The 526,379-nt window shown below is 39.9% G+C and overlaps 7 protein-coding genes and 4 long non-coding RNA genes across 24 annotated transcripts; 6 read left to right on the top strand and 5 right to left on the bottom strand.

Annotated features, from left to right (window-relative positions):
- The first annotated feature begins 7,441 nt into the window (after positions 1 to 7,441).
- LOC139993511 (synaptic vesicle glycoprotein 2B) lies at positions 7,442 to 17,742 on the top strand. 3 transcript variants are annotated; one of them, XM_072015305.1, is made up of 12 exons: positions 7,442 to 8,118; positions 11,998 to 12,060; positions 12,576 to 12,737; positions 14,731 to 14,893; positions 15,145 to 15,266; positions 15,598 to 15,842; positions 16,020 to 16,180; positions 16,312 to 16,504; positions 16,716 to 16,830; positions 16,922 to 17,081; positions 17,163 to 17,290; positions 17,389 to 17,742. In XM_072015305.1, the coding sequence occupies exons 1-12, from the start codon at positions 8,094 to 8,096 to the stop codon at positions 17,457 to 17,459; spliced, it is 1,608 nt and encodes a 535-aa protein (XP_071871406.1). In that variant the 5' UTR covers positions 7,442 to 8,093; the 3' UTR covers positions 17,460 to 17,742. The 3 variants fall into 3 exon arrangements, with proteins under 3 accessions (XP_071871406.1, XP_071871405.1, XP_071871407.1); XM_072015304.1 differs by lacking the exon at positions 7,442 to 8,118 and adding an exon at positions 11,782 to 11,904; XM_072015306.1 differs by lacking the exons at positions 7,442 to 8,118; positions 11,998 to 12,060; positions 12,576 to 12,737 and adding an exon at positions 12,757 to 12,909.
- On the bottom strand, positions 16,889 to 18,939 carry LOC139993518 (uncharacterized). Its single transcript, XR_011801398.1, has 3 exons — positions 18,679 to 18,939; positions 18,315 to 18,391; positions 16,889 to 17,307 (listed from the first exon to the last, which is right to left on the bottom strand). It is a non-coding gene; the product is annotated as an uncharacterized lncRNA (long non-coding RNA).
- A 377-nt stretch (positions 18,940 to 19,316) lies between these two features.
- LOC139993513 (sorting nexin-4) lies at positions 19,317 to 23,621 on the top strand. Its single transcript, XM_072015308.1, has 10 exons — positions 19,317 to 19,450; positions 20,448 to 20,554; positions 20,696 to 20,912; positions 20,990 to 21,095; positions 21,196 to 21,305; positions 21,369 to 21,506; positions 21,673 to 21,883; positions 21,965 to 22,097; positions 22,205 to 22,319; positions 22,403 to 23,621. The coding sequence occupies exons 1-10, from the start codon at positions 19,373 to 19,375 to the stop codon at positions 22,451 to 22,453; spliced, it is 1,266 nt and encodes a 421-aa protein (XP_071871409.1). The 5' UTR covers positions 19,317 to 19,372; the 3' UTR covers positions 22,454 to 23,621.
- Positions 23,622 to 26,369: 2,748 nt separating this feature from the next.
- On the top strand, positions 26,370 to 111,952 carry LOC141445870 (uncharacterized). Its single transcript, XR_012453400.1, has 2 exons — positions 26,370 to 26,483; positions 110,586 to 111,952. It is a non-coding gene; the product is annotated as an uncharacterized lncRNA (long non-coding RNA).
- Tup (LIM1_Isl and LIM2_Isl domain-containing protein tup) lies at positions 26,436 to 58,931 on the bottom strand. Its single transcript, XM_072015307.1, has 6 exons — positions 57,683 to 58,931; positions 33,945 to 34,131; positions 31,371 to 31,675; positions 27,170 to 27,471; positions 26,819 to 27,025; positions 26,436 to 26,672 (listed from the first exon to the last, which is right to left on the bottom strand). Exons 1-6 carry the CDS (start codon positions 57,819 to 57,821, stop codon positions 26,436 to 26,438), a joined length of 1,377 nt encoding a protein of 458 aa, XP_071871408.1. The 5' UTR covers positions 57,822 to 58,931.
- Ssp3 (short spindle 3) lies at positions 99,863 to 129,285 on the bottom strand. Of its 2 annotated transcripts, none has more exons than XM_072015287.2 (15): positions 128,924 to 129,285; positions 128,153 to 128,376; positions 126,614 to 127,986; positions 125,798 to 126,540; positions 125,252 to 125,732; positions 124,994 to 125,176; positions 124,670 to 124,921; positions 124,142 to 124,582; positions 123,957 to 124,066; positions 123,637 to 123,760; positions 118,964 to 119,127; positions 107,068 to 107,491; positions 105,823 to 106,014; positions 102,387 to 102,560; positions 99,863 to 102,164 (listed from the first exon to the last, which is right to left on the bottom strand). In XM_072015287.2, the coding sequence occupies exons 2-15, from the start codon at positions 128,361 to 128,363 to the stop codon at positions 102,084 to 102,086; spliced, it is 4,953 nt and encodes a 1,650-aa protein (XP_071871388.1). In that variant the 5' UTR covers positions 128,364 to 128,376; positions 128,924 to 129,285; the 3' UTR covers positions 99,863 to 102,083. The 2 variants fall into 2 exon arrangements, with proteins under 2 accessions (XP_071871388.1, XP_073968118.1); XM_074112017.1 differs by lacking the exon at positions 128,924 to 129,285 and adding an exon at positions 128,634 to 128,903.
- Positions 129,286 to 129,756: 471 nt separating this feature from the next.
- On the top strand, positions 129,757 to 132,012 carry LOC139993517 (ubiquitin-conjugating enzyme E2 N). 2 transcript variants are annotated; one of them, XM_072015316.1, is made up of 3 exons: positions 129,757 to 130,057; positions 130,986 to 131,260; positions 131,395 to 132,012. In XM_072015316.1, exons 2-3 carry the CDS (start codon positions 131,016 to 131,018, stop codon positions 131,603 to 131,605), a joined length of 456 nt encoding a protein of 151 aa, XP_071871417.1. In that variant the 5' UTR covers positions 129,757 to 130,057; positions 130,986 to 131,015; the 3' UTR covers positions 131,606 to 132,012. The 2 variants fall into 2 exon arrangements, with proteins under 2 accessions (XP_071871417.1, XP_071871415.1); XM_072015314.1 differs by having other exon boundaries at positions 129,759 to 130,057; positions 131,000 to 131,260.
- Positions 132,013 to 138,426: 6,414 nt separating this feature from the next.
- LOC139993508 (ras-specific guanine nucleotide-releasing factor 1) lies at positions 138,427 to 192,969 on the top strand. Of its 4 annotated transcripts, XM_072015288.1 has the most exons (27): positions 138,427 to 138,874; positions 142,074 to 142,301; positions 144,163 to 144,293; positions 145,004 to 145,120; positions 167,714 to 167,820; positions 170,080 to 170,227; positions 171,198 to 171,505; positions 173,695 to 173,924; positions 174,109 to 174,305; positions 175,698 to 175,823; positions 175,955 to 176,057; positions 177,691 to 177,942; positions 178,374 to 178,434; positions 178,521 to 178,656; positions 178,927 to 179,309; positions 179,479 to 179,588; positions 179,703 to 179,822; positions 180,538 to 180,759; positions 182,056 to 182,235; positions 182,342 to 182,652; positions 182,957 to 183,084; positions 184,264 to 184,284; positions 186,274 to 186,652; positions 186,786 to 186,883; positions 187,048 to 187,330; positions 187,411 to 187,608; positions 187,777 to 192,969. In XM_072015288.1, exons 2-27 carry the CDS (start codon positions 142,274 to 142,276, stop codon positions 187,993 to 187,995), a joined length of 4,596 nt encoding a protein of 1,531 aa, XP_071871389.1. In that variant the 5' UTR covers positions 138,427 to 138,874; positions 142,074 to 142,273; the 3' UTR covers positions 187,996 to 192,969. The 4 variants fall into 4 exon arrangements, with proteins under 4 accessions (XP_071871389.1, XP_071871392.1, XP_071871391.1 ...); XM_072015291.1 differs by lacking the exon at positions 178,374 to 178,434 and having other exon boundaries at positions 178,505 to 178,656; XM_072015290.1 differs by lacking the exon at positions 178,374 to 178,434 and having other exon boundaries at positions 178,496 to 178,656.
- A 29,139-nt stretch (positions 192,970 to 222,108) lies between these two features.
- LOC139993740 (hemicentin-2) lies at positions 222,109 to 481,005 on the bottom strand. 7 transcript variants are annotated; one of them, XM_072015742.1, is made up of 8 exons: positions 480,301 to 481,005; positions 419,509 to 419,550; positions 349,692 to 350,990; positions 268,368 to 268,537; positions 262,043 to 262,253; positions 261,563 to 261,674; positions 260,209 to 260,391; positions 222,109 to 223,320 (listed from the first exon to the last, which is right to left on the bottom strand). In XM_072015742.1, the coding sequence occupies exons 3-8, from the start codon at positions 349,759 to 349,761 to the stop codon at positions 222,966 to 222,968; spliced, it is 1,101 nt and encodes a 366-aa protein (XP_071871843.1). In that variant the 5' UTR covers positions 349,762 to 350,990; positions 419,509 to 419,550; positions 480,301 to 481,005; the 3' UTR covers positions 222,109 to 222,965. The 7 variants fall into 7 exon arrangements, with proteins under 7 accessions (XP_071871843.1, XP_071871844.1, XP_071871847.1 ...); XM_072015743.1 differs by lacking the exon at positions 480,301 to 481,005 and adding an exon at positions 439,790 to 440,064; XM_072015748.1 differs by having other exon boundaries at positions 223,066 to 223,320; positions 260,213 to 260,391; positions 480,301 to 481,003.
- LOC139993742 (uncharacterized) lies at positions 461,693 to 525,020 on the top strand. Its single transcript, XR_011801449.1, has 5 exons — positions 461,693 to 462,027; positions 462,115 to 462,406; positions 524,347 to 524,552; positions 524,583 to 524,625; positions 524,906 to 525,020. It is a non-coding gene; the product is annotated as an uncharacterized lncRNA (long non-coding RNA).
- Positions 521,006 to 522,530, bottom strand: LOC139993743 (uncharacterized). Its single transcript, XR_011801450.1, has 2 exons — positions 522,131 to 522,530; positions 521,006 to 521,545 (listed from the first exon to the last, which is right to left on the bottom strand). It is a non-coding gene; the product is annotated as an uncharacterized lncRNA (long non-coding RNA).
- Positions 525,021 to 526,379: the final 1,359 nt, after the last annotated feature.

Below are 526,379 nucleotides of genomic sequence, written 5' to 3'. Positions count from 1 at the left end.
TTTTTAGGTTATGTTCGACGTTCGTCGGAATATCGAATCGTGAAAGAGACGATTGAACCGTATCAGTCCCTTACGTACGATTTATAGTTTCTTTGATATATCGTTTATCGATAAAAGGAAAGATGGACAATAAATTGTGTGACCAGATAACAGCTTGATTCCGCTTCCTATAGTTTCTGCAGAATGAAAAAGGGAAGATGCGGAGAAAAATTATACAGAGCATTCGCTTTAATGATCCATACGAGTCTTTAACCATTTCCGATAAGTTAATAAAAGAAGTTGTTATCTACGTTTAATACGCAATATAAAGAAATAAACAAGGTTACTGAAATACTTTGTTTCAACAATACAATCAAAGTTATATTAATAGACTATTAATTATTGCTGCAGATATTAAGGCTAATTTATTTCATGTATGAAATAAATTCGGCGAACAATTTTCAACAACGAAAACCGTACAATGGCGATTCGTTGAATTCATAAAATAATGTTTTCCCGATTCGCAGTTGACCTCGTATTATGTTTATGTATTTACGTATTTATCTTCCTGCTCGATAGAATTCATCAATGGCAGTTGTTTTTCTGCTACGATTAAAATCATGTATTCTCAAACGCACTAGACTATTGGACCAGAAGCTACGAGGTTCCCTAGTTGTTTTCGATATTCGATGGTAAGTTAAAATTGAACTGTGTTCAACCTACTTGGCGGTTCGCCTGTGAAGCAAACCCTTATCGTGCCAGCACATTACATACCTTAACATCTATTCGATGTACCAACGTACAGTACTCGAAGAAATAGTCACTTTGATCAATCTTTTTTAGGAAAAAGATTGAAATATTTTCGAAATAAATATACAAAGTTCGATATATTTCTAGGAACGTATTTGCGATTCTTCGATCACGGTTTCCGATCGTGTCTTCAACAACGTGTTGCTCTATTGTGGCACGTGGGGCGAGGAAAAGTGAAACGACGTGTTAAACATTTGATTTCTAAGATATAAGTATGTAATTAACGCTTTGGTATCTATTTCTGGTGACGAAGTTAATATCTAACTCCGGTGTGAACAGCTTAAACGACAGCTAGCGCCTGATAATATACATACGTATATGCAATACTTGAGCGTGTATTCGTTCGCGAGAAGCACAGATAAAAGAAAAATATGGAAATTTTCACTTGTACAAATTTTTTAATATCATCAACGAGAAACCTAGCAACATAGAAACATAGCAACCGAAAAATAATAGTTAAGAATCACGATATCAAAGTATTTTTTATATGATTCGTATAGTTTTAAACGATTATTGATAAATCTATCGATCGAGTAAAATTTTCGAAAAAATTACGATTATCCGATTTTTCTAATAAATATTTCGCTCTTCCAAGTATTTGCCTTCCATCGTATCTCTAGGAAACGTTGCCTCACGAAGCATGCAATATCGCCTCTTAGTCTTATCTTTTCTCATTTAAGGACCATTTTCGTAACCTTAGAAATGGATAAATCGTGATGAAACGTTTATTAAATATAATTAGCCGTCATTTCGTAACATTTTTAGTTTCCTTTGAAATAAAAAGTTCAACAGTTTTTACTAGATAAATAGATACTTTTGTGAGCAAAGTGAAAAGTACTTTTGTAAGAAGCTTCGAGAAAAGTATATTGACGAAAGTGGGGGTACGTATTAAGCGTACGTACTTGACTTATCTTTGAGAAATTACCAGAAAATACGTGTATATGTATATTTACGTGTCGAAGCGACAGCGTTCAATGGCGAATAATACGAAGCAAGTTGGAATCTTCTGAATATAAAAAGGGGGGAAAGAAGTGGAGGGGTAAACGTGTGCATACTATTGAATTATTTATATTCATTGTATCGTTGTATTAATATTATAAATCCATTTCAAGCCTGTTTTCTCCAAGCAGAGACTTGTAATTAATTAAATATTTAAATATGTAGAAATTCTGGCGTGTTATTTTCGTATTGTCTTATATTTTCTGTTTCTAAATCGATGCAGATTGTAATTATAATAATAATAATTCTAATAAATTGATTTATTTTATTTAAATTTCAAGATTTTAAATTTAGATTTTAAAAAAATGTATCATTATTTATTCATATTTTATCATATCACTAAATAGCATGCTGTTTCTAATTCATTAAGCGAAATATTTGTTTTTTGTTATACTGCGAGCTATGAGATTTCGTTTGCTAGAGCATTCTCAATTACGTATGTAAATCAAATCATCGAAGCAGCGCCACGTTTAGATAATAAGAGTTTATCATTAACTCGTAGTAAATAAGTATGCAAATAGATTAAAATTGAATTACGACGACGGCAATAGATTATGTCGATGCTGCAAAAAATTCGATTTTGAGTCGAGCAAATCTCAACGGACCCTCTGATTTTGTCGATCGTAATTAATTTTGAAAGTACAACTATATCAATTGAACGAAATTAAGCGACTATCGGATAAAATACGATAACGACAAATTTTTCATGTTTTTCATTCAATTCTTCCTGGCCGTAAATTTTGCTGCTACGATATAGCTGTCAAAGTATTGTAAATCTTTGAAACTTGGTTTTATTTAGATTGCTGTTATTTAGATGTGCGTGTGATCGTATCGTTAAATACATTTACATCATGGACGAGGTACAAAATTTTGTTTGTGTTACCGTGTACGATACTCTTTCGTTGAACGTCTTTTTACAGATGAAATGCATATGTCAGATCGATGTGGTCAAGTGTTAATAATTATAATTAGAAAATAAAGTAAGAAATACGTAAATGTCAGAACTTAGAACAGCACTGGCAAGACTACCCCTGGCGTACGAGTTCCATTCGATTCTCTCTGCATAGCAGTACAGTGAGCATTCAGGGGCCGAAATCTCGAGACCCTGAATCAAGTATTATAATTGCCTAAATTCTACACACACCTAGTCTGCGGTGTTATCCCCAATTGCCTTTCGAATATTTTTCGTAAAAATTGATTCTATTACCGAGTAATTTTCAGAGCAGAGCAACGTTTTTCCGACCAAAGTTTGAATTATTAATTTCCTAATTAATTTATAATTTCCTAATTAAATATTATGAATAATTAATAACGTAGAAGTTCGTCATAACCGATGCTCCTGATTAGATATTATGTCACGTTACATGAAAATTAATATCATTTTTATTTGCTTTTTGTTCTGTATGAATTTTTATCGCATAGAATATCATATTAAAATATAACAAGATAAAATAGTAGCAACTAATAGTCACTGAGGCGTGACATTTATAATCGAACGTATTATTTGCTCGTATTGCGGATTAATTACAAATTACATTACCTGTCACATAATTTAATTGTTTGATCATGCATTAGTAACGAAATGGATACATAGACAGTTATGACTAAAATAATAATTACACTTGCAATTGTACGTATTATAAGAAAAAATAAATTGCACCATGTATAGCGGACTTTATCGTAAATATATGTTCATAAGTATTATATTGGAAATTCATTTTTTTTCATTCATTTCATTTTTCATTTCATGATGGCAAATCTTCTTCCACAAACTATCTTCTGAAATTATAAGCAAGTATCGAAATTATTTTTCGAACATATATATCGCACAATACAATTTTAATAGCGAAGGAGCATTTCGTAGCTAGCCTCGCTTAACTTTCTGAATTTACGAGCGGAAATACGTAGAATCAGATCTGAATCGTCTTGAAACATTGCATATTTAAGTATCATTCATTTTTCAGTTGTATATTTTTTACTACACGTTTTTTGTTAACTTAGTCACTATCTTAGACCTTGCAGTAAGCAACGAGTGTTATTACATCAGCTTGCAAAATAATTACTACTCTATGTAAGTGCGTATTTGAAAAAGAAATTTTTTAAAAAGAACTAGTCTTTAAAGAAATGAATTTTCGTTTTTTTTTTTTTTTTAATTCATCACTCAAAATTATTAAATCTCTCCTCGTCAAAGTTGTTTCTATCTTCTATCGTTTTAACGCTACGGTTTGTTGAAGTTGTATAGGACGCTCCGAGTACTATATATTTTAATTACTTAAAATATATAGACCTTCTCACCAATTTCGATGACCTATGTTGTCTTGGTCATCGCTCTGAACAACTTTTCCCTATACACGTTACCACCGCTCGGCCTCGGTTTCCCACATATTCACAAGAAACTTGTTAAACTTTACAAATGCATATGTACAATCTTGATGAGAAGTCGGAAATATTTTTGCCGTCGCACCATCGTCAAAATCACGTCGTCGTCGGAATAAAAGCTCCGCTACGTATCCCATATCAGGTTGCCATTCGTTCGATTTGTCCCAGTTTTTAATGCGTCTGGGGGAATTTTCTGTAGCGATCAGGCTTTCCCGATACTCGGTTGTTCTCCAAACCGGTGACCTTGCCAATCATCCTTGTCATCATGCTATATGTACGTTGTACGCGGTGATCTGACACGTGTCAGACACACTATACTAATACACTGGATAGCAACGCACTTGTTCCCCTGGGGGTGATTTTCAAGTGTCGCGTTCGCATCGGACGCATCAGAAGCAGTCTAAATGCAAACGCAGTGCTATCCGGCTATAATTTATTTATAATTTAAAAAAGTTTTATCTTGCGATATCGGACCCGATCTGAAAAAATAGTCAAAAGTGTCCGGGTTTGAAATGGTAAAGTCCAAGGTCCCAATGCATTCTACCTTAGATCAATGATTCTATAAATGGCAACCCTAATCCCACATAATGTGACGCGCGAATCCCGTAACGAGGAACATTATAATATATTGGATTGGCAGCTAAGTGATTGCGGATTTTGTCATTAGGTGATATTGACAAAATCCGCAATCACTTAGTCGCCAAGCCAATATATTATAATATCTCGTACCTGGCCGTGGAGTTTCTGTATTCCGCGCGTACGCCCTAGAGTCTTGATCAATGAAATTAGTCTTATGGATACGATAACATAGTTTCAAGCCTTGAGATTGAAACAGCTGTAAAATCTACAAGATTCCGATACTACTGTCGTATCTGGTTTAAAGCACCTTCGCACGACGCTGATTGTAAATAACGTCTCGGCATATCTGTAGGCAACTGTCTCGATAAATAATCGTTTATTCGACGGTAGAAAGTTTACCGTGCGTGTTCCAACTATCTGTTACGGAATACCCCAATTTTTGAACCATATTATGTTTTAACGCGTTTTGAGTTCCGATTTTTCTTGTAGAATGTGTTCTTCCAACATTGAAACGTTAGTTTTTCACGATCAAATTTCATTGGTTTACTGCGCTTCGCACAATTAATCGCGACGTGAATTACTTTCAATCAGAATCTCTACCAACTGATCGTAATTGTTACGTACAAATTTCGAAATTCGTGTAATTTCGTTTTAAATTGAACAGAAGCTTTCTGTACATATCTCGGAAATTAAAGCCACGTGGCGGTAGCACGTGGAAGAAAAAGTTGCTTGGAATAACGACACGGGCAATATGTTCTAAGCTTGTTGAGATGAGCGAGAAGGCCAAACTACCTCATCCTCTTCCTGTCGTGCACCTACGTTTTATTTTCGACGATTTATTATTTATTATCGCTACGTTTTAACGAGTATACTAATAAACTTATATTTAACTTGTTGCGTCTAGAGTTAAATCAACGACAAGTTGAAAGAGCGTCAAGCCACGAAACCATTCTATATGCAAATTAATGGTTTTGACCATTATTTTTGAAGAGATTTTCAATACTTTGGTCGAGTCTTGATTAGAACTGTCCAAGTTGTCCTGGAATTCATCACCACCTCGTGAATCCTGCACTGGCCTTACGAATATCCGTAGGTTCGTGAAGATCCGAACGAGGATTTGACCTTGTAACGGTGGATGCACGTTCGGTGATACTTTTCTATATCTTCCTTTTTAGATCACACTACACGAAGACCATGACAAATTTAGATTCGACAATTCATCTTGACTCGACAATTCAATTGTTGACTTTGAACCGTATCGTTAATTATATTATTTCAATAAACATATAGGAGAAATAGTTGTTAATCTTTCGTACGTTTAGCTAGTGTTTTACCACTTACGTTACGAATCAGATAACCGAGTTGATGGGAAGATTTATGTCGGCAGCGGTTTAATTATTCACCTCGGTTTTTTCCATCTTCTTCGTAAATAACCTCTCTTGTAAGAAGATTAGGAGTGTGTATGCAAAATATACGACTGTATCAGCGAAAAAAGAAACGATGCTAAGATTCAGCGATCGTCAAACAAAGAGACGGAATTTTCCCTAATGTGTTTTTAATTATTAACACTTGGCGAATTTCAAGAAACGTTGTCGAAACGTTCCCAAAGAATTAGAAAGCAAACTAATTCGTATAATCCACGCGATACGTCTCTATATCATTGCTTATCTCGATAAGTTTGAATGACAAATAGTTGACAAATAGTAATTCCGACGTGATGTTTCACAATTACGTGGATTATTTGGAAAGCACTAATTACGTTACTACCGGCGAAGCAGTTTAATTTTACGATGGAAACGAACGATTTGTCCAATTATTCTTCCATCAATACGAGGATACCGATAAGTTCTCGATATCATCGAATAACTTTGTCGGTGGTTTTGAAACGCTCAATGCACATACGAACTTTATGTCGTATAAATAAAGCAGGAAGGTTGGAACTGAAAGGAACCTTCGATCTGAAATTTTTGTCTTATCTCATTTCATAGAAATGTATCTTGAATAATTGTTAAATTTACTGCAGATAGCGTAGTATCAAGTTACGTTGTTGTTTATCTATGAGGACGACGTTAATTACATAGATATTTGCGTAACTTTCTTTTTTCATATATTTTGTTTCAATTTCGTAAGGTTAAGTAACGTTGTCGTTAATCTCGCTATTTAAGAACTAATCATTTTTATCAGTTCGGCGAATTTTTGCAATGTTTAAATTACAGCGTTTATTATCAAAGGACGTTTTAAACTAACCGCGCTAAAAAGATATGACACTTTTTTGGTAAGAAGAAAAGGAAGAAACTATCGCATTCTTAACGCGTCTAAAGCAAAAGCGCGCAAGAACAATGCGGTAAAACCTCATAAAGATCTGCTTCAATTACTTCAAGTTCTTTTATATTATATAAAATCTTTTCGACAATACGGTTCATCATCGATAAACGATAGAAAATTATCGCGTTACATTTAGTCATCAAGTAGTTTTCCACGACGAACCAAAGTGTATAACTTCGAACTTCGTCCAACAGTTCTAAACCAAGGAACAGTTCTTTGTCCCTCTTGAATTCCTATAACGTTATCAAAAACGACCACGACCTCTGGAAGACCATATTTACACTTACAATTCGTGGCAACGTGAACGAGTCAAGTACCAAAGAGCATACGCTTTCGTATCGACGCTGCTAGTATTATTTTAGTAATTGTTTCTTAATATCGCGTTAATATCAACGTTACCAAGAATAATAGACGCCCTAATTGGATAGGAACGAGTAGACAGGAAAAAATACTGTGCATCCTGGATACAGGTGGTGGATAGTTTTGAAATAGGGAAAATAAAGATGTTGAGAAGATGAAACGCGATGGCGGATCGGCCGATGTGTCAGTGCGGGTGGAATTGAATCTTTTTTTGTCTATCGCTCGTACGATTCGCTTCGACAACCTGTTTCGCCCCACCAGGGTCGAATTTACATACACGTCGCAGGTGGCTTTTGCGTTTGTCTGATTTTAGCGCGAATTGTAGTTTCGCGGCAGGCATGTGCAGTGCGTGTAGCTGAAATTACGCTCAGTTTCTCCGTCTCTTCACGGTGCACGTTGCAGTTGCTACAGGCGCGCAACCGTCGCCTCTTTTCCGCTTTGTTTTTTCCTCCCTTTCTTTTCTTGCCTCTCTTTTTTATCCTTTTTATCCTCCGTTTTCTCTATTTTCGCAAGGAAAAAGGAAGAGAGAAATCGTCGTTCGCCGCGACGATTTCGCGCGTGTGTGTAAGAAAGGAAGAGAGTTCTCCCCTTTGACAGCTGTTTCGCTAACTGATTGGCTCAAGACACAAAATCACAGGAGGCGGAGGAAAACAGGATATTTAATGAATCCGTCGGTGAAGTACAGCGGTAAGTTTGTAAAGGAGTTGTATTTGCGTCTTTTTTTTTTTCTTTTTTGGTGGAGGAGATATCTTTGCTACTTTCTTTCTCTTTTGCCGTTTTGTCAATGTCAGATTTTCAATCGCGTTTTAATCGAAAATTCTAACGTTTATGAAAATTGATATCGTTAACGTAAAAGTTTAATATTTGTCGATTAAACAATCTAAAATAAACGAAGCGTCACATATCTACGCGGCTGTCGTTGGTTCAGCGACTCTTCAAATTTCGAATTAACCGTAACAGATAATTAAACGAATTCAGGAATTTTTTTGCGCAAGAAATCTTCACCTAGCTCGAATGTTGTTTGCATATCGGGCGGAAAATCGAGCGAGGACCGCGACGTAACTCGTGCCGCAAATTCACACGTCAGTGAAAAACTAGTAAAAGAATTTAATTTCGGAAATATGAAAATGTGGGAACGGTGTCGTAAACGTTGTACAGAAAAGTTAGCGAGGAATTAACACATGAATAATGTTTCTCCTTCCGTTTATCACATTTGTCATGAACCAGACTGAAAAGCGAAGAAATCACGTATTGCGTGCGACACGAATTATTTCAAAAGTCACGTAAAACTGTAACTTTCTCGCTTTTGTTGAGTTTGATTTGAGACGTCTGCCCGAATAAACACACGAAGCGTTGCTTTTACACCAAAGATCGTATCGCGGATTGAAGAATGAGTAGTAAATACCTTGTCATTGCTATCCCAAGATCGTAGTAATTATCGTAATTTTAAAAAAGTAGACCATATGGATCATATTTAAATTTCAAATGATCAATCAGCCGATTCAACTCAACCGATTCAATGACATATTTTTATACATTACTTTTATACGTATTAATTCTCAAACCTGTTTCGATTACCGTTCGTCAATTAACTCGTGTAACTACTTTACGCAATCACTCGATCCTGGAATTTAATATCGATGCTATAATAAAATAAACAAAGAAACGATTGCGAAAACACAATGGCATTGGAAAACCATAAACTTCATTCACGTTCTATGTATTGTCGGAAATACTAGAGGGATCGTAGAGGGATCTCGTACAAGTGCGATGATCTCAAGCGCTTTTACTCCAACACCTTTTCTCTTTCTTTTTCGGTATATTTCTTTCCTCTACCGATATTTTACTCGAATATTATATAAATAATATAAAAACTTAACGGAAAGTGTAGGAACTCGTATCTACCAATGTTATCCCAACGTTGCTCAAACGTCGTTTCATCGCAATATCTTACGTTTAATTTACACGTTTGCCGACATTTTTCATTAGATTGTTTAATCGTTTAACGTAGTTTTTGCGAAAGCGTCACGGTCGTGTCGCTTCAAAATATACCGTGCACTGCTCGAGAAAAGTTTCGCGGGAGGAATATTGGATATTTCTGACAGACTCGACACGATCATAAAGATAAGCACACGTATTGGCCAAAAGTGTCATATACGCAAATAAAACGATATAACAACGCGTGACGGTGAGCGATAGGGAACAATACCTCCCTTGCCTCTGTGTCGCACCGCGAAACTTCCTTGCAGCAGCGCATTGTACATACCTGTGATTAAAATATTCAAATATTATTATCTGATCGATTACCTGACAATAATTATTGCGATTACGAAACTGAAGCAGCACATATATGTATATACCGATAACTAGGTGATAATCATTTGCATATGATAAATGTCCCAGCAATAGAAGGATAGTAGGTTTATTAATATTTATTTTCATAGAACACGACGCTACTTCCCCTTGCGGTATCACGGAATTTTCCTTCATTATCGAATGCACCTAACAGATTTACGGTTTCCCAATGCACCGTACGTAGCTATGTATATTTGCTTCGTGACAACCAGATGGAGAATACTCGAGCTGCATGTTTATAGCGTTTAATTACACGACGTTAAAAAATGAAACTGAAAAACGAATTGCTGGTTAATCGTTCGTCAACAACGTTTATTTGACTCTGTCGACATGAAAGACGAAATGGGAATAAATATCTTATTGCGACTGCTACTTGGGAAATGCTCGTTCAAACGACCGGTTTTTCATTGTATATGTAACATGTTAGCAAATAATTTTCATAAACAAGTATAAACGATAGACCGACACGCGTACCCTGGACGAATCGTTGCGGAAATATTTTTCGAAATTTCCTGATAATTAATCTGCATCCTGTATTCCAGTTCGTATCACACGTGTATCGTAAAAATACGTGCCGATTTCTTTTCGAGACGAACACGACGAACGTGTTAAATCGATATTTTGATTTTTATACCACGTGGACTCTCGCTTTCACAGAATATAAGAAACGCGTTAGATTTGAAAATATTAACAAATATACATATGTAGATCGACCGAGAATTTTTAATTCGATTTATATCAAATAAATTATAATTGTTTCGTAGGCAGCGTGGAAAACACAAGTCCCTAACAATAATTCAGAATATTTTAATACACGTGACGCGAGATTATTTTTATATCTTTACATTTTTTATATCTACTTATGTCAATCATAATTAAAATTGCTTATTCGCCTAATTAATATGGTTCGTTGTTCCCCCATTCAATGCCGTGAAACAAGATGTTAAATATCGTAACTATGTAGATATTCCTTGAAATGAGAACATTTATTCGTTCCTTCCTCGGTTGATAAACTCTATTTACTATCGCGCCACATTTTTTAACCGTGATATAGCACATAAAAATTCCTGCTTCGAAGAGTATTTCCTAATATTCTAACTGTGAGAAAAAATGTATACCAAAATACTGTATAAGTACTAATATAACTAACTATTAATGTAATACCAATATAAATACTAAAATATCGTACAACATGTTTCGATTTTACATGATAAACATACATTTGCAAGATAATAAAAATAAAAGTAAAATAAATTATAAAAATAGAAACGAATGAATAAGAAATATAAAAATACGATCTATGTTTGTGCGGACGTATAATACATACGCAATACAATATACAAGAATTTGGAAAATTTCAAACACTATGTGTTTATACATTTTTTCTACAGATATATGGAATTAACGAGCTACCATCTGTGTAAACAAGTATTCTACTTGAATTATTGTTGTATATACTGATTCTTCAGTTAGACTTTCTCGGTCATCATCTCACCATTAAATCTAGTCATTGTCAAACGTATTACAGTGTCATAGTGATCGATTCTACATTTCACTAAATGCTATCAGTTGCAAGTTGCCTGCATTTTCTTTTCTTATTCGAATAAATGTTACTTTTCTATCATGTGATTCTATCGTACGTTAATTGCGTTCGCAAATATTTTTTGTCAAACTTTTCACAATTAATACCGATCGCTATAAATCGTAATTTATAATAAAGAGACGAGTGAGATATCTTTAGTGAAAATCCGTCGCTCGTTGACGATAATTCGATTATTGCGATAATAAATATTACTTATCGCCAGCCTGTAACGTAAACGTTTACATAAATCGTGTTTAACAAGGACAAATACCGTGAAATTAAAGTAAATAAGTACTGATTAAATATCATAAAATGTAACTAACGTCAAATTTATAAATTGTCAAACTTTACGTTTGTAAACGTTCGTTTACAGAGACAATACAATCATAAGCAGTCTTTTTTTTTTTTTTTATCTTCCAATTATTAACTTCAATCGTTAATAGTAACGATTTATTTTGTTAAACGTATTACGTGAATGATGGTGTTTAAACGATTCTTCGATATGCTTTCAATGTTTAGCTACAAGTATTTGCGATGTATGTTACTTTGTTGCTTTACAACGTTGATATAATAATATACAAAACTTATAGCAAAGGATCAATAATCGTGTACTATGTGTCTTGCTATAGGTGAAGACGTAAAGTCTGAGGAGTCTGGTCCCGTAGATTTCGAACGAGCAATAACTAATGCCGGTAAGCATATATCGATGTTTTTATTTCGCGCTCTCACTTAAAACAACGTCTTATGCTCCATCGATCGCTATCGCGCGTTTAAAATTCAAAGAGAGAAACGCGTAAAATTTCCAGACGATCTAATAGCTTATTTTTCCTTTTATTTTTCAAAACTATTAAATTCTAAACGATGCATATACATAATTACCGAAGCAATTATACAAATTACAAAATAAGGAAATAAACGTTCCAAGAGCTTCGAGCTGTTCGTATTCTCAAACAATTTCTATTTTCTTTTCCTTTCGTAACATCTACGAAATAAACGAACAAAACGATGTTCGTCGATGTAACATCGAAACGAGCATCTTTTCTAAGGATAAAGAAAAGCAAACGGTCAGAGATATCATATATATAGAGAAAGAGGGAGATAGAAATTCGACTTAGAATTGAATCCAATCGAATGGTTTTCCTTGGAATGTTTCATCGATCGAACGACGTCTGGCACTCATCCATGTACACGCAAAATTTTTCGACAGGCTATGGAAAATTCAACTACTTGTTGCTGTTGGCCGTGTTGCCCGCTAGTTTCTCCAGTATTTTCTCGTCATCGGCGATGTCGTACGTGTTACCATCGGCCGAGTGCGACTTGAGGCTCACCATGTTCGACAAGGGTCTACTCAACTCGATGACGTTCGCAGGTGGTATATTCATTTATTGGCGTAATCACGTAACCGCGACTGTAATTACAGGTTGAGCTTAAGACACAGAGAGTCAAAGCGCGCATTTGGTACGCTTCGAGTTTCTGGTTAGAACACACATGGTGTACGCTACGGACTCGTTAGGGAATGTATTTGTACGAGTACGGACATGGTAATTAAATGACACACTCTTGTACTTCATCGTGCATTGGTTACGTGGTTCGCGTGGGCAACGATCTCGAGTGACGATTTTCGAGCGACGAGAAATCGCGTTCGAGATCGGCGAGCGATCGTTCGACTCGTAATTTAAAATTGCTTCCGTCTTTATTTCTACCGTAACGTAATTTAGATTGTCGATTGTTTGCCAGGTAAGAGAGCAAGACATTGAAAAGGTCTCTTTATCGGGTTGGAGATGTTGGGAATTCTTTTAAGAAAAAGAGAGTGGATTATTTTATGACCTGTTTAAGATTATCGCAAACTAGTAGCTTAAACCGAATTGTTTACCGCATTGGTTACCGTATGATTGATTCGAATCAGAAACGAAGAGATACTTTACGAGTTTCTAATTTTTAATCTCTATTACCACATCCGAACATAATATTTTCCAGTAACGGAATTTTCCGTTTCAAATATGTACATATCTTGTTAGTGTTCGTACGCAGAGTGTACTCTCTCCTTTATTCGACCGGGCGAATTCTGATTATAAAAGTTTGGTACGAAACTAACGATATGATCAAAGAACTCGAAAGATGTAAGTGCAATAGAATTGGCAAAAGTACATGGTGTTGGAAAAGTCACCACAGTCACAGACATCGAAAAACAAAAACATGATCTAAAGCACGTCGATCCCTGTGACAACTGGCAACGGTAGAAAAACCGTAAATATACTGATGCAATGAAATGATTTCATTGCGATAAAAACGATAATAACGATAACTTTATACCAATGGAAACAACAAACAAAAGTGGTAAAGAAGAGATTCCTTCTCGTACCGAAGCATTCGTGACGTTCGAAAAAGGGCTTGGATGATTCGAAATGGAAAAAGAACGTAACTCCATGCAATTTCTTGCAATTATGACTTAGCAACTAAAACGATATCGGATCCATAAATACTTAAAGAAACTATCAATTAATCTTAAACCGTATTTGAATAAATGAAATTTCATATCCAGGAAATTTGATTGTTCTATTATTCGGAAATTTTATTATCGAAACAGTTCTCTTTTCATATTATTTCGGATAAGGAAGGCTGTACAATTTATACGAAAGAAATCGAATAGCATAAGACGCAGTATTCTGAGAAAATAAACTTTTTGACAGCTTATCGTTTCTTTATTGTATTAATTAATAACTTGTTGATAATGCCACGCACAACATCACCTATAATAAAACTCTCTAACGGAGAAGCTTGATATCAGTATACTGCGAAGAACTTGATATTATGACAACAGTAGGAACAGGTAAAAGAGATACGAGAATTTATGGAAACGGAAAGTCCCACGGAAAGATCAATGTTTATATCAAACATAACCAATATGATTTACAATGCATAATATCTGCATCCGTATTTCTGGAACAATTCCAATAGCTTTTGTTTAGAACGATATCTTTTACCGGGAAACTTCATCCTTCGTTTCTGATTCATTTTCGAATAAGAAGATTATTCATTTTTATTGTATCACGATTTACATCAAAATTTGTATCGAATTATATTAATCGTTACTTTCGTCATAATAAGTAAGGATTTAGGATTTAATCAATCACGTATATACATTTTATTCCTATAGGGAATAATTTGTTAAATATATGCTTATGTATATTCTTTGAAAGTCAATTTCGAAATTCTTTTCTTTTTTCTTTTTGCCTATCCGTTCGAATTACTGTAAATATAATGAACAAACATAATATGATTCATATCGATAAAGTACGTATCATAAAATCAACCGAGAAATCTAACTTCCCAACTATCGTTGAAAATTTGGCTGGTTTCAGGTATGATCAGCACCTCATTTTTCTGGGGATTTATGACCGATACATTTGGTCGTAGGAAGATAATGTTTTACGGTTACATGGTCGCCGGAATCATGAGTTTGGCGGCTTGTTTCTCGCATACTTCGTGGCTTTTAATTTTCTTCAAGTTTCTCGATGGCGTAATGTAAGTTGATACAACGATCATTGCAATGAAAACATCAATACTTCGATCGCTACGATTCGTATCTGTCTTTACGTTAACGTACTGCACGATTCGTTGATCGTGGAACTGACGAATGAAAACGAAACGTTGAACTAACGCGTAGCTTAATACAGAATTACAAATCTACCGTGCCATTGGCGATGCGTATGGCAGCTAAAATTGATTCTTTCAAAAAATATCAAATTTTGATAATAATCTTTTCACGCTTGCAGCATGTCCGGCCCGTATGCCGCTCTGATGTCTTATTTGGCAGAAGTGCACAACGATGCGCAGCGATCTCGAACCTATATGTGGCTAGGGGTGTTTTTCTCGCTTGGAAATATTTCTCTACCATGTGAGTATCCTTTAATCGCGATATCCTGCTCTCATATTCTTCTAACGTGTTTACATAGCTTTGGAAATTATTCCTTTTGACCATCGAAGCGATTCATCGAAGGAAAATTACGATACGTTCATATAGCGATGTTTTTCTAATCTCTGTATCAATTGATACTAAAAGGAAGAGCAATTAACGAATAGACAACACTGAATGTCTATAAGATAGAAGAAAATCCTATGCGTCGACTGGGATAAACTCTTTAATGTCTTTAATATAGATCTTCGATTACATTTCTTACTTTACTTTACGTTCATCCGCGCAAAACAGGGGAAATATTTGGTTTCAGGCATCGCCTGGCTAATCATACCGCAAAAATGGACCATTAACGTTTGGACCAGGGTCATAAAGATCAGTTCATGGCGTGTGTTCTTGGCGATTTGTTCGTTGCCAGAGTTTCTTGCCTGCTTAGCGATCTTCGCATTCCCCGAGAGCCCGCGTTTTCTTTTGTTGAAAGGCAGGAGAGAAGAGGCTCTTGAAGTTTTCAGGAAGATATATTCGGTGAACACCGGCAAGAATCCAGACACGTATCCAGTAAGCAACGTTCGATATTTCAGTGTTTTCCACGAAAAATTGCAAATTGCATTTCGACACAATCCAATTACACTTCTAATATTTCCACTCATGCTCACTCCTTGCATAACATTAACGTGACCATTCATTCGTTCATTTTTGATACCAAGTCCAATTCGAAATGACCTTCGTTTTCAGATAAAAGATATCGACGACGAGTATTCCGTCGAGCTGGCGAGTAACAGTAAGATAAAGGACAAGTTACGTTCCTGCTGGCAACAGATCAAACCACTCTTTCTATCGCCAAACATCTTCAAGCTGATCGCAATCGGCATGATCCAACTGGGTGCTACGATAGGGTAAGTTAGATCAATTGTACTTTGAATTCTTCGCATCATGTCGAATATATTTCAAGAGTCAACGTTCGTGAGTGACTTTAATCATAGGAGAAACAAAGAACGTTGACCAATGAGGAAATTTCAATTTATAGATCGAATTCGATTAGACTATGGATGCCACAATTATTCACAATGATGGAACAATTCAAGAATGACTATTCGAAATACGAATATTCGAGCTCGCAGCCGCGCTTCTGTTACATGTTAGGCCAACAAGGAGCCAATCATAGTTTCTCAACGAGTTTCGTAAACGAAACTCTAAATGCTGCCCACACATGCGTACCGGTATTACGTTATTTACATACAAATACAATAAATCATTCCTTGTTTACACACATTTCTTTGTTTTTTACATTACGATGGTGTAGATTAAGCTTGTACAATATACATCGTTGCTTGTTACGCGTACTTACGAAGGATTTATTAATTCTCTCTTTCGGCTTTTGTTTGTATACGTTGAAGATTTCAATAACTTTTTACGCGTGCTTCATTTCAGGTGGAATTGAACTCAAAAGTATTCATTAATTCTATCGTGATTGCGGTTACCGGTGTAATAGGATATACTTTGGCAGGCACGCTCATTACTGTAGTAGGAAAAAAGAAACTTATAGGTGAGATATCTACGGTGGACATAAATTTTGTACAGCAACGTACAGGAAAATATTGATCTTCGTAATAATTTCTAATTTCTATTTGTTGCAGCAACTTGTTTCGTTGTAGCAGCTGCTTGTTGTGGCTCGCTTTACTGGGCTGAAGACACTAACAGTATTCTTGGTTTGTGTTCAGTTTTCGTAGCCATGTCGAGCATAGGTGGTGCCTGTGTCGTAAACGTTATCGTCGATAATTTCCCTACGTGTTTAAGGTACAAAGATATATAATTTCGTAGCAATTTATTTATTCTACGTCTCAAGTATCTCATCGATTATTTAATGCTTTTCTTCAGGACTATGGCAGTTAGTCTAACCATGATGGTAGGCAGAATTGGGGCGGTCATAGGCAACTTACTATTTCCAGTGCTGTTTGACTTGTCCTGCTTGGGTCCCTTCATTATGATTGGCTCTGCCTCTCTAGGTAAAATAACCTAACTCCTTTGGTATATGAATAATAAAATGATATTCTTACGACGTAATATTCTTATATGTACATTGCACACAAATTTAATTTTTCAGTATCGGCATTACTAGTGACCATCCTCCCACGAAAAAAATCGCAGAAGAATAAGCCAAAGCAAATTGCCTGACGAAAATGTGTATGGTTAAAATGTAATCAGCTAATAGTAGCTGAAAGAATCGCTTGTAAATACACACCCTGTGTCTGGTCGTTGGTCGATTGTAATTTTCGGTGCATGATTTTTCATCATGTAAATATGTAAATACAATACAATTACACTTATGTAGCATAAGGTATTCTCATCATTTTATACGTATGCGTGTAATCCAAACACTTCGCAAGACAAATGCATGGCCTAAGTGACGTTTTTAATAAACATCATGATTGCATGGCGTAACATAATTTTAGAACACCCCTTATTCTCGAGATTTAATAACCTCGCCCGTCAGTGGATCATTAAATAATACATTAACTCGCAATTAATGTCGTTAATTCGCAAAATAATTATTGAATATCGTAAAATTCAGAGGCGATGTAACGAAAAGAAGCAATATTGTTATGTAATAAATCTTCGTTGTTACTATTTTAAAGATCGTAATAGCTCGTTTTCCTCTGAATTTACTTTCTTGATTATTATTATCTTAGTATTAACAGTCATAAGTGTCCTACGCAATTGGAAAAACTACATCTTTAAAATCAGAGACTTACTAACAGTCAGTTCGATCTTCTAATCGCATAAAAGATAGTTAGAAAATTATTTTCATACAAAAAATATTTTAACACGTTCAAAATATAAAAAGTGGTTTGAATAGAATTTTGCTTACTTACTACTTACGTATTAATTACGTTAATATTATTTGTTAAAAATGTATCTCAGGTACTATATAAATTGTAGAATACTAAATAAATATTACTAATTATCCAGAAAAAGAAAAAAGTTGACGCATAAATACGTTTGCGTGTGTTAAAATAAATCAAACGTTACCAAATATCCATGAAAAACTTTCAGATTCATCGTCTGTGACATCCCCCTAATGCTTCGAAGTTTCAACGAACAATAATCTGTACAGAAAGAGATTAAATCTTAAATGTAAAATAAATATATAAAAAGAACAAATTATTTAGAGATGAAACGATGATTAAGGTTAAATTGCGTTTCGGAGGTTTATTATACGAGCTACCGGTTACCGATAATTGCCGGTAAAATGTGGCAATCAAAAAGATCAAAAGAAAAAAGATAATAGATGATAGTAAATTATTGCATAAAAACGCGTGCGTTAATTAAATAAAATTAAGACTAATGTGCGTTTGAACGACGAATAAATATAAAGGTATAAATTACTACGTACTGAGGAGTAATACTAAACACGTCTTACTGTTATGATCACAACACTAGAATGCCGCAGTTTGCTCAGCGATACAAATATATATAGTACGTACGTATGTACGATTTCAGAAAAGTTGTTTCTTTCTATTAAATAAGCAAACATATATTCAGTGGTTATTATATTTAATTACCTTCACTGTGTTTCTGTAATTTCTCCAGAAATTAAAATTACCGAATTTACTAATGACGTATCTACAAACTATCGAAAAATATTTATAAGGAAATGATTTTGTACGCGCACATAGACATTAAAATAGTGTATGCGCAAATTATTTCATTTCTTGCAATTTGCAATCAATTGGACGCATCTGTTTCGAAAACTTCCGGCTTCAACGCAGTTCTTAAAATTCCCTAGAACACTACCAAAAACTACGTGAGTTGCTGTTATTTGCAGAATGTAAATATGTTTAGACGAATTCTTTATACTACGAATGAATTATTAAGATTACAATAAATATGTTAATGTAACTAACGAAACATTTTCGTAAACGGATTAGTGACTCGTTATTGAACGTTTTAAAGGGAATTTAACCTGCTGCAACGTACAGCGCTCTATTGAATAAAGTGACACTGACAGTAATGGAGAAAGTGGACGTGATGTGAAAGGCTTCGAAGTTCCTTTGCCGCTTCGTAGATTTTTAGGCCGATACAGAATCATGGAAGAAGTGTTTCAGAACGGGAATTATCAAAGGGAGTCGAACGCAAACATAACTACTATGGAGACACAAAAGGAGGTAAGAAACTCTTTGAATAGTTGATCATTTCAATTCGTCCGCCAAATCAATACGTCGTTCGAAGCTATAATTTTTAAACACATTCTTACTTGAACGGGTTTCTAGATATTATGATTATCGTAATATTTGTGCAAAGTTAAATTACTACGAAATTATATTTGTTTAAGTTAAAGAAGCACTGGATAATTGCACAGAATATGTATGTATATTGTGAAAGAATCGAAGTGACGCGCAGTGATTCTCATGTTTTGTTATTGTTGTCCTAAATCTCTTATTTTTTTTATTGACGTTATTTTCTAACTTTACTTTTAATAACTTATATCTATGTTTTTACTATTGTTTAATTTATGCTACATTTTTTTAATATGTCAAATTTTCTAGTGTACCTTCATTGTATAAATTAGCTTTAAGCTATTTTTATAAATTTGTATTACTTAAACGTATGATACGTATAAAATAAACGATACTAGATTGCTTAAAAGAAATTACTTGTATTATTACAATAGAAAATACAGGTTTCTTAATTTATTTGAAAAAGCATCAAAGTAGGTCATGAATTATCCGTTTGAGTACCACTATAGTAGTGTTGGCGGTACCTACATACGCGTTTGGGAAGGATATTTAAACCTATGATGTCTTGAATTAGCATGCAAGCAATTTAAATTCAGATATTATTGCAAGATATTATTTTATTGAGTAATTAATGATAATAATGCAAATTATGAAATTTTTTACTTTTAATTTTGGAACTTAATAAATATAAAATAGTTCATTTGTTTTCCTTGTATTAATTGAATATGATTTAATATTGATACTTAATATTAAAAATAAATTGTGTTATTAATATTTGTTAATAATTATTTACGTAGATTTTATTTATTTGTACTTGTCATTTTTCTTTAAATCTACTTTATCTAATCTACTAAATTATATAATATAAAAAATAAAACAGTTGTATTTTTTATAACTTAAACTCATTATTTATATTCCATATTAGGATGTATTGCTTGATCACATGGAAATCTCTATAGTTGAAACCGAAAAGCGTGCAAATGGAGCATTGAATTTAAGAGAGTTTTATACAGTCTACCTCATTGAGACTAAGTAAGCGAACCTATTATTCTTTATCTAATGAAGCTAAAATAGGAATGTTTTAAGCTTGTGTACATTTAATTTTAAATTGTCTCTCGTTGCAAAATTTTAACATCTATGAAATATATACATGTATATTAAATATTATTGTAGAATTACAGATCCAAGCTTTAAAGGTGCACTCACCAAAGTAAGTTCTCTATGGCGCCGATACACAGAATTTGAACTACTCCGAGCTTATTTGGAAATTTCCTATCCGTATATTGTACTGCCTCCATTACCAGAAAAAAAAGTTTTATATGCATGGCAAAAGGTTACCACTGATACATTTGATCCAGATTTTGTTGATAGACGAAGAGTTGGTCTTGAGGTATGCTATTTATATTTATTCATTGCTTCTTTATTTGGAAATATGTATTTGATATTTATAATAAATTTATTTCTAAGAATTTCCTATTGAGGGTAGCCTCGCATCCTATATTGTCCCGTGATGAGCATTTTATGGGATTTTTGCAACAAAAAGATGGTTGGAGGGAAAGCATTAAAGAAACAGGTAAATTCTGTCAAAGAAGTATATATCTTATTATCTATTTATATCATTATTTATTTATACATTTATAATGAGTGTTGTAATTATTAATGTTTTATGATAGGTTATTTGCAATTAGTAGAATCAAAATTAAAGGCACTGAGCGTAGCAGTGCGATTAAGGAAACCAGATAAGCGATTTGAAACAATCAAAAACTATGGAATTGAACTTCAGGTATGTTCAGCATTGAGAAAAAGTAAAGGTTTTATAGTAGTACATATCTGTCTAATATTTCAGAATAATTTATGTAATGTTCTTCGAGTACGTGCGCGACTTGTAGAAAAACAACACAGTTTGTACAAATTACATGCAAATTATGGTCGTGTGTTTAGCGAATGGAGTGCCATAGAAAGAGATATGGGTGATGGGCTACAGGTATTCAATTCTATATATATTATAAATATTTCTTAACATTTATATCTTTAGAAACATTGGAATTACCAATTTTTGCGAGAAATTTCTAAATGATAAAACATAATTGAATTATGCTGCAAGTATATATATTGCAAAGCGCACTGCATTACAGCGCCTGTTTTCTTAGAAATCGGGTCACTACTTGGATTCATTAGCAGCTACAATAGATACAACTCTCGAAGAAGAGGAACTAATAGCAGATCAGTTGAAAGAATGGTTGTTTGGTGCTTCTGCGTTACAAGCAGTAGTCAAACGAAGAGAAGCTTTACAGTTAACCAAAGATGAAGCTCACGATGCTCTAACCACAGCATTTGAACAAAAAGAAAAAATTATACAAGGTTTTAAATTATACTAAGTACTATTAACATTCAATTTACAAATATGGGAATTTCTGGAGCTAATGCAGTTTATTATTGTAGGTAAATCTGGTTTAATGTCAAGATTATTTGTATCTGTGGATACAGAAGAAGTTCGTGAATTAAAAATGCTACAATTAGAACAAAGGATTGCACAACACGAAGAAGCCGTCAAGCGGGTGGATGAAGATTTAAAGTAATATATTTCAATCAAATATTTTACACATACTTATAGCATATAAAAAATATACTATGAAACTATGTATAATACGTTTCTCTATATTTTACATGTAATGTTTTTAGGTCTTTCTCTATTAAAGCAATGATGGACATTGAAAGATTTCAACATCAAAAGGTGGTAGATCTAAAAGAAATTTTGGCAGCTTACTGCATTTTACAATTTAAACTTGCTAGAAAGGTAACATTTTTGTATATTATTATTTAACTAATTTACTACCTATCTTTGTACAGATGAATCAATGTTTCTATAAATAATTGCAGGGATTGCAAGCTTGGCAGCATATCAAGAGTTGTCTGGAAAGTATGCCATAAAAATCTTTTCTTATTCAAGCTGACACAGAACAATAATTGTTCCACATCTTTCGTGCGATATACATTCCTATAATTGTAAGCCCACTCATACTGTACGCTTATTATTACATCAATGTACAAGATTGTTTTTATTATTTAATGTTAGACTAGATAATATTATATATACATATATATTATATATACACGCAATTCATGTTGGATATATACATAGTTATGTGAGACATTATTTAATATTTATATGTATTTAGTATGTTCTTGTTGTACGTGTAAGATACAATTAACCAATTATGTGAATGTTCAGACAGTACTTAAGGGTTGTCATAAGTCAAGATCTGTGTGATTTATATATAATATAAATCACCAAGTGAAATCCCTAGAATGTTAGTTATAAAAGTTGGAAAAATCGTTGCTGCAACTTTTTAAACACTGTCTTAAATCTGCTCAATAGGCTTGAATTTCATTGACGTCGATTAAATCCCGGTTTGTATCTCATTTATCGATACAATAGTTGCATTTATTTTTCGTAATACTTAGGAGCCTTAATCTCATCGATAAATGATAAAAATTTAAGATTTGAAATACTATTTTCTACGTGTGAATAACTATGTGTTCTACGTATATACCTGGTTCAGTATATTATAGTATGGTAGTTTAAATTGTATATTAATTTTTCTCTTCTTCTGTTTTTCAGTTTTCATTAGAATTTATTTAAGTCATGCATTTTACAATGTACTGCATCTAAAATCAATGGATGTCTATTATACCAATGTTAAAGTTGTATAGTAATTCCTGTATAACGGTAACAATTTTCTTGGTTTCTTGTCTTACTAGATAAAGAAAACAATCATTTTCTTGATTTAGCTTTCTAAATTTTGTTTCAGTTAGGTGTAATCAATATGTTTAAAGGTACATCACACAATATATGTACGTTATACGTATGTTTGCTCACTAATACTCCTTAAAATCAATAATATAATTTAAATAATATTAAATAAGATAAATTACATATTTTTTTTTCATTAAATATCTAATATATACAATATTTATAACGAATAATTAATGTTGTTTGTAATGAATAATTAGCTTGAACAAAATTTATTGTAATACTTTTGGCGACAATTAATTGTACAAGAAATTCCTAATAATTTAAATAAAATATATGAGACAACATTATGATCTTTTATTGCTACAAAATATCTTGCTAATGGAAATATTTATAGTTATCTCTATTAAACGTTTTGAATGTTATAAAATCAAGTTGTTTCGAGATATAAATTGAAAAATTGAAGAAAAGGTTGTGAATTAATTGGAAGACAAATAATTTAATTGGACAGTTTATTACGTGTGCGCCGGTATAGAAATATTATACAAATTCGAAGACGATTCGAATAGATTACGAAAATGTTAGGTCTACGGTGTTCTCCCTTTCAAAACATGTACATTACGAGAGGAGCGGTGATGGAACGATTCTATACAAACATCTAAACGAATCACCACTAAAACGAACCACTAATTAGCGACAACGAGGTTAGGATCAGGAGGAAGGGGAGGGTTAGAGACGATATTTACAATACAATTCAGTGCGTTTCCGTGTTCACATGAAGTTTCGCACACTTTGGTATTAGTCGAATGTACATATGTACCTGCGTTTACAATATGATTTGTTACAACATAAATCAGGGGGTAATGCGCTATCGTCAATGTTACTTGCATTTTTTATGTTTTTTTTTTTTAATCCTTTATACATAACTCGGCTATTCGTGTAATCAATATTATGAATTAGCTGCGCCTGGCGGTACATCATGATTCAAATTTATATGTAGTGGACACAACTATATTTACAGTGAGACAGTCGTTCACTTCTGTATTCACAACAATGCGGACGAAAGACAGAGTTGGAAAGTAAGATATAACCTGTTTTCTTATTTTGTAATAGATAATACAATAGATATTATTAAAAATAAACTTTAAGTTGTATCTGAAAATTTTTAATTGTTGCAAATAGTGTCAACGACAAGTTGTACGAGTTGGAATAAAAATGGTTGATAATCAGTAAATCATGTAGGTAAGTGTATAGATACATATATTTCTTGCAACCGATAAAATACATTTTATTTGAATAAATGTTTGCCACCGATAGTTTTAGAAGTTCTTTCAAGTATGATTTAGGCAATTAAAAAGTTGTACGCAATAAATAAGGTATTGTGTAATAAATTTTAAAATAACCTGCTTTTGATATATCGATTTGGTTAGATCGATCGACAAATATTATTTCGTTTGTTACGTAAAATTTGTGATCGAGGAATTTGTAATGGTTCCTTCTAATTTTACCGTTGCAGAAATTAATGTTTAATAATTATTCCGTTGCTTAAAATAATGTATGTCGTAAAAAATGTACTGTAATTCAAAAGATGAAAGATTATATTACGAAGAAAACTATCGAAGTAAACATTTTATCTATCAGTGTAAATTCTTCCACGTCGATTCTTACTTTTTATATACGGCGATCGACAAATTTGTCCAACTCTGTTGATGACACTGCTTCGTCCTTTTCTTCTCGTTTTCGTCTTTCTATCGTGATAAAAGCATTCTTTGGTCGTTCGAACTGGCTGAAATGACATTCGGAAAAAAAGCTATCGCGGATAATCGAATCATCATTCCTCAATGAAATTACTGTACTTCGGTGCAGAACAGAATTTCAGATACACCTTCGAGCACTTTTAATCGATTCATTCAATTTCAAAACATTAATATCTTTCGATGTTAATGCGATACTTTGACCTAAGAAAATGTATTATACTTATTGCACCCCTTCACCCATCAACAATACACTGAAATTGCATAAAGAATAAACAAACGAATTAATCGCCTTTCTAATTTATTAAATAGTTAAATAATCCTATGTACCTAAACGATAATTAATAAATACACTTTTCATATTTATCATGAAATTCGTCTATCACAATTTTATCAATTCAATACAATTTCAGTGCATAAGGGCGAATTTCGTTCAAAGACATCGATACAATGGTAAAATCAACTCGACATACAATAAGTTTGATCATCTTTTATTGCAATCTCCTTTCGCATGCTTTAGAAATTACAATAATCATGATAAAATTTGTCCTTGATTCGCAATTATTCGATTATTCATTGTCAGTTTCGCGAAGAAATCGATTTTTTTACACGGGTGTATTTCACTTGAAAATATTGGCGCAGTATTTTATATACTTTCTTCGCCTGTTCCGTTAAATATCATTACCGTTCCGTAACAAACGAGCAATTATTCGATCGACAAATCCGCTTGTCTATATCGTTCATGAATCATTATACATATCCTACCTGAGATTTCTCGCGAGTGAATGCGTTCATTATGTATCGAATTTTTCTCGTTCACGACACAAGTGTTTAATTGCGAAATATCGAGCACGAAGCTACGATCTGGTAAAATAATACATACGAACGTCAAACAATGATCAATTTTAAAACCACAATATTTCTTAACCCTTACGCGTGGGAAGTCAAATTTCTTTTTTAATCCATCGATAGTAATTTCGAGAAACAATTGATAATAATAATAATACTAATTAACCGCAACATTTCTGTCGAATTCTACTAATTGAAAACTTTCCACGTAACGCGACACTCGTGTGGTCGATCAATAATTTTAACGTTAACGAAGAATCGGGTTAATGGCACGTCGTTAAACCGAATTTTTACACCAGTTCGTCTCACAAGGGAAGATTTTCTCTCGATTAAACAACGTTTCACACGCGTTCTCCTTCGATTATGAAATTAAGCGCGAAAGGGTCACAGGCTTCCTTGCACAAAAAGCCGCAATTCGATAACGCAATTTTTGTTTCGTTTCCAACCATCCGTAATCGTCCTATTTGTTCTCGCAGACTACGATTCTCTTCAAGCACTTATTGAAAGAAGACCACGAAGAAAGCGGACACTTTCGTTCTGGCCACACTGCACAACACTATGGACTTCCTGTATCGTGATGAAGAGAGTCACTGTCACTTTCGAGGTAAGTCACATAGCTATCCGTGCTATCAGGGTGTTGCCCCATGTCTGGGCCGCCGCTACTGGGATGGTGTGGGCCGGGGGGTGGCAAAGAACCACCACCCCCGCCGCCTCCGCCATCGTTCATCGGTCCACCGAGCATCCCTGGCGGTGGTAATTGTGGTGGTCCGCTGTGAAGATCGTAACCATGCATCTGAAATGAATTATATTAATCGCGTATGAATATATCGCATCGTGCAACGCGTTACCGTTCCTAAACGCTATCGACGTTCGTAGACGATACGATCGATACCAGATACTTTTTTTTGTTTTTATTTGAAATATGTCTACGATAATTACCTGCGACACCAGATGATGAAAAGAAGGAGTGTTAGGATCTAGCCTCTCCAAATCGGTATGTAAGGCGAAGTCTGAAAGGGCTTTCCACGGTGGTTGATAAGCTTGAACTTCTAACGGTGTCATCCCTATAGAACTCTCGTGTCGTACGGGACTGCTAGCCACCATAGGAATTCCATGCATCCCACCGAAACCTAATTTACGGCCATCCTGAAATATAGAACACCTTCGTTCGTTCAATCGTGGCTGGAAATACGACAACTAATAGAAACGATACATCGTGGATCGGTGCGCTTCAAAGATTCGTCTCTATCGAAAGCGATAATAGCGAAATGCGAAAACTCGAATGCCAACCTTTTCCTGCATCTGTTGTTTCATGGCAATCGTCTTCTTCTTATCCTTGCACCGTTTGTTCTGGAACCATACCCTTATCACGCGTGGACTCAGCCCCGTCATCTCCACCAATTGTTCCTTCATCAACGCGTCCGGCCGCGGATTCGCGGCGTAGCAAGTTCTCAGCGTGTGAAGTTGCTTTTCGTTTAGAACAGTGCGAACTCTGGTTGGTTTGCCGTCAGAACCGCCGCCGCTTTTATGGCCGCCCGATCCTCGAGTACCACCCACGCCAGCTTTGTGCGACCCGCTTTCAGACCCGGAATCTACGAACAAATCAACGTCACTATTACTCACCATGATTTTTCCAGCCTCTATTTTTCTACCACAGTTTAGCTTCCTTCTTTCTTTCTCTCTCGCTTTCGTCACTGTATCAAGCACAATTTTCGAAATTTTTATCGGATACGCAAATAGCATGATATATATATACCTATACCTACTTTCGTATCGTTTAGATAAATACATTTTTCTATCTTAAGCGTCGTGGTCGTTACGAATAAATCGAATCGCGTTCACGTATCGTTAGTAGATCGAATCGAGGCGTAAAAAATTTCTTCGACGGTCGAATAAAATACTAAGAGGTAGAAGCGCGATAACGAGAGAAATAATTCAAGAAGTCGAAGGAAAGGCCGAAACGAATGGCGATTCCGTTGTTTGCTTCCACTGGCTATTGCACGAAACGATTCGCCGGTTGTTTGGAAAAAAGCCAACTCTCGGGGAAGAGTAGCTCGATTAAATCAGGAGAATGCAGAGTAGAATGTCCAGCTGCGACTATCGTCCTAACCGGTCCTGCAAAACGTTCTTCGCCAGCTAATGGGAGATCCGGATAGTGGTACAGCATGGCGGATGGAGAACGCTGAGACGAATGCCTGTTGACTATCCGAGAGGCCAGAGACAATATTGTCGATGAGCAAACTTTGGCGACGATTCCGTGATCGGTACCAGGTCCGACAAGAGAGATCGGAAAGGTCTTCGGCGACGTTTTCGCAAGATCGACTGCGATCGAGAAAAGTTTCGAGCGTCGACGCTGTTTGGATTACGGCAGTTTGCACGAAATTGTGCTTCGATTTGGAGAAAATTTTATAAGAATCGTATGCGAATCGAGAGTGTCCTCTGCAACGTGTATCTATACAGAAGGATTTCGTCCAAATACTTTTGACATATCGAAAGAATTATCAGAAAGAAAGAGAGATACCGATTAGTATAATCGACGATCGACATCGTCTTTGTTGCAAGCTGTTAAAAAATAATTCACCGAGAACGAGGTAAAACGGAACTGTCGCAACGCGTACACGCACATCCCAAGATCTCGTTCTACCCTTAAATTAATGTTCTATGCAGCGAAAATTCATCAACACCCCATATCCATGTACTACATGCTTTATCTCATCCATTATCATCGGACGAGCAAATAGAAATTGTCCGATATTTATGTCGAACCTCTTCACAAACCGACGAAGGATATAAAAGGAAAAGAAGGAGGTTTTGATTTTTCAGGCTCAGCTCCCTTGTTAGTCGCATCGATCAGTAAACGACTCCTTCGTAGCGACTTCACCAGAAAGAAAAAGAAAAAGAAAGAAACAGAAGAAGAAGAAGAAGCACGAACCTTTCGGACACTTTTTAGCCGACCAAACAGCGAAACCCATATGTAAACGGCTGGACGAGGGACGAACGTTGAATTTCATTAACTCCCAATTAACGAGCAATAAGTAACTCGTGCCGCGATAAGGATCCAGTTTCCTTGGCGGTGTCCTTCGAAAGGATTTGGTAGCCGCACGAAAGCGAATTTCGAATGTTTGCGAACGGTAAGACGAAAAGGCAACCGAGCAAACGAAATCCTGCGTCTATTTTTGCGTCCTAACCAAATAAGCGGTCACAAAGGCAGAACCGCGTTTCCGAAAGAATGAGCGAGTGAGAGAGAGAGAGAGAGAGAGAGAGAGAGAGAGAGAGAGAGAGAGTCGAAATGATTCGAGAGTAGTAGGTACTCGTGGATGAGAAAACGCTGGAAGAAATCGGCGGCAAGAATGAAACTGATTATAATTAACGACCACTTTGCGGCATTTATTATAGTTTGCTAATCGCGAACGGTTCAAAGGGTAATGGCGGTATTCACGGCGTTGCTTGTTTAATGCGAGAATTTATCGTCCGAATGTGCTACGAAGAAGGAGAAATTTCTTGCTCGCGTTGAAAAGAAGATTGGTCGGTTGTTGGTTAATTCTTAACTCGTCAGAAATATTTCGATAGATAACCAGAATATTTTACGTTATACTTTGTAGAGAACGTTTATGTTTGCTTATTAATTCCAAGCTTCGATCATCGATGAAACGATAAAATTCGGCTGAGAAAGATACTAATCCCCGTTTCTTTCGAAGGCATAAAATCGTAACGATAGACGAGCAACGATATCGAACGGCGGTGTACGTGAATTCGTGGATGGTCCGTCCATTAAAACTAAGGAAAAAGGAAGCGACTCCCGGACGGAGGTTGGGGAAAAAAAAGTTGAATAAACGTCCATAAATAAAAAGAAGAAATGAAGGAGATCGTGCGTAGTTATGTGCCACGGTAGTTGGCAGAGAGGTGCTACATTTGACACCTCGGTTCCCCTGTAAAGAGTTGTCAAACCACTGCCGTCGCCGGTGCGTGGCCCGTGGGCTTCGTGCATCGGGAAAAGACGGTTTAGGCGCAACCATTTCCATAAGGAAGCCAAGTGACAAACATCATGGAAAATACGCGGCTCGCGCCGCTCCTCCATGAAATTGTTTACGCGAGAATTAGAAGTGAACGTTTCAGCTACGCCCTGTGTCCCGTACTACGCAATTTTCAATTATCACCGATTAACCAGCTTCGTACCACGTCGTTAGAATCCTCGTCCAAATATAATTTATCGTCGCTGCGTGTAAATAATGAATTAGTAATAGTAGACGCGGCCATGTATAAATAATAAGCCATCGCGCCACTTCTGACGTTTCTCTATGTGGCTGTCGCAAATCTTCGGATTTTTCTTCGTGAATTTCTTCACGAATTTGCTAACCGTTTAGAAACGACATCGAAAGGAGAACAATCTGTTAGATTCGGAGATACAAGCCTTTTTCGAAACATCCGCCAGCTGTAACTAACAGTTTTGACAATTTTCATGCCGTCAGATACCTCCATCTAGCAAGATCCGTCTATCGCTAAATCAGCTAGTCACGTTTCGATTCTGTTAGATCTCGTCAAACTATATTTGCGAATTCGTGGACGTCGCACGAAATAAACAGCGTCGATATAATTAAGTTACTATCTGCTCGCCAGCCTTATTAGATATTTTAATCCAACCGATCTCCAGACAGTGTGTGCTCGTATATTAGGACTAGCTCGAGGAACGCTAATCCTGTGTAATCCGGCCGCGTAGGAGGGAAGTGGTCAAGCCTTTCGGGTCTTAAAGGCTTCAATTATCAACACCTAATTATGACCGGTGATCCTAATACAACAGCGTTGCATCAGAAAGGCCCTTTGAGCTTCCCCTCGAGCGAAGTCCCTTTTGCAAATTTGCTCTTTGTGCCCCGGTAGCCCGTGTCCAGACAATGTAATCCGCAAATAGGTTACGCTCATTTGTCGACGCGATAAAAGTCACGGTACCGTTATCCCGTCAAATTGTCGTTTGCGCAACTTTGTCATCGGTTTAATCTTTCAGGTGGCTAATAATGGTAATACGAATGTGTTTAATGTATCGTTTATAATTAGTATTAACACTTTGCTGTCCGCATAAATTTACTCCCAAAGTTAACCAGTCACTGACGTTTTGTTTTTTTTTTTTTTTGCTAAAAATTTCATCTTTCTAAAGTTTACGCAAAGGGTCGGTTTACCGCGTGACATCAACGTGGTGTTACAAAATATCAAGACATCGCGCTCGAAAGCGTTTACACCAGTGAAATTGTAGTTTACAGATTCTCAATCTTTCGCTCTTGTTACAAAGTTAGTAGCACCTTTAACATCATAGGATGATTATTCACACAATCACACAAATATCAGGATACTGATATAATTTTGAAGATTAATGTACCGATTCCTCCTATTCGCGATCAAATATCGCTCGCTGTTCGTACTCGGTGCGAAAGTAATTTCATCGTACGTGCATTGCCGTCGCGTAGATCGAAATTGACGAAAGATGCAGAAGTTTCTTTACCTGATATCGAGCCATCGTTGGGGTGCAAATGATGATTATTATTCATAAGGGACGCGTTGTTGTTGTTCTCGCTTCCAGGAACACCACCAGGCCCGGAGCAGAGTTTCCCACCCTCGAGAACGTCGTGATCGTGTCGACAAAAGAGGCCATCCTGTCTCAAGGCAAATTCATCGCCAGGAACTAGCTGCCTCATGCAGGCTGAACATCGGAAGCACTTTATATGATAAATTTTGCTCCTTGCCCTCATTACGTAGTCGTCCTTGCTGAAACACTCACTGCACTTGTCGCACTTTGTTCCGAACAACCTGAAACGAATTCTCTGTGTTAACGATTCTTTCGCAATTTCATTTCCGATCGCGTTTTTCTCGTAGTTTCGGTATAGACTTTGGTATTAGAAACCTTTGGCTAAAATATTACCGAAAAAATTGACAAAATCGATTACGAATTAACGGCAGGTGTAGAAAGCCCGCGCCGTGTCAGTTGTAGGAGAAAGTAAGTTCCCCTAGGTAATTATTTTTCTTTCGGCTGTTAGGTGTTAGTAACGAGGATTAGTAATAAGGAATACATTATGATAAAGCGAATAATTATCAGTATCGAAGTAACGAAAAAAAAAAAAAAGGTATACAAATTGGTGTTAAGAGATAGAGGATTTTAAAAACCGGATTAAACCTGATGTAACAATAGATCGCAGGATTTATCCTAACTCGCGCCAAACATCTGAAATCCCACTAATTCCGCTAAATATAAAAATTGAAATTATCACCTTTTTTTTTTTTAGGTAAATTTACCTGCAAATTTATTTATTGTCTCCATTTGCATCGACTTCTACGTATAATTCCGCGAAATTTTACTCGGCTGCCGGATCGAGCAGTTAATTATCGGTTTTCAAGCTAATTGTGCTTGCCTGCAGCACTTCGTTCGGAGAAACCGAACGAACTAAATTGCATTCATTAGCGGTGCTTTCTAAATTGTCGAATTTTATTAATAAAAAGTTTCATGCGATAGATAATTCCATTCTGATGCTACGTGGTTGGTTAATTATCAGTTGTTCCAGTAATTATATCACCAAGTTTCGTCCATAATTTACTCGCCATTGATATCACAGCGGTGAGTTTTGCGCGGAACGTAAAATCGTAGAAAATCGTTTTAGCGAAAAATTAATTGCGATTATTTCGCGAATGATCGATAACGCGAACACGTGTTTCGTCGATACTGTGCTACAACGTGGTTGTAACATCGAAACGGACAGAATCGCGGCAAAACTTTTTTAACGTGTAATTTTAAGCTGCGTTACTTTCCATCCGTCGACAACCAAATTTACTCAAGGACGTCTGCGTCGAAGAACACCCAGAAGGAAACGTTTTACCCCACGGTTGTTTCGACTTTTCGTACGAGGCGACAGAAACAACAAACAGGCGTCATCGGTGTCGCTCAGCCCTGGCAAATCCGCGTCGACCGGATATGCCAGTCTTCTTCTTCGTTTCGGACGCTTTTCGACGTTCGATGGATCAATGCAAATAAACCGCCTGTCCGCGTGCCAGAAAAATATTTGCTACATGTTCGCGTCTTCGCGGGGGGAATTCGTGTCGATCAATGCTGCGAGTTTTAAAAACTTCTGTCTTTCTTCTCGCCATTCGTTTCGAATTGCATTTAAAACGGCATGTCGTATCATCCGATTTCCAGCATCGTCCAATCGATTCCAACGCGCTCTCACTTTGAGTTACATGTCTCGCTCGCGCCTTCTTCTACTTTCCCGAGTTTCGAAACTTCGATACGTTTAACTTTCCGCTATAATAAATAAATCAAAGAATTGCAAAAGTATCGTTCGGCGAAACGAACTTAAAAAAAGAAAAAAAAAAGAAAAAATAGAGTGAACCGAGATTCGAACGATCGACAAACGTCACGCGACGAGTGGAATAAGGACACATTTAGCCACTGTACGCTCTTACGTTGAAAGCAGAAATTTCATTGTATACATTTTTAGCGTAACTTGGAATCGAGTGTTTCGTGGCGAAACGAAATACTACGTTCAATTGCGTAAATTCGAGGCAACCACGTGTGAACCATGCTTTTTGTTACGGATGCATTTCCTCGCATGCAGACCGTAGTTTCTACTTCGTGTATGTTAGATAAAAATACTCCGGAGAAAAACGTTTTGTCAGTTCTTACTTTCCTCTTTTCTTTCTTCTTTTTTCTTCTTCTTTTCGCTCGTCCTGTTGCATCGTTTTTTTTTTTCTATTTTTATTTCTCCCCGATCTCGGTGTTCGCGAACGCGCATCGGAAAGAGCGAATGGCCACGAGCGAGTACGGCGCGAGAGAATGCCATCGGTTTCCAAGTTCCTCTATCTCATTTTAGTCGAAAATAACGTACTCTTAATGGTAAAAATTTTCTTCGACCGTCCAATTACGCGTATAGAAGAACGAACGAGATTGTCCGACGAGTTTAAAGTTATAAAAAGAAATAACGCTCGCGGTTAGAACGTTTATCGTATGGAAAAGATGAGCGGAAAATAAAAAGAAGGATATCGGCGTGTGAAAGATATAACCAACGACGTAGTCGGGGCAACATCTTACCTGACATAATCGCGTTTACAATAAGTTTTCCCATCTCGTACGAAGCAAGTGCAGTGCTCGTCCAAAAATTGCTGGCACTCCGCGCATTTTAAACAGGCGGCGTGCCATTCCAGATTTGGTGCAACTCGCAAGATCCATTGGTCGTGAATTCGACCGCCGCATCCCACGCAATGAGAACTTGTGCTCTCTGCAAAACAACAAATTACTTCCGTTACAAACACATAGCTTACCTGCAGTACGCAATTAGGCAACTATCACGCGTGTATCGAAAGACGTACGACAACGTACGATTAAAATTTCATAATTGAGAAAACGATATTCCAACTGATTGATTAATTTTTACAAATACTCGAGAGAACGAGCGCGAGATGAATCCTCTTGCGCGTTTAAATGGAATTATTCTCGCCAAATAATTTAACAGTAATTAAATATTTACTCAACAGCGTATATAATTACGTAACGTTGTAAAATACTGAGAACGGTCTCATTTAACGTGGAATTAATTTTGCAGTGAAATTACTCTCCGCTTGACCTTATTCCCATTTTCGATCATCGAATTAGCTTTCGTCGAACAAGGTACATAGGATCCTTTATCCCGAAGCTTCAAACGCACGAACACTGACAGTCACATCGTACTCGTCCAAGTAGTACGTTCGTTTCTTTGCGAAATATTAAATGTAATGGTGGAAGAAAACGATCGATCTCTGGTAACAGCAATCGCGTTGTCTATCAAGAACGATTATACGTCGATTGAACTCATAATTAATGCTCGTTTCGTTTGTTCACCAATTCGATAATAACAGGCTGTCTATCGAGTATGTACAACAAGATCGTTGCTAACAACGACATTAAGTCGTCAAAACACGAAGAAATTTCGAGTAGTCAATCACAGGATAATCGGATCACACTGTCGATTAAGTGTAATAGCTACCGTTTATTCTTTCCAAGACTTATTAGCCACGTCTTGCTTACGAAGGAACAGAAGGAAAATGGTACAGAATCCTATGGGAAAATTATCGCGATTAAAATAGGTTTCTCAAGGTGTCGAACCATCGGAGATTCGTGTTGCGTATTTACAAGCACAGCTCACGCGAATAAGTCGAATCTTGTCAATCGTAGAGGTATAGAAACGATTTCGTAAACGAACTTGCGAATCGTTGAATAGACGTGCTTTCGAACGAAGCGTCCACGGACAACTGGCTTCCTCTACTTTCGTTGTATTGTCGCGGCACAGAAAACACGTAGGCTGGCGTCGCGTCGTTTCAGCTGCCAATGCAGACACTCGTGCGGCGAAAATTACAGTCATCATCTTTTGTTTCGGCGAGTGAGACGCGTGCAAAAAGCGGGCAAGTCGAGATTTCACCGAAAGGCTATTGATAAGTTTTAACGCGCAGACGGGAACAAAAGAATACGGAGAGAAGCCCATTGTTTGCCAGAGATCTGATTTACCCTCGCAAGTCGCTTGTACAACGGGTGGCACGATAAAAATAAATCCTTCGTAGCAAGGAGACTCGAGATCGTTAAACGTCGTTCAACTTTCGTTCTGAGATTATTGAAATCGTTCACACGTAATTGACATCGAAGGTACGTCCTTCGTTAACTTTCTATTCCTGACGAAATTTTTACATCCACTTGTTCCTCGTCTACGAATATTCGGCAAAACGCGTCCTTCTACCTCGATACATTCGAACATCGTAAAAGCTCTCTCTCCCTCTCTCTCTCTCTCTCTCTTTCTCTTTTTGTCTTTGTATAGATTTGGCTATGCGATTCGAACGAATCGAGTCGGATCGAAAAAGGATGCCAGTGACGATGATGGACAAGGAGGGAGGACGAAAAGGGGGAAAAGGATGGAAAAGAACGGGCCGGGCGTAAGTAGACGCGATGCAACGGTGGCTGGTCCACTGGTGGCGCGCATCTATCTGAAGTTCGTGGCTATATGCCGGGGTGCGTTTGCGCGCTAGGAACGCGAACCGCGAAAGAAATCCTGCCAAGGGTGGGAATCACCGTAGAGGGGAATGGTGAACACAGAAGGACGAACAGGGGACGAAGCTGGGCGGTGCACTTTCAGCTCGGTAGCTCGAAACTCCGCCCAGATCTCCGTGGCTGAAACCATCGAGTCGGCGCGCAGCTTCTTTCCTTTCAACCGCGAAGCCTAACCTAAACGCGAAACGCGTTTCTTACTCTCATTGTGTTGCGTCGCGTCGCATCGCGTCTCGTCTCTTGCACTCAACGCGAGAGACGAGGCGCGCGATTATCGTGGAATCCAGCTTCGATAATAAATTTCGATGCATCATTCCGCGTCAACGCTTTCCGCTCGCTCCGAAATCAGACGCCTGTCGCAATATTGTTCTTCCACGCGACGCACCACGTCGCGCTTTTTATTCGCTTATCTGTCTCTGCGTTCTTGAGACGCTCGCATTTCATTTACGTTTCGATCAACGAACGAGTTTCAATTTTCTTGCACACCGATTTTCTATTTTCTGATTTTTCATCATCCTTGCACGGTTTGCCAAACCGGGGGTGGTTTTTCCGCGAGTAAGTAATTCTTCGATATATGGTACATAGTAATTGAACGATTCGATCGTAACGATGATCGTAGTATCGTAATGAAGGTATTTCGTCACGAGCTTTCACGATCGACGCTCGATATTTTATTCTGGAAATTATTAAATCGTTGGAGGATCGCGAACGAAAATGTTGTACGTTACGTGCGATGCGTAACACGAGTGAGGAAAAGGACAAGGAAAAGAAATTATTACTTTGTCGTAGATAGAGGAAACAAGGCTATGCAATCGACTAAAAATAACGGTATACACAAATTACAGTTACAGTCAAGTAAGAAATATCGAGCCAAGAGTTGCCAAACTATTCACGCGTCTGCGATACTGTACGACAGTCGTAACTGTCTATATTACGGATCTTATAACGTCAACTAAATATACGTACAATGGCAATCGCGAAGAATTAACGATTAATTAATGTAATACTAAATCCGTTTATATTCGTTCGCAAAAACAAAACGTTTCCATTTGACACGCGATTTAGAAACTTTTGCACGGTACTGTGCACGATGATACACTGTTCTATATTTTATCTTGCAATGCGATGTCTGAATTATGCTAGAACGTTTCAAAGAACTGTCAAAGGAGCCGTAAATATTAAGAATGACAACGAATATTATGTAGAGGCGCATTTACAAGGAGTACGACTAAATAATAATCGTCGCGATAAATTAACTGCTAATTAATTCGTGCTTAGCTTATAGACGAACGTGAAAACTTATCACTCGCATAGACGATATACGTAAAATTTATTAGATACAATTACAATTGCGTTTCATATCGATTTTAAAATGCGATCGTACATACGATCGATATATACGGACTTGGAAAAAAGACTTAGTCCAGAAGGTTACTTGTATCGTGGCGATTATGAAATCTCTTCTTGAAACTTGGTACGACGGACTCGACGACTAGGATGCGCGATATCGCCTTTGAATCGAACAATAATAATATTCCATTGTTCTAGAATATTATTAGATTCCTATATCGTTTCATTTTCGATATTCTATACGTTATAGTTGTCTGATACGGTACGACTAGATGCAACATAGACGATAGTACAGCGTACGTAGGATATAGAGATTTATTTATATTAGAAGGTATCCGTAAACGTACAAGCGTAGGTATCGGTTGCTGCTTCACGGTTGTAAGTCAAATAACATTATTTTTCTGAAAGAAACGACAGCGTTGACAACAAGTTTATATGAATCTCCTCGCTTTTGTCAACACCGTGCCACATGAACTTAACCGTAGGCTGTAATTTACGTTATCGTTTGATAAGTGCAACTACAATGTGCTATCTATCATGCACCGGTGTACACGATAAAAAGCGTACTCGCGGTCTACGATATGACCTCTTTCTCCCAATAGCAGGTTGAAATAGTAACTGAGACCTATCAAGTTGATAAACAGAGCCCTTAATGCTGGTAGAAAGCTTCGGCAAACGCTATTTCTTCTTTCTCTAGGTACTTTCTATAACTGGACGCTTATAACGTAACTTTACGCGTGTAACAGTCTATTGGCACGCGTGTGGCAGACGTTAAGTGGTCGATGAAAATGCAAAACTGTAATAGAAAAGCGTAAATAGGTGCGATTCCCGATATAGATACGGTTATCGTTTACGAACTTACGCTCGAAATGCTATTTAAGTGGAGTCGCTTCAATGTTTTCCGCGTGTATCTCTGTATTTGAATATAAAGTAAGAAAAAAAAAAAAAAAAAAATAAAAGTAGACCGATAGAAATACGTTTCTTTATATATATACCGGAGCTGAAACTTGTTGCGGAAAGCTGCTTTTGTCGGTTATAACTTTGAGTCATTCGATATTTCCCGTTTCTATAAAAAGAAGCGAAAGGTCAGAAATCCCATCGAACTTCCTTGTTCAATAAAACAACGTATTCGAACGTGGTTTTGAAGCGGAGGAAGAGGAAGAAGATGGAACAACGATCATCGTTAAAATCGTGTATACGATTAGAAAGAGGGAGAAAAAATATGGCGAACGATGGCGATACCGCGAGTTTTACGACGAGAACGAGGCGTCTTACTTGGCTTCCGACTTCACGAAATTTTACTCCGAAACCGGTAAAAACACGGGGCCCCTGCGAACGTTTCCCAACCGGTTGGAAAATAAGAAGAACATCCGTACCGTACACGATAGCGCGGATAAGCTTACAGATGAGCTTTCTCTCTTTTTGCTCTATCCACGCGCGTACAGCCAGATGTAAATGCGCGCGGTAAAGGGTTGAGATTTACGGCCACCCTGAAACGTTTCGACCGTGTGCGTGGATAAGGATTTAAGAGAGAGAAAAGGAGCAATTCGGCCGTGAAAATATATACGTAAATATACGGTACTATGCGAAACTCTTATGCCAGCTATGTCATTCCCGTTATTACGCCAACTAAATATGTACATATATTTTTTTTAAGCAACGTTCAGCGCGTTCTGTTAATTGGACAGTAGTCTTTCAGACGTTACTTTCGTCCTACGTTCTACGTTGATTCGAAGATTTATCGCGCGTCTCTCGAACACGTCTTGCAATCTATTCCCATCAATTTTTAATTAACTTTAATCTCGGCACATCCCGAAATTCAAGCGAACGTATCTGACAACAAATCGAAAAGGCGCATTAAGCCTCGTTAAGTTGGGAAAATCCAACGCAACACCGCCACGCGAAAGGTATAATTATCTTTCTGGTTCGCGAGTCACGATAATCACACCAAGTACAAAGTAATTTGACAAACGACCTGACTTCCACACTCGGTAAAAATCGATCATTTCTACCGGATCTTGGCTTTACAACGGCGTATACACGCATGAGACTCGCGACCACCATGAAGATCCCGAGGAGGCTGCGGATAAGGTCAGGACGCGGAGTCGGGAACAAGCAGGGGCGAGGGGAAGCGGGAAGAGGACAGGAGTCGCGGAGGTAGAGGCAAGGGCAAGTTCGGTCAGGATCAAAGAGATTCGAAAGAGAAGAGAGTGTCGGCGGCGTCCCATTAGCTCCCAGAGACGACAAGCAGCTCGTATCTTCGAGAACTGGCCGTGCACCGATACACCGATGCACCGAACGCTGCAACGACGTGTTTCTCTCTCTTTCTCTTTCTCTCTCGTTTCCTCTCTCCTTCTCTCTGTCTCTTATAAATATGGAACGTTCGGATTTACGATGCCTCTCGCGATGACGAATTTACTATAATGTTTGGTATTTACTCGTTACGTTAATGTTCCACGTGAGTGACAGATTCGGCGAATTTTCTTTCCACCGACTTTTTGTATTTTTCCTCGTCGATATGTAATTGTTTCGTTTGCATCGTGAATTCCGCTGTATGTCGATCAGCTTTATTAGAATTTGTAAATGGCACGATAAAGTCTCAGATAGACGTTTCATGTACGTACACGTAAAGAGCTGATAGGAAAAACGTCTAGTAACGAAAATAATAGAACGTCGTTTACGATTCTCAACTGCTCGCAAAGCGACTTGGCCAAGTTTATTCGAACATCGTAGAAACGCTCGTTACCGTAAAGTTAACGATCGATCAACGATTTGGCCATATCGAGGATCGTTTTGCTTCCTGTTTGTTCGTCGTTGATATCGCGAGGAATTCGAAATACGTATAACGAAATCGCGCTAATTACGCGCGATCGCACGGTGTCGTGGCGGATGATCGCAAAATCGATAATCGAAAGCGACGAAACGTCGTGTCATTCGAGGTTTAACGACAAAACACGCGGCACGTATCGCTCAATGTACGCACTACCGGGGTTGTGGTAAGACTTTAAATTCGAATCGAACGATCTCTGCGATGTTTCAGCAAACTTAACCGGCAAGACGGAAACTTTTCCGAGTCTTATCGACCAACTCGTTAAGAAAGTAAATAAAGAGCTTGTCAATTAAGTACTGCAAAGCGCAGCACCGAAACTCGTCTATGGGAAAACTAATATCGTATTCCCAACAAGTTTATAACGTATGCGATGATAACGAATGCTTAATCAAATCTAACAGACCGGAGTCGAGTCTGCCCGTAAAATATTCTTCCCCTCAATTTCTTATTTAGATCTCGACTCGAGAGAAATCGAACTGTGCTGCAAATGTCATAACACGCATAATGCGTATCGATTGTAAATCGTGGTGACATGTTTATAGGATATAATAATGTCTCTCTCTCTCTCTCTCTCTCTCCCTTTTCTCTCTCTTTCTCTGATTTTCTAGCTATTTTAACACAGTCGCCTATACTCGAAGATAGGAAATTGTATTTTTACGTTTCTAAATTATTTTTAAATTATCCATATTCGAAAGTGTATCTTCCTTCGGCGTTACGAAACCACAATGTAGGTATTATAAATCAAAGCGGATTGATTGGCGGCAAAATGGGTTCTGCGAGACGAAAGAAAAATAATAACGATAAGCGGGATAGGATGGAGAAGGGAAAAAGGACAAAGACGAGAGAAGCTGGGATTTTAGAGTAGCTTGCTACTGGTAGAATGTGGGTGGCGAATCATCGTCAGCTTTAAGGTCACGCTCAGCTACCTCGTATATTTTTGTTTACCTCGTTCATCTTACTATTACGATTATTTCAACGATAACATCCCCTTTGTTTAAAAGTAACTCTCGTTCCTTATTTTTTACAAGTCGTACGTATATCGCGTAGAAACTCGAAAGCACAAAGCGCAAATAGTCAAAGTCATCGACGAAATTGAATCGTTCTATTTAATTATTTATCAGCTTTCTTACGAGCCGATTCTCCTACTCGTCTAATGGACACATTAACGTGTTAACCAAGTTTTATTGCCGACTAGCACCGCCGCTACAGCGATATTTCATTAGTGAAAGTCGATAAACCCTCGCTTTCTATCATCTATTTTAAGTTTTCGAGACATCTTCGCACCGATGATAAATCAGCGCATCTGCGTGTCCACGGTTTCGTTATTTTAACTTTACAACGACGTTTTCGACGCACGTCCGAACCAGTCACGATCCAGACGCATTCTGTTTTATAGAATCTGTACTTCCGAGAACCGCGTACGCCTGTAGAACGATGGATAACCCCTTGACGGTAGGACGATGGGAGCCGCATAAAAAATCCTGAATTTAGAACAGGTAGATAAGACGGTGAAGAGGGGTACGAAAATAAGAAGGCACATAAATAGAATAAGAGGACCGGACACAAGAGTGACGCCAGGAAAGATAGAGGGGAAAAAGGAAAAAAGAAGAGAGCAAAGTATCTTAGGGGCAGCGTTTCGGTGTGAAAGAACAAAAGAAAAAGAATACGGCTAGAAATATTTCGTTAGGTATATCTACTGGAAATCCGATCATCGAATGCCATAATGCACTTTATGCACGATGCTTTCTCAATAAAGTTCGATGTAATTTCTCGAGCGTAGGACGTTGTTCGAATAAGAAACACGCGCGTACTTTTGTTTGGCAGAGAGGACAGATCGTTTGGAAATAATTAATCTACGAAAAGAATGGAAATTGATTTTGTTATTTCCTAAACAAGCGCGGCAACGAAAGGAAACGCACGACAACGTACGAAGATTTTGATTTATTTCATACGTGCAACGCGACATATGTTTCGTTATTACAGCGATTTATCACAGTTTCAACTTGCAAATTTCTTTCAAATTTATATATAGAATTTGTCACGGAATATTGCATTTATTCCGACGGTATAACCTTTCAATCGTTAACGAATTTTTACTTGCGAAAAACGTCGCGCGGTTGCTTATTCCGAGGGAAATTTTCATTTACTTCTAAGGTATTTCGATTGGCGATTGTCTTTGGAAGAAGTATCAGAATAGACGAAATTTGTATTCTCTTAGATATACCTATTTTAAACTGGTAGAAAATTTAAAATAAACTCGATAAGTTTGAGCAGGAAATTTTGAATAATTCAGCTTATCTAGTTAATCACGGACAAACGCATACATTTACGGTTGATTTAAACCGGTGAATAGTGCATTTGACACATGGCTCTCGCGTCGTCTTTTTCGCAATTCTATACATATACATTAATTCTAATTGGCTTGTTAGCTTTTGCAAGGAACCGTGTATTTTGGAAGTAACGTATCATTGATATATACGTTCCGAGCAACTACGTAATTTTATGGTAATCGACGTACGTTAAACGTCGAATTTCTCAAAATTCGTTATCGCGGTTCGACCATTGCCACGACCTTTCGAGAAATTCCTCTCGACGATTCTAGATTCGAACAAAAAGCGAAGAATTAAATTAGCATTAACATAGGCAAATTTTACAAGCCGCGAGTTACAAATTACGAACCAGTCGATTCTGTTCTATTCGGCGTAAAATCGTAAGAACCATTCATGCGACGAAAGTAGATTATCAGGCGAAAGGGCCTAGGCCATATTACGCAGGAAGAACAAAGTACGTTTTTTTACTTTACAAGGTACTTTTTTTTACGACACGCGTAAATCACGCGGAACATCGAAGACAGAGCTAACATCGACGATAACTAAATACACGTAGTATATCAATAGCGTAATCATCATAACTAAACTACGTATTTACATAAAACGGTCGGACAGCTCCCAGTGCTGGAAATACGGATGCCCTTTTCTAAAGTCGAGTCGTCACTTTCGGTTTCACAATACGAACAGCCGGTATCCTCTTATTCGAGATGTACCGACGTTGCTATTTAAATATCCGTGAGCGCGACACAGCGACACGTTCGATGCTCGGAGCAGAGCACCGCGCCGGTTCGAAAGCAGATCTATGATAATCAGTTCGGAGATTCCGTCCAAGTAACAAGAAGATCTCCGAGCGGGTGGACAAGGCATTCCTCGTCGAAAGTCGAAAAATTCGTGAAGGGTTGAGAGTGTCGGATGAGAAGTACATCGTGGCAAGATGGAAACGCGGAGAAAGGACGGGGAGGGAGGCGGGGGTCAGGAACAAGCAGATACGTTAGAGAGTAGCGGTTGCAGCTTTACAGAAGGACGAGGAAAAGAAAACGGCGCGGCGCCGTGGACTGTGTCGAGGATGTCTGGTTGGCAGTTCAGAGGCGCCGACCCGGTGTCCCACGGCGTTCGTTTGGTATTTCATTAACACCTCCGCTAATTATTTCCCTTTTTTTGTGCGGCCTGGCCGGTTTCGTAGCAGGATCGGGAATGCACCTTACAAGTCGCGAGTCCGGACTCCGGATACCTCCAGCCTCGACTCCGGATACCGTATATGCTCGTGATCGTGCTCGTGCGCGCGTAAAATGCGTTCGTCCAATATCATTTTTAAACCGACTATCCGGAGTAACGATAGGACCGGGTTCTCGGACGCATCGTCTTTCCGATTATCTTGTACTAGTTTTATTTTACTTGTAGCTAGTTTTATCCACGATAATACCTTCTTTCGATTTACCGTTAAATATGCCGCTTTTCGATCCGAGCATTGCGAAACGTTCTTGCCATCGATCAACGTTTCATCGTATATTCTGGCAAACGTATACCGATCGAATATACTAACGAGAAATATTAACGGGAGGAAAGGTACGTTTCGATTTAGGTAATAAGAAGCGATTAGAAGACAGAGCGGGTGTATGCAGCGACGCATAACGGGCGAATAATTGAACGGTTAATCATTGTGGCGTAAAATCATCCTGCACCTTGTTCGTGTCAGCGTCGAACTTCCTCGTTATACCTACCGTACGCGTCAACGTATTCCGCGAACCGTATTTCACAATGGAAAACTGGAAGATAAGATCGTTTTTAAAGAAGTCATCGACACTCGTAGTCTTCGCCACGAAAAATCTGGAATCGCTTAGAACGAACATGGAACTGTGATCGCGTGTTCCCGTGTCCGCGAGTCACCTTTACTCGAAACAATTCGCTGGAATAATAAGCTGGCCAGAGTCAGGATAACGATAACGTCCACGAAGAAACGTGGACGCGGCGTCGCGACGGAGCAACGAGCTGCTGCACGCAAAGCAGGCGCCTCCCATATCCGAGGAGGCCAATACGGCACACCGTAGCCGCCACTAAATTTAGGATGTATGCTTAAATGAACGAAAGGTCGTCCTTAGATATCCCCGGGACCGAAATTTATGTAGGTGTTGTTGGTGGCTTTTATCAGTCCGACTGGCATTCCTTTGCATCCACCCGGCGCCCCGGTGTCGGCCGAGAGCAGGTTCTAATTCGTGTGACTGTGACTCGGTTCCTCGAATCGGCTCCCATCCGGCCTGGCTGTTCGCTCGCTCGTTCGCTCGCTTGCTCGCGGAAAGGCCGCACGAAAAACCCGTATTTATACTTTGACGCGTCGACTTGCCAAATTATTCCCTGTTATCTGAGTTCGAGGCTGTACTTCGATTTGTTCGAGAAACCGCGCGGATAATGTTTGCCTGGCCTGGCCTTACGCCATTGCGGCTGCGACTCTGCGATTTACGCGACGGATCCTTCCCGAGGGACGCGAGTTTTGCCTCTCCGTGATCCTTCTGTAGCCACTAATGCGATTCGTCCGTTATCTTTCGCCACGGAAATTTCGTGGAATCGCGTGACGAGTGCTGTCGTCGATGGTTGCTGCGCTGGGATTTCGCTGCAAACGCGTGAATTTTTTACGTTGGTGCGTTCGGTGAATGGGACAAGACGAGCAAGCACGGCGAAGCGTAAAAGTTTGAAAAAGTGCCGCGTAAATTTTTCGTACGCGAGAGTTAGATTCTGTGCCGGATAAACAATTTCCGAAAGTCGATCATTTACCGATATGTAGCGGCACATGAGTAGAGGATAATTTAAGTCGTGTTGTTTTGCCTCGGAGTATCAAGATCGTTAGGATACACGTAATGTAATAATAAATAAATTCCGGGCAAAACAATGTCGCCGCTACGTGCAACCGTCGAACAAAGACAAATTTGTATTTTCCGACTTTCCCCCGGCCAGTATAAATAAACGAACGCAACCGAAAAGAGTTCGGTATGTACCCAGTATCTATCAGCATCTACGAGTTATCTGCGAGCGATTATACACCGTCTAGCGAATACGTTTACGACATTACTTATTTATTTATATTTATTTAATTATTTCAAATATATTTGACGGATTGCAAGTTCCCTATTTACCGATTCTCTACGAATCCTCTACAGATATTTGGTAATCCGTCTTTTTTTTTTTTTAACAATCTCGTTTCCCGTATGCAGGAAATTGTTGCGCGTATTATACGTACCGAAAATAAATTACCGAATGTTTCGGAACATCGAGTCGAACATTTCTGAACAAGTCAATTTGCAACGGAATACATTACGTTAAAGGCGAAATTCTCGAATTGTATTTCTCTCGTTTTATTCGCCGCTCGTCGCATAAAATAAGAACAAGGGAAATAAACACACCGGTACAAATTTTCTTGTCAATATTTATAAGCGCGACGTGGGTGGACCGACGCCGACGTGATTCCTACCCGTTCGAGAACCGATCCTAATCGTTTCATGTTCCGACTGCACTTTATCCCCTCCACTTCCTCCTATGCCGGCACTTTAACAGTGCATAATAGTACACCTGACTTGTTAGCCAACGGAACGAAGGAGCGGCAATTTTTCCAACTTTCATTTCCTTCCATCGATCTTGCAACGATAGGAATATTTTAGAAAAATCGACTTTTATCTAGGAAAGGTCTCTTATGGTTTTTATTTTAAAGGTTCGAGTCGATGGAAATCAAAGTTCAGGCATCGATGTTTCCGATCCTACCAAGTTTCGGCAAAAATTTAACGAAACCTTACGATACGGTAACATAATCGATGCGACTGGTTGCGCGAACATCGACTCCAAGGATATCCTTCAAATTTTTACGAGTAGGATAGCTTGCAGCCGCTGATAGCCCACAAAAATTAATAAAAGAAACTGATAAAGAAATTTTTATTGAACACCGAGATTAAGAAGGTTCTTACGTTCTGTTCCTAAACGATCACGAGTCGCACGTATCTACAGATGTATCTTATTCCAATACGATATAGTAATCCCTCATAAAATTATGATATTTTAATGATCCGAGTTCCGAAGTATTTTATAGCGCATAAAATCAAGCAGGTAAAATCACGATGATTTTAAACGCGGTTTGGTTACGTACTTTTGCAGTAAGAAAATTACGACTATTCGAAAGGTTCTTTTGGTTATAATTCATCGAAGGTAACGAGACACGAGGAAGAAAGTAGCGAAGATGAAAATACCAACGAACAGTTCGGTTTCCAACGTAATATAAATATCTTCCCTCCGCGTCTAAATTACCATTAGAAAATTACATTTAACGTTAAAAAATCAAATTGTTCGCTTCCGTGGATCAAATACTAGCCGTATGTAAACCGAATGCTCGCTCTACGTTTGGAAACCTACTACCAAACTAACGTACGCGCCTACTTACGCACGATATCTACGTACCACTTACCTACATATCCTTTCGAATATTCTTAAAGTTGCCGTTATGATTTGCATTCTGTGCCCGCTCGGAGCAACTTCGAGACTCGTTCCATCTCGTGAAAAAATGCAGCCTCGGAGAGAGGAGATGGTTTTCGTGCAAACGTACAAACCGGCGAAGCGAAGCATTCGTCGCTCGATGAAGGAAGATAGCGAAAAGACGCGCGAAGAAATTTATTCAAAGGTCGGAGGGAGGGGGGACGAAAATTTGCCGAAGCCGGCATCTTGTTCGATCGGTCGAAAGCACCTAACAAATTACCGAGCTACATGCTCGGCAGCGATACCAAATGACATTCGTGGCCGAACGTTGGTCGCGTCTCGTTCCGCGTGATTACACAGTAGTATCCACGAGCGTAAGGGTCGGCTTCCTAATTCTCCCTACGAAATTAGCTATCCTGACAAGGCGCAGACCTTGACGATGGCTCATCGACCGGTATCCCGACACGGTTTTACAGCTTATGGTCATCGGCGGACCATTTGCCTGTTTTTGAGAGAACGATGTCCAGAAGGCCTGACGAGACTCCCGCCAGCCGCGACCTTCTTTGCGGCCATTGTAAACCGAGCTTTCCGGGCCCGAACGCCGGCGCCAGGCTTCGGGTTTACGACACGCAATCGATTCGGTCCTGTCATTAGTTGCTTTTAACGAGCACGGACCATCGTCCTTCCGTTTCATTCTTTTTCCTTTTCTCGTACACCGCACGTAGATACGAGGCTACGACTTACGCTTGCTTTTCTTCCCTTCGTTCGCAGTCGACTCGATAAAATTTTCAGTCAACAATTTCCTGAGAAGATTTTACTAAAAACCCGGGAGAACGAGTGACAAGATCTGCCACGTTTGCTTCTTCTCATCGCCGAGAAAGATTATTCGACGTAGCGCCACGTGTTTCGAAAAGATGGAGCAAAAACGTACGAAGTATCGAGACGAGAGATGATGTTGACGCGATCGTTCACGAACGATTATCGCTGACGATTAATTCGATAGAATTGAAAAGCTGAACTTGCGAGTACCGTTTACCCTTCTTAATGTTCCCTAATATTTCCAAATTATATAGATATTGACGGAAGTGTGTATATTCCGGGATTATCGGAATAACAGAACGATGAAATCGCTGGCTCGTTCACATAATCTCCGATATGGAAAAAAACGACATTTCTCGATTTGTAATGTCTAATCGTTTTGTACACAGAGTTATCGATAATCGGAGACATCCTTCGCGTATTACGAATGCCGTGGAGAAATCGGTGCTTTCGGCAGATCAAAGACGCACCGCTTCCAAGGAAAAAGTATTTCCAGTATCGGACGCTCGATAACATCGCTGTTATCAGGTTGACGAATTGACCGACTGTCCGATAAGTGACAAGAATCTCATCCTCGACTCCGATCCGACGTCACGATTAATTCTCTGTTCTTTCTTTTTCTCTTTTTTTTTCTAAGAGACAAGTACATACTTTGGGTAGAGTCAAAGTTTCGGCTGATTTCTCATTTATGTCCAATCATTGTATACTTTGCTCGATTTGACGTAATTGATTGAACTTTGGAAGTATCGTACGACCTACTATTTCCTCGATATTCTGTTCCTAACAAATATTTGTGGATTCGATTTGTTAATTTACGAACGGGGAGGGGGGGGGGTATTTTAATTAGGCGAATTTTCTGTTTTACGCGACAGAAAAATACAACACGAAACGAATATAATTATCGGTAAAGAACCGCTACGGCCAACGACAGTACTAGCAAATTAAATGTTATAAAGATAATACGATACCCTTATATTTCGTTTTAGATTTGTCAGTAAAACGGTGCCAGTTTCTTTCTACTTCAAATCTTATCGTAAGTGTTCTTAATCAATCGTTCGGAGACTATTCTTAGATCATCGAAGCAAATCAACTATTTTATACGTACACGCTGATGTATCTCATTAAAATGAACGTTACTCGCAGATACGCGAGTGTTTCTGAATTTTGAAGGAATAAAAATATTCTTATTTTCTCGTTACACTCTGCTTCGTTTCTTTATTCTCATCGATATTAAATATTTTCCATTGACAAAGAATTACGGTATCGAGATAATACAAGTTGATGTGTACACAGAGCGAAAAAAGATCTCTGTTTCGTTTCTCCGAGCAACTGATTTCTCGAATCAGCACGAAGGAAATCCGATTTTCACGAAAAATAATGGATTTCGAAATCGCACGACGAACACAGATTATCGCGTTGTTCGCCAGATTTCATCGCTCTGGCAGACGGTTTAATTCGATATAGACGCGATGACGTCGAAAAAAGACTCGATTATCCCGAAGGTTTATCATCGCGTCAATGAAGTAGAAAATTTGAACAGGTTCGATGTAAGCGTTTCTAACATCGAACGAAGGAGGAGTTGAAATAGCATAGCGCACGATAATATCTCTGCTCGTTTTGCTTTTATTTCCTGGTACTACACCAACGTAACTCGTGACTTCGTTGTGTTTAGATTTTGCAGAATTATTTAACAGAGAATTAGCGTTTTCCATTTCGAACTCTACTTTTCTTCTTTCTCGTTACGATCGACTCTTCTAACAGGAGGCATCGTGCCAAACGTACGTTAGACACGTTTCAACGTATCACTAGGAGTCACGATCGCCGTCACACGCGTGTTTTATTTCCTTCTTACAACAGCTTCTCACTTTTTTAACAACTTTTTTTTATCGATAGTTTCGAGCAAAGGTGTAATTTGTTCTCGCGGACTTTATGCGCAACGTGCGATAAAACGAACGTACCTTTTGCCGTAAAACGAACGTCGACCTGATCAACGATTTTCAGACCAACAATTTCGAACCAAGAAACATTTTTATCCGGAGCGATTTTGTCGCTACGCGCTTGTTCGTCAGAGTCAACAAACTCGCAGAATGAGAACGACGAAACGAGTTACTTTGTACAGAGCGGGACGGTGATCGTACTACGATCGGGCAGGCGGTGACTCTACGTGAAAAAATATGGAAAAGGTTTGGTACAACGTTTCGTTCGTTCGACGCTTCGTTTTTGAGAAAATCCAACTTGAAGATTTGACGAGTGTACTTCGATTTTGCCTAATTCCGGGCTGAACACGAGCAAATAATCGACGGGGATTTGAACCACGTTCGGAGATCAACGAAAAACGCGAAACAGAATTTATGATACGCGTGTACATGACCAGCTCGCAATTAAACGCGTTTAAACTTTATTTCTTCGAGAACGAAGACTTAAACGGACAAATTTTATTTCGCGTTCTTTACCATATTTTCCTACATAATCTCCTGTGGATCGTATTTAACGATTCGAAGTATACTTGACAAATTTCTAAACTCGATCTCCTCGGGCACGAAGAGTCAGGCGAAAAGCTTCTATTCTATATTTGCAATTTGTTTGTTCGCTTACGATCACCCCCTTGTCCGCTTGTACTACGATTATCGCCCCACCCTGTATCGCAGATAGCTATATGTATACAGTGTGGCTAACAAGTGTAAACGAAGCGTAGAGTAAAAGTATGAAAAGATACGAGAAGATAAAATAGAGAAAAGTGGGATAAAATATGTATCGAGAAAGAGAGTGACAAAGGGTGGCAAGTACGACTCGTCGATGCGTCGTTCGCTATTTAGAGAACAGCAGCAGCGAGTCGGAGGGACGTCGGTCGTTCCGGTGAAACGAGGCGAAGGCATTGATTAACATTAAAAGCAAGGGCTCCTAGAGAGACACTGATAGATGTCTACGTACGCCGATAGAAAAAAGAGTCGGGCCTAATTCAATTGCAGGCCGCCGTTCCGCAAACACTCATGATAATTCAATCAAGCTCACCCCATCCAGCTATTCCTATTCCTCCCTTTGGACCGGCCCCATACGACCAAGGACCCTGGGCCAGAACGTTGCAGAGGGTGGAAACGGCTTATAATCTCCGTACGAGAACATCTGCACTCTAATCGGCTGATGATTTCCACCTAAACCTTCGTCTGTCCTTTTCTAAGCACTGGCCGCGCTCCGTGACACGCACGGTGCCCTTCATCGGTAAATCACGCGGTCGTCTATGAACATTTCCATCGGAGTATTCGTCGTTTCACAAGGATTTTATCGTTCCTACGATTTATTCGCAATTGTTTTTTTAAGGGATTCCTGAGAATTACTCGGAATGGTTTGTTCGACAACGAGCATCAGCCGGCAGTGGCCGCGATTTCTTTATTTAGAAGACGAGAACTTCTTCTTGCGTGGACAAATTTAAACGCAATGTCAATTTCGCGCGTCCAATGTCGCCTGTTTATATTCACTCTCGTAAAAATAACGTGGTCTTAAAAGTAGTCTTAGAGAATTATATTCAGAATTATATAGTTCCGTCGTAAGGCTGTCGCAGCGCTATGATATCGTTCTGTCATTCCACGACTAGTCGGTTAAGACGATACGCGTCAAGCCGCGCTTTCTTTGGATCGCAGCTTTACATTTTGACGAAATAGTTGGACGTAACAATACGGAAACGATCATTTTTTGATTATCAGTTTATATTTACAGCAACGACTGTGTGTGGTAATCGTTATTGTATCATGCAGTGGCTCCACGTGACTCTATTTCAATCTTTATAGATACGCTTGTTTACAGTATTGCCGTACTTATCGTCGATATAAACTAGTTTAGTATTATAATTAGAAATCGTTATGTATTTGTACCGTTAATTATACGTAATTAATTCAAAACTCGGTTTCTTTCAACCATGCAATTTTACTATAATGTTTTACGTTGCAGTTTTCTTTTCGAAAGTTCCAGTTTATACGCGTTGCGCGTATAATTGTACCGACAACACGAAATAATCTTAACTATAGCTAATTACATCAGCCTAGATATAAGCATAGTCGAATCACCTTTCTTGGAAAAGGCAAAAGAAACTGAAATACGTTTCGACCGAGAAACATTCGAATTCTATATAAATACGAAATTTATTCGAAAAACGTCACATTTTACGTATGCGACATTTGTTTCAAAGTTATAAGTAGGTATAAGATTATTTTAACAATGTCACGCGAAGGCTGTGTCATTGGTAATTTGTCGCAACGTCAGTTGATGTAAATTATACGAAAGACTGTTTCGAACAAAGGAAACGATGCGAAAGAACGACAGTTTTACGCTTCTTCCGTATAGTTACGTTTTTTATTTTTTATACATTAAGAGATTCCGAATATTGGCGACTCGATGAACGAAGATAATTAAATCTCGTTTTCGACTAGCGCAACAAATTTTCTCTACGGTGAACAAAAATGAAACGATTAAAATAATTTTTCTTCCATTTTGACTTGTAAATCTCACGCTATTGAATATGTATTTTTCGAATTTTTATATTCGTAACAATTACGCCGTTAACGTATCTAAACGATGAACAATAAATAATACGCGGAAAAGTGAACGTGGTATATAATCATCGTGATATACGTACAATAATAGCAATAGGTGCGTACTATTATATGTAATATATCGTTATTGCCAATATATCGTTCGTTGATGCCAATTGATAGCACATAGTACATCGTTCACACGGAATATGCCGCGACAGTACATTATTTATGTTACGAGCTACGTAATATTACATCACATAGATTCGATATTGACCGATAGTATGCTATTTACAATGCAAAGTACATAGCAAATCTATGAAATACCTATTAGAATATAGTATGATGTTCGCATCGAACGCAAGATAATAGATATACTATTTATACTCTATGCTATATATAATAACACATTATTGCGTAGTATGCGCTATTCAGTATCGATACTATGCGCTGTACATATATCGATATGTTATTCACACCAGATAATGTACAACATGATACTTGTTATTCTAGATTCTAGAATATGCATTATTCGAGCCAGTCACTACGGTACGCATACCTTACCGAATCTTTTACTTCACGATCAATGTACATTATAAAAATATAATTTCGTGTCATTCCTTCGTTTATCAATCTACGTATTACGTGTTTGGTATCGGATAGAAACGAGACAGAGAGAGATAAAGAGATAGAGAGAAAGAGAAAGAGAGAGAGAGAGAGAGCAAGAAAGGTAGAACAGAAAGACGGACATTTAAATATTTAAAGTCGACGTCAGGTAAAGTTATACGTGTCAGTGAATGGTAGAGAGATAGAGAAAGAGAGATTGAGAGAGAAATCGCAGCATTAATGTCGTGGTCGTTTTCGATGCATGGAATGCTGATACCGCGTAACTTTCAGGGTCTAATCATGCAAATGTATTAACCGCTAATTAAAATTGACGCAAGTTGCGTTCTGTTCGGTGACAATTGATCGTCGATTTCTTCCTCTTGGCGTTACGCTAGGCATCTATTCGATAGGACAATAATTTTCAGACTTCTTTACGCGCTTTCTTAACGAGACACGGGCGATTTAACGAAAGAGACGATCGTACGAAAAGTAGTCGTATTAATCGTTGCTAGGTGAAAATGAATATCCTGGAAATCAAATATACTCTTCGTTATTGATGTGTGCTTTGTTTGTACAGTAGTGGAAGTTCACGGATTTGAGATTTGTATTTATTCAATAAATTTGTACGCTTGTAATATATTGTTTAAATATGTTTTAAAGTTAATATTCGTTCACGCTTGCCAAATGCCACGAATATCTTGTAAACGTCGTTCGTTACTTTTTCGTAGTACCGCTGAATGCCGAAGAAACGAAAATTCCCAGCGATTTGTTACTTGCAATCGATAAAGAAAAGTAGAATAATACGAAATAAGTATTCAGTTGCTTTATACATCCTAATAATAACCACTTTGCAATCATCGGAACCGGTGTGTTCAACCGTCTTTTTCGACTATTCGCAGCGCACCAGAGGTTACGTCTAAATCAGACAGCCGCTTCTCCTTCGGCATTCCACGATACGCGTTTCAAGATTCCCAGCGTAGAAACTGGGAATTTTAACAGCCGCTGGTCTATAATTTTGGCGACCAGAAAATTGCTTTAAAGATTTATAACGGACGAAGCGCGATCAGAGCAGCTGGTTTCCAGCATTTTGAAAATCGCGTCTCTAGCGAAATCGGTCGAGGTGACAGACCGGATTCGCTTGAGTTTATTTCTGATTGCACCCGTGCGGACCGATTCGGCGGCCGGCTATTCGGCAGTTAAGTAGAAACAAATGAAGTGAATTCAAGGAATTCGAACTAACAATAAGACCGCGGTCTTTCGGGCTGCTCTAAATAGTTATTCGAAATCAAACGCTCCAACCGATCTCCTTTACCTCTACTTTAAAGCCACGTTTCTTCGCCCATCTTTTCGTCCGCATCGTGCGCGCCAATCTCGCATTATCCGACGTTTCTTATCTTTCGCCGTTCAAACTGAAACTAAGGAGGACAGATGTTCGAAAAACTGACCGCTGGAACGCGTCGACCGTTAAGAAAATCTGCGACGCGCCTCGCGCATCCTTCACCAACGCGTGTGAGATACGCGTTTCACGTACTTGCGTCTCTCGCCTCGTCGAATTTATTTTTCTCCAAATGGAAAAAAGTCCCCGTAGAAGAAAATATCGTACGTTTTGCAGCGTCGATCTTGTTGGAAACGCGCGTTTATTCCACTTGGATAAATTGGATTAGAAATTGCACTTATTAGCGCCCATCGACTTATTCATAAACGATGCAACAACGTCTGCCATTACGCGAGATAAACGTCTGGATGTAACGTTCCGCCAGGGTAATTACGATCGATGTACGAGATCTATAATCCTTGGTGAAACACGGAAAATACATGTTAAACAAGCTGGCGTAACACGACGTAACGTCGAAACGGTAGTAAGTTATCGTGGAATCGTTGTTTGCTACTGAATATTCTGCGGCTATGAGATCGTGTTAGCGAATTATCTGATTGGAGGATGCACGTACGGGGTCGAGTTTTGTCGATGAACTCTTTCAGATCTTAAACCGAATCGTTTAAACGCGAATCTGATTTTCTTTTTTTCCTTTTTTTTTTTTTTTTCATCTTTCCCTACACCGCTATAATTTTACGTCACGTTACGTCGCGATATCTCTCGAAAGTTTATCGCGTTTGTATCGTTACTGGGTAACACGGGGAAAGAACGCGTTCGCAAATTTTTTAAACTTTGTCCGAATTCTTCGAGAACGTAAGCGTTTCCAACAGAGAAAATCTTAAGGCAGTAAGAAAACAACGAACCATTGTGAAAGTTTTAGTCGCGAAGACCACGGTGACGCAGTGACTGAATTTTTTAACGGCAAGTGTGGTATAATCGTTGGTATGTCGGAGAGGAAACCGCGTTCGAGTAGTAAAATCTCGAAGCAAGGCAATCGTTGGATCGCTAAAACGCGTGCATAATAGAGGTTCCATTGTGAACAAAATTAGCGATCGGAACTCTTTGTAACGTTCGTGCAAAAATATTCCGCCGAGCAACGAATCTGCCATTATTTTCAACCGTTATTCACATGCTGTCGCGTTAAGTTACAAATGGTGGAACGATAAAATTTCACAACCCCCGTTACCGTATCACTTTTCGTTATTAAAAATTACAACGCACGAAATTTCCACGGTTTCAATTTCGTACGTGTCACGAAGCTGAAAATTTGCAAATACGAATTATTCAGCAGGATCCCCATTTTATTTCGCGCGTTTCGCTAAATTGTTTTTGTCAAACACGTAAGGCTATTACGCGGACATGACAGCCACGCGAAATCGTAGAAAACACCGGGCCAAGCAAATTTGCGTCGGTGCATATTTTATACATATCAACATGGGAAACCGGTAATCGGATTGAACGATGCCTGGCCTCGACTCGCATCAAAATTTCCGGAAAATATTCTAATTGATGGATCCTGGTTTCATTCGATATCGCGATATTATCTATACATGGATAAACGGATCGTCGCGTCGCTTCGCCCCGTACAACGACGATCACCGTCGATAAAACGCATTTTAATCGAAATAATTCTTCCAAGTTTTCCATCGCTTTCCATCCCCATCGTTTCACCATGATTTCTCCTCGCTTCTTTTCCTATTCGTCCGCGATCAACGCAATTTACGGTCTTCCGACATTCGCGTCCTATACCTCGCCCTCGTTTCAACGAATCGAAACGTTTGGAATTTCTAACGAGACCATCGGCCGTTTTTTCGTATTTGCGCAAACCTCCGTTTCTAGCACTTTTCGGCTAATTGCAAAGGTTATCGGAATGCGTAGCTAGCAAGACGACCACCGACGCTGCTATTTAAAGTTCAACCACCGACAAGTCCAGCCTCCGCTGTTTCGTTGCCGAATACTGAAACGTTCCTCGATACTCCTCCAAAATCGCTGACAATTCTTCTATGAACGATCAGACTCGAGGGATGGCAACGATTGACAACGTGGACGAGCCAACGTACTATCGCGCTGTCGATTCCCACGTTCGTAACTTACGAACACGAATTATCCAGACGCGAAATCGATTTTCTAAACGTCTTTTCAATTTTCAAAAACACCGACACTCGTGAAACAAGGAAACACGTCGTAATCGACGAGCACAAAGTCGATCGACCCCGAACGAACATCGAAGGAAATTCGTCGCAGTTCGATGCGAAGTATCAAGCGACGCGCCACGCGACGGCCGGTTGCGTCGTATTTCGTTCGATTCGGTCGTACGCGAATTCGCGATCTTTCTTGACAATTTCTATGTACGTTATTAGCAAAGCGAACCGTCGCTATTTTGCCGAACGAATCGCAACGTTTCCACGACGATGTACGCCATGGACCGGCAACAGGGAAATGTTATTTCGCGAAATAATTTAACAGTATCGCGTTGATAATTCGTTAAGCGCGATCAAAGGGTATTAAGAATAATCGGACGCGATTTGTAGTTTGTTCTTTTCTCGAATGGAAAACTCGCAGCCAAAACGTAAACAAGACAGGTAATAGGTTCGTATCGCGACGACTTAGTTCAATCAAATTTGCTCGTCGTAAGCATTGGACACGAATAATTTGTAAATTCTATTTTATTGGAATTTTAGAAAAGTACAAGGAGAATGCAAAGGGAAAATCTTTGACCTTCGTCACCAAATTCCCGTTACTATTTGTTTACCGTTATATTTTAACCGAACTGTTTGAAACGTCGAACATCGAGGGATTTACTCTAAAAAGTTTCAGACGATGGTTGCAAACGTTTCTAATTACCGCATAGCTGTTACTTCAACGATACGATTATTACTATGCATTTCAGTCGTTTCAACGAAGCTACTATCTATGTAAATATTAGAGAAATCACGATCGATTTAGCGTTTGATGCACCTTGTTATCGTTGCAACGTGTCTTTGAATTTCATTGGTTGTGCTACAATATCGTTTAGCCGCTTTATTTTTGCAGCGTGACTCGGTTATTTTGCTGTTACAGATTTTCAAAATAAGACGAAGGTTAAAATATTAACGTAGGTCGAAGGATAACTTCAGAACCCCCGTTTCAACGAACTATTCAAATGTACCTAGATTTTTATTTTTCTTTTCTTTTTTTTTTTTTTCCTAATTAGTCGACCACGAGAAGACGAAGCGAAGCGAAGAGCAAATAAAAGGTAAAATCATTCAAACAGCTTGTTGAGGTAAAAAATTGCGCAACCTGTGTGTAAATGTATCTGTATAACAAATTTACAGTGATATCGCATCACGCATTGACCAACGATATTTAAATACATCGAACAGATAGGATTTTTAAAGCTGTTTCGTTTCTCTACCAATTGTAAATAAATGGCAAGAATGTATGGCGTAATCCGAGCAAATTAAAAAAATATAATTTGATGGTATACGTACTCTGAGAAGTGAGGTCACCGGGCTCGTCCTGTATGTTAACGGGTGAGATTTTCACTGACCTTGGAGGGCCCTGAAGGCTGAGAGGCCCGGGCCCTCCGGCAGCGGCCATCCTCTGCATCGCTGCACCCCCGATTTCCATCGCTCTTCCTGCCCTGCGCACCTCTCTCGACGATTTTCGAGCAATCTTGAGGCCTTCGTGCCAAGTACGACCGTCGGCCGTACTTACTTTTCTACACAGAATTTGACTAAAGTCTCGACGTCGACGTTCGAACCGACTCTTTTTCCCTTCCCGATCAAGTCCACCAAGGGAATCGTCGACTCACCGAACGAACCGGAAACCACTTCTTTTTTTTTTACAAAGTTACGACATTCGATTCGCCGGTTCAACGACACACGAATATTTCCAGTCTGCGCTCGAGTCCAAGGTATTCGGATGAATCGGCTGCGTTGTGACAAAATTTAGTTCAGTCTCCTTCGCTTCTGGCCCGCTTTCACCCATCCAGCGGTGTCGTCCGATTGGCAATTGCACGTGTCAGTCGCGACAAATATTCGTAGTTTCATTCTCGAGAATTTCCACCGGCTATCGACTATCCGCCACAGAACAACCGTAGCTCGTGGAATTCGTGAAATTTCACGTTACTCGCTGTGTCTCGCACGTTGGTTATCGCGCAAATTCCGTCACAGCTATGTTGGTCGTGGAATTTCGTTTTCACAGACACTCGTCCCCGGAACGAACGATCGAATCGGGTTTGTACGGTTTCAACGAGAAGATTCGCACTCGCAGCGATAGCTTACCGGAGCCCACGCCATTTTGCGATCTTCCGGGCGAACGACGTCCTTTGCATCTTACCCTGGTCGATATTTGGCCGCGATTCTCTCGAAAACGATTACTATTACCGAGAAGCACAGATGTTATCGGCACAAATTACTTTTCTCAAATTCCTATCGCGTTTACTGTATCGTCTGACGGGTATTGCGATCTTCGATCCTTCGAACGTCCTCCTGTCACATAAACATTCTGTCACGCAAACATTTTGTCTCTGCGGAACTGTTTTAACCGACGTTGTTGCAATATCGCAACGCAGATCACCGGTCTAGGCACCCCGAGACTCTTCGCTCCGTCGATGCCACGGTAAGAATCGTTCTTCGTCTACCTACGGCTCGATCGAATCCAAAGACCCGTTTAGTCGATCTCTTGGAGAAGTCTTCCGGAGCAGAACGTCGGCTGTGCTATCCCATTAAAGAGAATGGCGAATGCGCGGCATCCGTTAGAGACGAGAAACGTGGAAAGTGGCACGTGTGTGCGATTATTATTTCCTTATCACTCGCGGCCGACAATGACGGCGTTGATCGTGACGATGAGCAAAAAAAAAAAGAAAAATAAAAGGTATATACGCACGAGGGAAAGGGGATGGAAAGGAGAGAGGGAGAGGGCTCGAGGAAGAAAAAGGAGGAGAGAGAGAAAAAAGAGAGAAAGAGAGGACACGTTACACGACGCAACACCAACGAGACTGACGACGCGGGGCCCTAGGAGGCACTGACTGCCGGTTAGGTTCCTATAGAACCCAACCTAACCAGCCGATGCCCCCACCTTCGAGGTCGACCTTTTCGACCCCACTCCGATTTCAGTCCCACCACTCGATCCGCTCATCCACGTCCTATCCGCTCGCGAGAATTCGAGCCTCGATTCCACGCCGACGTCGAGCTATTCGTTCTCCCGGTGGAGTCGACTCTGTCGCTTCCACGCCTCCTGGGGGCAGCTGTGGGACACTTGGCCGGCTCGAGCCGCCAACAAAATGGCCGACAGACCTAATCGATTCGTACCTACCCTCTCCTCTTCTTTTATCTCGCCTCTTTCTCCCGTCCTCTCGCTCTTGGCTCTCCTACGTCGACCACCACCGCCACTGACACCGCCGCCACCACCGCCGCCGCCACCGTCACCTCCGCCGCGCCGTACCGTGCCTGCCGGTCCTCCAGCTTCGCGACCGACCGATCGCTTCCCCGACTCGCTTCTTCTCCGCTTCTCTACGCGATACTCCTTCAAACGGCCACCAAAAGATGCTACGCCGCTGTTCGCGCAACATCGTTTACTTCGTCAGCTTCTGCCGCGTACGTCCATCTCGCGATTTTTTCTTCCACTTTATCATCTAGACTCGTTCTTTCCGCGAGACCCGTTATCATCGCCGAGTTTCCACCGCTGTTTACGTTCGCCAGCTTTTTTATACGTCTGCTTGGTCGTTTCCTGCTTTTTTTTTTTTCTTCTTCTTTTCGTTGAATTTTCCTTTGACGTTTGCATCGCTCGCTCTTTCCCGCAGAAAGATCTCGGTACCGACGAAGGTTTCGTAGCTTTTTGCTTTTAAACGAGTTTCTTTCTTTTTCTTGCTTTCTTTGCCGCGCGATTGCGAATATCTTACCGCTTTATCGATTCGCCGTGCGCTTCGAATCCTTTGTTTCCCCGAGCTGTTCGAACGCCCCGGCTTTCCATCCGTCTTCCTCGTCGCTCGTGTTTCGTTCGATCGTACGTTGTCGAATTCGGTGATCGGTGCGCGTCGCTTCGAGCTTCTTCGTCGTACGAAATATTCGACGAGTGTGCTTCTCTTCTATCGAAACGTTAAACATCTTTGGCCGGAACCTCGCTTCGCGTTTTACTTATCCGTTGCACGTTTTGTAAATGACACGTTTGTCGCATGTTCGTGACAGACGTTTAAATATCGCCTAATTTTTCTATCTTTTATTAGATATCGCAAGGTGATACTGCCTTTATTCGAATGCCTAAGACGCACAATCACTTTGCTCGATTCTGAAACGTCGTAGAACTCGTACACGCAGCTTGCGCTACGATATTTCAGATACTCGATTTGCCTTAATCGCGTGCAATCGTTTACGTATAGATCGAGTTATTAAAGAGGATGCGTCATTAACAACGTTGAATGTTCTACAGCCGCGCAAAGTGAAATTCTCTTCCATTCTCAACCTACCTGCCTGTCATCGTCTCGATGAAATGCTTGGCAATGCGAGCGAATCGTAGCTTTCTATTCTTACTCTACCTCCTGTCTCAGCCTTGTCTTCGCTCTCACACTAAATACCAATTTTTCTAACGATATCTAGATCGAAATACGTTCCCGAGAACTATATACTCCACGCGAAGCTACAGTTTGCAGATTTTCGCTAACCGTTTAAACCGATTCCGCGACGAGTAATCGGTCTATCGATTTATCGACACGTTCGAAATAAAGAGAATTCGAAAACAAACCGACCGGATGCTGCGTGCGGACCGTCGCGCTTTTTCGCGAAAATATCCTAAACTGGAGCAGGCTGCGTCTGAAACGTAACGTAGATTCGAAACCGGCGGAAATCGCGATTTCTTTCGTTAGTTGAAATAGACAAGTAACAACGGTGGACGTTGTATCTTTGAACGACGTTTCGGTTTCTATCGCGCGAGCCAGACGATCGCTGGAAAATAGGAAAATAAATCGATAGCGTATTTATCTATAAACGCGACGTGTCTTACACTTTTGTATCGAACGCAGAAATCAAACATTTTCTTACTAACATTTGTAGTATGTAACAGATAAATTATTACAACTACATGCTTCACAAACGTATCTAATCGCAGATCGACTAGAAAGGCCATAAGCATTCGTCGTATCGTATTTTTCACTGTTACCGGAGATCGTAATGCCGCGACACCTTAAAAACGTGTAGCATCTTCCTCGACACGACTTTAACGTCCCACTTTGTGTAACGCTTTTTTACGCAAAATTTGACGATTTATTCGAATTTGCGAAAAAATGTTGGACTGTTGGAATACAACGATATTTCACGCTCAGGCATAAATACGCTTACACAGACAGCCACACAGCATGTAAACAGAGGACAGTTACACAGATCATACTCGTTACTGTATAGAGAATGGGGCTCAAAATATTTAAAGGATCGTGGGTTACTGTCTACGTCTAGTCTGAGAGTAACCGGCCAACGATCAACAATTCCGTACGTTGTTAACTATATCACTCGCTTCTATACATCAGGTTCTGTAGTTTTGTTTAATAAACATCGCTGAATATTATTTCAACATAAACATCGTGTCTACCACAGGTTATTAATCTTAACTTTAAGATTAAATTCTAACATGGACGTTCCATTTAAAAGACCAAAGGTGACCCTAATATCTCGCTAAAGAAGCAAGGAAGTGAAAATGTCTCCCTAGACACCATGCAACTTTTGTTTGAAATATTTCTTTCTATAACTTTCGAATAACTTACGGTTGATCTTAAGTCGTCGTGTCAGAAGACTCAGCTTGTACACGTAGCGTGATATTAAGCAAAAATTACAGTAAAAATTATAATTGCATCGGTTTCGATGAATTACACGCGCTTTGATAATTGTTCAAAATGTAATGCGGCAATTAATATGATGACGATCGTATAATCTTTAAATTCGCGTTCTGTGGTAAGATGCGCACTCCCGCCGATCGATAATTAATTTAATTATCGAATTCGTATCCATTTGCTATTCGCACGGTTCGCGTTTTCTTATCGCTGCCTGCTGATGTTTTATCTTACCGTGGAAAATTGATTTATCGCCTGATTTTAAAACTGATAAATATTACTATCGATAACTGTCAAAACCAAGCAACGTTATATTTGTAATTTGTCTATATTATTATAATTTTCCATGCATCGAGCAGAACGAGACGCCACGTCGTTGCGTTCGAAAACGTTCGAATCTTCTTCAACCTTTTTTCTCCTTCTTCCTTTTTCCATATACGCGTGACGCAGAAATTATACATCTTACCTCATTTTTTGATATTTCTAGTAAAATATTCTCGCATGCCTCCAATACTAACGAGAAAAGAAAGCTGTGTGTTAGGAGATACGTATCCGACCGTGCAGATATTAAACGAGGATGTTCGCGTCGTTCGAACAAAAATTCCACCGCAAGCGCTGCTCGAAAGACGGTTACGCAAAAAAGAGCAGCCTCGAAGTGGCCAAGCGTGATTTGCCCTTCGAAAAAAGGACGATCTTCTGCGGTTCACCGATCACGTGCATCAGGCTAATCCGTACGTCGAGGCGTGAACGGATCTCGGTACGTTTAGTCTGTCCATTGTCGGGAACCTCCCACTTTTCTCCCTTCTTCTTTCGTTTAAGTTTTCCTCTGATTTTGTTACGGTGTCGTGAACGAGAATTCATCGCAGCCTAAATATGTATTTTCCATTCGCGAACGCGATTCTCATTACCTGTATGTTTCGCGAAACTGTAAAACACGTTCTGATATTTCGCTGTTCTGCTCGCGTAGATACGAGCAATAATATATTATTTAGGATAAAAAATTGCCAGAAACTCTACGAGAAACAAAGCGTGCATACTCTGTGACAGATTAACAAAAAAAAAAAAAAAAAAAAAAATGCTCGGGAGGGCTGTCTTTCGTTCGAGTATCGTCGATTCGGTAAAAACTTTAATTTGCTGGAAAATCGTTTCGAGTAGGAAAAAGGTACCGCAGACGCGAGTGATAACCGCGAAGAGTAAGACGCAGTGATCGCGGATTAACCGTGAACGCAGAGCACGTTTCTACGACACGACGATTTACCGTGTCTCTGGCAGCAAACTTTCGTTCGAGAAGGAATTCGACGATCGATTCGAATAAGATTCAAATTAGGTTAAAACACGTATCGAAGATACGGTGCGAATTTTCCACCGTTGCTTTCTCCATCGTCACGAGCTTCGCTAGGTAACGAACCTCGACCGCTTCCCTCGCTACCGCCTTTAAAAAACCTAAACAACCCCCTTTCGTGCGTCGCTGCCCCCTCTGTCCATGATTTACCTCCAGACACCGCCAATAATTAATATCCATCTCGTAAACAACCTATCCATACTGCTGGCATTATTTCAGCGAGTAAAACCCACCCTTCCTTCTGAAACTCGCGGCCACTCGTTCACCTACACCCCGTATATTTATAACTACTTATACGTAGCATTCGACTTAGCCATATACATACAATGCTGCTTTGTGAAGCGTGTAGCAACGCCGGCGAAGAAGGAAGAGGACGAAGAAGAGGCCTCTTAAGCGGCTCAGCGCGTACGAGCGTGTACGAGCGAGAAGCCGACAAAGCTATCAGCGCCGAATGCATCCCGGGCAGATGCTCCCTTTACTCTGTGCTTCGGTCTCTTTCCTCTCTCTCTCTCTCTTTCTCTCCTTTCCCTTCTGTTCGTCGTTCCCTTTCGAACTGCTTCGAGTGTCGAAGCCATGTGAACCCTGCGTAATAATTCACCAGTCCCTCGTACGTATAAACTTGGAAACGTTCGAGGAGCAGCCATTCCAACAGCCCCGTTCGATCCAGTAATTTTCGCCGCGTTGAAAAATCCGACGAGCTTGTTGTGCGCCGCTTCTTCGCTCGGGGTTGCTTCACCGGCGAAAGTTTCACGCCGGAAAAGAAGTTCCAACGAGACGAAACTCGGACGCCGGATGAAAATTTCGCTGCAACGCCAGTCGATCGCGTGGACGCGTTAGACGAGAACGCTCGTCTACGTAGATCGCGACGAACTCTCTGAAAGTTAGACGCGAACTAACGAGATCGCGATACGTCGCGCGCAGTTAATTTTCATACGGAGCCTCGGAAGAAAATTCACAGGGGAAGTTTGAGAATATTTCAAACGCTCGTCCGAGTTTGTAAAAAATTCTCGCAGCGTAATTTTATTTATGTCGCTGTTCTCGAAGCTGTTGCTTCGCAAATCTACCAAGTCAAGGTACGCTTACCTGGACGATGTTCGATGTCCACTTCGAATCACTTTCAACCGGCCGGTCTGTGCGCGAAGCATCGTCGATTCAAGTAAAGTCTCGCCAAAAGCGGCGACTGTTACGAAGAAATATATACTTAGGCGATATTATACGCGTGGACGCGCCTAGCATTTTGCCATGTCGATTTTTCGACAGTCCACTACGCAGATCGAACGATTTGTATATTGGCCGTTCGTAATACACGCGGAATTTCTATGCAAATACGAAAATCGAGATGATCGATCGGAAAACACTGGCCAATCGCGCAGCAAGGAGAAGGAGAAAGAAAGAAAAATGAGACAGTGACCAAGGTACGAAGAAAATGTACTAAATCAAAAGCGAAATGTTTACAGGATCCTTCCGATTAAAACGACATCGAACACGATATAACTCGAATTATATTTCCTTGCCGATACCGTAGCTAATTATCCTGTATCGAGCGAGCAACTGTGCTCGAAATTATATCGCGTTTGGTGCAGTTCTAATAAGAGAAACGTAACGAGCAGGTTGGTAAAAGTCTCATTGGATCGAGAATAAGAAAGTTTCGATTCTTTGGGTTAAAAATGTCAGCTCGTCGCGGGCCTTGATACGTCGTCGAACGCTTCGATTCTTGGTCGCTCTCTCTTTCACTCGCCTTGTCCTCTCCTACGTTTCACGGTTCTACAAAATTGTTTTGTACATCTGCATAATTGCAAAACTTGGATGCCAATTTTTGTACAATTGACCGGTGTTTATTGGCCGTTCGCGGTTCGTAATACACAAGTACAGAATCCGAGAGAAGTTGGGAGGATTTTTACTTCGACGTAGAAACGTATCGAGATGATCAATATACGAACTCCGAGAGTCCTTGGAAACGTTCGAATTAACATATTTTTGTCTTTAGGTTTTGTGTAAAAAATGCGATTCCATGCTTTCGATCATTTTAGAACGGCCGAGCTGTAGATAAAGAACGAGAATGTATAATATATAAACGTCGAGTTTCATGATTTTCTCGCATGACTGTAAAATTACGACGCGATTTAACGAAATTTATTGGCAACCGGTTCGAATAATTAAACTTCTGGGGCTCATGCTTCATTCGATTACGCGGGCAATTCGATGCATTTGTTCGAATCTTTCGTCGGTTTTTTCCTTTTTCAATTTATGGACACGCCGAGTTCCATACTGGCGATATAAAAATATCGAAATCATCGCGATACAAAATATAAATATATATTCCTTCGTGTTTTACGTGTATTTTACAATTCCGCCAAGAGATAAACTTTGCATAAATCGTTCGAGTATAAACCTACGAAAGTCATAAACACGAAGATCGATGAATAAATTATCTCGAAAACGCGTAACAGCGTATGGGCGTAATCGACCGTTCTCGAAACATAAATCAATGAAAACCTGCAGATTCGAAGAATCGCAAATCAGACTTTATTGAAACTTTGCCACGTATAAAGCGACTTTTAATTTCCAAGCGTTTCCTTCCTCGCCGTTACTCGTCGGGCGAACCATCGATCGATCGAGAGATCGTGCCACGCGCGATCGCGTCTTTTTCCAACGAAATGTCGCCTGCGGTCGACGCGTCTCTTATTTGCCATTTTTTTAACTTGCCGCGAGCACGCGGTAACGTGCACGGATAAATCAAAGTTTAGCAACGAGCAAGCTCGTCGGCGGTTACGCGCTCAAGAAAACAGGAAAAAACACGAGGTGGCGCCTTGTGCTCGCGTAAAAGAGCTCAGCGAGGCGAGGCACTCGTCGCTGCAGGAAAGCAAATCCTACCTACTTAAGCGGCTCAGAACTGCTTCTGGTTCAGGCAGCCGAGAATATGGAGGTCAATCGGTTGCTCCGGGCGCCTCAGCGCGGAAGAAAGCCTTAATCCGTAGCCGTGGTAGGTTTTGTGCCTTGCCTGCCCTCGCCGCCCTCTCGCCCTCCCACCCCTAAGGCCCCATACCCAGACGTCTTTCTCTTTTTTCTTCTCACCCTCGCCGCTGCTCCGTTCTCCGCCGCCAACAATTCTGTCCTATCATTTCGGCTGCTCCGCTTGTTAATTCGGTCAACGATGGATTTCAGCGGATTACGCGGACCCCGGAACGTTCGCGTGCCGATAGCCAAATATCGTCGACTTTCTCGGACGTAACGCGGTTGTAATTTTCGGTTAGTCGCGTTACATCCACGCGAAATCGACAGCGCGTGACGTTACGGCGAAAGACCGACTCGAAGTTTAGGACAGAGTTTTCTTTCGTTTGGACTTTTCGTCGCGTTGAAAGAAACATTCGTCTCTGTTGGTTGATATATGGGAAATGGCCACGGGGCAGAAACACTTTAATATCGTAACGATTATTAATCGAAGGGAATATCTCCGAAAGGGAAATACTTTTCCGTCCTATGATAAAGTCGTATAAATCACGTTTAATTTTAATATTCCGTCCCGTATCGCGTTGATCAATACCATTTTCTTCTTACGTAACGTTTATTAAATTTTTAATTAATCGGAGGTGAAAACAATGGAAAATGGGATTTATAATACGTGTGCTTAATTCGCTGATAAAATCGCAATTGAATTACGATGGAATAATAATTTTTACAATGCAATTAATTACGTGACATAACTGGGCGCGTATCAAACCAGAGGGAAATGGATCGCGAAGAGGAACGTTGAATTTGACGAATCAACTCTCTTTGCTCGCAATTAATAATTCATGGATTCTTCGTCGCATAAAATTAAACGTCAGTTTACTCTCGCGTTAAAGATTGACGCGTGCATTCGTCCTATTCGTCGATGGCACGATGTAAATATAGAAATACTTTGGCTCGACTCGTGTACGATAGAAACCGTATCCGAAATTAACGGTACGAAAAGACTCTGTGCGTGTTAAAATTCACTTTCCTCTTGATCGGTGAAGTTTCGTGATTCGACGAAGCTTGAAATTTCACGTTTCACCGATAATCCGAATCTATTGATTCGCTTCGTTATCGTTACGTTAGCCTCTGTGTGCTTTTGAAAATTATCGAATGTCAAATCTGGAAATCTTTCGTATCTGATGAAAGTGCAAAAAGGTTGTGTACCGTGGAAAAATTACCGATAAACTACTAACGAGGGTAGCCATTGTGAAGGTAAGGTGGGTCAGCTAGCGCTGTAAATTCGAAAATGGCTCGAACCGTGTCCGCAATGTTTTGATTTGGAAACGTACCGTACTCGAGTAATCGCTATACTGATCTTGGAAAAGGAACGAACGATAGAACGATTACGATCAACGGGCAACGGCCTTCCCATGGTTCGTTCAAACACCGAGGTTTGCGGTGTTAATAATGTCGCGACAAATAGCATTAATCGTTGGGCAAATTTAATAATTATCGAAACATGATATTTATCTTCTCCGTCGTTCACAGTTGTCGGTGTTCATTTGGTTTATTTGATCGGTCGTTTGATCGTTCGAGGCCTTCTATCATACGAGAGAATCGCAAATATTTGTTTACAATAACGAAACATTCGCGATATTAATGCCATTTTCAGGTGATCTCGATAGTTGCCAATTTTCAAACGCAAATTTCTTAACGTTGCAGTTTCGTTTCAGCCGATGATACGAAGGGTCGTTATTACCGCTGAACAAACAACGCTGCAACGATTTATAATATTTCTAGTATTTTCCTATTATTCCGATAAAACCTGCTTTCCTTCGTAAACCTCCCTACGTGACTGTACATCCGACTTATAGATCAAATTTTTCTATAAACGAGCAAATTTGTCTTATAAACGAGCGTCAGGATCCAGCGTATCGTCATCGCGCGAATGCTTCTTTCGAAGTTCCGAACGTTCGCTGCGTGTACTGGCGGGTGAGCGAGTGCGCGAGATCCAATACAATTCCTAACAGCTACCATTTCCACGACTATCGTGAAAACTGTAATCCTGCGATCGTACCTGTCTCTCGTCGTCCTGGTCGAATCATCGAGCCAACGAGGTCTCATTATCAACCCAAAGGAGCTTTTCAGTTCCCACGTGATCACGGCAAAAAGCGACACGGTCAAGAATTTGTATCCTCGTTTACGATTGACGTTCGGCGCGCTTAAGGTACTTCCTGGCCACACAGTGTGGAAAAGGTCTCCGGCTACCTGAGCCTCGGACACGGGGACAGGATATGCGTCATAAAGGCGCAACGACGCGCACTTAAACATTTACCGTGGTGGTAGCAGGCATTGCAGCTTATTGCCCTTGGGGTCTTCTTCCGCTCCCAATTGTTTGACCATAATCCTCATCGCTTTGGACAATTGCAAGCTCACAGTCAATCGGATAATTTTTCCCAAGTTTCGGTCAATCGTATCTTCTACCGTTGTAAATTTCGAAAATATACCTGTGGCTATAAAATGTGGCTAATACGATAGATTTTGATAATTTCGATGGTCGTACCAATGTAACATAACAATTTTGTTAAACCGAAGGAACGTCCTTAACTTATTACTGAATAGTTGGAGTAACCTACGGCGGAATTACCGAAAGGATTTTTGAGATCCGCAAGGAAGACGACTATAGGGATTAGCTGGGTGGGCTTAAGATCGTAATTAAACAGTTTTCTTTACTACAATTTGATACAATGGTATAACAATGGTGTACGACGGGCGTTGTTGCCTTTGTCTTAGAATCAAAGGTTTACAGTGGTTGAAGATACAAACGTAGCTTGCAGGTATATTTCCGAGACTATGTAAATTTTCGAGTAAAAATAATTTCGTACAAAAGGAAACATCGTATCAAATAACGTTTTTCTTCTTTTTATTTGACCATTGTGTACTGTGGTGCCATCGCCAATGCGACTCTGTATATGCAACTCGTTATATCGAAATGGCTGTTTTTCAAGTCGGATCGATTCAACGAAATAATTAGTCTCGATGTTCTTTGTGACGTGCGCGGTCATTTTCTAAACGACGACGAATCTAACTTCGATATCGGTCGATCCAATTATTCCGATGATAGACCGACGTCTAATCGTATAAAAGTATATCCGATGCTAAATAACTGTTCGATGTTTAACACGTTCGTACGAATCGCCATTGTCTCCGATATTGTCATACGCTTGAAATTTTAACTTTTAGGAAGGCGCGGAAATGCACAAAGTATCGTTTATTTACAGAAACGTATTAACGTAGCTGATACGATCGTGGTAGTTTCATCGAAGCGTTCGATGTTTGAAAATGTGGTAATCGGAGAATCTGAATTCATCCCTGTTCGGAATTTTCCGTCAGTTTATACGCAGTTTTCGATTATTTACAGTTAGATTCAATCGCTAATATCCGCTAATGGGATCGATTAGATTTGTCCATTAATGAAGCTTTCGCCCGCGTCTTAGTTTGATAGTTAAGAATAATGTCGGAAACGCTGATAATCAGAATTATTGGATTTAAATATCAGATAACGACTATAATCGCTTGATTTATCTTTATTCTTCGTCTAGTGCTGGTTAATCGAATTACTGAAATGTTTCTTAACGACAGTTATATAAATCGAACTTAGTTTCCATTAATCGTTTCCTAGTGCAATCGACACGATTTTCCTCAGAATTGGAATTAAATAACCCGACCGAAACGATTTCGCGAATATCCTAGCTTAGAATATCCTGGTAATATTAGATCCATAAATACAACTTTTTAATTTAATTAAATACACATAGTTCTGTCCTTCTTCCCCATTTTTTTTTTTTTCAAAAAGAGATCCTGTTATCAAGATTTTAATAAAAATATTGCTTTCGTGCCCTACGGTAGTTTCTAAAATTCGTTCGGTGTTATTCCGACATTCGATTAGCGTCCATTAAAATAATAAATTCTACACGAATACTCTGCTTTAACCTCGGTTAAAAGCTCTATATAGTCTCCATGGGAATGTCTTTCGAGGATTGTCTACATCGTCAAAGCGTATGATTTTAAAGATACAAGACAAAGGATAACCGGAATGCTCGAACTCGTTGTACAATATCTGATCTATCTGTTTCATCAACGTACTTGGTAATTAGAGCAGGGACAGTCGTGAACGAATGGCTTGGAACGGTAAGGTACGTAAGAAGCTTAAACGGGTGCTTGAATAGTCGTAACGGCGGCTCAGGTAAAAATGTTTCGCGTGAAATGCCCTGGAAGAGGTACGCGAGTTAACCACTTGCTCTAGAAAGACGTGCCACGCACGTCCAGATGTTTTCGTTCCAAAATCGCCAGCGACGTGCATACCACGTCGATAGGCATTTGTCGCCGAAATAAAAATGACGCGCGCTGCACGTCGGCTAACAGTCGGATCGTTCGTTTTTTGAGCTACAGTTGCAGAGTGCACGGCGTCGCATAGAGTCATCGAAATCTAGGAAATATTTCAGAATAGACTATTAATAAACAAAATGCTATCGTTGCCGTGAGTATTTATTCATATCCGTGTAGAATTCTTTATGTAAGACCCTACCAACGCGCTGAGGCGTTGCTTAGAAGATTGCGCTCGCAGACGCGCAATTGGTAGCGCAAGTGGTTAAATACCCTTTGAAATACGTATAGATAATTGTATACAAGCGTAAGAATCGCGTAAAGAAGATATTACGGTATCAGCCGATATTTCTCGGTCTGTTCTTCCTAAAATTTATGTTTGTCGCTAGCCGGCGCTATACTGCGCGCGGCTTCTAATCAAGCGGATCGATGGTCGTGAATCTTTGCAGCGACGATTTACCGCCAAAAGTGAAATCGGTCGCGTTCGAGGCGTAACGCGGGCTTGGGCGCGTTATTGTCAAAATTATAACAGACGCGGTGTCGAACCGCGCTGAAAACGGAGCAATATAGCGGAGGAAGGCGCGCGCGTGCGCCTGTACGTGTGGAAGTGCACACAACTATGGAACGAGTGGCAGAGCAACGGCGCACTCTGCACTTGGCCGCGCCGTTATCTCGGCACCATCTAGCCGGGCTAAAAGCTTCTCCCCATCAACTGGTCCGTGCCTCCTGGCTCCCTTCCTACGGACCCGCACCCACCTTCCTCTTCTCTTCTTTCGTCTTCGCGTCGACGACGACCGTGTGTCCCAATTTTTTTACAGCCCGCCCGCCTCGCAGCCGAACCTCCCGAAAACGCCGCGACCGACTGCTTAACATCTTGTTATACCCGTGTCCTCTGGTATTTTATATAGATTCTTCCTCCGGCCTCACCTATTCGCTCCACCTTCTCGATCGATCACTCCTCCTCTCTCGCACCGGTTCGCCTTTATTTTCGCCTCTTCTCCTTGCCAACTGTTAACCAACGTTTTCGTAGAGTCGAAGAAACGCTCGCGTTATTGAAAAACGCACGGAGGTGGCGAGTCGCGCAACGTCAGCCACGCGAGATCGCAACGACGTCGTTCGTTTGTATCGGACGCAAATGATGGAAGAGAACGCGCCGAATCTCCGACCAATCCGCGAGACGTACGACTATCGCGGAGTTCTCTCTGTCTCTCTTTCTTTCTGTCGTGTTTCTTTGCGTTTCGGTGATCGAGCGGTAAGCGAGCTTTTCGATACTTCCGCGGAAAACGGAGCTTCTCGATGAGCCGCCGTGAGACGAATTTGACAGCTCCGGAAGCGTCCACGCGAGTACTTTGAGGGCAAAGGACAGGCTCAAAGTTACGTTAGAGTGGAAATTACGACGCTATTGCTGGATACGCACGTGGCGATGCTTCTCCACGAAAGCTCTTGCAGTTTGGCAGAGTTTCTTGATACAGGCAGGAATATTTCGAAGGATACGACACGGGTTTATAGAGGTGACGACGCTACGAAATTATTTGTTTCGTTAACTAGATAGAATTATAGCGTTCGCAGTTTTTGAAACGTTGTTTTCGAAACACTTGGCTGGTTAACGCGATCTCTGCTTGATTATACGAGCTCTTTTTATCAACGATATTAATCCTTTTATACAAATAGTAGGCGGCAGTTGGTGGTGTTTTTCTTGGCGGAATATTAAAATTAAAAAGTTTCGACAAGCGGATTCAATTTGCCTTGAATCTTTCGTTTAATGCATTTCAAACATAATGCGATATAATAATACAGAAGGATTTTGCAATTTAAATAGAACCGCCAAGTTTCATGATTTATGTAATAATATTACGTTATTTTAACATATGATAATGAGATAACAGTTTTAAGCGGCATTCAATTTTAACCGTTTCCTTTTTATTCCTAGGAATTAAACTAGCAAAGCTTTCCGATGATTTCCCTGCACGGAAACGGAATAAATTCTCTCGCCGTTGCATTACCTGTAAGAAATTCCAAGTTTTTAGAGTTAAAAAGCTTTCGAAATTACGCTTTAAATAAACAAAATGCTTCTTAAGTAAGTACCTTTACCTCGAATCTAAGTAATTCTGTAAATGCACAGAAATAGAACATCGACTATCAAATTTAAACTTTTACTAACGAGACCGCGTTTTCCACGCGCCTATGTAACCATAATATTTGAAACTTTCATCCTGCCTATATCGAGTCAGAACGAGTAGAAATTTGCTCGCCTATCGAACGACACCTATCGCATTCAAATATGATCTTTTCCTACTACCCATCGGCTGTAACAAAAATTCCTTTCAGTATCCTAATTTCCCATCGATGATTCGACGAGAAACCTCTTTGCCAATAGAAAACCTAAATACGTAGAACGACGACGAAGAATCGTAAAGAATGCAACGATCCGAAGAAACGGCCGTTTAGGTATTTTCGCGTTTAATCTGCCACGAAGAGATCGCGTTAGCTTTCTGCTCCGCATCGATGCACGTCGTGGTCGAACGATTTTAAAGAAGCGATTTTAAAGGACGCGCAAGCAAATCCGCGCGTCCACTCCAAGGCGAAAGACTCTCCCTTTTGGTACGCGTATAAAATGAAGGGTTAAGAGTGGAAGGCGGTCGCAGGGATAGACGATCGGTCGAAGGACTTGGGCTGGATCGAATCCTGTGGCCACGGGGGATGGGCCTGCCCCGAAGTCACCGGGAACTCGATGCTGCAGGTGTGTATCGAGGTGCACGCGTGTATACGCGTGCGTACTTCGATATTCCACGCGGGGGTGGACTGGTATTTACCGTAAAAGCGACAGACTTGCGCGGACCGAGTTTATCGATCGGCCGTTTCCAGAGCCGCTTAAACCCGCGACTCACGCCCGAGGATAATAATTCATGGCTGGAATGGCGATCGCAGAAAGGGAATTCCGATGAAAGCGTTATGATTCTGCGACTCGACGGTCCGCAGTCGTCCCGTGCATTGTGCTGCGCTAATTTTTTCGTTTGCCACGGCATCTCGCCGTGATTGACATAATTTCGAATTTTGAATTCAGCAGCGGCAGCAAGTTTCGCGCCGCAGATCGATAGATACGAATTTTCACGTTGACGTTGATTCTATCGTTCGTAAGAGTTTTCAGGTTGCGAACACATCGTTGGGAAAATTCGCCAGTCTGTCCTTTGGCAACACGTTACCATCTTTCAAAAGATCACGCGTTTACTCGGACGGTCGTGCGTTTTTCTTTCAACTTCGAATTTCCTTACTTTCTTCGGTAGAGGCTTCGACCGTTCGCTAAAGCGCGGACCTGTTAAAGAATTAATTCACTCGGCAATCGAATCTTGAGATTTATTTATTTCGCGTATTATTTTGTATTATTTACTCGGGTGGTTGCCAGCAATTCGGATTAACGTAGGTTTTCGAAGAACTCTGCGATATAACCATTACGATAAAATCGTAAAAAGTACACCTACTTCTCTTAATCAAATTATTTGAAACGATGTAGAGGTAAAAAAGTGTTTGCATCGTTGCATAGCAAAATATAATACAAGAGTGTGTTTAAAATTGATGAAACGCGCTTGCAATCGCAACTTCTCTTAATAATCCGCGTCTCGCTTTCTTGTTGCTATCGATTTGTCGCGACTAAACGCGAACCGTGCGACGTTCGGCTAAATAAAAGGCTAAATATTCGTTATATATACGAATCGTCGAAACAGCGTCTTCGGCCATGAATCGTGAACGTCGATGAGCAAACTGAACGAGGGATATGGAAGGTGACTGCGGGAGGTGTAGAGTGTCACTCGGTATATAACGGCACACTCGACCAGGCTGCTAGTTAGGCAGATGAATGGAACAGCGGCTCGGATCTTTGATCTAGGGTAGGATGCCACTCCACTCGAGGACTTCTAGTCCTGTCTAGCGAAGGCAACACCTGCATTCTGCGGAAATAATAGCTCGAACGTCGCTCCTCGCCGCACGGATCGTTCTACGAGACTAACGGCCTTTTCTATTTTCGATCGTGTATGCGATCGCGCCTCTTAAATTTACTTACGAGCATCTATATCTCGATCTCGATGCCTTCGCGTCACTGTGGGAACAACGCGGCCGAGATGGAACGTCAAACTCTATGATAAGTCGTCTATGAAAGCCTGAGAAGAGCGCAGATTGAAATACAAGAAATTCTGAAATACATTTACAAATATAATACCGAAATAATACGCGAAGGCGAATAATACTTCAGGTCGGTAATGATATACGTTGAAAGATTTTTCTACAGACACGAAACGCATCGAATTTTCCATCTGGGTAGAGATACGGTGTTCGATGTTCGTACTTGGCTCGAGGCGACACAGGCTTCCCATTCTACCAAGCAAGGGCTGCTGTAGAACCAGGAAGGGGTTAATATTTTGGCTCGCCACCCTGCCAGTGTAATGGATACGTCTAGCAGGGACCAATAACTTTTCAGAGTTTCCATATCGTAATTAAAAGAACGATCGCGTTACATTTGATAGAATCACGCGTCGCTTCTCCCAACTGTCCGTAGCCGACGTAAATTATTCATCGGCGAAAGATGTCGCTGTGGAATTAGGATTTGCCGAAGATTCGAGCCACGAATTCTAAATATCTAAATATCTAAATAGAAAAAAAGAAGGTCGTTCTTGATGATTTCAATTTTGATTCAACGATTGATACGTTGAACTTTAACGAGCGGACGTTGCGACATTGTTACGAAGAAACGGCATTGCAAGGTGATTAATTAAGCAGATAAATTGACACGTGTCGGGATAATATTAAGGAAGATGTAACGTCAGCCAAAGGATAAATAATAGATTGTGTTAACAGCGGGAAATTAAAGTCGCAAATGTCGAACGAAAGTACCGCATCGAGTCATTTCGCGTAAAAAGTCACGGGATGAACTGGTTGAAAAAGATAATGCGTCTCCTAATGAACAGGTGGAAAGCTGGCGAAGGACCAAAGGTAGTGATTATGCTAACAAACGCGATAAAAAAGTCCAAGTTAAACCGTACCGTCAGAGAATAATTGCGACTGCTCGTTTTTCCGTTGTATTCGAGACGCGCGTACCCGCGTACGATTAGCGTGCGCTTTTTACGCGAAACGCGTAGGTTGTTGGACAAACGAATCTCGACCGAGGATCTGACGTCGGAAGTAACGAATCGAGAAAGCAAGGGGAGAAGAGCGCGAAGCGCAGCAGGTTTCTGGGTTGACAAGCTTAATCTAGCGCGCGGAGAGAAGGGCTTTCGCCGTGACGTAAAACTCCATGGGGGTTAATACGTGTTTGGACGCGTGACCCACCACGTAATGGATCCCTAATGCGAACCGACGATTATTTTGCTCTTTCTCTTTTTGTCCGCTATAATCGGTCAGTGACAAATTTACCAGCGATCCGAAAGCTTTTAGCGGCAAAACTTTTGCATCGATCGAGCTTATTTCGTTATCTTCTTGCCACGCTCGTTATGGATATTTTACAATTACGTAACGTTCCAACGTATTCGTGAAACGTTCAGCCGTAACGCGCGTACATCACCGACGATCGTCGATATCTCCGCGTTAACGAATAATTTCGTCCTTATTTTGCTTTTCGTTGGCACGATAATTAATCGATAACGATAAGTTTAAGATCAACGAAGTTCATCGAATAGACAACCGTAGAAGATAGAACGGACACACGCGACACGATGGTCGGGTAAAAATTTCTACGATTACGTTTAAATGGAAATAAGAGAAAGAGAAGGAAGATATTTTTCTCGCCGAGGGATTCGATGAGGTCGAAAAATGCTTTCCTGGAAGGCGGATAAAAATGCGCGCGGTGCTTCCTAAATACGGGATCCACCTCAGACACAACGATGTCTGACAGGGACTCTCTCACAATATTGACTCTTGACCGTGAGTATTTATCCTTTTTTATAGTTACATATTTATCCGTGGCTGCTCTTTTGTCGGTCGGATAGAGAAAGCCACGGTCCCGCGTCTCGAAACACGACATATAGACATAACTGCTTTATCTATATAGATGCAGCCATCCTACCAGCTGCATCTGCAGCCGCATCTGCAAAGTGAACCAGTAAAACTGGCTTCCCTTTCACGCTCAAAGGCCGTAATCGTCGCCAGTAGACAAAAACCTCGGAGAAATCCTCGTGTTCCGCCTTCCTCTCGTCTTTCGTTCTCGTTTCGGGTATCTCGAAGAATCGGAAAAAGCTCGTTCGATGTTTTTCGACGTCGACCTTTCGATCGACGACGAGCCGCGTAATTGGACGATCGAATAGAAGAAAACGGATCAACGTAGGAAGCTTGAAACGCGGACGAGCAATAAATAGGCGGATCGAGTCGTTCAAACGGGGAATCAAATGCGTGCATCGCGTGCAAGGATCCGACTAACTGACTGGCTGACTGACCACGGGATGGCCAGGGGTTGAACAAACGGTTAAGGGATGTCAGGATAGTTAGGTGTGCCAGGATGGAACGCGGACGAGCACCTAACACGCAAATTCGTATAATCGTTACGTGCTTTGCCGCGTTTACGCGTTACACAGCATGCTCGTTCGTGTTGCCGCGACATGTCCATTTACGTACACGACTCAAGGTGATTTTCTTTTAATTATACCGCATGCTTGCAGTCACGGTAATTTATAATCGTTGGAACATAAATTCTTTTCTATCTCTCCGCTATATTTAACGATACGATGCCCGAGGTAATTAGCTAATGGCACCGCGAATATTATGCGATTTGTATATTTTAAATGGGATCCGTGATTAGCAATCGTTTGTCCTAGAAACGACCGCGTCCTCGAACTCTTGCCACGGAATTAGGACGTAGGATAACGGAGATAATTAAACAGTACCTATCGCATACCATCTGAAAATTCGTTACGGCGAACGAAGCTAACGGAAAATCAATTTACAATACGTGGCGATTACGGTCGAACGGAGGCTCTAGAACGCGATCGCGGATTTCAAATCATCTGTTTGCAAAGCTTTGCCAGCGCATTGAGAATGGATTTGTTTGCTAACATAAAAGGGATCAAAAAGGGATTATCTGCGCAAACAGGGCATCCGTTACGTTTTATCATGCTTGTTCTCGTATTTTTCATGCACGCGATCGTTCCTGTTATCTCTTTTATCGACTCCGCGCAACTGTTAATATTTTCGTATGCTTTCCAAACGCTTTTATCTTACCCCGTCGATACGTACCTGAGAAATCAAACGGGTAAACTGGTTCGCGGTTTTCATTCTCGTTCCTTCGTTTTTTCCTTTTCCTTTTTTCTTTTCCTTCTTTTTTTTTTCTTTTTCTTATCTTCGTTACCTTCGCCAAATTACTTCACGAAGACGCGCGTTTATCGACAAAACCGAAAGAAGCGGAATCTCACTCCGTCTGACAATTGGCGTATCGAAACGTTTCCCTTTCATCGCGTGTAATCACCACGTTTCGTTCGTCACGATGGAATTTCTATCAGAAAGCGGGAATCGTTGCGTCATCCTCCCACGCGAGAACGTACATACAAATTGTGCCATCTGCAAATCAAGTAGAAACGGCGAGCATGAGCTGGCTAGGGCCAGTGACGATGATGAGCCTACGATCCGATCAACAGCTGCCCTTCTCGGCCATATGGCATCCATCGAGCGTGTGCCACCCTCTCCTCTTCTCTCCTCTCCTCTCCTCACCTCACCTCACCTCACCGCTCGCCTCTTCGTGCGCCACCGAGGCACTCACGTGCGAGTACATCTGATAAGAGATCGCGCCGTTGATAAACCGACCGAGTTCAGGCTACGCCTAATAAATCCACCAGGCGCGAGTCCCGTGAAAGGAATACAGAGCCGCGACGCTGCACCATTTTACGCTGAATTGGCGGGATTGTCGTTTGACGGAAGCGACAGTTGTTATTCCGAAATGTGTTTCTCTTTTTGTTTCCTCTGGAATATCGTAGATCGGAAGGTGCGAGGCGGTAGCTCGTGATGGATGAGTTCGCGTCGCTTATCGATTCTAAAATCTTTCCATTGTTCCACGTTATTTCGCTCGGCCTCCTTTAGTTTTGACTTTCGATCGTACGCACCGTTCTTTACACGCTTTTGTGTTATTTCACGCAATCGTGTAAAGCGCCAGGGACGATTATCCATACGAGTCGTTTAGAATCGCGTCGTATTAATTGCTAATCGTTTAGACATATTTTTAGGTCGGTTAATTTTTCTCGTCCGTTCGAACTTTCTATCCTTGTATCTAACGAGCGGCATCGTTTTCCGGCTGATTCACCGGTTGACGCACCACGATACTCGTACTAATGACTCCATTTAGAGCGTGTCTCAGCACGCGGACGTATGAATCGTAAGCGGTAATACGCTGCCGGTACGATAAAGGATTTATAGCGGGGAGGAGCAACGGAAGCAAAAGGATTTCAAGAAATCCAGCTTCCACGTCGTTCGTACCCTTCGACGTCGGACGCGATAAATATTTTCCAGGACAATGAGCGACGTTGAAGCTTTGTCCTGCTTTCGAGCGTTCTTGTGGCTTTCGATCGGAACCACGTCGGGAAAGGAAAGAATCACCGCGACCGGAAGTCGGGGACGATCTACCGCGCATCCGGCCACGCGTCGCCACAAGTCAATTAATTCATTACCACCCTCTATCTTTCTTCCTTTTTTGCCCCTGTTTATACGTTTCTGTCACCTCTCTGCCACTTAAAAACATCAAGCCTGAATAATTCGCTACGATATTTCGACGACCAACGATCCAGTCAAATTTCATTCTCGCACAATACGTACGTTACACTTTTCCCTTTATTTCGACCTTTGTCCGCGCAAAATAGCCTTCGAGATATCGAAGTAACGTCCCTTGAACAGAGCGACCGAGCAACGTTAAAAATCCAACGAACGTGTCAGCCATCCAATTAGTCTCGCGCGATCCATCGATCTGGAAATACCTTGCTACTTTTTATCACACTCGCCAACTCTAATAAGGCTTTTAAATAAAAATGTCCGAATTTCGTAAGACGCCGCTGTCGAATTACAAATGAAAATTATCCTTCGTACTACCTGTCGGAGTTACGGTCGCAGGAGTCAATGTCTCTCTGCAAAATACCCATATGAAGAGAAGGATGAAATCAAGCGCGCAACTATCTCGATGTTTGATCACGGAAACGGGCTCCTCCTCCTGGAAGCCACGCGGAGTGACGTTGGCTAGAGGGTGGGTGCATTTTAGGGTTCGCATTTAGGGGTGACTTTTGGCTGCGTCGTTCACGGAAACGCGGCTCGACACGTGACCTCGATATTCGAATTCATTGCCACCGACACGTGACTTCCAATCAGCCGGCATTGTGTCAGAGGTTGTAGTCGCTGCTCAGAATTTGTAGATCGTCCTAACGGCCGTGAACGCTGCATCGAGGATTAATCGGTCGTTCGAGAGTTTCCGTATCTCTGTACTCGAGTCCTTGCGCGTTTTCTTCTTTCTCCAGGAGTCCGATGAAACTTTTAGATTATTTGGAAGAAGAAGACCGTCGATGGGAAGGAGAGTAGCGTTCGATGGCCTTAAACGAGGACGAACGACAAAGTAACAACGTGGAGTGGAAAGTAAAACAGCGATTCGCGGAAAGAAAATGGAAAGAATCGTTTAGCGTTAGCTAGAAGGAATTCGTGGATCGACGTTAACTCGAAGCATCCGCGTCTTTGTCTCTTTCTTGTGTCTCAGCCATACAGCGCTATTCCCAGAGGAAGAGGTGGAGAATTTCTCGTTGCGTGTTCGCAGGAACTGACTGCACGCTTCTCCCGGGGACGCTGACAAATAACGCGTGGCGTCGTTCGGCCACGTGACGCCTAATTGACGCTACCGTGACGTCACGTGCCGCGACTCTGTCCGTTCGCCAGCTTGCAACCGCTCCAACGCTCCGTAATCTGTAATAAGCGTTCTCGCGGATTCGTTCGTTCTTTGACGTTTCGTTTCGTGTACGTTTTTCCACACCGGAGATCAATTCGAGCCGCGAGAATCTCGCGATCCGGAAGGTTCCAAAAGCCCCGAACATCGCCGTCTTCAAGTGCGTTTCGAGACGCCTCCAGTCGGTTGGCTTGTTCCGTGCTCGAGACGACTCGTCGGACGCGGACGAGGACGAGTGTCCTCAGGATCCATTAATCTATCCGGAGTCTCGGTAGCGTGGCAGTTTTTCTCCCTGGCAGGATCTATTCTTCGCAAACAGGATCCTGGAACCGCGTTGCGTGATGTCGCCCCCTCCATCACGTACGAAGGATATCACTTAGCCGGCATCGCCCACCCTTAGGAGCCGTGACACGCGCAAAAAAAAAAAAAAAAAAAGAAAAGAACAGAAACACGCAGAGGGAAAGAGAGAAGGGAACCGCAGGGGTTGCGCGCTCGACCTCCTGCCCCTCTTTTTCGCTTCACGGGGGTCGGCCAGCAATAAAAATATTGATGGTTCGGTTCCGGCCACGGACGGGACAATCGACTAATTATTCAGGGACCACGCGATCCTGCCCGGATATTTCCATCTCCATGTGCTTTCCTGGTCTCTCGTGCGTGCGTCTAGATGCCACGGATAAGGGAGGTTCGTAAGAATGGAAGGGCTACGGTTTTTGTAACAGCGACGAACGTAAAACTGCGATGCGATTCGTTTACTGGCTCGTATACTCGACTGCAGTTTATTTAATCGCAAATTCGATAGGTAAGCGTTGCGACAGTGGTTATTAACGTAAAACGATAGGGTAGTCGTTGCTAGTAGAGGCGTGCGAGTATTATTCGACCTATTCGAGTAACTCGAACTTTGGACGGAGTCGAGTAGAGCGTCCGAATTTTCCCAGCTACTTGAAACGTAGATTTGTGGAACAAACGACGTCTGAGAAAACTGCGAATTACTCGAAGAAATATCTTCCGCAGGAAAATTATCGAGAGTTGCTGGAAAATCGATGTATTTCCTAACGAATAGCGCTATTAGCAAAGCGGAAGATACGTAATTTTCTCGTTTGTTTGTTCTCGTTGAAAAAAAATCCGCTATCCATTTTAACACGGCAGAAGGAAAGTGCGACAGTATTTTTAACTAACCGGTACAATCTCGGTTTTACGCAATCCACAGTGCATGATCAGATTTGTTCTACGCGGATTCACTTTTTGGTTTACATCCTACTGGTTTCTAGCTTTTCATTTTTATTTCCGTTGTCTCTATTTGCTAGCTGTCGTAACGTATATCGAGAGAAATTAAAAGTATCGCGCTTTCTAGCAACTTGTGAGAAACTTTAGCGTCGACTAACTTTTCCTAATGTTGTTTTCAAAATTATTAATCGAAATTAGTAGGTTTAGTCGGCCGATAAGCAGCATGCACCGACGTAAAACGTGTTTCTTCCGTAAATAATTAATTTCTGTATCCGATGCATGCCACTCGTGTTAGACAGACATATTTATACAATAACTTTTCACAGGGATATCGTTTAATCAGAAATGTACAAATATTTGAATTTATTTGCACAATGAAACGAAACCTTGCGATATTCCGTAAAGGCGTTGTTATTTATCTCGATATTTTTATAACTATGTCACAATCGACCAAAGTATCGATTGAGACGATAGGACAATTGAAATATTACCTACGTGTCGTAAATATATTTGTTTTAAAGCGACCAATCCGAAATGAATTTCGTGAAATAAATTATGCGTTAATTATAAACATTGCACACAGCTGCGACAATGATAAACAACGACATTAACGATACATATAATTAGAGTTAAATAAGGAATAAAAAGATGAGATGGCATTAAAAACGAAGTACCGCGTGATAAACGCAAGAAACGATCTTTAAACAGATTCGTTCTCGTACTGTGATTTCTTGTAGGATTCTGGTCGAACGGAAGCTATTCTACCGGAAAGAGAAACTCAGAGGGGAAGGAGGCGTAGATTAATGGAAAGTGCGGCAACGCTCGTCGTTTAAGGCGAGGTGAAAAATCGCGTGAGCTTCTGTTCAACAAGCGTTGAACCAACCGGCGCGCCGTTCAGCTGTAGATCGTTAGATAAGATTTCGTGAGTAAAATTTTGATCTATCGGCGGATGGCCACGATCGCTACGAATTTAACGTAAGAAAACGCGTTTGTCTATGTAAATATATATTCGAAGCTGTACGTTTGTACTCGTAGGCTGTTTTCGAAATCGTATTTTAGGGAAACGTGCATCGTGCATGAGTTAGCTAACGATACCGAGTGGCAACGGTTATTATCGCGATTGGTCATCGTGATTGGTGTAATTTAACGGTCAGAAACATGAACGTGTACATGTTACGAGGTACGTTATTCCGCCGATAATTGAAAGTGCATTATTTCTTTGGATCTCGGTGAATTTTTTATGAGAACGATTCGCGAACGCTTAGCGAGTACTCTCTCACGCTTGTCACCTTTAACGATCGTCGATAGAACGGAATATGATCCACATTATAAAGCATAATGTCGCGTTATTACTGCACCCTTTGTACATACTCCCCCGCGTGGCGTATAGCAATCATTCGGCCATGGTTTCCCACCGTATCGGCCCCTGCCTTGAAATCGAAACCGTCTAGAACGAGTGCCTCGCTGCGGTCATCTATTATCCATCGGGAATTGCCATCCGGCAGGAGAACTCGAACGGAACCCGTCCGTTCGAAGACGTCGCGTTCGACAAACACGCTTTTCCGAATTCTACGCGTCTCCGCGTTATGCGCAACGATAGCCTCGATGACCGGAACAGCGAAATAATTATCGCGGGGATCGTTATGCTCGTTGAGAATTGAGAAAACGTTCCGCTTCGATTTTTCTCCCTTGTTTAACCGAATATTACGATCGAATTTGATCCCCTCCAAAAAAAGAAGACAACGTTAAAAGGAGTAACGTTAAAAGATACACGCGTAAATTTTCGGTCACCTGCCGCCATAGAAAATGAAACGATCTTCGAAATTGAAGTTTCCGCGCGGTACAGAGCCTGTCAACGGTTGCGCGAATATCAAACTTCCTTTCCTCACCGCCTACGATCTTTCCTCCGCCTGACGTTCTCCAACGTCGAAGAACGGAGAGTTGTAAATCAAGCATAGGCGGTCGCTGAATTTTCATCGAGGTCGAAACGCTGTTAAAACATCGGACGAGCAATGGGTTAAGAGCAGGTGATGACGCAGTGGGATGAATGGTGGCGCGCGAGCGAGTGACTCGACAGCTTCCGGCCGCCGCCGCGCCACTGCGTTGGCCGATTCGACGGGAACGTCTAATGGAGCGGATGATGCACCGTGGAGCTCGTGGAAGACTACCGCGTGTTTGTTAAGAGATTCGCCACGGCGCGGTTCCCGTGGCGAAACGCTAAGTGCATCCCTCTATTATGCAAGACGTATCTTCCACGAAACTTGTGTCATGGGAACGTACGATCGCGGCCTTCCTAATGAAATCGTGATGCGCGCCAGTCCACCAAATTGATTTATGCTCTTGTCGATGAATTTCGTCGGTGCCCGCAACTCTGTCCTCCGCCATCAGCCGAGATACTTGAAATTGCTTCTCCGTACGGAGTTTCCTCGCGTAACGAACTCCTTTGGAAGACGGAGCGGCTGGCGAAGGAAGACGCGATCGGTAAATTACTACAACAAAGTTGCTTGCAGATTCGCAATCGTTTTTCAAGGATTTTTTAGATTTGGCTTTTAGAAGCCAAGCCACCTTTTACATTCGATCGGCGTCGATCAGAATGGAACAGAGGTACGAAAGGTTCGAGCCATTTCGCAGCAACGAACGATGGAAATTACACGGCGAACGACTTCTTCTTTCGCACGCTGCGAGTTTTTTGTTTTGAAAAATCCGCTCGGTTTCGCCGGAATATATTATACTTTATACCGTGTGACATCATTGACGTGCGCAGGATAGACAGGCCTTTAGTGGCAGCTCGAAGAAGAAGAGGGTAATCCCGTATCGAACAGTTGCATCTGCCACGTCACTGACCAGGCCGCTCTTTTTCTTGCATTCATTCTCTGCGTTTCTCGACACGGCTCGCTTCTTAAACTGCTCGGCGACCTTCCTCCGCCTCTGCCTTTGCCTGCGCCTGTCGCTTCTTAATCTACCTGGCCATCTACATCCCCGTTATCTTGCATCGCGCCTCGATGGCTACTAATTCGAGGATTTAGTGAAAGTAAGACCTTAAACGTCCCATGGTTGACCGATCCAGGCATTTCTTTTTCTTCGGGCTAAGATTTTCCAAGTCTCGGATCGATCAGAAACAAAACCGCGTACGATAAGAACGCTTCAAAAATAAATTTTTCTTTTTCATTTATCTATTACTAATCCCCGCTTTGCGGCTTAAGATGACTTTCGATTTACTTTCTATTTGTTTGCGATATGTGCTTAAACCATATTTACGCTATAGTTATACCAACAACCTTACCTAGTTTTAGTTATTCGTACTATCGTTCTTCTATTGTATATTACTCTATTGAAACCTAGTTTTTCCTATATCTCTTCCCTCGTCCCTTCTACATTCTTCAGATTTTCTATTCCTTTACCTTCTTTCTTTACGATTATCGCGATTGATTTTGTAGCTTTAATTTGTTCGCAGAATTGCGGGCCTTAGGTTCTCCCCTCCATCTCTCACGCGTCTCTTCCTTCGTTTCTTTCCTCCGTTGATTACCTTTCGCAGTATTTCTACGTCGCCGATACGTTTCTATCTTTGTTCTTCGTTTTTCCTTTGAAATTTTGGATTTTCCATAGCCAAGCGATAATTGGTTTAATATCGATTGGATTTCGGTTCTCCGTTATCGCCGAAGAACGTTGCTTTCGACGCATCAAGATCTTCTTGGAAAAGCGAAAATTATTGTTACTCCGAATCGTTCGGTCGCTTCTCATTCGATGACGAGTTTTAATAGCATCGGCACGTCCCACGGAAGGTCTCCGGTAAAAGTAACTGGTCCGTTCCGATTTCTGTCCACCGAAATTCGATTAAGACCCTACAAACACGTCCCCGCTGCGTACCCTTCGTGCCAGATAATAAATTCGATTTCGCCGACTCGCAAAAGCGCAACCAGCCCCGACGTAAAATCGTCACGTCGAGCGTGTTCGACGCCTGCGACGAATCGCCACTCCCTCTAAAAGGCCGAGATATTCTTACAAGATATCGCGACGAACGAGCGAAATGCTCGTCGATATCGCGCTCCAGCGTCAACCTTTCGCACACTTCTTCAACGAGAATTGATATCCTAATTAGATACATCGTACGAAGGGACGAACGTGTATCCGAAATCATTCGTCGGTAAATATAGTAAGCGTGAAATTGTGTGCAGATTTTCCGATTAATATACGATGCGTGCATCGTAGGTTAGTCGATGTATAGTTGCCGATTGATGATCGAATCGGCCGTGTCCCTTTTGATTATTATTCTTGGATCTACATCGGTAATGCAATAATCGGCGTGTATACAGGCCATATGTGCCTAATGCCGCCCCTGTACTTACACACGTGCATCCAATAGATTCACAAACGCGTCTACGTATATCTATGAACGTGTGTATGCGTTGTGTGCGTACGTGGGAAGACCGTCTTACGTAGTCGAATTTAGGGAAGCCGAAGATTGATTTTAGCGTCGGTGCACGTTGAAAGGGCGGGATCAATTTTTTTAAATTTTCGTTTCTTTGTTTTAAAATACCTGTCACGGTAAATACCGAATTAAACGTTGATTCGATAGACGGCGACTACGATTTCATCGGCTTATTGAAACTTATTAAAAGGATTTAAAAGCGTTGCCATTTGCGCGATAAATTATACGTTATAAACAAATGGAAGAAAGTGACGAAAGAGAGAAAAAGAAAAAAGGAGAACACGCGTGATTACGAGAGTGGCCCCGCGTAAATCCGTGTCAGGCCCGAGGGATGGCAGCTAGGATTTTGATTAAATCAGCATTAGAGCAGTTGCACCGTGCTGCACCCTCGGCATCGCATCGCCTCGCGACAATCACACCAAATGTCGAATCGAAGGTTGCACCCTACGATATTCGTAGACGGGACGAAATCGGGGGGCGGAGTAGCAGTCGGACAGAGAGGTTTAATCATGATTCTGTAGAAGCGCGCGGGGTGGTTGCGAGCGTGCCCCGCTAAAACAGGTGCTTCACAATGCACCCTCGGTCTCCATTTCCATCTGGAACATGTTGCACTTTACGCTCGATTGTAGCGCGAGCCATTCGATCGAGGATGGAGCTTCGACGAGTTACGGGCCATCTCGGTCTTGCGGTCCTTGCGACTGTCCTATTCTACGATATACGCGCGCTACAGTTACTTTTTTAGATCAATCGATTAACCCTTTCGGACAACGAACGAGTTTGGATAACGCGTTTCATATCTTTCCGTTGAATTTATTTCCTTGTTCGACCGGTTGGCTGTTTTCGACGAGTTAAATAGTTAGAATTTGCCGTTTGAATTGCAATTTTAGCGAAAAATAAAATATATTCGTAAATTTCAAGACGTTTCGAGCGTGGCGACACACGAGTCATAGGACGAGGCGAAGCGAGAGCGACTCGTGTTGTTGTTGTGCCTTGGAACACGGATACCGCTTCGACACACGAAATTAGAGCTAACTCTATTTACCTCTAGGCGAAAACAATGTCGCCTACCTTGAGGGCAACCGTCGTTCCAAAACAAATTTTGAATCTTCCGACTCTCCCGGACCAGTATAACTAAGCAGACACGATCGCGAGCGAGATGATCGTCGAGCGATTACCGAGTTATTTTCCGAGTTGTACGAATTATTATTAGCGAGCCATTATCGAGTCATCCTCGAGCGGTCTATTCCATCTGCGTGAATACGTTGTACGAACGTCTATTGACGGTATCGATTATAATTATACTTAAATTATTTATTCTAAATAAACTTGACGGTTGCAGCAGCGATCATTCTCGTATTAGAGATATCGATCCATTCCTCATCCGTCACAAAGTATTTGGAGGCCAAGAGGAAATAAAAAAATATGAATTTAGATACGCAGTTTCCAAAGAGGTAACTGATTGAAGCACATTCTGAAAATCTAACACTTTTCGATATGAAATGTAACAATTTGGTAAATTTATACGCGTTACTTTTTTACCGGCAAAATGATATTCCCGAATCCATTAACGCAACATTTACTTTTTTACCATAACTTTGCAATAATATACGCGCCGTAAAATGTTGGAACAAAAGCAACGTTCTACTACGTTCATTTGATATTATTCGTCATTTTTTATCGAGAATAAAAACGCTTTTTCATTCGTAAAATGTTGTTTCGCCCAATCGGCGAAATTCATCTAAAATGTTGTATCTCGATTTTTGCATGCAATACAGGAATAACGCGTCTTTTAACGAAATTCGTAAACAAGGGACTGCATTTCACGAGGAAATTTTAATTAAAAATAGTATCGTAATTTCACGACCGAAACGGAAGAAAATCGTTAAAAACGGTTCCTGGAACGCGCAGTTCGTAGAACATCGCGATTATTCGTTCCGATTTATTTCAACTGCGAATAATGCGGATTTGCGATATTCCGCGCGATTCGAGACGATATTCGCGATCATATTTCGCTGTATCGGTACGCGAACACGTTCCGATTTAAACAGCATCGCAAACATTCATTTTCAAGAGACAGCTAATTCGGTAATGGAGTCGTAAAACAATTAACTTAGCAGCGAAACTTTGAAATTCGCCAGGTCTTAACGAACAGTGGCCAGTTTACGCCATCGTATTTTATACACGGATTACGATTTATTCCACCAACGTTATTTAATCGAACTTCTATTAAAGACGTATTAAAACCACGGCAACGTGGCATATAGGTACAGTGCTTGTCCGAAAGATTACAATTTACGATACGAATCTTTACGAATCGAGTTTGCGCGTTAGTAAGATAGATCTTGCGCGAGTTGGACGAAACTTATACAGGCGACGGTACGGTAACTGCAACGAAGACGGACAACAACGAGCCCGAAGAGATAACCCTTGGCCCCGAAGAAATCAGCGGCAAGCGAGTAGTTTTCCAGGTGTCGAAGTATCCGGTGCAAGTAGATCAGCAACCCTCCGCTGTATTCTATATGGTAGCGACAAGGGGCTTTCCCTTCTTGGCGATGCTCTGCCTGGTCGCGTAGCAGGAGCTGGTCGAGTTGTCGCCTTAATGCGAGGCCGATCTCGGTGTGCGTCGATGCGTATATACGCACATAGTCGGCCGGAAGACGCGTGCGCTCGGAAACGCACCGTTCCACCCCTGACTCTCGCTAAAAGCATATCTGTGTCGTCTTGCGAGTACATAGGAGAGGTTACAAGCCTTGCCGGGGAGGAGTTGCACGGGTATATAAAACATTTACTAGTTTAGCAACAAAAGGGTATCGAAAGCGAACGCGTTAAAGAAGATGTATGAGTGGAGCGCGGGTGGACTTAAACAGAGAAAAGGGAAAGCCGAAGGTTGCTCCACCGACTCCGTGAATACGAGTATTCAGAGAACGTGGAAGATCGTGCAGTCGTACGTATTTCGTAGGCTCGTTGTTCTCGCGCGGCGTAGGTGGTTCGGCATAGGTCGCATGGTCGACGAGGTATCGATTACCACGAGATCGATCCAAACGTATCGTTGATCCAGATCGCAACGAGATCGAAACTTCGTGGCTGGAATCTGACGTGGTGTGGAGCTTTTGCAACCGCCACGCGACTGGTTATCGTCGCGGCGCAGATCGGCAAATCGATCAACGAAGAGGAATTGCGCACGAGCGGAAGTCAAACAAATCTGACGAGAGATCGTGGCGAATCGAATCTTCTCTACGTTGCGTCGTGCTCGACGGCTGTCATAAATATTGACCGCGGTTCTCGTATCCTCCGAGGCGTACGCTCGTGAACCGACATCTCCACCCTTGGATTTCGGTCATAAATATTGATCAGGAACAGCGTATGTACTCCTTACGCGTATATTCCGCTCGGTCAATGATATCCCACGGGGACGCGAGCGATGTGTGTTTGCCGTCGATGATTGCGGTTAATTACAACACTGGCCGTCTGTTTGTATGTCAACTCCGTGCTGAACGCGTGCAATCTAACGATCCCCCGTGGGAGGGGTAGCTTCTGCGAGATTGCGAGGAGCTGCTTCTTCGCGCTCAGCTGCTTAGGGACGCGCGCTAAGTTACCGTCACTTTGTACACCAAGTCATTGTCCGGAATTGACAGTATCTTCTTTTCTGTCCGATGATCGGTGATCGAAGACCCGGTTACGCGGAGGTAGCTGGTTTTCGTTGAAAATTCCGTTTGCCGAAATAGAACGCGTTCGTCCAGAGACAGCTATCCGACCTCGTTAATTACGAAAACGTTTTCCCCCGCGCCAGACTCGTCGGAGATCCCATTCCCGAGACAACGTAATTTTCGTTCGCCGTGGCATAACGCGTAAACGAATGGGACCAGCACCCTCTGCGGAACGAATCGTCGAACGTTGCTACCTGGAATCGCGTCGCGTCTCGCAGCATCGAAGAACGACGACCGACGGGGAGAAAAAAAAAAGGGAGGAACGATTGGATGACCAACGATGGACCGTCAAAAATCGCAGATGCGCCAATCCATTCATAGCTACGTGTTATTTTATTTCATAGGCTCGCGCCCCTCTAGCCGTCCATGACGTCTATTCGCCGATCTGGCGAGTTACGCGTAAAGCACGACGAAACAGAGAGAAATCGTACGAGAGAAAGGGCTTCACGCCCATTATCGCGCTAGAGGAAGAGAGAGAGAAGCGCAGAAAGCGCAATGTGGACACAGTCAAGGTCCAGTGACCAGCTGATTGATTGTCTCCATGGGGGTTGCTATTTAGGGAGTATCATCACGAGTGGGATGGCAGACGCTCGACTGGAGACACCACCATGAGAGGATGAATTCGACGTGAGATTTCCCCGTCGGGGACACCAGTCGGCCGATTTCCAGTAGCTCAAACCCGTTCTTACCGCATCGTTTACCATCATCATTTTGGATCGTGTGCGTTAATCCGCGCAACGATTGCCTATCGTATAAATCTTACTCGAAGCTTCAATAATTTCTCGAGATAATTCGCAACGTTTGGTTCAACCTTCGATCCTTTTTTGCGCCGATTCGAAATTGATTAAAATTTCCCGAGTTCTCGTTTGTACAGAAATCATACGCGATAGGACAAGGATGTTCGAAGTGGCGAAGGCCGCCTTAAGAGAAGCTGAGAAACAGATGCCTGGTTATCGATCGAGCGATTGCTCGAGTAGAGGAAGTGGACCTCTTCGGTGTTTAAATCAGGTCACCGGATATGTACCCGAAGAAGTCTATAATGGAGATGGAGCTACGAGGGACGAGAGGGCGAACGATAGTTTCAGACTGCGAGGGCTGCAAGGTCGAAGGCTGGAGGGGCGAACGCCCCGTTAGAAATTAACGCAAGGGTGACACGGGCTGGCTTTCCCATTGTCCTTTGGCCTACCCCCTTCGAATGGGACGTCTGGTGAAAAAATTCAGATGTGAAATTTTCATTTCCGCTCCGGATCACCGACTCGGAAGAAATACTTCCTGCATAGGGGCTGGCTTCTCCTCCAAATCGCAAGACTTCGCGCTCCAGACGTTCCTTTGTTGCCTGGCTGCCTGCTCGGCGCACCTGATTTCTTCGAGACGACGACTCGTACGAGTCGATGACCTTCTTTCCGAAGAAACGCCAACGAACTCGCTCTTCGATCTATCGATCACGTATACGGCATCTTTTGGAAACCTACAAACATCGATAAGGTTTGCTCGTCGAATAACGTAGCGCTGTATCGACGAAAAACTGCAAACCCCGATCGGCGATCCTGATAAGAATTTCTCCTTTGATTCTGTTAACAAGATCGCGATGCCTGTCGTAAAAAATCGGCCACGCAATTTGCAGTCGCTTCGATTCGTAATAAAGGAAACCGTCGAGCCGGAAGAATAGCTCTTGGCGAGCAACGATTCGTAGCACATCGTGGATCATCGGGTAGAACTGGAAACGTAGGAGCGAAAAAATTCAGATGCGAAATTCTGTTCGCCGTCGCGCTGACTGATGATCCACCGACTCGGAAGAAATACTTCCTGCACAGGATGAAGACGAGAAGAAGGGTGGACGCCCTCTTGTCTTCTCTTTTTTCTTCTTTTTTTTTTTTAGCTTCCACCACGGTGTTCATAATGGAAACATCGCGTGCGCGAATCGTTCATCGATGATTAAAAGAAAGTTCGTCGATCTTCCTCGTCACGGTTCGCGCTATTTGTACGAAGAATTGAACGAAAACGTAAATGCGGAGGGTGGATATCGTTTCATACGAAATACGTACGCGATATGGATGAAACGCGTGGAATCGAGAAATCATACCAGAAGTACACTTCTACCAAGAGCGCGACGGATAGACAAGGAAGAAGAAATTGTACGCCGTTCGAACGCTACTAGAATTTCCCACATCTCCCCCGGAGTACGTATCTCGGGAACGTCACGACGAGAAATTGACAATTTTCAATGGGAAAAAGGGAGAGCGTGGGAGCAGGAAGAAAAGGGTGGCTCGTCGATTCCACTTTTTCTCCCCCGAAATCGGATCGGTTCTGCTAACCGCGGAGGATACCCACTTCTCGACGAGCCGGATACAGGATCTACCGTGTAGGATGCAGAAAGTCTAGGAGAAGGACGTGGCCGAAGAGGAAACCCAATCGTTGTTTACCCAGTGCGTCGTTCCCTGCGTAAGCAAAGCATCCATCCATCCATCCATCGGGCCGGGCAAACACATCACCCGTTACAACAGTGGCGTAAAATGTTCGCTCAGTTCCCAAACCGTTTCTCCTTGTATTCTCGTCCACGCTCGAACGAGAACGACTTTTATTTTCGTTAAAACCGTCGTCGACTTTGACGCGGTGCCGTGTTTCGCCAGGATTCACGGTCGCAACGACTATAGAATCGCAATGGATGTTGCTTTTTATTCTAATCCCAGAACGACTGCTATCTTCTCGTGTTTCTCTTGCTCCTCCGTAACGAGGTTTGCGTATCTCAAAATATTTCTCGCCGTCCGTTCGTCGTCCAGCCTCCTCCGGCAATCTCTTATCCCGGCATAGACTCGTGAAATCACTGGCTCCTGCCGCGAAATCGGAGAAAGAGAGAAGAAGAATCGTTCTTATCTGCCTCTCCCCTTCCCGACCCGGTCTGTCCCATTGAGCAGCGTGTTTCATAGGCTCTGAATGGGAAAAGGAGACAAAAACGGAGGAATAGAGGAGAAAAGAAAAAAGAAAAGGGAAAAAAATAGAGCCAGGCAGGGAAGATAGAAGAAGAGGCGAGACTCGATAGAGGGACAGAGGCAGATCCCGCTGACAGGGGCGCGACTCCTGATTGCTGTCGCATTGTGCATCGCCTTGTCCCGCAACGAGAACGACGTATTGTCGCGTGTACGAGCGTTGAATACGTTTGGCAAGACTCCCGATGACGTGGGAGGAACCGAAACAGAGGGAGACGCGGACGAGCCGCGGGAGAAGAACGTCGTGCGGAGCAGGGGCCAAAAATTAAACCTCTGAGACAATAGGTCAAGCGTCCATAGAAACGGAAACACCAAACACGCCCTTTGCTTTATTTCCTTCGCGGGACACAAACGGAGAGCGGCGAATCAATCGATCTCGCCTCCTGCTCTTGCACGAGACGCGTCGCCAACTTTCATCACGCGTCCTCGAACGTCGTTGTCGTTCAACGCCGAAGCTCGACGAATCGCTATTTCTAGAAAGTGATTTTCCATTTTATCTTTGTTTCCTCTTTCAATCGCGTGCTGTGTAACGTCGTACGCGTTCTACGCGTCTTACGTCGAGGCTCCACTTGGCCAAACATTTTCAGCAGATCCGCGAAGCATGGAAAATCGTTTACAAATATATTTAATCGCCGATTAACGAGACACGAGACACGAGGTGTCTTTATTTATCATTTCCAAATTCTCGCTCGAACATTCTCGGCGAACGCTTCATCGCGTCGAGGATTTGAACGATGTCACCGAGAATAAAATTTCACCGTGCGTCTATCGCGTTTCGTTTTAGACGCGTCAATCCTGAAACCGCTTCGGGTCGAGTCTCTCGCGAGCGTGCGATCGAAGGATAAAGCGGTCGTTCTTGATAACCGAGGGCAACGAAGCGAAACCTCTTCAAGGAAAGTACCGTCTTCGGCAATCGAATTACCGGCAGGGTCAGTCGGCCCCGCCAAGCCGCGGTAAACTTGTAAAACAATAAAAGCTTCCGGTGACCCAGCGAACCGGTACATTGAGTTAGCCAACTCCAACTTTTCACCGGAAACCGCCGCAAACTCGAACCGTGTAGCAGTCAGGATGTCCAAGCCTCGGCTTTTTCCAGCTCTTGTCGACCAAACCGGGAAACTACGAGTCGCGAGACCGATCGTGACGAGTCTTAAAGCGTTAAAATCTAACAAACGTTTGATACATAGAAGTACGAGTAGACGTTGGTCGTGTGTAAATAACGTAAGCGACGGCGAAAGTAAGCGAAACACGCTGGGAAGAGGTCGGCGCGACCAATGTGTCGGCTACTTTATTAATATCTTTAGGATGAATCGTTTAGATTATTGAAAACGGCAAATAAATTCCGCCGTCGTGTTGAACTTCTTCCAACTTTCCTCTCGTCTCCCTATTTTCCCGAAACTTTGAACGTTTAGCAAATTATGCCACGCGACGCGCTCAAGTTGGAGCTAACGTTTCCTCGCGAGCTACATGCACGTGCCTAACTACCATCATAACGGTATTCGTTAAAATGATCGATCTGCCGTTAATCCATCGTGCGGAAAGTCAGTCAGCCGCGAAACCGTTCTCCGCGCGCGAATACGTTCGATTCTCGGCTATTTTTACCACACTCTGTTTAATCTTCGTTCATCCTGAAACACCTAGCGTGTCCCCCCTGGGCCGGTGATTCGGTGAGTCGCTCTTTCCAAGCAGAATATCGAGGAGCCCTGGAGCGCGGACGCGTTTTTTCCCCTGTGCATCGGCAGATCGAAATAAAACGGCAGGCATAATGAAAATAACGGCGCGCGCCGTGTCGCTGGACAGCGGAAAGAAATAAAGCCGGGGTTGAGAGACGACGAGGTTGAGGGATACGCGAGGGCCACGCGAGGGTCAGAGGGACAGGGAGGGGAAGGGAAGGAGAGGAGAGAGGCGGCGGACGGGGGTGGGCGTTCTCACGATTATACGAGCAACCCTTTGCTGCGTGAACACGCCGCGCTGGTCGTCGCGAGGCGAGGGCATGCGTGCAGGCCTGCTATATCCATTACGCTTATTACAACCCCGACCGCCGCCACTATCCTTTAACCATCCGCTCCCTCGTACCACCGCCCACCCTTTTACGTGGATGAACATCGATCGACACCCGACCTGGAACAGTCCGTCCACCAGGTAACCAAATTGCCCCCATTCTCGGGAATTCTCTCTCTTCGGAAACGAGCTGCCGGTCGCTTCTTCTTCGTACTCGATTTTTCTTCCCACTCGCGTCATTACGCGCCCCGTCACGCCAACGTTTCCCGCGCCCCTCTCGCCTACAGTTCGCATAGCGCGAGCCGATTACGCGCAATGCCACTGTCTCCTCGATCGATCCTCTTTCGACCGATAATCGCTCGTTCGACGGTTGCCTTTCCAGAGACGTTTCCTTCTTCCATCGTTTCGTCCGTCGTTACAGCAGCAGGAGAACCGTAGTCTTTTTACGCAAGTTGATACGGGTCGATCCATCCAGGTTGGCTTCCAAGCAAAGAGAACGCGATAGAGCGGGCAGTTCGGTGCCAAATAGACGATCGGTTGCCGTTAACAGCCGCGTTAACGAGAGCTGGATAGGTCGATGGGTTTACGATCTCTAAGCTTAACGAAACGAAGTAATCAACGATCGAGCGAGTAACAATAATAACGTTGCGCTTTTGTCGTCGAAGCAGATCAACACGCGTACGCTAATCGGTATAATTTTAATAATTGGTGGATTAAGCAACGTACGAAACATCATCGATGATCGCTGTACTCTCGTTGCTTCTTGCCTGCGAAGAGCGAAGCTTCTTCCTCGACAGCGACGAAAGCGGCGTCGCTGCACGTGGCTGCGTATAGTTGTGCGCGAAACGCGGTTCCACAATTTACAGGGTAAAAGCGGCCGAGCGTGATATATCGTACGGTGCCGCTAAGTGGAAGCTGACGCTCTCTTTTTCCCCTGGTCCCTCTTTTTCCCAGAGACAGCGCAGCGTACAAGAGACACAGAGGAGACAGAGACGACGAGGAAAGCGCGAGAACGCGGCGCGACGAGAGGAGGAAAAAGAGGCTGCGGGGAAGTTGTTCGGACGAGCAGCTGTATTAAGTGCGCCTATAGATTACGCTCGGGGAAAAAGTGGAGACCCCGGCACGCTAAAACGCTCCGGAAAAAAGATTACCCTATGCACTCCATACGTCATTCGTGCGCGGCCCGTTTCGGTGCACACGCGTAAGCACCAGTGTCTTCGCGTTGTTTGCTCGTGATGACGTCGCGCCGTTCCTACTTGGCAAGTCGATCAACTTATGAACAAATATATCGAATAAAAATAAGTAATGTTACGATAATTTCGGCACGCGGTACACCGATAAAGTCCTCTGCCCTGTCTATTCATCCGTTCGTTTCCTTTTAACGTCGAAATAAAGCCATTTCCGTGGACTTTCTTAACCGAGCCCCCCAACCAAGTGACGACCTCGTATCACGTTTCGACAGGTGGATAAAAGGCAAATGACACACCGTGTTCTAACGACACAGCATGTTTTTATTAATGTTCGTTCAGACGGCGAATTTAAAGTCACGCGGCGTCAGTTAGCGTTCCACGAGATTACCAAAAATCGTGGCAAAGCGGGATTGTACTTGACCGATAACGTTAAACTCGCAGGTAGAGTAATCGTAATCTGAACTGAACGGAACGTTATAGAAGAAACGTAAGATTCGCTGTAAAATTGTTGGAAACGTTCGTTAAAAAGAGCGAGACGATTGTTTAGGTAAAAAGGCAGGAACGATTGAAAGATTACTTTAAAGAATACACTCGCGAGGAAATACGTATCTCTTTAAAAGTTACGGGACAAAATGTTCGTTTAGAGGATTTAGTGGCTGCTAAGGAAGGGAAAAAGCACGAGGTTATTTAAGAACAAACGATAAAGTTTCTTCGTCGAAATTTATTAGTTTCAGTTTCGTTCCTACTTCTAGCGAACCTTACAAAGCGTACGTTCGACCTCTGTTTCTTCGATCGATCAGCGAGTTAATCGCAACACGTCGTGGCGAACGAGGTGAACAGGCATGGAATCGCGAACGATCGATCGTGAAATTTTCGTACAGGCGCGCAGCGTCGGCCAAGTACGCGCTTCGTATTACGCGCGATCTGTTTCTGCTTTCTCTTTTTCAGTTTGTATCGTAACGCCGAGCCATAGTTTTACATAGATTGCTTACAAGAAAGAGTATTATTACGTGGGACGATCGAGCTAAATTACTTCGAAAATATAAACGGTACGCGAGTACTCTGATTACGATAATCTTCCCTTAAACGTTAGTTTTCAGCGATGATAAAATAACGTTCGTTTTACTTTTATTCTCCTTTCTCCACGATTTTTCCCTTTGTTCGATTCGTTCGTTAGAGCGACGGTCGATATCAACGCTCGTCATATCGATCAACAGGAATTAACACGATATTTAAGACTGAAAACGACAAATGTTTCACCATGTTTTGATCGTTTAATCGTCTTATAGATGGGCAAAGTAAGGACACGTTTGTTATATTGTAAGAATATCGGTACCGATTTAAAAAGACAAAGAGAAATTAGAAAAGAGGAAGAAACATTTTACAATGTAACTTGATTTTGTACACCGTATCGTCGCATAGGCGCAACTAAATCGGCGATAATTTTGCAGCGTACCTTCAATGTTTCTTCATTTTATTGTCGATCGTATACAGGATAAATTCCATAAGAGATTTTTTCAGTCGCAAATAACGCGTTCGTTTCTTTCTCGAACAAACGGCGACCAAAAAGTGGTCCTATTTCTAGCTATTCAAGCTTGTAAAATTTATTGCAGGATTATTTATTATACATACGTCGAATTTCGTATAAAACTTTGTCGTTCTATAAAATTCAACCTCTCACGCCCAACATCGCGGAAAGTTCAATTCTCTCTTTCTGTAACAACTTACAATAATCTGGCTTTAGACGAAACTTGTTTAAACGAATTAGAACGTCTTCGGATCTATCTGTATGACGGAAATGAAATCAATTTTATCGAAAGTTGAAATGAAACTTGATCGCCGTCGATTGAAAAAATCAACGCGATAAATCGTAATAGAGTCGACGGAAACACGAAAAGAAGAAGAAATAGGGGCACAGCTGTGTGTCTGCGTGTTTCCACGTTTTCTTTTGTAAATAAGATTTTTCAGTTTAGCCGTTGAGTTACAAAACTTTTACATGAAAAAGTTACGTTATAGCGTTAACCTACGCGATCCTTGCCTTCTTTAATACAGAGTTAAATATTCGCTAAATATATGTATACAGTATATATAATATATATATATATATATATAATACTTGAATATTAATTGCATTGGCAGGACATTGCACAAGTGCGTTCGCTGCACCCACGAAAACCTGTACCTTTTTTATAAGTACTCACTTTCGTCCGTCTCCTTTCGATAATAAATAATCTTACATTGCACTATGATAAATTCATATCGTTGTGAAATAAATATCTATTCGAAGAGCACGTTGCATTTGTAATATCGATAAATATTTTATATCAACCCATTCAGCGTCACAATACGACTGCAATAACATTATTAATAAATAACAAACTCTTGGCTTTCGAGTTTCGTTCCCGTATTTCCGAGAAACAGGATCTCGTACCATACTTGCAAGATCTTCTACTAATTGCAACTAAATAAATTACAACGTTCATCGATAACTTTTAAGATAAGGGATTCGAGTCACGGATACTTTAGATATTTCGATATGAATTTTTAGTTGTACGCGTAGTGGAATGGAATGTACATCTTCTGGAATGTAAGACATCGTGCTGTCTTACGAAGTATCAAAGGTTTTCGCATCTTATTTCCTCAAATTTGAATTTTCTCGAAATAATCGCCGTTAGAAATAGAGAATGTACCAGAGAACAAGCGAGGTATGAACAGAAAAGAAAACGAGTAACGATTGGAGCAAGAAACAACGAAAGAAGACGGCAAGTAAAACGTGTAAATAAAGAGAAACAACGATAAACGAAAAAGGAAATTGTGTATCGCTGAATGCGTTGCTGGTATACTTAAATTAAAATATGCCTTCGATTTCTTATAAATAAACATTTATCATATATAATCAATCTTGATTAAATACGTACACGCGTTTATGCGAGACTCGCGAAAAGTATGATTGCCACTAAATAACGAAGCGAGAGCGCATGTTATCCTAAAAATTCTCCGCTAAAGAAACTTTACGAATTTTTTAAACGGATGGTTCTCAATTAGCAAAATTGCTATACCGTGATCTGTTTATCGTTTTTCTTTTTTCTTATTCGTTTATTTGTTGTGGCCGAGTTGCAAGAAAACTATCGTGGTAAAATGTCGTAACGAAACTGAGAACCACCACCACGTATCCTTGTCATATAACTCCTGTGACGATCTTCATCTCAACGAAACGAAGCAGGAAAAAGGATGTGCGCCTTAAAGCACAGAAATTTCTGCATTTCTACAATGTAAAGTGTGTCAAAAACGCCGATATACGATAATATTAACATCTAAGAATGTTCTTTTCTTTATTTTTTGACGTTAGCTCGATCGGCTACTGCGTTTCGCACATTTTACAGAGTAAAAAGGGCAGAAATTTGTATCGTCTCGGTACGGTTCACGTGGTTTCACATACGCACAGAAATTTCTGCATTTCTACAATGTAAAGTGTGTCAAAAACGCCGATATACGATAATATTAACATCTAAGAATGTTCTTTTCTTTATTTTTTGACGTTAGCTCGATCGGCTACTGCGTTTGGCACATTTTACAGAGTAAAAAGGGCAGAAATTTGTATCGTCTCGGTACGGTTCACGTGGTTTCACATACGCACAGAGATACGTTATTCTAATTCTAACGAGTCGTAGCTCGATCATTGCACGACAGCTAAAAACGTTTAAAAGGCCCGTTCAAAAGACACGTTCATTTGCACGAATTATTGGCACGCGTGAAAACGAGAGAAACAAGTATACGCTACGTACTAAACGTACAAATATAATTACGATCGTAAGGTTATAAAGCCTGCGAATCGCTGACCGGACTAGATTCAAAAACACGCAAGTCCGTTTTAAACTCGTTTCCACCTGATCCTTTTTTATTTTTTTTTTTTTCTTTTTTTTCTTTAGCAGTTTTCAACGGCAATTACGCTGTTTGACTAAAAATGCACGAACGACTGTAATTGGGAACACGGGAACGAAAGCACGCTTTTAATCGTTTTAATGTCCCGTGAAATGTTTTCGGTTGAATATCCGTTCGGAAATCGTTTCAACGATGACGCAACGAAAACGAAAAGGTTGACGAGTTTTCTTTCGAAGCGTCGAATATTTCGCGGCAAGTGGAGAGAATTTCCGAAAACGTGGCAACGAGTATTTCGCCGGCTTGCACTTCGTTAACGTTGCGAGCGAAACGGACTTGCCGAGTTTTGTATCTTCGACGCAATAGCGAACGATTACACGGTGAAATAGCGAAATCAGAAATAATCAGTTTACTTTCTTAACGGATAATTCTAACTCACGATTGTACAATTAATATCAATTATATTCATCAAGTAAAGTGGCAATATCAACGACGATGTCTGAAGCATGAAAATTGTTCGCTTACGTGCGTCCATCACGAAATCGAAAGGGAACCGAAGAGTTTTTGCACAGAAACAAATGAATTTTTCTCGTTATCTCGTTCGTCTAAGCAAGATATTTCCTAATAAAATTTGTATTCGTAACGAGTATCCAAAAATAAGATATTAACGCAATTTTTTCATCATTTAGTATTTTAGAAACGATCCGCCTCGAGAAACAACGAAAATAAATATCTTAGAACTAACAACCGGGAAGTTGCGGGAAGAAAGAAAATAATTTTAGAAACGATTCGCCTCGAGAAACAACCGAAATAAATATCTTAGAACTAACAACCGAGAAGTTGCGGGAAGAAAGAAAATAATATTTATAAATAAACGCTTATCATTTTTGTCGTGTGATGTAATATGAAGTCACACGGAAAAATATGATTAATAACGCAAATAGAAAAGCTGTGTAAAATATGATTCTATCGCGTTGTAAATAATGTCCGTAGGAAAAAGCCTAAGACTAGAAAGTGTCATTCTTGAACGACTAGAAGAACTGAAATGATCGCAAAAAAGGAAGCAAAGAGTCGATCACGAAAAAAATCTGCTACTTCATTTACCGATCTAGAGCTCAGCAAATTACGCAGAGAGAAATTATAATTTGTACGCAGGTAGAAGAGCACATATTTTCGAACGTTTTGTCGCTATTTACATTTCATTTATCTCTATATAAAATAGGAAGACCGTCGAAGCTGTATATTGAAAGCGCTGCTAAAATAATCGGCAAGCTTTGATAAACAAAAGTCAGGGAAAAGGAATTTCAATGTGATCAAATTGTAATAATTAAGAAAACAAAGACTCTTCCTTTCGTTTTTGAACTTCGTAGCTTGTGCCGCATATCACGTTTCGAACGTTAGAATTTCATTAGAATAAGCATACGAGGAGAAGAAAAACTATCACAGACGCGAGCATAAAGTAAAGAAACATATAGAAGTGATTTCAACGCGTGCAATGCGTCAACGACTTTCGATAACAAGAATATACGCTTATCGTACGAAATTTTGCATTTGTATAAACGTCTCGAGGATTCTACACTATGCGTTGAAGATAAGCGTTTATGACGCCGAGGAGAACTCACGAATCGACGATCGTTAGCAGCATTATTGATTTTCGCAATAGCGATTGAAAGTTGAACGCCCGAATGACGTTTAAAGGAATAAAAAAAAAAAAAAAAGATGCATTCGAATGCATTTCTTCGCAATTATTGCTTTCTGCAAAAAAACCCTTCGATTGGTCGGCTGTTAAAAGTGATAGGATCGTGGTAAAAATTTCGCCTCCTGGTCTCTTAGTTAATTCGATTCGAATTTTTACAGTTACCCACCGTGTATGTAGTAGCACGTGCATTCGGTATAAATACGTTGCAATGTCGAGTACCAGCCTCGAGACAGCTTTCCAACGATGGACGTACCTAACAACAATTTTCTCAAAACTGTTCCCCGAACCTTCTTCGAACGGAATAGAAACGATGGTCCTGCGGTTAACTACGTCCACGGAGTTCATCGCGTGTAACGAAGATACTTGAAGAAACTTAAACCAACTAATAGAATCGTAATTGGGACGATTATGGATCAACCGAGTCCTTCAGCAGACGGACCAACGGATTTAGCTTACCATCGTCCGAATTTCTGTACTCCTCCAGCAGCTGTGAAATAGAACATTGATTTGGTTTGTTTGTAATTTTCTCTTTCGCTCGTCCAGTCTTCTAACGTTAACGATTGAAAATATCGTTCTCGTCTTAAGAATTTGTTAAAGGAAAAATATTCGAGGTATGAAGTTGAGTTAAAATTTCATAAAATGTCGATAATTTCGATAATTTGGAAAGAGAGATACCGGTAAACATCTCTTTGAAGTAAACGAGATTTACCTGATAAGATAATTCGCAAGACAGGACTGCTGTAGCCTCTGGATTTTGATGCGTGGCTGCCAAGAGTGTCGGGAAAATATATGACGTCAATCCTGGAGCACCGTAGAACGGAAATGGAAGAGTACACAGTTGCTGAAGAACGCTTGGTCCTGCTCCAACCGATTGAAGTATCAACTGCAACAGATTTCAAACGTTACGATCGAATTCACAAACGGTTAACTACGAGAATAGCTAAATCGATTCTTCCAAACAGACGGGTCCGCCGTACGATTGGTTTTCCATTGCAAAACACCCACATGAAGCTACTAGCCAGAACAGGTACGTTCACGGTCGTTACACAGAACGAAGATGATCAGTTACGGCGGGCCAAATGCGCCGCGAGATCGTTAATTTGCTTAAACATCGTGGGAAACGACACACCTATATAATCCAGGTGTCGGTACGCGGCAAGTTCTTGTTCCAGGAACAAGAGAACGTCGCGACGTACATCTGCGGTTCAACGAGTGTCTTCGAACAGGTTTGTGCACCTGTGAAAAGGTCTCCTGCAGGAAGTACCCACATTACGAATTTTTATTTCCTCACCTACGTCCCTCGTTACACGCGTACCCTCTGGTAATGCTCCAACGATTCGCCAAGTGTGCATTTCGATCAGGCGAATGCGCTGATAATCCGTTTCCAAGATCTCACCGATTTACGACGTTTCAGAGGTGAACCGACGAACGATGGTCAAAGCGATTCGATTGAAAATTGTTCGTCGATGATTTTGCCAATTTTTATTACGTGTATTTTTTATTACATATATATTATCGCTTTCGCTGAAACGTGTCAAAAATAAGTTGTCAACGAGTGTATCGCTTTGTAATTTTCTGTTACGTCAAGCGAAGGATACATTGCACCGATAAATTACGCGCTACTCTATGGTAAACCTTTTTCCTCCGCGTACCATTTTGTGCGTTATTTTAAAAGATCATTTTTACGCGGCATAAAACCGCCAACTAGATTTACGACGATCGTGAATCCTACGTATTTTTATCGTATTTAAAAGGCCGTGAGCAAACTGCTTGGATAACAAGTACAGAACGCTTGACTGGAAAATTCACCCTAATACGAAGAAAGTGTTCGGTCGTTTATACGGTTCGTTAGAAGCCTTCGTACGAGTCACAAGACTTCCAATTCCTCTGCTCTTGACGGCGACGCATTTTTACCTGATATCTCGAGGGGGCGACTAAAAATAGAGGGAAAGGAGTCCTCTAAGCAGAACAATTAGGCTGATGATAGGCGAAGGTTGTCGCGTCGAGATGCTCTTTGTACCTACGGGGTCTAATCTTAGCTAGTCGTTCCTTCTCGATATCCTTCGGCATAGATCGAATACTTCGGTGATTTCCGAGAGGCCGATATCTCAAAAACGAAGTTCGATAGTCGCGCAGAAAGGGAAGGACGTGGTGACGCGACGTTCTCCAAGGCGCCACATATTTCCACGTGTAGTCTGTTCCGTGACTAGAAATATCTCGATGAATACGAGGGAAAAACGTTCAACCGACAATCTCTATCTAGACATACCTGTTTTTCCTGCTATAGAATTCTCGTTAACCGAGCTACCCTTTGCTTTTGTCAGAGTCCAGTATAATTTCGTATCTTAGAGACAACCATCGGATATTTCGAGCAATATCTTTGACCAGATTATTATTTAAAGTAACTTGAAATAGCATAGGTATTAGGAAATATTCGTGGTAACAGTCAAAAGTAGTCTACCTTAAATTCGTAACCGTTCGAATAATTATAGACTCACAAAGCTGTACCGAAGCAGTCTTGAAAGTTAGGTACGCGTGTTTGTCGTTTGCTCACGAACTTGGCAATAAAGTTACTGAAACAGGCAGAAATAAATTGTACCGGCTACAAGAATATTCGGGAGGAATTCAGAGAAGACGATTAGCTGATATGCAGCGACAAAATGACAGCATGTTTTCACGAACACAGAGAAACGTAGAAGTTACGACATCGAAGATGCTCGATGAAGTTCGTCTTGCGAAATCTATATTCTGAATCTTGAAATTCGAATTATAAGAAACTGGAACCTGTGAAATCTAGGACGTTGTGATATCTTCTTTTTTCCATTTATACAGGGTGTTCCGTGTTAATGCAGTGTACAGCGTTTAAGAAGTAGCACGGAAAGACGAAAACAAACACGAATCTACACGTTGTTTTTAAAAGGAAAATCCGATCAAGTATTCAACGAGGAGATGATTTTAAATTCAGGGATAGATCGATCGAGCATCAAAAGAAGAAGAGTAGTCTTAACTTAGAAGTCCATTCAAGAAGCATCTCGTTCGAAGTAGTTAGAGAGCGTCCGTAATGTAAACATCTCAACGGGTATTCGTAAAATCTCCGAGCAACAGTTTATTTTACCAAACGATCCACAAATATCACGCGTACACAATTCTGTCGAGTAACGAATTAAATCTATATTTTTCACGAAACATCGTTCCTCAGGTATTCAGGTTCCGCGCCATTCGACGCACGAAGGAGGAGAATATATCGTTTACATGGAACAAGCGGAAACGTCTCGCCACTCTGCCAGTAAATCCCAGTACCGCGATTTATCGATGAAAATATCGATCGGTGACACGCCGAGTATTTATCCGCGATCCACGGCGAACGTAGCGAGCGCCGAAACGAAAACCAACCGGACCACGAGCCATCATCCATCAACTCGCGGAATGGGCGATCGAGTCACCCGGTACATTCGCGTGAAATGCGGCCCGTAACACGCGACGAAGAAGGAAGAAGCTGTTAGACACAACACACTCAGCGGACCTCCCATCAATATACGGCCGAATGCAGTTAAGATATATTTACTCGGTTCCATTCCATACGTCAGCCCCGTGCAGTCGCGCAGCGCCGAGCCGCGCTGGGCCGCGCCGAGCCGGCGAGGAGGGTGCATCAATCCAGCGCGTGCTGGATGCATCGGGATGTGTAGCGTTGAGTGCACCGACGACGTCGCGCATTCGTCTTTCGCCGCCTTTTTTAAGAAGGTCCGCTGCTTGTCTGCGTTTGCCTGCCGAAAGTGCATCCGATATGGGACGGGGAAACTAGCGGAAAAACGCTTTTAACCTTTAACTGCCGGCCGATTCGGCTGGTAAATTGCGAGGGGACCATCCGAGGCAACGACGGTCTCGTTACACGATTTATGCGTGTTACCAGCTTTGCTTTCCCCCGGTTCGGGGATGCGGCCGAATCGTTGCGGTTCCGGAGATGATCTTGGGAACTTTCTCAGAATCGAGCTCGAGATTGCAACGACCTCGTTGGTAGACGTCCAACGTGTTTACGAGCTTGGAGAATTTATTTCGCCTAATGTTACACGCTAAGAAACACGTATGTCGTGGAAATTGCGCGAAATGACTTTCATTCGGAGAACGCTTTCGGAGCGCAGGCTTACCTGATTTTCCGGGTTGTTAACTGCAAAATATCCTAGAACCTGGAACAGTTCTGACAGGATGTAAGTACCACTAGTGTTCTGCGCAGATCCAATTTCCGACTTGTGCGATATTGGATCTCGTGATAATCGGGTTATCACATGACTAGCTATCAGTCGCCATTGCAGGTTGGTACCTTCTGCTCCTAGGAGATTCTGAAATCAGAAGATTTGCGTTCTGAAAGAAATTGCCTGCAATCTAATTGAGAGAATTCGTTCAAAATTTTCACGGAACTTGGTTGCGAAATGATCGCGCGATTAGGTGATTAACAGACGTCGAACGTATCGGGAAATGTTCTTAAACCATCGCCTCTATGCAACGAGACGAATCTCTTTGAAACAAGAGACAGACTCCCGCGGAGATTAAAGAACAGCCAGACTTGGTTGTCAGAAAGTCAAAGAGAATAGATAATAAACGTTGGTTTTTCGACAAACGCCGGCTGCGTGGACCACAAGGATAATCGAGGCGGTGCCCCATGAGACTCAGCAGGCTCTCCAATGGGACACTGGATAGCCCTTATGGTTTTTGTGGACGGGGGCGCGAGCTTTCGATTCAATTCGTGGTTCGACCATTGCAGACTACACGGGAGACCTTTCTATCTTGACAGGCGAACCCCTACGACACGCGATATATACATATAATATCTCTATTGCACTTTCTGCGGTACTCGATCTAATAAAGAGGATACGATGATCGAGAGAACAACGATCCAAGTTTACTTTCCGGATAAAATTTCGTTAATCTCTGCAGCCGCGGAAAATTTCAGTTTCTCCAGACTTAGATTAATGCTGATCGAAACGTAGATTAACGCCGTTCGATCGATAGGATGAAACTACATTTTCAAAGTTTGCAGTTAGTATAAGATAAAGAGTGGCACGACAAAGGTTACAGTTGATACGCGAGACAAAGCGAAGGAGTTAATTGCGGATCCTTTGTCTTTTCCCCTACATCAAACGGTGGTTAATTAATTAAACGTCGTGTCCTATTGACCAGGGAAACTTTCCTCGCTTGTTAACACTCGCACGATACTTTTCGTCCTTCCCTTTTAAAACAAACGAACAGGCTTTTCATATGTATTTGATGAATCACTCTCGATCGATGTTCCTTTCGAGTCTACCTTATTAAAGCGAATTTTACCTGCACAAATTTTACGCTACCGAAGGAACAGAATATACAGTAACGGTTAAAAGATACGTTGAAGTACCTACCTGTAATTTCTGAATGTTGAGCCCTGCGATCGATTTAAGTAGCCTAAGGCTGCGAACGATCAGAATCCTCATAGGCTGGGATACCGTAATCTGATTAGGGGTCGGAGAGGATCCTTTCTGATTTTGCGGTGTGAGTGCAACTGCAGCGTAAAGTGCACCGATCGCCCCCGCAGCTTCGGCCGAGGCCAGCGTCGAGAGAAGGTGCGACTCGACGTTGGTCTGCTCGACGTTGTTGTTGCCCTCGTGAATATTTCCCACATCTTGATCCGTTGATTTCTTTAAATGGCAACAGATGCGATAAAGTAGATCGTACGACGACGACAAAACTGGCGATTCGTGATCCTGATCCACGAAAAAGTCGGTTTCGATCAAAGCTCGACTGTGACGATACACTCGGTCTACCAATCCACCTGCTACCAAGTACCTGAAACACCGATAACGTTTAACATTGTTACTAACTCTGCTATTTGTAGCGGCTTGAGCCAGGTGTAATCTACCCTGGCAAGCATAAATCACGACTCGTTTTATCGTAATAAGTTTATGTTAACAAACGCAACGATATATGGGCGGGTAGCGTACAAATCGACAAGAGGTTATTAAGAAATAACTCGAAAAAAGTACAAAGCGTCGGCGAATGAGACTTTAAACTCTCGACTAACGATTCTAAAACAAAGCCGCGAGTGCAGCTGTCACCTCGCGTTAGTCACTCGTCGATGTGCTCGATTCTTTGACGACGTTCATTCGCACCGAGGTAACGTTATCGTTACGTCGATCGTTCGTTAATTCCGGTTGTCTCGATTCAACAAAGACTTGTCGCCGTGTACACCGATCGGTATACAAGAGAACAGGCGACACCGTGTCTCTCGTTCACGGCGGCAAAGTGTGCATATGGGTTCCGATAGATTTGGCGTCATAAACCGTCGCGGGGGGATGTAACAGGCAAAAAGAGGCGCGTTCGGGAGAGAGACAGAAGAAAAAAAACAATGTATTGCTTACAGGACAGCATGTGCGATGGCGTAACACGAGAGGATTATAACATCAGTGGGTAATTCTGCGCGCACAAGCCGACAGAAGAGGGAACAAGCGTCGGCGCATGCGATGCTCATTCTATCGGGTTGTTGTATATGTTTTTCTTTTCTCGTACGGCACCCATCCGCCCTTCCTTTCACTCGTGACCCCCCAGCGACCGGGTTGTCGAGGGTGCGCGGCTGTCAGTGCGTATTATCGCCGCCCCCTTTCCACCGAAACACCGACATGCTTGGGCTACGCTCGCCTGCCGCCGATCAGCATTCGAATATGAAGTAGTCCGGTGGAGGGCCAACTGTCTCCTCTAATCATAACTAGCTGCAAGCTAATCCGACGCCACTGAACTCGACACGCACACTTCCGCGGACTCCCGCTCTCTATGCCACGGGGACTTTTCGAAAGAAGGAGCAACCCTTGCTCCAGACTCGATAATGAAACGGTCCCGCCGCCATAGTTGCTCGATTGATATGTCACGATTCGGCTTGTTCCAGGGGCTAGGCTAGCTATTAATTACGCGCGATTGAAGATACGTCCGTTTAAAGCGACGCTTAAGCGAGAAAGCTAAGAATGGAATGTGCGTGGACCTGTAAGCTACGAGGCTACGAAGGAGGGAGCTTTGGAAAGGCGTCAGGATGACGACGACACCTCGAACTTGGACTCGTGGCACGTTATACAGACGTGTAACGTACGTCTACGTATTCTTTGCGATATTTAATTTAAGTATGAAACGTATGGAAATTCTGTCCCTCTATCTCGTTAACCGGAAAGGTGTACATCGGCAAATACCGGGAATAAATTTCACTTGTTTACGAAATATAGCGATATTAATAAAGCGGGTGGAAAAGTACCGGACTGTGGGACGCTGGGACCAACACTGATTCACATTGTTGTTGCATAATTCATCGATACGTATAAAAGCAAAGGCGCTTAAGCTCCGTCATTCCGATGATAGAAGCGACGAACGTAATGGACGAACACGAACAGCCGATAATACCGATACTTTCGACGGTACTCCGAGGGATTCGGTAAATACGCTAATAAAATGCAGCGAGATGCGCGCATGGATTAGAATCGCTCGAATCGTAGCTACACCCTCTTAACCTATAATAACACGAATGATAGTCGGTAAGGGGACCGTGTCCTTGCTGCAGGATGTAATAATTCTGCTCGGGCGGGTTGATCCGCCTCCGATTCGTGCTGCTTGGCATTCCGCAAAGTCGATAGAACCGACGAACAACACCGTCCTATGACCCACATATTATTTAATTTTCTTTTTTCCTAGCCTTCGATGATTCCGCCGCAACGTAAACGATACCGCAAAATCTGATTGCCGATAAGGATTCTCTTGAAAATGGACAATAAATAATTTGTAACTTGCAAAATTGTATAAACTGCCTGTACCACAGAAGTCTGCTATTTACGATCCATCGATTCATCGACGATTACGAGATTTATTAATCGAATCGTTAAGCGAAGAACGAGCCAAGTCTACTGACGCATCTCGAAAATTAAAGTTGACCGTGGATGATTCGATTACACGAAAGAGGTGTCACTCCATAAACTATGCTACGAATGAATACGAATGAAAATTGGCCATCTGCGGATCGCAATTGCGTAGCCCAGTTACGCGATAGCCAGACAATTCGGAAGAAGCACGGAAAGATCCGATCTTGCGATCTTCACGCACGTCTGACCATTACGAGGGCCTGGCCCATGCATCATCGCTCCCCCTCCCTTAAGATTCCGATCTATCATTGAATGTTTGCGGAGGGGTTCGAGCAAATACATTGAATTTATTTATTATTCTCCCCAAGCGCCTTATGGAGGCCGCAGCAGCCGAGCAATCGCTACCCCAGCGCTGCCATTAGCTAACCATATGATTATTTCATAGCGAGAGCACAAGGGTGCATATCTTTAGACGGACTGGTGCTCGCCTCCGATGCACCAGCTTACGTAATTTCGTGGTGCAACGCGAGCGCATGTTTAAGCACGACCAAGGACCTCGAGCTGGCTAATAGGACAAATTAATTTACATATTCACGAAGAAACACGCGTGACGCTACTTTCCCGATAATCGTCACGATCGAACGAATAGGTATCACTTCGATGAGCTTGCGGACGACGACGTTTTCTGTCGCACTTCGTGGCTTCACGTGATAGGTAGCTTGAGTTTGTGTATTAAGCGTATATCTACATGCATAGAGCTTAAAACTGCATAGAGCTGCTTTGACCATAGTTTAATTTGCTTCCAGGAATACTCGACGATTTCTATATATATATTTCGTCTGGAATATTTTAACGTATTTCCGGATTACATATACGCTGAATGCACGAGATAGACGTTGATTTTTAGAGCGAGGAAGCGAGGAATGGAAAATTTAATAAGAAGAAAACTACCTTTTTTTTAATACTCGTCACGGTACTTACTTCGTTCGTCAGATTGTGGTTCGATTGTTTGCGAGAATCGACTCGAACAAAGTCCTTTTCTACAGGCGGCAAATGTGCCTAGCAGAAGTATCATTCACCGCATCCACAATGGACCATGTTTGCTCAACGAAATGGCGAAAGTGTGAAAACGACAACTGTGTATCGACGAGATGAGAAAATCAACAGAGGAAGGACGAAGAATGGCCGTATTTTTCATTGACGTCTGAATCATTCCATCGTCTGTACATCGTATCTACGCGTTGTACACGCTTGTACGAAGCAAGGTCAGAATTTCATGGCATTGAAATAAATTATAAATCAAACATATGCGAGATTAATCATGGCTAAGAGGATCAACGAATAAACAATTAGTCAAAATACAATCGGTTTGATATTTGACATCGGGATATGAAAATAAAATGAAAATAAATAATTTATCAGTACGCTTGCAAATTACAATTATACGATATCAGGATACGCAGAAATATTTCCACGATTAAAAGAGAAAATTTTCGATGGACCAATCGATTAACCAAGCACATCAATGCCACGTGTGGCAACGATGGCACACTTGTTACAATATTTACAGAGTCGTCGTCTAGATCTACCCCTGAAACCGACCCCCTGCCTGCCGTTGACAAGTGTCTCCAGCTACCCAACTTCAGCATCCCCTTTTCACCCCTCGCCTTCTCTAGTATCAACGATCATCTATGTAATACATACTACGTAGGTACACGTAGCTACGTATACGTATATTTTACATATATTTGGAAAAATTCGCGATAAAATATTATCGCATCGTCGAAGCTCGTTTATTTAAAAAAAAAAAAAAAAAAATTGTTCGCACAGTACGATCCACGTCTCGATAAAATTAACGATACTAATCCTTTCGATAGCGAATTTAATTCGATGGACCACCTCTCGCTGGTTTGGAAAATGACGATGGTTTAATAAAAATCACATTTTGTTAGGCATCCGTGCACCGATAAAACCGTTGAAATCCAATGTACAAGACAGACACGCGAAATAAAGTCTGAAACAAGGTCAAATGGCCGAGGCGTTCGTCGAATTGGTAATGTATTATAATCCTCGTACTCTAACATCCAGCAACTCAGGATATTGCTACTCCGAGTTCGTTGACGCGTAATGCATTCACGCCGGGATTTCGGTAGCCCGAGGGATGAGGTGAATCCTGCTACTCTATACACACAATCGAGTCCTGCCACGGCTCGCCTCGCAGTCAGAAGGATGCGAATCTATAGGGTGCTTCAAATGCATCGTCACTGATTGCTCGATACTTTTCCACCAATGTTTGTTCAAATTGTTCCAAGAATAATTTCATCGATTATGCGATATAAAAATCTGAATAAACCTGGAAATACTTAACTTTGAACGTACAAGTATGCTTAAACGGAACGTATTTATTATCAAATACGGGCAGATTTTATTTAGACGAATATTTGCCTATATAATTTGTAGGAACTGCACGGAATTTGCGTTTCCCGTTATCTTACGCAAATATCGTTATAAATTTTACAGTATCGAGCGAACATCGTTCGATGAACGCGGTAACATCAACTGGCATTTGTATCATAAAACAAACCTAGCTCTGACGCAAGAAGCGAAACGTTGAGAATGTTACGCGAAGGAAATCACCGTGCGCTTTTTCTCGCGCCGTTTAAAGCTGTCTCTGTCAACAAGGAGCATTATGAAAGGATAATAGAGAGAGCAGTGAAATTTGGCGCTGAGTAGAATGGGAACAGAAACAGCCGTGCCGCCTATTTCTATTCACGACCCTAACCAACCTGATCAAATACCGCCTGAATCCCGCAGTTCCCATTACTGTTGTCATTACTGTCGTTGACTGTTATCGCGGAACATCTTCGTCGTGCTCGACATTTCTGCCTGTTTCTTATTTAATTATTCGATTAATTTAAGACACGAAGTAATTTGTTAACGCGCGTAACAACGATACGTAACAAAAGCTATTTTCGTCGATTTCTGTCTTTTCTCAGGAGTACGCAAGAAGCTAATCGTTTCTCTGTTTGAAACAACGACGAATCCGTCTCTCTCTCTCTCAGCTTTGATTCGTTTTTCTACCACGATTATATTTTTTATTTCCACAAAATATGATCCCCTTGCTAAAAGCTTCGTAGTCCATTTGCGAACGCTGAAAAAGGAGTATGGAAGAAATCGTACAAAATGAAATTAACTGAAACTGTATTTAACTGTAATTTGGGATATCTTTAACTCGAAGGTAATTTCCCTGCTTTATTGAAATATTAAAAATCCAAATGTACGGTAATTATAAATAAGAAATAGAGTATTTTCTATTCAGGGTTTATACTTGTACGTAGAACGATATTTTTGGGAACCAGCTAAAGCAATTTGTTGGTCATTAATGAAGTCCGTGTTAGCGTATTTCCAGTAAGATTAAAGCAAATTATATCGACGCTGTCGGGGATTACAAATGTGTTAACTTTGCAACGTAAATCGGTTTGACGATGAGAAAATAGAAACGATTTCTCGATCTGTTATTTATAAAGTGCTGCATCATCGACCTATCCAAATACTGAAACAATACCGACACAACAACAACGGTATATCGAGACATCCATCTATGCTTGTTACCAATGATAAATTTCACGTAAGTAACAAAATGGTTAATACAAAACTGTACAAGCAATAGGGAAGAACGATACTTCGTTGTATGTATATTTGCATAATCGAGATAACTGCTGTTTGAAAGAATATTTGATTTGCAAAGAATCAAAGTTTGGAGACACGACGCTACCCTAACAGAACAGATATCGATGAATCATTAGGATCGTATAATCGAGCATGTAAAATAGAGGTTTAAACGTTAGAAATTAGACAGCAGATGCATCGGGCCATCAGCTGGCTTAATTCAGCCCGGTGTTAGTGATTCATTCGTCAGTTTCCAATCGTCTTGGAATATCCGTTCAAAGTTCGAAAGAGTGGGAAGAAAGTGGACAAGGATGTCAGAGAAACGCGAGACGATTCGCGTGCAAGAAGGAGAAAATGTTAGAATAGAAACTAAATGTTGCAAAACCGGCCCAAACTATTGTTCGTTGGAGAATGATCGCAATCCCCAAACATCATTTTACACGGTTTCGACAACGGCAACGCGTAAAGAAAAAAAGAAAGAAACGAAAGAAAAGAGAAAAAAGAAGAAATAAAGTAGAGAGAATCGCGAGATGAGTCGAGTCTAGGAGGGTCGAAGGAGGGTTAGAGGCAGCCGTACGCCGAGTAAGGGTGAATTTGGACGACGAAAGAGAAGTAGAGGGAGAAAGGGAGAGAGTCCATTAGCAGATTACGTACCCAACCCGCCTCGCTCATTCACCCCCGCGATATTTTTTCTTCCTGCCCCGTTCTCCTTCAACCACTAACGATTTCTCTCTCCTCTGTCTCGCTTTCAAATTCGCCCCGCCTAAACTTCTAAGCTGTTCTCCATGGCAGGTGCATCGCGTTCCTATTTACGCTTTTTCTCTAAAAAGATCATTCGATTTGTAAACGTAAGGTTAGATAGAATGGATAGAAAAGTTTCGCTTCTCGTTAATTCTCTCGATCCTGCGTCATTAAGTATATAAAAAAGTTACTAACGTAATAGTTGCGGAGACGAAGTTACGAACAAGTATTATATTATAGCACGCCGTTTTATCGCGAAATAAATAAAAGGTGCGCTTTAGCGCGACGTCATTAAACCGGGAGTTGCGCGAAACAAAATTACGTGGAAGACGACAACGTCCCTTTTTCTCCTTTGAACAGCAAGGAAATCTATTTTATTAATATAACGGCGCTACTGTTTGATCTAATAATTTCGTTTGGCCGTTCTAAAGAGCGTCCCTGCCTTTTTCCCGTACTTGCCGCGGCAAAGACGATCCTGTGGCCCCATTTTCCCGATAGACTTCGTTTCTGATGCAACCGCTTCTTTTCAATCTTCTTCGACGATTATTGATTTAATAAATACACAGTGCTCGGTTGTGCCTATGTACAATCGAACGGCAGAACACTTTCTTCAAAAAATACCGTAAGAAAATATTTTCGAAGCGTACGATCTTCCTTGCTTTTCTTCTTTTTGTTTCTTCTAAATAAATCATAAATGTGTCAACGAATAACAGTTTACACGCGTTTGCTATTAACGCGATATCGGAACGTATCTTTCCGGAAGAGACAAGGCGATTTCTTCAAAATTTATACGATTTCTTATACGCGCAAAGTAATGGAATTTCTGCTGATTTTGCAAATATGTAAAATAAATTTTAATTTACGATATCAAATGTAATTAGTTAGTGGAGGTACGTTTACTGATAATTTGGTTCAGACGTATAACATGGCGGAATATAACGATGTGTGTGGGTAACATCATGGAAAAATAATATTTACCAGGTATTTACCACAAACATATTGTTTATGTTAAATTTATACCATCCATAGGTGCACATTTGTAAATGCAAATATCGATAAGCTGATCGAAAGCCTGGTTAATTTTATTTTAAAGGAAAACAAAAACTGAAAGCGTTTCATCTTCCTTTCATGGCCGTTTCAATTAACGAAAGTAAACTGTGATTTACACCGAGGGAGAAATAGGCTAGCGTAACGAGGGTAACGATTTTACAAATTGACACACTTTCGTTTCCTTTGCTGCAACATTCTACCGAGGATGTGTAATAAAAACAAGTACGACGTGACGTACTCTGAATCGATTTAATCATTCGCGTAATAGTTGCAAAATAAGAAAGATCGAACAAGAATTTCGCCACTTTTTCAACCTTTTAACGCGACACGGAAAAACAAAGTGGAACGAACAAAAATAATTTGACAAGAGGTGAAAACGCGTGATAAATTAAAAATTGTGTTTGGCCACGACTGTTTAGAAACACGATGCCTATACGTCTGCTTCCGTATTTTCGATGCTTGTGCAAAGAGAAGAAACCATCGACAAGAGACGTTGCTTCGTAAATAACGAGATTCGGTACAACGTTTACATTTCTTAATTCATCGAGTATCTTATTAATTTGAAAAACGGAGGCGAATCGGGTGGGGAGATGGCCAGGAAACGGTCGCACGCGTCTCATAAGTAAATTACCAATTGCTCGGTTGATCCTACTTCGATTAAAGCTGTATCAACATCTCAGAAGACGAAAGGGAATGAGCTCGGTAGACGTTCGTTCGATCAACTCATCGGGATTAATAATAAGAGTGTTTACCGACTGATTTTTCTAGGACCGTTCTAACAATTACCTCACCGATTGCCACTTGAGCCTCCGATTATCATCGTTTTCGAGAGTTCTCGATTTTATTAGATCGTGAACTAAGCCTCCGCGTATTTCTCCACCCGTCTTCCTTCTCCATAAACAATCTTTGAAACGCGGTCGAATCTTATTTACGATTTTATTCACCCGTCTAACCGAATCAATTCCCCGACAGAGAGAAATCTACGTTTCTGTGGTTACACCGAAAACGAACGAAACGTCGAATTTTTATCTCGAGTTTGGTTCGAATTCGTCTGTTAGAAGAGAATATTTTGCATTACTTTTGTATAATTCATTTACGCAGAAATTGTTGGTCGCTGAACGTAGCACGAGAAAAGTCACAATGCACGAGGTTATCCTTTTAGGTCTTTCAACGTCTTAAAACATCGAGCGAACGTGATTAATTATTTCTGCAACATTGCCAATGTCTGCTTTCTACGTAGCATAAAAGCACCAACATTCGTGGCTATAGGGAAAGTCACTTCGGTTGAACTTTTTGGATGAAAACACATCTCCTTTGCGTAATAGCGAATCATTTAAAATTCGTAGCAGCTCGGAGTGCATCGCGGACCGCGTGTTTCGGTAAAAGAAACAACAGAAAAAGGGAAACGATATGGTACACGTTACGCGAAGCTTCTCGCTTTGTGGCACCTATTTACGACAAAAGGGCCATTTCTCGTATTCGTTGGAGAGCAAGGAAATAATTCCTGCGAGAGATGCCGGTGTATACGACTCTTTAATCATAGATTGCGAAACTCGACGAATTGATAGCTGACTTTTTCGTGTTATCTGCTTATCTCGTCCAATTCGATGCTTGTTTTCCGAGTGGCAACACTTCGACAACGATCCAATTACGATGATATTTGGTCTATAAATGATTATCAATTCGTTGAACGACGTTTCCAACGACGATAATTCCAACTTCCGTCCGATAAAAATTACCTTTGGATCAGAAGTTTACGAAGCGACGAGAATCATCGTATTGTAGAAAATCGCAAAATGTAGGCGGAAGGTATGAGGCCATTTTTTCAAACCGTGAACAACGATGAAAGCGCTCAACGATTCTCAAATACGTATTACCAGGTACGAAATGATCGATCGTCCTTAGACATCTGCGCACTTTAAAGGTACGAACGAAAAGCAATCTTGGCTGGTGAGTAAAAATCGTGACTAGGCCATTCTCGCATCGGCAGGAAATTAATCATAATAATTCGACTAGCAACGACCGGCCGGCAATCACTCTGATCGCGCTTTCGTCGTTCATTATTCAAACGTTGGACGTTACAGTTAGTAAACTCAAAATTTGCAGATTCACCGGCTAAGATAATTTGTTTGGATAAATAATCTTTGCAGAGTCGATCGATTTTCTGATTTTTCACAGACAGAACCGTTACATAGAAACTTTCGAAAAATATAATTTCCGAAATCGAAATTTATCGATCAATCGCAACTTACGTGTCTGACATACGTAAGTATTGGTACAATTTGCACGTGTATTTCACAAATATGCAATTTCCCAGTCAAATTGGAATTCGAGATTTCTATTTTATTATTATTAACGCGTGCGAATAAATTTTAATTAAATACATACGTGTTCGCTAAACACAATGAAATTCGAATAATAGAAAGAGGAAGAAAGGAAGCGATTCCGTGTAAATAGGAAAGGATTAACCAACCAATTGGGGGGTCTGGAAGAAGGAAGTTGACCCAGGTGCAACGCTTCTTCCTCTCGAAGATCGAATCTCAGAGGATGCAACGAAAACAGCATGCACCTTGTCACTTTGCCGCGTGGCTCGCGTATTAAATTCAGCTCGCGCAACAGAACTGTCATGTTTTTCTACAGGGTGGTCCACGTTCGTCAAAAGCCTTCAAGTTTTTTCTCATTGTCCGCCTCAAAGAAATCGTGTACCGCGATGTTTGTGCAACATAGGACCGAGAGAGGTTGAACGGTGGAAATTTTGTAGGAATTTAAATGGACAGCGTAAATGGAGAGCGCGAACCTTTCTGTTACGTTAATCTCAAATCGAATAAATACGATAATTAATATCTTATTCCATCGAGGTTGTAAGAGGAAAATATTTTAATTATCAAAGATAATTACTAATATGTAAAATTATATTTTAAAGTATTGTGAAGATTATTTTCTCTACGCGTTCGTAATATTTCTAATATCTTAGAATATTTCTTCGAATAAACAATGTTTGCATTTCATTAGGATACCTGTGTATTTCAATCAAGTATAGGTATATTCGTGGTTTAATGCACGCAATTAGATTTCAAATATCATAACTTCTTCCGCATGAATACTTAATGGTATGCTAGAAGTAATTTTATTATGCAAGGGAAATGAGATAGACGTTCCAGTGGAAACGTTAATACTCTATAAAAATATCCACCTTGAAGACTTTTGTTATTACAGAACGTATTTTATGTTACGCTTTAGTCGGAAAAAGTTTATTTGAATTTATAATGAAAAAAAATAATTGTACGTTTTTATGAAAGGTGATAAAAAAATGAAATCTAAGGCTTTCACACGGCCCCGTGTCGCGCAATTATCAAAATTAAGGCTTCCGGGTGTAAGTAGGTTCCTCTTAGAACGACAATTACTATAACGGTATCACGAAAGTGCCTCGTTCTATTGATAGTTTTAAAGAACAAAATAACGAACGACATTGAGAAAACTTTCTCGTCACGTTATTTCACGAATTTCCTCGTAAGGTTTCGTCCACTTTACGTTTACAAACGTATTTGGAGCGGTTGAAATATTCGGGGATGACTTGTTCGTAAATTGAAAAGACTTGGAAAAGAAAGTAGTAGTAGTACGTCTACTCGTAAAAAACAGTCTAGCATGATACATTTCGAAAAGCACTTTTGAAAAACGAATTCGTGACACACTTCTCCTGGCGGACAGAATTGCCAAAGCATCCTAATAAAATACGCTACCATGTTACTTTTGCTTCGTCTATTTTCTCACGTTTCTAATTCAAGGAAAGCGTTTATGACAGCTGTTCCTTAATGCACGATGCTACTTTAAATAGCACGCTTTTCTGAGAATGGAAATGACATCGATGCATAAAGTATGATCGATCCTGAAAACGTACGCGTCGAATTTTTAAGGTCTCGTAACGCGAAAACATGAAAACACACGGTGCATTTTAGCTACTCACCCGGCAATATCCTGGACCCGCGTTTGCAATGCCGATTTTTCGAAAGGCTCCTCCGGGACCAAACTGCACAGCAATTGCATCAGGCTGCTGGCTACGATTCCACTTCCGGTTGAGTTACCGGATGCCTCCTGCACTTGCACCTGGTCGTCGAGTTTCGCAAGTGTCTATCAACACGATAATTCATTCGTTTAACTCGATTAATAATCGATAAGATATCGTTCGTCCTCTAGACGATATTTTCTCGTAGACTAATGGAAACATCGACCTACCATTCGCCTTTTACACAGTTCAGAATCGTTGGAGCAACGTGTACAGCAAGAAACGAAAACGAGCTAAAGATTACTAATGCTTGCAGAAAAATCAGCCTATAAAAGCCGAAGATATCGCAACGACCAACGTTAAGAAAGATATCATTCGATGTATCACGAGCCAACCGACCAAACATCATCCTGCCTGAAGAAAATATTCGTCTAACTTGTCCTTTTTAAAGGTTGATATCGGTTTTCTAAAAGGATCGTCAAACGATCGTGCAAGTTGACTCCGACGAAATCGTAATGTCCGACTGGGACGAACAGCTACCAGTGCAGGGTGGTCGCGTGTTTCCAAACAGCCAAAAGATCAGTCGGATGCTGGAGAAGGCGAATTCCTGGCACGTTGAGTCATTGATACCGGCCCGCTCGGCTGGCCGATCAACGACACATACATATAGGCGACATTTAAAATGCTAAATTAGAGGTAACGAGTCAGCAGGTAACGATAAGAATCCTGGAGAATATGGCCCCTAAACGGTTCAGTCTCGACAAATTCGATAAGTCCTTCGGGGAACACTTAACGGCTTGCATTTCCCCGTATTCGTTTACGTTTTGGGACAAAAATTGTCGCGCAGCACAATGCCACGGACCCGTTGACTCTCCGCGTTATTCTCTCGCTCGTTTAACTTGATTTAACACTTAACGCGCAACGTCCATTTTACCCGAGATTTTTCACTCTCTTTCTTTCCTTTTCCCTCTCGTTTCTTTCCCTCTTTTACCAACGAATTATCAACTTCGATCTCGAGAAACGTGTTACCAGAAATCGTCAAGTTCTTTCAAGTTCTATAATCGAGCAGGTTATATCCTCCGACGAGAAAATTACGAAAGAGAGCGAAACTTTCGCGTTTTTGTAGAAAAAGCGGGATTTTGGATGAATTTCACGGGAAAAAAGTTTCTACCAGACCATTTAAATATACGAAGTAATGTCTTTCGCCTGGATATTTTACCATATAAAGCTTTTCAGCCGCGTAATTGAAATGAAACATAAATGGCGTTACGTTGAAAAATCCGATTACCGAATAAAAGTTTCAAAAACGCGTAAGAGGAACATTTTTACCGGAATAACGCAACGAAGAAGCCAAAAGTCGTACGATGGGAAACGAAACACGTATGTTAACTGGCAAGAAAATTCGTCCTTCTACTTTATCTTAATAATTCTGCGGTACATTTACTTTTTCCGTTTCATTTCCTTCGAATCATGAGAAACGAAATTGAAAATAAAAATTATATTTGGCAACCTGTGGCCCGCTTCGTTCTATAGACTATAGTGAAAACACGATAGATCTATTTTTGTTAAATTTCGAATTTTTATGCCAATCGGTAGCTAAAAAACGGGTACTTTGATACGATATAGCTCTAAAGAGAAATAACGTGCCCAGTCCAAAGTTCGAAGGTATAAACCTGTTAAAAGCAGATAATAAACCTGATAAAACCAATGACTAATGTTCATCGATACCGTCACAGTGTTCAAAAAGGCGATGAAAATATATTTAATCCCAGAGCCAAATAAAAGTACATTTTTCTTGATATGGAAATGATTGGAGGCGTTTAAAAAACGTGATATATCGTTTTTTCTTCCCTCGTTGCTTCGTTTATAATTCGACTCAAACGTGACTTCGCCCTAAAGTCAACAAACAATCTCCCAAATTAAACAGAAATACTATCTGATATAATAATATCCTTTTTTTTCCTAAAAAAGAAAAGAAAAAGATTCAATTTTTAAATTCCTCGCGCTAAGTACGTCGAAAATCCAAGTAACTCGATACGATAACCAAATCCGCTTTTCTTCTACTTCGATCCTGGCTACTTTAAGTCGACTAGATTAAGAGGAAGAATTTTCCCCCATTTTTTTTTCTTTTTTTCTTTTTTTACGAGCAATCGGTCCAATTCCGAATCGTCGAATTTGTCTATAGCCTTTTTACGCTTTTCGAAGAGGCGAACGAATGCACTGGCAAAAAAAGGACTGAACGAGAGGGACAAAACGACGGGGAAGAATAGCAACTTCGGACGACTTACGGGAAATTGTAAATTTGCTTGCCCAATGGACGAGATTGGAAAGCATTCGCGGACCCCAGAGAACAATCCATCTCTTTGTGCAATGGCCCAAACTGTGATTCTTTCTAGGCTTTAATAATATAACAGGCATCATTTCCCTAAAAAGATCCTAATTTAACTTAAGGATCGATTGTCTTTCGTATGTAAAGTCGAATAGGACGTTAGAGAATATTGCTTTCTCTGTAACTTTCCTTCTATCCTTTCCCCCCCCCCTTTTTTTTCTTGTTTCTTCTTTTCTTTAGAAACAATTTCACACAGATACATTGTTAATAATAACAAGTTAAAAAAAAATCGTACAATTCGAGAGTCGTTTCCACGGCTTTGGTAGCTCCAGTATCAACGATATTTTTCAGTAATTCCAGCTATACGTATATCAATTCCTGTTCCTCCAGATGAGAACGCTTTCTTACGTTCCAACCATAAACTCGAAAATATCGCGGTGAGTGAAATTCGTGGTCGTAAGAATGTTCTCGCATGGACAGGCTAAAACCATCTAACCGGGAAAAGCTCGCGCGGCGATAAAATATGAGGAACAGCCGAATTCTGGAACGTGCAAAGAGGTCGTTGAAAAACTGCCGATAGAGGACGAGACAAAAGATTAGGCCGGCTCCTCGAAAGCGGAGCTTGATGGAAGCGGCAACAGAAGTACCCACGCACATTCTACATGGAACACACGCTTCTTTCATCGTATAACCTGATTCCCCCGTCTGTTCGTGTGTAGCCGTGTGCACATGTACGTATGTGCGAGGGAGGGGGGTGAGTGTATGTATGTATGTGCGTGGGTGACGTCACTAAAAGCTCTCTCACCGCTAATGCATTTGCGGAGGGGGATTCCCGGGGGAGGAACAGGAGAAGGAAGGCGCCGCGCCAGTGCCGTACTATGAAGCGTGAAAAATCGATCCTGAAATCACGACGGTGAATTCGCGAACCGATTACGACGGATCATTGAGCGAAACGATTAACTTCAAACGTACGGCCAGTCACCGGTCGCCCAGACGGCAACCTAGTTGGGGACGATTACCAATAGCAGCCTCCAAAATTATTCGATAGGAACCGATCTCGTTCAGCAGGAGAGAGAAAAGAGCGAGAGACTAGAATTGATAAGACAACTAGGACGAGAGAAACAAACATTTTGTGGAAAAAGAGAAAAAGAGGGGTAGAAGAAAAATGAACGTTTGTAAAGGACGAAATATTTAGAATGGAATTAATGGAACGGAGAATGAAATGTTTTTCGTTTGATAAGATATTTCTTCTGAAAAACCAAAATTACATGAAAATGTAAGATACGCCAGTACGGTGGAAACGTACTCGGTTCTCTACCTTCAACCTCGTTCTCCCCTTTTACGCTTCACTTATCCATCAGAGTTATATCACTGTAGCATTTTCTCTATAGACTAAAAGAATCGATAAGCATCAAAAGTTTTAGAATTCTGACTCTTACACTTATAAAGATTCTTACGTTGAGATAAATAAAGCAGACTACATTCGTACGTATCATAAACTTCGATCGCGCAAACTATACTCGTTGCCCAATTAATAATCAAAAATAAACAGCTTTATTATTAATAATTGATTAAAACAGAATAATTAGCTTTACTCCTACCTCTCTGTTAATCTATTTTTAAACTCGGTGCAAGACATAGAAATGCAAATGTTCTTAAGTATCATATCAAAGTTCTTGCTCCCTGCACACATTTCCATATTTACAACCGAAATTCTTCGGTAGATTTTGATATCCAGCTTATCGACTTGAGTTCAACACAGAAACGATCAGAATAAGAGAGTTAAATACTCTGAACTCCAAAACGGAGGACGCAAGCCGAACCAGACCCTAAGACTCTCTTAATCCTTATTTTGACAAGTCGGACAGGACAGGCATGATGGTCTTTGCCTTCGTTTATTTCGAAGCCACCAACCTCAAAATGAGTCCGAAAAACAAGCACAGCGAAAGAAAATTCATTCGCGTATCGCTGTCGCGTGGACTCCCAATTTATTTCACGCTGATCACGCAACATTATTCATTCTACAATCTACAAGGTGCCCTATAACTAATGATACAACCGAGACAAAAATGATTCAACGTGCCAGTATAAAATAAGAAAGCTATAACCACGCGGGAAAAAGATGCCGACACACCTTGAGATACTTTTCTTATGAACTAGCTAGGAATTTCAAACTTATACACAGTTATGGTCCATTAAAATTTGAGAAATATCGCTAGTTGCTTTAAGAAAATAAAGAAATGGGTGTATATTAAAAATGTCGAACAAATATCAATAGTTACAGAACGCGTATTGCTCGACTTACCTCTAAATGCTGAAGCAGAAGATCCAAGATGACCAGAATTTTGTTACTTGACAAAACCGCTTCGATATTGGTGTCATTCTCATTGACGCTTAATTTAAATACACGGCATACCGAAAGGATGCTTCTAGAACACGCGAAAATTTGCATTTAAGATATAAAATAGTATGCATATCCATATATAATCTAGTAATTGTAGAGGTAGCTTTTAGATCAAAAAGATCTTTCCAAAACTGTACGTTTAAATTACACGGTATGAGAGTGTAGTGTAAAACGTAATTTTTTTTCTGTCTCGGATAACATAAAGAGCAACTTACACTTACTTGTTTGGTAAATTATGAGATGCAGTTTGTGTTTGCAGTCCCAAATTCAATAGATTAGTTAAAATATCGAATCCATTTAAAACTCGAAATACAATCTGATCGAACGAACACTAAAATATTTAAAATGTAAGCTTTATTCGCAATTCTTTTTACATTACTATTTTACTTAGATTAATGTATCTTACCAATTTTGAATAAGCTCTTGTTATTTCACCCAGCGAACGTTCTAAAGAAGCGATGGCGACGCTTGACCAAGCTGTCTTTGAATGATTGTTGTACAATCGATCCAATTCTTTCAAATTTCGACGGAACTTTGCTTTATTAGTCGACTCGATAGATTGATTCGCATCTGTTTTATGATTGTCTTCCCATTCTTTACCTCGCAGAATCATACGCTGTTTCATTTTTCTGCATCGTCGTTTTAAAGCTTTTTGTTTCTCTTTTGCAGCTTTAATCTCGTTCGAACTATTATTATCAACGACTGAAATTGGGACATCGCGAATTTGAGATATATTGAAGCGCTGCAATTCATCTCGCGATGGCTCTCGACCATCGTGTGTGTTCCGTACTGCTTCGACGTGTGTTTTCCCTTTTAAATGGCTCAACAGGTATACCTCATTGGGTATCTACGTAATATACAATAAATTTAAATATTACACAAGTTGATAATTAAAAGAACAAATATAAATAAAATTTAACAAACTGATACTCACTAGAGTTCCGCATAAAGAACATTGTTTTTGAGCAGGATATGATTTTAACGTAGGTGGAACTTCTTCCGACCTTAAAATAGAAGATTCAACTGCTCTTTGTCGAATGTGTTCTATATTTTCAACGTGCCTTCTAGCTGATTCTTGCTGTTTTTGTGCTATTTTCTTCTGTAGTTCCTCTTGATTTGCTAACTGCGCTGCATGAAGCGCAGATAAGCGTTCTTCTCTATCCCTTGCTTTTTCTCTTGCAAGTTCCTTAAAATGTTGTTAATTTAATATCGATATTATTCTTTAAATTTTAAATAATTATTCGTGAAATATAATTACCTGACGTTCTTTTTCTCTCTCTAACTGCATCTTACCGACCCTTTCTTCGCGTTCACGACGAGCTTGTTTCATTTTCTGAATACGCAACTGCCGTTCCGCTTCCAAAGCACGTCTACGTTCTTCGGCCGCAGCTTCCTTAGCAGCTTTTTCTTCCTGCCGGCGTTGGCGTTCTTCTTGAATTCCCTAAAAAATAATTGTTACAAATAATACAAGAATTTATAATCTGTCTTATTGAAGATATAGATATACACAACGTACTTGCAATCTTTCTTCTTGTTCTTGACATAGCGCCATAAAATCGTGCCTCTTGTTTTGTGCTTCAAGTTCATTAATAAATGCAATTTCTTTTAACTTAGAATCTTCGTCGTGAGCTTTTCTTACTATCTCTAACAAATGTTGCGTTCTATTTTCTTCTGCCTTTTTCAACTTTGTTTCCATTCTAATTCTTTTGTCTTCTATTAATTGGTTCTTTGCACTTTTGACATCTTTCACTTTATTCAATAATTCTCGTAATCTTTGCGACTTTTCCATTAAAAGTTTTTGACGTTTATGTTGCGCACAAGCTTGTTTTGCTTGGTACCGTCGTAACGTCTCAGGTAACGATCTCTTTCGAGATGGGGACGATAATTTCTGATGTAACTCTAAAGCTCTACCAGGATGACGAGCAACTAATGCACGTAACTGAGCAAGCGTATCCACACAGTCTGACCAAGACATTCCCTCTAACACATTTTCGTATCTGTAAAGAATGATTTTAAATTTAATATACCAAAGAAAAGATAAAATAAGAAAATTAGTACATACCTATCTTCTAAACTAACATCATCAGGCATTGTATTAGGAGATGTTCTTTGCTCATCTTCCATTTCAAGGACCATTTCACCATCTGTTTCATCAGTTTCAGTGTCAACATCAGTTTCACCACATTCTAATTCTAAAATTTGTCTATGTAAGGACGCTTCTTCATCTGATAACTGTTGCGATCGTTGCGAATCAGCTTCCTCTGTCTTCCTTTCCTCTTCTAAAATTATTCTCTCTCTTTCTGCTTGAGCAGCCATAAATTGTTGTATACGTTTTTCAAGTAATTCCGCATCATTTTTGAAAATAGCTGCGATCATCGATGTAGAATTTATTTCGTTTAAATTAACAGTGTTCTTGAAAACTTCTTCTACCTTATCTTTAATCGTAAGGTTTACGACTGATTCTCCTTTAACTTTTTCTACCTCGTTACTTATATTTTTTCCTTCTTTTTCTACAATACATTTCCGTTTCTGTTTGCCATTTCCATCTGGAGTTAAACAATTCTTTTTATTTTTTTCAGAAGGACTTTCAATCGATAACGCCGGTAACGATGTTGCAGTACTTGGCTTATGAAATCTTGTAGACATATTTAAGTTATATGTACTGCCTCTTCTATAACGGCTACGGACCGTTTGCCAACCGTCAGCTTCCTCTTTTGTTTTTACATGCGTCTGTTTTGTTAATACCTCTACAGAACCATTTATATCTCTATTCTGATCTTTTTTTAATAGACTTTGTTCTGAAATCTAAAGAAAAATTTATGATTATAAATGTATATCCCAAACAATTATCGATTAGATAAAAAGAAAGTAATGATACCTTATCGTCGATTGATTGAAATCGTTGCCTAACTATAACGGATGTTCCAGGTCTTGTTTTATTTGAAATTGATGTATTTTTGTCGCTTAATGTTGTTTTGCTTCTAACAAATTTCGGAGTTTCTAGGAGGCATGGTTGTTTTGGTTTAATAACCTTCATTTGCGATACCGTAGAATATGCTGGTTTATTTGTATTAACTAATCCCTTACATGAATTACCGGTTGATGTATCGGATATAAGCTTTGTTGGAGTTTTATTGTTTGCACTATCATTAACACTTGATTGCTTTTTTAATTTTTGGTTAATTTTGCTTGAAACCTTTGTAATATTCTGTATGTTTTTATTCACAATAGTGTTACTATTTTCTTTTGTTACGCTATTGGATTCTGTCATTTTATTTTCAGTTGCAACATTTTCTATACCAACATTTTTAATATTTTTTTCTGTAGCTTGTCTTTTCACTTTAGAATTGATTTCATTTTTTCCTAGCCCTATATCATTTTTAGGACCCAATGGCTTCACTTGAAAATTATTTTGAGAATTCAATTTATTATCTATGCTATTAGATTTAGAAAATTCCTTTTCTGTCAATGTAGAAGTTAATTGTACATCTTTATCGTTACAAACTGTTTGTTCATTCTTTTCAGTTATCACATTAGAATCTGTTATTTTAGTGGTAGCATAATGCATTCCAGCTTTAACTGATTTAGATGCACTTTTAGTATCTAATTTACCTTTCACTTCACGAGATAAACTTTCATTTGCTTTTTGGTCTGTAGTAATGCTGTTATTAGTTTTAGTAGCTACAGTATGTTTTACCAAAGTTTTATTTATCTTTATTGTGGTTAATTTATCTTTATTCAATGATTGATTTATGCCTTTATCTATTGAATTTTTATATTTTTCACCTAAGTTTGTCATATTATTTTTGGAAATATTACCTTTATTATCCTTTATTAACTTGTGCACAGATTCTCCTTTTATATGATTTGCTGTATTGTCTACAGTAACAGATTTATTTTCTGAAATAATTTGATCCACAGGGCTTCTACAAACAGATTCTGTGGGACTCATTCTTTGTAAAGGACTAGTAGATTTTGGAATCATTGTGGAATTCCATATTCGACAAGGAGAAGTTTTTCTAACTTCCCAAGCTAAAGGAGTACGTCTTAAGGGTGGTGGCGAATTTTCATAGGCCCATTTAACCCTAAACCATTCAATCAAATTATGGAAATCTCTGGTATAATTTTCTAAAACTAATATCACTTCTTTACACTCAGAAATATTTTCATCTTCTTCGCATGTTTGATAAATACCATCTACTGCTCTTTGCAAATTACCAAATAAGAATGCCCAGTACCTTGCCTGTAATTCTAATATAACAAAACAAAAGAATATTAAGTTAGTACATCAAAATTTATGAATATAAAAGATTAAAAAATAATTACAACAATGAATGCAAATGCAAAACTTATATGAAAACTTTGCTTTATATTGAAAATAAGTTTATAATTTTAATGTAGGTAAATTTCAATTCACCAGATTTTTTATCCCGACCAGTAGAAGCTGATCTCACTCTAGGTGTTGGTTTCATAGATCTTTTAGTAGTGTTTGTCTGTGATACTCTTGGAACACTAGGTGGTTTTTTGGTAACCTTTTCGGTATTGTTTGTTCCAACTGGTACATTAAAAGCTATCAAATTCCTAGCTGCCCGACCTTCTTCTTGTATAAGTAACCTTACATCAGCCATTTTTAATAAAGTTCTACAAAGAAATCATAATCAAGTATTATCTACTGAATTATAGAGATACATTTAAACCAAATTTAAAGCATCAAAATAATGATAGAAACAACAATAAGAAAGCAGTAATGAAAAAGCAACATATTGAAAAAATGCTAAAAATCAAATTCTAATGATTCATTGTCTTTATTAGCAATGTTACAAACATATATCTTTCATTTTAAATAAAAGATAAGAAATTGAAATAATAATAACTTCCAGAAAACATATTCTACATACATATAATCGTGACATTTTAACTGTTTTGTAGTACATTAACAATTTTATGTTTTATTGCAAGTTTAAGGTTATGTTATATTACTGTCACTCATATCTTAAGCCTTACAAAGTAACAAACAACGATTATTTGTATAAACAAGTAAACAATCATATATCAACGACATCAATACTATTAATAATATATAAGACGATAATTAATAAATGTATTTATGTGTTGACACAATCTATTTATGTTTCACAACATAAATTGCAAATTATAGTAACGTTTATGCTTTTAATTCACGACTTACTTCTATTGTAATTACAATTATAAAATATCAAAGAATGATTGACTACAAATTGTTTTCAAATAACGAGAACTTCGAACTGACATTTCAATAGTAATATAAGACATTTCATGACAAATATCTCCTAAGTTTCGCGGCAGTTTGTTGGTTGCACTGATCTTGCTGCATTAAAAACTGCAACCGTAGTACCAGTTTATAGTTACAGATATCAATTAAAATAGTCATTAATTGTATTTATTATGTACAATATTATATTATAGTAATATTGCATAAATTTTGCATAAATTTTGCATTATTTTACACTTTATTAACTATATTTTTTAATGACTTAATCCAATAAGTGTACAAGTTACATATATTCATGTTTCTGAATCTGATCTTTTAACAATTTTCAGATCACGTTCTTAACGACATATATATGCATACATATATGCAAATTTGTCTTACATATATTTCTATTATGTAATATACATATTAAGAAAAGCATACAAATTGTATCTAGGATATTTCAAAAGTAAGAAGTGCTTACTCGTTTGATAAACTAAACCTGAAATATATTCAACAAATAGAATTTATTAACTGATATTTTATGAACAACAAAAAAATTATAATAAATAATAATAACTTCCATTTTCAAAATATTCTGAAAGCTCATTGGTTATCTGAAAGACGTAGGTGCGAAACTAGAGTAAAATTGACCGAGCTTTTACATAAGAACGATTTTTCTCGTAGACATATATGAATTAATTAAATTTAAAAGTTAGGATATTGTTCGTATGACGAGAAGGAGTGTTATTTGGAGTCATTGTTAAATTGGTTTACGCAGTAAATTGATGTGCAGCGCCATCAACGCGTGATAAGATGAATCGCAAGAAGCGGTTGCGAGGGCTGTAACTGTAACACACATTTACGTGTGGAAATTTAATTAACACTTTGTTGAAGTATCTTTTTGGGGTTGCACCATAGATCCCAGACAGATTTTTGAAGTCGGCTGCGAAGCCGATTATCACGACATACGAAAGTGCTGCGAAAATAGGATTAAAAATCGATCTCGAGGTTTCTAGAAGAAAAGGCTTCCAGAGAGGCGGACAATCTGCCACACTTTGCGGGGTGACGCGGGGATATTTTCAGATAATCGTACGTATTTTACTGTTGTACATAGAGTATTCATATTTCAGACATTCTTACACATGTGAGATACTCTGTGCAGCTTAGTTGTACATGGTACGTGACTCTGTGCACGAATTCTTTGTTTACGCATACACAGTAGCCTTGCAACAGCTTTGGAGGTTGGCAGAAATATTTCAGCAAAAATTCAATTGTTATACCATTGTCCATTTTCTGAACGATTTATTTGATTTCGTTGTTAATAACATATACAAAGATTATTTATATTGCATCGTTTGTTTAGTTGTATATAATAGTTTAAGGCTGAAGGATTACTAGTTTCGGCAGAATTATACGTACCGTGAGAAGCTGTCAATTAGCGGTAAACCCGTATTAATTATTACAATTATAAAAGATTTTTATGATTTGGATGTTTAAGATTTAATTTTTATTTGTAATGTATATTATATTTATAGAAATAAAAGGAAACATTCTCTGATAACCTAAATTTTCTTATGTTAGTCATTTATAAGTTCTATTATAATGTACCTGTATGTTTATGATATATCTGTTACAGTTTGCAATAAGTTTTACTAGAAATATTAACCTATTTATTTTCTTTTATATTTTTATATTTATGATGTAATTTTGTATAGCCTTTATAGCCATTATTGTAACACGTTATGTCTTATTCATAATATTCATGCCTCTGTAAATTATGTGTGAGAGTATTGAAATATTGTATGTATTTTACTAAGTAAAGGATATTACAGGTAGTACTATTAGTTTATATTATTCATTCATTAATGCACCTGTGTAATACAATTTATATTTGTATGTAATAAACATATAGCATTAATCCTTTATTTTTTTCTAAGTAGCAAAATTGTTTATAGCAAAATTATTTTATGTAATGAATTGGATTTGTTATTTAGAAAGCAAGTTAAAAGATGTATAGATATTTTCTTCTAGAGGAGTTTCATCAAATATGGCTGCGCTACCAAGAAGGATTATCAAAGAAACACAAAGACTAATGCAAGAGCCAGTTCCTGGTATCAGTGCTGTACCAGATGATACAAATGCTAGGTATTTTCATGTAATTGTAACTGGACCTGAAGATTCACCATTTGAAGGTGGACTTTTTAAACTTGAGTTGTTCCTACCAGAAGACTATCCAATGTCTGCTCCTAAAGTTAGATTCATTACAAAAATTTATCATCCAAATATAGACAGGTAATTATAGACACGTAATTTCTGACAATTATTTTGACAATTTTGTTTAATTATATTAGCTATTTCAGTGAGTTAATTTATGTAATGCATAAATAAAATTCAATGTACAAGAAATATTTATATTTGTTGTATAGATTGGGCAGGATTTGTTTGGACATTCTTAAAGATAAATGGAGTCCTGCTCTTCAAATCAGAACAGTTTTATTATCAATACAAGCACTTTTAAGTGCACCAAATCCAGACGACCCTTTGGCAAATGACGTCGCTGAACTTTGGAAAGTAAATGAAAGCGAAGCAATACGCAATGCCAAAGAATGGACTCGGAGATATGCTATGGACAACTGATCTTAGATTTTCCATGATGCGAAGTGATGTCACCCCTATCTTTCCGAGTTTACCGATCACTTTACCCGCACCAGCTGCGTACCCTGCACCTGTGTCCACAATTTTGCTATAAAAATAATAAAAGTTTTGTAAGAGTAAACAGAATGAAACTGTATTTTCTATATCGCGGGGAATACAAAAATGTGTTTAGATTTCTTCAACGGTTTGTCGAACAGACTTGTCAAGAATCTTCTAACGTTGAAAAAGTCAATCGTAAGAAGGTTCCTATTTCAGGAAGAAGGTATAATTTTAACGAATTGCTAGTTTTTACTTAAAAATATACCTTTGTAGTAAAAATAAGTGAATGTAGCATGTTGCGTAAAGATTTTTTTTAAATACGATTACAAAATGGCTTGTGCAATCAGTAATTTATAGCCTTTATTTTGATACCTTTAATGTATCCCTGAAAAAAAAGCAGTACTGGATCATTCATTATATTATACTAATATTACATTTTTCCGTATTCAATGTCTACTAACTGGTTGTCTGATAATCTTAATGTATTTATCATTTCCGTGAATGTACAATGTTAAATGAAAGTTCTAATACTGAATTTGGGAGGTACACATATGGCATTTATTTATAATTAACTATTTTAAATAATAAGCGTACAAAAATATTGAAGGTATCCGCGAATGCGAAGTTCCATTTTTGAAGTGTATAGCTATTATAACAATTTCACTATCGCAGATTTTTATTTATCAATGTAATGTAAGACAAAACATTTTGAATATTCATAACAAATTTCAATTATTTGACCTTAAAATTTTGATCGTGTGAAAAATCATCTGTCCTATGATTATGTTAATCTATATTTTTACTATGTAAAAATACATATATATACATATATATGTATTATATAATAATATTATATATACATAATATTATATATATATATATATAATATTATATATAATATAATTACATATAAGATAATATTTTCAGTCAATTTTCTTTATTTTTTCTTTTCTTTTTATAAAGGTTGAAGGTTGAATCAGAACAAGTTGGAAACAGTTTAAAAAATTTACTAACGTCTAATCATGTACTTTTGATGATCTTTGAAATTTAGTTTAGATACAAGAATATTTTAAATTGCGAGCAAATAAAAGTGCTCATTCTTAATGTTCTGTAAAAATATTAAATTACATAATTATAATTTAAATTATAATATAATTAAATTAAAATATTAAATTTAAAGTTAAGTAGATTGCCTACTTTCGACAAATATCTAACTGTTGTTAAAACGTTGCCTTGTGAGATATCATGATTTCTAGCAGAAGAAGTGTAGTAAAGTGGAAAGTATCCTTTGTAAAACCCTGTATATTTTTGATGATATTTCAATAACGAGAGTAGTAACTTAAAGCAAGCAGTATATCATTTGATTAAAATTTGTTGTTGTCTTAATTGACTGTTTATCAGTTTTAGAATATGAATAATAGTTTTTTTCCTAATATCACAATGATAATTACACTCCTAATTTTGATATCAAGGTTTCTTTACAATAAGAAATTGCCTAACACCTTGAGTACCAGAATAGTAAAAGCTTTACCCATATTTTCCTTGACACACTAGTCCAAGAAGACCTTGGCTAACATTATTTTATTAGCTAGGGCCTCACTTCTATATTTAATAGCTAATTTTTGAACTTTGCTTTCAAACAATTGTTAACCAGCAATTGTTTGTAGCAATAATGGTTGTGAATGTAATATACTTTGGTGTCTTTAGACTGCTTCAACAGACGTCTTTTTCTTAGTTAATTTCAGGAAAGGCGAATTTCATTGATATTTAAACATTTTTTTATTGTTAATTTTAGCCGTTTCAGCCGTTGAAAACAAATTTAATATATAAAATAAGATAAGAGAAGTGAGACAGACAATATGTTGAGAATTTATTTATGTAGTTTGTTTACCGAAAAGTATTAATAATTAGCATAACATATAGTTAAATGTATTGATTTCATATGTACGAAAAAATTATATTATTGAATAGGTATCATTGCTAATGCCATTTAATTGATTGCACAGATATAAAAAAGTTGTATAAAAGTTAAAGTATGACATTGTTTTCATCCATGCATGAATATAAAAAAAAAAAAAAAACTGCTGTATAAATAGTTACAACAAACTGCTCATATTTACTTTTATGTTAATCAGTATTTATTAATAGATCTTCAATTTGATCGATCGATATTTACATTATAGAACTTAAACAACCAGTTGGTATATTCCCGAACAATTCAAAATTTGTATTCATTTAATATATTAGTAATATTTTAATAAAAGTAATAGACAGTAATACTTAATTTAAATGTGACGAAAGGACACTGGGATCGGTTACACGAAAAGAACAATATCTGTAGATAATTTGCAATAATAAAGAGGTAATTATAAATATATTACAAAGCAATATTAACATGCCAATATATTGCTGCCAATTTTCAAGAATGTATAATTACTTTACAATAATAAGAAAAATAGAAAAGCTAGATACAGACAATATATGAAATTTAAATTAGGATTTCTCATGGAAAAAGGCACTTGAAGATCCGCAATTTATTTAAAAGTAATTCGAAGATTTTTTTACAATTAAATAATTTTGGTATTTCGTAAAGATTTTAAGTAAAAGTTTGTAATAAGAGAAGTGCAATTTTTTCAAAATAGAACCAGAACTGTTAAATTACTAGCGCGTAATGTTAATTTCAAAATTTAAAAGCCGAGTATTTAATGCGCTATATTTCTGAAAATACATATTTCGATAAAATCCTTCGTTTTGCTATATTGAAAAGGAAAACGTATTTTTAAAATGATAATTCAGACTAATTCGTGATATTTCCTTTTAATAACGCAAATTAATAACACGCAAGAAGTGAAATAAATAAAATTATAATTTGTTTTTTTACAGATCGCGTTATTGTTTTGCATGAATAATACGTGAAGCTTTTGGCATTCAATTAACTGGAAAAAAAAGATACAAATTTTAATGTATTCAAATATTAAATTTATAACTATTTTTTTATTATGCAATCTATATGTGATCATATGATATTACAAATTTAGGAAACGTGTGTACGTAACTTGAGGTGATTCTGATATTTAATTTCTGATTTTATATATTCAGGTTTAGAAGGTGAGCAGAGAATCGGATATTTACGTTTAATGTAGGAAAAGAACACAATGATATATATATATATATATAGTTAAAATAATCATTTTATAATATATCAAACGAAATAAATCTGGTACCGAAGGAAATTTTGTAATTTATTAGGAACTCTATTTAAGTAAGTAGTGAAAACTATTTTATTAAAATTAACGTTGATGTTCATTGAGAATCTTAGAAATAATTTATCAAATAATCTTCTCACACATGATACAGGATAAATCTAGCACCATATACATATGTACTTCAGAAGCTGTACGGTCGAGTCCGTTTACCATTTTAGTGTCATTCCCAACATTATCGATTCGACGTGGAATAAGATAACAACATTTGTGGTGGTACACATATTATACATTGAAGCTACAAGATAAAATTACGATACATCTCAATAATTATAGATATAAAATTCTATACTTTTACAATATTATTTGTTTATTTTTATTATGAAAAAAAATGACTGAAACGCAGCCTCTCTTCTGTACAGAATCAAAGCTAGAAGAGAAATTATTTTTAGGAATAAAATCATTTATTTAAAAAGAAGCAATATATCAGAAAGATCCAAAAGCTTTCTGATCCGTTGATTTGCAGTTCCTGGAATCAATAGGAGTTTCGCTGCAGTCTAATGTACTTTGCTTGTACTATTTACTATATAAGTCATAATTCATCTATCAATTATATGTAGCTACCGTAAGTTACAATTCTGGACAAAAAGTTTTATGGTTTTATATTTCAAAAATTAATATCGTGATATATTATAATAATGATTGTGCTCAGGTCTCACCGCGTGGAGGTTGTTGCGTGGAGGATATCCACCCTAACTACGTCTCGTCTATCTTCCTTTTAATTTCATTTCAAATATCACTGAAACATAATGTAAAGGAAAAAAGAAAGAATTCATACTCTTTTATATCAATCAACATTTTGAAAGTTCAAGGTAATTTGTATTTGAATTAGATCAGATATTGCGAACGATATTAATTCAAAAGTCTTGGAATAACTTCAAATTCTATTCTGATACCATTCTAACACGATATCTAATACTATTCTCTAAGGAATTATAACAATTTATAATTAGAAAAGATATAAAAATAATCGCAATATATCTCGCGATACGCAACGTTAAAGCAAACGTGCTTATCGTTTCGTCGTAACACGAATGCACGAATGATTCTAATGCAAGCATATTAAGAGCCTCAGTCGAAACGTGAGCAGCTCAATAGCTTCGTAGGATCATATATCAATGGTACATGATCAGTGATCAGCTCTGTGCAACTCTCCCAGTTGCACCGGATGAAATGTGTTTCCAACGTTACGGTGAAAGAGTTTTAGATACTTGATAAAGGTAATACTACTGAAGGAACGCAACGATTATTCATTAACGCAACGCTAATGAAGAACGTAATTAAGCAAATAACCCATGGTAACCGAAATACAAAGTTTCTCTTTGACGTAACCAACGATGAAATTCCCCGAGGATGCGAAATTGCCGACGGCGTGATTAATTTTTCCGTGCGTTGTAGAGACGTTGTTCGCGGTTTGAAATCGTGAACTTGGTCGTTCGAAGCGACGGAGCAAAAATCTGTCGGAGTCAGGCGGGCGCGTTCGAGATTCCTTGAATGAGTCCGTCGAAGGATGTTCGGTTAGACCTTCTCCTGAAGCGGCGATCCGACGTGATCTGGATCGTTGTTGGTATCGCAAGGAGGGGAAGATCGGCACGTTGCGTCGCGTCGTGGAACGGGGGATGCGAGACACGGATATTTAGGAGAGTCGAGTTGTCGGGAGGGTAGTTATGCAGAGTCGGATGCCAGAATTTCGGAGCCTCAAGCTAATTTCTCTGCCTGGTCGCCATTATCACAGGGTGACTCGATTCACCTTATCAGCTGAAAGGATATCGAATGGAAAAAGATTGAACGCAGAGCTTTACACAGGAGGTTCGAAGGGTTGGCGAGGATTATCAGGATATTCCGGAGGCGAGTAACTCGATCAATGAATATCTCCTTTTTCCTATCCTCGCCGATATTGATATAGGGTGACTAACTGGCTTTTTGTTTATGAAGAGACTGTGGGGTCTGTTGCGTTCTTTCCTTTATCAGATATCGTACAATTTTCAGAATGGAGTTCCGTTTGATCGCGCGGCTTAAGAAAATAAAGTAGAGTTTCGTCGCGTGATAACGCGCTTCTTTCTGGAAACCTGGTTATAATATAGAATATCATTAAAAGTAGCGTTAGATATCAGCGTGTTTTATTAAAATGCGATTGGGTAACGGCAATTCTCTATTTAACGCGAAAGCCGTTATTTACTGCTTCGGTATCGCGTAGCATCTTAGTCTTATCCTGCTTCAGAATCATGCCACCATTAACGCGGTACTTTCCTTCTAGGGACACCCTATAAATTAAAATAGGCCACCCTACATGGACGCGGTAATCGAGAAAATGTAACGAAGGTTTGACGTACGAAGGAAGTATCAAAGCCTAAGAGATACAAGCGTTAAAGTTACTTTCACGTATATTAAACTAGCGTATCCCGAAAACAATGCAAACATTTTTTTAAAGTCCACCGATTTTTATTCCTTTGTTCCATTTGCCGTGTTAATTTCATTTAGTGCTCAATATCGTGAAAACGAAGGAAAGGTGGTAAATGAATATGTCTTCAAAATTCTCTCACGTTTCACAACATTCTTCTCGTTATTCCCAGTTACGCGCTAATGATATTTTTCATATCTGATCGCTTTCATTTATTTTTCCAGTGTTCCGCTGCTTTCGAGCAATAACGCTCGTTTCTTTCGCCGAACGAAAATCTTGAAAAATATCTACATGGAATTCGCAGCATGTACGCGTCACAAGTAACGTAGCTGTTTCATGTTTGTAAGAAATCGTTTGGTGATTACCATTAATTTTAAAACGTATCAGACATCATTTTTCAAAAGCCTTGCACGATAGATATTCAAAATTTATGTCCCCTTATACGTGATAAATCGGTACACCCAGTTCCTGATACGAACACTTTATCAGAAAGATTCTTCTTCGCAACTTCATATGCATAATTCAATTAAAACTGTCTAGCAGCTGAAGCGCGATCAACCTTGTATACATATCTTCCTGAATCTTGACAACGTATAAAATATGGTATAATTTTAAAAGTCTGCTCCCGAATGTCTATAGATTTTCGCAACTATTTCGAACGTTGTAAAAGAATACCTGACCTATGCCGTTGGCAATAATAATTCTGCGATGTATGCCTCGGAGAATGGTTGGTCGAACCTTATAAAATATGTTCTCTAGACGAACCCATAGAAAGAGATATAAAGGGATGAAATCCGCAGATCGATTTGGATGGGTAATCGGTCGATTGTTTTCTATTTTTAGGAAAGAAGGCAGAAGGAAATCGATGGAACGATAGAAAAAGGGTAAAAAGAAGGAATGACCAATGGCCGAATGATATTGCAACGTTGGAACGAGCATTGATTCACCAATTCCGGCGCGACGTCGGTCGTATTGAACTTGATCCCATTTCTTGCAGCCCAATTAGCCCACATATAGATCCGCCCATGCCGTGTCGTGTGGGGTGGCTTTCAGCGGGAGTGTGCGCAGTGACAGGTAAGCGCGCAGCTTCTGGGGTTGGAGAAAAGGCAGAGCAGAGGAGGCAGCCCCGTGAACCCGTGGCGATGCCTCTGGGTAGGCACGTCGCGACTCCCGATGCCGAAACATCCTCGACCATGTCGGGTGCCGGTAACGGGCCACCAGTTTCCACGTTCTCGTTCGTACAACGGCCGTCCTCGTCCTGGTCACCTGGCCCGACCTCGTTACTGCTGCTCGCCGGACCAACTCGATTAATAATCGCTTAATCGGTCCTCGCACCTTCTCTCCAGCCGACCAGAGACACGCTCGTTCGCGCCGGATCCGCCTCGACGCTGCCGCCGCATCCTCGGACATCCGTGGCCGAGGGAATACATATATATTTAGAGAGGCAGACTACTGTGGAGGGGGGACTGTGAATCTGGAGCACGAACAGGTGGTGCAACATCAGTCGAGAACTGGAGAGGATAGATATATCGGGGGAAGAAGTAACAGGTACTGTGTCACCAAAATCGCTTCGCTATACTATACTTCCCTCTTCCTTCGTTTCTTCTTCTCTTCCTTTCTTTTCTTCTCCTTTTATTCTTGGTTTATGATTCTTTTTTCTTTTTTGGTCATTGATTCGTTTGGAACGTACGACGCGGTTCGAACGGTGCGAATTGCGCGCGATTAATCCGCTGAAGCATCGTTTGCCGCAGCGAGCGCCTCTTTCGTTTGATGCGGTTGTATTACGGCGTCGCGTCGTCGAGTGGATGCTGTCGCATGGTTATTCCCAATGAATAGTATACCGAAAAGGAAGCTGTATCCTTTGATACGGCTGTCGGTACGTCGCAGAATGTTCCGTTACAATCCGGTGTTCCATAAACGTTGTCTATTCGAGTTGGAACGTGTTTGATCTTATGCATTCGCGATGCGTATATGCACGTACTTCACGAGTTTCAGAGTTGAAATCGAACGATACCAATAGTCACGTATAACGACTACGTTTTTAGTCTAGCTTAGACTCACGTCTCGGTGGATTTTTGTTTTCTAAACGGTCGTGTAGATTTTAATGCGGGAGACGAACATGATTCGATCCACGGTCAGTTGGCAACGTTATTTGCTACATCGCAAGATGTGGAGTTAGATAAAAGTTGAAATAATAAGTATTAAAAAATATCATGTAAAATTTGAATCTATCCAGTTGCTTTTTCTATTCATACGAAGAGATGTTATCTTTGCCAAACTTCCACATTTTATTTATACCGACACATATGGAGGAACACAGATACATATCTCGATTTTACACTCAGTTTTGTCAAATTATGAAGTTACAATCGTCGGACAAAAATTTAGTCGTCCACGGATTCCGATGGAAATTTTTGATTCCAAATGATAAAAATTACAGGATAACAAAAGTTTAAAATACTGTCTCCAAGCAACACGCACATATGTATGTAGATATGTATATATATATATATATGGACGTAGCGAACGATAGTGTAATATCCGGCCTGAAGCAAATCTCGTTTGTGAAACGGAACGTAAAACTCTGGACCGCGTGTCGACAGCAAAAGATAATGATGCGCGTGTAATGAAATTCCATGAATCACAGGACGCGAGCGTGTGGATTTTCTGACAAATAAATGAATATTCCGATAAATAAAAAACCGTTAATCCGATACGTGGACGTTTCATTCGTTTCCCACATCGAACAACGTTAAACGACGACGACGACGAGCAATGTGGAATTTTTAGTTGGCCGTGGAAAACAGCAAATGAGAGTTTTAAAATAAACGTTCCGCTGTTTTAATTATTTAGGTATCTCGCTATAGAGGCGACTGCGTTTTTAATCGAAAGTCTAACAGATTCTACCACGATACGATTAATTTAAACGATTAAACGCTAATGAACCGTCGAATTTTTATCTAACGTCATTAATATTCTCTTTCGAAAAAAATTTTTCGTGGAAATCGTGTCATGACCGAGTGTTATTTGATCGAATAAAACGAAATATATTTATTATGCAAATAAGAGGAAATGGAAGACGGAAAAAAATAAAAATTTCGGCCGAAATTGAATTATAGAAGTTGTTTTTGAATTATAGAAGAAATATTACGCAGTAATATGGTCATTAATAAATATAAGTTTAATCTACAAAATAAAATATAATGATTTAAATGTATCATTTGTAATATTGTTATACGATGTTGTTATTTGACGAATAATGGGAAATCCTGCCGTGTATGCACAATAATACTAAATCCAGTTTATTAAAATTAAGGTTTAATTAATTTTAAATATTTCGTTACGCACAAGTATACATATATTTGTTTTATATTGTAATTACTTGCCGTCAATGACAATTATATAAAGAAATATTATTCCGCTGATAATATTTCTATAAAAATATACGATATGAAATAATTGACGTATTAAACAAAATTGCATTTACATGTACTTTACATAATGTTTGAATGTATCAAACAATGTTTATGAAACGTGTTACACTACATTAGAAAGTACACATTAGATCAAGCTATGAGCAATCATCTCGCGTGTCTTTTTATACTTTTCGCACGTAAGAAATAGAAGAGTAAACAACTTTGAAGCTACACAAGTAGCACCTATATTATTTCTTTGCTATAATTTTTAGATTTATAATCTTTAGAACGTGTAATTATTTTGACACGTTACATCGCAGTATTTCACGTTTCGGAAGATTCAGCCCTACGCATAAATTTCTTGTATCTTAAATTGTGAACGAAATTATAAATTCAGCTATAAATAAACTAAGCGTAAGTTGCTACAACTTCAAAGAAAGTTTCGACTAAGAGTACTTACGCGACGTCCATTTGGCCAACTGTATGTACGTACTTGCAGAACCAACGTTAGATATTCTTGGAAAGCTATGTACAATCAACCGCGGATCTGCCTCGCGCTGTCTGTACGCGGCCTCAAATTTTATGCGATTTTTCATGTACGATTAATTATGCACTCGGTTTTAAAATATCTCGTCGTTTCTATCGTTACGTTCGTACGCGTATCACAGACTTAGAAAAACAACGATATCGGTGGATATAAAGTTACCGTTATCAAAATACGGTTTCCCGCGCGGAAACTGTCTTAGAAAACATACGAATGCTATTATTCGCATATTTTGTTTCACAAGCTGGAACATAGAGAAAAAGCAATGGAAGATGGAACTGTAGAGAAATAGAACGTATGAAACGCGCAGAAGATCTTTACGGTTATACAGTTTTCGATTATTAAGCATACAATTTATGCGATAATCGTATATTTTTCTTCTTTGTTTGATAACGCGGTATGATTAATCCTGTTACAATATATTGCTCGATATATTAATTGGAAGATGACGTGTTTATTTAGAATGAAGCTGCACTTCACGTTAATTTGAAACGGATAAATGCACCGATTGGTAGTTCAGTTTGTTTGAAATAAAAGTAAGAAAGAAAAAGTTGTTAAGGAGACGCATTACCATACTCGTTATAAAATTCATGGCCTGTTCCATTATTACTTTCATTTTGAAACTTTCTTTAAAACACGATTGTAATCTATTTTGCTTATCGGACCATTTTATACGTATACATGATATTCAAAAAGGAGTAGAACAACAAGTTATTATAAAGTGTACGTAAGTTTCTGATAATTCAAGAAGTTGAACAGTTTCTTTTCTCCTACCTGCCTTGTTTAGAACCGTGGTGGGACGCGTTGTTGAAGAGGCTCAAGAAATTGGAGTTCCTAAGATACTTATACCACGATAAACGTCCGTGCGCAACATCGCGACAGCACGGTGCTATTTTCTACGTCATCGCACCCTATACAAGGTATTCTGGACAATCAATATTTATCGCGTGGATCGTCGAAAAGAAGCTTCGCCAACGACCTGTGATCATGCTCAGCCCAAAGATGCAAAGAACTGGTAAGTCGCGAGCCAAGTCATTGCTATTTTCAACATTCTCGACTCAATTTATGCGTCGGTCGATATGTCTTTCAAAAGCATTCGTTGCAGCTCGACCGGAACCCTTTTATCAAACGTGCATTGCGAAAATATAGCAGTTTGATAAAACACGAATATTAAACTGAAAAATTTGTTTCGGTTGAATATTTAACATAGAACACGCGCGATTCGTTCGACCACGGCTTCGTGGCTCTTGTTTACTAAAAAATAATTCGTTACACTCTCATAAAAAAAAAAAAAAAAAAAAAACAAGCCGCGTATGTGACGATTCGGTCAAACGTTTTCGTTTCCTATTGCCTCGAAATTTTACAAATTCGTCAAAAATACTATTTTACGTACATCGGATTACGAAAAGAAATACGATCGAGTCCCTTTGTTTTCGCCAGTTTTGTACTTTTTCAACTTCAGAGGGTAACTCCTGTTTCACGTTTCCATGGCCTTTGGTCAACCAATGCTTAGCAATTTTTCACGTAAAGGGTGAAGACGCGTTAGAAAACGATTCTCATCTGTTTCGGAGTCAATTCGGTGAAATATCATTCGTCGATTTAAACAAAGCAAATCCCAGAGAAGCGAAAATAACTTCTCGTCGAACGAAGAAACATACTTGCAGGTCTAGCAAAAGTAACTTGCCATGATGGATGACCTCTGTAAAAATCACATCTGTCTGTCGACTCACTTTCACGCACGACGAAACTTTTACTTCGCTTGTACCGTAATAGTTTAAGTCGAAGTTGTGCTGCAACAAATCTCGCTGTTCTTCAGATTTGAGTGGATCGAGAACGCGCGAGACACGCGTCACGGAATATCCTTAACTTTACGATGGATTGCTCGCCGAAAGATCGGCCAGAAGGGATCTCTGTCAGATCTTAATCGTTAATTGCTTCTACGTTTGTAACGCTTGTTTCAACAGAGATATTTGATCGAGGATACCAAGGGACATTAGGAAATCGTATAATTTCGTCTCGACTGCAAATTCCAAATTTCAAACTTCGAATCTTTTCTTTCGATGTTTGTATAGGTAAAAAAAATTGTATCTGGAATATTTTACCGAGGATGCTGATTTGTTCATCAAGCATAATATAGTGTTACTACCGCGGATGTAGGAACAGGAACAGCGTACATTCCATGGCGCATGGAAATCGCGCATAGAATTCGATATTCAACGTTAGTGCGTGAAAACTTGTCACAAGTTTGTATGCCGCGTGTTAATTCAATGCAAGAATATTCAGATTACGCGCATGAGTGATAGACCTATTTCAAACTCTATGCCAATTTAACCCATACGAACATTTGCGTTATCGAATAACGCTATTCACATTCATATTACCAACTTCTAGTCGCTATATGGTATAAATTCTACGGAGTCATTTGCATCTGTTTTTACAGGAAATTAGTAACGTCGAACTTTCTCACTTGATCATTATTTATGCTAGGATACGCGCAACGGATGCATTATTTAAAAGAACGTAGAAGAATTAACGATTGGTCGTTTTGCATTTTCTAATAATCGTGTAATTTTCCACGTATCTTCTTGCAGAAACGCGATGAAAAGTTTAAAATTACAAGAAGTTTAATCGTAAAATGCAAAAAGTTGGTGGCAGAGAAGATCGACGAGGGCGAAGCGTTTTTTCCCAAGTAAACTGTCTCGTTAAGTCGACCGGTAACGTGGCGAATAAATTCATCAGAGAAGAAAAATGACACGATAACTAGGCAGCATCGGAACGCGCATAACGCGACTGGGAACGTTGCGTTCGAACGGCTAAATTATGGATTCGGCTACAATTCCTACCATTTCACGTGTGATATTCGTTGTATGTTTCAGTGAGGGTGAACGACTCGCAGCTCATCATGCTGTCGGAAAAAGCTCATTACGATCACTCGTTCACTGGATATTTGCACAAACGAACCGCCGACTCGGCCAAGTGGCAATTACGATGGTTCGTTTTATATCAGGTGAGTGATACATACGTCGATTTTCGTGTTGATCATCCTTTCGAAATTTCGTATTTAAGGGAAAAATCCGAGACGCGGTCGTCCTTTTGTTCTGGTTCTTTGAACGAATCGGAGAAACTATTCGCGTGGAAGTTGTATGCGCGTGCACGTAACGATACAGTTTTCCAAGATCACTGCTGGTATAGCGTGATAAGTAGCTATACCAGCGTATCCGAAACTAATTAGGAAAATCTGCCTGGCCGAGAAATTTTACTCGTCGCTACTTGAAACTGCTTTTCTTGTACATAAAAAAATATATAAAAAGATAATTAATACATATATTAATTTCCTTTTTACGTATCATCGCTTTTAGGTAAATACAATTACAGATTTCGTAGAAACAAAATTTTTCGTTTGAATGCAGTTCCACCAATGTTTCCTATCTTTTCCTTTTTTTTTTTTTTTTTTTTTGTGTTTTTCGTTCTTTTCCGTGGTCGTATATTCCGCTTCGTTAAAATGTAACAACAAACAGTTTTTCGAAGCTTCAACTCGTGTTATCGTATAAGTACTTTTACATTTACCCTATAGAAACTGTTGCGCGTAACATGCAAATGAAATTTTCACGTCATCAGGCGAGCTCTTTTTCCCTCGCTTCGAGAAATAGTCGAAAGTTTGCTTTTAAATTTAATGTCGTTATATTTCGTTCTAGACGATGGCTATATATGTTACAGAATTTGCTATTCTACTATGAAAATGAAAGCTGTTCGAGGCCCAGCGGCGTTGTTTTGTTGGAGGGTTGCTACTGCGATCGCCTCATCACAGCCAAAGGCAAAGAGCCAGATAAACAGGTAAGCGTATACCGCCTTTACTACCTGTGCAGTGTCACTTCTGTCTACGTAGCTTACATACGTATTATTCGCAGTGCTAACCTACCTCTCGACATTTTCTTCGAACAACGATTTATAACGTGCCGGGTAATTAATCTCGGTTCTGCACGAGCAAATACGTAGAAGGGTCTTTCGAACATTTTACTAACGCGTATCGTCTTTATTTTATTTTCCCCTCGTTTCTCATAAAAATCTCATATTCGTAATATAGTACGTAAAATTTTCCCTCGTTCTTAAACCGACACGATAGGCAGAGGCGTAACGATATAGTCTCGGATCGACGCCCAATTATCCGTAGCGAGAAACTGTGCGCCCAGGTACACGTAGCTAATTCCATTTGTCCTTTTCCTCAAAGTACAGATAATTTCGCTGTTCCTTTGAAGATTACCGAGACCGGCTGTCATTGTGCTTTAAGCTTAAACCCATGCATTTCGCGTGCACGCACGGAATTGGGGTCAAGTATCGTGCAAAACGAGCCACGTGTAAGTGGAGTACGCTTTTAGAAAAACTCGTGGACGAGAGCAAACCCTGGTGCACGAGATTCGGGTTCGCAGCCCTTTGTCTTCGCATTAACGTGACCTCACTTGTCGACTTGTGCATTCACGTAGAGTCGATCGAGCAGAGACGATGCGTCGTTGTGCAATTTACGCGGCCTTTAGTGTATCAAAATTACGCGTATAATTTCCGATGCACGATTTAACTCGTTTTATGCGATCGGTTGCGTTAAACGGCACTCGTCTAGACTCGCGGAATAATCGCGCAATGATGATAAAATAATCGCGAGACCGATAACATTGATATTTAGAAAAGAGAGAATCTATAGACAGGTAGGAATCGGTGGAATCGGTGTCTGGATGCAACGACAAGTCGAACAATGGGCAGACGTGAATAAGTAGCGTGCATAGCACGATCTATAACAGCCACCGAGATAAAGAGCCGTGTTCTCGATAACCTGATATCCGATGACGTATCTCCAACGACAACGGTATACCAATGTAGGATATTCGTTAATTATACCGTCTGATAATTTTGGGATAGTCGACTTAACGATATAAAATAAATACATTTTTATAGAAACGAACGTTTGTTCCATTAAGCATCGTGTATCAGAATGATACCTTCTTTTTCGCTATTCCCGAACATTATCGATGAAAATGGCGTTTCATGCTTGAATTTGTTTAAAGATTAATCTTTCCGCTCACTTTTCACATATCGCGATGGAATTTGCGAAAACGTTGCACGATATCTTTTATCTTTACATAAATATACATGTAATGCATAAATTAAATACGATAAAATGTATACGTTGTATTTCTGTAGCGTGAGAATGAATCGGTGAAAATATCAGGTAGGGAGTACGAGCAACCATGAATATTTTGTTTGGCAGATCTCCCTTTGTCACGGTACTACCATCGTGAAAGTACTTTCCAACGGTTGTTTTACAGTACTTTGTTATTTGAAAGTTAGGTTGCGATTTACGAAAAAGGGATGCTCGTTGCAGAGTACGTTGGGAACTGATTGATACGATTCGTTTTACGTGACTGTTTTGCATACTGCGTTTCTTCTGTCCATTGTATTTGTTCGGGACAACATTGGAATTTCGAATGCGATTTCGTTGGGTAGTATAGAACAATGTAACAACTGTTTCTTCTCTCGTGCCATTGTAAGAAATAAACGACAGGTCATTGTTGACAGAAAGTTGGAAAGCATTGTCTCTGTTCGAGGAACGTAATAAATTTTGCAAAGACTCGATTAATCTTAAACAAGTTGTTGCTAATTATTAAAACGTAATCTTCGTCTTTAAAGTGTGTTAATAATTTATAAGGCAGATAGTTCACGATATTACGATAGGGACGTTTATTCGATAATTCTTTCATTATTAAATAATTTCTTCGTTATTAAATAATTCTCTCGTTATAAAATAATTCTTTAATTATTCACGTTTATGTTCTCATATTTATCAAGGACGATACGAAAGAGAAAACAATAGTCTGCACGAAAAAAGCTTATTATCGTCAAAGTTACATATTTATTTTGATTTATACCGGATAAAGCACTCTCTGACTACACGCTTATGATTGTAAACTAATTGCACATGACGTATTAATGCGTAAGCCGATCTATCGATTTATTCAAAGGTCGCTCGACCTCACCGGGTCAATCCTTTTTTTATTTTCCTTTTTCGACACGCGTTGTACAACATTTTCATCTTTAAAGAACGACTACGAACTTAGCGAATCTCTCGCGACGCTTATCATCGCACCGTTATTACACTTTTTATACCGTTTCGTGAGCACGCACATATTTGCATATCGTACATTATAAAGTTCATATCCTATATTTTTACAGCTACTGACATGATTCGATTTAATTAAAATTGGCAATATTTCACGTAAAATTTACCAGCTAAATAACCAGGCGGCTATATAATAACTGTTCTTTATTAAATCGAACGCTCATCGTATCGATTACTTTATCGCGAGATCGTCGTAAGAACGAAAATGTAACGATACTTTATGAGAATTAATTAATTAAGCAACTATGCTAGAATTATATTTGTTCGATGTCATTCGCTTAACGATGACTGTACGTAAGTAGAATATTTGGAAAAAAAGTCGTACCGCCGTGCAGAAAGCGAAACGGAACAGTCGATGTATTTACGATCTTTTGTCGTCACGACAAATGTCGCTCAACTTGTTCAAATAATCAACGTATCTCCGAGTTTGAGTCGGCGAACAAACGGTTCCTTCCGTAACTATAACGTAACACCTGTTTGACTGTTAACCATTCTCATGACTGAGCTATCGAATTCCTGGAACAGCGTTCTTCGAGTCCAATAGTAATTTAACTTCAATGCGTCTGTGGTGATAATCGTAACAGGGACTTCTCGTTGCTTCCTGACGCAACTCTGAAATTCCTTTTCAAAGAATAAAATATTAAGGGAATAAGTTGCTTCGATGTACAATGTACATATGTATATATATACGATGATCGTTGCCTTCAACCACTACAGATCGAAGTGTAAATTAATCTCTCACCTCAAACAAGTCCGTTTCGAGGTGGAAAAAGTTTGAAGGGTACTACTGCCGGGCGATAATTGAAAACACAGATTCAATTTCTGACGAAATTCTGTTCCGAACAAAGTTTGAAACGTTTTAAGGTTTCAGAGTTTGATTCTGTGAACTGCTTTCAATTGACATTGGATTTTTAACGCTATTTAGTAGTCCTTTTTTGGTTGTTGTAGTCGTCGTGTGTTGCACAGAGGCAGCAAAGTCTCTCGTAGCAATTTTTGTTTTTTTTTTTCTGCAGAGAATACTTTAAAACTAATTCTTATGAAATATCGCCGTTGTTAGAAGATCGAAGCTAAAAACTTTCGCCGATCTATCGATCCATGTGTTTCATATTAGCGGAGAAGCTGTGGCAAACAAGTTGCACTTCGTTTAATTAACGAACAAATTGCATTTGGATCTTTGAACAAACAAGTTCCATTCAAAGCATCGATCAACTCATCTGCATATTAAGCCGCAAAGTAAACACGTATTTACGAATAAAACAAATAATCAATTTTTAACGTGTGACGCAAAGAAGTTAACGTCGACTTGGGAACAATTTTATATAGAAGTAGAGAGCTGTTATATGTACGTACGATAAAGGAAACGAACGTCACTCAACTAATGGCTAACGGGATATATTTTAACGATAATTAATAGCAGGAGAAACCGATGTAAATTGAGGATGTAAAATATTGGGATGGGATACGCGAACCGCAACGAAGATTAACGCGGTGTCATGGAATAAAAGGAGATGACGAAGGATGTAAAATTCATGAAATGAAATACGACGAACGAACAGACGCAGAGTAACAGTGGAAATTTGTAAATTATTTTGCGATTGTCGAGCAAAGTATCAGACAACGATTTTTCTTTCGATATGTAGAAATGTGAAAATTTCAAAAGCTTAGGTGTGCGTGCTCGGTATAAGTGTGAGAGAAAAAAGAGAAATAATTCAGAAAGAAGATACGGCAATAGTATTTGTCCAGCCATAAACAGGATTTATTTAATAGATCGTTTTATTTCGATAAATCTCTTCGAAGCTCTTTGATCGAGCTGGAATTACCACTTAGTTTAGCGTTGGTGTGCGCAAATTCCGTTTGCACGACGAGCTTTGAGAGGTTCCTTTCAAACGAAGGATCTTCGCATCCTCCACTGAGAAATCAATTGCAACCGTTAGCCTTGACGTGACGAGCGTTCACGAAACAATGACTACGGCGAACATCGTCGTTCTTACGTCGAAGTGCTCGTCCTGTTTTAGCGTACCATTGTCTCACGGCTAGCATTGTCTCCGTTTTACTTAGTCTCGAAAGGTGGTTGAAACTACTCTCTCGGTTTCGTCTTCATCCTTCTATCCTGGCTGTAACGTTTGCGATGGGATCGGAATGGATATTGCGCGTTTCCTTCGAATTGCGAAATCCGACGATTTATAGTTTAAACACTGGAATCTTTGTTCTTCGCAGAAGAGAGTTTCATATTTTTTCATCGATACATCTTTATTATATGTTAATAGCAGTCTTAATAGCAGCAAATACTGGTAATACCATAAAAGGTATGTGGAACCTCCGTTGTTTTGAATTTAGCAATTATGTAGCCTATTATCATATACATATCATGTACATAGTTTTGCATAAATTCTGTTCGTAAATGAGCTCGTTATTTGTCCGAGTGTTCATACAGAGTTTATAACAACTTTGTTAACGAGTTTAGATTCTATCGGTAGTTAATACGACCTCCTATCGAGACAACCCATCAAATTTTCGAATTACGAACCTCGGCTACAATGGCGTTCAAAAGTTGCCGGCTTCAAGATTAAAGTAGAGAAATGAGAGTAACAGAATGGCAATAATCGATCGATATAATATCAGCTGACCTACTCTCTATACGATCCTTCTAATATCTCTTTTAATAACTGCATTGTATTCAGATTGCGATGCTGTTTACTATACGTTTAATTCCGTCTCTACGTGACGCTGCAAAATACAGCTGTCCGCATCTCCACTCTGTATTTACCCTTGAAGCGCAAATTAATTAAACGTCTGCTCGAAAGCAGCTGCCGCAAGACTCACAAAATCCGAGGAAAAGGTCTGTGAAAAAATTGCGAAACAAAAATACAGCTGCTTTGGCAGTGCATGGCCTTCCTGTTTTCGCGTTGCTGTACAAGTTCTATCAGCGGCTTACTCTCCATTTTCTACATCGGATCTAAAACTCGTCTTCTATCGTACTTCGTTAACGTCGGCTGTCCTTTCGACGCACAGAGAATACGCCAGAGAATTATGAGCTTGTTTTTATTCTCGTCTATTGCTGTTTCATTCGATCTGATGGAAATCAAGTTACGCTTCATGCGCAGCTATGCGTTTCGCTGCGCTAAAACGTTAAATGGAATTTAATATTCATCGGCATTTCTTGCATCGGTAAAAATCACTTTTACAACTCGTTCATGAACAAGTATACGCGAGCATATTTGAATCGATGGCAATCGAATTAATTTTACCTGGCTGATAAATACCATTATTATTCGTTGATACGGCAAATGAAAATTTCATAAATATTGTATCAACATCGTTGTTGATAATAGTCGGAAAGCATTGGGAAGGGTGTGTAAAACATCGGTAGATGCGGATGGATTTTCTTTCGCGATGCTGTATTTATCGAGGACGACGCTTTAAATATCGGCAGATAACTCGATCAACCAAGCTGATGACCTCGATACGTGGAATTTATGAGGCACTATGGAACAAAAACTAACCAATATTCTCTTTGTGGAAAAAATTTCGAAAAGTGTACCGTGTATTCTGTAACGATACTTTCGTTCCTCATTTTATGATAATAAGTTTAGTAATTTTCTATGCTGTAAGAACAAGAGATACCCGGCGCTCGATTTTACGAAGGATCGCAGGTTGTGAGTACTTTCATTTGTTTTCTAAATATATATTCTTACGTATTTTAATTTCAAGCGAATAATCGAGCAACGGAATCGTGTTACAAAAATACCTTTCGATCGTCAGTGTTTGATTCAAGCGTGGAATTTTCAATATTTTTAATAACAACGTCAGTGTCTTAGTATCTACATCTATTGTATTCGTTTATTAATTACTCGCTAGAAATCTAATATTCAGAAGCAAGTAAGGGAGAGAAAAGGAGAAGGTTACTCGCGAATCCATCGGTAAGGCTTTTGTTTCAGAAGCCGAGTTCGCAAAAGCTAGATCAAACAATCGTACATACATATTTGATACAGACATATTTTGTATGAACGAAATATTATAGTTTTAATGTACATCCCTTTGGCGGCGAGTGTATTCGGTATAATATAGTCACTAACTACTCGCTATAAAGGCGACTATATATCATATGCACGTTAGAAATACGTGATTCGTAAAAATTATTTCACGGATATTAAAAGAAGTTAAAAAGATACCGAGACCCGAGCATATACATATGTTACGTATATATAAACATACGTACGATAAACATAAACATTGAGAAAATTATTCTTTTAAAAGCAGTAGAGAAACAAACATATGGTACGTACACGCTTATACCGACTTTGAATGATTTCCACATTTTGTAAATTTTCCCTTCGTTTGTATGAATTCGCGAGTACCGTACCATGTGAATACACGATCTTTTTAATAAATGATGCTCTTCAACGAATGACGTGGGATGAATATTTTCATTTGATCATGTCGCGGGGCTGAAGATACGGAGACACGTATATGGAGTATTTTCGATCAAACGAAATTGCTTTCTGAAATTCACAAACGCCGGAACAATTTCTGCCAAAACGAACAGCTTTTCCTATAAGAAAACGACTCCTCGTTAACGGTATAATTTAATTATTGTAGACGTAATTTTAATATATCTCCACGATATCTCGTATCTATCTTTAATATATAATACGTAATTTTTATTATATTCCAGCGCGTAATTGATCGTTTCTGCGGGCCAAGATAGCTATAGTTATTGCATGTTATAGACAGATATAAATGTGTTTCACAGTTTCAGAAATCCTAAAGCATAGATAATTATGATATGCAACTTATTCGTGAATAAAGGAAGGACGGTATTCGTGAATAAACAAAGGACGGTATTCGTGTTGTTTATTTAATATTCCGTTTGCAGATTCACGATCGTTAGCCTATTTAGTATTCACAAAGAGGAAAGGCAATTATTTCCATCTTGCAATGTCACGTGCCGTAAAATGTATTTGTTTCCCGTTTACAAAGTTACTTTTTATAGAGTGGAGCAGCTTACGTTATTGAAAGATAGCTAGAGTAATAAATGAACAGTTTCTACTGGCAACGATTTCATTACAGTTCATACGTTCATACGTGAAATTGCTAGCAATTAAAATATAAAAATTTCATATCGTACCATTTGATTTTTACATCGCTCTTCGAACACGTTTGTTTTCTTTTTTTTTTTTTTTTTTTTATTCTGCTTTTGAATTGCTTCACTGACTTAATCGAACGATTTAATCAATTTCATTTATAACATTAATTCAAGCATTCTGAAAATATGGAAATTATATGTAAGTTTATATTTTAAACATAATAATCATGCTAACAATATAAATATGCAAACAACAGCTCGTCAGCAAGCTTACCGTTGCTAATAACAATGCGTGTGGATATCGATCGTCCTTTCGAAGCGGTGCAAAAGGAAGTCGGTAGCAATTTTTTATTTTTAAATATCGAAAGTACAGGGAAAGTATATCAAGATATTAGATTTCTCATGAAAGTCGCCGATATTAATAAGTAAATTTTATTGCTATTTCATCAGCTGACAAATAACATTTTGAAACGCCTTAAGAAATACGAACGATAAATACTCGTTTAAATCATATTTGTGAATTATTTATCGCTATATAAATATATATACATGTAGCAGGATGCGAACGAGAGTAAATATATACGCGGATTTCCTATTATATACATATTTGGAATAAAAAGCTATACCTGTTTCATACAAACTTTATCGAACAATAAATTTGTCAGGACTGTGACGCGCTTTCAGCCTCACAGGCTGAAAAAATTCCTCTATCGATCTTGGAGCAGTCCCTTTCCTATCCGTTCTTATAAGATACATAGATATAACCATTGGATAGCGAATGCGGATACCGCGATAATATATCACGTATGCACAGGCGTCGCAGCGTTCTCGTACGATACTCAGAAATTTTACAACAGGGGAAAATCGATAGATTTCGTTAAAGAGATACTATTGCGTTCATATGAAGAAAATTATGGTAGTGGCTTGGATTGAATAGTCGGAATACTCGTTGCCGAAACTGTTTTGCAAAGATAATCCATTTTCCGTCTGTCTGTGATATATTTATGTTTAGAAAGTTGTCGTGTTGTTTTCCTTGGTTTGTAACAACGCTTCCGACTGTCGTCAATCTGCTAAGTTCCAGCCTGGTTGTTGTTCGAGAAATTTGTTCCGCATCTGTTATGGTTGTTACACACGACAGATGGAAACGGGACAATCGATGGTTTTACGATTTACCTTTGACCTTACGCTCAGTAAACTTTCTATATAAAAACAGATGAAATGGAAAAAGATTCCGTACAGGTTGCTACTTTTCATACGCAGGTATTTCTCTTCGATCATGCGTAAAATTTCATTGTTACCGTGTCACGAACAGAGCTTCTTGTATCGTTCTGTATAGCTTGCTTTTTCATCCTCGTAGTCGAAGAATCTCGAACTCGCGAGAAGAGGAATTTAGTTTCGCCATGGTTTGCAATAATTACACTTTATATTATTTGTTGGTTGCTTTCGAATTGCCTGTTGTTTAAATAGGCTTTTCTTCTTCATTTTGCAGTTTTAGAACGTTGGCAAACAAACGAAAGGAAAATTTTGTCCCGTTTGTAAAATTGACCGATTATCTTAAAAGCTTTCTAACGTGTTTAACTTATCCCTTGGTTTATATCGCGGAGGCTGACCTAATTGGCAAACCAGCGACGCTGTTAGCCTTTGGACAGTCCAGCTAGTCTGGCAAGATATCTGGAAAGTCAGCTAAATGGAGGTGCGGGTCGCAAGCCAACAGTTCCATGTCCATTGATTACCAATGCGCCAGGATACAAATTTATGACACACGGTTCTTGTTATTATCGAGCGACTGCCTAATAATTTATCTGGCTGGCCATAAAGCGCATAATTAGGACTGCACTTGTGACCTCGGCGAGAGTAAAGATTACAAAATTCAGGAAAACCGAGATTATTATCGTTATTATTATTATTTAGTCGCATTACAGACTTTGTAGAGTTACACGCTATTGCATCACGTGCTATTTGCATGTTTATTTACTTCAGTAGCCATGGCCAACTAATGTAAATATAATAGCTGCTGTTTACGTAATAAGTTCTAATAAGTTCGATGAACTGTTAACGTTCAAAAACAATATTATTATGTTAATATGATAACATTTTGAAATATCGAAGTCCGTTGCAAAATTGCTACAAATTGAAATTGATTCGAACGCTATGTATATATATATGAAGTCTATAAAAAATACCATGAGATGGATAAATTAGATGGAAGAGAATTATTATACGATATTACTATACGCGGATAGAAACATCGTAATAAAAATATGAAACGTGAAAATTTAATACGGCTTCTTCCTCCATTTTCATATAAAATTTCTCTGTTCCGCTAGCTTCTTTCTTTTAAAAATATAAGGTCATTTCGTTTGATCATAATTACACCCATAAATGGTAGTATAAAAAGAAGCGGTATAAAAAGAACTCAAAATCACTGTATCGATAGGAAAGATAAATATAAAGAACGTGGCGTCATGTACTGCAATGCACTTGAAAAAAAATTGGCTTTTAAGTAATAAATCCACCGTTTATAATAATAGTATTAATCGTGACGTACGATATTTCGTTAATTCGAAGAAACTAACAATTTAGGAAAACCGAAATAATTAAATTGCTTGATTAAATCTACCTAATACCTTTATGGGAAACGTATCGTATATCAACGTTGTATAGAGTGTAGTATTGAACCGAAGCCAGCTGTGGTGTCACTGGCAAAACTAGAGCCAACCTAATGAAAATTTTGCTGAAATTTCGTTCCAAAATTCCTAATTAATTAAACTTGTCGCAAATTCTGTCATTACAAAGTTACGAATAAACAGTGAATGATATTAATTGTTGTGCAGTCGGGCAGAAGTCAAATTATTACAGACGAATAATTATAGTTTATATGGAATACGATGAATATGATTTGTAATAGATTTAGTTAGCGTCTGCTACGATATACGAAGTTTCAATTTACATTATAAAACAAAAACTTTGCATCGTTCAATTACCGTAAAACGTTATTCGACGCTGCAGTTCTAGCTTTTACAATAACGCAGCATATTCCTCGCGATACTATTTGTTGTGTTTTGCCTTTAATATTTTAATTAAAACTCTCGAGTTTCTAAAGCAATATTCTTTCAACATTAAGGTTGCTGCTTTTCTTAATTTATATCTTATCAAAAGTTTGTACGCGCGCGCACGAATAGAAGGTACTTCTTTATTAACTCCTGATTGTAATACTAAAGGTTGCTTGAAAAGACAACGTTATTAAACAAGTAGATTTATATATTCCATCTTTTTCATTTTAAACATTAATTCGCGGAACTTGATCGAACGGTGAAAGAGGAAGGAAAATTGCTGTACAAAGTGGTAAGGTCGTTTCCGCTTCTATCAAACTATTAATTTTATTATATCGATTGATATTAATTCGATTTGATATTACGTTTCCAGCCACGAACGCGTGGCAAAATACAACTTGAGAGGAGAATCATTAAAAAAGAAGCAAAAATTCGATGACTCGACGTAATGAAATAATTTTTTTCGACGCGATAACGGATAGTAATTTGTATGGAAAAATGGTGGATAGAGGCGAGGTCGAATTAACGGGGATAGATCAAGTTACTTTTAACTTGCCAGTTATTCGCCGTATCTAGCTCTTACATTTCATTACGTATGGAAACAACCCGATATATGTTGCAAATACTGTTCTGTTATATAAATATCGAAATATCCACAAATTTCTTACGACATAATCGTTAAATTGCATAGAAAGTATAATGTGCGAACCATGTCACGCGGTGAAAATAATAGAAGAAGGGTTAAAGGTGATGGCCTGTAATACGTTTTAAGAGCACAGTGTACACGTAAAAGTACGCTCAATTTAGACTTTTCTCGCATGTTTTATTTCTTACTTGTTCCTTCCTGGCTTTTAATATGCTTTTTTACGCCATCATTTAGGCACTGGTATCGGGCAGTATATAAATATTTCAGTATGAGATAAATAATACGTAACTTATTAATGAAAACGACATACTATCGGTATTTGCGCGTATTTCTTTAAAATTTATTTTTATACGTAATTTGACTTATAGATGAAATCGGACAAACCAATTTCTTCGCAACTGTAATTTGGAACATGTTTTATTCTTTCTTTTTTTACAGACTTTTAAGTCGTTCAAATATTTCATATACATATACGTGTATCTCTTTAATTATATATAGACACTTGTTCTTAAGTATTATGCTCCAGAAATATCACCCTTAATAAAAACCCTTAAGATTGAGGGAAAAATTATACTTAGATTCGTATTGATGTAAAAATATATCAGTAAGATAAAGGGATAAAAATATTAAAATGAGGGTTCATGTTCGTTGGCAGAATTAATTTCGTACGTTTTGTTTTAACCGTTTGGTTAAATAATTACTATTCTTTTCTCCTTTGTTATTCTATTTTTGCTTGCAGCCACGGATATGTTATTTTAATATTAGGTTCTTTCGACGCGCAAACACTACGTCTAAATTGGATGTGAAATTCGGTGGTAAATGCGAAACTATCGAACCGAGTAACGAAAATATTTTTACATCGTTTACGTTTAATTTCAAATGTTGCAATAACCGCGCTAGGTTTCAAGGTATTGGAATCTGGTTGCCGTAGCGGAGACCACGTCGAGAAATTTATTTCTACGTTTTATAGAAAATAAGTCCAATATCTTGAAACCGCCCGTGCATTTATATAATAACTTGGTAAGAATTTCGTTTTCTACGCGGAAACATTTTGATCCGCGTTTCGTTCCGAGGCTGAACATACACGGGAAATGTTTCTAATAAAATTATTATAAATCAATTAACATCGTTGGAAAGCATTTGCAAGGAAAAAACGAAGGATCGCGAAACATTTACAATTTATAATGCGTTTACGACGAACGAATAAGTTCGGATTAATAACGCAGGGATAAACGACGCTTATTCGGTATCATTCCAGTCGATCGACGACAATTGTATCGCGAACATCGTATACATAGTGGCTTAATTAAAATTCGCATCTTCCTACGCACGAATATCGTGGCAAGGAATTTGAATCGCATCGAATACCTGCCACTTGTCCACGTCGAAATTCTCACTCGTATACAATTTCAATTTCCACGCGGTTGGTATTCTCAGATGCATCGGATCGCGTTTTAACGCTCGATATCGAACGAATGCGAGTCGCGAATTGTATTATGCGTTTCAATCTCGCGACCATTAATCCGATTCGCTTCTATTATATGGCGGACATTTTACGAAACAGAGTAAACGGTATCCGTTTTTGATTCGCGTATGCGAATTAATCGTAGGTATAGTTTTTCTCTGGCTGTTTCTATTTCAATAGAACCTTTGATAAAATTGTGTAACAGACGAACGAACGTATCCGATTTTTCCGTGTGTTTTGCCCGATGTAATCCATATGGGATGAGTCGTGAAATTGAAAGAGATCGTATCACTCGTTTTCATGGAAATAGAACAAATGATGGAACAGGAAACATCGTGCTACTGAAATAGGTTATTAGCTACTCGGATGACCCTGTTGACGTATAATTTTACGATCCATCGCGAAGCTTGATCTATTTGAAAAAGATTTAGCGGCTTGTAATACGATATCAGAATTGGTAAAGTTCACGAGAAGAATTTAACGTTCAAGCGCAATCTGTCGCTAAAGCATTTTTTGCGGTTTACGATTCGATAGGATTATACGAGGAAGTTCAAAGTAAACATTCCAAGTTCGATATCGAATGCCTCAAGTGCCTTTGCGTTCGACAAAGCGATCTTTGTCATCGGCTTCGTAATTTATTCCCGGATTACCGGCACATAAAGCGTTTGAAATTTTCACCAAGAAACGACGTACGATATTTTGGAAGGAATCTTACGCTACGATATTTTCCAATCGCACGGTTTAAAATGGCGTAAAAAATTTCTGATTTATCTAATGGACGATCTTTTAGAAAAGGAATAAGAAAATCGTAGAAAATCAACGTGTCTGGAGTGCAAAATCTGCAAAATTTGTAGCGATTCTCCCGTCAGATATATCCTTAAATCACTACAAAATTCTAGATTCTCAATAAAGTTCTGTTTTTATGAACCAAGGCCGGCATATTATGCCGCTAAAACAGCTCGTTTCATTCCCTCTTGTTCACGTTCCTTTCATTTCTTTTTCTCGGTCTGTTACTCGTTTCCCTCTGCTTTTTGCTTGCTTTATATTTCATGCGCGCTGCCTGCGTTTCCCTCTGGTTTTCCCTTGTTCCCTCGTTTCTTCGTGTGCAATGCCGGCCCGAGAGGCCACGGAAGCGTAGTGCCAGTCGGCGTAGCATCAGAAGGGATAAATCGATTTTGTTTCGAGCTAAAAATAAGCTTCTCATGGGAGCTCATCTCGCGAAACTGGCGCGCAGTTTCTTCACTTACGCTTATCTCTTATCACACCTACAGGACGTCGGGGATCATCAAGGTGTTCGTATCAGCCGCAGCCGGTCAATAGTTTCCTCCTGTCCGTGGACTCGCACGCCCAAGGATTACGATACAAACCGGTTTTCAATTTCTCTCGGGAATCTCGTTTAATAACCGCGGATCAACCGGTCACTTGTACCGTGCGCCGTCTTCGATAATCAGTTGCTCGTTAATATGCCGATTATGTAAACCGCGCAATTTTGTCACGCTATCTCGTGCTTCGACGCTAGTATTTACCTAACAGCTTGTAACGTATGTAGATGTTGGTCTTTTTCGATTAAACGACCGAAGTTTACCCTTTGAAAACTCATAATCGACGCGACTTGAGAAAACTTTTAGATTGTCAAACTTTCTTTGCCAGATAAAAATAATACGCGCTTTTAATATCACCGGGCAAACTAACGATTTCCATTATCTTCCACGGATTCTTCGTTTCTACCGTGTCATCTTCAATAAGAATAGAAATAAAATACAGAAATAGATCACGACACATAAAGGTAACTTAAACTGTTTGCAAAAGTTGAATGGTGGTTTATAAAATACGAGCAATGTTTTTAATATTCCACGAATTGCGTATACGCAGCGATTGCTATTATAAATTACACTCCGAATGTAAAATAAAAGCTTGGAAATTTTACCGTATTTGCTTGGCAACGTGGACATAGTCGTTTATTTCGAAAGTTTGCATTCGGTTAACTCTTGTGGCAGTAACAAAGAGAAAATTGCTTCATTCACGGAATTCCACTAATACGTATCATGTAACGAAGGAAATAATCTGCATAAATTAATTTTATATCGAAGCGGTTTAGTAGACGTTCATTACAAAAGCTTTAAATGGCATAACATTGAGCGGCGTTCCGTAAGTCGGTTGCAATTGTGGCTACGGAACGGTTCTACGAACGAGAGAAGTTCTGTAGTTTAGTTTCTAATTAAGTATACTTTACCGTCATTAATTTACCACCATTGTCGAAATGCATCTGCTAATTGGTAGCTAATAACGATGTAATCTTCTCTTATACTTATCTACTTATCTGTCTTTACATATTTTCTTTGTTAAATCATCGAAATCGAGAGAGCTTTTTCTCTTCCGATAATAAATCGAGGACGGAATCAGACACGACGCGACGCCCCCGCTAAATTTATGACTGACGCAATATGCGTAGAAAATATATGTATAATGGTACATCTTAAAAAATATTTTAAGCAGGAAAATAACATTTCACGTGCTCCTTTGCGACAGATTATGAAAAGGTTATAAATAGTAACCGTGTGTATGAAACTGGCAATGGCGTTGTTTTTCACAAGAGAATTTTCAAGTGACAAAGGCTTACAACAGGTCACGGGATATTTTTAGTGCTCGGTGAAGTTATTCCAAAGAAAATAAAAGTGTTGTAATACCCTTGAATATTATTATCGATTAATAATTATTATTGAATAAAAAAAGAGCGACCAGCGCGATATTCTTCGTAAATAAAGTTCACGTAGTTAATTCGTTCCTTTTCCCGCAGATTGACTCTCGATTGTTCATTTTTCAAATCGTTTATCCCTTTTAACGTAAACGATGCAAGTTGATAGATCGTTACGAACGAATTGATAAAACTGTAACTCGGTACCGAAGCCGAACCAACCGACGCCTGTGGTACAGCGAGACATCTTCTTCAGGCATCCTCTTCGAGCTCATCTTAAGACATCAAAAGCAAAAGCACTTTCAGCGGAATCAAGAGCTCTTCCATCGAAACGTTTACTGTTAACCCGTTTTGTTTCAATTTCCTTCGTATATTATGCCAGGTAGATTACAGTTGTACGTATTGGTAATTCCGTATTCGGATCGATAATGATAAGTGGCATCGGCAATCCCCGTGAAACGCGAACGTCTCAGAGCCGATGTGGCTTCATAACGTCGATTAACTTATTCCCCTGTGACTTTCTGCTTAACAACGGCCGATGCATCGGCATGTGAATCGAGTCTCGGATAGTATTAGCGTTTCTAGTTTCTACCGAACGATCTTGTTAGTATTCATTGTTTCGTGACGTGGTGCTGTTATGCTTGACGACGCGATCATCGATTCGATGCGCATCGAAATGTTTCGATAAACGCAACGCGCTACAACGTACTAAATTAATTATATCGATTAATTCGTTTCTCGTGTACAAGCAGATAGATAACTCTTAGAAAATTACGATACGTTATATCGTTAAATCACCGATACGTACGAGTCCTACTGAAATTTTCGTTTTCACGAAATATTTACGTTACCAGAATTTCGGATATATAGCGCTAATCTATTTTTTCAGGAAAACACATACACACGGAATTTTTAAATGCAGCCAATTTAATTTATTTATAATTTATAATTCGTTAAAGTAGGAATAATTAAGCGAAAAACGATCGGCGAAGAAAAGTTTGTTTGACAGTTACTTCGTAATGTTCAACGTTATTCGCCGATGTATCGAAGCAAAATGCGTACATCGTTAATTTCTTTGATCATTTCCAACGATTTTTGCTCGTTTAATGGTTTTCAACGAAACGATAATCCATGAACTTTCTTTCTTGTCTTTTTGCGTTATCTGTAATTTCAGTTTGCTCAGTATCTTCATAAAAAAGGAAAAAAAAAACAACGATCGTTGGGATTAAACATTTGCAAACGTTTCTATAAAACGTTCATTTTGCGTAAACCGTCTATATCTTTCATAAAGATATTTCATTTGTTCCAATATTTCGAACCTGTATGTTATTAATTTGTATTCGCCACTACGAATTCATATATTTTCTATTAGGTTGTCCGAAAAGTGTCTTTCTTTTACAGACGCGTCTTTATGCAAACATGAAACCTAATCTATCGAACGTTGTGATCTTTATCTTGATAGAACAAAATGAATCATACGTAATGTACATACGATAAAATAATATAAAACGGAAAATATTGTGCATCCATTATTTCCGTATAAAACGAAAGAAACTTTTCGGACGACCCAATGTTTATAAATTATTATTGTTTTACATTAGGTACATGTACGTTATCATTATTTTTCATACATGCGTGTATTTGTTTGAAATGGACATATATTCAATTAGCACGGATGATGTTTTCATTTAGACGAAGAATGAAAGATTCGATCGATGTGTTTAACGTTTCCCATATTGGACGTCGTAACGTAACAGCTTATCGATTAGATGTAGATTTTCATATTAATTAGTATCATGTGTTATAAACGGGTTTCATTCGCATCTCGAAAGTTCGTCATTGAAATCGACGTCTGAACACGATTTCTACGTCATCGAAGCATAATAACGTGCAGAAATTAACGCACGCTAATTTACGCAATTCGCACAATACGCAGAGTAATTTTGCGCGAAACGTTCGAAGTGAATATCATCCGAACGAAACAGGATATAGAAATACTGTGTTTCAAAACTTTCATACGTCCGTAAAGGCTACGTTTCGTTATTTCGCTGTATAGTTCGCGGAATGTGAAATATTTTTACACCGAAATAGCTCGTATTGATTCGTTTGTCTATGCAAGAGCACAAAACAAATTGCTACAAGCCACTGAAATTATTCGCAGTACTTTTTCCTCGACTTTAGATCTGAAAATAAATTGACATGTCCTACGTGTTTCATTTTCCCTGCTGTAACGATAGATGCGTACTGTTCCACGTTCTACGTGTATACAAAATGTCTCCAAGTATGTGTGCGCAGGATTAACGATACTCGCTGTAATATCTACGATTTCGATCGTTACGTTAGAGCGAGAAAAATGAAGCGTGGAAGAAATAGAGGAAAAGATCCGCCAGCCGATTTATCGCTCGACACTCGTCCTACGTCTGACCAAAGCTAATCTCGTCTACTTGAAACTGTTGAGGTTATTAGATGTGTGAACAAAGAAACGTGTGGATAGATTGTAAGGTAGAAAATATAATTTAATATAGAAGTGTAAATACAAGTAGGAATATATATGTAAGCTGGTCCAGATCCGCACGCTAGCAGTGTTACCCTATGACTAAAGGAACGCCGAAAAAAACGTCGCACGTGTGCCGCTTACCGTCTGTCGTCGACGCATTCTTTTGTCTATGCGCTATAGACGACATCGGCGCCTTGTGAAAGCCGAAGACCAGATGTAGAGTTTTCTCAGAAGTATCGATCACTTCAACAAAAACGACCCGATGTTTCCTGGCCGTTTCGCTGATTTTCTTTCGATTAATAGACGTCGAGATTAAGTAAACGATTCATCTTGAAAAAAATTCGCACGATGTTCCTTTCAGCAGGTACGTTCAGTCAGCTTGGCTCGTTCGTGGCAGAACTCGTCTCCGCAGCATCTATTCTTTATATCGTCGGCATAAACAACGTCCCTAGGAAGTTGTTCTTTCCACCAGCTAGGGAGCTGTTTTCCTCCTCGCTTCCGTTAAATATTTACACTCGACGTCCGTTCCAATTTCATCCGGCATCCGAGTGCCTGGCCCGTATCTGGATTTCTACTTCGTACACTATACTTCTGTATTTGTTCGGTCGGATTCGACGGCTGAAAAGGTATGATTAGTTCATCGAGATGGAAAACTGTTGCCCCTGCGTATCGCTGCCTCGTTCGCTTCCGATTTTCTTCAATACCGATACACGTAGGAGAAGATAACGTCTGGCCGATATTTCGTAGTTTAAAAACAGGAAAACGTATGCTGTGAAATCTGTGCTGGATTTAGTACACGCTAGATTAAAACAGATCAACGTATTGTCCACGTAAAATCTGTCTTCGTTGCTGTACCTTCCCCATTCTTTCCATTTGTCAAGTTGCGTTTCGTGGTTGTTCAAGCGGCGATGAAAAAAAGAATACGGCATGTTCGTTGGAATCTAGAGTACCTTTCGCGCATGAATTTAAATTAGGCAGAGAAACACGCTGAAATATTAATCTGCGAATACTCGCGGAAATTCTATGAACGAAACACCGCTGGTTACAAAAATATTTCACGATACAAGAAAGTGTTCTCAGAACCTATGCATAAAAGGAATAATCTGTTACCATTCTTTCTTCCGCTCGAAAGAAATAATAATAATAACATTATCATATCGTGAGATTAATTATTTCGTCTTTTTTAAGAGACAGGGAAGGTGTCCCTTTATAATTGGCCAGGGATTTAGCTCGTTTTGTTCGCGAGTCAATCCTGACCCCTAGTCATGGGTAACAAGATACTCGCACAGCTAGCAATCAAAGTAATCACTTTTTCTTGTAAAGTGGATACAGACGATCCAGCAGGCAGGTACCTTCCGCTATCGAATTTCGTCAGATCTGATTCGTTTCTGACTTCGTCGGACGGAGAAATTAAACGGTTAAAACAACATGGTCAGGTTATAATAGTCGATGAAAGGTATAGTCCTGTTTAATGGCATTGAGCAACGATTACCATACGATCGGATATCGAGTAATTAAAAATTATCCGCTCAAGGGAACAAAGGTTTTTATATTCATGATAAAACTTGTTACTGATGCGCTTTGTAGGATAATTTTATTAGAAAAGTCATAGCCGGGGAACATTTTTCAGAGAAAATAAAGCGTTTAACGTTAATAATAATCCTTCACCGAGAACAGACGATATTCGCGAAAGAATTTTGCCGAACTTTGCGTTCTTACTAATATACTTAATGCAATTAGAAGTTGAACAATATTATAAAAGTTGGACGAATTCGACGTTGTAAAAAGAGCGATAATTCGAGAACTATTTTCTCGTAGCAACATACAACGTGTACGCGGAACGTAATTAGACGAATGAAAAGATAACGAAACAAGCAGAACGACGCGAATTAGGCTAACAAATGAGAAAGGTAGGATAGAAAAACAGAATGGCCTTGCCCGCATATCCCCTGCAGAGTATCAAAGTTAAAGGGAGTGGTTGGAGGCTGACTTTAATCCACGTTGGCCAAAGGAACATTAATTCCCTAGCGATGATTACTATTAATAGTCTCTCTTTCGTCGAAACGACAGTATACCCATCCGCATATTCGCGCGTCGTTTGTCGTGAATTTCGATTGAATCGCGACCTCACAGCTTAGATATATCGAACGATGCTCTACATATACATTTACAATTCCTCGTATATTTGACTAGTAAATTGGTGGATATATCACGCGTCGAATGCTTCCTCACTATCCCGCGATTTCGATGAAAAATCGTTCGGTTCCTTTACTTTATCGTACAGCTAGGCGTGATCGACGATCGTTCGAACTTGCAATCCCACGCTGAAACGAAATTACGAAGCAAATCGTGACATCATAGATTGCCAAGACATCGGAGAAATTATTTCCATTTGCCTGAGGATTTCCGTCATAAACCTAGCTGACTTTAAAACGGAGAGCAATTAGCACGACCTAAATATAAATGGAGCAAGAAAAGTTGGCGTTTGAACGATTTTGACGTTAATGAGAAACATTATTCAACCAATGCTACGTTTCTAAAGCCTCGCGTGCGAATAAAAAATTAGGAAACATTCGATATTTATTTTCTTTCGTACCGTTAGCTTGTATCATACCACGCGATAACGTTTCGAAGATAAACGCGTAATTATTTTCGCGAAGGCAGAACGCGAGAAATTATGAATTTGATGCTGTACGAAATCATGGCGAAGTCGTGCGAGGTTTCCCGCTAAAGGTTATGTAAAGCAGAACATATCTTTGAGGAGAGTAACGCATGAATAAATTGCGGCAGTCTGAGAATTTCGTGGAGAAACAGGAGCGCGGCGAAAACACTGACGTAATAGGTCAAGTGAGACAGAAAAGGGATTATTTCCGCTCTTCTCTAGGGATCCTATCATAAAACTTCCCTACCTTAATTGGCATCGCAAAAAAAAAAAAAGAAAAAAATTGAAACTCGAGCATCGGGCGGAAAGGCGAGAGCCAAGAACCTTTTTCTCCCCTGAGAGAAACTTTCGTAGCTGAGTCGGCGGCAAATTGTCTGTAAGTAACGTCTAATATGCGTCCTCGTGGTGGAGAAAGTACGTGCTTGACAACCGCTTGATGGATTACTGGCGTCCCGTTGGCTCGCCTTGTACACAGGACCGTAATCGACTCGATAATAAGAACTTCTGGTTCCGATGTTTTTCTCTGTCGAGATATACCGATGTCGACGACAGATCTCTCAGAGATTTATCAAACGTCTCTCCTTTTCATCACTTTGTTTCAACGCTTTCGATCAGTTCCGGAATGTTTTACGCAAACTTATCGCGCTACCTTTGTATTCGTTCTTTCCATCGAAACGTACTTTTTTTAAAGCAGCGAACGTATTTGTCGCGAGGTTTACAGATGTTCGGTTAAGTCGTACGTCTACGGCAGAAACGAAACACGATCGACGATGTATCGCAAGGTGGAACGTATGCAAAACACGTCTGAGTAATTAGAAGGTCGCAGAAGGTGCCGAGCGATACTCAAAATCGAGGCAGTAGCGACAAAACTGTCGTCCGTGTGGTGCGAGAATCGAAACGCGGTAAAATTTGCGTAAAGCTGACTAAATTCTTCGTGCAACGCAACGCTACTCATCGCATCGACAAATCTACACTTTCGTTTATTGATAACATTCACTTTTGTATTAATAATACGCTTCTCGCGTATAAAACGCATAATCTGTTTGTAGCATGTCGTAAAATATTTCCTTTCCACTAGGGTACTACGTTCTCATCTTCGTGCGTCTTCATGAAATTATTATTACTGTTAGAATAATTCAGTATGTTTCGTAAAAGCTTTCCACTTCGTACACGGAATATCGTTTTATTTGTACACGTAAATACGGCTTGGAATTGAAAGCTTATTTGTTTCAATATTCGCTACGAACAACCAAGCAACAAATTCGAAATCTCTCTCGCAAAGAATTTTCATCTTCTAACGACAGTCTTTCAAATTAATCAAGAATTCCGTCGACCTAAATAGTTGCATTAGTAGAATCTAGATTATTGCACGTGTCCCTGGAAGTTGGAGCGGTTTCGAGTTTTGAACACTCTGTCAGCATAATTTCATTGCAACCGGTACACATCTTCGATCGTTGACAAGCACACTGTACGGTTCACTCGTTGTCGACCTCGGACCGAGGTTTCGTTTACAATAGGCCACATGCTCTCTCGTGCGTCCGCTCTCTCGTGTAGATCGTACGCTTGACAACATACCCGCAGTACGATGTCGCGGGTTATAATAAAACGCCTGAGTCAATACGGCGAAATGTACAATTACGAGTACCTGATCGGTCGGAATATATTTAACGCCTGACTCGATATGGCGCATGTTTTATTACGCCCACATCTCTGCCTCTTGTATATTTGTTTCTGGTACATTAAAACTTTTCAATAAATTTTCGAAGTCCGAAGCTGCCACGCAACGACCCTATTCATCGCTACGGTTGCTATTGGAACGATTTATATCGAAACACGGCTTCTTCAAGATTTTCGTCGATCTATCGGCGAATAATAAACGAACAAAGAATAGACGAATAAGCTTCCATAAGGCATTCTCGAAAACGTTTAGTCAAGTTACCCGAATTCCATCAACTTGAAACCTGTTTAGCAGCGTAAACTTGTTGTTTGCTTCGGACGAAATTTTCTTTCAAATTCTTACGCCTGTTTTTGCAATTAGCCGAATCACTGACAACGAGTGTAGCGAACAAGTTAAGTTTACACGAACTTGGCCGTAAGCGCATCATTCGAAGTGGAATTTGATTAATTATGCTTTTGCTACACGATGTGTTTCAGCACTGTTTCGCGATATCCTATAGAAGGGAGAATCAACGATCATACGAGCTAAAAGCGGCTACAGAGTCAGACTGCAAAACGTGGATCGAAGCTATACGAGAAGCTAGGTAACTATATATTATGTGTGTAATTTATAGGTCGAAACGAGCGTGATTAAAACGATGATATCTTCGCATAGTTCGGGTCCAAGGTCTTTAAAATATCAAAAGAAGTAGAGCATAACGATATGAAAAGAGCGGAGAAACAAATCATAAAACGATAACTTCTTACGCGTTGTCCTTTCTCGCATTTTGTAAAATAGCAATAAGATTATTTTAATTTTTTTATTCGCACGGCTGCCATACATTTCTAGATCGTGGTTGGCTTGTCTGTTCTTTTTCACGTTAGTGCCTTAATGGTTTTGCCTATGTGACAAACGTGATCGCGTTGGCAATGCCTCCAGGTGTGTCAAACGACCATAACGTCCTCTACGTGCGTCACTAACGTCGCATGTTGTTCATCGTTCGTTCTTTTTTCTTTTGCCAAAGCGAGCGGGCAACCAACCGTTGCCCCTGATCCTTCTTTTATCGATTCACAACTATTATTAACGAAATTTGAACGAAATTTAAACGAAATTTCAATGATCAAAATCGGAAACATAAAAGTAATTTTATCCGTGTCCGAATAGGATCGAGTAAGATCTGAAATGGATGAAGAGCTGGAGAAAACGTTCAGGCTTATATTTTAACATTGTTCTCTCTTATCGAAGCCGACTTTTATAATCCTTGGAAAGGATACGTACGGAAAGGATATGTTCTTCCTTAGATCAACGTGGACTTACATTATCAACATATATATTATATACATACGTACGTCTGTGCTCTTTTGAGTTATTGGATTCTTTGATTACTGGCATTTTACATTTTACGACTCGACACGGTATAATGTTACTCGTGTTACAGACGCCAATAGCGTGTTTTTGGGATGCTATCGAGTTTGCTGTTTGTCATCGCGTGAAAGGACTAGTGGTTATCGATTAAATTTCAGTTGGTAGGGGAGTTGGAGTTATTTGCACTTGTATTAATAAAAATCATTTGTTCGAATCGAGATATATAATACGGAAAGATATTTCAATAAAAAAATGGTACGCTGTTGACAACTTTCATTTTCATCGGAAATTTCAATATATTCTAAGCCATCGGTGTATATGAAAAGAATACACGACGAAGACGGGAATAAAATGAAATTGCACAATGGAGATATACATATAAAAGAAACAAACCATCTAATAGCGTACATAGAACGCTTAGACTCTGTTGTCTGATCAATTTCGGTTCGATACTACTTGAAACGACTGCACGCTTTCCTAAAGTGATTCTTAATTCGTCAATATGTCAAGCTCGTTTACGGTTGTACTGCCTACAGTGACTCGCAGACTCGTTGCAAATTTGAGATTGAGTGAGTTTTTTAAAATCGCACCAAACGTCTTGAATCTGTTGGAGATTTTAAGAGGATTAGCTTACTGAATGAGGTGTAAACGAAATTTGAAAAAAATTGCAATTGGAATTGTTGGGGTTATTAGATGTATGAACAGAGGAACGCGTGGATAAATTTTAAAGTAGAAAATACATTTGAATACAGAAGTGTAAGTACAAGTAGGAATATAATTTGAGCTGGTCCCGATCCGCGCGTTAGCCCCGAAGCCATCGTCGCCTGTCTACCGTCTATGGTCTGCCTTCGTCCCAGTCTATCGTCTATGCGCTGTCGATGGCTTCGGTGTTTGAGAAAACTAAGAAGACCAGATGTAGAGTTTTCTTAGAAGCGGTGACTACTTCAACAGGAATGAATAAAGTTTTAAGCATACGATAAGAAAGTTGAAGAATGCGACGTTTACTTTTTCCTTCGCGATTGCGAACAATCGCAATTTTTTTCAAAATATTTTTACGCGTCCTGTGGTGAGCTCTGATCCTCCTAACTTTGAAATAAAAACCGATCCGTTTGCGTCGGATTTTAAAAAAGCTTGAAAGGGTCGCAACAGTTTCACGAGTCACTGTAGTATCTAAAATCGGCTTTAACAAGATGTACAATAACAAGTCAGATGGAATTCCATTCTGAAACTACTACATATAAATATTGTAAAAAATATTGCAAAAATACGTAACTAGCGATAGAAAAGGACGAACAGCGCTAGCTTTCTACTTGCAATTTCATAGTTTAACATCTGCCATAGCTGTATGTTGTTTATCCTACCAAGGTTTAAGATGATCAGAATTGTATTAAAATCCTTTGCTTGGCTGGAATTACGATGAATTTTGATCTAATTAAAACGTAAGCACGGAGGCAGATGTATGTATCTGTACCACTAGCAACTTGATTATTGATTGCAGTTTCAACAGATTGCTGTTGCAAAAGGAGGAGCTCGAGCAGAAGCATTTGCACCTGTTGCAGATTGTCGAGTCCGAGAAGACGGCTAAGTGGCAGTACACGCAGCAATGCGAGGAGCTCGCATCAGAGATAAAGAAACTCCGAGGGGAAGTATGTTAAACAGTAGTTTAGCCTAATTTTCAAATAGTAGAATTGGAGCTAAGATTATTTGAATTGGCTAAGAAATTTGCCCCGAAGGGTATTGTCACGTTTCTTCGTAACGTGACGCGACGTCAAACGTCAATTTGCGTAACAACTAAAACGACTGGATACATACTTATTTTCTACATAATACAAACGATACGAAAATAGGGACAACACTGTTCACATTGTTGCAACTATGATGGAAACGTAACTACTCTCGAAACGTTATTGTCATATTCCTGGGTTTCGTTACGGTTTAACAATGACGGGACTATGGGAAACGTCGTAAACGTTTCCTAAACTCCGATCGTCCCTTGCCAGAACAGTATTTCGTGAGATAAGGACGGTCCGTTATGGTTACAGTCTGCTGTAGGATAAGGTTTCGTTAAAACTTTCTCCGATGTTGTAACAACGAATCTAATTTCGCGTATAAAATGAATTACCTTTTTCTAAGAAACAAAGTACTACGAAGAAGGTATTAACAGCGATGATAATTGGAATGAAAAATATATATATACGTCGTGTACGGTATAATCTCTTACTTTCCATTAATATAATTAACTGATATTTGTCCCTCTCATATAAAGATCATTAAAAGGACAGGTAGTTCGATGTTACAAAAATTCCTTGACCTAAAAAATCCCGTATATTAAATACGAGAATGTCCATTCTAATTTATATCTCAAAATAAAAAAAAAGAAGGGATTCGCGTATTCGTATCATAATGAAAATTCTACTTTTTTAGTTCCCTTCTTAATTAAATTGGCATAGTACATTTTAATATTTGTCTGTTAAAGCGATTTAAGGCCATATCACGTATTACGTATGATATTGCGACATAATCTAACTCGGCACTTGCGATAATTTCGAAGAATGAATATTTTTAGTTTCTCTCACTTTATTCTTACGTTATCTTGCGTGATTCGTGTTCTTGCAGCTGTGCGCCCTGAAGAAAGAGTTAAGGCCTGTAGCTTCGTCGTATACAGGAAGACCGGGAGTTCAAAGGACCATGTCCCAAGGCACTGGCAGTTTATACATGTCGGGATCCTCTTTCGGATGCGAGGCACATGGTTCGGGAATTTCAGCGTTTGGATTACGAGATATCAGCGAGGGCTCGATCGAGATGCAGAAAATTAAAAAGGTTCAAAGCTTCTTCAGGGGTTGGCTGTGCCGCAGGCGTTGGAAGCAGATCGTCGAGCAGTACATTAAAAGCCCTCATGCTGAGAGCATGCGTAAGCGGAACAGGTAGGAATTACTGTCCTTATTCGTTCAATCTTTAGCATAAACACGTAACAATCACCTAAGATAGCAACGGTGCTGAAAGCTTTCTCGAATCGAATTACGATTATTAGATCAAATTCTTAGAATATGAAAACTTTGACGTTAAATATTTTTGTAAAGACGGCGATGGAAGATGGAACAAGGGATAAATTCAAATGGGATTAATATAGCGTCCTATCCTGTAGTATCTTAAACGTTAACGCTACCTTACAGGGAACAGGTGTGAATTAGTTTTAATTAATTAATTGATTTAACTGTCTATGTCGGTTATACGATTATTATACGTAATGTATATATATATACATCGATCTTGAAACAGGTGTACATTGAAATTGATTTACTTGCAAATAAATAGCCTGTCGAGTAATCGAAACAACCGTATATTGTATCGATAACAATTACGCTTTAATAAGGATAACGCGACGCGTGTGTATCTGTGAAATGTCGGCAATAATATTTGCGGAATATTAAATGATATTTAATTACTAAATAGTGGCTTAACGCGACGTTGATTATGCAACATCGTTCGTTTCGAAAAGTACTTAGACGAATTGTTTATTACCGTACATGTTTGTCACCATCGAGCTTGTTACCTTTGTTTCGTGTTGCTCGTGTTCTCATTCGATTAAATACTCTCCCGAGACGTGTATTCGCTTAATAAATGTTTGATCGAGCAAAAGAACGGAACAAACAGAGGCAGCACTCTGTCCCTCGAAGTCCCACAGCAAAACAATTTCAGATAGCAAACTTTGCTTCGATAAATAACATAGAGCATTATTTGCCTGGTAGAATTTTGTACTTAGTACGCTATGTGTGCTGATTAACGGCCAGTTTCATTATTAATTAGTCATTCGGATAATTCCCGCGGTTTTTGCTGTAATTTAAACCTCGTATACGCAGATATATTGGAAACATTATGTAAAAGTAGCGAAATGAGACGATACGTTATTAAATAATCATTTTCGGCTACCTTATTTAAACGATGATCAAACAGCCGAGTTTAATCTAAAACTATTACTTATCGTAGGAATAATTTTATAGTAAATTACAGCTGTTTGTGTTTAGTTTGCATTTGATGTGGGAGCACGGAAAGATGAACAAAGCTTTGTATAAATTATATAAAAGCCATTAAACATATCCTAAATTCCTGCTAGACTTACTCTCTCAAAGGCACTTTGAAATTGACCTTGTTGGTATTCATCTTCCACCGCAACATCGTATACGTACGTATACATGTACCTTTGCGCTTGTCTACCACATTCTCTCTGCGTTCCTCTGCTTCGCTCATTTAACCCAGGTAAACTTTGCACCTATTCCCAGAAAACGTTGAGACGCGCTAGTCCAGGATCATTCAGTGCGTTCTTTCTTTACATCCAGCTCTGTATTCACATTAGTCTAAGTATGCTTCTTGCCGATTGTAAACATCGAAACTTTGCTACGGATTTGCTACACGTTTGTACCAACTAAAGACGCGAAGAAACAGAAATAAGCTAAACTATATATTCGCGTTTAATTTCAAATGTCTGTTGCATACGATGCTAGGATTTGACGATTGGGTTATAACATATATCGATCGAAGGAGGAATAATTGCGATCTAGCTTTTCGCTTTTATATCTTCTAACGTTACGATTTTACCTACAACTAGCTAAAAGCCACTAAAGTACCTAACATTAGGTAACTTTAATTTCTCCATTCGGAATGACATCTCGATGTGATATAAACATCGAAAACATTGTTGGTTAGTTGCGACGTGAAAGGATAATCACGAGAGTACGAAGCGACAGTAATTTTAGTTTCACGCGAAGCACGAAGATTCATTGGCGAACGCTGCGTCATTTCCTTCCAGGCATATTGGAAGTAATGATCTCTCGAGGCGGAAACTCATTAGCTTTGAGTGGGAGGCCGATTCGCTAATTGTACTATGCCTTCAACGTGCAGCTGCGATAATTATCCCAACAACTAATTAGAGGCAAAATGAAATTAATATCCTTGACTGTTCTTCAACCTAGCGGGCTAAATTATCATAAGTGGAAATATTCGTTCATATATTCGATTAATTCAAAATATACGTGTTCCGTTTCCCCGTGTATTTATCTTTTGCTTTGCCTAGCAGGGAGAAAGACAGAAGACAAATCGGATTTTCTTATTTCAGCTTAGTGTTTCAAATGGTGGAAGCCGAAGAAGAATATACGGAACAGATGGAGATATTAGTAAGCTGTTTCTTGAGGCCTTTTAAGATGGCTGCCAGTTCAAAGAAACCCCCTTGTAGTCACGAGGATGTGAATAGCATATTTTTGAATAGCGAAACAGTGTTGTTCCTTCATCAGATCTTCCTGAAGGGTCTCACTTCTCGTATGGAGAGCTGGCCCACTTTAGTTTTAGGTACGTAGTTTCATTTCTATTAAGCGATTCGATCGTTTAGATAACGTTTAGGTAACATTTTGATTAATTTTTATTTGTTGTTAATTGGCAACGTAACATATAAGATTATGTAGCAATGTGGAAGAATTCTTTATTAAAATGTTGCTGTGATAGCGATAAAAAGAATCATACTCGGTGATTTCAGGCGATTTGTTCGACATGTTACTACCAATGTTGTCAATTTATCAAGAATACGTCAGGAACCACCATTACAGTCTTCAAGTGTTGACTGAATGCAAGCAATCATCACCTTCGTTCGCTGCATTGCTCACTAGATTGGAGAACAAGACTGCTTGCGGAGGACGTTCACTGGAGACTTTTTTAACGTATCCTATGCATCAGGTACGTCATATTACATTCAATTTGTTTCAATAAACGAATTGATTAAACGTCGATTAACAGCGGCAAAATTAAAAAATCTATCCGTCGCTTATCGATAGGAACTAATTGAGCTTTTAATTAATGGCTTTTATTTTGATTTACGTATATAACATGCCTGGAGAAATATTTTCGGGTTTCTATTTCATCGGTCGATATTTGCGTCACGTATTGCGCAGCTATTAACCAATTAACGATAAAAGAGAGTAATAATGTTACGAACAGTTTCCGGCTTGTTGTGATCACCGGTCATAAATCTAGAAAATCCTGCGTGTCCCGATCAGCAAAATTCTGGCTCGTAGGTAAAAGACCACTCGATGTGGAAATTTCATTTCGGAACAAAATAGGTTTCGCTTCTTTTTCCGCTTTTCGTTTAAGCGTCGGTGATTAAACGGAGCGGCGTCGCGCGTCGTCTTATTTTTCTTTTATAATGCACGTAAATTTTTGTCACGGTGTGCTCGTTACGGTAACTGTAAATTGTAATTACGCGTGGAAAAGTTTATTTTTACTAACAACGTAAAAAAAAAATGCTAGGGGTTAACATTTATTATTAATGGCTGAATTGTTTCGTTACTTTATAAATCAATATATACATAGAAACTGCGTTGGCCACTTTCCCACGCAGCACACAAGAAAAACAAATTTTTAAATATTTTGAAGGTAAATTTAATTACAGAGATTTTAGGTATTAGTATATTCCAACTTTCCCTTATTTTTTCTACGCTAATCTTTTTTGCAGCATGCTGTCGTACCATTCTCTAATAAATATTCTAGAAGTAATTTCCATTATCGCACTTGAATTATAAATGTAGTATAATACGTCCTTTCTTTTTTTTTTTTTTTTTGTTTCGTCGTTTTCAAGGATTATACGCGCTTTATACCATATTATTACAACAACTCTTCATAGGATAACAAGATAAATCCCATTAAGTATTTTTTTATACGCGACGAATGAAAAAATGGCAAGGGAAGTTAGGAGTAAAAGAGAACAGTAAAGAAGAGGGGCGACGAGGAGTACGAAGAAATTTTAATTTGTACGAATATGACCTTACCTTAAATGCGATTAATCGGATTAAAGGGAATTATTTACAGTGTCGTGCATAATACACGATGTAGTTAAATTTTGCAAAGCGATAGACGACTGCCATCGTTGAAAATTAATACCGCAGTTACATTTTCAAGACCTTGTTTACGACGTGTTTTGCGTTTAAATACGATTAACGATTATTTCTGAAAATCCAATAGAGTTGATCGATGAATTCTGTCGCAAGCGACTAACGTTAAATTGGGTATTAATTAAAATAATTTCGAGGATAATAAGGAGACCGGAGATAATTTTCTGCGTATATTTTTCAGATTCCAAGATACATTATTACGCTGCACGAATTATTGGCCCACACTCCTTACGATCACGTTGAACGAAAAAGTTTACAAAATGCGAGGCAACAATTGGAATATTTATCGAGACAAATGCACGACGAGGTACTAATCGTATATTCGATTAAACTGTTGGTTAATCATTCCAGAGCAACGTGTTTCGATTGCTTAATTTCGTAATATAGTATTAACTATTGATTATTGATAGAGGATTTAATCTATTCACGTTATTTCAGGTCAGTGAAACAGAAAATTTACGAAAAAACTTGGCCGTCGAACGAATGATCGTAGAGGGCTGCGATATTTTACTCGACGTCAATCAAGTGTTCGTCAGACAGGGTGAGCGACATTACTCATTTTCTCTATGTATCTAATTTTTATGGTAGTGCGAATAGCTGTGGGAAGGATGGAAGAAGTTTAAAGTTACGAATTAGTTGCTTTCGATTCGGTCGATCGATAATTTCCATGTTCGAATTACTATACGATTGATATGGTCGATGGGATAATAACTAAAAACGTATCTAAATTTGACTATTTCATCGCTACTGTAATTCATTACAAGCACATCGTACGTACATTTTTCCTTTATTTCGGTTACTGGTATCACGAATTGCTTGACCGAGTAGAAATTTACATTTTCCTTTGCCAATGACGTCGGTAACGAGATCCTATCGAAGCTTCGCTTTCCCTTTACCTTGAACCGAGAAAATCGATGGGAAATTCTTCGACGCAGTCGGTAAAGTCAACTTGGCTACACGTGAACGTCTTGCCCAAGGTTTTACCGGAATGTCCATGAGAAATGAAAATTCGGAGTACGTGGCGCAAGCGCGTCCCTCCGTTCCCCAGAATCGATGGGGTTGTATATTCGTATGCACGTGATCTACGCCGAAACTGCTGGATCATGCGCAACAAGTATCGTCAGGGCCGTCGCAGGAATGGCAAAAATTGTTTAAAAACATTTTCAAGATACTTAGAAGCGGTCTTCTTTAGAGACGTTTCCCAAACAACGTGCTCAATAGGGCACAAGTGCAGACACGTTTTGAGGTAGAAGGCGACTCTCGTCATCCTCCTAGATCACTTTCACGTCTGAGTAAAAGTTTACGCAAATTACCTGCTGTACCTGTAAAACGATATTCGTTGAAATAGTTTCACGCTCTGGTGCATGATATTTGCGTTCTGCACGAACACACGTTCGCGTAAATTGGAATTCTTTCGAGAAGGATGGATCGTTCGTTAACACAGCCCTGATCCCTCGTGTTTGATATCGCATCACATGGCTACCACGCAAACGTCTTTCCGTCTTTATAACGTGCAGGAAAAGCCCCACCCGCGGATAGTTTTCTCCTGACATTCGTATCGCCAGAATTGTAAATTTTCTACGTTTGTAATAACGCTTAAAGGAATCGGAGAAGGAAATTGTAGCTTCTAGAACTGCCGACTGATAGTTTGAAAGTTGTATCATGGGGTTAGCGGGACGAGAAGCAAATATATGTATATATATATATACGAGCACATACGAGCTCCATTTTGCGGTTCGATTGGTGAACAATTCAGCGTGTGTTGAAAATGTGATCACGTAAATTTTATCAAGAGGTGACTCGTACTTGTTGGAGGTATTGTCGAAATAACGGGGACCAAGGAAGTGTACAAATGATAGTATTAGGGATCAAGGATATTCAGATACATCGAAAATACTTGTGGATAATTCCCTGCCTTTTGTTGTTGTTGTTCTATGCCGAGTTATCAACAAAATAACTCATATACGTATCGAATCGAACAAGGTACGAGTAAATAACAAACTTTCGTGATTATTTCCCAGGCAATGATATTTTGGTAAAATTAATCGTATATACATTTGAAAATATTATTGCGCGCAAAATTTTTGAACAAATTAATTTACCGATTCGTGATATTTTGTCCATTCTTTGATTAAAGGTTTTTTCCTATTAACTTACTATTTTACGTTTTTCAGGTACGCTCATCCAAATCTTAGATAAACCAAAAGGAGCTCGAAGCAGATTGAGCGCGACGTTTGGAGGCAAAAGTGGTGGCGATAAGGAAGCAGTCAGACAGTGCTTTCTCTTTTCCAATCATTTGTTACTAACGACGCGTCAATCAGACGACGATGGTCGTTTGAATCTTGTGCCACAAATAGGAAAAATACCTCTTTCCGATGCGGTGTTAGTGGAGGACCCTAACGACCAGAGTACCGCAGATGACGATGGTATTACAACATTATTATCCTTCGACTAAGGCTTCTTAGTGCTTTACCTTGTAATCTCATGCTACCGCAATCGACTTAATCTTTTGCACTTAGTTGGTAGTTTATTACTTGTAACTAAACGTAAATTCTTGCGAAATTCTAGCAGCTTCGAACGGCAACAAGTATCATTCTTAGTTTGAAAATTTCTTGTAAAACTTGATTTCCGTAAATTTGTCGAGTATTTAAACGACTAATTAATCAGCGGATTCGACGCGAAGACTTTTTAACGCTCCTAGCTCCTAGTAGCAAAGAAAATAGTCGTCAACTATCGTCTACCTTCCTTTAAAATGTCTCATTTTTAGATCTCTAAGTAGACCAGCTGCTTCCCTATACGTAGAATGCTCCTTCCTTCTATTTTTAATTTTTTATGCATTTATTTGCAACACTTCAAGCTTCTTCGACTTTGGGCCTGCGGCGACATTCCAAGCAGTGGATGATCTGCCTTGTGCAAAAGTGTGTTAAATACTTTACACATAATTAATATAATATTGCCGTGATTGCAAACTGATTTTAGAACTGTCAGTATGTTCGATGTCCAGCGGCATCAGCGAGAGCAGCGGAAGTGGTAGCGGAAGTGCCAGTAGCCAATTGCAGAACCGTGACTTCAAAATCATACTCGACTTAAAATCTGGCGGATCTCAAATTACCGTACACCTCGTAGCTCCTACTATTCAGGTATAGCGTAGAACGATTATAACAACGATCATTATCCATATATCTTTACAATAATAAAAGTATATTTTATAATATATAATTATTATTTATTAAGAATCATCCGCGCGAAATTATATTGCCATAGATACCTACGTTCTTGTTCATTTTTGCTGGCGTGATATAATCTTAAATAAAAGCGGAATCTCTTTAATTGTCTCCCCTCGATTACATTTTATATTTTCCATTTGCGAGGAAAGGGAAATTAACGAAATTTTTAATTAACAAACGAAGGAGAAAGCTGCTTGGATAAGCGATATCAGCCAGTGTATGGACAACGTTCAGTTCAACGATTTAGTTCGAGGCTCGTTGTCGGACACTAGTTCCGTCACGATGCCTCAATCCATCAGGAACGATCCGAAGCTGTTCAAGGATGACGTAGATATCAGATTCAGTAGGACCTTAAATTCCTGCAAGGTGCCGCAAATTCGATCGGCCACTCCTGAACGACTACTTCAACGTCTGACGGATCTCAGATTTCTCAGTATAGATTTCCTCAATACGTTTTTGTTAACGTATCGAGTATTCACCAATGGCGTCACCGTTCTCGAAGCTCTGAAGAAAGTATTTTACGAGGCTGAGCCACCTGATGCCGAGATGCCTACCGGTTCCCTGGTGTAAGTTTCTGAATCTGTTGCTCATTCTTGTTTCTTACGAAAGTATCCTTCTGACTGAGCGTACTGGATTGCGATAATCCTGTCTCTCCGTGGAAAAAGTTGTAGCGTACGCGTGAAATACGAGAAACTTGGACTTTTCTAATTGGATGTAAATGTATGTGTCCGCCAGATCCTTAGACGTATTGGGCGGAAACGCGGCGGACTCGCAGTTGCACGTGGACGATAGAAGACGAAGCAGCGTTTCACCACGAAGAACCAGCGGGGCTAGTTCAGTTTCTGGTATATTTATCAACTTGTAGATTAATCTTACGTTATTAAAAAGTGGTTTCATGGAAGAAAATGTCGATAAATTGTCTCTGAAAGATTCACCTTTCATCTTTCTTTCGTATATAGGATACGGATCGGAAATAAGCGACAGCCGCGAAGCGAAGAGTCACGGTTCCTGTGACTCTAGCAGCGGCGGATACACGCTCAATTCAAAGGGATATTGGCGCAGTGGCGGATATAAAAAGGGTAAATCGTTTATTAAAGTAAAAGAGCGTAGCATTAGCTTTCTTTGCGTATGCAGAAGCGATAAATCGTACTTATATGGCCACTGTCTTGAAAAAGGAAAATCCGCTAGCAGAGTTAGATAAAATAGCTTCGTAGATTATACGTATAAATAACGTTCCTCTGTTTCTAATGTATTGTCAAATAATTACGAATCACGTACAAATACTTTTCGATTGTTGCAAATCGCACAATGTATGTCTATTTATAGAAAAGCATTTAAGTAGTTCAAGCGGCAAATTATGTATTGAAATAATATATTTGCAAATTATTTAAGATTTCTTTTTTAAGTAGCTCTGTTTCACATTACGGTATGCAATTAAGTAGATGGCAATTATTTTGACAATTGTTGCATGTCGCAATAGTATATCTCTAGTTTTAGAAAAATTATCGCATTTTTTATTTTACTCGAGCGATATCTTTTTAACGCGTTAACGTTATTATATTATCAACGTTAACGATTCAACGACTCTGTCTGCTAATAAACGATTACGTATTGCTATTGTTTATTCAAATATGCGTCAGTCTTTGCGATTAACAAGCGCACGATATAACGACAAACTAACGTAACAAACTTGCCATTGTTAATACCGCGAAATGTGCGTGAAAGTTATTCTATGAGTTCTATCAGTTCGTATCACTAAAAATATTTGTAACTGTCGATTAATAATTATTTTAGTGGACGAAGAGCAGCAACTAGGTTTGATTTCGGAAGCTCCTTCAATTATAAAACGAAGTCCTACTATACAATCGTCCACCGCGTCCATTGGTTCTCAATCTCCTGCAACACCACGAAAAATCAGCATTCGCGTGGACAAAGAAAAGAAGGAAGAAGATGATGGCTGTCATTTAACGATACCAAAGGTCATTGGCGTTTCGTCCAGCTCTGAGACACTCACGGGTAAGATCAAATTTCGGAAACAGTGTATGGTTTTTTAATCGTATTCGGAGAATAGGTAATAGAAATCATAGAATAACTGCAAGTCGAATTTTTGTTCGAAGACAATCATTGAAGCTAAAAGATCTATTTTCTTCTTTTATAAAATTTATTTTCTAAACTAGGATACACCGGGGCATAAGGGAACACTTAACTTTAGATTGCAAGAACAAACCATCAGAAGGCAAGAGGCATAGGCTTCTATTAGAAGTCTTCACTAGACCTTAAGCTACGAAAAGACGAAACACTTTGCGAAGAGAAGTAGTTGATCGCGACAGAAAATATAATTTTCCGGACATATTGAAATATCAGCTTCGCTCAAGCGGTGGGATAAAACGGAACACTCGTTTAAAACCAACATACAGGTCGATGTTAATATAGCGGTTCGTTCTCTTCTTCCTTTTTCCTCTTTCTTTTTTCGCTAGCCTATATTTTCTTCATGAACTCGACGAACACGCACCAGTGTCATTTCGAAGAACACACGTGGATTTTTACGCGAATAACATCCGCATGAGCTAAGCGCGTTGATTATTAAAATTTAAACTGACAGTTGGATCGAACGAAAGACGTATCTCGTACGTCATAATTTTCTGTACAAAGTTAATTTTACGGGAAACTAGAACAGCAATTCGAATTTTATTCCGCAACCTAATTGCAAGAAAGAATAACACGTGCCAAGAAACACTCCTATTCTTGCCTATAGGTATTTACATAGGCAGTTTATTCCATACTGAAGCGGATGAGGTAATTCAATAAACATTTAATATACTTGACGTATTAAAAACTTCGACGGCGGAAATTTTTCCAACTCTCTAAATTCTAAGCGAAGAAATAGTGTGCGCACGGGTCTATGGTCGATCGTGAATTATTGCAAAGAATATTTAGTCTCGTGTCACTTAATGGCAACTCATTCGCAGTTCTTGTCAAAGAGAAACACCGACGTTCCGTTTTACCCCACTCTCCCCTGCATTTTACCGAGGCATTTGCATTGATATATATATATTAATATTATTTGAACAATTTCGTCTCACCTATGTTACGCATGCAGTATTATTAAGCGGCGTTACTCTTAAAAAAGGTAATATTTTCCAATCTATTATACCTCCGTTAATAATTATCCGGATACAGTGAGAAATTATATCATTCGAAGGAAAATTGATTGTAAATTATTTAAAAAAATTCTTTTTACCATATAACATCTTACCGTGACAAACGCGTCTCGCGATGGCTGATATTAAACAATAGCGTAACTAATTTCAGATAATACGGTAATAAGCGCACCTTCCTCTCCGAGCAACCTGAGTTCCGTTACGTTGGTTGGGTCAACTGGTTCAGGGTCGGGATCAGGATCGGATCGAAGTCCACAGGATGGAGTTACTTATTCGCGCGGCGTCTCCGAAGAAACGGATACACCTGTAGCAACGGATCCGCCAAAAGGGGGTACGCAAATTATGAAATTAAAGCTTAACGTGCCACTTGTCGCGTGGCTCCTTTACACAGGCCGTTTCATTATAACTTTCTCATACAATTATCTCCAAATTATCAGAGGAACAGTTTGTCTATGAGGATGCCGAGTCTGAAACATCGAAACAAGCGAAAGAGGAGACACCAACGAAAACTCCTACAACGCCAAAGGCGACAGCCATCGAAACAACCGAGAGCGAAGCAAGCAAACATGAGAAAGAGAAACAGCCCGCGAAAGAAAGTGAAAGTAGCAGTCCATCGGCTCAGCCGCCGTCTCCTCAACAAAGTCAGCTGAATCAACAGAGGCAACATCATCATAACGAACATAGAGCGTCCATCGCCTCTGCTCCTGCGGCTACCGCAAGAAGTAGCTCGATTTCTACGATAACCGGAGTATGTGGAGAAATACGTTTCTTTGATACAGTTAATGTTATTCATACGCACAGATATATGCATAACATGTCATAGTAATTGAAATAAGCAGAACGTAGGGGAAGTATAGCGTACAGAAAGCCGGTGATAGTACGTTTTCTCTAAATTAATAATATTTTTAATCGAGATATCATTGCCGAGATTACAAAGGATTTAACGTACAACGAGCTACGTATACGAGGACGTAACGCTAATCGTATTTTTGATGCGATATCATTGATCGAAGTATAAACGAAATATTGAATAGGTTATTTGCGTTTTGCAGAATTATTGGATGAGCAGGCGATCGATTCAAGAAATCGAAATGTCTTCCCAACAAGGCAACTTCCAACACGACCAGGTTTCCAGCAAAGCTGGAGTAGTGATTACCAGCTTTCGGCAGAGTCATCGAAGGTTCGTTCGAGTATTCCTGACGTGTTTAACTGTCTATGTATATCCATACGTTGTTGTACGCATCGTAAAAAAAAGTGCGCATGTCGATCGATCCGAGGTTTTCATTTCCCGAAAACTATACGATATCGTCGTCATTATATAGAAAATACGATCGAACAACGTTTATAGTCATCTACCGTATCCATTTGAAGAAAACATTAGCATGCAACTTCGAGGACATGTATAAATTGTATCGAGCTAATTCAGATACTATAATATTACGTTAAAATAACGATTAATCATTCTATCGAACGTGTACCGCGAATATAATTAAGGAACTAATTTGTACAGACGTTTGTATCTTGAAACAGAAGAAAGAAGAAAAAAAGAAAGAAAAAAAAAAGAAAAATTATCTCTATTTCGTTTCACGGTATCGCTAATGAATGTTGACTGTAATAAAGGTATTTTTCACTTTCTTACGCATGAGTGCTTTGTCTCGGTATTCTTACGTGTTTTCTTCCGCCTACAAATAAATCTTCCTTGTTTTTCTTGTAGACAGAGATATTCGTATTTTTCTATCCTCGTTCAAACAACACTATCATCTATTCTCTCTATTATTTATGAAGTACTGCATACGTAACGATTGGAAAATTTATGTGTATCTTATTACATTATTTTTACTACAAAGTATATAGCTTTTCCTTGTTATAATTAACGACCATCGTATATCTGATATTCTTCTACTTTAATATAGTTTCTTTTATCTCTACGTATATCGTTTATCCATAGGAGATTAAACGATACATCGAAATTCCAAGATTTCAGGTTTGAGTTGATAATTAGACAATTATATTTTTCCAGTGACACGAACGAACGGATTTGAAAGTATACGTATTGTAATTTAGTTATAAAATCGATTGTTCAAGCTCACTTTCGTGATTTCGTACGCTTTATACGATATTTATTATTCAACACGATAATACGTGAATAATATTCGTTCGAAAGAACGTAGCGTCGATTTCAATATCGATGTAAATCGTTTCTATTCGTAACTCGACATGCTTATTTAGTATGCATTTGTCCGCTGTTTCGAGTACAACATCCCTCAAATATTTCACCAAATGAATTTTTCAATGCAGGATAATACTTTAGTTATTTTAATGCAACTGTATTTCATATGACGTTTTGTGTCACTTATAGCGTTGGACCTGTACCTATCTGGTAAGTGTCATCGTTTCTGCTTCTGAAACACTGCTATTTTTCACTCTATGTGGCGCATGATGATCTCTCTCTTTCTCTCTCTCTTTCACAAACTCACGTGTATGCTCTCTGGTCGTTTTGTTGCTCGCGTTCACTTGAAGCACATTGCAAAATTTCAAAATTTCCATACATCCCGAACGGTATCTAGCTCTTCTTAAATTTATTCAAAACAAAATTCACCGCGTACAAAGAATATAACATCGGTCTTCATGCAGTTCGACGTACTTACTTCCTATAATTTAAGTCGCAAATAGTTTAAACTATAATAACGCGTAATACGAATCGTAAGACAGTATGAAGTGCTATTTCAGAAGAACTATAACTTGTACAAAGTCTTTTTACAAATCTACTTTTCTCAAATAATGGACAAGATTTTGAATGCATGGACACCCGAACCTGATTTATTATAAATATCGACTATCTTAAAACCAAGATTCTATATTATAATCGCATAACATTTTTTTCAAGTATTTTTGTTATCTCAGTATCTATTTCTCAAAGGAAATAATCAAAGCTGTATCGATATCTTGTAATATATTTTTTAAACATTTGTTATGTTTCGTACTACCTACTTTCATTTTATTACTAATTATCCTGCATCATGGGCGAGCTGAACGAAATAGAAATAGTTTGAACTGTTTAGACGTCTTGTATTAATTGATATTCGCGGTAATAGTGTCTCTACCGCGGTTATAGTTTAGTACAGCAGCCGGATACAGCTATTGCATTGTCGGTATTTGTTAATCAACTAGACAGCAAGGCGCACACTAGTGCACATTAGATTCTAGATTAGAGAAATCATTCGCAATAGGCTGATTTATTTATTAATCAGTATTCCTTTATCGCGAAAAATTCTACGATGCATATACATACACATATGTATATAGCGTCGATATTAACGATATTAAAATTCAAATCTAATTAAAGTTTTATTATTTTTATTTATACAATTCGTCATACGCGATATGGATGTGATATAAAGATTTAAAGAATAAACTTGAAATAATATTTCCCTACGTATAATTCGATGTTCAAACGTTCGTCGATACGTTTCACGATAGTTCATCGAGAATACTGTGGCGGCAGATAAATACGGTTGACACTGTAAAATAAAAATTCAAGTGATAAAAGTTGCAAGATTCAGCGTATTTCGAATGATCAGTAGAAAAAGATATGATTTAGATTTTTCTTTTTTTTTTTTTTTTTTTCGTAATGTGCTGAGTAGTTCGTAGATAACGAAGAAAGAAATATGTGTCTTTTAATCGTCACACTTAGATGTTCACTATTGTCTCTAAAATTATAAACGATATGAAGTTTGATATTCTCTCGTTTTAATTAGTAAATTTATATTTTAATATTACAAATTATAATATGTAAATTTACTGATTATTGAAATATTGTACGGGCTAAAGTTGATGGCAAACAAACATGTTCGTAAAAAGCAATCATCTGATATTACGAAACTGTCGAGTAATTTAATATCTATGCTTGACTGAAAATTTTCAACGTAAAAGATATTCGCTTAAATTAAACGAAAAGCCTATCTCTGGAAAAGAGAAAGCGTTGATTCGAGTCACGATAATTCTCGAAAGGGAATTTCATAAAAAATGTGGTAGAATAAACAATATTATGTGTATTAACGAACATACTCGAATAAGCAACAGTATGTTAACCAATAACGGGCTACTAATTAAATAATATACTTTATGATTATTCATTTGAATAATACGAGGAATGATATATAAAATGGCGTAACAATTTACAAATGCTGAAGATATGCATGCTATGTAACGAATTATGAGTAATGTCATAGCTGAAACGTTTCATACCATTCAAAAGAATAATCATAACGGTAAAAAAATAAATACTATGTGTCCATTTAACATGTACAAACAGCACAAGAACAAATTCAAAGCAGAAAGGGTTAACGTTGCTAATCTATATATCTAGGAGTAGTACCTCGACGGCTGCAACTGCATTCGCAATTGCAACATCTGCGTCGAGCAATCCCCCGGACAAAGGCATTGATGGAAATAATCGCAGTGGTTCTTGTCGAGACAAAAACAGACGCAAGGAGTCGGTCATGTCAACCGCAGCCACGATGCGAGTGTTGAACGTTTTGAGGCATTGGGTCTCGAAACACGCTCAAGACTTCGAGTCTGATCAGACGTTGAAAAATCTGACGATCGAATTTCTCGAGGATATCATGTACTGTTCGAATCTTCTTCCGGCTGAACACAAAGCCGCGAGCCAACTTCTTCGATTGATCACGAAAGAAGAGCCAGAGAGCAACAAAGTGGATCTGAAGAAACTGTTGGCATCTCCCACTGTACGTATACGCGAAACATCGATAACCGATGATACTAAGTAGACGCGTGAATTCGTCTTCTGTATTTTTCTTAGTCAAAAACATTATGCTACAAACCGTAATATATTGAAAAAGAATTGTCACGCGATTTCAGGTGCAAACGAAAGAAAGCATCGAGACGCTATCAGCGCTTGAAATCGCAGAGCAAATGACGTACTTGGATCACAAGATCTTCGTGTCTATTTCAAGCGAGTAAGTTATCCAAAGGCAGCAACTCGTTGCTCAGCTTACGAATCGTTGAAGTTTCACCGTGAAAATAAATGTTTTTGGATAAAGAAGATTCGTCCGACTCGTATCCATCGATACAGGAACGCTGACATCCAAAGTATTTGCAATCCGCTTCTATTTGTGCGCAGGGAATTTCTTGGACAAGCGTGGATGAAAACTGACAAGGCTACGCGCGCACCGCACATTCTCTTGATGACGAAGAGATTCAACGAAGTGTCGCAGTTGGTCGTCTCCGAGATTATCCGGCGTTCGAATATGTCAGCGAGAGTTGCAGCGATCGAGAAGTGGGCCGCAGTCGCGGATATCAGCAGGGTTTTGCACAATTACAACGGCGTGCTACAGATTTGCGCAGCGTTTACGAACAGCAGCGTCTTCAGATTGAAAAAGACTTGGGAAAAAGTTTCGAAAACGGTAAGGGACAATCGCGCGAGTTCGGCGATATTGAAATGGCGAATGACAAACATATACGAGCTGTTTCGTTTGTTTTATAGACGAAGCAAACGATCGAGAGACTACAGAATATCGTGTCATCGGACGGTCGCTTTAGAAATCTACGGGACGCTCTGCATCGATGCGATCCACCTTGCATTCCTTATTTAGGATTATATCTGACCGATCTTTCTTTCATAGAAGAGGGTACACCAACTATGACCGAAGATGGCCTTTTAAACTTTTCCAAAATGAGAATGGTAAATCGGTCAATTTGTTACTCGGTCGTGTCGTAAAATTGTTACTGTAAAAAATGAACGAGAGAAGAGAGAGATATCGCGAATTGAAAACCTATAAACTTGCCTAGCTCGAGCCAATTGCTTAAATCCAGTTTGAAACTTTGAGGAAATTTTTCGATTTATTTCCAGATTGCCCACGTGATTCGAGAGATACGACATTTCCAGCAGACACCCTACAAGATCGAACTGATAACGAAAGTTACGAATTATCTGCTGGACCCGTCGTTGATGCTAAACGAGAAGGATCTATATCGCATGTCCTTGGAGATCGAGCCAAGAACATCCAGGCTAAGTAGTTCAACCTTAATTAATCTGCCACCTTCTGTGAGCCATGCATCCACAAAGTAATCTTAAGTATCGAGCCACTTCAACTATCGATACGTAATTATCCTTGTCTTATCCTCGGGCTATTTTCTAGATAATATGAAAAACGTTACAAGAGAAAAAAAGAAAAAAAAAAAAATAAAAGAAAAATAAGGAAAGAAATACTCACACCGAGCGTTGAATCTCAATTGCTCAACTGTGATTATGAGAAGCGTTTACGGGTTTAAATGTGCACTCGACTCGTTGATTCTATACGAATCGTACGAATAGCATTCTCGTTTTTCATCACGAGAGAAGGACGAAATAAATGTCTAGGCGAAGTTATAATCCAAAGCCTAAACAGCGAGCGTATCCTGATATTCCCCAAGTTTCTTCGAAAGTAGATGTCCAATATTTCTTGCAAATAGTACGAACGGCGTCGGTTTATGTCGGACACGAGCCAATGTGTTTTCAACCCCGTCCATTTCTGTCCAGTCTCGCTCGTCGTCACAGTCACAGTAACGTCCGTTTTCCCTATATTTCCACTCGTGAATTTCAATGTGTGTTTACGTGGAATCCGAGAAAAGCGCTGCTCGCTGCTACTCGAACGAGTAATTTGAACGAGGGAGGAAAATTTCTGAATATATCGATCGCGTTGTGCCGTATTCGCGCACGATGCGCGATCGAAATTTTCAACATTTTTGTTGGAACCTAAACCCGATCACAGGTACACGCGGAGGTAAAGTTTATAGTTTGTACGAACGTTATCAGCATATTTCTATTTTATTTAGCAAACCGTATCGATCATTGTCGTCGACGTGTACGAGACGTACAGTTGGTCGAGAGACGACGTTAAACCGGTGGACGATGCCGGTAACATCATTTATTTCGACGAAGCTTAGATTAGCTGACGAAACCGCAGAGATTTCGATCGTTGATTTTTAGTTAACGTCGCTCAAACGAGCAGTATTAACCCTTGAGACGCGCCAGTGCAAATGAATATTAATATTAAAAATGCTAGCGACGGAGATTAGCAGCAGAGATCGAAGATTGTATTTGACAATCAGTAGAGTAACGATATAACGCCTTCGATCGACTCCTAATCCTAATCTAATTTTTATTCCCTTCTTCCAAACTTCCCTGTTCTTATCGTTTCTTAATGTCGTTACAGCAATGTCGTAGAGGTATATAGTATGTGCTTAATTTTACATCTTTTTATTTCTTTCCGCAATAGTAATATGTTTTATAAGAAAATTTACCGAAGAGTTTCGTTGGGAGAGCGGGACCTATTATAATTTCCATCGTATCGATATATTTTTCCATCGAAAGATTGATCGATAACAGCGCAAAGTGTGATTTCTATTTCGTGTATTTTTAACACATTTATCGTGTAAAGTCTACTCGCATATTGAGAACGCGCATATCAGTAAAGATGTATCTAAATGTAATGAAAAAATATTTATTCCGCCATACTTGACGACACTTTTTAGCGTGACTATTCGATGATCGTATCGTTAAAGTCGTCGTAGCGAATACGAGGAAAATTAATATCCGTGTCATCTCGCTGAAGCAAACGGGTTATTTATCAAACTGGATAGTTTACGTTATATTATATATTTCGTCTTGCTTTATTTATTATAATTAATGAAGAACAGAGGTGCTCGTGTTACGAAAATTAACTACGTTATTAAAGAATCGAAGAAGAACGAAAAAGATTTATAAGCATCGATTTAAATGTCCGAACGCAGTAACGAATTCAATGACAAAGTGCTTATCGGATTGAGATATATAATACGTGCAAAATAATAGAATAAAGGAGGATGTTCTTTACGCAAGAATCATTAGCCAAAAATATACATAGAATAATATTCTCTGTCTCTTCTTCTTATACTCTTTTTCGTCTTTTAAAAAGAAACAATGTTAGTGATAGGCTTCGGTAATCAGCTGCATCCTTCGTAATCCTTTTGTTATCCAATTGGACATTGGACATTGTTATCAAAAGGACATTCCACGGATAATCTTCATTATACTTTCCTCGATGTAACACTCCACTTTATAGTCACGTCGATCTCGGTATTGGCTATGCTTTATATTCGAAATGTTTCGGTTGTTTTTAGGTGTATCGCATATCGTTTCGCGAATTTCAATTTACCTCTCTTTTATCTAAATACGATATTATACTAATTCTAGTCAGTCTGTACACCGAGAACGAGAAAAAAGGAACATGACGTATGGACTACGTGAAACATATTCTCTGGCTAGCACGTTCCCTGCACAAGTTTCACGCGAGTAAAACAATCAACGGGATATTATAGCGAGCCACTTTTCCATAACAATTGTAAATCCTGAACTAGTCGTGTTTTCTTTTTTTCTGTTGATCGTAGCTTATTTGATTGTAAATTTACACTGTATAAATATCTGTGATGGAAAAAAAAATAATAGTTATTGTAAATACGAAGCGTATCGCTCATAAATGTTGTTGAAAGTCAAATGGACTATAACCCGCGTGATTAACGTAAACCATGCGTGAAATTTTAACGCCGATGTTTTCGTCAACGTCGAATACACTCGTAAAACAGAACTATCGATTCCAGGAGATTATACGAGAACAAATGTATTCGTCTGTGACAAAATACAAAATGAAATATCATGGTGAAGTACACAAATGCAATCCTCCATTCTTTTCTTCTTTGAACGTTTCGTGCAAAGGAAATATTCGATTAATTTTTTATTCGATTACTCGCTATACAATAACCGTATGGTATTTAATTCGATACGTACGCGGTTCACATAGGTCGTTTCATGAAAATCTCACGTGTTCCTGTTTCTCAAATCGATTACTTTTTTTGTCGTATCTGTTAACACTGATCGGATTAAAGACGATGGAATTTGTGTACTTTCATCGAAAGTCGTTTCTTCCTGGAGTTTCAATATTTTAAGCGTCAAACACTCTTACGGGTCAGGAATAGAGTACCTGAATACAAAGCCCCAATCTCGTTATTAATTTTATTAATAACAATGTATCGTCGCTCTTAAAAAGAAAGATACGAATTACCTTAAAAATCTGTGTTCATGTGTGACTTTCTTTGGCAAAGGCTTCTGTAAAAACAGAATTATATTTAAACAGATTCCGGATGGAATATAAAGAAACGTCGAAGCAAACGTACTTGTACAAATTGATACATACTTGGATAATTTTGCGGAGCATATCATTCTCATAATCAAAATGTTATCGATTCTCTTTCGCGTTCCAACAGATTTCGTATCTTACGTTCCAAGATACATCTCGTTACCTTGTTAAAAGCTTTGTTTTAACGTAATTTTAACGATTCTCACATATCTCGAATCACCGAAAGATAACGAGAAACGAAAAGAAGATCTTTTACTTTCCCCATCTTTATCGATATCGAAGACAATCCACGGAATTTCCAAAAATGTATCGTTGTTGATCGATCGAGACTAGTAAAAATATGTGCCAATTTCTTTTCGAGACACGATAAACCGTTAGAAAGCTGATCCTATGATCGATTTATAGCGAAGCTCGTGTAACGTCGTAGAAAGATATTCTCTGCTAAAGTTACTTATTCATAGTCTGCCAGTGATTTATCGTTTATCGTATTTACAATTAAATTCCTTCACTTACACATTACCGTATCTTACATACGCTTTTTCTAAACGTACAGCTATTTTTTCTTTCCACGGACTTGTCGAGTAATTCCAAGTATCTTGAAACGAATATATATTCATTTTTCGAGTAATCTAGCGCACAAATTTGCACGCTCAGTCACGAAACGCGTTTCATTTGCAGCTTTGCATAAATTATTTGAAAGACTAATGTCGAGTTCACTGGTATTTTTCTGCATACACAGGCGCGCGCGTGCACACACACACACACACACGAATACATAATGTTAAATGATAATTTAGACAGAACTAGATAACTATTACTGTTATTGATAAATGCGGATGTAAATGGATTATTATCTATATGACAAACGTTATAGAAATGTAAAATTAAAAGACGTTTCCCTCTAAACATCAAAGCAAACGATGTCTATAGATTCTATAAATTGTTATGCCACTGTGTCGTGTGAACAATGTCGCATAAAATCTTCTCGATAACGGGCACTTCTAAGATTATTAGTAAACCTTAGATTAGTAGGATTCTTTAATCGAATAAAAAGAACGTGACAGGAAACGTGTCTATCTCGTACCTATAATCAGAACGTAGATGTATAAAGAATACGAGCTAACGGGGATTTAAAAACATTTGATGGAAAAACGAGGTGAGCTTTGACGAATCCAATTTTTATGAAATTCTTGATTATTAATTTATTTAACGTCAATCTCTCGATACTTTGAACGATCGACATTTAATCACTCGATAAATATAGCTTTTTCGTTTTACTTTGAGACTCGTTCGAAAATGTTAAAAGTTCGTTTAAAAAAAGAATTACATTTGTAAAAGTCTCATCAATGGAATGGAACGTCGAACGTTTCGACTTAAGGATAATGTTCATAATGGGAAAGTAGATGACCTAGAACAAAAGTATCGTGGAATAGTTTTGTTACTATGTAACACAGGACACTCGTAAGGATCACGTTATTCGACCGAACGAATTTCCGATGGCTCGCTGTCGTACGAAACTTTCACAATCAGAGATAATCAAAACAAATCCGAATACGTACTCTGTAGCGTAATGCAAGAACTCTTAAACACGTATGCACATGTACGTACATGTGTGTAGATGTATACGTGTAAAGTGTCCAATTCTATTTAACATATATACATACGTAACATATTTAATTTAACGTTCCTTTAAAAACGTTAGGTCTTGTAACGATAAGCGTGTCTGACAACAAAATGATTTCACATGATTTATATTTATATTACGTACGTTGTAATTACATGTACTTAGTTAACGTTATGTTTCATTTGAATTTATTTATCGCAATTACGTACTTCGTAATCTTTAATTGTATTATATCGAAATAAAGCAATCAAATATTTTCAACGTATTTTGCGTTATAAATCTTTAATTATTTATTCTGTATATCACAGACGTTGTTTCAGTTATTCGCAAAGATTAATTTTATACGATCTGAAATTTTCGTCTATGGATAGTAGAAAGAAACGATGGAAAGTAAAATTTAATCAATTCTCTCGCAAAAGTAAAATATAACTTCGGAAGAATGATCGATAAATTTGTATATTCGTACTTGATGCAAGGTTTCTATTATCGTAATTATAATTTTTCAGTTATGTATGTCTACAAATCAATAAATTAGCGATGGGAAGTAAGCTTCTTTTACTTTCGTTTTATTTGTGAATTTATTATATTTTATTTATGAAAACCCGCGCGCTAATCGTAAGAAGTACGAATATCGATCTAATAGGAAGCCTAAAACTAATCGAATATTTCACGTAGTTACTGTTTACGTAGAAACGTTGAAAACGAATGCAGGCAAATGCTCGATCTATGGGAAGGTACATGGGAAACGTACATCAACGGAATAAGCATCGTAGACTTTACAGAACATGGAAAGCCTGAAATCCGTGCAACACACGATTTTCTTTTAATGTTTTGAATCACCATAACTCGAGAATATTTCATCGGTATGATACTGCAACTTAAGTCGTTGAATTTCTAGCGATCCGCGCTGTATTTTTTTTTTTTTTTTTTTTATAAAAATGGAAACAGTCGTGTTCCAGTTAAAGATCCCGGTTAAATTCACGAAACGAGTATACAAAGTCTTTGAAGCGCGTTATACATATTCGTTATAAAAGCCAAGAACCTTTAGAGAACGAGTTTCGTTCGTTAGAAAGAAGCTTAGATTTTCAAAATGACGGTTAGCGTCGTTGCCGAAATTTTCAGCAACGCAACGGTGAAGATGAACAACTGTTAAAAATTAGAATTTACTTGTGAATCAGATTGGAAATTTCGAGCAGCTATCTCGATTAGAAAATCGATACGTTATCTATTTAAGATTACGTTTAAGACGTTCGAAAATATCTATAAATTATAATTGCGCGTGGATGCGTGTGCACATGAGATACGAACGAATGAATTTGCGTGATAATTGTACATTCGTAGCGTGCGACCACGTTCCTTTAACATAGTTAAACTTAAGCGGAATATTATCGATCACAAATCATCAGCTGGTTGTGAGTAAATGTTAATTATATATCCACCGTTGACGTGGAGATTTAGATGTACGATGTCAGCAATTAGACCGAGTAGTTTACACCGATGCAAGAATTACGATGCGTTAACCGATTGTCAGAGGAAATCCTTAAATTATAACAAAGCGCAAAATCGATACAATCGCAATATGAATATGATCGAGGGCACCTTTTGTTATCTTAACTTCAAGTTATAGCCGTAAGAGCTTTTTTACTTTACCGTGAATAACTGGGTTATAACTTTATCCTCTTCTTTGAATTACACGCTCAAAGTTATACGCGGTATTTCATTTAAATTATGACATTTTACGAGGAGAAATAACAACCTCTTATTAATCGTTGTACTTAAAGAAACGTAATTGTTCCAAATTTTTGGATCGATTGCCATCGAGATATACGTTTACCGTAACTTTCAGATGAAAAAATCCGCTTGATATCTATTAACGTTGCTTCGATTAAGAAACAATTATCGTATATATAAATTATAATCTGATGGGAATTTCTTCCGATGATATCGCATAAAACTGGATTGCATATCGTTTTGATAATTATCACGGATCAATAATTTTCCTAACGGACAAACGTTAGGCATCGTGCGTGAAATGATACAATGTAATAACTTCTGCATTAACTTTATCGCAACGTTCCATGTAAATATCGTAGAGTTACTATTGAGATTGTGAAAAGTGGCTCGCAGGATTGAGTCAAAGAACATGCAAGAGAGACGATACGTATGTTCTGTAGCGTGTAATTGCGATCTCACTCGTTATAACACTGTATGTCATCTTTGATTCGATCGAGTACTTCGATGTCAAATATGTTTTTATAAACTGGTGAGAAGCAAATACGACGATGAAAAGAATTTCCTTGTTCAAGAATAATTAAGAAAGAAGGCCAACGTCTATTCAAATATCAATTTGAATGCTACACATTAATCGTTAATGCTGTCTATTATCTATCAAACATTTTATATCTTTTCTCTCTCGATCTGTATACATTAAATAGAAAATATTCTTCTGTAACTCGTTCCGATTTTTATTACAATTACCCGCTTTCTCCATTATTTTCTAACGTTTCCGTCAACCTCTTTTTTCCTTTTCTCTTTTACCGAGACTAGTCAAAAAACGAGAACTCGTCGGTGTCGTATACGCAACTAAGTACATACTCGGACAAATTACAAATACGCGAAGATGATAACGAACGTGGTAACATTGTATCGCTGCTGACTGAAAACTTTCACGTAGCTGCGCCAGTAAAATTGAATGCCGCGGCACAATTAAAAATACCAAGCTAAACATCGTCCAGAAATAAGAAAAAATATTTTTTTCTCCGTTGTCGCGTTTAAACGAATCCGACGAGAATAGCAGCGGATGCTCTTTAAAGAAAACTTCCATAGATTATTGCACCTCGGTTCTTTTTCCCTCTTTCCACAAAAAAAAAAAAAAACCGCCTTTTAACTTTAGCTGCTTTTAAAACTAATGGCAGTATCGCTGTTTTCAAAGCGATTTCAATAATTCATTCGACCGAACACACTGTCTGACGATGTTTTCTTTTCACGATTTCTACATTTACCTACATAGCATTGTTTTATACACAGTACGACTCTTCGTCCGTGTGTTTCTATTCTTATGGAGCCACCTATTGTCCGCGATTCCGATTGCTACGCTGTTTTCCACGTTTCCCAGAAAACGAGTATCTTAAAATCGCTACAATTAATTATAATTGATCATGTTATAAATTGCGGCATAAAACTCGCTGTCGGCAACGCGATTATAAAAATTTGATATTTCCATTTGTAATCTGGCTGTTTGGCGGATGTTGAAACGTCGCGTACTAGCGGCAGTTCTCTCCTTTTCAGGAAAAAGGCGTTCGTTTGTCGCACGCGCGTTCGACGACGTGACTGCTGCGTGATTTCTTTTTTTTCTTTTTTTTTTTGCTCTAGCCCGCATCAATAAAAATTTCAATTTCTTCTTCTCCCTAATAACGCCATGTATAAATGTCAAAGCAACAGTTTTGTCGCTGGTGCTCGGCCAGCCGTAACCACGCGAAACAAACATTTTTATAACTTGTACGTTAATGAGAACAGTCGTGAATGTAATAGACATGAATTATACTTACTGCGGTATTAGCTCGAGGGCTTAATACGAACGAGTAACGGCCATTGCAATTATATTTTCTGCATTATTTTACGCCTGCTGGAAAACGTATGGTGGCAACAAAAGTATAGAGAGATTATGCTTACAGTTTATTTTCATGCAAAGCGTATGGATTACGGAACATAATTTTCCAACTTTAATCGAGTTATCGAAGGAAATAATAACGACGAGCCTAATTTTACTTTGGCGAATTCAGCGCGAATATCGTCGATTGCCCGAATCTGTGTTGTAATTGTTTAATTATTTGCTCCATGAACTTTTCGATCAAAGAATCTCTATTAAACGATCTGTTCGAATTCGCCTAGACAGTGTTTTATTTTTACGTTTCCTAATATTTTTATTCAAACGTATTTTTGATGAGTAGCAAACTGCTTTTATTTACCTAACTGTTTCGATCGAACTGTTTCCTTTCTATTTTGCTCTAGTTTCTAAATAGTGGCGTATGATTCCGATTATGTGAACGCAATTGTAGGTTCAGGTAATGACAAAACCAATTAGTATAATAATTTAACGCGCACTGGCACAATTTACGCGTAATTTTCCTCGGCCGATAACCTGGTTGCCTGGCTGCTGTCTCACTACTTTACAGCTTCGTTATTGTATCGGTTCGTGTGCCAGCAAATATGGACTCTGTTACGAGGATAGAGAGGTACGTACAATGTTCGATCTATGCATCTGCCTGACACGATGTCAGGGCGAATTTGAAAATCTGAATATCACGTAAGAGTCCTGGCCAATGCATGGAATATCGGAAAGCAGACGAATGTAACGTAGCAATGGAGTAAATGCGTAAAAGCTTATGATTTCGTTGTTTATTTATACGATACACGTAGAACAACGGTATAACGCGATTCATTCATAACATGGCCAACTGTTAGTTCGGTGTATCGTGGTGTTGCGTGTTTGCGTTTGAAATGATGCGCACGGTTAGAATCGCCGCATTTACTGACAGCTTTTTGCCCCTTGGCTCGTTAACATTGTCAATACGCATTGCTGCCTTTGCACGTTCTGGCAGAAATCATTACATCGCATTGAAATGGAAGATAATTATAACACAACTGTTACCGATCCTTTGAATGCCCATATTGATCAGTTTGCGAACCAAATCCCTGGATTACAATGGTTTTCGTATTATATACATCAAAGGGGGTTGCTTGGCGTATTGAGCCTCGAAATCTCTACCATAACTATAACGGTATAAGATTTCATTATTATTTCCGATTGTGTTAATGTACCTACCATTACTTGCTGGCAATATCGTTTATTATTGCAACAACCGTTAATTAATTAAGAATAATTCCCTTCGAGTACGATTAAATTAAAGTAAGATATTATTGTAGTTACCCAGTCTCTTTGGACATGTATAATTCTTCCACTAGCTAATATTTTTCTTTTTTTTTTTTTTTTTTTTTTATTATGTACTACGTACCTTCGTTACTTTCTAGAAGATGTTTAATTACGCTAATTATCTTCCTCTTTGCGTATCTTCCTCCTTTCTTTATCGGTATTCATTAACGAAGTAAATTAATTTCCATGGTTAATAATAAAAACTTGGCCAGTGAGGAATATTTACACGTAGAAGTACATGCTGCGTTAATTTCGACGATGACTTTTAGACGAGCAGAATAACCAAAGTCAAAAGACAAATATCCTTTATCTACGGTAATTTAACTCTCCGACATGTGTGTATCTTCACAAAGTTTCACTCTTTCGATGCTACGCGGAAGATTATCGTAAATGAAACGAAGTTTTCCGAACTCAAATTTTCTATGTTTATCTTATCAGAACGCGATACGTTGGTACGACGAAACAAAAAGGCAAGAGACAGTTTTTCATTGAAATTCCGAATTTATACCCAACGACATCGTTCTTCGTGCAATTCGTCGTGCGATGAGATATACGTACGGGTGATACTATAGAAGTGGGAATTTTTTTGCGATTCTCGCTTTTTAACACTCTTAAAAACGTTAAATTGTATTATATTTGCACAGCAGAGGAAAATAATAACCGTAACTTCACAGGCGCACTACGATGACCGTCGATTTAATTCATGTATATCCAAGAATTATCTTTTATACGTGAAATTCTCAGTCCTCTGCCATGTCACAGCTACAAAATTTATTCTACGATCCACGCTCGCTGAATGAATTTCAAGCTATTCGTTGATTCTTCTTTTTTACGTATATTTGACGATAGACATATTTATCATTCGCGTTTATTTGTACTTTAATCGATTCTATTCTATTGGCAAAAATTATCTACAGTCTTTGTCGTCGCTTTAACGTCTCAAACCCGTGTGAAATTATTTCCAAAGAGAAAAACGATATCTACGATATTAGGAAAGAAAGCTGGCGAAGTAAGTGAAAATTAATCGAGCGAAGCTAATGCGCTTTTTACGTTTTGCGGTCATTTTTTGATTAGCTGACATTGAAAATTCTGTGACAATCACCTGTTGCAGTCAATTAGCTTTCCAATGCTCTGGTTCGTGTTTTATTCCAAGTTTATTAGTTCTGACAAATTTTACTTAATATAACGCAAATGTAACATTGGCATTCGTTTTAATATCTCAATTCAATCGTAATTGGCTGGAGAATTTTTAGTATTTTATAAAATTCACAGTTCTCTGGTCTCGGCCCTCTGTTAAATAATAATAGGTAATAATAAAACATGATAGAGCATCGAGAGAAGTACTCAGGGACCTGATAAATGTGTGTCCACTGTATTTATATTGCATAGATACTTGAATATTACATCATATAGAGGTATTTTAGGTAAAATTACAATTCAATCTTTATCAGATCGCGTTTCGTTATCACCGATGGATGAACCAGAGCTAAACGTATCAAAGTTCTACCCTTTTGTATTTTGTTGATTAGCCCATTTATTTATCGTGTAACTGATTAATCGCCATTCAAAACGCGGGTTCAAAATTCAAAGCAATGGCCTTTACCTAGCTTGCTCTATGTTCGTGAATAATTTCGGCACTTTGACTTCTAGTTCGCACGATCGATCGTTACTCGATCGATTGGGCGTATTTTCAAACGTACTATATCGTACAAACGTATCTCTAAAACATCGTATGTGTAAGCAAATTGCGGTGCAGGTCATCGGCCAACACCGAACAAAACTGTCTCCATTACGAACCTGATTTCTTTTTACGTCTTAACTCTCTTTACATTTGTAATTACGAAAAATTTAGAGTCAAAGCGTCGTGCTTATAGCCGTGGTGAGATGTGATATAGCGCGCCCCAATACTCACAGTACTTTTGTGTAATTAAGTAACAGCCATAATATTATATGAGATCAAAGGAATGGATATCACGGCTGACGTGAACCGCAATCGGAGAAGCAACTTTGAACAGCCGCCGTCATTCATAGCTTTTAGTTCGCACAAACCTTACGAACATCGCACTGCAACGCAGAAATCTAATGAACATTCTTTTGCATATATTTGGCGCTTCGTTGTAAATGTTCGGTTGGCAAATGTCTCTGTACAACGCGTACACCAAAGTAATGAGAACAAGTTGGACCGTTATTAATTGTAATCGCGGCCGTGCACGCTTTTAATTAATGCTCTTTTAATTAAGATCGTAATTATGAGTCGCCTACCACAGATGCTGTCCCGTGTTCAGTCGTATAAGAATCTCTTCGATGCTCTCCCCCTTTCTGTGCTCCTTTTTTTTTTTAGCGCTTTCAAATCGCCTTAAGGTATATTAACTTTCAAGGAAGTATGTGTCTCTCGTTTTAGAAACTACACGTGAGAACTCGAGGATGCATCTGGCTGTAACTATCTAAAATTCGATTCGCGAATGAAACGCATCGAATTACAGAGCGTATCGTTACTGTTCGTAAGGATGACCACCATACGTGGAGGATGATTTTGTTATAAACGTGATGATATCTCAGACGTAAATATTTCAACTTGGAGTAATATTACGAAGAAAATTGGGCTGTTTAAGCGATAGTTGTTGAAACAACTACAATTACAATTCAAATATTTAATATTTCTATTCCTGCGCTGTGAAATATATAGACACGTGTATATTAAGCACACGCTAAACGTAACATCGACTGTTCCCATAGACGATGGTAGTTCCATTAATCTAATTTAATTAGCTCTTCAAACAATAACCCACCGCGCTATCCGCGCAAAACTGCCAACATTACCTGTTCTTTCGCAAGCAAAATATTTCTTTTAGAATAAGCGAAATACGAATGCGTAATTCTTTAACGAAATAATTTAACGGACGAATGGCTGTTTCGTAGAAAGTATGTATATCACTTTATCGTCAAATTCGTTCACGTTTCTTGGGTAATCTCGTATCGCGTACAAAGGAAAACAGTTTCACGGAACAGTTTTCAAGAGATTTCAAGGTAAAAAAGGCCACTCGCGTAAGCACGCGTTATTCATATAACTCTACTTCTCGATGCTCCTATAAGCAGGAAACAAAGAGCAGAGAAAATGGTATTATACTCTGCATCGGGCCAAGTACGTATGCAAGTACCCTGTCTAAGATCGTGATTCGATGTCTCGAGACACTGCGTTGTACAGTGTGAGGAAGGCAACGAGCAGTTTGGTAAGGGCACTGTGTAAGGGACAGAGCAACGCTTACGCCAGAACTTTGACAACGAGAATTTATCTAACAACAGAGCAGAGATAAATAAATAAAACAGAAAGAAATTTCTAACGCGTCAATAGCACATGGATACGGTAAAATATCCGCTCAACATGTTTTAATTTCAATGTTATTTCAACGGCCTTGTTTAATTGTAACGCATACTGTACAATTGTAAGTACGAGTAACGATTAATAAATGAAATTAATTTTACGAATCCGAAAAAATTCAGCAAAACATAGTAGGTGGTGCGGATTTTTGTTGTATGCGCAACGTGCGTACGCTTCAATTATTTTGTATATTTCGATTTTCACGAAATAATAAACATTATTCGAAGAATAAACGTTATTATAGTGGAGAATTTTCGTTCAGAATGCGTATGAAACGCACGTGGTGCTCAAGTATTTCGTTGTTTTTAGTTTCTAGAGCAGCAGATCGCGAACTAACAAATTAGTAAGTTAGTTTTATGCAATTGTGCGCTGCGTGATACGTGTGCAATTTAAACCATTTCGTGCATCCGCACTCTGGCAACACTCATATTGCTTGTTCTCCCCAGATACTTCTGTTATCGCGGGATTATGCAGAAATTACTCCCTTGTAATTTATAGTTGTGAGTATTTGTATTCACAAATTTGATACGCTCTGTACACGATTGCGCGTATAAAAATTGGAATCTATTTTTTGTGAGGATTGCTAGTTACAAAAAAGAAAAAAAGAAAAAGAAAGAAAGAAATAAAAGAATCAAATGAAAATCGACTACCGGACTACCTTAAACGAATTGCCTTGATTTTAATCTAGATAAAACGATATTGAATAAACGATGGACATTTTAACGTCTATCATCGTGGATTAAAGTCAAATATGGTCCCGAATACGCATGAGATTTAACGAAATGAATGATTTATCAAGGTATCGTGTAAAATATGTATATAACGATTAAAACTTTCTTAATTACTACATGTGACACGAATTCTGATTGAGCGACAAAGCGCACTAATATTCGTATATTAATTTTCCTCTTGTGTATTTGCGAATGTATCATAAAAAAAAAAAAAAAAAATATTGTTCGCGAAACAACGCCGATAAATCGAATGGTTTTTATCGATGTTGCAAACATCGCGCGTTCACCGCTTTAAATTTTGACTATGGATGAATAAATGTTATTATCTCGTGGATATTCGATACGCTGAACTAGAAAATTTTATGCGAAAGAGATCAACGTAAATCGTATTTTCTAGAGGAACGGAATAATTGACGCAGACACGAAGGTTAATTATAATATGCGACTTCCTCGTTCATCTTCGTTCGTTGCGATATACGTACATACGTACGATACATATGTAGATACGTACACGCTGTTTTTAATTAAATTTTAATTAATTAACGATATTGATATTTTTATTATCGTTATTTAATACGTTTTATAATTAACTATCTCGTTACTTGCGTTACTTTTACAATTTCATTTATAGTAACACGCGCGTACATTCTTCGAATCAATCACTATTCGCTATCGGCTAGTCTAAACTACTTCATCTACTTTATTATCACGCCACACGAATTCCTTCGTCCTCGCTTTCTCCAAATTACGATGCTGCAATTATTTACTACGAATCGCTACGCTGTTTCACACTGAGCAGGAATTAGTCATTAGCGCGTTGCGACAAGCTTGCTATAACGACGTGTCGTTTTAACGTTTAAAACACACTTGTGTCCTTGATGCGTGAATCTGTGCTTACCGCCTGATGAGTACTGATGACACATCTTTTGATACGTAATGCAGTGCTTACAGTTAATGCCGCATCTTGGCGGGTTAAGCTGACTTTATTACCAAAGTTAAGGTACGTAAGTTATTGCTTTGTTTAGAAATCGGTTTGCGAAGTTTCCAAATTAACTCGCCTCACGATATAAAATGCTATATTTGGCACGATCGATCTTAATCTTTTGCAATGGAAACGCGATCGCCTGCAAATGCGAATGCAAAATAATTCCACAACTATAGGATAGTGTAATAATTATTTCTCAATTATAATTAAAATTCAGCCAAATCGTTCCAAAAAGCAATCAGTGCCACGATGGAAATTCGAATTAACTGGGTGGAATGAATATTGTCGATTAATCGATTTAAACATCTCACCTGTCGATATCCATATTAATTCAAATAGACATTAAACACATAAATGAATACGTAACTTAACGAACGAATTTATTTCCATCGCAAGTTGATCGCATCATTGCAAAAGCCATATCCAAGAACCGAGCTATTTAGAAATTATCGTACGAATTACGAAACAGAGAAAGCGAAAACGTGATTACAATTTCGAAACGCGTATGTATACAATTAGTGGGCACAGATAACACAAAACACTAAGCGGAAAATTGAAGAAACGAGAAATTCAGGTCTGAAATAAAACGCTGCCTAAGGTTCGTTGTTTTTTGCAGTATTTTTATGGTTCGCATAGGCCTGCAAGAGACACCTCTTTTTATTCCTATATTTTAATTTTGAGCAACGATGGTGCAATACGCGTCTTTTACTATTTTTTTTCTTTTTTTTTTTTTTTTTTTTTAATTGGTTTGTTACGTTAACTGCCTCTATCGTTGTTTGTCGTCCTTGGACGAAACACTTGACAAACGAGGAAAAAGTAATTGCAGATGCAATTGCGAAGAGTTTCCCCAAACAAATAAAAAAAATGATCTGCCCTTAATTAGAATATCACGATATACTTGAATGTGATTTAAAAATATGTATAATATAGAGAATTTATAAGATATAATTTTATTTATCACCCTAAACGATGGGAAGGTATTTGCGTTTAACCATCCACATTTACCATCCTTTATAGACTTAAATAAATTTGCATATCGTTTCAAGTGTTCGTCTAGCGGATATTATATTTCTTAAATCTTTGTCGCAGAGTTTGAGTTACTTTAAACACTTTTAACGGGATTAAATTTAAATTGAATTACTCGGCTATTTAATAAAGTATCATCCTTTTCAAAACGTGTGTTAACGAATTAACTTTATTTCAAGCTGCGCAGCAAATAGTTGCATCAACAATTTCGATATAATAATTTCGTTGTAAGAGAATGTTGCAGGTTTTATACAATTTCAACTAAAATTTCACTGAGATTTTATCAAATGTTTTTTCACGCTCAACTTTAATATTTCATTTCGGCGTAAAACGAAGTGCGTTTAAACCATCTTGGCATCTCCATGAAAAATGTCGATTAATAAATCCATCATACGTAAATTCGTATGCTAGCAGGCTGTACAACATTCACGATTCAACCGCATACATACTGTCTGATTACGATATTCCTCGGAGAGCATTAAATTTCATTTCAGTGGGTAAAGGAGAGAGACGAGTGTGAGGTTTGACATGCATTATAACTGTTTATACCGTGCAACTTCTGCAATTTCTGTTACCGAGTTCGCAGTTCGAACGTTAACGTATTAATTGAGAAAACGCAAATATTTCAACTTGCATTATTTAATAAGCTAATGTAACGAATGGATTTGTTTCGACGGATTATACGATTTTTCTCATGATATTGCATATTAAATTTATCATCGTCTGATTACTCTGTTCTGAGGAGTCTTTATATCTTTGTTACACTTTCTCTCGTTTTTTTATTAGTAATCGAAATTAATACTACGTATTTTGGAATGACTTGATAATTTAACGAAGATATATTTTAACGTTGTTACTAGCTGCACTAGTTCAGATGCGTTCGATCAAAGATTTCATTGGTAATTCGGCTATAACTGTCATGATTTGTGTCTGAATTGTAATCGATCAAATATATTAATGCGAGAATAGTCAATTATGGCACTATTAATTAGCTGTAATTGCAACTGCCATTATCCTAGACCTTCCTCCGCTTCTAGCATAGGTCGAATATATCGAATATATAATAGACAGATCAAATATCGCAGCGCGATATATCATCTATGACGAAACGAAATTTTATTCCTGAACGTCATTATTAGGCGTACGAGAAGCAAGTAAAATTTAAATTATACAAATTCTCTTCGTGTAACAATTTGAGACACGCGACTTATATCTCACGTTATATCTGATATATGTGGCTGTCCGATCGAAATTACGACTTGCAAATATTATTCAGAAAATTAAGTATTTGTAACTCGATGTCGAGTTGCCGTCCAATTGTAGAAAAAGATGATTGCAGGAACAAACTAAAGACAAAGTAGGAAAAATTCAAAGTATCAATTCTGGAAAGTAGACTAACCGTGAATGGTAATTGACGTATAATAATTTCCGAGGAATTGCGGTGGAAGAGAAGATAAAATTTTGAGGGTCGCTCTTCTCATTGTCAGAGAAGAGAAATCCTTTCCGTAAATTCCTTGCACACTATACTTGGAGATCATAAGCAGCAGGTTCGCAGGCGTTACATAATTAGAAAATCGTCCCAAATTTTCCGCCGCCCTCTTATACATACTCTATTCGTACTTTATAGCTTTCCAAGAATACGTTGAAAAAAGAATTACGTTCAACCTTATTACTCGAAAAGCGGAATTCAACGTGTCGGTAAATAAAGACACGCGGAATATTTGCTTTCGCAAATTTGCTTACTCTATATAGCACGTCTATACAACTTTGTTTCTAATTAAAAATAAATGGTATAAATTCCGGTATTCCCAGATACGTAATACCTCTCGGTTGGCGTATAATCCGGCCCATAAGCAGGATTACGCAGTTATAGGTATAGTTAATCGAAACGGACGAAATCCTTTTCTTTCTATCGATTTGGATGGTACAGGTGCCGACGGACAAGTTGGAATATGCGATTCAATTAGTCAATTAATGGTAGGTGCGCGCCTCGCTCGGCTAATACTAATAATACATTTCGCATTACGGGAATGGGGATCGTGGCGCTACTGCATCTAATAACAATTCGCCAGGAAACGCGTCGTTTTCAATCAGGTGCAGGTAATACGCTGGATTACGGCCGATGTTGGCGCTAAACCGATGTTCGACCCATTTTTCCTGTCCGTGGAGCAGCCGGTGAGTTCAGCAGGGGCCAACGTAGTTCAATGAATATATTAATTGAATAATCCTAAGGTTTCAGCTACTCAAAGACAGCCACTTATCCGGCCTCTCCTGTCTCCTCTGCCGCAGTCGGGTCTCTGCTCGTGTTATATATGCAAATTCCTGGGCGAATTCGATGTAATAGCCTCTCTTCTCTCCTTCACTCTGTTCTCCCTTTACCCCTTTCAACTGCCTCTCTTGTCTCCTCTCTTTCTCTCCGGGGAGCAATGGGTTAATGCGAGCGCAGTTAGGCGGCGCCGACCCCAATTCACCGTGCACCCCCGCAAATTCATTAAGCAATTGTGATTTCATCCGCCACCACTTTTACGACTGGTCCACTTTTACGTTCTCTCGTAAACCGACTTCTCGATGGCTGCGTAAGTACCGCTTTCATCAGCGATACGGCGCGGACTTGCAGGATGAGCCCTTTCGGGCGACTTTGATCGCTACCATTTTCCATCCTGTCGAACAACGTTTTCGAACGGTTAACAGCGACCGTGAACAATCGTTTTGTCCCAACTGGCGGAAATTCGGAGTGGGACAGTTTGCTTCTCGAGAACGCCTGATATACTCGCACGTACGTGGAACGTAGGACACTCGAGGAAAGAAAAGAAAATGCCTTTATACGCGATCGAGTTCTCAGCGACAACGAAAACGATTCTTGCCCCGTAGAATGATCTCGTATCGTCTCGGTGCGAAGAACAAAATCTCTGCTTGACGAACAATTGGAGATATACCTAGCTGTATAAAATTCACGAACGATTCGCCGTTCGTCATTTTTACCTTTGATACGTCGGCCGATGTGTTACCGAAAAGAAGATTTATGAGAAACGTAGATCGAAGAGATGTAAAAGCGTTAAAGAACAACAACACATTCGTAATTTCAGCGGATACAGCAACTCATATCTTGGCAATTACAAGCGGTCGGTTATGGTCTTGAGCCACGAAAGCACTTCATTTAGCCGTAGTTTCCAACTTTCCTTACAAAGCTTTCAAATCCATATACTTCAGGAGTGTGTAGCTCGGTTCGCGAGCTCATTTGTAAGATGCCTGGGAAATTTTCGTGCACGTTAATTCTAAATCACGCGCGTACGGTTGATTTATTAGATAAGTACGATCATTTGGATTCTGTTAAATTAAATATTTTTATAAGATAGCGTGACCGGCAGAGTTGCCTGACATATTTGTAGAAAATAAAAGCGGTAAGTTTTATCGTTGCTACGATAATCGTTGAGGTCACTGAAAGCTGAAAATTGTAGCGAAATAAGCGACTGTTAATAATAAATGGAGCTACAAACGTGCGATATAATACATAAGAAACGGTACAGTAGTAAACTACACCGTGAAACATTGCGCACGTACTCTATAACGCGTAATGGAATCTTTAAATATGTAGCAATCCGACAAATGCGGTGCTAACCTAGTTAGCAGATCAACGCGATCATACCGTTAATTTGTCGGTCTCTCGTTAAATATTTCTTATACTAATGTTAACTAAATACTGGTTATAACGATTGCAACAAATTTTATGTCGCTATTCTCTGCGAATACATATTTTTAACAAGAAAATTAGATATCCACGAAGTAGCGTATTTCGTTAAATAATAAAGAAATTAAAGAAAAAGTCTAAATAATTTCTCTCGATAAAATTCTGCCTTCTGGACGGAAGTATAAAAACAAATTAAACGACAGATTCCTTCCAAGTTTCAAGCGGTGCACAAAGCAGAAAAGATGCAAATACCTTAACCTTAACCATTGGTCTGTATTTAAAGTTTAATTTGCGCGCGTGTTCGATGAAACCGCATTACATGTTTTTGCTCTTAAAGCGCATTGCTCGAAAACTAATTGGCACTGATAAAAATGTCCACGCATAACGTTATGCAACGCACGGAACTATTTTCCGTCTGTTTGCGTTTATCTTACGCATCCGCGATCGACTGCCTTTAAAGTAACCGTTAAATATGCCAAGTAAATTACACAAAAAAATAATATTTCTTAACTTTTATTTGCGTTCTAATCAAGGTAAGATTGGTCATAAATTCGAAAGGTCAAGGAATTCGTTTCCATTAACCGATATAACTCTGCATAGAGAGACTGAAAGCATCTCTCGCTGCGCCAAGAGAACAATGAAAAGACTCGTCAAACTAAATTTTCAATTCTCCGGTAAAATTACGCTCCGCCTGTACGATGACCGAAGCCCGAGTTTCCTCCAACGCAACGGTTGGAATTATTCTACAAATTGCTCATTTAAAGTGCAGAAACGTCAATTTCAACGGCACTCTTGCTTCCGTTACAGATAATAAAGCAATTGTAAGTACAGAATGAAAGTGAGAATCGTCGTTCTAGTTTTCTTATTTCGCTTTGATTAATTTCTATTTTACCCCGAAACTAGATCGAATCTAAATTCTTGTTCCTTCCAGCGTAATAATCGCGATAGCGTCGTAGTATAAATCTATTTTCCCTTTTCGTTTGAAACGAGCAGCCAAGTTAAAAGCTGTTTAACATGATTTTTCCGATATCCATATATTTGCAAAACAGCCGAGCACGTAACTACATATGCAACTGTTGTGGTGGCGTTCATAGTACGCGAAACGCTGTATCATGACATTTATTCGCCTGGTAGAATTTCGGTTACCCACGGTGACCACAGGTTAATTCAACGCACGTGAGTGTAAATACGTGGCGTGTTTAAAAATCTCTGTCATTCTACGGCTTAAATCGATATTTTGTTGCGTATCTATTATTCTGTCGACCGAATGAATCACGGAAAAATGTTTTCAGTGATTCGACAAAACGTAGATTTCAAAGAACATAGAAAGTGTCGATATTGGTCGTGGATTTACCGCATGCCAGTGTTTCTCTACACGCTACACTATACAGTACTCCATGTATAGTGTACGCTTTATAACGACGCGATGCACGATCCATATCCGCAGTTTCCATCCATCGAAATCAACGAATAAATTTTATATTTTTAGAAACGATACGGAGTACCTGGTCTTAATTATTAAACTAAATACGTATCATGAATTTATTGCTTTCGTGCGCGTTTTCTTAAACTATGATTCGTTTCTTCAATATCTTTCCTGCAAATATTCCTAAATAGAAATTTTCACGAAGCTTTTCATGGAACGTGAATTACCTTTGTTTATTCCGAAGCGTAGAAACATATCGAATAAGGATGGATCAGAGACGCAGAATCACTATCAGTTATATTTCGAATTACAATTAATATTCGCTATAAATGAAACGTATGATTCGGTATTGATTATTTATGAAAAATAATATATATAGTATTAATGTAGGTAAGTAAATAATTAATTCGAAAGAAGAGAAAATATCGCACACAATTAGCACGCATAATTAGTAATTAATATGTGTATGTTGCTGGAGCTCTCGTGATTTTACCGCACCATGAAACAAAATAAAAACGGGTGAATTGATCGTTAATCGAATTATGTAAAACGATGAAAAGATTTAATTTTTAAAAAATCTAACTTTTACGTACGAATTACGACGAACGTTAAGTTAAAGATAAATTATATACGTGAAAACTCTGTTAATTTCCAGCGTCCATTTAAACGAGATACTATGCGTCACACTTATCAGCGAAATTATGCTTAAATTAATACGATAATTGCGATTTAAAGCGGTAATATTTTAAATCTACTATTTGTCAAAAATCTTTTTTTTTTTTTTTTTTTTTTGTAACTGACGTCCAAATTATTACAAAAATACAATAAAATGACAACTAACGTAATGTTGACAAAATATCCTATCGATGAAAGTTCTTTCTTCGTAGAAACGTAAGAAGCATCGGAATGGTAAAGAAAGAAATTGAAACACTTCGAACTAACATCGGATTCGCCAGAAGGCGTTGTAGAATTATGTATACTGTTCGTAATGTCAGCTTGTTAAGTCTGAACTTTTGCTGAAAATATCTTGGTCCGTATTTCGAGTTAGGTCAGACCTAGGTCAGGGTTTATGTACTCGTTAATCAAAACAAACACTGGAGCAAGAAATGCAATCACACTGCGCACTCTGAAGTATTTAAACGCTTTGCGCTTGTGAAATAATGCACAGACTAGAGTACTAGAGGCTTCTTGCCGCGACTAATTAGCATCGTCCAGGAGGATCTTTTTGCATTTAGCGTAGGAAGGTAATGAAACTGGCTCGCGTTTCTGCTCGAATATAATATTCAACGTGTATGCTAATCGGTGCGTAACGCTAAGCTTAACCGAGGTTTGAATTGTGGCAGGACCACCGTTGAAATTAGTGTGGTGATAAAGTAGAGGTTAACTGCGGATTCAATTAAAAGAACATTAGATTCGGGGTCACGATTAAATTGCAATCAGATTTGAATTAAGCGTTACGTTTGCGCAGACAAGATTCCCAAGTTGATAATGACCAACGTAGCCTGTAACCATGACTCCATTCAATGTTTCGTAATAAGACTTCAATTAAAGTACCGGTGATTTTTCTTATTTAGGAAGAACGTTTTGCCCGAAACTATCGGCCTCTGTTACAAACGTAACGTAACGTTTCATCCACGGAAAAACAAACGTTCGGCCATCTATTATAATTATATTTGTGCACGATTTCAAACGTAATCGGCAACAGCACGCGGTAATACGTGTTTTACTTGCAAATACATCACTTAGGATCCAAGTTGAACCTCCTATCTTCAAACTATGTCGTTACTCTCGCGAATAACCGTTTCCTGGTTAACTTGCCGGTCCGTAACGCGACCCCATTAAATTTACCCTCGTAGAAAACTGAACGCACATCGAATTCACCTATTCCGAAATCGATGAAATATTCTAAAAAGTACATGCTCGAACAAACATTTACCATGTTGCGACCGCCTCCACTGGATCCCATCAGCTTGGAAGGATTAAATCGATCCTAATGTTATTGCGCTAAGCCGGAGCTTACGTCAAAACTGTTCTCATCGATGGTGCATGGCTGGTTAGCGACACCGAGCAAGAACCAGGGAATTTGCTTAAGTGCCACTAAGTAGACGCCCCAGGTATGAGGAACGAGCGTGTATTCATCGGCGATACAGGTGAATGGGCGATACAACGGTACCGTTGTGTACCGAAACGTGCTTATACAGGTACCCACGGTACTGTTTATCGACATCGACGTGAGGCTAAATTCTGACTCCAGGGACCAACAGAGATGCAAATGACTGCGCTATATCACATTGACGATACACATTCATAGACAAAAGACAGGTGTTGGGGCATCGTTGTCCTCGGAGAGATTACGCCACAGTGAGTTAGAGTTTAGACTTGGACCATCGCGTCACATTGGTTTGCAGTTTTTACGGGGAACAACGAATCGAAGGCTCGAGGAATTTTATTCGACGGAGGAAGAAGTCGCGTGAAACGATTCCCACGTTACGTCGTTATTCTCTAATTGGCCTACGAATTTTAGTACGATGATCGGATTCTATAATTGAACGATCAATTGGTATCTTTAATTCGGATATGTACGTACATATACATTGATAGAACTCGCCGACGTAACATCCTCGATTAGCGACGTCAAACGTTTTTCGTTCTCTGACGATCAATTATCGATCACGTTACAAGTTCGTTTTAACTTACTAGCTACTAGTTTAACTCGAGTCCGTGTCGAAAAAGTACGATGTTCGCTGCTCCAAAAAGGTACCGAGAATTGAGAACAATCGAATCCGTACGATATAAAGTGGGATAAAGGTACGGATCATTTCGCGAGAGGATAATCTCTGTCGGGGTTCGACGCGATCGATCATTCGAGACCTGACCGAGATCGAGTCTATCGTCCAGCCAACTGCTACACTTTACTACGATTAGACAGAGAGGCGAATCCGCGGAAAACGCCAAATGGCGCCAAGCAACGCGTGCCTTTCTGTCGGCGAGCAAACTTTACGCTTCAAGATCCCGAGGAAATGAGCTGAACCGGACAAGCTGGGTTAGTCTCTTGTATATGTATACGCGACAAATTTCCACGGAGAATGGATCCCGTTTCAAGAAAACCACAGAATTCAGTGACGCGAAAGAAATGGCGAGTGTACGGTTACGGAACTTGCCAGAGATATCGATCTGGCGGACGCCAAGATGCGATGCGGTTTGTATCTCCGATGAAATATTAGAACAGCCTTCGTCTTCCATTTAAAAACCCTTTGTCCTTCGACGTGCCTTCCTTACCAACTTTTTTTTTTCAAATCCAAAATTTCCATTCGCTTGAAAATGGTACTTGGTATCGCGAACGATCACGCGTTCTCCGTGTAAATGTAAAATTAAAGGTACGCTGTACCTACGCATACGATGGCGCTGCTTATTCTGCAAAAACTAATTCTGTAAGTCGTACGTAATTGCAGTGATACCTCGATATTTGTCATTAATCCGTTCCCGAAGAATCGACGAACATCGAATCGGACGAATATGCGATCAATTATTTCTATAAGAATGAACGAAACCGAGAATAATTGGTACTCAGCCTGGAACTGGGTCGGTAAATGATCCTAATGGTCAAACTTAATCATCGTACGTGCTCCCACGTTCTCTCCGCTTTCGTGCTCGGCGTTTAGCGTCAGCTTAAATCCTTTTGTCATTTTAGTTATCTTAATCTAATTGCGTTTTGCGACTGTAAACTCGAGGGTTTTTGCTTGTCCACCGTTTCGTCTTTTGTCCATTTCGCGTCGTTCTCTTCTCGTTCTTACTCTCTCTTTGGCGTATTCTTGACTTACCAACGATACATTCCGGACAACCTTCTTTCTTTCGAACGTTGAAACTTGAGAAGATGCTAGCAACGGTGGAATGAGAAACAGGCGACAAAAATCAGTCTTCAGGGATTTTAAGCTACTTCGGACAAAGGAACGTTTCGAATAAAAGTTAATCAGTTTTTGATCGACTACAAATTGCGATATTAAGAATTTCAAGAAGAGTTTTACTTCGATGAAGAGTCGAGAGTCTCGTTTTTTAAAACGGAACAATACATTTTTTGTACGCCCTTTGGTGGATTCTCGATTTTAGTTCCACAAAAGAAGATAGTAAAAGTCGAAGCATTTTGTTGTCGAAAAAATGTGACTAATATAGGGACGGACGAATACGGAGGTCTCCCTGTAATTGATAACGCGACAGGACAATGGAACAACGAGTGAACTAATATATCGTGCATATATAGTTTTCAATTAGTTTCAACTTGGAGACATAAAATTAGAAATGGCGCGATGGATAAGCGATCGCTCTTTCGTTTTACGAAATACTTGTTTCAAGTTTGATATAATTGACCTTTGACTTTTGATATTATTCAGAACGGTACAACGTCGTCACTCAGCAAATCTATCGACGCTAAATGGATATTACTAATGAAAGATTTTTGTTAAAAATTTACCATACGTCCTCGGAAATAGGTAAGGAATGGAGCTTATTCTTTTTTGCTTATTCTTGTTACAAAGATTGAAATTTCTGATCGGTTTCATTTAATTTTCCATCGCTTCTCCAACAAGTATTATTTATATCAAAATGCTGGAATCGAATGCTGCGCAAAGAATTATTTTGTATCGCATGGTTTTACGTGTATGGGTATATAAAACCAACCAGCTACGTGTTTCATACTTCCATAAAAGCATCGGAATGTATCAGTTTCCAACCAAAAGAGTTTAGTATCGGTGTTACAGTTCTACTTAATGCAAAATCCTTTTTTCAGGAAATATACAACCGATGGAAATGTTAAGGATAGAACGTTACTCTTCCGATAATAATATTTACGCTATTTTTACATATTGCAGGCTCGTCTTATTTATATAAATAAACTTCTATATTCTTTTTTCGACATTTACATCCGGCTACTCGATTTTCAACTCCATTTTTCAATAGCTTTATCCGTGCTATGTTTTCTTTGCAGGTTCACCAACAAAAATGGAAAGTGCCGAGAATTTTTTTCGTCTCTACGATAATTCCAGCGTTTTATTCGGTTTTGAAATATCGAGCCGTGATTTGTACGAAACGTCGTTATCAAACGTGCGCTTCTCTCACGTTATTTCAATGGCTTTGAACTACATAATAGCGAAGGATCGAATCGTGATCGTTAAGTTAGGTATCAGCCCCATCGCATCGGCTCGGCTCGGCTCGGCGCAGCGCAGCCCGATTTTCCTCTTTGACGTCGACGTCGCGACCGCCGATGGTCGTTATAAATTTTTATCGCGGCAAATTTTTATCGACGATAGTAAAAATGTTTCGGCCGTAAATCCATTTGGCTGGAAAAGCGCGGCGTTATCGTGTCGCCGGCCTCCGTGTTCGTTTGGTGAATCCGAATGAATACCGAGAATCGCCGAAACTCGGCCAGATTCGTTCGACTAACCAAGTAACATAACCGCCGCACGTTCCACCATCCTTCTCCCTCTTAACGTTTCCTCGCTTCGATTAAATATTTACAATACACTTGTGCAGCAGCCGGTCGCACAAAACCATCACGATGCGATCTGTATCTCGTCGATGTTTCGTGTTTCTGTAACAACAACAACAACGAAAAAAGAAGAGAAAGGAAAAAAAAAGCTAGAAAATTGGGGCGTTTATCGTTTCTCTTGCTGCTCGTTTCCATATGTTCCGTCGCCTGTTACGACGAAACGGGTTAACGAGTCAATTTTTCGCTTTCCCAACAGGAAAAGGTAAACTACGAAACGTCAAGTGGGCATCCGAGAAAAAATCGACCCTTTGGCCTTTCCCTGCGATACGTTCGAAACGCGTTGCATTAATCGGCGTAAGAGATCAATTGCCATTTGTTTATAAAGAGTTATCTAACGTGATAACCCAGTACAGTACGAATTTTTGATCGCTTACGTTTAGCGTAGTCGATGGACAGTACGTTCTTCGAACGTCTCTTCTTGTAGTCGTCTTTTGTTAGTAGAGAAGCGAACGAATGTTTTTTGAACGATGAAGCGAACTTTCAAGCGAAAGAGTACAAATTTGGCTTAAGATGCGAGTCAGAGGTGCTCGACATTTTTACAACGTTATGCGAAGATGCCTCGTCGATGCTTCTGCTTGGTCGCTAAAAAAAAAAAACCATATCGTGGTTATGCTTGCGTGTTAAGGTCGTAAGGAGAGAATGAGTATACGAAATAAAACGATTTATGGTGGTGAATCAGTGAAATGAAACTTCTTCGTAATACATACTTTTTATTACATTCCCGCTACAACACATACGGTCTTACGAATGGACATTCTTTACATCTGCAACAAACTTCGTGTTTAGTAACAGTTAACATATTTTCACGATGATGCGATGATAATTATCGTACATTTCTTATTTATTAAGTTCGTACATTAGATGACGCGTTATTATTGTTCTAAAAGGATGAACGTTAGTACAAAATGTTAATCGAAAGTAACGTAATTAGTCGGCATGTGGAGATATATCTTCTTTTAGAACTTCTATCAAGTATCGTACACTGAACGTGCTTTATACATGTACATATATACGTGGCAGCTAATGGCAGTGATTAAACAATTTAACACGTAACAAATTGACTACCGATAGTATGTACATATTAAATAGACAAATGAAAGTTATCAGAAACGAAAGATTTTATCTGCTTTCCTTGAAACTCTTTGCTGTGAATTTTATCATCGTTTTTTCATATAACAACGTGCAATCAATCTTGTGTATTTACGTTCGTCAATATTCAAGCTGATCACGTAACTTTACGTGTTCGCCATACCAATTACGGACTACGTCAAACAGCTTCGATTGTTTACGTAAAATGTTAGTGGAACTGAATATACAAGAAACAAAATGGATTGAAAATTACAGCGGTTTCCATGAATTGTAGAAACAGCTGATATCGTAGAAAAATCACCTATCCATACGCAAACAATCCGAATTGTACGGAGAGAAAGAGATAGATAGATAGATAGATAGAGAGTGAGAATGGGAGCGTAAAGACGAGACACTATTGCATAGTATTTCTTGGCACAAAAATTCGTGAAAATATTTATGCCATCGGTAAATTAATATCGCTAAATGTATCTTATTAGAAAAATACAAAATTATACCGTCTGCCAGTATAGTACATAGGTAAATATAACTTGGTGAATCAGATAATTTTCAAACGCACAGATATCACCATGTCGCAGAGAATATCGTGCATTTCAAAACTTTTGTTCGTTAAGCCGTGATGAATAAACAGGTGAAAAATATCGTAATCAGCGTACAAAGGTCTTTTTCGAACGATGCTTCGATACGCGTTATTTACGCAGGGGGTTTCAAAGCGACGAAAAGTAAAGCGATCGCACGATATTTTATGAGACATTCTAATACAACGATCCGTATTGTAGGTCATCGATTATTTTCACAAACGGCAAGGCGATTCAGACAAACAAATAATATTCGAATAATATTTCCACACCTCGAATATCAAAGTTTACTAAAAAAAAAAAAAAAAAAAAAAAAGTAATAAATCATATCGTTATTATCGGTGCTTGATCGAATCACTATATCGAAGAGCAATCAAAATTGTCCATTTTGTTTCTATTTGCATAAGAAAGAAAGAAATAATGCAGTTTCGAAAGCGCAACGTCATTCGGTTTTTCAAGTTTTCATGATAGAGCCGTAAAATGTTGACGATTAATTACCCTCGTGTACAAATTTTACAGATAATTACTCATTCACACACTGACTTCGCATTTATACGGTGTTCCTGTATTCGGAATCAATCAGTTGGACCTTCGACTCGTTAATCCGGATGCTCGAGCGGCGGAAGTCCCAGTATAAACTCACTGAGAGACGCGGAGCCGGTGCCGGTGTACGCCGTACGCCAACACGTTGAAGTAGAGTTTCCCCGACCTCAGATGAACACAATGAACCAGTTTACTGTGCGGTCGGCTTTAGCGATGGGCATCGGATTCAGGTCTGCTCGTGAAATAAATTTCAACCGGTGCGGTGCTACAAAACATCGAAAAGCTTCGAATCTTGCTCGAAATTAGAAACTTTAATTGATATCCGGCAATTGTTCGATATTTCCATGTACAGATTTATGAAAATTGAAATAATCGGAAGATTTTCTTTAAAATTCGTCTGGACGAAAAACCGCTTTTACTTGAGAAGTTTGCAGTAGAATTTTCGCAACGAGGGTAGGCTATATACAAGAACGTACTCCGTTATCCATCTTGTAATTTTACTTTTCCTCGATGAGTTAAGTAAAACGCAAATTGTTTAAAATAAATGGCGTACGATCCAACGCTTATTCGTATAAACGATGTATTGAAAATCTTTCGATATTTCTAGTCTTCTTAATTCCGAGCAATATTTCAAAGCGCTCTCTACTTCGAATTCAATCGATTCAAAGCGTTTCAAGTCTGCCGCTGCTCGTGTCCGCTGCGTTAGCGCTGGCGAAATCGCATTGAGTGTAACATCAAGAACATTGTAAAATTAATAGCGGACATGGCGGCGCGGCGTGGCGAGTTGTCGTCATCGTTTTCGATGTCTTTTTCCCCCTCGTAAAATACGACTTCGTTTCAGTCCAACTAGTCGGTCCGTCGGGAAACTTGAAGTCGGGAAACTTGAAGTCGGGAAACGCGACGATTCGAAAACTCGCGCGGATCGCTCGTTGCAGGCGAGCGGCAGTGTGCCTAGCACTAGAACTTATCTAGTCTATTATACGTACACGGATATGTGATGGTCTCGTGTGTCGATCCGAGATCAACGGTCTGCCACGGTAAACTGGGTGTTGGGTAACTCTGGTCTCTCGTATATCCCCGAATTCGGCTCGGATTCGATGGAGAACCGGTCGACTCGATTCGAACTGTGGAATATTGGAATGAACGAGTGCCAGACAAATGGAATTCGTTTCTTTCTCGCGCGGATACTTTTTCAGGGATCTGTGGATAAATTTTACGTCGGTGAAGCGGAACGTAACAGAGCTCTGATTGTTCGAACGATGCGCGACGTCCACGTTCAAACTGTTTTCTATCTTTTCACTGCGATTTTACAGCTCAGTAAATATTTATCGGAGGAACACTCGCCCCCACCCTCCCGGACTTCTCTCTCTTTTGTCTCTATTCTGATATATCGTGATTTGAAAAATGTTTTTTCTGGGCGAGATTTTGTAAAAAAAAAAAAAAAAAAATTGGAATTTTTGTTTCGCTACTTTAACATACCGCGTGTAGAAGCGTACAGGTTTTACGATTCGAAATACATATGTAATATTTTTAGTTAGCGACAAGGAGTTACGAAAGCGGACGAATTACGAGAAACTTTTGAATAATCGATAGAAATATCTGGAAGACGATTACAAAATTATAATTACTCGAAAATGGAAATTATTACTTGCAATGGACGCTGGAAATATTTTTATTGCAGTAAATAAGAACGTACATATTGAAACGGTTGCGAGCAATCGAACGACGAAAGCAGATAGAACATTGATAAAATTTGCTTGAAAAACTATTGACGTATTTCGAGCGATCATCTCGACGCGCGTATCATTAGCCGCGTGCAAACTCGAGGATTTCGTAAAATTAGGAAAAACTACCGACGAACTGGTCGTGCGCGTCGTCGATTTTGCTACTAGTCGATCGGCGGACTTTAAGGGAACCATCGCTTCGATGGAGTTCTAAATATTTGTCTGCTGGAAATTCGAGCGAACGCAAGCCAAAAGAAAAGCACCAACTCTAGCTTCCGGTATTCGAAGGGAATACCGTGCCGCGAGGTTTTGTCGTAATATTCGGGTCACGGTGGATCCCGGAGCACGGGAAATATGTTGCTTCTTATCCAAGAATCCGCGAAGACCACGTTGCGTTGTTCGCAACTTCCAGCAGCATAAACGTTTCCAATTATTCGCGACTCGTGTTTACGCTTGATAAAATGCATGTTGAGAATAAGCGAAATAACGCGTTCCCATACTCTCGTACCACTGGTATACGCGTGTATTGCCGTGTAAAATTTTACTCGACCTGCTGTACTTCCGAATTTCTCGACTTTCCTATCAACGATCCTGGCATATCGTTGCAGACGCGATGGACACTAAACTGATGTTCTGACAACGTTATTCTCGATGCTAGGGAACTCGTGCTTCTTTTCGGATCGGTTTCATGAATTTGTCGATCGAACGTCATTTACGTTTCACGACGATATGTAATGCCAATCAACGAATGTAAAACTTTCCGTATCGCGTATGAAATAAACGTTTGCACGATCTTCGTCAGCACGTTCGATCATTCAAAATAAGAAAAAAAGCTATGTACGAGTAACGAATTTATCGATATATGTATACGAAAAATAAATTATGCAATATATACAAAATTAATATGCGATACGATTGACATATATAAAATAAATTTGATTTACCGTTTAGACGTAATAAGGAAATATTTCATTTTAACTTTATCTTCGTGCGTACTCGCGTTCTACTTGTCCGTCAGATAGTTTCCTATTCTACTTGTTACAACAGGCTGCCTTTTATACCATCTCCTTTACTCGCACGATAGTCTCCCCTCTCATTTGCTTCCATATGCACATTGTTATTTTGCTTGTCTCATTAGATAGACTTCTGCTTTTTCTTGTCATCATTGTCGTATTCGACGTTTATCTTGTCTCGTAATGTAAGCGGAATAAGGTACTGATCTATAATTTTAATCGTTCTTCAAATGTTCACATGATAACACAGCCTATGAATTTCAAGCTTATTTACGACAGAAATTTACCGGAAGAGTCTCTTTAATAAAACACAATTTTAATTAACATCAACGCAACAGACTTATTTCACAAAGAAAAGCGCGTAATTAACTTGGAAATAAAGTTACAAAGCGCACTTTGAATACGGCAGTTGTCTTGCACTATGTACAAATAACGCGCAAGTGATTAAAAAGTTCATCAACGTTGTAATAAACCTTTTCGCAATTAAATATACGTCGCACAACGAGAAAGACAAAGTTATTTTGTTTGTTTGCGAATATTAACTGCAAATAATTTATTATCGATACCGGCATGCAAACTTCTCGTATCGTTGCAATTCAAACGACATAGAAAAGATCGTTAGATCGTTTTGGAAACCACCAAACCAAATATTTCCACGTAGAAAATAAAAATGGGAGATTATGAGAAGCGAAAATTACACGAAAAATGCAGAGATTCATCTCAGTATATCGTAAACGGGATAAAAGCGGCTGCAAAAATGTTCGCCCCGCGAAACGACCACGCGATTCTATGAAATTTTATGTAAAATGTTCGTAAGCAAAAATTTCGCGAGTCGTAGAACAATTTTCGATTAAATTCACTTTGTTACGAAAAAAATCTTCCAGAAACGAGCAATTACAAAATAGAAAACAGAAAAGAGTATAATTGGAAGCGAAACACGGTTCGAATAACGTTATTTGATATTTTGTTAGCTACGAACAAAGCGTTTCAATCGAAAATAAGCAATTTTGGGAACGAGCTGTAGAAAATCTGAAGGGTTCTACAAATGTGAAATTTAATTTACTTTAATTCCATATTATAATCTTGGGCGTTCTTTTTTCAAAATTTGTAAACCTTTTGTGCGTTCAGAAATGTAAAAGACACTTGATCGCGAAGAAGTATCTGTTATTTTAGTCACATGCATAGATTATCCTATTTATAATTCAAACACTGTTTCATCGAATTAAAAAAAAATTACTTCTTTCGCTCTTATTATATGCGCGTGAAACATAAAAATTATCGTGCGGCGTTTATCAATCTGTAGAAAGCAAAAAATCCTGTTTAACTGTTTCTTGCTGATCCTTTTACTACAATTGTATTTTGCACAATTTATATTTAACGATGAAATGTTTGTCAAATACAGGTTCCTTTTTATTCGTTTTAATCATATCTAGATCGTAAATCCAAACGTAGTAGCTCTTCTACGGAGCGGCGGCTAATCAGGTTACTATCGACAAATATTTGCAGTCTAGTGCACTTAACAAGCTTTCCCCCAAAAGTAAGTATCATAAATATTCCCGTCGCACCAGTTCATCCGATCCCCCATCACCGATAGGAACAAACAGAAAATCGTGGGAATCCGTAAAACCTCTGGGTTAATAAAAAGAAGATATATTCTTATCCCACGCACATTAGATAGCACGAACCGCTATAATCCAGCAATTTGTCAACTGACACGAATCCGAAGAATTTCCTTTCTTCCTCCGACACGTTTCAAACGAGACTGTAACCGCGATCCGTTCCATTTTTGCCCGACAGACGAGCAAAAATCGAGCAACTTTTATGCAGCGTTGCAAATTTTCTTATACCTCGAATCGATTGTTCGAAAAAGTTGCCGGTTCGTGGCACAAGGATAGCCGAAACGAAGCGACGCGTGGCGACGCAGGGCACACCGATACACCAACACCTATTAATTTCTCTGTTCCTTTCGCAGGTTGGTCGTTTGTCACTGTCAGGCGATACTATTAAACCAGGTGCTGCTACGTGCCGTTTGATCGCGAAAATTATTGCGGCTGCATGTGGAATTGTCACGGTACAAGTAGCGCTCATGAGGAACCGTCTTTTGTCGTGACAACACTAACGTGTACTCGCAAATTCTAGATCTCCGTGTACGTGTACGTTCTCGATCAAAAATAAGTCATTTTTGACGAGGTAGGTCGGCAATCATGTGCCATTACCAGCAATAAAGAGGCAATCGAGGATATTGGGTTACAAGCGTTCGTGGAAACGATCATTTTGTTAACTCTGACGCCTAGATGCACGATTTTATTACCTTCTACTCGTAAATTTCCTGTTAGAATTTATACATGTAAATTGACGCTACGTCGTTCACGAGTAAGTAACATTCGATTGAAATTTATCAATAGAAAAATTCGAGTATCGTGAATTTCACCGTGTTTTTTGCAAAAAAACGTCCCATCGAGAAATATTGCCAGTTGCGATTAATCGTGTGTGAGTGTGTGTGTGTGTGAGGGAGAGAAAGAGAGAGATAGAGAGAGAGAAAGAGGCAGTTAGAGCGTTCATCCCCTAATTTTACTTCACCCTCGCCATGAAATGAAACGTGCGGTTTAATTAAAAAAATATTTAATCGTAGACTTTAAACCTGTTACGAATAAAAAACACGGTGTTCCGTGCTTCATTTTTCTGAATGGTTGCGACCAAAGATAATAAGGTGTTTGACTGAAAGAACCCTATCGCGAACAGTGCGTTCTGAAGGTTTAATAATCCAAGTTCCACGAGTCGAGAATATTCTCCATCGGACAAGGTCCTTTGTATTACGAATCTAACGAGACTGGAATCGATCGGTACGCGAACATGTTCTGGAACAAAAGTTCGTCTCCTCTGGGTATCGTTCGAGTACAGAGCTCTCTGCATTTGTTCTAATGACAAACTCGACGCTGTTCGTCGCACTCTTTAAAGCACAACTTCGCCATCGTTCGCTAATGCGGAACGATTTAAAGGGCGTGCGCGTTTCATTTCGTTTCGTTTCGTTTCGCAACACGGCAATAGCAAGGAACGTTACCGAAAGAACGTGGCAGTGATCCAACTTGGCAGTTACTCGTTGTACTCGTTAATTACGAGAACGAGCCGCGCAGATCCTTGATTATCGCTGACGCTAAGAGTTCCTTGGATCGCACCGAGTCCAACTGCATCATACTAAATAGCCATTTACATGTGTCGAGTCCTCATCTCGAGATTTCGCTCGACTCGTTTCCCCCTCTTCCTGCTGCACGAAATGAAAGGAGAATCACGTCCGCGAGTTTGTACGCGCCGCGTTACAAACGAACTGACTCAACGTCTTCTCGGACAAAGTACCACCACTGAAAAACTGTTTCACTCGCGTCGCGTCGTCGTGATCGACTCGAAACATCTACGGATATCAAAAGAGAAACGGAAAGTGGCCACTTCCGAGCGATCGGTCTGGGAGACACCGTAGATTTACTATTCCCCAGATGGAAACGATTTGCACCAGCTAAAATGATCGATACATCCACGGAGAGCAGAAGCAACGAGGAGTCAGTTCCACTGGGTCACTAGATGCCCGATACACTGGAGCTTTCGTTCGTTAGGAGTCTCTTTGATGGTCGCTGGTCTGGCTGCTTTCTCGTCGCTGTTCGGTTAAAAGCAAGATCGAGGGTGATATATAAAGGGTTGAAGGTGGTTGCTGCTGGTAAAGACGACGACGCTTCTTTCCTCGGTCTCGCTCGTTTCCCTTTTTCTCTTCTTCGTCTTTCGCCTCTGTTCGATTACGTAAAGGAAAAGCGATGTTTGCTCGTGTCCTTATTGGAGGAAGGCTTCGTGATCGACCAGTCACCTCGCGAACGAACCGGCGTGCAGAAACAACAGGAGCAACGCGAGCGTCCTCGTTGCCGCGCCGCTGTTGCTCGAGTTGCCGTGTTGCATCGCCGCTGGATGTTCTCCTGTAACAAGCAAAAAGCCTGGAATTACCTTGCGAACTAAATCAGTCACGACACATTTTGATTAATCTATGGGCAAGCTGCGCGTGTTCACCGGTCCGATTATTTCTTTTGCTTATCAGCTACTTCCGCAAAGCGACGTTGCCCGAATTTACGAATAACCGATTGTAACGGGACTGTGAAATCACGTTGTTCCCGAGGTCGACGTTCAATCAGAAAATTGGAAGCATCGACAACAAAGAGATCAAATATAGAAGCAAGATATACCACTATCTATCAACCGTTACTCGCGTCGAAAGTGTTTACAAAGAACCAAATGAAAATTGTCGATTCGATCTAGGAATTTTACGCAACTGGTTCGAGCGTAACGAGTTGGCTTTCGAACAACCTTGTTTAATGAAATTGCGCGCGTTTATCGAAACAAATATCGTTATCGATTTCCTACGAAATTTCCAACAATGGCTCCGAATCGGTAGAGTACAAAGGACGCTGTACACATTTTTTTTCCACATTTTCATTTTTCAACACGCGCGCGAGTACACCGCATCGTCGACGACGCTGCGTTAAACGACAAAGAGAAATACTAATAAATAACTGGAAGAAAAGCTCGCGCACGGTATAACGTGGCATTCTACCCGTACGATAGTTTATGTAAGAGTTTCATTAAACAGCGCTCGACTCTGTTTTCGATCTACTCCGTCGGCTGTTCATCGGGTCTGCTTCTCTCCTACCGTCTCGTGTTCCTCGCATTTATGTGTGTCTTTGGGTTTATACTTGCAACGAGTAACGGCCCGGGGCAACGCCATGGCATTTCTGTCACGCGTATATTCTTGCCTGCTAAATGCGGCAGGATGGCGCAGAATGCCGAGAAAATCGGCTACCAGGGGATAAGCCGACTGAATTGTTCGGGGATGACAAATATAGAGGCTCGCAGGAGTACCGCCTGGTGTATACAGTGTACAGTGTACACTGGAGAGGCGCGTACCAACGTGCACGTGCACGTTATCAATTTGAGAACGGCTGCGTTCCACTTTACGATGCTTCGACCAACTTTTTGGCCAAATAGTTGGAGGAACGCGTTGTTATCGTGCGCTCCGACCAGGGGGAATCGAATACGCTGCCGAATGTATATTGGAACGTGTGCGTTGCTTCGAATCGAATTTTCCGAGTTCCGATTGAAAGTTACGTGGCTGCGTATTGTCGAGGAAATTTCCCCCATCACCAGCAACGTAAACGCACGGTTAGTCGTATCGTTATTGGACGGTAGCAGAATCGCGTCGGGATTACGCCAGACAAACCTCGCGGTCTGTCAAAGAACGATGAAACACACTTTTCAAAATTATCCGACCAATTTATTTACCCACGCGTAAGTTTTATCTTCGAGGGGTTCAAACCTTAAGATCCAGGTACACTAAAACTATTTTAAAAGTTTCTACGATGTTTGCTTTTAAGACAATAAAATGGCTTTTAGCGACGATCGATGTGTTTTAATTTCATCCTTAGAATCGACTTGTTTTAAAAATATCGAATTTAGACCTGCATAGTTGACCGATCAACTTCGGATTGTTAAAAGCTACCGAGTATTTGGAACGTAAATAGATAAGCTGATTTGAATAAACGAGAAAGATCTGCTATCAGTGGTTATCCTTTCGTTAGCCATGTAACCAACGATCGTTTCAAATTTCTCAATAGCATTCGAAGATCGTCTTGAAGAAGGTAGCCTGGACTATAGGATATTTAGAAACTTCACAGGTGGCGTATAAAATATACAAACGACGTAAACAATGTAATTGCCATTAGCGTATGAAGCGATTTAATAACATTTCTGACGTTATTCGTGTAATTGCTACGATTATACACCCCCTTAATTTAATTTGCTAATTTATGTTCTCTCTAGAGGTGGTTTGCCGATACTGAAAATTATCACGATATACTCTGGAAAATCATGGAATACAAATAATTTTAATCGAGTTATTAACATTATTGCATATTATTAAGGGCGTATCCGATATAATACATTAATTATTACGTATCAACGAGACAATTTAATTTAAACGTCTGATGATGATCGCGCGCATCGATGTTAGTCAACGTATCCGTCAACCACCATATTTTTTTACCAACTGATAAATATTTCGACATTTATAAAAAGTATATAAAAAGTACGATCGTGCGAAACATCAATACGCGAACATACGAGTACACGATATCGACGATTAAACATATGGGGAATTCAAATAAAAGGAACATATCGCAATACAAATTTTTACATTTGTATTTTCTTCGATGACGACACGCGTTCGTCAATGTTTATAAAGTTCTATCAACTTGAACTAGAATTTAACGCTACTTTTCAAAGAAATTTATCCACGGCGGAAGAGAATCGAGTTCACATACCGAATTTACCAAGTTTCGGCATGACTATCAGAAAATTGGAAAGGCTTGTACAAAGTATCGGGCAGAAAATTCGAATATCCGTTGCAGCATGTAACCGGAGCCGGAGGGCATTTCTTCGACGAACACCTCTGCGATTTCGCCTTTCCTTTCCTCGAATATATTTTTTCTCGGAATGTTCCGCGGCGACTCGGCCTAATTTACGGTGGGCGATTCGACGAACGGCCGCGCGTTGCAAGAAGCACTCATTTTTCAGTGAAAACGACCATCACAGCATTCCACGGAAAAAAGTAACAAGCCACAGCTGCGGAGCGGCGACGAGTCTCTGTCGTTGCAAATGTATTGGCAACAAGAACGGTCAGCTTTTACTCCCGACGTTGACTGAATCGAATTTAATCTCATTTGTTGACGGAAGCTCGCTTGTCTCGAGAGTTCACCATTCCTCATCTTTCGTTGCTTATCCTGGCTTTCCTTTTTTTTCTCTATATCGAATACATAGCCGAACGTCTAATGAATCACCGCGGTAGTAACTTCGCTATTAATATTTAACATCGAAGCCAATGGAGGACGAAAAAGATAGAAAAATTTTTAAACGTCGAATAATTTATTACCGCGTCTAACGACCGACAGTTTTCCTCGTTCGATTCTAAGTAAATCTCGCGAATAATTCGCAAAAGTTTTCAACCGTAACAAGACCGTATTCGTCGTACGTTCGTGTCGAGCGTCGAGAGTGCAACGTTTAGACGCGCGTCTGATTGTAGACGTTGCATTGTCGGAATAACGGGGCACGGACCAAGGCAGGTAGAGTACCTATGGCTTGTCCAAAGCGTCGATCGACATTTGCCAGGGCCATGGGTCTTGTCGCAAAACAACCTCTTACAGAATTCCGTCGAGCACCAATCTCCGAGGACAAGAATAGTCCACTTACTCTCTTTTTCTGAGAAACGCGTTGCAAGGATAAAAGAGGACAGAGCAGAGACTGCATGGCTCCGTCTAGGGACACCGCGTTAGTTTCTGGAACTTGCCCTGACAGAATAAACAGAATCAGAGAGTAGCGCAGTTCGATTCGGCAAAAGTTATTGCTGCAATCAAGTTTCGGTTGTAAAGTTTTCAAAGAGCAATTAGATTCGAACTATCATCCTAAATTAGCAACTGTTTGCTATTCTTATTAAGTACAACATTAATAATCTCTATACTGTTCACGTTTGTCGTAACTGTTGACGAAATATATCGTACGATACTCTGTGGTACTCGACGAATACCAATTGCCTAGTGCTAATAAAAATTTAATAGAACGGCTTTTGTATAAGCACGTCGATATTTAACGACTGATATCAAGAATCTTGAACGATCGAAGCAAATACATATAATAAAGGAAGATTTCGAAGTATTATTATTGATTATTTTGATTCATATTATCTATAAATATTCAATATACATAAATATTTAACAGGTCAGCTAAATATTCATGATTTATCGTGATAGGTGAACGATCATTGGTTTCGAATAAAAATGACGATACATATTGCGTCTGAGAATATTTTCTTTCTTCTTGTAAAGGAATAATCACAAACTGTACGTATTTTTTATACGATGATACGCATTTTTCTTTCATTTAACTCGCTTTAGGTATTGTTCGTATTTGCGGCTACTGGAAGATCATAGGCTTTAAAGTATTTTCGCGCACCAGTTCAGCACAAAGGATCTCGTTAAATTAGAAAGGCTACGGAAATTTCGAAATCCTCGGATAGGATGTCTCTTGAAGTCTCTTTTCAAAGGATGAAAAAGTTTATGGAATCCGTCAGGAACACAACAACTCGGCAAAACACACTTGTCTCGCTTTAATTTCACAGAAGTACACTGCATCCTGCCGACTCGTCCCAAGTATTTTACGAAGGTGCACGACATTTTCAACACGTGTCGAGGCTGCGACTTTCCCCTGGAAATTTACCAGACAATTTTGACAATTGTGATACATGTTTTCGAAATGCTTTCCCGTTATTGAATGTACGTATGCATTTTGTAGAAATAAGCGAAGAAACAATATTAAAGAACGTACGTACGTTCTCGTTCGAAAATCGATCAGAAACGTCGTCGAATTTTATTATACGGAGAAGTATATATAGAAATCGAAGGAGTAGGGGAAGAGTTACTTAATGCTTTGTCAAATCTACGAGAAAGTTTCTTGAAAACGTTTGCGATTTATGACGGCCTCGCGGCTCACGGGACTATTATCCTGGAAAATATCAAGTTCTTGAGCAAGCGCGTTCAAGATTTTAACAGGTAAAGTAATCCGCCATACGAAAGAGATCTACGTGAGTATTATGTTGCCTTGCGACACACGGATAATATTAAATTACCCGCTATACATAAAATGTTTGGCGCACTTTTGACGGTGTACGTACGCACACATCAGATATAACTAAATAAATAATAAACACGTAAAGTAAGAAGCTGGTTGCAACTTGAATCGATTTAAATGAAATAATAGAGCGTATAAATGGAAATGGAAGGACGCGATAATTTATGTCGATCATATCGCCAGTTGGTCGATCGAAGTATTACACAGTAGCTGGAGTCCTGGTTAGAATAACGTGCATACGTTACGTAATCCATCTAGCGTATTCCCAAGCAGTCTCGGCATAAACTTCTTAATGTACATCCTGGATGTACACTGCACACTGTGCACGCATGCTGTTGAATAACAGATGCGAGCTCACCTCGCGCCAATTGCGTAGAAGAAAATTCCTTGCTGGAAAAGGCGTAGCATGGGGCAGAAGTAACGTTCCTCCGTAAGAAGAGCACGTAGCTGAGAAGGGAAACTCCGTAAAGTAAAGGTTGGAACACGGTGGCGGCAGGACTAAACGGCGGAGAACAAACTGCGCTTCCACGGGCATTAATCAAGGCTGGAAATCGCGAGAAAGTGCTTAGGATTTGAGCGAAGTAACCGAAGCTTACGTAACGTTGGCTGTGTATCGGCGTGTGCAGACTGTCGGCTCACGGTTTATGCTTCGTTTTAATGCTTCTACACCGATGTGCATAATCTTGGTTTCCTTTTGGTGCCAAGTTCACATTCCTACGTATGTTGCGGTTTCCATATACTACGTGTCATGCTCGTACTACTGTATTTACACCGCCTTCTCACGATCCTTACCATACGTACGACTGTCGTTAACATCGGAGGATTTGGCTTATTTCACGCATCTACGCGAACACGGCCGAAATTAATTACGCGATACCGGCAACAAAGACACCGATCTGCGACAGACTCGCGACATATGAAACGCTTCCCAATTTACAACGGAGACTTTTACGTAGCAACTTGCGACGTTCACTGTTTACGTAGAATATAAGTCTGACGATATTTGACAAATTATTTGTAACATACAATTGAAAGTATATTTTATTTTGATAAGTAGATACGTATTTCGTTCGTCGATCGTGCAGCAGAGATTGACAAAGGTCTCTCGTAGAAAAGAGTATTTATTTGACGGATGCTAACACCCAGGTGGCACAGTCTCAACACCATCATCAATTTTCAGTGAAATCACACTTCGCTCCCATGTTGCGTACCACAGCAGTTCGCCGTTAGAACCAGCGACAATCGATATTAGGCTGTAAGGAGTTAATTTAACTTGGCAAACTTAAGGACAAACGCAGCTATTCTCATAATTTTGCGAGCATCATAGCCAGTGCAGACGGAAATCGTTCGTAGCAAATAGAAAATGAACGCGGACGTCACACGTGTGCGAAACGTGTTTACGATATTCTTTCGCTACGATATTCGTCTCATTGAGTAATTGATTATCGATTATCGAAAGTAGCGGAATAGCGTTTCGCACGGGTTTGGCGATTCAGCGTGATTGAAATTGGCATAAACTTGCGTTATACGTTACGTTTATACGTACAAGGATATTTGCGAGAAAAATAAACGGCGGATACGTTGTAAAAAATTGTGTTTTTCCGTGGATTCGAGTCGAGGCACATAAATAACGTACTCTGATAAAATTAGTTTGGCCAAAAAATACTTTTCGGACGAAGGTGTATCGAATTACATCAGTGGTAGCAAAGGTTGGACTTTTGGACACGTATCGTACGTGAAAAGTTCAAAGAGTGCAATTTTCCTGTGCCTTTACCACGTAGCCCGGTTTGAGTTCCAGTAATCCAATCAAATCTGGAGACGTAAAGAGAGTCTTGCCGCGTTTGCACTGGTCCGAGTTTACAGATGATAAAAACATTCGAAATCGGAAAAACTTGGGCGCCAGCGAGACTCTTGGAAAAATCGTCACGAAAGTCGAGTCGAGGATACTTTCAGCGAAAGAGCAATCTAACCAGAACTGTCGAGAACGGGCACACAACTTTCTCCAACTAGAAACAGAAAAACTTCATAAAGAAGAATGATCGACGCGGCCGATGGTGTTCCATTTTAGGCAGATTATGTTGAAAACTTGCGATTATACAATTGGTGCGTATAGCGTTACGATTTAACGATTCAACGTTTAACTTTTACCATTTTATAAATCGCTCAAACGCTACGTTCGTGTCGTTGGCATTTATATTTGTTCGACGTAACGAATGAAAATAATGTTCGGTCGCGAAGCGTGAATTATTTTAGCGAATAGAAGAAGTTGGTGGCTTGAAAGCGAAGATAATTATACGCTGAAACGGAGCAAGGGAGCAAGGAAGGCGAAGGTGAAATTTCTTTTCAGCGCAAAGCGTTTCAATCAAAATGTAATTTTGTAGCCAAGAGATGCTGGATTACAGGTAAACCGTTTAACCAACAAGTTTCTTGAATTGAAGCTCGGTAAATACTTGTAATGCTATAATGCCTACCTTATAGTTGCGACGTTAACATTCAACCGCGAAACAAGTTGTTCCGATTAGAATCACGAATTGTAATTAAACGCGAAGAATGAGTCGAGATGGTCTACGTAATTTCGATATAAAGCTACATATCGACGAAATAAACGAATCAAACGTTGAGAAAATGTATATTTAACTCTCATATTTCTTTCTTTATCGTCTCAAGAATTAATTATTCCAGTTCCGTTATAATTACAGCCAGAGAATTTTGCCGCGTAAGCATTTGAATTACACGTTATATAAATCATGGCCCGACTTGCGTCAAGTTTGCTGGAACTAACCGACAGTTAAATTTTATAGTGAATAGTTGCGGCGTGGTATGAATCAATATTAGCTTTACGGCGAAATTATTACTACGCATATTAATGCTAATGTTTATCATTCATAGTATGGTCGCATTTATGTCACCGCGAGTGATACTCAATATATGGACAAGTATTATCAGTAAAATTGTACTTAACGTATCGGTCGCACTTGCAATTAGTTTCAGAAGCGTCGAATTTTGTCATATAAGTAATACACGCCGTTGAATAATTTATGTCATCCTCAATGAATGATTAATCCTATGTTAGTAAAACGAACACATGTACTACGGACACGTTAATTTATACGTGCTTAATTCTTGTAACAAGGCAATCAATAATATTACGGCGCGGAATCATTCGCGTGATTCCATAAATATTAATTCCGCTGTAGATTTATAAATTGCGACGGTATGCATAATACATTACACATAATTATTATTTTACTTCTTGCGAACGGTTGTTCTTTAAACAATTATATTATTACTTCGAGAGATTCTTCGACAGTATTCCGGGCTAATAACTTTCTCAAATGCAATGTCGAACGTTCGAATAATTTTTCTAGTCACAGATACGATCGTGTTTATGGTAAATATACTGTAAACTCTATACATGTATGCGTATAGTAATTGCATTTAACATCGAACATCTGAATAATCACTTTGAACGCTCTCCAAAAGGGGAAACATGCTTTTCCTTCAATGAAATTAGCGTTAAAACACGACGACATTAATAGATACCCGTACGTTAATAGTTAATTATGCGAAAGTTTAAGCGCCTTAAAATCGTGGTAAAAGACGTAAAAAAAGCACGTCAAATGAAGCGGCTTAAAAAAATGGTGCCTAGTATAGAACACCTAGGAAATTTGCAGAGAAACCTCAAAAAACTGTATTTTAATTATAAAAATTATATTTAAATAAAAGAGACGTGCAAACAAACATTCTTTTTTTAACTTATATCGTGTTATATCAGTTTTCTTCGTCTTCTACTCGTCGAATACGTGAATGACGTACGTACCTAAAGCATATCCTTCGTGATTCCAATGAAAACGCATTGGACCCAGTTTTCGCTATTGTAATATAAAAATAAATACGCTTCTGTATCATTATAGTCAGTAGCAGCGTCATTGATATGTTCCATGTTAAGTACACTCAACGTGTTCCATATCGGATACATGCGTATTTCATCGAAAAAATAATAATTATACTAAAAAAAAAAAAAAAAAAAAGAAAATTTCCTTTCAACGATCAAAAATAAGCAAAGCTCAAATACCAACACGCTTGTCTTTTGCTCTTAATATTATTAAGAATTTATTCGAATTTTTCGCTTTCTAATATTTTACATTATTGATTTGGTTAGTTACTTGCCGCGATGTTACAGCGTTTCATAGTAAGCGCAGTTACCGTATCATCGAATTATTTTATAATTTTACCGATGTGATTTATAGACTTGCACCTTGCTACATCGTATTAAACACTTCGATTGTGGATTATTGCATGTTTCGTGGAAGGAAAGTGTTCCAACGAAAGGAAATTGCGAGTTCACGAGATCGAGGCTAATTTTCGAGCAAACGCGATCGTAGGAACGATCACGAAAGAGAAGGTAAAGAAAGCAAAAAGACAAGTTTGGAATATTTTCTTTTCGTTTCTGGTTCGAAGGTAAAAGTATTTTTAATTAAAGAGTTCTTTCGTGGCTCGAGGCAGTTGTAAAAAGTCTTAGCGTACGGTTCTATCGAATTTCGAGCGAAAATCGATACCTGGGACACGGTAATTAACAAGTTTAAGATGAAGTTTAAAAGCCCGTCGACTTGCCTCGTGTTTCAACGTAAACCGTATCGTTCGAAATTCGAAAATGTGAACGAAGGAAAAACGAAAAAAAAAAAAAAAAAAAGAAACGAGGAGAGATGGAAGGGAGTGGGAAGGAAACCATTCTTGACACTCGGTCGGATCTCACGTACCATCAAGCAAATAACGTTTCGAGCCTTTCTCGCAAATAAAACTGTCGAGAGTTTTGTAGCGTTCGTTTTTAATTTTCCGGCGAAAGACGAAATTGAATCTGCAGAGTGAATAAAGTATGCAAGCGTTCCGTCGAGATCTGACCAGCCAAGTAAATATTTAATTAAATTTCTCAACAGCCGCGGCTTGAACACTTGCGTTGTTTCCACGCCTCGTTTAAAACACCGTGTCTCTATTTGATTACGTTCCTCCTTCAATTCCTGCTGTTACTTCTCTAGGATCTAATACGCTCTCTATCCCTGTTTCATCACTTTCTGTCCAATTATTCTGCCTGAATGATTTCACTGGATCTACCGTATTTTCATTAACGCATACTTCTTTCTTCTTTCTTCTATTTTATCTATCCATTTATTATTTTTTAGTTTCTTGGCTTCACCTTTATGCGGATATGGATTAGCTTTCAAAAAAGTATTAGGGGACCACGGGAGAAACGTACTCTACCGAGCGAAAGATACCCCGTTTCTCTGTTAATTCCTTTTTATCTCTTTAGGGATGAAATTTTTCAAAATCGCTGAAACACTCGTACAGAGTTTTTAAAGGACACCTACGCGTCAACAAGGAACGTTGTAACTCCAAAGGGAAGATTCTATAATTCACGTGCGAATCTAAATTCGCCCCTTCAGGGGTTGAGCAGGGTAAAACCCTGAATTATGTTTCTATGCATTTGTACGGGTAACGTTTCTAAGCTAAACCCAAATCGGAATCTCATCCGGTCAAAGAGATATCGAAGAATCCGTAAAAACACATTTCACCCCTTTTCATCTCTTTAGGGGATGAATTTCAAAAAATCCCTTCTTAGTGGGTGCTTGCGTCATGGGAGGAATATATTTCCCGAATTTCATGTTCCCAGGCTTAGGAGTTTAGACTGTGCATCGATGAGCCAGGACATTCGATTTTATATATATCGAAGTCTCAATATTTGTTTCTTATCCCAAATATGTAGCTCACACGATAATCATTTTTTGTTTCTGATATCGAGTGTGCCACCCAGAATTCAGTTACGCAACGAACTTTTACTTACATTTTCACTTACTGAAAAAATATTATTATAAAATGACGATAGAACAAACAAATATTTTTTGTTAAATTTCCGAAAAAATAGGTTTTCCTCGGGCGTCGCATTGCGAAGATCCCTTAATTCGAACATGCCTCGATTATTACTACCATCGCTGCTGTAGATTTAGTATTATACGCATACTTCGTTATTGGTTCGAACAATATTGATATTTGTGTCACGCTGCGACAAAGAAGCATATGGTTTCATTTAAGAAAATAGATCTTGTTGAGAAATTTTATTGCGCGAACAGTAGCCCTTGGCAGTGCCTTTCTTTATTTCGTATCGGTCATCCGACACGGATAAATCGTTGTTAACAACTTCCTCTGTCGTATGGTCATAAGCGGTGAAACAATTGCTGCCATCGGTAGATTGCACCACCTTTATAACGAACGTTCGATGCAGTACCAATATCACAATCAAGTTATGGCTGTATATGAACATACACATGCACGTAGTATCATTTATCTCGTATCTCGAAACTCTATATTGCCGAAGCTGACTGCTAATCTAGTCAAGAGTGACACACGTGTTCATTCTCTACAATTGCAACGTTGCGACATATTATATATCGTTAATACGAGTATATTCGTGTAACGCGTAACAACATAGCGATGATCAAACCTGTAATTGCTGGTAGTGCTGTTATAGAGACTGGGAATTTGAAGGGTTAGAGAAAAATGAAGAAAGGGAGGAATGAGTATTTCGTAGAATATTCGTCGGTAAGACTATCTGGCAAACCCGTGCCTCAGACACCGGAATAGAAGAGGTCATATCGGAAGTTGTATTTATGGTGGAGAACAGATAGCTAGTCGGAGTTATCGCTTGCGAGAAAACGTCTACGCGTCGTAGTGGTAGAGTAGAAAGCGTCGCTACATCGTCATCGTGGAAGAAAATATTCGCGATAAATCCTGAGATTAGATGGAGGAAACATTTTCCAGACACCTGTTGTTATTGCTTTTCAACTTGAAAATTATATTCCGGCTGATCTAGAGGATTTATTGTGCTTTGTGAACAGGAAACTGTGCTGTTTCATCAACGATAATGCAGCAAATAAATATGTTATAGCCATAAGAGCAGCAAACGCTCATAGAAAATCCCATCTTGATATAACAAAAGTTGTATTTGTTTCTTTTTAACTTCGACAGTCTCGTTATTTTGAAAATTGTGAAAGTTCGCTCTACCATTCGAGAACTTTAAAACTGTTCTCCTCTGACAATTCGATTTAAAATTCTTAAGCTCTACTTTTATTAGAAATTTTAAAGTTTACTCTGTATCATGTTGCTTCTTAAGATATTCTTTACGAGATCTATCGTTCCTCCTGCTATCTCCTACATACTATCTAGAGATAGCGAAGAAGTTTTCTTAATCAATTTGCATTAGCTTAATGCCTTCGTTACTTTAATATCTTTCCTTTTATAATCGTAATGAGCCATTAAAGTAAAACCTCTCGGAGCTTTCCTATTTGCCCTGCAGCGTTTTAAACATTTAACGATAATCCTACGATTGATAGAACCTCGATTTATTACACGTCCTGCAACTAAAATTACATATTTAAGAAGAGACTTTGTTACGCGTATAAAGAGCTACGCGTTGTCAATACGAAAATATTCTATCTTCGACATATTCAAACATCGACAAGAATTAAATAATCGCAATTTGTGGTCTTTTACGCGTTAGCTCGCCCACTTTCCTAGTCAAAATCAATACGTTCGATGAACTTCGTTCGAAAATTGCCTCTAAATACCCGTGGCTCAGAAATTAGCATTCGATTACTGCATTTAAACTCGGAAACCGTTTTAAAGGACCGTCTCGCGTGAAGCGTGCATGTTACAATGACGCGAAATAAAAGAGAAATAGAGCGAGGAACTATTCCACAAAATTTTCGCTACGAGATTTAAAACGAATAAAGGGCGGTGTAAGTATAACGTCGTTATGCACGACATAATGGGTTGCCGCTTTAGCATACAGTATTTATCTTACCGGTATGTTGCGGCTTGAACCTGTTACACGGCACATTTGCTTAAGTATCGGAGAAAAGCTGGCCTATCTGGGAATCTTTTTATTCCTTATTTTCGTTGGCTAATTATCCTCCAGTCGTAACCTTCTTTCCCGTAACATTAGCGGCCCTTTTAAATCTTCGTTGCAAGACACGCAGCTGGAAAAACATCCCTGACAATGAAAAATTAACCAAACGTAGATTGGCCGCAACGGCGAGACGCGTTGCCGAAGAAATCGACTGTGATTTCAATTTGCAGTGTATTAGCCAAGGTACTCAGCCGGAAGCGATCGTTGCTGTATTTCAACGATCGCGCTGTTTGAGCCAAGCGGAGAGTTTTCCTTGGCAAAGTAGAAGATGTACCAGAGTGCGAACTTAAGAAATAGGAGCAAGCGTGTATGTACAGCGAGTTTTGTATTTCGAAAAGGGGGAAAAATATTATACTCTCTCGCGAAAACGTTAGTGGACGTATAAAACACGCGATATTACAGGTCTTGCGAGTAACGTTTGGGCGTATAGCTACCTCCTTGTATCTCTTTTGATATTCCATGTCTTGATGTCTTACTCGCTTTGTTTCGCTTTCATTTCTATTATCCTCTTAGACATAATTGCAATTTTCGTAAAAAATTACGATCAATGTTCGTTATTACAAAAACTATAACTCTCTACCGATGAATAAATTATCTTATTCGCTACGTAATCAAGGCTGTATATACGAACGAACAAGCAGGTGTCTTACGCGTCAAACGATCATCGCCCTATCGTAAAGAAACTTTGCACGAAGACGTGGTCTGTTTAACACGATAGATATTTGCAATAATCGGCCGAGACGAGAAGCCGATCTGCGGTTCTAATCGAGTTCCCCATAAGATCCAATCATATTTGATTAATCACGGAATTGTCAATTTATCTAGGCTATTTGTGGCCACATTAGCGGTTCTGTATGACTGTGCCCAGATTCCGAAAGCCAGCCTCAGATGTATGGAAGCAATTAGCAAATCAGCTGCCACCAATGTTTGTTCGTGACTGATGAAGGCACCAATGTTTTGGCGATCATGTGCATATCTCGTTCATAATTGGCTACGGTCTCGCTAAATTTCCAAACCGCTTTCGTTAATACACCATGTTTTGAAATTTCACGTAGCTTCTATACAAAATCATGGACGAGTAACTTTGAGGAAAGTAAAAAGATTTACAACCACGCTTTTCCTTGTCTTCTATTTTCCATTCCCTCTCATCGTCGCATGGATGTTCTTCGGTATTTAATTCGACAATGGCTGTGAATGAATTTCATGTTAACATTGCAACTTGCTTGATTAGAATTTAATTCGGCAAACGGATACCAGAGAGGAATGATGCGTAAGGTTTCCTGTGTCACTAATGAATAAATTTCCAATCGGGATGAGGATGCATTTGAATAATGCAGACACGAGAATAATTTATCGGGATGTCCTATCTACTCATATTAATTTCTAGTTACGTTCATATGTAATCTGTGTGATATATGTATTCGATCGCGGTATCTTTCACCACTGAAACCAGCAATTCCTACTTTGCTCCTTTAACTCCCGGAATAGACTACCTGCTCGCCTCGCTTGCTACTTTTAGTCTAATGTTCTTTTCATTACACGCTATTTTAATTAAGCTTAAAAGATGGTATTTATTACTCATTTCTTCTACTCCTTTTCGAAATTCTTGTTCCACGTACGTGCATACGGCATGCGGCCGAATAACATGTCAAGCGACTGAGAGATTATTCCTTGTGAAAAAATAAAAAAAGAGACGTAGAGTAAAAATTTCTCGTTTAAAGCTTTACGTAATAATGCAATAGCACGGAGTGATAAATTTTCAAATTTGCTTTCCACGGAAATAAAGCGTCTTATGAAAAAATGTTATTCTATATTTTTTATTCTTTTTTTTTTTCACAAGGGATCATCTTGCACTCCCTTGACATATTATTCAACTGCACCCTGTATACGCATACACGATGAATTTTACAATGTTATAGCTCCGCTTTTTATGAAAAATCATTACGAACGAAACTTTTGTATCTGTGCCTGTATCTTTTAAAATTATTTTTGGAGCATTCTGCGTGTGTCGAAGTTGCAGCATACGAATTTTTCCCCTTCAAATTAAGTTAACGTTGCAAAAGCACTCTCGCATTTGCTATTCTAATCCTACTTTCCTTTTGGCCTTTTTCATTTCATCGAATGTCCAAAGGCTTTAAGCTTTTTTTAATATTCATTCAATATTTTATGAGGACACTCATGCAAAAATCAGCTATCAGTTATTTTCCAGATAAAATGTTGAAAATTCGCATTTTTACATAATTTTTTTTTTTTCGCCGAAATAAACGACTCGGGGCTTTATTTCGTAGCAAAATTGTTTCTGCAATTCGGAAAAATATTTTTACAAAAGAATGGATCGTTTATTCAAAATACCATGGAAAAAAAGTTCTTTATTTTATTTGATTTTATTTTATTAACAAAGGCTTACGTATCAGCTATACCTCACACGTTTATGTACATTAAAAATATACAAAAAATACGTATTAATTAAGAAGCAGAAGTACACGAGTCATCGAAAACTATGATAACTTTTCAACTAAAAGAAAAGGAAATCCTTCGCCTTGATCTACAACAACTACAAAAATTACAATTACAAAATTGGCAGATCACTACGATGTAGCAAATGTAGCGAGAATTAAAAGTCTCATTTTTTCCATCTCGATTGCGTTCGATTAAAATTTTTTAAATAAAATTTATTATATTTTCTGGCAAGAACGTACAAATCTAGAATCTGAGAATCCTTATTTTCCCTTATTTAGGAAAAAATTGTTTTTAAAATTGTAAAAAAAAAATTGACTACAAAATTCATTCTCATGCCTTTTGTTTTAACGCGAAAGCTCATATAAAAATACGAATTTTCAGCATTTTATCCGTAGAACGAGTACCCTTCCTTAAAATATTTTTATGCTTCTGCGAGCGTCCTACTTTTCTATCTGTAATGCGTTTCCAGGTATTCTGGCGCACATAATTTTGTACCATACGTTCTCTTCATTCTCTTTAGATATTAGACGTCTATTTTCCCATTATCTATGTACAAGTAAATTATGACTTATTTAACGAAAATATGAAACTGTTATTCGACACATATATATTATACATAAATGCAAAATACAAAATATAGAAGTCAAAAACTTCGACTCAAATTCAAGCTACAACACGGACCGACAAATCTATTAATCACTATTTATATACGCTATCTACGCTTCGACTACGTCATATGTTTCGTACTACAGACATTTCAGTGCGCTTCCGCGACCAATTATTCGAAGATAAGAGTCTCCTTTACACCATACCAGTAGCAAGATCTGTTCCAATATCCGAGAAAGTAGCCAGAGTCGTTTGAACAAATTCTCTGAGACCGGCTTAAATTACGTAAAAACAGCGGGAAAAGCGATTTAATGGACGGCCTGATTCGTTCGCCAACGGTCGGTTTTCATGAAAATTCTGATCATACAGCGAGTACTTGCGGAGCAGTACGCGGGAGACGTCGCATAATCCCATTAAAACGGAATCTGATTTGCAGCAAGTCGTAGCGAAACGGATGAGAAGAGGGCGTGCACCGGCAACCAGTGAGAATTATTGCTGGTTTTTTACGAGACATTAGTAGGTGGGTATCCGGGTCGGCGAATAGGCGGCTGCTAATACAATGTAGCCGTGGCACGTCGTGAATGAGGCAAAGCCAGCTCGGCGGCGAGTATTCATCTCGAAAAGAGGAAGGATGAAGGTTCAGGAAAGAGGAAAACCCGGACGAGATACGTAGCCAAGTTCATTGCGTGGAGTGGGAAACGTTAACCCAAAGGTAGACTACGTATGCTGTCTACTGTACAGGTACCTGTATCCTTTCTACTAGACTGCTACTGAGCTTCGAGTACGTACTGGCTGTCCCATTTTAATCTCTCCGGTTGCCAAAGAAAAATGCTTCCTATAATTCTCCCGAACGATTATCTTCCTCTTATTTTTATTCGATATAAGGTTTTTTTATCATTTTTATAATTGTTAGGTATAAACGACATTGCGTCTTTGATCCAGACTTACAGTTGGTAAATTCTTGATAAGAATTCAATAACGTGTAACACGTAACAAAGTGAGGGAAATTGCAAACACGCGTTTGCAGGATCAGCAATTTCAAAGATAATTCCCTGACGAAATTGAGATGACACGACCTGTATATACGTCACGTGCACGTGCATAAGCAATGCCCATGTTTGTGCTTGAATCCGTGAGAATAACGATCCCTGGTTTCTCTCGCGAGAAGAACGAAGCTCCCTGGTAATTCTATATGACTGCAAGCTTGCTATTTTCCACCAACGACTTGGTTCTGACGCGTCTGTATGTCGCTACGCATCTATGTACCAGTTGAAATATTTTGTCCCGCTTGAAGTAACTTTGGAATCTTTCGCTCAAGCGATTGGATCACCCGAAGGCAAAATCCAATATCGCGTAGAAGTTACTATAAACACGCTAAATATTATTACACGCATATCCTGGCTGGTGCGTATGTACGTATTTCGCGCGAGGTTCCATGAAAATAAAAGAGACGTTGAAAGATTTGTAACTATAATAGAAGAAATCGAATTTAAAATACATAACCTGTGCTGTATATTTGCCGATGCCTATGACTAAGTTTATAGAAGTTCACGTAGCGGAAACTCGGGGGAATAGCCGGCAAAGTTCGTAGTCCACACTAATTTTTTATCGCGTTCTCCTCGTTACTAAGGAAATAGACACGTCCAGGGAAACGGGCGAATTGCCAGGCTGCAAATTTCATTTCTCGAAATAATTCGCGTAATTTCATCTAACGTACTCGTTATTAATTAATTCAGTAGCGATAAAACGTTTCTTCGCGTTATTACACGTTTTCTACGCGAATGGACAGATATCGAATAATATATAAAAGAAATCATTAAACTAAAGATAATTAGTACTGAAACTCTTTTGCCAGATCGTTAACATCTGTATATTTAGTATTAAAATGTACCGGATAAAAAGCGCAACGTAATAGATGAATTTATGGAGTATAAAATTATTATGCAACGTTATTTATGTTTTGTAGCGCTTAGCACGCACGTTTTAAAGTAACGTCTACTTCTAGCAACTGCGCATTCTTTTCTTAAGTGGAAAGCTTTTAGATTTATGAGCTACAACAGAAGCAAAATTCCATCCGAACTGGGTCAGCTAATTTTTTTTAAATTTCCTTCTTTTTGACTAACTTCCTTTTACCAACATTCCTTTACGGCATTATCCATTACCTTTGCTTATTTCCTCGTTATTCCATCTTCTGTATATATCGATCTTCCACTATAAATTACATATATATTGCACATTGTATATATCAATACCCGCTAGTTACACGCCATTCGCGCGTAACAGGAGAAAGAATAGAAGATAATCTCAAAACAGTCCCTTTATGTAACCTACTTTCACGCGAAAACATCGAGAAGATCGTAAATATTCAATCGACACAGGTATCTGTCTAGCAGCGTTAAAATCTGAAATTGCGATTTTTCACAGAAAAATTCGTTTACCCCGAATCTAATAATTAGGCAGATATTCAAGAAAATTCTGTTCACAATCCTTCGACCTATTACTCGTAAATTATACGTAATGTGGTGGTAAAATCGATCGATCGTGCGTCGCCACAAATTTATCCACGAACAAAGGAATTTGCCTAACCGTTATTTCCAAAACACAGGTTTCTGACGTACGCTGAAAGACGTGCAAGCACATAGGCACTGTGTAAGCATCGAGTAACTTCTTCGTTTCCAGGTAAATATGTTCCGCGACTCTTTTCAAAGTGAACTAAACATAAAGCGTTCGTTCCATCGAATCCGATTCTATATGGTTTTCGATTTTCGATATATATCCTCGCATGCGTGCAACTTGTGAAATATACTGGCGAACTTTGGGATCTGTTAGTACTCGTAAACATAAGGAATAGAAGCACGGCAAGTACGTCTGGAAACTATTCCCATCGGAGACGACCCGTTTTATTTCAAGGAAAATATCGCGAGGTGGATGTAAAAGATGATGCTTGTCTTATAGTTGTATTATTTTCTCGAATCGACGTATATAACGTCGTATATATTGGGGTTAAAGAAACATCTTTACGAAGGCGAGGGCAGACTGTTCCTTCGAAAATACCGTTATTACGTCTATTAAAGTTGTTCCGCGTGGTCTAACAGGACTTTTACGTACTTACTCGATGGATTTTTCAACGATATCTATGAATATCGTTTCCACGTACGTATGTACATCTGTGCCATTGTACTTGAAGATCGAATAGATAATTTCGACGATACGAACGAACGAGGATACGATCGATGATTTTATAAAGAAATCGAAATACAGTGGTGCATTCGTGGACATCTATTCGAGTTTTTCTCGGAAAGGACGATATCTTTTCGATTATCAAATGATCGAAACAACGCACATATTCCTGGAAGCCGGAGATTAATTAGCGCGAATGTTAAACTGCTCGAAGATCGTGGCACGTGAAATATCGTGTTTCTCTGCTGCACCGTTTTCTGCAATTTCAGTTGTTTTTAACTCGTTCATTTGGTTATTCCGTGGACTTAGTTAGCACTTTCATTCCCTTTATTTTATTTTACGAAGGAATCGCGTGGAAAACCGCTAAGGAAACCTAACGTTCAAAGTGGTCGAGTTAGCTTTATAACTGTCAAACTTCATAAAGCAGACACAGACATTTCCTATCTTTATCGCGTATCAAAAGGAGTTATGCTATTAGGTTTAGAATCCGAGGACGGGGCAACGAACGAACCTTAATAACTAATTATGGTCTCGTTGTCGCTTGTTCGATAGCAGTTACCGCGTTATAATCTTACTCGTGAAACCAACGATCTCTGCACATGGGTGAAAGCTCCTCCGACGTGAATGTACGCTACTCAGGTACGGCTAATTGCTGGAAATTTCGCGTTATAAATTAACAACCGGAAGTCTCACTCAGGCCGGGCCAAAGCCTGCTTGACGGAAAAGGTTCTCCTCATAAATGTACTTACTTGCACGTACGTTAGCTATTTAACTCTTAGTCGCTACGACGAGTGTTTTCGAATTCTAGATTATGCATATAAGATTAAACGCTGTTGTTTTAGATTAAACCAAGAAGTTTAACTATCGTACATGTACGTTGTATAAGCTTAAATATACAGGGCGTTGGATAACCGGTGGAACGATCGGTGGTGAGAGAGGATTCTACGTGAAAAGATACGTTGAGAATACGACAAGTAGAGTTGCCTAATTTAAGACTGAACTTTAAGAATGAACAATCGATAGGAGATTAAACTGCGTCTAGGACTAAATGAAAAACGTGGAATAAAATTTGTTCGTAAGGCAGTTAGCCTTCGAAGGAAGTAAATTCGAAAGTGTGTCATGCGCGCGCACTAGACCAGCCCTTAGCTAGACGCGTTCAAACTTTATTTTCTTGCAAATGAGGCCTTAAAGGCTTCGAAAAATTTCATTTTACATTTTCGTCTTATTTTTGCACGTAGAATATCCTGCTGCTTGTTTACTCGTACCTAGTTGGCACTCGACCAAGTCCAAGTATACTCGACAAATTTTCAAATTTGATTTTCTCGGAAACGAAGCGTCGTATGAAGAAACGTTACTCTAAATTTTCGACTTGCAGAATCGCTGCTTATCTTCAATTTGTATAATCAATTACTGGATATATATATAGGCACATCCAGTTAAGAAGAAAGAAATGAAAACGACGAAAAAATCATATTTTCCCTGCGAGCGAAATATTCCTTTCTACGCCACGAATCATAACCGTTATGTATGTACTTAATTTGTTTATATAAACACAGTGCACGATAGATCTTTGTTACTTCAATTGTATCGGATTCAATTGACTCCAATCAGATCATGGAATTCAATGGAGTTTAACGATTGTTGACCCGGACGAGGCAAGGGAAATACAGTGTTCTAAACTTTCTATCAATAATATGGTCGAACTACGAAATTTCCGTCCATTGTAACTCTATCGCGAACACAATTGTTCCGACTCGTTTTTGTCTCGTGCTATCAACAAACTCGATTGGTATTTCGTACACAACGCGAATAGTCTCGCTGTAAATTAAATATAGCTCGTAGGAATTTAATCGACACGATCTCCGTTTGAAAACCAGCGGCGAGAAATAAAGCAAGAAAATCGTCCTCGCTAACAACGAGTAAAATTAAAGATCTCGATTTTAGGATGTTGATCGACCTCGATGAATTTCGGATAAATTGAACAAAATAGCTTTTTATTATCTCCATTTAATATTCTGCCACTTAAACTACCAGCGATATTTTTCTCGAGATACTTGCGATAAAACTTTGTTTCTAATATTATTCAAGATAATTAACAATTTAAAAACGTTTCCTTAAATTCGCTCTTCATAAATAATATCTAAAAGTCACAAAATGTTCACTCTGGCTGTCTGCCAAACGCCAAAATGCAGAATATCAAATATTACAAATTTCTCTGCGTTACTAAAACAGCGAAGATCGGTCAACCGGTTAACCGTCACTTCGGACGGATCTCTTCCTTCGCTGAAGTAAAGTTTGATCGTTTAAAATTACCAACGTAATTGCTTGTAATCTGGCGTTGGTCGATTCTTGTTCATTTCGCGTTGCGGAACATTTAACAAGAGATGGAAATGGTTCGTTCGGTTGGTTTTCGTTACGCGTATCTATCAGCGATTCAGCATGTACCTATAAACGTGGTATTGATTCAAGTTGGTGAGAATACATTGAATGCGATCCTATTACCTCTACCTCGCTTTTCATCCTTCCCCAACAAAGACAACAGCCGCCGAACCCTGTCGTCCCTTATCTAATTTTCATCGTGGCCGAAATTAATTACACCCGCGCGGGCATGTCGGCACCGGAAAACCATATTTTCACCGGGAACAAGCACGACGATTCAGCTGAAATAGGCGATACATGGTCGTAAAAAGCGCGGCAACGAGAATGGAACGGTGCAGATAGAAGGAGATTGTAGACCGTAGACGATCAAGGGTGAGGCGGGTGCTCCTTGCACAAAAGCACGAAATACATCGCTATGAAAGAATAATTTCCACGCGAGAAGTCCGCCTGGACTTATGGATTAAAAGTTTCTCATCGGCAGCCTGGATAATTGGTTTAGTTATTGGATCCTCGGGCTGAATCACGAACTCGCGGACGCGGTATCGCTTTGCTTTCCTCGCTTTTCGCCGCCAACTTTCCAATTTCTATCCTCCCGCTCTTCTTAATCCCCTATACATTTTCTCTTTCTCCTTCTCGCGCCACACTTCTACGTTATATACACGCGACTATTCCACTACCTTCGAATTCCATGAGTCTATTAAAGGTGGCTTTGTCGCGGCAACTTTTCCCTGCTTTTCCATACCGCGGTTATAGGAAAGACTCGTGGGATGGGTCGGATCGATTTTAAATATAGTTTTCGTATAACTAAGTAATACGGATGGAAGAAAAATGAGCGACATAATGCGAATGTCGGCTGGTAGGTGATACGGGGTTATTCGAGACGAGCGTTCGCAAAATTAATTTTACTTCTTGTATGCGAGCTTTGTTTTTCTTGCGTTTGCATTCACGTATGAGAAGGCAACTTTCATCGAATAAAAAAGAACATATTTTACTTTCTATGTTGATTTCATAACGAAGAAAAGCTCGAAAGGATTAGAAAGAATTTCGGGATAAAGAGGCTGTTGTCCATAAGTAAGATAAAAGGGGTCACAATGAAACATCGGTTTTACCGAGAGAGGCATTGATCAACGATCAACCCAGTTTGCAAGCACCGAAATTAAAGAAGGATGACTTTGTGCATACTTTAAACATGACATCGACCTTCTGTTCGAGGAGCCGAGGGACAGTGTTTGCTCTGGACGCATTAATCACTGGGGTGGAAACTCGTGAGCCAGTATTGTACGTCTTCCATCCCTCGTCCCCTTTATCAAGCTTTATCTATATGCATTATAGTGTGCAGTTACTGTGCAATCGTGTGAAAGTGAAGCGTATCGCCTTACATGCAAACATGTAAAAATAAATAGGACACCGACCATGTTCAGATTTTTATCCTACCTTAATTAATTTAGAAGTTCACGGTTCGCGATAAATTAAAACCTCTTTCTTTGTTAGAAATTCTAAATTCATTGAAACGTATCGTGCGAATGAACGAAAATTTATTCGCGTATGCGGAAGGAACGCGTTATGCAAGGGAAAGTGGTAAATGTATTTACGTGTTTGTAAAATATCACAAAGATAATAGGGACTTTGTTTCAAAGTAAAAACTCACTGACCTATTTTTTCCATAAAAGCATTCATATTTATTTTGCTTCTCATACGCGTTTTTCTTTCGTACGGAAACGAATTATTATTATTATTATTATTATTATTATATTATTAATTACACGAAAACGAACGCATCCAACATACTACCAGACGCGTAATATGTATCCTCCTGTAAATATTATTCATAAGCTACCAAAAAATTTTACTAATTTCTTAACAACGCGAGAATCGAAGAGAATACGAGAACGCGAAATTTCGTCGTATCGTACGAACAAACGAAAAGGCTCGTCATCGTTTACGCTCGTACGAAAGGAACATTTTTCAGTTGCGTTCAATCCGCGTCGCATCCTACTCGTAACAACGACACGCTTCGTCGTATCCGTAGATATATTTTATCGTAAGAGAAAGATAAAGATTTATCGCGTTAAAGAACGCGGACAAATCTCTTTGAGGAGGTAGAACGCACGCGAGTCGTTTCGTTAGCTGCGAAGGGACTTTGGGTTATATAAAACTGCAACGGAGATGAAGCCAACGCATTAATCTAATGCTCGGGGAATAATAACGTGAAGCCAAGTGGAACGTGAGTAGGGAGAGGGAACCGCAAATTCGAAATATCGACGAGCTGGCGGCGTTATTGGCATCACCGCAGAATGTAACGTTAAACTGCAATTTCTAATGGTTATCGTGGTACAGTGTCTGCGCGGCTACTGCATCCAAAACGCCCCGTTTCATTTTTCCCTGATCCCTTTTAATTTCAATGGCTGCATGTCGAACAGTTCGCGCGAGCCTGGCTTCCGCGGCATTAAAAGATTAGCGACGTTACGTGGATCGGTACAATATCGTTTCATAGGATACGCTGCAGCGGAATTGTGCGCCGCATTTTCGGTTATCCGGTATTAAATGAGCCACCTAATTATTTTAATAGAACTTCCGGGCTTTTAGTTACACGGTAGCCGTTCACCGTTCTGTAACAAAGTTTCATTATCAATTAACAAGAAATAAAGGGCGACGTACCAAAAAAGTTCCAACCAGCATGGCGATTTTTTCCGATCGATCAATCTGTTAATCGCACGGATTAATCGATCGACGCGCAACACCGAAGCTTCTGAAACTGGACAGATTCGATGACAGATTATTCATGTAACGCGTTATATATCTATTAGAAATGATAACGGTAAATGAAATTCACCGAATACGAGCTCCGAAAGGTAATGGCCGGCCAACATAGAACCTACACGTTCGTGCGTCCAAGATCCGATCAAACAGCTTCCGCGAGTTATCAAGTACCAAGGCCGACTCGTTACGATCCAATGAAATCACCACGATGTTGTATCGGCGGCGATTTGTTAAACGAAGCTTTTATACGAGGAGATTCGAGTTAATAGAATCGACGTTGGTCGAGGCGGTGACTCGTATCTGATATCAGTCGGAGGAAACAGCCGTTTTCTTTCCTCCTTGCGGGCATTCGTTGACAGCAACCATTTCTCGTCGACGAAATACGAGGGCCGATTTCGTATTATCACGGCTTGTCGACGTCATTCGGCGGCTTTAATTATGCGACTGGCGTATCTGGCGGCAGCAACGGAAGTTTGCCATTTATTGCTTTCACCGCGTTAGCCGTGTCTCTTGCGCCCTGTACCTGTACACGCTGCCCCTCAGCGTACATCTTAAATGCAGATAACAGTTGGCTTTTTCCGCCTTCTCGAACAGAGCAAGTCAAATTCCGAGAGATATCGTCGATCACGGTGATCCATATTTTTCCTATTTCTTTGATTACTTAAATAAAGTACTTACCTTCGTGTAAGGTTTAATTATATAAAGTACGTCCGTTTTATCGTGTACGCGCGATTATTTTTGTAAATAAAAAGAAATATGAAAAAAAATGTTTCGGACAAAAGTTGTATGGTATTAAAGAGGACCTGATCTAGCGTCCTTGGTTGCTTTCTCGTAGATGGCCAAGTAGAGGTCGTAGGAAGGTGACACTCATCGATCCACCTCGGCGTTCTCTGCGAAAAAGTATTAACCTAGTGGTGTCGAAAAATCATTAGTTTAGAAGATATTTGGACTTTAATTTGTCAAATTGAACGTATATAAAAGACAGAAAAGCTGCGAGACAATATTGTCGTGTCTACGTTGTCTCCGTCTTTCATACTTTCAATTTGACAAATTGAATTTCGACATAAATTTTCTGCAAGGATGCCAAGACTATTTTATTTAAAACTATACAATTTCGTTAAAAAAAAAAAAAGCGTGTTACCTTCGTATGACCTCTACTTTACCACGTACGGGAAAACTAATTCTGCCAGATCATATCCCTTTGATACCAACTTTTGTCTGAAACATTTTGTTCATATTTTTGATGCTTACAAAAATGGCCGCGTCTATACGCTTAAAACGGACGTACCGTGTATACGTGTACGGTGTACATGCACATATAATCGAGAAGCGAAAAAAAAGATAATTTATTTACATGTATTATTTTTTCTTCGATGCGTTTCATTTTTATATAATGAGAAATCTGTATCGTCGAATCCACTAAGAACGGCGAACTAATAAAGCAAAGTAGGGAATTAATCGGTCGGACGTAAAAGGGTGACTGTTTCCAAGAGTTTTAATTTTTATCGTTTTGTAGAAGCTTTATGAAGCTTCGTAGGAGGCAATGTAATTCTGACCTTTCGCTAGTATTTTGCATTAATTAGCGATTCCTTCGGTTGCTTTGCCCCGAGGCTTTAGTTAAGTATGTACACCCCTTCAGAAGCAAACTAAAGAACGAACTACGTCACTTGCAAAGACTCTTTCCGACCACTAGATCCATAAAATGTAGACGGTTGTCTTGTTGACAAGCTACGAGTTCTTCTTCTTTTCAAATCTTCTTTCGTCGTCGGCAGTTCGGCTAAAATATGGTGAAAAATTAATTGTATACGATTGCACAACTTCTTACACCCTAACGCGTTAGCTCCTCTTTGCTCCATTTCACGTGTTCGAATTTCAAATCGATATCTATGATAGTTTCGAGAGGAGAATAGATCGTAACACCTTACGTGGCTCATCCTGCATCGCGCATATGTGCTTTCGTCCTATATAAACATTTTGTATTTACGTATATGTCCATTAATGCGGACTTACTCCCGTTTATCATCATCATCCGTGTTAATAAACATGACAGACATATATATACACGAATCGAACGATAGTTTTGTTTGATTAAATATTTAATCCAGGAATCTTCAATGAACCAATTATCGTGAATTCGTTTCGGTTGCATTTAAACTTTGTAAATTTTTTATAGGAATTTATACAGTAGAATATACAGTATAGAAGACACTGAAAAGCTGTATCGCATTATTAGACGCTTTTCTAAAGTTTCGTGTAATTATAATTGTATATTACGTTAATGTGGCACGTTCACGTACACAGTGCATCTCGTACTGCAATTTCGATGAAATTATTAATCGATTATAGCGAGCAGTAAATTGTAAATGAAGCTGTTGTATATAATAGTCCCTAGGAAATCTATCTATCGGGATAATATCCGATTTTATTAAATATAGTCGCAGATTGCTCGTAATCCAATATTTTGCAAGAAAACTGCATGGAATAGTGGGCGATAATAAAACTGCTACTGACGAGGCAAGAATATGGAGAAAATTTATACGGGAAACAGTTGTTAGAAAATGTCTTTCCTTCGTTGACGTTTTAATCGTTCGTATACAAGCATCCTAAGATCGTTAAGCAAACACTATTAGTTTGATTGATCGATTAATTGTCAATGTTGAATCGACTCGTTGCGAGATTCAACATCCTATAACGAACATCATTCAGCGTTTCGTTTGAAAATGAGCTTCAAGTCAGACGTAAATGTAGCGATGACGCGATCAACGCCTTTCTGATTACACTTAGCAAGCGGCAATTGCATCGTCCACGATGCAATTTGCTATGCTACGATGCTAAGGCTGTAACACTTTGCTCCAAGAAATTACCAGCGAGCTTCCGAAGATATCTGGAAAATGGCTCGATAAGCAAGTTAAAGCAGTTAAAGTTTTCCAATTACGCTCGCGACTGTTTCGATTTCTTTGTTCAGTTGATTTTAATCGTGTCGTGTAATAACGGTTTTGACACGTTGTCGGTGGTAACTGCGAGTCGCTTTACTTCCCCTTATTTGGCCAAATATATCGCTCATACCCTAACGCAAACGATTATGCGTAGAATTCCTCGAATTAAAATGTCCTTTTTTAAATTAAAATTAAATATCCTCATTCTATGGCAATGGCTACGATTTAATTTGCTTCTGCTTCGTAAATATCGCTAATCGGGAGAAAGCAAGAGAATCTAATTCAGTGTAAGCGCGTTGAAAGCGAATTAAATAAAATTTTAATCCCATTCGTATACGATACGAACGAAAAATGGAAAACTCGAATCCAACGTTTCTTCGACTTTCATTTTTTTTTTTTCTTTAGTTACCCGATCGTTCTAAAACAAACGATCAGAATGAAATAACTATCCCATTATAGGAATAAAGTCACAGAGGCTGAAAACCTTAATTAAAGCGAATACGATGAGAATCGAAACTGCTTTCTCACTGATCCAATGATTTGCATAGAAATAACCGTTCCGCGTATGAAACGAAAGAAACAATAAAGCGTTCATCCTAATCAGGCCATCGGACACGTAATCGGACCGAGCCGGGGGATTAGACTTGCCAAACGTACGAGCTTCGGGGGCAGCCTTTATTAAATTACACTCTGCTCGAGCTGGTATCATAAATACGTTCGCAATCTTTTCATGGTTCGTTCCGGTGTTCCACGTTGACCTATCATCCAGCCTGTTTTCGACACGATTATCTCTCACGCAAATCGAGCATAGACCCACCTTAGCCGTAATTCATCGACCGCGTACGGTTCGTGTCCCAAAATGGGGAGTCGAGTAATTGCTAAGGATCCAGAAGATACTGCCCCGAGAATGTGGCGAAGATCGCGTCAACTTAATAGAAATCTACCGTAAATTAACGTCTCTTCGACTAATTTCAAGAACGTTGATCGTTCGAGAATTCACCTTCCAATTCGAAATCATAATTTCACGATTCAAACGCGGAAATATGTCTTTCGCCGTATAAACCCAAGTACATAAATGTGTGCAGTTTGCACGACCGATTTTTATTCCTGTTACCGGGTAACTTGGTCTTCTCTGTCGAGAGACGAAGCTGTTGTTACTTCGAAGATAGCATTTTCGACGCTATGAATTTTAATTGGCTGCCAACTTTTCAACGAAATGTTCCATTTTTCCTTGAAACTTTGATCAGAGATTTCTTTATTGCTTCGTGACAAAATGGAATATTCAAACAGTCCTATGGTAATATCGCGACCCGTTTAGCAGATTTATTAGCGATGGAATCAAATTCGAAACGCTAACTACTACATCTGACGTTTAATTAACAATTCAAAGTTTGCAGATATGTGATTTTACGTAGTCTACGACTGACATTCGTTACACACCTATTATCGCGTAGCACTCTACGCAATATCGTAATATCGTCGCATGGTGATAATGACAAAATCCGCAATCACTTAGTTGCTAACCAAATACATGAATATTTTGGAAGTTTCATACGGATTGTTAATTTCTATCGGCAAAGGTACACACACAACGCCATGTATACATATAATATGTTCTAAATAACATGGTTATGAACAGCAGTTTAAGCCTGGCCTGTCGTAGGCTTATTAACTGTCAATAAACGCGCTTGCGCGGTTAATTGGAGGTTGGAAGTTCATGTAAAACGGATTAAAGATAAAAGAGGTTAAACTACGACCCTATAAAACGCTCGGTAATTAAGCACAAATCACCGTGAAAATTGTGCTTGTTACGCGTAGCCACTCTTCGCAGGTAGAAGGATAGAACCGATACACGAGAAACTAAAGTGAAAAGCTTGCGGATGTACAATTTGAGCGAAGATAAATGGAAGAGAAGTACCGATCGATACGAACACCCTAGTTATTACTATGAATCGTAATTATTTGCTTTTTTCGTATCGCATGATGCCACTCGTACAAATAATTCGAAACAATTACCTACGTCTTTCTAACATTTGTTTCGGTACAATTTCCGATAAAATTACAGCCACGGTACTCGTGAGATATCGATAAAACATTCCAATCGGATGCCATTTGGCCCTGTGAATTTGAAATAATAATACGAGAAACGAGGAAACATTATTCTTTTAACGGAATCTGAGTCTCGAGCGTAATCTTCTCGGTATATCGACGAAACCAGAGTACGACAGGATTTGAACAAGAACTCTTCTTCTATTTCATAGCTCTTCGTTTTCTGCGGGACGGAGCACAATAAATCTCGGCTCGTCGTTACGCCATGGAAGACCGTTAACTTTTGACGATGCCTTTCGTACGGTTCCGCGAAACTTCTTTTACGCTGCTGTATTAAAAAATCAAGTTCACCTATACGATAGGAAGTTGGCTTTTCTCTGCTATGTAGACGCTTTCATCGAGCTCGTACATAAAACGCTGTCGATCGAAGGTTTTCCTCATTTTTGAAAAAGGCGAATAAATATATTCGAAAACGAGTTTCTCATTGGGCAAGGCAAATAACGCAAGCTTACGGTTACCGAGTTTGTAGGACACGGACGATCCGATAGCATTTCTGTTTTTATATTACCATATAATTCAAGTTGTAGATAGCGATAATAAATAATTCTTGCACATGGTTTCTTATCAGTCGCCGTTGTGTTCCTTGAACGAACTTAACTCGTGATTTGCACATGCATACCAAGAAGTAATTCCCAACTTTTTCAATTATCGTGCTTTTAATTTACCTTGTGCCGTGTATGTGTCTGAAAATGGATTTTATACGTTTCTTCAAAGTAACTTTGGCATAGCATGTAACTGATTTAGCAAAGTAGCCTCGTTCGTTCAAGTTTAACTCCTACAAAACCAATTTGTCTACCTTTTTTTTTTACATCCTTTTTTCTGTTTGTACCGAAGAGACGTGCAATAGTAAAATAACTTACTTTTATTTGAAACGCTATTTCCGCCATTTTCCGTCAGACTTCAATTTCGCCAATCTGTCTGTCTGTCTGTCTGTCTGTATCTTTTGTACCAAACTAATTTACTTTCGATACACTTCGATCGGTAAAAATTGCTACAACTTTTTGAATAATATCACGATGATGTTGATCGTCCTGGGGTGATGCTATCGATATATCCGCAAAGTTAATATTTTTAACACGATTCAGAGGCTATAACTGATAATTGATGTCCACGTGAAACGAGAGACCAGAGTAATTTATAGTGGTACGCCTGCCGATTCCTGAAAAAATTTGGCATCGTTTCAAATCGTTGTAAAGTTAACCGAGCTCGCGCAGATGTATCGACATTTACTGGGTGGTTGCGCGCGCGATTCCGTTGATAAATTGCACGTTATTATTTCCATGTCAGCGTATATGTTTATACGATAATAAATGCACGTTCATATTCTGCCGTTGTATTAAATTCCAACTTGAAAAATGCGGATTTGAAGGATCCAACAGACAGCCAGCATGATGAATGTATCTGCTTAATTGTTTGTCTCATTTCTCGTTGTTGAAACGTATTTCGTATTGTTCGTGGAGATTTCAAGGTAAGCTCGACAAACATCGAACGTGAACCAATCAGTTCACGTTTAACAAACCTATTCCATTTGTCAAGGATTAAATTGATTAATTCGAAATTTTTACTTCATTCCATCTATAGTAGTATATATTCGTTGATTTATCTAGAAATCGTCGCACTTTTTATCAGCTTTCTGGACAAAATTATTGCTTTAGAAACGTTTCAATGAAAGAGCAAAGAATGCTACGAATGCGCCCATTAAACGACGAATCGTCCGGTATATACGACAATCGAGTTAGATTAGAACGATTATAAAATTTTTAATGTTTAACCGCACCGTTATCAGGATACATTTAATCGTATGTACACAATCGTTTGTTGTATAATCTATTACACATTGCCCCGACGTGCATTATTGCCGTGTCAATTATTCACGGGGAATTATTATTTAATAGCTGCTGATCGCTTGTATTATTCCATTGGAGGTTATATTCGATTTTATCGACTTCGATAAAATACAGTTTACGCTAAATTGCGCTGTGCTATCATCAGTTTGATCCCTCGCGGTGACCTCATTCCAAAACTGTTCGCTTTTATCACTTTCGATGGCAACTTCGCTGTATATCCCATAATTCGGAATATCACGTTGCTGCTCCAACTATCCTGTGTTTAACCTTCGATTTCTAAAAAAACAGCTGATTTTAACAGCTCTATCGGGCGAATGATTATTAACGGTTAAACGATTACCTTCCAACGGCAGAAAATAGACTGTCCTTCTAATAATAAATTCTATGCTGTAACGAAGCGACGAAAATTTAGTTTCCAAAATTCGGCAGATTGGACGAACGAACGCGGATTACTCTTTCATTGTATCGATGCTACTAACGTACGCAATTTGCCTGTTTTAGTTACGCCAGGTGCGTGCTGTTTCGCGTTGAAATTCAATGTTTCCCGCGCTAAATAAATCCCAGCTGTAACAATACTCTTTACTAGGGCATGAAACAGTAAATGATTTTTCCGCATGAAAACTGTTTGAATGGACACGAAATACGGCCGTATGATACCTCTGACTTGTTACTGGCCATATAAAAAAGCTCGGCTACCAGTAATGTAATAATTCTTGCACATACAGTGCAAAAAATGTCAGCGCAGAAAGCTTCGAGTCACGCACGGTCTGATCGCATCTGCTATGAAACTTTCGTGTAAAGCAATTTGAATAATTCTTCTGCTGCACGTAGAATCTCTCTCGGAATACTATACACCGTAAATTAACTTCATTGTAACGATTCATAGGTGGAGAATTAATTCTTCCTCGAGTGGAAATCATTTCTGGTAGAATTTAACGCAACGTTTCTGACGAGTAAAACGTATCGGTGGGCAATGTTGCAGGGATTAGTGGGAATATCGAAATAGTTGAAAATCTCATTTACACACTTTTCCCGACGTTCAACTCTCGATCGCGTCTCGTTGTTAAACTTTTACTTTGTACGCGGAGTGAACCACGGAAAACAAATTATTGTGTTTTACGTTTAATCAACTACACGTAAACGTCGTTTGCCTTCGCTTGCACAATACCAGCAAACGATAGAGTAGGAGATGCGATCTGAGCTCCGACGCTTCGAACGTGTCTTCCACGGGCAAGCCCAGTTGTATCAAGCGAAAATAGATGTGGAAAATTTTAGTATCTATCCTACAGCGGTATTAGATTTCACCGGGTAACTGTACAAATTAAGAGGGAACTTGATCAAACGATTTGACGAACAGCAGTATCGATACCATCTCGATACTAAAATATTACGCTGTGGATATATGAACGAACACGAAAACGAGAATTTCGTACGAATGTTCATGCGAGAGCGATATAGTTTCGAACGGAGTAAAAGAAAAATATGCAGACACCTGAAAGTCTTGGATGGACGTGACTGCGTGTTACCTAGGAATGTTGATAAGGTGCGCCTGAAGAAGCAGAGTTTGTAAAGAAGGGAGGGAGAAGGGGAAGAAAGTGTGAATAAAGGGAGTTGCGAAGTAAAATCAAAGGGAAAGGATACGCGAGTTAAAAAGAAACATAAGCGTAAAAGAAACACTGAGTTACGTCGTGTTACGTGTAGTATCATCGACAATTATCGCGTCATGAATCGATCCGCTGTTCCGATTTTATCGAAATATATCGAGAAACCCCTAGTATAAATCCCACCATTTCATCGTATCGAGGATGAGACATAAGCGGATAGAGGCATTAAAAGATATCAAAAATGCATATACAGCCGACAATGCTAAGTGCTAGGAACTCGCGATAGTTTCTGCGCAATTCCGTGGATTATCGCGCTATTAAACTCGTACGAACAACTCGATGTGAATGGAAATCCTACGAGACGCTTGATTGGATCAAATAAACCTTCCACGCGTGTGCAACGCCTAATTTCGATCCAGATTGCCAGTTAATAGGTTTTGACAGAGAACGGATGAAATTGTACACACACTCTGTAAACTAGTTATACATAGCGGTGCGATATGAAACGTCAGAGAACTGACGTAATTCCAACTCGCAAGTTGCAACGGCTACGCGCATTAACTCGCCGCGCGTGTTTTAATCCATTCCCCGGCATTGTTTCGATAGGAAATGCGTCTTCCCGAAGAGAGTCAGCGTTAAAACGCAACAAGAGATATTATCTAGGACTATTATCCTCACGCGGTTGCTATTACTATAAAACCATAGTTGGTCGTTTCACGGTATATATACTTACGTATATGTAATACATATATATAATTAGTATTATATGGAGAAGAAACAAATCTTCGGTAAACCGATATTTCCTTTTCGAATTCGATTTCACTTTTCTTATTTTCATCCATTGACATTTCAACGATGGGAACATCGATATTCCGCTTGCTATAAAATGCACTCCAACGCTAAATATAGGGGAGAGTGGAGTAAAATGAAACGAGCGGGTAAAACGGAACATCGATGTTTCTCTCAGATAAAATCTGCCAATGAGTTAGTCATTGTGCCGTGTGACATGAGACTATTCCACTAAACAGCCTTTCCAACAATTCGCGATCGACCATATAGAATCATGCATTATTTTTCGATCGAGAGAGTTGGATTTTTCGCTGTTGAAGTTTCCATGTTACATTTTCTTTCTTTCTTTTTTTTTTTTTTTTTTTTTTGTCAATTGTATTTTGAAAATTAATAACGATAAGCACAGCATCGAATCCTATAGTTGCTATAGTATTTCCTTTATACTCCACTGTGCCTTGTGCATCGAAGAATGTAACATAACGTACGAGGACACTAATCTCCATTGAATTGTACTTTTTACAAGCGTCCTCTAGAGAAAAAAGAGCAACTATTTGCTATGCAGCGTGAATCAGTCTTTACATAGATGAAAACATTTCTAAAGGCACTAATGTATTCCACAGCGGCAAAAGCAGGTCGAAAGTGAAGCTGAAAAAGTGTGGAAAGATATTAACACCGCTCCACACGATCATTTTAACGTGGCGATCGTTGGTATACATGTTTCGTACGTTTGCGTGCTTCGTAGCTTGATATTTAAATTTGTGTACAGCTACCAGAAACAACGTAAATATACATCCAACTCTGCCCAACCTTCTACGATCATTTAGAAGAGATTTTCACGTAATGCTATCTTGACAGATATACTTATTGTTACATGATAGATACTGTTGATCCGATGAAGCTACGTGTTCTCGGTGAAAAATGAAAAATAGATTATCGTTGTTATGGGGATTACCAGAGAAAAATAATATTTGGATGAAATATTTTTCACGACAGAGTTAAATAATATTCGATATCATAAAATTCGCTCCTAAACGAACGAAACATCTACGTTTGGTAGATGGCCTAAAGTTTCAGCACAATAAATTCGCGTTATCGTACGCTGAAGTAGATTCGCGTGTCTAGTATTTTAAAAAGGCTATTCGCTATAATATCACATGTGCAATATACGTGCACAACGCGAAGTGGGATTGATCTTCTTTCACGGACGGTTTTACCGAATTAAAGTTGGAACGTTTCTGGATTTAGACAAAAATTCAGCGCTCTTCTTAAAAGTTCCTAATGGACTCGTCTCTCCATTGGATTTCGTTCTTCACATCCGATTCTTTAACAAAGATGAAATGCAGGCTACGACTTTAAGCAGAAGAAAATTATTCGTCGGATTTTTAATTGGTTCATTGGTTAACCTCTTAACCTATGAATATTCAAACGACGGTGGAAAACGAGGAGGAAAGTAGAAAGGAAGAAAGGAGGATGATCACGGCTTTGCCAAATCTGTGAGAAAGCTTCTCAAAAGCTTCTCAACGATTGATAGAAAGCGATTATTTATATTATAATACAATGTTTCGAGTGATACGCACTCTGCTACATTTCCATTGAGACTAGAAAACTAAATTGTCAAACTAAAATATTATCTGTTTTTTTTTTTATATAGATTTTAACGTCGTATCAACTGTACCTATGTGGATTTTAGCGACGACAATATGAGTAGAGAGAGATTTACCAGTTAGATTTTACCAAATAACGAAACGTGAGAAATAATATTATAAATGATATTATAACCACTGTGTACACAATCTGATACACACAATACTATACTAACAATCAAAAGAATCTTTTAAGCCAACAATTCTTATTCGGTATTTATACGGAAAATGGATATGGATACAATAGATACATTGTGATGATAATTATTAGTATTATTATTCCGGATGGGTCAAAGCATCAAATACATTTTTCGAATATCATATCGTAAAGTAGTGACTTGCATTATTTACGCAAAATTGAAGAAATGCACTTCGTTTTGTGTGCGTTGCTTTATAACAGAACTTCTCTAAATTATGAACTCTCGTTAAATTCTGGTGCTCTGTCGTTGCTTTCTCGAGACTCTTATCCTCCTCGCGAAACTCGCTCGTTAGAATCCCAACCCTATTCTGACCAACTGACTCGTTTACGACTTTTCAGATTTCTAACGTTCAGCCTACAAATGCGAAAACTGATACAAAACGGAGAAACCTTTCGATAAAATTTAGTTGATCGACTATTTCACGCGACAATGGCTCCGCCATATGTTAAAATGTATTTGCGAGAAAACGAGGATTATTCGAATCATTTTCCTTCGAAAATAATAATTACACAAGGAAGTTTCCACGTTGATCTTTTCGTAACTTCTTTTTATTCTTTGCGTGTATCTCACGTAGAAGGAAAAGTACTATTGTCATATCGGGAAACAGAACAGGCACTTCCAATTTTATTTTTTCTCTTATTACAGAAAGCTGTTGAAACGTTTCTGTTGCTATACTACGCCAGTATATTTATACATTTACGCGATTCTTTCGAATACCTAAAAGGACAATGGTCCGCTAGGTTTCTACTTTGGACATATGACAGTGGTATTGAGTTTATTGCCTCCCATAGAGCACGCGTGATGCCAGAAGCTGATGATACTGACGCCTGCATTCTGCCGCCCCTTTTTACAACCTTCGCCGTTTAGTTTATCTGTGGCCCGATTTCATCTCGAGAATTTATGACGTTCTCCAAGTCCTGCTTCCAAGCTATTCAAGGATTCGTTTCGCAATTCCTACTCGAATAGCATCACGGTAATATTCTACATTTTCATCGAAAATCCCGATATGGGCACATTTAAAGGTGTCACGAGAATATAATGTGGTTTCGCAATATACAAAATGTGATTCACGGTACGCGAAATATAGAACGTACCCTGTCCGAAAGTAAATTTATCACCTTAGAATTAATATTTCTCCGTATTACCTACAATGGCCAAGGAGATACTACGCGTTTGAAAAATTTGATTTGTTCAAACGAAACGAACATAAACAAACGATATATTTTATCATTCGGCTGGTTTCAACGACGGGCTTAAAAATAACTCGAAATACAGGGAACTGGTATTGCGCGATAATTCGTAAAACGTCTCATCGTTCTTTCGGATTTTAAACCTCTGACAATATCGATTTCGAACATACCGTGTTACAGATATGTTAATGGTAATTCGTTGTCGTGTATTAATTTCGATCGAAGGATAATTATCGTACGTCATACGTATATTCGATACAACGGAGTAAATCAACTACTGTTTCCTTCTATTCTTTAATTCGATTCGTTCGACAAAATTGCTTCGTATGATCGTTTAAGGTGGAATAAAAATATCTTTCAACATTCTTATGAAACTCGCTATAAATTTGACCGCTGCGGCGGTTTCGTTAGCCGAAGAATTTACGTTCGAGGAAAACGATTTCTCCGGGAAATTTTTATTATTCCGACTCACCCACCATTGAGTACGTGGACTAGAACACTGGCTGACTCGGCCGCAGACGGGGCACATGTGTAATTTCCAGAATCAGCAGGTAACGCCTTTGATATCAAGAGACGCGACGTTCGCGTTTGCTTCTCAGTGACTACGTTGATACCTCCCCTTTGACTGTAATTTACCACGTGATCACCCTTGTACCTGCAAATGTAATAACATCTTGTTAATTAAAATCGTTTGAAAATGTCAATCGATGCTTTAGCTACGTCAGAAAACTTTCCTCTTATATGCGTAAACATACAGAGATTTTCCACGGTTTATACAAAGATTCCAATAATTACATCGTAAGAACGAAATGAAATTTATTTAGCTTTCGATTATGTAATCTTGTAATTCGACGATTTACGAGGAAAGGTAATACTTTGTTAGTCGTGAATTCCATTATAAATATTATTATATGGAAAGGTAATTTGTTTCAGCGTAATATATGTATATCGAAAATAATCGTTGGAAATTCATGGTAATATTATACTATAATAAATTTCACAGTGAGTAAACTGCATATTAATTTCGTAATTATACGGCGTTACTGCCAGTGCGTTTCCTGAAAATTTCTCTTTTAAAAAGATGCGCGACCATTTAAGTGGAACGCATTATATTCTAACAACACGATAATACATACATATACGTACATATATGTTTGGTTTTGAAATAAAACAGATACGAAGCAACGTATAAATTGGAACTTGGATCAAAATAAAACCGAATTTTCTCATTTTATTTCCATCGTACGCGTAGTTCTCTCATTTCTGAGCGTTACTGATATTAATAAATGCTGATAAAACGCGACAACGAATACAGTGAACTTGAAAAATCAATGCGGCGAGGAAAAAATAGGAGAGAAAGCGGAAATGTAACGAACTAAAATAAAATAAAAAATTAAAAAAAAAAAAGAAAAAATCTAGGAATATTACAAAACGCCCTCGTTCGAAATGAAATCGGTAATTAAAGCGCTCTAAATTTACACTGAAGTTTGTAATCCTTGATCCACTTTCGGCCTCTTTTGCTTCACCATTCTTTATCAAACAATGAACTTTTCACAGTTCGATCATTCAACCGTTCAATCAACAGAGAAAGCAACGAGAAGAAAGGAAGCAATTCCGATTCAACGACGATTTTCCATCTGCCAATCAGCATCAGCGGTGTTCTACGTTCATTTTAGCATGTAATCGAGAACCGTCTCGATGAATCATGAGGGGCCCTCATTCACGAATGTTCGTTCGTGTTACGCGGCGACGCGACGCCATCGTGCGAATTCACGGCATTTATGTTCCCGAGTAAATCGAATTCGCGAAAGTCCAATTAAACTTACCAATAAATGAATGACGGCGGCTCAGGTGTCTGCAATACTATGCAGGTCAGATTGATGTCGCTTCCGCTCTTGATGTACAGCTCCGAGTTACCGTTGATCTTTGCCTTCGACACTAACAACATAATCGAATCGACGTTAGATCGCTGCATTTTCAAACAGCTTGTAAACGTATTACGTGGTGACATTGTCGGCGACACGTTAAACTCCCATTTCATTCGTTCGCCGATCCTTCGTGAAATAAACGACAAAGCGTTCGTATGAAATATTAATATACGATTTTACCGGCATTGACGTACGCTTGCCGCGTTCAAACTGAAACTTCTTTTTAACGTAACGACAACGTAATAACCAGTTATTATGTCAATTGCAAGGATAACGCGTACGGAGAAACGTTTATCGAAGTAACTTTGTCGCGTTCCCTTAATCAATAAGAGAATTTATACGCTATAAATGAGGAATATGTGTCAAGCGTGTACTAACCTACGACGCTCAAGTTAAAAGCTTGGCTGATTTTCGATTCGGTTGAAACCTGACACTCGTATGTTCCGCTATCGCGAACTTGCGGCGAACTAATCCTCAAGGTCCATTCGTCAGATCCGTCTCTGTGTAACGACTGGAAACGCTGGTCGTTCGTGTAGGTTAAGATTCCTACGGTGAGAATGTGCAGATCTCGTTTCCTGATCCACGAAACCTGCAAACGAACCAAGAACGATCTTTACGTGACTCGTTTGGAATTCTGGCAGATGTTGCGACAGCCACGAAAATCGTTGCATTTCGTAACATTTTTGGAATTTCGAACCCATATGGATATCGATTCGTGGGAGGGAAAAGGCGTTAGTGGAGCAATTACGGAACTGAAAAGCAAGGGACGAGTAAATTTCGTGAAACGATAAATTAATCGTGATTGGGACATCCCAATACCAGTACATACCAGTGACGATAAATTCTCATAATCTTTTACTGTTACGCTCGAATAATTCTACAAAAACGAACTTAATATTTATCGGATGAAGCGAAACGGAACAGAAATAGAATTTATGATTGTACGCATTGGTAAATTCGGCGCGGAATTATCGAGAAAATCTTTCCCAGATTCGATGCGCTTTGTCCGCCGAATTTCGTATTACATTCAATCGTGCGAAATCGCATTTTGTCGCCGAGGACGAAAAAAATCAACCAGAGAGAAAAAAAAAACAAGAGAGAAAGAGGCGGATAACGAGACAAAGATAGGACAGGGATCAACTTTGGACAAAGCTCCTGACGCGAAAACATTTAACCGATCCGCGATAATCTTCGTCCACGCTATGAGTTTCTATCGAACTCAATTACCCAAGAACGGACACTGAGCCGGTAATTTTTCACGACAAAAAAATTTTTCACGGTTCAATTTAACTTTCGGTCAGATATAATTAGAACACGGAACACGCGGTAACCTTGGAAAATAGATGGCTTATCGGCGAAACGTTTATTCTTCGTGTTGAAAACGGAGAATTGATACCTCGAATGTCGTTGGGGGAAATTAATTGTAGCAAGACAGCGGTTGTTACGTGCTGCCTGAGAACAATGCAGAAATACACTGCGTTACCGTCCTACGGTGTGTTTGTTTTGTCACCGTCGAAATTAATGATAAGAAAGCGTAAACAGCCTTTCCTTCACGATATTTTCTCCTGAAACGCAATTTGAAAATCGTTCTCTTTCCCTTCACCTCATTTTTAAACTTCCTTCCAACCGAACAAAATAAACTTTTTAGTTATTTCCCTTCCTTATTTTAATATACTATATATGTATATATTGAAAGCAATTATAAAATCATTGGAACATTTTTCAAGAAAATTGCTTTATCGTCCCTTCTCGTCGATTTCGTTATTTCTCGGCCACTTTTATCGCGTCGTATATCGTCGTACATACATAGGACAGTAAAAAATATAAAAAGATATCGGGTATGTATCTTTGTAATAAGAATAACCTAGATATAATAAGGATAACCAGAAGTTGAATAAGTTAGTTGGTAATTACAATGCAATTATCAAGTTACGGTACAAAAGAAAGCATAACTTCGAGCTTTATTATAACGTAAGTTTAGCATTTTTTATCACGTCGAGGTAAGACTTCTATCCTATTTTTAATGCTGCATGACAACCAACGGTATCCTTGTGAGAGCGGTAAAACCAAGCATATTTTTAAACGAACGTATCCAGCTCGCCAACAAAAGCCAGAGATACGTTGGAAACTCGCAGTTTGAGGCCAAGGAAAAATCCTTTTCCTTTGTTTTCAGTTAAATGAAACCCGAGTACCTGTTACCTACTACTACCACGCGAATTCTTAACCCAACTTTCGAGAATAGCGGATCTAGATTTGAAAATGTGTAGGAATTTAAATATCCTTTAATTATTCAACAAACCAGAAAATTAGAGTCCATATGAAAATATTAGAAAGCAGGCTGGTAACAAAGGGAATTATACGATAATTTAGATCGAATAATTATTCATTTGTCCAATTCCATTCTCCTTTAAAATACATTGCGAATTAATTTCATTTGTAGATAATTGGAAAATCATGTTTCATTGAAATCGCCCTTGACCGTTCATGCTATTCTGATTTTCCAGAGAACATGGCGCATCTCGACATTTCCATTTATGATTACTCTCAACGAGAATATCGATAATTGAAAAGTATAGGTACCGCGTACTATGATCAACGTAGAAAAAACTTTCGTACATTATTGAGTTTCAAACTAACTACATATGTATATGGTACATACATAGCGACGAAGTGACAAAAACTGCGGCGTTATTTTATATAACGTTACGCTTTGTTTCTCCTTTATTTCGTTACACGCACGATCCTTTTATTCTTTACCTTTCAGGCTGGCGAAATAAATTCCTCGTAGAATTAACGCACAGATCTATTAATAATCGACGTTATGCGAGCTTTTAACTCATTAACCAACACGAACACTACTGTCATTATACTTTGTTCATTGTATAACTTTATAATCTCAGATGAAACACCTTTACTTACTGACAGGCACTACTGTGTAACTTTATAATCTAAAATGAAACACTTTTGCCTGCAGGCAAGCAGGTAAATATACTTTGTTTACTGTACAAACTTTATAATCCGAAACGTAACAACTTTACATAGGCAAGCTTGAATAGATCAGAATAGGAAAACGTTATATAATTTCCGAGAAGTAACAAATATCTCTTGATAACTTTATATTCATCGCTTGAATAATAATACGAAAATATTGGAATTCTAATTCTATTACAAACGCGCAATATGTATATCGTATATATATATATACACCGCATACTACGAGTATAGTCTACTCCAGACTAGAGTATCGATTGCGAACGAAGAACAATTTTGGAGATGTACTTATCGTACAATAAGGATCGGTTTATATATACATTATATATAGATCTAAATCGACTATTGGGAAGCGAATCCTTAGGATCGGGGTTGTTAAGGAAAACTACCATCGGAGAAACGTGTATTGCGTATCCGACGTCTTTATAACTGCGCGATAAATTATATGTCAGTATAACTCAAAATGTCGAGATACGTACATGATCAATGGTCTGTCATCGGAAAGAAGCGGTATAATTATATCAGCTACTGTGTATATAAGGTGAATTTCTAAGGTTAAGATTCCGATAAAATCTATTCGAATATTTGGGAAAACATGCCAGATACAAATAAACGTTATGGACAAAAATTGCACGATATCGAGAAGGATATACTGTGCTCTTGTGTATTTGATCTTGCGGTGATCCTGAAACCTCCTGTAAAAGATACCTCCGTTTGTTTGTTCGTTGCATACTCTTCTAACTAATATTCAGCGTTTTCAAAAGTCTGCGGACTCGTGTCTCTTGCGACACCCATTATTATATGAATATTAAAATTCAACGCGTTACCGGCATTAACGTTATCCGATGTACACCACGGAGACACATAAAGATGTTTTTCATAATGCTGCTACTGATACGGCATCGTCGAAACACAAGATTCCAGTTTTCTAATGTTTCCAAAAAATGGTCCGCTCCAGACCTCGTACTGTTCCGTGCAATTTAAAAGTTTGTCAGCGAATGGTGCGAAAAACACGAGTTTGCAGATTACGTTTCGAAAACGCCAGAACGTCAGCTGCGAAAGTATGTAATGAAAAATGGAAGTATCCATTTAAGAATCGTAATATCACTTTTATAGAAGGTTTCAGGGTCACCGCAACATCAACTACGCAAGAGTATGATATTTCCGCCTTCGTGTTGCTCAATTTTTCTCTGAAACGTTTTTTCGTATCGTTCGCGTTCTTCTAGATTTTTAAGCGATTCGATATAAATCGGACACACTGTATATATATATATATTGTTTGGACGTTTGCGCTGGTTGACGACTTTATGAGGAATACCCATCCTCTGCGTCCCGTTCGCGAAGCAGTCGATCCGCCTGGCTCGTGATACATAGTATGTACTTAAGTACGTACATACTTAGCTAGAAGGACCTAATTTATGGCACGCACATATGGCGGTCGCTCTATCTTGCCAAGTTCCACGACACGGAAAACCGAACGACAGTTTCGAACAGTGGAAGCTTCGCGTTCTCATTCCAGCTTCTACATTCCATTTAACACGACCGCTGTCACGCGTGCAAGCGTCACTGACGCGCAACACGCAAAATTTTCCAGCTGGCAGCGAACGTGTTAATTCAATTTACAGTTACTACACAGATCGTATACGTGAACTCGCAAGATCGCAATATGTTTTGATTCGCAATCAAGTTAGTGAATTTTCGAAATCAATTTGTCGCGAAACGAAGGCTTCGATAAGCTCGTTTCATTTGGAACTTTCGATTTATATTCTCACGCAACGTGGCTGTTTTTCCATTACGTTTCTATCGCGACCCGTTTACGAAAATAACAAATAGTCCGTCAATAATAATCCCTCGAGGAAAAGCGATCCATGTATATTGCCCTGTTCATCGGTTTTTAGCGAGTTCTGAGCACTGTTTGAAACAACTAATGGCGCGAAGCTGTCGCGCCAAACAACAATACACCGAGTGTTACTGTTACGTCGCTAGGTTGATTTTACGCCTGCGAATATAAACGCCTGGTTTCGCGCAGATAGAGAACCGTACACCACCGTGCATGCGGCTCGCTGGTTGAAGTGGGGTCGAGGCGAAGGGAAATCTGATTTATCGTCGATTACGATCGGTGATTGGATTCTGACGGGTTCCTGTGCGTCATGCGGTGATGCATGAATAACGTCGATAACGAGTAATGTCACTACTCGACGCTGACCCATGCACTTTAACCATCAAAGTACTTTCCATTAAGATGACCGTGGATAGGGTGCGTGATCCTTTGTCTCGCGTAATCACGGGCCAAGTATTTACAATTATATCATACTCCATATCGTATTCGAAAATGCCAGTTTCTTAGTTTGCTACGATTTTTTCTGATATACATTTCAGATAATTAAACCTTTCTACAGACGCTCTTCTTACTTTCTAATGTAACTAGACGTTAAAATAAACGTTTCGTCGAACTAAACTGTTTAATCGCTCGATCATCGTGGTATAATTGGCGTGTAGCATATTACGCGAAAGAATTATCGTGCAAATCGTACGCTATACGAATTTCGACCGACGTTTCTAATCGGTCGTAGGCATTGGCGCTGGTGGATGTAACAAAATCTTCGATTAAAAGTCTAGTTCAAAGAACAGTCTAATGCGAACACTCGTATCGCGAGTCTTTGCACCTGCGAATTTTCAATTACTTACATTTGGCGTGCATTCGATTCAAAGGTTTTGCAAGAAGAAACGAATTTGGTAATTATTTACAAATTATCGATTATTATTTCGTTATTAATTATCCACACGACTACACCGATTTCAATGATCTTGAAATATATCGTGAAATATGTTGTAAAAGTCACGACACTCTGAGCAACTTTTCCTCGTACGTGTTGCCATCGTTCGGCTTTACTTTCTGGTATATTCGCAGAAGTTCCCGTCTCGAGGAAAGTATGATTTTGATAATCGAATAGTCGCCTCTTTCAGTATCGCGGCTAAAGTATTTTCAACTTCGAATAACGATAATAATATAATATAAAGCTTAATACGAATCGTATCTGTCTTATTATTTAATACCTTAAGTTTATAACGATTATCCAAAATAATCCCAATAATTATTATGTATAATAATCCATTCGTTCTTCTTTCTTACGTGACTTGAAAATGATTATCGAGAACGAGTAATTCGTTAATTACGTTTCGTTATAAACGCCGGATAAAAGACGACCGTCTTTGCCAGAGCGAAGAGTAATCGTAAAGTAAATCGAAGTGAAGTTGTTTGCGAGTATCTCGGCAACTACAGCCGAGCGATGATAACTTGCACAGAGAAAAGTTGTTCAGAAAGTTCATCTTGACAAAATATCTCAAGACCATTGAAATTGGCGAGGTCGTCCGCTTCGTAAACAATTATCATGAATTTTGCAGCAGACCGATCGTGTAAAGATACGCTTGATTCGTCACATTGGTTAAATAAAACTTGGCAAAAGAAAAAAAGGGATATACGTCACGCCGCGGAAGCAGAGTTAAAATCGGATCGAGGAATCACGACAGAATTTGTCAGAAAATGTAGGATCGATTGAACGAGAGGAAAAGAGCGTAGTAGATGAACGGAGCGCGACAACCGGACTTTCATCAGCCACGGCTACTCATTCGTGTAACACGACCTGGTCGGGGTCTCGCGCGTTTTTATTACATCAACGAGAGTCAGCCAATAAGGTAACTGGAAACTTACAGCACGATCACCAAGATTGCGCACCCTGCAGTGCAGGAAAGCGGTTTGTCCGACGGTCGTCGTGGTATCCCTCTTCGTTGTGTTGTCGAAGTAAGGCTGGCTAAAGGGTTGCTCCCAGTAAGAAGACGGATGGTGCTCCACCACCGATCCTCCGCTCTTCGCTGTGCACTCTGCCAAAAGCAATAAACACCGTTAATGGTATTTCGTTCTCGTCGAGCTAGTCCACCCACGCGTTTATTTTCGTTGCACAAATTTTCGTTGCGTGGATAGATCGAAGATGTCGCGTGATACGGAGAATAAAAATGACGTATAATCGCGATGTACGTACGTACATTCATAGGAGTAACATCTTCGTTCCAACGATTATTCCGACAAAATATAAAAAAATACGCCAAGAGTAACAAAGGATGCACGTTGCTAACAGAAAGGCAAGTACGTTTTACGTTCCATCTTCTTTATAAGCTCGGCAACGAGAAAGAAACGAAGTAAAACAGCGATGTCACGGTGAAATCACAGCTCGGTAATGGCTTAGAGACCGCGCCCTAAGGTGTATTGTTACCGTCCTTTCTTTCGTAGATTTTGCGACCGACGAACTGTCAATTTTTCAAATTTGTTTTAACCAAACCGATGCTACATTTTCAAGCTTGACACAGAAAAATTCTAGGTCCTTCGGTTTGCCGACTCATAGTGTTATTTTCACTTTGTACACTTATGCAGGTATTAAACAGCACCTACGTCTAATTGGTTGTTACAGAAGTGCATAAAGTTGTAATAGTTCCAGTCATTCTAGCAGTTCTAATAGCTCGATTTAGTTCTGAACTCGTGACCTCACCATCAACAAACTGATTTTCACAAATCGACGTAGTTCTTGTTCTTCCGTAACACGAATTCAACTTGCTACTACGATTCTACTCGAATTCTACTCCGTGAAATTTATTAAACGAAGCTCGTTGACAGTATCACGATTGTTGATATTCGTATCTGAACTCCGAATCCATCCATCCATCTTTCGTTCGACGATTATTATATTATTAAAAAAAGAAACCCAGTCGTTGTTATATCCATCAAAATTGATCGAAACAACGCATCCTTCGAATGATTTGATTCTCAACGTTTCCAAAATAGCGAAAAGTCTGTAGAGCTTCTACAAACGAGAAAGTTTCTCTATCTTTGCATGGTAATTTCTAGTATTGTACAAGTACTAGTCGTTTTTTCGAATTAGTCATGCAACGAATTTTCATACTGTCATGATATATCATTTGATAAAGTAAGGATATACATATAAATATTCAAGGAATTCTTATTCCACTGAATTTAAATACTATAGCTGTCATATTCGTCACGAAGGTGTAGTACGATTATATGAATTTCCTTTGTTCGTATTATTATTCACCAGAGCCGCAAAACGAAATTTGAATTTTAATGAAAACGTGTCTGAAAGAATTCACGCGATCAATAATCGATAACTCATTAGTAACGCAAATGTGGCAGCAGGATCTTTTTAGTGGAATAATTTTGGTAACCGAATCAAAGGTTTGTAAATGAATTAACAAATTCGTCGAGCGGAAGTCGATCATTTTTCTTCCTTATCGTGGATACATTTAGCATGTATCTTTTCCCCTTTACGTTCTGTACTTTTTGGTTCGGTGTTTCTAAATTCATATGTTCGTATATTCAAATTATAGCGATCGATACAATGCGACGAATGTACTTTCGAATCGGTGTAGCTTCAGCTTAAAATTTTGACGTAATTGTAAGAAACACGTTGCACTTCTCTAAATAGACAAATTTTTGTAGCGCAAAATGTTCTCTCGCAAATTATTCTGATTGTCTCACTGATTATTGAAATCAATTTCAACGGATAGTTGATTAACGAAAACGGTCAGGATTTATTTATTTCGAGAGAATTTCGTACTTTCATTTTTTATCTAGGTCGAATCTTCGAAAATTAATTTTTCGCCATTCTGATAAAGCTCGAATATTTTTTTTTTTAACGACTATTTGTAACGTTGACTTAATACAATACCCAAGTTGATCAATTTTACTTCGATTCTATTTCCCTGCCTTTTCCCTCGACGGGACGTTTACTAGTCCTCAATTTTTTTTTTAATTTTCATTACTCTTTATGTATATTTTATTCCACGCTGCAGAAAGATAATACGTGCTACCGGAGGAAAATGTTTCTAACAAATTTCACGTGATAGGAATTTTCTTCGAAAACATTCAAATAATATCGATACTTCAGTTCCATTGTCAAACTGAACTAAAAAATTGGACAATTTTTTGCACGATACTCGAACGAATTGAAAAGTCCCCTTCACACAGGAATACATATAAATCGCGGAGAACGATAAAATTCGTTATTAACGAAACATTCGTTCGATCGTTCGTGAAAATGGTTTGCAGACTAGCCAGAAGCAGCGTTTCCTTGCTTTTGAACGTCCAAAATTCGTTGGAACGAAATTATAGAAACGGATTCAAGTGCACGCGCAGCTGCGGCATGATTTATCGGACGCAACTAAAATTTGAATCGATAATTAATCGGTCGTATAGCCGGCATTGCGACAGAATCGCGTGTTCGCGTTCAAGGGTCCTCTAATGGTTGGCTTTTTCACCTGTCACTCAGTTTGTTCGTCGTACTGCTCTCGCTGTTAGCTTTTTGCTAGAGAGCCACGTTACACGAAACGTCCAGTCATAAGATATTCGAGCACTAGGCGGTCGATAAACTCGTGTAAAAAGGATCGTAATTGGTGTCGCGCTCTACCGGAACACGCGACATGCGAAAAAATACTTCCCTTTTGATCAATATCGTCATCGAGTTTTTATGTTCGAGCGAACGCGAGAAACGCGTACAGCGCATCGAACGCCACCCGTTACTGCTTCGAATCGGTTCGATCGTCATGTTGCTGCGATCGAAGCGATAACGACAACAAAATATACCACTGCGTTTCTACAACCTGTGATTTTCAAATAATCGATCACCATTTTAACGTTTCCCACCGTGGCTTCGACATCGTTTCTCAACTTTTATTAGTTTCCGCGTATTTACGCAGTTCCTAAACCAACCTTCAAATATTTTTCTGCTTCAAAATAACAGATATGTTTTTCTATTCCCCGTTTATTTATTGTCTTTGTAACGGTAATCATATTCCATACGGAGCAATATTTCTCTTCTCAGTAAACTGGATTTTACCGATTCGATCGATTTGTCAATTTGTCAATTTGTTTGGTCGATAAAAATGAAAATTAATCGTGATCGAAATAACTAAGAACAAGCAGCATCGTTAAATATTTCTCTTCGGCGACGTAAATTTATTAAACGAAATATTCACGGGTTAAAATTCAAAGCAAACGTAACTTTATATTCTATTTCTCAGACTACTATGACCGCCGCGCCGTAACGACTTTATTTCCGGCTAATGATGTTTTCACTGAAATACCGTGTCGTTATATCTCCAAGGGTTTCTTTACACGCCTCAGTAAAGTTGGAAATTTTATGAAGTTTCTCGCGTCAGAACCTCGTAACTTGCAGGTCGATTTTTCATAAACGCGACGATGTTATTAAGATCTCGAATTATTCGACAAAGTTGCACGTTTGACGAACCGCCTTAAATGATTAACGATAACACAAGATCCAATAAAGCGTGTTTGATAAAACAACAATAAGAAATTTCAGCTTAATTTCGATAGTATAACCTGATAATAGACTTTTTACCCAACAAACTGTAACGTATCGATGAATAATAACGTCGCAGAAATGATACAGTCGTTTATAACTTAATTTATGGCTGGGATAAAACGAAGAACGGTATTTTTATAATAAACGGGGCATTATACGTATATTCGCGGAATAAGGTAAAACAAAGTAAACCGAACGTGTTACAAAGATGCATACACGTAGCTTACGGTAAAGTGATACAATATATAAATAATAAATAAATAGTTGACAACTAATACTTTATGCGATATTTGTTAGTTGCATTGTACAATGAATTTATTTCGCTTGTAAATCTATTAAAAAAAAAAATTGTTTCAACTGCGTCGTAATGGCCATGCGTCCTCTCTATCCAACTATGTGCGAACAAATAAATTATTATCGGCGTGAACGCGAATTTCTCGCTATATTAATGAGAAATCGCTGGAGAATCTGTGAAAAAAAAAACGGGCTCCTGTCTGCACGACACGGGCCACAGGCCAAAGACGCTTTAAAACGCGGATGAAATTATGTTATTTCTTTAGTAGTTTAAAATAAGGAAACATTCGTATTTCTTATTTTCACGTATTATAAGTTGTACTCTTGGGCGTTCGCGGTCAGCTAGCGAGACAATTCTTGGAAGGCTTACTGACCAAAGACCGAGGAGGCGTGGAAGGGATGGTAGCGGTCGTCGGTCGAAGGAAGCATAAATGTTTCCTTATGTTTCATGAATTATGTTGTAAGTTGAACGCTACGCATCTTATTGCTGAGAATTCGCGGCCGATTGGCAAAAGAAGGCTCAGTGGTCAGCGAGCCGAAAGTCGAGAGGCGTGGAAGGGATAATAAAGGTCGCCTGTTGAGGGCACAGCTCGAGAATATTTATACAGATTCATTAAAACGGAAGTCGTCTCGAGATGGTAGCTGCAAAGGAGGAGTTCGTTAACCTTCTTTGTTCTATCTGAACTTTGGTTTTGGAATGCTTTGGAAAAAACTTGAGGTGCTTGCTAATGGCTTGAAACGAACCACTCGTCGATAGGCGCCGTTCGTTGAATCGCGCTCGGTTCTTTTTGTACCAACTTCTACCAACACCTAGCTTCCGTTTCCTCGCCGACAGATAGTTCGGAAGAAAAGCATCGGCATCGGCAGTGGAGGTTCACGGGATGCTTTTGTGTGACGAACTATGCCAGAAATGTTTTAACATCTGTAGAATATTTAACGAGGAAAGTCGGGATTTAAAGGAGCCATCGCATCGGTTTTCATCTTTGTTTCGCCAAGTTACAATTATCTTGGAGGCACGGTATTGTCCCTCGATGGTTGCGATCGGAATTACCGAGAACGCGATGGATATTCCATGGATATGCCGCGTCGTCAGAACAGCAACGAGCATAATACAATTATCGGCTGTAAGAATTTTTACATATCGAAGCGTTCTGGTTTGCAACAAAGGTTTTTACAGATAACGAACCAAGCCTTTTCCTGCTTCTAATTGAGAAATTAAAAACGAGACGCTTGCGTTTTGCGCGACGTGATTGTTTCTACAATGTCTGTTATGAAATATTTGCAACGAATAAATAATATAATAGAGAAGAATTAGGTTCTTTCGCGTGCTTCGTTATTTCATTAATTGTAACACAACGCTGCTTCGATAACTGTTACGTTATTATTTCCATCGAACCTACACGTACACATCGTAATATATTAATTCCACCGAGAGATAATCTACGTCAGTCTCTCGGTACTCGCCAGAAAAGAGAAACTTTCTTGTTTTATCGGAGAAGGCAATACGAGTCTTTGTAAAATATATTTAAAACGTTTGTTCGTGGTAAACGCGGACGGATCTCGCTGTAGACTACTGCTTGTTGCATCTATCTTTGTTTATCATATTGCGCACAACGAAACGAAAGCAATTAATTTAATAGCAGCAACGAATAATCGCGTCTGGAGTCTCCAACAGAATGAATTTGTTGGAATTGTCGATCAATTCAATTCCCTACCGTTTAATTAATTGCTATTGTTCACGCGATGAAATAACGCGATATAACTAAAAATAACGAACGATAAACACGCAGAAACACACAACGATATTGTACACGTATATCCACCAATAAACCACTCGCCTGTTACAGAAGGTTTGATAGTGTTTTACGTTTCTAGGTTATCTTTGCTGATGAGTCTAGCAGAGCCAGGCTGAAATATACACTTTTCTTTTCTTTAATCTCGCACTATTGTTCCACCTTCTTCTTCGGTACAACATTCTCGCAGTTTACTTCTGTTTTGTTGTCAACGCTCGTTGTATTTATAGATAGTGGCTCGTACGTTTGAAGGCGATGTATGTTCCTCAAACCGAAGACATAACAGACCACGCGGGTGTATTTAATAATGTTTAAAGAGAATGTAAGAAAGAAGGTAGGAAAACATCCTCGAAATGTCTCGTTGCACTGTTGCTAACGGTAAGTGAGAATGAAATGCGAAACCTCTTACTGAAATCCGAGTGGCTCGTGTCCTCGACATCACGCCTTGCTCGTTCTGAAAGTTAGCACATACCGGAAGTAGTGCACTCCACGCATTCTCTAGCTTCCTTTTTTCTACACAAACCTCCTCGCGATACGATATCTTCCACGCTAATGTCATTTTTACAAATACGTCACAAATCTGCTGTTCCACTTCGTCGACGTCTGTTATTACGTCGTTGAAAATCTCGCCAGTAACTCGTTCGCTCATTTCGACGCTAACTCGACCAAGTAAATTTCTCAAGCCTCGAGGTACGAGTACATCCGACGTACGTCATCGATTTCTCTGTTAATTAACGTGTAATTAGAGATTTTATCCCCTTCGGGTAATTATCAAAAATGTATTAAACTAGGGAAATAAAACTTCTTCGACTCGATTTAACGATGATAAACGAACGACTCATTTCCATTCTGTCTTCTAATTTTCCTCCGTGGAGGTTACTTCTACGAAAAGAATATTCCTCGGTGTTCGATGCGATAAGATCGTCGGTGTCCGATCTTAAATTAAATTTCAAACTGTATCGGACGGTAGACGAAGATTCAGCCAGAAAACACTGCTAAACGATTCTTTGATAAATCGAGACGAGTTAGTTCCTTCGTATCTTGATAACCACGTCTGGCACACGTTAGCCTCGAAGCACGAGGATAAATTGAACTCTCAGCTCTAAAGACCGACTATTGGCTATAGGATATAGTAGATAACTAGAGATTCGTCTAACGATCTGACTCGTCTTCTCTTACGATGTTATTCTTTCACGATGCTCGTATTGTGAAACGCGAACGTTTCAGGTATAAGTCTCTATACGTATTTTGGAAGCCACGTTTACCTAAGTTTCCATTAATCTTACGTTAAAACTTAACGCGTTGACTTGCTAAACACGCCTTGTTACCGTGGAAGAGTTTGCTGGCCTCCGCCGCATGAAAAAGTTGCAACTCCTGAAAGAGCAACCGTGAGCGCTTCGTCCGATCTTTTTGGAGTTGATGAATGTAAGTTGGCGCGATTAACGAGTGTGTTTATTCAAACGAACGCGCCTTTCTTCGATAGTAAATAAGAACCGGGTTACGTAAATCGCGCAGAACGGTCCGCGCTATACGAGAGACGATCTATATAACCTTAGAAACGATGCTCCCTCGTTTCCTGTAAAAGTGAAACGCCGAGTGAAGAAGACTTTTCGTCGTTTCGTTTCTTTTACTGCGCGGGAATAAAACACCAGCAGAGATAGTTCTTTTATTATTTTACTATTGTCACTTCATAAAAGTAAGAACGAGAATGGTAGAATTCTTTTATTTCTCGTTCCTCTTCTCTTTTTTCTTTTATTTTTTCCTTCGTGAAGATATAACGCTAAAGAAGAAACACCTTGGTCGTTAATTTTCTCCGTGTCCTAAGTGTAATACGTAAAGACGCAAATTTTCTATCGTTTCGAGCTTCCGTTTAAATTCGGTTTTAGCTTTCGGTATTACGAGAGATGTAGCGAAATTTACTCGAGTCGTTCGCTTTTTCAAAATTAAACGCGAGCAACAGGATTCTCGATTGTCGTTGCTTGTACCTTCATCGTGAAAAGTTGAAACGAAAAGAGAGATCCCTTGGCGATCGTACACGTTGCATCCAGTCAAATCGAAGCGACGTTTTAACTTTGTTATTACATTCGGTGGTGGATTTCGATATTCGAAAGTGGCCGAATCGCGTTAACATAGAATAGGGAATAGAGTATCAGAGTGAATCATGGATCAAACTCAAATCTTGTTTTCGTTATACAAGTTTAAACTTGCATATAACGTAGTAGAAAAGTTGTTCGTAAACTCCTGTGACGTTATATCGTTATACAATAAGACTTATCCGCACGGAGAGTTAAGCAATCGAGTCGTACGATCAGTTCCGCCATCACAGATTTCCCTACGAGACATCTTTCAGCCTTTCAACGAAATTTATCATCTGACAACCACCGGTGTAGCCTCAAATTATGAAACTCGCCCCGAGGCTTTCAAGATCAGCGGCGTACCCTTTCGAGCGCGTTTCAGGAAAAACGTTTAAGCAACAACGAATTGGACCAGTTCCATTCTTCTTCACATCGATCTTTTACAACGGCGAAACAATAACCTTACGCAACTTTATATCGCCGTAAAAAAATTCGATCGCTTAACATATATCATAGATACGTGTCTGTTGCAATACAGATTTTAAAGTGCATTTCGTTTCTACCGTAAGCTAAAGTAGCAAATAGTTGCGTCTAATATCAATGCATATATCATGTACACGTAAAAGATAGAAACGTAAATAAATAAAAGATTCTCTTTCAAGAACAAAATAGTCCGAGAGGAAGCATCCGCGTCACAAGGTCTGTCTTTCCGAATTATGCAATTTTATTTCTCACTGGATCATCCTCTAGAATCTAGAACATCGGTGACTTACTTATGTACATGCGTTCATGTACATGCCTATCTATGTAGGTTTTGCATGAGAATACATCTTGAAAGAAAGAGATATTCAAAATATCGGAAAAGCGACGTGAGAGAAGAGAGAAGACTTAGGAAATAAATTCAACAGAACCAAACTACTATTCTCGAGGTTCGTAAATGCCATTTCCATTTCAACGATATTTTACTTACGTCGTGGCCAATCAGGATATTGCCTGAATTCAAAACCACAGATGTATAATAACAATATAAATATATAACAAGGCGAAACGTTAGCCGCCGTGTATTACGACAGTCAGATCGATAACGTTTCGAGCGAGTTGTAGGTCGCGATAAATCGGAAAACGTAAGAGCAGAGCGCATTTATCAGGCGAAAAACGGGTCTCTAACGAAAATATGAAGATTCACGTTTGCGGAACACGTTTAAATTGGAATCTGTCGCAGTGCTTGGCGCAAGTGCTTGCCGTAATGCGAAAACTTTTTTCGAGTCGAACTCGACGTCTTAACTTGGTTCCTGTTCTTTCGCGAAACACCCGCGCAACGACTAAAGGACTACGGCTCAAGAAGCCACGAGTATAACGTATTACGAGTAGGTATACTCTTTCACCCTCTCCTGTTTACTCTCCGTCTGTCTTTCTCTCAGTGTTTCGTAATTCCTCGTTGTCGTCGGTGAATTGAATTCCGTCGCGTTTTTTTAAAAAATCAGCAGATCCATCGAACGCTTTCAAAGGCGCAGCTTCTTCGTGATACCGCCACCGTGCTGGTTCAAAAGAATTTTCTTGTTTGCGGGAATATCGAACAAATATCGTATAACCATGAAAATGTAGGAAGCGTAGTCGATAAACAGTGAGAGTAGATTTTCTTCATCTTGCGTGGGTATTCCAGCCGGACTAACCGAAAGGTACAGAAACACGAGAAAATATTTTCCCCGAGTTGTAACGGATTACATATAGCGATAGAATAATATATCGCGCATAAACAGGAAGTTTTATTTGATTCTGAAATTAAATAAGATTTATTCAGATCGTTTCGAAACGACACATTTCGCGGCGAAACCAAGAACTTTGTTCTTTAGGTAGCGCTTTATGTTTTAAAGCTCCACGGAGCGCTTCTCGTGGTACGCTCCTACATAGTTATTCAACCACAAAGTATTCTGGTTACGTTTTCAATGAAACTATTTCCTCGTCTTTTGCAACGAGAAGCATCCTATGCCGAAACGAATAACGTTCCGAAATATTACCGCCAAATATGTTTCGCTCGCGTAAATTGTTTCATACGAATAAAACTCTCCAATTCGTATTTACTACTTTTGTTCGAACTTTATGTTAAGTTCGACACTACGTAGGTATCTGTCTCGTATTACTAATTCGTAACAATATCAACATCGTGCTGATATTTATTTTCGTAATAATATCAATATCCCGGTTATGCATTCGCCTATAAAGGATGATACTTGCTAATAAAATACAAATACAAATAAAATACAGTATTGAATTTCAAATATATGTATACTTTTAAAAATACATGGTTTCCCAGTACAATCAATCAAATCACGGAATATCCTACGACTATATGTATTATGCGATGCTTACTATGTATAGTTCTGCAGCATCAAAATATCGCTTGAGATATCGTGTATCGGTTTTTAACGTTTAAAAATCGGAAACGCAAAAATATCACGGTGACCCGGCAAACCGAACTCGAACTGCGAATCTAGCGCAGCTCGAGCGACGAAGGTGATCCTTAAACTCAACGCGACATACGAAGCGTATCCCGTACAAGCTACGAGTCACGGGGATGAAGACTATGATATTCGGTGCCGCAGAGCGTAGACCATGCCGTCTGACACTTTCTACGAAGATTCTAAGAATCTAAGTAAGATTAAACGTGAAACTTTCGTATTCACGGAAATCCATAAGGAAATATCAAAGTCTGTTCTATGAAATTTCCAAATAGAAAGCATTAACGTGTACGCCGATTCACGAACTCGCCGGCACGATTAAACGTAACGAAGAAAGGCAACATTCGCGATCTTTTTATGAAAATTTCTCGTTTCCTGATTCGAACGGTTATAATTTCGATAGAAATTCGATATCACCGATACGACTGGTCGCAATGAAGCAACACTCTAGCGGGAACAGAACGAAACGTTCCGTTTAGAATAACAAAGTCGAGTTGAATTTTTCAAACGTAGCGCGTGCGTATGAGAACAATTTTTATCTTTCATCGCAAATGAAAAATGCGTATGAGGTAATATTTGATCGTTTGAACTGGACTAGTCGTGTGAATTCAGTTTCCGGAGGTACGTTTTCCATATTGATATTTCTTAAATCAGCCAGAAACGTCAGTGGGTACCACTGGATAATAAATGGTTCTTTTAACCAGAAGTGTTCGCGAGAGCGTTCGATCGGTTTCTACCGTTATCTGCCATGGAAAACCAACGAGGAGTTTTCGCGTTTTACGGGTCTCTTCTTGTGTACTTTCGCCTCGTTAATGGAAGCAATCCAACAGGATGATATATACATTTTCCTTAACGAAGTATAAACTGTTACCACGATATTTTATGGACTTTGCTGCTACCACTTTTGAACGGAGAACATTTTTAATTTACTCTTTCCTCTATTTCTACTTCGTAGTAATTTGTACGGTTTTAGTAATGATCCGGTAAAGTGCGACGTTATTTAGGTCATTCGCATAGCTATGCTTTCCGCGTTAAAGTTCCTATCTGTATTTTACATTCGGAACTTCTCGTCTCGTAAATTAAACTTTAGATTTGTGATATCGAATATCGAGGGAAAAGAGCGATAGCTTTCCCAAGCGAAAGAGTAAAACTTGTTACTTGATATCGAAACCTAATTTCATCTCGCTCCTAATGGTTTCAAACGTTTCATTTACGTTGCGTTTTATCATTCGTAGCATCTCCGTTTTAAAAATCTTATCGTAGTGAATCGTAGAAAATCGTAATAAAACTTGATATTCAAGGGAATAGCGTTCGAACGTGTTCAACGAAGAATCTGCCTAGTACGTACGTAAAAATTTTCAAATTCCATTTTCTCGAAAAATATGCCGAGAATTAAAAAAATCTTATTCTACGTTTTTTTTTCTTTTTTTTTTTTTTAGCGCTGAGAATCGCGACGTACTCGCTTGAACTTTGTATCGCTCGATAGCGCAACGTATTTGTAGACACAGCAAACACAGGGACCGCGCTATTAATTCGAATTTCAAATGACTGATAAGCAATCGCACGGTGCACTCGCACGTGTGATACACTAGTATGAACATTTATAGTCACTTCTATACGCTGGTGATCGATGTCATCATAAATTCCGCGACGTTCCTTGTTTCCACCTGCTCCTGCACACCCGTTGCATGTCTGCGCATTTATCAGCGACTTAAGAGGCGTTTCTAGAGTCGTTGCTAGTCGCGTTCCATTTCGACGAATCTAACCGAATTTAACAGTGGCAGGTATCGTTTTTGGATTTGTTTCGTCGAAGCGCGTTACATTTGCCGATAGACATATTCGAAAATTTTTACGATATTCGTTTAATTTACAGATGCGATGATTTTCATTTAAAAATAATAATTATTTCGTAGAACGTTGAAATATATATTTGAATTATATGCGTTTCGACCGAACGCTTCATCTCGATAAATAAAACTCTTGAAACGCGCGATATTTTCTGCGATACTTTGACATATTATTAACAGAATCAATTAAGCTGCATACATATTTCAGGTGAAATAAATATTAAAAGCAATAAATATACACATACAATTTGTATATGCTTTAGTTTGATATCTGCAAACTGACCACTAATACGAGAGGAGGAACCAGAGAGACAGAGAGAGAAGGATGGAACTTTTGGGAAATTGTGTTTCATTCTCATATTGGCAATACGAGTGTAAGAAGCCCGTCTCGAGAACATTCATATTTTTTTTTTTTAAATTATGTAGGTTTATAGAATTTTTAATTAGTTTCTTAATCAGTTTGAATCAGATTCAGATATTCCTTTGAAGAAATATTCGAGTAGATATCACTGGTATTCGAACGTGTACACGCGCAAACACACCCGCGTACGTACGTATAACGTTCGCATGTACAAAAGATAATGCGAAACGGATTAGCTTCCTACGTGTGTTTCTCCTCTCATTACGTGATAAACTGTTTCTCTGTATATTATTCTACAATATATTCTATATTATATAACGTTTGTATTTGCACTTGGAAATGAGCTTTCGAAATAACGATAAAGGTAAGGTTACAACGTATTTTTTAGATTACATTGTAGTTTACCATTACTACCGCGTTCCACGTTATTTCGTAATTCGAAATTGCGTTCCGCTATCCGCATTTGTATTTGCAATTACGATGCGGCCAGCAACTTTATTTCATAATTAAAAATCATTGTGCGATCGTATTGGCGTGGTGGTAACGAGACATCGTCGTGCGGCTTTCAACGAAACCCTAAATAACACGGTTACACGGTTTGCATTTCATAGAAAAATTATGCTGCTGGAAACGTAGCATTTTGATGGAATATCGGTAAATCGAATTTTCTTTTTAAATCGAGCTGGCTGCGTCATAATTGCGCGTGAATGAAGCTTTTTCCATTATTTGTATTCCGCGATAAATTTATCCTGTCGTGTACATACATCAAAACATTTGTTGTTGTGTTATTCTCTGTCGATTACAAACGGACGTGTGAACAAACGCGTCATCGATGATTTTTTTCTTCGACCGTGCTATCGGAAACTTTCAATCTCGCAAGGGAAACGCAATTACTTCTAAAATTGTAAATCCGTTATTTCCTTGAATTATCGTTCGTGTACAACTTTGACTCGAATTTTTACCTTTTCCGTTTGTATTTGTATACGCATATTCATACACTGTTTATGGCCGTAGAGTTGGCGCGCGAAGTTCGTAACTCGAGGGACTTCTCAAAGATGTACTATCCAACAGCGACGCTATAAAGCGATAAACCAGAGAGTAGAGAGGAAAAAGAGAAAAAGACAGAGAACGCTTTTCCTTCGCGGAAAATGAACCAGCTGTCCCAGATTCAATCTCTAAAGGAACAAGACGAATTCCCAGGAGTTTCCAAATGTAGGACAGTGAAATGTCACGCGAGCAGAACAATTGTTTTTAAGGGTTTCGAATTTGTTTCGGGACGACGAGTTCACGAAGGTGCAGTTTCCACATAGTCCGACTAAGTATCTTTCGTTTCCAATTCTCTGTTCAATTTGCGTTCAACGTACGAAATATCGTCGCGTCTGTTAAAGCGTTCTATTCGACGATAGCTGACTTTCTTCCGTTTATCCTTACAAAGAGAACATCGTATTTTTGACATTTGTGAGCGTTGCCCGATATTCTGAAGCTTCTTCTAAACGTGTCAGCTATTAATTATTCGGCCAGTTACTAATGCGGATGAACGTTAAAATTAACGAAGAAAAGATGCGATTGAAAGAAGCAAAGTAGTAAAGGATTACGAACGAAATTCAAATAAACGGGGGCTCGTGCGATAAACGTTAGAGTATCGTGGTTTGAAAGGAATCGATGGGCAGAACGTTCTGCTACGCGATCGATCAAGGATGAAAGCGACTCGAACCGATTACAACCTTTAAATACGGATATCGGTACGAGAACGGAGAGACGAAGCAATTGGAAGTAAAGGATCTCAATTACGTGGAACGAACGAACGAACGAACAATTTTGACGAACAACGAATCGACGATAAACGCAAGAGAAAAAGGGTTTTAGCGTCAGCAGCTAGCAGCTACGATAAGAGTAGTCTCACGCTCCAAAACCTAATTACATTTCTGTTTCCACGAAAACGAAACGATCACGAGTCTCGATTTACGAGAAACTTTGTCCATTGAAACGAACGTCGGATATAATTGAGTATCGGTTGCAAATAAGAATGACGATTTTTAAGTAGTGGACGTTGCGTCCACGCGAATCTCCTAATCCTACTCGAATGAAAAACCTTCCTGCAACTTTTTCAATTTGCCATGGCAAAGGAGACGCCTGATAAATACAAGCATTTCATTGTAATTAAAGCTAAGCAAAGGGTAGTCGGAGAAAAGCGAACAGCTTGAAAAGAACGCTGTAAGCGACTAAAGATCTTCGAGGATTTAATTATAGCAACGAAAGAAACGTACGAGCTCGCGTCTTTGCGAATAAGGTGTTTGAAATCTGTGCTCCGCACAGATGGAAATATACTGTATTTTATCGGATGCATCTAATGCGATTAATAATGAAATTTTCTATAATCTGCTATCCGAAGGAAACTTTATTTACCGTGCATCCAACTTCAGCGACTAAGATTTATTTCCGGAGCTCGGCTCCTAAACTTTCGCGACACGCATCGAAAATTCTGTGCTAAACCTGGCAACGGTGATGCATCGTAACGAGTTTTCTCGATGTTCAGCTAATTCTTATTAATTATTCGCAGTTCGTCTAATTATTCGTTATTTCGTTGTTGGAAATATTTTATAAGAATATCAAATTTTATAGGATCCTATAATTGGATCTTTTATTTATATAAAGAATTCGATAATGTCGTTTGCTTTGAACGACATTTCTGTAGATCTTAAAGATACAGAGTGTCAGGCAAGAGATATGAGTAGGAAATTTAACAGCCCCTGATATAATCTACGATAAGACAGAGACGAAGGATAAAGAAATTGCGTTTCAAGTTTTGTTCGTTACTTATCGACGTTTAAAAATCGATTAAGGTATGTCTGTGGCCTGAAAAAAGTCTGCGGATGGATGTAGGCCAGCCTAATCGACAGGGGACTCGATGATCTTCGAGGCTGACACGTGTCTGCCAGGTTATTTCGTACTGTTCGTAAAAGAAGAAGAATACGACGTTGCCGAGAAAAGTCGTAGATTAAATCTGCTTGATTGCAAAAATCCATTAGAGGATATCAAAGCCTTTTGCCTATCTGGAACCATTCGAACATAGCGTAATCTCACGTAGTTTGTCGTGAAATAGAATTGATATTGAATGCACGAAGGAGTATCGATCTCGTATTGTGGAACGCTTAGCAATTTGCAATTATCAGCTAGTTACCGATGCCACCTTTGGCGTCGCGATTTGATACGGAATACAGAAATTGAGATGTTCTCTGATGTAATTGTTTTCCCGATTTTACGAAGCATCATCGGACAATGACTCCGATTACTGTACGTAATGAAATTTCATGCCAGTTGTTAGCGAGAAATTCCAATATTCCGATAAATTGACCTCTGTGATCGTATGTGGATTAAACGATAAACGATTAAAGAACTGTTGCACGTATGCAACAGCTACAAAGATCGAAATCACCTGGCTTCTTCGTTATATACGATGTGAACGCAATATCGTCGAACCGAACGACGACCAGTGGTATTTCATGGCGTAATCTCTTTTTCATTTTCTTTCGTATGTTTTTGGAAGGTGTCGCGACGATTTAAACGCTGTCACAAAGAAAAAAAAAAGCTCATGAAATATCGCAGCATCCGACGTAACGAAATTTTCATGCAACCTGTCTATCAACGTTCGAGCTAAAAACGTAAATGATCGTTACGAAGTATATAATTTTATTTAACTCATTTCATACAGACTTTGTCCGACGTTCGCGAGCATTAACGCTCCTTTGTTTTGCTTTACTTTCGATCGTTAAATTATACGCGTATAACGTGCAATAGATATTTCTACGCTTACGATACATCGATCTGACCCTGAAAAATATTCCATTTGCACGATGTTCGCGTCTGGAATTTGATCGGAGAAATAAACGAGGTACAACGACTTTCGCTGTTAACGGAATTCGTACGATTTAAATGGCAATACCGTAGAAAATTATCCTATATTTACCGTGTAAATTCTTAATTAACCTTTTGCAATAGCCAAATTATGAAACCACGTTGATTCAGCCGGCCTCTCTATAATAAAATTTTATTAAAAGCTCTCGGAGATCGGTACATGCCATTAATGATAATAATAGCCAGGGAATTTATTGGATTTTTTAGTCGGCCAACAATGCCTCCGGCGAATATAACGTTCCATATTCTATGCCCCCAGCTTTTTGCCCATCCTATATTACGGTACGAGCGTGTACGAATGAACGATGTGCATACGAGCGTGGCAATGCGGGACTAATGTCAAAAACATTGTTTGTAAGGTGTAAGAAAGTCAAATATCCGCGGATTCCATTCAAAGAAATGTTAATAAAGACACCGGTATTCCCTGCAATTGCTGCAACACGAGCTTTAAAAGGCAACGTTTCCGCCAGTAGCTTCTCATCCCATTACATCCTATGAAATTTTAACGCATCTTCTTACATATTTCCATTTATTTCCGAGTTTCGACCAAAGGAAGCACCGACTCGCCGCCATTGGAATAAAGTTGCAAGCGCAACGGTTGACGTTTTTCAAAATTTAGAGACACTTCTTAACGCGATAGATTATTCTGAAGATCATGGCATGGTAAAAGCGGATGAGTATATCTCTCGCATACCGGTACATATATATCGGTAGATTTGAAAACCACTGCCATAAAACATCGTTTGCTATTCCGTTATGTAGCTTCGCTAGCTTAAATCGAACGCAGTTTCTGTTATTTCTGTAGCACTAGTGCACTCAACTTGTTCGACGGATTCGGCAAATTCGACGAATGATTTAACAGGCGAATGATTTATTTTTGTATCGTTGATTAAATTTCGTTCGTTTTATGAGATTTTACGAGAAATTGTCAAATTGCGTATAATAAATCACGACGTTTTGTGACGAATTAAAATATAATTTTCAGCGAAATAGTTGTTAAATATAGAATTACGTATTAAGGAATAATGATAACAATAGCGATAGTTTGACTACGGGGTATTTAATAATAATAGTAAGAGCAATGTATTTTGCGAAAACCAAGGCAAAGCAATGCAAAATTATTTGAACTAAAACGCTAAACTACAGGGAGAATCGAATGATCGGTATTTTCAGAGCTGGAAAATGATCAACGGGACGACAAAGGGGCAAAGAAACTATAATAGAAGACTGGGGAGATGAATTAACGATTAAGCAAAGGAATACGGCTGTGATTGGTTCTTTCACAATGCGTCACATATACAAATAAGACCGTATAACAGCTTAATATCAGTCAAAATTTTCATTTCCACGATAATTAATACGCGAATACGAAAAATCGACATGAATCGACTGTTAAATGAAAATAAATTATAATTCAACAACGTATGTATTAAATCACTTGATGATTAGCGTCATAAAGGTTAAAATAAATATGTTGCATTTTAATAGCGCAGCTATTCGAGTTATTTACGGCTGGTTTATTGAAAAATGTATCGACTTCCGCTTAATAAACAAGCGATCAGACACGAACAATTATTCTCAAGAAATTGCGAGAGTCTTTGAATAGAAACGATAAAAACAAGAATTCTGGGGCGAGCTTTTCATTCCAATTTTCGCTATTAGTTTGAAGGATTACGTCAATAACGAACCATAAAATTGAAATACGCAATTTAATACGCGATTCGATGACGTTTATTTCTCTCTATTGTTTGAATCCGTTTTCCCCCGACCATCGTAAATTTTTAAATAGTTCCGTGTAGATAATTACGAACAAGATCTTTTATTAAATATCATGTTCCTCGCTTTATACTCGTAATTAAAGCAGCTTAATAATTGGAATCTGTTTCGATTCTATGCACAATAACGCTATAGAGATTAATGCCTTTTGGAGAAGAAAAAAAGAAAAAAAGAAAAAAGGAAAGAAAGAAATAGAGAGAAAAAAGTAGACGAACGACAAAACATCGATTTTATGTTTAAAAGTAGTTAAAGAATCTGCTTGGTTCGAAGTAAAAACCTTAATGGAACGCTTCTTTGTGTACTGTCGTTTCCATCGAGTTCTAAAATCACGGTTCCACGCTTACCCTGTTTTACGGTTTCCACAGTTAGTTGATCGATTTACCTACGCTTGCCGAAGATTGAATTCGAAACTTTGAGATTCAGACATTTACGTGCAATATATCGAGATGTCGAGAGAATGGAATTGAAACAGAAAACTATACTTTGACAAGCACATTCTTCGACATGATGGATTATTTCTTTAGAGATTGCTTCTTCGTGAGAGAAATGGGTGGTCGAAAGATACCGAAACAATAGCGATACATTTTAATATTATACAATGCAGATGGATCGAAGTTGTTACCTTCTCCTTTTCATTTCTTCCCTTTCTTCTCGTTGAAAGACTTTGCCTCCTGTTAGCGCGATACCTTCCATCTTCTATAATGCACATTATCGATGCCCTATACAATTAATTAAATAACTTATCGTCGCTGGAATTAGACCAAGTACCAGATTTATTTTTCATGTAATGACTAGAGTCGTGGCAAACTCGTTCGGACGCGTCACGAATACCAAGCTCGAACGTTCATAGCTCTCGAATCAAAGCTCGTGGCGATTGTCGGCTAACTTTTACCCTGATTTGGGGGTGTATTTATGGCGTTGGCAGATATACGTACGCGTGGCTTTGTCTCTGGCCACGATGACATCATTTCTTTGTTCAAAGCGAACGCGCGTACAGGAACATCCGCCACGATAGAACGCGTTCCTGAAAGCCACGGCACCTCTCACCGACATAATATCCTTTGTTCGAATACTAATATACTAACACGAAACAAGAAACGCACGATTAGAAATAACGTATTATATCGTAAAAGAGGTAAATAATAATAATAAAAAAAAAGGGGACAAGGATTGAAAGCGTAAAAGGAGAAACAGATATAACAAGATAAGCATGGGAAAAGCCTGAAACAAAAAGATACAAAAGTAGAAACTTGAGTAAAGTTCGCAAAGAAGTTTCAAGCACAGACAGGACATGAGATCTGTCAAGAGCAACTCTTCGGTAGAAAGTTACTTTAGGACGTGCTTCGTTTATTAGGAATCTACATGAACTCTTGGTCTAGAATTCAGGTAACGCGAGTATAGCTGGCAGACAGGCTGATTGATTAAACGAAATTGCAAATTTAATTACCAACGTGTAACATTTATTTGAGAAAAAGTTCCAATCGGCCGGAATTATGAAGAAAATCATTTTTTATCATTTCTTATCTGGTACGGGTAATAATAACTTAAACAATACATTTTAAAGACTTGTTCAAAGACAGTTATATACATGCTGAGAATCTCATCGAAATCGTTTCGTGGAGGAACGAGTGGCAAGCAACGTTTTAAACGTTTATAGTCCATAGCAACAAGAACAGATCTCGATGATTTTCCAGCTCGTGTATAACTAACATAAATCTACAAAACGCACTGTTTAAATTTTCGTTAGAGATTCGGATAAGAAGGTTGCAAGAAGCCACCTTCGCTCTATTTTCTCCGCGATTCCGACCAGCTGCAATTTTTTCAAAAACTATTTTTACGTGTCATCGAGTAAATTAATTCGTTTAATTTCTCAGAAAGAAAAAGGAAAAGAGCTTAAGTCGTTCGGTGCAATTTTTAAAAAAGTTATTCTGTTTTAAAGAATATCCGAATATTAATGCCGGCCGCTGTATATCACTGCACGTAAGGCTGTTACAGTCGTGCATATAAAAATGACACTGGCCGCTTTTATCATTTTCCCAGAGAAGATGAAAACTTAATGAAATTAAAAGATAAATTAAATCAAGAGGAAATTATTGACCGTTTCAGTGCACGGAAGAAAGTTCTAAAAATGGACAAGAGAGTATATATCATCGTCTGTGAGGGTATCCTCATTACACTTTACAAAGGAAAATTTTATCCCACCAAGTACGTATTATTGCAATCATAAATAGAGTTGGAGGGAAAATTTATGATCTTCAGAAAATCGTGTCGGGAATTTACCTACATTTTTTAGAGAGCACAACGATTTCATCGTTCTCTGTCGTCTCTGAACAAGATGAAAGGACTACTAGATAGAACAGCTCTCAAAGAACATTTTTTCAATTAAAAAATTTCAAAAATTTGTAGAAACTACCGAATATTTAAATAAACGAACGAAAAGACCGAAGAATCTACTTTTACTACTTAACCATTTTATCACCAAAGGATTGAGATCTAAGCCACGCCTCCATTAAGTTTCCCAATACGATGTACGTTTTCACAGATTTATCTCGGACCATGGTATTTTGTCACCCTATAGTTTCCATAGCTGTATCGAATTACCGATTGTACGTCCTTTCTTACTATTTCGTTCAAACGATAAACCAGTTGATGCAAGAGTCCTCGAGACAATTAATCAAGTACCGTTAACTCCATCAACTCGGTATAAGTACATAATCAAAAACCACTACGGACAAAATAGAGACCAATTAATCAAACGTTTTGTTAGCGAACTAAAATTATAAGTATCTCGTTTATAACAAGTATAATTAAAATCTCATTACTAGCAAATTACATTCGAATAACATTAATGATAGCTATCGCGCTCACATGCGTTTTAAGGTGGCTGCGTTAATACGCTAGGAATATAGAGTAGCAATTTCTATCGTATTATACGATTCAAGCGTCGAACGAATTTATAGCAAGCTATCAACGACGCCTATTTACTTGCCTATATAGATGTAATAATAAATATCGAACCGCGTATAACGTTGCTTGAAAATCGATTAGCAATTTAGACTGGCATAATCTACTCGACTTTTTATCGTTTTTATTCAATCGTGCGTACTTACCATTTCGATGCACAGGTTCAATGCACGCTTCGTTATTTATTCTCGCATAATAACCGGATTTCACGGTCGAAACGAAATAGAATTTTAGGCGAACATACAGAAAACATCATATACGGCGAAACGTTATAGATGTTTGCTCGCGAATTGTACGAAGAAGCATATTTTCGAAATACGGTTTGCTTTCATACTTTGGAAATACTCTGAAAAAACCTGATCATTTCGACATTCGAACGATTGATATAAATTCATAAAATTCCTACGGCACGGTGGCGGATGGAACGTTTGAAAACGTACTTGGGCAAAATATATCCGCCCTGCGAGAATTACAGATATTTGGCAAATTTTATTTTTCGAATACCTCGATCGAATACCTTTACACACCGATTATTTATAAATTAATCCTCGTACTGGAATAGAGAACGATCGAATTCGAGGAGGAATGTTGTCCCCTTGAATTCTATTTTCTGCAAACGATATCTACCTTCGGTATGACGAGATTTCCTCTATGTAAACCATTTCTCTCTACTCCTCCATTTACTATGATATTTCGTCCTATGCTACTAATTTTTTTCTGCACTTCTGACGCTTACTATTTATTTTGTAACTATAAAAAAAGAGGAAAAATATTTGAATAACCAGAAGAAGCCATTGAGTCGATTGTTCGATCGTGTGCGACGATGTAGCGCGTTATTAACTAAAAATTCATGATACTAATTATCGTAATTGGAGAGTGATACGCGCAAGGCAATTTGCATCCCAAGAAGAAATCGAACGAAACACACGTATGCAAACATAGAACATGTACGCTGTATCAGACGCGTTTGGTCTCGGAGAAAATCTGAATCGAAACGCCAGCAAGTAGAGATAGGTTGCACACATTGGCTGAGAATCGGTTGCCTGTACATTCCGTTTGGACAGAGGCGGTTGAACGTAAATGCGATTTTATCTACGGTTAGTCGAAATGATACTGAAAGGAATGAACCTATCCTAGAGGCAGAACCCATTCAGTAGGTCGGACGGTCGCGTCGCGTCGGTGTCTTGGGGGCGCAATCGATCGAAGCTCGACCTTTTTTCCTCTTAATCCGACTTTTTCTTTGCCTGCTCTGTGCCGAACAATCGACTGAGATAGTTTGAGAAATACAGAAAGAGACAGAAGGCTATAGATTCGTATCAGTGGTTCCAACGGTCCAACACTCTTTCTCTCCTTTTCTCTCGTTTTCACTTATTCACCCCCTTCCTCATACACACATTATTTCTCTATCTTTATCTCTCTCTCTCTCTCTCTCTCTCTCTCTCTTCCTATCTTTGCTCGCCTAGAGTATCATCGAGCGATAGTTCCAAAGTACCGGCCTCGTTACTTCGATCTGATGAATCGCTTCTGTCCAATTTTCATTCGATTAGCAAAGTAGATTGGTTCTTCGGTGACGATTAATTCCTTAGATACACCGTCGCGCTATGCAATGGATCTATGAAATTTCAATTGAATTTCGTTTCATTTTTCGCAAAACGTTTCGCGCGTTTGCCAAGCTCACTCCTTTGTCGTTCAAGTTCAATTTTAATGTAATTTCACGTGCCGCCCTAAGAACAACTAAATTGCCGGATAGAATCGAGTACCGTATCTTTCGATCCGTATCGATCATACTCTTCGTATCATACTATTCAGATTTTCTAATATAACAAGCTACATCTGCAAAATGATGCAGATTATGTTTGATCGCTCGGTTTCCAAGCGTAGCGGATTAAACTATCGTATAATTGATCGAAGCAGTAGCCTCGGGCAGTGTGTGTTAAATTGAATATCAACTGCTATCGAAGGAGAGATGTATTACCAGGAAGCGATTCCAAGTATCATCAAACGAGGAAGATTCGCCATGCTCGGGTATACGGTGCTAAAGGGAAGAGATACAAGAGAGCGCACGAACGGAAAAAGAAACGTCTCCGGATAGAGAGTGTGCAAGAAACCATTTGTCTATGCAGCGAAGGCGTCGAGTCAAAGAGAGGTATATTTTCTCGTGGAGATTTTCGTTGGTTTGCAGAGGGAAGGAGAGGCGACTGCCGTCGTGTGTTCCCGACATTCTAATGCGACACGTGAATCGATGTTCCATCAGCGCAGAGCGGAAAGAAAGGTACGCAAACGGCCCGCTTCCATACCGTTTCCCAAGGTTTATTCTTCTCCCTTCGAACTGTTCCTTCTCGTGTCTTTACGAGTGGTTCAACTCGTATTGTTTCAAGCACGAAACAAATACGTTTCTCGACATGCAGTCTTTAGACGGGGCCGTTAAAACTTCTACCGATGCACCCGAGAGTGTTTGCTTCGCAAATAATGATACCGCTTGCGCAGCTTTGACGCATCGAGAAATATATAAACGCGAATTACAATAAAAGTTTAGCGTGACACAACGATCGAGACGATCTTCCTCGTTCCACTTGTTTATTACAATCGTTGGACGTATTAGGTTTTCTTTCTTTCATTCGCAAACGTGTCTTTTACGGCAATGCATCTTTATACAAACGTGGAGGCTGATCTGTCGAACGTTGTGGTTTTTATACTAACAGAGATCAAAACGAATCACGCGTAATTCAATAAAATAATATAAAAGGGAAAATGCATCTATTATTTCTTTATAAAACGAAAGAAACTTCTGGGACAATCTAACGATTGTTTGGCAAAATTTCCGAAATGAGATTTCAATTGTGACAAGCGATCCTCTCGCTAATTAACTGCAAGGCGATGCCGACGATCGCGTCGCTTCAAATTATATCGTATGTATGTCAACTCACCGAGTCAACTAGCGTCGATCCCTTTGTATTATCCACTGCTGAGGAAACATTCGTAATTGAATATTTACACTTGCCACCAGACGATTATAATTAAGATTTACTATGCATAGAATGTATATTTGTAGGATACAGGGAAGCGACACGTGAAAAGTGACGACACTCCGTAGGTGCTGAAAATAGACACGTCAGAATGAGTTCGCGTCCCTAATCTAACCTCAAGGATACGCCCACCGCACGACTGTTTCGTTATTTGTTGCTACAAGGATCAGATAATAAACGGACACGCAACGCCAGGTCTACGATTAAATCGTGAAACAGGTACTAATATCATCGCAACCGGCATTCGCCGGTAATTCAACGATTCCAGCTCGACGTTCCTCCGCTATGCGATATTCGTTGCTGGCAAATGGCCAGCCAATGTCGTCCACCAAGCAAATGGCCTCCACGAAGGTAAGTTCACGTGCCATTCTGGACGGATATCAGGGTGCACGTAGTCATGAACGGAATATATGGCATGCTCTAAGGAATCCGATTGTATCGATACTATCGGTGTCGTTCGTTTCCCCCTCCTCGTCTCGTAGAAATCGTCCTTTATAGGGTTCGTTGGAAAGCGGAACGACTTTCAATCCAGCGCGCTCTATTCTAGCTATACGACATTTTTACAAATCAATTTTTCCCAAACCAAGCGTATTTATTTTTCTTCTCTGCTGTCGCGCTTCAACGTGCTTTATTGATTTTCCGATATAACGTAACCAGACAAAACCACAGTAACAGGTGGTTCAGGTTGGCGGAAGGTGACTGTCTGAAGAAAAATAAATCAAAAACGTGAAACTTGGAACGGGATACGATGTATTTTCGGAGAGAAATTTGATATTCCAATTAATACCTACTTATTTAGTTTCGTTTACATAAAAATTATCTTATCCTAGTTGGAGTTTTCTCGATCGATACTCCATTTTTATATTCTTCCCTTGGTCAACGCGCGGATAAAACGTACGCTAAAATGTCTCGTTACGCTTTATAACGAATATTTTAACGCGAGCTACCGTAAAGCTAGCTATTAATTACAGGTTTTTGTTATGTTCCAAAACGTAATGGAGAAGAGGCTGGCTCGTTCGAAACTTATATCGCGTTATAGTCGTAGCGTGTATCGCGTGTACAGTTAGAATATGTGTACCAGCGTTTGTGGCCATGGCAGCATGGTGTATGTGTGTAGATTAGTTCGCTTATAAGCACAAACGGGTTACAGAGTATAAAAGGCGATGTAACCGTAGGCTTTCCTTACACTCGACAGATATAAAGAGCGTTCGGAGCGAACGTGGCTCGTAAAATAGTTTAGCTTGCTCGTATGTATTTGCCACGTGTTATGATACGTATATTTTTTCATTTTATTCCTCCTAGTACTTTTCCAAATAAAGTATGCCCATGTACGTGCATGTAAATCTAAATTTCGTAAAAAGAAAAAAAAAAAGCGGGAATATCGCGAAACGATCGTTATGTTGTCTTACAGAAGCGTGGATTTTCTTAGACGATATCAACCGTGATGTATCGCTTCGTAAAGTCAGATTTAGTCAGGGATACTAATCGTTCGAGGGAATGGGATCAGTGCCAAATTAACGGTACGGAATAATTCGAATGGAAGCAGGAGATTAAAACATGCCAAATACAAATCAGCGGTGCTTTAGTGAAATAGAATTGGTCGGATTGTTGGAACGATCGACGAACATTGGTTAGTTAAAACCCTACGATAAACTACGGTCGTCCGGTATTTTAAATTCGACTGCGCGCGTTCAATCTCATTTGCAAAAATTTCCATGCTGGTCGAGCAGGGGGAAACAGAATCAATGATTTTAAAACCACGTTGTTCGAAATGAATTTAACGATTCTCGACAAACTTTGCGTAGAACTAGTAACTACACGAAACGCAGTGAACGATCATGGAAATTCTACATGCCGTGCTATCTCAGCAATTTCACGTTTTATAGACGAACAGTTGGGACAAACTGCATTCCGAAGATTCGGTATACAGTAATGCTTCCGAAAGAGAACGTCAACAGTAACTAACTTATAGAATTTAATAAACCCTATATTAGCTTCGAGATGTGATGCTAAAGGACGCTGATGGAAGCTGAACAATTAGATCGATAAAACGTATGTACTGCAAGTATGTAGGGCAACTGTACCTAATTATGGAACACTGCTACATCTCGGTAAATAACTAAGAAAATCAATCGGCAAGTGTAAAATATTCGTTAAAAGCAGGAGACAGGGATATTCGCGTTCGAGCTTCGTCTGGTAATCTGTCGTTGAATAAAACGAAGACTTGTAAAGATTCTCGTGAGACGAATCGAATAGTGAAATTTGTAATAAGTACGTATTAACGCCGCGTTAACACCAGTTTTAGCAAAATTTATAAAGACGACAATTTCTATAAAATAGAGTATGAACTGCTACGTTCTCATCAATTACCAATATCGTGTAATACGTTGTTAATCGTTTCATCAATAGTCGTAATAAATATGCTTGGTATTGTTGTAACATAAAAGGCTTTTATGTCCTACATCGTATTCAACGGATTCGCCGTAAGATCGAAACAGGATCGAACGAGGGACGTACGTGAAAGCTTCAATTAATTAAAAAGCATTTTACGTTAAATAGTTAAATAGTTAGAAGATAGAGTTGCAAATTAAGACGAATAACCGTGTTTTACATAATTATTTTCGTTCGAGGAACGATGAAAAATCATAAATTTCGAGAGTAACTGGTCTCTCAACTGCGTCGCCTCTTTCGCAGAAATAGCTTGCTGGGGAAAAATTTGTTATCCGTTGAAAAAATATTCTCTTTTGTCTCTCAATCAACTTCTCGAATGAATGGCAGTCGCTCTTAATGAAATACCGTTTCATCTTGGCGAGAGAACAGCTTAATTACGTTATTTCAGTTTAAAGAGAAGGGACACGTAGGCGCGGACCTGTACTTCAGTCATGCGGTAATTTAGCAAATCAGCCACGCGTTAACGAGCAACTCCAATGAAATCAAATTAGAAGCGAAATATCATATTTCATCGCTAATTGACCAACTTTGTGCCTATGTCTGGGCTTCCTTAAAAGTTTTCAATGTAACTCGAGTACCAGCTATGTAGATATTCCGTTGTAAAACAGCAACGTTCTTAACGACTCGCGCCGCTTTTAAATATCGTACCTTTTATTTCGATTTAAAGCAGCGACGTTCCAATAAACCAACATCTTCTTACACTTTTGTCATTTTATTTTCACGCTTTTGATTTTCATATTGCCATTATCAAATGTGATTTCGCTTTTACGCGAGATGTTCCAACGGCTTCAAACATCTTAAATTAAGCGCGTGGCTGTCATCGTTTTAAAGCGACTCCGCGGCTAATTATTTTCTCCGTTTCGTTCGATCTTACGATCGAAATCACCGTGCAAAACCAAGTACAATTTCTAGGCCGCCAGTCTGAAACAAATAAATGCAATACGATACGATCGAAATGATCGAAATGAACTGATCATTTGTCACGAAAATTTCTGCTTTTCCGAGCAACGAGGTCGAAGAAGACGCGATTATAATATAGAAGATTGTTGAAGTACCACTTCAACACTTCTAAGAAAACTCTACATCTGGTCTTTAATTTTCTCAAGCACCGAAGCCATCGACGGCGCATAGACAAAAGACTGCGTCGAAGGCAAACCATAAACGATACGCATGCAACGTTGGCTTCAGGGTTTTTCAGTCACAGGGTAACGCTGCTAGCGTGCGGATCTCGACCAGCTCATATTGTATTCCAAACTTTGTACTTACACTTTAATATTCAAAATAAATATATATTTTCTACCTTACAATTTATCCACGCGTCCCTTTGTACTCACATACATCCAATAACCTTGACAAAGATAATATAACGCAGAAGATACAAATAAGATATAATTACTTGTCATGCTGTCGAGAGTAATACAAGTGAAACGATGCGATTGGCAAGGCTTTGCGATTATCAGGAACTTCGCGATGTCGATTTACGTGGCATTTTTCCGGAATACGATTCCAAGTAACCTGAACCCAACTTAATATCATTCGGATCTCGTCTCGTCGATTACGACGAAACTTTTTCGCAGAAGGTGTTTCGAGTTGGATAAGAGTAACGGAAAGAGGAGGAAAGTAATGCATCTTCGGTTGCCGAGACATTAAGCAAATAAAATGTCACGGAGGAACGATACGAGTCACGCCAGTCTTGTATATTTGCCTCGGGAAAAGAAAAGGAATTGCGAGTCGACTTACATGAGCGCGTGAGAATGAAACATAAGCGTATTTACGATTTTCATAACGCCTTCGGATTCGTGTTCAAGAAACGACGCAACGTAGCTGTGTCCCGTTAACAGATCGCAGATGCAAATTGAAGAGATCCTAAAATTCTTGCTAATGATAAATCGCGTGTAAACAAATTTTATACGCGTATAATAAAAAAATCTCCCGTCGATGAAACGTTACTTCTATTCGCGCGTTACTAACATTCATTCATCCGTATTTGCATGTCATCGCGATATTATTTCAACGAAAATGTAAAATACGAAAGAACGTATATTTCGTTGGAAAATGTTCGATATACAGGGTAATTGCATTTTACAAGAGACTTAATATTTATTCTCATTTTACACCGAGGAGTTTGCTACTTTCGTTCGTGTGTACATAATTAAACCACACTGGCTCGTGACCATGGGTGTTCCATGGACGAAACGATTTAATACAATTGTACTTTTACGAGCAACGAACGTGTTTCCTCATTATCGCTGTCTCTTTGTGGCGTGCAGGTAAATAGCGCCAGACTGTGCGGTGAAATGGTGCATGGTGAAATTTCAATTAACCGATCGATCGTTAAGCAGACGTCTGGTAATTCGAGTACTCGTAGCCGCGTGATCGATCGTATCCATCGTTCCAATTTTTTAATACAATTTCCATCAAACAAACGGAAAGGAATGGTACGTATTAAGACGGTATCGAATCAATTTATTTCCACGCTGACATTTTCCTTGTCCGATGTATTCGGCGATCAAAAACGTTCGAGCGACGACTACGAGTCGAATACCGATTCCTTTCAATTCGTTTGCAGTTTCAGAGATTTATACGGGTAATATAATAACGAGATTATTACGTTAAAACGATAGCGATAAACAGTTTTCACGGATTGCATCAAAGTCGCTATACATCGACGATAGAATTTACCATTGAAGCAAAATAGATGATTCAATAAGCATCGTTTTACGCTTGAGTACATCGATGTTAGAGAACAGATGTTAATAACCATAATTAATAACCGTACTAATGGCATTGATGGGACATTTAATGACTTTGATAATGTAACGATGCAACTTGATGCATTATTGATTAATTTAATTGGTAGAAACGCTATCACTGGTCGATGATAGGTAGAATGCACAATGGAAAAGGGGGAGAGCAAAGAATTTTGCCGCTACGTAGAGAATGAAATATAATTTCGTGAAATTTGAAACTCGAAAATGTTGACGACGCTTTGAAGAAACGAAATAAACGAATATTTATGATTAAACGCGTAGCCAATTTGTAAAAGGCGAAATTTTATTCGGCTATAGAAACTTCGGATCAAAGTAAACAAGTTCGCCTTGATCTCTGAAACTCGAAGGAACTGAAATTTCAATCGAACCGAAACTCCGTTAAAACGTCTCTTGCCAACTATATCAACCGTATTAAATTCCACGGGATTCTATAAGTTTCTGTGAATTTCGTACGAAGAATCGCTTGTAAGATTTAATCGGTGGTAGATGCGACGCGTTACTTCCATAAATTTTCATTCGCATTTGCCAAATGTATTGGATTGTCCGAGTGAAACACGTCGAATGGACGCGCACCGCATAATCCGGATAACTCTGCGATTCTACGGAAACTAGGGAAAGTCGCGTGCCGACCAATCTTGTACGCAATCGAACGCGTTAGGTGATCAACCAGAGATTTCGATGTCCGATCGACATAATCTGCGTTTAGTCAGCTTCTGCTTACGACTGCTAGGTCAACTGATCAATACCTTTAACGTAGATTAACCGTGTTTGCCGAACGTTACGTGCAATAGACGTAGCAATCGAGTGTACTGGTTCTGCTTGCTTTGTTCCTTAACCTCCAAGGATTTCTATTGTTCCGAACCTTTTCAATTTTCCTCGATGTTCTCGGAACAACTACCGTAGAAAGGTTCGATAGTTTTCCTCGGTTATAGTTATACTCGGTCGTAATTAATTTAAAGCTACCATAAAATCGAGCTCGTACGAAATATTACGGCTAAGTCGAAAGTAAAGATTTTGGGAGGTCGGATCGAAGCGAAGAAAGTAGAGGCAAGGTATCTCGCGTAAAGTTCGTGAATCTCGTCGATCGTGTTGCAAATTGAAACGAATAGCCGAGAAGCACTGGATGTTCGAATCACGCGTCATCGGAAGTAGCAGAACCCCGGCTGTTCATTTGGCAACTTTCGACGTGGCACGCGATTATTAATAGAGATGAAATGCGACGACTTTGACGAACTATCCTCGTATAAAACGGTACTTCGTTTAATAAACGGGAAACGACGTGCACGTTACAAATCGAATTGTAGCCTTTGCGAATTATTTTTATTATTTTGATGCGCACCCGTGCGTTCCACGATGAACTGCGGCAAATGACGTTTGCGCCGTACGAAAACCCATTACAGAAACTCAATCAACTATCTAACGCGATTCGCCTAAAATTTCGCCTGAACAAATTTCGGCAGAACTGCTTGTCGGTGCACAAATTCGCAATAACGGGATATTAACGATTAAAATGCAAATTCTCATGAAAGTACGCAATTCCCGGCGAAATTAGACCGAAACACGTTCATTATGAACGTGACAAAAATCCGTTCTCGCGTTTCCACGTTTAATTCCTTTCTCATAAAATAGCCTTTGTGTTATTGTTTCGCAACAGGAAAGAAACATCGGGACAATCGTAGCGACGTTTCAAACGCAGAAAAATATACTCTGCCTAAAATAACACGTAGTGTACGCTATGTAAAATTGACCTGTACCACTGGCCATCCGATTCGTTAAACCATGCTAGAATATCGAAATCGCTATGAATTCGTCGACGGAAATTCCTTACGTGTTAACTACAATCTCGTGATAATAGAAGCAGGCTAATTTTGCGAACGCGAACATAACAGTGACCAACATGTACGCAAATAGTTAGGAGACCAATCAGGAATTGAAATTCTGGACCTACATGTTCCGTGAGGCAAGTAACACTGCCACGTAGCGTACCAGCTAAATTGGCCGATACATTCAGCTACGGATATCAGCTAATTCAGATCTGATTTTGCGATACTTTTATCTCATTTTAATTCGTTACTGATTTCGTCAAGCTACACCTTTTCTCCTGACAGCTATCGCGATATCTTTTATAATTTCACGTTTATCGAAATAAATACTTGTCTGATAATTAGCAGAAAACGTTCCGCAAATTAATCAAAAATATTGTTATTTCCAATCAAAGAAAAGCTAACGGTCGATAGTAAAATTTCCGTAAAACTTCGAACCACCACTTTCTTTTTATAAATTATAAGCTTTACAGGAAATTGAGAAAAAAATGAAATTGTACACCAACGGTTACCATAGCCTTCTTCGTCAACGTCATTTTTTCCGACGTTTAAATTCTATGTATGTGAGTTTTTACGCTCGCTAGCAGATTCACGCTAATTAGAAATTCTCACAAGTCGTCACCTAATTAATCTCTTCATACAGCCAGCAAATCTCTCTACCGTTCCCGTGCTCCAGCTATAAATAGGTATATTAGGAAGCTTAACCGATGTGTCTCATTAGCTGGTTCCTAGACAAAACGTAAGTACTTTTCCGTTACTCGTCCTCGTCTTCCTCTTCCTCTCTCTCTCTCTCTCTCTTTCTCGCTTTTCTCCTCGTTTTTCTTTCGTTCGTTATTACTTACTGCTTGGAAACAATCGATCACAACTTATATGTTTGCATTTAACTCTTAAACTAAATTTACTTTTAAGCGAACTTTAAATTAGTTTGTGAAACGCGTGAATTCGAAGACACGAGAAGTATCTAGATTTTTCACGTTGTTATTACGAGAGCGCATTAGTCCTTTAAAAGTAAATGAATGGTAATAAAAAAAAAGGGACTCAATTTGTGGATGGTTTCCGAGATAAAAATTCATAAATACGATTCGTTTGAATGAAAAACGCAAAATTCCGATAGGATTTTTTAAACGAGTTCGTGGAAACTGACGAGCCTGTAGCTCTTAATTTCATATGCTCCACGTCATATTTCATTTTGAAAAAACCCTCCTGACGTATACGTCGAAAAGTGATCGATTTATCGAAAAATGACCTGTAACCATATTCCTATGTGCTTTAATCTTCATAATTTATACTGTCAACGGTGTATTAAAAACACTCGTTTACAATATAGAAATATACACTCGTTTATATCGTATACACGGTCAAGAATTTGTTTTCTAGATCGAACTTTTAGCTCGACCACTCGATTTTCGTAGATTTCGTAGATTCGAATAAGCAACGAATCGCTGTATCGTGGCTTAATTGCACGTAACGCGAATATATTTTCAAGACATCCTTTCGTCTCTTTCGAACCTTTCATCGATCCAAGATGCACAAAAGTGTTTCGGCTGATATTCAGGCATTCATCTCCTCTGACGTTGCATCCTGTGTAGTACTCGATATATACGTATGTACATTTACCGATAAATGGTCATGTTTGCTAACTTTAACGAATCCAAATGCTATACATAGGTCGGAAAATGTAAATATTTAACTAAACGCACTGTACTACGTCTGTATGACGATGCTTCGCAGATAGCTTCTGGCAGCGTGCGTTCCGTTCCATTAAAGCAAATGGATCGATCATTGACGATAGTTGATAACTTATAGTCGTTGTAACTTCTTGTAATCTCCGTAAAAAGTTTCCCAACTGATTCGAGTATCTACATACGTACGCGACTTACTCCTGCAGCTGACCGTACACATAAAAACCATGAAAAATGTTCACATAAACGTATGTTTTGTCGGTGTTTGTTCACGAGATGTAACGAATCTTTCGTTTTGATTTTGCGTTATCCAATTACCATTGCAGAAGATGCTCGAATTGACCAGCTTGCGTTTCCAGGCAAATCTGCAGGCGTTTTGTTGCGGGTTCGATAACACTCTGAGTGATTCCTGGTGTTTGCCGAGTTCGTTGAAAAGCTTGTTCTATTCCGAACACTGGTATTCTAACGTTTCCCATGGATTAAGGTATCCGTTAGGTTAAGGTCAGGCATAAATTCGTTACATCGCATGAACAAGGACAGACAGAGCATACGTTTATACTAATATTTTCCATCGTTTTTAGGCGTACACTCTGCTACCGAAGGGAATGCCACGTGTTTTGTTACCCCCTGTATATCCAGATCTCAAAACACGAGCGTTTGTATATACGTATAATAGCGAGGAAATAGTACACGTACGATAATACGCTAGAGTAGAGCGTAAAACTGTTGAAACGACGTTTCTCTGTTAAATCGTAAAGTCAGATCTCCGGAGAATTACAGGGTTACGAGACGAGACGAAGGCGAAGTATGTGCGAACCAAGTAATCCGCACAATTCTACGACCGTGAAAGTTTCGGATCAATACGCGTGGATTAAGTAAGCCCGACAATGAGAGCTCGCAATTCCGGAACCCGTACACTCTATTGACCTAGTAACTTCGTCGTACGACCGGTACGGCAATTGGTCAATATCTTTAGCTTCCGAACTCGTTGCCCCTGAGATTCGATCTCAAACTAAATTTCCGCCGAGAGGTTTTTCGTTTCAATCGGCGCGCGATCGGACGATACTGCTTCCGCTTTTACTTTGCTTCTCCGCGACTCCTAAGAAAGAAAGATATCGCCGTTAGAGGAACGAAGGAATACCGTGTCCGAATACACACTCGTTCGATAGCAATCTCGATTATGCTTGCAGCGAAGCGAAATAAAGATTCTTTTCGATTTCGAGCGTTCGCAATGAACAACGATAAATCATCTCTTTGATTTGTCAGTTTGTTTTTCTCGTTTACAATTGACCGTTTAGAGAATCGGGCCGATTTCATAGCTCCGGTTTGAAATGTTTCCTTCTTACGAACGCTCGTAAATTATGATACAGCGATTGTCGATCGACGGTGGGTTTTATTTAATTAGCCGATGGTTATTTGCAACGCAAATACAACCTGAATACGTTGACCATAATTTCCCGATATTACTCTGATATAAACAAGGATAGCGAGACAGGTGGTTTCGCGTTTTTAACAGACAGCGAGTAGGTACACGTTACGTTATAGCTAAATGTTACGTCATTTCCCAGGGTGCATCTTCGTTAACACACGTATTTGCTAAACGTACAACAGACGTTCACGGGCATAATTCCGTGTAAAATGTTTTACATGGAATATATTAGGAAATAATAGGAACGGTAACGGGAGCATAAAACCTTCGTCATTCGGTGTAGACGTAGCATAAATTTAATCTAGAAAGCATTACGGTTTCTATGTTATTCTACTCTTTCTGCGCATTAGTATTCTACGAGATATTCCTCGTAGGAAGATGTCAGGGACATTGTAACGCGATTGCGTTTTGATGCTGCGTAGCTTTGCGCTATAACAGACAGTCGTTAGATTTTTCTTCGAAGCAAATTCTCTTTAGAAACAACTGTGTAGATTCCGTAGCGGACCATTAAAGATCAAACGATACTTCATAGTACAATATATAATATGGAGAGATATCGTAATTGGACATCAATAGAAATATAATAAAAGATACTCGAAAATAACTATAAAACTATAGATCGTTGTTTTCTCATCGTTATCTTCCTTTATCGACGTGCTAAACGACAGGATATTTTCTATTCGCGTTCCAAGTATCTATGTACTTTTAGTATCTGCGAAAAACTGTGTAACTCGTAGATGATAATGTTCGATAATTTGTGTTGTATTATATCGCAGTTCTGAATCGACGAGTTTTCCTTCGAGGGAAATGAGAAAAATTCGCTGGAGATCGAGGCGGAAGAAGCGTCGATTTCCTCCTGTTTTTGAGGCATTCAGGGCGCGATAAAAGAAAGATAAAATAATATCTGACAGATTAACACGACTTTCGAGAGAAGTCGGTGCGGTAACGAAGGATCCCAAGAAAACTTGGTCCGATTAACCAAGTTTCGCTCTTCATTGACCTTAATTAGATTCTCACTGACACCTACCGGACCTAAATCCGTGCCATTGTCGTTGATCTGCTTTACGCGATCGCTGACTTCTTTTTCCTCCGATCTACTCCCACGGAATAATTTCACCAGAGTTTGCAACGGATAGCAAAGTTTTCAACGAAAAACAAATCATTTTAGGAAACGCGTATTATCTATGTGTCGCTCGTAAACCTGTCCAAATAGGATTATTTTCTACTCTCGGAGCAATTTTAAATGGAAAAGCAACGCTATCATCTACGAATATCACTCGATTATAATTTACTGATACTAAAACGTTCGAGTATCTGTTTGGTGGAATATGCAGCGAAACTCGAGTTTCCCGCGTCGAATAAATATCACAGTATACTCGATTCCTCTCCCTTTTCGCTCGTTAACGAATATCGTCACTTTGATATATCGTTGCTCGTGTTTAATCGCGTTTAGGCGTCACACGTAAAATGTCATTCGATTCTATGTTTCGATGAGGGCGTACTCTGAAAAGGAAGCTCGCTCGCTAATTGAACAAAGTGAATTTTAAATAGCTGCATTCGCGGAATCGTTCCATGAATATATTACCGTTTAGCTGAGCGGAAAATCCTCGGGAAGAAAAATTTTTTCCTAATTTTGTAGGGAAGAACGTCGTTCAGTTACATCACTTTTGCATTCGTAATCTTCAAACGGCCTAGATGTTCCTACGAAAAAGATTATAGAACAAAGAGTTCTCGACGCTATTTCGTTTTACTTCATCGTTGGCCCGGTCGAAATATAGGTCTGGAATACTGCCAGAAGATCTTCCACGAACCCGGGAAAATTTAACGAGCACACTGGTAAAGCTACGTGGATATGTTTTCATAGGATTAACCGTTAAACGCCTGCATGTATGGAAAGGCATCTTATTTCGTGGAATTTTATTAATGCGGTCACATTTCTACCATCGATAAACGGTTTTTTCACCACTTACAACAAACGTCGATCGTATTCGCTGCGAAAGTAATTGACATTTTTCAAATAAGCGAACGTTAGAGAATGCTGGTTTCCTCTTAACGATCGATAATACGTTACTTTAATTTGTTGCTTTAAAGTTCTTTTAACCATACGTTGTATTTTCGTCGTCCGGATGAGTAATGCAAGACGTACGAGTAAATATTATTTTGAAATTATTAATATCAAAGTTACATTAAATTTATATTAAACGAACAAATAGGCTTTGATATATTCGATTAAATTTGACTCGAATTATTTTAATCGTTAATCGTAGGATATATCTTAAAGCGATTTTGTTCACGATAGAAAAATAAACTTTAGAGAACTATAAAATATCGAGAATAACATGTACAAACGAACATGAGGCGATTCCTTCTGGAAAGATACGAAGGAAATATAAAGTCAGATTTTATCATCGAGAAAATCGAGTTTGAAAATTTGTCAAGTATACATGAACTTGGTCAATTACCGATCAGATATGGATAAGCGTTCGACAGAAAATATTCCACGTTTTCTCACGTAGAAGTTTATCCTATTAAGATTTCACTTTCAAGAAAATAGAGTTTGAACGCGTTTAGCTCAGAATTGGTCTAACAATAGGCGTGTGATATATTTTCAAACGTGTTGGAGACAAAGCGTCTTGTGACAAAATTTTATTCCACATTCTTCACTTACTTTCACGCGTGGAACAACGTCCTGTCGCCCGCCGTTCGAGGCAAGTTTGAAGCCGTTCGAGGCAAGTTTGAAGCCGTTCGAGGCAAGTTTGAAGCCGTTCGAGGCAAGTTTGAAGCCGTTCGAGGCAAGTTTGAAGCCGTTTTAGGCAAGCTTGAAGCCGTTTGAGGCAAGTTTGAAGCCGGACGAGGCAACTTTGAAGCCGGACGAGGCAAGTTTGATCCCGGACGAGGCAAGTTTGATCCCGGACGAGGCAAGTTTGATCCCGGACGAGGCAAGTTTGAAGCCGAACGAGGCAACTTTGAAGCCGGACGAGGCAAGTTTGATCCCGGACGAGGCAAGTTTGATCCCGGACGAGGCAACTTTGAAGCCGTTCGAGGCAAGTTTGAAGCCGGGCGAGGCAAGTTTGAAGCCGGGCAAGGCAACTTTGAAGCCGTTCGAGGCAAGTTCGAAGCCGGGCGAGGCAACTTTGAAGCCGTCTGAAGCCGTTTGAGGCAAGTTTGAAGCCGGGCGAGGCAACTTTGAAGCCGTTCGAGGTAATTTTGAAGCCGGGCGAGGCAACTTTGAAGCCGTCTGAAGCCGTTTGAGGCAAGTTTGAAGCCGTTCGAGGCAAGCTTGAAGCTTTGTCGTTTTAAGCACGTTCTTAATAAAGCTTAATGGAGCTTAATAAAACTTCGTTCGAACATAACAGAGTAAATGAAGCTCGTAGAAGACTGACATTGATTTCAGAGAAACTATCTTTTTAGTTCTACGTTATTTATCGCGAGATAAAACTAAAAGGGATCTCTATTTGTTACGACCGTTCGCGGAGAGTCGCGGTCGCGAGGAAAACGCGTCAGCGAGAGGCGTAAATTCTCGCTACGATTCGTATAATCGACGCCGCGAATTAGTCGTTCCCCTTGTTTCGATTAAGATAACAAGGGTGGTTAAATGAGATTAACACTGTGTTAACAGGTTAATATAGCATGTATTTTTAACAATAAGTTAAATTATAATAGAAGCGTCACAAATTGTTTCGTGATAGGTACAGTTAATGTTTTACAGAGATTCGACTCGATTTTTTATGTATGCGGTGTGAATTTTATAATGAGACTGTTCGGATACGACTGTGCGGTGACAGTTGTCGAATGAGACTGATCGGTTACAGATTTCGATTCTTTGTCTTTCGGGGAGAGGATCCCCCCTACGCTCGGGTCACGCCATCGCACGCAGGCGATGATCACGCAGGCCGACTTCTTCGTTAGAAAATAACGGTCCGAGATCGACGGTTCCAGAACTCGTTATTTGGTGACAAATATGCGCTCGTCGATACAATGTATATTTTTCGTCGGGCAGATAAGAGGATGTATCTGCGACGCTGGAGGACCCGCCCGCTTGCGCGTGTTTTCTGTCGCGACCTGTATATATAGTTACAAATGATGTTCGTACGGTTAGATAACAAAGGGGAAAAACGTCGGATTTTCAAATCGAGATAACCACCGATGATAAAGCGAAAAGAAATAAAATCGTTGATCTCGCCTTTGCAGGATTTTACTTTCAACTACTCTGATTCCTATACACACGTGTTAGAGGTAGAAAGAACGTGGATGGTCTTGCGGAGAACACAGAGCGTGAATTATTTAAGGCAGAAAAGATCAAAAGATGGGACGATAAACAGAATCGCGTCGGCCATAAAGCAACGTCGAGCGTCGGTTTCATCGGAAACGTCTTCGGAGTAGTTGGCTCGCAAACCTTAGGTGCGAACCGACGAAATTAAATCACCGTTTTATCTTAACATTCGATAAATTACGCAATTAATTAGCCGAGCAATTAAGCCGGAATCAGATGGTGTACGAATTTAGGAGGGTGTAATTCCTAGTGGTGCGTGAGCGGGAACCATAAGGCGATTCGAGGTGGCTCGAAAAAAAAAAGGCAATTACCTTTCCAGGAACGTGAACGAGCTCTGGCGCTTCGTGCAAGACCGGGTTTATGATCAAGAGGTGCTTTATAGGTCAAAGGGAGAGGGTTGTTCAACCCCTTTACAGAATACGCGGTTCGCTGGGGGCAAGATTCGAGTACATCGACGAAGATTAACGATCAGGACCACTATTACGGCGATTAAGGCGAATGATCCTAACTTTCGACCTCTTGGACTTCTTACCTCTTTATTAAGATTGAAAAGCCATCCGCCGTCGATCGTCGTGCCGATCATGGCGTGATAACTGACAATGATGAATCGGTAGTCAATATACAGAGCGTGAACCGTGCGATAACTCTGCTGCCCGTGTCGTTCTGACGACTCTTACAAAAGTAAGAGCACCACAAGGCAAGAAATAAATGTGGTTTTTCATTGCTACGTGAATGAAAGCATCGATAGAGAACGATAGCGACGTATATCGATTTTAAATCGATTTTAATCGGTGATATTTAAAACGAACGATCGGAACACCGTAGAATAATAGTAATAGTAATTCGTATAACGATAGTTTCATTTCTCCTTTAATTTCTATTCTTCGTGATGTTTGTTCCACTATGAACATTAATTATCAAACTTTCGTACTACTTAACACGTCCTTAATCTCATCCTTAATTACGAGACAGTGATGTAGTAAGAACATGATAATGCGGCTGTGAAGTAATTAGGCCAGACATAATTAAAATAGATGAAATAAATTCTTGACTGGTAAAGTTAGAACAGGGATGGAAATAAAGATGCCCTTCTCTTTTACTATCGTTGAAATGGAACCTGATCTACGACGCTTTTTAATTACTTTCGCGGTTCAATTCGTTTCCACCTAAATTCGAAACCTTGTACGCGATTCAAGGAAATTTCTAGTCTATGAATCTTCTAGAAACGATTATTATAGTTGCTTCTAAATATAACTACTTTTCCCTTTTCGATAATATAAACGTATGACGCGCAATGTTAAAATTACGTACAGTTTGTATCAAGTTCTTTTAATAGTGTGCCTAATTTATCATCACTTTATACCGTATGTTTAACATATTTCGCATAATTTATATATCTGAGCAAGAATGCGGATGGTATGAATTGGATAAGCCATAAGCCATCGTGTCTCTTGCATAGCTGAAATTGTTTCGCATCGCAGACGAATATTTTACGCAGAAAGTATTTAACGTTATTGCTAGTAATACATACATACGTACATCGATAAGAATCGAAACGCTACACGTAAACGTTAAACATGTATATCGCCGATTTTTCCTCTAAGTCTACTAATCCAAATTATTATTCTCTTTTTAGAATAAAAAAAAATAAGCTTTAAAATTGTGGCAAAACGCGCGCGTTACATACATACATTATTAGATAGCGCAGGATACGTCATTAAGGAATATTACAATAGCCTGTCAGAGAGCTAACGTGTATACTTTCATTTCGTTAAAACAGGTGGGCATTAATGGCGTATCTAGAAAATGGTATCGTGAAATCCATCCGAAACGCTGGAAGAAACGTTATATCGGATTGGCTATATTTCGTATCCGATACTCCTCGAATATTTCCCGGAGAGAATTAAGCCAAGAATTATCCGGTTACACTCCATCCTATCGAACGATCGGCAACCATAAAATCGTATTACGTTTAGATTTAGTCACGGTATTATTGGCGGATAATGCAACAACGCAACGCTACGAAGTAGAAACACATGCCAACCGATCGAATGGGAAACGTAACTGACCGATATCGATAGAAGCCGGAAAATCGGTTGGTTTGGCACGCGTTCTACAATGCGCGCGTTGGACAACTTGTTGGTGTCTCGAATCGACACCGATCGCCGGATTAAGGAGTTTTCTGGAATCCGAATCGTTCGGGCCAATTGATCCCGTAAGGTTTAGAACGCGCAGTCCGATGTGTCGACATTTTTTGTTTGGACAGTGCACCATTCAAACCGGAACGTGGAAAAACACTCGGCCATTTTATCAGGAAAATCGGCAGGTCGAACTTTCGATGGCTCGTGTGGAGATACGAATGCAAGTGACGACCTCTTTATCGCGTCACCAAGTCGAGACGATTGGAATTCGAACTGTCTGCATGTTTGAACTCACAGTAGGCGGTGACCGCAATATTTCATCTAATGGAACTGTTCCAGTTTCAGACCCTATAATGGCTACAAAATTTCCGGTTCATCAAACACCACATATATAACCTAATAAGCCTGAATGCTATGTACATATATAAAGAGGCATTTTTATTGCTACATAGGTTTCATCTGTAAATAATATATCGATAAATCTAATATAATCTTAACCTTATGGCCTTATTAAAGCATTAAGACGAAGCGCTGGTTCAGTACATGCTATGAACATTTCTTACGAACATAGTAGCTGAATTAACGATTCAAACGATAATTCTTTAGCGAAATATTTTGCGCGCTATACACATCTAATATCCTCGAATATCACATTATTTTAAATAACGTGAAAAGTAGGAGAGTAGGTGTTTTTCTATAAAAAAAAAAAAAAGCAATTATAGCCAAGACGAGTAATAAGCGTAGATTGAAAACTCTGTGGACTCGTGACAATTTCGATTGAGTGTGTATTTGAAGTATGTAATTGATTTTGTAACATAGAATTGAACGTGCCAACAGTTTGTGTTTACGGCCATGTAGGTGGCTATTACGAAAACCGGAGGTACTTTTATCTAAGATACATTACAAATTGGATCCTGACTGTCTCTTCGTTGGGGACCTCCACCTCCATAAGTCAACGACGTTATCTTTGGAAAATTTATGTTACGCGACGTTTGATCCAAATATCTGTCGAATCGAACTGCTCCTTGCCCTGTAAAGCGTTCTTTTCCTCTTCCAACTCGTCTGCCCTTTTTAATACAAAGCGATATTGAGCTTGCAGATTACGGAAAATATAAAGTACGTACGTAACGTATATCAAAGTTAATTTGTTCCACGTTCGTTCGGTATTTCTGTTTTTGCCTTACGAAAGAAATAAAGTGGACAGCTGCGCGTAGAATTTAAAACGTCGTGTCGGATTTAAAAGGAAGAAGGATTTGTTACAACGTAGATTTATTTCTGATGACGAGAAGTCGGAAATATCGTGGCCTTCGCAAGCATCCAACAAAAGTGTCTGGAAACGTGGACACGTTTCTCGGCGTTGCCATTTTTGGAACAAAGTACACAAACTGTGAATTTAGTTTAATTTAAATTTCCGCGTAAAGATAGAACCTAGCAACTTTGCATTTCGTGATACTGAGTAATCTAAAACTTTCCTAGAGAAACGTAGACGTATGCAAAGGAAATTTAATCGCGAAGCAAGTTAAGAGTAGCACCTCCGTCATGTGAGTTCTAGAGATTTACAAGTCGAAGATGGGTGGAAGTCGGCAGAATAGCATGCCAGTTTGCAAAGCATACAGCGAAGATTGACTTCTGCAAATATGGCCAACCAAGTTGCTCTATTTATAGGAATCATGGGTGCGATTCATACGCTGAACGAAGTTCGATACCGGGGAAAGCCGAGCATTTTCTTTTTAGAGTACTTTGAAAGCGTACAGCCGCAACTACAGTCCATATATGTACGTTTGCATCGAAGCAACAAAGCTTTCGGTATAACACGCAGACCGAGTAAACAACAGTTATTGACACGTTGTTGATTCGTTTTCTATATGGTACGGTATTTACGGTAATGGACGGAAAATGAACAGTAATGATCGATTTATTGTTTTCTTCCAAATAAATTTCACATTTTACAATAAGAGAACAGCGGCTGTGGGGGAGGGGGGGGGGGCAATATTTTCGCAACGCTAAATCGCGTTCGCGTACGTAACGCAGGACCGGCGGACACTTTTCGATGTTAAAGTAATATTTATCGAAGAAATGGAAAAGGTGGAAACTAACAAAAATCAGCGTGTATTTTCACCATAGACTTCGCGTCGAAATGTAAATACATGTATATACATGGCAGTGGTTGAAAGTAGCGTGGTCGAAATGTAGTTGTATTTTACATTCGCAATTTTTCGATAGCGAGGTTTTCCACGCACCGCGTACACTGTAATTGGCGAATATGTGTGTTCCGGTGAAATTTTGAAATCTGTTGCTTAATTGATAGGTCGGTGGTACGAAGTTGCGAATGGTGAATGTTGGGTGGTCGGGGGAGGGGGGGTGGGTGGGATGGGGGAGGTTTATTCCCGGAGATGGATAATGCAAAACACTGCAGGAGGGTAGAATTGTGCTGCGGATTTTTAAAATTTTACAAAAATGACCACGGCTGTTGACCACCATGTGTCGGCGAATACGTAGTCAAGGTTTTATGACGCAAATCGAGTTTGCGACGACTCGTTTGCCGGAGGTAAAAAGTTTTGTAGCTGATTCAAGTTTGCGTAACAACGCGATACGATGGGACAGTCAGTGCACACGGCAATTCTAGCGCGAGTTTCAAAGTTTTATTCGGAACGTATCCAAGTATCGCGTACTAGGTAAAATATACGCGTCAAAAAGATCAAAAGTATATCCCTGTTGTTTGTTATCCAACGATATGAAATTTCATCCAAAATTTTCTAACTTGTTTTTATATCTCTGTTGAGTTGCTTGGAAGAATTACGCGAGACAAGGGTAACGTCGATAAATCACAGACAAAATATAACGGCTAATCCGTAAGTATTATACCTACAGCTTCGTTCTGTCGTATATTAATTACAAGCGAAAACATTTCTGCTAAGTTGGATAGAGTAGCGGCACGTTTGTTAGGGTTACGCCAAGTGTATCTTGATGTAGGTTTGTGATAACTACAAATGACCAACAGAGATGCAGAAACTTTGTAATACATACAGTCCTAATTTCTCGCTGCGAGTTTCTAAACCTAATCCCCTTGTACGTGTACAACTGGTACGCCAGAAACGACGAATTGTGAAATTCTACGTGGAATAAGCAGCTACCTATTTGATTCCGGTATTCGAAACTGCCTATAAACTACGTTACACCCCCATCGTCTTCGGACTATCGCGGAACAAACTCCATTTTTTATTTAAATCACAGGTTCGTGTTGCTTTTCCAATGACATAGTACGATACACGTGCTGCATCTGGTCCATTTCTCATGCGTCAAAACTATTTATGGTTGACGCGTGCGCCTCTTGTCGACAGTTTTCCAATGGATCCATGATAGATGCACATTTCCGTTTTTTCTCTATCCCGCTGCCGCGGGATCGCCGAGTAAATTGAACAATGATCGATTACACGATGTGAAAAATGAAGGATCGACTGACTAATTGTCGATACGTAGAAACGAGTCGGAGTAGAACTTCCAGTCGATATTCCGTTTTTACGCGACTGAACGAGGCGAAAAAACGCTATCGACAGGCTGTGAAAAAAATTAGAAAATAATTGTTTACTCTGCAGAGAATTGCGTTCGCTTTGAAAGACACGCCACTAAATCTGACAAAAAGCATGAAAAATTTACGTCCCTCGCGATAATAACGTCGAACGTAATCGTTGCAGGTATAACTTGCTAATAGTCGAGCGCGTGATACGTATGAAATGCATGTGTAGACGAATCGAAAGAAACGTGGCTGCGAAATATAAACGTTTTACGAATCGTGGCGTACTTTCGAACCAACTTTCTTCGCCAAACGTCGATCAGATCTTCGATAAAATTTATAGTCTGACGTTACGAACGGAGACTATACTCAAGCTTGCCAAGTCCACAGCCCTGCGCGCTTCTCTAGCGTAGAATCGTGTCACTTGAATACGTTTCTAGAGCGATGACACCAGCCATCAAGAACAACTTCTTACGATTAGTAGTAACAAGTTAATTTATATAATTCCACCCACAAGCGTCGAGAATTCGCTCGAATCATTTACTGCCGGTCAAACGCTTTTGCGTTTGTTCGTACAATGGCTGCTTCCTTCATTCTCGGTTGTATCGTTTCACCGTTATAATTAAACGCTGCAAATATAAATGGTATACCCAAAGGCCGGCGCGTCGAGTATTCTTGCACTTTAAACCAGACACAAATGAAGAATAATGTACGTATATACGTCGCAGCGCGAACGAACGGAATTATCAAGATTCGAGAATAGTTTTCGTATAAAAATGTCACATATTAGCAGTGTTCGTGTCATACGAATATCGAACAGTTAGCTACGGGAGACGATCGACAATCTGTTCGGTATACAAAATTTAATATTCCTTTTCATTTTCTGTTTAATTATCCGCTGATCGCTGTCCTTTAATAAAAAATACTCCTAGTATAGTTCTAATATCCCGAAGATATCGCAGAATAATAAGACAATATTTCAACGCGAATTACAATAATTTTGTACCTGTTCGGATCTCCTTTACGCGTATTCCGCGTGCAATTCAAAACCGTCTTTCGGGAAGCATGTACACACAACAACTGAAATTACCTCGTTACGGTAACGTGCAGCTGCGAATGTAATTTGCAAATACTAATTCCGACGGCGTAACTTATCTCCACGTACTTTCGAAGCTGGAAATATCCTCGGTTTTCGACCGCAAGAAATTCTGAAAATTTTCGTTGCCAGACCTCCGCGGACAATTAGATTTGCACGATAATTAAAGCACGCCAGCCTTTGGTGGTATTTTCATTTTTACACCAGTTATTTCATTTCCTCCGGCCCAAAAGCTTCTTTTCCTTCGAGCACGCCCCAGCAACATTTCCTTTCCAGCAAAGAGTAATTAACCGATTATCTGTTCTCGCGTACCTCTGACTTCGACGATTAAGCTCCGCGATCAGACGTTCGTTAAACGAACTCGCCTTTCCGCTAATTTTTTCCTCGAATAATCTTTGAAAATACTTCGGTTATTAATCACTTGGAAATACACGTTATTCGATTATACCAAAAATTGAAAATACCGTTAATTAACTTTCCTGACAATCGCGCGACAACCTAACCCAATTTTTTCAACCTACGTAATAAAAATCAATATTCAAATAGTCGCGAGTACACGACAAAGCGGAGAAACGTTTAAATGAATATTTCACACGGCGAAATATCCACCGTACATGAGAGATTCCGCTATAGATTTTCCTTTATACATTTACGTTTGTACTTGAAGCGGTTTTAAGAGCCGAAACCGATTGTACCTTTCAATTATGTCTATACTCAACGCGCGATATAAATATGATTCGATGACGAACAACGTGTACAACTTTGCGAGATGTCGCAGGAATTTTATGAACACTGAGATGAGATAGAAGGGAGCGACTACAGGGTGACCCAAACGAGTCCGAAGGATGTAAAAGTTAAATAACTTTCTCGCCATTTAAGTTTCTCCCCTTCTTCTTTTCTGCGTATTATGGAACGTTCCTTGCGAGATTTGCGACGACTTCTTTTGACGTTCAACGACGTGTTAAAACGATCGAACTCGTCACCGTGATTCTGACTTTTTCTGCCGGCCACTTAAAGCTGCGGGAATTACACGAATAAAGCTCACGCACAATACACGGACTCGAGAATAATACTCGAACTGAAATTCGAAACTGAAACTTGTAATCCGAAACCTTGCAGTAATGGAATACTCCGAAAAGGGCCGGTATTTGCCATCAAGAAAACGGGGGATATTTGCGGGATATCGTATTTCGTAAATAGCGATAAAGAATCTGCATGAACTATATTTCCTTATAAAAAGAAAAAAAGATAAAGAATTTCTTCTTCGCCAAACTTATTAAAGTTCTACATCCTTTAGACCCACTTGGGTCATCCAACCGTATTTCAATCGTTATAGTTTTTTTTTTTTTTTTTTTTTAATTTTGGTCGAATAAACTATGCGCGTATCGTTGTTATTCGATGTAGGAATTTTCGATATCGCGACGTGTACCGCGCTCGTCTCCTTATTATTGAAATTTTTAGACATGTAAATTTACGTAAATTATGAAACGTACGAGGTCAAAGAGGCTAGTACATATTACCGCGTTTCCTCTGAACCGTTGTAAAATGTATTTACCTGGTGCTGTCCCTTTGGAACTACGCAAGGGATTTTCGACCGGAAAATCTGTTCAGCTTCGTGTCACTCGAATATGCAACGCTACGAACATTCGCATGTAATTACAATTATCGGTCTATGACCGTAAGTCTCGAAATCGAGAGAGAGAGAGAGAGAGAGAGAGAGAGAGAGAGAGAGAGAGAGAGAGAAACCATCAAACGGAGAAGGTTTTCGAATTTATCGACATTTGCTTGATTCGGCTTCTCTTTGTACCATTTTGCATATATTCATTCCCTGTGATCATATTTCTTCCAGAAAATTCGATATTTTCGAGATGAATTGACTCTACTATATGAAAGACGTTTCTCAGAAACAAACCTTACAGAGACTGTTAGACGGTGGGATGTCCTTCACTGTGATAAATTCTTTGAAGATCGAGTTACCGCTGACCTGCGTTACATATTTTTCAACCGACGATGCACTAAAACCTTCGCTACAAAGCCTATTTATACACGACCGTGTCGTATCCATTTCGTGCCCGGCCGTTTTATCGTTAATAATTAATTTTATATATTTCCGAGGTCGGAATATACCCGAGATAAACGTATCAGTTACTTTGAAGTCGGACGTTACGCAAGTGCATACGATAAAATGCATATTCATGGATATCCAACGAAAGATTTTTGTTGTTTCAACGATACTCTTGGGCGAAGAAGAGAAAGAAGAAGTAAAGCGATAAAGGAAGAGAAGACGATTTAGTTCGTTAAACATTCGTTGCGATAAACCCGCAGAAAGAAGGATTTCGTATTTACAGCCAATTAATATAGTTAATAATCGTAAATATATTTAGCTGGCGACTTTGTCAATTTGAACGAATTCGTCGGAGATTTGGTATGTCAACCAAGTACGATCCTTCGAGAAATCACGACTAGATTAGAGGGCCTGTTTTGTTTCCTTTGGACTTTCAAAACGAGTATTTGCTCGGTTATTCTCTGCTTGGTCGTATCCAGGGACCTTGCGTTCGGCACAGCTATCCGTCTTCTAGCTGTTATTCGCATAATAGCTCGAATTCCATAATTAAATTATCTCAGCTGCGAACGATCTTAACAGAAGGATCGGACGATTCTCTTTCCGTTAACGTTTTATTTCGTAAAAAAGCGAATCGGTTACTCGGAATAGATTTTTATGAAAAATCGCGATTCATCGAGCACAAAGCTTTGCACGATGCTGCGGATACGGAAGACGCGGGGAAATAATTTTCTCATTAAAAATTCTCTCAGTAGGCGCTAAGTAAAGTACGGTAAGTAGCGCAAGTCAGAACGTAGAAAGTTTTCGGTAGCCAACGAACAAGAGTCTATCGCTTTTTGAATAGCAAAGATGCTCGCGCGTCTATTTGTTTTTTACGTCTCAAGCGTTCAGAGATCCGAAAAACCGGGTTCGCGTAAGTATAGGTAAAACCGTAGCTATATCCGAAAGATAAAGAATTTCTTGTTGAAATTTTCGTAGGAGGCAACTATACTGGCACGCAATTAGAGAAGCAAAATGGAGAAGTTGGAGGATGTTGGGAGGCAGAGGTCGGTACGAGAGAGCTAGAACATAGGGAGCAAGCCAGTCACAGAGAAAAGAGGAGACAGGGGGAAAGAGAATAAGAATGAAAAGCTTGCATGCAAGTACGTGTATTCCCTGTAACGCCTGCCAGGCAGCGTAGAAACTCTTTGACTAACGAACCACGAATGTCGAAGGTGCTCGTAGATAAACGCGTCGCTGCACCTCTCGTTACATCATGCATTGCAATACTTGCAAATCCATGACTGCCCGATGAATCTTTTACCTGTTCTTCTTATATTCACAGGAAAAAAGGGAAAAAAGCCAGTCTAGAACAACATCATATGCCTTTGAAAGCTGCGCTTTACCGTGCTCTACCATCATCACTTTTTACCATTGTTTCTTTCGAAGACCGTAATTTCAGCTACGAAGAAGTAACTTTACCAATTGGAATTTGTTACAGGCAAATTTTGCCCGGCTTTGCAATTCTACGAAATAAGGGATTTTTAGCTCGTATACATAGGCACGTATTTACTATTCGTAAAACGAATATTCCCTGTTGAAATTGGACATCCGAACGTTATCCTCCCCGCGTTCGCTATTTGAATAACTTTAGAACTTGAAAAGGGCGTAATCGCTTGGAATAACATCTAGAAAGTAAGGTAGACGAAGAATAATTTTCCCATTTAATTCCCTAATGTTGTCTTTGCAATTCATTTCGCTGGTATGAAAACTGTTTGTTTTCCAACATCTCTGCCTTTATTAATAGATTCTTTTCCATTCAACTTATTTAACTCTCTCGAATCCTGTATTTACCATTATTTTTCCCTTTCTCGGGATTTCAAAGTAATTCCAAGGTTTCACGTTTAGCCTCGTAAGCAAGAGATCCTTCGCCGTTGATAAAATTTGGAAAGCGGTAAATAACGCGTTCGCGAGACACTTTTCTCCATCTATTTGGATATTTCGACGTATCCGCTATCCGAGTATTCGACTTTCCTAACGGTATATCAGCGTATTACAATCCTTTACGCTTCGCTGCAGAAATATACAAATACATACGTAATATCCATGACCGTGTAATATCTTGAAACGTTCGCGGGTATTTTTATCACAGGAATACGCAACGAAGCTTCGCGTCTTTCTTCTCAAATCTACAAACACAATTTAGCGAAAAGATTGTTCGTCGTTGCGATGATTAAAATTCCCCACTATTTATAACAAAAAGATACTTGGACGGTCGGTAAAGTTCAGCAGGAATTTCAGCGAATCGTAGAATCGATCGTGACGGTTGCTGGCGCATTTTCCTGCGCACAGAGTTTCACAATGACTATGGCAATTCAATAAATGGACATACCATGTACCGTATCAAAAGAACTACCGCGAAGCTTCCTTGTTGCGTCTTCCAACTTTCTTTCGCTGCGAATACTTTGGCAAAAGCACGTTTCCAAAATAAATACAACTTGCAGAATTCTGTGTCGCGACAACGTATTATTGTTATTGATCGTGCTTCAAATTTCTAGAAACATAGAGCCTCGAAACTCTCGTTCGAGATAAAAGTCGTTGAAATTTCGTAAATTAATGAATTTTTGTTCGCGCAATTCCAATTCGAAGATATCAAAGTGAACTCTACTGTGGAAATAAAAAGGTTTATTTAAGTGGGAAAACTCTGCGTTTATATTTCTTTGCCAATGTTGTTAAACTTGTTTCATTCGATTGAATTCGCTCGTTCTAATAAAATCTTATTAAATGAAAAACAGACTAAATCGATAAAGCTTTGGTAAACATTTTAAATTAATATCTTCAAGACCAGAAATTACAAATAATGTAAAAATGATCAATAAAAACTTGCGCGAATTAAAATGTGATACGTTATTAGATATGAATTTAACGAAATGTACCAAAAGTTTTTAATTTTAATTTTATTTATAAATTAAATTAAATATACCGTCTTATACGTACAAATATCGTAACAGAGTAGTTTCTCGTATACACGGGATCAAAGGAATGGCAGGCGGGAAGCAATGATAAACGAATACAGCCTTCGAAAATATAACGTCATATCTTCAACAGGTACAACCCAATGGAAGATTCTTCAACGCCATTTACTCTTGCTTATTCGTTCGGTGCTGTATTTTAAGGTTTGCTCTAAAAATGTTTGTCCTTGACAGTAAACTAAGCGCGTTAAATTCATGGGAAATCTGCATATGAAGTGCGACATTTTCCAGTAAAATACCTGCCGGTGGAATCGCGGTAAACGAAAAGAGTGGAATTTTTCAACACAGATCAAATACCTTTTTTCTTGCATAGTACATACGTACGTGTATCGAAAACGTGACTTTGTGACCGAGAAATTTGTCATAAGAGTCAAATATTTTTAGAAATTTTTTTCCACACGCGTATCATTGGCGATAGTTGTCCCTGGCCGTGGAATTAAATTTTCGAAATATTCGTACCGACACCTTACCAATCTTTAGACATTGTTTCCCTTACGCATTATGAAAATCGCGTTTAAGTTAAAGTAAGTAGAAACACGCGTATCGACCACAGACCGCTATATTTCCTCGCAAAAAAGCGTTAGACGGATGAGGATACTGGAAAGAACAAGAGATACCCATTTACGCGATATTCGGAAAGATACTACGTTTCAAGTGAAATATGAAACGAGAAAAAGCGAGATTATGACTCGTGAAGCAATTGGTAGCTTCCATACGATGATTCTTTTTCATCGCGCAAGCACCGAAGCGAACGTTCGTCTTTGATGTAACGTACAACCGATGGCAAATCATTCGAAACACAATTATGGCGACGAAACGGAGCGATAAGCGACCGAGAAATTAAACGAAAAAGGCCGTAGGATACGTTTGCTGCGATTTGAAACGCTCGACGATGATACGCATAGCTCGACGAATACAGAGATAGGAAATTCAGTGGATAAAAGATCTCCGAAGAAACTGTTGCCGATAGACGGTCTCTTGGGAATAATTGATCGTCTTGAACAACGCGACGATTGTCGTCGTGTGCCAGACGAATCAAAGGGATCGGGGAACCGGCGAATAAGATCCATATGTAAATCAATCGGTGAAAAGCAAAAGGCCGAGGCTCTGGCAAAATGAAATCGACTGTTCGATGAAGAACACGGGACGAGCTTGTTAACCAAACGATACCAGACGCGGATTCGCGCGAAACAAAGTCACCATGCAAATTCAGCCGACGCGTCTGTCGGGTGTCTCGAATATAAAGGGCAGACGCGTCAGAGGTGGAAGTAATTTCCATGAAACATTCTCGAATGAATGAGAACCGAGTAGGACTTTGACTATCTAGAACCTACCCTACGCTAGACACTCGTATTTTCCCTCTTTATGCTCCTTTCACCTTTGCACTGATTACTTTCTACTAATGACGTCAGCTCGCTCTTTTTTTTTTTTATTATTTATTCGTATTTGCGAACGAGAACCAAAAGAGAATTGAAAGTAATCGAGGGAAGGTAATTTTCTAAACCAATGCTCTCTGCCGATATTAAAAACCGTTGTTTTCCGAAATGTTCCTCGTTTCTCGTTAATAACGAGAATATCACAAAGAGACCTATCAATGGGAACGCAATATTCGGCAATTACACAATGTATACCACACGTGTAATATTCTTGCTCGTAATATCTGGTTTCCGGAAATTGATTACCATAGCGTCAAAGAACTTTTAAGTTTCGGTATCGTACAAATATTTTCATTCAAAATAGTGCTACGAACGACGAATAACGACGAGATATTCGTATTTGAAGAGCGAGTTAAACGAAACACATTCGTTTTTAATCCATTTCTTTGATAATTTTCCCTCTGCCGATGGAAACGCGTATCGTTTCTAAATTATTGCAACTTCATCGCAAATATGCGTGTGTATGTTCGTACGTATTTGCAAATATAATTAAATTAAAGTCTGAAACTAACTAACGCGTAATATCGTTTGGTAAATGTTCGTCAATTTTTCGTTACTTTGCGCGAATCGTGTTCGAAGACTAGGTGGCCCTAGGGCCCAGAATTCGTAAGTTCGTCAAACCGCAACACCACGAGTTATCTCATAAATCAATCCCTTTACAATAACGATACAACTCTCTTCGTCTCTCTAGGAACTTGTGGTTTACCCATTGTGCCAGTCTCCAATCGTTTATTATTCATATTTCCGTATTTCCATCTCTATCTATCGTTTCGCAACTTCCGAGAAGAACTTGAACATTACTCGCGACGTTACAGTTGCACGTAAACGTCCCGCTAATTCCAACGAATTAGCCAAATTTTCTAACAACTTTAACTTGCAATTTACCTCGATTAAGCCATCGACTTTTTCGTCAGATAATTTCGGATTACTACGCAAACCACCTCCTTTGAAACTGCTTGCCGCATCAATTGCGTACATCGATCAATTTCAACGAGGCTTTGTCGTGTTCGAGTATAATCCAACAACTTCTGCATCCTACTGCAACATACGTATAACTCGTCCATGTATATCGTTGGTACTTCAGTTTCCAGAAATCAGCCACGGATTTTCGGATGTTCCTTTCTATATTAAATAACAAGTAGTTAGAAACGCGATACACAGAACGAGTAGAGATCGTGCAGTTGTTCAAACGACGCAGCTTTAACAACGATCTTGCTTCAACTTAAAGCAACGTTCGTTCGAGCTCGAACGCGATACCAAAGCAACGTTCGATAGGGTTCGCGTCAAGCGAATGAGAATCCATCGAGATCGGTGTTCGTATCCGTTGGTACGAAATTGCGAAATACGTTGTCAGAGCGGTGAGTTTTAACGGACATTAGCATACTGGTTGGTTTCGGATGGGTTATATTCGGCGTAAAAGTAGCAAGATATCGGCGGTCGGTGATGGAACGGACGCGACGCGATGAATAGCCGAGTATCGATGTATCGACGGCGGAACCAGATAATCGAATTCGATTACCATAACAACGCAATAAGTTGGTTAATATCGATCCCGGTTAGTTGTGATACGGAATAGAGAAGGAAAGAGACGTGTGCTTAGGTATATTCGGCTAGTAAGGTAGATGAATTTGACGCGTCGATGAATATCCGCCAGATGTTCGGCATGAAACGTTAACGAATTCGAAGTTCCCGACGGTTTGAAGTCAGCCCGAATGAAATCGCGTCGTGGAATAATCTATCCGCCGCAGCAATTCGAAACTTGGATGTCCTAGGATCTTAAGTTCTCCTTGCACGAACTTCGGATTACACTTCGGCCGGAAGTGTAATCGACTTGAATTTCACAGCGTGCTGCTCGCACCGAGAGTCTGAGCGGATGGGATTGGCTTTCCAGTCGCTTCAAAGACCCGTTTGTTCTTTAAGAAGCACCGCTGTTATACGCTGCCGAAGTTACGAAATTTTCTTCCCACTGCAGTCTGAACACGCCATTAACCTGTTTCGATCGTTGGAAAAAAGCCTGAACACGGAAATGAAGCTGCTGCGCTCTCCTGCTCGACGATAGATTCCGCGAATCTTTCACCGATTCTACGTAAATTTCTTTCTAAAGCCTAGAGCGTATTTTACTTTTAGAGAATCGCAAAGCCAACTTTTCAAAGGGGAAATCGAGTTCGGACGTTTACATTACTTACTCGCCATATTCTATTTCGAGATTAAAAACGCATTCGACTAATTTATTCGTGAATATAGCAAAAGCCAGGTACGTATGTATATACTCGTAACGATATTACTCGTCAAAGGGAAAAGCGCAGGTACGCGATACGATTTTTTAAAAATTCAAGTATAGAAAATTATTCCTAACAACGTTAACCTGCTAATATTTTATGAATTTCACAACTTGAACCGTAGAAACGTTTCGTCGAGACGAGCGGCTTTTGCGAATAAATAGAAGTTACATTAAAATGTACATGTATATATGTAGTTGAAATTATTTAGGCGAGCGCGGAAAGTGAAATAGTTTTTAACGTAAAAATTAGGTTAAGAGAAACAGCACAGCAGCGAAATACGTTTTGCAGGTATTTTGTCGAACGATAGAGCGAATATAATGTCGTAAACGGCAACTGTATACAAGAAATATCGGACGAATTATCATTTCCGCATCTCCTTTTTATTATCCAGGGAAGAAGCCATATTCCTGTTACGTCAGGGACCTATACACTCTGAAAACAAAGCTACGCTGCAACTAAGGTAAGACGAAGCATTGTCCTTGTGCTCTCGCACCATCTTATTCGGTGAAGCGTAGGTACTTCACCGAAGAGATCCCGAAAGCAATATCCAGCTTTTCGCATAATACCGTGATTCCATTACTATTAATTAATCTCCCTGGAATAGTACTTTCCATGTAAAATACCGCCCTTAATTCAAACAACTTTTCTATTAGACAATTACGTCAAATGTAGCGTGAAACTATTAACTTTAGTATTATGTACTTATTTTGTCTTTCATTCTCTCGATCTATCTCTCCGTCTCTCTCTCACTCTCTCCCTCTCTTTCTCTCTGCTTTTCTGCTGTATCTCGCACCGAGTACGACGATACGAAATAACGTGGTCAGCTTCGCTTACACAAAACTCTAGGCTACTGGAGAATATCGTTAAAACACTTCGACTGCCACGCCGAAATCACAGGTTTCGCTCAGGACGCCACAGCGTTTTAACACAGTGCACCGTTGGGTGCAAGATTTGTTCTCATTTTTTCTTTTTTATTGACGTTTTAATAAAACTGTTCAATCGTTCAATGGGGTAATTATTATTTAAAAATATCCTCTATTTATCGATTATATTCATAATGCACTAACTGTCAATTTTTATTCAATTTTTACAATTGTAAAAAGTTGAAGCGCTCCGGCCACCAATTAGCACCGTGGCGGTCAAAGTGTTAAAAATGTATCATTTAAGTAAGTATCGGTAATTAAGAAAGTATTTGGACTGTTCTGGGTGTTGCGTCGCTGTTCGACCACCTCGCTTCGTATCGCTATTCCTCGGTGCCGCACGGTATCCAACATAAAACGATACTAAAATCTTTTTAATAAGTTCATTTAATATCCTTGCGATGGGTTTGGAAAAGAGCGTATGGCCTTTTTCATCAAACTTTTTCTCAAATAAAATAGATCGTATTCGTGATATCGTTAAATACGGTGCGGCCATCGAAAAGAACCTGAGATCTCTTTAATCCAGCGAATAGATGGATCCGGCAGTCTGAGCCCGGCACAGTGATTTCGCTGTACCTCGCACCGGAACGAAATTCGAGGAGCAAGAGACGAGAAATATCTTTGAAGCGTCTAAAAAGAAAGAAAGCGTCGATTCGAAGATTATCGCGACTAATTATGTAGATTCTGTTATGAGATTATCGACTGGCCCGATAAAATTTCATCTCGCCTCTGATATCGTTTATTTCATCCGTCTTTTACGATATCCATTTGAAAAGATATTCGGAGATAACACGACGGTGGTTGCAAGTTATTCTTTCGTACGAACAAACTGCTGCACGATTTTACGCAATTGCGTGAGAAATTTCATTTGAACGTGCTCGGAGCGGCAACGATATAAGCCAGATTATTGCACAATAAACAGCTTTCGCTATGATCTTCACGTTGTTCTGTTGTACCGTTATCATCGTATAAAGTTAATAGTTTCCAAGCACGAGTTGTTGAAGTTACACTCTTATTAATAGCCGTGTCTGCCTCTTAACTCATTTCTCCAAAGAGTAATTTAATCGGTGTCTAGAAGTGCGCGTTATTTAGTAACATCATTGTGAAAGTTTACTCGTTACGAGACTACCAACGCAACGTTTAGCAAATAAATTTTATTTTCTAGCGTAGTGATTTCCTTCAGCGGAATTATCGTTATTTACATATCCAAGGCGAAGTTATGCTAGTTAGTATCACGATTCTACGGACATATTGAACGTGAAAAATAAATTTTGCTTCCCTATTTCCATCTTAAATTCCGCGCAAAATCTTCTTCAAATCAATTCCAAAGTAGTTTAATACGAATCTTTATTGATATTAATTAGAAACTTTAATTAAATCAAGCTATCTTGATAAGTTAAAGGAGGCGATGAATTTTAATTAAACCAGGTTTAAAGGGAACTTATTTTTGAGCTACTTGCAAATTACTATTATTATTATTATTATTATTATTATTATTATTATTATTAATAATATTACGGAGTAATATTCTCTGCTGTTTCAATATTAAATCCTAATTTATAGCAGACGCATAATTGCCGAAAGCAACTTCAAAATCGATTGGCGATAATTGGGCGGAGAAACCGATTCCAAGACCAAGTCCGTACTCTATTTAGATACGTTTCCATTACCGATCCATATGCTAGCCGAGATGTGACAAAAAAGAGAGAAAGTAGGAAATTTTTGGTCGATATGCAACGGCCAGTTCGGACGCTTACTTTTTAATTACTAAAAATATACGCTTCGATTCTTTTTATTCGTCGATTTTTGTTTCATTATCAAATTGTTTTTAACGGAAAGCTTCTACCTTGATGCTGCTATTGTAACAAATTAATCTGAACGTACATTAATTGGATAAAGGATTAAATCGTTTCGAGATGCTTTTCATAGAATTCTCCTGGACAAAAGGATTAAACGAATGTATATCGCAAGTATGGAAATAACATTTTAAAAACATGTTTCAACCAACGAGATTTTGATATGATAACAAGGGCAGTCGACAATGGTCGGCCCTGGTGGCGGTAGATTATTGTATCATTAGCAAATAATTGATTTGTATATTTCGTTATTAATTACCGAATATAATTCAATTTGATTTACGCGAAACACGAATTTCGGAGAAACAACGATTGCAAACATTTCAATGAAACGCGTTCCTTTCCTTGAAAATATTCGTACAACACGATATGTAATTCGCCGTAATGAAAAGCGCAAATATTTAAAAATTATCTCGTTCTCGGGCCAATTTAGTTTCCCAAATACGCGGAATACCATTCTCTGAAATTTTCGAATACACCAAAGAGCACGTGCGTTTTTTGAAAACCAATCTTTTTTCTCAACTAAAAGATAACGGAGGAATCGCACGGTATTAGCTGCGGAAATTAGGTTGCGCGATAGAGACCTTCCCAGCAAATTTAAAAAACCTTCATCCGTTTAACGAGGCAGAAGAATATTCTCCTACTGTGTTATTTTATCCGACATAGACCAGAATCTCGGTTATTACCCAACGAGGAAACGTAATCGATCGTAACTATCCACCTTGTATAAAGAACTTATTCTACACGCAACGTGCTACAACCCTAACTTTGATTAGCAATTACGCCACGCATATGCTTCTGTCGTAGGTGAAATTTAATTAACGAATAATAAATTTGACGGATTAAAAACGTATAGGTTTGGTAGCGAATTGGTAGCGAATGGTTGACCATAACCATCGAGGTCGTACGACGTATCGTTCTACACTTGAACGTGATTCGGTAGAGTCTAGAAACATCAGAACTGTTGAATATCGGCAAAGTTCAACGTACGATCGTCCAATAACTCAACAATTTTTGGTTACGGCGTCGTTACTTGGGTTTGCAATTCATTTTCCACCGATTGTGTCCGCAATTTCTGCGGCTCCGCGCGCGCCAACTGACTTATGCGACAAATTGCTTTCGGATGAAAAGTGCGGTGCCAGCGAGAATTCCGCTGCGAGTTGTATCTGAAACGCGCGTTGTTACCATTATTGCGCAGGGACACGTTTGCGGCGAGAACCGTACTAGAAAAAGGTAATGTCTTTTAATGGACAAACGATCTCTCGAAACGATACGGCACCGAACTGCCAGACATTCACCGAGTCAGCGTCATCCGATCATTCCCAATCACCCTCTCTCGTCGATTTAAAATCACCAGCGACACGTTCCCAGTCACGGACGCTTTGGTCGGTCGAGACGACGTAAAGACTAATTTTAATGAAATAAACGACACACCGCGTCGTGGTTCTTGGCATGCGATCTTTGTATCGTGACGTTGATGTTTATTCGTTACGAAACAACCAAGTACCAAAATCGCGGTACCAAAGCGTTTTTGCGAAAGATCTTTTCGACGTTTCTTGGGGGCATTGACAGTTTTTACGAAATATATTCGTATCACGTGGTCGTAGACGGTTTTAAACAGGACCCTGAAGCGAGGTTCGGATAAATTTCGATGTAAAGGTTTCACACCTTCGAAAAGCCTTTATCAATCCCGTTATCGTAGAAAGAGAAAGACAGAGAGCGAGAGAGCTCGTTTTTCTGTTAAAGGACATTTCGGTCTGACCAAAGTAATCGGACTGACCTCTCTTTTTGCCAGGACACTGTTACCATCTATAGATCCGGCATAGCCTTGCGGACGCGCTAGGGTTTCGCGACTTCAGCAACTTTTATTGGAAAACTATTAACCCTGCACGCTCAAAGAAAGTTTACGTTACGGGTATCGATTCTGTTCGAATATTGCAAACGTGAGTTGTTTGGAGCAAAGCTGTGGCTCTTATTAAACGAACTCTGCTGTCACTCCGATCAGTTAACGAAAGCTTTGTTCCTAGCAGGATTTTCCTGCTCTCCTGTTTAAAAGTTCGGCGTTGCCAACTTTGTTCACAGTGTGTTTACCGTATGTACATAGTTATAACAATTTTACCTTAACAATTTGCCCGCAACGCCGCGTCGTATAAAGCTTTACAGATTCGCTCTCTTGTTTTCGACAAGTTATAATAACGCGTAAAACGATATTTAGTCAAAGCAAGTAAGTATCGCTCGCGATAGATACAAAATCAAGCGCAACGATGTAAAACATTGCAAACGGAGAATAGCAGCGCTTGATTTATCGTGATTTACGTAGAAGCGAATGGAGTTATTTTTCGCACAGATCATAAGCGGTATCTGATGCTGTTCACCCGCGATAGCCAAAAGGATACAAATTACTCCTCATTTTTTCATATAACGCGTTTACCTAAGCATTTTTATTACACCAGTTGGTTATCTGTTTTATCAACGATCGTAGACGATGATACGTTCTACGTTGGTCCTCGTGTACCATACGGATCCTGGCGTTATATCGGTAGATCGCTTACGATAATTGCAATTGATACACCGCTTCCCAGAAAAGAAGCAATCGTAAATTATTACCAAGGTATAATTTGTCTTTCAGCTGCCGCCGATATACTAGTTCGTTAATATATTATTGACAATTTTGTAGGAATAAGGTGTAACGAAGCGAGCGATAAATCGTTTCTTTTTATTAAATGCTGAAAATCAAACTAAAATTAATAATCCCAACTGATTAACACATTGACATAGTAGAAGAAATATTTGCATTTATTCGTAATGGCCAATCATTGCACGAGACATTAATTTTAATTAAAGCTGCACTCTGCTAACTCCGCGATAATTCGGTGAAACATTTAACATTAATGGGAAAGAATGACGTCTCGTTATTTTACCGGATATTTTCATGTATTTCCACTTGCGATTTTTATATCTGTTAACCGTGCTTTACCAGGTAGGTTCCTTCGATCATTAATCCATAAACCTGACTCTTCTTGCAAAGCTACGTGCGAGTGATTCGTTTCGATGAAAGATATCGATATTCGTGACACGATATTCGCAAAAACGAGACAAAATATTTCGCAAATGTGGCCATTCGTCCTGAAGAAAAACGAGTCGTTGAAATCGTTAAAGCACAGGGTTCTTACGAGATTTACGAGCTCGTGTCACGTTCGTTTCAATAACGTATCGTTCGATGATACGATTCAACGATAAACCGTGTGACGTAGAATCAAATAAAAGATTCGAGAGAAGAAATTACAAGGACTCGGTATCTTGTCAAGGTTTGCATAGAATCATGTTCTCTGGAAATTAGTTGGAAACAGATCGACGTATCGGAGTCCGCGAACGGCGGACGTTCCCCACGGGTACAACGGTTCCTCTTCGTCAAAGTACTGATCCGACTTGCTGGATGCTGTACTCAGCAGCTCGCGTCTTTAAGGTTATTCCGTTGAACGTTATCGAGAAGCTATTAATCTCCAGAGAATGATGGAGGACGTTCTGGAACGGTGTCGCATGTTCGAAACGACAAATCGTCGGGGAACAAAGAAGATCCCTAAACGAAATGGAACGCGTACCGATAAAATTGTGGCAACGTTTCGCTTCAACATCTACGAAAACCTGAACGAATCCTTCAAGACGGATAGCGTGATAAATATATAATACCTTCATCCGCTTGAAACATTGCCTTCGATGATCCATGATCCTTTCCACGATGGATTACGCGATCCCAGGCATGCATAATTTCTTTATTTCTTTCAAAAATGTCTGCTTCAAGAGGCTCGAATAGAAATTCATTCTGTTGTATCCATTTTCGCGGATGAAAGGAAGCGTTGTTCGTTTGATTAAAAAAGTCGAATAATTTCAAAATTACCGTCGAAACTGAATCGCTTCGAAGTAGTTGTCGAATTATCATTGGCTAAAGCTGCCGGGCGTAATAAAGAGGAGCCGTTTGAAGGAGAAACGAAGGTACGTAAAAGCGAGAAGAAGGGCGGTATTCGAGTCTTAACAAGCACTTTCGTTCTCATTACTAACGCGTCACGAACGTTAAACACAGCACTGAAAATTTTCTTCCTCCCGGTCCCTGCAACAGTCCATTCGATTCTACAACAATCGCTATCCCGTTAACGCTAATTCACTTCTACAACGAGTCACGGTTCGCTGCGCGGACACAATTACGTCCAGGTACGTATATATATGTATATATACATAAGTAGTTTGATTTACTTAAAAGACCTTGCGTGCTATCGAGGCTGCTGTCATTAGGAACAGCGAAACACGTGTCGCTATTGGCGTTAATGAATCTCATTATCGATCGATCGTTTCACGCTTGTCACGAACGAGCAATTTTAAATGTTTCCTAATAAAATGGATCGTCTGTAGTCTCGTTCTATCGGAACTTCACAGGGGATCGTATCGAAGATTTATAAATAAAGCTTTCGGTGTATTTAGAACGACGTTTTGAAAATGAGAACTTCGTATAAAGTACTCGCACACAGAGCAAGTTGCAAATTTAAATTATTGGAAATTGAAGCGCGAGTTAATGAAATTTTATTTAATACCTCTTTATGTTCCTTGTCGTTATAAAAAATAAATTGCCTCTTCAAAGTGATCGTAGCGCCTCTCGCGCAATACGATCAATCGAATATCAATTTAAGAGAATTAAACCAATATCGGTAAATTAAATTTAAAGAGAAATAACACATCGTTAAGGATACACGTACGTAGCTGGTACCGTCGAACATATCGTAATTACTCACCGTCATTTTCAAAATTACCGACATCAAATTCACCAGATACAAACGAGTCTTTCGTTATTTTCTTACGCTTGGCCGTAGAAACGATGAATCCAGTTGTATCGTACGTACGCGTCAAATACAACTACCAACGCGTATACGACTATCACCTTTGTCAGCGGTACGTCATTAGCGTAACAACATTAACATTAAGTTGAGAGAACTATGAACAGCTTATGTGATAATACGTATCAATTTTAATGCTTGCGTTATATTTAGCGAAGGAAATGTCACAGAGCGAGCAGAGCGAATGTAAAAAATGAAGAGGGGACGATCGCGTATTAAAACTTGGCTATTGGAAATCGATTCGTTCGCGCACCAACTTACGTTATACCTAATCGTGCGGGTCCTTGAACGATGGAAAAGAAATATTCTCTTGCTTTCAATCGAGCTGGCTAGACGATTGAAAATTTGCATGGCGATGCTTCTTTGATCATACGCTATCTTCGAAACCACGATTGCATGATTTTATATTGCCTTTTTCGAGCTTTTAAATAAGAAGCCTTCTAAAATTTCACTGATATCTATACAATCGAGGTATTTCAGGCGAAACGAACTTTCCTTCTAGCTAAGCAAATTTCGCGAGTGAATTAACCGTAAAAACCGGATAAAATTTGCTCCGTGAAGAGAACCTCGTTAAATATCCTTACACGCATAATGAAACGGAATTATTACGCTTCTAGAACCGTTAATTATTGCTCAGTCCATACTTTGTACGTTGCTTCTATCGATTTTTTTACGTTTACGTGGATTAACCTGTGAATTAGCGAATTAACATACTACGAATATACATAGGAACCGTATTTTTCGAATAACGTTGCTGAAACGTCTAGTCTTTCGTCCAGTTTAATCGAAACGTATTATTAACTTAGAAAAATATGAAATTCGTTGTCGAGTAAAGATATTTTCGTATTTAAGTGACATCGATGCTGGAGTAAGAGATCGATCGTGTACGAGAAACCGCTCGTACCATCTAAAACAGCAGCATTGCGTTTCTAATCGTTCAACGCTTCTATACTTATACGTAATCGTTGATTCGATGAGCTATGCTAAAATTAATGTTACGGAAGCGTAGATACGTAGATCATAGTGTCGGCGATTCGATACTGTGCTGACTGCTTCGATAATGCGCAATCTGATTACACCAACTATACTCGTTACGAGTGACTTTCATTAATGAATTTACATGGAAACCGCGTAATCATTCGAAGATTACACGTCTAACCGAATTATTCGAATATTGCCTGATTAATATACAAAATCGCTGATAACGATGACACGAATAATCGTTTTAGTCAGACAATGAGATAATACGATTTATCTGATTAATTTTGAACATTATGGCATCGCGTGCGATACCGGCCATCATAAAAGATGTACACATCGTGATCCCGTGTAAAAAGTTTTCTCCGCTGTGACTTCGCTTCGACTGCTTATAAATTATTTGATATTCGTGTCGAGCCGAAACCACGTAAAGTACACGCGTATACACGTTAACGATAATGGACAAAGTTACTCCGCAAATTCTTTAGGTAATACAAACATTATCAGATTCTCTAGTAGTGGTTGACCGACATTTCGATTAAAATCGGCACAGAAAGGCAAACTGTTCGTTAGAAAATATAATCGAAATGTTATTAATTTTATCGTGCTTCGCTCATCGTACTATCAGATCGTTGCCTGTACGCTTTTCGTAATTTAATTAATTTAATTACTTTTGCCGATGGACCGATAACTATACCGATAGCGCAACAGCATGGTCACGTTGTTAGCATTCCCGTTGGCAATGCAACCTTATTCGTTGTAAGGTTATAACTGGATAAATTTGGCGCCTGAATATCGTCAAAGTAGTTGTTCCTATAGCAGGTGGACGTAGATGTCGTTGATAACTTAATACGATGACGTAATCGAGCGTACGGTGTAAACTAACGAGTAGAAGGAATACGCGTGTTTGTGCCGGCTGTGCGACATACTTTTCTTCGACTACGACTGTTCTAGTATGAATAACGGATGACGATTCATGGAAATCCGGCGCCACTCCGGTTAGCCAATCGCTCTGGTTAAGAATCAAAGGTACGGAAAAGACTTTCCGAGTGTACGATAGAAGATAATTAATAAACGAGGAAAGGAAGGGGGAAACGAAACAGGTTCGTGGCAATTTCGCACGTACCGCGATATTTAGGTCGAAAGCCCGAGATAAAGGAATTCTAGCCTGATAAAAGCAATTATGGGAACTTTGCTCGAATGGCCGCAGTATTTTCCAGCATAGACCATTCCCGAAAATGTGTTAAGTCTGTTTATCGTTGTTTCGGAATTAAGCGCCACGTGTTACGTGACGACGAATTAACGTTTCCAAAAGATTAGACTTAATCTGACGTTACTAACATAATAATCTACGTTCATGGATCGTTAAAAGCAACTGTTACCAGTGATCCAACTAGTTCTGAAGTAATAAAGCGACCAGTTAATCGGTATCGCGTAAATTCCATTATTTCCAACGTCGTACGACGATCCAATCTTGCGCGAATCCAGCCTGACCGACGAATTATTAAGAAAAATATTGTTATTAATAAAAGCCCAACCTAACCCGAACCTAATGCCAAAGCTGGACACACGTGTACGTGGATGCGACGAGTATCGGTAAAAGAGACAAAACACAAGCGGAAGCTTCGAGTCTTTGATCCTTCTTCGAGTTATTAAACATTTAAAAATGCAATTTCATTCGGCGAAAGAACGTTCGCTCTTCTCGCACGCTCTAGCGAGAACAAAAAATGACAGTGTAAACGAGCATTCGTTCGGCAGTTTGACAGATTGACAGGTACTTTTTGGTACGGCGCAACGCGCCACATCCGCTCGTCCGCCGCATAGTGTCACTTTTAGCGAAGTTACCGTTTCCCTTGTACATTGTGCACACTGTAATTACGAAACTATTTGCTCGTTCTTCCCGCGACAAAAGCAATCGAAGCGTTTTGCAGTTGCAAGTCGACTAGACTCGCCTTGCGTTTTTATTTTATAATTTTACCAAAGTGGCAGAGAAGCGAACGTTCCTTTTGTCGGTCCAAAGTTTAAAGCCTAATACGCACCGGAAGATAATACTCGTTCGATCATTGCCTTTCCATCGTAGCAAGCACGATAATTTCGTTTTCGGTATTTCACGTACGTAGACGCAGATAGGTTTCGATGCGAGCTTTAATGTAGCTTCGATTTGTAGGCTGGTTCGGATTTGAACGTGCGATAAATCGTACGCGATATTTTGCTGGTTTGTTACCGGAACAACTGTATCGCTGTGTAAATCGAATAAATCTTGATTTACTGGCTTTATATCATTCAATGGTACGGCTGCACTCTTGTTACTAGTTTTGTCTCTTCTGACATACTTCCAACACAACTGGAGCGGCGTAATGTACCGTGTGGTATAGGAAGCAAGAAAACGAGGTGAAATTTGTATTCCTGAAACGAGAGCGGCCACTGTTGCAACTGACTTTTTGATTCATAGAAAGACACGTGCTGAAGACAGTGACGTGGATTTGCTTCGCAACATCCACCCGACTGCTGCGCCTCAAATCGTTATCGATGCTTCGTGTACGTCTACGATGCTATAGGATCATCGGCAAACAAACGTATATCCTATTTGTTTATCACATAGGCGATTCTTAATTAAATATATATTTACTAGATAGAACTGGGGACGAAGGTAACTGACGGGTGTCGATGCTCGGAGATTCGGCACCGAGCAACGAACAATCTTGGCGACGATTAGCAAAAGGGACAAAAGGCTTGTGCAGACGATCTTTTAATCGAATGAAAATTCAATCGAAAAACCAGTTTGATGTCCGTTCGACGGCGCACACGATATCGGCTAATTGCTAATAAGTGCAAAGCAAATATTGCTTCAATCACGGTTCCTCGATAACGTCGTTAAAGCCGACGACTGCTGATTGCGAGAGAACAGGCCGCGAACGCCGCGTATGACGAACGAATTAAATTGCCAAAAATAACACGATAAAAAGATTACCAGCTCTGCTCGGACGGCTAGCACTACTCCGCTCTTCCGTCGCGAACAATGGTTTTCTAGCTGTGGAAATACCGTGAACCGATGGCCGATAATCGTTCGATCGTTTCCCTAATAACACAGCCGCGCCTGTTACTTCTCTTGAATTTTTTCGGCAAAGCCCCGTTATACGGTTCTAATCTTTAACGTTTTTCACAAAACGGTCAAACGAATTAGAACGCAACAGATGCTGCGTTTCGATTCGAGTCGATTCGCTTTTCGAAGAAACGCACGAAGAAAGTTGTTACTTGTACCTTTTCCGGGATATAAAGAGATAACGCCGGAGCGTGGAAACAAAAACTAATCTAAATTCTATAAGGTTACGTTAGAACGAAATTACAAACCATAACTTCCTTACAATTAGTACCTAATAATATTTGTTCGTACGCGTGGTTCGCTGTACATGCACCTACGGCAGAACATTATCTATGTATAACTATGTGGTGTGAATCGATAATTTAGAGCGTTAACCTTTCGTAGCTCAACGAAGCGAGCGCAAACTGTTTCGATATACGAATATGAAATTGCAAAGGCAGAAACATGCTAAGCTGAATCGGAAGTTACATGGTTACGACTTGCACCAAGCGATCTATGCGGATAGGAATTTGTATCTGTCGCATGACTGAAAAAATTCTCGTTGCTATCAACAACAGAAGAGTCGCTTTACTTAACCAGACTAAATTTCTTTCGACGAATTCGTATATAACCGAAGAGGCTGGCTCGACCGGCAAGGGCGAAGTACTTTTCAAAGAACCCTTATTTACAGCGCATTGCGAAAGTCGATCGGTCTTGAAGAAAGTCGAGGGAATGGCCTCGTCCTTTGTTTTATGTATCGTAAATTAACGCTGGATTTTTCTAACGCGTGACGGTCGTTGCCGTAGCTTGGACATTCTTAGATTACAAAATACTTAGAAAATCGTAAGTATTTCGAATGAGTTTCAACGGTGTAAAATAAAACGACGCTTAAACTCGAAGGCAACTAAACGAATAATCATCCAGCAGGAAAACTAAAATCTGATAAATATCAGACATCGAATATCGGACGGTTAAACAAATGAAATAAATTATTACGTAATACGACGAATCGTATAGTGGCAAGTTACGAAGGCAATGTAAAATTGTATTATTACGTAACACGGCCACAAGCTATATTTATTACGCATAACTTACCGTTTGCTACGGCCGTAACATTTCCACGACACGAGCTCAGAGATCATAAAAGTCAACGTCGAACAGGGACTGAATTCAAAGTTCATATTACACGGTACAAGACGCACGAACAACCATCGACGAAAAGGAACAGGAGAATTTGGGGAAACTGTTGGCTGGAGAGCAATAACGTAAACCCTGGCTTCTCCATTAAAATCCAAATTACTTGCGTTGCATCAGCGAAAAAAAGGAAAAGGACAGTTCTAAACAATCGCTCCATGGCTCTGCCTTTCTCTCTTCCTACTAGCACGGCGACGATCTCGTTTTTCCATTCTTTTGCAGCAATCTCCGCGTTCTTTTTCCGTTTTCTGTTCAGCTGGAACCGTGGGATATGGATGCGGTGAGCGTTTCGGAGCCTGTACAAACAGGTCCGCACAATACCGTCGAAAAGAAATAGATTTTCCACCTAACGAGACGGAAACCAACAAATAGCGATGTGAGGTCGTGCGTGCCGGTGGCCCATTGCCAACGACACATGATAAAACACAACCTCGCCACGGCGCTAGGCTTTTTGCCGGGGTGCCACCCAACGGTCCACGCTTTTCTCTTCTCTTCTCTTCGTCTGCTCCTCGTCATTTCCACTGCACGTTCGACCGTGAGAAAGTAATCGTCGATTTGACGTGGGAAACAAAGAGATTCGATTTCAAGCAACCAGCAGTAATCTCGACGATCCCAGCCACGAGATACAGCTTTTTCCTTTTCGCCAGAGCTTTCGGATCTTTCCGATTTCTTAAAGGCGTCTATCGTTAGAAAAATTTCTATTCTTTGAGATATCTATCGCTTTCAGCTTTCGTCGTTAATACCATTAATTCATCTACGTTTGTCCGTTCACTCGAATCACCTGCTATAAACGAAGAAACTCAATCGACCCAATTCGTTTGAAAACGCAACTGTGAACAAACTTGGAAATTTGCAGACAAAGACGTCCGAATGGAATGAAAGTAAGAAAGAATTTGTCTTTCTTCGGGTAGTCTTTAAGGAGAAGGCGATATCGTAAAGATAACGAGGATAGCTCTGCGTCGGTTGTTCTAATAATAAAACGAAGAAACCGATTTATTGTCTTTGAGATTATGTTTCTCCACCAAGAAGAAATACATTTGGTATCCTTAAAAATAGCGCGCCGAACGTGAAATCTTAAACGTTAAGAAGAACTATAAAAGTTATTCTCCCCGTCTTGCCATTTTAACAGCGTTTCGACTTTCTCTGTTCTATCTTACTCGATCGCTGCGGATATTAATCCCATTCGCATTAATAACAAATTACATAAATTAAACGGCGATAAGCGATCGACTCTCAAGTCCGAGTTACCTGTTTCTCCGGCAATTATTAGCGTTTCGAGCCCTCGGGAACGTTTGGAAAAGTCGTAGCATTTCTGGCAGAAATTTGCCCAACTACTTCCATAAATATCTAGCTCGGAACGTGCTAGGCGTCGAATCGACTTAACCACGAGCTCCAAAATAATATGAAAACTTATTTCAACGGCGTACAATTGAATGAAATTCCTAGGAGCAGCTGTTAGCACCTGCATTGTCTGCACTTGAATCGGCCATTCTACTATCTCTGCAACTTTCCCGGGTGCAACGATGGAGCGCGAAACTTGTGTGTAACGTCGCGTTGCGTAAGTGTCAACAAGTTGTTGGAAAAAATTCCAGCTGCGGCTGATCCGACCGAGACACGGAACGGGTCATCGAGAACTCTCAGCTACAGGCTCCGCCATAGAAATTCTTCTCCTTTTCTTCTTACGACAAAAACTGAACGTACGTTTCAAACGAATTTACCACTTGCAACGACGTTTCTTTTCCTTTTCTATAAAACTTAGAGCTTTCGTCGCGACTCTTTGGATTTTACTGAAAAATGTTGAAGTATTATCGATCACGAAAGGTATAATAAGCGGCACGCGTTCCGCTATAATAAAACAGAGTTTCACACGGACATCCCGCCGCATAGTTTTCAACGGCAATTGCCGAAGATAAGAAAAAACTAATTCGACCGGCTTTTATTTTTATAAAGCCATTCGTAGGTTGGCTGGCGAACAGTCCGTGGAACGAAAACGCTCGGGTATACTCCTTTTTCCAGTAAATGTGCGTCGTTATTTACGCTCGATCCGGTATAATCCTTTCCTTTCAAGGTACGCGGGTCACAACGAGGCACGCCCACGCCGCATAAAAATCGATTTACCAGGCGTTGATCTGCTCGAATAATCGAGCAAGAAATCGACGTGGTATAATGGAAATATTTATGTGGCGTCGACGGTACGGTGGTTCGAGAGCATTACCGCAACTGCGGCAGCAATTTTCCTGACACGGTGCGAACCGAAGCGGCGTATCGAATTGCGGGGAAATAAGAAGGATAGCCGCGAAAAAGAAAAGTTGGCAAACCAAGAAACTTTATACGCATTTACGATAGAACGCGAGCATTTGGTCGCACCTGTGAACGCGCGTTCGCTATCTCTGTATTTCTGACGAAAACGTTGCTGCATTACGGATATAGGAAACGGGTCACCGGATTCGAGGGATGTTAGCCCTCGAATATTCGCGCACGGAATTCTCCCGGTTATTATGTAACGTTACATTTAATTACACCGATCCTCGTGTTTGAACATCGTAACGCATCGCGATACCCCGCCGCGCATCAAAAACAACTTATTTTGTTATTATTCCATTTCCTTTTCACAACCAGTTCACGGAATAATCAACAGAGAGGAATTGTTTGGCAAATTTTTTATTTCGAACGGGTGGAAAGTTGTGTCAAGTCTAAACAAAATATTTCGTGAATTCCAAAGAGTAAATCGTTATTTTTTTACTCTCACGTACTCGCGTTTAAACGTTTAACGCGAAATTCCGTCTGCTCATCGCAAAAACGCGCTCTCGCCAAACTTCTAGATTCGTTTTTGCGAAAAGTGTCGTAAATAAAAAACAAAAATGTTAAAGTTACAGGAATCTATAAGATATTTAATTTCTCGTAATACGCACTAGTTAGTTTTAGTTAGTATAGTTGGTTTTCTCGAAAGAGAAACTCGATACGAGGAAACAAAATGACGAGACACCTAAGCTTTTCTATCAACGAAGACTAGAGTTTCGGAGACGAAACTACCACCGAGGTTTTAGTTCTCCAGCATACTATCTTGGATGTTGTTCGGGATACGACGAAGCATTTCTACTTAAAATATACGATACGTACGATTGTAAGAACTAACGATAAAACCTTGGACAAATTTCCAGCGCGAACAGAGATCTACTTACAGGCGCGCTCGCGATTTCAAAAATTTCAACGCTTATCCAAAGTATGACCCCGTTCTGCGATCTGTTCGGCAAAGTTGCGCGTATAATTTTGCCAAACATAAAACCAACCTGTTACTTTCCACGTAACGCTTTACCGAACTGTTTTCGCGCGAAATGAAAAACTTTTTCGAACGACTAACGACCAACCAACGAGTCCAATCCTCTTCCTTTCACCTCTTGGCTGGGTCGGCGCGGCCCGCCGTAAAAATTCTTCGTTGCCGAACAACGCCACGCTTTCGGACGTTCGCATCGTAATTTCATTAGGGCAATTGGAAAACAAGATAAGAAGACTCGTTACAAGGATGGCGAGGAATCACCGCGCATGGACGATAACGCGACGATAAAAGTTTCGCGAGTATCGACAGGGATGGGAATAACAGACGAGAAGCAATTTACCGTTTCATCGAATTACCAGGAAACGCTAAGACGCACGGAAACAGAAAGTTGCACGGTGGATGGTACTCGAACGATGTGCACACGGAAATACACACTTGGTGCGCGCTGAGTAAAAGGTACTCCGCCAAAAGAAGAGAAACACTGGTACGTAGTACTGGCGAGAAAGGGGCGATGGGAAGGGGCTCGGGAGTTGAAGAAGAGACGGAGACAGACAGCCCACTCCCCCCCGCAAAAGAGGTCAGAGAATCCACGGATGTTTCGGGATTGCAGCTATTCTTCAGCCACAATAAGAGACACTAGGGGCTCGCGACACGGATGCATCCACGGTGCACTATTGATCCTGAAAGTGGTGAAAATGTAGTTTCATCTACGAATGGTATCCGTGATACGGCGGTGCTCGGCTGGCGGAGCACTAGCGCCGTGAAAAAAGGAACGGGAAGAATTTACGTGCCAGCCAGATGTATTGTTCCGAATAGATTTATGTGCAACCGAACAAACACGTTTTTCCTTCCTATGGTATCCGTTTCTTCTTCGTTCTCGATTCCCTAGGATTTCTCTCGGCTATGCCAACCTATATTTTCCAATTAATAGCCCTGTTAATCGGCAGCTGTTGATTTTACTGCTACCGGACTACCGAGGAGAAGAAAGGGGAAAGAGATAAAAAGAAGAAAAAAGCAAGTCTTCGTGCACGATCGTGAATCTCATTTTACTTGTCTATCGCTTAGACGTCGCATCGAGAAAGTGTGTTCTATAAACGGTACGTGCATCTAGCACGTTGCATTATCGATCCCGAAAGTGGCGAAAACGTAGTTTCATCTACGAATGGTGGCCGTGGTACGCATTTCGCGGTGCATTCAGGTCGGATGAAAGAAGAAACGAAATTTATGTGATACCCAGATATATTGTTCCTTATGGATTTATGCACTGTGATTCTTCATCGTGCTCGCGAAGCTACAACTTTTGCAAAAATTTAGACTCTCCGGAGACGGTGCAGCGATCCACCAAGCGCTACGTAAAATACATATTTCTATTTCTGCCTGGCTCTAGCCCTCCTATCTCTTTTAGAAGAAACGCGCGTATGATATAGAATTTACGAACCGAGATTTTCAAATTTACGATACGCCCGTGGACCTTGTTTCCTATAGTATTTTAGGAGCGTATATTTTCCCTTGTATTTGCGAACGAAAAGTCTATTTCTTAGGTGCAGCTATTATACGGTGGGTGAGTCGGTAAAAACTATCGTCCCAAGCAATTCGTTTCTTACCGATTTTATCGAAAAGAAAATGTTTCGAGCGAAGTTTATCGTATTCGAGAAGCCTGATTAATATTTGGCTTAACACCCTATATTATTCTTTAGATATCGAGGCGACTTTCAGCTTTTTAACAATCGCCGTATAGTTTTTGTAACGTTACTCGATCCATCTAGACATTCTCGCCAAAAAGTATTAACCAATTTGTATCGAAAAAGCATTAGTTCGGCAGATATTTTAACTTTAATCTGTGAAATTCAACGCACAGAAAGACGAGGAAAGACGCGAAGCGATATTCTTGTGTTCGCGTTATCTTTGTCTTTCGTGAATTAAATTTCGCGCATTAAAGTTCAAATATCTGTTAAACTAATGGTTTTTCGATACAAATAGGTTAATATAATACTTTTCCGCGGAGAATGCCCAGCTGGATCCACCAATGTTATAAAAATTATACGCTGATTATCAAAACGCTCAAAGTCACCTCAATATTTGATAGAACTATAGGGCGTTAAAGCAGATATTAACCAGGCTCCTCGAATACCATAAATTTCGCTTTCAAACATTTTTTGCGATAAAGCCGGCAAATAAGGAATTACTTCGGGTGATCATTTTTCCTGACTCATGCTGCGCATGGTATATTCCTTCCTGCACTATGCGCGGATATACGCGTTCAATGCACGTCACATCGATACAGGCTACTTATACGCGATTTAGTCTTTATCCGAGTGCATTATCGCCGAGGACTTGATCCTTCATCTCGTCAGGTTGATTTTTGTCATAACCAACCGATGAACCGCGCTCCGTACTTTCCATTAATCACAGAACCGACTTTTTAACGCAGAGATATCGGATTGGCTTTTTACCATAACTTCGTAAAACTTGGCTGCGGAAAAACGCGCTTTCTTGCAATTACCTTCTTCAACAGCCTCCATCAAATATTCCTCCAGCACTCCTAAAATCCTGAGAAACCCATTTTCCCCGGACGTTGTATCGGCACCAGCAACTAGGTCAAAGAATACGCGAGAATGTTTTACGAATCGTAGCTATTTTTCAATTGCGATATAAAATACCGTCGACCATCGCTATTCATCGTGACGTACTTCTTCGTCGAGTGTCCACTGACCGGCACGATCGTTTTGACCAAGAATATCGCAGCCATTTCTTTCCAGAGAGATACTCGGATGGACAATGCGTGCATCCATAAAACACGTCCAAGGTATTTTCTTCCAGGCTCGCTTCTCTATATACGAATAAAGAGACGATCTTTTACCTTTTATTACGTATACGACCGTACTATCGACAGACGCGTGTAAATAGCAAGCAATTTAATCGTCGTTGGAGTTTTGTCAATTTATCCTGTACGACGACGATCGCAGATTTCTTCGAGGAACGTCGAATATCGCGGATTCTTTAGAGAATCGAATTCGATAGGATCTGGACGGAACGTTCGTTAGCTCGAAGGTGGAATTTCGTAGATAATCCTGAGGTTTGTCAAATTTTTAATTAAAGCGACTCCTGCACAAACATAATAGAAGAAACGACAAAGCTGGGGTAATCGCAGTCTATTTTTATCTTTGCGACGTAAAGAGGTAACGTTAGGCTTGTACCTCCGACTCGGTTTTTAACAAACACAGGGTGCAAAACGTAGCTGTTAAATTTCTAACCCCTGATTCGCATTGAGCAACACCTCGGTATAATTATCGGCGTTTCTCAAACAACAAGATGACGTAATTTCGATCTTTTCCATCGAAACGTAAACCTAGTCGCACCGAAAGCCTTAACAAGTGGAACCACTTGACCGAGTTTCGGTTGAGACTTTGAAAGCAATTACACAGGATGTTCGTGAAACGTAGAAACCGAGTTAAATTTCGAAATTCGAATCGACGGTAGGTTGCAAATCTTACGATCGGGGCACTTTCCACTTTTATCAAATAAATATCGAACTCTGGCGATTCGAGTGTTGGATAAAGTGTCGAAGAACCGCTGCTGGTAAATATTATCCGTCGATTGATTCGACGACGAATAGAGCCGGTTTGCTTCCGTTTGAAATTACACGCTGTTGTTGCATCGAGCACAGAAGGAAACGATATTACGAAACAGTAACGTTATTTCATTAACGAGATGAAATTTTATTCGAACGATTTAACGAGACCGCGTACGTCTAAATATAGTTACTTGGTGATTACGTGGAACAGCCTCGCAAAGACAGAATTTAGCACGTGTCGAGGGCCCGTCGTCCCGACACTCTGAGTAATTAAAGCAGCGTGAAGAATCTGATTAGAAAATTCAATGCTTGCGTTGGTCTCCACGCGACGGGTTACGTAGCGTAGCGGCGCAGCACGACGAGTCGAGTTCATTTTTGATGCGGCGAGCGTCTGCGATACAACGTGGAATAGAATACGTTCCAGTTTATATAACGATCTTCGCTAAAACGTCGAACATGCTTTATTCATTTTCATAATTGGAAAGCAGCATTATCTTGGATTTTCTAAACGGTACCGTACATTCTTTTTTTTTTTTTTTTATTATTATTGTTATAATACACCGTAGAGAATATTAGATGCACTTTCGATACACGCAAGTGCCGTGGAGCTATGTTATTAATAGGGTTCGAAGCTTGCAGGCAACTATAGAATCGATCGCGATCGCGTGTCCCTATCGTGATAAGAAAGATCGGGTTAATAATAATCTGGAACGTGCCTTAGAAACCGTTAAACCGATTTCAGGACCATTGCTCTTTTCGATGACCGTGTAATTCCTTTCCTGCAGTGGAAAGTGATTTAGCCGCACGACCGTTACACGACTTGTCTATGGATATAAATTTGCCGGACACACTCTCGACAACCATCGCATCGGAGGGATTGCTTCCTGTTTCCTCCGCTCTTTCGACTAAGTGGAACGAAGATATCGATGAAAGGAAGGAATATCCAACGTTGAATCTATTTCATTTAGTCACACCGTCATCTATTACATACGTATGTAATTACCGTTTATCCCCGATACTTTAGTCCAGACTTTTTATTATAACTGTACTTAAATAATAAAACTTAGAAGTAATTGATTACGATTTAATCCGAGCATGTTTGCCCGAGATTCATGACAGTAGGCTCGGGTTCGAAGTGACACATCTGATCGCTAAACGTAGCCACGGTCACGGGATGCACGTTTTTACCTAACAGACGTATGGTGTAGTTGTATAGCTCTCCTTCGAAATATAGTTAACCCGAGGGGTACAGAGAGGTACAAAGAAAAGTACACGAGGGGAGTTCCACTTGGACCGTGGACAAGTAAGTTCAGTTCCTCTTTGGCTTTGGAGAAGTAAACGCATTTGCCATCCTGTTGACCGTATATTCGTTATTGAACCTAAGAATATTGTCATTAGCATCTCGAGTATCTGATCGTCCCGGTTAATCGTCAAATTCTGTTCGTCAAACGCCCCTAACCTCAATGATAACTCGACATATATATATGTCGGAGATGAAAGGACATCGGGACCTTTCTTTCAGAACGTTTGGGAAGGTCCCAGATACTTTGGTCCAGACTTTTTATTATAGCTGTATTTAAATAACAAAACTGAGAAATAGTTGTTTATGATTTAATCCGAGTATGGGTGCCCGAGATTAATGACAGTGGGCTTAGGCTCGAAGTGACGTAACGGGTCGCTGAACGTAGCCACGGTCACGGGAGGGACGTTTTTACCTAACAGACGTATGGAGTAATTAAATAGCTCTCCTTAAAAACAAAGATCGACCCGAGGGGTACAGAGAGGTACGGAGAGGAGTATATAAGGGCAGTTCCGCTTGGACTGAGATTCGGTCGGATTAGTTCTACTTGAACCGTGGACAAGTACGTTGAGTCACACCCGAATCGTGGATCAGTAAGTCGAGTTCGACTTAGACTGTGGAAGAAATCGCGTTCGTCTAAGATCATTGCCATTCACATCCCAAGTAACTAATTACCATGGTTACTTGTCTAATTCTGTCACAGTCATAATTGTACTAGTAAATATCTTCGCTCTTGCATAACAACGACGTCTGATCCAAAGAAAGATTCGTTACACGCCCCTAAACCTAATGATAACCCGACACATATATACATATATCGATAGAAAGTTATCGATGCTCGATCGTGCGCTTTGACGTAGTTTAAACGATACACGTTGCGCGTATCTGCATAGCCGTTTTCGTTCGCGAAAAATTCACGCAAGGTTCGTGATCGCTTGGCTGAAAAATCTCGCCGTGAAAGACGACCAATTCATCGCGCTAAAATTTTCACGACGAATACCGCGACACGGAATTGACCCGTTTTTCGTTACAACGAATAAGCTGTTTTCATTTCGTTTCGAGGAAAAATATTGGGAATGCGCGTTAGCGCTAGCATACGGACAAATGAAATATCATTGTCTCTCTTTTCTATGCAACTGTTTCGTTCTTATCGTCTATGCCTCTGTTTGTTTTCAGAAGAAAATCAATGCAGGAAATTTAGGATCCTTTGTCGTTTTTTGCATCAAACGCTATCCGACAGAGGCAATTCTCGCGCGTTTCAAGACCGCGTTTAAAAAACCACACGTTCGTTTAAAAGTCGAGATGAACGATCCCTTTAACATTTCCAATTTTCTATCGATATTCGTGCACTTGTTGACGACAAAATAATTTGCTCGGTTGTTTTCGTGAAATTAAAGCGAACTTTATACGTACGTGGCAAATCAAATTTCTTGTACCTTTTAAACGAAATGGTAATAAGGAATTAGAAGATCGAGTGGCGTCTGAAAAATTCACCGGGATTATGATAAATACTCGACAATTAAGAAACCGTTTAACGCCATCGGAGATGCGTTATCAATAGCCTTTCGTGGCGATATCCCTAGCTAGCCGACGCAAAAGCGTTCTGTCACGTTTAATGGAAAGTTCAGTTTCTCCCTTGTCTGCTGATGCCCGAAGGGTACGATAATTTTACGGGTCATTTGCATAATACCGTCGACCAGTCACGTGAATCACTTTGATAAGCCCAATATCAACGGTTTACGCTCTATCCGTTCGTCTGTTTCCCTGTACTCTGTACGCGATCTTCTCCACCAATGGCTTCCATTTGCCACTCGATCCCGCTAAGCACTGCTGCTCCGATGTCTCCACTTTTCGGTGCTCTAGGCCGTGCTAATTTTATAAACGTTTGATGAAATTCGCTTCGAACGTTTCTACTTTCAGCTTCGTTGATAACCAATTCGGCGGATACCATGATATTTTTCAAAGATCGGAGATTCATCGATTTTCTATTCTACTTTTCTGCTTTACCCGTTGTATTAACCGGTTGGTTGTTTCGAGAACTTTGAAAAGTTTGTACGTAAAACGCGTGATAGAAAGACGAGTATACTCAAAGTGAGAAACAGCTAACAGGTTAACTTGAGACGTCGCGTCGAGACGGATTTGTCAGTCGACATGGATTTTTCGCCGTAAACGAACATTTTATCGCTGTCCGTGACTTGTTTCAATGGGAAAGAATTAGAGTCACAGGCAAAGGTTGGAGCACGATGTAATTCCATTAAATTAAACAGAACCGGCAATCCTCGATAAAAGTATGGAAACGGTTGGACACGTGGAGAGGCGTCGACATCGGACAATAGGCTACATTTGCATTCAGAAACGATAAATGCAGAAAGGCAGTTCGTGACGGCGCAAATGTGCGTCGCAAGGTGAGGCGGGATTGCTTAATAAGCACTTGTTGCAATAATCGGATGAAAATAAAGCTGGCGGGTTGTAGCGGTACACGCGATGTAATAACCTACCTACCAATGCGATGCTTGGCCGGCTTTAATTTTGACATTCTCCGATGGAGTTGAAACGAGGTGTGCTCTAAATCCACAATATCCGTCCGAGTAGCTCCCCGAACATGGCATAATAACATCAGCTGCTACAACTTCAATAGAACGCCGCAACGTCCTTGCGGTGTGCAACCCCTTCCATCCCCAAACGACGGAACTTGAGTTTGGCAAATTGGGTTCTCGACTTACAATCAACCGCATTCCGCAAACGTGTAACACGTCCGCCTGAGCGCACAATTCCGAGACACTATCCTTCGAAATATCGAGATATCGCTGTTACCTTGAGCATCGACATCGACGCTTCCTCAACGTTTCCACCTCGCTTCTCTCGTATCTTTCGTCTATTCGTCGCGACTGGAACGCGACTAATCGTATGCTCGAGTTCAGAGTCGCTTGGACGAGTAACGTTGAAACGCGCGAATCGAAAGGTAAATCGTATAGAAAGAAGGTACGTGCGAACAGAAACTTGGCGTTGCTGTAAAAAAATAGTATTAATTGGGATCTGATGGTTCGACGAAATCGAAGGCAAAGAAGTTCTCCGCGCGAGGGACGAAAGTGTGAAAACACAGCTTACGAAATTCATGATAATACGGCAACTTTGGCACAGCCGAACCATGCTTTTACAAGAACTTTCCTAAGGTAAACTCTGCAAGTTCGTTAGAAGACAGTAGTGTACACAGGAAGAATAAACCGTGGGTTCGTACGAAAATAAAATTCCAATTTCGATCGAGGCGAGCCGGGTCGGTTGCAGAGACGATAGAAAGGCGCGTGGTCAACAGGAAACGGAAAGATTGATTTCACGAGTCAAAGACGAGCCCCGGCAAGTTAGTTATCGGTAAATGAGCTGTCGCTTAAAAATGCAATTTTCCACGACGCTCCTAAGAAAGTTCGCCTCGATGGAATTTCCAGACACCTCGTCCCCGTCGATCTGGCCACGGATAGCTTGGATGAAAACTACCGCAAGACGCGACGATGTCAACGATGCCGAGGAGATGGCGGCAAATTTGTTCCGTTAATTCGGCCCATGTTTATTTTCCCTAAACTAATAGCCCGACGGGAAAGCAGAATAACGTGTTCATTAAAGAACGCGGATAATTGAGTTTCAAGTTTTTAAGCGCGTCACGATCTCCCGCTATCACGATATTACCGATATATTTGAATCAATATTCGATCATCCCGTGAGTAACGCTTTAGTAAGACCGCTCTTTTTGCTTTTTTTTTTTTATTGTTTTAGTTTTGCTAAGACTTTAGTTTAAAATACTGGGAGTTGTTGCTATCGGAGTTTCAAAATATTGGGATAAAAAACCGAATAGGGAAGGATAACAAATTGTAAAAAATACAGGAAAATTCATCGCTGATCGAATTTCATGCGATATATATAAGCAACAACGACTACAAAACTTGTATTCGGCGCTGAAACTTGAGTCCGAATTATTTTGAGTTTTCATGCTGCATCGAGCATAGATGAGAATCACGCGGTGAAGAAAATATCGTATCTACCCTTATGTATAGTAACAGTTACAATTAATAACGTTGTGAAATGCTTTGTTATCGGAAACTGTAATGGCGGAATTTAATTTCATCAGACCCGAGGGAAGTTTCATAATTATATTCTATAAACTTTTAATTAAAGGCACGCGTTCTCGGTTACGCGATATATAGGTACGGATTCGATATTCAACGTATGTTCTTGCAAACCGTTAAAAATAGATTAGCGGCGTTCAAAATACGACCGTAACCGTAACGTAAATTCTGTTGCTAATAAATAACATCGACAAGTTTTCATTTCGTTTCCATAGCTTCTCCATTAGCTGAAGTTCCATTCCACTTTCCTGCCATATTATTTCGTTTTTGTTGCTTCGAAACTTGTTCGTTTGATCGTTGCGCGTTGTTTTAACGATAAACAAGGTTATTAATATTACCGACGTGTAGAGCTTGATTATTTTAATAAACCACAGCGATGAGGTAACGCTTTTCTACGTTGTACGCGTTCTTTGGTAAAATGCTTAATTGCTAATTACCGGTATAACGATTGACAACGCGATACGAATGTTTACACGAACGAAAGGCACGAATATTCCTATTTTGACAAGAAAATACGTAATTTTGAAAGAATACTGGATTTTACTCTTAAATATTTAACGACCTTTTCGTTAAATATTTCCAAAGAAACTGTATTTTTCAAAAGTCGCAGCGCACGCGCTTGAAAAAGTACGTTTCGTGGAACAGATTCTTGGTAGGATCGCACGTTGCATAGGCATTGATTTTTAAGTCATCGATTCCTCCTTCAGAGACACAATTTATGGCAAATATGCGTGAAAATACCGTTTCGAAATCAGCCGCGGATAGCGAACGGTCGCATAAATAAGCCGTGTATCTGCATTTTTGAATAATTTTGACGCCTTGTTATCGCGGCAAACGTGTCCTCGCTATTTCTTACGCGATAATCTCTCGTTAACACCGCCAAGCATTTTTATCGTCAAAGTTGTTACCGCGTAACAAAGTTACACGCGAATTGCTACTGGATATTAATATTTAAGCGGGCAGGTTCAAACAGGTTCGTGTTACCTTTTACGCGCACGCTCTTAACGATTCCTCGGGTTACGAATATCGCCAACGGTGTCTCGTTATGTTCCGATCATTGAGAATTTAGCTTGTCATATTTTTAACAAAGACGGGTCGCGAGCCCTTTAAATACCATTTTTCGACTCTCGGTTATAATCTCGTTAAGAGGAAACTTCGTCGACTAAAATACTTTGCGACCGGAGTTTCGCCGTTTCCAGTTCATGGAAATGAAGGACGATGGTTCGGCGTAAATCGAGCTAAATGGTCGCGCCGTAATGAAAAATTGTTCGAAACATCGGTAACGGTTCTGTCGCGTCGAAATTATTGGCAAGTTGCCTTCACCAGACTCTGGAGAATCCTCGGTGATCGTAACTCTTTTATTCATGAATCCATTCATCGTATGGAAATCAACTAGACCGCGATAGCGGTTAAAGACGCTTAAGAATGCCCGGCTGGAATAGCTCTGTCTTTCCATAATTGCGAAAGCACTCGAAGCTTCTTATCTACCGGTGTTCCACGACTTTTTACCGCCTGCGATGCTGCGAATTCCTCGGATAACTGCGATCCTCGTTTCCACAGGTGCAAAAAGCCTCGCGTGCGAGCCACTCGATCGAAAGCTTCTTCGTGAACGCGAAACACCTCGAATAAGACGTTTCGCCGCTTTTCCTCGCCTTAACTTCCCCTCGATAGCCGCCTTCGAGGGAACGTTAATACGCCTCAGAAATTGCGATCAGCTCGTTGACTGACAAACACCGAACGAACGAATCTCCCCACGCAACGTTACGAGACCGATCGGTAGACCGATCTCTTTTAGCTTCCTCGTCGTTGGGTAAGATAAATCGCTCGTAATTTCGAATCTCGAATAGCGTACTCGAATAACCGCGACATTTTGAAACAATCGAGGAACATTTTACGAGAAAGTCAGACGTGTACGAGTTTCGAAGCAGCTGTACGCGTCGAATCCTAGCATCTTCGATAAGGGACGAATGCAGACTCACCTATTTGGTGCGAGAGGAATGTGACGAGAGGCAGCACGGCGTACAGCCATCTTCCACGACGATCCTTCATACTGTCGATCTTTCTTTCTTTCCTGTCTCTGCGCTGATCCTTCCTCGCCCCTCGAACGACAGCTACGGCGAACGTGAAAACACTTCGATCTCTTTAACAGTTACTCGCAGAGATCGTGGTATCATTCGATGTAATCAGGACTCGGGTACACCCATCTCACTTTCATCCTTTTGCCCCGGCTTATCTGCGTTCCGCGTGCAAGCTAGCATCCAGAATCATAACTGATCTCCGATCAGTTTGTTTTCCACTCTTTCGATTCACTGGTCGCACGAAGGAATAGTCCCGAAATACGCGACGATCACCGATTCGCTGTTAGACGTGGCGTCGTTGGAGAGAGCAACGTTAATGGCGAAGAAAGAATGCGACGTGACGGCGCGAACACAGCGTAGGTAGATAAGGATTTTACGAATCTATCTGGTGCTTCTCCCTTGGTGATCGAGAAGACGTGGATTCGAGGAGGGATCGTATTATTCGTGGTGCACGTGGCTTGCTTCGAGCCAGGATTTCCACGCGTGCATTATCGATTCTTTCGAATCTATTTGTAAGCTTTTATCGACAGTGGCTGTAATTTCGATCCCCCGAAGTTTTAATATCGCGCGACGATCGGCCTCCCGGGGATTAAGCTCTTTTGCGCGTGGAAACCACTATTATATCTCTGCGCTATATCCTTCGATCGGGATTCGCATCGATCGTAATTCGAGACAATTGCGCCGCTTTAGCCGGTCGCCGACAAATTACAGGCCGACTCGCGTTTTCCTCGATCTTGCAATCGCGAGAAACAGGACCATTCGTTCAAAGTTTGCGCGAGAAATCGACCGTGATCGCTTCTCGCTGTGCGAACGAATCTCCAACAACGTTGTGAAAAGCGTGGAAAGACGAAGAAAGAAACGGCGCGATGGCACCGAGTACCTGCCGGGTACCGTTCGATATGTGTTTTTTACAGTTTATGTTCTCGGCTTGTGTCCTTGCACGTTGTCGCGAACAATCGGTACAAATGGGCGTACAAATGGGTTCTTCCTGCCTGTCCATTTAATTCAACCTCCGAGGGAAATCGTGCACTCGTTCGCGTTCATCACACGGTCCGAGCATGGGCCATTAAACGAGCGTCATAGGGCGCATTAATCGCACGGTAATCCGCCTGTCTAGCCTCCGTGTTTCATCGCCTCGCCGTAATGTTTAAGCGGTTGATCGCTGCAACTTCTCTCGTTCCGCTCCAGCCTTCCTGAACCCTGAAAAATAACGAAACGACGAATTATTTAATACAGTTTGTCGTTCGATCCAACATCTTCGGCAACGCAGCGGCTAAATGGTAATGAAACGCGTAAAATTGGCTTCTCTTTCGTGTGCCGACGAGAAACAACTTAAAGAGTACGAGATTTCACTTAAAATCGATTTTTACTCGTTTATCCTTCTTTTCTGCAGTTTTGCAAATTAAAAATAGATACTCTCGCCCTTTGTGTCAATCACGTGACAGTTTTATCGGATATTTTTAACAACGTATCAGATTTCCGATAACTGCTACACCGTTCAACTTTACGCCTATCAGCTTCCATGGTATCGGCTAGCAGCAGGCCAGTTTGGCCTAAAATTTACTCGCTAAGTCGCCGCGCGATATATTCCATCGTAGAAAGTTTCCAACTTGAAGCCTCTTCCTATGATCTTGCTTTTAGAAAGATGTACATGAATCGCGGCCAGCGAAAGCAAATTCACGGTGTACGTTAACAGGGGTTAACGGGAGGGGGAAATAACAGAAACGCGAAGCGCAGACTACTCGACACGTGGAAAAATACAAGTAACAGGAAGAGCAGAATAAACACAGCGTAACTGCAAAGTATAAATCTTAAGTAGGCGATGTTCTTCGACCGGTTCGCCATCGATATCGATCGTTACTTTCTAAAAGACTGTTGAACATCCGTCAGTTTCTCTACCGCGAAACAACGTTTGTCCAATCGACCGACCAGCTTTGCTCTGGATTTATCTGCCATTTCGTCTGCGTGTCTGTTCCCAAATTTTAATCGAGCGTCATTTTATAAAGACGCAACTGCAAATCAAACGCGTGTACGTACACGTTTACTTAATCCTTGATTTACAAGTGCAAGCTACGTCGTTTTAAATCACAACTTTAACTAACAACTTGCAATTGCGATCAAGCGTAACGTAGCAAGATATTTTCTACTATATCGCCACTGACGGTCACTCGTTGCGCTCGAAAAGCATAGGATTCTCGACAACGCTGTTCAGACTATTATTTTCGCAATTGGACGGATGAAGCACGGTCCAAGTCGATCGCACTTGTTCGTCTGTCCGACGCGACGAAACGAATCTATAATCGAGAAACGTACAATATAGAAACGGCCAGTGATTGGTAGAGCTCGGCCAGAGTGCTTAAACCAATCTCGACAGTTGGAGAAGGCTGTTACAAATCCCATGGTAGTTAAGGCGTCTTAAGCGTCTTGTATGTATTCGTCCAATTGTAGACGAACGAGGTGTAATTGGGTCTTTCTATCCCCGTTGGCTAGGCGATGCCAGATTCCAAGTTGCGCAGCTATAGTATCCTTGTCGTCTAGCAGGTGCACCGGCAAGTCCTCGGGATTAAAATAGTCCGGGAATCACGCGTATAGCTCTGCAGTTTAAGATTGACCTACGACCCGATTACAGTCTAGTCCAGAGTACGGATACGACCGGGATTTGGACAACCGAATCGTTGCTGGCGGCTGACAATCCTCCACGCTCCGAGGAGCTGTACCGTTGTCGGTTTACTCTACGAATTCGGTCGCTCGGGACTGTTCCACCACGGAAACAACCGATCTTTTAGATTTCCGGCGACAGCGTGTCGCTTAGAACCCTCGATTTCCGCGCGTTCCTCTCCGAGACGCGTCTCAGTTCCACGGGAAAAATCTTTGCTGCTCGATTTATCGCCGTTAAATGGAATACTATCTCGTGAAAACGCGAAACGCGAGGTTTCGTCGAAAAATGTATACGCTTCTGGTAATTGACAAAATCTGTGGCGCTTTCTACGAGTACCAGGTTGATGTTTTGCATAAGAATGGAAGAACGTGGGAGTATACAATTATCGCGAAGAGTGTAAAATTTGTCGATACAAGAAACAGCTATTAAAGCGAACGTCGAGGGAGCTTTGAAAAAAGTAAAGTGGATACAAAGTATGTATATCATCAGCCATCGCGGTTTTTCCTGTCATCAACGTCTCGAACAACTTTCAGCAGTCTGCTGCTCAACTTCTTACGTCGACCGGTTCAAATTATTAAGCGTTGAGAGCAGTTTCGCTCGGATATACCGCGACCCTTTCTATCGTCCCGCCTATGTTACGAGATATTACGTTGAAAAATTCCCGCGAGCCGTATACTCGAGAGGAATCGCGATGCTCGAGTTACTTAAGAAAGAAGCTACAAATCTCTTAATCGTTGCGAGATTATCCGTGAAAGCGAAGGGTCTGAGCCGATACGAAACCTTGTTCGAAGGGAAACCATTGTCGGTAAAATCGGTGATTCCATCACGACCAAATTCATCGACGTACTAATTCGGTGGTTGCTGCTTCCTCTTAGTCAAATAATCGTAACGTCGGTCTCGGTATATCGTTGAGCACGACGCGTAGTAAATTGGCTTCCTTCGTTTCGAACGACGTTTAGGTAACGCGTCACAAGGATGGACACGGAAGTTGCATCGTTAGCAACGGCAACTGCAAGCAACAGTTTCGATGCACGTCACAAGTACACTCTCGTTGTCCTGAAGCAGATTGTGCGACAAAAAACGCAGCGTGGCCGACAAGTCGCTATGCTCTTGAAAATAAGGTAGAGTTACAAGCAGCTTTGCACGAAAAATAAAGAGATGTGCTAAACATAAAGCACTTGGCACGCGAAATTTGCCACACGCGTAATATAATCTGTCGGGGAAGAGTAAGAAAAAAATTGTAATTGATTTTGAATATAGATCTCTATTTTGCGATTTCATTAAAAACTTGACGTTTCAGGGAACAGAATACCGCAAGTTCGACTTGAACTTCCAATACGTACGATATACATACACAAATTGAAAATGCAAATTCTTCTTCTATCGTACGTACGTCAATGAAATTTGTGGAGAACGTTGTTCGATTGATCGGTGTATATGTGAGCGTGTGTATGGAAAGTATATCGTTTTTAACAATTTCGATCGAAAACCTTTCTATCGGATGAACGTTTCGTGCGCGACACGAAGTATACGTATCGTATATATTACGAAATTGTAAGGATAATGATCTCGTAGAATGCAGGAAACGAGAAGCCGATGACGCGGAAGATGTCCGAACAGATTAATAAAATGAAAACTGTACCCTGACGACTGAGAAAGGATGTTGTTTGTAACGGATATTAATTAAGAACGAACGGAACGTAGTTCGTTCATCGCGTAAATCGATAGATTTTGAATTCTAACAACGTGAAATAATTGCCACTATGTTTTTTAAAAAATATAACGATTCGCTCGTATTTCGTTTTATGGATGAGAAATTTCAGAAAAAATGTAAAATATTCGTACTCGCGATTCCTACGTGTTTCGAAGCAACCTTTCCCCGTACCATATTTCGCGGAATCTCGTATTTTAAATTGCAACAGCCAATAAAAGAAAAAGAAAAAGGGGGCACGAGAGAAACTTTCGAAAGCTTTGCGTAAACGCATTTCGAAACTAAAAGTTTTCCATTAATCACGGACCCGGGCAGAATTTCAAAAACACGATATTAATTTAGCTTTTAAGGTGAAGTTGCAGCCTTTTGAAGTTAATCCTCTAAAAAAAAAAAGTCTAAAAAGAGAGCGACGTAATTTAGCTAATCGTTCGAAATTTTTGAAAACGAGCCCCTATAGAAAATTACGCGTTATTTCGTCCATTGATAACCATTCGGCGATATCAAGCGAACGAAACGCTTCCATCTCGCAAACTGAACGAGCAGATTACTTTTCGCGCGATATTAAAAGTAAGTCGCTTTCGGCGGGTATCAATTTTCCGAAATCGAATTCGACGAACGCCAGCCTCTCGCTAGAACAGCTTCGAAGGAAACATATCGATCATCCGTGTACCACGCTAGAAGCTTCGGCTTTTCGTTCTATCGCCAATTTACATTTCATATGAGACGTTAAAGACAATTCCGTGCCCCATAGATTAACAAATATGTCGAACAGCACGAAGTATCCGAATTTTCGATCAAAAGGAATATCGGAGCACTGTCAAAGGAACGTCCAATTACGAATAATAGACGCGCGAAGATGCAAAGGTAGAATAGTGCTGCGAGAACGATAAAACGTATGGATGAAAAATTCGGCATGACACTGTAACTCCTCTGATCACTTGATCGTCGCACTGCATTAAATCCAAATAGCGGTGATGGAATCGGTATCTTTCACTTTACACTTAATCGAACAAACGATACGTAGCGTGGCACAGACTCGCGTGACAAGTAGATACATTTATTAACCGATCGCAACGAAGGACGTAGAATAGTCCATTCACTCGCACCGTGAAAAGTACGTTACCGTTGTGTCACTGTGCATCACACGATCCCATCTAATCCGACAAGTTCAAGGAGGGAACGCTGTTACAAGAGATTGGTCCGTCATGTCGCGTAAATGTTTCGTTTCCCGACCAATTTTTCAGCCGTTTCTTACCCTAATTCCACCCAACGACCATGAAAATTTTTCTACGTTCCTTCGTCCTTTCGTATCTTTCCATTTTCATTCCCGTTTGGACAGCGCGTAATAAATAATTATTTAAGCTGGCCAAATGTATTAGGTACGCGTTATCTTTCGATGCTCGTCTATCCCCATTTCTCCTGCCTTCCAACACATTTTCTCTTTTCTTGTAATTCTTTTCCCTCGTGGTTTCGTACGTCCCTTTGTAATTGATTTAAATTTATAATTTCGCTGGATCAAAGTCGAATTTTGTTGGAAGCAGATGACAAACGTACGATCGAAAGCTTCTTAACTATCGTTTCGACGAACAAGCGTAGACGTTTATGCGGAATGCTTTAATTACGCAACGAGAAAAACGTTATGGAAGAGCATAATTTTTTGTCTAACGACGAGTCCAGAGAAGTTATGCAATTCTCATCGTAATTGTCGAGTTAATTGCGTTCCGACGAATTCCTAACGTGGCAAGGTATCTTTGTACCAGCGATTTGTTATTTCTATTTTTACCGATTAGTTTAATTGAATTTATTTGTTTGAACTACGTAGACTCGACTTCAGCCGGACCGAATATACGTCTTCTTGCCTTCGAACTCGATAGGAGACAGATAAAAATAGGTTGTCGATAAACAAATGAAATTAACGAGCCTTTCTATGCTAACGATGTTAGCGGTAATTAACAAATATTTGCAAAGAAAATACATTCGAAGATGAAATAAATGAAATAAATGAAATAAATGACGCGAAACATCTCGATCAATTTTTCCTTTCTTGTCTTCTTCTTTCTTATCCTCGCACGATAGAAACGGAATATCGGTAGATTCCCAAGAACAAGCCGGACGAAATAGATTTAACTTGCTTCGCCGTCGCAATGCAACAAAAGTTCGCTTGATCCTCGTTGAACGTACAACGTATACTACTTCGTTCGCATAAATTTCAAACGTTTGACTACCGCGAGCAAGTTTCCTCGGTGATCGAAACTCGGATCAAAGAAAAGGAGGAAAAGCAATAAAGAATGAATTACAGCAACGTCGCACCTAAGAAATACAGTATCACGGAGCACGGAAACTTTCACTAGCGACAAATCTGTTACACTGGCAATCCCCTGATCCCGGATCTCTGATTCAGTCCGGACCGCGGCCGATCTAACCGCAAATAAACGTTATCGGGTGGTCGCTGGGGAAAAAAGAAACAAACTCTCCTCGATAGACGAGGCTCGAAGCGCTCTACGGTGTAATATCGCCTTGCATATCGGCCGGGAATTCTGCCTCGTAAATTGACCAATGCCACCCCCAAGCTGTCGTTTCTTCGAAGCGCGTTCGTGCAACGGAGTTGCGGCGATCCTGTCTGTCCATCCGTCTCGCACCAAGTCGCAGGATCCCAGAGACAAACCCTACCTTGTAAATTGACCGAATACGCGGCCCCCGGTCCGCCAATTAATTCGCAATCCGGTACGTACCGCGTACGTGTAACGCGAAACTTCTGGTCGAATCGCCTCGCAACAAAACCCACTGCGATTCTCTAGATGTGCGATCGTTCGAGCTCGGTTAATCGGCCGTTCGCACGTACAAGATCGGCTGCAGCACGTCCTCGATCCGTCTGACGAATCCACTGCCCGCGCTCTTCTTACCACGTTCAATTCACCACGTGGTGCCGAACAACAATCCGTTGGAATTACGCGAAATACGCGATTGCTTCACGAACGGATCGTTCTGTGTTGATATCACCTAAGCGTTAACGAATAATCGTATACTAACGATGGACGTGTGGTGATGTCGCTGTCGAAGCAACTTGCCCTGTCGCGATACTACGTCCGATGTTATCCTCGCGTGGCGGCTTGTCCGCGACTGAAAGAGCTTGCAAGCCAACCCCATCCGTGTTTCCGAGCTTGGCCGTCACAGCGCTGCTGCAACCCTTACTCCAATTCACCACTCCCCCCCTCGTTCTTGCTCTAGCTTTTCCCTCTCCAACCGCTTTTCCATCACCACCCCCCTCTCTATCTTCCACACCTCCCATCCGATCCGTCAGTCCATTGCTCCATCGCAAAAACCTAACCCTCTGTGTGTCCTTTCTTCGATGCTGGATTCTTACGAGTCCTAACTCTTGCCCAAAGGCTACTACTTCCTCGCCTCTCCGTACTCCGTGTTGGATATTTCGTATATCCAGCATTTTCGACCACTCGAATATCCACGTAATTCGACGACGTATCGAATCAAGTTTAACGCTGCACTCGCGAACATTTCGTCGGCAAAATTGCTGCTTACTATCGACACGACGTATTATCGGAAAGCGCCTAACTCTCTTCTTTCGATTATATCCCTATTTACTATTACGCTATTACGTACGGCGTGCGATACCATAAAAGTAATTACGAGTTTACCAAACGAATATTCCACCCTCTTTTAAGGATGGAACACCCATCTCTGAATGCTGAATGGCAAGATTGTACGACCTAAAATACGCGTCCAGATGAATAGGGAATCCTCCACTCTTTAGGAATTGAATAAGTTTTTCAGTCTGGGATTTAGACGTAACGATCATGTAAGTGAAGTATGTAGCGTTTTGCTCGGACTGGAATCCTACTATGGTTAACTATAGCATCGGCGAATCTCTTAACGAAAGCAACGTATTCTTCGCTGGAGCGCTATTCTTCAAACTTTGTCGACGGAAACTACCTTCGTTTCTATCGTCTAATCGCTTGCCACGTTGCAGTTTTCGATTCTGTTCCTTAGAATCATAGCGTGTAATATATTTAAAGTTTCTTTCATAAGGTGATAATAGATGAACAACAATTTCTCTTTTATATTACTTTAACGAATTAGGTATGATCCATTTCGTTCTATTTCCATTATTATGTTCGTGCGTAATTCAATAAACTAATATAAAACAAAAAACATCGTGCGTCTATTGTTTCCTTGTAAAACGAAAGGAACATTTCGGACAACCTAACATATATTTTTCAAAATTCTCCTCGTGATTAGGCGATCGCTTTGAAATCGCGAGTAAGCAAATTTTTGTTTGTGCTCGCTTTTGCAATTGATTTCTTGTTCGATTTGGTTTCAATTTAGGAAGAGAAAAAAGAGCGTGTCGAATATACGCAAGTACGTCGTGGAAAAATGTTATCGATTGAAGTGTCGGCGTACATTGGTATAGAATATGCGCTGCTCATCGATATTCCTGAAATTCATTTAACTGTGAAATTGCTGAATGATCTCGTTAAGACAGCGAAACGTTCTTTTCGTTTTAGCCAACACGGTAGACACGCGCGTCTATTTAGAAATTACTCGTTACTTGCCTGTACTTGTTTTACCATTATACGCGGTTGTTTCTTCCATCAATCCGCATCGTTGAATGGATAGAAGCTGATGACGATAAAGTAAGAATATAAGTATAGTATTCGTGTTGAATTGCGCCAACGATCGAATTATTCGTAGAAACGTATAACGTGAGAACCGGAACATTCAGATCGATGATAAATGTTTCCTTGGTCCGAGGGGTGTTGGGAAAACGAGAAGCGGTTAACAATTTTGGGTTTCATTTTCAGGTGTACGATATACAAGTGGACGGGGATAAACGAACATAGAATACAGGTGCAATTTGAAAAACGCAGCGCCAGGCGCTAAGAGCGACGAAGCAGGGCTCTGTGGTACGATAAAAGCGTATTCCCAGAGCAATAGTTGGTAACTTTGAGCGCGTAGCATTTAGTTATATTTGTTTTTAGTGAAATATAGACGAGACGAGCTCGACATTAATGGCATTGTTGCATTAGGTCGGATACTTTGGTCAGATACTTTTGAAAGTGTCGTGCCTCTGCCTCTGCTCATTTTTATGAGAACGGCGAATTTGACGTTAATCAGCTCGTTACGTCGTTTGTTCGCAATCTCTCGACGAATCGGCCAACAGAATCAACGTCGTTCGTTGCCTGTTGCTTACAGTTATTTCTAAAACACGTAATACCATTTCTATTCGCGATTATTGAAACATCGACGCGGTAATTTCGAAATAGAAATATAGGCCGATATTCGAACTTCTTTGAAACGTCGAACAGTCAACGCTACGTCGGCAGGCGCTCGGGACACGGCCGAAAGATCGCTGTACCTACTATGACAGGACGAGTACAAGCGCGATTTCTGGAAAGTATACAACGTTTTAAGAAGAAGAAATTCGCGTGATCTGGAGTAAGTGGAATTATTTCGTATGGTCGTAAAATTCGTGAGATTTATAAAGGTGACTGGATCGGCGTTGCACGCTTTCACAGAGTGGCGTTTGTAAAGTTTTTCGTGACCGATATCAGCGACAGTCATCGCTTAGCTAAGCTGAAAGAAAGTTTATAAACAGCCTGTAAAGCATCGGTTACGTGTATTACGTGTACAAGTTTATCGAGAGAACTAGGAAATCTAACCTATTTCCGGTTTAGATAGGAAGCTGAGAGAGTTTCGGATCTATCAACCTCTCTTCTCTCGAATACGCCCTTGAGTCAGATGGATTTAAAGATAAGTAGAGAAGCAAGTAGCCTCAGAAACGAAAGCTGTATCAAAGTAAAGGATAAACGATGAAAAACGAAAAGAAACGGAATGAAAAAAAAAACGCAGTTAAGAGCGAATGAAAAACACAGTGTCACGGCGAATTTGTAATATAAACGGATATCGGACGTTTAAACATACAAGCTTTAAATCGTTTAATCGGTTTCGTATTAACGTACGTAACGTTTTTTCCCATTTCATCCCCGTTACTTTTCCAATTTTTCGTTTAGTTGCATACTTGAAAAATGAGAATTCCAAGCAAACGAAGTACGTTTAAAACCGCGTTTAACAAGGTGTTACGCGTTTCAAAAGCAAAAAAGAGAAAAGAAAAAAAAAAGGAAAAGAGACAAAAAGGGAAAAAAGGAAAAGGAAAGTAAAGAAATAAATCGATGTGGTAGTATATCTGGATCGAAAATATAGTGGCCATTAGTTATCGCGCTGATATCTGATAGCAACATCGTACGTCAAGATAATATTCCGCGAGGTAAGAAAATTTGAATATAGAATAGCAATGTTGAATTTACTATGCGTGATATCGGCACTAGCATCGAAGGAGAACAATCTTCCGAAGACGAAGAACTCCTTGGCAGAATATTTTTTTCGATATTGGAACGGGAATCGAATGCATAATGCATCGGTTGAAAATATTTCATGGCCTCTGTACCACCGATACGTCTTACTGTTACCTAAACGATCGCTCGTCCTTTGAATAAAAAATTGGGAAAGAGGAAGATCAATTCTCGCGTTATTCGTTGCATCTATCGTATCGATTCTAATTAAATAAATGGTAGATTAGAGTCGAATTACGTTCTATAAATTATGGGAATACGAGATGTCGACAAAATGCTTAAACAGAAGAGACGTTCGTCCTCAAAAAATTGCAATATCTGGCTGCGCTAACTTACGAGCTACGACAATTAAATTTTTTTAATCCAGCGTCTATTAGATTTTTGATTCGTTCGTATTAGGAAACGAGTCGCCGGACTTTTCACGGATATTGACTTTCTAACAAAACCAGCCTTCCGATAAAACGTCAACTACACACTAGACGCCAAACTTCTCTCTCTTTCTCTCCTACCTTCTCTCGTAACCAACCTCTTGTCATTCTTTTTTTTTTTTATTTCGTTCTCGTTACTCGTTCTCTTCTTTCCCCTCTCGTTCTCTCTCTCTCTCTCTCTCTCTTTCTCTCTCTAACCTGCCTTCTCTCTTCTCTCGTTTCTTCCTTTATATCTCCTAGTTTCTTCCTTTTCGTTTCATTCGCCTTAGATCATTTTCTTTCCTTTATCTTTATTCATGTTCGTTTCTTTTCATGATCCGAGTCTCTGCCACTTCCTCTCACCCTACGAGAACTCTTTGTCATTCTTTTTCCAACACCCTTTTGTTTCTCCTCGCGTTGCTCTTTTTTACTCGACTTATCCTTTCGCAGCTTCCTTTCTCTCGAACCTCCTTCTTCTCCGCTCCTCTGCCCGTTCGCCTCTTTGTACCTTTCGCGTCTGCCTTTCTCTTTCCCTTTACTTCCGATTATTTTCCTTTGCTCCCCTGTTTCGCTCCTCCATCGACTAGCCTCCACTCCTTTCGTGTTTCACGCGCGAGCAATTAGGAACTCCGGTGTAATCAAGCGAACACTTTTTTAATGAAACAATCGAATTCATATTCAAATTGCGTGACGATAGTCGTGGCAAAATCTCGATAGAAAGCGTACGATATCGTTTAGGACGATTCCTAGTCATTGCATCGAGTCACTCGACTATTCGCGTCGTACTTTGTAGCGGCGAAATTATGTCGTAAACTGTACACTGAAATTTGACGGAAACTAACTGTGCAACGCATCGTCATTCTTACGCGAAACCTATGCCGGCTATGTCTCACGCGTTAATCTCTCCTCGTTGCTTTTTTTTTAATTTTATCGCCATAATCGCCATAATTGGTATCCATTTTTCTGGGTATAGTCCAGGTATGTAACCATACGCGCGACAGCAAGGTCGAGAGTTTGAAAGTTCAACCTTTAAATTATTCGGCGTAGAAACTAAGACAAACTAAACGTTGCTAACAGCAACGATTAATAAACGCCAGCATATCAAAGCATCGTGTGCAAGTAGGAAATTAAATGCGTCGAATCAAAGTTCAGAATTTCAAGCTAGCGTCAATACGCGTGCGTTTGCCATGATTTTATCTAGTTCTATGTATCGAAATTCGACAATTTCTTGCTTAAGGACGATATATTAAGGACGATAAATTGCCATATTATAACAGCTGATTAAAATTGTAGTTTGCGTGGGACACTTTATGTGCTTAAACAAAATCACACATATTTAGAAACGCGGACTTTGATCGACAAATTAAACTGGTTTTTCTTCTCGATTTATTAATATTCATCGCGTCGTATCGGTCGCTTTTCCATCCATCCAACGTCCTACGTATCGTCTGCTCGCGTAATTCGATCGCTTAACTTTTAAAAGCTCGCTGACGAAAATTTGGAAATGCCAATGCGACAATAGGAATTCTATCCTCGGTGTTTAGGTTTCAAAGACTGGGAATGTCGAGAAATAGGATTTTACGTGACCTGTTCATTGCTGCGCGTTGTCTCTCGGATTTGATTCCTTAAGCGACGCGGCAGCTGTACAAAATCGCCAAAACATTCGCTCGAGTAGCCTGTATCGTAGTTAAGATTTAAAGGGAATTCCGTAAAAATAAAATAACGAAATTACCATATTGCGTAAATTGGCCGTAACTCGAGTGCCTTTCGACCATCGGAGCTATAAAATCTCGACGCTTCCCTTGCAGATAATGTGCAAGTGAATATATTAGATTTTGCTGAACAGGTGTTTTATATGGCAAACTTTCCTTCCCGATGTGTAAGATTTATATCGTCTAAGGAGAAAGGAAAGGCAGGTACCGATGAGAAATAACAAGTTTATAAACTCGCACCAATTTTTTTTACCACCGTTATACCGCCATCAATTTCTCAGCGAAGACGCAATAAGTACGCTCTAAAATACTCTCGGCTGCGTCGCTATCATAGGTCGACACGTTACGTACACGCGACTACGTTTCCTAGGTTAATACATAGTATTATTTCTTCGTTTCTCTTCTTTTTTCATACTCTAACCCGATTCGTCTCGAGCGTGAACATTTTTGCAAAGCAAGTTGCGTTCAGTCATCCGGCAGCTTTAAGCCGGTGTCACATAGTTGACAAGCATCTATTTTACTCTAAACCGATGCTACGTAGCAGCACTCGTTCCTCAACTTTGTCTTGCATAGTTCTTGCTCTAGAAATTCGACGTTAACTAGTAACGTAACGTGTCTCCATTTCCTCGCGTTATCGATCTGCCTCTTTTTCTTTTTCGCTAGAATTTCTAAGAAAATTATATCGATATTCTGGAAATGGTTGCGCTCGTGCTGCCGAGGCAATTAATTTTCAGCGAGAAAACAATGAATTAACGTAAATGTGCAGTTGCAGTCACGAGGTCGCAACTATCGATGCGTATATTAGGTGGCGCGTTTGCTCGCACAGCGGACGCCAATTTCCTTTCGACGGATACGATAACGAGAAAATGCCATTTAAGAGGTAATTGCACCGATTTCGTGCCAGGATTATCCGAGCTACGCTCCCTGGCTGTCGTTAACCGGTAGGAGTGTAATTAATCGCGTCAAAGACGTTTTAGAAAGCCTCGCTTCGCTAGAAATTTTCCTGCTGCGCCGCGTCGCGCTATTCGCAATCGAACTTTTTAATGAAACGTGTTTCAAGCTGCTGACAGTCGAAACGAGATCACAGGAGAAGAATCGTTTCGGTGCAGAGCCGGATCCGAGGTTAACGCGGTTAATGTCGTCGTCACCTTTCGATCGAAGATACGCGAAAATACTATACGCGTAACAGTAGGGAAAAATGAAGACGACAGCGACAGCACGAACAACAAGCAAGTTTCCGTGTCTTTCGACGTATTCTTTTTCCACTTTTATCGACAGCCTATCCTATAAATAATAAATATATCGTTACACGATATATAATAGTTTGATATACTGTTTTCGATGTAAAGCTCCAGCGTTCGATCTATTTTTGACTAACTTTGCCAACAACGTCGGTTATGGATTTTATCGACGATTCATTTTTCATGTGAAACGTTAATGACAAAAGTTGTCGAGCACCAATCGATTTTATACCTGTTAATGGTAAAAATTCGACAGCTAAAAGGAACAAAAACCGATAATGTTCGAATAATCTTCGGCCTTCGACGAACTTTCCAATCGGTTTTTTCCCGACAAGCATAACGATTACGTATTTATGCCGATTTCTACGTTACTACAATAATATTGCCGTTTTCAGAAAATTTGTACTATTCGTGCAACGATATTAAAATTCACGAACGTTCATCGTGATCCGATAATAAATGTATGAATTTCGACATCTCATGGTGCATTAATAAAGTGAAGTTCGTAGTAGAACGATTATTAATTAATTTTGTCATGTTTTACATTTAATCCTCAATAATAATGCCGCATAATGAGGATGTAATTCGTTATTTTTAAATTATTTTATATTAATTACTAACACGGCGTAAATCTTCTAAACTATATATATGTTATCAAAGTATCGATATAATCGTGAAATACAATTATATCATTTACATATATTATGCATACATGTGCGTTACGTGTATTTCCAAATAATCGCGAGTCATTGATTTAAAGTATAGAACACAAATTGTAGCGAATATTACGAACAAGAGTAAGTCATCCCGAACGTTTCGTTCTTCTCGTCACTGCTCGAGTTCCATCAAATTGCAAGTCGCTGTATCCTCCTCGGATCGCCTTCGTGTCTTCGTATAAATTTGTCGATTGACAAAGCAAATGGAATCGGAATTTTGCGCTACATTAGTTATTTTTATTTTCCATCGCGCGCGAGTATATCGATCGATAGAAATTAAATTCGCGTAGTTGGGAAAAAAATGTAATCTCCGATGTGTTTATTTTATTTCGCTCATGGACTATTGAAAACATCGATTTCGCTGGCGCATGTAAAAAAGCTGCAATCGTCGAAGGAAACAAGAATACGAACTTCTATCAACGTGAACTGAATTTTTAATTCTTTCTGTAATCGATTTTCTTCCTTTCACTGGCGAACGCTTTTTCTTCTTCCCTCGTAGCAAACACATAATTTTCTTTCTAAACGATTGCCTTTGATATTCCGTTAGCAGCGCAACTCGCTAAATATCTCGCGTACACTCGTCGTTGTCGTAGTAAATTTCAAACGAATATTTAGCCAAGATGATCGCAACGTACGATTATACGCGTATTTACACGCCCCGTGTATTTACGTGTACGACGTGCAAATATATCGATAATTGCGTTATTAAATTGCACGCAGGCGATACAGGTAATGCGTTCGTTACGTCTGCAGAAATACGTTATAATCGCGTCGATTGTTATCTCATAATTAGTAGAATGTCCGATAGAAAATCTTGCCGCGGTTGCGTTTGTCGGGCTAATCGATGTTTACAGCGTTACAATCACGACACGCGGCATACTGCCAAGAACGCTGACCCCATGTGCCAGCCATCACGAAACTCCTTCGCAGAGAAAATAACGACTGACACGTAATTGGAAGTGCAACACGAATACACTTCAGACGAGTGCTAATAATTGTTCTGTACTTGGCACGTGACAAGATTCACGCCGTTACCTAAATTTTGCAGCAAGCGGCCTCAGCCTGGTAGTTCTCGATCGAAACGATTAAAACCGATATATTCCGATCAAAACTTTTCCGACAGGTTTCCAGTGAAAACGAACTATTTGTTCAAGTATTATTTAGCGTACAACTTCGAGGAAGCAAACTTCCAATTGAATTAATTTAAAAAACCACCATACGATACAATATATATGTCGGACCATCGTTGGAAAACGGGGCGTGTAATGAGTCTTGCTGCGAGTCGTCCATAGTTGTCTTGTATTGGATGAATTTTATTTATGGAACGTATTACAAACGTCAAAAAAGAGAACGTGTATTCGTTATCGAACCTAAATTCATCGTCATAGATATCACGATCACTTAATCATCGACACGTTCTCTGTACTAGTCGAACTTATCGGATTGAATCTCGGTCCAAGTGGAACTGCCCTTATATACTCCTCTCCGTATTCCTCGGGTCATTCCCTGTTTTTAAGGAGAGTTATTTAATTACTTTGTACCTCTGTTAGGTAAAAACGTCCCTCCGTTATGTCACTTCGAGCCCAAGCTCACCGTCATAAATCTCGGATAATCATAATTGACTTGATTCATAAACAGCTATTTCTCAGTTTTATTGTTTAAGTACGGCTATGATAAAAAGTCTGGACTAAAGTATCGGGGACTTTGCCAGACATTCCGAAAGAAAGGCTCCGGTGTCCTTTCATCTCCGACATATATATATTGTATATATTGAATGTATATTAGTTAATTTTTTAATCAGCTCGGCGCAACTAAATTTATTAAGCGCATCGCAAAGGTAAATATAAATCTTAAAATATATGATTGGTAATTAGTAATATCGTACGTAATACGTAACGTATAGCGCTAATCATCAAGCGTAATGATAGGGTGCAGAAACAAAGGACAATTCACACAAAACATACCTTGATTAATAGAGACCGGTAATAGAGTCGGTATTACGTTGCTTGATCGATCGATCGTTTAACCTGGATTTACGATAGGTCAATTACTATTGTAAGCGGCAGAATAGTAGCTACTCGAAAAGTTCTGTAAAATTAGAAAATACAGCGAGCCTCGTTCAGAGTTCCGGATTGTTGAAATATTTTCCGTTTAAAGTCGATTAATTGGTCAAAGTAATGAAAGCAGAGAGATTTTACGCTACGATATAAAATTTTGCCCCAGATTTATTTTTTTATTTTCGCTTCTGCAAATTTTCTGCCTTTTACAGATCGTACGAAGTATCTATATGACAACGTTCACAGCCGATCGATTTAGTCCATCAATCGCGATCGCGACATCGTCGAATTAATTTTACGCAGTTTTTATCAAACGGCACTACGATGTACCATGTTTTGAGACGAATTTTCTAACGTGATTCGTATCGCACGTTCCATTAGAAATTTCACTTGGGTAACAAACTTCTAGTCTCGGTTGATGGACGGATTAAAGAATCGATAGGAACGTACGCCAACTTCACGCTTGCTTGAATAATTTTCAAAATGAATAATTCATTTAGACGTCTAAGAATCGCCTGACGCGTGGAAAATATTTCGTTCTAACTACTGTATGCAATTAATTCGAATAAAACGAACAATCAACAAGTAGATATACGCAATTACTCCGGTGTCTGACGTGTTTCATGGTTATACCACTGAGGCCGTGTACGAATAATTTGGAATTCGCTAGTCACAATGAGAACCGTATGTAGGTTCTGTAGTAATATTTACGACGATCCTTATTAAACGAATAGACAAAATTACCAAGCAGTTTCCGCGAAATATTTTAATTTTCATCCTTTATCTGCTCGTTCTCTCGTCGTACACTGTCGAATAAACGTAATAAGAAATGAAATTACGGACGTGTTCGAAGAGTATCTCCGATAAAGGCTAGAAATTATAATCTTTTCTAAAAGTTAATTACGCAGTAACTCGATAAGATTAAGTAGACGGCGTTGCTCCATATAGCTGCTAGTAATTCATCGTAATTCGGCAATGGTGGAATAAAAATGTCGTTGCATTAATATCCTCTATATTTCTCTCGAGTTTAAAATGAGAAATATAACTCGAAATATTTGCTATTTATATATTTCTGTTCGTATGTTTCTATAAATCCATCGAAATTTCTATCCTCTTAACGAATGACGCGTACAGCGATCGACTTGACACCGCCGAGTTAATTTTTATTCGAACATACACGTACATGATCTACACAGAAGTACAACTTTAGACCGTGTCGCTCGCACGAACATTAATGCGTAACTAACAACTTTCCAACTTGGAAATTTATTCAGGAAACATTCGCGAGTGCCGCTTCCTGTAATTTGTTAATAGATTTCGCGCGGAACTTCATGTCAATTTGATTCCCGGACGAATCGTGTCGCGAATTCCCCGTTGAAGAATCGAATAACATATATTACGCGCATCTGCGATATTTTCTCTTACATCTGCTAACAGGTTTTAGTTCAGCGTTCGTTCGCCGATTAAACGTCTCAAACTCGATTGCCTTCTGGAAACCTAACTTCCCGTCGCTCGTCTAATCCTATCGAAGCGAGAAAACGCTACACGTACGCGTACGGTGTGTCCGGTTCATGTCGAACCGCTCAAACATATACGAAAAAATGTTTCAGGTGAAAATTCCATGACGTGTAGGCTGACGTAGTATACTCTTATCCGACTTTCTCTTATCAGCGAGGAATTACAATTTCCAAGCGGGTACCTCCGTCTTCTATTACGCATTTTTGCGGCCGACGTTCGCACGTTTTCCAAACACCGTGTACAAACTTCTGTGTTTCGCGCCATCCGCTACGGTGATACGAACTTTCAAATTCGGCGGAGCGGAGCATTTGGAAACACTAAAAAACTGCGAGCTTTGTGACTCGACGATGCCGTACCAGTGGTAGCGTTATGAAAAACACCTTTATGCGTCCCCTGTGGCGTACATGGTGTACACGTGGTACGGTGTACATTTCAAAGTTCGTATCTCGATAGCGGACGTCGCAAAAGACACGAGTTTCCTTTGCTTTGAAAACGTCCGCCTGTCAACTACGAGAATATGTGATAAAAGATGGAGGTACCCGTTTAAGAAGATTATCCGTTTCGAGATCGTCGCAGGGCCAAACAGAGAAAAGCGCAGTACGTCGCTGTCGGTGCTATAGGACTTTCGTCTGAAGCATATTTTCGTGTCCGTGTTTTTCGAGATATTTCGAGCGGCTCGAGAACATACCGCATAGCGAGTAGATTTTTGAAATAATTTCGAGCGAAATGCGATTCACCGCGAAGATTTCTCGCGGGGCGAAATTCGCGACGACAAAGTTATCGGCGTATCGCCTAATTTCTCGTCACGCGATACGCTAATTATCGGTGCGCGACATTCCTCGGTGAAACGTGGCGCTGACAATAAAGTGTCGAGAACGATAACACTTCGAGTCTCGAGCGTTCCGAAACGGCGCGACGTAACGCGAGAGAGAGAAGAGAGAGAGAGAGAGAGAGAGGCGGCTCGTCTTCGTCGTCGTTGTCATCTTCTTTTACTTCTTCCTCTTTGCCTCCTTTGCGGTGCGGTACTATGGCCTTAAATCATAACTACGTGTACTACGTAGGTTAGAGTGGCGCAAGAAATGAAGACAAATGCCCAGCAGCGAGTGTTGTGAAGAGGAAACGCGATAGCTGCTGTCTCCGGACGCAGACGTTACGTTGCGTGCAGAAGCCACTGCCGGTCGTGGCCAGACACGGCAGAACTTGCACGGCCCAACTTTCGAGAAACTTCCGACGACAGTTTCTTTCCCCCGGTCCGTGTTGATGAAAATTTGAACGAAACTTACTTCCGCGTAGGATTTTATGAAAAGTCTGTGAACGTTTGAAGGCGAAAACTTGCGCCCGCTTGATGAGCCAAGCTTCTGCTTATCGCTACAAGCTACAGATCATCTGAGTCCCGCGTTGCTTCTCTTTTCAGCTTGAAACTCCCAAATCGTTTAATATCGCCGCGATTATAATATCATCGAACGAGTACAGACAATTTAAGACGGGTAAAAGCAACGAACTACGAAATGACAGTTTTACGAAAATCCTCGTTTACGCGACCGACCGACCGATCTAACAACGCCTTGGACAAGTCGCGTATCTCGGTCCGAAGAATGGGAAACGTTGCACGTACAGCGATTGCAAGACACACAGGTGACTTTTAATTACGAACGATAAAGCCCTTTAAACCATTGCAGTTTCATTAGCATTTTAACCGAGGGCGATATTAAACCGTACGACGATAAATGTAAAGTGTAGTCGGTCAATCGGCGCGAGGTTAATGAAGTCGAGTGCTGAGCGAATCGCTGTTACTACGAGATGTTTCATTTCGATGGTAGATAAACGACACCGATAGGCGTTTCGGCATAAAATTCAGCAAAAAAGAAAAAACATAAAATATACGAGCTAAGAAAACTGTCGGAAACTCTCTATATAAACTGTCTATATAAAAATAGTTTTAACAACGAAAATGAAACGAAGATCAGCGCCGTTGGCGAAACAGCGTCTGATGGAAAAACACGGATACGAAAATGCGCGAGTAGAAATAGACCGAACAGAATTTAAAGCGATTCGTTGATGAAAAAAGCGTTGATGAACTTATCAGTAAGCCGTTGCACGCTTCCTCGACAACGATTATCTCGGATAAAATTGATGATCAGGGGAAAAAGACGTTTTGGGGGATTGTCGGTGGCACGCGATCGCGTAATCTCTCGCATCCCTTTAATCACCTTAATGCACGAGTTATTACTCCGAATCAAATTTATCAGAACAGCAGAGAGTAACATTATGAACAGTAACGCGTTGCACGAGTGTCGAGCAACGACAAGCCGGTAGGAAATCTGCTGCTCTGTATAAAGTGAAAGCAAATAAACGTAAATCGCGTGTGTTTGGGGTTGATATATGGGTTAACGTTGTCACGTGTTCCACTGTGTACAGAATCTTCCGCGGAATTACGGATTTAACGTTCTGCTTTCTCGTTACCGTGGCGTGTCGTAATCCCGCCAGGATACAACCGTCCGCTGTGATGACTAATGACAATCGAACAGCACGCGTGTTTACTATTCGCACGTTTAAGGTGTTAACTCCACGAGTTGATTATCGTGTACAACACTTTTTGCGCTACGAAATCCTGAATTTCCTGTTCTCCGGCAACGAACGTTTCTCGCATTCCATCTTTTTATTTCCAACTATCGTATTTCATTTAGCGAATTCCGCGTTGTCGGAACGATGGAAATCATTGCCTCTGGCAAACATGTGTACGTATCGTTGTATCGTACGAAGTGTTCGTTACTCTTGCTGTTCGAGCAACTAAATCGATGCATTTCTATAGTAAACTCGCTAGACGGAACGGTACGGATATTTTGTAAGTAGCAGAGTATCGAAAATTAAATGGACGCCTTTAGTTCTCGGTTGTCGTTGTGAGTTCCAGCGTACCATCGTTTGACTTTGGACAGAAATATCTTTCTATCTCCAAGACGTCGCTTGTCGTGGAACCATGTGTTCGATCTACTATTAATTCGAAGTCGTTGCGTACGATACGCGACGATTACACTGCCAAGAATCCCGTCAGCTTGTGTCTGATAAGCGTGACAATAGTGTCTTTTCTTGTTTTATTTATTATACGTACATATTCTTGTGCATTGACTACGAGAGAACTGCTCTTCTTCGATATTTCGAACGAACATTCTTCTTGCGCTAAAAACCTCTTTCTTCCTTTAGAGTATCGTATTTTCAAAACGCAAGATATAGCAAATTTATATCATTTGTTCGTAAAAGTGTCCGTTTTCGAAACTTGCAGCTAAGAAAATATCTTCTTAAAAATCGCTTCGTTTGTTAATCCCGTTTTTTTTTTCAAAATTCCAGGATGTCGAAACTATATGCCCAAATTTTATCGATTCGGTATAATTGCAATTTCTCGAACAGCAGCTATACTTGAAAACTGAACGGGTGATCGAGCGTGACAACGGAGAGTTAAAAACGGAACGATCAACCTGATAGAAACACGAAACTGGGAAAATCGCTAAGGAAATTGAGACGCGGGTCTGCAGCGGGTGGCATCGACGAAACGCTGAAACTAAAGTCCAACTGCGATCCGTTGAAACGGACTAATGGTCCGTACGGTGTAATCGACAGTTTAGACGTATCGTTGTTAAATAATTGAGATTAGCCGCATAATTCTGGAAGCAAGTGCTCGGTCATTGATTTATCAAGGCACAATGGAGCTGGCCAACGATCACCGCGATGGTTGTTTGCTTTTAACAGCTACTGTGTCGATAGCTTGGCTCGGAGAGATTTCGTCCAATGGGAGTTGAATGTTCTCATGAAAGCAGGAAGAAGTAACTAGGAAAGCTGGCTCGCGAATTTTTGCACGAGGTAATAGAAAGGTAATGGGAATGCTTTTCCTCGAGTGTTAGAACGATATCGGGTCGGGGTTAGCAAGGAAAACGTCGATGGCCATCAGTTTCCGTTTTATTTTCTAGATTCTGGAGGAAGAAAGTGCCGGTTCCATAAGCCACGCGAATAAAGGACACGTTCTCCATCGGACGCACTTAAACACGCGATTCGGTAGCCGCGTTATTTGTTTGTTTGCTTTTTATTACGTTCCGAAATTTAATCTAAACAGAATGAAAATTCCAGCTTTATACTCGGCTGCTTCGGGTTAACTTTAATCACGGTTAAGCTTGTCTATTCGATCGGAAGAAGGTCTGGATGCTCGCGTTTATATACCCTTCGCGATATATTTTATAAACTCGGACCGACGGGCCACCACCGAGTACAAGCAGCGTTCGACATCGCCCTAAAGAGAAGACGCTTCGGAAGGAAAGGCGAGGAGCGAACGACGAGCTACGCGTTTCTACGTTGTGCAAGATCAGGAAATAAAGTTTCAAGCTTTAGGCTCGCATCGACGCGAATTACCGCAAGGAAATAGGACGAACCAGCGCACGATACGAAATGACTCGGACGGCGTGCGTAACGTTCTTACTCGTACACGCAACATTACGCAAAAGCAGATTAACGTCGCCGTAAGATTCTTCTCCACGTTCGATAGAATCATTTCGAGTTACCCAATGCAGAAATAAAATCGCTAGTTGCGAAGTAGGATTCGCGAATCGGAATAAAGCGATTCTTCATCGTGATATCGCCAGACCGCGTATAGCACGAGCCGTTGAAAACAACAAATTACGCGCTTTCCATTCGGAAAATTTATCCCATTCACCGTACGCTCCGGATATTACACCATCCGATTGTCTCGTCTTTTCTGTGTATTGCAAAGCTTTCCACGCGGCAATGTTTCCCGCTATCGGCTCCATAAGATACAGTACGTTAAAGGAGGATATTTGAGGAAAAAGTGGAAAGTGTGTTGTAGCGACGGCGAAACGATAAATTTTCTCTCAAAATTGTAAGAAACGAGGAGGGAAGAGAGAGCACGCCGCGAATACGGTTTATGATGACGCGGTCGGGGACACGCAAATTGCCACGGATACTCAACAAACTGCAATTATTTTGTAATTGACTGCTCGTAAAGCAGAAGCAACGGGTTTCTGCGGTACCTTGTAATCGACTGTGTAAATATAGCTGCAAGTTTCCCCAAACACATATAATTTAGTTGGTCCTTCGAACTCGGTGTAATAAACGATGATACACGTACGCAAGACGCCGAGCATCAAGTATTTAACAAGACGATACTCGATCCGCGCTGTGAACAGAGGGCTGGCTATGTTTTGTCGCCAGACTCGAAGGTATGTTACAAATATCGACTTAAATAACGATGAAATAATCGGTACACGAACTTTACGTATCTGCTAATTTTGGTATCGTTTTGAAAAAAACGTTCCTTTCGTTTATCGATAACGATCAATCCACTATCGTAACTTACGTTACAACAGTTAAATGTCGCATAGGTTAGGCAAAAATCATTTTTAAATCGCCTACTGCTCGGATCAAAAGGTTGGAAGTTCACGCATCGTCGGTTGTTCGAGTTTCGCTTGATTTTTCCTACGTAGTTGACGGTTCGCGTCGATCGATGCTTTCTCCTTTTTCGTCTCCGTGTTCCTAATTAGCCAGACATTTGAACGATCGTTCCCGCGATGTTTTCATCAATTTTCATTTGTTAACAAAAAGACGCGCGCCATAAATTTTGAAAATATCGAGAAAACAGCACGAGAGAAGAGTGTCACCATGTTTCAACTTAAACCATGGAACAATCGCGACGAACGGTCGGAGACACGGGAAATCGATGGGCGCGTTTGAATTCGAACCGCTTTCATTATTCAGAGAGGTAGCGCGAGCGCGCGGTCACACGTTGCTTCCTAGCAAACTTACGTGTGAATCGCAGCAAACAATTGGCATGTGCGAATCCCGCTTTTCCACGCTTTGGCTCCATTTAACGAGAAAGCTAAACCATTCTCGCATATCTATTCGATGGTTAATCCGTCTTCGAATTTCCAATTTCCAATTTCCAATTTCCAATGTCCAATTTCTCGATGCGTCCCTTTGCTATTTGAATTTCCAAAACGCATCTGCGCGCGCGTTAAATTCTTTACGATAGGTTCAACTAACCAACTGATTTATGTCGCAGATACAGCGTATTTTCTATTCTCTGTTCTCCAATTGTCTAAAATCTATAGAATACTTCGAATCGGTCCACGCGAAACGCACGTTTTATAAAGAAACACGTATTTGATGAAAGATGAAACGGTCGGAAAACAGATCGTGCCGTACCTGTTCCGTAAATTCATCAAGGGAACAACGTTAAATTCGAAAACTGAAGAAATCGTTTTCGAATCTGTTTTTGCATTTAACTCGACCGTCGTTTAACGTTCGACCAATTTAGAGGAATAGATCGTAGCTGCACTGATCCTTGGCCGTTAAATGAACGATAACGATTTATTAGCATACTCATTATCGTTTATTTACGATGACGAGAAAATGCTTGATCGTTGATTCTACCTCTGTTCTCCGGTTAGACGAAAAAATATATCTACGTACCTACACGTATTTGTATTAGCCACGCTTTCTGCCAAGCTTCCACGTCTTTCGATAGCAATTTCCTTGTTACAATCGAAATTATAGATACAGCTTGTAAATACAGTTAACGAATATGGACGAATGTCTATAGAAATTGAAAGGTCATACATCTGGAAAGTAACGAAACCACTGTGTCGTAAATTGAAACACGTTACCTTTATCATGCGTCGATTTCTTCTTTCTGTAGCATTTCTCTCGTTTGTTTGCCCTCGCGTGCTCACAAAGCGATGTTAACAATGTTGCAGGAAAAAAAGCGAAAGACTTACACAACGCGATCGTACGTGTACAACTTTCAACGACAGCGAATCGAGGTCAACGATTTAAAAATTGCCAGGAAAAATTTCATTGAACTCGTAGTCCAGCCAGCTACCAAGTATGCGTTTATTTACCGCTGAAATATTTCCTTGTAGATTTTCAGTCTCGACGTTTCGTAACATTCGCTCCTACGATGATACGACTACGAAGAAATAAAACGTCATGAAACGGAAATAAAAGGTTATCGGGTGTTATAAGATAAAACAGGCAACAAAGGTAAAGTGAAAATTGATCGACGTTGCTTGATTATAAATTTCCAGCGAATATTGGAAAACGTGTATACAACGCTATGTGTGTGTACTTGCTCGTTTAACGACCGATAACCGTATTTTTTAAATCGTAATACCCTCAAGCATATTCTTGTAATAAATCGCGAATGCGCATAATATCTTTTATAGATTCTTGTGTATATAAGATAAAACGTAAATTTTCAATATATGTGCGTATAAAACAACAAATTTAGAATACGCGCTGGCAAGAAAATATAGAGACGTCTTATTTCAGGTTCAGGGATTGGTGAATATCGAGCGTGTCACCAAACTACCGCGAGTTAAAGAATTCCGCCATATGTTTCAAGAAGGATTTTCAGTTGCATACGTTGCGAGGAACAGACTTTCCTATGTGTCTCGAGAAGGATTTCGGGGAATCAAGCCGTGTCGTATCCTACGAATCTATTCGGTGTAGCCGCTCTGCTAACTGCCTCGTTGTAGAAAGTTACGTCGTTTAGCTACTAATATCTTAGGACTAAAATATTATAAATTCAATACCAGTTCGTAAACAGGATTCGTACAACGTACGACAACGTTCGATCCGTGAGCCGTTTAGGCCGGTTTCGCACGGAGAACACGCGCGTCTCGAGACACCGCGTTTCACGAGAATCGTTGTGCGAACGTTTCCACTGGTACACACGGTATATTCAATTACGTTGTTACGTCGGCACATGTTATACACGTATATTCATTTTCATGTGTGTATCATGCGCGTATTTGCGCGTGAAACGGGTCTAAGCGAGGAACAAACATTTAGCTGATGTTTGAATTTTATGACGCAAACAAGGAACGAGTGACCAAAGCTGGACGCTGTAATATTTGGAAAGTTGGTTGGACGATAAACCAGCGGGAAGTTATTAATCTGGTAGCGGTAGGCAGAGTGGCGCGGAAGCAATGTCTCTTACTTTGCACTTACTTTACACCCCGTTAATGCACCTGTGGACGAAGAAACGAACGTCCGCGCCGCCAAAAGAAAACAAAAGAAATCAGCTGCAGAGCTGCAGTTCGCATGGAAGATTCATACATTTCGTGCCAGTATAACCGAACACTTTTCCGCTCTACCGGATTTCCTCCGGCCCCTCCTTCTTTTCTTTCTCTTTCGCCTGCTCCTTCTTTTCCTCTTTTCCGCTGCTCTCAATCGATAAGAGGTTCGGTTTATCGTCGGATACATAAGTACTTTTATTCAACAGCTGCCGTGCAGAACACCGAATCGTAAATAATAGCCCCATTGAAAAAAAAAAAAAAAAAAAAGAAAAAGAAGCGGATTATCTCGATATACTGGGCGGAAAGGATTGATAATTATAAAACGAGCGACGCTTCCATTACCCCCGTTAACGTTGTCGTTAACGGCGTTAAGGGGACACACCAGCTGCTCGATATTTTGCATCACTCACGCCGCAATATCGCTGAGATTTTTGTCACGATTCTCCTCTTTCCCCGTTTCCATATCGACTTATCAACTGCGCGCAATTTCTAAACGGAATAAATAAAGTTTGAAAATTCACGAATGAGTCTAGTTCGTAATTATAGTATTTCGTAATTATACAACGAAACGTCTCCTTGCTGTCGCTGTTTCTAAGACGTTCGGCTCAACTCCGACGCGATACGGTTTGCCGTCACTGCCGAAAAGCAATGACTCTGCTACGGAAACGCACGGTTCTCATTGCCACGTCGAGTCATCGACGGGACAAACTCCTCCGTCATCCTTTGTATGTATTTATACATACAGAGACGTATGTATAGGTACAGATGCATACATATGTACCTATACGTTATTCTACGTACACCGTATATAGCGTGGTATGATTTCCAGATGTATTTGCTTAGACATAAACACGTGGGCCGATAGGAACAGAGCGAATCGTTGATTCTCGAGAATATTCGATCCTAGCAGAAAACGGCTTATCATCGAACTTACGATCAGTAAGCGGTAGAAATCCGGTGGCGTGGAAATACGAATGATTCTCGATAAGGACTTTTATCGGTACAAACGAAGCTCTGGTAAATCATAAATTTAAATAATCCGAGTTCCGCTTGTTTTCATCGTGATATTTAGTTGATAGATTTGTTCTTGCACGGTGGAGAAAGTAATTTACTACTGAGAAGCAGAAAAGTTAGACTGCTTGAAACGATTTTACCGTGGCTTCATTAATGCGAGACAGAAGTTCGTTAAGTTTGTTTTAAAGTTCCGTGCACACCTAATGAAGAAATACCGGGAATGTACTCGAATGTAAGAGAACCAAGCAACAAATTTCAACTAAAACAGGTGTTTATCGACGTTTATTACGTTTTACGTTTCGCGTCAACAAGATTATCAGGAATCTGTCAGAGATCATTCTTATTTCTTATACGTTGTATCAATTTTAGATAACATCGATAGACATTCGACAAACTGTCGCTGGGAAAACGCTTTCTAGGTGAAAATATCTCTCTTTCTTCTCTGTCTATCTGTCTCTATCTCTATCTCTCTTTCTCTGTCGATCCGTCGTATTTGGAGACAGCGCAGCAACGTTATAAATATCTAGCGCGATAATTCACGGCCACTTTCTTCCGCAACAACAAATCCACTAACGTTTTCGGATCCCTGTCGAGATTCAATTGTGTCCAGGCCACGCGGAGGAAGTCACGTCGCTCGTTATACTTCCGAGCACGAACTCCGTGTCCGATGCAATTTTATCACGTGGAATGAAAATTGATAATTTCTGACACGATAATTAAACGTCGTAACGAACGAAAGTCATGGTCACTAACATAAAACAACTGCCTCTAATTATTTATCCCCGTTACGATCGATCGTGTACAGCCGCAGCTACTTCGTGTCACCGCATTCACCGCACGGCTGACATCGATTCCTTAAATCCCTTCATTTTACTCAAAAACTGAAAACATTGTGCTGATGACTGAATCATTGTGTTGATTGAATCGCGCGAAAATTTCTATCGAGAAACTTGCCGAATATATGTCTCTACAAGCTAAACGTTATTTTATTAATCTTCGATACCTTCGTTTCATTTTTGCATCGTTTCTCCCAAATCTTTTTACGCGGTACAACGATATTTATTTCAAATACCAGTATAACGCGATGTTACTCGAATTATAAAACGATCAGTACGCGATAGTTGAAATATTTACACGGTGTATGGGTGAAGTGAGTCAACTGCAGCAGTAACTACAGTCGTACGTGTGTACTCTGTTGACTTGCGACCAGCGCAGTGCTTCTGTCGTTAAGCGCTGGATAAACTTAGTTGCAGTATCGTTTCAGTTTCCTAACAATTCCTATTACCACAGTTGCTGCAACAGCTTTATCAATTTTCTTTTGATCACTTTTTATACCTATATATTTATATTGGATAGACGTATCGATACGAAAAGATTCTAAGGATTCTAAACTCGAGCGAAAAGCCTGGAGAAAAAGCGATAAAATCGTGCAAATGAGCATCAACATCGTTATTAGCATTGTTCGATCGAGAAAGAAAAACGCAAGGAGCGTTTAAAACGTTTCAATTTCTCGCCGATAACGTTTAAATAACAGGAAATATTCGCTAGGAAGAAAAAAGCGAGAAATCAGAATCGGCTGCGCGAACGAGATGATTTTAGTATTCTCGCTTCTGTCGGTTATTCTCATCCGTTGTAATTCTCGTCGTCGGAAAAGTTGAGAAGATAGATTAATAGTCGTTGCACGTCTCGGGAATAAAAGTAACAAGAGTAGAGGAGGTTAGAAGAAAAAGTTGGCGGCAGCTTTGTCCATTAAGTCGTTAGCCAGCACCCTGCAAGAATACTCGCTCCTCTATCCCCGTAACCCAGTGCCCAAAGTCGTTGACAAGTTTCGCCGATTTCTCCGCTCATCCATCCCCGTATATGCCGCTTTCAAAGGTGTTTTGTATATAACAATTATCTCGTTTAAGGGCCGTTGCATTGTGCGGAAACTACGAGCAGCGGAGAGACAAATGATGTCTTAAATTTAATGAGGAACACAGGTCTGTTTATTATCGCTGGAAGGGATCTTGAAGTTTCCAACTATCGCTGTCACTTCGTTTGCATAATTACCTGCTACTCGAAAGGCGTTTCCCTTCCCCTTTTGTCTCATCGATGCGTTTCATAGGAATCTCTAATCTTTTCGCTGTTTACAACATTGTGCCGGCAATCTCCTGTGGTTAATTACATTTCGTTTCAAAAGAAACTGCTGATTATTTTATAACGCTAATTAACAATCGAGTCACGAGAGAGAACATTCTGAGATAATAAGCAACCGCGCGGAACCATGCTTTTGACAATAACGAATGAAAATATATTTTACCTGATAATGGTTGGAACAATAACAATAACAACTGTAATAGATCTCCGTGCTTTCGTTTCTCGTGTTTGGCAAAATAGTCCGAACTGCGTAGCAGCGCGTACTTCTTTCTTCGATGTTCCCTTTCTGTTTCTAGCATGTTCCCTACACGATGCACGAAATTTACGCAAAGATTTTCAACTAAAGGTGAGAGAAAACAACCTCTCCTTTGTTTTTTTGTGCCTAGATGCGTTTGTTGGTAATTTTGTAAAAAATGAATCTTCGAGACAAATTTTACGATATTTAGCGATAAGGAAGCCGTATCGAATTATTGTACTACGCATTGCTGAAAAAGAGTACGCGGTTTAATTATTAGAAAAAAGTATCGGGGAAAGTTTTTGAAACGTATATCGTTTCACGAATAAAGAGAAAGGTCTTAAACGTCTCTATCGTTCAAGTACAACGCGAAGAAAACTTTGTAAGGCATTGGATTAAATATACCGTTAAGCGAAGAGTCGCGAGAGGTTTAAAGTCTAAAGAGTTGCTTTACGACGACAAGTTTCGCGCAAAGAAAAATAAGAAACTTCATATTCGTTTCACTTGCTGTTTAACCAACATGCGATACAGGTAATATACGGGAGAAACGTTGAAACTTATTTTCGACGCTTTCGGACTCCTTTCTTGGTAAATAATATATCACGTATCGAAAATCTGCCTCTCCCTTTCTCAAACGGATATACATCCACTTCTCGTTAACGTTTGTGTTTTATTTTTCTACGTATAAATCGATTAAATCCGAATAAATCCGCGTAAATCCGATTTTGTAACTGCGAGTTTCCACTCAACTTTACTTTTATTTTCGCTTCCGAAAGAATGGGTTCATTCTGTACGTATGTACGTACGTACACACGAACATAATACATATAGATATAGAAAGCCGAAATCGCGAAACTGCTTCGCTATACTCCGTTCCGCTTATTGGCACGTTGTAATTAAAGATACACGTTGCCACGTGGATATTACCTTGCGAAAGGTATTTCCATCTGCAGCCGATGATACTTTTATTCAGGATCGTTAAAAACACAGCTCGATTCGGTTCGTCTATCTTTTTACAACGTTAACAGCGCTTAGCTGTCATTATCGCGTATCTAACCGTCATTATTTGAAAAAAAAAAAAAAGAAAAGAAAAAAAGGAAATGGTTGGATCGTTACGCGACAAACGTACGAAATAATCGATGTCTTTTATAAAATTTTCAAGATGTTGCAGCGAGAAAGAACGTAATTGCCGAGATACATTTGGCGTTAAAAGCTCGTTTCACATAAAGCGCGATCGATGATATCAAAAAACGAGCAATGGAATACATTCTTGAAGACCGCAAACCATTTTATGACGCCTTCATTTCCTGACCCACATCAACGCTAAAGCAGCGACAATGAAGATACGGGGCAAGATAGTATGGTAACGTCAACAGATTTAATGAAATAGATATACTTTACAAGTTTTCGCGTTTCGAGTTTAAGCTCGCGCTTCGTATTTACGATTCGCGTCGATAGCGTCGAAAAATAGAAAGAAGCAGCTGTGCGATATATAAAATTTGCTTATAACATTAACATGAAACGAATACAAGCAACTGATAACCAATTCGATAATGAATCAAAATTTATATACGTTTTTTTAATGTAAGCGTACGTACAGTTTCATTTTTTTAATTAAAAATGTTCGTGACACTGGCACGTTTCTAACGTAGTTTCTCGACGAATAATTTACAATTTCCTTGCTTTCTGTCCATTAATTAGGCATTAAGTGCGATAATTATAACATGATTCATTAACGCGTATCATTTTCGACGATGGCGAACGTTTTAAAAGTTTGATCTTTAAGCGCAAAGGATTTTTAACGTCGAAATTCAAAGGAACTCGTAGGCGGCACTCCTCACGGCTTGAAAGCCTTCGTAATTTCTAAAATCTGACAAACAGATACACTCGTCGCAATTGTAACATACATTTTACCATTTCCTGCAACTAACTATCGTTATGCGTCAGCCTCTTGTTCGTCTTGCGAATAAATTTACGATTGCGAAATATGTCCCCCTCTCTGGAACGAATGTTAACGAAACAAGAGGAAACGTCTGTTTCGTGAAATACCATGGTGTGACAAAACGGTGTAAGCTGAAAAGCTAACAAATTCGAAATCTGAAAAATATACGATTAAATTTGATTTTCCAGTTTTTATCATTTGTAACGATATCAAACGTCGATTCATCGTACCGCACATTTACGACGATATTAACACAATTCAGAAAAACGTGATTTTCGAATCGTCGCTACGAAAATGTTGCAGAGACGCTGCTCGAACGATTATGGGAATCTCACTCGTTTATCTTCATAAATCGACCGGTAAAGCGCTTCCTGATTCGTGTGACACTACGCTGTATTCTACAAATACGTCTTATCGCGAGCTTTGTCCTGATCGGACGACTGATTCTACGACATTAAAAAGTAGAATTACAATCGAACCTGTTGCACGAACGTTATTCTCCTTGTTCATAAATTTGATGTAATTATGGTCCAGAAAAAGTTTATCCCTATTTCTGTGGAAAGAACAACGTGTCGCGTTGGGTCAGTTTCGTCGCAAGTGTGCGATAACGTAGGTATTTTCAAAAATACGATAACATTTGCTCGGCGGAGCGGGCAGATCTTCTTCGGTCCAGCGGGTTTCGTTTCGTCGATTTTGATTTTGCGGTAGAAGAAAGAAAGTCGTACAAATTTCCTGTCTAATCGCGGATATAATTTCCAACGATTAATTGATTTTGGTATTAAATAGGAGCTGGGATGTACAGCCGTCTGGAGAAAAATCCAACGACTCATTGGCTATGCAAAACACCGGCGACAAGAAAGAGCTGAAAGCGATTGCACGAGTTGACCGTTCCTCGTTAGAGGGAAACTGTCAGATTCTGGAAAAACGATTTGAGCACGGCATGGAAAAGTGCAGTAGAGACGACGACAGGATCGATGTACATACACAGAGCCGACAGGCTTCGATGGAAACGGAAGCATAGATAGGCTGCCTCTTTACGGAAATGAAGCAATCGCCGAGAGCTGACGGTCTTATTGCTCTCCTCGACTATCGTAACGCCCAAGTGCCATTGACGCCTTTTCCATCACACGGAATAAGCTGGAACTTCCAACTGGAAATAGAAATTTATGCGGCGAGATAGAGCAGCACTGCCAGCAGGAACTTCCTGATCGGCCAGGAAAAACTCCGCTTCCGGTTTTGCAATGTAATCACTCAACCCCGTGCCCCGTGCTGCGGGCCTCTGTTCTCACGAGAAAAACTACCCTTCGCTACCGTTACACCGCTTTCGTGGGAATCGCTTTGCCCCGAGCTGTATTTTACGTTCGATCGAGTCTCTGTAAAGTCTAAAGCGATATTCGTCCAACAGTCGTGGAATCTGACTTTTATCAATCCTGGCCAAATTTAAACAAGAAGTTCCGATCGATAGCGTTAATCCTATAATCGATCGATAGATTCGATCGATTCGACCGATACACCGACCAGTGGACAACCGATAGAAATGAAAAACGCTATCAGAGAAAACGAAGCATCGAAACCTGGTGATCCTCTCGATCCGCGTGCAAAGCGAACGCTCGCTAAAATTCCTGGCCGATCTTCTACGATCGACTCGGGAGAGATCAAGGTTTCTTTCAGAAACGACGAAACGCGCTCTTCGCGAGAGCCTCGTTTCGATAATTAACAAACAGCAACGAACGTGAAGGATACGTGGCGATACGCGTATCGACCTTTCGCTCCTCTCATCCACCAACAATTTCAATTCTCTTCGTCGATTTTACGAACGCCGTGCATATCGTTTTCCTCCGACGCGGCAGACGCGTTAAAAGCGTTTTCATCGTTTCATCGAGTTCCTTTTTTCGCGGCCAAGTGCGATGGATATAGATGGCGGAAAGATTGGCGAAGGAGTCGCGTGGAGAGAGAAGCATAGAGAACGGGAGAGGGGAACGAACGGTAGAACTTTTCAAGTATTCGAAGCACTTGCCGCCCCAGGCTTCCTCGCCGATCCAGCAGCCTCGAGACTAGGTAAATCTGTCGGCTAAGAAATCTTTCATCCCATCGCGCTTTTTTTCGGGCTATTCGCGAAATTCAATCGAGATTTAGTCGGAGTCGGAGCAATCGCAAACTCGAACAAACCAGCTAGAAAGACCGCGTGCGTTTAGAGTCGACGTTTTATCCAGATCTCGTGTCGCAGCTTTTTAACCGAAACGATCGTTACCGTTGATGGCCTTAACAGCAAAGAAGTTTCGGCCGAACGTTCGAACGTCCAACCAAACTGCAACAGCTTCCTCTCTTCCAGCATTCGATAAGTTAATTAAAACTTCTGCTTGTTGTTTCTAAATTATTACTCTCGCGTTGAATACGCTTCGTTCTTTCTTCGAAGCCGTCCCTCCCAAGCCTGACTCTCTGTCCCATCAATTTTCCAATTCCACGCGCCATACCGCGTCGCACCTCCTACAGATCCTCGACTCGCAATTTCAACTTTCGAATAGGAATATCGTACGCGTTTCTGACAACGACCATAAAGAGACGCGATATCGACTCGAAGAGACGCGTCCTTTTCCAAATTTGTTTCCGATGTACCGTCGATTCCGTCGCTTTAAGCGAATCGCTTGGCCAATAGCGTGCGCTCGAAGCCAGTCGCGAATCGCCTGGCCGGAGCTAGCCGCGAATGTCTACATAAAAAATATCCTGAATCCTTTTAGAATGAAAATCAGGGGAAATTTGATTGCCAGGTATAAATACGAAATGCGAAATGCGAAACGCGACATGCAGCACGCATAACGGCAAAATCCGCTTTAAAGAACAATAAAAGGTAATTTCGCGCGAGATGAATTCCGTTATACGTTTGCATCGGTGTGTATTAATACGATCGCTAGGCATCCGGTTCCACGGTGAAATTATTTTAATTGCATCGTCCGGCTCGTATCAAAAGCGCGAAACGTTTTAATAAAAGCAAATTTACTCGTTCCGCTGTGATTCAACGTGCACCGCTGTCTCTGCCATGGAATTAACAGGATCTTCGCGATCGCTGCTACACTTGGCAAGATTTACTGTACACGGTATACTGGTCACGTGTCTCCAGAACCTTCTCTACATGCATATGCATAGAGACATACCATACATACGCACGTAAGCGATCTGTCGATGCATGTTGAACGTTAACGCGTCCCAACGTTGAATGATCGAGTATCTGCTTATTCAAGGCTGACAGATTACACTCTCGGATACCTTCGTTACATAGGCTACCGTGATAAGATATAAACGTATATTAGCAGGTAAATCGACTTGTATACGTAGCACGTGCTATAGCGGAATTTCAAACGCGATGTAAGTTATAGTGGCGAGTTTAAAATTGCAAAAGTGACAGCTGGTCGCCAGTGAAGTCCAGAATCTGTGAAATCTGTCGTTCCAGATTATATACACACGTATATTAGAAATTTTATACGACGACTATTTTAATACCACCATCGAACCATCTTTCCAAAGTAATATTCATTGTCAGTCAAAAAGTCTACTAGCTTCGCTGCTTGAGATTTATCCTTGCACACCCGTCGTCGTTCAATTATATTCTTTCATACCTCTCAACGGTCGCGTTTCAGAATCGACTTTCATTCATTTTCTATAAATCTCCTTCTCCGAACATATTAAATTTCACGCAATAAAGCCAACTCCAATATGCGCTTTATGGTATCTGGAATATTCCCTGATTATAAGCTAACTGCAATACATTGCATCTCCGTACTGAACCTACATCGGATGTAACGTCATTCCTGCGCGTCGCATAAATCAGATTTTCGTCACATTACAAAATATACGATACAAACGGTTCTATTACAACGAACATGCGTATCGATATTTTATTTCTTCGCTTAAACGTTCGCTGATCCAACGAGTATGGCAACTTTCGTGCAACGTTTTTCATGGAAAATCTTTTTCCTAACATTGCTATCTAGCTTGAGTTGTATCTTTCGAGCGATAAACGAAGGAAGGATAAAACCGACGATTCGTACGTAATAAGTAGCTAAAGAACGTAAGGATAGCTTGTTCTACTTGTCGTTGGATTCAAGCCTAAGCGCAATGCGATCATTGCTGCAACCTACTTATTTCTCCGTTATTTTTCTATACTATCTATTTATTTATGTTGAAGTGGTCGCCACTTCTAAGAAAACTCTACATCTGGTCTTTAGTTTTCTCAAGCACCGAAGCCATCGACGGCGCATAGACAAAAGACTGCGTCAAAGGCAAACCATAAACGGTACACATGCAACGTTGGCTTCAGGGTTTTTCAGTCAAAGGGTAACGCTGCTAGCGCGCGGATCTGGACCAGCTCATATTGTGTTCCAAACTTTGTACTTAAACTTTAATATACAAAATATATATATTTTCTACTTATAAGAATACCTATAAGAATAGGAAAAAATTGTCTAACTATTGCGCCGTTTCTAAAAAGCAGCCTCAGTTTTTGTTAAACGATACGAACAACGACGAATATTCGTTTATAGAACGTATCTGTAAATTTCGTGAATCACGTTATTCCGGATGAGAGTTTGTCGAGGATTTTAATAACTTTGCCAGAAATTCTGGTAGGACACGACATCCTGTCGCGATTCGGAACGCTTCTAAACGCGCGAAAATAGGACGTACCTAAATAAATCGTACGAAGTTTTACGTTTGATTGGCAATGCATTAAAATCGCGAACAATCTCGATCGAACGACTTTTATCGCAAAATAAGAGACAAATGGCGATAAAATATCGGAATTTCATGAAATCGTGCTGTTTGGAAATGGTCCAATGCTGTAAGGACAGAAGTAGAAGAGTTATATCCGGAAAATTCCTGCAAGCGATGGCTATGATTTGAAGCTTTCCGCGCAAGTGGTATTTTCCCGGAGCTTTACGGATCTTCGTAATTATCCAAATCGACGTCCTAACATACAAATTTTCGAACGAACCGCGAGTTCGAGTATCTTCGAGCATGGCCTCGATTTCGTCGGCTTCGTTGCTCGATGCATTTTGAAATTTCCATTAGAGAAACGTAAAATTCTATTATTTGCAATTAGTCGCGAGATTTCATAACGCGCGTACCTCACACCTGTCGTATTTTACACGTTCGTATACATAGTACTCGTTGTATGTTTCAACGCGCTGTAATATCCGTAAGGTGGCAGATTATCGCAATTTATGTGGCAATAAAGTTGAACTCTGCTGCTACAACTAAATCCCGTTTTCTTAGATACTTTCATCGTTATCGTTACACAACCAATAGTTACAAGCTGCGGGATTAACACGCGTGTTACACGATCGTTTCGACTACGCGAGTTACGCGAATCGTTTGTCTGCAAACGATAGCGACACGTTCTTCGTCGTAAACGATTTCCATTGTTTCTAAACGTCTATTTTGACGTACCTCCTCCTACTGCTGCTACTTTGCGTTACAGTCGTAGCCATCGCCGATTACACGAAATGGAACATTAGTTCCATCAGTTCGAGGAAGCTAGAACGGTTCATCGATCAAGCTTCCAACTTTTTCCCGTACATACGGGGAAAAAAGCACGGAATGATAACCTGTCCGCTGGCGAAGCACTCGCAGAATACAATGATAGAATACAATGATGAATAGCGAAGCTATTAGAGAGTCATGCAGGTGGATGTTGCATAGGTGGTGAGCCCGGGGAGCGGTGAACGCGCGCGAGGGTTTGCCTAAGCTGGAATGGTAGGAAGCAATTAATAACTTTGTTGTGGCAGGCAAGCAGACCTGTAGGCAGACAGGCAGGCAGGCAGGCAGGCAGGCAAGCAAGCAGGCAGGCAGGCAGGCAGGCAGGCAGGCATGGTAGTAGCTGGAGCTACGTTGCAATAATTACGACGTCACGCCTCCTGCCCAACCTAATTAACTAATGCTACCCTCTCTCGCTTGGCTCTCTCGCCCTATCTGTTTACCCCCTTATTTCGCTGGCTGTACGGAAAGGTCCGCTCGTTGGCCGTGCTTTATTTTTGCCAATTCGCAAGTTTCTTGCACGGTAATAAACGTACACGGCGGACAACGGTTACCACGGCCCCCCGTTAACAACGGGAAACAGGGCGATACCCTGGCGTTGCGCCGTGAACCCGTGGAGTATCGTGCTCCAGGAAACGCAACCACTGAAACATTAAATCGCAGCGAAAAAGCAACGCCACTGAATAGAAAAGCATCGCGAGACAGGCAATTACGGAAACGGAGCCTGATGAGACGCGCTCACCCGGTCGACGTTCTTCGCATTCGGCCGCGATAACATCGAAACGATACGAATGGTACGAATGTGAGGGCGGCGTCATACATCGATACGGACCTGAATTTCGTATTCCAGAACATGTACTTAGAGGAAGCAGAAATCATTTCCAAAAAGAAAATAAAAACTAAAAGCAAGTGCAGTCTAGACACACAGAAAGATTGTTAGAAACTCTCCAAAAACACGATAATTATGAAACTTCACCTTAAAACAATTTGATGAAACACAAAAAGTCAGAGATTGGATATCAGAGTATGAAACGGAGTGCGAAAAATTAAAGATGCAAAATGACGATAAGAAAATCAAACGCTTGAAGACGTATTTGGGAAAAAATGGCACTAGAATGGTATCGAGCAAATACGTTGAAGAATAAAGAATACAACTGGCACGACTGGAAAACTTCGTTTGGTTGGTCTGCAGCACGATACACCTACAATTTCAAACACATTGCAGGTTCGTCGTTGAGAATTGTGAATCTTAATCGCCGAAATAAACGTATAGCAACGCTTAGATCACACTTAGAATTAATATGAAAATAGTTTCAAATTTACTTAATACGTGATTCGCAAGATCTCTTTGTCTCATCATCTTCTATACCACACTACCCACGGAACAGTTGCGTTCATCTGTTTTACGCTGTGCACGCACGTACTCCAACAAGCTCATAATTGTATATATGTGCCAGTGCTACGCTAATCTAGCGTAGCACACAAAATTACACATATCTCAATAGAATGGAACAGCGAAGAACCGATTACATTGTGACAGCGACCATACCCAAATCAACGTCATTCCGCACTACCTGACAATGAATCTCTAGACTTCGACCTTATCTTTGCACATGGTCCAACACCAAATTTTCCCCATCGCGTAGAGCAATCAGGATCCTCTCCTTGCCTCTCAACTCCTACAAACTCAACGTATAAAACTGCGAGCATTCGACCACGAGACTTGTCTTGGCCGCGATTTCGACAACTATTTCGATACTTTGCTACTTCATCGTAATATCGTACTCAACCACTTTTGTGAATAAAAGCATACAAAAGTATAAAAGGGCAGTCAAGTTAAGCCATCGCTCGGCTCTTCATTTTGTATCGCGAATTTTACGTGACAACATCCTGGTCGATAATTGTCAGGATGACAAAAGATGGACGAGAGAAAAAGACGTTTCTAGCGATTTATACTTTGCCGTATTTACAATTCTTTCTCGTGCAACGATAAAACGTGAAAGTAGCTGGGCAACTCGAGACGTGGACGTTCGACTCTTCTTCTTCTTCGAGAGACGGTTCGTTAATTCGTATCCAATTGAAAGGAACCAAACTCGAGATTATTATTAAATGTTATTAGCGACTGCGACACCGAGTAAAGGCTGCTTTTCCATTGTCGGAATTATTCCCTATGACTCTTTAAGTTTACTATCGCCGCCACGCTAGTTTTTCAACATATTTGCTTCATCCTGAAAGTATGTATTCAGTTTCCTTTCGCTATGGAAGACTTTGTAGAAAGGCAAACAGTTCACAATTTCCCGTAGCGGAGCAGAGTGAGAAGTTTCTGGCGCGACCTCGGTAGAAAGTGGATGGAGGCGACGGGGTAAATGTTAGTGTTAGAAATGCGATAATCGTCCTGTTAAAGGGAAGTAAAATTAGGAGAAGCTTAAAAACATTTAATTGTTTAAATTTAATTTCGGAAAAGACAGCTGGATGTGTATTTGTAGAACGTTTCGCGACGAAAAGGCAAGGTAACAGGCGACTGATACACGTCGTTTGTCATTTTCTTCGCCACGTATTTCCTATAAATAACGTATTACGTATAAATTTCGATAAAGAAGTCTCTGAATAAATGTAGAAGGTATTATTCATTTGTATCGTGGTATCGGCACGCGATAAAAACAAACTACACACTCGTTCCTACCAAGCATTTACCAACTAAAAATGAAAAATGGACTTTCTACGATTCCTAACGCGATCGACGCCGCGCTAAAACAACAGCTAAACCTCTTCCACGACATCGTCAAAATGTTTTCCACTTTGAGTCGCGACTCGATCGTAGCCAGAAATAACGCTGTATTCGCAACTAATAACGCGACCAACGAAGAAAGCTAAAAGAATTCCACGTTCGTAAAACATTCATGATACAACTTTCGAAGATTTTCTTACTTCTAAAGAATAGAAGCGAGAAATACGCGCGAGCGAAAGGAAAACGAAACGTTAAGAGCCGTAAGTAGAATGCGATGTTCCTTGAGATTTCATATTTAAGAGCCTCGTTTTGTAGGTATATCGATTTTCAAAGTTTTCTGCTCCCTTCTACAACGCGTTCATTTGCTGTCGTCTTTTTGCTTATCTCGAGAAAGAAATCGCCGCGAAGACGAAGGAAAAGCTGGATCATAGGTACATATGGGCGTCGACGATAAAACGACGACTCCTGCACAAGCCGAGTCTGTCAAGCACACCGCCGATATAAAGACGATTTTAAGCGTTCACTGGCAAGCGAACCGACGCTATCGCCATTAAAGAGTAATTTCCAGCAGCCAGGTAAAAAAGACACGAGACTTTTTGCCACGTTACCGTCAGGTGCTTTACCAGGTAAGTGGATAAAGATGCCGCGACGCGGACCAGGATCCACCGGTAGATATCGCAACCCTTCCTTTTTGCGAAAAAGCGAACCTTTTCGCGGCAAGGCCTTGCTCCGCCCGGTTGTTCTACGTGGAAATTTCGACATTAGCGATACACGCGTTGCAACGTGTGGCGCGATCCTTGCGTTAGAATTGCTTGAAACCTAACGCACAGCTCGACAAAAGAGAATCTTAGATCGCATAGAATCTATTATCTCGTCGCTTCGAATTATCTCTGTTTCGTCTTAAGGAGAATCGTGTCCTTGATCCGTGAAACGACCAGACCAACAGAAGCACGAAGAACGCTGAACGTTCTAAGCACCTAAAACCGTGTAAAAATGACTGAATATTTTCCAGCGAAAGCGCAGAGGGAACCGGCAACGTTTATTCGAACGACGTAAATACAATGGTATTTTACACAGCTGGAAAATCTTCAAACGCGATTCATCATTCAAACGAGATGGAATGGAATATAATAACAAATATGGAATAATTACAAGTATGTATAAGGACGGTACGAGATATGGGATAGCTTTGTCGAAATGGAACACCTACCATTCTCTGTAAAAGATATATTCAACAGACGTATCGTTAATTTATGAAAGCATTCGATAACGACGGGGAAGAGGAAGGCGCGAAATATACATTCAAAGGTACAGTCGATCTGCCACAATTCTCACCCATTTCACGATGAAACGCGACTTAACGAGAGTATCCGTAACAGAACGAACGAAACATATGTCAGTCTTTTTTGTCATAATATCGAGGCAGCCTGCAATCTGCCACGAGGAATGGCGGCGAAACGCTCCAATCAACAAAACGACAGCTTCGGTCAGTGTACCCTTCCTTTTTTTTTCCCCCCTCCCTTCCTCTTTCCAGCCCCCTTTCCTTTTTTCTTTTTTCATTGCAGCCTGACTTTGCTGTTTCCATTGCGCACGGTTCTCTCTCGGCCGTTCGCAGGGGAGACACGTTGCAATCGTACGTGACGTCGACGCGATTGCCACTTACGAGTATCCCCGATTGGGTATCATCGTTTGCTCTGCCGACAGTGATCGGCGAACAGAAGCGACTCGTCAGCCGTATAACGACGCAGGAAAATCCAATATTCGCGTGGTGCACGTGCCGTCCCTTCTATGCATCATGAATCCAATTTCGCGCATTTCCGCGACGGATCGAAACCTCTGATCCGTAAGTACGTGCAATTCCGCGTCATCGGCTAGCTTTTCATCCGCTAATTCCGATGAATTATTTGCCGGATCAGTCGCTTCGTCGACTCGACACGTGAAAAATCTTATTTTCTTGTCGTCGATGAGAAGGAACCGGAGAGTCGGGCAGCCGGGGAACCCGAGGCCAAGAATAATTCCTCGTCGTATCCAAGAACGAAACGGAATTCGATATTCAGTGAGCCGCGGCGATGTTACTTCCAGACGGCGATCTAATTTTCCTCTCCTATCAAGGATGTCCGCTCACGACGAATTTCGAGAAACGTTCGCTCGTGTTTCGGATTATGCTAATTCCCAACTTCCGGTCTGCCCCGAGCACCGATCGCCGTAATCTTCGTTTCATCTTTCCATCTCGATCGCCTTACCGCTACTTACTTTAACGCGAAAAATATTGGGCTGACAACTAAGTGATTGCGCATTTTGTCAATACGATCTAATGACAAAATCCGCAATCACTTAGTTTCTAACTATACGTATAATTTGTCGAAATATATATTCGACGACGAGAGAAACGAACGTTTACCGTTGCATCGCGTAATCGTCTCGTACGGTAGCTTCGCTATTCGTGATTTGCAAGGCGCCGCAATGCCTACGTGCGATTAATTCGGATTATAGAAACGCGTTGAACGGCATATTTATTTACAGGTTCCGGAGAGAGCGTAAATCTAGTTTTCCGTCGCATTAGTACCGTTTACGCTGATATTTGGCCGCGGCTGTGTCTTTCTCGCGCCGTAAATCACATTCCATGCTTCAACTTGCAGCCCTTCGTCTCGCTACGCCAACCTCCAGCCCTCGTCAAACGCTGTGACTCGCGTTTCGCCTAATAACGCGAAGAGAGACCGGTTTACGATGACGGAACTGGGAAATAGCGCGTCGCTTTCGCTCGATCGTTCCTTAACCAGTTAGCTATTTTCGACGAGTATACTCGTCGCTAAGAAACGACGATATTTTCCGTTACGACTGGTATACTCGTCTCATGCGTAAGAAAGTACTTACAATTTGCTGTTTAACTCGCAATATAGCAATCGCAGCGGTAAAATTAAAAAGTAAAACGTAAACTTAATTCTATATTATAACAAGCACGCGTATTCTCTGTTTCGCGAGTATACTCGTCGTCGTTTTCTTTTTGCCACGCGTTTTAGGTACACGTTTTTCAAACAGACCGGTTAACCGGTCCAACGCGGTCACCGATCCTCTCTTCCCATTCTTGAAACTATTTTTCTTCGCACTCTATCGAGATCTCCTACCCGTCCCATCCACGGTACATCCGCTCGAAATTATTCTTTGCAAACGGCGCCATGTTAATGGCATTGTAGATCGTCAGGTCGTTCGATGATCGTGGCTATCTCGGTAAAAGCAGGAGAAATTGACGCGCGAGTAAGACGTTTCGATCGGGTAATGGAAGACGCAGGAGACGCGAGTGAAGTCGATGGGGCAGCAGCAACAGCTGCTAGGAATCGTCTGCGGCGATCGAAGCGAGGAGGTCGGTTTGCTGCGAGTGTGACCATCCAAATCCACTTCCTTCGCTTCTTCATCCTCCTCTCGCTTTCCCAGCAGTCCCACAGAAAGTTCGACCAATATGAAATTTGATAACCCCGATCCCTGTCAAGTTAGCCAGCCAGTATGTCTCCTCCCTCTTTCTATCTTGTCGACTTTTCTTCCGTCCCGTATTTTTGTTTCTTTGCCCGACACGGGTATCTTCTTATTCCTCTGTCCGACTCACGCAAAACGAACGTTACCGGTAAAATCAATTTCGATAAGTAACCGAGGCCTGTTGCTTCCAAACGTGTTCTCGTATCGTTTCTCGTTGGCCGGAACTCTTGGGAGTCGGCTTATATACCAATTTACTTTTACGTTCTACTGGAAAGCTTCGTAAAGCTGCGCAGATAAGAGCACAGTCTCGTCTTTGACGGAGAAACTGGCAATGATTAACAGGAATATAGCGTGTTAGCAGGTAGCCGGTAGACTTCGCTGGTAATTCGGGTCGCGAATTATCAAGGGATGGTGCGAAAAAAGCAAATCTCGCTCGGTGTCGCGGTGTCAAAAATTAGCTTCCGGCGAGATTCGTTCGATTCGTTCGCCGATCGTCGAGCAAAAACTTTGAATAGAGATCTCGTAATTACGTGTAACGTGATCTATCCCGTTCGACTATTGTAGTTTCATTCATATGAAACACAAGCTTTCCGATATATCAATGTTTTCCACTTGCAACCATCTACGCGTGAAAATCAGTAATAATTAAAGGAAAACCGATAACAGCGTCCTGCGTGTTTGATCCGTTCTAATAATATTATATTATGATACATTAACGGATATAAAACGTTTGTTTGATCAAACGTTCTACTGTATATTTAATTTAATTATATTTGATATTAACCCGTTTGTTTCGCCAACAAGATATAACAATTATTAATATCGATCTACTTGATTCAATTTGCCAATCGCTGTTGTCAAAGAAATACAACGTACGTGGTCACGGTGTTCAACCACGTTTCGTCGTTCTTTGTCGCGTGGGATGCTAAGAGCGAGCAACGTTCGCTCGTTTCTACGTTCGACAAACAACATCGTATCCAAGTAATTATACTTCATTCGGGGAAAGACAATCGGGACTCGCATCCCTCGGACGCGTGCTCGTGAAAAACTTGGTGAATTTCTATCGAGATGTAGGTACGTAAAAAAGACAGGGCGAAGGTTGGTAGGTCGAAATAAAACCTCGGCGTTATTTCGAGGTAAAGCGAGTCGAAACGTTCTCGTCTAGATGCTAAACGAGATAAGGGCGCGCAACTTTTTCACTAAATCGTGCCATCTGCGAGGAAAATTCATCAAAACTTTAAACGCTTAATTTACGAAACGTCATATTTTCATTTACATTCCAACTACACGATTCGCCTCACCTCGGCTATCTGGAGCGTAGTGGATGCGCAGTGTTCTGGCTTTCTTTCCGAGTCTTCGCGTTTATGCAAATTAAGTTGGTGAAGCTACAGGAGGGGAGGGTAATACAAATACTCGACGGTCTGAACGAGCTTGAACACGAAAAGTGTTATATGTACGCGCACGTTCGTGCGCTTTTCGTTCTGCGGATTCGACAAATTGTGTAGGGTAAAGTAATTGCAAGGTGCAAAATTACCTCTGTCCTTCGCCTTTTTTGTCGCAACACGTTGCTCGTTAAACGACGTATCGAAATAGAAGAATACGGCATCGGATGATAGCGTTTCGGTTGCCAGCGGACAAGAAGCTGTTATAATATCAGCATGTAACTACCTACACACGTAGATGAACCGTGTAGTTGTAACGAATTGCGATTCTTATCGCGTTCGTGACGAAAAAACGTAGGATAAAGTAGCCCAACGATATAAATTAATTTATTTGCGTAAATATATAGCGTTGGCTGCTTTTACAAGCGAATTACAAAGCGCTGGAATCGTTAAAACGTCGCATAATATTTTACGAACTGCATATTTTCCCCGATATCTTGTCATCGAATTTTTCGTATATTGTGCTCGTACGTAGCTTGATTTACCTAACGTGCCATTCGCGGCTTTGAATTATTCGTAAACTATTAGCTGCACGAAAAGACCTGTGAAATCAAATTTACATAATTTCATGGATGATATGCGTGGTAGTAACAATTTCTTTTCTTTTTTTTTTTTTCTTTCGCGTTATCCACGTATCGAGTTTTTGTCCAAAGGGCAGCTGAAAATTTTCCACGAAAACCACCAGAAGAAAATCGATCCGACATCTTCTCGATCTCGAAAATTCTTCCGGCGAACAGAAGCGACGCTAGAAGTCCATCTTACTTAGATTAGAAAGAGATTGAACTTTTTCTAGGAAAAAGGCGAACGCGCAATGAATTTCACTCGCTTACGTACGATCCACCTCTTTATATAATGCATTATACGTCTCTTGATATTTAATAGAAGGAAAGTTAGGTACAACTGGATCGAAGATGTCCGGCTCTGTATATTGGAAATATAAAATAGATATTCAAGTATTTATAACAGCGTATCGTTGTGGAATTACTTTTGAAGCGTTCGCTAAAGTCGAGATAAAGTTTTCTTAATGCGAGACACATACATAAATTATCGGGTGTTTTGCATACCGTGCAACGATCTGAAAAGCAAGCGTGCTTGTTCTTATTGGAATTTGCTGTTATCTCTGTCTTAATAGCTGCCAGTAGCCCATTCGAAAGGTAAACGTAATCCCCGCGTGTTCGTTCGATTTCTCGGATATCTCGTTCTTCGTCTCGGTACTTGTTGGCCCATTTCGATTCCAACTACTCGAAGAATGCATAAAATAAAAAGCGTTGCAACGTGATTCTACGATAGCATCGAGTAGCAGCCAACTAGCCACATAGCTGGATGGCGAATGAGACCATCGTTGAATATCACCGGTGAATTTTATAGCGATTCCAACAACGATGAAAACCTTACGATAGCCGATGAAATATTTATCATCTTCGCGAATCCAGCCAACGAACGCGTCTTTTTCGCTTATATTTTCCATCGCTTAAATACCGCTGTTATCCAAGTATTCGGTTATTATATATGTATATGTCGAGGTATCATTATTAAAAGATATTTACTAGTACAATTATGATTGTGACAGAATTAGACAAGTAACCGTGGTAATTAGATACTCGGGATGTGAATGGCAATGATCTTAGACGAACGCGATTTCTTCCACGGTCTAAGTCGAACTCGACTTACTGATCCACAATTCGGGTGTGACTCAACGTACTTGTCCACGGTTCAAGTAGAACTAATCCAACCGAATCTCAGTCCAAGCGGAACTGCCCTTATATACTTCTCTCCGTACCTCTCTGTACCCCTCGGGTCGATCTTTGTTTTTAAGGAGAGCTATTTAATTACTCCATACGTCTGTTAGGTAAAAACGTCCCTCCCGTGACCGTGGCTACGTTCAGCGACCCGTTACGTCACTTCGAGCCTAAGCCCACTGTCATTAATCTCGGGCACCCATACTCGGATTAAATCATAAACAACTATTTCTCAGTTTTGTTATTTAAATACAGCTATAATAAAAAGTCTGGACCAAAGTATCGGGGACCTTCCCAAACGTTCTGAAAGAAAGGTCCCGATGTCCTTTCATCTCCGACATATATATATATATGTCGAGTTATCACTGAGGTTAGGGGCGTTTGACGAACAGAATTTGACGATTAACCGGGACGATCAGATACTCGAGATGCTAATGACAATATTCTTAGATTCAATAACGAATATACGGTCAACAGGATGGCAAATGCGTTTACTTCTCCAAAGCCAAAGAGGGACTGAACTTACTTGTCCACGGTCCAAATGGAATTCCCCTCGTGTACTTTTCTCTGTACCTCTCTGTACCCCTCGGGTCAACTATATTTCGAAGGAGAGCTATACAACTACTCCATACGTCTGTTAGGTGAAAACGTGCATCCCGTGACCGTGGCTACGTTTAGCGATCAGATGTGTCACTTCGAGCCCGAACCTACTGTCATGAATCTCGGGCAAACATGCTCGGATTAAATCATAATCAACTACTTTTAAGTTTTTGTTAGAATTTAATCTTAAAGTTAAGATTAATAATCTGTGGATGACACAATGTTTATGTTAAAATAATATTCAGTGATATTTATTAAATAGAACTACAGAACCAAATGTATATAAACGAGTGATATAATGAACAACGTATGTAAGAATTGTTGATTGTTGGTCAGTTACTCTCAGACTAGACTTAGGTAGTGGCCCATGATCTCTTAAATACTTTGAACCCCACTCTCTATACAGTAACGAGTATGACCTGTGTAAGTGTCCTGTTCAAATGCCTGTGTGGGTGTCTGTGTATTGTGCCTATGCGTGTAATATCGTTGTATTCCAACAGTTTTCCCAAAAAGTTCCAAAGGAAATGTATATATACATTGCATTCAACTATCATATCATACGTGTGTACTATAATTTTGGCACTATTCCATTCTTGCTGCGGGTTCGTTCGTCGAGCGATCGCTCTTTTTCCAAGCTCCTGACGTCGCTTTCCATCGATTTTCGACTCTTCGTCGAATAGGTAGAATTTAAAGTTATCGCGATAATTGCGATAAGTAAAATATATTCGAACGTGGTGCAAGCTGGTGTTTTAAAGAGAGCGTGATTTTACGGCTCGCAGCCGACCGATTACTAGCCGAATAAATCTGTATAATGTATACGGGGTAAATTTGCTTCGGCTCTGCTCGTGTATTTATTCGAAACAAGTACCAGCGATAAAGTATTCTTCCCATTGTCTATACATCTCGAGGATCGTATTAAAACTAGCGATTTTCCTGACCATATTTCAAGCGATCTCATGCCGTTGGTCACTCAAGGATACGTTTTTATTATTCCTATAATTCTTTGAACCATCCTGCTGCCGGTCGTTGGAAGAAAATAAGGAAAGGGCGAGTGATACTCTCCACAGATGTGGAAGGATTTCAGACGGATTTATGTTTCGAATCCGAAACATTTTTCTCCGCGCCGCGCCCACGCCCCGACGTTCGTGTCCTATTTTTTCAAGCGCGAATCGTGACACATTCCAGTCGAGATACTGCGTGGACTGTCCAAAGTCACATTCTCTCTCCCCAACTAGGTTATTGTTTCATATGTCCCTTAACGCGCAAATCGATTACCCCTCTGGCAAAAAAAAAAAAAAAAAAAAAGAAAAGGCTGGTATTCGCAACGAGTAGCGCAACTCGTTTACCGATTTTATCGAATCGCCGAATCCCAGAAACACGTGTTACCGCGCGCTTACGATCCACGATCCCACGCTCCATCGCTTTGTATCAAATCGCTGCGAGAGAAACGCTAATCATAGGTCGAAAAGAACGAAATCCAGTGGTGGGTTCAGTTGCAAACGTGTAAAGGGAGGATAAACGTTTACAAAATGTAGAAGAACCTTGTTCAACGAGAATCAGGCGACGAACAGAGGAAAAAGGAAGAACGAAGGATGCTAAAAGTAACCGAGCGACATACGGATGAAGAATCGAGGAAAAGAGAACAAATAGATGGAACGAAAGCGAAAACAAGTCGAAGAAATAAATGTACAAGCATGGCCACGCACTTCTGTCGAATAAATAACCGGTGGTTCGCCTAATTGTTGTCGGTTCATCAAACAGACGGTAGCGAGCTTCGTGTTTCTGAAAAAATGCATTTGCGCGTTACAAACGTTAACGGGTTATCGTATCAAAGTCATCCTCTGGTTTGTCCCGCAGAAATTCGTCGAGGCACGGAACGGATCGAAATAAAACCTAACAAATCCATTGTTATAATCTCGCTTTAATTACATTTTCTACCTGAATGAATAGCCCGGACGTTGCTTTGTTCTCATTTTGTGGCGTTACACTGCAGCGGTTGCACATATCCGCGCTCGCGTTGTTAATGCCGCCTGTTTTCACACAAAACACAGTATTTTTTGGTTACCGCCTAGACAGCCTTATCATAATTTATTCCGCGGTCCGCTATATTATCGCGGAATCGCTGCTGGATCGACTGGAAAATCGTCGTAACGAGTCGACTACGTGGCCGTGTTAAAATGGACGCAGCGCAGTCATTGGAAAATTTTAATGGAAATGGGACTAAATATCAGTTACGATCAGAGATCTCCTATACCTACTCCATAAACAGATACGTTAAATCTGTTGTCGATACGAATGTCCAATTGTATCGCATTTAGAAACATTTTCGCGTAATAAGTATTTGAATGGACGATAAATCGTAAATATAACCTACCTATCTGTTTTGTTCAACATTCTCAAAGAGTGGCAACTCGTCGTTTCGTGCTTTTATTGCCTGTACTAACCCCTCGTGGACGAGGGTAACACGGTAACGTGGGTAAGTAACCGGTGCTTTATCAATGTGATCGTACAACTTTTTTCCACTGAAAGTCTATATACGCGCCATGATCCCACGAGACTCCAGGAATTACTCGAAAATATCTTCATAAAACCGTTTTTATCGGTCATCGTGCGGCAACGCTTTTGAAATATCGGCGAACGAAAGTATTGTGGCAACGGGAATGGATTTATCATAGACGTAAGTTTCAATTACTTTAAAATCGAAACGTATTCCATCCGTGAAACTGTTTCAACGTTTAATTCGAAAACTTATTCGAGTTTTAAGCCATTGCTGAGATTATACTTGCGCAAGATTGGATGCCGCGAAGGGATGTAGCGAGATCGAAATTCCTTCGGTTTGTTTTTTAATAAGCCGAGCGGGGTGGATTTCAAGTCCCCTCGCGTCGTTAGCATCTTAAATCTCGAACGTTCCATCTCCCGGTAGAAGAAACTGTTGAAAATTGTGGATCTTTGAAGCCGAAATAATGTTATAGGAACACTTAATTAATATTGAGGATTAATATTAAAACAATAACATATTTATTTCATGGACGATTCCTCGTATATTCATCGATACATACTTGCACGCGTCTCAGCACTTTCTTCCATACCCGACTCTTAACCGACTGCACCGTTTACATTCTTTTGTCTTCGAGACGCTGCGCACACACACACATACTGACACTCGCATACAAGTATCCCCACTACGCATTTAACCCAGTCCAGCACAGAAAATTATACATATCTCGACAGAAACGACAAAAATTGTTGGAGCGAGGGATCGAATCGTCGTGACCGGATCACGGAATTTACGTCGCGTGTCGTGTCGCGTTCGCGTCACGGTAGTCGATAAACACGCGATTATACGCGTCTCTTTTCCTCTCTCGCAGCCGGTTAGCTCGTTGGCCGATGTTGAATGATATAAAGCGAGGGCCGAACGATCGGCGGTCGTTCGTCATAAAGCGGTGACCGGCGACTAAGAACGACTAAGAGAGCAAGAAGGTGGAGCGAACGTAAGGAACAATACATCGCCATACATAATACAGCTGGAAGCAATCGTTGTTTGTGATACATCGCTTCCGAGTTCCGATACTGACAAAGGAAGAGGAGGCTGTCTCTCGTTACCAGAGTAAAACGTCCTCGCAATTATTCAGAACAAGAACCGCTATAAAACGCTCATCGCGTCGATACGCTGGCGTTTCTATTTGACGCGGCTAAATCGTAGGCGAATCAGGACGCGGGTTGAAATTCAATAAATCGCGAGTTTCTTCGTTTATCGGGCAACGTTTCTATTTTCTTTTTTTTTTTTTTTTCTCTCTCTTTTGATAAAAGCGAAAAAACGAAGTTTAATTGGAAGGAAGGAAAAAGAAGGGACAAAAGGAAGGAAAGAGACGAAGGTGAAGGCGAAAAAGAGACGTCTCTCGTTATCTGAAATTTCGGAAACGAATGGGGCTATGAATTTTCAAGAAGAGGAAAGCTACTGCACGGAATAAAACGAATATGTGTCACAAGAGCGGGCTAACCAGTCTACGCCAAACGCTCGATTCGGTTAAAGAGATGTTCCGAATAGATGCTATCGCCGCTAACCTGCCGATCTGGAATGCCGTTTCCTTTGAACGGCCTTTGTTACCAATTTTCCATTATCTCGGCCAAGCGATTTAATAATTCTTTTCGTTGCGCTTTCTAATTTCGCCAGACTCGACCAGAGGAAATACGGAACGAATAGAACAAACGAGGAATTTCTTATCGAAGCGGAAATGAAATTTCTTGGACTCTCGAGCCACTTAAAAACGATGATGATTCGACGCGCGAATATTTTAACGTTCCTATTTATTCGTACACGCGTACGTCGGTATCTCCGAGGTACTTTGAGAACGTTCGCGAGTACATTTTCGTTACAACGTTTTCTTCTTCTTCTTTCGTTGGTACGTCTATTTTATACGATGCTCCTTGCGAACTGCTTGTTTCAAGCTCCTACTCGCTTTCCACGCGGTATTTATTTCCACGAAATTTACCGAGTTTCGAGAAAGACATCGTACAATGGACACAAATCTCTCGGCTCTCGAGCACCGTACGTACATTCGTACGCGAGATACGCTTACAATACCGGCCTTTAACCTAAACTAAATTATCTTTCAGCGAACAAGTTGAACGGAAAAGTGAAGCCGGTGGTAGGAATTTTCGCATCGCTACCTCTCAACGACGAATCGATGCATACGAACGCGATGGTGGTTTGGTGGAAAAAAGGAGGAAAGAAAGTTCGACTGCCAAGCACAAGGGTTCATATCGTTAATATTTTCGTATATATCATGTACGACCGGGGCAGCTTTCACCCGCAGCTTCCGGTAGCCGTATGGTACGCTACATATTTTCTATACTGTTTCAGACTAACTCTTCGATTACAAACGAGATAGAAAAAATATGCTCGGCGGTGAAATTGTTCGACCATATAATATGATATTATGTTTCTTTAATGTACGTTCCGCGTACTTCCAATAAAACCTGTTTGCTATTGCGCCATGCCTCTTCGTCCAAGACGTTCAGTTTGCTAAACGACTTGAGGAGTCTTCTTTCGCATTAACCGGTGCCACGTGCGTAACGCGGTTGTCACGTAGGAGACACGTGAAATCACGAAAATGATAGATCACCGGTGATCTCCTCGCGTCGCAGTTCGAACGTTTCACGAATAAGGTGAAGAAATTGAACTTTGTATATGGTAATAGAATTTATTATGCGAATCCAACACAGTGACGCTTCAAAGTGTTGCAACAGAATGGTCTCGAGCGCTAACTTCGGAGGATTTTTATACCGAGGTTTTAGTCGCCCTACATCCCTCTAGTCCCGACAATCGTATATCAGAGGCGACTATTCCGTTACCATTTAGTCGTTGTTTAGACTAGATAGCTGTGGCATGCAGGATGTTTAGCCTATGCTATTGCTCCTTGCGAGCGTGTGACCATCTTGAGCGTGTCGACGCGAAATTATCATCCTTACCGAGTTCTATGATCGCCGTGAAATAATCTCTCACGGTCGATATGCTCCGTGCACGGTAATTTTTCAAAGAACTCGATGAAATCGGTGGTACCTTACCGAGGGATGGCTACCTCTGCTTGTATACCGGAATTGGCGCTATGGAATCCGTTTTTCGTCGTGAATCGGTTACTCGCTTTGAGAAAGCGCGCGATCCGGTTAGCCTTTCTTGTGTGAAAGAGAAAGAGAGGAGGCGGGGAGGGGGAGCATGTCGACACAAAAGCAAGGAAATCCATGCCACCGAAAACCGCGAACTGTCCCTCTCAAAAAGCCAATAAAAAGTAACGAACGCGCGCGCGGATCGATATACCACCGAAGCAAGATATACGTCGCGTGGCGATAGGTGCCTGCGGACGACGGTGCCGATAGAAACGAGAGGATAAAGGGTGCTTGGATATTGCTTGTCGCGCGATATCGATTTCTCCAAGCCAAAGCGTAGGCGAATGAAATACGATCGGAATTCGCGTCGTTGTCCTTCTTTCATGGCTATGCACCTTCCTCTGTGCGAAGAATTTGTTAACTTGCCGGTAATTGACGGAAGAATTGGTTGCGCTGTGTCGTTGGCAAAGCCTCTCTGTTCGACCATTACGCTTCGAAGCTTCTCGCGCGGTTTCCCTTCACCGAGCGTTCTTATCGCGCGCGGACTCTCGAGAAATTCGCGTTTCAGACGAAATCCGTGAATCGAGAAAATTTATCGCGACTCTTCCGCGTCGCTATCTCGGCCAACGATCGAGCAAACAAACAAGTAGATATTCTTAAAGGAACGGCGATTAAAATTATCCGCGTGGCACGCGCTGCTTTTAAACCCGATAAACTCTAATAATTTAAACTTTTTATGTATCTTTCGCTTCGCTGGAGTTTGATTTCAGTTTTTACGACCAGGGAAAAGACCAAGATTTTAATTAAAACGAAGACAAGCTTCGTATTGTCTCTGGCGATTAAGCAACGTAGATACTGCGAATTGACGAGAACGTCTATCTTCGCGTAGGCGTCGAAAGGGATTTCAACTTGGATACGACAATCTTCCAAATTTCTTAAATAACCTACATACATACATACATACGTATACTTTAGGCGTTAAAACTTTGAAAAGAAAAAAAAAAAAAACGGGCACAGAGGAATTCCATTTGAATGTCAACTCCAACTACACCTACGATTCTCTCCGCGAAGCCGATCGTCCGTTCGCTGAAACGCGACCGGCCTAACTTTCTAGCAATATCGGGTACAAAACGAACGCCCAAAAGAAAGATATAGCTTGTCCGCTTTGATTGTTTGCGGGGCACTTAATCCCGTCGCTGACTACGTCTCTAATTAAGAATTAACGAGCGTTCAGAGGAGAGAAACTCGGCCCGCTAGACGTATCCAGCGAAATCTGTTCCTCGGAGAGAAAAAGGAAAAAAGAAAAGTCCATTGCACGAGACCGCCGTGTCGGTGTACGACCTACTTCAGAAGGAAGTACGAGAAGTGTTTCCGGAGTGTGGACATCTTTCACCTAGCGGAGATCGAGTAGCAAGATGGAAGATCTTAGCAAGAGTACTATTAACGGGTCTCAAGAAGGCACGCGCAACGGAAAAGGCGACCGAACCTCTCGAGTTTCCCCCGGGTTATCCACTCGACGTTTGCAGAGGCCAGTTCCCCTCGTCTCTTTCAAGCTGCTCCACCTCATTCCGTTTTTCTCGGCCTCTCCTCGCGGCCCCTCTGTCCGCTGTAAATAGACGCAAGCATTTCTATGAAATATCTCCTACTGTGCCCGTGAAAAGATCATGGTACTCATAATGTGACCACCCTTTGAGGAGATGCTGCGCGTGGAATGAGACCACCGTTTCAATGCTCCCGAGTATTCCGCGATGCAAAATGTTGCTGCGCCGTCGCTGCTCCGTACCTGTCTGCTTCGCCCTTTCTCCCTTCTTCGCAGCTGCCACCCTTCTTCGCAGCTGCCACCCTTCTCGTCGTAAGTTTAAACGTTGCTCGCTTGGCGAGACGAAAGCCCGAGCTTGCCAATTCTTCGCGTTCAGAACGTGACTCGAGTCTACCGACGAATACTTTCCGCTTAACAAATATTCCGATATTTTAGCAGCGTAACACCGATCAAACGGTATATACAAACACCGTGGCGCGTTTCTTTATCGCAGGCAACACGGAACGCGACATCGGGCGATCGCTAAAGCGAATTAACCCGTCGCGAATCAATTTACGGAGCGCTTTCTACGAATCATCGTATCGTAAATTCTCTTGTCTTTTTGAAACGCTTCTTTATCTTGGTAATACGTTTTTCTCTTCTTCTCGTTCGAACGTTCCAAGCGTCTGTCTGTCCTTGTTCCATTTTCCTAACTTGGCTGTCATCGTATTTTCTGCTCTTCCGTCTTTCTCGTTGTCCTTTATCAGCGTGTTTATACCAATTTCGCGCACCTGCATTCCGTCTGATAGCCGCTAGATTTTGACGAATGGCACGCACGTTTCGCTCTCTTCCTCCAACGTTGTATCCTTTCGCCTGTACCTACCAGACACCACCAACCATTCTCCTCGCTCTGTCATTTCCGGATACGCTGAAACTATATCGCAAATACGTGTTTCTAATTTACCGTATGGCCGAGTTTTCCTCCGGATATTGGTATTTACGGTGAAATAAAACATTTCTGATTACAAGGGCCGAGACGTTTCGTCCAAGAGAGTTCGAGAGCAAATGTTCCTCTCTACCATATTTGTCGTCGGAGCACAGCGATAACTTTCGGTGCTTATCGCTGCTCGAATATTAGCCATGTCTGCTTTTCTTCCGATCTACGTACCACGTAAATACAACCGAGATCTAATCTGTATAAAACGATATTGTACGTTGCTTCCCGACTCTTCTCCACAAACTTGTTATATAATTTTCCAAGTGTATTTGCCACATGTCTCGACCCCAAAATTGCTTCAAATGGATTTGAAGTGATATTTTTCACATTTGCAAACTATAAAACTGGAACAGTAGGATCTTGGTGGTTGAATTAGAGTAACGTGTTAATTCGATAGAATTTAATAAATATCGTTAACCTTCGCCGTTCAATTTCTTATATTTCCACATGGCAAAAAGGAACGAAACGAATTCATTGCGATTGTCGCGTCGATTCGTAAGGTGAGAGATTCGTACTCCGATTACGATAGTTATTGCAAAATTTATTATAAACTGACAGAGTAACGATACAGAATGTTGAGTGCTGACTTGGGAGGTTTTTTTATATCAAGGGTTTGGTTCCAGTAGACGAGTTATCGCTGGATGCTGTTACTGCTTAGTTACTGTTTTGATGGCTATGGTATGCAAAATATGATTATCCTCCTACCGCTGTATTCCGAGACCACCGTAACACGATCAAGAAACGTTTCTCGAAACCTTTTCTTCTAGGAAACTGAGAAACTACACGTTGCATAGAGTAGAATGCATAGAACATAGACGACGACACGGTATAGCTGCGTACACGTTGCAAGTTCAAAAGTACCGGCCGTAAGCCTATCGCGTTGATCTGTCAAACCACTAGTTACGGAAATCTCGCTAGGTAAAGGTCGTGTAATCCGTTAAAAGCTCCGATAGAGAAGTATGTATCCCTAACCGGCTAGAGCTTTCAATCTCTAGTACAGTGACTATAGATCTCGAAGCCAGTTAACTGAAACTCGGTTAAGTCAGAGCGAATGTCGACGATCGTATACCGGCGTAAGTAACTGAGCCATCATTTTCATTTTAGCTACGTACATGCACGCGTACGGTCGTCTCTGCTTTAAGGTCGGAAGGATCGCGTAACCGGAGTCGACTCCTGATTACACGTCTACGTACTTACAACCTACGTACAATATGTACAATGTACACTGTACGCGTGTAGAGGAGGATGGTTGGTCGTGTGGTTTAAACGAAAAGATAACTCGATGTCGAAACCGTCAAATATATTTAAAAATAATTAATAAATACAAAGACGCTCGGTACTAACTGATTCGCTAAAGACTGTGTATCGAGCGCTAATAAAATCGCTCGAGACTGAGACTGAAAAACTGGTCGCTTTATGATCGCGTTGCGCTTATATTGCACGTTGTTTTGCCCGGAGTTTATTTATTATTACATTATGTATGTCCTAACGATGTTGATACAGGCGAAATAACACGATTCGAACTGGCCTCTAGCTCGTGTGTTGCTACACGCGTGGTCGTAGTGGCTCCATCAAATAATCACAGGGCAAATTAACGAATTTGAAAGTAAAGCGACGCGATTGTATAACACGCGCGGTACGATGTAATCAAATTTCGCGTGCATAAAATATTAATTATCGGATAAGCGGCGAAAGGATTCGATCTTTTGCAGCTTCATCGGCGGAGCTTCGACGTAGGTAAATCTTGACCGATACGGTTAATCCACAAAGATTCTCGACAAACCGCCTCATTGATCGTTACAAGTATCTCTTAAGTCGAACGAGTTGCGGATTCCTGGAATTGTACGTGGTAAATTCCTACTGACCACGGCTGTTGCTAGCGTGCCGACCAAGAGTAACATAGTGGTTTACGACGTTGCCTACAAAGCGCGAGACACACAGGTTCTCTCGTTAAGCCGAAAATGCCTGGCATAGGATGCAACTAACTTTTCAATAACCTACGAATATTCCTTAGCGGCAGGATGGAAAAACGTGCGCCGCGATTCGATCAAAACAGCCGATTAACTCGATAAATTAATCGACGATCGTATCGTGTTTGCGTCAATCGAACAATTTTTATAGAGACGAAATATAAGGAAATATCAGATTTTCTTGAAACAGCTTCTCCTCGTGTCTTTAACAAAGAAAGATAGCTCCTTTCACGTCGAGCTATCCCGCCGGCATGATTAATTTCCGACCGTACAAGCATCTCTATCAAGCGTGCGTTTCTTACGGTTTGCGCAAGCGGACGAGACGAAAGGATCAAACATCCTCTCTTCGACGAAAGCGATGCGACGCACGTACCGCGTATACGAACAACAGCGTATCGAAACAATCAATCGGACAACAGAGCGATACGTCGATGGAAGAACCCGAACGATTGCAGAGAAAAGAATGGAAAATGAACGCGTTATATCGCCAGAGTAAATTAAATTCAGCTTTCGTTAGACACTGGACGTTATAGAAACGATATTTAAAGCCAGATATTCGGTACGTCCGAGCTGGTACGCTTGGACTATCGTAGCCGTGACGGCTCGCGAGACTTCGGTAAAAAATTCCTTTAGTGTCTAGAGACGAGTTCCCTCTTGTCCACTTGCTCGCTCGCCCGGAGCAAGATAAAATTATCCTTTGCTTTCCCGTGTCTCCTTCGTAGCGGTCGACGAACTTTCTTTCTCCCCGGTCTCTTTCTTCCAAGAGATCGACCGATAATTAATTACCTAATCATATCGTATCACATACGATACCAGTTTTGACCTTTTTTACGGTTAGTTAACGCACTCGTTCAAAGTCAGGCTCGTCGACTGACCCGGTGATCTGCGGATTCGTGACGCCCGGTAGATGATCGTACAACGGTGTGCAGGATTTCGGTTCGCGGGAAGATGCAACGAGAGTTGCACGAAGCAAATTGCATCACGCCGCTTGGAAAAGACTGACGTTCTCGACCGAGAAATCACTTCCCTTAAAGGATTTCCGCACGTACGTATTTACCATCGCTGCGTAAAAATACATATTTACGTTACAGTCTCTTTTATAACCATTCGGGCAAAGTGGCTTCCACGTTCGAGCGATTTACGACCACATTCATTTTTACCCTCCTACTATGTTGTATTTTATACAACTTTGATGCAAATGCAGTATTACGGAATCTGACCTGGATATTAACGTTGCCGACAAGCTTCGATCGAACGCAGCCATTCCTAGTGACGCAAACGCCAACATGAAGATTTTAAACCATGTAGGTTTAAGCCTTTGGCGTTTGCCTATGGTGTTTCGGAAATACCTACGAATACCGCTAGAACGATCGACGAAATCAGCGTCACGATGTTACCAACGCCAACGTTCAGTGTCCGATATACCTTCGATGAAAAAACGTAATTAAATTCACCGGTTCCTCTGTGCGTTTCGACTAAATATCGTCGGAAAGCATCGCTTTCTTTCTCGTTTGACGCTTTTCGCGTTATCTAAATATTTGACTATCCCTGGCATTCGTCTGAACGTTCTATTATCCAAACAGCGAGTGTACGTACTTACACGATTCAGTTTAAATCCAACAAGGGTAGAACTGCATAGCATTCTAATGTCCCCGAGATGGAAACGCGCTGTGCTAATTATACCAACTAAATAGAAACTAATTAGGTAACTTGGGAGTAGTAAAACTGAAACAATATTAGCAAAGCAATACGCTGTATGCGACTCAAAATTACGGATATCGCAAACCGGAAATACGCTGTTTAAAAATTTGTCCTGTCTCCGCTAGTCGGGAGGATGTTACCGAATAATGTAGCTTTCAACATCGTGCTGTTTCGATGAATTAGACAAATTTTAGCGATAGGCGATACGATGTTTCAGCGATCAAATAAAATACGTCGACGGTGATATCGACGTATTTCAGTGTCTTTAAGCTGATTTCCGACTGTGGAAAAAAGGAGAAGAAGACGCAAGGCACAAAATAGAAAATAACTTTAGCGATATAAATTATATCATATGATAAATCTGTTTAATCGTTGAAACGATTTCGTTTCTTTCGTAGATATTTTTTGTCTAAGATACTAGCCGACAAATTATCGTAGAAAGGTTGTTGAAGTTCCACGAAGAATTAATTTAACGGGATCAAAATTTCTATCGAAAGTTTCTCGATGAACAAGTTGCATCTAAATTTTGTATTGGAACGTGTCAAAGGAAAACGTTTATCTAAACGGGAAGAATGGAAAATCCGGTTGCTTTGATGGAAAGCGCGACAAAAACGTAAAAAGCGGTATTGAATTCCGCGAGAGAAGCACAAAAAGCTACTCTTACGCGGTTTCTCTGAAACATAGCTGTAGCAGGAAATAATGTGGCCAGTTGGTCGAAAATCGAAAGCAAACGGCGCTTCCAATCACAGAAGGGGCGACTTCGTTCAGCGCCAGAAAACCAACCCCATTTCCGTTAATTGTTTCGCTCTTCGACAATTTAATTAACTAACCGACGCGATCGTTTCTCAATGGAATCCATCTGGCTATGGAACGAGAACGAGGCAGCGTTGCCCGCTAAATGAACGAACAATTTCCACTAGACATATTATTCGAAACATGCCGATCTTCCTAAAGAACAAAACGATTCGCTTTTCTTTCCATCGATATATAATCATTGTGTTTATTTAATATTTATTATCACGCGATATTTCATTCGTAAACTTTCGATAGACGATAGCTGCTCGCGTGTCGTAATCGTTAAATCGGAACGATTTAATATTCGCGGTGACATTTGGCTCGTAAATCCTCTGTTTCTACGCGCGATATAGTTTTGCTTCTTTTCCCTTGTCTGGTAGCCAACATCGGCTTTCTTACGCGAATCTACAAGGGAAAGAACGTTTAAACGAAAATTTGCAAGAGATGGAAACGCAGCGCGTTCCTCGCTCTCGTAAGCGTATCCGTATCCTCGAAAAATCCGGCTCGATTATGCCAAGAAAATTTCCATTGGCGAAACGACAGTCTCTTCTGGTTTACATTTCATGAAATAACCGGATGGAAATAAGGGAAACGTCGCGTCGTAACAACGGCAACTTTCCTTCTCGCTAATTTTCTTACCCTCGCCTCTTTCGTTCCTTTTCTCCCCTTTGCCCCTTCTTTTTTTCTCCCCCCCTTTCCTTCCCTTACGTTTCTTTTCTTTAATGCTCGTTATTCTTATTCCTCGTTTTTACATAATTAGAGACCCGCTGTAAGAAGTTCGCTTTCCATTAAGCATCGCGATCAACGGCTTTGCGTTTTTCCGCGATGCTCAACCGATCGTTCCGAATACTAATTCGTTTTATCGTCCGAATAAAATTTCAACGATGAAAAAACGAGCCAAAGGGATTACGTGTCACGCGGGTTTCGGCTGCTCCTTCGTTAGACGACTAACAGTCTGCTACTTAAATTATACAGTTTCTTTGCTATTTCCGAGGTTTTATTTCCTTAACATTTTTCGATATCCAGAAGAGTGTATCAGAGAGGTAATATATTATTTTCACAGTCGTTTTAAAACCGTAATGCAGCCAGGCAGTATCGCATTATCATAAAGTTATTAGATTTGGAATGTGCGAGTTATTCTTTTGCTCTTTACCGCGACGAATGTATGGCAAAACATAGTTCTCAGCGTAGCAAAGTACGTACCACCGTATTCTCGAAATACCGAACTCGAGCATAGAAAGCGACGTTTCACTTCATACTGGCACATTGCCACCTCTGCTTTATGCGATTCCGAGATGAGCTATAACAACCAGCGAATTTAAGTATCGACTCGTCTCTTGTTTCTAACGCGTTGCATGTACCACGATTTTTACGTCGAGTTACGAATGTGTTCGTTTCGAAAAACAAGTAGCTGGCAGCAAAATAAATATATCGTCGGTGGTAATGACTCGGACGAAAGTTTAGTGGCGAAAAACATCGCTGTAAAACGGAATGATCGAACTCGAAGCAAGGAGTTTTCATACAAAAGAAAGGAAATTCGAAACTTTTGTTACTTAAATTGGATTCGATACGATCGGTTCGACTTTAATCTGCCGTTTTATCGGTTTGATTATTACAGACGTTTGGGGAAACTTTTATGCCGAAGCCGCTTTTACTCTATCGCTTTATAGAAATAATTTTCGGAACTCGGAGATTAATTGGGCGAAACCGAGGCAAATCGTCGCATCCATGTCCCATCACGTAGAAAAGCTAAGTAGGGTAGTCGTTCAACTTCGACACAGTTTTCACGCGTGTTCCGTCTACGAAAACCGATATCGATTTCCATAGACTGCACAACTTTACTTCGAATATTAGTTTCGGTGTAAACAAACGTATCGATCGCTGCTACGCAACACGAACGTCGTAATTATTTATCAAACGTAGTACGTGTTCCACCCTGCTAACAATTTATTATTCTCTACTTCATAAAATCCGTTTTTGCGTCGAATAAATATAAATAGATAAATATTGAATTAACGATTTGCTAAGTAAAATAAATTTCGAACGCGTAAATGTTCGAAACGATACGTACGACGAGGTTTTCAATTTACAGCTACGTTTTAGCCACGATGTCGTCACCTTTATCGACAACTAAAATTACGTAAACATTTTTCTTCTTCGATTACAACGGCTCTTGTTTACCTTCTCTTTACAATTATCAAATTTATAATTATATTACGTAAAACGCGATCCTTTCGCTTCATAAATCGCCCAGTTCGTAGATTCGACTATAACGGGATCGAACCTTGTCTCTTTTAACGTTAAAGAGAAGCGTTCGCTGAATCGACAAAAGCAAAGTTTTTGATCATTTTTTGAATGTTTAATATATCAGTAACAATATACCGCGTAACTACTATTTAAATAAGTTACGAGTGACCGTCAGTTGTCACTAGCCAGATGTAGTCGAGCGTTGCACGCTGTGAAAACATCGAGAAATGTGCGAACACTAATATTTACATAAATTTATATCGAATATTATTAAATTTATGCCATTAATTTGTATATCAAATTCTGTCATAAATTTAATTGAATTCGCGTGGAAAATCGATGCATCAGTGTATAAATTTTGGCGTTCGTGCGGTGCAAACGAATAAATCAAAACGCGTAGACAGCGCTGCATTACTTGCAAATGTAACACAACGTCGTTCGATGAAATTGCTTTGTTTCAAAATGTTCTCGTTCTAATCGTAGGCGGAAGTTACTTTATTTCCTTTAACTCTATCAACGTTTATTCTTGCGTAAAGAAATCTACGATCGAAGGAGCTGCGATTAAGGGAGAAACTTCGAAACGAAAACCAAGCTGCAGGAAAATAGATTATTAGGTTGTCCGAAAAGTTTCTTTCGTTTTATGAGGAAATAATAGACGCGCAACGTTGTTTGTTTCGTATTATTTTATCGAATTACGTACGATCCATTTTGTTTCGTCGAGATAAACACCGTGACATTTCGCAGACTTGCTTTCGCGTTTGTACGAAGGTGCACTGTTGTAAAAAACACGTTTGCGAAAGAAAGACACTTCCCGGACAACCTAATGTATACATACGTTCGCGTGAGAAATAAACTATATAGCCCCAGTAGAGGGATTTTTTAGTTGCTTCGTTTCGAAACTTCTTTTTCTACTAACGCGGCTCTTTTCGCTATTTTCTACGTACATATTACCTAGCGCAGAGCGCGAACTTTGAGGAGGGAACTTGTTAAAAAAAAAAAAAAAGTTGTCAAAATCGTTTTCTCACACGGTTCTTTAAAACGTTCTTTCCGAGTGTCTCGTTCGCGTCGTTAGTACAACGAACAAGACGGAAAATAAGAAATCGAGAGAAGGTAAAAGCTTTTGTTGTGCGTTCCTATTTGCTAAAATGGCTTGCATCTCTTCTTTCTCGGTTTAAGCTTTCAACGCGTTTCTCGCAATTATTTTTTACATATTTTTCATGTCGGCTGACGTATCTTTGAGAAAACGCAAAACGTTGAATTTCCAGCGATACGTTAGTGGCTTTATCGATAGCCGAAATAAGTTTCGATAAGAAGCAACTTTTCAACGTATTCAAATTACCCTAACGTTTATATCGACAGAGGTTTCTCGTCAAAGAATATCATCCTTTCGTTATTAATTTTACCTAGCGAAATACCGTGTAACGTATCGCGTCCAGAGTACGTGGAATTCTAAAGCTCCGAAACTACTCGGAAAATTGAACGGAATTTGATACACGCGTCTTACATCTTTTGAACCGTCGGTTCGTCATTTGCATCACAGAACAGCTATCGTATTTTACGTTTCCCTGGTACCGTCTTAAAGAGGAAAGAATCGACTGTAGATTTTTCAAAGATAATTTCTCCGAAAGCAAAAGTCACGCGAGAAAAGCTTCGTTCCTATACTCTGCATACAGACTTTGCCAAAGACACGATGGCACAACAATTCCACCGTAAATACGTTATTTTATATCCGACTCGTCGTACGACGTAATCGAATAATACGAATTCTCCGTCGCTTTCGATGCTACGCAGTCTCTCCCTTTGTCGGACCACCAATTCGAATACAATTGCTATGAACGTAATTTTTCCCTCCTCGTTCGCTGCCTATCCACTCTCCATCTCGCTGCGCCGTTTTATTTAATACAAGCTAGGAAAATACCTCAGTAGGAAATGGAATCTCTTGATACGAAATGATACAGCAGATCGTGCTCTACCACCCGAACTTCCTTACCGGTTACAATAAACTAGGATTTGCGTAATCCCGAAGGCGTATCTCTATCGCGGCGTGCTACATGACGTCATACGGGATAGGTAAAGGTAAAAGGATCTCAGTTCTTTTCGCTGAAATACGAAACGCTTTATCTCCGTCGCTGGTTCATTTCGTCTATATCACCTGTATCATCCATATATATACATATAAATCGGCAATACGTACATATTCGGATAAATATGTCTGCAGTTATCCGATATAGACAAGCGTATTTCACATTCGACATCGATAAAACAAAGAAATTCGGTTGGTCGTGCGTCGCTCGTCGTACGCGATTTGCAACGTTTATTCGCTGCTAGTGGCTAGTGGCTAGTTTCCCACGTACTCGCTTAATGGAAACTACGCATCACGTTAGGTACACAATTTTGTTTACGATGTTCCTGTAGAAAATCGCTAGTTCGATTTTCCTACGCTGGCCGTTCCGTATGCACGCGGCCAGCTGATATTTCGCAAGTACGTGTTTCCGTCCAACGGATTTATATTTACTCGATGGACGAAGCTGACGAATCTGATCGTTCATCGCATAACATAAAATACGATGGACAAGTAAGAGGACGCGAGCAGAGCTGCCGGAGCAAAACAATTGCTCCGTCGATCAGACGAATCGTTAATTTCAGCATGCACGAAACATATCAAAGATAGGAAATTTACATTCTGTCGAGTAAAAAGGTCGCAATTTATTCCAACGAGAGTTATTGCGGCCGTATTTTTCGAAAGAGTAATACAGATAATATTTCAATGTAGCTGATGTTTTATGCGATCATCGTGGTAAGAACACCGCGTGTGCGCACGACCACGTACAGCGAAATCTAAAAAATATTTGCTGAAACGAGGGAAAACGCGGTCGCGGATACGATCGTTAGCGAATTCCCCTCGACGCGTGATAATTCCGCCCGACGATTTTAGACTCGTTTGTATTTGCTAATTAATAATTAAACACTGGATGAACGGAATCGCGCAAACGAGCTTCCGCTTTCGAGTAACATAACCCCGAGCCTTTTTTATACCATGATAATTTTACGCAATATCGATTACCACGTGGAGAATATACTTCGAAATTGATACAACAAACGGATTGGAATTCGCCTCTCCAACCTTCGTAATATACGTTTCAACTACGTTTCAGTCGAGTCTAGTTTAGTCTAGTTGAAACAGCCAAAACGTTTTTATCTTTTTATTTTTCAACCAAACCTATAGATATTCCGCGAGCGTACGACGTATTATACGATACCGCGCGCGATATATGTGCGTACTATGTATTTTGTTTCTCGTGTCGTCTACGTTACACGTATGTCGGTTTAATCAAATAATGGGAATTAAGAGTTCTCGAAACATTTAAAACAGCGAATTGTACTCGTATTCGGTACACGCTTCGACGTACTCGTGTAAGATACATACGTGGGAAATTCAGGAAACCACTCAGAAACCACTCGTCGGCCTCTTCGCGCGCCCATCTACATTGGCAACCTGCCAACAATATTTTCCAGAGAGAAGTTTCGCGTTTCGTTATAATAGTTGTAATAATTCCAAGCGATTTTACACTTACGACAAAGAACCCTTTTAATTTACTTACTTTCCTGGCGAATATTCTCTAGGAAATTGTACACACCGCTTTCAGTGCCATCGAATGTTCCAACCTCTCGCTAAATGTAGAACAATGGAATTCACGTTGCAAGACGTGGAAATTGTGAGACGTGAGACGTCGAAAGTACGGAACGAGCATCCGACAGGGAACGTATAAAAATAAGTGGAACCGTCAAAGTTGTCGGACTTTCCAGCGAAATCGATAAAATGGCCAGTTTAATCGATGAAATTGGAATAAAAGTACGTTTGATAAGGGGCAAACGACTTTTATTCGCGCCACGTGACGATCGAGCGAATGGCAATCGTGCCGGACCGATTACACAAACAATAATCCAAGACGTTCATTAACATAAAACCACGATCGATACGGAACTCGTGGCGATGTTGGAAGATAGATTTCCATGTTGAAGTAACTGGAAAGCAATATGAAAAACCGTGGGACGAGGGTGTACGTTCGTAGAAGACGGTATTATATCGCGACCCCGTTTCATTTATTCCCTCTCTGAATAGTGAACAGCCACATGTATACGGACACGTTATGTACGTGTGTCGCCTATATGCATATATTCTGTATTACGCATTGTCTTTTTCCAAGATAAACATTCAACCACCACACAGGCACGCGTCTCCGAACGTCGCTCTGTTTCTTCGCGTGCGGCTTCGTTGAAATTTCTCGTTCGTATAAAGTATAAGGTGTGGCCACTATTTTTTAAATACTTTGGTGATAGTTTTTCAACATATTTCCAGATATTTCAATACATCGAACAGTGTTCGATCGAATCGTTTCGTTCGCGTCAAAACGCGTTGTTCCGAGTTTCGTTACAGGCAGTCGGATAAGGAGCTTGTAAAAAGTAATCTTTAATTTTTTACGCGTTATCTGGTCGACCGATGCTTGTAAAAAAAAGTTATTCCGTTTCAAAGGGCGTTCGAATACTTTCGCGAGTCACTGTAGACGTAACATGTATTAGGTTGTCCGAAATGTGTCTTTCTCTCGCAGACCCGTCTTTTACAACGATGCATCCTTATACAAACACGAAGCCTGATCTATCGAACGTTGCGATCTTTATTTTGATAAAATAATATAAAACGAAGAATATTGCGCGTTTATTATTTCCTTATAGAACGAAAGAAACTTTTCGGACGACCTAACACGTATAAAATAGTTAGAAACGCGTGTTTCTACGAAGTTGGAATGCAAATTGTTAACGGAAACGTCACGTCCGACTAATTTCAACGTACGTTCTATTGTTGCAGCGTTTTATCGTATTGGGTTGGCAAGTAAGTGACTGCGGATTTTGACAATACCACTTAATGACAAAATCCGCAATCAGTTAGCTGGCAACCCAATATTTCGAGGTACGTATTCGTCCAAGCACATTCGATGCTCTCAAAGAACAAAAATGAAAAAACAAGGAAACGATCCTGCAAGAATCTCGCGAACCAAATTAACGGAAAATCATAAATGGAACTATTCATCTTGCATCTTTTCCTTTTTCTTTGGTGCAAGTGGAATAAAACGCTCTAACCATAACATTTTTAAATGTATACTTTGAGAGTTTTATTCGCAGAGTAATTCTATGGAGTTGGAAACTAAATTAGAGCATTTAATCGAGTTGTGATTTTTTAGAGTGATACCGGACGGTCGCGCGGCCGTAGTGGTTCGGTTGGGAATACTTCTGAAATCAATAATTCTGTTATCGCACCTCGGACTTTTCAACGGAAAACTTGAAACTTTAATTAATGAAGGGTAACGATTTTTAAAACGTCGCTGTTAAGCACAGTTATCTAGGTTGATTGGTTATTTTATATTATCGGTATAGTCATTTTCCTACAGGCGCATTGAGAGTTTCAAATTTACGAGCTCGTACTTTTAATAACAATTATTTTACGTGCAAAAGTTACCGGTTCGATATCGACCATTTTGTAGATCGTAGATAGTCCGAAGGCATAAAACTTGCAGAAATCGCGAATGAATATCGTGTTTAAAATTATGTGTGTTTTCTTTTCTTTTTTTTTTTTAAATAATCGTTTCATTCATGCAATGGAATTTCTCTATCGTCGGACGATCGTCACGCAGAAACCACGTAATTTTCTTAGTTTTCTATCTACGCTCGACGAAAGTCTTATCGAAGCGTCGATGTAGGCTATACGTAAATCGAAATTCTCAAACGTCAAGATTTTTATGAAAAACGTAGATAACATATTTATGAAGGAAGAAAGAAAATTTACACGTCGTATCTTCGTTGATGTTCGGTTTACAAGATGAGCAAGGCCATTATACGTATTTCGTTTCACGAGCACCGAAATACACGTAGAACGTGGCTGCGGTAGAATCGAGATCGACTCTTAAGAAAATTTCATTTTTAAATTTCAAACTTAGCTTCGTTTCGTGGAATTTTTGCATCCTACTCGAGGAGGATTTTATGGGCGATTTTTACTTCAGTTTTTGAAACATTAATCTTCATGAAGTCACAGTAGAGAGAGCTTTATCTTAGATAGGTAGCTTCTCAAGCGTCTTACTTTATATGAAAGAATCTTCTTTTTTCTTTTTTCTTTTTTTTTTTAATGTGAATTTGGAACCTATTCAAACTTTCCGCATTCCACGTTGAAAGTGTCATAATTAGATGTATGAAAAGATGTTATTCAACGTGCTCGACTCGAATACACGTAGCAACGCTACGTAAAAGGGGCAGAATAATGTTTTAAATACACGTACAGGTGTTGCAACGAACGTTAGCATATCAGAATTAATCGAAACTGTAAATCTCTCGTTGAATCACGCCCGGCTATCGTTCGTGACTTATCGGGCGAGCAGCTCGTGACTCGTGGTACGTCCTATCGAGGACCGATTACGAACCGATTGCAAGTCGTCAAAAAGATGCATTACCCTCTCTCATCTAACAACCAAAACTTGCACTTTAGCACAGTTAACTTGGTAAAACGTCCACTTATTCCGCGCACAGGTACGTGCCTCTTGTACCAAAAGACAAATCGAATAGTCCACGAATATTTTAATAAATGACATTTTCGCACAATATATCAAATTGTCCGAAAGGTGTCTTTCTTTTACAGACACGTCCTTTACAACGACTCATCTTTACACAAACGTGAAACCTAATCTATCGAACGTTGTGATCTTTATCTTGATAAAACAAAATGGACCATACGTAATTCGATAAAATAATATAAAACGGAGAATGTTCTGCGTCCATTATTTCCTTATAAAACGAAAGAAACTTTTCGGACGACCTAATACCTATATTTTATACGATACAATTCCACGCGATAGGCTATGTAGAGATTCAAGGGATCGAACAAATTACGCTTGAGAGCTTGCTCGAACAATGATCACTGTAGTAACTAATATCGAAAAATATAGTACCGCGATGTAAAAAATATTCGCGTGTCATCGAGGCACATCGACGTATACCGAGGTACATCAGTCACGGATATTGCACGGTTTTCACGCATGCACACAATCGTTGCTGGCAGAAGGCACATACACGCATCCATCAGGAAACGTATGCAAGAAACTGCATCCTCTGCGAGTGGTCCTATCTCTGCTTATGTACATATTCACGGAAAGGCCGAGCAGCTGACCTGGATACGTACGAAATGATACATTACCAGTTGTTGCCAGCGTATTATGAATTTTTAGTTTTTATCAGAACAAGCCGCGTGCATTGTTTTTAGCTAGTTTTAAACCGCTATTAAAATGCTACGGCGACAACCAGCAGCGTTCACTTCGTTCTCAGTCCCGGATCGTGTCGCTTCACGTGAAACAATTCTTACAGGCTGACGATTATCAAACGGACGATCAATTTGCTACGCTACTGGACTCGTATATAATACGTACGGTTCGTTTTATTTTATTTCATTTTACTTTTTTCTCGATCTTTGTACGCGACGCTCGCATAATCCGCAACGCTTTGTAACGTCTATCGCGATTCAAGTTTCACGTCTATTTACCTTTCATCGTTACTCCTTGCCAATGCGAACTCACTGCCATTCCTGCAATAGAAATACAAGCGCATGTTACACGTACTTACGTCGAATGTAGGTTATATGATATAATTGAAGGAAAAAGAAAGGTAAAGGTATTATAATAAGCCCTTAGCTTCTTTTACCGATATTGACATTCTCGTTATTAATATGTCGAATGAGAGAAAAAAAGAAAAAAACACGTTCAAAGAAAACTATGGACTCGACGTTAAGACATTTATTTAATTTACGTATTTAAGTTACGATATACGATATAGGGAATGTTAAAACAGAGATTCGTGCGCGGTAACATTTGTTCTTAAATGTAGAAAAATATGTTACGGAAACTGCCTTTTAGTTTCGAGTCCCTGAGAAATCGAAGAATATTGGATTTCCTCGAACCGGTTAAACTTTCTTATCGAACAAGTTTTGCAAAGTCTCGCGCGGAAATTTGTTCTATGCAATCCAAGAATTCGAATAAAAGTTTCATTTTATCTAATGGTGTCTTCAACTTTATAAATAAACAGGATCGAATAATATTTCTATTCGCTCGTAATATCTATACGAACGACGTGAAAGATCGTTCTCGCGAAACTTGTTTATAACGGCAAGTTGCAACGAGAAGAGTCGCGTAAGAGAATTCAGTTTCCTATCGTAATATTTCACTTTAATTTTAATTTAATTTCAAGTGCTCGGCCGTAGTACCGATTTTGTCGAGAGATTCGTGAGCCAAGTAGCTGCGAAACGCGACTTGCAAACACCTGGTTTCGATTTAATCTCAGTTACGACGCGACTGACCGATGTACGTCGGGTAATAAGATATAAAAAATACAGAACGCACGTATTCATAGATAAAACAGATGGCACATGTAAAAATTATTTCGTAAAATAAAGTCATTCTAGCAAAATTTTGCTTGATTAAACGTCGCGTCGTTCCACTCTTATTCATATTGCACACGTCATAAATTGAAGGGATATTATAAAATCAAAGCAATTAACTTGAAATTTTCAATAGCTCTCGTCGATATCTCAGTTATTTTTTAAATAAAAATATTTTAACTTTAATGGCCATCTGTTATAATATCACGCGGATAATATCGGCCCAATTCTATATCGATTCGTCTCAATTTGAGAGCAAAATAAAAGCAATATTAAATAATAAATCTCATATTCGATATAAATAATAGATACAATGTACACAGTAGGTACGTTCAACTTTTCTACGGCAACTGTTTTTGTTCGAGCAAATATTTAAAAGAGAGAAACAAAGCTGACGCGATAATTAGGAACGGAATTTTCACGTTCTTTGAACAGTAGGAAACAGTTTAACGAGTATGACTATGCAACGTATGCAACAAATTACGTAAAAAATTAATTAGCGTAACTTGTTCTAGTTTATAGCTGAAAAAAGAACCAATGCCATGCACGACGAATCGATGGACGTAAAAATACTCGTTCGAAACGCTTCGAACTTGGTCCTAACTAACTCTGTCTATTAACTCTGTATCCTTCTAGAAGACTTTATGGAGTCGTTTGGTATACTACATTGGTATACTAAAAATATGTGCCGTTAAATTGCCGTTATCTTGATTCAAAGATACATCGTTTGGAGAATCCAATTATTCCGTAGGTAAAACTTGGAGGATCTGGTAAATAGCAAGAGTTCCGCCTTTCACGATTACGCTGCATGTGGTTAAGCGTGAAAATATTCTTTTGGCTCGTACTACGTTGCTATTAGGCGCAGAACTCGACCGTAACGGTCCAATCGTTAGCCAAATTTTTAACAACTCCTGCGAGTTCTACTATAAATATATCTAATTGCGCATAAAAATTCTAGTTAAAAACGCATTTAAACTTCCTCTGCTAAAGCCGAAACGGAATACGCTTTCAGATGGAAAACGAGGAAAATGAGAAACTAGAAACAAAGAATTCGATTGCAAGCGTATATACGCTACGTAGATATGTAATTGTTACGAACTAACAGCGTATGAAATTTACGACCGTGTTACGTATACCACGTAAATTTAATTTAAGTAGTCTAAGTCAACGGTAGCTGCTAATTCCAACCAAGGCAGCTCCGATGATTTTGATCTTCGCGTAATTGCGTTTCAAAGAACATTCTCCTCGGCAACGTACACAAGATTCTAGCCGTTGCTCGTTTCTTCCTAAACAATTGTTAACGAAAGGCTGTAACGTTGCCGCTACGAAAGACGACAGATTCTCGTTAACGACATTTTAACGAATAGCGGCTACGGTAGAAACGTCTCGGAAGACTGTGAGAATCAGGATCAGGATCATCGAAGCTGTCTTCCTTAAAGTCAACGTTCAGCCAAGTGCGTATTTACAAATCCCAATTTGTAGAGAATTTTCGAATCAAGCGAGACTCGTATATCGCGTCTTTCGATTCAGCGAGATGAATCATCGGTTGCAATTGGAAATGCCAAACTAGTCGTAGAAAGAGCCGCGTATGGCATGTTCGAAGACATTACACTCGAACGAAGAACAGCTTAATGACGACGTTTATAAATGGAGCAGGCAAACCAGGAATAGTATGGCAATCTGAATAACAAGAATCACGTATGGCGTGTCTAGTCCTCCAAGTATATACCCCGATACTTGCAGTTGCACGCTGTTTAAATGCCTCGATAACATAGGCTAAAGGGATATGCTTCGAACAGCAGATTTGCACGTGATTTCTGATCCCACCATACAGTCACGTCACGAACTGTCACTGTAACAGCAACTATTCTCACGCAGACATCCTGTTGACGGACCACCTCTGTAACTGCGTTATGCACACGTATACGGAATTCTGTTCGCCGACGGACACCGATTGGCCGTGACAACTGTCACGTCAAAACATTTCTCTCGAAAATGCTCAACAATTTGTCACGATGACGCCGTGTTAACCCTTAACGACATATGTACTTCCAATCTATACACGCAAGATTCGACGAAACGTTCCACCAATTCAAACGACAGAATAATACCCATCATCTTCGATACAACGAACATTTTCGTACATCGGTGACGTTCTATCGAGCAGGGGAAATTATATTACATAAATTTGCTTAAGACGCAAATAAAGTTGCCACACGCCTGAGTTCGGATTGAAAAGGAGGATATTTTAACTTTCTCTGACGCGAAGCAACGTCGCATGATCCCTCGTAATCGTAAGGATTTTGATTTAGCTACTTTTAGCGTTAGCTACTTTCGACGAGCATACTAGACGTGTAAAAGAAGCAACGAAGCGGCCGTTTCGTCGCAACCTACGATCGCTTACTTTTTGAGACACATTTTAGGTGCGCGCTTTTCAAAGAGGTTACAGCAGCTAACTGGTTAATCGCGCTTTATTACTTTGCCGATCGATCGTACGTCTGGGAGGACGCAATTCGTATCTAGTTAAGGTACGACGACGTCATGGTACGAATTTTCTAAGGAATTTCGAACATTTCTTCCGACGTAATTGGACGGAACAATGCAATCGTTATATCTGGAAATTTTCCATGTTTTTGCGGAAACGAGCTTTCTTTCAAAGTATCGCGAGGCAAACTTCGTTAGGTGACTCAAGGAGGAAGAATTTTCCGAAGAATCTCGGAGCAACGAGCGATCGTAATTCGTAACGCTCCGTGTCTAAGAAAAGAAGCTGCACAAATATCGCCAGCATTTCCGTTCGTCTGTGCATCTACGTAAATATCTATAACACGCACACACGTACGCGTAAGGCGGCTGAGTCGGTCGATTCTACTCGCACACTTTGAAACGTCGGAGACGACGTCACTGAATGAAAGAGGAACGAGGAGAGGGTAAAGAGGATGGCGCGAAGGAGGATGCCAACCGAGTACTACTCTGTTTGCTAATTACTCGGCGTCGGCACATTTGCATTCACGTTCGCGCCAGCCTCCGACTAGCAGCGTTAACCTTCTCATTAAACGTAATTGTTTGCAATAATTTGATGCCACCTGTCTGCCTCCTGCGACGACCAACCTTACGACCAACCAGCTCCTCCATCGAGTCTCGTCGCACTCTCCTACCTTCTCGACTGTTGCGCCGCTTGCCACGCTCGTCTTCCAGCATTCAATGCTGTCACTCTTACGCACTTGATCGCGTTTTCGTGTTCGTGCACACGTACAAGCGCCAGCGAACCACTCGCGTCGGTCTACCAGTCGTCTACTACTCGAACCGTGAATACGTTGATACGACCATCGCGCGCGCGCTCACGCACCTACACACGCGCGTTCCAAACCAGAGATTCCTGATTCCACTTGCTCCTGAAGGAGGGAGAGCGTGTGCAGTCGTAGCCTGGATCTAGTTGCGAAGGGCTTTTGTTTCAACGACGACGTTCGCCGCATGTACACACACGTACCGCGCGCATGTAATAATAGCGACTTCACACGTACGTTCTTGGACACGACAATTACAGATGAGCCGATTAATTGGTGGAGTCCTCGTCGGATCGGCAGCTATAATAGAACCGAATTGCGGAGTAATAGGCACGTAATTTCTGAACTCTGTGTGCTGGAAATTTATTCATTAACGCGGCTATCCGGAAATTTCTCGGCTTTGTCGTTGCTCGGTCGAGCTTTTCTTCCCAAACCGTGCTCCAACGACGCTACGTAATTTGCGTACCGTGGCAAACTGTTTGCGTGGCGATCTTGTTATTGGCATTAGTCTCGGCGGTTGCTCGATTTGCGTGAAAATTCCGCGACAAATTTCGATACTTGTTCGACCTGTTTGATGCTTCAATTATGTTACTTTATCTTATACATATATATATTACTCCGTCCTGTTATATTTCAACGTATCAACGTATGGCACGACTAAATAATTTCCAGTTATTCTCGTTTAGGATCACAGCGTACCGTTATTCGTCCTGCTCTCTGAATCGTTAGATGGCAATTGGTATTTCTCTAAATTCATCGCACACGGTTTTAAATACGGACGAGCGAATGATCGAGAACTGGGAAAATATTTTGCCGAATAAGTGCAATTCCACGGAGAATCCGTACCAGCGAATTTTCTAGCTTAGCGATATTTTCTCGTGCTGACACTCCCAATATCCATGTTCGTTTCTTCGCCTTCGGCGCAACTCTTTTCCAACTCCGCGTGTATCTTCAATGTTTGCCGTGCAAAGTGAGTACACCTTGTATCATTTCGCGACGCCACACCGAGCCAATAAACATTCGCGAGCGATAAATCCTTCGCCCCGACTTCGTTCCAACGGATCGCAACAAACTTTGCCTTGTGGCAAGACGCAACGAAAGACCTTTCAAACTTTTACACGTTCTCGCCGTTCTTCCCTGCGTATCAATGCGATCCTCATCGGACATCGACCCACCCGTCTTTCGTCTCTTCCTTCGAAATTTCTCAATAAATATAATAATTATCCATGACACCGACTTCGATGACTTTCCAGCAAGTTGTAGAGCTCAAAAATATTTTTGACATTTCTGCTCCGATGCGCTTAACTTTGGATCGGTCGCGTCTACGCTACGATTATACTGAACGCTCGGGTCGCCATGAATTTATAATCTCGCGTTTCAATTTGCAAACACGGCGAGAGAGCCGAGAGATTTTTAGCGACGTACGATAGATCGTTTCGATCGGCTGCCTTATGACGTCTGAGTCTAATCAGATACAGGTCATCGAGCTTCTCGATTTCACTAGAAATTAAAGCGAAACTCGGCACGAATTGACCGAGATCGGATGAAAACTTATTTAATCGTTAGCCAGCTTGATGAACCGCATTGGGGTAGGCTCGGGTCAGATACGTTAATCCGACCACCGCGAGGCATCCGACCAACGTTTAATTACAGCACTGAAACTAATTAATCTAACTAAAAGTCGTCTCTCGGTTTCCTCCAACAGCTAAGACAATGCTCTCCAACAGCCAAGCTACGCTGCGTTTCTTTTCCATCTCCCTGTGTTTAATTGAAACGCGTTATAGTAAACACATCGCGGACGGAGCACAAACGTAGACGACATCCGACGCGCGTCGAAGCAAACACGTAAAAAATATTTTCGAAGAAAAACTTAGAAGAACTACTTTAAAAGATACTCGAGAATCCTTCGAAGGTTCGGGTTTTCTTACGCTACGGAATACTTTACGTAAACTGTAAAGCAGAACTGACTGAAGCTTTAGCGTGATCGGAGACAGAGAAATATTCTTCGGGCAAGCTTTAAGCGATTCCAACTTTTCACAATTATCACACTTGGATACGTACTATGTGCATATACGTATAAAAATGTAAAACTTAAGGTAAATTAATTCGTGAATCACGTACGGTAGACTCGTCGTTGCTTCGTCAGCCGGCGCAAGGGGCACACGCGTTCCGACGCAAACTCTACGTCACGGGTCAGGGCGCGCGGCGTCGATCATTAGAAAGCTCCGCTGAGCGTGAGCCAACACCGAAACAAAGTATGCGCTTAGATGCGCCAGCGAGCCGGGCGTCTCAACGCCGCACCGCAATTCGCTTACAGTTGCTGCTTCCATATCGATATTATCCGTGCTAAAGGGATCGGACGGAATACTATTAGAAGCTTGTTACATACTGTTTATTAGGTATAATTAGTTTCCGTTCCCGGCGAAAGCTGCTTCTCACAGATTCGCCCGACTGAAACTACCATTGCTGATATTTTACGACCTTCTATACATCACATTTATTACACAGCGTGATTACTCTTGTTCTCGCTAAATTATTACACCGGTTCGAAAGAGGTGACCTCATTTTGGACTATGGAAGTATTTCAACAGAGTAGAATATTTTAAAGTACGAGACACGAAATGACTCCTTCGTTACTCTTATTACAATTTATTGAGTTGGCAACTAAGTGATTGCGGATTTTGTCGTTAGGTGGTACTGACAAAATCCGCAATCACTTAGTTGTCAACCCAATATGTGCTAAGAACGAAACTGGAAAATTTCCTCGAGTTGTCGATTTTCTCATTCTTCGACGATGGTATCCATAGAAAACGCTTAGACAGAGGACGTCATAATCCAATTACCTGCAAAGAATCGTCGTTATTCAAGTTGCCCCAGATAATTCTCCTTCGATATTCTGGTATGGAATAAGACACCGTATCGGACACGCGTTTACGACAGCAGCGGCCTTGATAACATCGTCGACAGGAAGATACGAGCTTGCAATTAAAACTGGTTTTAATCCGTTCTTCTGCAAAATCGAGCTCGTATCGCTCCAAACAGCGCCTTGCATACTTTTAACGCGCATACGCCATACGTTACACTGTGCGTAAGGCTACGAGTTTGTACGTTTGCGAAAACGTAGCGCGGACTTTTTAACCGTCGAATTCGACGAACTTTAACGAACTGCGGTAAAATTTCTAACGACGCTAGAGTTACCGTCGAAATTACGCAAGGCCACGAGTCCCTGTGCTCGTTAAACACCAAGTCCCAACCTTAATTTCTTTTTAGTTATGGTAGCGTTGCGTACACGATGGTAATTCTACGAGCGTGGTTGGCGCATACGCGAAGAATTAATTACAGAACGTGATATTTGAAATTATCGCTTAATTCGCGCAACAGACCTTACAGCAGATAAACGCGTATCAGAATTCAGATACTCGGTGTAAGCGATTTACGATCGAAAGAACCGAGGAAAAAGATACGGGGAATGTATAACGGTTAACTATGAACCGCGTAACGAGTTTAGGCAGATTTTGCCGACCGAGCGTGTAAAATTACGATAAGAAATTTAGGGGAAGAAAGTAGGGGAAAAACGTCGGAACCGCTACTCTAGACGAGCCGATAAAAGCATATAAACGCGTAACGTTAAACCGTAAAAAGCGAAGCAAATGATGGAAAAACGGTGTATCGAATCGCTAATTGCAAGATCGATATCAAATATTTCCGATAGCATGGCCGATTTCCAGCTAGCTACAGAATTTTTACATCTGTTTCTCGCACAGACGCATTAACGGTACATTAGCGCGATAAAAAGCCATTTGCGCTAACAGCCAAGCGGATAGAAGCTCGTCGTCGTGATTTCTCTACGACTCCGAGCCATACCTAGCGACTATGAACCGCGATTCGTTTCAACGAATCGGCGATAATACACCGGCACAGCCTTAATGTAGACATTACCGGCTCGATTGCGACCCGATCGCAAGAATCCAGGTCGTCGTTTCTGACGCTTATTTAACGCAATATTTCGCTGGCAACAATATTCAGGAGCGGCGGTGAACCGTCTCGCCAGATAAAGGCGAAGAGAAAAGCAAGCGGAGACGAAATAAGGCCAGAGAGAAAAAGAAGAAGGGAATTGGCGCTTCGCGCGACTCTGCTATCCGAGCAACACTCGTATAAGACCACAGCTAAGCAGCTTATCTGTTGATGATGCACTGTATTTTCCGCCCACCGTACACTGCTGCTGCTAGACACCGGAGCACCGGAGTGTTCCCGCTTGATAGCGTGTCGTTTTCTACCGCACATAACCCGCCCTTTATTCTCGCTTCCTCCTTACCAGTCCTTACACAGTCCCCTTGGCTACGTTTTCCCTCCGACGCAACCACCGGCTTTGCTATCGCCACTACACGCCGACGCGCCACGTCGCTGTGTTTTCTATCGTTCGCCAAACTATCCTTCTCCTTGCCTGGCTACCTTTTTCTCGGAACCGCCAATTTCTGTCCGGACCAGTCACCTTGTCAAAGCCAGCGCGACGCGGACTTGGCGTCCAACGCGCTCCGACCAATTAGTACGGTCTTCGTTGCGCTGTAACTTCGACAACGTATTCGAAATTAGTGTGTCTGCCCGTTTGGGAAATACATACGTTGAAAGTTGACTCTCCGCTTCGCCGTGGAAGCGAGCAAATAACGGGCTTGGCGAGGATTTAGGCGAGCGAAATACGTAGATACACCGTGTCACGGTACACGGCCAAAAAATCCTGATCTTCCGAAAGGGAAGAGGCAAAAGGCAGAAGAAAGGTGTAGCGGTCTTTACTGATTGCTTTCAACGATCGATACTTGGAGAACTAATTTTTCTCTCGTAAGAATTAATGACGATGTTCCAATTATTATTGTCAATTTATAGCCACGAAGATTTATCACAACGACTAACCTTGTAATTTACATATTTTTCGCACGATAAATGTCAACTTGAGGATTTAGCGGCATTAGTTATTCGCTTAGAACCAGACTAATATTATACTAAACGCTAGTTTATGGTAAAAGTAGTTACGTATACAGCGGCCATCGATCAAGCATGAGCGCGTATGTACGTGAAAAAATTCTGCTGGGAATAAAATGAAAGGTGCAATATTACAGGTTCGAAGGGGAAAGAACGTGTGCGTTATATAAATTCGCAAGAATTTACAGATCTTCGCTCGTTAAACAACATCCTGCAAGCGTTATCAGAATAATTTTGGTTACAATGAGTTTTGTTCGCGTTAATGCTACTTTAATCGCTCGATGAAGCACCACTTTTATACTTTCTTTCCTATGATATTAAGGATGATCCATAGTCAATGAATATTGACAAATTGTTATTACCTGGCGGCGTATATTTTCCGAATTAATCTCATCGTCGATCGTAATAAGATCGTAAGAACGATCGTTGTGATCGATCACAGACGGCTAGTGTCTCCTTCAAAATCGCTATAATTATTTTTCCAGCAACTCGTCCGATCGGCAACGTTTTAATCGACGCTAATCTCGTGACTGCACACATTTAAGCTCGAATCCTTTCCAGCTTCTTCCATCGTGAAGAAGGTTTCAATTGTTCGACTAAAACTCTACTTTGACATTCAGCGACTCCTTCAAAATCGCTATAATTATTTTTCCAGCAACTCCTCCGATCAGCAACGTTTTAATCGACGCTAATCTCGTGACTGCACACCTTTAAGCTCGAATCCTTTCCAGCTTCTTTCATCGTGAAGAAGGTTTCAATTGTTCGACTAAAACTCTACTTTGACATTCAGCGACTCCTTCAAAATCGCTATAATTATTTTCCCAGCAATTCCTCCGATCAGCAACGTTTTAATCGACGCTAATCTCGTGACTGCACACCTTTAAGCTCGAATCCTTTCCAGCTTCTTCCATCGTGAAGAAGATTTCAATTGTTCGACTAAAACTCTACTTTGACATTCAGCGACTCCTTCAAAATCGCTATAATTATTTTTCCAGCAACTCCTCCGATCAGTAACGTTTTAATCGACGCTAATCTCGTGACTGCACACCTTTAAGCTCGAATCCTTTCCAGCTTCTTCCATCGTGAAGAAGGTTTCAATTGTTCGACTAAAACTCTACTTTGACATTCAGCGACTCCTTCAAAATCGCTATAATTATTTTTCCAGCAACTCCTCCGATCAGCAACGTTTTAATCGACGCTAATCTCGTGACTGCACACCTTTAAGCTCGAATCCTTTCCAGCTTCTTTCATCGTGAAGAAGGTTTCAATTGTTCGACTAAAACTCTACTTTGACATTCAGCGACTCCTTCAAAATCGCTATAATTATTTTCCCAGCAATTCCTCCGATCAGCAACGTTTTAATCGACGCTAATCTCGTGACTGCACACCTTTAAGCTCGAATCCTTTCCAGCTTCTTCCATCGTGAAGAAGATTTCAATTGTTCGACTAAAACTCTACTTTGACATTCAGCGACTCCTTCAAAATCGCTATAATTATTTTTCCAGCAACTCCTCCGATCAGTAACGTTTTAATCGACGCTAATCTCGTGACTGCACACCTTTAAGCTCGAATCCTTTCCAGCTTCTTCCATCGTGAAGAAGGTTTCAATTGTTCGACTAAAACTCTACTTTGACATTCAGCGACTCCTTCAAAATCGCTATAATTATTTTTCCAGCAACTCCTCCGATCAGCAACGTTTTAATCGACGCTAATCTCGTGACTGCACACCTTTAAGCTCGAATCCTTTCCAGCTTCTTTCATCGTGAAGAAGGTTTCAATTGTTCGACTAAAACTCTACTTTGACATTCAGCGACTCCTTCAAAATCACTATAATTATTTTCCCAGCAATTCCTCCGATCAGCAACGTTTTAATCGACGCTAATCTCGTGACTGCACACCTTTAAGCTCGAATCCTTCCCAGCTTCTTCCATCGTGAAGAAGGTTTCAATTGTTCGACTAAAACTCTACTTTGACATTCAGCGACTCAGACTCGTATATTGACCGCAATCTTACCTCTCGAAAGAGACGATATAAAAAGGAAAAGAAAAAAGCTGAAGGAAACTTTGCAATCGCGATAAAAGTCGTTCGCAACCCAAGTATACTCGGTCGGTCGCTGCTTTCCTTCCACGAGACATCTGAAAGCGTCACGGAAGATTCTTTAGGGCACCTAGCCTCGAATCCCAACAGATTACACAGTCTACGATGTCTCCCTTCCAGCTTGTAAACGATGTTCGCGGCAGCAGCTTCCTTCGACGGACAAGTCCAAGTAAAATCATTTTTATCGCTTTATATTTTGATACCCGTCGGCAATATGCTACTCGTGGCCAGTTTCGATGAACGTTTAGAAAGCCGCGTCGTATCCCTGGCGAATTGTTCGATCGATTCCATGCGAGTAACCGATCGAATTTACGTTACGTGGCTGCGCGTTCTCGAAAACTACCACCCGAACAAACTAGGAGATCCTCATCGAAGTGCAGCTGCTATTCTATTCGCTTGGCAACTAAGTGGTTGCGGATTTTGTCATTAGGTGATATTGACAGAATCCGTAATTACTTAGTTGCGAACTAACGTTAGAACTACCACACCAGTCAAATTGATTGGTTCTACAATTTTATAAACGTGTCAACCCTCGTTTAGGGATCATAGTTCCGGATGGATTAATAATACCAAAAATATACTACATAACGTGGAGTTATTACGTACTTTTATTTTTATTACTTGTATTATTACGTACTTTTTAAGGATCATTTATTTTGACTGGTTTTGGTAGAAATATCTCCGTGTTAACTATCGGTAGTTGTAGTGTTAATTCGAGTGATTCGATTACAAGCAATCCTATGTTACACGTATTATGCGTATCCTCGTGCTCGTCGTTATTCATTACTACGTTTTCAATCTACGATATTCTCAAAGTATGGAATTGGGAAGAAAACAGGTATTAAACTCATTCGTCGAATGACACTGACAGACGAAAAGACCCAGACAAATACGTAATCTTACTGATGTATTATGTTACAAACACATGGAGGAGCGTACAAAGCCGTCTGTCCGACAAAAGGAATCCTTCAGAAAGGGGAACCGAGGAAGAAAACTTGCAGGAAGCTGGCTGTCTCGCGTCCAAGTCGCTACGGGCTTTCAATCGACATTGATAGATAGGAAAAAATATTTGACATTAGAAAGATCCTTTGGAAACTGATTTCTCGTGCAGCTTATGCGGTTGTCGCGAGTCGTTCTAGCTCGGTTCTAAGCTAAATAATTCTATACGATATTCTCCGCTAGATTTGATAATTTCGTTCGAATTATCGCTCGTCCACAGTGCTGTCACTGGTCGCTAACATCGAGCGAAAAAGACACACGTACGTCGTGACGCAACGTGTCCGTTGTGCAAGGTAGACATTTCCAAAATAGAAGAAACGTGTAAATAGAAGAGCGGCAAATATCATAACCATTAGCAGTTGCATCGATTTCCATGGAATATATTTTGTACCAAATGCCAACCACGATAAAATCCTATTATTACCTCTGAAAGCTGATTTTAACGTTCGTTGATTTTTCGTCGGTGAACGTCGATTGACCGAGTTCTAAAAAATTCACACCAACGACACGAGTGATCTTTGTCCGATTTTATCGAACGCTACTTACTTAGGTACATATGTACGTAACGATGAAAAGGAAGGTGGAAGGTTTTTAAATAATTATTTAACCGATTTATAGTCTTGATATCGACAAAGTTTTTAGCTATTATCAGAACGTAAATGGAGATACTGTTTGAGACGACAGAGTTTACGGCAAAGACGCTCGGTCTTTGTTATTTCTAAGATCTCGAGCAACGATAGAAGACATTTCCTTCGTCAACCACCGTAGCCAAGAGTCAGCCCGAGAATCGAGTCAAGCGTTAAGCCAAGAAATTATTTTGTGGCCGCGGAAACTTCTTCCAGTCACGGTGGATTACCACGTGCTATGTATATACATACTCGCTTCTGCACTCTCGATATCAATAGAGGCGTCATGAACCCGGAACATGGCCCGGGATTTCCCATTGATCTACAGCCGCTGTTCGCTAGCGTTCCAGCCCTCTGATAGGCTAAGCGATTCCAGGCACTGGAAACCTGTCCGAGAGAGCGAACAGTCGCCCATCCGCCATATTATAACGGATAAAGATTAGAATTAGAAGAAGAAGAAGAGGGACGATGGACTCGATGGACGATTGACTCGCCATGTTTCCAATTGTCGTTCTTGATAACGTGCGACGTAACGTAACGACCGTTGAAGTGGTCATCGTTTCTAAGAAAACTCTACATCTGGTCTTTTTAGTTTTCCAAACCGTAAACAGTAGATAGGCGACGTTTTATAAAAAGGCGAATGAGCAATAGCCCATTCGTATACTTTATTAACTGCAGATAGTCAGTACAGACTGACTTACCGATTAAAGGACTGGGGTTTTTATCCACTCATTATGATTCACATATCTTATGGGTGGGAGTCCGGCTATCGTCTTCTCTTATTGCTATCGCATGACTAAGCGTTATTGACGTGTCCGACGTCCCCAGATGTCCGGATTTTGGGTGGCGTCGCAACTTCAGGGTCTTCGGTCATAGATCTGGATCAGCTCATATTATATTCCGACTTGTATTTACATTTCGGTATTCAAAATATATATTTTCTACCTTACAATCTATCCACGCGTTCCTTTGTATTCGCATACATCTAACGATCTCAACAACGACGAACGCGAATTTTCGACGGTAGATCGTCTCGACGATGAAAATTACTAAAATACAGAAAATATCGAAATTTTGTTATCGATTTGCAGCTTATTCGCGAATACGCGTACGTCTTCCGATGACGCTAATAAATTTCGAGTAAGCGACGACGATTAACGGGCGATTCGTAGCGATTTTTCGCGAGGCAAGGGATGCAGAATGCAACGAGATCGAGTAGAGCGTCGCGTCGGCTGACGTGGTGGCTCGTGCAACGGGATAAAATGATGCGATTCCGGTATATGTTATGTACACAGATATACAGGGCGCGAGGATAGGGGAGAGAAGAGAAGCGTAGCGCTGCGTGTTAACGAATAAAGAATGGCATGTTGCACCAGCTGCATCGGATGGGACGCGGTGCACTGCAAAACGACATGCAACCGACAACGTGTCGGCAGGAACAAAAAAGAGGTCGTAGGTAAAAGGACAAAAGTGAATAGCCAAGTCAGCTTCTGGGGCCACCGGCTATCTATAGATGAGATAATTGCGATCAAACCTTTTAATAGGAGAACCGAGAAAATTTCAACTGGCAGAGCTGGTTTGTGGAACTGCGCGCGGAACGCTGAGTTTTCCAATGAATCCTACCCCTGTGCTTTTATACGCGGAATTCGCAATTCCATTGAATCTCATCGTTAAAAAAATCCGATATTTCATTTAAAAAAACGCCATTAGTCCGCAAATCATCTTTTTTCTTCCATCGTCTGTAAAGAAACTGACGTTGCTGAAACACGCCGATAACTTCCAAGCATCTTGAGCGCGGGAATTTTTACTAGCTAGAAAACCAAGGAACATCGACAACCAGGTTTTCAACGCGGATAAATAGCTTAAACTTTAGGCTGTTAAATTCGCGATAGCGTAAATACTTGCTTACACGGATGCTCGTGTACGAAGTTACAGCTATTACAGTTGTATCGACGATAGCTTGGTAATAAAAATTACGCGCGTTAAATTTAAACCACTATCGTTCCGTATAAAGAAAGAACATCATCGCAAATCACGTAATTCGCGTGCCACTGGTTATACGTAGCATCGTACTAGCTACAAATCGTTAACTACAAATGAGAACAAATCTTCGCTACGAATTTCTTTATCTCGGTCGTAACAACGAATCGAATCTATAGGGAAATTAGAAATTTCACGAAAGTAAAGAAACTTACTACGGAGAGAAACGCTACTAGCCAACAACTCCCTTACGACGACGCGAACACCCTGTACGCTTGGTCAATGCAAGGATATAGACGCAGACACCAACACCATTTGCCGGTATTTTCTACTTTATGCACATTTACACGTTCCTAAACGTTCCGTTGCTTCGAATCGCACGTATGTCGTTGGAGTGTAAAAAATTGGATCGGTTATAAACGTCAGAACGCATCCACATGCAGTAAAAGCTGGAAAGCCGGAATAAAAGCTGTCAACGATCCCATCGATCTGCCGCCAATTTCCTCGTTTCTCCGTTTTCCGTGCCATTCGCATACGTAGACCAGACCAATTCATTGTACGGCCTGCGGCATCGGTCTGCGAAAGAAAACGCGTTCGCTCCCCCAGTGTGAAACTCTCGACCGACTGTTTATCCGGTTCATTTATCTGCCAGTTGGAGTACAGGTCGCGTTACATTCTTCGCAATCCCCGCTTTCGATAGAAACGAAACGCGGTTGGTAAACGCGAACGATGCGACGTCGTAACTTGGAAACGACAAATTCACCACGAGGTTAATAAACAACGTGTTGGTATAGAGAAGGCGGGAGAGAAAGTAGATGGACGCGATACAGACAGAATTAAACGGAAAAACAGCAAAGGAAAAAGAAGAAAACCGGCGGTGGATAAAGAGGCGAGTAAAAAGCGCGCTCCCGTCTCATTTCGCGTACAGCGCGAGAACATCAAAAGCAGCCGTCGAAATTGTCTGGAATGAAAGTGGGTTGCGGGTTGAACGGTCGAAAAAAAAAAGCAAAGAGCTGGACTGGCACGCGCTATCGTTCCAGTACGATCGATGCGAGCCGCCAAAAGAGCGAACATGTTGGGAAATCGAGACGTGTCGCGCAGCTGATTGTGAGTCGGCTGCACACTGGCGGCTGCTGGGATCGGGTCATCGCTCGTTACCGTTACACCGCGCTGGCCGCGATACCATTCGTTTCGTCTCGCGTATTTCACCTGGACAAAGGGAGGATCGCGTATCGATCCAACGTCTCGTGTTTCCGTCGATTAAATTCTCTCGTCTTCGACGATGGTGGGAAATCGACTTGCCGAGAAAAATCTACGAATCTTTTCCACATTCCTGAAAACTGAAAACGATTCGTTCTTCCGCTATCGCGTCGTATCGTCGACGATAAATCACTTAACGGAAAACATCGTCAAACGTTCGATCTCTGAGAGAAGACGACGAAACGCTGCAAGTCCAAAAGCGAACCGAATTCGCGATATCGTAGATAAATCGCGTGTAAACCAAAATCAGACCAGATGTAATTCCCATCTAGCATCGATTGAGCGTACAATCCAATCGATATGAAAAAAAAAAAAAAACTGGATTAATACCGGACGATTTCAATTGGTACGATACAGGAGTAACAGGCTTCGACTAATAGCAGAGGAGAAATCAATTTGCAATTGTAATTCCTTGGTATTGCGCGACATTTTCAAGCGCGCATCGCTGGCGTCACACCCTTTTCGTTTCGCATACTTTAGGAAATAGGGTCATGCACGGCTACCAGCTAATTAACGGGAAGATTTCCGTGCGTAATCATTTTTCGAGGTAAATAAATAGCGATCGAGCTCGTAAAGGTTTCGGAGCTAAACACCGCGATATTGGAAAAACGAGTTTATCGCCAAGTCACCGCATTAACCGCACGTGTCGCGATTTTAGCAAAACATCGTTCTTTCGAACGACAGACCCGCGTACTACGCGTTCTAGTTCTTAACTAGCAAGTGGAAAAAATAATCCAACGTGGAGCTTTATCCTCCGTATTCCGAGAATACGAGAATCCGTGCCAAATGTCAAATCGTTGACATCGAATTTTTCAGATACGTTCGTCTATCGATTCTTCTTATTATATTCCTTACTCTTCCTTGTTTCCTCTTCCATAAACGATACGATCCTGTATCCATAGCCGTGTAACAGGTTACGCGGATAGAAAAATTACAAAATCGATTGAAAATATTTTCCACGAAATTGCGTTTCGACGTTTAACTATAAATTCCTACGACCCTATATCGCGCAATATTTTCCGCTTGCAATTGCCGTGTAGTAAAAATTCACCGGATCTATCGACCGAGTCGATCGATCATTGTCACGCATCAAAAACAATGGAACGAGACCGATATGAAGGCGGTTGGTCGGCGTAAATTGTAAACCCATCCATAGCCGGACGATCACTTTATTCCTGACACTCTCGATGAAACGTTCTTTCTGGAATTGGCACGCCGCGCCGAGCCGAGCCGAGTCGCGCTGCGCCAGTCCCCACAGTTCTATTTGCGAGTAAGTCTGATTAATCGGAACAAGGGTAAACACGACACGATTGCCATTAACACGCGTATACGTTTGATCCGTTTACGGGTCTCTCGCGCCTCCAGGCACTAGCTTTGCTACGTAAACACATTTACGTGGCTCGCTGTGAAAGGTTAATGATAATGTAAGTTCGCGTGCGATAACCGCAAACCCAATGCGTTCTATACCTAAAAACGTCGGCCGGTGAACCGGGTTACCTGCGTTTCCTTCCTTCGACGAAGGTTGGCCCGTTTCCGAAAATTACATTACAAAACACTGTCACAAATCGTACAAGCGGTCGATCTGCTTCGGTTTTTTTAATCCGCTTATTCAAACTACGAAACTACAACAGTGTGTTAACTGCAGTTTCGTCCAAGTTCACCGACCTCTTAACCTCGTACAGGTACATACTTTGAGTTACAAGTTACAGGTATTGAATTCAATGAATCGGTTGATTAGGTTGCGCAAAGAAAGGATGGGGAGGGAGATGGAAGGGAGCGAGACTTCCTAACTAACGTATTTAACCAACTTGGTAACGTAACTTCGTAACTTGGCAACGTATTTAAGGCGAGAATTTACGAGAATTACTACATATATTCGTGTAAATCTTGCCGATGGCAAGAGAGCTGTGTACATTGTAGTTTCCTAGTAAACTGCTATCATTTATATCGCTCGGATTTTATTATAAATTCTTTCGATTCGTTCGAAAACCATTTTATTATACGGTACTCTTATTTCTGAAATGTAAACGTAACTTATGTATACTCTAGGCTCCTGCAATGCGTTCTAATTCCTAGTGGACAGCGGATATTTCCGCGAATGTATACAATTTAGATACAAGTTTACTCGGTGTTACGTGGTTTGCGCTTAACCGGAAACGGTAGAATATCTCACGAGGGATTAAAGTTATTAAAAAGTGTTTTAACGAAAATTGTTTGGTTCGAACGAAGACATCGTATAGAGCAGATCATTCTTTTCTTTTTTTTTTTTTTTTTTTTTTTTTTTGGATACAGTAGTAAGAAGATTTCGAGAAGATGTTAAGATCAACTTCGTTTTTTAAACGACGCAATATATCTTTTGATACATTAGTCGAAGCACCTCGTCGTTCTTTTCTTATATTTTGAAAAGCATCAAATTCAAAAGTATTAACTTTGATTTATCAAATTTAACGCGTCTTTCCTTGTCTTTCATACGTTGAATTCGACAAATCGAAATTAAAACATCTGCTAAACTAATAGTTCCTCCACACGAATGATACCTTTTTATAGGGAACGCGGAGATCGACCGATCGATGTACTAAAAGATATTCCATTAAAAAAAAAAGCGAATTTGCCACTCGATCCGCAAAGCAATAATTTAATCCTTCGTGAGGTATTTTATCGTTTCCGGTTAAACGAGAGACTTTTTTATGTATACGCAGGATCATAAAAATGTTTTGCAAGATCCTAAAAACTTTTGCATTTCTTGCGCGATACGTATATATGTTTATACTCGATATCTCGTTACAATTTACGTAAAAGATGTATTTACCTCGTCAAATCGATCGTTTATCGGTAAATTCCTATTAGACACTGCTATTGTTACAGCATTCGTAGCAATAATTATACAGCGAATACCGGCTATAAACCACGTCAAACTATAAACCACATATTTCCAATTTTGAATGGTTGGTTGAACGTCAGATGTTGCAGATTGCGTTTCGAATCCGGATGGTCGAGTTTGATTAAAACTACGCTATTATCTATAAATTGATAACCTGAATCGCGCATATCGTATTATGTACCACAACGAATCTTGTCTTTAACGGCTGAATTTTTTAACACGATGCTGTGTCTCTAATTTCCCTATTTACGTAGAACTATGCACATACGGTTTACGTATATCTGGATAATATTATCGTTTCCCCTTCCCCTCTTTTTTTTTCTTCTTTTTTTAACATATTTCTCGACTCTCGAATTTCATCCAACCGTGCAATATGAACGAACATTTTGCAAGGATGCATGCACGTGAAGCTGCAATTCATTTCAGTCAGATAAAATCATTTTAACATAAAGCCCATGACACAGAATTTATTAAAATTTGGTTGAAAGCTCACGGCGCATAATTTTGTAAACATTGTATTTCATGGTAATCGAAGCATAATATAACTTACATCCAAAAATATTCCAAGTTTTCAATTGAAGTCGCGCTAAATGAATTTTACAATTCGCGTATGCGACTTTGCTAAAACTCGTAAATATTAGAGAGAGAGAGAGAGAGAGAGGCGAACTCGTTTCATAATTGAAACATCGTAACGTTTCAAGTACTGCGAAATATAAGACATGAAATATTTAGAATTGTTAATACGTTACATCTAATATGCGCCTTTATCGAAACATTCGTAGCGAAAGAAATTACGTCACGATATGATCTTCGAATTTTGATTAAAATCAGCCGCGCGAAAGAGACGCTGGTTGGAGCATAAAATTTTTATCGCTTACGCTGATCAAATACGAACAAACCTTTTAGCCAAAGAGAATTCCAATTGCTTCTACCAAATGAATCTATGAACTTTCGTATTTGCTTCATCTTTTCAGAACGATTCGTACGCTTTGCTGTGTATATCAAAGGAATGTTGATAAGAAAAAAAGATTTCGAGATTGCAAGTCAAATACATATATTCCTACATGTATAAACTAATTGAATGGAAACTCGAGAGATACTACGCTTCGTATCTGCAGGCGAGTAAGGCCGAGTGAATGACTAATTTACGCGTAGTTAATCCGGACACTGGAGGCAACGATAGAGGAGATTGACTCGAGAAATATCTGCGCGTTATTAGTCTGAGAGACGAGAATCGCATATCGTTTACGGTATTACCACGTTCATTTCCCATTCAATTGCCATACCTTATCCAGGAAACATTTTCATGATGCGATGGTCAGCGTTGCTCGCTTCGGTCGTTTCTTCCCTTAATTTCCCGTGTGCACGGAAATCCAGGTGAACGTGCAACGATAAATCACTTCTCCAAAATCTTGTACGCTAGGCGACGATTAAGTAGCCGAATGGAGTCGCGGAGATTTATTACTTGCAAGAAAGTTGAACGTGTATAGACGATATTCATAAAATATCGGGCCGAGCGAAGAAAGTACGACGCGCGCCACGCAAGTTGCTCGTGCGAAAGTTCGCAACGTACTGGGGCTGTTTCTCTTGGAAATTTCCAACGTTCGACTTTCAATGTCGTCCGTTTTCGACGATTCTATCGGAAATAGTAACGACGCTATGCCGCAATGACAACAGAGTCGGTGCGTGTTGTGATAATAACGAGGCACGCGGGCGACCCTTCGTTCGGTGATTTGACAGTTTTTGGAATTAAAGGTTCGGTTCGACGCGAAATTACGCGCATTTCGTCGCCCCATTTAATAGCCGCTTAACGAGAAAGTAAGAGGCTGCTCGTGTTTTCGTCGAAAGAGAAGCGTCGTTTCGTGTTGCGTGGCGTGGCGTCGGGCACTGTGCAGTTTTCTTCGCGCCGATTAATTTCCGCTAGCTTGGACACTGCCACTTTATTACTCCTCTCGCCAGCCAAGGAACAGGGCTCGAGTAACTCTTCCGTACTTGGGATTTTTCCAGCTCGTTTTCCACCTACACACGTTCAACAGGAGGTACGTTGCGTTTTCGTCTTTCTTTCAACCATCGGCTATTTCCTTCCACTCAATTACGCGTTAACTCGTAACATTCCGCCGGCAGTTGCCGTGTTAACGAAATCGATTCTCCTTTGATAAGGATACGCTGTCCGAATAAATACGCGGAACGTATCGATGCTTTCGCTTTAAAATCAGTGCGCCAGTATCAAGTGCGTTTAACGACAGCGTATATTTAATTGACGTATGTACGTACTCCGGTAATTCAATGTCACGAATTTCGTTGCGAATTAGTCGTCGCATTTTCTTTCTTTTTCACACACGTATATGAAATTTGTATGGTTAATATTGTAGCGTAAAATTTGCCGTGCTTTATAAATAACGAAAATTTTATCCGTTGACGTACAATAGTTCCAGAATATACATTTTCTTTTTTTTTTTTTTTTTTAATCTTTTTTACACAGAAATAATGTAATTTCCGTCTTAAATCGATAAATCGTACAGAACGAGTTCCAACGAGTTGTATTAATTTATATAAATTTCACAAATTTTACATATATTTTGGCTTCCTTTCAAACAGGAAATTCATTTTCGGATACTCGACACATAATATGATATTTTGTTTCTATAGAAATATACAGTTACGGCTAAATGCGTTTCGGTTTGAAATTGGTAACGTTTTTGTGCAAAGCTATGTACGCGCGCATTCGCTGAAGTTCGACAGTTTGAAGTAACTACACGCGTCATAACGTCGCTGTTTCAATTACCGAACAAAATGGGCAATCGCTGGTTAATACGAAATTGGAAGAAAAAAACAGAAAGACATGAAATTGTGGTAGTCGTTTCGTCGTTGAATCGATCAAAGTTCACAAAATGAATTATACGTTAACGAAGTTAGCCGAGAGTTAGAAACTTGCAAGAACTCTGACCTGGCTTGTACGTATACCTAGCGTAGAATACATTTTACTTTTAGTAAAAACGGTATCGTTGATCGATCGTTCGATCGAATAGTTGGAACTCGCGAACCGCATACACGCGGTATATCGTAATATGATAGTTAAGTAGAGTAGAAATTTCGTCTTTAAATCGACTTATTTCACATTCGAATAATCGTTTCACTAACTTCGATATTAAAACGCGAAAAAGACACAATTTTCCAAATATCGATAGATCGGTCGCGTTATCGAACGGTGCATATAAGACCAAGTACATTATACGAATAAGTTGGCATAATTCGAAGATATCGATGATATATGAAATAGTATCGGGAATGGAATTACTGGATCATCCACGGTCCAACTGTAAACGTCGTCTTATGGAAAAAATGCGCTGGATTTCCGTAAACATCGACATTTTTAGATTTACATTTTCTACGTTTACCGAGTTCGTTTCGTTTCTTCGTCTCAACGTACGAATATACTTTTCACTTGAAATCAAGCATTAATCGCGTTTTAATAAGTACAACGTGTTACTTATCCACGTAATATAGGATACAGCTTCGTTTCCCTTTGCCTTTCCGTTGCTACTGTTATATCGGAAATGGAACGAATGGCCGATTAAAATAAGTCTGGGATCAGCGTAATACCACGGTAAAAGTTATTTATCGCGTTTAATGGATTTCATCTAACGAAAGCAACCACACTTTACCGCGTAATACGACACGTATTACCATTTTTACATATATATATATTTTTTCATACGACTTTTTCAAATGCATTTTTATGCGAGCTCGTAGCTTCGCACCAACGTTCCCGCGAATTACCGGCGATTTTAACCATAAGCGAGTTACCTAAACGCCCGTCCAAGGTAACGTAATCGATTTTTAAAAAGAATCGCAGCTGACGTCGGCTTTCAGCGTCTTCCGCGCTATTTATTTATTTATTCGCGTGGAACGCATTCAACTTTCCCAGCTTGTAGCTGTCGACCGCGATCTCTTACATCAATTTCAGCCTGTCATTCCGCAGAGAGTAGAGTACCGTGAATTCAAACGAAAAACCGCAGTCTCGCGAGCAATCTATGGCGAACTGGATGTACAGTGTACAAGCGGCAAGCCCTCTCCGCCGTTCTTCGTCCTACCGCGGCCCCTCCCTTTTTTCTTTTCTCTTCTTTTTCCTTTCTCTGCCACGACCAAGCGTGAATCGTGCGTGAAAATGCTTTACGCTGCGGGTACAGGACCGAGAGGGTGGCACCCTCGTTCTTACCTACGGTTCTCGAGTTGCCGGAGTCGGACGAGGAAGAGAAGCGAAAGAGAAGCCTCTCGCGCCCTCGAGAAATCTCGCGTGTCGCATCTGCAAGCACGAACTAGATCCGAGGAACCGTTGCGCGCCGCGTTTCCTTCGCCATAGCCTCGTCATATTATCTGGCGTTCGTTTCACTCGACTCGAGGTCCGACTAGCCTCGATTTCGTACGTCTAGGAGAAGTGCAGTCACGTACGCTGTGTAGACCGGGGACGAACGGTAATTCGGATAGCGTAATCGACGACGATATTGCAAAATTACGACGGTTATAATTTGCTGGAACCGTTTAAACCCGGCGAAGAACATCGACGTAGAATACGTTTGCAGCAGAGGATACCTCTTACAAGCGGTCGTATAGTTTTATCGAGTTTCGTGCGGAAGAATCAGCATCCATTTATATGCTACCTGCACAACTGCCAGGCGAACGTTAGATTGACAAGAAGATAATTGAAATTTCGCCGAGCGAAGGAGACGAGAGACCATAACTGGGATTTTCTTGGCTGGAACTTTCCAATTAACATAAGCATCGTGATTGTGTTTTTATATATATACCGCACGATGTAACTTTTCGCTGACTCTATGCGAAACGTACGTGGGTAATTTCTGTTCATTCAACGCTAAGCTATTTATGATCGTAGACGTGGCTTTTTCAACCGAGCGTTCCTACGACAGACGCGGGTTACACTTTTCATTCGAGTTCTGGCAAAATGTAATTCTTCCAAGTTGCATCCGGTCGAATTCGTTCTTCGTTTCTTACCATCTCCGAAATGGAATTTTTCCCAAATACTCGTCGATATACGTGGAATTATCTTACCGTCGGTCTGCTTGTCGAATAAATTCATCTGTATAATTCGAATCGACCAACAGTCTCGTAAATTCAGCTCGATTTTCTCAATTTGCTGACGTCGATTAAATCATCGGATCGACGACGCTTTCGAGAAAGTCCTCGTCTCAAATTTCGGAGAAAAAATATAGGATAAAAGATCCGCTTCGAATATAACGAACATATTTATGTACCTTGGTTAATTGAAATTTAATTTGTATATTTATATATTAGAGAGAGAGAGAGAGAGAGAGAGAGAGAGAGAGAGAGAGAGTAATGGAGAGCTGGTAATACAGGCGTATAATAGGTAGTTTCCAGCTCGGCAAAACGGGGACGCAGGCTGCGCAACTGAGTAAAATCGGGTTTGGATTGTTATTGGATACACAAGTGTTCTACATGGCTGCAGTATCGTTGTTCGCGTCTGTATTCGTGCACTTGTGCTTCGCAAGAATGTAGAACCAGTGCATTAGAGAAATTCTCATCGTGCAACGGTGTATACCGGATCCGGTCGTGTTACTTTTCGATGACAGGTATTCTCTTAATTATAAGAACAAAACTTCCAATGAGGCTGTAATTAAGACGGCGCGAGTGGGCGCAGCGTGGCGTTTGCATTTTCTACCGAGTACGCAGCGGTTCGTTATCGCGAGCGACGAAGAAGCAAGCGATCGTCTCCGCTGAATCGAGTCTCTCGTGTTTTCTAATTTGTATCCGCGACTGATTTTCCTTGTCGCGTCGAGACGCCTCTTTCGTCCGCGTGTAGCTGAAATTCTATCGGTACTCGATCGATTTCCATGAATTTGGTCGACAGAAATTAATCAAAAGCTTTCGTCAAGACGAGGCTCGATCGATAGCTTCTCCTAGAAATTACAGAAATGGAAATACGATAATGATCGAATAAGAGGAGCAAGGTACGACGAGAACGAAAACGTGACGAAAGATGGAGCAGGTATTTTGTTTCGTTGTTGGCGGCTCGTACCTGTTGTACGTACCTGTGAACGTATATAGGTATATCGTAGCGAACGTTCGAGACGAAATGAATCGCGTCGAACGTTATTCCGCGCGTGTTCTCAAGTTTCTTGTAGCAAGTGCGATTGGCCGAAATGACGTTATTAGTGGCCCGTTACGAGTAGTTTTGCTCGTAGTGTATCTAACGTCGCGTGATTTACGAGTAGACCGTGCAATCTACTCGTACTATCGCGACGGCTAATTTTTGGAAGCCGGTTGAAAAATGGCATTCCTCGGAAGGCGGATACGGTGGATATTAACCAAGCGTTGGCGCGAGTAATTGAGAATACAAACGTACTTGGCCAGTCGTGATAGTGGATGAGTAAAATTGGCCCTTCTGAAATATGGATTCGAAACACGCGAGACAATCCATACGGTCTGATGCGTAGCCGATTTCAGCGGTATAAATCTGTAGCTGGCGGCTATGAAAAACTTCCTGGGTCGTAGCACTGCCATTGCCTAGTCGCTATCCTTCAAACAAGACGTTGGACGTCAGGCTTTAATAGAAGACGACGACGACAACGATGACACTGTCACGTAAAATAAAAAAACAGAAATCGAAGATGAAAATAAAAAACGGGAGAATTTATTTGCTAACACCTTGGCTACACTAATGACAGTTTAGTTCCGAACTCTAGCCGTGATTTTCCAGGACCGAAGTTCTTACAGCTCAGTCGGTGATCTCGCGTCGCAGTTCGAACGTTTCACGAATAAAGCGAAGAAATTGAACTTTATATGTGATAATAGAATTTATTATGCGAATCCAACAGAGTGACGGTTCAAAGTGTTTTAACAGACTGGGGCGAGCACTTATTTTGGAGGGTTTTTATACTAAGGTTAGTCCCTCTGAAGGGGTTGTCGTCTGGTGTATCTCAGGGGCGCCTATTCCGTTACTATTTGGTTATTGTTTCGATGGCTGCGGCATGCAGAATGTTTAGCCAATCCTATTACCGTTTCTGAACGTGCGGCCTTTTTGAGCGTATGACAACGACGACGACGACGACGACGGTCAATATGCGACACGCAAGTATGCGTTTCATCATACCAGGAGTATTCTTCTCGATCTATCCTCGCGTTTCATTTTCCAGTGTTGTTTCGTTCGGCGTCAACTCCAGTGGTAGGAAACATTGAAACGGAAAGTAAAGTGTGACTATGTATATGTATCTATATATATGCGGAAGCATGAAACTCGATGCAAAGGTAATTATGATGGAAGAAGCTATATAGATAACAGGTATGTACTTGGGAAATTTTTCTTCCAAGTAAAATATTCTCAAAACTCGAAGAAAATTCCTAACGAGATACTTGTACTCGTATTATCACCGAGAATGGATACTCCGAACGCCGTACGCGATACCGCGTACATTTTACGAACGAAATTCCCGCTTTTGAAAACGCTGTACTTTGACTTCGCGAAACTAACCGCAAGCCGCGACACAAATTTTTCGTTCGGACTTTTTCGTCGTTCGTGTATGGAACAGAAATTCCAATAAAATTAACCTCGGTCGGAGAATGTGCGCGTTAGCGGCGTTACCAATTTGCTTCGACCTTCCGTCAAGTTTGCAGGTTCCATTCTGACAACGACATGTCGCTTAACAGATCGCGATACTCGGAAAATGACTCGATACGTTTCAATGGCGAAGAGTTTCCAAAGCTGGTGAATTAATTGACTCGTAGTAGATTTGCGGCGCTTTAAACTCTGCCTCTTTCAGCGAAACGTTTGCTTCGCCATTCGAACAAATTAGGAGAACTGACCGATAGAACTCGACCCAATTGAATAGTTAGCATATCAGCGTAAAATGAAATGTTCACATCCTCTCTGATACGTCGATCGCATTTGAAACCCGTCGACGACGAAATTAAAGCAGCGTCATTGTCGTCGCGTTTAAGTTGCATTTCGTTGGTCGGGCGAACGCGTTCGCTGGCTATTATATCGCTCATTGTTTGCCAATGGAAATTGCCTACAGTGAATTTACGCCTCTGTAATTGTAACGAGTTGCTGCGTCGCGCCCTTTCAAATTGCTCGAACACGACCAAAACTACGTCACGTTCGCGTAACCACCGAACGATACGAATCTAACGTCCTGATGTTTTAGATACGTACGACGTATGTGTATAATACCCAGAAAGAAACATATTTTTTCGTACTATCGTTAGTACGGCCACCGGATCGTAGAACGAGAACCACAAACGAAACTAGCAGGTACTTGCATCTGATATAACGCCAACTCGATTTTGCTTAATCGCCGTTCGTGAGAATAACGAGCGCGCCTGAAATTTTCGAGTATGTTTTTCAATTTTTGCACGCATCGTTACTTTCAAGAGGCGATTTGCGAAGCAGCAGCGTCGATAAATCGGAAACACCGTTCTCGGGATCATTAACTTGTGGTTCTCGTTGCCGGCATTCGTTTTGGAAATTTTCGACGGTTGACCGGAGCTCGTTGTTAAAATACGTCCGGCCGAGCGGCGGCCAGCGTTTTACGCGGCAATAGGAAACGCGATTAGTTTCGCCCAAGAACTTCTTTTTGCTTCGTTAGCAACCACGCTCGTCGTCCGATTTTAATTAACGTTCTCGAGTCAGTCGCGCGCACGCCGATTTCCGAGAACGTTGAAAAATTGCAGTTTCTAGAACGAAAGCCGAAACTCAACGCGCAATTCCGTAACAGATAAAATGTCGCGTGTTCCGCCGTGCGAGCCAACCTACCGTATATAGAACAATTATTTTCGCGCACGTCTAGCGGATATCTAAATTTGCTAAACGCCGATTCTCCTGTTTCTAGGAAAACCACGAACGCGCTCGTTCTCGTACAAACGAACGAAACAAAGCTATCTCTTGCCTGAAGTTTCGGGATTCAACATTTTCCAATCTTTGGTAGATCACGAGAACCTTCGGCTTTTCTAGCAGCTTTTCTAACAATAGCTTTCTCAAGCCATTTTAGCAGGTGGCTGCATTTTGACGGAGGAATTTACGAGACATCGCGACCAACTTTCGGAAGTTGCAGTCAAGCAACGACGTATGTTTCTTAGGCGCCAGTGAGCGGCAAGGCGTACGAGCAACCAATATTTTTCCATAACCTTATGGGCACGAGCACTCGCTTTTTCGCTTAAATCAAAGACTTAAATCGGCCACGTGGCGGTAACTTTTCGGGTTTTCAGCCTGTCAAGTACGTGACGTCCGCGGCACGAAGGAACGCTAGGGGTCAATGGGGCCCCAGGGCGTGCCTACGAGGTTAACAGGCCCGTTAATTGCTCTGACACGACCTCGGGTTCATGGTGCGACGATAACTAAGGGAGCCAGGGCGTTGGGTGTACACTGTGCGCGCACTTGCCACATATAACTCGTGACTTCCAAGGCCCAATTTTCGAAGCTTTTCGATGCACGAATTATTCGATCTCTTCGTATCGTAAATATGAGTTACCAAATGTCCTAACGACATACAAAACTCGAACATACGCGTCTAATAAATATCCACGTAGGCGAACGCGAAAGATCGTGGAGGTAGAATTTTCCACAGTCTGCGATTCGAAGGTGAAACGTTGCGCGCATCTTATCTTTTCGTAAGATAAGCTGTATCGCTTTAACCCTTTCGCTTCGGCAAGTCACTGCACGGAAACGCGCGCCAGAAATACGCGCAGTGTGCGTGGTTGCTGTATATACGTTTCTCCAAGTCTTAAATAACAATAATTCTTATAAGAACCGTATACGAAATATCGTTTCACTGTCAATGGATTTGATAGAATTTTTGGCATGAAACAGTATACGATCGTTTGGATGTTTGAAATATATTGCGTGAAACGTTTTGATGTTGTTTCAACAATGAGTAACTTTAAGAAGTGATTAATCCAATATAAAATCAACGGAAAATGTTCTGCCGATAAGGAAAAAATATATTATTGACTACAGATAGCACTTGAATATGCATCATTTTGGATGGCGATCATATGGGATGCCGAACTCGGGAGTCGTGTGATAACGACCATACTCAAATCCATTCATACTACCTGAGAATGAACCATTAGGTTCTTTTAGGTCCATTACTTTGACCTGACCTTTGCACATGGCCCAACATCACATTTTCCTCATTACGTAGGGCAATCATGATCCTCTCCTGGCCCCTCAACACCTACAAACGCAACATATAAAAAATGCAAGCATTGGACCACGAGACTAGTCCTGTGTACAGTTTTGGCCGTGATTTGAACTATTTTAACTTCGCTACTTCATTGTAACATTATACTTTATTGTTATTGCTCAGCTACTCTTTTTTTATCATTAATTTTACGTGACAGTAGCATGTCACGACACAGGTCATCTCGTGGATGCCGCCTACAAGCGGCACTCGAAGCGAAAGGATTAACGACGATAGATTAAATAATTAACGTAACGAAAAAACGTTTGCGTAGATGTAGGGAAGGGGAAGGGAGAAAAGTAAAAAATTGGGAATCGTAAGGATAGAAGAAAAGAAGGATATCGGTGACTTAATGGTTTTGCCAGATGTATCGCAAGGAAAACAGAATTTAAATTCCGATTTCAATGCAACGACACGAAGCGTGTAAGCAATTCCTTTCTCTCTATTCTGCGTTCATCCAGGGCTAAAACCTTGTTGCACGATGTATCAAACAGTTTTCGCATCCAACGAGTTTCGTTTTGCAAATAGTAAAAGTTCGCGTGCAGTCAGCGACGCGTGGCCAAGCCAGTAATCTAGCAAATACCCGAGATTTCGCGATCGAGTAGTTTCATCCTGCGAAGCGTACATTTGATCCGCCTAGCCGCTAGTCTGGTCGTCGTTATATATTAGGTTGTCCGAAAAGTGTCTTTCTTTTACAGACACGCCTTTTACAACGACGCATCTTTATACAAACATGGAACCTAATCTGTCGAACGTTGTGATCTTTATCTTGATAGAACAACATGGATCATACGTAATTCGATAAAATAATATAAAACGGAAGATATTGTACGTCCATTATTTCCTTCTAAAACGAAAGAAACTTTTCGGACGACCTAATACGTATCTCTGGCTTTGTTGCGTAAGTTGCGTACGGATAACAACGAACAGCGACGATGTGCAGCATCGAAACGAGTGTCGAACATGTTAGATCAGAGCGAAGCTGAGTCGAGGCTTGTTACAACGTCACGGTATCCACGTGTTAATGAAATTCAGCCTGTCAAAGCCACCGACTAGCTGCCGCGGATTCTGACGCGGAAACAAACTGTAGCTGGTCGCGAAACGGTTACAGGTACGCGTTCGTTAACGGCAAATCGTGTCGGTAGATGGTTATGATTGATAGATAATCCCTCTTGCTTTTCTAAGCGGCCGGCTAGTGAATCGAGCGCAACGCGTGCTTACACACATACATCATCAGCGACATCGGGTGAACGTCGATACCGCGGCCGATTGTTATTTACGATCATAATCAACGCCGTACGACCGCGTCAGTTATACTGCGTTTTCGAGATAACGCGTTCGTTTCGGACATCACCGGTCGAACCCTGACCTCGCCGCGCGTCACGAACACGCCGCTTCTCCGATTTACAATAAGAAATTCCACCATTTTTCGTCGTTTCTACGTACGCTAAAAATTAGATTTGTCGCTGTTGGATTGTTGAGAGAACGAGGTTATATTACCTAATTTATCTATTATATTTCCCTATATTCAGTCTAATTGTATATATGTGTGTATATAGGTTTAAATGTATATATTTGTATATATATATATGTCCGATCGTCTTTGGTAAACGGGGCGTGTAATGAGTCTTGCTGCGAGTTGTCCATAGTTGTCTTATACCAGATGATGTTTGTTTATGGGAATTTATTACAAAAGTTAACAAGTGATATCGATGATCGAGTGGTCGAGATGCCTATGACGATGAATTTAGGTTCGATAACGAATACACGGTCAACGGGATGACGAGTGCGATTAGGAACTCGTACGTGATCACTGGGCTAGTCGAACTTATCGGATTGCCCCTCGGTCCAAGTGGAACTGCCCTTATATACTCCTCTCCGTATTCCTCGGGTCAATCCCTGTTTTTAAGGAGAGTTATTTAATTACTTTACACCTCCGTTAGGTACACGTCCCTCCCGTGACCGTGGCTACGTTCAACGGCCCGTTATGTCACTTGGAGCCCAAGCCCACTGTCATGAATCTCGGATAAACATAATTGACTCGACTCATAAACAGTTATTTCTCAGTTTTATCGTTTAAATACGACTATAATAAAAACTCTGGACTAAAGTATCGGGGACCTTCCCAAATATTCCGAAAAAATGGCTCCCGCGTCCCTTCATCTCCGACACATATATATATATATTTCTTTGTTCCTTCGTGTTTGGTTTGTGGTGCGAATGGGAGAGGAACGAGACAAGGTGTCGCTACGATTGGCCAAGGACGATTCCTTTGGTGTTCCTTTGTGCGTGGTGCGCACAGCCAAATGGCCCTAGATGGGTTCAAACAGCGAGAACCAGTTGGTTAATGAAGATCAGACGTACAGACGCGCAACCCTCGACGCAAACTATATTAAATTAAATAATTATTTTAAAACAGGAATTACTATGTCCTTTAATTTGTGGCCTCTGATCAACCGAGTCACCGAGATTTTATGGACCGGAGAAATCAATTTTCCTACAGTGTCGATTTTAATTCTTACAACATACACGTTAATATGTGTATTAACACGTAGGTGCATGTACACAGCTATTATCATATTTAGCGTCCTAATATCGAAAAAGTTCGTAGACGACAGTGGTCGTTGGTATGTGGTCGATCAACCGAATGCAGACTCTTTCGCTTTCTTTTTGTTTTATATTTACGGTCATACGTGGTCACACGCTGTCCCATTACTCGCGTTACGTCATCAAGCTGCGATCATTTCGCACGATACGAGCATAGATCGACGAGTTCGAATGCCAGAAAAGCTAGCAATATCGTATTTCGACGACAAGACAAAGAGGTATATAGCGACTGAATACTTCGTAGGTTTACGTTTTCAATTGCGCAAAAAAACACGCAATACGATACGAAATATCGCGGGAATATCGTACTCCGTGGTACGCCTGTGACGGGCTGACTGAATTGCGAATTAATGGGAAACACCGTAGCGCTCGAGTAGAAAAAGATAAGAACCCGAGGAAGCTCGAATCTTTCTCACATTAGCAAACATCGGCTTGCTAACGAGTGCACTTAATTTCGCGTTGCGGGAACTGCCGCTGACACGAGATTAAAAACGTTCACGAGGATGTAAACCACGGCATAATTTCCGTCCTCCTCGGGCATAGCTTGGCGCACGCGCGAGTTTCTTTGCTCCCATCGTCCTCGAGTATCACCGGCGCCGAGCGAAAACACGCGTGCCGCAAGTGCTTTCAATTTATCATCAAATATTCCCTCGCATTCGGCCGTTCTTTCTTTCGATTATCCTCGCGACGATTAGCGAACGAATTACGCGACCCAAAAATCGACAGTTTTCTGCGATATACGTGGATGGCACACGAGCGAAAATTCGCCTTATTTTCGTTTAAGTGGCGAATTAAACAGATAGCGAACCGCAAACTTTCGCATAGGATGCAGCTATTCCAAACATTTGTCTGCACTCGCGGCGTGCATTTTTCGAGCGAACAATCGAACAAACGCGATGAAAGCAGTTGGAAAGTGCACGCTGAAAACGCACGATTGCCTTTCGATTCCCTCTTGGCCGCGGCAACTTCCAGAATAGCGCCGATAAAATCGCAAAGCAGCTGCGAAATTTCAACGCGGAGAGGCAGCCAATCGCGGTGCTAATGGCCACTGAAGTTGTTTGAACAATTTGTACCGCGTATCTCCTTATTTGCATCGGCAATAGCGTGTGCCCTGAAAAGAGGTGGGGCAACTACAAACAGCCGTTTAGCGTCATTCCACCGTGGCAAGCTCGTAATCACCGCTTAATGCAATTTGCAATCTTAAAACTCTCATATTTCCGCAATTTGAATGAATTTGCTTAAGCAGCGGTTACCGCGTTTTGCGCGACCCGCGCCAATTATTTTATTTCGCTTACCTGCCTGGCTAATTTTTAATGGCCATCCGCTTTTAATGCACTGTTAGCCAGCGTTTACGGGTTTATCGCGAGCAAATGGCTACGCTCTTCAAACGACGCATCGTCGCTTTACCCTTCGGCCAAAGACTTTCCACCGATCCTCTTTTTCGAATCGTCCTACGCGACACGAAATTTAGAATAACGTTGCTTTCGCTTGCGATTCGAATTGCTGAAACCGAGTAGTACGATGTTGCTAATGTCCATCTGGTCGAGTTACACGATATTAATTCCACGATAATATTACACGTGACAACGAAAGATACGCGCGAGAAGATTCCCTTTGCACATAGTTAGCCACTCGGATTAGTCTCTTACGCGTAGATTATTCTTTGAAAGGTCAAAGAGACAACGAGGAATTACAGCGCGTTGCCGGCAGGTGAAACTTCGTAGCTTTGCTTTTTCTCAAAAAGAAGAGATTACAGTCGGAGGGTATGTGATTTCTCTGCCTCGTAAGGTGGCGCGTATTTCTTCGCACACTTCACACGATTGGGGATGATTGTTCATGCAGAAACGAGTCGGAGAAAACAAAATCCTTTTTCTTCTTTTTTTCCCAGATTTTCTGTTTCAAAGAGTCACCTTTGAAAACCACGCTAGCTTCTACCTAATGTATGTTTGCGAGGTAGAAAGTAAAATGAATAAAAGTAGTGCAAAATAAACGTAGTGAAATATCAAGGAATTGTTAAAGTGGAATACAAAAGGATAGAAATAACAATATAAAATATAGCAGAATATAAAAGTAAAATTGTTAATTGGATTAGCTATCTAATAGAAGCCACTGTGTACTTTGAGAAGCGAACAGCAATCTTCATTGCGTGTAAATAATTACGAGTGTTTGCGTTCTTAAAATTGCACCTGCTTTTGATTGTTAATATTCGAGAAAAATCCAATATTCGATGATTTTATTTAAATTCTTCAGCTTTTCCAAAAAATTGTTCCTTAAGTATTGATACTTTCTAGACATAAGTAGGTTAATAACTTGTTACGAGGTATGGCCATGACAGCTCAATTAGTGTGTTAAAAACTGTGTGGTTCTATTAAAAAGAATAAAGTCGACCTTTGCCCGATTCCCGAACAATACTCGTAACACATTCACGAGATTTAGAACACGTACGGAGACGATCGACTATTTTTGAGACAAAGATTTAATTTTCTACCGGCTGGTTAGCAACAGTCAGATGGTGCACGACTTTCCAGTAATTTCGACGAACAACGTGTATCTTCGGATTTTCTGCCTTCGCCTTTCCTCGCCTCGATAGCAAATGCCGTGCCATAAATCTCACAGTCGCGCGGTGAAGCCGTTGCGTCCCACGCGCGGTAAAAATCCATTTACAAAAATGTTTCCATAATGAAAGAATTTGTGAGAAACTTCGGCGTTACCAGTCGCGAATGATAAAGAACCCTAAAACGCGATTTTAGCCGGAGCAAAATTACTTTTGTCCATCTTTTTCTCAGCACGTCTGCATATTCTAGAACTGCTTATTTATTTCTTATTTTTAGCGTAATAAAATACATTTTATTTGCCTTTTACATGTTGTACGTACAGTTGCAGGGATCGTTCATTTGCCACGATTGTTTCATTCTTACACAAAGGAATTAACTTTATTTCTTTTTACTTTTGATCTCAAAAGGTTAAAAATAATTTCTGCTAAGAGTTCGTATTACTCTCGTTTCTCGTTACGAGTTCGAAAAATGATTTATTTTCATGGAACGCGTGAAACTAAATTAAATTGTTTTTCTTCCAATTTCGTCACAGGTTATTAGTTGACGAACGTTTCAAGCCACCGTGGTGGCAAGCAAACGAGAAACGCCAGTGCGAAATTTGTTCGACTGTCTTCTGTTTCTGTGAACCACAAAGGTGTCGCGTAAAAAATTTAACAACTGACAATAAATAAAAAAAACTTGTCGAGTTCCGAACAGGAAACCGAGTTCTTTATCTTTTAATAGTATTTGCGGTTTGTGAAAATAGACTGTTTAATATTCAGGCTAGTACGGATTTATTAAGACTGTCTTGGATGATTTTGAAGGGAATATTTATGTTCTATATTCGTTGGAGTGCAAGAAGGCTTTGGACGTACTTGTCATATATTTCTGAGAACGGCTGGAGTGACATTGAACGAATGCTACCCGGACGGCCACACGTGATAAGACGCTTGGAATTTTAGCTTATCGCGTAGTTAGTCGAATTTCACCTGTGACAAAGGCTACGTTGATGAAACGTTGCACGTTATACGAAAAGGTACAAAAAGAAAAGATTGTATAGCGTGCTCAGACAGATAATCTGCCGGAGGAAAACGAGAAACAAGCTTTTATCGTGTTACCTGTACTCTTAATCCAAGCTTACGCGTTAAACATTGTTTCGGAAAGTCTATAATTTATAATCTCGTTTCGTATAAAACATCGTCGACCTGCGAATCACAGTGGAGAGTGCGCTCGTCCGCAAAGAGTTAACGCGTACGAAATTCCATGTGTGTCTTAATCGCTCAAAGAGTACTCGGCTCTGTCGTATATTTAAAAAAACAAAAGCTTCAACCTCCGATTCTTTGCAAATATCATAATTGCATAACAAAGTTGGCAGCGTTGTATTTTCCGTTCGTTAAATTTTCCAGCGCGTTAACTTGACCGTGTACAGTGTACACCTGTTATTTCATCCGTCGTAACACGGTGTACAAAGAAAGACTAATAGATTTCAAATTCAACAGCAAATCGAAAACGTTCGTGTATTAACGCGCTCGAACATACTTCACCGTACAAGTCCTATCGATCGTGATTTATGATTTGCCACGCAACTACCCTACCCGCTCATTCTTCCTGTCGGTAGAATTCCAATTATTCACAACGACGACCCTTTAAATATACAAATCAATTAAAATTTATTGCCGCTTGCATTTACATGCAGCGCGAATATCAAGCCATTAAAGTAACACCGGGTCGAGCTCAAGCGACGCCCGGCACAACGCAACCGTACCATTCGTTACGATGTTATTGTGAATTTGCGACACGCCTACCGTGTCTAATATAAAATAATAAATAATCTAATAAAACGATTCTATTTATTTTACATCGCGCTAACCAGTGTCGTTCGAACGGCGCGTGTTCGCTAGTCGTTCGTTGCCCCGATCATAACGTCAGTATCAACGTGACTGTGTCTTTCGATCGAAAAACAAGGTAACGATACGGAGAAACGTTATAACTCATGTAGCGAGTGAAGCTAGATGAGTTTACGAGCTAGTTGAGTCTAAAAATATTAGGTTGTCTCGAAAGTTTCTTTTGCTTTATAAGGAAATAATAGATGCACGACATTTCCTGTTGTATATAATTTTATCGAATTACGTACGACGCATTTTGTTCTATTACGTCGTTCTATTTACATTCGACAGATCAGGTTTCACGTTTGCGTAAACATTGCCAAATAAAGCAGCTGCGTAGCGAAGGACACTTTTTGCACGACCTAATAGCTACACTTTTTAAGATGGTAATATGGTTATAGTGAGAGCGACAGGGTGCCTATGCTTCACGATCGACGAATATTTGTAAACGTTGTACGAAAGCTCAGTTTCGAAGGAAAGTGAAATATACGTTCGGTGGAATGAGCCGCACGCGTCACGCCAATCCATATCGAAGGTTCAGTTACGAGCGTCACAGGTGTCACTGACGATAGGGGCAAACCCGAAACAACGTGGCCCATGGATTTTTCCGTAAACTAGCATTCGTGGCACGTTTCCCACCGAGCAAAAAGAAGAAAGAAGAAAGTGGAAAGAAAGAGTATAGGAATCGCCGGTGACCAAGTGTCAGCCTCAAAAGCTTGTCGAGGCAAGTTCCGCGCTCTCGTTCGAGCTTCGAAACTCGGCAACTCCTTCCACATTCCGTAGTCCATGGTTGTTAACAGAAAGAAGGAAGCAAGGTTTAAGTTTAAGCTGCCTGTAGCAAGCGCCGAAGGCGCAAGCTATTCTCGATGCAACGCGAGCGTCGCAGATTGCATTCGCCGTGAGCGGAACGTGGCGTGGCGCGGTGGCGAGTTTTGTGTCAAGGCACTTGAGCGAATTCCCGACATTTTCCATTTCCGCTGAAAGGCTCGTAAACAGAGGAAGGAGCTGTACGAGCCTGCAGGCCGAGTATCTGGTTATCCAAGCGTGAAATAATGTATAAAGCGCGGATGAATAATGACCCGGTTGCGATCCATTGCGGCTACACCGTTGAACGCAACTTCCCGCGTCGCTTGTCGCTTCTTCGCCGTCTGGCTCGTGTAGCCTGCCGCTCTCCAACGTAATCCAATTTTCGTAACATTCGAACAATTCTATCTCCTTTTTTCGATTTTTAATTATCAACCGAACCAGTATCGACGAGAATTCCGAGCAACTTGTATACACAGATTTTTTCAAGAAAACAGAAGATCGGGTTGTCGAATAGTCAACGATTTGAAGCGCGTCGTCGGGATTATTTTGAACAATTTTTTTTCTATACGTAAACAGGTAGTTGATTCTGGTTTTCAACATGCGCGAAAATATGTTTGGTATCACGTACGCCGCGTGAAGCAGTCGGTGTGTTACTTGCTCGATGTGAATCTAAACGAGGTATTACAAAATATACAACGAAAATAGTAATAAAAATTCCGATCACTGAATATTGTAAATAGAAAGGAGTAGCTAGAGTTAGGCTATTTAAGCGGTGCAGGCGATTGAATAAAAAATAATTTTCATTCGAAAGAAAGCCAGTTCACAATAACAAATGTAATCGGGATAATCTTTTGTCGTCGATAATGATTAGCGGTAATCAGAATAAAATTGAGCTCATAGATAACGGTTACCGGTAAGAAATACAAATTTTGGTCGTTTATATCGGTTAACAGTAACCAAAATGAAATTTCCATCATCGATAATGGTTGTTCGTAACCAAAATAAAGTTCCCGTTATCGATAATGAATACCGATAATCAGGAAAATTTTAATCAGGCAGAATGGTTATTCGTAACGAAAATTTTTTAATAAAACGTATTAACTCTCACACCATAACTTAAACATCTATCTTGAGACAGTTATAACGTTTGGTTGTAACGTAAAGAAAAATATCGAGTTTGATCGAACTTGATTATGTTACGTTGCGGATGGTGTCCTCGGCAACATGTTTCGAGATCATCGAAATTCTTCTAAAAAAGATAATCAGGATTTGTCTAATTATATAGTTCGTATCGATAATGTAATTAATATAATATACAGGGAATCGAGCCCATCAATTTCATCATCACGTTTTATCAACTCGAGCGATCATTCGCGAAACACACGCGCGTTCTACGATTCGAGACACGCGAGAGCTTGAATCCGATTTCGATACATGGAAACGAAGCAAGATATACCACGCGTTAATTAGGCACCACTTCTGGGTTACGGGTATAATATGCTGCCCGCAGTATTGCAGATCTGTCACGTCCAGCTACGTTAATGAGTCATTAACCTGACGACGACCCACTTCGTTGCGGCAGAACGAAACGCAGATGTTAAGGAAAAAAAAGAGATAATTTCGCTAAACGATAAAAGATAGGCTTTGAATTCATTAACTATACGTAATGTAACGATACTTCAATTTTTATTCTTTTTAATGGACAAAGGAATTCGTTCGTTCTGCTCCACTTTTGACTGTAATGCGACGAAATATCGGTCGATATGTAGTCGCGTCGAAGCAACGCGATCGTCCAATTTGACTCGACTTTCGACTTTTTGCCTTTAACTTGCGTTCACAACGCGGTGAATAATTTTCAATGCGACAAATAAAAGTGGAATTAACGAACCGGCTACCACTTTACCATTGACATGTGTATGTAACAGTATACGTTATCGTAGGAAGCAAACGTTGGAATTTTCCACTTTATATAAATATTCGATCATTCCGCTGGCAACTGTCCTACAAAAGCAATTTATTCCACCTTTCGCTGTTTTTCCTCGAAATTTTGATACATGGAGGAATAGCGAAGAGAATACAATGGCAGACATAAAAACGAAAGCACGAGAAAAGAAAAGTTTTCGGCCGAACGCTTTTTTATATTCTATACGACGTACGCACCGCCGCACATCATACGAGACTATTGTGCTTTTCTCGAAAACAAACTTTCGCCAAACTGGAGTATATTGTGGACCGGAATTCGAATCACGCGTTATCGTGAAAATATCATCCGAGTTCTTTTCTTTCCACATAATCGAAAGCTTCTCCGGAACAAGCATACGTTAGGAGTAAACGCAACGTATCGCGCAGGAATATTAACGAAGAACCGGTTGATGCATCGTTGAGGTGCATCTCCTTTAAACAAAATTTCATTTATGCATTTCTCCTACGCGCCACAATGCTCGAGCCTGAAATAGGTCGAAAGCTTGAAGCAGCAGGAGGGCGGCTTGCAATTTCATTTCACGGAAACGCAAAAAACAATGTTCCTCTTTAGAAAGCGGGCTAATTGAAAGGTTAACCGCAAAAATTAGGTACCCTACCTGTTTCAATTTTTCTGCCTTATAAAATAATGTTTTTAGAGATGTTCTCAGCCGGCAGCGCGCTGAATACAGAGCCATTCCGAGCCGCCGTTCCATTTAAATAAGAAACTTCGAGACGTACACCTTTCCAATAACGACGATACGTAATACGATTATTTGAGACGAATAATGTAACCAACGAATATATCGCGGCCACGAAGTTCATTAAATCGTGATAATCGTAGTAATCGACAAGCGTGTACTTTTGAACTGGCAAACGGTGGCAATCACCTTTGTAGGAACCTGTAGCTCCAGAAGGATACGTAAACTTGGTATACAGCGTATGTAAACGTAGTATATAGGAATGCCAGGTGAACTAGTTATTTCGTACGTACGTTAGTTCAAATGTACGTTTACCTCTATCAGAGGTGCTATAAACTATAAATACTAAATATACGTCTCCTTCTACCACTACAAACAGAATTAGTAGTTTCAACGCCCTTTTCGTAAGCGAGAAATTGTTGCTGTTGCTAGTGCTGCACGCGTAGCTTAGCATAGAGCAACATCGTATACGCAACAGCACCGTACACTGCTTTCTGTATCTCAGTATACGCGTGTTCGTCTGAGAAATGTTTCGAAAAAGACTGTAACTTAACAGGAGCTTGAAACGAGCAGGACCTTAGAAAGATAGAAAGAGCTGTGTTGATTTCGTAACCGAAGCTATATTTTATATAGAGAAGATGAAAATGCTGTTCGAGCACCTTTACGAGGTGATCGAAACTCTACGTTCGTACACGTTTCCTTTTGCGGTACAAGCTGATATTGTCTCGCGAAATAGCCGTTTCTTTCGGGCTCTCATTGCTATTTCTCAAGATCCTGTGAGAAATCTAGGAAAGGATAATCTTATCCATAAAGTTTTCAACTTTATTCCGAGGTGACTGTAGTGTGAACTGTGCACTCCTTTGTATTCTCTAGAGAAGGCAGCAGCTTATTTACATTATGTATTTTATCAGCTAGAATATCGAATAATCGTACACGCAAAAAGCAGGCGATATTATATAAACTCGTTGTTACTGTATATTAAATCCACATAGGAAGTCGAACTAAATTTATAATAATAATACGCTTCCGTCATTGCCGAATATCATCATACGCGATATTTGCCACGGATGGCAGTCATCGCGTACCTTAAATTTAAACAGAATCGCTGATAAAAAGAGTATTTGAAATTCCTATCATCGCGTCCATCCAGTTCCGAATGTTCACGTATCCTTGAACGAGCATATCGTATATCGTATTTAAATAACAAATTCAATATGTATTATACAAAGTTTACGGCGTGTCCCTCTTTTCAAAGTCGTTCGGGGATATCGTCTTTACGACGCCTACACAATTGATCTGAGAACATCTCGCGGTCAACGTGCCAGAATTTCTTTTTTCCCATTTCTTACGCCGTGACAAACGGGTTTTAAGAGTTCCACGACACCTTATTTTCTATATTAGGTTGTCCGTAAAGTTTCTTTCGTTTTAAAAGAAAATAATAATATATGCGCAACATTTTTAGTTCTATATCATTTTATTGAATTACGTATGATCCATTCTGTGGCAATAGAATAAAATGAATACATAATTCAATAAAATAATATAGAACAAGAAATGTTTCGCATGTATTATTATTTCCTTATAAAACGAAAGAAACTTTCCGAGCAATCTAGCGGATTATCGAATGCGAAATAATTCCACGACCTGGTTATCATGTCGTCTATTACAGACGTCTAACGTACGATACAATATCGCGTTTAACACTAGAACTACCGATAGTTAACACGAAGCTATTTATACCAAAACCAGCGAAAATGACTGACCTTTAAAAAATACGTAATAATAGAATATTTTTATACTTATTGATTTATTACTTTCTTACAGATGCAATTCCACGTTATGTAGTACATTTTTTGGTATTATTAATCCAGCTGGGACCCCTAAACGAGGGTTGACACATTTAGAAAATTGTAGAACCACTCATTCTGACTGGTGTGGTATTTCTAGTGTTAGCATCTAGCGATCTAGCGATCGATCCGGAATTTTCTTGATAACTGATATCATCATACCGAATGATACGCGGTACAAATTTAAAAAACGTGTGGAAAATTGTACAAAACGAGGAAACTGGTTAATTGGGGTTCGATAAACAGATTGCAGGATCCTTTTACGCTTCGGCAAGTACCAATCATTTTGGCTGGTATTGGCATAAGTAGCCTTGATACAAAATTATTTTCAGTTTGAATACATAAAAAGCAAAATAATATTATTCTTTTAGTTATCGTTGCGAAAGTCATTGCATCATTGCGGAAAGAAATACAACATGAAATAGGAATTTTAAAATAAAACCAGTGAATTTCACTGGTGTGGTAGTTCTAGTGTTGAAATCTAAGTTCATATTTTAATATATGTCATATCGGGTATAATTATCTACCTTATTTCTCTGTTGTCCGTATCGTCGTATATCGATAGGACGAACGTATAGTTAAGATCGCATAAACTAATAACGATGGCAAGATGGTCGAACGAATGCGAATTCATAGCGAGGAGTTTCGTAAGAGGAGCACGAGTGGCGCAGACTAGAACGACATGCGATAGATCAAGCGGTGACCTAGTACACAGTACACGGCTGCTTCCGGACGAACGAGCAACCGCACTAGAGTTTCGCTATACGTGGGATCTGAAAGTAACCCTTCCCGTTTTCCGGCTTGGTAGGACAGCTTGCCCAGCCACGAGGTACCCATTATTGCCCGCTCGACGACGCCCGCGCGACCACGCGCGATTTATCGCCACGTGTGTTTTATTGGTTTCCCCTGCTACCATCGACGTCCACTGGGTTTCCGGCAACCGTGGTTAAACGCCTGGAGGCTCGAAACGTAAGCCCGCGCCATTTCTGCCATTTCTTTTTTCTCTCTCTCTTTTTTTTTTTTTTTTTTTTTCTTACTAATTATGCCATCACGCAGCTCTGCCTCGCCACTGTCCTTGTACGAAAGTAGAATTTCAATTAGACGATAAACGAAAGGTCTACCACTCTATCGATGATGTTTCAAGCGTACGAATGGTACGAATAACCGACTAGAATTGCGGAGCATGGAGTTGGCTTGCAAGTCCAAGTTAGCTGCTAGCTACTACCTGCTTCAAATACGACCTGGCATCTACGACTACATGCATGGCGTAGCTACGTACTACTTGCCCTGTTTGGGATTCTCGCCTTCCGATTAGACCATGATAAGTTCTTCTCCTCTGCAATTTCAGGTAATATCCTTTAGCTTCTAGCAAATTCTTGGGAGAATTATCTTTGACGTGGTACACGTATATTATATCGGTAGCGAACAATCGCGTTACATCGTCCATTGCTCTCGAGCTTTTTTTTTTCTTAAACGAACAAATTTCTACGCGCTATGTAATTTTATTATACACATAGAATAAGTGGAATATTATGTCGATATATCGTTATAGGACTCGTACTATATTAGTTTCACAGAAAGGTCGGATTTTCCGATTCGATTATTTTCCACGTTAAAAGTAAGTGTCTACGCGTAGAAAAACAAATATGCCGGATTCATTGTCTTTGTGGCGCACCGCTATAGCGGTGAACTTGTTGATGCGTACCTACCCCTAAACAGGAGAGATTACGCGCCAGGAATATTAATTTTACAAGTTGTAACACCGTTCACTGTTGGTTGTAGACTGTAGACTATAAACTGTAGACTGTGGAGAATAACACAATGCCGACAATTCTATCAGCTTCTCTCGCGAGCCTCGAGACATTAAAACGATCCATTGTCTACTTGTCAAGAGACGACACCCACTATTTTAATATATTTATTTATTAATCATATTTTTTAAGATTAATCGTTAATTTAGTATGTTTTCGTATTAAGGAAAGGCGGAATATTTACGTTACGACTTGTCGTATTTATCACCGCGTAAAGATAAAAAGAAAATAGATCTCCATACGTATTTTAATTCTATTATGAAGAATAGAAAGGGTTTAAATTTAGATCGCTTAACGTACCACGGATAGACACGTCAAAGTCAATATCAAGCAAGCTACTTTTATTTTTAGACGCTCACTCTGCGTTTATTTGACGATTGTTCGAGTTCTTCTTACCGTGTTATGCAAGTACGAGCGGGAAGAAAGAGAACATTATCAAAGGAGTATATTTACGATTTTAACGTCTGTTCACGTTAATTACACATTCGCATGCTCGTTTCCATATCTACTGTTCCTAGATAAATAACACACTGTACACATTCATCATACGTCGTCGCAGAATTTATCACACGTTTTCATTAATTATTCAACCACAAAAGTTCTTCCCGGACATATTCGTACTGTTCTTATCTTAATTACACGCTGCAAGATTTATAGCGGCGAAGGAAAACGGATTTAGTATGCGTAGATCGCGACAAAGATAGACATCGAGGGCCTCGGTTGGTTAACTGATAACAAGCGAGTTTGCCCGGAAAGCGAAGGATCTTTGGTTCTGTCGGCTCGCGACCCACTTAACTAGAGAGGTTGATTCTTTTCCGAGATATCTGACAATACGGTTGCGTTTATCACCACCTTGTAGCGTTTAATCTGGCGCATTCATTTGCACCTATAATATCTCCGTAAAACTATCGTGTGGTAAAACACGTCTGCGAAACACCATGATATCGTTACACCTTCGTCGACCTGCTGCATACAACGAACGCAATCGATTCAATTATTCGGGTTATCTCGAAGCAAATGGACCGATCACGCGACCAACAGAACTACGTTATTATTGGCTGACAAATTTACAACCGAGATCACGGTAATAATAGCTGTTTGCTACAACTTTGACTATCTCGTTGTCTATATTCTCTGAACAAATTTTTTACAATTGAAACATAAATCGTCCGTCTTTATTTAAAAAGTGAAATACACGCTCGTGTTTCAGTCTCAGAAATTGCGGATTTTGTCAATACCACCTAATGACAGAATCCGCAATCACTTTGTGGCCAACCCAATGCGTGTTTAAATACGTTTACGTTCATATAATGGCTAATCATAATAGTCATTGCGTGGCAAATTCTCTTATACATATGCAGTATGCAACGTTAGAAAAGATAAGAGAAAAAGAAATCGAAAGAATCTGCTTGTCGCGTTTTCCAAATATCGCGATTTCGTAAAACTATGTGTTCGTCGAGTCCAATATCGTTGTATGAAAGTTGTATGTACGGAGATCGATGTTTTTCGAAATAACGACAAAGGAATAATCACGTAATACTCGTTCGACGATATAATAATATCGTGTAAGATAGTTTTGTGGCCGAGAGAGTAAGTAACTCGTGAACAAGGTAGGTTTGATATTTCTAGGCGGCAATTTACACGTGCCATAGTATGCTGCAAGGAGCAAGCATACGGTATACACACAGTGCACCTGCTGTATGTTCACCATATGAGCCATTAGGCAATGAACGTGGGCGGTATACGCGTTCTATATGTCGTATTATCGCGCGTATATCGAGCCTGCCAATAACAGCTGCTTATATATGGCCTATCCTTTCGTAACACGGTCGAGCTGTACTTCGGGCAACTTACTGCCGATGATGCGATCCCAAAAATTCCGATGTCACGACGCAACGATCCCGAAACGGATGCTTCATTAAGAACGAATAAAAAAACGAGCGACAAAGAGCTGCGCATAATTGGAAAACGAGGCGAATGTAAACGTCGCATTCACAGACCATAAATTGATTTTCGTTCGGTGAAATTGATTCGCGCGTGGCTTAATTACGCGTTATCCTTTCGTTGCCGTAATCGTAGAAAATAGTAGGATGTAATCGTATTTTTCTCAACTTTCCGCGTTACATATTTCGCTATTTCTTACCGTCGTACGATAATGTTAGTTCGCCTTCTTTTCTTTTTTTTTCTGAAAGAACCTGATAGTATCGTTGCTGTTGGTTAGTAAACCGCAATAATCCTTACGAGTTACGAGTTAGTAAACCAGTCGCGTTACTGTCGCGTTTCTCCGAAGAAAAAGACGTTGCAACGTTATTGCACGACAGACGAAACAAATAGCGAAATATGTAACGCGTGAAATTCGAGAGAACACGATTACTACCTACTATTTTCTACGATTACGGCAATGAAAAGATAAAGCGCAATTAGATCGAACGCAGGCCAATTTCACCGAAGGGAAATAAACCTTTAGCCTCGGAATCCTGAAATACGACGATTACGTTCGCTTTGCTTTCCAATTATGCGCTGCTCTCTCTGTCTGTCCCAAGACTAGTCGAAACGAATCTGGAATGCAGGACGCGACGTTTCGCAATGCTCAGCACTGTCAGCGACGGCTGACGGTGTGGGACGAAGAGCGCGCGCGGGTAAGTTTGCTCGCTGGAAGGACACAAAAGCACATAGGCCTTAATTGACCGATGTGTACGAGAGACAAATAGTATCGGTTCGTAAGCGGGGCGCGGCACACAACGAAGATAGCTCGTGTAATCATCCCGTGTTCACCGTGTCTGTCTGCTCGCATTACCAATCCCTTATTTCCTACAAACTGTAACAGTGCGCGATTCAAGGAACAGAAGCATAGATGAATAGATGGATAGATAGACGAGTCAATACTCCGAGCTATGCATCAGCTTGACATTACACGCCGAGTGTCACACTTGACATAGATCGTACGTTACACGATTCCGTTGCCACGTATAATATTATGTTGAAACGCGTACGCGTCGAAACAAAGAGAATACAGATATTTCGAACGACCTGCTTCCGCTATTCTTGTCTATTCTTGTAATCGAATATTATCGTAGCGTACCACGGAATTAATACGCTGATAGATAAGACATCCTTCGGTTAGTTGGAGGATCGTCAGCAGAACTAGCTGCTATCCGATTGGATTGGTCCGATCTGCGTCAGGGGGCTCAATGGTCGATGCTGTCCCGGTACATTGTCCACGTGTTTCGACTAAAGCAGCTAAGTAATTATGGTGAAACATGATCTGTCCATAATTCAATCGCATGCCATATGGGCGGCTGGTATGACGGTCGTGCGTTTCCAGCTAACGCAAAAACTATCGATCGAAGTAACAATTTAGTTTATGCAAAAACGCTCGATCGAAACTCTTGTCTTTGCTCGACAACCTGGTTTGTTTCCGCCGCATTCTTCCCAAAAATTTACACGTACACGCTACGCGTTCTTTTTTTAATTTCACTTTGCAAGTTTCACTGTGTGTACAGTCACAATGTGCGTTGCGTGTGTATGTTAAAACTTTAAGAGACTTTAAAATTGAGAAGCGAGAGAATCTTCCGATTATTAATTCTAATTATTAACTACGCATCTATAATTCTGACGCTTCTTTTGTTACGGAAAGAAGGTATATTCTCCTTGTAGACGATATAACGCGTATTTACAAAGACGGATTAAAATAATGAATTCTATGATAAATTGAATAATTCGACGAAATAGCCATTGGTACGATCAATTGTATCTAATATTAATGAAACGTATCGGTTTTATTTGATGAGAAACATCGTCCCCGAAGCTGGCTCTCATTGTCAATTATTGCAAAATCTTCCTCGCATCTAAAAAGATATTACGGTACAAGCTCAAACAATGGAAACTCATAAGCGATGCTGACAATGAGAACGATAGCGTGACGGAGGTCCGATAACCAATATTTTATGCATCGATCCACGGTCAGACACTGAACGAACGTCGATAAATAATAATGGCTATTCTCGTGCTATCCATAAATCCTGATACTTTAAATTACGTGTAGATACCAGTGCATCATGTATTATACGCGTGCTCGTGTATAATACCGACTTTCATAGGAAGCTTCAGCTGCTGCCTCTATATACAATTAACGCGTATTATGCAACTTCTGTATAAAACGACTTTGTAAAGCGACTGAAAGTTTCATGAATTCTTGCATTATAAAGTTTCGCTTATAATCTTACCGATATTGCTACGCAAAATATAAGTAATAAATTGATGAGAATCACAAATCCGTAAACCTCTGCTCGTTGCACCTCCGTGCATGTACGAAAATATAAACGTACGCTCGTGTTATTTATTAATTTATTAATTTATTTATCTACGAGACAAAACAACCATTAGTAAAATCCATTAGTTTTCGGTATTAACAAGAGTTACGTAGGATTAAAAAATTCAAGAACCTCGAGGGATGATGGACAGCGTTTAAACGAGTTTTTAAATAGACGTCGATCAATCATTGTCATTTATAGGCAATTCCCTTTTTCTTTAACTTTCAAGTTGACATCAGATTTTACTTCCAGCGTATAGTCGAGCGTATTAACGCGCTGGTCAAAATCTCACGTCCAGAATAAATAAAAACTATTCCAACTATTATATTAATCTGACATTACTGGATTTCAAGTTAATGACGTAAAATTAAATAAAATTTTTCATCGATCCAGCGTTTTTGATAAGGCAACCTCTTAGCCTGTACGAATGGATTATCGTCGAAATAAAAGACACCTTTGAAATATTTCATTTCGCGTCAAGATATAAATTCTCTCGTCTTCTATCCTTATTTCTTTATCTTCCCACGCGATTTAATTTATTCCAGACAAAATGTTCGCGCTTCGTTCGTTTCGATGTTATTGGCAATTAATAATTCATCCTAAAGGATCAGGGAAATCGCTATGCACGCACGATACGTACGTGCATAGATAGGTAGCTTGCCAGAGATTCGAGTCGTTCCAAGTCAAATGTTCTTCCGTAGAACCGTTTCAGATATCGCATAGGCTAAATCGTGCGATCTCGTTGAAAGTGGTAGAGTTAATAACGAGATGTTATCGTAGCAGTAAATTAACGTCTATTACCATTCTCTCGATATATTCGATCTGGAAGCAAGTAACAAATGGAAGTTGGATTTGCGTGTCACAAATTCGAAATCATATAACTTTCGGTACCAAGCAATGTCTAAATTATCAAGGAAAAGTAGCTTAAAGTAGAAACTTTATATATGGTAGAAATTTATCGTAATCGCCTTGTACTGGTAAGAACTGTAATTGAAAGCTTCGTAGCGGCGATGAAGTAATTTAGTTTCTAACATTAGACCGGCGATCCGGAGAAACATTTAAACTCTTCGAAATTGCAGTCTAAAACGTTTACAATTCAGTTCGTTGAAAATGGATAGATAGTTTAAAGCTCTAAAACATTTCGCATTATCTACGGCTCGATTCCTCTTAAGGATCGCAGAATGAAAGGAAACAAGAGATAGGATTTTAATACGCGGCTACAAACTTTATTTTATAGATACGATGTCCCGCTTCGCCTAAACAATTTCACTCGTAAATATATAAAATGCCGATAAGCGATCTTTCGCGAACGATCGAACGACGATGTACTCTTTCATTTTAAACAACATGAAGAAGAAAAAACAAAAAGAAAATAAAAGAAATCTTGATATAAGCGTACCAAGGGAGGCTGTGAAGTTGACGACAGAAACCAGCCATCGGATAAGGAAAAAAGCAGGAGTTGAAATTCAATTACGTAAATGCAAGGAGACCGAAGAAACGGTTTGTGCGGTTCGGCGCTGATAAATTAGGTTTCACCGTAGAAATCTCGAGGCAGCTGATAAGCCGAGGTATTAAGAGGAAAGATTTTGAAGAAAAATGATGGGGGAGGGCGAGGGGGTGAGAATATCAGGTGAACCGGCAAGAAGTTAAATTCAAGTGATCATTGACACGGATGGGTTATGCGAGGAAATTATAGATCGCTGACCGTTGCTCGTTAGATTCACGCAATTCAGCATTGGCTGAACGAACGATCTCGGTTTCTCGTAGAATTCTACCTTTATATTCGATTTGAAGCCGTCTCAGCGAAGCTGGCCCGAAACGAACCTCGTTTAAATAATTCAAGCAATTGCCTGTTCTCTCGGTCTCTATCGCCATCAAACCGTGATTAAATCCTTTAAAGCGTGAACGGTGATAACGTAGAATTCGTCCTTGAAATTTCTGTGGAACAGACTGGCAAGAAAAAGTAGGATTACAGGAGACAATTACTTGCTCGGTGGGGATCTATGGTACAACGAAAGACGCTGACGAGCCGCGCTCCGCTAAATGCAGCAGAAATGTTACAATTGAGAAAGAACGACTGGCACTCGTAGTACAAGTCCCATAGAAATCAAGCTGCACGGTAAAAACAAAATTAATTACCACCGGTTCAAATTGCTTTCATTGGCAAAGATACGAATATACCCTAACGAGAATGTATTTTAAAAATTGTGTTATATTTCACGTTAGAATACTCCATGCTATGCTCGTAGTATATTCCGTTTGAAGAATATAACTCTACGTTAAATGCAACGAGAAAAACGTTCGTTTAAAATTAACTAAAAAATACATGTACGTATATAGGTCGATAAATCTCAGGAACAATATCACGTTCTATTATAAATTCTCGGCTTACCGTCGGATTCGTAGAAAATCTCGTATCCAAAATGCAACTCGTCGTCGAGCCGTGAAAAAATTAGTCGTCGTTTCGAAGAGAATTGAAAGAGTCTCGTGGTCGAGCTTCTGCGGTTTTTCGTTATACATTACGCGCACGACGCGGTGCAACTCGACGCGACACGACGCGTTTCCTTTCCACTGCTCTGTTTATGGTAGATCGTATCGTAGTCGTAGACAAGCAAATTTACCATAGTTATATTCTCGTGTACAAGCGAAATTTATACCGCGTCCGAACACTTTTATTTCGAGTCGACTTCATTCAACGGAAAATGTCATTTCTTTTTTTTTTTTTTTTTATCATCGTCCCGTCTCCGACCAGAAATTCGTGGAAATATCAGAAAGTACTAGTATTTTGCGAAACGTCAAAGATAGGTTGAGGAGAAAGATTTATCTTTGGGTTAATGTCAGAACAACGACTTCAACGTTGAGTCTACTCTTCTCATACGAATCGTTTGTATCTGTCGTAGCCATACGATACTATCGATAGATAGGTAATAAAGCACATCGCGTTCGTTGTAACTTTTCCATTACTTGGACAGTTCGTTCGTGGTTTCGCTTACATCTCTACGGGTTTTATACGTAAACCGGAATTTTAACGGAGCTCGTTGCCTCTTAAGAACATTCGGAATTTATGGTGAAAAAAAGTTGCAGAGACTTGTACATCGCACTAGGTATATCAGCGCTATTACGGGTGCAATTTCTACTGAAAATACCTGAAATCGTGAAACTTTTGTAATTACCAGCACTTTCGTAGGGCGACACAATTGAAAATGTTACTGGTTCACGAACTTCACGATACCGGCAAAGAATTTAAACTTTAAAAAACACCAGCACGAAGCTCTAAAGTCGTTTGAAGAATGAAAAGAATAAGAAATACGAACAACGTTATAAAACAAATTCGTAATTTCTTTCTTGCAGCACTCGCAATAGCACGATGGAAGAACAGCGTTGAAATATGCTAATCGTACGCTCACAAATACCGATAACACGAAAAATTCTATTTACCTAGAAATTATTTTTCTCCTCATCCAACCATCCAATCTCTCGCGTCGAGTAGAGTGATCTTTCGAAATGTCTACGTCTGTTGGTAAACAGTTTCAGCTTTTCTCGAAGAAACTTCCATCTCCTTTTCCTCCATTATATTTCTTTTTCTTTTTTTTGTTTTGTTTTTTTTTTTTTTTTTTTTTTTTTTAGTTACCGCCTCTCTTTCTCTCTCTTTCTGTTACTAGCTTTTCCTCTTTCTTACAATTAGTCGCTGTATCATTCTTATTTCTTATTTCTCTGATTGCAAGGAAGGAAACGAGCTAATCGCTCATTCTCTCTCTTTCTCCTCGTCAAGAGATTTCTTAAACAACCTGACTCCACCTTACGAGCCAACGAGAAGCCTCTCTTCTCTTCTTGGATAGTATTTCCTTCCTCGTTCGTTCGCAGACCTCACTCTTCGTCGTTCTCTCAGCCGACGTAGCTGGATACGGGTTAACTATCATAGCTGAGATATTTGTTTGGGAGGAAGAATAGGAAAGCTGGGTAACACGAGGCACAGACCATTAGAACTAAGCTCTGTTAGTGGCATAGGGCGTATCAAGGTGCATTCAAGCTACGCTGGAAAATGTAGTCGCCATTAACAGTGATACTTTCGCCAAGATGCTGGGCGGTCCAGATGTTTACCTACCGACTTCCAAGCAACAGAGCAACTAAAAATAAGTTTAGCTTGCTCGCTAACGCAAACCACTACCGCGTCGGTAGAAACTGCTTTTCTTCTCTGCTTTACAATGATCGTTACGTTTATGTCATTAGCGTTCATTTGTATACGTTTTTAAGCAAGTAAGCAAAGCTGCGACGCTCTGCTCGAATGCGTGGGTATTTGTAGAGATTTGAGAAAAGAAGGAATCGTTGGCAGGCTTTAAAAGGGCCTCTGTGCAAATCTCCAACACGATCGCGCGCCAAACTTTCTCGCGTATCCTCGTTTGAAACAACGCCGCTTCCAAAACGTCCGTCATACACGAATTTCATAATAATAGTAACCATTTCGTAACGTAAATAATTGGACGGTGCTTTTAATTATATTTTATCATGGTACGTTCGCGATCATAGTTAAGAGGATTTTCATCGTCTTTAGGAACACGAACATTTCATCGTTGTAGGATAATTTAGCCGTTAAAATAAGACGCTATTAAACGTCATTGCTAGGAAATATTTCGGTGGAAAATCAGTTCGCGAGGAACAATGATAACCATAAATTGTTGTTAGCCACGTAAAGTGTGTATATATATATTGTTTTCACTGTCCACTGCATAATGGATCAGTCTATTTAAATAATATTACGAAACATATGCAGGAAACACAATATTAACGCAGCTACGCACAGAGTGCCACGAAAATTAACCAGTTAACTGCGAAATTTAGTTTTAGAAATCTCTCATGGGGTTAGATCGTGGAGCGCGTAAGTAAATGCAAGCAACGACGAGTATACGCGTGAAACGCACCGAAGTAAAGTTTTTGTTTGACGTTAACCGTTGAAAGAAAGTAGCTAAGTTGACGATAGCTAAAAAGACGACGACATGGAATCGTGGCAGTGTGTGTATTCATTTCCGACGAGAAGATAACCAAACTCGAAAGCGATAGAGGAATGGGGAAGAAGCCTTGCGAAGATTTCGTCGAATGGCCTGTCACGAATGACTCTGTCAGGTTATTTCATCGTTTCTCGCCGTTATCCTGGTAGGCCTGCGAGGGACGATACGACGTGATTCGGGTCGAACCGAGAAGTATCTTTTCTTAACGGAGAAAAAAGAAACGATATTGAGCCATCAAGGGCGCGTGAGAACTCGCCTAATCCCATCAATTACTATCACCGGAACGTCTAATCTCTTGAAAAGGAAGGGAAATAATTAAGCAGAAACTACTGCTACGTAATTTGCTACCGGCGTTATAAAATAGGAAAATGGAAAAAGAGGAGAAGCGTTCCGATTGGAAGCAGAAACAGCAACGCAAAAAGTAAAACGGCCAAAGAAAGGGTACAGAGAAGGAAGAGAATTATACAAATAAGTAAGCGAGAAAGTTACGGAACTCGTCGAATTAAAAGGTAAATGTCTTCGCACTAATCGATTTACATATATACATATAGCGATGCGAAACACATAGACACGTACAATACGCACACGCGTACATAAAAATAGCAAACAGAACAACGTTAGGTTTGGATTTCATTTTCGTTGGCCGTAGCAGGAAACGCGATACTTCGAACGGTTGGAACGCGACCGGTCGCTTGGTTCTCGTCGCCCTGATATAAGCGAAGATATAAGAGAAAGCGAAGATACTTGAGCTTGACAGTGGCATAAATTAAGCTCTCTTCCGTGCCGCGTCGTACGGTGGGTTAGCGTGTCCCAACGGTTTTGTGACTGCGACGGCGAAGCGACGCGACGTCAAGGATATTCTCGGTTATTCTTTGCGCGATCGTCAACGTGGACGCGGGTCAAATGGCATTTCACCTCTTTAACTAAATCTTGGCGATTTCTGCAAGCTCTGTGACTTTCGTAAACTGTGTATTTTATTCCTTTCCATTTGGCTGCTACGTTTACTACTGAATTCGTGTTCTCGTTAATTGCAACGAAATACTTACACATATAGACTTTACGTTATATATGCAACAACAAAATGCAAACGTATCTTCGTACTTGCGAACAAGATATTATAGCGAATACGCGCACAGTCGGTTTTCAACTAGTCGTTCTTTTTCTCTTTCATCTTTCCTCGTACTTGTCGGTAACGAGAAAAACGCTGAGAATTGATAGCGTGAAAATCCCGTATATTTTACCAGCTCCTCTTAAGCACCGACTCGAAACTCGTCTGAATCTGTTATTTATAATTTTTCGCTAAGTAGTCGTTAATAATTTACGGCCACTCGGTTTTCTTTGGCCGATCTTTTTTCAGGAATTATTCAACCAGGAGCAATTAAGCAACTTTGTTCGCTGCTATTTAAATTTTCTACTCATTAGCGTGTCACAAAGACCAGCAATGGAAAATACTTGTTTACATTTTTTTGACTTCATTCCGTTCCTCGTTACGAACCAATCGTGAAAGTTAATTAAAAATTAATCACAGACAACATCAATTGTTATCTTATTTTACGTCGTATTTTTTCATCTGAAATATGTTTAACATGCGATTGTTAACCCGATCGATCGCGCACAGATCGTCACATAAATCTCGGTTCTGACCGTGGTGAACGTTACCATATTACGTGTTTGTTTATAAAAAATGTCAAATAAATCTTAAGTACTACCGAAACGTTACATGCTTCTGCCATATGCACGTAATAGCGTACCGAATTTCTCGATACAACGAGATGCTTTTTTTTTTGCCAGCAATATTTTTAATCGATCTCTTCGAAAACAAACAACGAATAAACGTAAAATACGATACGACATTTCTATGGGAAGTCCTTTGCCAGATGCGAAGCGACGCGATTGCTTTGAGACTGTTGGCGCTTCTAACTTTAAAACGTAAATATAAAAATGAAATTTCGCTTATAATCCCGCGTATTAAAAATCGAGTTTAATCCCTGGACAGATATATCTTGGAATGGAATATTTAAGAGCGGCCGGCCAACGGCGATAGCTTTTTTCCGCTACGCGAGTGATCGACGAGTTTCGTAAAATTCATTAAAACGAATTCTCGCTCGACGAAACTGGCTAATGACTAATGACGAACGCACGAGCCACCGTGTTACCTATATACTCATTAGCCGATAAAACTTTCGCAAAGACGAATTGCCCGTGCGCTTGGCCAATTGCGCGCAATTTCCCTCAATGTTCCTACCTTGAATAATGAAACGGTAGCGCGAGCCAGGTAAAAGTGGTCTCTAGTTCTACAGGTCATTACGCGTTACTCTACATGCAACTACGTACAACATGCCCGGTTTAACTGGAAACGATCAAATATCTGGAAAAATACGAATGGCACGAAAATATGTTTAAGGGGAAAGTCGTACGATATCGAGAGGAACCACGCACTGCGTTATTTATCTCTTTGATCTTGCGATATCCTTCAAACGTTCTTTGGAGGCGACACTAAGATTTTGAAATGGATATGTCCGTTGTTTATCGCATGTTCTATTAGTTGATAATCAGATGTTTTCAAAATACTATGAAATCGCGTCTTTTGGAGCATCTGGCATCAGCATACGAACTTTCAAATCAGATCTATACAAGCAACTATGTTCGTACCGAAATTTACCGCTCGGGAATTGACGAGCTGTTTTGGAAACATTGGAAAACTGTGAGCTTGCGTTCCGACAATGTCATACCAGTAACAGCACTATCGAAAACATCTTTCTGTACGATGGAACATCGAACAACGTTAGTGCTGGATTATGTGTAGGACGTAACTTTGTAGCGTTTTGAAAACATCTGAATGTTAGCTACAAGGACATATAATAAAAGATGGAAATAACAATTGAAAAATTGTAACGTTATCTCTACAGCAGGTTGCAAGGTCATCGCAAGACCAAACAGATAGGAGGAAAAAAATACGCCCCCCTCGATACCGTGCAACTTTCGTACGAAACATTTTTTCGTATCGTCCGTGTTTTGCCAGATATTTGATCGTTCCGAGTAAAACAGCACGTATCGTATATCGGTTTCCAACTGCCATTTACGTTACAAAAAAATTGTACCATTTTTATACTAAACAAGTTGCAGCATTTCTCCGATATTATTAACAGAAGTACACGAAATACGTTTCTCTGTTTCCCTGTCTCTCTTTCTTTCTCTTTTTAAGGTAGGAAAAATGCAGCAAAGAATTTATTCTATCCAGAAATGGAATTTTCTGTAGATACTTGAAAGTTGGGGAACGGTCGATCGGAAAGGAACGTAGAAGAAAGACACGTTTAAACGCATCGTTCGAATCACCGTCAGATCTCGCCGCGAACCACAATTTACATAGAAACTCAGCGTTAAGTCAATTCCCAGGAGCGCGATCCAACGATCGAGTGAAAAAACCTTCGGCGATCTCTTGCTTGAAAGCGACTATAAAAAGAAAGTAAATCTGTCGGATGAAAGAAGCGTCGTAGGTAAATCACGTAGGAAACAGTTTTATCGCGTGCCGAAAATCTTCCAGTTATCTTAAGAGGCAACGATTTATGTTTATCGAATACGCAACAGCCACGTAATTCGTCCCACGGTAACTAACACTAAACGGCAAATACATGTAAAGTACACGTACGTATCTATCCGTATAACTCGTATCGCATGTTCGCCTTTTCCAAGATTTTCGTTCGTTGCGTCGGTTATCGTACGTGTAGGTAGGTGTATTTCGTAGAATATCTGAACTATCGAGTTGAATATTTAGAAAGGAATTCGGTATAGCCGTTACGAAACTGAAAGATGATTTTATAATAACGGCAAATAGTCGATGCATACATTGGAAAATCAGAATTGCGATGAAAAGAAGATTACTCGTTTATCTTCGATTGCTTATACAAATGTTGGAAAACCTTGCTCAAATGTTTATCGTCCTTTTCGTTTGTAACGTGTCGGGCACGAATTACCGGCACACGGATGAATACACGTTCGATCGGTTGTACGACTCACCCATCTCTCGCGGGTACTGGTATTCACCGACTGTATGGCCTCCAAATACCGGTATTCATGCATGCATAGCTGCAAGTATTTTGCAGCGAAAGAGCTTTCCGCTCAACTGATCCCTACATACTCCCCTGCCTTCTTCCCATCCCTTTACCTCTACATTCGCTATGATGAAATCTTCGGCGCCGCGAAACCCCTAAAAAGTGAAACGAGACCACCAAATTTTTTTTCTTCCTTCCAACCGCGTCAGATTCCGAGAAATGCACCTGCTACCCGCGGTTCGATCTTATCCGATCTTCCTTCTCGCCGCGATATCGCTCTATAAATACCTTTTTTCTCGCCGTAGCGGAATGTTAACCATGTCACGGATAAATGCATGCATACACAAACGACGGCTTGGAAATTTTTCCAGTGGCAAATTTTTCCTCTTCGCCAGGCTACACCTCCACTGCGCCAATTTCAAGCGTAATACGCGTCTGCTTCTTTTCGTGCCCTATACGCTGACATTAAAGAAAACTGTCCAATGTTTACGTATTATCTCTTTCCATTTCGATCGATTTTTCAACCGATACCGTTTTATTCGTCGTGTCGCTAATAGAATTCATGGAACGTACACACACACGCGCGCACACTCTTTTAATGCACTATCTTAGAAATACACGCGTTTGAAAATTCTCCACGAGTATTTCTTTATGATAACAACCTTTGTAAACGTTGGTTCACGTTCGTGTATTAATTATTCGATTTGTATAGTAAAAATGGTATCTTTCTCTGTTAATATCAAACGTTTGAAGGAAGTTTCCTAATGTTACGTGGTTAACGTAAGACATTGGCATCCTCCGAACTTTAAACAATATATCGTGCTTGACAGTCACATATTTCATGGGGAAGGAGATCACCGTTTGCGTTTGAATGCTTGAAAAGCTCTCTTGTTGAAATCTCTATGCTACAGTTGCAAGTAAAACGCGCTCCATTGTTACGCGATGAATCCACGTCGATCAGATCGTTTTAAAGCGAAATATTCAAAAGCGTTAATAAAAAGATCGTAACCTATCGTTTCTGCGATCGAAAGTGCTGACAAATTTTGAGGATTATACTAGCGTGATTTATAGAAAAATTATACTCTCGTTCCAGAGACTTCTTCCTTCTTCGGTATTAGTCTTCCAGTCAATCTAAGAAGACACCGAACTCACATTTGAATTTTAAGCGTTTCTCCAAAGAATCGGAAGCTCGCTCCTCAACGACCTCGTTCGTATTAAGGCCAAAAGTTCAAAGATCATCTTTCAATCGTCTCCTTCCAACTACAATTTCTCTATTCTACGTTAATCTCTACCTTAACGCGACTACGCTAATACTAAAATGCGAATCGTATCATTAAAGATAAGAAGAACGTTTCTCTACGAACATGTATTTTACCTCATTTTTGACAAGATATTTATGATTTATATAACAGTTAAATTCTGCTCCACGTAGAAGAAATATTGCTACTCTAACAGACGAGCAATTAGCTTTCCTGTCAAAGGTCGGTATCTTTTGAAGTATATATACGTGAAATGCTATCGTAGCTATGTTATAATTAGATAAGAATTCATTAAAATGGAAGCAAGTTCATCGACACTAACATATATATATATATAAAAAACTACACACGTATATCGAATTTATTATTTCAATAACAGAAAGTCTCGTTTCATTTATATTAAATCCGAGCGTAGATCGTATTACATATTTGAAGTATTCTGTACGATATAACGCATAATTTAACATTGAATTTTCTTTTAAAACAAGACCGTGAGACGTTCTCGCCGCTACGGAGTTTTATCTCTGTTCCGTTTTAAATTGCGACATACATTTTTCTGAAACAGAGAAAGGAATAAAGAGGGGAAAGCCGACTCGTCTTGCTATCGTTTAACAAAGGCCACGCATTATCAAAGGTTCCTAGGGATGCGGAATTGATCGCTCGTTAGAGAAGCGGTGGTAAGCTGAAATAGCATTTCTACGGTCTGTGATGCGGCAGGTGTTGACGAACAAAGGTGAACGAAGGGATTTTTCCCCTTATTAACGCATAGTCTACCGTTCTGTAGCTGGGTAGCTGCATAATATGTATGGTACATGCATGCGTATATAGCAGAGCCGCGAACAGAACGTTTAAAACCATTCTCTTTTTTCCAACTTGAACAAACGCAGATCGGGAACAATGCACTGTACGCGTGTTTTCCCACCTCGTTAAATCTCAATTGGTTTTCCGAATGGTCAAAAAATTGATCGATAGTTCTCCCGAACTTTTTGCGGCAAACACGACCTTCGAATTAATTGTTTCTCGAGTACGCGCTGCTTATTAAAATTAGTGCGACTCTCGTTGAAGATCTTACTTTTAGACAAGCTTGTAGTGCGGTTACCTTGTACACTTGTCGTTAGACATTAATATGGTCTCTATACGTACCTTATCCACGACGATTCAGTTCGCAATGTTAGAAATGAAATTTATCGACGGATGATCCGACTTGATAACGTATTTTTAGTAATCATAGTATGTATATGTTATCTTCCGAGCAATAAATCGGTATTTCTTACTAATCACAATAGTTGAAGTTTGTTCGTAAATATTGGTTCATCGCGGAGAGGACAGAGGATTTTTACGAATTTTCCGTTTGCACGAACTGACAAGGTATGATCGATGGTGATATATTGTTTTCATTCGCCGGAGGAGATGAAAGGCATATTGACTTTCTTCCAGAAAAATGTCAAAGTGATTTTTTTTTTTTTTTTTTTACATTATACGAACTCGTACATTACAGTTAATGACTTTGAAGCTTTCGATATTACGTCGTTTATTAATTTTTTATTAACCACGTAGCCATCTTGGATTATCGTACGTATTCGTTAAATGAAATCTCTACCATAATTCAGGCAACCGATAATCGAACACGGTTTCTCTAAGGCACGATCCATTGGTTGGATTGATTGTACGGCATAAGCTAAATCCCTTAAGACTCATTGTCAGAGTATGCCTGTCATTGCATGCGTCATTGATCACCCTCTCTACTTTAGCAGGGTTCTAGCAATCTTCTATATTCTACAGTGTTAATTCAGGCTCGATCGTAACGCCCTCTCTGTCACGAGAATAATGCTGTGTAACGAGTCTTTTAATCATGCAAATACTTTTCGATCCGATCATTTCAGTTAAAATCAAATAGTCGCGATGGATTCGATAGATGAAAGGGAACTCGTTCGAGTTTCATAAACGAGTGAATCTTTATACATTATCGTAGCTGTAACGACCTCATTGCAACTCGATTCTGAGTCACCTATCGGTAAAGATGATTTCATAACGCATTAGACGTAACATGTCTATTCATCGTCCAATGTCTGCCATTCAATGGCGTCGATCAATTTCCAGGAACCGTCAAAGTCGTCGTTCAGTCATATTTCTATTTACTATCCACGCTATACGTACATACGTATGCGGTACGCGTATCATGTACGTAGAAGAAAAATTAATTTTCCATTGTCGACACGTTATTCTGGACTCCCTTCGAATCATGTTACAAATTTAATTATCAAATGAACCGACAAGCAAGATGAAAATGGCGACCTCTCTTTGGGGTATTAATCGCAAATCGAAAAACAGTAGAAACGACGTATAATTCGAGAAAAATGTCTATGGAAAAATAATAACAAAATACTAAAAGAAAAGAATGAAAAAGCAAAGATTTTTTACTATCATAACCTCATACATAACATAATTAATTCGCTGTATAGATTGTCGGTGTTTCGTTTAATAGACATATTGGTCAGCGGAAATACAATCGTTCGCAAACGCATCGAACATACACGAAGTATATAATGGCTATATGATCAGCTTTAACCGTTATTGATTTCCTTACAAATGAAACTTCTCGAAAAATTCACTAAAGGAAGTCGTAGGCAAATTTTCGTGAGAGTCGTTTCGAGAAAATCGCCTGTTTAGAAATTACAGGAAACGACCGTAACGTTTTGCCTCTCGTGACTTGTGAATCTCTTACCGAGGAGGAAGAACAAAGGATAGAACGCTAATAATCTAAAATCATAGAAAAAAAAACAAGACGATTCATTACTCACCGTTGTTGAAGAGGCACGAGACAGGTACAACTTTGGAAATGAAACACAAACAATGACAAGACGCCACCAGCACCACTGATCATCACTCGTTGAATGCATGTCTATCTCGCCGGAATCTCACAACACACATCTGCGTAGTACTTTTCAACCTGTTCTTGTTCTACCGGAAAAAAATTTCAAACTCGTTCGGGAGAAAACACACGAATGCAAAAAAAAAACAAAACATTCGAGAAAGAACGTCGGAATTCGATTCCGTAGCTGACTTCCGATCGATGAAAAATCGATAAACTTGGTGCCAAGTGAAGTTATTATCGAGAATCAGAACGCGCACGAAAAAGAAACTTTTTTCACTGATCGATGAAACGTACACGGATAAAGAACATGGCGGTCGTGATCCGTTTACCGAATGACGCGGTTCAGACGATCCTCGATCGATTAGAGGTCGATGGGATTAATTCAGGAATCGGGCACACGAGCCCCTGATCGTCGAGCGAGCATTCGCGCGCGAACACTAAAATTCGGTTGCTCGTTCACCGGTGAAACGCGAGCGTTGCTCGATATTCGCGACGTTTATCGCGACAATGAATAACAGGAGGTTCGATCGGGCAAACTCAAAAGGACAATTTAGTGAGGCAAGATAAAGGCGCGCGCGCGGTATAGTCGCGGAACGTGAGTGCCGCTTCGGATGTCGACTGATCCCGCAGGCTGGTAGAACGCGCACGCCCTCTCTAACGTCGCGCGACTCACCACGACCTCTGGCTCTGGTTTCAATCTCAACTCTATCGAATAAGTACACTCTGTCACATTAGCTGGAAAACGTTTCTGTAGTTTTCTAATTTCATACTTTTCTGTTTTCCTTTCGATTTGACTTTGCTTCGCCTTTTGCCTTGCCACTCTGCACAGATAGAACGCTTACAAGTCCGAAACACGATATACAACGTTCGTTGTTTTCTTCGTCGATTCGTTCACGCTCCGAAACGATCGACTGTACGAAGCGATACATCGATCGACATTTTAAACAAGTTTCGAAATCGATTCGATCTTTGGTCACAACTATCGTTCGGGATTCGGGATTACTGTTCGCTTCGTGGTGGCTGATTCTTCTTATAAGCTGCGTACCGTTTTTTTCCATTTTTCCATTTTTCCAACCGGAACATGGTAACGGATTTTCGTTTCGACAGATTTACGCTCGCGTGCGTATTTTCAAACGTGTTATATAAATATACAGGGTGTTCGGCTACAGGTATCAGGAAATTTAAGGGATGGTTCTCAGAGCCAAAATAAGACGAAACTGAAGAATTAAAAAATTGCATTCTCGGCTTTGTTTTTTTAGTTATTGATAATTAAAGATCGCTCAAGATACCTCTGCACGCGAGCAAACCTCCTCACATTCTGTATATTTATAGATGAAGCTTGCGTGTTAATTCTTCGCGTGATAAAGATTATTTGTGTGACCCGGTTATAATCTAATAAGGTACACCGAATCCGACATTTCTCTCGATAGAAGTTTGACACAAAGGCGTGTACAGCTTTCGCCATCTTTAATTACGCATTCGTGAATCGTCCAAAGTAAAGATATTTATCGACTCATTAGCGAAAGAGGTAAGTGTAACTGTCAAATGTCTCCTTAAATTTTGTATTAGTTTGCAGAAAACATTATCGTCGCGTGATGCATCAAAGATTCCCGATTATCATAGATTCCTGATAAAATATTTTCCATTAAATTCTCACCTAGTTTCTAAATTCGATTCGAGTTAAATTTTTAATTCGTCGAAGCTACCGAAAATGTTTGAAAATATTTCTTTGCTTTCCTTCTTTCTCTTGTTTATCGCTTATCTCTGGTTTCACGTGATCGCAAGATTCAACGAAAAAGAGTCTTTCGACAGAAATCCACGCGAGAAACTCACCGACTGTGAAGCGTAGCCATGTTTATATACGTCGCGATCGTGGCAGACAGTTCTACAGTGCTACGTACTTAAGTTGTCGGCGAAACGTTTACGAAAAGAAAAAGAAAGAAAAAAGAAAATGCAAAGCTAGAGAATATCGAACCCGTACGCAGTTCTCGGAGCATCCTCCACCGCGCCAGTCCTCCTTCTGCTTTACGGGTTACGAGACGACGACGCGACAGACGCGACGGCGAGTAAGGAGCCGTGGCAAAGAGAGGTTTCCGGGTACTCCTGTGGGAACAGTAGGACTCGCGACGTCACGGTTCGACAAGCGAGTACGTAGTCGCTGTTTCCACATCCTTGAGTCGCGCGACTTACTCTTTCGTCGATTTCGTTCGCAAAGTACGTGCTTCAGACTTCAGACTGAAACGTACTCATTCGCGTGTACACTACGCACGTGTCAAAGTATCGTGAGACTGGTTTACGTTTCCGACACTTTTCCATATCGCTGCAACTGCAAATACTTACGCCGGTGATAAAACTCTAGTTAAAAAATGATCAGGAGATGTTCGGTGTTTTTGCCACGTCGAGTACAGAGGATGAAAACGCGATGTAAATGTCTAGCGTATGAAGCGATTCTGAGTGAGAGTTAAAACGAGTCTCTGTCGGAATCGGAAGAATCCGACGTCTCGGTAAACGATGAAATCGCGGTATCATTTCGATTTACGAGCGGCGATTCCTCATGAGTTTGAGTCTCGTTCGGTCAATTTGTCTTCGTAAATTGATTCGCCGCGTCTCGTACCGGCCGACCTGCGTGCACGGCATATCAATAAAATACGTCGTTCGATCCGCGATAACACCTATTCATCTCAGCTACATCGCTCTGTAAGGATGCAGCTGAGCACTATTGACAATATTTGATCCGACGCTTTTTTTCAATTTTAATCAGGTTATTCATAATTGCTTAAAATAGTAAGCTTAATCTGTACGAATTTTCTGACGAAAGTATGCCTCGTTGTCTTCGCTATACAAATATTACGCTAAACATTAGGCTATACAAATCATAGCAAGGTAATTTCTTAGGTAAAAAACCAACAGAAACCACAAGTACTAACGAAGTACGGAGATAAAGGATGATCGAGAAAGGAACGTTAAAAGATTATTCCTTGTACGCGAAACTCGTTCAAAAGGCAGAGTCCCATTGAAATTTAGCGTTCTTCTTAGACCCGTTAACGTCTCCTGTGTATAACTCGAAACTTGGAACTCGCAGCTTGGCATATCCTTCTCTTTTGTTTTCGAAATATAGGACGAGTGCGCACGGTAGAGAGAAAGAGAGAGAGAAAGAAAGAGAAAGAGAGAGAGAAACGTCAGAGAGTTAACGTAATTTAGTAAGTATCTTCCGTCTAATAGAATAAAAGCTCAAGAAGCGGCCTACTTGGAGGGCGAAGGATCGCGACACCGGGAGGAATAAAATCCTCCGAAGGCTTTCGTTTTACCTTTTTCCAGTTCAACAGGAAGAATGGAGACTGACAAAAGAGGGAATGGGAGTATCCGTTAGACCATGAAATACGAGTGAGAGGAGTTCGTTCGTCTTAAAAGCTACGCTGTAAGCTATGGTCCATATGAAAATCTCAATAATACCGTCTCACGCTGTAATTGGGCAACCGAGCATTCGAAGCTCGGAAATTGCCTACAAATTACCGGAAATATGGACCGATCTTACGCTTCGACGATGCTGCACCATTTTCCGTACCTTATTATGAAAGTCCCGTCCAACTCCGGTTCCACGTTCATCGCGTTGTATCTCCGAGGTAAAAGATTTTCTCTACTTGATTCTTACGCGCGTTGAATATTACTATCCAACGAAAGAAGTTACGCGATTCGTCGTTTACACGTTCATGTTGAATTTGAGAGATTCAGCGACAAGTAAGTGCGTGTGTGACTGAAAAAATTTAATCAACGTATCGTAAACGATGCTTTGTAAAATGGCTCGTAATACGAATGGCAGAGGGCAATCGTTTCTTTGGTACGAGCGAGCGGCGATTTTCTGTTGGTTCGTTACGCTGCTAACGGTCAGTTTTTGAAGAATAAAATTGGAAGTATAGACGTGCCTTTCTCGGATAGAAATTAATCGAATGAAATAATTATTAGATTAAAGACAAGAATTATTACATCTTATAATCTATAATAATTTTATTTTTATAATTTAGCCTTCAATCAATGCACTGGACACGGATGATATTATTTAGGATTCTTTAATTTATTTAATTCAGCGGAACGAACGAGAGAGGAAACTAATGTCGATTCGGTTGTCGTTTTAGATGATCTTTGCCCTAGACATTGCGAAATGGACTAATAATCTAATTTGTGTAATAGCTTTTCCTTTGAGAAATTAATTCTACAAATATCGTTGAATGAATTAAAAAAGAATCGTATAACTGACACGTTAGAATGAAACAATTGATTAACGAATATGGGTACGGTGAGTGAACGAAACTTAGACTTTGCATATGATGAAGTATATGTACGTAGAGATACGTATTTCTTGAATGGCTTCGACGATGCATGCTAAATGCTAACAGGCCGAATATACCAGCTAACTAATTGTTTCGCGCGCTTTTTGATCGACTTCAAACAGACACACATTCGCACTCACACACACGTACCGATGTTTCGCCTTTTCGGTAACAATCATAAGCGCGCGGCTCGCGCTTTATTGTCGCGGAACGTAAATTGCAGAGTAGACTTCGCTAAATGAACATTATATAAAAGAACGAGTGCAGTGGCAGCATCAAAGTACCCTACAGTCGCCTATATCGTCTACGCTCTAGAATAAATCGCGATACAAAGGACAATTGAAAGAACAAACCAATTCTGATCTCGAGAGTCTCGTCGATAAACGAAAAGGCAAACTATAAAACTATATGATAGAATGTAGGATTTCTTTCGTTTATGAGTTTAGATAAATGCGACGAAGAAGAAGGTGTGAAAGCTTCTTAGAATCTGCGAAAAAGCGTGTCTGTGCTTCTAGACGAAATGGATCTCTGACGAAATCGAGTCTGCGAAGTAAACGGAGTAAGTTGGTAATTGCAAAGGACGCATATGCAACTTGTGTTTTGTTTCTTATTGCTGAAATGGTCATCGCTTCTCTACATCTGGTCTTTAGTTTTCTCAAGCGCCGAAGCCATCGACAGCGTATAGATAAAAGACTGCGTCGAAGGCAAACCATAAACAGTAGATAGGCGACGTTGGCTTGAGGGTTTTCTGTTATAGGATAACACTGGATCAGCTCATATTATATTCCGATTTGTATTTACACTTTCAGTATTTTAAAATATATATCTTCTATCTTACAATTTATCCACGCGTTCCTTTGTATTCACATACATCTAATAACCTCAACATTTATCAGTCGGATATTCTGTACACGACTGATTTTTACGTGAAAGCGGATCTCTTCGAATAGAAACGAATAGCGAAACTCGATTGATCAAGGGCTTGATGTTTTCTCTCTCTTTCTTTTTTTTACCGGTAACGGTGTGGGTATTTACGTGTGCATGCACGTGACGCATGCACACGCACGTCACGGTGTCGAGAAATTGTGGCTGCGGTATCAGATATTCGACTGTGCCTCCAGAGCGCAGGTTTGCAAAACTTTCGACACGACCTGCTGATTTTGCTTCCGCTGACCAACACGGCCTGTAGTTCCACTTTCGGAAACCGGCGTGGGGTTAGGAGTATACGTTGGTAACAATCCAGAACGATTTATCGGTGACGTTCGTCGGGCCAAAAATCATTCGGCGTTAGAACGCTCCTCATGTTCATGCGAACTTTTCGCAATTCGCAATTGTTTCCCGTTGATTGTCCCACGTACGCGAACCTACGCACGAACATCGCGCTTCACCACGTTTCACCTTCCATTTCCATTCACGTTTCTTATGAACCTGTCAGCGATACGTAGAGTTCCATCGCGATCAATAATCCATTTATGTGCACAGAAAACGAAGCAGAGTATCGGGCGTTTTTTTATTTCCGATTTGAGTTTCTCAGAAGTCGGTTGTATTTATTCCCTTAACGATCTAATAAAATTACGAATTCCAGACAACAGATCGTTGTCTTTTATATTATATTGTATTTTTCTATTCTTTCTTTTTTTTTTTTTTCTTTTTTTCTTATTATACCAAAAGCTTCGGCTTCGATGGTGGTGTACCGGTGTTCGCCACTCGCGTTTTGCCCGTTCTCTATTTTCAGGTATCCTTCGGCCGTACACACCTTTGCACCCTTACCGTTCGTCATCTCTCATTCTCGACACACTGTACAAACAGCCCTGAGAAAGAAACCGAATCTCAGCTCTCGCGGTTGTGTAAATAGCACGAGATGGTTGACCGTCCATCCACAGAGAAACCACTGGCCGGGATCTCATTTATCTATACGCTGGTAGAGACGGCCACTACCCTTACATTAGTACCGTAACAGAAAGGTAGAAGGGAACTATAAATGAACGCTTGTGGTTGTCTACCGACACTTGGCTAGAGTCGTGTGTACATGAAAAGAGGTGAAGCTGTAAGATAAGGACTAGACGATATACGAAGAAACCTCGCAGGGATAAGGGAAGTAGAAAATGGGGCAGAGACAGAGGTCAATCGTAATCAGTATCGATCGATAGATTATAGATGGCGATTTAATGAATTCTATTTAACCAGTTTAGCCGTTGCAATCTCTTTGAAAAATTTCGAACAAACCCTTTCTCAACAGACGATTGTATTAAACATATTATAATATATCTCATAAATCTTTGAAATGTGAAAGTGCAATAGGAAAGATATTGTATGTCGAAATGAGTACAGGGTTACGGTAATCCCGTAGCGCCAAATTGGAAAGGACGATACGACCGTTCAATCAAAATTGCTACGGGACACTGTTGCCCCGTACCGCGAAATAGCAAAGTTCATCACGGGGCCTATTTGTCCCGTACCGCCAAATAGGAAAATCCTTTAAAAAAAGCCGCCGCAGCGAACGCGGTTTTCCACTATAAAACACTTTGTTAACGCTTTATTACATATCGAACTATCGAAACGCTTCACTATTTTTGCAATAATAAGACATTCCATTTTTATAAGCGTTGACTTGCGATATCATTTCTATAAAAATCATCTCACGAGTATACGACTGCTCAACGTGTACACTGAATCGTAGAAACAAATGACACGTTTCGACAAACGCAGCAAATTCAAATGGACGATTTTGAACGCGAGATCAATTTCTATCGTAGTTTAATCTTTTTGCAATAAAATACACTTTCTACTTATTTTTCACGGGAACAGGAAAGAAACAAGGAATCCCTAAACAGGAGGATTATTCGTGCAAAAGGTTGACGATGCTAGTGGAACGCAAATGACGCGCGTCAGACTTTCATCGTGAACGAATGATGATCGCGCATCAACTTTGATTTATGCATAACGAGCTGCAACATGTGCATGCGCTATTACTTTACAATTACAAAGTTGAGTACTATCGTTGTTTTTGGACACGCGATTTAGGAATGTTCGAGCGAGCGACACGTGTCGAGCACAGGTCATCGCGAAGTGTGTCATCCCGATCATATCAATGTAATTCGATAAAAAGTATGTAATTCACCCTCAAAAAGGATTTACGATACGAAATTATCGGAGACAGTATGTGCAAGCACGATTCAAATAAAATATCTCCATCTGTCCCTCCATTCGATACACTTGAACGCTTCTGGACATACTTACGTCCTCAAATCCTAGTCGAATCCCGACAAGCAAAACACTATAGGCGAGAAAATTAAAAGAGGAAAGAACAGTACAATTCTGCTAACGTAATAACAAGCAGACAATTGTTGTTAACTCCACTTGACTGTTTCAAACAAAGTTAGTCCTTTACAAAATTTTATTCGTTTTATTTGTCTTTTGTTGTCCTTGCAAGTTTCAATCTGATATATGTTAAAGGTATTTATAATAATAATAATAATAAAAGGCTAGGTAGTTGGCAATAATCGACGAATATATTCTGACTTGAATTTCATGTGTAATTATTACGATTAAAATTAAAATATCATAACGCTCGCGACAAACATTGGTTCTACCGAGCGCATTGCACGCGGTCGCAAACATCTATCGAAAATAAAGCTACTTTGTATCCCGATTTATAAAACGATCGTAATCAGCATTGCGGTATGGAATATATATTTAAAATAGATATAAATATTGATATTGATATAATATTTTTTAATGAATATCGATATAAGTTTTAAAAATACTTTGTAAACGTAATGTGACTGATTTAAAAATTGTACTGTGACTGTTTGCTATTGTCAGAGTTTAATATTTGACACACATTTCAGTGATAAACTCCGTCCCATTTTACAAATAAACCGAAATATTTCTAACAGACACAAATTTCTCGATAAAACGAGAAATATGCGATGATATTACCGATAATTAATGACATTACGAGTTAAAAACGGAACACGTTTGTAATGGCAACTTCATCGTAGAAATAATGAAGGTTATTGGTAAAAGTCCAGAAATGACGTTACAATAGAAAATTCATGCGGCAAATGGAACAGAATGTGAATTACGTATTTCAACCTTTTGTTCCAACATAACTAATTAATAATCTAGTCAATCTATAGTCTTACATTTAACACAAGAAAGGAGAACTGTACTAAGAAAACCTACTTCGTTTAGTTATCTAGATTTCTATTTCAATATATAGGTTGAAATATGAAATAATTCATTTAATTTATTTCAAATGATGGAATAATTTAGTTAATACAATCGAATCAGAAGAGTGATCTGTAGGAGATTTTCTAATTTCTCGATATTATTCTTAATAAATTATAATATTATTTATAACGCGACAGGTAAGATGAATAGAAAAGATGAAGGAATCTTGATAAATTATTTCGTTTCGTTATGTAATAATAATATTAGAAGAAAATATTGAACGGACGCGTCGTTAATAAAACAAAACTGACGCAAAGATACGAAAGCAACGGAGTAACAGAATATATCACGCGGTTGATAAGTTACACGTCGTTATACGAAGCGAATTAAATACGTTTCAATCGTACAACTATTGGTATTTTCACTTTCGACGCTCAAGTGACACTCCGCGCCACAGTCTCACTATGCAAAGTATTGGTGGGAATGTTCTATCCGGTGTCAAGTCAAGCGTATTCGAAGATCCGTTCTCACCAGTGAATATGTTGACGTACACGGTTCACGAACATGATACAGGTGTTGGTCGATGTTTCGTGAACATGCTTGTGACAAGTTGAGGAACAGTTCTCGAACATCAAGAGACAGAGCGATGTCTCTCCGGACCTCTCCAGGTATGTCTAACACGAAAATGGAAAGAAGTCTCTGGAGACGGCACAGAGGCCAGGAAGGTACTGCTGTCTATCGCTCACCGTCACGAGATTTACATTGTTTTATTTGAACATGTGACTCCTTCGGCCAGTACTCGTGACTAACGTTACGATTGTGTCGAGCCTGTTAAAAACAACCGAACGGACCCAAATTCCTTCCAGAGGACTTCTTTCCATCTGTGCACCGTACGTACGTACTTGGGTTTCACGCGTCTGTGAGAAACAGGCAGAGCGAAACGGAATAGGAAAAACGAAATAAAACGGTACAGGGTCAGGTGATTTCTCACTGCTACGGTTAATGCGAAAGTTGATACGAATTATGGTCACTTTTGGTATCATTTTGATCGCAAGAATCTCAATAATCCAACTATACTGTACTTCGTAATGATATAACTAACTCGTGTCACTAGTTCATCTTGATGTATTGATAAAAACACGATCAATTGTTTTACGCTGTTATAAACATAGGACCATGGTAGCCGAACGTACTTTTCCCCTTGCGTGACATATTGGAACATATGGAAATAATTAAACGCTTGAATCTAATTTGCATACTGCTCGCGATTAGTTTCACGAACAGAGGATTTGTTGTCTATAGCGTTCGCGAATCTGTTCACCACTGTGCTCCGATGTGCACGCGGTATAATACGAACCAGTGAATTTGACAAAAGCCGCGAGAAACAACGTCTCGAACAGTGAACATGAAAAGCAGAAGATACGTCCGTTTGAACGTCAACTAAGCATAGGATAGACCCGGCATTCGATGCTTTTTCGTGTGCCACGTTTTAGGCGTCGCTCGATCTCATTACCATTTTCACGTCACATCCAGCTTTATCGATGCCAATATAAAGTATATGTATTTAAGTTATTTAATTACGACTTACATATGCATGTACGTATTTAGCGCTAGCTGTAGAGACCACGGACAACGGGACAAGTCTGAACGCTTATCTCTGGGTTGGTATGAAAATTCGACCAAGAGAAGAGGGAAAAACTAGCGTAAGTGAGATACCGATATCCGACACGAGAACACGCGGACTACAGTGAGACAATGTAATTATAACACGCGCGATTCGAAGCTCAGGCTGAGATTCCATTTACAAAAATTGGTGGGAACAGCGGCGGAAGCTAAAGTGGGTAAAAATCCGGACGCTAAAGCGGACACTTTCGTAATAGAGGTTTGAATAGTTATGTTAATTATAATTACAGACGAGGTACGTATAATTTACTCTGCTTTTCTCTCGTAACCTTTTCTCTTTTTTCTTTCGTCTTTTCTTTTTCTTTTTTTTTTTTTTCACTTTTCTCTCGTCTCTTTTCGTCTTCTTTCCCCTTTCCTTTTCTCTTTACTCCTCTCGACATTTCTCCTTTCTCCTTCCGCTCTGTTATCATAATACACGTAACTATAATTTTCTGGTCAAAAATATTATTTCAGTTCGAACTGAAAAGCTAGTACGAAGTGAAGAATTAATGAATTTTGTTTCATGAAATTAAATTAATGATATGTATATTAAATTTCTATAAGAGCGGGTGTGCCCACGTTTCAAATTCATAAATATTACTCGGCCAAATTATATTAGCTCGTGTTAATATGTATAATTAGCGTTAGCAATTATTATCAATAAACATATCGAACAACATTACGGAGAAGATTGTTTCGTATTTCAACGATTCGAACGAATCATACTTATGAGGCAATGCAGAAATAAATTTATTTCATCGAAATAGGATCCATCGGATATAATATATTTTTCCTAGAAGTTGTTTTATTCCATGATTATAGAAATCTGAAGCTTTTCAATTCACACGACACTCTTCCTCTTCGGCACTTTTATCGCCATTTCGAAATCTTTGGAACTAAAATGCAAGATCGACGTCTCGTGCAGTTTTAGCTGCACTTCGAGCTATGTTTTAAATTCCTATAAACAAATCTTTTTCTGGAAGAGGAATTTGCCTCCTCTACGTGGTTGCACGATATCGGTAAAAAACGAATAACAAACAAACAGCATAGTTAATAAATGCTGTACGAAGTTGGATCTCTGAAAATCGCTATTAATTTCCAGCCTAAACAACCTAACGATAGGAAAAGAACGAACGAATTATCGTGTCTTTCGTTTTGTGAAAGACTTATTCTTAATAATTGTTAAGGTTCGTTCACAAAAGTAGCGTTTAGTTTTTCACGATGAACTCTTAAAGATACACATTTAGATATAACGAATGAATATTGAACGATACATAGGATGTAGTTAGTCTGTTTCTGTAATGGCGAGTCGAATCTAGTCGAGCGTGAAGTTAATCAAAGCTATAAAGAACTGTACCGAAAGAACTTGACAGTCGATGTTGACGCTGAAAGATTTTGGGAGACGATTTCAAGGATTTAAGGTTCGAGGCTATTAAGAACCTTGGGGGAAGAGAATCGGAATGGAAATCACGAGCGTTCGTTATTAATAACACCGAACGAACATTGTGGAAGGCGGTAGTTCTCGTTGACTTAAAGAACAAAAAATGCGATGGATGTAAATCTAAAAGCGCTAGTAGAGATTCAGATTATGCGAGTGTACCTAGTTCGAGAGAGAAATGATCCAGTTGGATTTATGGAAAATCTCATCTCTGATCTAGACGTTATTTCCGCTGGTTGATTGGATATCCTGCGACCCGATTTACAAAAGCGGCAGATGTTCTTGGACATTTCGAGGCTAAGATTATTTTCTCCAGAAAGAGACTCGAGGAAAGCGAAGAGGAAGGAACGTGGCCAAGAAAGGAGATTACCGGCACCCCCACTTGCTTCATCATGGTTTCAACATGCCTATTACGCCAAGTCACAGACACGCAACCACATAGTTTCCTCGCGTTTAAAGACATCTTATTAAAACAACTATATCCGAGATTTGACATCGTTGCCAACCCAGTATAAAAAGTTGTATTTTTGTTAGATGTTCGATAATCTTGAAGCAGCTTGCAGTGTATTAATAATCGAAAAAGGAATAGTTGACATTTTCCTTTTATCAGGGAAATACAAGAAGCTTTGTCCATGTCTATCATTCATCCAGCTGAAGATGATCCACCTTAGTAAAACCCTCTGTGTAAGCCGCGTACACACCCTCGAGGGTGTTGGGAACTCTCCATTATACCGACCGGCGTCATTTTCTTTCGTGCAAGTCCCGACTCCTTTATCGCGTCTTGCGCCGTCGTCTCTACAATCGGAAAAGGAAAATAGACTAGGGGACAGCAGCAGCAGTAGCAGCAGCAGCAGCAGCAGCTGGTAAGATGAAAAGAGAGTTGGACGTATAAACGTATAGACGGTGGAGGAGACAGGATGACACAGATCGAGGAAAAAGGAATGAAAAGTAGCGAAGAAACGAGAAGGAAAGAGAAGGATAGCGTGACATAAGAATACGACATGGAAGAAGAAAGAAAGATTCCGCGCTTCTTCTCCCTTTTTCCTTCTCTCGAGTCGAGATTTTTTTTCGCACAGACGCGGCGCGACGCGACGCCAACCATCCCGTGGGGCAGGAACAAAATCTCGGACGGTGCTGTAGAACGAAGGCGATTCCGCAAGTGTATCTCGATGGGAATCTCGAAGAGCTGGGTAACGGAGATCCGGTAATAACGCGATGGGATTGCGCAGATCAACAATCTGTGGGATTCCGCGAGAAATTTCTTGAAAAGAGACACGCTCCGGTGAATCGTATTCGCATTCGAGACTGACGAGTAACGCGGCCCGATTGAATCGTAACTCTCTCGAATCTACCTCGGAATAAGGATACGCGCTCGTTTTCTTCCAGTTAACGACTTCATACTTACCATCTGCGATAATTATTTCGTACTTTGTAATTTACATCGTATATTTTTCGTCTTATTTACACGAGCAACACGAAATTTAGCAATCTATTTTACGTAAGTACAGCCAATGGCTTTGTGTTAGCCAACCCACCGTCTACGCCGGATGTGCCACTAGCATTGTCCGTTACTACCATCGACATCGGTGCAGTTTCAGTTAGCATGGTTAGTAATCATTAGATTGGTAACGCCTCGGCTGAAATCACGCCGCTACACGAAACGTTTCATGGTTATCATCATTGATATCCACCATACGCTTGTATTTTCGTTCCTCGTTCTGTTGGCCGGTGCGTGTCGTGTTAGCATTCATCGGTTTCAACGTAATACACGGAACGTGCGCCTAATGACTTATTATTATCAGCGATGGGAAGGAAAGGAAAGGAACGAATGAAGTTGTAACGGATCGGTATCGGTCTTCTAATGTATATGATTGATATAATGATAGGACCGAAGAGACGGGGGTGTAGAAAAAGATGGAATAAGAGGGAAAAGCGGATCGGAAGAAAGTTAAAAATTGATGCTATTTACATCGTAATTGTTTTTTTTTTTTCTTATTGCGCGATTCAATTATCGAGTTAATAATAATTTGATATTAAACGATGTTTGTTAGTTTCATACTTATGAAACTGTTTCTCGTCGGAAGTAAGTTGTTTGCTTGAAGATGTTGTTAATGATACGACGTGAACTTATTGATCTGTACGTACGATGTACGGTTTAGGTAACGTGATCATATTTACAAGTTTCGAACAAATCTTATTTTTATTAATAGATTTTCAGCAAAAAAAAGAAGAAGGTTTATGATAAATTAACGAGTAACTTGGTAAAAATGAGAAGGATTAAAAGGAAACATCTGCAACTGTTACGAAAGAATCGATATCATCTCCATGCAATCTCTATTCAATGAGAGATTGTGACGCTGGAAGAAAGAAGACGATGCGACCTTTACACGATTATGTGCGACGAACATAAAACTTTCCGATAGGGTTTTTCGTAGGAATTCTCATTTCAGAAGAGTAACGTAGTATTACAGCTCTCGATATTGATCCTCGTATCTTATTCGACCAAAGGAACGAATAAATTCTTCAGGACTGTAGATAATCTGGTAGCACCTGTGGAGGCTCTTGTGGTCGAAGCAATCAATGCGCTTTTCTTTCGGAAAGACACATTACGCGATTCTTCCTTACAAAGAGATGGCAATAGTGCTTTATTAAATTCCTTAAACATACCTTCCACGTCCTTTAAAGTGCCTCTTCTGCATCATGGAACATTGATTCTGCCTATGGTTTTCAGACAAGAACACATTCTTGAATTTTTAATATTTACTGATCGACAGCCTGAGGTCACAAGCTCGTATCGAAGACTGATATTTAATATAAAATTAAAAATAACTTTACAGACTCTAATAATCCGTCATATTTTGTACACATGGACAGAGATGCTCGTACAAATACTTTTCGTATTCGTATCATCCTAACTTTTTGCTTCCATAAAAACCTTTACATCAAACGTAGAGGAATGATGCGAGAAGCTATTTAGTCGGAAGCTTTAAATATAAATATAAGAACTTTTCTATAACAACAACGTTTTGATATAACGATACTAAAATTAAAGATTCAAGATTCATATTATAAATACGCATACATCCGACACACGTACCTGTGCATGCCTATACATACGCCGAAAGTATCCTGATTAATTCTCGATCACAACACGAAAATTGAACAAAGAAAGTATTGTTCGCGTTTGTCAAATGATTCGTTTGCGTTTCTCTTAGCGCGAATGGTTTTAACGTTCGTAAAATCGGAAAGAGTGAGACGATGAGCAGAAAGTAGAGGGAAGTTCTGGACAAGGAACACAGCCAAGTTTCACAGAGGTTACGCAAAGGTAGAATAGGTTTGGATTCGAGGTTCGAAGTTCAGCCGGCGATTAATATTTGCAGACAATGGGCAGCATATATTTCCACGGCGCCCCTTCGTCGTCTCTTACCTTCTCGTTCCTCCTTCCTACGATCTGAGAACGTTTTGGTATGCGAACACACATGTGCAAACCGATCTCTGTGTGCTTGGTCCTTACACCTGCGGAGAGCTCGCGAGTGTGTCCGCCACTATGTCCATGTACGTGTCATGGCACGTCTGCTGCTTAACGTACGACGCAAGTTTCCTTTGTTCGGTTGAACTGCGCGAGTACTTCTCTTTCCTTCGTACCCAACCTCTTCGTTCTATAAGAGAAAGGTGTCTTCATAGACAACCACTGACGACCCGAACCTTAAATATCTGGAACGACACCGAATCGCGCCGCGCCGGCCACTTTTCGAACGGCTTTAAATCAGAAAGTTTCCAACCATGGCCATCGTACCCTTAGCAAGCAAGTTGCTGGATTTCCTGCACATTTACCGTGGCACTCTTAAGACATCCTTAAGCAGGGAAAGTTGAAGCTTTTTCGTTTAATAACTATCCAGTAACGCGTCTTGCTGGAATCTTCAAAGGGCATAGCCATTTTCAGCAGAGCGTCAACGGCGAGTTTCCTTTAGAACGTTCGTTGATAGAAAGTTTCTATCGATCTTCTATTAGAAAGCAAGCAAAAGCAACGCGATTTTTCGAGCAATTTCTATACACACGTACAACAATGCCACTATACCGTATATTGTGTAAGGAAAAAATTGCTCTTCTCCTTATAGCTGGATAAGATTATTTATTATTTTATCATTTCTCGTTATTGGCAAGGAAGACTATTTGTTATTTTATCGTTTCTCGTTATAGCGAAATAAGTAGCGATAAAGAAGCAGGCAGGAGAGAAGGCAGGCCGCAGTTACAAACAGTAGATGCGATTCGTTGCTGGATTTGTTCGCTTTCGTGCGAATGTTCCACGAAAGTGGGCGATTGTACGCGACGCCAGACCGGAACGTACAATACAAACAACAATGCGCAATCAAGTAGTTGACGGCTGACGTTCGCATTACCATACTATTGTGGAACGCTTGTGGCGGTATTTTGGAATTACCGCACCGCTTCGTGAGTGATTGTCCATCGTTCAGCCGCGAGTTACAGTCTCGAAAACGTCGCCTTCTTTCTTTCTTTCTCTCCTTTTTTCCTCCTTCTTGGCAAATTTTAGTCGAAACCGCTACGTATTAGCACGTCATTTCCGTGAAATTTATTATCTTACGAAGGTCTTCGAATAATTCTCATCCGTTTGGATGTGTTTGCATAATGACACAGTAAGCAATGTAATTCATTGAATGAATATTTAATTTCGTTAAAACACTTGGCTTCTATTGTCCGATTGGACGAAGTAACGATATATATGTACATTATTATTCCGCAAAACGACGTAGATGGATAAAAAAAAATCTCGAGGAACGCTCTGTGGAAAGAAATAAATATGCATGTGTGTCACTACGATACTCGTGGTGTTTCACACGCGAAAGAAATGATCTTCGTTTTGAATATGTATTTCTTTAGAAGAGGAGGTTTCAAACGGTGCAAGTCGACTATCTCGTAAATAAGTTTATGCTGCGATTATTTAATATTTATATACTTATATAATTTAAATTATTATTTATATATTTATATAATTTAATATTTAATATTTATATATTTTGCATACGTGTATTAGCTTACTAATTAATTAGCAACATTACAGTAAAATCGTTGAAGAATTATTCAGGGCTACTCTATTACATCGAGGTATTCTATAAAATAGAATTATAACAGGTATATACGTATATCGAAAAACGGGGCATGCGATGAGCTTTGCTGCGAGTTGTCCATAGTTGTCTCATACCAGATGATGTTTGTTTATGGGAATGTATTTCAAAAGTTAACAAGTGATATCGATGATCGAGTACTCGAGATGCCTATGACGATGAATTTAGGTTCGATAACGAATACACGGTCAACGGGATGACGAGTGCGATTAGGAACTCGATGTACGTGTTCACTGGGCTAGTCGAACTTATCGGATTGCCCCTCGGTCCAAGTGAAACTGCCCTTATATACTCCTCTCCGTATTCCTCGGGTCAATCCCTGTTTTTAAGGAGAGTTATTCAACTACATTACACCTTCTTTAGGTACACGTCCTTTCCGTGACCGCAGCTACGTTCAGCGACCCATTATGTCACCTCGAGCCCAAGCCCACTGTCATGAATCTCGGATAATCATAATTGACTCGACTCATAAACAGCTATTTCTCAGTTTTATTGTTTAACTATGACTGTAATAAAAAGTCTGGACTAGAGTATTGGGGACCTTCCCAAACATTCCGAAAGAAAGGCTCCGGCGTCCCTCCATCTCCGACATATATATATTTATAAACGCGTGTCTCGGTGATATACATATTATGAATTGTTTAAGCATAAATGACATAAAGACTATGGCAGCTATATATACGTATAAAAATTCTAAAATATGGAACAAGGTATTATACCATGTATAATGCACAGAGCAGGTTCGTGCATGCACGTGTCTGTAACGGGTACGTGTGTACAAGCGAAGGTGGCCACATCATGCTGACCTGCATGCACAGTTCCGTATAACTCAAGGAGAGGCCATATTTTTCGAGATCATCCAACTTCCGAGGAAATTGAACCATTCTACGGTGTATATTTTACTAGACGCCTTCGCAAACAGCCAGGCTCGTCGATATACATACATATATGTATGTACGTTGTTATACACAGCTTCTTTTACCGTTTCTTCCTAAAGTTACTTTCTCAGTCTTTTTCTGTTTCACAATTTGGAAAACAGACGAAGAAACGACGTCGTACATATGTAATTCCGAAAGAGAGAAAGAGAGAGTGGAATAAATTTGGAAGTGGAATAAAATTTAAAATGCCATTTAAACCGGATTTATTTAGTAGTTCAGAATCAACAGGGAAAATTAAAGAAAAACAGAATCTAGAAAAAGCGAAACGGCGAGCCAAGACTTTCGTTTCACGCGTGCCTTAAATTCTCTTTCTCGCGTTTGTAGCCGTATCTCTTATTGCTTTCGGAACTGAATTTATGCTTCTGCGGAAAAGAACGCGTAATTTCATTGAGAAAATCTTGACGCAACAGATCGAAGACTCTTACGAGGATGTTAAAGGCGTCTAATATTTTTAGTAATACGTGTTATCCGTAATAAAGAGATACAGGTTCGCGTCTTTACACGTTTTTCATTTTTTACGTACCCTAAATTTAATTTTGAATCCATTCAATGTTAGGCTTTGATATCACGACGGATAACATTACTAAAAATATTGGACGCTTTTAATATCCTCGTAAGAATCTTTCGTTTTGATCATCTTGTATCAAGCTTTTGTAAAACGCTGAGATTCTTGGTAATAAGAACCGATCCGCTTCAGAAAAATGTTTAACAATAAACGCCAAACATAGTTCACTATGCTTTTACGCGTGAAAACGTTTGCAGGTATTCAGCAACTGTTAGCGCGGTAATCATCCGTCAGCAGTTTTCTCAAGCTCTTCGAAAGTCCGTCTTATATTCGTCTGTGTTTTCAGCCGTTAACGAATGCAGAAGTATCGTAATAATACTTAAGGCAAACAAGACTGAATTTAAATGTTTGCGCAGCTAGCAGAGCCGAAGTTTTCATTTCGTTTACACTAGCAAGTTGTTCCAACATGAGAAACAGGAGGGTGACAAACTTTGCTTTCGAGCGCTGCAAACCTAGATGAATGAAATCCATGCGATTGCTCGTTAAATATTAGTAATCATAACCGAGCAATTACGTTAACTTCTTACTTTTAGCTCTGTAACGTGTGTATATCCATATACACGAGCCTGTGTATTAATTGAATTAAAATTATGGACAAGGTACAAAGTGATATTTGCCAAGATTCAAGTGATATTTTGTCTATATTCCGTTGATTAAGTTCGTTAACGTTTAAGAACACTATTCTTTGTTTACCAACTGCAAATTAATTCAATGTCCAAGCTACTTGTACACGTATGTCTATTTATCTAAATACTTGGGAACGTTCCAATAAAAATACGTAATACGTGTCTATATGAATATTAATATCGTGTAATCATACGATATGCATACGTTTCGGTACATCTTATAAATATGTACTCACGTAGAAGAGAGTTACGAGTCATTTGACGCAGTATCTTTCTTGTAAGACGTTGCTAGTGTCTTACAAGAGTACTTACTAGTACTTCTCAGTGTATTTTAACAGTGGCTTACTGTTACGAATTTCTACTATGTAAAACCATTACCTGACAGGTTCATCCGCGCATAATCTATGTATATAGAAATGACACAGGTGTCAGGACAATAAAGTCACTGACATCAACAACGAAATGAACGGAGAGAGATAAGTGGAGAATAGTTTGAATCCCCATCAGCGTCGTGCTTCATATCGGTCGACTATATCGCTCGTACATTTATAATAGTCTCAGTGACCGACTGTTCGCTGCTCGAATTACTAATTCATCTTCAGCAATTCATCTTCTTTACACGCGTTACGTAAAATAATTATTATTTATATCGGAGTAGTTGCGATAAATTTAAACAGCGTAAGAGCAACGAGACACAGGCTATAAAATGTTACAGTTAAATATTGAAATAACAAGAACGATTTATCGACACGATCGATCGATCGTTGGTTATCGTCACTGAGATTGAAGCTAGTACCGCGGCAAAATATTTGTCTTGGTTCTGCTACGCTATAAACGACGTACTCGCGTCAGTGTCGGTTTCTTTCGTTACAAACATCGTACTACGAGAGTAATATCGTCGTACGAATTCGAAACTCGTAATTTCGCAAGAGAAATTTCTGATCGTGCCTGAACAACATGGTAATAATTAAATCTCGGAAGCAGCACGGCACTGAGCATCCATCGGCGAATGCAGGCTTTATCGTCGCCGGCTGCCTAGGATATTGAACAACAACGGCAATCTATCCGATCGAATATCCAAGCCTGCTTCAATGAACGACGCGACGCGACGCGACCAAGAGTCGGGGGCAAAGGTTGGCGAGCGACGAATAGAGGGAGGGGGATGGCCCGCGATCAAAAGCCGCGCATGCAGGATCTCTCTGGATAACGGCATTAATTGAATCGGTATCGGACATGCCGTGGTCTCGCGTTATTCTATTACCGAAGCAGCTATTGTCTTCCGTGGTTTATAGTCATCCCTACCATCCCCTCATTGCCACATCCACCCTTCGTACCCGACGTTTCACACCTCAGCCGATGTCTCCATTACGTTGCTACTCATCTTTCTCCTCTCTTCCTCTTCTTTCTGCGGTTTCCTCGCTGCTCGCACGAACCTTCAAACGAAACGTTACAAGATTACGTTTATCTATCGTGACGTTATTTAGAAAACTGTTACGTAGCGAATCGCGTAGGTCAATTTTCGACTTGTCAATTTGCTCTTTGAACAGCGTGTGCCTAAAATCTGTGGCAAAAAGTAAACGAGCATACTCGTCGAACACGGAGCACGTGTTTATTATTATCTATTGTACCTACATTATCCACGTGTTAATGACCATTATTTCTGTTCTTTGTTATTTTTTTCTTTTTTTTTTTTTTTTGTCCCTTCGCAGAAATTGTATTAAAAGCTTTTGCACGCGTACGTATTTACCACACGTTATGTTCTGCTCTGAAAGTTAACTACTTTGCACGTAGGTACAGTATGCGTAACATCCTTCCACGGAATCGTTTCTGGTTAAACCTTTAATTACATCCTGTGAAACACTCTGTAGATCGTTGTGGTGTGCGTAGCACTCGGTACTAACGTAAGCGCACTCATCTCCGTTAAAGCTTTCGTAATTTCCGATGGTAAGGTGGTGTGGCGGTATCGAATAGTGACATTTCGTGGGAAAAGCGGTTGTGAGCCGCTAAGAGGATTGTGAAACACTATCAACCCTTGCGAACAATAACCGCAAATCGCCATCTATTATACGAACGCTTTGCCTTTTCCTAACATTCTCTTCTCACCTTTCTGCCTCTAAATCCATTACTAATAAACATCTTTACTCTCTACTATCTTAGTTCGTGGCCACAGTCAACGAAAATACTGCGAAATGAATTATTAATAAAATTGCCTGTAACATCTTATCAAGTGAAACTAATGTTGCAACTCAAACAACTCCAGTATCCTGTAAAAGGTAACCGTAGATATTATCAATAAAGGCAATATTATAGTATCTTATTGTTAATTATACAGGTGGAAAATCGATTATTGGCTTGACAATTAAGTTATTGCGGATTTTGTCGATAGGTGGTCTTTGTACGTTCTTTTCTTTTGTCAACGTGTTCAAAGCACCTCGTCTATATCGTTTTCTCGCTGTTTGGACTTCCACCTTTAATTTGGTAAAAAAATTGTATCGATCAGTTATGTAGTTTCGTTTTTATGCCAATTTAAAAACGAAAGAACAAGACGCGCGTTTCAGACATATTTTATTGTATTATTTCCAAAGAGGCAAGAACGCGTCGCAAGCACACAAGAAGTTACGTGCCGTATATGGAAATGAAGCCCTCGAAAGAAAGGCAGTGTCAAAATTGGCTTGCCAAATTTCATCGAGTACTGAGTCAGACTAAAAAAAAATGTATGCTGCAGTTTATATGCGTCTTTGCATAAGGAATCACCGCTTGTCCATTGTATTTTCATTACACTTGGGCCTGCATACTGTATATATAGGCGTAGCATGTATGTAGAAAGTCGTAGTAGGATGAATGTTATTGGTTTGCGTGCATAGCGTTGCTCCGCTTGCCTGTTCGGTCGAGAGTGTGATATCAGATGGAATACAAGACCTTTGGATTAAAAAACAAAAACGCTTAATCGGCGAAAGATTTAGCGAAATGTAACGCGATTAATTATCGTACAACACGTACGGTTAATCGTTAAACCCGATTATTCGATATTCGTTACACTTAATTGCTTTGCAGAGTGATTTACAGTTGACAATTAACGAGTGATAAGTCGTTATCGAAACAAAAATCAAATGGGATATTAAATTTTATTTATCGCGGAGAAACACGATTTAAAAGCGTGTAATTATATAATTTCCAATGTAACGGGAAATATTAGGCCGTCCGAAAAGATATTTTCGTTTTATAAGGAAATAATGGATGCACATTTTTCGTTTTATATTATTTTATCGAATTACGTTCGTTCTATCAAAATAAAGATCACAAGATTATCGACAGATTAGGTTTCATGTTTCATATAAAGATGCCTCGTTGTAAAAGACATGTTTGTAAAAGAAAGACACTTTTCGGACAACCTAATAGTCGAGGAAAAATCGATAGAAATAAAAGTCGAAGAGAGGAAAACTACACTGGACGACTTGGCATTTTTACGTCCGAGAAAACAAGTACGAAGTATAGAAGCGAAGTTGTAACAACGGGGATGAACGCAATGGGCAAATAAAAGCCGTTCGTTACGCGACGACGCGATGCTTGGCGTCGCTTGGCGTCGCGTGACGAAAGAAGCGACGGGCAAACAGCGCGACGCTTAAACGTTTTAAAAGTTAAATCGTGCCGTCGTAGTCCGGCCAGTCGAACGCGTAGAATTCAATATCTGGCCGAACCAAACATGCCGCTCGAATTGAATGCCATCGTTTTTCGATGCATTGCAAATGCGGCCATGAATCTGTTAAACTATCGCAGCAGCTAGGACGACTGCACGTACCACGTAGCCTACACCACAGCGCAGCGCATCAACTCCCGTCTCTACTGCCGCGTTGTCGCAACAAATACAGAAACTGTTATCTGTTATCTCCATTTTGTTCATCATCGTCTAATACGTCGATGGATAAAAGCAACGACGTAGGTGCGAAACTGTATATAATTTTGGAAGCAATAGAAATTGTTCCAAGGAAACGTAGAGTAGCGTCTTTGAATCTTTTTCGATCGAGCCACCTTATTTTCAAAAAAATCGGACTTGAGACGAAGAAAACTGGACGCCAACCAGATCGAACACGTTAGTTAACAATAACTAGATACGCGCGTTGAAAGTCGTTGAAAATTAGGAAACGTACAGGTACTACGACGCGCGTAGAAATCGCGTGATTATATCATTTTAACGATACCTAAGAGCCACTTAAAAAATACTTTAAGCAGATAAATGGTTGACGAACGCGTTAAAATAGCCGAATAATACGGAAACATGTGAGTTACTGATCACGCTCGAATTGCGGCGTTAATTCTCTGCGGAGTAGTTTTGCGTTGTCAGCGGCGTCATTCTTGATCTACGTTATATCATCCGACCAAAGTGGTCTCGGTTAAATTATGGCGAGCGCATTCGATCTCGGATTACAGTTCATTTGGCAGATTTCCAATTACAATTAAACTGATTACCGGGGTGAGCAAGCAACGGACTAACAAAAAGCGTGCAATATCCCAACGTCATCGACGTTGTTCCGCAATGTAACTGTGCACAAACATGTAAAGGACTTTATTATCGGACGTGCATCAATGACGTACGACGCGCGTGCACTTGCACGATTTTCACAATGTCTGGGTGATCGTGATTCATTCTGTTGGTCAAGAATCGACCGATCTGCGATTGCCAGCTTGGAAATGTTTCGCCTTCTTCGCGAAAACGCGGCAACGTTAGTTTGCATCGATCCAACGATCAAATATGTTACACACTGGCCGAAATTTCCATAAAGCCACTGTATATACATTTTTGTAAAATTTCATAATTGTCCCATTCTGATGATAAGTTTGCGTACGATAGCATTTTAGGAAAATTAGAAACGAAACGTGGAATATGTGAAAATGGTTTTAATATCATTTGCAAAAAAAAATTCAAGATGATAATTTTATTTAACCACGTGACGACGCTCCGGTTGACACGTGAAAATACAGGGAACAGTGGCTGCTGTATAGAGGAATATCAAGGTTTTAACGCGATCAGCTTCTTCTTCAGATTTGAATCCCATGGAAAATGTTTGGGGAACAATTGCAAGGAAAGTTCGTGCCAACCGCAGGCGATATAATTCCATCGGTGAATTATCAAACTCTGTGAAGAAAACGCGGGCGTCTATCGATAGGAAAACGTTAGAAAACGTTTAATTTTGACAATGTCAAATCGCATTTTTGTAATTCGAAAAAATGGCAATTATACAAACTATTAACGTGGAACTTGCGGAGAAGTTTCGTCAATTTTAATTTTATTTATTTAAAAAGCGTGTGTCTTCATAGCAATTTCTGTTTCTCGTTAAATTATATCTTTACGTTTCTTTTCTGGCTTTTGCCAAAAATGACATCATCGATGAATGGCATCGTATATTATAACATATAGAATAATTATAAGATTTTTACCAAAAAAATATTACTAGCTTTACAAGAATTTAGGACACCGTGGATAAACATACAATCTTTTTTAACCAAGCATCGGAAAATTCCAAGCGATGGCCAATTCTTTGCAATACGTCGAGATGTAATATTGGGTTTTTGTCAATACCGCTTAATGACAAAATCCGCAACCACTTAGTTGCCAACCCAATAGAATACGTTGTTCGTGTGCGTATATGTATAAGAGTATAATACATACGTAACAAGGAGATGGAAAACATAACGCACGGCGAGGAAGTTGTAGAGGTAGCAAAAGTTTAGCGAACTTACAGGATAGTCTCGGTAAGACTTTTGTCGAACTTTGATTGTAATTTGTTGAAACGTGAAAAGGCAATAATAGGATATTCGAACGATGTTGAAACACGAAAGCGAATGATCCCACACGACAAGCATAGCAACGAGAGAGTAAACCGAGGATGGGTGCGCACGTAGACGCAATTTTTCTTCGCCAGCGATAACTCGATAAATTTATAATCTGCGGTTGCCTTCCGACAAGCCTGGAACAGCCATTCATAATGAGAGCATCGCACGCGAATCATGTATCATTCTAATTGATTCTAAGTATAGAGTTAGACAGAACGGGCAGATACAGGTGTGCTTAGGGGGAATGAATATTCATCGTACAAAATCGTGGAGGAATGTTTCCTGGGCGTTCCGCATCTGTCCTTGATAAACGAACATCAGCAGAATTCATTTGTTTCTCTAATAACAGGAAGCGCAAGTTGAAAGCGACATCCGGAATATGACTGGTGTTTCGAAAATGCACGGATTAACTTTGGCCACGTTTCATAGCAAGTCTTTACGCTACAATCGCATTTCCCATCCTTCTCCTTTCTTCGTCTCTTGCTTTATCGCTCGAATACAGGTAATTATGTAAACCCATATTCTTCATATCGTTGTTCATGGTTTCCGGCGTATTTAATTATTTGCTGTTCACGATATTTACGCACAAGCAATGTTATATAAAGTATAATTTGCATTCAGTTATTGAAATGTTATCACAAATATGTGTGTTTGGTAGAAACTGGATATTCCCAGAAGCTTCAAAGAGAAATGTCCCGCGAGTTTCGAAGAAAAATTCTGCTCACGACACGACCGAAGAAAGTAGGATGTTTATCAGGTAGATAGAACACATTCCCTTCGTTATCCTCCGTGTCTGATCGATTGGCGTACGATTCGAAAAATCACGGAATTACGTTAACACTTTGACTGCCACGCCAAAATCACATGTTTCGCTCAGAACGCCACGGGAGTATTTTTATTATTCGAAGCATATAATGACAAGATAATAATAAATTGACGATGTAAGACAACATTCTTCCCTAATGGAACCTTTACCTTATTGGTGGTCATCGATGACCACCGTAACGTCACAGGGAAAATCTGTAATCTGTCACATATGACCAACGTGGCAGTCAAAGTGTTAACGATAAATAACGAAGGAATAACGAAATGAAATAACGAATGGAAATATGAATACGTAATGAAACGCGTTTATTAATCTAGTATGAGTAGCTAGCTAATAGCGTTAATCGTATTATAGCGGTGGAAAGTAATAAAGATGGAGAAGAGAATCGATATACTTGGAACTATCCAATCCTGTAGTGGCAGGAAATCAATTTACATTTTTCTGAGGGAGTATCGTTGAAAATGAATTTGCATTTCTGATTCGAGCGACCGTCGATCCTCTATTCTCATCTGAAAGTATAATTTCTCCTGAAATATTAAATTCCTGGGAAACATATTTTTGCTTGTTGAATAGCGACACGACCGGTTTCGTTGTATCCTGATTATGCTAATACTTTCGGCAAATTTCAATTATCAAAATTCGAATAATTATCGAATTGTATTCGAATGGATAGACGATATCGATTCGATCAAATTCAAACGATTAGCGAAAGAAAATCTCGGAATTACGTTGGTCCTTGTTTAGCGTTTCACGATTGTTCGACTTCTTCGAATAGACCGCATAGCAACATACGTCATGGCATCACAATTTGCAAAGCGAAACTCATAAATTAATTATCGATATGTTTCTACGTCCTTTGGTTTCGATGAATGTTATCGAACACCGAGTTCCCGCAACACTAGCAAATTTCCCAATTGAATTTGCCGGTATACTACAAAACAACATTCAGACAATATACTAATTGTAATTCGGATCAATTATCGTGGTTTCCTGGAGAAGCTTTTGCTCGTAGTTTCTCTGATTATAGAATTTACCGTGTGCCCAAAATTCACGTTCCACTAATTTCTCTATCTTACTTGCCGCGGTAAATGGTAACTATGCGCTCAACCACTCGTCCAACTTGGAAATGGCATTGTAAGGTAAAAGAAGATATTGACCAGAACGTAATTTATTTTCGTCCCTTCGATATACACAAGGAAACGAAGAGTTTTCGCGATACCAGTATAATATAAAACTGCGCGCAATTTGCCTTGTATATCCTGTGTGTCCTGTATATTGATTTCCATAAAATCGCGGTACAACGCTGACGAACATTTACAAGTTCCTCTATGGGATTAGTTGCCAACATAAACCACATGCATTTTCATTTCATACGGAGATGTTGAACGAACGTTGGGGTGTAAAATTTACTAAAACGTAGAAACGTCATTTGACGCACATGACGTCATGAGTGACTTAACGGTTGAACATAAATTCGATTCGCTCCTTCGTGCGTGGCTCTTTGACCGAAACTTTCCAGCGATTCAACGCCATACAAGCGGTAAGTTAGTTATAAAGTTACAAATTCGCAAAGAACCTGCAAATATTTATGGTCAAAGACGGTTTTTAATATAATTAACCGATCGATTCGACGAGCAAAATTCACTTACACAACTCGATAAAGCAATGCCGCTGTGATTTGTTTCTTTGGCAATCGTCGATCCAGGGCATAGGAAATATTTTTCTTAGTCGTCAAGGCCGCGCGGAAAACCGTTACTTCCTTTCATTCATATTTCAAAGTTAGCCGCGCAAAAAGGATCACGATTCAGAATAGCGGGGATAAACGTTTGCCGCTCCACTGACCCGTTTGTTACTGCCGATCGCTAGCAAAGCGACCGACTACGACTATCGCGACTGTTGGGTCAGAACCCCTTGCAATCCTCGTTTCTCGCCCCTGTAAACCCGCAGCCCGCCACCCTTCGTACTCTGTCTGCAAGCCAATGCTGCTGGTCGCTTTTGCATCCCGTGGAAAATGTGTCTTGTCTGTGTTGAAATCGGAAATGTTGCCGAGTTGTATGCAACTCCGGCTTTCCTCGTTGTTTCCTGAAATTCTCATGGTTTTCATTCGCCGCGCCGAAACATTCCAGAAAATTACGTTTTAGGAAAGTGTGCTTTTTTCCGCAGCGAAAAATCGATCCGAGGAAAGGCGGAAAGATATATTAAAATTGTTTCGACGTGATCAAAAATGATTCGTTCAAGAGTGCTTAAATGATGGAGAGCGGTCGAATGACGTTTCGGTGTTCGGGTATAAATCGAATAAAAGTATCGTTAGACCGACAAGAGAGAATCAACGAACGCGCCTAGCGGTATGAGGATTCGTGAAAATACGTAGACTCTCGTTTGAAATTACGCTCTGCCGTGTAATAAAAGAGGAACGAGCCGAGAGAGGAAAACCATGTAAAAACGAACAAACTATAAAGTAAAACGAATATTCCATAATATAGAATTTATTATTTCGCATCGATGATTTTTACCCGATACGAGTCTCTAAACAAACGACAAATTGTAAACTAATTTCGTCGAATCATCGTGTATCACAGCATCATATTTCTTCAGAGAAGATACATAAAACAGAACCACAGGATCGAACCCAGACGATTACTAGTTTCGTTATTCGTCCGATACGTAATCCTCAAGTTATAACATTACAATTTTTCCAGTACGTGTTCGATCGTTACCTTAGTTGGTTGAACGATGATACGAAAGTAAAGGAAACCTATCTTGATTTTGAAGTTGAACGTGATTAGAAAAATTTCATTTCCAGCGGTGAATGCCGTTGTTACACACACTCTCCCTCCTCCCTCTTCCTCTTTCTCTCTCTCTCGCTCTCGTTCTGGTGCTGAAAAGCGAGTCACTGCACCGGGAGTCCCGCGATCGTAGAAAACACAATGAGCTTGCAACGAAAGACGACAGAAGGAAAGCAACGAGAGAGACGGAGAGAGAGGACGAGCGAGTCTCATTCGAAGCTGTTAGAGAATAATTAATTTGGGCTCTCCGTCCGAACAGCCAGTCTTATATACGTTCCAGGTTCGTAGCGTATGGTAATGCGCTTCACCCCGCGTGACATTTTATCCCTCTCCATGCTCTTTTCACAGGGGTGGCGGCGCAGCCGAGCGTTTTCGTGTCCCAGCAGCTTGGTCCGCGATCCGTGCAAATTACGGTCGAGCACGAATTTCCGCCCTACGTTACGTTCTGGCGCGGTCGTGATTTAAGACCTCTTCCGAAAATGAAAAGTACTTTGCTTCTTTTGCCTGCTTCGAACAAAAGATGCTAAACATTCGCACTGGACGATAATTAGAGCAGAGTGGTATACCTATAGACTTCCGGGCACGTCGAAGGTGTCTGTTTCCAAAGTAAATCGTAAATTTTCCGACGGAATATCGAGATGTACGAGTGTTTGTTGTTTCTACGTGTACAGTGTGTCCGGTTTATCTCGAACTGCACAAATGTCTGGACAGACACGAACGATACAAGAATATCTTTTGTACAAACATTGCACGATATCGAAGGGGATATAAGGTGGCGTTGTGTAACTGGCCTTGCAAGCTCCTGTGCAGAACACGTTAAAATTTGTTAACGGATACCTTCGTTTATTACTTTATTCCTTGTTCTGGGATATTAGAAAACTGCGACCTTGTGATTCGACGATGTAACGCGGCTAATAGCATTGTGAGAAACACCTTTACGCGTCCCTGTGGTGTACATTGAATAACGCTGATGTCGCAGTACGTCGAATTTTGAAATTCAAAGATATGTAATAAGGTATATAAATATCAGCTGCAAGAACATGTAATAAAAAGTTGAGGTGTCCGTTAAAGAATTTTAACATGTGGTTGACAGGAGGTTTCAAAGTACCCGCAAGGTCGGACGCACAAGAGTATCGTATATCAACCCTGGATTTTTGTCTGACACACTAACCAAGTATCAGAAAAATGCTGGAAACTTACTCAAGGATACTCTCCTGTTGCGTCGATATATCTATGTACGTACAGTGTATATACTGTGACGATGGACTGTCGGAACCCGCAGGACATCATCTTGGAGGAGAGCTCGCCGATAAAGACGCCGAGCTTATTTGCAGCTTTCACCCACAGATAATAAATAAAGGATGTTTGCCTACTCGATATTGAAATAAGTCATGCTGACGCTATCTTATTACGTGTACGATTTACCGTGATGTACGTATATCCTGTTGAGGTTGACCGATAGAAGGACGAGTGGATGGATTTGTAATAGAAAAATATATTTAAATAAATAAATGTATAAGTTTATGCTGATCCAGATCCTTACTCTCATAGCGTTACAATACGATAAAACCGATAGGGAACACGTTCATATATTTCTAGCAAAAGGACATTACCAAGAAAGTTAGCTTTATAGCTCTGACTAAAGGCTACAAGGAACATAAATAGAAATCTATTTATCAGTTCCTTTTTTCCTCGACCTTGCAACCCAAAACATAATTTATATTCAAGGGCACAATAATATGGACCTCCCCTTATTTAGAATATTTTTGTTTCGCTAAATTCTATTCTACGTAATAGCGGTCTCCGGGTCACGGATGTACATAAATAAAGATGTAGAGCTTTTCTTCAAGTAATTACTTCGATATATCCCAAGCAAACTGTTCTTGAAACTCCTATCAACAAAATACGAGTAACGATCGTTCTTTGGAAATGTCAAAGCGAATGTAAAAGTGTTTAAAATCTCGAAAACGACTTGCTTTTAGGTTTAAGAAATCTAAGAAACCTACATCTTTAAGAGAAGCTGAAATACGATATCGAAGTTTGACTATCCGGTTTAATTACCTTTTATACCATTTATCGCGTAATATCGTCGAGTTATTCGTTGTACCGTTGCCACGGTTGAAAATTTCTACTCGGCGAACAAAGTAGTATCCCAGCGACTTTACCTTTATTTTCATATGTTTTCAACTGGAAAAATATTAAGTCATGGTGAAAAGGTGGCAGCAAGGGTAAGAGTAATGACGGTAATACCGCTGAAACCCGTTCCTTAACCTGGTCGAGGGTTGCACGGACGGCAAATTTCACGAGGCTTTCTCGATAGAGGCTGTTCTCGAGGGTGGCTCCGGGTTTGATGACGTCATCATCTGCTCTAATGTTCAGACATTACCGTGTTTAATTATTCGCTACCTCCGCCTCCTTGGCTTTTCGCCGTACGGTTCTGCCGACAGTAATCGCTCGTGCCTTAACGTTTCTCCTTTCGGCGAGCAAGCGAACCGACCTCTTTCCTCGCACCAAATGAACAGTAGCAAATGGCAATGGTATAGAACGAAAGGATCTCACACGATTGTAAAATAAATTTGCCAACGCGTAAAGTTAATCGAGGCGAGAATGCAATAAGACGCGAGATCCGAACGAGCGATCGAGCGATCGCGAGGCTACGAATCGATTTGCGGTTCCGTTTCGTCGTCTCTGCCCTTGATGGACGTTCGAAAAGGAAACTCTGCTCGTATCATTGGGAACCGAGGAAGCTGTTTCATAAAAACGAAGACGTATCGGCCAAGTATGCGAAAGTTTGAAGAGCGGAGCTAAACATTCGCAACCGAATGACCCGCGTAAAAACAGTTTCGCGTAACACGCGATGGCAAACGTCTATTACGGCATTTTCACGGCAAGACTAAAAACGTTTTTGGCATTCTACAGCCACATAAATGGAACGGAGACTCGATTCATTATCCAATTGCGAAATTACAGGGAGGCATCTGGAAAATGTTGAATGATGGAATGCATCCAATTAAGGCAATAACGATTATCACGGAACGTTCAACGGAACGTTTCACTTGTTCCAGGTGATGAGAAAATATTAAATATGAATCCCTTATAATTAACGTTAACTAGATGAAATTACCTTAATTATCGGCGGAGCGACAGCCGGTGTAATAAATTGCGGAATCGATCGTATTGTTCGTATAATTTACTTCGTTAACGTATAATTCCGTCGAAATGAACGACTTTTGTAATATACATCGCGTTAGGTACCGTTAAATACAATTTTCTCGCGCCTACGTGACGGATATGACGCTGTATTAATGGAAATTCACGCTTCGCATCGTTTGCATTGCAGTTGTACTTTCGTCTACTCGAACACGCTGTCCATTGTACGAGATACAATCCTATATTTCTTTTATGTTTTATTTCTAAACTATCAACTTGTGCGTATTTTACGATATTTGTAGGATCGAAGTCATAAAATAATTCGGGAAATACATGGGGCAGATAATGTTCCATTCTTCTCGCTGTTCTAACACGTTACACGTATACGTTGATATTCCGAGTATTAAAACTTATTTTTTTTTTTTTTTTGATAGCCGATTCTCTGTTCCTCGGATAAGCAAATGATCTTTCTCTATTACGTATACTGTATCTAGTCTGCTAAGCGTAATTAACATTTTTCAGTATTCTTTATGCGTTACGTACATTATGATCTGAAACGTTTCAGACGTACAGACGTTTCAGCGAGGATCGACACAGATGAAATTTTTTTTATCTATAAGTTCGATCTGTTGGAAACTGAAATTAAATTAGAAGACGTTCGTTTAATCTTCCTTCCACGTTTTGCCGCGGAAAAATGTCTGAAATTCCAAAGCGGAAGGAAAATGGGCAGAGAAGAACGTGAATGCGGCTTTGAAGCTACTGCTCGAAAATAAAATGACCCAGAAACAGGGCCGCTAAGGCTTTCAATGCTCTAAACACGACGAATGTGAAGGTTGGGCACACGTCGAATGCACCTACCAAGAAAATATTAATTACTTTACTTGTGGTACACGTAAAAATCAAATTCGAACAAAACTATGTATTCTAATACCTAAATGTCTTTTCTTTAACGTTATAAATCTATTAATTAAATAATTGCTCGGTACTGGACGACGATCTTTTGTTTCCTACAAATTACGACATTTTTACTCCTGCGAATTATCAATTTTTATCGCTGAATTTCACAAAATTAATTTCTCTCCTTTTATTAAGTTCCATTTGTACTACAAACTCGTTCCTCAAATTGCGGTCTTTACCGACTCTAGCTCAAGATTTAACAAAACGATTCAAAACGGTCGATACTGCACGACTATGTATTTCTAACAAGCTAAAGTTCGAAACGTCGCATTATTTAAATCGATTTAGAAAATGTCTCGAAAATCGCAACTCCAAACCGGTTAATATTATTTCAACTTTGCCTTGGATATTAATTCGGAAGAAAGCGTGTACCTCCTAGCTACGAGCACAGTCAAAGGGATTATGTTGCAAACTTGCAATAAATATTCTATTGTCGTTGTTTCTACGCCATACGAGGTGAGATTAGAAATTTTTGCTTGAAAAACTATGGTAGATACAGCAAAGGCTCCTTTGACATCCTTCGTATTCTTTTGCATCGGAGACTCGAAAGAGGCAGCAGACAAGCGGAGTTGGTAAAATGTACCGTAAAATGTAAAATGTGTCGACTAGTTGCAAAGTAGATTCGATCGAGTAATTGCAGTGTTTTTAACGAGGAAAATTGGACGATGGTAGAAATAGAAAAGAGAAACAACTTAAATTCAAGAAAAATATTCCTTGCGTCGGAAATGAAAGAACGCTCGGTCGGATGAAATCTTCGAGCTTTCTTCATCCCCTAAGCCCCTAAAACATTTCTCATGTCAGTTCGCAATTCTGTTCTATAATTCTCCTTGTAAAATCCATGTCATTCGAAACTATAAATCCATCAACGCCAATATTCAGGATATTGATTCCAGAACACCTTGGACGGATCTTGAATACGTTCTAGCGAGTTTAGATAGGCTTTGGGACAGGGAAAAACGTTGTACGTGTTCGATCACAGTGCTATCTGGTTCCCGCGATTGAATAATGGCTGGAATAGCAGACGTTCTCGGCCAACCATACATCTACATTTGTACGTCTACAGTTGTATTACGTCTTCGTTACCATTGTTCATTAATACCCATCGACGCCGCAAGATCGTACAGTGCACGTATACTAACTGCGATATTTACTTCAATGTTGCAGAACTTCATTTCATCGGATGTTTAGAACTATGACTTTCTATGTATTCTGGGTTGGCAACTAAGTGGTTGCTGTTACTTGCCAACCCAATATATTCCTGTTCTGTGCAGTTACCTAAGGACATAAAACTTAAATCTCTAAGCAATATGATTGAAATTTTTGTTACGCAGTCTAACGATATATTTGCAGATTCTTTGGAAATCCTTTGCTTCCAGGTAACGTAGTATCTTGTAATCCTAGAACGAAGCACGTTCACGAGATTAACAGTTAACGCGAGAATAAAAAGTATGCGCATAAGGTGCCGAAGTGGTCGATCGACCCGGCATACGAAGTAACGGAATAATTCACCGTGTGGCTGACATTTTCCAGGTATCTCATATCCGTCTGAGATGGCCAAAAACGTCGAACGAACGCCGAGCGTCGTGTCGAGTCGGCGCGGTGTAGAAGACGCGCGACGTCGCGTCGCTTTGCCGCGAAATATTATAGGAGCGTGTCATTTCCGTGCGCTGATTGGAAATTGTCAGGCCGCGGAACCATCTCTGCTTCATTGGTTGTACGGATATTAGCCGGAAGTAGGACCGTGCACCGCGGCGAAAACTTTTTGATTGCGTTTCAGGCGATGCCGAAAACCGGCCATTACATATTCCGAGCATTGTTAATTATTAAACGATGCTACGCTGTTGGCCGTGTGTGCGTGTGTAGGTTGTGGCTTCGAACAACAACGTCCTAGCCTCGTTGACGGCCTGTTCGTTGTGTTTTGCCGATAATAATATGCACTGCTGACAGGGATATTTAGTAGATTATCGCGAACGAGACAGCTCGACAGCGGAATAGGCGGCGAAATAACTTTAGGCGAGATCTTCTGCATGAATATTGTATAGGGTTAACGATGGAGCGAGTTTAACGGATACAATGGGATGCATGCTACTTGCACGGGAATGAATATCTGGTCATAACCGACGGGATTAAGTCGAGTTTCGAGAACAAAAATTTAACGAATCCAACAGAAACGAGTATATCTTATTTCGATAATATCGTTCGAAGATACAGGATGGCCCATAAATCGCCAACGAATTTATTTTAATTTTTCTTCTTTTTTGGAATTATTATCAAACGTCTGGAAATTTATTACGGGGAAATTCAGTGCAAATCGTGCAATTTTATTTTCGATATCGTCGGGTTCGAGAGATATGTTTGAAAAAAGAATAATTTCGCGTAACGGCCCGTTAAAACGAACGTTTCCGAACTTTATTTTCATGAAAATGAAGCGCCGAGCGAAAAAATTGTACTCTACATTTTCCACTTATCTTTCCACGTAAAACAACCTCCTATCGATTATTTGCTACTGCCCACTCCGAAATTGCTCACGTTCAAGTATACTTGACAAATTTGCAAACTCGATTTTCTCATAAACTAAGCCTCAAATGAAACAATTGTACTCCATATTTTGTTCTTATCCTTCCACGAGGAATCACCTTGTGCCCGCTTCTACATGTCACTCGGCCACCCTCAAAATATACATATATCGTTCTGTTCGTTCCTGTCGTTAAAATTTACAAGAACGGAAATGCGAATTAATCGACCTGCTTCGATAACGAGAATGACATCGCGTCGTAACAAGTCAGACGGGTAATTAATTATTCGTCCCTCGGTTCCTCCAAAGCAATCCTAGTTGAATAGATAAATTCACGTTGCAGGATAGAATTTAGAACGCGATTGCATAGAAATTCAACGCTAGAACGAGAACGCTATATACCTAAACAAACGGCATTCGAATTTATCCGATCGTTTCGAACGTGTCGATCAAGCGGCATATACCGAATGAAACAAACCTGCTTTAGACGGAAGCAAATTTAGAATGGTGAATTTTCGATCCAGCCTACCGCTACACCATTCTAGGATAGGGCTTGCGGGTATCCGCTTCATGGACGTCCGACTCATATATTTTACGGCGAGCCGCAGTAACTAACAATTCCTAGTTTGCGGGCCGCCGCTATATTTTCGTCAGCTCATTCCCCCGGGGTACTTGGGAACCGCCGATTTATTACCGCGCCCCTATACGCTTTCCCTTCGCGCCGCCGCGCCACGCCGTCAGGATACTCCAGATTCTTAGTCAATAGTCAAACATAAAAGGGAATAGCGATTAGAACGCGATCCCATTCTGTCGAAGGTAGCAAATTTTATATCGTTAACTCTCGCGCGATTTCTTCGTTATTTTACATAACGAGAACGAATTTCGATCGTTAAGATTAACGAGAGTATGATAACGCGAAATGACAATGAAATTTCAAATGTCGAGAAGAGAAGCGATCGGTTTGGAATGGAGCGATCTGCGTGCGCTTTTGTACCTTTTACGATGCTTCAACGATATTCTTCTAACCAGTTAGCTGTTTTTGACGAGCATACTCGTCGTGCGTAGAAAGTAGTTAGAATTTGCTGTTTAAATTGCAATTTTGGCGAAGACTAAAATATGGTCGTAAATTTTAAGACGTTTCGAATGTTTGAAGGCCAAGATGAAATAAAACGAAGGAATAGAAAAATATAAATGATAGTTATTTTTAAAGAAACTGTATATAGTCTGAACAAAGTAGTTGTTCTCTCCTTTGTAACACATTTTAGGTACGCGTTTCTCAAAGAGGTCGCAACAGCCGACTGGTTAAACTTCAATTAGATCGCAACACGTGCATTTTGGATCGCAGGAATTGCAAACTGTTGTAATATCAATATCGGATCGTATTGTTCTAATATCAATTTTCTGAAACAATCACAAAGAACAGCGGTTATTTTCTCTAACAACTATGAAGAATCGGAGTGAGCGAAAATATCGATTTCGGTTTCGGTTCCGGTCCCACTGTCTCTCTGAAATATTCGTATCGCTTTGTATTCCCATCGGTTATAGTAGTTTCTTTTCCATGTAGAAAACTTGTAACTGCGAGTCCGTAACAACGGTCCAATCAAACTTTTGAATTCTTTCGAGACAATAGACGGACGAAATAAAGTATAGTATAAGACGTTAAACGTAGTTGATAATTATCGCGCAGATATATCGAACATTCGACACGCGCATGAGGTGAATAGCAGGGCCACCTCGCGGGATGATAATGGCTATCAGAATTCCGAGGACGTGCCATTAGGTAAATTGTGAAATGCCGTGGATCGCGATTCATGGACGACTCGTGCAGTCGTGCCACGTTCGAATTCTCATGAGCGTGGCCAAGTTCCCAACCGAGAAACTTGCCAGTCGACTCGATTAAACTGCAAGTACACGATCGGTGCCAAAGCTAATTCACATCGTCCGCCTGTTTCTACTTTCTAATCAGTGACTTTCAATCAAATATAATTAACCCCGCTAAATTTAATAATTCGATCTTGTTCCGAAATGAAAATATCATGAATGTCGCGAAATACATAGCGTTGACGGTAACGAGTATTGACGTAGGTTCTGGAAAATGGAAAATCCGATGAGCTATAACGATATCAAAACTTAACTTTGTAATTCCGCGGAGAACTAGCACACTATTAAATAATCCAATGTAGAATCAGATTCTTGTCACTGAAACTTTGCTAAAATTACATGCTGCTAACTTTAAACGATGCTGCTTTTGTTTTAGCAAAATCGGTGTCATATGGAAATGTTGAATTTATAAGATTCGATTGAATTTGTTAGATTTCCAAATTTTATTATATTTAAAGGAATTTTAATAAAGACTGTAATCATGCGAGAAGATATTGTGGTAAAGGCAGTGGTCGCCACTTCTAAGAAAACTCTACATCTGGTCTTTAATTCTCTCGAACACCGAAGCCATCGACAGCGCATAGACAAAAGACTGCGTCGAAGGCAAACCATAAACGGTACACGTGCAACGTTGGCTTCAGGGTTTTTCAGTCACAGGGTAACGCTGCTAGCGTGCGGATTTGGACCAGCTCATATTGTATTCCAAACTTTAACACATTAACCTTAACACATTTGACAGACCAACAAACGGCAAATTAAAGAAAGAATCGGCCTCGAAATAAATATAGAAAAATAAAAGTTCGTTGCATCGGATAAGCGAATGTACGTGATACAGTGCGAACAAGAGACAGTGGACTTGCATAAGAAACGGACAGTACGCACCGATATTTAAATCTTGAGCTACACATACGAAGCAGTGGTTATGACGAAGTTTATTTATAAAGTGGATGTTAATTCTCGTCCGAGGTTTAGTCTTCTGAGTTGCGAACGAAGCGTAAAATTGAGTAAGAACTTAGGCTCGCGTAGTCGGTTAAACCACGGAACATCGGTACGATCTGCCATTTCAACGTTTTCTTGAAATATACAATTCGATTGAATTATCGAAAGCCGAGAAAGCGTCTGTAAAATAGCCGCCGTCGTTCTTCGTCACATTTTCTCTTTTTCTGCATAAAACATTAAAATAATAAACATCTAGGACACTCGCAATTCAGCCGCGTAATAAAACGCACGTAGCCACTATGTTGACGCGGCGAGCTGACGTGTTCGCAAAAACAACGTGGCTTTTGTGCTTTCCGGGCTGACCAAAATTGAATTTACACTGGCTCGAGTCACGGTGACATACGACAGCGTGTGCGCTTCTCCTCGCTGAACATGACAGAGTTCTTCTGCACCAGCTATAATCTGGCATCGACGCAGAGCTAGAGACAATACAAGCTTGGACATGGTTCGTTCGTCATCAGAGTGGAGAACGATTTCGTTGCACGTTTCCGCTCAGTTTTATTATTGTTCACGAGCTGTTCGCGAGGGAATGCAAAATAATTATACGGATCCTTTGATGTGCGCTTTCTGCGTGGCTTTCATTTCGGTCTTCCGTGTTTCGTCAGATTTGATTCCACGGTTTGTTGATCCCTCTGTTGACATTGATGTCGCTGAAATATTATGATATCTTTCAACAATGTAGACATGTAGGTGTATTCAGAAAAATTGCACGATAAGATTTCGTCGTTTAAAAATGACGCGGGATCCGACGCCTACTTTATCTCGTTTTGTTGAGTCGCTCGATGATTTGGAAATAGTCGGTGCAAGGCAGACAGACGATAAGCTTTCCGAAACCAGGTTTCATTCGATAGACGAACAAACGGTAAATTAAAGAAAGAATCGGCCTCGAAATAAATATAGAAAAATAAAAGTTCGTTTCATCGGATAAGCGAATGTACGTGATACAGCGCGAACAAGAGACAGTGGACTTGCATAAGAAACGGACAGTACGCATCGATATTTAAATCTTAAGCTATACATACGAAGTAGTGGTCATGATGAAGTTTATTTATAAAGCGGAAGCTTTGGACGATAGTGGCCACGTTAAGCTCTTTGGCCGGATAAACTTTCCAGACTCCTGCATCGCCATCGATTGTGGCCCAGAGCCAAGACCTCCTTATCCTACATAATATTTTACGAGCATAGACTTTGTTTTGTACCCAGAAGGCCCGGAGGATCCGCCAGTTGCGAATGAATAGGGAAAGGAGAGTGAAACGTACATTTTTTTATTTATAGCCGTCTACAATCGGAACTTAACCGAAGGTAATACGATTCTACACGAATGATCAAACGTTGCTCGCTTTTTATTTCAAAGATGATGATTCGTATTGTACGATAGGACAAAGACGCGCGTCTTTTTGCTATATCAAATTTTTACGAACCACGATCCGCCGTTCTTCGCTTGTTGCGCTTCCGCGCAATCAACGCGTGAGAGTAGGAGCGATTAAAATGACACGTAGAATTTTGCGAAATCGAAAAGTGCTCAAACGCTCGTTTTTCCTATCGAAACGCGATAGACCTACGAGATACGATCGATCGGTATGAAGATTTTTAATCAACGCGAGAAAAATGTTAGTTTATCGTTGCCGGGCTTTGTTTCGTTACGCTTTTACGCGTTAGAGCTTTTTGGTCTTACATATTCCGAATAAATATCGTGTTGTTCCGATTAATGGAATTGCACGTTTACAGATCAAAATGAACGATCGTTCCGATGATCATTTCCGTCGTTCGATCGCAGATGTGTGCGATTAAACGCGATACACGTGCGTCTATTTGAGAAAGACGTGCCGCAAGATTAAATGTCGCAATGCGCGGCTGACAGTTCGTTAATTAACTCGCGACGAACAAGATCGCCTTGCCGGCACGGCGGCAAGATAATGGAGTTAAATCGAGAAATCTGTCGCCAGTCGATATACGTATGTATGCCTTGGGTCATTAAATGCGACTGTTTGCCGGTTTAATTCCTGTAATTTCGCTAATAACATTCCACGGCAAACATCTGGTTACATGTATCACGGAGTAACAATTCCCTCTACGAAAGTTTCTCGTCGAACACGACGTGACGAGAAATAATTAAATGTAAATTATTACATCGCAAAAGTAAAAAATTTCAAAAGATAGACACGCGAATGGTAATGATATCTAGTTGAAGAATGAGAAAATTAACGATAACATGTACATACATATATAGTAACATATATACGATATTACTACGACATGTGAAATTTATTACAACATATGTAACAGGTATAAACGTTATCTACTTGTGAGAACAGACGCAGACAAAATTGACTAAAAATACCGATGACACGACGTATGCTACTCCATGGGTCTCGAATTTGTTTAATACGTAACATTGTAGCAAGAATTCGGTCGTTTAAATTTGTTAAATGGCACACGAGTATGTAAATAATTGCCGAATAAACTTTTCGTAATCTTTCACACATCGCTATTACCACCTTGTTGCTAATCGGGAAGATAGAAGAATATTGTTTTCACAAAATCCATTCGGTTTTACCGCACTTTTACTTGATTTATTCGGCTCTACTCAGAGAACTTATAAACATATTTCTTACGTAAGATAAACTTCTGAATGTAAAACTGGAAACTAAATAAATTTACGCTCATTTACAAATACTTACATATATATGCGGCAGCCTGCATGAAGGTACCGCTTGGAAAATCAATGTAAAAACAGCATAAAATACTGATTGAGAGTATTGTGAGAGAAATCGGAAGCAACGCAACAAATATAGAACCTAATTGTGATGCAATTGCGAAACTAGGCGACTTGATTTAATCGCAAAGGTACAGGTTGAAGGTGTTGGCAGGCAACATTTCTGGTTTAATCTCATTATAATTTCGACGCCGCGCCGGCGCTCTGTGCGGTACGGCACGATGTGGTACAGTACAGCGTGGCGTGGTACGACGTGCCGTGGTCCCGGCGTTCCAAAGTGTCCTCTTTAGTGTATGACCAAAGTTTTCGCGCCCGAAGAATCGATATAAGACGGACAAGGCGAAGCCAATAGCGCCGGGTACAAGACGAAGAGCTCGGTTATTCGGTACGTCACGATTAATCGCTTCGGTTGCCCCCGGTATAATTAAATTAAACTTCTCAAGAATTTCACTTAGCCCCCGAAGACGAAGGTCCAATGTGTTACCGGTTCCTATAACGAGAGTCCGCTTGTCCAGAGGAACTTGGAACGTGCATCAAGCGGACCCCACTTGTCTTCCCATGAAATCGTCTAGCTGTTCTTTACCCTCCCGTCCTTCTATTTCCTTCCTTCTTCCTGCTTACCGCCACGGTTTCTTAAAGAGGGGAATATTAATGGACCGAAGATGAAATATATCAAACACGTATATCATCCAAGTAATATAGAAACGCAAAAGTAAATGACTAACGTTGCTTTAATCGTTGAACGCACACGTACTCTTGTAGCTGAGTGTCAGAAACTCGGTCATTAACTCTGATAATAAGGACTCTGCGTTTAAATTCGTTTTTCGTATTTTTTGTAAAATATCTAACACGTCGATTAGTCGTTGTATAGCGATTAAGAAACGATTAAGCGAATACGAACGAACATTAAGCAACGATCAGCCGTGAATGGCATTTACTCGCAATGTTTGAGAAGCGACTTCGTTTTGAGGTATCGAGTTATCGAGGATCATAGCTATTACCGTTAACTCGGTCGTAGAGTTCAAAGAGGAAGGAGAGACCCGATGCGCTCGATCGCCAATAAGAAAGCGTAGAAACGCGCGAGTATATCTTCGTGTGAAATACGTTCACAGGTTTTACGCGCTGTTAGCATTCGTGTCAGGAAGATGCTCCAACGCGAAACGAGCCACCGGTGCGCGCTGTTTCCGTGGAATTATACGATTGAAGAAAACACTTACTCGCCTGTGAAACGACCCCCGCCCCTCGGTTCAGCTTGCACTCGCGCGTGCCCGCGTTTCTCTGTCCGCTTTTACGAGCAACCTTTGATGGACTTTCTGTGTGCGTGAAGACGAACAAACGTTTTCCTCTTACGGACGAATCGAACTGTTTATCTTCAATAATGTCGTCGTACTTAACACGACTGTAACATTTTAAAACGATTGTAAAGTGTCAGGAACGATCGCGTAACCGCTAAGCGTAATCTTTCAGAGCTTTCGGAATCTTGTAGATTTTAAATTTCACAAAGCGAAAATCGAAAGCTGACATTTTCTCGGTTCTATCTTGCCTGTATCCAAATTTTATTGCACGCGTTATGGTTCCTTTACGACACAGCACGAATACCAAGTCTATCTTCGAACAGTAACAAGAGACAAACAACGAGTCATCATACAGGTAACTGCGTAAAATGAATCGTTCGTTCGCATTAGACCAAGAATAATTAAAGCAAAGAATCGAAATAGCGATACACTGTACTTGCGATGAATGTACTTAAGGATAGAAGAGCTTTTGCTTATTAAGGCACTTTTATACTGTAGGATTACGTGGAAATTCTTAAACGAACTGATCAAAGTAAAGTCAACGAAAGTTACGAAAGTTGATAAGATCCGTCAACTTAAATGGGAGAACCTGTTTGCAACGCTATAAGCGATAAAAACAGTCATTTAAAACATTTAACTAAGGAAAGTTGGTGTAACACAACGGTGTTGTTACTCCTCGTCATTCCTCTATCTTGTTAGTTGAAATAACGGACAACAAACAAAATTACACCGAGGTAATTTTTACCTAGAAATTTTCACGGATAATACTTGCTAAGCTACTTAAGTCGGAGCTCCGCGTCGTTGAAATTTTTTAATTTACATTCCCTACATTTCCGGGATTACTATGTTTCACTCGGCCAGAGTTGGAAACTTTTTCACGTATCGTCAGAAATGAAATATGTACGTTCGCGGATACTGGTATCCCAGTTTTAGAACGTTCGTTTCTAAGTGTTCGTCTAAGGGCAATGTATTCCGTTCGCTGGCCAATCTGATTTAACTTTTACTATTACACGATGAAACCGTAGCAAATTGTCGCTCGAATAATCGTTTGACATTACGAAATTCCTCGTCGATTGCGATCGAACATTACGTGCGTAGAATTCGATTAAAAGGCAATTAGATAAAAATACTATTTCGTACGTAGCAAGAAATATATGTATCTATATTTACATATATTTTCAAGCAAACATAGCTACTTTACAAATGAATAGTATCATTGTTATCCTTGACTACTATACTGTATGCTGGATGTATATTATGCTGTAGCAATTATGCACATCAGTTCACATCTATTGCCCTGCAGCGCTCTTGCTTACATTCAAGTCAGACGTCTTGACTTTTGGGGATAACCGTTTCCGTTTATCATACATCAAGAAACTGCTTCTTGCATTTCTCGTCTATTTCTTAACCGCTTCGTCGTTATAGTAATTCTACTAGACTACGTTATCCTTAAACGGTAATAATTAATCTTTTGGAATTCAATTCTCTTTCGTAGTTCATTTTCCATATGCGTGATATAACAGTTGACAAAATTTCTCACTATTCGGACAATAGTTTTGTGTACTCTACGCCTATGTTTTATTATTTCCTTTTTTTTTTTTTTTTTTTTTTATGCACATTGTTGTAATGTAACGTGTTCGAGAGCGCCAAATGAAAACCGCCGTTACATAACACGTTTGCAAACATGGCATTTCTTTAGGAAGTATTATATATTTTTTTTTTTTTTCTAGTGGTAGAATTTTGCGATAGAGCAGCTCTTCAAATTTAGATAAATATCTTTACTTGCAATTTATTCAACTTGAATGCAAATAATATATGAAATTTTTAATATATGAAATTATATGAAATTTGATTCGATAAATCCAGTTAGGACATTGCGTTATCCCGTTTTGTTAGTATAAATCAATCGTTATTACTATCTACCGGCACGGTTTCCAAGCAAATAACGCTATTTTCTATAATGGAACGGGCTGCTTCAAATTCTTATCGTCCAACCAATTTCAATTCATTTCCAAGTCTGTATCATATACATGCACCACGCTGGACATTTAAATCTATTACTACACATTTCTTAGGAAAAGAAAATCTTACTTTAAAATTTACTCGCTATATGTATATTTATCGTGGTTTTCCAACAGAACGCTGGAAATGTACGCTCCATATACAACACTATGGTTACACCGTAGAGAATCGACCGAGTTCTCGCCGCTCTGTGACAACTTTGAGGCAACTCTTCGGGCACACCTGTGTATGTATCTATTATACTTTACCCAGTTCATGAAATATTTCGTGTCTACAATGTTGTTCATTTCCCCAGATCTTGTATATGCAATCAATTTGTATCGTTTTTTATACTTTTTTTTTTCTTTACAAGTTTTAACCCAACGATGAAAAACTGTCAACAGTTGTTAGTTTATGTTGAGGCTATTAGATGTATGAACAGAGGAACGCGTGGATAAATTGTAAAGTAGAAAATATGTTTTAATACAGAAGTATAAGTACAAGTAGGAATATAATTTGAACTGGTCCCGATCAGCGCGCTAGCCCCGAAGCCATCGTCGCCTGTCTACTGTCTGTGATCTGCCTTCGTCCCGGTCTATCGTCTATAGTACGCTGTCGATGGCTTCGGTGCTTGAGAAAACTAAAAACACCAGGTGTAGAGTTTTCTTAGAAGTGGTGACCACTTCGACAGTTTAGAATAACAAACAAGCGCCTTAATAATTTATAGTCCGTAACAAGGGCCAAAGTTCCGGTTGCATACGAAAGACTATACAAATTTATAGATTCACGCTACGAAAACAAACTTGCCCACAGGTGACGATAAACAATATACCTATTGCAGATAAAGAGTCGGTCAGATACCTGAGCATGATTCTGGACAGAAGATTGGCATGGAAACAACATATCTTAGATAAGACTCAAAGCAAAATTTAAAAAATTCTACTGGCTCATCGGCCGACGTTCCAACTTAAACGCGCAAAGTAAAATTACACTATACAAAGCCACGTTAAAAAGCTGTTTGGATCTATGGAATCCAACTATGGGGAACAGCGAGTAATTCCAACATAGAAATTCTTCAACGATTCCAATCGAAAACCTTAAGATCCCTGATAGATGCAGCTTGGTACGTCACCAACGAAACGATACATCACGACCTCGAGATACCCACGGTTAAAGAAGAATTATCCAAATTCAGCAATAGACATAGCTCAAGAGTTAACAACCACGAAAACCCTCTAATTACTCAACTACCTAAAAAGATATTACACCTTAGACCTAAGCACTAGATTCAAATAGAATCAAACATACTACAAACACTTATTAATCGTGTCATAGTACCACGCCAGATAAATTTACTTAAAATCCTCTAACGAGAATTGATTGTAAATTAAACGCAAATATAAAAAACAAATTTATAGATTTCTCAAACGATTTAAAATAATCTGATCCGCGATTACTGTTCTCGCTACTGCGACGAAAATGACGGCGAGGATCTCGCGAATCGTGGACTACGACTCAACGTAGCTAAGAACATATGTATTATGACATAAGGTGATACAATAAAATAGAAGGCAAATAACGATCGTCAGAAGCTGACAGGGATGAACAAAGACGTATGTACATATGCGTGTTCGCATTTCATCGTACGTTATTACAACGCGTTGGCGTGATTTATGACGATACAAATTATTAGATTCAGGCATGACATCCTTTCACGCGAGATCGTTGTTTCTCTTAACGTTTGTTTCAGTTTTTATTGTCACCAAGCCGCATACGTGGCATAGAATAAACCCGATAGTCGATGGTTTTCTCGTGTGCAGGCGACTCCGAATGTATGAAATTCTACAATTACGCGAGAACAACGAGATATTCTATCATTATCGATATAGCTTTTCGTAGACAATCTATCATATTCGTGGCAACGGTTTTGAAAAAGAAATAAATATATGGCAAGTATCTAAGTAAGAGAAGACAGCGGATAACGGGTAAATGACAAAAATTAAATTTTCCTAAATCATGTATATTCTTTAATACGCCAGGCTTAAGATAATACACGGAAGGTTACGTAAAACTTTTGTATTTTAACTTCTAAATGAGCAACTACCTCGAGTACGGTAAACAGTAAAGGCGGGCAAATAAACTCGACTAAGCAACTGCTATCTTGTACAGA

The sequence above is a fragment of the Bombus fervidus genome, chromosome 13 (assembly GCF_041682495.2).
Source record: "Bombus fervidus isolate BK054 chromosome 13, iyBomFerv1, whole genome shotgun sequence".
In the NCBI taxonomy this organism is placed as follows: Eukaryota; Metazoa; Arthropoda; class Insecta; order Hymenoptera; family Apidae; genus Bombus; species Bombus fervidus.
Note: the sequence above shows the minus strand (reverse complement) of the source record. Positions and strands in the feature narration are given on the sequence as shown.

What these genes read in the sequence shown, in the direction of transcription:
- LOC139993508 (XM_072015288.1), top strand. Translation starts at nt 142,274, where the DNA reads ATGCTCAGCCCAAAGATGCAAAGAACTG. An exon ending in CGAGACAAATGCACGACGAG is followed by an intron (nt 175,824 to 175,954) that starts GTACTAATCGTA and finishes ACGTTATTTCAG; the next exon opens with GTCAGTGAAACAGAAAATTT. An exon ending in TCGTAGCTCCTACTATTCAG is followed by an intron (nt 178,657 to 178,926) that starts GTATAGCGTAGA and finishes TAACAAACGAAG; the next exon opens with GAGAAAGCTGCTTGGATAAG.
- LOC139993511 (XM_072015304.1), top strand. Translation starts at nt 11,844, where the DNA reads ATGATGGTGTTTAAACGATTCTTCGATATGCTTTCAATGTTTAGCTAC. An exon ending in CAACTCGATGACGTTCGCAG is followed by an intron (nt 12,738 to 14,730) that starts GTGGTATATTCA and finishes GGCTGGTTTCAG; the next exon opens with GTATGATCAGCACCTCATTT. An exon ending in AGGAAAAAAGAAACTTATAG is followed by an intron (nt 16,831 to 16,921) that starts GTGAGATATCTA and finishes TATTTGTTGCAG; the next exon opens with CAACTTGTTTCGTTGTAGCA.
- LOC139993517 (XM_072015316.1), top strand. Translation starts at nt 131,016, where the DNA reads ATGGCTGCGCTACCAAGAAGGATTATCAAAGAAACACAAAGACTAATG. An exon ending in TATCATCCAAATATAGACAG is followed by an intron (nt 131,261 to 131,394) that starts GTAATTATAGAC and finishes TTTGTTGTATAG; the next exon opens with ATTGGGCAGGATTTGTTTGG.
- LOC139993513 (XM_072015308.1), top strand. Translation starts at nt 19,373, where the DNA reads ATGGAAGAAGTGTTTCAGAACGGGAATTATCAAAGGGAGTCGAACGCA. An exon ending in CTATGGAGACACAAAAGGAG is followed by an intron (nt 19,451 to 20,447) that starts GTAAGAAACTCT and finishes ATTCCATATTAG; the next exon opens with GATGTATTGCTTGATCACAT. An exon ending in ACTATGGAATTGAACTTCAG is followed by an intron (nt 21,306 to 21,368) that starts GTATGTTCAGCA and finishes CTAATATTTCAG; the next exon opens with AATAATTTATGTAATGTTCT.
- Tup (XM_072015307.1), bottom strand. Translation starts at nt 57,821, where the DNA reads ATGGAAATCGGGGGTGCAGCGATGCAGAGGATGGCCGCTGCCGGAGGG. An exon ending in CGGTGACCTCACTTCTCAGA is followed by an intron (nt 34,132 to 57,682) that starts GTACGTATACCA and finishes GTTGTTTTGCAG; the next exon opens with AGAGCACAAGTTCTCATTGC. An exon ending in CAACGATGGCTCGATATCAG is followed by an intron (nt 27,472 to 31,370) that starts GTAAAGAAACTT and finishes ATTTGTTCGTAG; the next exon opens with ATTCCGGGTCTGAAAGCGGG.
- LOC139993740 (XM_072015742.1), bottom strand. Translation starts at nt 349,761, where the DNA reads ATGAAGGATCGTCGTGGAAGATGGCTGTACGCCGTGCTGCCTCTCGTC. An exon ending in TTTTAACTTGAGCGTCGTAG is followed by an intron (nt 261,675 to 262,042) that starts GTTAGTACACGC and finishes TTATGTTGTTAG; the next exon opens with TGTCGAAGGCAAAGATCAAC. An exon ending in CCGCCGTCATTCATTTATTG is followed by an intron (nt 260,392 to 261,562) that starts GTAAGTTTAATT and finishes TTACATTTGCAG; the next exon opens with GTACAAGGGTGATCACGTGG.
- Ssp3 (XM_072015287.2), bottom strand. Translation starts at nt 128,363, where the DNA reads ATGGCTGATGTAAGGTTACTTATACAAGAAGAAGGTCGGGCAGCTAGG. An exon ending in TCTCATAATTTACCAAACAA is followed by an intron (nt 123,761 to 123,956) that starts GTAAGTGTAAGT and finishes CGCGTGTTCTAG; the next exon opens with AAGCATCCTTTCGGTATGCC. An exon ending in CGGGTCCAGGATATTGCCGG is followed by an intron (nt 107,492 to 118,963) that starts GTGAGTAGCTAA and finishes TCGGTGTTTCAG; the next exon opens with GTACTTGGTAGCAGGTGGAT.